Below are 509,434 nucleotides of genomic sequence, written 5' to 3'. Positions count from 1 at the left end.
ATTAAACATCCGATTCAACTGCTGGAAAATAGACGCCACCATGAAATGGATGAATCGGGCGGTAGTAGGGTGTGCAATCTGGAAGAAGCACACGATGAGTGGTTATAATAACCAGTTGCATGAAAAGTCAAAGAGCAGACGAGGAAGGTGATTCGCTTGATAAGAAAAGCAAAAGTGCAGTATGAGCAGCAGTTAGTTAATGAAGCTATAAAATTTTTTTTTTTAAATCATAGGGAATTTTTTCTATATGTGGCCTGTGGAAGAAAGCATGATGATGGAAGGATGTCATTGATTGGTGAAAACGGGGAATGATAACCGCTGCAGAGGATATAGTTGGGGTATTTAATGAGCAATTTATAAAGGTATTTCATTATTGTGAATATGACATCATACAGAACTTGAATGGAGTGGAAAGGGAGGCAGAAGAGGAGGAGCTGCCAGTAAGTGAGCAGAAAGTATGTGAGGAATTGAATAAGCTTGATGTAAATAAGGCTGTAGGAGTTGATATTATATCACCATGTTTTGAGGGAGATGCTCCCGGGAATTAACAACAGTTTTTACATATCTTTTTAACATGAGTATTACACTGGGTCAAGTTCTAAAGGAATGGAAAAAGGGTAAAATTGTTTCCATTCATAAGGGAGGTTAAGACTAGAGCTCTGAATTATATAGGCTAGTCTCGGTGTCTGGAGTTGTGGTTAAACTGTTAAAGATGTTAGCTAGGACAAAGAATCAGAATTGGATTGACAACAGAAAAATACTCTTTGGTGGCCAGCATGGGTTTGTTAAAGGAATATCATGTTTTAGCAATCTGCTTACCTATTATAATAAAGTGACAAATGCATTGGATAAGGCTGATACATGCGTGTTGTATATTTAGATTTTGCAAAAGTGGCTTTTGATAAATGCCAGATGACAAGCTGGAATTTAAATTGAAATGGATGGGGCTAAACAGTAGATTATATTGCTGGATTGGAAATTGGCTGTCTGATATGTATCTGCAAATTTTCTATGGAGAAACGATGTCCCAGAAGAGGAAAGTTACTAGTGGTGTTCCCGGAGGGCCTGTGTTTGTCAATTGCTGTTTAATTTGTATGTAAATGATACTGGGAGAGGTCTGACCGATGATATGCAGTGGTTTGCAGATGATGCAAAGTTGGGGAGAGCCATCAGGAGTACAGTAGATGCCATGGCATTGCAAGAGGACTTGAATACACTGGCTGAAAGGATAAATAAGTGTGGGTATCAATTCAACTTTGTGGAGAGTAAGGTTTTGAAATTTGGGAAGCAGAGATAGGATGCAGGGCATATAATCATGGAAATATCTTGGAAGAGGTAGAGCAAATGAGAGATCTGGGAGTCATTGTGGATAAGGACCTAAATTTTAGGACAAACTGCTAAAATTCTGAGGACAGTACACCAGATAATGGGAATGATGCAGAGAGTATTGACTCATAGAAGTAAGAATGTTATGCGTCCCTCTTTGTTGTTGTTGTGAATGTTATGATTTTTATGTTTTTCCAATACATCTTCAAAGATGAAGATGTATTGGAAAAAGTCCAGAGACGATTGAGGTAAGGTGGTTTCTGGAATGTTGAGTAGGAAGACATATTGTGAAACTGCAATTTGCAGAAATTGATGGATAGGAGAAGAAGGAGAGGCTGAGATGATCGAGATATATAAGGTGTGATATGCTTTCTATTTTGAAGGTAGTTTGTAAACCACCTGTGAAGAGGCCCGTCTATTCCAACATGCCTGAGATTTTCTAACAAGGTTTGATGTGTGAATGTATCGAATGCTTTAGTTAGATCAATAAAGACTACCATAGCAATTTTGTTTTTGTCTAAGGCGGTATTAATTACGTCTGTAAAGTCTTCAAGAGAGATGTTATTCCCTTATTTTTCTGAAAACCATATTGTGTTTTGGGGATAATATTATTATTATTATTATTATTATTATTATTATTATTATTCCTGATACCTCCAAGGAGTCCGAAGACTCATCGCGGGAGGACACCTACAACTGTCTCTACACCTAACCTCTACTACGAATCATCTCCATCAACGCCATCTACCGCCCACCTCCAACACAACTAGTAATTTTTGTCTGTAAATTGCGTGTGTTCTGAAGGGCCGATTTGTATGTATGCGGGATGAAAAACCTGAATTTCCGGGAGAAAAAACCCTGCTACCGTATGAGATCGGCTAACTCACCTTCGATTGAAATCGACCAGATAAAGATTCCTCCCGTCGCGACGAGAATCGAACTTAGGCCTATGAAATGAAATATGAAAGGTCTCTGTGTATGCTGTGAGTTTGTTCAGTATGATCTGCTCCATAATTTGATTGCTAATTGGTAAAGTTGCTATGGGTCTGTAATTGCTGATTAAATTTCTTTTTCCATGTTTGTATATGGGTGTGATTATGGCGGTCTTTAGCATACTTGGTATCTGTCCTGTTTTAAATATTTTATTTATTAATTTTAGTAGGATAGGACTTAAACTAGTTGCATGTTGCTTTATATCTTCGGGTCTTATACCATTAAGGCCTTTGTTCGGTTTGATTTGATGTATTACAGAGAGAAGTTCTGCTTCTTTTATGGTTGGGAACCATGATGTCTGTTTTGATTGTGGTCCAAGTGGAGGGTCACGTTTTGTGATTGGGGATATTTCTGTGCAGTTCTTGGATGGAGTCTGCAAAGTATTGGTTAAAGTCATTTGCTAGTTGTTGGATAGGTTTTGCGTCTTTCATGAAGCTGTGTTTTATGGTTTCGAAGGCTGTGGTGTTGGGAACACAATCTAACATCTCATAGATCAGATGCCAGGTTTGTTTCATGTTGTTTTGTGCAGAGGTTAGGTTAGTCTCTGTAGTAGCTTCTTTTTTCATTTCTGTTTTAAGGCGATTCCTTGTTATCTTATATTCAGTTTTTAAAGCTGTGTTATTTGGATATCGCTTTAATTCTTTCCGTAAAGCGTCCTTTCTGTGTATTTCTAGGATTGAGTTTTGTGTTATCCAAGGAATTTGTGTTGTTTTGGAACGAATTCTGACTTTCTTTGTAGCTTTCTTATATATTTCCTCCAGTGTGAGTTTAATGTTGTTGTATATGATATCTGCTGAATCTAATGCCACGTGTTCCCAGTTTTTTTTTTTATTTCGTGGTTGACTATTTCATTGTCTATTATTGTTTTCTGTCGCTTTTCTTCTGTGGGACATTGCATGGATATTGTCTTGGTGTGCAGGTTTAGAGCGGTTAAGTAATGGTCTGCTACTTTGCACTTTATGACTGATGCAATGTAACTGTTTGGTGGTGCTCGGACGTTTATATGATCTAGACAAGAGGCAGTGATAGTATTTCCGAATATTTCTTCTCTAGTACATGATGTTATTGTTGGTATTAGATTATACATGGATAGCGTGTCTAGGTATTGTACAGTGCTGTTCTGGTTTTCGTTTGCAATATTTATGTTTATGTAGCCAATTATCATTAGGTATTCGGTTGAGCATATTCCTTGGGGTGAAAGCAAGCAATTGAATTCGTGCAAGAATTTTATCATGTATAGGTTTGGTGGCCTGTAAATACCATTTAGTATTATGGGGTGTTGTCTATTGGTGGTATTAGTGATTTCGAGGCAAAGGGTTTCACCGTGCTTAAACTGATAGGCCGTTTCTTTTCTGTTAAGTTTTGTTTGATAAATATTAATATTCCATCCCCTCTTTTTGTTTGTAGGCATGACCTATGTTGTTGGAAGCCTGGAATTTGGAAAGCAGTCGCTTCGTCATTAGTTATGGATACTTCTGTTAGAATCAATATATCAATACTATCAGTAACAATAACCAATGATTTCGGATGCTTCTGATGTTAATATGCAAGATTGGGAGACCTCTCGCTTGTACTGTGTGTTGTTTCCATGCATCAAGCGATTCGAAAGTACAGTTACTGATGTATTCTGGTGTAATTACATCTATCTGATGATTCATATTCATTTTTGTTGTGTTGAGATCTTCTTATTGAACTAAGTTAGAGTCTTTTGTTTCACTCTGGCAACCTATCTATATCTTCCGAGCTTTTTATTTGTATAGACTTTGACGTCTGTGACTTTCTCAAGAATATTTTGCCGTTTTTGATCCATAAAAATTGATACTTTTTTTCTGTTTTTTTTCTTTTCTCGCTTGGTTCAAAAGATTCTGATTGAAAGGTGCCAAATACTCAGATAGAAAGATTGGCATATTGTCTTGCGATGCATTTAAATCCTTGACTACTGTTTTTCTCAGTCTGCTGGCTTTTATGAGATTGTCTCTTGTAGCCTTGTCTCTTGTCAGATGGATTATTACTGGTGCTGGTCGTGGCAAGCCTTGTTTTTTGTTCTTCCTGGGAATTCGATTTATGGTCTGCATATCATTATGCTGTAGGGGGATGTCAATTGCATGGCCTAACTTTAAAACTACGTCTCTGAGATTTTCTGTGGATTCAGCTTCTGGAAGACCGTTTATGACAAGGTCTTCTTTATGTTGATGTTGGTTTAAAATTTCGTATTGTATTTTCAGGGAATTAAATTCTTAACGGAGTTCCTGTGTCTTTTATCAATTTGTGCTGCCTGTCAGTTAGTGCGTCAATGCTAGTTTTGATGTCATTTACTGTTTGTAAGACTTCTTCGACTTTTGAATTATTAAATTTGACAAACTCTTCATATTCGATAATTTGTTTTTGTTATCTGTTTATTCTGTTTATCAAATAATTCTTGGACAAGATCTACGAAGTTGGCTTTTATATTTTCTAAACCTTTTTCTAGTAATAAATTTACGGAACTCAAATTATGACTCACAGGTCTTTTTTTGTTTGTTCAGTTCATCGTCCGATTCTGCCACCGGCGTAATCAGTTGCGTCGTTTCTTTGTTCTCTCTGCAGTATAGGCATTTCCATTCCTCTCGCTTGGCATTGGATTTGCGTTTCTATGTTGTTTCTGAATGTCCGGAACATGTAAAGTGAAGATTCCTATGGCATTTCCTGCAGGTTATATGACTTCCGTCGGACGATAATTCCTTCAGGCACTTGCTGCACTTCATGGATCACCTCTTTTCCCTTGGATAACTCTAAAGATGGCGGCTTCCTTTGTTCTATGTTCGTTAGTGACCACGGTGAACTCTGCTGAATTTTCAGCACACTCAAAATTTGGGTTTCACTTGGCCGATTTCGATGAATTATATATTACTGTCTTCAGCGTGACAAGAAGAGTTACATTGTGACACTTTTAAATTAACAACAGGAGTTTGAACTGCATTAAAGTATAAAAACTGGACCACTGATACAACCATGCAACCGTTCGTATGCCTACATAGCGCCCTCTTCCCTCTTTCCTAATAATAATAATAATAATATTAATAATAATAATAATAATAATAATAATAATATATACGAGACCTTTTACTAGAACTGTCAAAATTAACTTTTTTTTTCCAAATTTTCATTCAATAAAATTGTCATAAAGTGAATGCTTCGTAGATATTATCATACTATCAGTTAAGCATTACCCACCTTGAAATTCCAATCTAGATGCTTTCAAATTTCTTTTTAACTCTTAGTCATAATTTTTCTTACGAAGTCAAACGACTCACATCACACAGTTGCTCTGGGAAATTACTTCGGTCCCTCACTAAATCCTTCAGTTGTAAAAACAAATAAGATATTACAGTAGTATCTTGCTAATCTGAACTAATATAAACTGTGCTCGTTCGGATTAGCGAATTTTCCCCCAAGAGACGACAATAACTAGTGTTCGAGATAAAAATGATCAGATTATAATGATACATCAATTTAATTCTGTAAATAAATGAAACTGATAGAAAAAAGCTAATGTACTGTAATGTAAAACTTAAAAATTCATACAGTATGCAAATTTATTTTAGTAAAAAATTAGTTTGGATGTACCTTCATTGTTGAGGATTCCAATTTAATAATATTGCATAGTTCAGTACATAACTTAATTTGCCTAAAAAAATATCACTTTCTTGTACACAACACACAAAAAAGTTTCACAAAATAACACAAAAAAGTTTTTTATTTCTTTGTAAAAAAAGTCACTGATTTTGATTTGCTTCTTGGAAGCTAAACTTTTTTTTGCATGCTTCTTCTCAGAGGTGCATTAGTAATAAAATTTTGCGGAATGCTGTATCATTCTGCTTTGCCCATTCTATACACAAATTAAAACTGTTAACCACCTCTTCATGTTTTACTTTTTTTTCTCCGAGTTCTTTATCGTCATCATCGTCTTCTAATTCATTCTGTAGCATCATATTTATAATTTCAGCATCTGATTTGATTTCGAATTCACTTTTGTTTCTACCTGTATTTCCATTACTGTATTGTAATAATAATAAAATAAATAATAATAGTTAAAATGATAATCATTAAATAAAAATAATAGTACACAAAATAATAATACGTAATAAATAAAACTTTTTTCTTTCAAACCGCAGTTCGGACTAAAGAGGTTCGGATTAACGAGATACCACTACACTTCAAGAAATCATCACAAAAATCAATCAGTCCAGACGCTATCTTGCTGAACATTTTTCATGTTGTTCCACTAAAATACAAATCAATACAATATAGCAAATTTATCTATATTCTAAAGGCACACAATAAAAAGAAATTAAACGGCCTCTGTAGCTCAGTCGAAATGGTGCTTGCATCCTCTGCGCTTGGTCGCTCGAAGTCAGACTCACGTTCAAGTCTACTCGCCAAGTGGAGGAACTTTTTCTAAACCTTTCTTCGACCGATTCCCGAGTTAGTCGGGCACGGGCAGGCGGGTTTTCCTCCGGGAAACTCTGGTTTTTTATCCTGTAAACTCAAGAAAATCGACCGTGGTACCCACCTTATTTCAGACACTAACATATCTTGTTAGGATTAGGTACCAAGAGATGGCAGCACTTGTTTGCCAGCCTCTTCATCGGTGGCTGCTTTAATTAGTGATAGACATGGGCCAGCTATCTCTGATTGGCTACCGGTGGAGATTGAATTTCCCACTCAGTCTCCAAAAGTTAGATAGGATATAAAGGCCTCACCTACTCCCTATAAGGGAATAAAAGGCATTAGTTGATGTTTTTTTTTTTTGATAAAAAAAATTAAATACCGGTAAACAAATCGCGATCCACGCATTCGAACAGTACCACATTTCCCAAAAGTTACTTGATCTTCAAAATAACAAAACCATGTTAAGTATTTCAGAAACAATAGCTATTAGATGCGACAGCAATTTCATAAACATACATCGCCTCTGTGTGATTTCAAAGAACTGGAAGCTCTACCGCATTCAGATAAATCCAAGATTTTCGTCAATGAGCAACCACTAAAAAACATAAATAATGCAACCATGAGTCTACTTAGCACATACTTTCCCTTTCATTATTTCTTCACTTATTTAAAACGCGGTCGAAACGGCCCATACACTCTAAGACAGGGGTGTCATTTAATAATAATAATAATTATTATTATTATTATAATTATTATTATTATATATTATTATTATTTTATAATATTATATATTATATATTATTATATATTATATATTATTATATATTATATTATATTATATATTATATATATATAATATAATATAATATAATAATATAATATATATAATTATTATATATTATATATTATATAAAAAAATCAATACATAATAACCAACTGGTTATTATGTATTGATTTTTTATGGAAGCTTATCTGGTGTCATCCTCAGATAAGCTTACATTTAAGCTTCGAGGATGAAAGGAAAAAAAAATTAGTTCTCATCCAAGATGTATCATATGTAACCAAATGCATGTAATGTACGTATCACAAGAAAACCAATGTATGTATTATATGTAAACCAATGTACGTAATGTAAATATCACATGTAAACAAATGTAAGTAATGTATCATATGTAAACAAATGAATGTAATGTATATGATAATTGTAACAAATGTATGTAATGTATATAATAACTGTAACAAATGTATGCAATGTAAAAAAAAAATTATTTTAAAAGTAAATCATGAGTTTACACTGTATGTTTGTGAAAATAAGGACACATAATATTCAGATTGCATATGTATAAATACTGTTGTATAATCACACCTTTTCAAACTTGAAAAAAAAAAAAGTAAACCACAACATGTAATATTATACAACTTATGTAACTCTGAACAATATAATTGTAAATTATTATTATGATTGTTATACAAAAAAAACTGTTATCAACATTACTATTTAAATCTCATTATATGTAGCACAAAGTGCTGAACCTTGTAAAATAATATACTGAATAGATGATCATTGTACATATGTAAATATTTGAAAGAACAATAAAAAAAAAAAATTATTATTATTATTATTCACACCTCCAAGGAGTCCAAAGACTCATCGCGGGAGGACAGCTACTGTACTCTAACAACTCTCCCTCTCCGCCTCTACAACCAATCATCTACATCAACGCCATCTACTGCCCACCACCACCCATAGTATTTTTTGTCTGAAGGGCCGATTTGTTTGTATGCGGGATGAAAAACGCGAATTTCCGGGAGCAAAAACCCTGCTACTTCCTTATGAGATCGGCTAACTCACTTTCAAATTAAAAAGCCCATATAAAGATTCCTCCCGTCATGACGAGAATCGAAGTTAGGTCTTCTCTAATCGAGGGGCACAACGTACCGTCTTTCTTCCAATTGCTCTACGGAGGTAATATAAAATGTGGGTAATATAATACGGAGGTAATGTAAGCAATTGTATTGCTTAATTGTATTGATTAGTTATTCGATTTACTGAAGTTTATTATCTGCTCTCGCATTCTCTTATTCAAAGTCATTCATAACTAAATTAACTCTCATTAATAACACAATGTTTTTTTTTGTTTTGTTGTTTTATCTCTTTAAATAAACAGTCCGATAAGGGTTATTAATTCTTCCGTCTTCAAAGCAACAAGATTGCATTCTCAAGTCGACCGAGCGTTGTTCCGCAATGCCGTGATATGAAATCAATGCGATCGATGTCTAAAACTTTCTCAGAAATAATAGAAAGCTCCTATTTGATCTCTTCAATATCATGTTCCGTAAATATCACCCCCAACTCCCCCCCCCCACACACATACACTTATTCACATATTCAGTTATCCGCAGTCAACCCAGTTCCGAAAACATTAAATGGAAAATTCCAAAATAAACAATTTATAATAACATCAGAAAAGTGGGTATTAGATCCAACATTATTTCAAAGCCGAATGTTTGTAGAAACTATGAAAGTTTCGTAAGTTGATCTGAGAGCTTTCGAGAATACAATCCTCGGCAGTGGCGGACTGGCCAGGGTGTCAGCTAGTCCGATGGCAAGTGGGCCCTGAGAAGTGTTCTCCCTTAAACATTAGACAATATGTTAAAAATGTTAATGACCTTTTAGTAGCTTGAAAATATAATAAAAGTTCCAATATTATTACTGTATGCAACTAAAATTTACGTTGTATTACTATTTTAATAAAATAAATAAAATCATTTTTCGAGGATACTCTATATTTAATATAATAAATAACCCTGAAAAAATAATTCTGATTCGGGTTATGTAAGGCTCACGCATACGTTATATATGCTCGGATCTTTAATATTGCAACTGCGCAATGAAACTTAGGTGGGAATCCTAGCCTGGGATCGTGACGTGCAGAAAGAATCAACTTTGTATCGAGCTATTGTATACATTGCAAAGACAGCAAATATTTTTCATTACGTTGGCTTCAGTTTGAGTGTGCTTCGTCAGCTCTTCACCTCGTGCAGATGTGTTTTTATAAAAGGTATGTATTTAATTAATATTTTTATAAACTGTGGCCCTATGCCCTTTAATTTAAATATTATCTTTCATTGTATAAAATTAGTATAAAAATACTAGATAGTAAATATATTTAAGCTGCAGTCTCAAATAATAATAATAATAATAATAATAATAATAATAATAATGATTCAAGTTGATTAAATAATGATATCTTTTGTTTACTCTACAGTTAAAATTACTGTGATTGATAAAATTGTTAATAATAGATGCATCTATAAAGCATATTTCCACTGACGAGTTCTTGTGGCGTAATTGTAGATGTTCATTTTTCCCAAAATGGAAAAGCATGGAAAGAAAAAGCATAAATCTGGATCACTGAAACGCAAAGCGCGACAAGAAGTAGAAAGGCAGGAATCATCCAAGCGATGCAGGTCTATTACAGATTTTATAATACCACAACCACCATCCACATCAATGTACAGGTCCACAACAGATAACAAGAAGCAAGAAACAATACTCATGGTGATGATGCAATGACTTGTGAATTACAAGAACAGGAAAGAGTTACTTTGAATTTAGAGACAAATACAACAGCATCCTTTACTCACCAACCCAGGCCCAGTACTTTTTCTGGCTTCAATGTTCCGGTATCTTTACTATATGTAGTTGCAACATCTGAACACAAAGCTTCAACTAGTTAAAGAGAATCAGATATACTTCAGAGTTCAGGCATAAATGACTTGGTTTCTGAAGCACATCCTATAAATGAACCTACATAAGAAAATGAAAGATCAACTGCTGGAATCTTCCAATATCCATCAAAAGCACATCTGAAAAAGTTTTTTGCTGAACATCCATTTCAGCCGCTTGATGATCTACCATTTGATGCTCGTTTGTATGAGAGGAAAATTATGAATGACTCAGAAAAACTGGAGTGCACCTGGCAAAGACGAATTACATGGATTTTGGTTAAAACATCTAACCAGTCTACATGATCAAATGGCAGAACAATTTAATATTTGTTGCAGTCAGGATCAGTGGAAGACTGGATGATATCTGGGCGCACTTTTCTCTTCATGAAAGATAAGGATAAGGATGCAGACCCAAGTAACTATCGTCCAATAACATGCCTACCAACTATGCTTCAGCTGTTGACTGCAATCATAGCAAATTCCATATACCAGTACTTATCAGACAATCAGATTTATCCGATTGAACAAAAAGACAATTTTCAAAAATCTAGAGAAACAAAAGACCAGATCCTTATTAATAAATTGATTCTCAGAAACTCAAAAAGACGAAAAACTAATTTAAACATGGCATGGATAGACTATAAGAAACCATTTGATTCCCTTCCACACTCCTGAATCCTAAAATCACTAAAAACATTATGGATTAGCAAAAACATATGTTCGTTTCTGGCTGCTGCTATGAAATCATGGAAAACAACATTAATAGTGAATAATGAACGATTTGGAGATATCAGCATTAAACGTTTAATTTTCCAAGGTGATTCCTTGTCACCATTGCTCTTCAACATTTTTTTGATACCTATATCTATGATTCTGAAGAAAAGAAAACTTGGATAGGAAATTCCTAAATGTAATATTAAAATTTTCCATCGTGTTGTATATGGATGACTTGAAGTTATATGAAAAATCGGCCCAGCAAATACAGTAGATTCTTTATTGAACACAGTTCGAATTTTCGGTGAGGACATCATAATGGAATTTAGTTTAGATAAATGTGCAATTTTATCTATTAAACGAGGAAAAATGAATGACACCTAGCAGTTTTATTGATCAAGAGAAATACATAAAAGCAATTTCAACTGACGAACACTACAAATACCTAGAGATATTAGAATTCAATGATATTTTCCACTCGAAATTTAAATAACAGGCAGCATCAGAATGCATCAAAAGAGTTAGAAATATTCTGAAAACAAAACTAAATGGATTAAACACAATTAGAGCAATGAATTCTTAGGCTATACCAGTAATCCGATACACAGCTGGCTTAATAAATTGGACAAAAGAAGACCTGGACAAACTAGACCGCAGAACTAGAAAACTAATGACTATGCATCATGCATTACATCCATGAAGTGATGTTGACCGGTTGTACCTACCGAGGAGAATAGGTGGATGGAATCTGCTGCAAGTGAGACAGACTGTGGAAGAAGAAGAAATTGGTTAAGAAATTACATCGACAATAGCTCTGAGCCAATGCTACAAGCAATTACACAAGAGGGCCTTCTAAAAGCAACAGGAAACAAATCCGATTACAAAAAGAAACAACAAAATATCCGATATGTGCTCTGGTAAAATGAACTCTTGCATAGCCAATTTCTTTGAGATACTGAGGACAAAATTGACTTGAACAAGATATGGCAATGGCTACAACACGGATACATTAAAAAAGAAACAGAAGGATATTTATTCCAGCAGCTCAAGAACAGGCATTACAAACTAATGCAATCAAAGCAAAAATTTTGAACATCAATAATAAGAGCAAATGCAGATTATGCAATCAGAAAGATGAGACTGTAGAACATCTAATCAGTGCCTGCAGCAAAATAGCTCAAACTGACTATAAATACCGCCATGATCAAATGGCCCAAATAGTTCATTGGTATGTATGCAAAAAATATGTCTTTCCTACTTCTGATAACTGGTGGCAGCATAAAATAGAGACTCTATTGGAAACAGCAAAAATTCTCTGGGACTTTAGAATACAAACTGATCGGCATTTGGAACACAATAGACCTGACATCACAATTATCGAACATCGACAAGTTTGGATAATTGATATCGCAGTACCCAGTGATAACAACATTAACAACAAAGAACGAAAAAATTACTAAATATCGAGATCTGGCAATCGAAGTTGACCGACTGTGGCTTAAACACACCAAAGTCATTCCAATAGTTATCGGTGCACTTGGTGCAACTTCAAAGAAGCTATCCAACTATTTACAGCAATTAAAAATCAATGAAGTGACCCCATATGACCTACAAAAAACAGCATTACTTGGAACAGTCCATATTTTATGACGCTACCTGACGGACTATTCTTAGATTCTTGGACAGAATCTGAATTGTTCTGTATCACTAGTCAAATTTTTATTTATATGATATCTTGTTTTGACTGTGTATCAATTATGTGAATAAAATAATAATAATAATAATAATAATAATAATAATAATAATAATAATAATAATAATAATAATAATAATAATAAAATAGTGGTTTCCATAAACTTCATTTTGGGGTCAAACAAGGTGTGGACCGACTACCTACTGATTCCCACTGGTTTTAGAGCTAAAAGAGTTCTGTCTAATTCCTTAGACGAATTAAAGATGTCAGTAATTTATTTGAAATTTATGAGCACTTTTTTTTTTTTTCAAAGTTCGGATTCTTTTATTCTAATGAATAAAGCTACTGATTAGAATGTAAGAACTGGATATCACTCAAATTACACTTTAATGGCAAATTTGCTTTTCTATGCATATAAATTCTGAACTCAATGAATCAACCAATATTTATATGGAATCTTTGTCACAAAACTGTTTTCGACAATTTACGAACTGATCCCATGAACAAATCCAGTCTTACACAATGCAACACAACATACACAACTTATCAATAATGTTTGATCAACATTTAATGATTGGGAAGGGTGAGGAAAACAACTCAAATAGCATGATTTAATTCGCTCATTCCAGTTACGTAGCTAGAGATTTTGTCGCCCGGGGCGGTTCCTGAGTTTGTCGCACCTCTCAATACACACCGAAAATACCACAAAAAGTCAAAACGACGTATAGGGAAATAAATGAAAACACTATATTTATGTTTATTTTAGTTGTAAGTATAGTTGTTACAAACTAATTATTAATTAAGTAAAAAAAATTACTAAGTTAACATAAATAAAAGAATCGTCAAAAAATAAAATTGTGTCTCACGTGTAAAGTAGCGCCCCCCCCCCCCCCCAACTACTCCACTGGCTCAATCCCAGCAACAAAAGGACCTCGGTTTTCTGTCATTTTAGTAACAAATACCTTTCTTTAAATCACTTACTCTAGCCCCAGGGGAGAATACTTTAATAGCATTCTTATGAACAAAGTGTTATAAAAGATCTCCTCACTTTATTAGCATTACACAGTTGAACTCATTTTAATGGTAACGTTTAAAGTAGAATTACAGGTCTCGTCACTATCATTAATCCGACGAAAGCAACCGGCTGTTTCTTCTGAATAATTTACCCTTAGTTTCTTGTTCATTCGGGAACTTCACGTCCCAATTAAACTCTTTCTACTAAAGCTTTTCATCTCGTATATGATTTTTCTTTCTTTCTTTCTTTTTTTTTTTTTTATCACACACACGACGGTACAAGCACCTATAGTGCATCAGTGCTGTGTGTAAAGTACAGATGAGGGTTGAGAAAGAAGAAACATATTGACATTCTTCGTAAAGAGCTGCAGGTTGAAATTCTTGGGAACAACATCATGGGGGACACTGTTCCAGAGGAGAGAGGTAAGTGTAATAAATGTGGAGGAGAAAAAGCAAGTTTGATGAGTTTATAGTTGCACTGTAAAGGGATGTTGGACAGAAGCTGCTATTGTTTTAACAAGCCTAACAGCAAGTGAAAGATCGATGCTTGCCAATTCACTGGAGCAGTAACCATAAAAGTACCTGTAGAAGAGTAGAAGAGACATAGAGCCGGCACATTGCCTCTGTGAAATAGAGGTTGAAGTGAGCCTGTGAGGGAAGGGTCATTTAAGAGACGAATTGCTCTCCTCTGTAGACTATCAAGAATTTTAAGATTTTGGGTGCACCACCTTAAATGTGTGTGTACAGTATTCTAAGGATGGTGCATTTGAGATTTATATAGAGCTAGTAACTAGGTTGGTGTAAAATAGCTTCTTGAGCAGAAAGAATGCCTAGATTTTTAGAAGCTGAGGAAGCTATTTGTTTGTGTTTGTGCAAAGAGAGGGTGGAGGTAAATGTCAGTACAAGGAGAGAGAGAGAGAGAGAGAGAGAGAGAGAGAGAATTCATCCTATCTTGTGATGTGTGTGTGTATTACTGAGGATAAGGAAAGGTGAGAAGAAAGGCTGGACTGCGTTTGGAGGGATTGAAGATGAATAGGTTAGTTATTCCTTCCTCAGGATGGTGTGGAGATCAGTCTTGAAGTCACTAATTGCAGCTCATCGTGATGTAAGGATGTCTCTGAACTACTTGGTTTATCAAAGGAATAGGATGAAGGGAGCGTGCCATCGTCGATAATGCTAAGGATAGGATTTGTAGTGATTGAAATAGGCCATTTATGTATAAGAGGGTAGGGAAAAGAATGGAATCCTGAGGCACTCTGCCTTTGGTGGTGCAGCTCGAAGAGATGGTGCCATGACTATGACACACAGTGAACGACCAGAGAGAAAGTTGACTATCCAGTTACAGAGGGTGGCAGATAGGCCAAAGGAAGGCGGTTTGCAAAGCAGACCTTGATCCCAAACAATCCAAAGCCTTGAAAATGGCAAGGATAACAGCACACGTTTCTCCAAACCTTTCTATAGCACATGTCAAGTGGAGTTATGCAGGTCAGAGCCGTCGCCAGGTTAGATCGCGCCCTGAGGCAAACAATTAAATATCACCTCTGATGGATTATAGGACAAAAATATAAGAAAATCTACAATTGCTATTTTGTTTTTATTACAAGACAAACATTAATGCAAAACGATTACAGAATAATATTAATTAAATGATTGCTCTATGGGTATATCGCACAATAAAACTGTTTTTAAGCCTTTCTAAATTTAAATTATAAGCAATGTCCGCCTCTATCGATATAGTTGCTAGACCAACCAATCTTTCTTGGGTCACTGCTGTCCGCAAATAATATGTAATCAGTTTAAGCTTTAAAAAACTTTTTTCTGCACTTGCTAAGCTAACAGGAATTGTTAGCGTAGCGACCGCTCCTACCGCAACATGGATGAACGAGCGCCCTTATTAAGCCGCGCCGTGAGGAAGGCTGCATCTATGCTACACCCTGTCGACGGTACTGATGCAGGTTAAGATATCAATCATGGACATAGATCGGCGAAATCCATACTAGTGGTCGCTGATTAGCTAGTGACTTCTTGGTAGTGAAGAAGTTGACCATTGATAAATTTCTCCATTATTTTGGAGAGGATTGCAGGGTTAGCAGTTGGTCGGTTTTTCCCCCTCCTTCGAATTGGGTTGGATATGTGTTAGTTTCCATTAGAAGAGATAGGTGCCAGCTGAGTATAGAAGACTGAAAAGACGATAGAGGATAGGTGTTAATTCTGGAGCACACGTTTGAATACAACAGTAGATATGCCATCTGAACCAGACGACTTTGTATTATTCAGGTTATTTAATATTCTTCTTCTTATGACTTTCTGCCGAAAGGCCTCAGGAGGCATATGGTGATCAGTTGTATGTATGGAAGAAGGTGAATTGCCTTCGTCGTCTATGCAGGAGTTAGAGGAAAAGAGTGATGCTTGGAGGTCAGTTTTTCTTTAGGGTCCTGTAACAGTGGTGCCAAGTGGATGGGTGAGAGGTGGAAGCACAGCACAGGAGACAGAGGTTGCGTCCAATGGCTTTTGCCTAGGACCTGAAGGCATTGCTACCATTTGGACAAGAGACAAGTGTTCAGCTAATAGCTTTTATGAAGTTGTATTTGGAATAGTTGATTTGTGTCCTCGACACAAATCAACTGTTCCAAATTATTTTTACTTTTATTTTTACTTCGACCGCCTTTTTACACCATCTCTTGACCATGGTTTGGAAAGTTGATGGAATAACGGATGGATGCCTTCATGCCACTCAGGATGATTTCTGTATCCCACTCAGTGCAGGTGTCTGGGTCAGGAGTCTGCAAGCAAGTGATGCCATAGGAAAGAGTAGTAGTTCCGAAGATTCACTTTGTACCTTTGTAATGCCAGAGGAAACAAGGTTGTGTGTGATCAGAGAAGGGGAAGAGGGTTCTGTGAAACTGAAAATAGCACAAGATTGTAGGCTGAGTTGCTGAGAGGAAAAGTAACTTCTACTGTGTTTTTAGAACTAATTAAAATATCAATAGCACTGGGAGAGTGGAAGGGATTATCTGTAATTCAGGGGAGGTAGCTGCAGGATTTGCATTAAATCATTACTTATAGCAAAAACTTCATCATGTCCAGTTTGATCTATAGTGTTGGAGAAAGGGAAGTTCCAGTCTCACAGAACAGCTCCCTTTGGAGTTGTGAACACAAGTAACTTAGGATCATGACTTCACTGTTTGGGTAGCTGGAGTGTAGATGGGTGAGATTCATGAGGAAAAGGTGAAACAGTCTTTGTGGTTTTCATAGTTTAGAGACTGGGAAATGCAGTAGATGAATGGAACTAAGTGGGGCAAGGTCCGCGCAGTTAGCCTAGTGGCTATGTGCTTCGCAACCATATGCCTAGGAAGGAGTGTCCTAGGTTCGATTCCCGTTGACGACGTGAGGAGCTTAAGGATCTTTTTCAGCCATAGCCAAGTTAGCCAGTCTTGAGCGAGGACAAAAGGGTTCCCCCAGTTTATCTGGGGTTTTTCATCCTACGAGCAGGCAAACCGGACACGTGAACACACACAGGCTACAGTCATAGAATATAGTACTTAATCCCTCATTAGGAGGGCTCAATCACTCCTAAGGGGGGGCGGTCGAGGAAAGGGAGGAACCCCACATGAATAAATAAATAAGTGGGGCAAGGAAACCTTCAGCAAGAGGAGGACAAAATTAGGGGATTTAAAATTTGGCATTCTCTTGAAGACATTATTAGAACGTTGGAGGGCCACAGGGATGCCACCTTTGTGGCATTCCGTATAGTGTTGCCCTAGTTTTCTTTCTTTCCCATTTCTTGGACTGTTCCTTGCTGGTCTTCTGTTGAACAAGACAAGGGCATTGGCAGCTCTTACATATATCTCACGTATTAGAAGTAGTGATATCATATCCAGTCTCACAGCTATATTATTAACAGCAACGTTTCTTAATGACTATTAAATTATTTCAGTAAATTACAACGTATACTAAATATTAATGAAAAGAAAACTTTAATCAATACTTCCTATATTTTGCAATTTTACATTGCCATCTTCATGAGAACATAAAACTATATATGCACGCAGGCACTAACAACGAGCAAATGAGGCTGGAGAGAGTAAGTAACGTTGTTCCTAGAGTCCTAAAGGTTCCCTAGTGGGCTAAATTGGTTGTCTTGGCTGTTGGGTTGATGTTCTCATGATGCAAGCTTCTCAAATTTGGTCAGTCTAATGCATCCAAATTTGTTGACGTTTGGGAAGTTTTTTAGAGCTAAGGCTGATTCCATGAACAATCTTTCGTATTTATATTTGCTGTGGTGTAGTAAAGTGGCTTTCTTCCATCGCATTCTGTGGTGGGTATCCAGAGCATGGTCCGCAAACCCAGAATGGTTGTATTGTTGAAACTGGAAGTAGCCCTTGTGTTTGGATATCCTGATATTAGCTGTCCTGCCTCTTTGGCCATAGTAGGACAGTTTACTATGCCCAAACGGTTCTTTCTTTTTCCTTCCACAATTCCTTACCATATCATTCAAGTCCTCAGATTCAGTTGCTCCAATTTTGGATATCTCTACAGTTTTGTCGTCGTTTATTTTATATCAATTTTGGAAGCATACTCACAGTCCCTAATTACAAAAGAAGCAACTAGCAAACATATTTCTTTCGTAATTTTTCTTTATCATTCAAATAATGGAAATGATAAAGTTGTAACAATGAGAAAAGCAGATATTACAGTAAACCCTGCTTAAAGAACACATCAGACTACGAAATTTCAATCAAGTAGTTCATCTAAAATTAGCATAAATGATACTGTTGCGAAGTGAAAAGAATCATAATTTTAGATGAAATTCCAACCGGATGAAGCGATGTGGTATTTGTAGAGAACGTGCATTAGGTGAGATCACTACAGCATGGGTAGTATTCCTTTGGACGAATCTTGGAATTTTTCTTAGTGCCATAATTATGTGCTTAATAAATTAAATCGGTCCTATTTAATATTTTTAGTTATTTTGCATAGCCCTTTGAAATGGTGTTTGCTTCCATAGCTAGACCATCAGCAGGAAGGGGAAAAAAATAAGTTCAATTTTTTGTTACTCTGAGTGTCAAAAAGGAACTTTTTCCGGACATTTTTTCAGCCAGTCCCCTTGACAATCTTTGGCAAAAGCAAACAGGATTTTTTTTTTCTTCATGAAACACAGGTTGTCAGATGAAATCAATTTTAATACAAATCGTGATTAGGCTCTTCACATGTTTAGTGAATCTTCTCTGAAAAGTTTACATTCTGTTGACAATCATTGGGGTGAGTAAACTTATCTATAAACCAATACCGGATTTTAACTACCACAAGAGATTGCACAACCTTGCAGTAACGTTGCTTGTTCCACAATGTAGATCACCAGAAGAAAGATAATTATGTTTCCTTCTAGTCACCGATAGAGGAACTTTCTGTCTTTCTTCACTCTCTGGTCAGAACTCAGGCAATATGAAAATAAAGATATTCGTTCACGAGATGGCAGCATTTATCCGCTATACTACGTTGATACCTCAGGGAGAAGACTAGTTTTCAGTTTCCAAAGAGTAAGCTAAGGCTAAAGGAGCTATGCCTACTCCCTTTTGGGAAAAAAAGAAGGTATTAGTGAATGGACTGCTAGGACTCCTGACCTGAGACATGTAAGGGTATCATAAATTCTTTTCTCCCAAAACTTTTAATTATCCCAACAATCTTCTGAGCTTTGCTGTCATGCTACTATAATATAATATATTATTCCTGAAGTTACATCTCCTTTCACTCACACACACAAAATAATAATCTGCTAATGCCTTTTTCTTCACATAGTGTAGTTAGCTGGCCCTATTTCGAGTTAGGGTTAAAGCTGCACCGTCAACAAACCAGACAGCTGGCCCAGGACTATCACTAATTTTAAACAGCAGCCAATGGAAGGTATGCTATATACATAATACAATATGTTTAATTGTTTGAAACAGTGGGGCTCTAGAGTTAATTTTAGGGAATGAAAACCCGAGTTTCTGGGACAAAAAAAATCCGCCTGTCTATACTAAATCGACTAACTCGAGGAAGCCTAACACAATGGATGCAAATATCACTTACTCCGAGCAGCAGTTCTTTCCTTAAAAAAATATTATCTCTTCCTAAAGTCTGTCCATCCAACATATCCACAAAATACATTTCACTTCAATTTAATGGGAACAAATCCACATACGTGGATTTGTTCCCATTAAATTTCATATTACCTCCTTATTCATTCATCGTATGTGATCAGCCTGATAAAAACTTAGGTCAAACTGTCACTACCCAGGAAATTTCATATCAGCAAAAAAAAAAAAAATAAATAAAATAAAATAAAATAAAAAATTAAAAAAAAATCTAATATCTACTTACACGTGTCTATGGCAGTACATCATAATTTAGTGCATTATCATTAGCTTATCAGCATTGTACCACACACTACCCAGGTCTCCAACATGCCCACCTCTGTAACGTATAAGTTGCCATCAAACCACTTAAATGTTGATTATTCTCCTGAAATTTCAACAAATTTCTCAAAATTGATGCCCTCTGCTTTCTGGTGTTAGGGTTCACTGTTTTATTTCTAACCAACTCTCAGATTAACAAGTTGGTCTGAACAGTCATGCATACTGCTGATTTGATTAGATTGTATAGTATTCAACAATACAATCTAATCAAATTTCTATACAATTGTATAGAATTCAAGCATGGCAGAAAGCCATGCTTGAATTCTTTTATAACTTAAATTTTAATTTGCAATTTTCGTTATGTTATGCTTCAATATCAGAAGTATTTTAATTGTTCTACAGGTTCACCATTGGGAATGCAGTTAACGTCTTCAGGGCTACTGCTATTTTTTTAAATAGTTATTGCTAATTTTTGTAATAAGTTATTAGAATTGTACTGGTTTATTTAGGAGTAGAAATAGCATCATTTGTATAAAGGTGGGGAGTTAAATATTTCTAATTTTGATATCATTTTAGTGCCACATTTCTTCAGTGTGGGGGACAGATTATTAACAGAAGAGATAGCATGTATTCTTGTTTTGCACGATTTTCGAGTAAACTCCATAAAATTCCGCTTGTTTGATTGTCTTTAATTCAGACCTAAAAGTTCCATATTTGGTCTGTTCTGTACCAGGTTAAAAAAAAGTATGTTAGCTTCAGAGATTACTTGTAACAAATTCCATTAATATAATGATCTTCTCATCATGCCTCAGTCCAAAGTGCATAACCCAAAGCAACAAAAAATAACATTGATTCATTTATTTATTCTTATGGCAAAAGGAATACAAAACAGCAACAGGTCAATGTCTAGCCTGGAAAGTAAATCCAATCACTCAACTCGCGGATGTCCTGTAGGCCACCACCATGAAATTGGCGCCTTTAGTAGTCGTTCACAATATGAGTAATCGTCTGAGCCACGGGAGAACAATCACAATAAGGGTGGTCTTAAAGCCTCCATTTATGTAGTAGGTAGCCACATCTGCCCCATCTGACAAGTTAGTTCTGATCCTGTTGATAGATGACCAAATCTTCCTAGGAAGAATAAATCCCGGCTGCAGAGCACAGGGATCTTATACCAGGAAGCTGTTCGTTGGACCAGTATTCTCTCCACGTCAGGTGTTGATTGCTGGGCAATCAACACCTGACATGTGGATTTTAGGCAAAGCCTAGGTGGATTTATTACGAGTCTGGTGCAGGGGCAGGAGTGGGTTGCTCATTGCTTTATCAAATTCTTTAATCGAGGCCTGTCTTCTCCACATGTTTGGTGGGGCAATGTTAGATAGGACAAGCAGCCAGGAGAGAGGGGTGTTCCTTACTGTCCCACTAATTGCGTGCATGGTAGTTTAGCTGGGTGTCTATTAATGTGTGCACTTCTTTCCTAGACAGGACCAAAATATTCTGCTGCAGAGAATGCGAGGGCTAGTGCAGACGACCTTAGGACTTCTGCACCACAACCCCAGGTTGTTCCAGCAAGCCATGAAATGATATTGTTTCTCGTTTTAATTTTGTTGGACTATTTGTGATGTGCCTTTTATAGGTTAGGCTTCTGTCCAGGCTCACTCCAAGGTATTTCAGATGAGTTCATGTTCTATCACTTTTCCACAGAAAGAAAGGTTGAGGTGTCGGCTTGCCTCTACATTGTTCAAGTGGAGTTTTTGTTGGTTTGGCTTCGAGTATCACTGCTTGAAGTACTCTTCCAGAATGTTCAAGTCTGTGTTCAAGGTTAATTCCAGGTTGGCAAAGGAGGTAGATTGATGTAGGATCGCTAGGCCATCAGCATACATATACTTGCTTGAGCTGGTATGTGGCAAGTCACACACATAGATGTTAAAGAGTAAAGGGGCTAACACAGAGCCCTGTGGGAGACCGTTGTGAAGTAATCTAGGCCTGCTCTTTTTTCCACCAACATGAACCCAGATCTTTCTGTTGGAGAGAATGGATTCAAAAAGTTGGAAAGTTTTTTACACCTTATATATTTCCTAGCTTTAGGAGGAGGCCCCTGATCCAGAATGTGCCATAAGCTGATGTTAGGTCAATGAAAGTGGAATCAGATTTGAGTTTCTTTTGGAAGTCTGCTTCAATCTGGGTTGTAATGGCCAGGACCTGGTCACAGTCACCGCAAATTCTTCCCAGCCTGTTCAATCGGGAGTGCTCGTTCGGTGAGTGGTAAAATTCTTTCAAAGAGCTTAAAGGTGGAGCAAAGCAAGAAGATAGGTCGTAGATTTATGACATCATTTAGATCTTTCAATTTGGACAAAGCCATTTGGCTTCTCGCTACAGATTTGATAGTTTGCCAGTCATAATTTTTGAGAAAAGGGTAGCCACCCATGTTTGGCCTCGCTGACAGATTTGTTTTGTCTAACTCATCTAGCAATGATCATCAGAAATGTTCAATAATTAAACACTGCTAATCCAAAACAATCTACACATCCTTAAAACTAATAATCTGCTATACTTACAAACCAATGACCTACCCAGATAACTTTCATTACCATAATTTTAGAATGGTCAGTCTTTTGCCTAAATACAGGGTCATTACAAAGCTCCTCATGTAAATTTAAATTTTCGTAACTCCCATTCTACACGATAAAATCAATCTGAAAAAAAATGGTAAGTGAAAGAATTTGTTAGTTTTACATGTTATTTTAATCTTCAGTAATACTCCAAACCACATTAGTTATCCTAGTCCACAGATCGTTGAGTAGTAGTTCCCAAAGTGTGCGCCGTGGCGCCCTGGGAAGCCGCGATTACAGAATTTTCATTTTATTTCCATTTTCAATTCAATGTGGACGCGACATCTAGCAGACCTGGTGCAAACCAGCAACTCACTTAGTAATAACTGTTTGCACAAGCCTCTACAAATGGTTACTAGATGGCGCTCTACAATAATTAAGTTTCTCGGTACTTCGTGTTCGTATATAAATGTCTGTTTCGCGCAATCTTAGTGTTGGTAGAATGGATTAAGATGGCGGCTCGCGTGTTAGTGTTTTGTGTCGTGTATTATTGATGTTGAATTGTGAATTTGACTGATAAGTTTTTAGAGATTTATGCTTATTCATTAGTAATATCAGTTGTTTGCTTGCTGCCATAAACAGGCATTTTATTTTTCATACTGGTTTATCCAGGTAAGTCAACTGACTTCACAAAGGCGATACGCTAGGCCTACTACCATTAGTATCGCCATTGTTGTTGTATTTTAACATCTTATTACTGGTTGACAAGCCTATGCTTGATATTGCTGGCAGTCCTTTGCGGCTGCGGGATATTTTACAAAAATTTCTGCTGGCAGGTCTTCAGACCTGCGGGATATTTTATTAACGCACATACGCAGTTAAACCGATATGAGCGTACCTGACCTAGACGTATTCATTGATTTGCTCGATAAAGAGCCAGCTCTTGAACTCATTGATAAACTCCAAAAGAAGTTCAAGCTGACATGGCCTACCAGCATGATTGACCCCGACACTATTATCGAGTCACTCGATAAAAAGCTAGCACTTAGTTTTATTAAAAAGCTCCTCAAAAAGTTTGAACGGGATTGGCCCGGCTACTTAAATTTGTATTCCTCACCTGAAGTCGATGTTGAGGAAAATGAAGACTCCCCTCAAATGGAGGAAAAACTCAATCTAGTTGTCTCTACCTCTAATCCTTCTGATCAAGAAGAAACCCACGCACGTAAGAAGAGAAAAATTCTTGCTGCTGAGTCAACAAATGTTGGTATGGACGAGGATGTTCCCACTTCAGATCCCTCTGTTTCCCCCAATGAAAAGGTGCCACCGATTATCCTAAGGGAAAAGCAGAGATGGACATCACTCAGAACCATCATGGCTAATTCACAGATTCGTTACACGTCTGCTAAAAATGCAGACGAGGGAATACGAATCCAGCCCACCACGGTGGCTGACTATAGAAATCTTACAAAGGAACTGGACACTAGAGGAACCCAATATCACACATTTTCACTTGCCTCCGAAAAAAATCTGAAAGTAGTCTTACAAGGAGTCTCCGAGGATATTGACACAGATGAAATAGTTACTGACCTTAACCTACAGGAACTACCCCCCATAAAGGTCACTAGAATGTTTAGATCAAATAAGACACTTATGCCTTTAGTTTTAGTAGAAATTCATAACATTTACAAAGACATTTATAATTTAAAATCAATCTGTGGACTCACCCCAGAACCGTTGAGAAAGAAATCATCTTCTGGGCAGTGCCACCGATGCCAAAAATTTGGCCATGCCCAGAAGCTATGCAAAGCTCAGTTCAAATGCCTAAAATGTGGCGAGAATCACCCCACAAACACCTGTGCCAAGCCAAAATCCATCCCGGCTAAGTGCACTAATTCTGGGGTCCTCACCCTGCTAATTATAGAGGGTGTATACATCACCCCAAAAACAGATGGAATGATCCAAGTCATCAATCTACCTCGTCATCTAGTGCGAGAGTTCCTGAAGCTCAGACTACTCAGTTCTCCAAGAGTGAATACATGGCAACAGGTGCTCGCCCATCATTAACTGAGCCCCTTAAGAAAACGAATCTTCAACATCAAGTAAGAACATATGCTGATGTGGCCCACTCCAAACAGATAGTACAAACCCAGAACCGGAATAATCCACACTCAAATCTATCAGCTGTTATCACCTCTTCTCTTGCAAACATGCTGCAGGATTTCAGCAACTCAAATCCATCCTTAAGTATCACAAAGATTCCTACAGCAAACCCAATCCATATTCTCTGCACTCTCTGATGCATAGAAAAAATATCGTCCCAAACTCTCTTAGGACTATCGGTTGGAATGCCAACGGTATAAAAAACAAACTGTTAGAAATCCAGAAATTCAATAATAGATACAACCCAGATATACTGCTAATCAATGAAACTCACCTGAGGCCTGCTGACACCCTGAAAATCAGAGGGTATCAGATTTACAGAAACGACAGGCTTGGGTATAGAGGTGGAGGTACAGCCACCCTTATCAAAAACTATATCAATCATCACTCAATAACCAACCCTACTACCACTAACCTCGAAATCACAGGAATCATTGTTCTCACAAACTCAATTGGAAACCTCAAAAATTTTTTCTGCATACAACCCTCCATTAAAGACATTATTGACCTCAGATCTGGATGCCATCCTTGGAGTAAAAGGACCGGCCATCGGAGACCTCAATGCAAAGCATCCTGCTTGGAACAGTAAATCTAGTAACAAAAATGGTCGCATCCTTTCTAGCTACACAGGATTAAACCATGCTGTTGTGGCTGGACCTACCGAACCAACTCATCTCAGTACATCTGGCACTGCTGATATCCTGGATATAGCCATCCTGCAAGACATTAAACTACAGTACAGCCTTACATCACTAAACGAGCTGTCATCGGATCACAACCCAATTCTACTGCAATTGGGAGAACAAGAACGCCTGTCCCCTCCTCATTCAGGCATATCGTGGGAGAGATTGTCTAAAGCACTTCGGTATCAAATAGGACCCGTCCCTCACATATGCAGACCAGATGTGGTGATGCAGTGACTAAGCCTCACCCAACAGATTAAGTCCGCTATAATGGTTGCAACCTTCCAGAAACCTGTTCCTAAGCCTGATCGTTTGCCTGAGGATATTATAGACCTAATCAGAGAGAAGAGCAGAGCTAGGAAGAGATTTCATAACACTCACGCACCTCAGGATAAGACAGTGCTTAACAGATTGAATGGAGCAGTAAGAGATGCACTTAAAACACATAGAAACGAAGTTTGAGATAAAAAGTTAGCCTCTATCTCACCTATTGATCGCTCTATCTGGGGCCTACTGAGAAACATCAAAAATAAAAACAGATCCCTCCCCCCTATAATCTCAAACCAGGGCCTAGTCCACACAGATGCAGATAAGGCAGAAGCCATACTTAAAAATCTTGAGGATCAGTGCAAACCTTCTTATAACAACATTGATTTCAATCATCTGTACAAAATCCAGACAGGTTAGGCATGCACTAAACCTCCCGGATACCAGTGCTGATCATATTGCACCTGCATCACCTGTTGAATTATATGATATTATTAAAAAACTTAACAATAAAGCTCCTGGACCAGACAGCATCTCAAACAGGGTGATCAAGCTGCTGCCTCGAAAAGCTATAGTGCATCTGACCAGTATAATAAATGCAATCTTAAGACTTCACTATTTTTCTTCCGCCTGGAAAATGGCTGATGTGATTCCTATACATAAGCCAGGCAAAGACCCACACTTACCGCAGAATTATCGTCCAATCAGTCTCATCTCCAATCTGGGTAAGGTTGCAGAGAAGGTCATCCTCTTACGACTCCAAACCTCAGTAAATGACCTAAACATATTTCCTAAAGAACAGTTTGGTTTTCAACAACACCATAGTACTACCCAGCAAATCCACAGAATTGTGGAATATATCACCACCAGCTACAACTGGCGCCAGTGCACAGGAGCTGTATTCCTAGACCTATCTAAAGCATTTGACAAAATCTGGCATTTTGGACTCCTGCACAACCTTATCTCAGCCAGTATCTCACTAAAAATGGTTCATCTAATCCGTTCATATCTTCAGAATAGATCAATGCAAGTTAAAATTAACGGTTCTACATCGTCCCAGCGCCATATCTTTGCTGGAGTGCCACAGGGATCTCTACTGGCTCCATTGCTGTTTTCTGTATACATGTCAGACATCCCACACAATCCGATGACTTCCATTTTAGCACTGTATGCGGACGATACGGCAATACTAACCAGATCTCTCAGACCCCACTTTGTTACCAGAAAGCTTCAAGAAAATCTTCTACGGCTGGAGGGTTGGTTCTCCAAGTGGAGATTGGAAGTCAACCCCCTGAAAAGCTCAGCGGTTCATTTCTCAAAAAGGCCAATGTCTCCTGCAGGAGATGTGTTACTATTCAATACTAAAATTCCCTGGCAGAAAGAAACAAATTACCTGGGTGTGATTCTCGACAAAAAGCTATCTTTCAACCAACATATCAAGTCTGCATGTGCAAAAGCATCTAAAGCCATAGCTCAGATCTACCTGCTAATTAATAGAAATAGCAAACTCAGCAACAGAATCAAATTGCAGCTATACCAGATGACGATTCGTCCTATAATCACCTATGCCTCTCCAGCCTGGAGCCACACCTCTAATACTAACATTATTAAGATACAGCGAGTGCAGAACAAGTGCTTGAGAATGATTTTGAATGCCCCATGGTATGTTAGAAACAGCCAACTCCACAGAGACACAAATATTCCCTATATATTCTCTTATCTACAATCCTTAGCTTCCAAATTTTTTCTAAAGACGTCCACACATCCCAACGATTTGGTTCAACAAGCTGTAGCATATGAGCCAACGGACATATTCAAATATAGAAGACCAAAAACTATATTAGCCTCCTATAGCGATACATAATCTCCATGCCCATTCAGGGCGAGCAAACTGCTCGTAAATTTTACCCTCACTGTAATCCACGACAGATAGCGGGGAATATGAAAAGCATTTTGCTTCACCCTTAAAGAATAAATGTCAATTGTCATCTTAGCGTTGAATTAGTTTTTGGCGATTGTATCAACTGAATATTGTGATTTAGTCAAGAGAAGTTTTTGAAGTATTTCTTCTTGTATGTATTTTTAAAAATGGATCGGTTTTTACTAAACAGTAATAAACGTTGCGAGAGAGAAAATAGAGGGCACACCGTGAAATAGTGTGAAGCGTAAATATCGAAAATATGAGTTATTTGGACTTTCAGTTTATGTCGACAGAAGTCAATGGTGAAGGGAGACTGCAGTGTGTACTGTGTATGACAGTTTTGGCACCAGAGTGCATGCTACCAAGCAAGTTGAAACTCCATTTAGAAACCAATCATCCCTGCATTGTTAGTACATATCGTGACTACTTTACCAGAAAGTTAAGTTACATCAACAAAAAGGTAGTTTTTATAAGCGGGCGTCAATACTAAGCAATGCTTTGCTAGCATCTTACAAAGTGGCACATAGAATTGCAAAATATAAGAAGCCTCATACCATCGCGGAACTCATTCTACCGGCTGCTGTAGATAGTATGATTAGTCTGCTGGTAAGCTGCTTTCAAAAGTGCCTTTGTCCAATAACACCATGAGTCACAGAATACAGCACATAGCAGAAGACTTCAATGATCAATTAATTGAAAAAATAAAAGTGAAGGAATTTGGGTTGCAGCTGGATGAGGCCACAGATAATAATAATGATGCTCACTTGATTTGCTATGTACGGTTTATAGATAGTAATAACATTGTAGATCTCTTTTGTAAAAGTATCACTGCTAGTACTAAGGCTCAAGACTTGTTCGAGATCCTTGATACTTTTATATCCGACAATAATTTGAAGTGGACTAAGTTTGTTGGTGTCTGTACTGATGTAGCTCGTTCTATGTCCAGCTGTTATGGAGGATTGCAGGCACTTATTCAAAGCAAAACCCCCTGATGCACTGTGGACACATTGCGTCACATGGAAGCACTCGCGTCAAAATATCTGTCATACATTGAACCAGGTCTTAGAATATGTAGTGAATGTAGTAAACTTTATAAAAAAAAATCGGCCATTGAAGTCAAGGTTTTACAAAAAAAACTATGCGAGGATATGGGATTCAAGCACACGTCTTTGTTGTACTACAGCACTTCGCGATGGCTCCAGTGGTAATGTTTTGTCCGGTATGTTTGAACTGCGACAGGAAATTTATATTTTTCTTAAAGAGGAAGACAAGTATACCGAAAATTTTGTGAATGAAGATTTTTTGGTAAAACTAGCATACTCGTGATATTTTTGAAAAGATGAATGCTCTGAATCTCTCCCTCCAGGGATGCACATGCACCTTTTAAAGTTAAGAAAATTTCAGCTTTTATAAAAAAAACTAAAAATATAAAAAAGAAAAAAATGAATGAAGACAGGAGGCAAAGAATGTTTCCCCTTGTTGCAACAGTTTTTGACCTCCAATGGAGTTGATTTCTCTCAAGGTATGAAATCCATTTTTGAAGAACACTTATCACCTAGTTTGAGAAAATTTTCAAAATGATATCGATAAATTTGCATGGATTCAAGATCCATTTAATGCCAGTGCTCCTGAATTTACTGCTCCAGAAGAGAATCTTATTGAGTTGTCTTGCAACAATACGTTGAAAACAAAATTCAGAAGCATGGAATTAACTGAATTTTGGATATCAGTAAAAGATGAATATCCCCTTCTTAGTGAAAAACCTCTGAGAATTTTAATTCCATTTGCGACTTATTTGTGCGAAGCTGGATTTTCGGTGGCTGCTGTGATAAAAACAAAGTATCGCACAAAAATCAATGTTAAGGAAATGAGGGTGGCCATGTCCAGTTTGATTCCAAGATTTGAGAAAATGTGCAGTGATCAACAAGCTCATCCATTCCACTAATGATAATTGGTTGAATTTGTTCAATTAATTTTTTTTGTGATCTTAAATACGTGTTTTATTTATTTTTACCTAACCCTTTAATTAAAAAAATTATTCGCTATTTCAAGTGTACTCGTTAGAATTTGACATAGGGCACCTTGGGAAAACCGGGATTCAGCAGGGTCGCCGAGAATCGAAAAAAGTTTGGAAACAATTGGTCTAGAGTGAGGTTATTGAATAAATGAGCATGTCTTCATTAAAAAAAGCCCATGCACAATTTGAATCGCAGCTTGGAGTGCAAGTACAATAACTTGCAAACCAACTAAACAGTGCACTCCACTTAAATATTTTCTTCCACAGTTGTTTCATTTAACAATCTTTCAAAGTAATTACTCTAGGCATTCAGAATACCATCATCCCTGATTCCCTTTAATCTCACCCCCCCCCCCACTAGAATTTACCATGAATTTTTTTTTTTTTTTTTTTAATCCTTGCAGGAGGGCAGACAGAGTTTCACATTACTGCACTTAAATGCTTTCTTCAGTTTTTACTCATTTTTACTTCAATAACATATATCTGAATCTACACTTAATCCCTGAAAGCTGATTTAGACTAAAAATACAATCTTTTAAAATTTTAAACTGAAACCTTCACATTTTTCTTTTCAATATGATTCATTTTTAACCTATTTAAAATATCTTGTATATGCTAGTATCCTGAACTAGTATGAAAATAACACTGTTTAATACTAGAAATCAGTGAAAAGTGGAACCTAGTCTTTATTAAGTTTGCAATTTATCTTTATTTGGCCACCAAAAAAAAAGGTAAATAATGCACTATATATCACATGTGAACGTGTGTGAAAGCTAAATAACACACTAGGATGTACAAAAGTAGAGGAAATCGAACAAAAGCTTATCTTTAAATATTTTGATTCTTGTGAGTAGATTAAGAGAAGGTTATATTTGAAAGGAATGAAAGAGCAGAATGGTGAAAAACAGGGGACTACTGTATTAACAATAATGGTGAATTTCTTGTGTGCTCTCTCAATGAATTTATCACAGCATGTTGCAATGGTGTTAGTAATAACTAGCCCATATCATAAAAAGAAATCCAGTAGTTTTTACCATAATTATTAGTTTTGTCCCTTTTCCAAACTTGAAAAATTTGTCTGATTTCCTACTTTGGTGTTCAGATCTCGAAGAAGTAATATTTTCATGACTTGCAATGTTCTTAGTAACCTTCTGTGAGACAATAGAAGAAAAAAAAGTTTCACTGTCCAATTTTCCATTTTGAAATTTGTCCACAGCACTTCTACTTGAGATTGCCTAGCATCTAAGCAGGTAATATTAACATTTTGGTAATATTAATTTTCAGTGATTTCTCATGCTGCTAGTACCTATTTCCTATTCAGCTGGGGAGAGGAGATTGCAAGTGCAAGTAATGTGAATTTTAAAAAAAAAAAAAAAGTAGGCTTCAATTATGATTTCAAGTTTGCGAATGAAAACACACAGCTTACATTTTAATGCTATGATAACTAATAAATGAAAGAAAAAAACAATATTAATTTAAAGACTGAGATTTCTTGTGTGCTCTCTCAATGAATGGTTAATATTTAAATGTAATCTCATTATGTATGTGTCTCATATTTTCATTGAATACAGAAAGAAAAATCTAACTTTTTTTTTTTTTTTTTTTTTTTTTTAATTTTAAGCTTTAGGAATGGACATATGTCCAATAATTACTGTTAAAGCCAAACAGTAACACAATGTACAAACTGTTTACTACAATTTATCAAGGTTTATATGCCAATGCATAGCGAGTGGTCTGCACATTCCTCATAAAGTGATCAATCAACCATCTAGAAGAAAACTTTGGAAGTTTTATCCCTTTTTTTTTTAAAATTTTTTTTTTGCACATCACAAGCTCATGGCTACACTCCTTCTGACTTCGACGGTTCATCAAAGTTCTCAACCAAATCTGGAAAGCAAAAGAGAAGGGATATAGAGATTCTGTTAGAACTCTATTGGATTATATTACTACACTAATACTAAAACTATTTTAAAACTAGTGGAAAGGCTTGTGTTCACGCTACATGTTATTATATTTATTTTCACGGTATTGAAGACAACACAAAATGATAGGAAAATAATATTTATTAGCCTATCTTCGAAAGGCTAATATCTATTAGCCTTGCGGATATTTCACTGGTATTATATCTAGCATTTTCAGAGCACAAAAACAGTTTGTCACAGTATATAAAACAACAGCTTGGTATAACAGTGGGACCAGTTTAAAAAAAAAAAAATTGCAATGGGCAACACAAGGAACTCAAGTCCTAATTACGTGCTATCTATGTCGGAAAAAATTAGGAATTTATTTCCTTGTGTTGTCCGTTACAATTTTTTTTAAAAATTAGTCCCACTGTTATACCAAATGGTTGTTGTTTCACATACGGTAACAAACTTTTTTTATGCTCTGAAGATGCTGAATATAATAAATAAGTTAAATATTATTTTGTCATCAATACTGTAAAAATAAATAACATTTTAAATTAGGTCTTTAAGCACAATGGTATAAATTAAAGATGCCAAGAACTTATATTCTTGGTTTAATCCTTTATTCAAGTGTAAGCAAACAAGGTTTGTACATGAAGTAACTTCACGACTGGGCAACTCGTATATAGAGGCTAATGACTTCATATCACTTGCCTTAGTATCCCATACAGTATCCCTTACAGACATGTATGATGCTATGCATTATGGGTAGGGTCACTACTCAGACTGGTTTTGACCTTTATTGAGGTCTTATCAGTGGGAGCCAGATCAGAAGTAATGCAGAAGTCATATTTCCATATATAAGTAGCCAAAACATTTCACAACTTATAACTAAAATACTTTGGATTAGAGATAGATGTTAAAAGTTTTTCCACTTGGTTTAATCCTTTATCCAAGTGTAAGCTAACAAAGTTTGTGCATTAAGTAACTTCATGACCAGGCAACTTGTATAATGAGAATATCATCCAGTGCCTCATGCAAGTGGCCTTTGATAATTAAGCCGCCCTTTTAAGTTCAGGAACATCACATATTAGCTTTTAATATAAGGCATAAAAAAAATTTTCTGAATCTATAAAAATTTTATAGCACCACAACCTATAAAAAAAAATAAAGCTCTAATCTCAATATTCTAACAAATGAACTCAGTAGCAACTAATCCTTAAACACATGCTAATATAACTACAACAGACAATTTCATTATATCTTTACTACTACTGGTATTCTCTGTATTATACTATCAAGTTTACTCTTTTTACAGAAAAAGGAAAACATTGCCTTCTGTAATATCAACCACGACTACTACTATATAATATTACATGGATTTGGGTGATAATACGATCATAGGACACAACTAGTTCAATCTAGAGATGCTGTTGATTTGGTGCATTTTAAGCTGTAAATGTATATTGACTAGTATGAATGTGTTCTTACATGAATAAAAAATGCTAGAATGTTGGTGGCTAGTTCAACAGAATGCTGCTCATGAAAAGATCTACTAAAGAGACAAAGCAAAAGCAGAACATCTCTTATGGGAAAGTGAATGAAATCTGTAACAGAGGACAGGTCATCGGCTGAAATCCTAATGTGGATATGGATGTTTGTGAATGCCTTTAGATGATGGTAAATGAATTTCATTGCCTTGTGAGAGACCAACACCAACCTGCTTATTGGAGACTTACTGGGTCTCTAAAACAAACTGGAATATTTAACCCTTAGCCCAAAGTATTAATGTAAACTGGGTTTACAACATTTTTTAGGTGGGATTCATATAAAAATAAATGAAATCTATGCGGCTGTCTCTGTCTTGCTGAAAGATTCTAGAGTCTGAGATAACTGCCCATTACAAGATTGTCAAATGCAAAAGAAGAATGGAAATGACTGTCACTGGCAAGCTATGGATAACATTTGTAGTCAGTGAGGGATCACTGATTTAAAAGACAGTTGGGATGAAAGCAGAGCATGAGATACTCCAATTTGAGAAGGAAAATCTGAAGAGAGAGAGAAAACTGATGATCTTATTAAAAGGGAGAAAGCAAACTATAAGAGGTAGTTGACAGTGCAAGCTCTGTGATAGACCAAATGCCCTGGCAATGTCAAAGAGACCATGCCACTTTCTCAAAAGCCCTTCCATAGCTTAAATCCAAAGGCTGTGAGTGAACCCAGCTGATAATCATGATATTCAGAACTGAATCAAGGATGATGGCTGCCGTTTATCACTTTTTTTTGTGAACAGGATGAATATTAATTCTGAAACATAACTGGTGTGTGTCACCATCAGAATAAGATCTATTGGCTACAAGGAAATGCTTGGTTGATAACAACAGTGCCTCTAGTGGTAAGAAACACCTATATTTGTATCCTGTCTAGGATGAAAACACTTTCAAGGACTTTTCAAATGAAGGGAAGTTAGCTGCCTCATATGTATATTTTTTCCTATCTCATGATACAGGCCAGAGCATGCAACTGATAGACACAGTAAGATTATGAGTTGATATAGGAGTTTAGTCTTAGATTCTGTGCTTAGCAGAGATGGCATGTTCAGTAAGGCTGGATTGTGTGGATTCAAGACACTCAATGTAAAACTTTCTTCATGATGGACAAAATAAAATTTTCCAGACTGTCCATATTATTATGGGCACAGAAGCAAGGAATATGGTAGACACCTGGAAAACTGAGTAAACGAAGCATGCCCATTGGTGAAGAAAGAGAAATGTGGAGATTTTTTGAGAAGGATGACAAGCCACATACATGTCAATAGACTTGAAATTTTTACTATATATTATATTTCCTTCACATAAGGCAGTGGAGTAGGAGCAAGAGGCAGGAGCTGCTAAAATCTTTAATGAAGGGTTCACTGAAAACCAGGAGAACCATTCCAAACAGCAAAAACATCATCTGTCAAAAAAGTCTGACAATATCAGATTAATATTCTTAATCTGATGTCTCTCACAAAGGAATGCTAGTAAAAAACAAAACATCTAAGATGATCACATCAGAGGAGTTCAAATGAAGATAATAAAAATAGTTTTTAAAGGCCAAAGTGTTATTAATATGAGTGGTAGATCTTCTTCACAAAAGACCCCACCCCCCTTTTAATCACCATTCCAACCAGATACATTGTTAATATTATTAAGCTTATTATCTTTACCGAAATATTCTTGAAATATCCTCTTTTATCTTGAACACTCACAGCCTTGCCACTGTCTGCTCAGTGATAGCAAACTCATTTTTCAAAGATTAAGCATGCTGTTTCTGAAAACAGAAGATAAGACTAGTATTTGTAATATAATGTTACCAGCAATGACAATAAATTGGTCATTAATAGATCTTAGATCTGGCAGACCTTTAACTCAAGATGAAATTTTTTGATTATCGAAAGGTCACAAATTTGCAGTTTTACCTTTCATTAATGGAGTTTTTTCATTCTATAATCTTATGAGAGAGGAGGTTGGCAGGAAAAAGACCCAAAGGAAGATCAAGATATAGGTGGATTGATACAGTAAAAAGTGCCAATTTTTCAAATTGCAAAATCGAAGTAATTGCTCCATACATCAAAGATATCTTTCTCTCCAGTTTTCATGTCACCTTTATCATCTCTAATTCCTTTTACACCACTCTTTCCTCCATTTTTGAGCATTTTCAGCCTCCAGAATATTTTGCCACCTTCCTGATATTTATTTTCTTACATTTGTCTCTGTATTCCCTAAGAGCACAAGCTGACTTATTTGTCAGGAACTTTCGATATGCTTTCTTCTTTTCCTTCACTGCCTCTTCAACCTCCTGTGTCCACCACAGAGTTTTGATTTTTCTATACTTGCAGACAACCTCACCACATGCCTCTCTGACTGAATCAATGTTTTCTTCAGGGCTTGCCACTGAATCTTCAAGGTTTGTTTCCTGTTCTCAAACTCTCATTTTTTCTTGAATAATGTTTGTGTATTTTAGTCTACAATTCACATTTGAGAGCTGCTCAAATGTGATTTTAAAGCGAATGAACTTTCATTCACTTTAAAACTCTCACATGTTCTTCTTTTTAACATGAAATTCAATTTAGAGCTGCTCAAATGTGATTTTAAAGCGAATGAACTTTTATTCACTTTAAAACTCTCACATGTTCTTCTTTTTAACATGAAATTCAATTTTATCCTGCTCAAGACTAAATGGTGATCGCTTCCAATTTCAAATCTTACTGTCCTGCACCAAAAGTTTTTTTTGAAAAAAATAAAGTTAATTTTTTTTTATTAGTTTCTACTTATATTTATTTCTTTAGTGTTCAAAAATCAACAGATTCAGTCAAAATCTTTGCTTAGATGTTACATAAATAATGAAAATTTTAAATAAAATTTGTGTGTGTTATTATTATGATGAAAATATCATTTTACATAGAGGTGTACATCACTATGATCATCCACTATTGGCCACAGAAGTCGAGAGGTAAATTATTGAATTAGGCTATCCGTTTTTGAAATGCCACAACCTTGCGCATGATCACGAACATGACTCGCTGGATGGCCTCGAATTTGGTCACCCCTCATTCGAAGTTCTGCATCATTGTTGCTTGACTAAGAGCTCACATTTGTGGGGGATCTGCTTCCTCTTGTTCTGGATCACTGTCTGCCAATCATCTAATTCAGATCCTTCTTTATCGAGTATTTGTTTTAATTCACGTTCAGTCAAGCCACTTACACTATTGAGTGACAGAAATTCAAACTGATCTCTCAGGTCACAAGAAGAGAGTCGTGAATCCCTTATATTGTTTAGATTGGAGAAGCCAGTGTGATGTAATATAAACATGAACACATGCAATCGTACGTGATGCAGCTGATGGGCAGGCATTAAGATATACTAATATAAATTCCCTTTTTTATTGATAAAAGTCAACCATCCTCATGAATAATGAAGCTGAAGTTGAAATTTAACTACAGTATAGTCTGATAATGAATTTCAAGCAAATATTATTTTTGGAATTTTTAATTTAGCGATGTAAATATACATCGCTGGGATTCTGGGTTCATGCACGATCGATGTACATTTACAGCAATAGGACTCAAAGTGAGTGTTAAAATCTCTTCGAGTGAAACCAGCCCATATTTATGGCTAATTAATCCATAAATTCAATGCTCTTCTACATCCTATAAGACAGTTCCACTAATAAATTTCTCCAACAATTAGCTAAGTCAACTGCTTCCTTTTCAGTGGCAACTCCTACTTATGAAAAATTCCTGTTCATTTCAAATCACATCCTTATTTACTAATGTATCACTAACAGATACTCTTGATTTAATAAAGAATACCCCCCCCCCCCCCAATATCTTTGAATTATTCGAATTTAATATGTATCAGCTGAAAAGAAAAAATCTACTAACAAATTAATGGTACACTGCAGTGGTCCTCCACCCCTTGGCCAATTTTTTTTATGGAATAGTTTGAGAACAAAGCACTTACTACAACTACTTTCAAACCTTTAGTCAGGTTACACTATATAGATGAGGTATTTGTCATTTGGCCCCATGGGCAAAGCACACTAGATTTCTCTAACTTACTTAGCAGTCAACACCCTAAAAATTCACTTTGTATTAGAAAAAGAATCAAAAAGCTGCCTGCCTTTTTTTTTTTGATGTATTAGTCAATCACCTTTCAGATGGTTCACTGTCATCACATCATCATGCAGCCAACAGCATGGAATAATCAAAACACTAACTCATAGAGCCATGGCTATTTGTTCTAGTGATGTATGTAGCCCTTGCTGCAGAACCTAATCATCTTCACCACACTTTAATGCCAATGGCTACAGCACCTACCAAACAGAAAAAAAAATACTACAGGGCGGCCATAAAATAACTTTCCTTCTTTGGAGGCATCTGTAGCTAAAACCAATAAATGGAATGAGATCAAATTTTATATTGAGACTTTTGAATGCACGGGGAAATGATTTCTGCGAAAAAAAGATTTAGTACCAAAATTCATTGATAGGGTAAATTTTGGCGCTGGTGGAGCCGAAAACAAGCAGATAATTACATTAAAGGCAGATAAAATGGAATAACAACATTCAGACGGTGTAAGCGACAGCTGTGTCACTCACTCCAGCTGGATATGTGGCACGTTACAACGATAATAATAATAATTAAACTAAAACAACTTGCGAAAGACACAGAAATTAATGTAGGGATTGAACTCACAGGAAATAGTGTTTTTTTTCATCAGAATCAGGGTCCCCTGGACCACATACACAATTTTCAATGTGCTGACCTTCCTTGTACTGCTTTCTGTCCTCTGCCAGGTCTAACTCCTAGTGATCCAGTTTCTTCAAACTTCTTAATCACAGCTCTCAGTGCTACACTTGAAAGAGGACCTGTACACAGGTTATGAAGCCTTCTAAATTCCCGAAGGGCCGCTACAGCATTTCACTGTTTAAGGTAAAACAACTTAACAAGTAAAGGCTGAGGTAAGGTAGGACGCATATTGAGCACAATGTCAGTCATGCGAATAACTGCCTGAACGTTCCCAATCCCTTTTTAAGTGAAACTGGTGGTGCTGCTGTCACATATGCAGAGTGAAATTTGCGTAATCCTTTTTACCTGCTTTCAGCTCCGCCTGCGTTAAAATTTCTCCTATCGGCGACTTTTGGCACTAAATATTTTTTTTGCGGAAATCATCTCCCCATGCCTTCAAAAGTCTCAATATAAAATTTGGTCTCATTCCGTTTATTGGTTTTAGCTACAGATGCCTTCAAAGAGGGAAAGTTATTTTATGACCACCCTGTATATGCCCCATCCCTTCCCACAGTGAAGACTTTTCTTCACTACATGGCAGTAAGGGAGAGCAAATGGGTTGTCATAGGTGGCTGTGAGTGCTTAATCACTGAATGAGTTTAAGGAGAAGTATGACATTTACTGGTGAATAATAGGTTTATGGATTTTAGGGGTAATCTGTATGAGAGATAGGAACTAAAGGTTTTTTTTTTTTGGGGGGGGGGGACTCATTTCAGGAGGCCAAAAACACAGTGAAATCTATAGAGCCTCTATATTTGCTTCTGTGACTGAGACAAAATACTAGAAGCATTAAACTGCTGTTTAATGCATTCTCTATGATGTTTTCATTTGATTAAGTCTAACATAAGTTGTAATATGCAACTAAGCCAAAATACAAAATTATATCATCTCAACACACTTTTCTACTCAACTAGCAGCTATTCCAATATATGGAAGCAAGGAATATTCCAATATATGATATGGGCTGAATATCTCATATTTAGCCCATATCAAAAAATATGGATATAAAAGGTTGCAGTCAAAGTAGGGACCCAACACCCAGGTCTCGTCATCTTTTTCATTAACCTAACATGGTCCAGTTAATTAATGACCACCAATATGAATTCTATCATGGAAGTTCCTCTGACAGAATTCTGCTCATTTTCTACTACTGGACACATCATGGAAAGATTTGGAGAAATCTATTGTGACTCCTGACATTTCCAGAGCATTTGAGTTAAGCACTGAAGCCTACTCTTCAGCAAAGTAATCCTTTAGGCCACCTTCTCTAGCCAATCAGTGTATCATAGTGGATGCCATCACCCTTTATGCTTTTCCACCAATGCAGGAGTGCAGATGCCTATCCTCAATTGGTCAATGAAATAAATACAGGGTGACCCATAAGTCATGGAACATGCCATAGAAAGGGCCTGTCTTTGTGAAGCAACTGCATAAGTTTTTGAACCTCACCAGATTTTTTTTAAATTGGTTATGAACAACCAAATTATGTAAATGCCTCACATTTTCGGCTTCACCAAGATGGGCCCTTTCTATAGAATGTTCTACGATTTATTGGCCGCCATAAGTCGTAGTACAAAAACAACAACTACAAGATTCAAGACCAGTGGTTTAAACACTAATCTCCATACCATTCTACAGTGGGGCGAGGATAACCTACTCACCTTCAATGCTAATAAAATGCAATTTTGCCTTCTTTCTGGAAAAAGAGGCTCCTTTTCCTTACCTTTGAATAATACATAAATCATCAGGCAGGATCAGACCTCTCTTCTTAAGCTGAAATTTACCTCTTCTCTTTCCTGACACAAATATATGACAACTTTCTTCAACTTCTAAATCTGTCCAACATTACGCTCCATCCCCACATCTGTGACAGCAGACTATAAATCTTAAGCATTTCTTTACAACTACAAACTCACCACCATACCTGCATCTACTCTTTTTCATTTCATCTATTTCTGTTATCTGAAACAGCAGTCCTTTAAATTAATGTTTATATACTGGGCTTTTATTTTGCAAAAGCTTAAGACAGTGATGCAAGAAACAAAATGGGATACTGTTAACAAGGGTCGAAAGGAAACTGTGCATTAAGTAAAAAAAAATTATGCAAAAATGTAACTGTATTTGCTAATTCACCTGGAACTTCCTCCTCCTCCTCTTCAATTGCAGTGTTTGTTTGTTCCGTGCTGGCACCTGAAAAAACACACATATATTAATATATAGGTTACTGCATAACTTAAGGATCTTAAATGCTGCTACTTCATTTTTTTTTTAAAACTCACTCTTTTAGAAATATACATCCAGTACAGTATATCCTGAGAGGGAAGAAAACAATATGCAAAATTATCAAATTACTTGTTAGCAGTAATATGAATCAGATCCAATATTTTTGAACACATTTATATACAATTATACTTCCTTCTAATCAGTTAATTGGATTATTATACTTGCCTACTGACTTGTAAGTGTATCCTTCACAGGATATGGTTATCACATGGGCAACCATGCCCATGTGATACAACTATTCAAGGATCTAAGCCATGGGGAAAAACTATTGACAGCAGGTGCTATGAGTATGATGATTAATAGAGATGAACACTATTCGCTTTATTAAGTCATGTAGAGCAGTTGAGTCCAAGTTTAGGTTGCATTATCAGTGTAAAGGCATAATAAGGTAGCCTCCATGCTTTTCAGTTATGAAGAGACTGATGTTGTTTTGGATTGATAGCTGAAGGAATTAAGGCTATGAGGCCAGAAAGTTATATTTGTAAATTGTCTATTTGTTTCTCTGGCTGGTTTGCAAGATGAAAAACTCTGCTACCTCCATGTGAGTCAATTTCCTTAGAAACAGGTAAGAATTCTGTTTAAAAAAAAGATATAAATATAAATGAAAGTGACATAAAAAGACACACAGAATGGGAATTAATGAGATATTTGTGATTTACAAAAATCCCTCCACTACCATATACGAATTATAGAACAAATTCCCAGGGACTAGAGAAAAAATGCACAAGGTTCACAATAGCGAATTTAGGGGAAACAGACTGATCTTTACTCTATTTCCATACAAAAGGCACAGTACTCTGACAACAGAACAAAAGAAAATGAGGGAAATTGTACAATGACAGAACACAAAGGACTGATCAATAATGCAATTCATAAAGATAAATAACAGGGAAATGATGATGACAATACCTGGTTACATTATACAACATTTCAAAGTAATTATTCAATAAATTCTGTATATCCCCCAGTTTTTATGACACTATTATCATTAGTGATTTTATTTATTGAAATTTTATTACTATGCAAAAGAAGCCTCCAAAAACACATTACCACCTTCATGGTATTTATTTATTTCATTACTTTTTTTCCTTCTTTACAACATGCATGCATTACAGCCATGTTTTATGTTGGTGCATGTTAGTTTCTATTTAGTACTTATGTTCTAATATACAACACATTCACAAAAGTTTTAAACCTATAGCATATTGTACTGCTAGATAATCTGCTTACAGCAAAATATGGAACTTTTTCAAGCTAATTTGGATCTCCAATAAGCAGGCTGGTGGTCTCACAGCCTGACAAAATTGATCTACAACCTAAAGACATTCACAAAATCCATGCTCCAAATGGGATTTAAATTCAGTTTGAATCCTGGTTAGTTGATTATCCAGTCATAATCAGTCAGCTCTGTATCCAGCAGAAATTCAGCAAGTAATTAACATTATCAAAAGTCCTACCTTCTAGAATATTTTCTTTAGGTTCATTTTCAAACAGAAGAATTTATTATTATTATTATTTATTTGAATAATGGGTTCAAAAATACACAAATATATGTTGCACTGTCCTATTTCAACATCTTAAAATTGGCCCATATCATGCCTTTATAATACTAATTTTGTCTAGTTTTTCCACTTCTGATAACTAGAATTTTTTAAGCTGCAAAAAATTTGCAAAATGCTTAAGCATATATAAGGTTCATGTTACCTGTCAATATAAAAGTCATTCCTGAATGATATAATCATGTAATCACAAGAAAGATATTTATTTAACCAAATATTTCGGTCTGGAAATAGCAGACCATCGTCAGTGGTAATACAAGAACAGTTTAAAAAATACAAGCTAGAATACTAACAATAGATCGTTAAAATTATAACACGGCGCGTGATGTTAAATCACTAAGTATGAAACGGAATATTTTGAAGTACAAACATGATTGAATTTACTATTAAAAAAAAAAAAAATAAATTAATGAGTAATCTTGATTAGACTTTCCCAGATTTTTGATATAGATATACAGTCATTACAATTCAGGTTGGGGCGATGGAGCAAGGCCTCCATGCTTTCCTTGAACAAACGTTCAAACCTATAACAGGATCTATGTAAGAGGCGAGTCTTGGACCAAAGGATGCTGTGGTTAGTTTCAATCCCGTGTTGAGCCAATCCAGACTTTTCAGGTTTGTTGTGAAGAATGGATGATTGATGTTCTTGGATTCTTTTTTCAAGAGAACGTCCAGTTTGTCCAAAATAAAAGAGATCACAGTTGCATGGAATTTGATAAACTCCAGGAAGAGATAAAGTTGAGTGTTTGTCTTTAGGAGAAGGAAAATGAGAAGACAATTTGTTAATAGGTGAATACGTAGTTGTTAAATCATATTTCTTTAAAATTCTTGCGATAGGTTCTGAAATACCGGATATATAAGGAATAGGCACTCGACGTGTTGAAACTTTGTTGTTTTGTAGAGGATTATAAGAATTGAGAAGACGTTGAGTACTTTTTTCAGAAAAGCCATTGAGTTTCATGTGTTGTTGGATAGTAGATAATCAAAAGTAGAACAATTAGTTTTGGCTCTTCTGATGAGGCATTTTAAAATTCCTGTTTTTTGACATGGATGATGGGCTGATTCTTTAAGAATATAATGACCTGTGAATGTTGGTTTCCTGTATACTGTAGTTGTAAGAATATTTGAAGGTGATCGGATGAGGAGAATGTCTAAAAAAGATAACTGGTTGTTTTCTTCTAATTCCATAGTAAACTTTATGCGATGATTCAAGGAATTAATACTGTTTAAAAAGGAAGGTAAAGCGTTTTTGCTGTGAGGCCAAATAATAAATATGTCATCTATATATCTTACCCAAAAAGATGGTTGAGGGAAAATAGATGCGAAGAAGACTTTTTCTAAATATTCTAAATAAAAGTTGCCTAAGGCCGGAGAAAGAGGACTTCCCATGGCCGTTCCTTCTACTTGGCTATAAAATTTGTTTTGATATATGAAATATCCAGAATGTATTACGAAATCAAATAGTTTTATAATATCTCGAGGAAAGATGTCAGCAAGTAATTTTAAAGTTTCCTTTATATCATTCAGCCTTATGTCGCAAGTATCCTTGAAACAACAAAAGTCATTCCTGGTAGCAATGTATTAAATTCGGAATTCTTCCAAAAATTTGTCAAGTATCTCAATTTGCATTTCAACTGAAACATTTGCAGAAGCAGATATTTAATTCAAGCTGTATCTAGATTGTCTAGGCAAAATGACTGTAAAATCTCTCATGATAAGTGACTTTGTAACTTATTGTGTTCGGTTTTACATTGTTTTTTTTTTTTTATAAAGGGAATGTACTCAGAAGATCAATAAGTGACCATAATTGCCATGGATAAAGAGCTCCAAAGATGTGCGAAGAAGGACATCCTCATGTCGAAGGTAAATATGTGACCAAATTTGAGAGACGTGCAAATGCACACAAAGAGAAGTCTGGGCCCTATATAAGGCAGTTCGCCGGAAAGGAATTTTATTTTAGGGTTTTCGATCTCTTCCCTTACCTGACACTGTCAATGAAGATATTGAGTCCTAATTTAATTTTGTGGAAAACTTAAAAGGGAGAGAAAATGGTTGGATTTTCATTTACTAATAATTCTTAGAAATAAATTAGTAGGTAAGGCTAAGATGATCTTAAATACTTTGCCTATTTTGCAAGATACGTTAGATTATAAAAAAATTAAAAGTACATTAATAGCAGAATATTCTAAGGTAAGAGATGTAAGTCCGAATTTGTAGAAATTGCATAAATGCATTCAAGGAAATAAAGAAACTGTTTCGGATTACTACAATAGATTATTAAGCATAGCTAATAGGTTAAATGTCTCAAAAAGATGAAAGGTCGCACCAAGAATGGTCTGTATTCCGTAGGCTTAAGGGACGATTTGAAAGAGATGGCCTACAAGAAAAAGATTAAGTGTCTAGATGAATGTTACCAACCTGTTAGAGAAAGGGAAGAAAGACTTGGAGACATCCATCAGTCCTCCATTCTCAAACAGGTGCATGCTTTAGAACAAAGTAGCATCATTACAAGTGTCCGTGTGGTTAGCCAAGTGGTTATGTGCTCCGCAACCATATGTGGGAAAGGAGTGTACTGCGTTTGATTCTCACTGCTGATGTGAGGAGCTAAGGATCTTTCTCTCAGACATAGCTAAGTTAGCTGGTCTTGGGCGTAGACTGCAGGGTTTTTCTCCCCAGTTTACCTGGGGTTTTTCCTCCCGGAAGCAGGCAAACTGGTCTTAAGAACACAATGCTTCACAGACAATTACACATGGTTGAGTGTGGGGATAATGACCACACCTCGTAGTGAGTTATGAAACCCAAAAATGGGAGGCCAAGGCCCTACATGAGGCTGTAATGCCAAAGAAGAAGAAGAAGTGTCATTAAAGTAACATTAACTGTAAGGTTAAAAATGAGATTCAGAAAGACAAAGATACCAAAATTGAGGGAAATAATAAGAAATGTGAAGATTCGTATCGCAACAGAGATATTAGTTTGGATGCTAATTCTAAACCTAAATCAGCAATTTCTTAAAACTAGATTTGCTAAAGGAATACATTGGCAAGAAGTACAGAAACAACAAAGACCGATATTAGAAGGGCAAGAGAGAATATTCGAAATGTTAGAAGAGCTAAAGGAAAATAGGACTTAAAAAACAGATAAATCATCTAGTGAAACTATGAGTATAGAAGTAATAAGGAAAGAATTCAGCCTAAGTGCTAACAAAATAGGGCATATAACTGAGTATTGTTATAGACGAAAAAGGTATGACTATAAGGAAAGAAAGAGAATAAGTTACGACTCAAACAGTGTGTTAGTAAATAGTGACTTACTGAGTAATCATGCTAGTAGATTTAATTGTGATTTGCGTAGTCAATGTAATTTCACTGGTACCACAGGTTCCAGTATGGTGTCTTAATACACCATGGCAGTTTTGACCCTTTTTCTCAGAAATGCAACTTGGATACTTCTCTGAACTATGGCATGTGCTGTGCATGTAAAGATTGTTTTGGCAGTTAAATGACTCTTCAAAGGTGAAAATCTTCTCATCTGTTGTTTGTATCCCCAGAGAACTGCCTTTGATTTTATCATAAGTTGTGGTGTTAGGAAGTGTTCAGTAGAACAATGACAGGCTACCACTCCCAGGTCATCAGTCAGTATATGTGACATCACTCTCTGTGAAACATTCATCTCTCACAACACCACTTTCTTCTTCCTCAAAGGATCACAGTGGAGGCATGCCTTCAGAGTCCTCACAAGCTGTTGTGTCCTAACACAGCATGGTCAATCTGTTCTTTGGCAGTCAGATGTTTTCTGTGTTGTTATGATAGTTAATGTCTGATACACAAACTTTCTAGTTTGTGTATTCTAAAAACACTTGATCCCAAGTGTTTTTAGCATGTTGAAAATAACAGGTGGCTGCATTCCAACCTTGAAGTGCTATTACACAGTTCTCATAATCTTCTCTCCCCACTGCATGTTAACCCATACAGCTAGACAACTCTCTCTACTGATAAACACGCAAATGGCGGCTGTGCACAGTATCACTAACAGAACCAGGCTCGCACAATTCTGTAAGCAGTGTGTATGTGCAGAAGTTGTAACAGCATTTATGGCAAGACTGTATATATTCTGAAAAACAGCGAAGCTTTATTCTCTATATGTATTAGCTAAATATGAATACAAAATTTTTCTTTTAATGCATCTCCCTCCCACAAAAGGTTTTTGATGTAGATCTATAGTACTTTCATGACATGGGTGAGCAAAGGATCCCCCTTTTATTAATTTTTATTTCTTAAAAATATTTTTCTTTATTATTTAGTCTAGAAATCCTGGTTTAGAGACCAAAAATGGAACTTTTTCAAGCCACTTCAAGTGTTCAAATAAATGAGGGAGTAATCTTGCACCAGGTGACGAAATTCATAGTTGTATTCAAACCTACAGCCTGCTGAGTGAACAGCAGTTAGGCTAAATGCTCAGCCTACCAAACAAGAAAATGATATGATGATTACAGTTTCATTTTTTTTATATTTTTCTTTCTCTTGTATTTAATAACAAATTTAAAATTCATGATCTATATAACATTTATTTGTTTGTCAAGATATCAAGCCAAAACAAACACTGACAATAGTTACACTAATAGTTTGGTACCTGACAACTCTCAACCAACCTTAGTTAAGGAGAGTGTCAGATCTCTCACTGTACTCATCTTATTAGAGAACAAGCACAAAGTTTAGGAGCAACAAACATAGTCACAGCTAATCACACAGTTCAGCAATTAATGACAAAAAAAAAAGTATTGAATTAGACTTGATAAAGCAGAAGTGAAACCCAAATGAGTGGCTGAATTTAAATAAACTGACTGAATATACCTGCATATGATCTGTGTTGAATCAGTAAACGTTAAAAAAAAGGGCTACTGATTTGAGATTGTGTAGGCAGGAATCATTTCACTCAACATTCTAAAACTGAATTTGTTATTACACAATACTGCAACAAAGTCCTTGGACTCACCATGGGAAGTAATTCTACACAAAAATCTCTGAAAACCTGTTTGAAAAAAAAAAAAAGCATTAAAAAGTGTAAGAAATAAAACTACTTTTCATGCTTTTGATTCCTATTTGCCAAAATACAACATGATCCTTTCACAACATGTGAGATTATTTCAAAAATAAATTATTTAAAAAGATCACTTCAAATCGAATATCAAATGAAAGTACAGAATTCTGGATTCGTCCTTCCATATTTGTAGCTTAAAATGTTACATGCAGATAATTATTCTGGAAAGGAATATTTTATCCTCCCAATCCGTTACAGCAAACTCTTCACTACAAGAAATGTTTCTCTGGTCCCCATATTATCATGTATCCATGTGTTGAGGTTTCAGTGCTGAGAGGACATCATGTTGGAAGTTTAATGGAATATTTTCAGCACTGGGAAAGGATTAAAACTATGCGTCCATATTTCGTCTCAGTCACTGAGACATCTTTAGGGATTACAAATAACTTTTGTAACAACATGCTCAAATACAATACAATACAATACTAAGTGAAACACGTGGGTAACTCTAAAGTCCTATCTAGGTGCGCCCTCTATGGGCATTTGTAGGTGGCCTAGGATATAACGTGTGATCTCTGATAATTAATTTTCCCAAATGTTATTCCATTAAACCTCCAGCATGATATCATCATGTAAGGTGACAAATTTTAGAATTGCATGGCATAAACTCTCTCTTGCAAGACTAAAAATCATTAGCTGTTACTTCATGCAATACTAAGAAAAGGAACAAATTCTTGTTGCATGAAATGAAACCAAAAAATTGTAATATTGCTTCAAATTAACTTGGAAACAACTTGCTGACTGAATTTCAAAAGTGAATTTTGTATATCTTTATACTAGACCATATTGAGTATTAAAACTTTACAAACCTGTCGAGCTCTGAATTGTTGCCAGTCTCTTGAGGTGTGTCAGACTCTCAGCACCTAACTGATTTAGTATACCCGGTAACATCTCAGTGATTTCTATGAAATAAAATAAATAGGTAACACTTAATGAGAACCTAAAGAAAATTATACATACATATATATTACTAAAGAAAATTATACATACATATATATAGATATAAAATAGCATGCAGTTTTTTGCATAAGCAAAATATTGGCTTTTAGTACAAGCATGTCAGACACCTTACTTTTATGGCTACTTTTTATTAAAAAGTGGCCATAGTATTATGATGCAATAGACTGGTAGCATTTCTTGAACCAATTTTTAATTCAACAAAGCAAAGAAAAATAGTCAATTTTCACCATAGCAAACACTATTAACACAAATCACCTGAAACCAATAGGTACAATGTGCTAAAGAAAATTCACAATCACAAACTATCCACATGGTTACTAGGTGTCTGTCTGCTATAGTGAACTAACTGTATGGGAAATTAAAGGATTGTGCTTAATGATATTTTCATTTGTATACATTTTTCTCTATATGCATACCAATCTTTCAGCTGTTTATTTAAAGCATGTTACATGATCATCATATCTGTTTTTGTCCAAATGTCAAGTCTTCAAGAATTCTTGATTTCCCCCCCCTTCTTTTCTCATTTCTGTTGGTGATATTAGAAGAAAAAGTAAAGTTACTTATAAGTCTTTATTCCTTAAGCAGCTGAAATTAACGAAACATTCAGTATTATGTTCCAAGCACATTTTTATTTTCCTTATCTATACTTTTCTAAAATAGCCATGGGAAAATGCTCATAATCAGCAAGCAAGAAATAGAGACCAATTGCTTACCGATTTATAAAAAAGCGTTTCTGCAAACTTCAGGAAATGAAAAGGTGTTAAAGATGTACTGTATTTATTTTGTTATTTTTAAATGACTAAACTGGAACACGTACATAAAATTTTATTTTTCAAAAATTTGGCAAAATTCTGGTTTCTTAATTTTAGTATTTACTTTATGTATCTGTTTATAAACAGGTTATTGAATCAGGTTGATATCACCCATTTCCATGAAAAATCCTTTTGAGTGAATGTAACCTCACATTATGCTAAGGATAACACAATTTTTTAATCAATTTTATGTATTGAAAAGTTAATATTTTATCACACATTTTTTGGAATATGTAAACAAGACTAACGTACTCAAAGAGTATCATAAAAGTACACCAAATGAAAAAGCAATACAAATCTTAATTGTGAATATTAGATGTGTGAATGTGTGCACACTAGGATGACTTGATTAAAAAAAAAAAAAAAAAAAAAAAAAAAAAAAAAAAAAAAAAAAACCAGTGAACTTTTCCATGAAGAATCACAACATAGTATTATTTACACTGTAATGTAAAGAAGAGGTAGTATATATGACAAGTTTTAGCAGATTTTTTTTAAGTGCTTCTGCTTTAGACTGGTTGAAAGTTAGTCTCTCCCATCAAGTAAAGTTGATGATCAAACTGGGCATGTTCTGCAGTCTACATTTTCCTTGAAAACTTTTATATATCATTGCTTTTATACTCTAATGGCCATAATCATGAATACATGTTTGATTAAAATGAGAAATAATACTTCTGAAAGGTACTCATATATAGACTAGACTAAGATGAGCCCTGAATATTTGTAGTATTTCTGATTAAGACAGTACATTTACAGGGAAAGGGGATAAACATAATTTCCCCAAAATTCCCAAATTGTTACAATTTGTAACAATTTGGGAAATTTGTTAGTAACAAATTGTTACTAACAAACTTAGTAACAATTTGTTCCCAAATTGTTACAAAGTTTTTCGGATATGATTAATAATGTGACGGACACCATTTTTATTCTTTAGCATTTATGGTTTCTTGTTACAATTACATAAAAAGTCCTGATTAAACAGGTTTAAAGAATTTTAATTTATGTAATAGTTTATTGCACTGTATAAAAATAATTAAGGCTCTATTCATTTGGATATTTAAATGCTAAGTAATCAAAATACAGGTGACAAATAACACAACAAATAATAAAACTATGAGATGTCTACAGGTAAGTTTACCTCCTTAAGATTTCTTAAGTATTCATCAGACCTTGCTATAAAAATCATTATTACACAACATCACCAACTGATACACAATTTCAAGCAGGGGCCTAATGAATGCCTATCCCTTTTCATTTGCCTGTTCAGGATCTGATAAGTACAAAGAACTTATCAGGATCTGATAAGTACAAAGAACTTATCAGATCCTGAACAAGCAAAAAAATACACCCAAACATTCAGCCAATTTTTCTGATAATCATAAATGATATGCCAACACAAATTCAACTATATTAAGTTATAAAAATAAAAAACAAACCTTTTAACAGTTCAACATCAGATTTAGATGAAAAAATTTCTTATATATATTAAAATTAATGTACTTTTTAATCTTGAGTAACCTCACCAAAGCCGATAACTGTCATTTCTTCTACTTAGCACAACAGAGGATTATTGCAGAAAATTTGCAGCATGCCTATATAGCTAAAGTTACTGCATAAATCAAAACTGATTAAACTTTCACAACTAACAACTGTTAAATGGCAATCAGTGATTCATATGCCAAAATGGTTAAATTTTCTTTATGAATAATTTAGATATAATGGAAAGAACATTTAGCAGAAGCCTACTGGAAATTTTTTTAAGGAAAAGAACTACATGATGGAACACTGAGTTAATGCCTTCCTTTTCTTATTATATATGAAGGTTGTTTGAAAAGTTTGGTAAAAATATAAGTTCAACATATCTTTTTTGGAAAAAATCACCTTTATTTCTCAATATAGTCTTCATCAAGGTCTACATATTTGGTCCAGCTAGGTTCCAAATTTTTCATCCCATCTAAAAAGTAGGATTTGTCAAATTGTGCAAAATAGTCATTGACAACCTTGATGACATCCTTGTACGAAGAAAATTTATTCCCACAAAGCCATTTTTTTTTTTTTTTGGAACAAGAAGTCACATGGTACCAAGTCTGGAAAATACGGTGGATGTGGAACCAATTCAAACCTCAATTCGTGCAATTTTGTCATTGCGACGGGCGATGTGTGGGATGGTGCATTGCCTTGATGAAAGAGTATCAAGACTATTTTGTGCACCAATTTTGGCTGTTTTTTTCTTCAGTTCTCCTTTTAAATGGTCCAACAACGATGCATAAGACTCCTGTTATTGTCTTACCCTTTTCCAAATAGTCTATCATGATAACTCCTTGGGAATCCCAAAAAAACAGTGGCCACTACCTTCCCAGCTGACGAAACGGTCTTCACTTTTTTTTTTTCAGTGCTCTTTCACCGGGCACTGTCCACTACGTTGAACTGTCTTTGCGCATGCAGCTTTTTCATGTGCAATTTTTTGTGCAAGATATTATACACCCGTTCAGTTGAGATGCTTACAATCTCAGCAACTCATGCACTTTCACTTGGCGGTCTTCCATAATGATACCATGGATTTTGTCAATCATTTTCTTCATAGTGACCTCAATAGGGCACCTGGAGCACGCTTCATCTTCAATGGACTTATAATCATGGTGTAGAGTCTCTATGAACTGCATCCAACTCGGCTTTGTTCTGTGCAACCGTCCACTTTTTCAAATAAAAGTGTTTTATCACTAAACTTGTTTTTATCAATTTTTATGAAAAATATGAAAATTTGTAATTTTTATGAAAATTACAAATTTTCATAAAAATTTTGGCAAACAGTCATTTTAAATAACTGTGTTTGCCAAACGAAAACTATGCGTTGCACGTGGCTAAAATTTCACCCTGGTTTCCAAATTCAGAACGTTAATGTCCCTCAAACCTAATCTTCATTCATGTCCCATTTTCTTCTTTCCAAGATTCCATCAGGAGTCTGTAAATGCTTTCCATTGGTCTTAGTTCAGCAAAACTCTTCTTCTCACATTCTATTAAAGTCGATTTCCTCCATGTATTTTTAGGACAGCCACACTTTCTTTTTCCTTGTGGATTCCATTCCAGGCTGCATGACAGATTTCTTCATGATTTTTCCTAAGTGTATGTCTAATCCACCTAAATTTGTTTTCTGATATTTCAAGGTTGACTTTTTTGCTGATTTGTTCTTTTCCAGAGGCCTTAATTAGTAATAATTCGTGGTCACCAAATTTAAAGTATGCTCTGCAGAAATAAGTTTATGAATGTGTGTAGTTTTCTTCGCAACCAGCCACGTTTCACATCCATATAAAAGAACTGGCTTAATACATGCATTAAATATTTTTAATTTGTATCTGTGTGAATATTTTTTATTTTGCATAAACTAAATTTAGCATATGCACTTCTTGCTTTTGAATCCTTATGTCAACATCTCTAGTTGCTTCTCCATCTGAAGATAAAACACTGCAGAGATATGTAAAATGTGAAACGGTTTCAATTTTTCTATTTTCAATTGAACTTGGCTTGTTGTTCACATTGATTCTCATTTCTTTTGTTTGTATTTATTCTTAAACCAACTTTCAGTGATTCTTCTTGTAATGTGGTTAGTTTGTTTTGGATATCTGCATGTCTGTGAGCAATTAGACATACATCAGGCCAGCACCAGTATAAATAATAAGGGAGATAGCAGACATCCCTTTTGCATTCCAGATACAGTTTGAAAGGGTTGTGACAGATATCATGCGGACCATACATGATCTATTTGGCCTAAAACCAGACTGCTCTTTTCTCATGCCCTCATCTAAAATATTAAAGATTTTTGAAAGAATAATTTTGTAGAAAATCTTGCTAATGACACATACAGGTTTATGCCCCTCCAATTATTACAGCTTTCGCTATCTCCTTTCTTTGATAATTGATGCCACATTTAAGCCTTTTTAAATGAATTAACTCAAAGAATCAATAATTATGCTATCATGACTATCTTAATGTTGAAACTCCACAAATTCATTTGTCATCTTTGTCAGTATCCTTTAAATGTTGCAGTAACAGCTGGATCACAGGTAGTTGAGTGGCCAGCATTGGGTGAACAGTGAACATGCTGGGTTTAGGCCTGGCAGAAGCTACTATGATCAGATCCTAGCTCTTACAACCCACATAGAATCTGGGTACCAAAAGGGTTTAAAAACAGGTACTCCCTTTATAGACTCACTATCAGCTTATGACAGTATGGAAGAAAAGTTTACTGTATAAAGCAGCTAAAATAATCAACTGAGAAAACACTCTCTGATTTCCACCTAAATAACCATGAGGCTTATAGAAAAATAAAAATAAATTTCTGCAATAGGACTAATCAATGAAATTAACTCTTGACCATAGTCTTAACTTACCAAAAACATTTGGAGAGAAAAGTTAAAGATATCTGCTGGGAACAACAGTATAAACAAGCTGACAGGCACAACTTGGAGTTGTAATGCCTAGACTCTTAGAACAGCAGCCCTAGCTCTAGTCTTTCCTGTGTTGCAGAGCATTGTTTGCCAGTTTGCAGCCAAAGTCATCACGTCTCTCATAGACACACAACTTTTGTCACTGCTTTCCAACCTCTGGGTAGGATCTATTAAAAAATCACATCTCTTAAACAAGAATGAAAGTATGACATAATTCCAAACTAAGCCTGTTTCTCATCAAGCTCGCACATTTTACATGGCAGTTCAGCAACAGCAATATTCAACTTTCTTTTGGACTTCATATTCGTTCAACTGTAAGAAAATTCTCTCAAAACTGAAAGAACCTATTATTTTGATATTAATTTCGAACAGTTTACTGTGGAAACTATATATTAAGCAATAAGAACACAGACCTTCCACAGCTCAGCTGGTTGTGACAATACCCTTTGGCTGGAAAGACCTCGAGTTTGAATTCCACCCAGGATGTGAACCTTTATCAGAGCTTTCTGAATGAAAGGTTAGCTGGTCTCATACAAAAATGGCAGGATTTTTACCTCCCAGAAATTTGGATTTTTTACCCTGCAAAACAAGCAAACTGTCCATAAGAGCACATGCCATGTAGACATCAGAACATTAACGAGGTCTCAAACTTGCAAAGTTACTTGGCTATGAAAGGTTACTCAACCTAATACACAAGGAAAATGGAAATGGGAGATATATACATAAGTGCAACATGATACTTATACAAGATTTGTTCCCACATCAATGAACAAGATATTATAAAAAGGTATTGCACATTATAAAAAATAAATATGTTTTAGTACATTATGATTACTTTTTAATATAAAGTAATTAAAATGCAACGAATGTAAAATAAAGAGCCATTAATATAAATCAGAATAATGTCTATTTTGTAATCAAAATTCTTTACATAAGAAAATTTTAAACATAGCAGGGTTTACTTTCATTCACATGAATTAATCCAAGTTTCTTATGTAAATATTTGCTTGTATCACCAGGGTTATAGGAAAATGTTACAAAAAATAAATAAAAAGCAACACAAACATAAAGATGACAGAGTGAACGAGGGACTAAAAATACCAAATCTTGAATAGGAAAGCTACTGAGCAAATGAAGCTGAGAAACCTCAGAAATACCAAAACATGAAGAGATGTGACAGGTCTCTTGATTACAACCGACTGTGAAACTAAAGTGGAAACTTCCAATTACTCTATTCATTATTAGCCGGAAACTATTAAAAACGTTATCTTAGTACTTACATGGTCAGAGGTACTTAAAAACACAAATCTTTTTCAATACTTTAACACTACATCTGCATGAGTCACTAAAGTCGGACACTCCACTGCACACTGTTGTGAACAGAATGAACTTACCCATTATTGTAGCTCTTAGCCTCACTCTTCAAGAATAATATTCGACATAATGATTCATTAATCAAAATACTCCATTTAATTCAAAAACTCAGAATTAATTATCTCTCCATCAGATAATCTAGCTAGTCTAGATGTTGTAACCTTACTCACCAATATCTCAGTAGGTGATTCTCTCATTCACATTGAAAATTACTTTATCCAGATGGAGTGTAAATATACAGACATTGCCTTCAATCAATTTTCTTGAAATGGGAAAGTCCATATTTATAATTACCAATATGGTTCAGTGATGAGTAGCTGCTTGTCTTCACCTGCTGCCAATCTATACATGAAAAAAAAAAAAAAAAAAAAAAAAAAAAAAAAAAAAAAAAAAAAAAAAAAAACGAAGCAGCAGCTCTATCTTAAAGTCAATTAACTGTTCTATTTGGTAGAGACACTGACAACATATTCATTGCCCGGAAACATAGTCAACCAGAACTAAATAATTTTTGCCACTTTCTCAACACATATCAAAGGATAAAATTTATTACTGAATTGGAAAGCAATAATAAATTATTATTATTATTTAAATCAACAACAAATGGGATATATTTCTGGAAGTCCAATGTAAACCCACTCACAGGGTCACTATCTTCATGATATAAAAAATTTAACATTAATGCCCAAAGAAGAAAGAACTGTGCTTCAGAGAATGAGCTGGGATCTATATAATCAATTAATTCTTAGTGGTTATCCTAACAGTAGTGACAAGTTTTTATATACAGGGAAGCCTCAATACTCAAAAAACAGAAATCAGATACAAAATACTAATCTCCCTGTTATAACATTGGGATGCTTATTTGCACTGTTTCTTTTTTTTATAAAGATTTAAATGATGAAGCTGCTCAAAGTAGTTCAAATAAAAGGGTGGTCAGAAATATTCTTGGCCTCAACCATAGATGGCAACACTACTGGCAAGATTTTTTTTTCTACAATGGTAAATCTGTCATAAGCATCCACGTGAAATTGCAAGTCATTCTATCAAGTAGTTTGTTTTATACGGCTATCTAAAGCAAAAGTTTTGTTTGTATCCCTTGAAATGCATACAATTGAGTATTGTACAGTTATAAAATTCTTTGTAAACAAAGGCTTAACGCCAAAAAAATTCAGTCGCAGTTCATAAAAGTTTATGTGCACTCTTCTCCTTTGTTTTCGACAATTAAGAAATGGGCTGCCGAGTTTAAACATGAAGGACGTCCAAAAAGTATAACACCACCAGAAATCACTGATCAAGTGCACGACATGATATTAGATGACCAGCGAGTCAAAGTGCGTGAAATTGCTGCAACTATAGGCATTTCAAAAGAACGTGAAGGATATATTTTGCATGAAGAATTGCAAAGGAAAAAGCTTTGCGCAAGGTTGGTGCTGAGCTTGCTCACAGCAGATCAAAAATGCACATGCATGAAAATCTCTGAACAGTGCTTGGAGAGTTTAACAAGAATAAAACTGATTTTGTGCATCAATTTATTACTATGGATGAGACTTGGATTCACCATTACACACCAGAATCCAAACAGCAGTAAAACTCTTCCTCACTGGTCAGCATTTTTCTTCGAATCAAGAGGTGATTTGCAGTGTAGAGGGGTATTCTGCAGAACTTACTAAGAACCACAACAGGTACAGGAGCATCGTTGGAATAGATGTATTAGCCTTAAGGGAGATGATGTTGAAAAATAATTTTGAAATTATAAATTCGTTTTTTTTTTTTCATTGTTAGGCCGAGAACTTTTCAGACCACCTAGGTGTCTATAAATTTACTGTTCATGCAGAAATGCTTTACAGCCTCTGTATCTAGTTCCCCTTGGTTAGAAAAATCTGGGTTCAAATCTCATCTAGGATGAGAAGAATCTTTACTGAATTTTTTTTTTCTCTCGTGTAAAATGGTTTTTTCAATTTGCAAAACAAGAATAACGAGCAAAAGAACACACACAATGGTAGATAAGATTAATTGCCCTATTGGAACATTAAGTTACCAAGAAACTAAATTATTTGACTGACAGGTCTAACACAAATAGGAAGATAGGATGGGTTGGGAGAATTTTGGAATACTGACAAATAATACTAATTTGGAGGAAAATAATCAATCAAGGAAATTAGTAATAATGTCCTGTAAACCTCTTGAAGGAACACATCGGGAATTTAATGATAAGATAAAAATTATATACAACAGTTGTTTGGAAAGTTTGGTAAAAAAACGAGTTAAACACTTTTTTTTTTTTTGGAAAAAATCACCTTTATTTCTCAACATAATCTCAATTGAGGGCTACAAATTTGGTACAGTGAGATTCTAATTTTTTCATCCCATCTAAAAAATAGGATTTGTCAAATTGTGCAAAATAGTCACTGACAGCCTTGATGACATCCATGTTCGAAGAAAATTTTTTCCCACTGAGCCAAATTTTTAAATTTGGGAACAAGAAGTCACACAGGCCATGTTTGAAGAATATGGTGGATGTGGAACCAATTTGAATCTCAACTCGTGCAATTTTGACACTGCGATGCCCAATGTGTAGGACGATGCACTGTCTTGATGAAAGAGCACTTTTTTGTGCACCAATCTTGGCTGTTTTTTTTCTTCAGTTCTTTTAAACGTTCCAACGACCCATAATACACTCTTTATTTTCTTACCCTTTTCCAAATAGTCTTATCATGATAATTCCTTGGGAATCCCTAAAAACAGTAACCACCACCTTCCAAGCTGACAAAATGGTCTTTGCTTTTTTCGATACCCTTTCACTTGGTATTGTCCACTGTTTTGACTGCTGCTTGGACTCAGGTGTGTAGTGGTGAATCTAGGTTTTGTCTAAAGTCACAAATCGATGGAAAATATCCTTCGAATTTTGATTAAGCATAGTCAAACACTGTTGTTGAAATGTCTTTTTGCATGCGTTTTTGATCAACAGTCACAATTGCAGCACCATTGCATACACACAGCTTTTTCATGTGCAATTTTTTGTGTAGGATTTCATACACCCATTCAGTTGAGGTGCCTACAATCTCGGCAATCTCACGCACTTTCATTTGGAGGTCTTCCCTAATGATACCATGGATTTTATCAGTCATTTCCTTCGTAGTGACCTCAGTCGGGTGTCCAGGGTGTGCTTCATCTTCGATGGACTCACGACTGTGTATAAACTCGTTTATCCAAAAATAAATAGTCTTTAATGCTGGTACAGAACCAGTATGAACTGCATCTAACTCGACTTGGATCTGTGTGGCCTTATACCCGCAAATAAAAGTGTTTTATCACTGCACGAAACTCATTTTTCTCCACTGTTATGAAAAATGCGAAGTCGTTTTAAATGTTTGCCAAACAAGAATTACACATTGCATGTGGTTAAAATTTTGACAGGGGTCATGAAAAAGATGATATGCACCGACAGTGGTATGAACGAACGAATTGTGTTGCTGTCTATTGGAAATTTCCCAAAGTTTTTACACAACCCTCACACACAGCAAAAAAGTATGCCCAACCGCATTACGTGCTGCTAAATACACTTAGGGGGTACTTAAGGGTCAAAGCAGTATAACTAAGAGGGGAACTCCACATAGCCTTTAAAGGAATGCGGAGAACCGACCAGAGAACACCACGTTCCAACATAAAAATGTGCACAAATTCACATGGAGAGAAGAGACAAGGAATAAAAAAAGTCTCATTGACTATGTTATTGTTGATAATGATGTTTTCTCCCTGGTGCAGGACACCAGAGTGTACACAGGATTGGAAATTCGAAGTGATCACTATTTAGTCTTGAGCAGGATAAAATTGAATTTCATATTGAAAAGAATGACATGTAAGAAAGCTTTAAAGCGAATAAAAGTTAAGCAGCTCTCAGATGTGAACTGTAGACTAAAATACACAAAGGTTATTGAAGAAATGAGAGTTTGAAAACAAGAACCAAACCTTGGAGATTCAGTGGCAAACCTTGAAGAAAAACCTGATTGATTCAGCCAGAGAGGCATGTGATGAGGTTGTCTGCAAGGATAGAAAAATCAGAACTCCATGGTGGATGCAGGAAGTTGAAGAGGCAGTGAAGGAAAAGAAGAAAAAGAATATCAAAAGTTCCTGGCAAATAAGTCAGCTTGTGCGCTTAGAGAATACAGAGACAAATGTAAGAAAGCTAAACAGTGTGTAAAACTAGCTAACCAAAAGTCGTGGGAGGACTTCGGCAAGAACATAAAAAATAAATATCAAGAAGGTGGTAAGATATTCTGGAGGTTGTTGAAGAAGCTTACAAATGGAGGAAAGAGTGCTTAAAAGGAGTTAGAGATGATAAAGGTGACATAAAAATAGGAGAAAAAGATATCCTTGAAGTATGGAGTAAATACTTCGAAAAATTGCTAAATGAAACAAGCAGTGATGACAGCAGTGGTAAAAAACACTGACCAGACATGCAGTCAGGAATACATATCCATACTTGAAGTAGAAAAAGCCATCAAAAGCTTGAAATGTGGAAAGGCAACAAGAGTAGATGATATTCGACCAGAAATGTATGGTGGTATAAAAGTATTACAGTGGCTGCACTGCATAGTTCAGAATGCTTGGACAGAGGGACGAATTCCCAATAATTGGAGTAGAGCTGTAATAGTACCCATATATAAAAAGGGAAATAAAACTGAATGTGAGAATTACAGAGGTATATCCCTATTGAGTGTTCCTGGTAAGATATATGCAAGTATACTTGAGAAACGATTGAGAAGAATTGTGGAAGAAAAGCTTGGTGAAGAACAAACTGGATTCAGGTCAAATAGAGGTTGTCAGGATCAGATCTTCACTTTACGACAAATAGTGGAGAAATCATGGGAGTATAACAAAGATCTGTATTTAAGTTTTGTCGATATGGAAAAGGCATACGACATGGTGCAAAGAGAGAAGCTATTCAATACACTACAAGTATATGGTGTCAATGGGGGCATTATACCAAGCAATACTTAGTCTTTATTTGAGTTGTAAGACAGCAGTTAGAATTGAAGTACAGGAAGATGGTTTAATGTTAAATCTGGTGTGAGACAAGGATGTACATTATCCCCTCTGTTATTCATTATCTATATGGATCATATTATGAAGGAAAGTGGTATTCAACATGATATCAAAATTGGAGATGTTAATGTCAGCTCTTTGCTTTATGCGGACGATGTTATACTTCTAAATAAATCCGCTACAAGTCTAAAAGATTCCTTGACTAAATTGAATAACTGTTGTAATAGATATGGTATGAAAGTCAGCATTAAAAAGACAAATACAATGAAAATAGGCAGAATCGTTGAAAATCTCAACTGTGTTGTGAACGCTGACCTGTGGAACAAGTAAAACATTTCAGCTACTTAGGCACGATTTTTAGTGAAGATGGTAAATTAAATATGGAAATAGACAACAGAATCAGCAAAGCTGGTATGGTAGGAAATCAACTGAATAAATTCATATGGAATAAGAGAGAAATTAGTCGGAACACTAAATTAGCTGTATACAAGACAGTGTTCAAACCAGTTTTAACTTATGGATCTGAGAGCTGGTTCAGAAGTAAAACACTTGATCAAAGACTAGAGACCGCAGATATGAAAGTCCTGAGAAAGATTACAGGCATGAACAGATGGCATCAATGGCAATATCATATTAAAAACGAGAATATTAGGAAAGAACTTGACATTGTGAACATCCAGGAATGCGTTAGTAGAGTTAATCTCAGGTGGTATGGTCACTTAAACAGAATGGGCGAGGAAATATTAGCAAAACAAGTGTTCTCTGGCAGGTTGGCAGCAAAACGACCCAAAGGAAGACCAAGATATAGGTGGATTGATATGGTACAAAGTGCCTTAGACGATAGAAATATAAGATCTGATAATGTTGGAGTCTTGACAAGTAACAGACTGATTTGGAGGAAAATTGTAGATAGGAAGTTAGTAATGATCTAAAAGTTTCATGTAGGTCTATCATATCCTGTACACCCCTTGAGGGTACATGGCAGGAATTTGATGATGATTACCACAACTTTTCAGCACACCCTTGTAAAATGAAGATATCAGAAAGGAACTTGACAGCGCTAAGTTTGAAGAATACGTGACGAAAGCTGGCCACTTACATCATAAGAAACTTCTTTAATTCAGGGAAAAAAAAAAAAAAAAATCGCAACTAAGTTTCAGTGCAAGTTACAATAAACAAATATCACTTACATGCACTGAACAAAACAGACTGAAATGACTGCAGTATTCAATATATTCAGGAAAATATAACCGATTATTCACTGATAAAGGCAATATTAAAATCTGAAAGGATAAAAAGGAAAAAGCAGGAAACATACAACGTGCACAAATGACAACATGGTGTCTAGCTTCTTGCCCAAGTTATTATTGGCAATAACTTTAGTCCAAATTTGCTTCCATCATTTTTTTTGCATTATTGACCACGGTAAACAATCTTCTGGATTCTTCTTCCAGTTCTTTCAATGCAGATCCCGGTAAATATATTTAATTCTCACCCTCTTGATTTTTTTTTTTTTTTTTTTTTGCAAGAAAGAGATAATAATAATAATAAAAAACTCTTTTAAAAACTGAATACTAACACCTGCAAATCCCATCTATGGCATTTCTCTGATTGTTCAGTTTTGTACTTCAGAAATGATTCAATACTCATAATCAAATTCCTGACATGTACGCTCAAGGGGTGTACAGGATATGATAGTACTACATGAAAAATTTACATCAATACTAACTTCCTATCTACAATTTTCCTCCAGATCAGTCTGTTACTTGTCAAGACTAACATTATCAGATCTTATATTTCTATCGTCTAAGACAGCACTTCCCAAACTGTGGGCCGCGGCGCCCTTGAGGGCCATAGGTTTTGTTGAGGGGGGCATGAAATAATGAAAACAAATTTAAAATGTTTTAATACTAAGTAGATTTCTTTTATTTTAAAAGAAACCTATTTAACTTTTATTATTTATTTTTTTTTGTTATTTTTTTATATTTTAATGGAAAAATTCACACATTAGTGTTGGTTTACAAACTTTGCTCCCTGCGTATTTCAGTGCTTAATGAATATTAGTAAATATTGCTTATTCATATGTTTCATTTCAAAGCAGCGATTAATTGTATTTACTTCGAATGCTCTCCAGGGAAGCTCCAACTCTTCCTGTCCCTTTCATCACACGTTCGTAATCAGGGATTGTTGATATTGACTTTATATACATATCAAAACTCGTTTCATATTATCACTGTCACCTGAGCTAGTTTTCTGTTACCAATAAAAGTTTTGCATATACTTTACACATGAAAAAAACTTAAACAAGTTAATGTGGGGAGATAGTAACTCGCTTGCAGTGGCAAACAACATGCCCTCCCTAACAGCCACTATACTGCAGAGGCAATAAAAACAAGTACTTTTATTATGCCAGTGAATAAGGTATGAGGAGTCTATGTAATATATTTCTCAACAAATAGTGCAATTAGAGACAACTGGGATAAAAACACTAATTAATGAATCACATGTCCCCTCATACAGAAACTATGCTGTATAGACTGAAACAAAACCATATGTTGCATGGGCAAACACAGTATCTAACTAAAAACTATTGTTATTAATTAGATGTGTGCGAGTTCGATTTCCCAAGGCAGCAATAAAATTCAACTGAATGTGTTAAAGTTCGTAAAAGTGTTAAAACTAAGTAATATATATATATATATATATATATAATGAATGCTATGGCAGTTTCACATATGGAATTCGGTTGAAGAGAGTTAGCATTTCAACTCAATTGTCAGCTATGCTTTTATCTTTCGGTTGCGTGATCTTTTGTTAATACCGCACCAATCACATGCACGTTTTAATAATCTACCTTTGCTGTCTGTTTCACGTTAGGCTTAAGTACGGTAAAGGTAGAAAAGTCACAAAAGAGAAAAATGTTACTGGTCCGGGGAATCCCTTATTCAGGTAATATTCACTAGTTGCATGTCATCAGTCTGTGGTGTGCCAGTATCGGTAAGTGGTGATATTACTTGATCTATTCTACGTTAAAAAATTTAACCCTGAGATGGATCAGTGGCTGATAAAAAAAAAAAAAAAAAAAAAAAAAATCCCACGCTCAATCAGAAGAAGCAGAAACAGACCCAAAAAAAAAAAAAAAAAAAAAAAAAAAAGGGGGACATTATTTCATATTTTACCAGAACGGCCCGAATCATCTTCAGAACCAAACGGTAAGAGGCAAAAAATGTAATATATGCATTTGATTTTTGCAATATTTGCTGTGTATGGTTTGTATTGAATATAAATACAATAAATATTATAATAATATATCTCTCTATCATGATTTTTTTTGGGGGGGGGCAGAAATGTTTTATTTTTTTTGCAAAGCCCCCCCCCCCAGACATCCAGAAGTTTGGGAAGCACTGGTCTAAGGCACTTTTGTACTTTATCAATCCACCTATATCTTGGTCTTCCTCTAGGTCGTTTTCCTGCCAACCTGGCAGAGAACACTTGTTTTGCTAATCTTACCTCGCCAATTCTGTTCAAGTGACCATACCACCTGAGATTAGCTCTGCTAATGCATTCCTGGATGCTGACACTGTCAAGTTCTTTCCTAATATCCTCGTTTTTAATATGATATTGCCATTGATGCCATCTGTTCACACCTCTAATCTTTCTCAGGACTTTCATATCTGTGGTCTCTGGTCATGTGTTTTACTTCTAACCCAGCTCTCAGATCCATAACTTAAAACTGGTTTGAACACCGTCATGTATACAGCCAATTTAGTGTTCCGACTAATTTCAGTCTTATTCCATATGAATTTATTCAATTGACTTCCTACCATACCAGCTGTGTTGATTCTGTTGACTATTTCCATATTTATTTTTTACCATCCTCAGTAAAAATCGTGCATAAGTAGCTGAAATGTTTTACTTGTTCCACATGTTCCGTGTCCACAACACAGTTGACATTTTCAACGATTCTACCTATTTTCATTGTCTTTGTCTTTCTAATGCTGACCTTCATACCATATCTATTACAACAGTTATTCAATTTAGTCAGCGAATCTTCCAAACTTGTAGCGGATTTATTGAGAAGTATAACATCGTCCGCATAAAGCAAAGAGCTGACATTAACATCTCCAATTCTCATACCATGTTTAATACCACTTTCCTTCATAATGCGATCCATATAGATAATGAATAACAGAGAGGATAATGTACATCCTTGTCTCACACCACATTTAACATTAAATCATCTTCCTGTATTTCCTTCAATTCTAACTGCTGACTTACAACTCAAACAAAGACTAAGTATCGCTTGATATAATGCCCCATTGACACCAATATAACTGTAGCGTATAGAATACCTTCTCTCTTGGCACATTGTCATATGTCTTTTCCAGATCGACAAAACTTAAATCGTCCCTCTATCCAGGCATTCTGAACTAGTATAAAAGTGCAGCCACTGTAAGACTTTTATACCACCATTCTTCAGCATTTCTGGTCAAATATCATCTACTAATGCTGCCTTTCCACCTTTCAAGCCTTTGATGGCTTTTTCTACTTGTATGGATATGTATTCCTGACTGTATGCCTGTTGAGCGTTTTTTTTATCACTGTACAATCACTGCTTGTTTCATTTAACAATTTTTCAAAGTAATTACTCCATACTTCAAGGATATCTTTTTCTCCCGTTTTCATGTCAACTTCATCATATCTAACTCCTTTTACAGCACTCTTTCCTCCATTTCTAAACTTCTTCAACAACTTCCAGAATATCTTACCACCTTCTTGATATTTATTTTCTGTGTTCTTGCCAAAGTCCTCCCATGACTTTTGTTTAGCTGGTTTTACACACTGTTTTGCTTTCTAACATTCATCTCTGTATTCTCTAAGAGCACAAGCTGACTTATTTGCCAGGAACTTTTGATATGCTTTCTTCTTTTCCTTCACTGCCTCTTTAACTTCCTGCATCCACCGTGGAGTTCTAATTTTTCTATCCTTGCAGACAACCTCACCACATACCTCTCTGGCTGAATTAATCAAGGTTTTCTTGAAGGCTTGCCACTGAATCTCTAAAGTTTGGTTCCTGTTCTCAAACTCTTTCATTTTTTCTTCAATTAGCTTTGTGTATTTTAGTCTACAGTTCACATCTGAGAGCTGCTCAACTTTTATTCACTTTAAAACTTTCTCACATGTTATTCTTTTCAATATGAAATTCAATTTTATCCTGCTCAAGACTAAATAGTGATCACTTCCAATTTCAAATCCTCTGTACACTCTGGTGTCCTGCACCAGGGAGAAAATATCACTATCAACAATAACATAGTCAATGAGACTTTTCTTATTCCTTGCCTCTTCTCTCCATGTGAATTTGTGCACATTTTTATGTTGGAACATGGTGTCAGTAACCAATAACCAATCTATGTCCTGAGCAGAAATCCAACAGATATTAGCCATTATTATTAGCTTTGCTCTTTTCTCCAAATTTTCCCAAAATATTTTTTTATGTCTCACAATCATTTTCTACTCTGCTATTCAGATCCCCAACAAGGACCAACTTTTCCTTTTTCGTTGTGTCAGATGCTTTATCTAAAGCATTAAAAAATTCCTCCACCTCTACCTTAGTAAAACCTTCTGTGGGACCATAGACACAAATAAGTCTCATTGTCCAATTCACCATTCTGATATTTGTCCACATCACTCTACTTGAGACTGCCTGCCATTCAAGAAGATTAGCCTCGTATTTTGTTTTGAATACTATCTAATACTGTCTTTTTATTTTCTCCTATTCCACTTGCCTCTGCCCCTAGTGTACAAATTAGTTCATATTCAACATATTCCTAAGAAGGATATTTTCACCATTAAAATTTCCATTTATCCACTTCCATTCTTTTTCAAGTAAAACAGAGAAAACCATCAACACAACACCCAGAAACCTCTCAACTAATAAGCAGTCCTTGATATTGATTCCACTGCTGGGTGACCAACTGGGGATCTTGCTTATGCTATCCAATTTTGGACAAATGTTATGGAAAAGGTGGGGACCTTTGATCATGACCATGTAAAGAACAAAAGACTATTAAGTAAGTAAGCTCCAAATATTTAACTTCTGCAGCTGTCTCTTGTTCTAGATACACATGATGTGTAATGGTGGATGCATATTTACCCAACTTTGCAACCAATGAAATTCTACAAGGCTCCCTTTTTTTTCACCTGCTCTCTTCCATCTCTAGTTGAAATTTCAATCCACAGTTTCACAGATGACAGTCATACTGCACTATTTTTTTTTTTTTTTTTTTTTTTAAATTTGCACACAGTATAATTCAAATTTAAGATCTCTAAAGACACCTTTCAATGATGGAGTATGATAACCTTGTTAGTTTCACTAGTAGCAAAACTCACTTCAGTTATTTCCAGCAAAAAATAACTCTTTTCATACTTTAGACAATAAACTACTATAGAAGACTATGTTTTTCTGTTCTTGGATAACTAACCCTTAATCCTTCTTGGCATGTAACACATTACAATGCCTCCTTTGCATCCAAGAAAGTAGAAAATGTTAACACTATCTCTAAACTATTAGCATTATACAAATTGGAATTCTAACCATTAATACTTGAAAAAGTATTAATGGTCAAACAGAATGGTCCTTCTCTTAAAAAAAAAAACTTGACAGAGCAATTAGGTTGAATGATATCTTCAGCTCCCAACCAATTATATATATATATATATATATATGTAGAAAGTAGAAAGTATTTTACCTTGGGTATAATAAATGTTAAGAATACCAAGCAATATTTAAACCTGGTTTTACTCCATTTCCCAAGTAAGCAAACAGACAAATAAGTCAAGTTTGTGCCTGCAAGTGATGCAAAAACCCCTTTTTTACACTTTCTAGGGAAAATGTGTAATGCGATGGTAAAAAAGTGTAAATAGCAGGAAATGTAAAAAACATAAAAAAAAAAAAAAGGCTAAAAGATGACTTACTGCTAGTATGTGACTCTACATACTAGATTACAAAATTTAATAACTGAAAATAAATGAATTTACAATTACTTACATTTATCTGTTTAAAAAAATCTTTAATTGTTGATTGTTTTTGCTTTTTCTGCACTCTTATAAGTTCCACCTGCCTCTCCACAGTGTATAAGGCATTAAATGCCCAATCGTCTCCTGATGTACTTGCAATATACCACCTCAAAACAGGGATAGTTTTCATTGCTTCTTTACTAGTAGGGACAGCAGGTTCTCGATCACAGTCTTCTTCAACCACTTCTTCTTCTTCACCAAGGTGGTTGGAAAGGATGTCTTCTACACTTGGTACCATTGATGTGATCAACATCAACATAGTCTTGAAATGAGGAAGACTCATCCATCACATACAGTTGCTGGGCTCTGACACTTCTTCCTCCTGTAGTTGTTCCTCCTCTTTCACAAACGTAACTCCTGCCTTCCGGAAACAGTTGGATATGATTTCAGGAGTAACATGCAACCATGCTTTGCCCACATAATGCATGGCATCAAGGATTGATATGGTCATTTGTTCTGGATCCATACCATTATCATGTATAAACACAGCTTTTTCAACAAGCATTTTTCTATATTTCCATTTAAATGCATGGATGATGCCCAGATCTAATGGCTGAAGCTCACTTGTACAATTAGGGGGAAAGAACTAATCTAATGTTTCTGAGCTGCAGATCTTTAGGGTGTGCAGGACATTTGTCTAGCAGTAGTAGTATTTTGCAGTGATTTGCCCCCATTTTAGCATCCAGAGCATGCATGGTGGATGTGAAGATGCTGCTGGTCATCCATGCTGTGCTGTTGGCATCATACTTAGTAGGCAGATTTTTCATGTTCTTAAAACACCTTGGCTTTTAAATTTACCAATTACTAGTGGAGGTAATTTTTCTGATCCATCAGCATTGACCATGAGCAAAATAGTTACCCTCTGCTTGCTGAGTTTTCCACCGTGACACTTCTCTCCTTTAAAACACGTTTTACTTGGCAGAATGTTATAAGAGCCAAGTTTCATCAACATTGAAAATATTTTTCAGTTCGTGGTCCTGAATAATAGTCTCTAGTTCATATTCCCACTGGTTTACAGTTTCCCCCTGCAACACTATTACTTTCTCCACACGCTTGATTATACACAATATTGTGATGAGTCTTGAAATGATCAATCCATCCATTTGATGCAGTAAAACCATTAATCCCCCAACCTCACAGCAAATTCAAGGGATTTCACATTTGGAGTATAGTACCATCGACTGGAATACCCGACGCTCTCGTAGGAACAAACCACAAGTTTATCCAATTCATCGTATGTCGATGTCCGGATATATTTTCGTTTTTTTGACATAGTGCCAGATTGCTTTGCATTGAGTTGAATGCTTGCCTTTTGTTTTACTATTGTGTTCAACGTGGACACAGAGAGTCCAAGATCTTTTGCTAATTGTATACGTGTTCCGGCATGCCAATCTATATGTTGCAGGATTGCCATCTTTTCTTCTACCTAAATACATTTGCTGTCTTTTTTCTCCACGTTACTAACATGAATCATCCACCACTGCAACTCGAAAGCAAACCATCACATGCTAAATTAAGTAGCAGAAATTCTGCAATATCAATTCGTACTGTGATTGAAAAATCACGACATCACTCATCACTACTGCACGCGTGCAACTCACCGTGATCGCGGAAACGAAACAAGCCGAAAGCAAAGCCACCTGGGAACAGAAATTGATTCAAAAATTAGTGTTGCTACAAAAAACGTCCACATCAAGTTGTTAATGGTGGGAAAACAATATATCATAACAATAGGCCTTAAGACGGGACCAACGGAAATGACGTAAATTGCGGGAACGTAAAAACGGGGTTTTACTGTATATATTCTTATGTTCATTATCCATCTTATATAAGTAAAATAATAAAATGGAAATAGCTCTGCATGATTCCCAAAAGTTGAACATAAATGTAATTTTAAATTACAAACCCATAGCCATGACAGGGATATGAAGTCCTTAGGACCAAATGATTTTCTTGAAATTACAAAGTGCACAACTAATGTTTATGGATAGTCAACATAAGAAAATAACAGGTGGTTATACAAGAACCATATTTGATAGTCCAAGCAGACAGAATTAATGATTATGTGAGAGATGACTTACAAAAATCAAAGCCACAATATTAAGGTCTGCATTGCACAGAACCTCCTCAAAAATAATTTCATTCAAAATTCAACAAAATTTGGAACTGTTTTTTCTACAAGTGGTGTCCTTGTAATATGCAATGATGTTAATGGATCAATGGCACTACTTGGAGGTGAACATCATTTTGGTGAATGGCATACTGAAATATAGACTTCAACCAAATGCATTTTTAATGTGCATGCTGCTAAACTGAAGATTATCATTATGAAGTTAAAACAGCCAGTTCTGCAAAGTTCAGTGTTAGAGGAGAGAAAAACATTTCATATCTCCTCCTTGTGAAGCCTAAAACGTTCTTTTCCCCACTGCATTCCTACTTTGTGGTGTTTCTATGGAACTGACCATTGTCTCTTTCAGCAAGACAATGCACCATGTCATAAGGCTTTAACTACGTGGTTTATAAACATGAATGTCACACTTAACTGACCTCCACAAGTCCCGATCTCATCCCTATTCAACATCTGTGGGATGAACAGGAGCATCAGGTGAGGTCAAGGGATGCCTGCCTCACAACAGTTCAAGACTTCATCACATGTCTAGAGTTAGAATGGTCCAAAATTCTCATTGATTGCTGCCATATGCTTCTGAAAACTACACACTGTAGGACTACTGCAGTTATCACAGCAAAAGGTCCTACATCTTATTAAGGTGGGAACTATGGCTGTTTGTTGATCACACCATGGTGTCCACTAACTTTTTTTCTAAGCAATGTATATCCTAAAATAAAGTATAACAAGCAAATTCTCAATTTTGATTTTGAAAATCCACAGGATAAACAACTTCTTATGTTTTGGATAATCATGAAAACTTAACAGTTTTTTTTTGTACTGGCTGCAAATCTGTAGAAAAATTGTTTTATAAAAATTAACTAATTTCTTATGAATAATAACAAAAAAAAAAAAAAAAAAAAAAAGAAACTGTATAATAAAATTATCACAGCACATCTACTTCAATGGAATTCTACTAGATAAATTACATTTACTCACGTTTTGACTCTGCATGTCCTGTAATAGCAAACGTATTTGCTGCCAATGATGCTTGCACTTTAGGATTATTAAAGTGAATTACTGTACCATCATCTTTGATCATATTGACCTGAAAATGAAATATCAAAATATAAATAAATATATTCAAGGAATATTTCTGAGAGAACATAGACTTAACATAGCTGAGAGCTATATGAAATATAAACATTTGTTATTGCAATACTGGTAGATTATTACTAGAAAATGGAGTGTTTTGGCTACTGGAAGTACACCTTTTATTTTGATTGTGGCAGTAAAAGTGAAACTTTTACAATTAGTTAAATATTATTACATAACAAACAACTTAAAACTTTTCCATACCTTCACACACTAGCTTTATTATTATACAATATCTCCATGGCATCCAGAGACATTACAAGAGATCCTAACAAACTTTTATACGCATGAAATCTATCATACCTCTCCTTAAACTCATTCACTGTCAGAGCACTCACAACTAATTCTGGCAATCCATTCCACTCCTTCACCACTTTCAATGAAAAAAAATAGCCTGCACACACCCTAACTAACCACAATTGACACTACTTCCACAGATGATCCCCTAGTTCTGACTATTTGTCATATATCGAAAAAATTTCCTTTTCATCAACTTTAATATCTTAAAAGTTTCTATCATGTCACTTTTTTTTTTTTTTTGCCAATATGAATTAAACTTTGAAATCCATATACATTTAAGCTATCTTCATAAGGAGCATTCTACAAACCTGTCACCAGCTTGGTCATTCATCTCTACCAACTCCTGATGGACACGAAACCCAGATGACCATCAAGTCTATGCACAGTAGTCAAGACATGGCCGAAAAATAATCTTATAAAGAGGGATAATAACTTTCTTATCTTTACTTGTTAGCATCTTTTTCAATATCCAAGTAATCCATTGAGCTATTTTACCAACCTTTGCAACATGCCCTCAAAAGATCAATCTGTCCACCATTATCCCCGAGTCCCTAGCCTCATCAATTTCCTGCAATCCAGTGTTATCAATGTGATACACAGTAAGCATCATTAAACTGACAACAATTATACCATGCCAATTTATTTAAACCATACTAGCTGGATATCTACATCACCTTTATCAACTATAGCTCTCCCCAGTTTTGTAACATAAGCAAACAACTGAATGTCCTCTCTTAAATCTTTCCCTATACCAGTGATATACAAATTAATAGTAGTAGTGGCCCTAGCACAGAACCCTGAGGTACTCCATTAGTCATCCTCACTCTCCTAGATTCCACTCCACCATATACTACACTCTGGAGTGTCTCCCACCCCCCCAATCCATACTATTAAATTTATATCTATTTCCATTTGTTCCAACTTTTGGAGCACTTTTCAATCACACTGTTGGATTTCATATTTAACAAGCTTTTCACCTTTGATATATTAATCGGTCTGTAGTTCGCAACTTCTGTTTTTGAGCGACCTTTATATAATGGAACTATTTTACTCTTTTTACTTCTTGGAACCTTTCCAGAGCTAAGATTTAGATTGAACAACTTCATCAGAGACATTAAACAGCATATTGAAAATATGCTAAACACTAGCGGTTCATCTACCTCAATTTTGACATGCAATTCTGTCACATCAGCAACTGAAAAATCTTCGCCTGGATGATACACCTTTGCAAAATGACCACTTAGTAAATCAACCATTTCTTTTGCCTCTTTCACCTTCCTATTATAAGCACTGATTAAAGTGAAGTACTGTACCATTATCTTTGATCATATTGAACTAAAAATTAATGAAATATTAAAATATTAAAAAAAAAAAAAAAAATCAGCTAACGCCTTTTTATTCCCGTATACGGGGAGTAGGCGAGGTCATTTAGCCCTATCTAACTTTTGGAGACTGAGTGGGCAGTTCAATCTCCACTGGCACCAATCGGAGATAGATGGCCCAAGGCTATCACTAATTAAGCAGTACACAGTGAAGAGAGACGGCTCAAATGTGCCGCCATCTCGTGGTCCCTAACCCTAACACAATATATTTAATGTCTGAAAATAATGTGGGTTCTACGGTCGATTTTCTTGAGTTTCCGGGACGAAAAACCCGCTTGCCCGTGCCAGAGATCGACTAACTCAGGAAACCGGTCGAAAAAAGGCTTAGAAAAATTTCCTCTAGTCGCCGACTAGACTCGAAACCAAGTCTTCATTCGTGCGGCCAAGCGCCGTGGTGTGTAAACGCCACATCCACTGAGCTACACAGGCTCATATTAAAATATAAATAAATATATTTAAGGAATATTTCTAGTAATTTTTTTCCTACCCACTGCATAACGAGGAACAAGGATGCATGGTCGCTCTCCCCAACTGGAGGCAGAGCATCTACCCTGGTTATGGATATCTTCTGATGCTAGTTTACACAAAAAGTTTTTATGGTTTTAAGCTAAAGATGTTCCAATACACAAAATATTTCAATACATTGTGATTACACACACACAAATCATATGCATGAAAAATTCCACAAGATTACTAACTCAGGGCAGCGGAGATCAGTACATCAGAAATTTCACTTCTTTGCTAACCATTCAGGCCACACATGCTAATACTGTTGAAATTGAAATCACAAGTTCGTGTCAAAACCACCAATTTTCAGTAACTAAAATTTTATAGTTACTTTCAGCCAGTTACAGAAAACTGGATGAAAGTGGCATCTTGTTTTTGTTTGCTTATGAAAAAACTATTACTAAAAAGATTGACTGCTATGAATTTTTTTTTTTAAAAGAAAACAAAAGTTTAATTTTCTTGTAGCATTAAAAACATTCATTAATTGACAAGTAATAAAACAAGACATGAAAATAGGCAGTAACATTGAAAACATCAACTGCATTCTGAATGGATTTGATGTTTTTTATGGTGCAAAGACATCAAAGGTCATACTGCAACAGGACAATCAAACATCCATGCCCTTGGAAAGATTTGAACCCACAGCTTCTTACTGGAGAGTGGATACACTAACCACTCAGCCAACCAGGCTGGCTCTGAATGGAGAGAACCTATAGAAATCAAGTAAATCATTTCAGCTATTTAAGGCACAGTTTTTAGTGAAATGCCAAATTACATATGGAAACAAACAACAGAAATGGCAAAACTGCTATGGTAAGAAGTCAACTATATGGAATAAAAGAGGAATCAGTGAAAACACTAAACTAGCTGGAGGGGCTGGGGTTAGAAATAGAATACTTGATCAAAGACTGCCGACCACATATATGAGTGCCGAGAAAGATGAGGGGAGTGAACAGATTGCTCCAATAGTGATATGTTAAAAATAAGGATATTAGGAAATATCTTGACATCGTTAGTATTCAGGAATGTATTAAGGAGAAAAAAGGGAAGGGAAAAAAACCAAAATCTAGATGGATTGATATAGTAAAGTGTCTTGGAAGACAGAAATATAGATCTGATAATATTGGAGTCTTGACAGATAACATTAATTTGGAGGAAGATTGTCAAGAAAGTTTGTAATGATGTAACTTTTTCATGCAGTACTATCATAATATCCTGTACACACCCTGAGGGTACATGTGAGGAATTTAACTGATCAGAACTGCTGCTCTCCTGTGTGCACACTACTTCAACTTAATGCTCCTTCAAGCATGAGAAGAAAAAAAATCAATTTCTAATGTATAAGATATGATAGATTAATGCATGTGATGTAAAAAAAAATTAATATCAGTTTTAAGTGAAGGAATTTAAGTGCAAGAAGTATTTAGTAAATATAATTCCCAGTTTGGGGGTTAGGTTGATGAATCAGAACATCATAACTTTCTTTATAAATACACACAAGGAAGGCTACAAAACCTGCAGCAGATCAGTGCAAATTAAGGAGAAAGCAAGAATCTGTTGATGAACAGCTGGAGGTTGTAGTTAATGGGGAAGATAGTGTGAGAGAAGTTGCTCCAAAGGTAGATGAATGAAAGATAGGAAAGAGAAGAGGATTCCATGAAGTTATCAGTAAATGGATGATATCTGGCAGTTGCTAATGTCCTTAGTTTTAGAAGACAGAGGAAGAATTAAGGTCAACAGAAATTGACCTTAATATAAGAAGAGACAGAAACAGAACATTCATGAGAAAGCAGCTAATGAATCTGTGAGAGGGATGTCAATCTGATTTCCTCCTGGATGGCATCAAGCACTCAGAGGCTTTTGATGCATCATCTCAAATGAGCAAACACTATTTCTAAGGCTGAGAAGATTTGCGATTTATATAGTTTTCTTGTTTTGAGATAAAAAACGCAATGGATAACTACGGTTGTCACAGGAAAGAAGAATAAGTCAGCTCAAGAAGAAAAATGAGATTTGGGTGTTATCAAAGGTAAAGGGAAGAAAAGTGAATTTCTCTCGAAAGAAATAATAATGGATTTTGCTAGCAGCGCAAGTTATATTCTTGCCCTAGAATTCTTTACGAATGACAAGTTCTGAATAATATGCCGGGCATAGAAGATCTTGAAACTTGGAATACTAGTACACTGTATGGTCTGGTGTATCAGCAAAACTATGCACAAGATTTGGAGTCAGTGAGAGGTAATATATATATATGCACAATGAAGAGAGTGGGCAAAAGAACAGTCCTGGTGATACTCAAGCAATGGTGGGAAAATCTGAAGGAAGGAAGTCATACACCATAATACACAGTAAATAACTAGAAAATAGAAAAATGTAGGAAAAACAGGACTGTGCCTCAAATTGCTAAAAGCTTGGCACTCAGTGTGCTAGTCCACAACCACTTGAAAGTGTCATGCCAGTCAGTCAGCACAGCATGTGTGGCATCAATTTGCTCCCATAGGAGAGCAAAACTAGTATGACACTAGATGCAGAGAGCTTTTAGAGACTTAAATTTGGGTTTGATTTTTTTTACAAAAGTAAGAATAATGCCTGAGTTGCAACAGCATTTTAAGAATGTGAGCCTTTTCAGCAATCTTGCTAATCTGAGATTACACTTCTTGAATCATTTTGTTTTGTGTGCATATTTTTTTTAAACTTCAAGAAACACAGAATATTCGTAATATAAAGGACAATTTTAGTAACAGAAGCCAATGTGATAAATTTATTTATATATAAGACACTTTCATATATGAGGTAGGTTCCAAATGTTTCCAGCCTGACAAATGAAATTTGTGCCAATTTTAAAAAGTCGTGCATGACAGATAGTGCCATCTATGGGTGTACCAGTTTCACCTCCCTACTTGCATCATTTAGTTGGAAGCACTCGTTTGATTAACACTTGGCATGCTAAGTGGCTGCAATGTTAAATTGAGTACTGTGATGCGATACAAAGTTTTTCACCAAAGAAGGACTTTCTCCAAGTGCTATCAAACAGCAATTGGATGGTGTTTATGGGGAAGTTTCTCCTTCATGTTCTACCATGAAGTAATGGACTAAACAGTTCTGCCTAGGAGGAGAGAGAGTATCGAAGATGATCTTCGTGATGGTCAGCCTGTGGAAGTGATGATTGAGGAAAATGTCTCTTGTTGATGAGGAGGAACTGCTCAATGACAGACAGCAGAAGCTCAAAGAAATCTCAGCAAAGTTGGGGTTTTCTATAATAATCATCTTTTGCATCATTCACAAAAAAGAAGCTTCACACGATGAAGGTCAGTGAAGGTGGGTGTCTCGACTTCTCTCTTCTATTCAGGGGCATCGTGTGACCTGTTCCTGCAAGTTTTTAGAGGTTTGGCAAGAGAATCAGAGAAATGCTGGAATCCATTGTCACCAGAGCTGAAACCATGGTCATTTATTATGATCCTCTTTCCAAAAGGGAATCCAGGGAGTGCCGCAAACCAGGTGAAGCATTGTGGAGAAAAGCCAAGGTTACTCAGTCCACAAAGAAGATCATAGCAACTATCTTTGGGATTGCTGGGGATTCTCTTGACTCATTTGAAGGAAAGAAATACCACCATGACCGCAGAATATTATGCTTCACTCCTGCACAAACTGTGTGACACCATAAAGGAGAAGAAACGACAAATGCTCAGTCATGGCGTTTGCCAGCTTCACAACAATGCTTCACCATAGGGTGAAGAACTATGGCTTCCAGCAGACTGAACACCATTCTACAGCCCAGAGGTAGTAGTCACTGAGTGACTACTACCTCTTCTTGAAACTGAAGAAAGACCTTTGAGGAAGAAAATCTGCATATAACAATGAGGTAAAAGATGCAGTTTTTAGATCATTTTGCATACAAAAGTACAGACTATTTTTTTTTCTTTCAAGGACATAGAAATGTTAATTCAAAGATGTGAAAAGTGTGTTGAAGTAAAGAGAGATTATGTTGAAAAGTGACCCAGTTGTTTTCTTTCTATCACCTCTAAAAGTTAGTCAGGTTGGAAACTTATGGAACCATCCTAGTGACATCACTAATCTGGTATGGATACTTGAACACTGTTTATTACCCATGTTGATGTTTAGTGGAATAAACACACATCTATACAGACAATTGTAAAAAACATTCCAAGAAGTCAATAAAGAATAGTAAGAATATTGATTTTTGTACTAAATAGTCCTTTATATGGCCAAATATTTAGCCCAAAGAGCTCTCCATTATAGGTCACACTTCCTTCCATGTTAAAAATTCAGTGCACTTCAAATCTTGCTTATCAGATGTGGTCCTAAAAGATACTGCCATTATGGTTAGTTTTCACATAGCATCCCTTTTCGCTAATATACTCCCAAAAGAAACTTTACAACTCTTTCAGACTCACTTCCCCCTAACATAGTAGCCCCATTCAGTTTCATAATGAACTCTGGCTATTTAAGTCAGCAGAGTAAAACCTCCAGACTGAAGGCACAGCTATGAGCTCCTCCCTCAATCTTTTCATGGAGCATTTTGTAAATGCTACCCAAAAGTCTGCCTGTCTCAAACCTACAACATGAATATACTGACTCCCATGGTCACCTGACTGCCCAATGGATCCATATCCTTATTTACCTACAGGAAGCCCAGCCACACTGGAAAGTACATTCATCATCTTTCACATCACCACCCCTCTCAGCAATATGGTGGCGTCAAAATCCTAGCAAAATCATGTCAAAACCATTTGCTCTGACCACAACAGTCTTCTCTAAAGAAATCAGTTTCAACTGGAACATTTTTTTTTAGTCAATGGTTTTCTCCTTCACAAAATAAAACTCACTGCATATCCCCCACGCCTCCCCAAACTGTGATAGAAAAATCGATTGCCATTCTCTCTATCTCAAACATCCCCAAAATTTTTTCATGTGCTAAAAATGTATAACATACAGACTTCCTTCAAGACAGCCTGGTTGGCCAAGTGGTTAGCATATCTGCTCTCTAATCAACATAGGCAGATATGAAATTCATCTCCTGGTGTGAGACCCCACCAGCTTATTGGAGGCCTAAAGTGGCATGAAAACCTCATCTTTGGTCTCTAGAGCAGAGGTTCTAGACTATGTATAAAATAAATTACAAAAAATACAATATATATAAATAATATAAACTTGACAAAAATGAAAAAAAAAAGTAGTAATAAAAATCCACAGTCCACCCATGGTATAAACGTACTATAGGTTTGCAAATAACCTTTCATGGGTGTGAGCCACATAAAAAAAAAAAAAAAAAAAAAAAAAAAAAAAAAAAAACATACCAAATGCTAGCTATCCTTATCTCACTAAACAATCCAATCCATCACCTGGAATATTCTAATGCAAGCTATCCTATTTTGGAATAACAGCAAACATTCACCTCAAAGAATACAGGAACTATGTGCATTACTTGTAATGCCACTGCTACTGATCACTGGATTCAGTAGAAGAGCACACACACACATCCTCCTCTTATACAGGAAATCCAAGAATTTCTTAGAATCTCCCTCAGCATTATGACACATGTAAAATCTCAACAAATTCAACTGCCTCACTTTACCTAAAATCTGGGAGACTGCCATCATGAGATCTTCAGCTAGTTTCCATCATCACACTCCCAAGAGCACCAATTAGAACTGTAGGATCCCACCACTCATACCCAGTCTGTATTTGCTTTCTTAAAAATGTGCCTGCATGTATGTGTTCAATGTCTGATGCCTGAAATATTGGCATAACAATTTATTAACTAAACAAATATTTATAATTTGTAGACATGCATTTATTCCAATAAACATCAACATAAGTAATAATCATCTAAGTATCTATACCTGGTTGGTAAGTAATGGTGACCAATTTCTAAACAAAATTATCTAAATGTTGATATTATACAGTATACAGATGGTATTATAATATGGAATCTATATATATATATATATATATATATATATATAAAATGCATTTGTGACCTTTCTTCAACACCTTAAACTCTACTACTACTATAACTTTATTGTTGAGGAAGACTAAACAAAAAGAGAAAGAGAGTTCATTATGTTCTGGGTTGATATGCACCTCTCTTTTCCTGACACAAAAATATGTCATTCATATCCTGATCAGCTTCTAAAAAACTTTTCCCTTTCCTAATCATGAAACTATTTTTCACTGTATAATTGCTAGCACAATACAAATTAGTCCAGCCATAGGTACTGTTCTTATTATTGGGATGGCACACCAAAAATCTCCTTAATCCTTGATACTGTCCAGAAGAATGCAACCTGATTATCAATTCATGACTCATTTACAAGCAAACAATCAAAACAACCACAACAGGTTTCCTTCTTGCATTTTTCTTCATCACTCCCCCCCCCCCCTTCCACACACACACACACAACACACGCACACAAAATTAATATGCAATAAGTTTAATAGCCTGTTATGCATAAAAAAAAAAAAAAAAACATGTTAATGAATATTCTGGAACAAAAAGTAAAATGTTTTTGAAGTAATCAATCAAATACTTACTTCTTCAATACCTGGTATGTTATTCACAGCTAATTTCTTCAGTGAACTTTGCAATTTCTTATCATCTGTTGTTGCTGTCCTATGTACAACCTTCTTCTTTCTTCTTGCAGTACCCTGAAATGAATATTTCATTTTTATCAATACTAAATTAATGCAATTCTGATCCCCCCCCTCTGCTTAAAGATTATCCTTATAAACTGCAGAAGCCATTAGCATACCAGAGAAATTCAGCTACCTTATTCTGGCAAACAGTCACTAATGGGGTGTATGAGAGAATACGTTGTTTTTAAATCAGCAAAAGACTTAAATATGACTGTAAAGAGCCTCCATGAACTCCAGACAACAGGAATTTACTTTGTTAACATGCATTATCTTATCTTATCTGTTGAATTAGATGATTCCTGTAGCCCATCATGATCTTCTTACAGCAACAAGCTATCCTTGACCACAAGACTGCTACTGGCAACTTTTTTGCCATTCTCAAGGTCCAAGTATACACAATACACACAACTGCTTGATATTCACCTCCCTGCTTACCATTAGTTTTTGGTTTGAGATAGCTTGAAAGACCTTCCATAATATTAATCAGAAGAATACAGAACTTAAGAGATCTCTAAATAAATGAGAAAATCATCACTAAAGCCAAGAATGGAAATATTACCATTATAATGAACACTTCATAATATAAGAGATGATGTTAACTTTTCTACAAGATAATATAGCATATCCCTTGGACCCAGAGCCAAAAAGAAAGATAGACCTATATCCAGTTAAATATTTAGCACAAGCATTAATGCAACACACAGGATGTCATTTATGTTAAAAATTCATTTCAAATTGTTTACTGAAAAATTGATTCTGATCGCTTACTAAGTTTTTATGATACTTCTCTATTTACAAATATCCTACTTAATGAAACATAACTTTAATCAGAAAAACAGTCCCATCCCTATGATTTTCATTTGGCATAAAAAATTTAGCTCCAAATCAAGGGAATGCCAATGGGTTTTCCTCTCTCCAACTTCCATTTGCAAATTTTCTCATGGAAACTTTTGATAAAACACTAAACCCCCCTTACCCCCCCACACACAAACTGACTATGCTACGTTTATTCCTGAGCTCACTAGTTGGAAGCTATGACACATTACAGATTTTTAGGGCACTTAAATAAAATAATTAAACTACAGAATTTAGAAAGCGAAACAACTATTTACCATTTGAAGCACCAGTCACCTTGCTTCTGGGCAGTTACTCTCTCTTTTATCATCTACAGAACCCACACATACTAACTAAAATCTGAATGCTCATTCACACCACTATCCTGTGCAAATGTATCGCATAATGAAAAAATTTTGCACACGGAGCCAAGAGTTACTTGCTCAAATGACAATGCACTCTTAAAAAGAATCAGAATACATTTCAATACTTGAAAATTTCACCACAAATGGTAAAAAAAAAAAAAAAAAACCTCAAATATCTACAACTAGTAGCAGACAATTAATTAAGACTATTAGAACATTCCAATGATTTCTTCTTATTAAAGGAACATCTGAAAACAACACACTTGATAAATACCAATTGTGAAGTGCCTACAAAGCAATATTGAAGCTTGTTTCCTTTATTTGTTCTCCAAATAGGGTGGACAGACGTACCCCATTTACTGAATTAAATTTATAAAATACCCCTTTTGTAAAATCTTAAATGGGGTACGAAAAACAACCCTTTTCGGTGTTTCGGACATAATATCCACTTTTCAGTTTTCTGTACTAAATAAATAAATATTGACTATTGCCTTTACTGTGAATGCCACCAAGTAAGCAAAATGTAAATGCTACAAATCATACAATACCAAGTTTAGGTGATTATATAAGAAGAAAATTAACCGCAGGTAAACATTTTGTTGAAATGCATTCTCAAAGACTCAAAAAACAACTTTGTATCCTACTTATATAGATCGTTATAGGATATTTATATTATGCTTACTTTGTAATGCTTGGCACTTGTCACAGGCCCGACATGAGGGGAAGTATGGGCTCCCGCGGTCACTACTTGAGATCTTTTTTTATTTCATTGTATTAACATAAGACATTAAATTCTATAAATACCACTTTAACCCTTTTCACAGAATGTCTTCTTAATCGTCATCAAATATGGAAGAAGAAAAAATACAGAGGTTAAATCAGAATTACTTCAACAAGGAGTGGCAGAAAACTTACACCCGGGTGATTAAAGGAAGGACTGTTGGTAAAGCAAAATGTTTATGGTGCAATTGTGAATTTTCCATAATAAATGGAGGTGTTTATGACCTTAAAAAGCATATATGCTAAGTAATAAGCATAAAAAAGGGAAAGTATTAGCTAGTAATCCAACTTTAAATTTATTTTTTATTTCCTCGACGTTGTCATTAGTTTCAGCTGAAGAACAAAAGACTGTTTCTGCCGAAGCTATGTTTGCCTATCACACAGTGAAACATGTGCATAGCTATCGTTCATCGGATTGCATGAGTTCATTATTCAAAACATTATTTACTGATTCAAAAATCGCTTCTCAAATTATATGCGTGTGAACAAAAATATCTAAAATAATAACAAATGTTTTAGCAAAAGACTGTGTATCTACAGTTGTCGAGAATTTAGGAGAAATCAGCCATTTTCAATTGCAACAGATTCATCAAATAAAGGAAACATTAAAATGTTTTCTTTAATGTGTAGATATTTTTCTAAATCTACTGGAGGAGTTCAAACAAAACTTTTGAGTTTCTTTAACAGCCAGTCAGAAACTTCAAAGGATATTTCACTTCACTTACTTCAAAAGTTGAAGGAGCTGAATTTAAATCCCGAGAACATTGTTAGTTTTTACGGTGATAATGCTAATATAAATTTTGGTATTAATCAGAGTGTATTTACAGAATTAAAGAAATTTAACAAGGATCTAATAGATATGGGGTGTCTTTGCCATGTCTTGCACAATGCAACAGGAAAAACTACAAGCTGTTTTGAAGTTGATATAGAATGTGTAATTTTAAAAACATATAATGAATTCAGTTCACATAGTAAAAGGTTAGAAAATTTAAAAGAACATTATGAATTTTGCGACCCAGAATATTCAGATCTAATGCGTCATGTTCCTACAAGATGGTTGTCACTCCTTCCAGCAGTAGATAGACTAAACAAAAATTTTGAGCCAGTGAAAAACTATTTTCTATCTTTGGAAAGATGTCCACCTTTCTTTTCAAATGCAGCAACCTGTGTCCAAGATGTACTTTGTAATCTAAAGCAGAATGGTCCAATTATAATAGAACTATTTAACCTAATGGAAATCTAAGAAACTCTCTACTTTCTAAATTAAACAATAATTTTTATGGATTCGTTGCTATATAAAAATTTAAATCTTGTCGCAAACCAGTAGAGATAAATTTATTTAAGAAAAGGGCAGATGATTTTCTGAAAACTTTAATTCAGTATATTGAAAAAAGATTTAGTTTTGAAAATAATAAGTATGAGTATCTTAATATATTCAAATTACATGAAGTGGCACATTTTAGTCTTTTCTTAAAAGTTATAGATTTATTTAAAATTTCCAATATTAATATTGATTTCCTATATGAAGAGTACGTCTTGTTAAAATCGTTCCATAAAAATATTGACACAAAAGAACTCAAAAATATCACAGATATTTGGATAAAATTTTTAAATGCATACTTTAATGTACCTAATATTGAAAAAATTTATTAATTTTGTTTTGCCTCACTCAAATGCAATGAGTGAGCAAGTATTTAGCTTAATGTTCACCTCTTGGAAAAAGGATAGGAACAGACCTAAAAACTGTTGAGGGAGAATTACTGGCGAAAACCAATTACAATATGTCATGCAAAGAATTTTATGCAGTTGTATTAAAAAATGAAAAATTGCTAAAAGAAATTTGCTCGAATAAAAAATATTGTTAGGTAAATACTTCTCTTTTGATAAAATAAATCACGTTTACTGAATTTATGTTGTAAATGATTATGCAAAGCATACCATAAGAATATTTCTAAAAGTTTACATTAGTGTTCATAACTCCCAAAATAAAATATTTAAATTTTGTTTAAAGACTTGCTATGAATTTGACTAATTGTACCAAAATTTGACCAACTCTCTGTTTCATGCATTTGTATATTGTGAAAATCTACAAATATAGAAATAAAATAATCATATTATAATTGTTCTTTCTTTATGTTTGACAGTGCGATTATCCCAAAGGCCAATAATGAATACCCCAAAACCAAATTTTTAATCTGGTCACCCTATCTCCAAAAGATGAAGTTTACGATGGAGTACAGAGAATACACTACAGTGTAAACTCCCTTATTATGGACAGTGTGGCAAACATGCAGTGCAATGATAAAGAAGTACATCAGAATTATATAGTTAAGATCTGATATAGAAGACAGATTAGCATAATACTCTACATTCAGTTAGATGGAGAAAATGTTGCCCTAAAAAGACTATAATTCAAAAGTGACAGGGCTTAACTTTACAGAACACTCCTAACCGAAAAAACTTCCAACTGTAAAAGACAGTTAAAAATATTTGAACGTGTTTTTGACAGCCTGTATTCTTATTCAAATGATTTGTCAATCTTGTTACCTTTACCTCAAAAATGCCTCGGTTTGCTGTTTTTATTTTATTTTTTAATTTTTTTTTTTTAAACTTCTGTTGTCAATAAACTATTAAAGTTTCTTTATTAACATGATCAGCACACATTCAGTTCCTTGAACCTCTCCATCCAGAGCAATTGTCAAAGTAGGCAGGGAAGACTTCTTTAGTAGTAGTCAGTCAAAACCTGCAGAATTCCATATATGTTGCTTACTGTGTTCCCACGCAGCTTGATTTCCTTGATGATTTTCTTCTCTGTAATGGTCCAGAGTTGCTTCTGAATCACACCCAAGTTTTTTTCTCCTCTAGATCTATGTAGCTAAGTATGCTTTGTATCAGTCCAGGGTATGGCATGCCTTATTTCTTGTTGTTGTTGACATACTATCTCAGCTCTTTGTATAGCGAAGCTTCTGACATCGCAGGGGTTTTTCTCTTTACGAAGACTTGAATTTACTTTGTACGATGGTCTTGAATTGGGACCATGCTGTCCAGTCCCATTCAGCATGTGCCCATTCCTGACATAACCTCAAATTTTGTCTTGAAAGAGCATAAGATGGTTGGGAGTTGAGCTGCCAAGGTCCAGAACATGTGTCTATGTTGTTGACTGGGTTAAGCTTTAAGAGCACAAATTTTGTGATCTGATATTTGCTGTCGGTTGGGGATGCCCAGATGTCTTATGCTGATTACCTAATGTTCTTGGTGGGAATATATATAAACAATCAGTCTGGGTATCACTCTGGTTGTGGAACCATGTGCAGCCCAAGGTATCCTTGGTTTTGGACCTTCCAAATGTTTATTAAATCAAAGCTTTTACAAAAAGTCCATAACACAGCCACTCTGCTACTACTTGAGCTGTGGGCACAGTTTATTTTGTCTGTGTTCTTGTTCTCCATGCAGTTCCAGTCCAGCTGCTATGATTTGGTTTGCTTTGCAGTAGTAGTTCCCTAGTGTTGAACAGGATCATCTGATCACTTTTCCTGTTGGGAGCATATATGTTAAGAAATCTAATTTTGTGTCCCTCTAAACTCCATCAACAGTGTATTCTTCAATTAATATCTTGCTGTATGTTAAAGAATGAACCAATAATTGGGGATCATCACTGTGATTTGAAAAGTTTCTTGTAAAAAGAGCAACTGAATATTATATAACAACACAAGTTTCCACATTTCTTTTGGCTTGCTTTTCAAATAAAAGCCTCTTGGGTTAAGCAAAGAAATGGAAACGGTTGCACTCATAATTGTTCTGTACAGGTGGTTCCAATGTTTGCAAGGATTTGTATTACTTCTAGCATAATAAGATGCTCCACTGCACAAAGCTGTGTATCAATGCTCTCTAATTGCATGAAGAAAGAGGGGCAGTTAGCATCTGGATGTTATTGCACACCAACTCACCTAATTCGAACCTGGTTAGGACCATCTGATCACTCTGAATACTAAATTTTAGTATTGGCTGCCCAAGTCTGTTAACATCTGCTTGCCATCTTTTTTGGGTCTCTTACTAAACCAACAGTCCCTCCTTCCTAGACACTTTGATTACATGCCCGCCTGATGATCCTTGGCATTCTCTATTTACAGAAAACCCTCATACTCTGGTAGATACATCCACAAACAGTCACCCTCCCATCCCAACAATATGCAATTATTATTAAAACTTTATATAATTAAGATGGATGGAACACGTTCAAAGAATGAAAACAGAAAGATTACCAAAACAAGCCTTAAAGTACAAGCCATTAGGAAAAAGAAAACCAGGACGTCCTCTTAAACGATGACTTCTAAGATATGCAAGACCAAAAGTAGTGATACGAATAGTAGATTCTTGGTAAGTCAAACCCATTTTCAGTTTTTTAAAATTATTGGAATCTTTTGATTCTGAAATGATAAAAGGACAAGCACTGCCGCTAAAGATTCAAATATGGCACATGATGAAGGTGAGCGGCCGATCGCGTAAATAATGTTCATAATTAAAATTTAAATGCATTCATTTTATCAATAATGTGAGCAATTATAATGAATACTGAGGATTTAATTATAAATGACAATTTAGTTTTTTCCTGAAAAACTTTAGTTTCCAAAAATCCCCGCATATATCTTGCACCATGATTTTTCAACTTTAATTTCGGGGGAAAAAAAGTGCTAGTTATATTTGAGTAAATGTGGTATCCAAGGCACATCTGAAAAATTAATAAAAATCTTAAAAACAGCTTTTTAACCAATCACAGACCATACTAAAAATTAGCATATATTATCTGCTCCACAACAACCAGCCACAGTCCCTAGACCTGCCAGGTGTTTACCAGGTCCCTTGTAGTAGTAAACTATCCTATTATTGCCAAACAGGCATGACAGCAAACATCAAAATTGCTGAACATGAGAACTATATCCATTTCCATGTCTACAGCCACTCAGGACTTGCTGACCATGCTTTGGATGTCCACCATAGAATATGCTGGAAGAAAGACAGTCTACTTCATCACAGCAAATATAATTACAAAAGACTTTTCCTTGAATCTTCTTCTGCCTTAAGAAACTATCCTAACGTGAAGAAATATGGTTGCATGAAACTGCACCAAATTTGAGCAGCTTTCATCGTCTATACTTGAGCCCACCAGACAAGGACACCCAATTAAGCCCACCAGGGGCAGTATTTAGGACTTTAGGCTTATTCTCAGTCGACATGCTTCATCTTCAATTACTTAGAGTAGTGCCTGCATGTACATCTCATTATATTTTGTTTCCCAATGCAGACAATTTGACTGCCGAAGCATTGGAAGTATTAATTCAATTTAATTTAGTTAATATATTAGTCTATAGTGCAATTTCCTTAAAAAATACAGTTATGAGTTAAGGAGGGCTATGACAGCAAATGATTCAAATGTGCAGGCTGTGAGTTTGATGGTAGAAAAACTTCTATAAGATGGATGGCCTGAATGGATTTGGTGTTGTGAGCCTGAGGTGAGATCTAACAGAGAGAGAATCTGTGTGTAGAGGCTTAATGGATTGTATACAGCATTCAGAAAGGATTAAATACTTTCTATATCTCGTCACAGTCACATCTTCAGGGATCACAAAAAAAACTAATGTAACATATATACAAATACCATACAATACTAATCCCAACCACGTGGGTAACTCTAAAATCCCATCTAGGTGGAGCGCCCTCTAAGGGCGGTTATAGGTGGCCTAGAATGTAAGGTGGGATCTCTGATGATAAGTGTTTCCCAAATCTTAGGAAGCTTAATGCACCCGTATTTATTAAGATTTGGTTGATTTCTGAGAGCTGCTGCTGATTCTAAAAATAGTCTCTTTTTTTGAATTTGCTGTTGTGGAGCATGGTGGTTTTTTTTTTTTTCCATGAGATCCTGTGGGTTGTATCCAAGACATGGTCAGCCAGGCCTGCCTGACCAAAATATGCCACCTTACAGGAACAGGGTACTTTATAAACTCCAGGTCTGAGAGAGGAGGGAGCTGATCTTTTGTAGAACGGATAAAGGTAGCAAGTTTGTGGTGAGACATAAATGTGGTGAGACATATGTGTAGGTTGTACTTTTTTAAAATCTTGGCTATTTTTTCTAATGTGCCACGGATGTAGGATATTGTGATGGCATGGCATTTCTAAACTCTTTCTGAAGAGAAGACCAGGGAATGGGGAGGAACTGATTATTTTTAATACTGTGATCGCTGTAGCCATTGGAGAGGAAAGTGTTGTGCATGTGGTAAAGCTCAGTTGTAAGGGAGGTTCCACTGGAACAAAGACTGTGGGCTCTCTTGGTTAGAGTTTTAATAATGCCATATTGTTGAGCAGGGTGGTGATGGTGGGAGAGTTTGCGAATGTATCTGCCTGTATGCATAGGTGTGCTATATACAGTGAAGGAAAGTGTACTGTTAGGAAGGTATGTAACTAAGGTGTCTAGGAAGGGTAAACAATTGTTCTTTTCCTTTTCTGGATTATTGGATGTAGGCTGTTGAGGTGACTGAGGAAGGAGTCCAATGTGCCTGGGCCATGAGGCCAAATAGAGAACACATCATCTACATATCTTAGCCAGACAGAAGGTTTGAGAGGGGGGCTGAGTCTATGGCCCATTTTTCGAAATCTTCAATATGATGCCACGGAATACAATCGAAAAACGGAGATTATCCTCCGAGATCGCTCTACCTACATCCCAGTAGAACAAGATCACACAAAAAAACAAGTTAAAAAATTAAACAAACTTACTTAAAAAAAGTATCTTTCCGACTTCTGGACATTACGAAAAAAACTCAAACCTTTCTGTTCCCATCCCCACCCTGAATATACACTTTACCAAAAATCCACAAACAATTCCCCACTGAGACCTATAGTAGATGCCACTAATGCACCTTGCTATAAACTGTCAAAACAGCTGACCAACTCTCTGACCACCCCACTGGACTTTCCACATCCTATAAAAAAAAACTCTACCCATTTTAAAACCCTAATAGAAAATCTAACCTTAAATAACGCAGACATATTGGTAAGCTTTGACATCTCCTCATTGTTTACCAATATTTCCTTAATCGATACCTTAAAACTTAGAAAATGATTTTCCTTCTGACATCTTAGATCACTTTTATTTTGCCATCAATTCTGGTTATTTTTCTTGGAAGAACAAAATTTACAAGCAGATAGAGGGTTCCCTCTCTATCTGCTTGTAAATTTTGATGTAAAAAATTGGTGAGAGGGGGGGGGGGAACCCATATGCCATGGGTCCCCCCCTCACCAATTTTTATATGGAAGATTTTGAAAAACGAGCCATAGACTCAGCCCCTCTCAAACCTTCTATCTGGCTAAGATATGTAGATGAAGTGTTCTCTATTTGGCCTCATGGCCCAGACACATTAGACTCTTTCTTCTAACCTCAACGGCCTACATCCAAGAATCCAGAAAAGGAAAAGAACAATTAAGTTAAGGAGATAATAAATCCCTCGTTATTTTAAAGCCGGATCTCCGAGTTCCATATCCGGCTTTAAAATAATGAGGGATTTATTATTCCTTTAACTTCATTTATGCCGCCGGAAAAATAGCCCCTTGGCTCTTTATTGTAGGAAAAGAACAATTGTTTACCCTTCCTAGACACCTTAGTTTCACGCCTTTCTAATGGCACACTTTCCTTCACTGTATATAGAAAACCTACGCACACAAGCAGATACATTCACAAACTCTCCCACCACCACCCCGCTCAACAATATGGCATTATTAAAACTCTAAACAAGGGAGCCAAAAATCTTTGTTCCAGTGAAACCGCCCTTACAACTGAGCTTGACGACATACACAACACTTTCCTCTCCAATTGCTACAGCGATCACAGTATTAAAAAAATAATCAGTTCCTCCCCCCATTCCCCGGTCTTCTCTTCAGAAAGAGTTTAGAAATGCCATCACCATACCCTACATCCGTGGCACATCCGAAAAAATAGCCAAGATTTTAAAAAAGTACAACCTGCACACAGCATTTAAGCCCCACCACAAACTTGCTAACATTATCCGTTCTACAAAAGATCAGCTCCCTCCTTGTGTGACGTGGAGGAACACAAGTCATACATCCGCAACCACGACTATGATCAGGCAGGCCTGGCTGACCATGTCTTGGATACAACCCACAGGATCTCATGGGAAAAAAAAAAAACCACAACAGCAAATTCAAAAAAGGGGAGACTATCTTTAGAATCAGCAGTAGCTCTCAGAGATCAACCAAATCTTAATAAATACAGTTGCATTAAGCTTCGGGAAACACTTATCAGAGATCCCCACCTTACATTCCAGGCCACCTATAACCCCTCTTAGAGGACGCTCCACCTAGATAGGACTTTAGAGTCACCCATGTCGTTGGGCTTAGTAATGTGTGGTATTTGTGTATATCTTACATTTTTTTTTGTAATCCCTGAAGATGTCTCAGTGACTGAGACAAAAATATAAGAAGTATTAAATTCTGTTTTAATCCTTTCTACCATTATATATAATCCATTAAGTCTCCAACATGATAACAGAGAGAGAGTAAAGGAAACTAGATCACGAAGGGAGGAATTGTGACAATATATCTAAATTGAGCTATAATATATACAAATATGGTAATGTAATGAATTTCAATGAGCATGGTTATACATCCAGTGAAGGAGTGTAAACGTATGCTTTGGGTTTGGACTTTTTTGAGCGTATCTGGGGAGGGAAAAGAGAAAGCTGCACAACTGGTCCAAGTAGACTATAGATGTAAGTATAAGAAAAATCTAGGTGGTAATTTGTTATGTCTATACACAAATGCCAAGACCATCAAGGAAAAGGAGGGGCGAGTTTCTTGCTCTGCATAAGAGTGTGGCCTAAGATTATTGGCATTAGTAAAACCTGCCTATCAGTCAGGTGTTGTGGCTAAGATCAACTATAACAGGAATAGTATTTTTACAAAGGATAGAAGAGATATGGGTCCGCATGGTTAGCCAAGTGGCTGTGCCTCGCAACCATATGCCTGGGAAAGGAGTATCCTGGGTTCGATTCCTGTCACTGACGTGAGGAGCTTAGGATCTTTCTCAGACATAGTCAAGTTAGCCGGTCTTGGGCGCAGACTGCAGGGTTCTTCTCCCCTGTTTACCTGGGGTTTTTCATCTCACAAGCAGGCAAACCATCCTTAAGAACACAACGCTTCTACAGACATAGAGCCAACCACCTTATCCTTGTGTACAGTTGTGGTTAAATGAATACAAATGAATATAGGTTGGAAAGTCCTCGACCACAGATGTCAACACTATTGGCACGATTTTTTTTTCTAAGTTCATACATCGGTCATAAATATCCATGTGAAATTGCAAGTCATTCTATCAAGTAGTTTGTTTTATACAGCTGTCTTCTGTATTCCTTGAAATGGATAAAAGTGAGTATCGCGTGGTTATAAAATTCTTTATAAAAGAATGTTTAACAGCAAAAGAAATTCATTCAAAGTGCATAAAAATTTATGGGCATTCTTCTCCTTCATTTTTGACAATTAAGAAATTGGCTGCCGAGTTTAAACGTGGCCGTGTCAGCCTTGAAGAACGTCCAAAAAGTGTAACAACCAGAAATCATTGGTAAAGTGATGATATGGTATTAGATGACGGTGAGTCAAAGTGGGCGAAACTGCTGAGACTATAGGCATTTCAAAAGAACGTGTTGGATATTTTGCATGAAGAATTGCAAATAAAAAAGCTTTGAACAAGATGGCTGCCATGCTTGCTCACAGCAGATCCAGAACACACTCGCAATAAAATCTCTGAACAGTGCTTAGAGCATTTTATCAAGAATAAAACTGATTTTCTGCATCGATTTATTACTATGGATGAGACTTGGATTCACCATTACACACCTTCTGTCCACTGTTTTGATTGCTGTCAAAACAGTGGACAGAAGCTGGTTGTTCAGTTCCATTAGCAGGAAAAGTCATGGCATTGGTGATAATAAATAAAATGTTAGCATTTTATTTATTAATTATCTTGAAAAGGGTAAAACAATAACCGAGGAATATTATTCCAATCTCTTAACCAGACTAGATGAAAAAATTCGTGAGAAAAGACCTAGTTTGCAGAAGAAAAAAACCCATCTTTCATCAAGATAATGCACCTGCCCACAGAGGTGTTTTGGCAATGGAAAAATTAAGGGATCTGCACTATGAATTGTTGGAAGATCCACCATATTCCCCAGATTTGGCTCCCTCTGACTTCTATCTCTTCCCAAAACTAAAACTTTTCCTCGCTGATCAGAGTTTTTCTTTGAATCAAGATGATTGCAGCTGTAGAGGGGTATTTTGCATATCTTACTGAGAATCACTACAGGAATGGGATAATGGTGCTAGAATAAATGTATCAGTCTTAAGGGAGATTATGTTGAAAAATAAAAATAATTTTGAAATTATAAATTTGTTTTTTTTTTTTCATTATTAGGTCGAGGACTTTTCAGACCACCCTCATAGAAAACCCTGAACGCCCAAAGTAGAGGAGGAGAAGAAAAAATAGAAGAGACAGGAGAAGCAGTGAGGTTTTACTAATGATACCTGATGATTTGAATCCAGTTAGGTTAGAAACACATGAACTCAACAGTAATAATTCCCCAGGTAGCAGTGAGTTTGAGATCTAATGTGAAGTGGAGACTAAGAAGATGAAACATATAGTGAGCTGGTGATACAGACCTATTGGTTCAGCTGCTGGGGACAATGAAATACAGCAACAAAGTACCCTGATGGTATCTAAGCGATTAATTACTATGTGTGATCATATTATCCAAACATTGACTGGGAAGTAGAGAAAACTCATGATAAAAAGGAACCTCAGCTAAGAATGTGAATGTTTTGCCATTAGTTGGTAACAGTGATCATGCCATACTGTTTCGAGAAGAAATTTACTGTATGGATGTTCCAATTAAGACAGGTTACATACTGAACTACAAAGTTTGAAATTACAACAAACTCAGGAGGATACTAGCTTTATTTCAATGGTAGTAGATACTGAAACGAGACAGTATCTGAATGTGCAACCTTATTATTATTATTACAAAAACCTCCATGGAGTCAAAGACTCATCGTGGGAGGTCCACTGTTATACACACAGTTTATCATACTGTGCCTTAAATATATTCACTGTCTCTGCACACACCACACTCTCGGGCAAAGCATTCCAATCACTCGCCACTCTCCATGCAAAAAACCTGCTCCTCACTCCCTTGCTCACACCCTCCTTATACAGCTTCCAGGAATGACCTCTTGTTCTCCTGCTATCCTCACCCATTCTGTGCAAAACCTCCCCGACGTTAATCTGGTAATAACCACTCAACAGCTTATATGTCTCAATCATATCCCCCCTCCTCCTTCTCCACCAATTTCTGCAAATTGCATTTTGTCAATCTGTCTTCATACTCTACATTCCAGAGACCAGAAACCACCTTAGTCAATCGCCTCTGAACTTTTTCCAACGCAATTTCATCTTTTTGAAAACCAGGTGACCAGATCTGTGCACAGTAATCCATATGTGGCCTAATCAAAGCCTTATACAAAGGAACCATAACATCCTTACTTCTACAAGTCAATGTCCTCCGCATCATTCCCATTATCCGCTGTGTTGTCTTCACTATTTTAGCAACATGTCCCCGAAATTTTAGGTCCTTGTCTACAATCACTCCCAGATCTCTCATTTCCTCTACCTCTTCCAAGATATTCGCACCGATGTGTACTTTACATCCCATCTCTGCTTCCCAAATTTCAAAACCTTACACTTTGAGACATTGAATTGACATCCCCACTTATTTACCCATTCAGACAGTGTATTCAAGTCCTCTTGCAAAGCCACAGCATCCACACTACTCCTGATAGCTCTGCCCAACTTTGCATCATCTGCAAACAACTGCACATCACCATTCAGACCTCTCCAGATATCATTTACATACAAATTAAACAGCAATGGACCCAAAACAGACCCTTGAGGTACACCACTAGTAACTTTCCTCTTCTGCGATATCGCTCCTCCATAGACAACTCGCTGATACCTATCAGACAACCAATCTCCAATCCAGTGAACCAATCTACTGTTCAGCCCCATCCGTTCCAATTTAATTACCAGCTTGTCATGTGGCAATTTATCAAATGCCTTTGCAAAATCTAAATATACCACTGTATATGCAATACCCTTATCCAACGCATTTGTCACTTTATTATAAAAAGTAAGCAGGTTGCTAAAGCATGATTTTCCTTTAGTAAATCCATGCTGGCCACCAAAGAGTATTTTTCTGTTGTCAACCCAATTCTGAACTTTATTCCTAACTAACTTCTCTAATACCTTGACCACAACTCCAGACACACAGACTGGTCTATAATTCAAAGCCTTACTCTTATCACCTCCCTTATGAATTGGAACAATTTTACCTTCTTTCCACTCTTTTGGAACTTGACCCAGTGAGAGACTCATGTTGAAAAGATATACAAAAGCTGTTGTTAACTCTCTGGCACATTCCCTCAAGACACGTGGTGAAATAGCATCAAGTCCCACATTACATCAAGTCTATTCAATTCCTCATATACCTCCTGTTCACTTACTAACAGTTCCTCCTCCTCCTCTTCTCCCACAACTTTCAAGTTCTGCATGATGTCACATTCGCAAGAGTGAAATACCTTTAGAAATTGCTCATTAAATATCTCAACTATATCCTCCGCAGCGGTTATCATTCCCCCGTTTTCACCAATCAATCCCATTCTACCATTATCATTCTTTCTTCTACTGGCGACATATCGAAAAAACTCCTTAGGATTTTTTTTGGCTGCTTTAGCTAACTGCTGCTCATACTGCATTTTTGCTACCCTTATCAAGCTAGTCACCTTCCTCGCCTGCTCTTTGTACTTCTCATGCAATTGGTTGTTATATATACTCATTTTGTGTTTCTTCCATAATACCTTCTTCTTCCATATTGCATACCTTATCTCTTGATTCATCCATTTTACACCCACTCTGTTTACCCTCTTGACCCTCGGAATACACTCTGATATTGCCTCCACCAAATAGTTCTTGAGTATGGTCCAAGCAGCATTGATATCCTTTCATTCCAGTTCTTCTTTCCAATTTATTATCGCAAGCTGTTTCCTGAGCTTTTCGTAATTACCAGTCTTATAATTCCACATATATCCCTTTCTAACAGACGTCCTCGAATGACTGGTCACCCTGCACGTGATCACCTCGTGGTCACTCTCACCAACTGGTGGAAGATTTGACACCTCATTTATAATAACATCATCTGATGAGATGATCAAATCCAATACTCTTGATCATCGTGTACCCTCCGTTACGTACTGCCTAAGGTAATTATCTTTCAAAAACTCCAAAAATTCATTTTCTTTACCCCCAGATGCAGTCTCTTGCTTCCAATCTATATCACCATAATTAAAGTCGCCCATAATGATAACTCGTTTCTTGCTAGCTAGGCCAATTTGCCTATACATTTCCTTCTCATTACCTTCCATATTACCAGGTCTCTAGCAACACCCAACTAAATATTTCCTCCTGTTAACTTCTACCTCACACCATACGACCTCAAAATCTAAGGTGGAATTGCAAGGTGCAATTCCACCTTAGATGGGCACAACTCATCTGCTACCATTAACAGTACTCCTCCTCCTTTTCTTCCCTGTCTATCTTCACGAAAAATATCATATCCGTTCATCTCTATTCCTGTCAGGATGTCATCGTCATCTAACCATGTCTCACTTATACCAACAATTTTGGGGCGAACAGACTCGAGCAAAGCAACAATTTCGTTCCCCTTATTTCGAATACTTCTAGCATTAGTGAATAAACATAATAAATCATTACTGCTTCTACAAGTCCTAAGAACATCACTCCTGCGATGTAACTCTTCAATACCTTCTCCTGTCACTTCCTCTATATTACCAACAGTTAATGCAGAAAGAATATCTTGATAATAAGAGTAAGAGGAGTTACAAAATATAAGACTTATTGTTTAATTGACCATATATTTAAAACGTACTTCTGTTCGTACAAATTGCCTACTGTTTTCGCTAGTAACTGACTAGCTTTCTCAAGGATTGCACAGTACAAAAAATGATAAATGCAAAAAGGTTTAAGAATACAAAGAACCGTTAGTACCTGTTAGGTATCTAAGGTAACACGTTTTCGTGACATATCTACTTAGTATCATGAACACGCGTTATATGCAAGCGCGTAATATGATTATTCGCGTACTGTAGCTCTGTTGAACTGAGGGAATTAATTCAAATTTTCCAAGTATCGTTCAATATGGCCCAGTGATTTCTGTTTAGGTTACTGCCCATACGTAGTACAACTGCTGCTTCTTTAAATACTCAATGTCTGTAATTCTCGTCTACGTAGGGCATGGAAGAACCACACTATAGACTGTTATTGCAGTCTATAGTGTGGTTCGAAGTTGAAAAGTGATGTGCCAATCCGGAGGTGATCGTTCTGTTGTGATTAACATCGCCGACATGTTCTTTCCGTCTTATTTCCAGGCTTCTCGAAGTCTGTCCAATGTAGGAAGGACCGCACATGGAACGAATATTATACATACCTGGATATTTATAAAATGGAACACTGTCTTTAGGAGATCTTAGAAACTGTCTTAAGCTATTTGTTGGTTTAAATACAACCCTGATGTTATGGGTCTTTAACAATCTCGCAATTTTTGTGGAAGTTGAACCTATAAAGGGGATGACTGCTGTTGAAATTTGCTGGGAGACTGTTCTTTGTTGTTGGTTATCTTTGTATAGAAATTTGTTGATGATGTTTTGAGGATAACCATTTTGTGATAGTGTTGTAGCTATTTGAGAGAGTTCTGCTTGAACCTCTTCCTCATCAGAGATAAATTTTCTAGCTTGATTTCTCAACATGTGGATGATGCTATGTTTCTGTGACCTATGATGGTTTGAAGAGTAATGTAGATATCATCCAGTGTCCATTGGTTTTTTGTAAATTGACAGTTTGATACTGTTACCTTGTCTTTTTACTAGTAAGTCCAAGAAGTGTAGTTGTTCGTTATTTTCTACTTCTAGAGTAAATTTTATTTTATCGTGGAGTGCATTGATTCTATTAACAAACATATGTAGGTTTTCTAAGTTGTTCTTCCATATGATGAAGATATCATCCACATATCTCCACCATATAAAGGGTGTCCCAAAATTCATGCAAGATTTAAATTTAGCACCACTCGTGCGGTAAAGTGTTGCCAACGAGAAAAAAAAGACAGCGTGACAGCTGACAGTTCAGGGTTATTAAAAATGGCGTGCTACACGAAAGAACAATGCATTTTCATTGTTGAGCAATATTTTAAAAATAATGAAGGTTTGGCAGCTACAGTTCACAATTTTCGTACAAAATATGGTCAGAATAGTGATTTAACTTCATCGACTGTGAAAAGATTAATTAAAAAATTCAAGGAAACTGGATCAATTAGTGATCTTATACACTCTGGCCGTCCTTCAACAGAAAACATCGAAGCAGTTCGTGAGAATGTTGCTGAGATTCCAGGAACACCAATTTGGCACTGTGGTCTTGAATTGGGCATTTCGAGAAGCTCTCTACAGCGTATTCTCACGAAAGATTTGCATCTTTATGCTTACAAAGTTCAATTGACTCAAGAACTGAAGCCTACTGACCACACACAGCGAAGAGAGTTCACTGAATGGATTATGGAACAATAACAAGTGGATGCTTATTTTTCGAACAAAATCATCTTCAGCGATGAGGCTCGTTTTCATCTTGATGGCTTCGTTAATCAATAAAATTGTCGCATTTGGGGTTCAGAAAATCCACGAGTGATTGTTGAGAAACAAATGCATCCACAACGTGTCACTGCTTGGTGCGGATTTTGGGCTGGAGGCATCATCGGTCCATTCTTCTTCAAAAAATGCGGCTGGTAAGGCAATAACAGTTAATAGTGCTCGCTATCGCGACATGATAATCCAGTTTTTGTGCCTAAATTGCAAGATATGGATGTGGACGACATGTGGTTTCAACAAGACGGTGCCACATGCCATACAGCCCGAGAAACAATTCAATTACTGCACGAGTCATTTCCTGTTTTGGTGTTCAGAATTGGCCGCCCAGATCATGTGACTTAACGCCGTTGGACTTTTTTTGAAGTCTAAGGTTTATGCCAACAAGCCCATGACCATCCACACCTTGAAGGAGGGAATTGAGCGCTGTATCAACGAAATTCAGCCACATTTATGCAAAACGGTCATGGAATATTTCGACAAAAGAGTGCGTATGTGCCAGCAAAGCCGTGGAGGCCGTTTACCCGATATGCTATTCCATGCATAACCCTATACTGTATACTTTATGAATCAATAAGAAATTACAATTTTTAATTAAAACCCTGTGTTTTCTATCAAAATTACTTCTTGCATGAATTTTGGGACACCCTGTAGAAGGTTTAGAAGTAATGCTGGTGAAGATTTCATCTTCAAATTTCTCCATGAAAAGGTCTGCACATGGTGGCAACAGAGAGCTTCCCATGGCTAGGCCTTCTAATTGTTTGTAAACCTTGTTAACTTTGAAAAAATTTGATTGTAGGCAATGCTTGAACATCTTTGTAATATCTGCAGGAAAGAGATCTTTGATAGTGTTCATTACTTCTACTGGTACATTCACGAACAAAGACACTACGTCTAGACTGGCCATTATGTCTGTTTGTGTTATTTTAACTTTTTTGAGTTTGTCCACAAAGTGTTGAGAATTTTTTAAGTAGGACTCTGTTTGTCTAATTTTTCCCTTAAGTTCGCTAGGTGCTTAGCCAATAGGTACGTTGGGGAGGACCTGCCATCCACAATCGGACGAAGTGGCACTTCTTCTTTATGCACCCCATACAGTCTAGGAGTAATGGGATGTGAGGATTTAAGTTTTCGTTTTAGTTCTTCAGGCCAAGTATTCATGTTACAGATCAGGAAGTTTGTCTCATTGTGGTTCTTCATGGTAGGATCTCTGTTGAGGATTTTGTACGTGGAACTGTCAGATAGTAAGTCGTGTCTTTATCTTCTTAAAATAGTCTTTTGAGTTGAGTATAATGGTGGCATTCCCCTTGTCTGCTTTCGTTATTATTATTTTTTTGTTCTTCCTCAAGTTCCGAATAGCTGTCTTATCATATGGAGTGGTATTCAATTGTGTTTGTTTTGCTGTTGCTAGGATGATAGTGCTTTCGAATCTAATATCGTTGGCTACACCTTGTGGTAGTGGGTAGAGACTTTTTTTTAATTCCACACATAAAGTCCATTTTTGGGATGTAATTAGGAGTGATTGAAAAAGTTAAAACCTTTCTTTATAATCTCTGATTCATGTTTTGAAACTTCATGATTCAAGAAGTTGAAAATCACTTTGTTAACTTGGAGGCCTTTGTGTGTCTGGTATTTTTTCTTGTATAGTTCATTAAATTTTCTAATTTGTTTGGCTTTATTGAACTGGAAAGTTTTCTAGTAGCTCTGTTCTATCATGTGATCTATATAATTCCAGGTCGTATAATCTAGACTATTGGAAATGTCACCAAAATTGTTGGAAAAATTTAATTAATTCCCTCAGTTCAACAGAGCTACAGTACGCGAATAATCATATTACGCGTGTTCATGATACTGAGTAGATATGTCACGCGAACGTGTTACCTTAGCTACCTAACAGGTACTAATGGTTCTTTGTATTCTTAAACCTTTTTGCATTTACCATTTTTTTGTACTGTGCAAGCCTTGAGAAAGCTAGTCAGTTACTAGACTGATAGGCAATTTGTACGAACAGAAGTATGTTTTAAATATATGGTCAATTATGTCTTATATTTTGTAACATTTTTGACCAAAAACATGCATAATTTAAGTAAGAGGAGTTATTAAATATGTTAGGCACAGCCAAGAAAAGTTACGAGTATTGTAAGGAATACTAAATTTGCATATGAAAAGAAATTGGCTTTGCAGGATAAAGGTAATCCAAATAAATTTTATTGCTAAGCTGCAAGTAAAAGTGAATGTGGAACAATAACTTTTAGTGAATTCAGACACACCAAGCAGAACATAATTTGACAACTTGAGTGAAAAGAAGTTACAATAATAAATGCTCACTTCGCTAAGGTATATCAACAAGGTGTATTTAACATGGTGCAATGCTACTGACAGGTACATAAGAACGAGATTCAAGAATTAGTGCAATAGGATAAGATGGATATCAACACGTAAGCTACAGGAATGGTCAGCCAAACTGGCTAAGCCTTTGACATGTTTGTATAACTTGAGTCTCAGCTAAGGAAAGTACCCAGATGAATGGAAAGAATGCACGATAATCCCTTTGCACAAGCGTGATGCAAAGACTGATGTCTGTCAACCTATCAGTATCTCTGGAGTGGTTGTAAAGAATTCAAGGAAGCAGGTAAAAAATCATACAGAAATGGGCTGACAAAGCTATATTTTGCAAGGAACAGCATGGGTTTACTAAAGGGAGGTCAGTCACGGCTAAGTGAGATAAATGGAATGATAAACTATTACAATACTGCTGGATTTTCTAAGGAATTCTATAGGATACCATATGAAAGGTTGTTGCATAAACTGGAGCATATGGAATAATATAAACTACTGACTTGGATAAGTGAGTAGCTGATGAGTAGGCATCGGATGGCAGTACATGAAGGATGGTATGCATCTGCCAGATTTAAGGTGACCAGTGGTGTGCCCTAGAAATGAGTCATTGGACTATTGTTGTTTAATTTATATATTAATGATAGTGGGAAGGCCTGACAGGAAATGTTCATTTGTCTGCTGATGATGTAAAGATAGGGACAGGGTGATTTCAGTAGGCTGGAAGTTTGTGGCAAACAATAATGTCTGTCAATTCAATGTCCATAAGTGTAAAGTTATGCAATTTGGCATTATGAGATATCCAATGACATTTCATACTGGTAGAATTATGCTTGGAGTAAATGATGGGGCTAGAGATTTCGCAGTATGGTGGATAGGAAGTTGAAGTTCAAAGTCACATTGCAAATGCAAATATAACTCAGAGAATAATTTTGCGATGTGAAACGAACATTGATATGTAAGACATGGAAGTCATTTTGCCTCTTTAAGGCCTTGATACAGCTGCACCTGAACTACTGTGCATAGATGTGGTCTCCTGGAAACAGAGGAAATAAAGATGTGGAAAGGCTTAAAAAAAAGTTAAAAAGATTATATCAGAATTATGGAATGTAGATTATGAGGATGGATATATGGAGTGCAGGCACAGGGTGATGTCTAGCTTCTCTTGATGAATCCATGACTACCTGGAGATCTTAGATAATATCTATCTAAGGCAACAGTTGGCAAAACTTTGAAGTGCCCAGTTTCCTTGTTTCCCTCTTTAGCAACAATGAAATAACTTAATGACCTAAAATTTTCTCCACTCCTGCTATTTTTCTTTAGTATGTGTATTAATACTCTAACATGATTATCTTCATATTTTGAATAACCTCCAACTGCTCCTCAAATAATGTGTTCCACATGGTGAGTATACCTGATAAGCGAGTCCCCCCCCCCTCCACCATTATATTCAAATAGCAATCTCACTATCCTATTACTAATTCCATAATATTTTACATCTATCATTTACTTTTTTTTACTAATATCAACATTTTTTGATTAGTCATCTGCTCCTTTTAAAACAAAAACACTGCAAAGCTATTCATAGACAATTCTGTGTAACAAATACTGGCAATGCAAATTCTATAAAATAATTGCAAAAAATGCATTGTTAATATTCACTTCTCTATACTTCTTTTATTCCTATACAGCAGTGCTTCTCAACCTATGGTCCGCGACGATGGGACAGGTGGTCCACAGGCAGATTTAAATTAAACAAATAAATCTATATATTTTAATTATCCAAACAAAACAAATTAAAATTGAATAAGTAAAAAATTATTGAAATAAAATGGATAATTTTATTTCAAATTATTAAAATAAAATGGATAAAAAAAAAAGCAGCAGAATGTTCATCCCATGGACATTCTGCACTATTTTAATTTGTAACAGCACAATGACGAGTAATAAAAGAGGGGTGAAGTGAACAACAATATAGTTTTATTGCTTCTGCCTTTCTTTGCTGTTTTGTCAGATTTGAAGTGAACATGTGTTATCCACATTTCAACAAATTGCTTGTTGTTTATTGATTTTTATAGTTGAAGGTTTTCTCTTCCAACAACCAAGGCTCAATATATCTTCAGAAGTGCTAAGCAATACTCGGACAAAGCGTGTTGTGAGTTAACCCCAGTATTTATATATTTTTCAGAAATCGCGCGACGGAAAGATAAAAGCAAGCTGATAACTGAGTTGAAATGCTAACTCTCTTCAACCGAATTCCATATGTGCAACTGCCATAACAACATTCACTATATATATATATATTTCTTAGTTTTAACATGTTCAGTTGAATGTTATTGCTGCTTTGCGGAGAGTGAACTCACACACACATCTAATGAATAACCATAGTTTTTAGTTAGATACTGTGTTTGCCGGCGCAACATATGGTTTTACGTGAGTCTATACAGCATACTTTCTGTATGAGGAGACATATGATTTATTCATTAGTGTCGTTTTTATCCCAGTTGTCTCTAATTGCACTATTTGTTGCGAAATATATTACACGGAGTGAATGTACTTTATTCACTGACATAATAAAAGTACTTGTTTTCTTGACTCTGCAATATAGTGGCTATTGGGGAGGGCGTGTTGTTCTGCAGGAGCAAGTTATTATCTCCCCGCTCTGAACATGTTTCAGCTTTTTTTCATTTGCAAGGTAGCGAAACTTTTTAATTTCTTTTTTCAAAAAGTAAAAAGTAGTGCGAGTTATATTCGAGTAAGTACGGTATTTCAATTAAGTACACTGGTACCATCTTTAAACATAAAAATAGCTCGGATAACAGTGATAATATAAAACGAGTTTATGTGTAGTTTCTGAAGAGAAAGAGGTCTGTAACGAATCCACAGAATTCCCATCAGTTGCAATGCGATAATGTTAATACGCTGAATGAAAGGAAAGATTTGCTGGACACTCGACCAGTGGATCACATTCAAAGGTAAATACAATTGGTTATTTTGTAGGAACATTTTTCTGTTTTATGACTTTTCTTCCTTTACAGTAATTATGCCTACATTATCGTGCTATTATTCAACAATTGTTTACAGTTTTGAATGTGTATATAAATCAATATCAACAGTAGCCTGATTACGATCGTGCAATGAAAGGGATGGGAAGGTTTGGAGCTTCCCCGGATAGCATTCAAAAGGTAAATACAATTGGTAATTTTGTATAGGGCTCTGAAACTTATTAGTTTAGAATTTAACCACTGGGAAAGGGTTTGTGTCCACCTCAAAACTCTGAAACAGAATTTGGAAATATCTTTTCCTAATTACTTTTATAAGAAATTTCTGTGGGTTCAAGATCCATTTCAGGCTTGCAATCACGAAAACAGCCTTCGTTACTGAAAAAAGCTAATTGAGCTTTCAAGTGACAGTAGGCTTAAAATGCAATTCTGTGTTCGTCGTTTGGCTCGATTCTGGATCTCACCTTCAGTGAGAAGTGAATTTCCCGAATTATCTGAAGATTGAAGAAACATAATGCAGTTTTCTACAACCTATCTTTGAGAGAAAAGATTTTCCTCGCTCCTTTAAATAAATACAAAATACAGAATCCGTCTTAGTGTGTGTGCCGATCTTTGACTGAAGTTGACCAATATTGAGCCAGATATCCAACAACTCTGCAAGGCCGAGAAGCTCATCCATCATATTATTTATTTGTTTAATAAAAATTAAAACTTTGTTCAGTGATGATACACTTTTAATCGTTTACTTCTATTTTAATGTTAATTATGTTTCCATATATATTCAAAACATGCTTTTAGATTTATTATGTTATAAATGGCACAGTTTTTCCGAAATGTTGGTAATCCCCACATACGTGTTTAAAAAAATTAGATAAATTTATGGTCTATAGAATTGTTTTAGGAATTTTGCTGGTCCTTGGGCTTAGAAAGGGTAGGAAATGCAGCAATACAGTATGTCCATGATATCACATAATATTTTACTTACTAATATTACACTATATTTTTAGTGAATAATTACAGGGTTTCATAGGATAGAGGCAGGGGAAATGTTTCAGCACTTGGCTAGAGGAGCCAAAACAAGGGGTCATTCGTGGAAGTTGAATAAACATGTGGTTAGTAGAGGTGTGAGGACTAATAACTAGAAGGTTTTATAGGATAGATGCAGGAGAAATGTTTCAGCACTTGGCTAGAGGAGACAAAATAAGGGGGTCACCTGTGGAAGTTGAATAAAGGTGTGGTTAGTAGGGGTGTGAGGACATTGTGTGGATAGATTAGGTCTCCCATGATGAGTCCAAAGACTCATCATGGGAGACCTAATATAATAATAATAACAACAACTAAGATTTATGGCATATTAAAATTTTCATTTTTGTCATGGTCTTCTCTAAATTATCAGTCATAAATTATAATTTTTACTCCATTACACAAGCTTAGAATTGAAGTGTAAACCTTGAAGATGTTTCTCTCCTTTGCTTGATCTAGAAACCAAAAATTTTCAATGAAGTGGCTTTTGTTGTGCAGTTTATGGGAAAATATGAATAAAGTTTAAGAGGATCCCAAAGATTTAAGAATTATCTGATGATTCAGTGCCCTTTACTATTAATCATTTTGAGAGATATTACTTTATAGCATATGTATAAGTGGATTACACCTCTGCTCTCCAACTAATACTGTTGGTTGGAATCCCACGATTGCACTAGTGGTTTCACACCCACTGGTGTGAGACCACTAGCCTTGAGAGTTTGATGTTTGGGCTCTAGAGTAAGGTTTCCAGATCAATTATCTAATCTATGGCACTAATGCATGATAGAGATGCAAGCATTTTTTTTTAAAAAATTAAAAACTAAACAAAAATTGTATTTTGCTTATACTGGTTGGATGAGTCGAGCACATCTCAGCTCTCCAACCAATAGATCACTCGTTGCAGTTTCATCTACAGGGATGGATGTTGGTAAACATTTTTAGGTGTGACAGGAGGAATCTTTATGTAGGCTTTTTCAATCGAAGGTGAGTTAGCTGATCTCATACGGAGGTAGCAGGGTTTTTTCTCCCGGAAACTCTGGTTTTTCATTCCACATACAGACAAATCAGCCCTTCAAAACACATGCAATTTACAGACAAAAAATATTAGTTGTGGTGGGCGGTAGATGGTGTTGATTAGTAGTAGTGGAGACAGTTATATTGTAGGTGTCCTCCGGCGATGAGTCTTCAGACTCCTTGGAGGTGTCACGAATAATAATAATAAAAAATGAATTTCATCACCTGGTGTGGAATCACTATTCTGTTTATTGGAACCTTGAAGAAGTTCAATGTTTTTTTCAAGGGCAAGGTTTCTGAAGTATAGGCAGGATACATTTAGAACCTTTTATTCACATAAAACAAAGTATTTTATGCATCAAAACAAGAAATTTTAAAATTTACTATATTGGTTAATATAAAATTTTAATAGAAAACCTTAAGAAAAGAGTGCATTTTAAAGATTAGGATTTACAACTCAAGACTGAAAATAAAATGACTCAAAGAACAAGAATAGGCATGTGCATGAGGGAAAATTTTGGTGCACCATGCTATTCCACTTCTGCAGTAATCACACCATCAATTCTACTGGTAAAGAAGTTCTCTAGAAATTTAGCTGCTTCCTGGAATAGTCTGTGATTTGAAGAAACCCAGAAATCTTCAAAATGCCATAATAAAACCAAAATAAAGATCTTCAATAACAACGTTAAGGGAGTATTATTATATGAATCAGACATGGAGGCTGACCAAAAAACAGGAAGTTCAATTAAATAGTTTCAAACCAAATGTCTGAGTAAAATATTAAAAATATTTTGGCCTCAGTATATAACAAATGGTGACTAATGCATCAGTGATGCATAAAAACGGATTGGATACATAATGAGAATGAACAGCAGAGATTCCTAAAGTGGCTTTGACATGGATCCCAGAAATAAAATGATAAAGCCTAAATTAACTCGGCATAGGATGACAGAAAAGGAAAGAAGACTAGCTGGTTGGAAGAACTGGAGAGAAGCCAAACTGGTGGCTTCTCTCTAGTGGCTCAGGAAAGAGGTATTTGGAAGAAACAGATGTCAGCATTATGTGCCATGAGGCACAAAGAGAATAAGAAAGTAGTAAACAAAGATAAGACCTTTTAACATTCCTTTTCATGAATCACAACCAAATACAATCCAGCTCTCAATGTAGTGAGATCATCTTCCTGGGTGACTTCAACTGACTCCCCTATGCCAACACAACAGATCTAGCAAAAGTCTCTACTATAAGTAAATGAGCCAACAACAAATCATACACCTACCTACTTGAATTTCTGATAACACTCTTCGCTCTCCATATACTCTGGATCTCTTTTTTTGACCAGCTGTCCTTTCAGATACATCAACCATTCTGAGTTGTCTGATAGAAGAGGTCACCTCTTCTCTCAGCAACTCGGACCACAATCTTACACAAGTCTCCGCTCTCACAGAACCATCCTCCTCCAACCCTCACATCCTCTGGTAATACAAGAGGGACAACTGGGATGACCTCTGGAATTTCCACTCCTCCTCACCTGACCTCTAACACCTGCTGCAAACGAGCCATGGAAATTATTCAACCCCCCCCCCCCCCCAATCTTTCAACCCATAATTCTCACCCATTTTCCAAGCCCTGGTTCAACTGAAAGAGTACCAAAGCAGTCAGGGAAAAAAAATTAAAAAAAAAAAAAAGGCTTACCACATAACTTGCATTAAGAACTCCAGCTTCATACTCTGCCTATACCAAAGCATATAACATATGCAAATCAGTAATCAGCAGATCCATCCAAATCCAATTACATAAAAGCCAAGAGCAGAAAAATTGCCTCCTGTCCAAATGGTAGTTGTACCTTCTGGTCCCTTGCTAAGGCTGTTGGACACAACTTCTGCTCTCCTACACTTTCACCTCCTGATGGCACAACTGTTACTTCACCCAAAGAAAGCTACCCCCCCCCTCCATGACATCACTCTTGAATTTCTGCACAAATTACAAAGAGAAATGACTTCCTACTATACCGAAATCAAAGCACTGAATGGCTCCTGTAATTTTTCAAGGATATCAGAACACTACTGAATAACTTGGATACTAAACTCCTCTGGTTCTGATGGCATCTCTCCAATTATTCTCAAACATTGTGCTGCAGAATTGAAGCAATCTCATATCCATCTTATGCAAGAAAAAAGTCTACTGTCAAACTACTTAGAGCACTACCAATTAATTACCGACATCCAGTACAGATTCTGCCATTCAGGATCCACAGTTAACCTCATAGCTCCACTGGACACGTGCCATGGAAAGGTTCGGAGAAACTTGTGCTGTTGCCCTTGGCATTTCCAAAGTTTTCAACCATATACGCCCAAGGTCTAATAAACAAATTGCCATCCTTTAGTCTTATTGTCATAATTCCTTTCTGAAAATTTTCATATGAATCTTGCAAAAAAAAAAAAAAAAAAAAAAAAAAAAAAAAAAAAAAAAAAAAAATTCACATAGGGTTATGCAATCTCAAAAATTTTGAAACGTTAGCCTGCATCATGGCTAACATAAGATAAGAAAAGTATTAACATAATATAATAGAAGTTTATCAACAGTAACATCTGAATGGAGAGAAAGATTGTAGTTTTGAGTAATCTCAAGAAAATAAATCCCATGTTGCTCAGAGTTGAGTGATATCAAAAGGAACAATCCCCAACCTTTTCACAAGAAATATGATACAAGTGCTTTTAACCAGACTGAAATTAAAGAGGTAATCAGAACCCCAAAGAATAATAGCTCATGTCAACCCTGGATAAAAACAGAAAGGAAAGATGGATATCAACCATCAATGAACTCGATTTCGTCACATCTAGTCAGAGAAGCTGGTCACTTCTGAGAAAATTAAGTGGAGCAAAGCCAATAACACACAAAACAACAGAGATGACTCCTGATCAAAAGGCTAACCATTTATTGAAAACTTCCAAGATTTATCCCAGCTCTACCAGGAAAATTGCTGTACAAGCCTCCACCAGACAAATCCTGAACTCGTACACCCAGTATCTCAGGAAGAGGTACAAATAGCCTTAAAACTTACCAAGAATGGCAAAGCTGCAGGAGTGGATGGTATACTCCCTGAGTTCCTAAAACTTCTTGGTCAACATGGCTGGCTCCCCTTTTCTCAGAAATCATCATGACTAGTAAACTACCAAATCTGTGGCGGGAAGTCAAAATAATTGGCATTCCCAAACCAGGGAAAGATCCAAATGATGTGAAAAACCTGCAACCTATCTCCTTGCTTTGCACCACCTTTAAGCTCTTTGAAAGAATTCTCCTTAAAAGAATTTCACCACTCATCGAAAGAGCACTCCCAACTGAACAAGCTGGCTTCAGGCCAGGAAGAAGTTGCTGTGACCAGGTCCTGACAACTCAAATTGAAGCAGGCTTCCAGAAGAAATTTAAATCTGGAGCCACTTTCATTGACCTAACATCTGCTTATGACACTGTTTGGATAAGGGGCCTCCTCCTAAAACTAGGAAATATTATAAAGTGTAAAAAAACTTTCCAACTTTTTGATTCTATTCTCTCCAAGATCCTGGTCCATATTGGCAGAAAAAAGAGCAGTCCCAGATTTCTTCATAACAGTCTTCCTCAGGGCTCTGTGTTATCCCCTATTATTTTTAAGATCTACGTGTATGATCTACCTCATACCAGATCAAGCAAGTATATGTATGCTGATGACCTAGCGATCTTGCATCAATCTACCTCCTTTACCAACCTAGAATCAACCTTGAATACAGACCTGAACACCCTGGAAGAGTACTTTAAGCAGTGGTACTTGAAGCCAAATCCAACGAAAACAGTGTCCTCAGTATTCCACCTGTACAATGCAGAGGCAAATCGACAACTCAACCTTCTTTCTGTAGAACACAAGCCTCACCGAAAATACCTTGGGGTGAGCCTGGACAGAAGCCTAACCTATAAAAGGCATATCATAAACCTCTCCAATAAAATTAAAACCAGAAATAATACAATTTCAAGGCTTGCTGGAACAACCTGGGGTTGTGGTGCAGAAATCCTAAGGTCGTCTGCACTAGGCCTCACATTCTCTGCAGCAGAATATTATGCCCCTGTTTGGGAAAGAAGTACACACACACTAACATCATAGACACCCAGCTAAACTCTACCATGCGCACAATTAGTGGGACAGTGAGAAGCACCCCTCTCTCCTGGCTGCCTGTTCTATCTAACATAGCTCCACCACACATACGGAGAAGACAAGCCTCGATTAAGGAATTTAATAAAGCAGTGAGCAACCCACTCCTGCCACTACATCAGACTCTCATAAACCCACCTAGTCTATGCTTCAAATCTAGAAAGCCTCTCTGGTCCATGGATGAACTCTCTTCAGCTCCGCTGCCATCAATATCTGACATATGGAGAGAACACTGGTCCAACAAACGACTTCTGGTAGAAGACCATGTGCTCCGCAGCCTGATTTTGATCTTCCTAGGAAGATTTGGTCATCAATAAACAGGATCAGAACTAGTCAGGGCAGATGTGGCTACCTTCTACATAAATGGGGCTGTCAGATTGCCCTTATTGTGATTGTTCTCCCGTTGCTCAGATGATTACTCATATTGTGTACGACTGCCCAAGGAGGCAATTTCACGGTGGTGGGCTACAGGACATCCACAAAGTGACGGATGAGGCATTGAATTGGCTTTCCAGTCTGGACCTTGACCTGTAGTTGGTGTGGCGGCAGTTATGGAGGAAACAGAAGATCATGGTCCTGTCTCATCACGAAGACTCTATTCTCGTAGTCACTCTCACAGTCTTCGTCATGGTATCAACAGAACTCCTCATGTTAGAAGATGATGCAATGTGAAATGGGCTCCCCTCTAATGGATCAAGTTTTCTCACACAAGACACAACTGCTCTCTAATTAAACCTAAGATACATCTACATTTATGTTGTGAGAACATGCAGCCTTGTCATACTTGTTACAGTAGGACAATAATTGCCCCTGACAAAAGTAACTTGTCATAACTGATTATGACAAGTTACTTTTGCTTTATTTAAAAAAAAAAAAGAAAAGACTTAGAAAGCTGGTTGTGCCTTTTATGTAATGAACTTTTATATATGTTAAGATTTTCATCATTTGTCATTGGAAATTGTAATTGTACTCTTCACTTACCAGTTTCATGTAGCCATAAGCATAAATAAACAGAATAATGCTTTGGCAATCATAATTTAAGACTACTAGTACTGGTTCTGTTATCAGTAAAACAGTTTAGGTTAAAGAACTGAAGTGAATAAAACATGGGCACTAGATGCAACCTTTCCATGACATTTGTTCAAAGGTGAATGACATATGCAAGCACTTCTCTTGTTGATTAACAGTGCTGGAATCCACACTTGTGACTGTTTATTAGACATCAAGTTAATGGTTTTGTTCATTACTTTAAATGAACTGAAGTGAGAAAAATTGGACAGTTGTCGTCCTTCTTAGAAATGAGTTAAATATGAGCTAATTTACAGGCTGCAGATAGATATCAGTGAAATAGGAGAGAATAAAAGAAGTGATATAGAATAGAACTCTGAAGTCATTAAGACCAGAAGATCTATGGTATGCAGTATGGACAAGATTCTTTTGACAAAATGTTAAAGGGAAACGCTGAGTATTGTTATCTGAAATGAAGAGGATATTTACCAAGATCATCTTTCTGGTGGATAACAAAACAATAGGACCCCTGTGAGTGTAAAAGGTAAGGAAGGGCAACAGAAGTTTGGCAAGAGACAACATAGCATGACTGCAATTTTAATATGCATTTATCGTGTACCTCTCGCTCACGAGAGGTACAAGAATCATTTTGTCGATAGTCTAAAGTTCACCTGTAAAAGCTGTTCAACTTTAATAGGTGAACTTTCTCATATGTTGTTCTTTTCAATGTGATATTCATCTTTATCTTACTCAAAACTAAGTGACGACACTTCCAATTTCAAATCCTCTGTATATTCTTGTGTTCTGAACTAACATAAAGATATCACTGTTAATAATAACAGTCGATGAATCTTTCATATTTTCTTCTCTCCATGTTAACTTGGGCAAGTCTTTGGATTGGAACATGGTGTTATTAGAACAATCTTTTCCATTTTCTTTACATTAACTGCCTGATATAATGACTCAAAAAATTCCTACACTTGAAAAATTTATAAAGCAAGCTCAATAACATTAAAAAATTCAAATGATATTAGGTTTACCTCCCAATTCTCACCAGAAAGTTTTTTTTCTCTCTTAACACTCATCCAAATAATTGAAAGTTTCAGTGGTGATTAATAAAGAATATCCTGGATGCTCTTTTTCTTCTTTTTTTTTTTTGTAAAAAGTAGTCATTAATCAGAACCGTGAATCGGTTTTCTACTGTATTACATATATCAGGGGCTGGAAACCTTTTTGAACCAAAGAGCCATTCCACCAAAAAAATTAATTGAAACAAAATTTTGGGATCTGCAATTTCAATTCGATTTTTCCTGGTGACTGAAAGTTGTGGTTAGTTCAAACTTAAGTAAATTTGTTTTTAATTCAGTACTTCCAGATATCAAATACCACTTTTATGTTTGCATATAAATTTTTTATATGTTCAATAAATAAAACAACATTAAGTTTGATTAAGTTTTTAATCACAAAACATGTTTAAGTATAATATTGCAAAAAAGTTGGAATTTGTATTGCAAAAAGAATTAGTCTGAACAAAAATACAATATTATGTATTTTAATAGATATTTGTTTTAATTTAAAATTCACCAATGAGACTTTTGATTTTGCATCTTCTCAGCCAATTTACTTAAATCTAAGATTGCACTATTAAAGTGTCATGCACTTTAATAGTGATTCAGCTCTCAAACTTTCATTAGTCAATTTGTTCCTATACTTATTTTTAATGTAATTCATTGAAGAGAAAATTTGTTCGCCATTGTACGTTGAACAGAAAAGAGTCAAAATCCCAAAAGCAAGTCACCTGGTATTTGAATAATTAGCTGGGAAAGAATTCCATCATTTAAATATATTTTCCTGTGGTGTTTCTTCCATAGTTTCCTCATTTTCTTCAATTTGTGCTACCATTTCCTGAAGTTTTTGTACCCAGATGCTTTTATTCTGAATTTCCAGAAGCTCCATTTGTAGTTCTGCAATTCATATTCTGGGAAAAGCTCCAATATCTATTAATTTTAAATTGCAATTTAACAGATGTAATATAAATTTCATCATCTCCCAATGTTTTTTAAAATCCTGAAATCTGCTTGTAAATTAATCTAAAATTACAGTAATCATTTCAGTGAATATTTTGCAATCAACTTTTTCTTGATTTAAATTCAATCTTTAATTTTTTATATTTTTAAAATATATAAATTTTTCTTCATTAACATCTTTAAAAAACACTCTTAGTTTCTGTTCAAAGGTAAGGACTTCCTCTAGTAATTGTAAGGCTGTGTTTTCCTTCCCTTGCAACTTCAAATTTAGCTTATTAAAATGTTCTGTCATATCAAGCAAAAAAACAAAACTTTTATATCCATTTGGGATTACTGAGAAGTTCCACATGATTTACGTTTAGTGGTTAAGAAAACTGTTACTTCTTTTAAGCACTGAAAAGAACGTTTTAATGCTTTTCCTCTTGATAACCATCATCAGCAAATTCCTGCCATATACCCTCAAGGGATGTACAGGATATGATTCTACTATATGAAAAATTTACATCATTACTATCTACAATTTTCCCCCAAATCAGCCTGTTACTTGTCAAGACTCCAACATCACCAGATCATATATTTCTATTGTCTAAGGCACTTTGTACCGTATCAATCCACCTATATCTTGGTCTTCCTCTGGGTCGTTTTCCTGCCAACCTGGCAGAGAACACTTGTTTTGCTAATCTTTCCTCGCCCATTCTGTTTAAGTGACCACACCACCTGAGATTAGCTCTGCTAACGCATTCCTGAATGTTGACAATGTCAAGCTCTTTCCCAATATCCTCGTTTTTAATATGATATTGCCATTGATGCCATCTGTTCATGCATCTAATCTTTCTCAGGACTCATATCAGGTCTCTAGTCTTTGGTCAAGTGTTTTACTTCTGACCCAGCTCTCAGATCCATTAGTTAAAACTGGTTTGAACACTGTCTTGTATACAGCTAATTTCTAGATAACCATCATACAGATGTAAATGTCACTAAATCTTTATGTTGACTACCTAGTTCCTCTAAAAATGTGTCAAAAAGTCTGTGGTTCAATGCCTGAAATCGGATTAAATTGATCATTGGCACAACAACATCCATCACTCTTTTAAGTTATGGTAATAATCCCAAAGAATTTGCAACTACAGCTTCTTGATGCAAAATGCAATGAAATGAAATAACTCCATGTGGAATATGAGTGGAGAATAATTTAACAAATACCTTATTTTTTGTAATCATAGAAGGCACGCCATCGGTTGCAATGCATACTATATTATTAATATTTATATTTTTATTCTGTAAACTTGTTAGAAGGTTTTCTGAAATATCTTGACTTGTAATGTGTCATTTAAGTGTTAACAGATCAAGAAGTTTTTCTCAAATACCAGAAGATGTGATATATTTAACCATCACACAGCATTGTGCAATATCGGAAATATCATTTCATTCATCAATCGCAATAGATATAAAATCGGCAGGATTAATATCCATAATTTGCATGTTTGAAACTTCTGCAGAAATTGTTACACTCCATTCCTTGACAGTTCTAGCCGAAAGAGGTAAATCTTTAATTTTTTTTTTTTTTTTTTACGTATCTCGTCCTTATTTTTCATATACTGAAATATGAATTTCAGAGACATTATACATGATTACAGATTTCCATTTACTTCTATAAATGCAAATTTCTCTATCCATATTTTATTGAATCCTCTGTTTTCTTTGATTATTTTTCTTTTTCTTGAACTCATATTAGGATTGTTATCACAAATTTACCTGCAAGTAAAAACACAAATTCAACATAACATAATAAAAATTAATTTGTGCATAATATTACCTGACACTAAATTAAACACCAGTGTAGTACCACAATAAACAAGTTAACAGAATATTTATTTTGACAGTTAAAATCCATATGTATCTAAAAACCACGATGTTTGACAGGACAGCTGATCAATTAGTTCAAAATTTCCCCGTGGCACTAGTTACCTAGTGCCACAAGACAATATTTAGTTGTTTGTATTAATTATGTATCTTTTAATTCAATATAAAAGAGCCGCATGTGACTCCGGAGCAGCCAGTTCCCGACTCCTGACATAAGTCATTTATGCATGCATTAATTTTTATTTTTTCATAAAAAACATATCGAATACTTTGTCACTAACTGCATTTTGATTCCCCCCCTCTCTCTCTCGATTGTAAATGCCCATAATAAACTAAACACAAAATGAATAAAATCTACTTTAATATTAGCCACAGAAGGCATGAGCACAAAACAAGACATTAATTAGTAATATTGAATTAAATGATAGTGCAAGAGGAATTAAATCCAAATTCTTAAACAGATGTATGAAAATTACTTCCCTTTATTGTACAAGTTAAGGAATTTCTCAAGCAAAATTGTTATTCCAGAAGAAAAAGATTCTTTACCTTTCCTCCAATCCGGACATGAGCCTGAAGTTTACTAAGCTTTTCAGCATTCATGGCTTAACTAAAAAAAAATAAAATAAAATATTATATATATATAACAAAATAAACATTGCTTGTATATGTTAAGACAATGACCCCAATTTTTTTTTTTTTTTTTTTTTTTTAAATATTTCTGTCTTAAAAGCATAGTGTAGATTAAGTAGAAAACCAGGAGCAATCTCTTGAAAATAGTAACATGGAATGTCAGAACACTCTATGAGGCAGGCAAATTAGATAACTTGCAGGTATCAGTGAAGTGAGGTGGACAGATACAGGCATAATAAGAAATAATCACACTATAATCTACTCTGGCAGTGACTTACACCTTAATGGAGTAGCGCTTGTCCTAAGTAATAGAATTGCAAAATCTCTACAGGGATATTGGCCCATAAATGACAGAATCATAACAGCCAAAATAACTGCACAACCATTCAACCTGTATATTATCCAAGCATATGTGCCAACCCAAGATCACCCAGATGAAGAGTTGGAACAGTTTTATGAAGACATCCAAACTGCAATCTCTAGTGCTAAGTCAGATGATGTTATTATAATGATGGGCGACCTAAATGCAAAAGTGGAATCAGAAAAAATCTCATTTTGCATGGGAAACCAAGGGCTTGGAATCAGAAATGAAAGAGGTGAAAGATTAATTCAATTCTGTGAAACCAATGACATAATTGCCAACACACTGTTTAAACATCCTCCCAGAAGACTATATACTTGGAAAAGCCCTGGGGACATCTATAGAAACCAAATTGACTATATAATAATAAGCAAAAGATTCCGAAATGCAATAACATAAACAAAAACATATCCTGGAGCAGACATAGGATCGGACCACAACCCAGTGATTGCAAAAATCAAAATAAAACTTAAGATACCAAGTCAACCATTCATAAGAGAAACTTATAATTCAGACTCACTTAACACCCAAGAAGTTAAAGACTGCTTTATAAAAGAATTTACAAAATCCCTTAACAAGTCTGACACCACAACTCACACAGAAAACCAATTGATGAAATTAACATGAACTGGCAAACATTCAAGAATAGGATCAATGAAGCAGCCCAAAAATACACTCCCGCAATTAAAAAGGAATAAACCTTGGACGAATGAAAAAATACTGATGTTGATGGAACAAAGAAAAAAATTAAAGAACAAGCCTGAATATAAAACCATGAATAAAGAAATAAAAAAAGAATGCAGGCAAGCCAAAGAGGAATGGATTAAATATAAATGTATAGATATAGAAAACCTTGATAGAAAACGCAGAAGCAGAGAAATGCATGAAAGGATCAGAGAAATGACAAGCAGGACATATAAAGCAAACCATGCAAGTGTCATTAGAGACAATATTCCAATGAATAAAAAAGAAATCATGGAAAGATGGACTGAATACACAAGGAAATTATATGAACAACAAAGAAATTATATTCCTGAACAGACTGATTTAGAAGGACCATCCATTTTACTCTGTGAAGTGAAAATGCCCCCAGAAAACTTAAACCACATAAAGCTGCAGGAATAGATAACATCTTGGCAGAATGGTTGAGGGCTCTCGATGAAGGAGGACTGAAATTTCTAACAAAATTATGCAATAAATACGAGACTGGATTTCTACCCAAAGATATTAATCACTCAATTTTCGTTCCAATTCCCAGAAAAACAAAAGCTACAAGATGTGAAGATTTCAGGACAATCAGCCTCATCAGTCAAGTATTAAAAGTCCTCCTATACGTTATTCTTGAAAGAAATAAAAGAAAAATAAACATAGAAATAAATGATACACAGTGGCTCCAAGGAAAATGTAGGTACAAGAGAAGGCATTTTCAACGTCAGAACCATCATAGAAAGAGATCTAGAAAAACAAAATGATGTATACCTCTGCTTCATAGATTACAAAAAGGCATTTGACAATGTCCAACATGAATAATTAATTGAAATCCTTTCAAAAATAGGCATGGATAGAAAAGACATTAGGCTATTAACTAATCTTTACTGGGAACAGACTGCACCTTTGAGAATAAATAGAGAGACCGCAGAAGAATTCCCCATTCAGAAAGGTGTGAGACAAGGCTGTGTCTTTTCTCCGATTCTCTTTAACCTGTACACAGAAGAAATATTTAATAAAATTAGTAACCTCAAAGGAATCACTGGGGGGGCAGAAATATTAATAACCTAAGATATGCAGATGACACGGTTCTTCTAGCTGAAAACAAATATGACCTCAAAACTCTTATAGATGAAACCCTCAAGTATAGCGAACAGTATGGCCTCAGTTTCAACTTTAAAAAGACAAAAATCACAATAATTTCAAGAGAAAAGAAAATACCAAAAATATGCATCAATATAGAAGGAAATAAATTAGAACAGGTGCAAAAATACACACTTGATCACAGAGAATGGCAGGACAGAAGATGAAATTAGAAAAGGGATTGAAATTGCAAGGTCAGCTTTCAACAGGATGAAAAATCTACTAACATCTAGAGAATTAAATCTGAAAACAAGACTAAGAATCTCCAAATGCTACATATGGTCTACATTATTATATGGAGTAGAGACATGGACACTCTCCAATCTGAGTGTGAAAAAACTGGAGGCCTTTGAAATGTGGATGCTGCGAAGAATTATGAGAATATCATGGAAAGACAAACGAAGAGGTACTAGAGATGGCAGGTGGAAACAGGAGCCTGATGAAAGAAATTAAAAAGAGAAAAGTCAGATATTTTGGACATATTCTGAGACATAACTGCCTACAAAGGACACTTCTCGAAGGAACTGTTGAGGGAAAGAGAAAGAGAGGAAAACAAAGACTGGAGTGGATGAAAAATATAGAAGACTGGATCTATCTCTCATATGAAGAATGCAGCAGAGAGGCGCAGAATAGGACATGGTGGAGACACATGGTAGTCAATCTCCTGGAGGGAGATGACACCTGACAGGACTGGACAGATTAAGTAGATAGTATTGAGTTCAGTACATGTATTTTTTTTTTTAAATAACGAAACCTGTGGTGCGATCATAATTAAAAGAAACACAAGTATTAACCACAGTGAAAATTATTTAATTGTAAATATTTCATCCTAAGTATCTTAGGACATCATCAGTACAATAGTTTTAAACAATAATAGGAATAACATACAGTTAGGGCGCATAATTACAATAGAATCTCATTAAACGTGCTACAGAAGTATAAAAAAAAAAAAAATTATTTAACACAATTTTGTATGACAATTTCCCATACTTTAGGAATACTTTAGAAGTAATCAAAAATACAGCCATCCTAAATGGATATAATCCTAAAACAACTCAAAAAATCACCAGTCACTTCTCCACACATCAAACCAGACAGGAAGAAGTCCATAGGATTCTCATACCTTACGTTAAAGGCATTTCAGAACGTCTTTCTAAAATTACGAAAAAATACAATTTTGCCACTACTTACAAACCTATCAACCAAATTTACAACTTGTTACCTTCTCCTAAGGACAACTCTCACCATTGATGTTGCCTGGTGTTTATGAAATTCCATTCTCATGCAAATGAGAATGGAATTTCTTACTTTCTTCAAAATTATCTTACTTTGGACAGACAGGTAGGTCTGTTCAGAAACACATCTTGGAACATCAAGACCACATTCATCTTTTTAAACCACAGAAATCTGGCCTCTCTCAACACGGAATTGAAAATCCAAACCATAGGATCCACTGGGAAAAGTCTAATCTTTATATAAACATGAATGTTTATACAAAGAAAGTTCTGAAGCCCTACTACACAGACCAAACTTAAACCGCAACGACATTCTTACTATTCCTAAAGTATGGGAAATTGTCATACAAAATTGTGTTAAATAATTTTTTTTTTTTTTTTAAACTTCTGTAGCACATTATGCACGTTTAATGAGATTCTATTGTAATCATGCGCCCTAACTGTATGTTATTCCCATTATTGTTTAAAACTACTGTACTGATGATGTCCTAAGACACTTAGGGATGAAATATTTACAATTAAATAATTTTCACTGTGGTTAATATGTGTGTTTCTTTTAATTAATTAATTCAGTACATGTAGTAACATAAAAGGTAAGCTTTATAGACAAGGGACTGATCCCATAACCATTCTGTAATGCTCAAAATTAAATAGTTAACATCACTGATTAAAATCTGCTTTAAAGAGAATATTAACCAAATTTTCTTCAAGGGAAAGACAATCACCATATTTGTTGAAATTTCAAATTCAATTACTCAAAAGATTTTATTTTATTTAGTACTGAACTACTTGATAATAGGACCATAACTTATATTCAAGAAGACAAAAGCAAATTACATTCTTCAGAATCTCTACCATTAGAACCAGCCAATATGCAATAAGCCTGCACTGATACTAAACAATCTCTTCAGATGGCAAGTAACAATCCACTTTATTTTCTAAGCCCAGTGATAACTTTGTTTCCACCTTCCATAATCTGACAACAATCAAATCAAAACAGCCAGTTTTGAATCAATTCCTTTTTATAATGGAAAATGTTGATGATATCTGTTCTGTACAGGCCAGTAGACATATCCATGTTAAAACTATTTGTTTCTTAATACCATTTTTAACCATGGATTATAACTCAATTCTATTACAATACAAGAAACAAAATTTGATCATTACATAAATACAAAAGTGTACCATACCATATACCCACAAATTATTTGCATTTATTATCATCCTTACAATAATAATAATAATAAAAAAACACTCAAATAAACATAATTTATTAATGCTTACATATACTCATCAACCATTGCATTACACCAAGAGATGCATAATATACAAAACAACTATGTTCTCCACTGAACCCCAAATCATGTCTCCTCATCCCAAAAATATACTAATGACTTGCCCCGTCTTAAAGATCCAATATACTCATAACATCTATAAAGCCATTCATATGGCTTCATCATACTGTGTATCTTTCGATAACAAAATTGTCTTCACTACCAATAATAAGGCAACTTCATTGGCTGAGTGGTTAGAGTATCCACTCTCCAGCCAAGAGGCTGCAGGTTCGAATCCCAGCTAGGGCATGTATGTGTGGGACTGTCCTACAAACCATTTATCATGTACTGCTGAAATTCATGTCCTAGAGAAGTATGACGTTTGATGTCTTTGCATCATAAAAATCAAATAAAATCCAAAATAATAAAACCAATAATGAATTACAATAATGCCATCTAATATAATTAGATCTACAATATTGTTTACAAATTTACCCATCAACCAGGATGCCATTCTAGCTATATATGGATCACTATTTGTGATCCATATATAGCTGGTATCAGATCCACTATTCATTCTTTGAAAATAGGTTTTCATTGAACATTATTGTGATTGAAATATCTATATACTTGACTGATTACATAAACGTTTCAAAGCAAAATTCCTAACAGCGAAATATTGTTAGATACTATGGAATTAAAACATCCCAGATATCGAAAATGCCACCATTACTGATTTGGAAGAAAATGAAAACAAATTACATTCCTCAAAATCTCTAGCCATGACCAATACACGATAAATGCAGACCAATGCATTAAACGTACATAATCTTGCTTACATGACATTAGATAACATACTTCCTTTTACTCTCCAGAAGCATAGTAACAAGCTCATAACTTGTTTTCAAGTTCCACACTTTGAACAATACGATCTGAAACAGCAAGTGCACTGTGATTATTACTGATGACTGATCATGTATACTACAGGTGTTCTATAAGGTTTTTTTCTTTCATATATCTATGCATATTTTGGCTGTGCATTTTCTATCTGATATTATTTCAGTTCCAGTATGAATTCCGTACTAAATAAAATAAAATAAAAAAATTTTTCTAGCAACCAAATCTGAAAGTTCAACAAATATAATTATCATATTTCCCTTCAAGAATAGTTTTTGTATTCTCTTGAAAACAAATTTTAACCTTCAACTACTGCATTAAAAAAAAAAACCTTCTGGCAAAAATAACAATACTCGCACTCTAAATCGTGTCTCCTAAACCAAAAAATATACTGATAATTTTTAATTTTAACAAATTTTTATTCTGTAATGTTACACATTTTAATTTCAAGCTTTAGGAGTTGTCAGCACTATGTCAATGATGGACACCACAGTGTGAAGAACAAACAGCCATTGCACCCACCTTAAGATATAAGACCTCCATTTCACTGCAACAATCCTATATAGCATACTTACCATAATTAGGTGGTAATCTCGCTAAAATTACTATTGTAATTCTGGACCATCCTTCATGTAGGCATATAATGAGGTCCTGGACTGCTGTAAGGAAGTCATCCAATGATCTAGCCCAATGCTCCAGTTCATCCTACAGATGTTCAATAGGGTTGAGATCAGGGCTCTATCAAGGACAGTCAAGTGTGGTGAAATTCGTGTCCACAAGCCATGCACTTATAGCAGCTAATGATACAGCACATTGTCTTGCTGAAAGAGACAACAGTAAGTTCCGTAGACATGCCACAAAGCATTGCATTGTCCAGAATGTTCATATTTCTCCAAGAATCTGAAGTTTGTGACAGCACAAACAGAGGTCCAAGGCCAAATCAAGAAAAACAAGACCATACCATCCCACTGCCACTTCCAAATTTCATAGGTGGGATTATGCACTCTGGTAAGAGAACCTGCTTGGAAGATATAGCGTTATTCTATAATACAGCTTTCCAAGCTTCATGTTCCATTATACACTATCTTTGCACCACCAAAGACAATGCTGAATGTTGGTTTGGGTAATGTGGGGGCTTGCATATTGTGGTCCTACAATGGAAATCCATGTTGTGAGCCTCGGTTCTGAATGTTTTTATGCAGATTCGTGTCCCGGATGATGCCCAGAACTCCGCATTCAATGCAGCGGCCAACGAATGGCAGTTTTTCATGTTATCCTCCATAGTACGCTCTGGTCACATTTAGTGAGTGTAGTGAGTAATCACTGTGGGTGGCACTTGCAGTTGACCCCCTGTGCTTCTATCGAAGTATGGTATCATTGATTGTTAACCTGGGATGGTCCAATAAGCTTGCAATATGGCATAATATCACAACACCCTTTTCAAACTCTGTCACTTCCCTTCTCACAGCGATTTCATCTGTACACAGTTGTGCTGATGCGTTACATGGCATGATGCACCTTGTCCATAGAGAGAGTCCACTGATTTCTTTCCATGCAGTGTAACCTTAGCTCTTTTATAGTACCGTTTTATGGTTGGAGTTACATGAAGTAATTTCACGAAATCCAAACCATATTCATGCTTTTTGGCATGGATCTCTTATAGCTTCATTAAAACACCAATAACTATAAAGACATTCTCTTTATTAGGAAAAATTATTATACAGTTTGAATGTGAAAATGTCCAACTTTTAAGTTTTAAAGCTTGCTATAATTTTTTTTTTTTTTTTTTTTGGGCATATTTTGCTTCTATACAAAATAATTAAAAATAAACATACAACACACAAAATAATGAATATGCTCTCTGATTAAAATACTTTTTTTCTTTAAGAGGGAAGTTTTCCCTCTATTAGATCTTTTGGGCATGATCTGCCACAGTGGAATGGCTATAGTGTAGATGATGGACACAGTTCTTCTAGATGGATATTAGCAGAATATCTGGGTGTACTCAAATATATAGCCAGGGTCACCTAATATATCAGTCAAATGCTTAATCCTGGATCTGGTCGATTTATAAGCTTTTGTTAATGCTGTGGCTAATTTTTACCCTATACAACTCATCTTACACAATATAAAGGGCCTCTCCTATGTAAAAGAAGATATTATTACAAAAATGTGATATTTTATGTCAACAGGAGACACACAAAGGACTTCAACAAGCCAGACCTAAAATTGCTGAAATGAAGCTCATTACAGAAATACCACATGAAAAATATAGAACTGCCATTTTCACTCAGCAGGAGATTCAGGTTACAGGATGCCTAGCCACAAGCTAAAATAACATAGAAATCCTTGGAATAAATCTGGATAACATCAGTGATTTCTCAGTATATAAACCACCCAGTATAACTTTACTTTTGAAATCTTCCAGTATTTGACACAAAAGAAACCTGCTATTATTATAGGGGTGACTTTAATAGTCATATCACATAGTGGGGTTATAGTGAAACAAATCAGGATGGAGAGTTAGTTGAACAGTGAGCTGAAAGTAATCAAATGAGTCTAATACAAGATCCTAAACAGCAATCATCATTAACAGTGGAAGATGGAAAAGAGGATATAACCCAGACCTTGGATTTGTTAGTAATTGAATAGCTAATCTGTGCACTAAACAGGTACCTGCACCAATCAGAAGTTTACAACATAGACCAATAATGCTTCAAGTTTTCCCACCAGACTGACTTAAGAGATCCCACGCACTTAGAAGACACTTCAGTTTTAAAAAAGCTAACTGGGAACAGTTCTTCAGAGAATTAGACATAAACTTGTTCAACATTTCACCCACACCAGAAAATTATGGAAACTTCAAAGCTATTAGACAATCTGCTACCAGGCACATCCCCTAAGGTTGTAGAATATGTTATATTCCAGGTTTTACAGAACACAATGTGGAAATATATGAAAGATATTGTGACCTATATGATAATGATCCATTTTCATCAGAAACAATTGATGCAGGAGAGGAACTTATAGCAGCAATGTCTGAAAAAAAGAAGTCAACAATGGGCAGAGAAAATTAAAAGCTTAGATATGAAACATGGTAGCAGGAAAGTCTGGCTCTTACTCAAAAAATTATCTGGTGACCAAACAACAGCAGCAACCGAAGTTAACATAAATGCAAACTAAATTGCAACTCAGCTATCTCGGAATGGTAAACCTAGTACCCAAGTTAAAATACCCAAAGATTACATGAAAAAGTTAGGGATTCTTCAAAGAGATTATTCAGAAAATAATTTCTTTGAAGAACCATTTACTAGAAAATGCCCTAAAAGTCTTAAAACCAGGAAAAGCTGCCAGTATAGATGATATCAGAAACAAAATACTAAGAAATCTGGGAGAAAAGGCAAAGGAATGGTTGTTAAAATTTGCTAAAATACCCAGCATATGGAGGCAAACGAAAGTAACACCTATCCTGAAACTGGGTAAACCAGCTGAGAATCCAAAGAGCTACAGGCCTATAGCTCTCCTATACACAATGCTGAAGCTGTATGAGAGGTTAATCTTGATCAGATGAAGCCCAGAAATAGAGGAAGTGCTGATAAAAGAACAGGCAGGATTTAGACCAGGAAGATCATGCACTGGACAAGTATTAAACTTAACACAGTTTATTGAAGATGGCTTTGAAAGGGAGTTAGCAGCATGAGCTGTATTTTATAGATTTGACAGCAGCATATGACACACAATCTTAGAAAGCTTAGTCAAAATTTACAGCATGACAAACAGCTATCGGTTAATGAAGGTATTCAGATCGCCACTATTCAATAGGAAATTCTTTGTTGAGTTTCAAGGAAAAAAAAAGAGCAGATGGCATATCCAGAAAACTGGTCTACCTCAAGGAAGTGTGCTCCCCCCCTCCTCTTCAATATATATATACTAACAACCAACCTATAAACCCACACTCAAGAACCTTCTTATATGCTGATGACCGAGCATTAGCTTATCAAGCAAAATCCTTTGATAACATTGAGAAGCAGATCACACAAGAGCTAGAAATCCTTACAGTTTACTATAAGGAAAACCAACTGAAAGCAAATCCCAGTAAAAATCAAATGTGTCTTTTCCATCTCAATAATAGGGAGGCAAGGAGAGAGTTGAATATAGAATGGAATAGCATGAAATTGGTCAATTATTGAAATCCAACTTTGAAAGGTGTCACACTAGATAGGAACTTAAATTATAAGTGACACACAGAGAAGACAGCAGCTAAAATTCAAACATGTAATAACATTCTGTGCTGATTAACATCATCTCGGTGGGGTGCAAGTCCAAAAGTACTGCACATCTCTGCACTGGTGCTTTGCTTTTTGACAGCTGAGTATGCTAGCCCTGTTTGGAAAATAGCATCACATGTCAAAATATTGACAAGGTTCTTAATGAAACATGCCGGCACATTACCGGCTGCCTTAAGCCTATAAAAATTGACCATCAATACTCATCTGATATTGCACCTTCTCATATCAGAAGAACAACACTAGATATGAGCAGAAACAACAACTAAATGACGAATGGCATCCTTTGTATGGACATGTTGCAGCAAATAGGAGGCTAAACTCAAGGAAAAGTTTTACTCACTCAGTGGAACCGTTGGTTGATTCCATAAAAGTCACAAGGTCAACAATGTGGCAAGAACAATCTCCAGAGCCTCTGAACTTACATGAATCTCTTCCATCCGGCTCACATCTAGACTGGCAAAGATGGAAGACATTCAATAGACTTCATTCCAGAATGGGCAGATCAAAGCAGAATATGGCAAGATGGAGATACAGACAATGACAGCTGCTCATGTGGTGAAACACAAACCATGGATCATCTTCTGCAATGCTGCCTAATAGACATTAATAATATATGTACCCAAGAAGATTTAATGCAGTGTAATGAAACAGCTTTAAAGTATATTAATCACTGGATGAGTGAAATTTGACATTTTATGTTTTTGTGTAAAATTGTATGCAAGTAACATTTTTGTCTCTTAATGTATGCTTTTAATCTGCATTCTTTTAATGTCTATTTCTTTAAATGTATGATTTTACATTTTCTTAATCACACACGAAATAAATAAATAAACCCCATATAATCAAGAGTGTTGAAGCAAGCATGTTATCTATTTATCTATTAGTGGGTTTATCAGTTTGTGAAGAAAAAAAAACACATACATTTTATCCTATCCTATCCTTCTGGTCCGTCTAGGACTGGTTGAGTCCCCTCCTAATGAGGGGTTACTGGCGTATTAATGCAGCCAGTTCGCTACTCCTCTGCTGCATCCCCTAAGGGCGATATTCATGACTGTAATCCGTGTGTGTGTTCACGGGGTCGCTTTGCCTGCTTGCAGGAGGAAACACCCCAGATAAACTGGCAGAAAAAGTCCATGCCCAAGACTGGCTAACTTGGCTATGGCTGAAGAAGAAACTTGAGCTCCTCACGTCGTCGACGGGAATCGAACCTAGGACACTCCTCCCCAGGCATATGGTTGCGAAGCAGAAAAGCCACCAGGCAACTACGTAGACTACATTTTATAAGTGATATAAATTTATTATTATTATTTTATTAATGAAAAAATTTTTGTTCTAATACTTAGGTCTTGAATCACCTGTATGGAAAACAAACAAAGAAACAATTTCTTCCCAGCCATTATGAGTAAACATGAAAGCAATCAGCATCATACAAACTCTCAATAAAATAAACCCCCCAGATACACAACTAAATTAATGTGTTTTTCAATTCTGATTGTTTTGAAACATTGTTAGATGATAGGGGCAGTAATGTCATATGACACAGCAGAAACTCAGAAAACAATCTAAAAACATTACTGCTGCCCACTACAGTATCAATTTTTGGTCGTGAGTCACAATTAATTGGTTACCTTGCAGTATGAGTGAGCACTCTAAAGATAAATGATGCATGCATATCGTATCCTGTCATTGGTCATATACCATTATGACAAAATAAGCATTTGTAATGACCAACAATCTCCAGATGCAACAAGGTAAGGTAAGCATTAAAAAAGCGATTTATAATATAAAACAGAATTTGACATTACGTAAAGAAAGCTGACAACTGAAAATCCTTTCCTGATTTTTACCTCACTTTGTCATGGATGCGCAGATGATTGCATTTTAAAAGGCCTATCACATTGAGAGGGAGAAAAAAGTAATGCTGAGAACAAAATAAAATTATACTTTGTTGAAAGTTTATTTTTCACTTGGTTAGACTATAATGAATTTAGTTTAATCCTTTATCCAAGTGTGAGCAAACAAAGTTTGCGCCTGAAAGTATCTTCAGGCAACTCCTATAGGTATAGATGACCTCGCTATTGCTTCTGCCTGGTATCTCCAACTCTGGGCCTGGCTCCCACTGAAGAGACCTCAATAAAGGTCGAAACTTGTCTGGGTAGTGGCCCTTCCCTTAATGCATAACATTATATATATCCATAAGGCAATGTGTTTTGCATTATGGGAGATACTGAGATAGGAGTGATGTTAGCTTGGTCCACCTTTACAACGAGTTGCCCGGTGTTGTACTACCTTATCCCAGTCCTGAAGATACTTTCAGGCATAAACTTTGTTTGCTCACACTTGGATAAAGGATTAAAATAAATTTATTTAAAATTGTACTTTATTTAATCATTAAACTGGTATGCACAAAGACTGCCAAAATAGAAAAAAAATGAGAGAGGAAAAATAGTAGTTATGCTGAGATGACACTAAGCAAAATATATACTGCAGTTCCTATAATACACATCCTATACAGGTAAGATCTGGTTTGATAATCTGTTACTTACAAATTGGGGTGTGTGGAAAGTTCTGACAAACACTTAGAACAAAACGATATTAAAGAAACTGATATAACTGCAAGAAAGAACAGCTAGTAGAAGAGTTATAAAAGTGACCAATGTTCTTTCTTGTGGTTATATCAGAACTTTTCAGACCACTCCCCCACACCACTTAAGTTAACTAGATTATGCTGTCTGTTCTTAAGAATATATTAAACGGTAGTAAACATCAAAGTTATTAACATTAATAACAGAAAGCTAATGAAATAATTTCTTTATTTCAAAAATAATATTCTGATTACAATATACAAAAAATATATAATAAAATAAAATGTTTTCTTTAATATTTCTCTAGAAATGTACTAAGTTTGTTATAAATCATGTAGTATAATCAGTCTGTCATGACAGTAGGATATAATTAAATGTTATAAGCTTTTTTTTTTGATGAACTGTTAACAAATGCATTTCTTTTATATACTTCATGTGGATTTTTAAAAAGATATTTACAATCATTTGAATATTAAAATATCAGTTTGTTACCATATCATAACATTACTGAAATAATACCCATCTATTAAAAAATACATTCCATTATTCTATTTTGTGACATCTTTTAGATCTTACTGGCACAACAGTCATTTTATTTTCTTAATGACATGTTATATTTCACAATGTCAATATACACAGAAAACAGAAGTTTAATAAAATTCAGAATTTCTTAAAAAAAAATTTTTTTTTCTATATGAATGTAAGTGCTTTCTATGTCTATGTGAACACTGTTAATATTGTATATATGATGTAATTGATTTTCTTATCATGGCTAAGAAAATGTCAAGAAAAGATGTTATCTAGAATCAAGAATGCATGGAACATTTAAAATAAAGGGCCAGGAAACTGGCAAGTTACTACTGAGTGTGACTTCCTGTTTTTAAAGTTTCAGAATTCTCTACCATGATTCTGAGAAAGCATCTGATGCTACCCCGAATACATGTTTTTAATGTAAGCCAATTAAAGATAAGCTGAGATATATTCATAACAAACAGATGTTTTAAAACATCACTGTAGAAAAAGTTACACATACAAATATTTTTGAGACCCCCCCCATATTCCACATATCTTTGCTTCATATTTGAAACACACACACAGAATGGATACACTTAATACATAGTGTTATCATCTATCTCTTTTGCAAAGGGCATATGGCAACTTTGATTTCCTGGCAGTTTTAAAATTCCTCCAAATGTAGATCAAAACCTAGAATAGTGGTCTTGCAGAATAAAAATGGAAACTGCTTATCAAAATTACTACACAATACTAGATATATAACATTTTTTTCTAAAAATTCTTCATATATGATTTTTAATTTGAAGTACATACTCATAAATCGAATTTGTCAATACTGATGCCCCCCCAAGAATGACATAAATTTGTCTTATGTTCAAGCTCACATGGGACAGTGATGAGCATATTGTTTCTGATCAGTCATGTGGAAAGAACAGCAATGTATTTATTTTATAAATATCAATCTCACATACAAAATATTGCAAAATCTATAGTAAATATGTACAATGCATAAAATGTGGACTTGACTGGAGATCTTCAGTTGTTTGCCGATGATACAAAATTGGAGAAACTTATACGTAGCACTGCTGATGTTAATTCCCTTCAGGAAGACTGAATAGCTTTTTTTGGCTTGGAAAAATGAGTGGGTTTACAGTTTTAATCAGTGCAAGGTGTTGCATTTTGGAGTGCAGAAATATAAGGTTGTGTACTATATTAATGGTACTGCACTATAGGAAGTGGATGAGATTTGGGAAATAGAAGTGATAGTTGAGTAGACTGAATTTTAGAGGGCATATTGTAAGTTTGCAAAGACTGCACATTATATTCCTGCTATGATAAGAAGTACAGTAACATATAGGGATAAGGTGGTGGTTGTGCCACCGTTTAAAGCACTGGTCAGCCACATCTAGATTACTGTGCTCAGATTTGATCACCTGGTTTTCACTATAATGTGGAAACACTGGAGAAGGTCCAGAGACAAGTGAATAAGACAGTATCAGGACTAAGAGAGAAAGACTGAAGGAATGTGGATAGGAGGAAAAGAAGTTATATGAGATAGACACGTTTAAGTTAGTGAGGGGATTTCATCGGATTAATCCAGAGTGGATTATAAAAGAGTAGAAGAAAAGAGGGGGAAAGAATGAGAGGCTATCCCTGGAAGTTATGCAAAAGTGTGGTGAAGAGATGACCTTGCTAATGCTTCTGCCTGGTATCTCCACTTGGGCCTAGGTTCCCACCGAAGAGACCTCAATAAAGGTCGAAACTAGTCTGGGTAGTGCCCTTTCCTTAATGTTAACATTACTCCTATCTCAGTATCTCCCATAATGCAAAACACATCTGCAAGGAAATGTGTTTTGCATTATGGGAGATACTGAGATAGGAGTAATGTTAACTTGCTCCACCTTTGCAATGAGTTGCCTGGTGTTGTACCACCTTACCCCAGTCCTGAAGATACTTTCAGGGCCACAAACTTTGCTCACACTTGGATAAAGGATTAAACTAAATTTATTATAGTCTAACCAAGTGAAAAATAAACTTTCAACAGGATACCATACTGTTGAGATGGGTGATGGTTTGTGTAAATATCTTCCTGTATGTGCTGGATTTCTATAAACTGAAAATGATAAGGAACCATCAGGAAGACATGTGATTAGTGTATCCAAGGGCAGACAGTCATCACCTTCCAGTTCCATTCTAAAGTGAATTTTTGGACGTTGGCTATTTAAATGTACTAAGAACGTATCCAACGTGGCCAAATAGCAAGCACATCATTGATAGCTGGCTTTTCCAAGTGTTCTGTGTAGAAGTTGGATAAGGGGGGGAGGGGCATTGCTGTCCTATGTGATTGTATATTTTCCCTTTCCATGTAAAATAACCAGCACGAACTGTAAATTTAAATACTTCAAATATATCGGGGGAGGGGGGGGAGTGTGTGTGACTTTAGTAAATAAAGGGTTTCAATTAACAGTACATTTGTGAATAGTGAGGAGATATCAAAACTCACCATCCTGGTCAGAATCTCGGATGCAACATTTAAAAAAGAATTCGTCAAAGTTAAAAACTGGCACCAGAGAAAATTTGAAATTCTCCAACAACATAGTGTTATGCAATAACTGAAATCGCAACAAGATTGCATCATTGTGAATTTATCCCACAATTTTTTTCCAATGTAGATACCGCCTAATTAAGATTTACTCCATGTTACAATTGCTCAAACTAGTCCCATTGTTATACTGGATTGTTGTTGTTTTGCATACTGTAACAAACTGTTTTTTGTGCTCTGAAGATGGTGGATAGAATACCGGCAAAACATCAGTAATAATTTAATAAATAGTAATTTTCTTATCAGTCTGTGTTCTCATCTATAAAATTAATCAACACGTACGACGAATGCATAAGTCATTCCACATATCTGAGGAAGAGGAGAAGCAGGTTCGATGAATATGCAGCTGTACTGTCCTAACAGCAAGTGGAAGAATGATATTTACCAATTCACTGGTGCGTGACCATGGAAGTAATTGTAAAAGAGACACAGAGCCGACACATTGTGTCTGTGAGATAGAGGTTAAAGTGAACCTGTGAGGGAAGGGTTATTTATAAGCCAAATTGCTATCCTCTGTACAGCAACAAGAATCTTTAAGAAGGTTTTAGGTGCACTACCTCAAATGTGTATACAGTATTGTAAAGATGGGCAAATTTGGGATTTATATAGGGTTAGTAATTGGGTTGGTATAAAATACCTTCACGAGCAGAAATAATGTCTTGAGTTTTAGAAGCTGAGGAAGCTACTGATGTGATGCGTTTCTGCCAAGAAAGGTTGGAGATTCAATAAAGGGGGAGAGAATTCATCCTGTTCAAACAGGATGAAAAAACAGGCAGGACTGCATTTTGGCAGCACTAAAGGTGACTAGGTTGTCTTTGTCCCACTGAAAGATGATATGTTAGCCAACCAGTGTTTAAGGTACTGGTTGCAGATGATCTTGATGTAAGGGATGTCTGGGAACTACGTGATTTGTTGAAGGAGTTGGATGAGTGGAGATTGCCACCATCAGCAAAGCTATGGATAGGACTTGCTAGTTAGCTTCAGGTGCCATGCAACACCATCAGAATAAAGGATGGTGAAAATACCTATTTTCAGTCATATTATTTTTACTGCATTTTCAGTTCCCTCCCTCGGCTTCCTCTTCTTCTGGGAACCCTGTTTCTCCTTGGCTGGCTGCAGGTGATGAAAGGCCATTTTGAGTAGTTTCCTCTATCGGATGTGAAGTTCGCAATATACTCTAATATATTCTCTTGAAGGCTTTTGACAGCCAGAACTTGAGTATTCATATAGAACTTGTAAAGTATTGTGCAATAAAATAATTCTGTTTTATAAATTTAGCTGTAAAAGATATAAACTGAAAAAGCAAAGTTTGTGTTATACGACAATGAAATTAGCCTCTGATTTTATACTGGGCCAGTTTAAGGTTGTTTAAGTATATTTAAGGCTAATATCTTTCAGAAAATGCAGGTGCATGGCAGATGTATAGCCACCATTCCACATCTCATTTTGCACTGATGAGTCAGCACCTGCTTTTTCTTTACTGGTATTATACATTTCAAGTGACTTTGTGGAGTGTATTTTGGTTACCTGAATTTGTTATTTCTTATTGCTGAAGTTGCAGTTATGCAATGTCTTATAAGTGTATGAACAGTGTATACTTCTTATTAATCAGAGGTGTGAATGTTTGTGCTGAATGTAATATCAGATATAACGACCAGACCTGTTTCCCCTTTTCCATACATCACAATGGTTAAGAGAATAGTTTAAAGGTTTGCATGTCAGCCAAACGGATAACATCTCCACTATCCAACAGGCCATGAGTATGAATCTCACTGTGGCATTGATAAGGAGGGTGAATTTTTAGATGAAAAATGATTTTTATAGCCCTGTGTCAGAACATCCTGTTTACTGAAGTACCTTAAAAAACATGCTAAGCCCAAGGGCAACAAATTATATAATCCTTAGCCAACCAATGGTACTAAATGCATGAACGATTTAGTTTACAATATTTCACACAGCATAGAAAAAAAGTAAGTGATCTGCTACAAGACCAGTACCTCGTGACAGTGCACTGCCAGTTGCTAAATCAGCTGAGAATGGTCTGTGGATAAAGAAGACTATTGATGGACCTTGGGGTATAGAGGTGCATTCTTGAAAACCTGATCCAGATTTTGAACCATCAATTACCAAATAAGAGCAAGCACCTTATTTGATAACCCAAAAGCAATGGTAAGTACTCTTGTGAAAAAACTCTAAAAAACAAAAAGCCAAAAATTTTGTCTACACTGCACAAAGCTCAACTCATTTTGGAAGTATCAGAAAAATTTTGACCCTCATCTCATCTTCTTTATACCATCTTTTACCTTGCAGTGTCGAGGGTACATTGATCATCGGACCTCAATCCGTTTACAGGATAAGGTGGTCAGCCCTATGCCCCGGTATATCCTATGGCCTGTAGTGTTAAGTTCTCAAGGCCAGTTTGTCTGCTTTGCGGGATGAAAAACCCCAGAATAAACTGAGGAAAAACCCTGCTGTCCACGCCCAAGACTGGCTAACTTGGCTATGGCTGAGGAAGATCCTTCAGCTCCTCACGTCACCGATGGGAATTGAACCTAGGACACTCCTTCCCCAGGCATATGGTTGCGAAGCGCATAGCCACACGCATAGGTAACTGTTTTGCAATGATGTTGTTAACAGAACCATACAAGAGAAATGATGCTTGTTTATAGACACATCAAAACTTAGTTTGCAAACCATACTTCTAAATACAGGAAATAAACCTTTCCATTCCAATGGCACAATGCTCTTCATGTGAAAGAGCCCTACAAGAATATGGCTTTATTAATTTGAGGTGATGCATTTATCACCTCAAAATGAGAGCACTTTTAATGCATGTGGCAAATCAACATATATTACTAATGACAATGCGATAGTTGGGGTAAAGAGGTAGCATCTCTTCTGAAGCATGAAAAAGTGCTTTTGCCATTGCTATATGTTAAACTTCACTTGATGAAAAATTAAAGCTTTAAATAAAATAAGAACAGTGATGGTTTCCAGTGATTAAATGAAAAGTACTTCACAATAATGCAAAAATTAAAGATACAGAAATCATTAGACTTATACAATAAGCCTCTTTACATTTCATTGAATATGTTAAAATATTCAATGAATATTTTATTGAATAAAATGTTAAAAATATATATTAAAATATTTAGAATATGTTAAAAGACGAATTAACACACACACACACACACACACACACACACACTAATAAATACAGGCCAGAAATAACCAAAGGAATTAGACAAAGTAAACTCATTAAGTTCCACCCTCATATAACTTAGTGATGGATGAAATAACAAACAAAACAGAAAATTAAGAATAACTGAATATAATGATGATACAATCATACTTGCAGAAAATAATCCATAAAGAGAAACACTAAAACCATGACATGTGAGAGAATCCATATATGTAAATTAGAAATCAATGGAGAAAAAATAATTAAGTTAATAAGATAAAAATATTTAAGAACAGAACTGAATAACTATGGCAACACACACACAAAAAAAAAGGTATAAGAACAAGCAATGAAAAATAGTAAAATATCTGGTTGAATCACTTGTAACTTATAACTACAGAAAAACAAGTATCTACTAGAATTGTCAGATCAGTACTAACATATGTAACAAAAACATATGCAGGAACTACAAATAAACCTGCAAAATAGAGCCAATAAGTGATTGCATCAAAAAATAAAATAATCATACAGCAAGGAGAGTTTAGAAAACAGTGGAACTACAATTGACTAGGCTTAACAATGAAAGAAGAAAATAAAAAGGTGATACCAGAAATTTTAAGCACCAAAATTAACCCAGCACTTCCCTTTGCATCAAAACAAAATAGATATTTTTGCTTTATTGCTTAGTACTGTCAGCATAAAGCCTCCGTAGCTCAGTCAGTATAGAAGAAGCCCTTTGGCCGGAAAGAACTGGGTTCGATTCCCACCAGCGATGTGAGGAACCTTTACCTGGTCTCTTTCGACTATGGAGGTAGGTTCCCCCCCCCCCCCCATCTCATATGGAGATAGTTTTTTTTCTTCTTCTTAACCCGGAAACTCATATTTTTCGTCCCCTAGAACAGGCACACCAGCCCAGTGAACACACACACACACACACACACACACACACACACACACACACACACACACACACACACACACACACACGGATTACACTCATGAATATGTCACAGCCATATGCCGATCCTGAGCCCCCAGATAAAATGGGGAGTTGGAAAACAATGGTGAACTACCCTGTAAAAATATCATCCGGAATACTTTGTGGGCGATGCCTAGAAAGTAGCCTACAGTCAGAAATGACTGAAAGGGAAAACCAGCAGCAACTGTCAGTATAATTTGGAATTCAAGGAGGAAGTGCAAAAGATATCAACTGTGCATGTAGACAGTATAAACATGGTAAAAAGGAACAGTATGCAAGAAGATAAAAAGAACTGCTGTGATATTAAAAATATACTTGATGAGGTGATAAATATGATTTTAGAAGTAACCAGAAGGTGGTATATACAAGACAGTTAAACAAAGGCATGTACAAAAAATAAGACAAAAAAAATGTGTGAAAAATTATGTGAAAGAGAAGTTGTGAAATTCAGAACAGTGCTGGGCTGAAAGGTAGCCAGAAAAAAAAAAGTGGAATATGAACTGCACGGAGCCCGATTACAGGTTAACACAGATGAAAAGAAAATGAAATCATGTTTTTCAGATGCAAAGATAGGAATGTGTCTAGGCTGTAAAGAAAACAGTAAGTCAATATAATGAAAGCCTATTGTAAGATTAAGGGGGAAAAATGTAGTCGCATCACTCAGTTTAATGGGAAAACTAAGATTAAGCAACTATTTAATCTCAATGTTTGTAGTGGTCAAGAATTCACCAGATACTCCTACCTGAGCAGGCTAGTAGAAATATCATGTTTTATAACAACAATAGCAGATGATTTTCATTACCTGGTGTGAAGACCAAAACTCTGTTTAGTCCTCAAGTGGTTTGGAAAAAAAAAAAAAAAATGTTGGAGGGGGGGGGGGGGGCTGTCTAGAAGGTGACTGGTTTATTTTTACTTTAGATATAACACAGAAGAGGTTGTAGAATCTACAGCATATCAATGCCTCAGGTGGACAAGTGATAAGAAGAAAAGAAACTGTTGATATGGTGCTTCTAAAACATCTGGAGATTGTATTCAATGAGGAGAGGGATGCATGATGAAAAGTTGGTTTGGTAGATTTGAAAAGGAAGATAGTAAAGAAATGCTGATCAGCAGAATGATGGCTAAATTAAAGTGCCCACAAAAATAGTAGTAGATGACACATAATTAGTAGAACATTTATAAAAAGGTAACTTTTTATTTGTGAGTGATTCAATAATTAACATTTTCTATTTTTAAGGATTTTTTATGCTGCAACATGAGTGATGAAGGTAGGTTAGAAGGAAATTTGCATCAAGCACAAAATCAAAAAGATGATCACAAAAAACAACCCATGTTCATAAGAAATTTTCCTTGATTCCTAGGTAGTATTTGAACTCAACTCTTTCCAAACAAAGGGCATGCAATTCTTGAGGACAGACTGAGGGTATCCAGTGAAGTAGATGCACAAAATTTTGCCTGCAAGAGGATAGAAGCAACAGTGGTACTGCTAAAACGACAGCAGAGGAGTTATGCTCATCATACCAGAGAAGAAGGGCAGGGCTATGATAATAGAGACCAATTAGACAATATATTGATTAAAAGAATAAAGAACACATGTAGAGAAGGAAATGGTGGAGAGGTAAGTGATGAAAATGGTGACCGGTTTATGGAACACTATATGAAAACAAACTCAAGGCTTTGTGGGTTACAAAGTTTAGCTGAAAGGGGTATGACAGAATCACGAAATTTTCTAATATATGACTGAGCAGGAGAGAGAGAGATAAGCATGTGGTTAACGAGTGCAAAGACTAAATTTTTTGCTTGGAGAATGGTAAATGAGTGAAATAAACAGATGCAGTCATCAGTGCTTTGTGTTAATAATGGTTAGTATGGGCCTCCCACAAAGTGTTTTCAGAATATGGATAAGTCCGTGTAATAATAATAACAATATAGAGCTTCCGTAGCTCAGTCAGTATAAATGAAGACTGGTCAGAAAGAGATGGGTTCAATTCCCGTCCACGACGTGAAAAACCTTTATCTGGTCTCTTTCCACTAGAGGTGAGTAAGCCAGTCTCATACAGAGATAGAGGGTTTTTATCACCTGGAAACTCAGGTTTTTTGTTCCTCAGAACAGGCAAACAGACCCCAATGAACACACATGAATTTACAGCCATGAATACTTAAAATATGTGGAAGAGATAGGATCCCCTCCACATGTCGTTATGCCCTAGATAACCATGAATTACATCATGGTAGTCAACCTCCTACATAGGAGATGGCACATGAATGAGAATACATAATAAATTTATACAGCTACCGAGGGACACTTAAGTATGTAAAAGTTTCAATTAAGACAGGATTATAACAAATCTATGAGGCAGCTTGCAGGAGCAGTGCCATGAAATAGGCAACTGCAAGGAAGGTTTGAAGGAAGAGTACCAAACCCTATACTTAGAACAAGGAGGATAAATTAGGTAGGAGTTAATGGATAAGAAGCTTAATTACATAGGAAGTGCGGGAAAAAAAAAAAAAAAAACACGAAGAAAATATAAAAAGAAATGTCACCAGCAAGGTCAACTGAATATAGGTAAGGATGACTCCACATGTAAGGGAGACAAAATCTGATTAAAAAGAAAGTAATTAAAGAAGGGATCAAGGGTTAGGGGCCAACCTCGATTAAAATGGACTGATAACATCAAAAAAAGGACAAATTCCTGCCTTTCTCAACTAACATCAAGAATGAGAGACCGAGATGATTGGAGATTGGAGGAGGCTAACAAAGAATATCACCTACCAGTCATGAGTGACCCAATGGTCCATTTAGGACTATAAGAGAGAAGAATTAAAGAAGCCAAAGTTTTGCTAAATGACAAGCAACAGGAAAAATGATTATGAAATTTTAACTTTAATTCAGATGAAAGTAACAGAAAAATATCCAAACTAATAAGCGATCACTTTATAAGGGTGAATTATCCAGGTGGAGCTAATGCGATGACAGATGTAAGAGAGACCGATGTGAAAATAGAGGTAGATCTGAATATGCTTAGGGTGATATGAAATTTCACCGCAAATACAGCCACAGAACTAGACAGATCAACCCATTTTTATGAGAAAGTGTTAGATTCCAAGAGGTGGTAAGACAGGAAGACCAAAGACTAGAAAAGTACCACGTTTGGTCCCTAGAGAAGGATTCCATATTACCTAACACCTGTAGCCCAACCATTCATGGGTAGGATCTACACAAATTACATAAATTTAGGAGGCTCCCAAAATAGAAGTAGAAAATGGTTTAGAATGAATAACATGAAAGCTAAATATGAGAATTCTTTATTCATATTAAAGATACAATCCTATAAATGAGTACAGGAAAGTATAAACTATATTATAGGATAAAATCAAAGTTAATAAAAACCAATTGCTTAAGTTTTTATTTAATGTCTGAACATTTGATTGAGCTACTTTAAAAAAAAAAAAAATTAAGCAAAGATAGTTGAATCGTGCTCAACTGTTTCATCTTGTCATGCAATTTGCGATAGCTGGTTTAAAGCAGTCTAGCTTTGATCTTGATTAAAGCTAGACTGCTTTAATCAAGATTTCGGTGGACTTCAAAGCTTCGTTCCATATCAGGATCAGCAACAAACAAAATTTCCTTAGCATACTCAATGTGATTGAAAACTAGCTCAAGTTCTTTTGCAGTTAGCTTCTTAGTCGTAACATTCTCTTCTTGTTCGTACTTCTATCTTCTTCTAATGCATGCTGTTCTTCTTGATGAAGGAGATCATTCTTGCTTAACTGTTCTGAAAGGGAATCGAGCAAGTTTCTCTCATCTTCATTATCCAGTTCATTAAATCCAATTTATTTTCCATTTGTGCTGATTTCTTCAAATTGTTAGATCTTGGATTTTGCACACGATAAACTAACATAGGCTTGAGTTTAAAGTTCCCCTTATGAAATTTCTCCTAATAAAAGCATAAGACAATCTTTAGACACTTTATATCCTAGATGAGATAGTTCAGTTTTAGCTAGGAAAGTTTTGCTAAATGACAAGCAAAAGATTTGCTTGTCATACTCTTCGAAAAGACCAATTTCGTCGGCACTGAATATTTGCCGATCATCACCCTCCTGAATTATCCTTCGCAATTGTTCATGAAACTTTGCTGCAGAATCTTTATCAGCACTAACAGATTCCCCAGTTATTGTCACATTATGCAGTCGAGTTCGATTTTTTAAAACGGTCAAACCATCCTAAACTCGCAGTAAAGCTTTCACATTTCTTTTGAAATTTGGTCTCTTTCAATGAGGTAAAAATATAGAGAGCTTTTTCCTGAATATTCCCTGTACCAATTTCCAAATATAAGTAAGCCAAAAGGTGTCAGACACCTTATTACTAAAATACTATGGATTAGAGATGGATACTGAAAGTTTTCCACTTGATTATACTATAAATTAAAGATGCAAGAAATTATTTTCTTGATTTAATCCTTTATCTAAGTATAAGCAAACAAAGTTTGGTGTGAAGTAACATCAGATATATGGAAATATGACTTCTGCCTTACTTTAATCTACTTATATCCCATAATGTAAAGCACATATCCTTAAGGACACGTATAATGCTTTGCATTATGGGAAGGGTCACTACCCAGATGCGTTTCAACCTTTACTGAGGTCTCTTCAGTGGGAGCCAGACACAGAAGTCATACCAAGGTTGAAGTAATGCGAAGTCATATTTAATAGTATAACCAAGTGCAAAAACATTCAACATTAAACATATACATGGTTCTAAGAAACTTCCCTTAAATTAGGAAACATTTTAATCGGTGAATAGTCCGTTTTTCTACGTTTTTGTAGTGCTAAGTTGTTTTCTGGAATACAGGTGTCCGTCAGTGGTTGTTTTTTGAAGTTAGTTGTCGTGATACTGTATATTTTGGTTACCAAGAAGACAGGGTTGGAATCGAATGCATAACAGTGGAAAACAAGACGAAGGATAAGTTTTCATTAGTTATTTCATTTAATTTATTTATATCTAGTGTACTTAAATGTTCTGTTTGAAATTGTTTGTACTTTTTTTTATAGTTATACTCTCTGATACTTATTTAGTGTTTAGTTTTTGACACTATTTTAAATAATGGTGGCAGCTAAAATTGCAAATGGCGTATCACCACCAAGTCCCCCACCCAATTTAAGGACTCCATTTTGCGTGACATCATACATGATTTTGTAGCATGCGGGACTTGCGGAATGTATGCATCCCGGCGATTGTATATGTGGCAGGAGAAAGAAGGGGGAAAACATATATGCGCAAAATGCAGGCAATGGGAGGAACTTTGTGATTTAGAAATGACCATAACTGACCTTGTTGAGTCAGAGACGGAACATTCTCCATGTAGAGAGAGAGAGATGACAGGTATGATAGAGGGCGAGAGAAGAATAAATAAAATAATAAGAGTGGGGAGTATGGAAAGGTTGAATGATTCTGAAGTTTTAGGAGATAGTCTCAATTGGGAGGATGAATGGCAAACAAGAGTGGCTGACTTACAGAGAGAGATAGATGAGCTGAAAGAGCAGGTGGAATGTCTGGGAAATGTGAAAGATGAGATTAGGCAAATCAGAGGAGTGAAAGAGAGAGTTATGTGAATGGCAGAAGAGAGAACAGGAACAGTATAAGAGAGGGAATGAGAGAGAGAGTTATGGGAGTGATAGAAGAGGAGAGAATGGGAATAGTAGAAGAGAGGGAATGAGAAAGTTGTATGAATGATAGAAGAGGTGAGAATAGGATAAGTGGAAGAGAGGGAATGAGTGTCAAATATAGTAATGATAGAAGAGGAAAGAATGGAAAAAGCAGGAGAGAGAGGGAATGAGAGGAATGCAAGGGAGCACAGGAACTAGGGATAGAGTGATGTCAGGAAGGCAAGTAGGGGAGCACAGAGAGAAACTGTTACAGGAGAGTGAGGGATGCATGTGAGCAATCGAGGAATAGGGTGGTAAGAGGTGTAATGTATGGGGTCTCAATGACCCGTGGTGTTCAAGACAGAATGTGTGAGGAGTGTTTGCCATGAGGAACGAGAGAAATTGTGAGGTTATGGCAATTAAAAGAGGTGAAAGGGTGGATGAGATGATTGTGATGGTGGGAACAAATGACTTGAGTGGTGGTGGTGTAAATAGGGCAGCGAGATGAGATTCTTGCTTGAGGCTGTACGAAAGAAGACAGAGAGAGGAAAGATATTGTGTGTGTTGCCCAGGTATGATAATGTCGAGCTGAGCAGAAGAGCGGTGATATTGAATAGCATAATAGTGAGAATGTGTCAGAAGAGAGAGGATTAGAATATGTGGATGCTTGGAGTGCATATGAGAGCAGAGAGGAACTGTATGCGAGAGACCGCTTGCATTTGAATGAGGAAGGATGTAGGCATCTGGAGTGCTGTTCTGAACAAGTCAGTGTAGATGGTGGCAGGGGTAGCCTCTTGGGGGAATGGGTACTTGGGAGAAGGGGGGATGACATCAGGTAACGCTGAGCCTAGTGGAGTCTAGAGGGGTTAATGCTAGGTATAGAAACAATAGCATTTTTATGCTTTATACTAATGCCAGGAGTATTCGGAATAAGGAAGAGGAATTGGTGGCATTGATAGCATCAGCCTGGGCAAAGATTATTGGGATTACCGAGACGTGGTTGACAGAAGAGGATATAATAACAGGAATAGAAGTTGCTGGGTACAGCATTTTTTGGCAGGATAGGAAGGGAAAGCGTGGTGGTGGAGTACTACTTATGATAAGTAACCACCTACATCCTCTAAGAGTGGAGGCTTTGGAAGGATATGACACTAATGATTTTGAAAGCATGTGGTGTGAGGTGAAGGTGGGCAAGATAGGATATTTAGTGGGTGTGTTGCTACAGATCAAGGAGCACAGAGGGTGGGGACCATGAGATGTTGAGCATGGCAAGTGCAAGAAGAACAATTGTTATTGGAGATTTTCACTACAGCAGTATAAATTGGGGAAAAGAAGATGCATCTAGCAATAAGGGAATGGAATTTCTAGAATTCTTGAGGGACAAATGACTTAGGCAACATATAACAGAGGGAAGAAGAAGTTCAAGAGTTTTGGATTTGGTTATAGCATCTGAAGAGTTGATAATAACTGAGATGGCATCTCTCCCACCAGTTGGAGAGAAAGAGTGACCATATGGTTTTGACTTGGAAAATGAATAGGCATGCAGGAGTATCAAAGAGACGGGAACGTATGTGGAATTATAAAGCAGGTGATTATAATAGTCTTAGACGTCAACTTGGGGAAGTTTTGTGGAGGGAGGAATTGGAAGGCTAGGATATCATTAGTGCCTGGGAAATTGTGAAGGAATATTTGTTAGCAGCAATGGTAAGCTGTATTTCACGAGTGAAGAAGAGGACATAATTTGTAATAAAGTGGATGACAAACAATATTAAACAGAAACTGCATGCAAAAAAGAGGCTATAAGGAGAGAGGTGAAGAGAAGATGCATGAGGAATATAAGACACAAGCCAGGAGAATGACTAGTATGGTAAGGAAGGCAAAACTGGAAAATGAGAAAAGATTGGCTCTTAGATCCAAGGAAAATCCTAGGGAATTTTTTAGCTATGTGGCCAGTAGGAATAGGATTGTGGAAGAATGACATTATGGGATAAAAATGGGAATAGAGTGACTGATGCAGAGGACATAGTGGAATTGTTCAATGAACACTTTATTGGAGTATTTCGTCCTGGAGGAGTTAATTTGAGTACTAGAAGGATAGGGCAGGTTCGAGGTTTAGAGGTGCAGGAGGAGAGTATGTTCCACATACTGAGTACTCTGGGTGTTAGTAAAGCCGTGGGACTGGATGGTATTTCACCACGAGTTTTGAGAGAATGTGCTAAGGAACTGACAGTGCCTTTGACCTGGCTTTTCAATGAAAATCTGGCTGCGGAAAACGTGCCCATGGAATGAAAGGAAGGTAAGATAGTGCCATTGCATAAGGGTGGTAGCAGCCTGGAAGTGTCTAATTATGGGCCAGTTGGTGTGTCACCAGTAGTTAGTAAGATCTTGGAGAAAGTAGTGGGGGACCGTATACAGCATTGGGCAGATGAGGGTAATATTATCTGTGAGAGTCAACATGGATTTGTGAAGGGGCACTCTTGTTTTAGCAATATGCTAGCCTTTTATAATAAAGTTACAAGAGCATTAGATGAGGGAAAGGCATATACTGCCATTTTCCTAGACTTAGCAAAGGCATTTGACAGGGTGCCACATGATAAGCTGATATTCAAATTGTAGTGCATGGGTCTGGATGTCAGATTGGTCAACTGGATTCAGGATTGGCTGTCCAATGGGTGTCAGAGTTGTGTATGGTGGAACAATATCAAAGAGGCAGAAGGTTACAAGTGGGGTTCCACAGGGCTCAGTACTGGGACCTATATTGCTTAACCTTTATATCAATGACATTGTCCGTGGATTGCAAGGGGATATTCAGTTGTGTGCGGATGATGCGAAGCTGGGAAGGGTTATTAGTAATAGTGCAGATGTGGTAGCCCTGCAAGAGGATTTGAATAAGCTAGATAGATGGGCAAATGAATGGGATGTATCAGTTTAATGCAGCAAAATGTAAGGTCTTGAGGTTTGGGACACTGCATACTCCATGGGAGGAGTTAAACTGGAGGAAGTAGGGGAGACAAGAGATCTGGGGTCGATGATTGATAGAAACCTGAAATTTAGGGGACATACTGCAAAAGTAGTGAAGGAAACACAGAGGATTGCTGCAATAATGAGGACACTGACCCACAGAGATAAAATGGTTATCATTCCGTTGTATAAGACTCTGATCAAACTACACTTAGACTATTGTTCTCAGATCTGGTCTCCAGGATTTGAAGGAGATAAATTAACTATGGAAAGGGTACAAAGGCGGATAACAAAGATGGTGTCAGGACTGTACAATGTTAGTTATGAGGATCGGCTGAGGGAGTGTGGAATGCAGAGTTTGGTGGATAGAAGAAGGAGAGGTGATATGATTGAGACTTTTAAACTGTTGACAGGTGGTTACAGGGTTGACACTGGGGAGTTCTTTCGCTTGATTGAACAGTGGGAAGGAGGATGACAAGGGGGCCATCCCTGGAAGTTACGGAAGGAAACTGTGAGCAAGAGGGTAAGGAGTGGTTTCTTTGTATGGAGGGTGGTTGAACCATGGAATGCATTGCCTGATAGAGTGGTGAGAGCGAGAACGGTCAATGCTTTAAGGAGTGTATGATGGACTTTGTGTTTCCTAGGAGGGAATCCTCCCTCGATGAGTCTTGATAGACATGTTTCTTAGAAAGGACATGGAGGCCTGAATAATAATAATAATAATTAATCATTAGAAGTCACAATTTACAATCTAGCTTCCTACAAATTCCCACTGAGGATGCACCACCTAGACAGAACTTTAAATTCATACCCACGTGTTGCCTTTGTGATACCAGTGTTAGTCGTATTCCCTGAAGATGCCTCAGTGACTGATATTTGATACTGGAAGCATCAAGATAGTTTTTCCATCATCATCATCCCCAAGGGACGTACAAGATATGATAGTACTACACGAAGAACTTACATCATTACTAACTTACTATCAACAATTTTCCACCAAATCAATCTGTTAAAAGTCCAACATTATCAGATCTTATATTTCTTTCTTCTAAGGCATTTTTTACTGTATCAATCCATCTACATTTTAGTCTCCCTCTGGGTCTTTTTCCTGCCATCCTGGCAAAGAACACTTGTTTAACTAATCATTCCTCTCCCATTCTGTTTAAGTGGCCATACCACCTGAGATTAGCTCTGCTGACATGTTGAATACTTATAATAATAATTATTATTCATGCCTCCATGTCCAAAGACTCATCATAATGTTAAGTTCTTTCCTATTATTCTCGCTTTTAATATGATACTGCCATTGATACCATCTGTTCATGAGCCTAATCTTTCTCGGGAATCCCATATCTGTGCTCTCTCCTCTTTAGTCAAGTGTTTTCTTTCTAACCCAGCTCTCAGATCCATAAATTAAAATTGGCTTGAACACTGTCTTCTATACAGCTAATTTAGTGTTTTGACTAATTTTTTACTTATTCCATATAAATTTATTCAATTGACCTACTACCATGCAGTGTTGGTTGAATCTGTTGTCTATTCCCATATTAAATTTACCATCTTCATTAAAAATCGTGAGCCTAATCTTTCTCGGGAATCCCATATCTGTGCTCTCTCCTCTTTAGTCAAGTGTTTTCTTTCTAACCCAGCTCTCAGATCCATAAATTAAAATTGGCTTGAACACTGTCTTCTATATAGCTAATTTAGTGTTTTGACTAATTTTTTACTTATTCCATATAAATTTATTCAATTGACCTACTACCATGCAGTGTTGGTTGAATGCGAAGTCATATTTAATAGTATAACCAAGTGCAAAAACATTCAACATTAAACATATTCAGGTGAAAAAGGTATGGAAGTGTTATGGCAAAGTATTCAAAACATCAACTGCATTTTGAATGCAAAACCTATAGAAGAAGTAAAACATTTCAGCTACTTAGGCACGATTTTTTATGAATCTGTTGTCTATTCCCATATTAAATTTACCATCTTCATTAAAAATCGTGCCTAAGTAGCTGAAATGTTTTACTTCTTCTATAGGTTTAGCATTCAAAATGCAGTTGATGTTTTGAATACTTCTGCCTATTCTTTGTCTTGTTATTGCTGACCTTCATACCATATCTATTACAATGGTTATTCAATTTAGTCTAGGAATCTTGCAGACTTGTACCAGATTTATTTAGAAGTATAACATCATCTGCACAAAGCGAAGAGCTGACATTAACATCTCCAATTTTGATATCAGGTTTAATACCACTTTCCTTCATAATGTGATCCATATAGATAATGAATAACAGAGGAGATAATGTCCATTCTTGTCTGACACCAGGTTTAACATTAAACCATCTATCTGTACTTCCTTCAATTCTAACTGCTGACTTACAACTTAAATAGACTATGTAGTGCTTGATATAATGAGCCACTGACACCATATAACTGTAATGCTTTGAATAGGTTTTCTCTTGGCACTTTGTCATATTCCTTTTCCAGATCCTACAAAACTTAAACACAGATCTTTATATTCCCATGTTTTCTCAACTAATTTGTCGCGTAGTGAAAATCTGATCCTGACAGCCTCTATTTGGCCTGAATCCAGCTTGTTCTTCACGCAGTTTCTCAAGTATATTTGCACAAATCTTACCAGAAACCTCAGTAAGACTTTTTATACCTCCATACTTGAGAATTTCTGGTCAAATATCATCTACTCCTGTGGCCTTTCCACATTTCAGACTTTTTCTACTTCAAGTATAGATATATATTCCTGATTGCATGTCTGCTGAGTGTTTTTTAATGCTGTGTTAGCATCACTGCTTGTTTTATTTAGAAATTTTTCAATAGATAATGCGCAACCCAACATTTTCATCACTCCTTTTGCTGTATAGATAATGCGCATGCGCCAACTAGCAGTAGAGTTAGGAAGTACAGACAGAGACCAGAGGAATTCTTTAAAAACACACGCACGTTGCTAGTAGCTGTGGTCAACATGGAAGACAGAAGTACTTCTCGGAGAAAATCATACACAGCGTAGTTCAAGCTTGAAGTGGTAGAAGTAGCAAAGGAAAAAGGGAATCGTGAAGCTGGTAGATTGTTCAGTGTTGAAGAAAGTAGTGTTCATGAATGGCGAAAGGCTGAAACAGTCCTGAAATGTTTACATACGAGGAAACGTGCTATGAGGTTTAGAAGGTACTTGTGGCCAACCATAGGAAAAAAAACTATGATTGGGTTGTTAGTGAAAGAGCTAAAGGAATGAGAATATCTACTGTCTGTGTGTTGCAGGAATTGAAAAGAATTGTGCAAAACGATAATATAAAGGATTTCAAGGCCTACCCATCTTGGGTTTTTGGATTTATGAAGAGAAACAATTTAAGTGCGCTCCTCCACTAGAGTTGGACAAAATTTGCTGTGCAACTGGGAAGTGAAAGTAGCTAAATTTCGTTTCTTTCGGAGAGAAAACGTGTGGGGTTGATGCTTGTCACTTTGGGAATATGGACGAGGTTCCCATAAGTTTTGACATGCCTAGTTCTAGGACTGTGAATCTGAAAGGAGCAAAAGATGTTTCAGTTGCTACAACAGGTCACAAAAAGTCTAACTTTACTGTGCTTCGTTGTGCAACTGCAAATGGTTCCAAACTGCCACCAATGGTGATTTTCAAAAGAAAGACTGTTCCAGAAGGTTATGATTCCAAAGATATTATTGTTACTGATAAATTCTGAGGTTATGAAATTTTGTTTGGAGAATGTGTGGCAAAAGAGAAAAATGGCATTTTTCAACCCAAAATCTTTGTTACTGTTGAATTCGTGTAGGGCACACATGACAGCAGAAGTTAAAACAATTGTAAGTATTCCAAATTGGCCATCATTCCAGCTGATTTAACAAAAAAAAAACATCGACCCCTTCATCTTACAGTAAATAAACCATTGAAAGACAATTTGCAGGCTAAGTGGGAAGACTGGATGATGAATGGCATCCATGAATATAACAAAACAGGGCAGATGAAAAGAAAGTGATATAAAGATATAGTTACGTGGATTGTAGAAAGTTGGGCAGCTGTAAGTGAAAACTGTGTTAGAAATGGTTTCATTAAAGTACAAGGGAATCCAGTGATGTCCGGTGACAATGGAAGACAAAAATTAAAATGAAATTTTTAATGCAATTGATTCTTTCAAAACTGAGTCTGATGAAGAATTTTTTGGATTTAAATAGTGTAATGTTCAATATATATTAAGTAATATTTCTACCTTAGTTTTGTTATTATATTTCATTTACCTCTAATACCTTTCAAATTATACCTTACATGTTCATTTTTAAAGAATTTAGGCTTGATATTTATTTTCAAGAATTCTCAAAGAAAGTAGAGGAAGATATGAACGAGAGAAATATACAAGAAAATGATGATTCAAGTGAAATATGGAAGATTCTGAAGGAAAGCATAATTACTGCTACAGAATTAAATTTAGCTAAAAGAGGAGGAAAGAGAGAAAAGAAAGAAACCATGAACGACGGAAAATATTTTGAGGAAAATAACACAAAGAAGAACGTTAGTTAATAGTAAAACAGAGGAGAAAATAAAGCAGTATAAAGACTTGAGTAGGGAGATACAAAGAGAGATAAGAAGGAAAAAGGAAGAGTGGTTAGATGAAATAAAGATACAACAGCAAAGGCAGAAAGAAATGACATAAAAGGTGTTTATAAAAACATTAATATGATGACAGGAAGGAGAAAGATGCTAAGGACTGGAGCAATCAAGAATGAAAGAGGTGAAATTCTGATAGAAAAAGAGAAGATATTACAGAGATGGGAAGAATATGTAAGTAAACTTTACGAAGACAGGGAAAGAGGAGAAAATCAAAGGAAAGAACATAGTGGGCAGAGACTGTGCATTATGAGAGAGGAATTGAATCTAGCAATTCAAAAGATGAAAGAAGGAAAATCCCCTGGAATAGATGGTATACAGATAGAACTTATAAGGAATACAGGTGAAAAAGGTATGGAAGTGTTATGGCAAATTATTAACGGAATTTATGAAGGACAAGAATTACCAGAGGAGTTTAGAAGATCAATTTTCATCCCCATTCCAAAAAAGACGGGAGTTTTAGACTGTAACAATTTTAGAACGATAATTCTTATAACTCGCACAGCAAAAATTCTGGTGCAAATAATTTTAGAGAGAATTAGGAATAAAATAGAAAAAGAAATGAATGAGGAACAGTTTGGATTTAGAACAAACAGAGGAACTAGTGAGGCTATAACTTGTCTAAGAATTATTGGGGAGAAAACACTAAACCATGGTGGAAAGTTGTTTTTGGGATTTCTAGATTTTGAAAAGTATTTGATACAGTGAAACATGAAAGGCTTTTTCACATTCTAGAAAATACTGATATTGACTCTTATGACTTGGAAATTTTAAAGAGATTATATTGGTCACAAATAGCGTCAGTATGTGTAAATGGAGAGGAAACAGGAGAATTCCCGGTGGAGAGAGGAGTCAGACAAGGATGCAAGTCATCACCATTATTGTTTAACTTTTATAGTGAACAAATGTTTAGAGAGGCACTTGAGGATGTAGAAGAAGGAATAAAAATAAACGGAAGAATCATTAATAACTTTGCGGATGATGTAGTGGTGATGGCAGAAAGTGAAAATGGGTTACAACAAATTATTCAAAGAATTGAAAATTCTTGTAAAGAGTATGGACTAAGAATTAACACAAAAAAGACCAAGATAATGATAATGGGTAGAAAAATAGGAGATAATGTAAAAAGATGTGGAGGAAAGATTTTAGAAGAAGTGGAAAGATTTCAATATTTAGGTAGCTGGATCTCAGAGAAAGGAACTTCAGAGTTGGACATTAGAAATAGAATAGGCAAAGCTAAATCGGCATTTATGGAAATGAAGAGAATTTTAATAAACAAGAACACTAAAATAGGTGTTAGAATTGGAATAGTTAAAGCATCAGTTTGGAGTATTGCAAGTTATGGAAGTGAGTCATGGACACTAAGAAAGAGAGATATGGAAAGAATTAATGCATTGGAAATGTGGTATTATAGAAAGATGGAAAAGATTAGCTATACAGAAAGAATATCAAATCAAGAAGTTTTAAGACGAGTTGGGATGGAAAGAACACTTAAAGAATATTATGCAAAGAAAGACTAGATTTGCAGGACTATATTACAAGGGAAAGTTGAGGGGAAGAGAAGACGTGGAAGACCAACTAGAGAGTGGTTTAATGGTATTGTGGAATGGACTGGTTTAAGAATGATGGAAGCGACAGACAGAGAGAAATGGAGAGGAGCTGCTCATCTGCTGCAACCCTCTTGCTAGAGGATGCTACCGGACGACAACGATTTATTTTCTATGTTCTTACCAAAGACTTTTGTTTAGCTAGTTTTACACAATGTTTAGCTTTCTTACATTTGTCTCTGTATTCTCTAAGAGCACAGGCTGACTTATTTGCCCGAAACGTTTGATATGCTTTCTTCTTTTCCTTCACTGACTCTAACTTCCTGTGTCCACCATGGAGTTCTGATTTTTTTATACTTAAAGACAACCTCAACCAGATAACTCTCTGGCTGAATCCATGTTTTCTTCAGGGCTTGACATTGAATCTCTAAGGTTTGGTTCATGTTCTCAAACTCTCTCACATTTTTTCTTGAATAATGTTTGTGTATTTTAGTCTACAGTTCATACTCGAGAGCTGCTCAACCTTTATTCACTTGAAAACTTTCTTACATGTTCTTTTCAGTATGAAATTCAATTTTATCCTGCTCAAGACTAAATGGTGATCACTTTCAATTTCAAATCCTCTGTACACTCTAGTGTCCTGCAACAGTGAAAAAACATCCATATCAACAATAACATTGTCAATGAGACTTTTCTTATTCCTTGCCTCTTCTCTCCATGTGAATTGAGGCACATTTTGATGTTGGAACTTTGTGTTAGTAATAACCTGTCCATGTACTGAGCAGAAATTCAACAGGTATTTGCCATAATTATTAGCTTTGATCTTTTCTCCAAATTTTCCAAAAATACTTCTGTATATCTGACAATCATTTCCTGCTCTGCTATTTAGATCCCCCAGCAAGGACTAACTTTTCTTTTTTTATTTTCATTGTGTCAGTTGCTTTCTCTAAAGCCTCAAAAAATCCCTACATTTCTACCTTAGTAGAAGCTTCTATGGGACCATAGGCACAAATAAGTCTCACTGTCCAGTTTCCCATTCTGATATTTGCCCACATCACTCTACTTGATATTGCCTTCCATTCAAGAAGACTAACCTTGTGTTTAGTGTTTAATACTATAGCTCTCTCTCTCTCTCTCTCTCCCCCCTTCTTTTCCTTGATTGTCATTGTCTGAATATAACATTTTGTATTTATTGCTTAGAAAGATCTCGCCAGTTTTTCTCTTTTTTGTTTCGGTCATCCCAATTATATCGTTCTGGTATGTATCCAATTCCTCAGCCAGCTCCATTCCTTTGTCATTCAGGCTCTTCTTATGTTGATAGTACCAATCTTGAACTCTGGTGATGTTGAGTTGGGATGTGTTTCAGTAGCTGACTTTTTGCTGTTCGTCCTAGTTCAACTGTGCGATGCCCTCAGCCAGCACAGAATTCTGTCATGTTGTACCATTGTTTTATATTTTGGTTTAAGCCAAGAAGAATACACTTTAGTCGGCTAAAGCCTAAATTGCCTGCCCATCATTGTTTCAGTATCCAGTTAGATACCTAACAGGATGCACCATGAAAAGGTAAGGATTGGACATTAGGTTAGAAGTTTGGTCCAGTTCTCTGCATTCCTTTGAAATTTACGTGGAAGTCACCTCTCAGTTATACAGGTTTGACCCTTAAGCACCCCTAATCTAAACCATTACATTCATGTGCATCTGCCTTACTCCTCTTTGAATCTCTGTGGTCTTCTCATCCCCTTGCAAGCCAGCTTTCTGTCTCCAGTACAGTTGTGAGATTATTTTCAGGTCTTTCCTGTCAATATCATACTCTTTAAGGATTTCAAATAATTTATTATGTTTGACTCTGTCAAATGCCTTCTGGAAGTCTATAAAGCACAGATGCGCTAATCTGCCTAATTCAGATGTTCTTTCAGTTATACAAGATTGGCTCCAGATGGCATTTATTATGCCTTTTCCTTCCACTAAACCATTCCTTGTTTCAATAATTTGGTTCTTTATTTTTGCATGTATTTGATTTTTTATTATCTTCAGTGTAATCTTAGATGTGTGCAAGATTAGACTGAAGTTCTATGCTCTTCACGTATGTGTAGCTGCGTTTTGGGATTGGAATGCAGACTGATTTCTTGAAATCCTCCCCGTGCTGTATATATTCTTTATGTCTCTCAAACAATTCCTTCCTTCTTTTCCCAAGTTTTTATAATTATCAAACCTTGTAGGATTCCATTGGTAACTCTCCTCCTGAGAGGCATGGCACTTCTATACACCACCATTTGGTACTGATTAAGCCTGCCAAATGCCTTTGTAAAATCCAGAAGTATCACTGTATATGAATCACTCTTATCCAGAACTGTAGTCACCTTATTATAAAATGTAAGTATATTTGTAAAATAATACCTCCCTTTAACAAACCCATGTTGACCTCTCTATATAATCCTTTCCTTTTCCACCAAATCTGGTATTCTATTCCTAACCAATCTCCCCAAGACTTTAACAACCATTCCAGAAATGCAAACTGGTCCGTAATTTGAAACATCCCTTTTGCTTCCACCTTTATACAATGGAACAATCTTGCCCTCTTTCTACTCTTATGGATTGTGGGGGACACTACTCTCATTTAACAACTGAGTTAATGGAAATGTCAGTTCCTTAGCACATTCTTTCATAACACCTGGTTATCCAGTCCAATAGCCTTATTCACATCAATATGACTTGCCAATCATAGACCTCTACCTCATTCATCTTTAAGAAACTAGGTTGAAGTACTGATTTCAACTTCATGTTTCCTTACCATCAGTATGAAAAACAGCAAAATGACCACTGAACAACTCCACAATAACTTCTTCCTTGGTCACTCTTGAACTATCTCTATCCAGCAGTTATCTTCCCATAATCATTCTTTCTCTTGCTAGCTGTATAACAGAAAAACTCACTGGGATTTTTCTTAGCCTGTTTCGCTGGTCACCTCTCATAATTTAATTTCACCTTTCATGTTACACATCACTCTTCTTGTGTATACTTCATAGATTTCATGTAATTGTTCACACCTTCCAAGTTTATATTTTCTCAATAATCTTTTCTTCTGCAATTCCTGCTCAATTTCCCTATTCATCTATTTATTTTGTTAGGTGTTATGCTTTTTGCATTAAGAACATAGTCTGTTATTGCCATCAAATACTTCTTAACTATGATTCATGCCATATTAATCCCCCCCCTCCCCATAGAACTCACTCAAGCTGTTTTCTGAGTTTTCCATAATCTCCTGCCCTATATGTTCTACATGTATCCTTTTACTCTGGATGCCTCTGCATGCTTTTGCACCTCCCAGATCAAGACTACATGATCAGTGTCACCAACTGGTGGTGATGTTGATATGTTGTTGTTGACAATTATATTAACTGATTTTGTCACTAAATCCAGTATATTTTGCACACAAGTTCTTGGCATCAGCAACTGCGTGAGATAGTGATCCCTTAAGAACTCAAGAAATTCTTTCCTTTTTCCCAAAGAGAAGATATAGTATTTTTAGAGAAGAAATGTAAATTGAAATCCCCATTATAACACTTTTTCCACTAGCTAAACTAATTTTCATATACATTTCTTTCTAATATCATTCATTATTCCAGGTCTGTAACAGAATCCCAACTAAATACCTCTCTCTAGTAACACTTATTCATACCAGACACTTTCAAAATCACTCATTTTTATCTCCTACTTTCACAACCTACATGGACACAACTCATTTGCTATCATCAGTAATACACCCCCTCCTTTTTTATAATTTGTCTACTCTAAAAATACTATATCTATTAACTTCAGTTCTAGTCATTCATGTTGATGTAATTAAACTACTATGCATATCCAAAATGAGAGATAGCAAGGTATACAATACAATCTGATTCTATATCAAATACAAATAAATTTAATACGTTTGAGTATATACCAGATATATTTCTATTCCCTCAGCCATATGGCTGGTGGGGTAGCTATATGCTACCATACTAGGGAAATGATTATGAGCAAGGTGGTTTCCCGTTGCCTTCTTTGCTGTACTATATCCTATGACTATAGCCTGTGTGTTCATGGGGCCGATTTGCCTGCTTGCGGGATGAAAAATCCCAGATAAACAGGTGGAAAAAACCCCGCTGTCCATGCCCAAAACTGGCTAACTTGGCTACTGCTGATGCTTAAGCTCCTCACGTTGACATCAACAGAAATCGAACCTAGGACACTCCTTCCCCAGGCGTATGGTTGCGAAGCGCATAGCCACTAGGCTAACCGCGTGGACACCAGAGATATAGTTATAGAGAAAATAGAAAAGATGCTGTTAACATGGATTGAAGATCACACCCAAAACACATATCAGCATTTATTTTTATTTCTAAAAGATTGAGTTTTTTTGTTAAAACAATGAAATAAAAATTTGTTTTTTTAAAATAAAATATGGACGGATATGCTCAAATAAACAAAATTTGTGTTTCTTTACCAAGATTATTAATTTTTGAAGTTTCTTTGAAGTTGTGGAAGCTATTTAATATTCTTCTATATACCGTACATACTGAATCTTATGCAGAGGCCTTGCAGAAGTCCAACCCCACATCCGAGGCATTTGCCCACATGCAAGGCGAAAGTGGCAAGAAGTAGTGGGATTGCCCTGTAGGGTGAAGCACAGTGGAGACTTCGAGGGCCCTGAGCCGATACAGTAGCTGTGAAGGCCTGCAGAAAACACTGAAAATTGCTGGCTAATGGGGCTCTGACATACCCAATTCCACGAAGAGCATCTGTTCTGATCAGAATCATACTACTACATCCGGGGAAGCCGACGCGTCGAGAACTGCAGTCTGGGATCTCGATGAGAAATATGCTACAAGGACTCTTCAGATTAACATCAAAGGCACTCAAAAAAAAGATGGAAGAGCTAAAAGCATTTTATACAAACATAACATCCACATTGCATGTCTACAAGAAATGAAACTAAATCAAAACCTGAAACTTCAAATCAAGGAAAGACAGACCGGATCGTTCTGGTGGCGGTCTAGCTATACTCTTACAGACCAAACACAAATAGCAATTTAAATCGTAACACAGAGGCTCAGGTAGACAAGATATTTCTATCAAAACGCACTATTACAAGAGTCAATGCATATCACCCAGATAACAGACATCAATACAGAACTAATTAAGCAACTAAGTCAAACAATGTCAGATAAAAAATCCTTTTAGGAGATCTAAATGCCAAAAGCCCAACTTCGGGCTCCCCACTACTAGATCGGGAAAGGAGCACAAACAAAAGACATAAACCTTGAAATCATAAACAACAAGCAAAATATATATCTGTCAAAAACAATGGGCACAGAATCAGCATTAGACATCACAGCAGTAGATTATGAAACTGCAAATCTTGCCCAGTGGAAAATACTAAACACTGCCATCAGTGATCATAGGCCTATCATCACAACCATTAAATTGCAGTTAGACCAAAAACCACAGAAAAGCAAATTGGCCCAAATACACACAACTATTGCACAGGCACATCCACTAATAAAGAACTTGATCAGAAACTACTAGAATTAACCAACAACATACAAAGAGCAGCAAAAAAATTGAATTCTCAGAGGACTCAGGAAAAACAACTAGGTTCCATTTTGGAAAGATCATAACATCAACGCTATGATCACTGAAAGAGATATTATCAATGAACAGTTAAAACAAAACAATACAGAAGAAAACAGAAAGAAGTTAATAGAATTAACCCAAAAAATTGAAGATGAAATTTCAAACTGCAAACCAGTGGGAAGAATTCTGCAAAAAACTAGATCCAAGTAAAGACTCACAACACTGGAATATCATCAAACTATTAAAGAATGCAACACTCCCAGATATTGTTCATTCTTCAAACACAGTCTCCTCGGGAAATAATACAGCAGCAACAAACAGATGGCAAATATTCTAGCCAAACATTACTCAAAAGTAAGCAAACTGCAATACAACAACGAAGACAAAAGGTGCAGGAAAATTGCAGAACACCTGCTAACACAATCCAGAACCTATCCTTCTGAAGACATCTTTACTCAGGACCTCACAATGACAGAATTAGTCAAATTGACCCTGAAAATTCACCTGGTATAGATCTTATCTTTGAACATATGATTAAAAACATGGGAGTAAAAGCCAAAACCAGACTTCTGAGGATATTTAACACTTCCTGGAATACTGGCAAACTGCCAAAAATCTGGAAAACATCAGTCATTATACCCTTACTAAAAACCTAACAAAAAAACCCTAGTGACTGTAAAATCTACAGACCAATAGCATTAACTAGTACTCTCTGCAAACTAAACGAAAGAATAATACATACTAAACTTATGAATTGGCTCTTAGAAAATAACAAGATCAACTTCTACCAAACAACATACAGGTCCCAACACAGTACTGAAGATCAATTATTTTATCTTTGCCAATCAATCATAGATGGCTTTCAAGAAAAACCATCAAAGAAGACAACAGCAATTTTCTTAGATCTTACAGCTTCCTTCGATCATGTATGAAGACAAAAGTTAATAAAACTTGCATACGATACTGGAATAAGAGGGAACGCATTAATTTGGATTTCAGATTTCATGAAAGAAAGAAAAATTAAAGTAAAAGTTAATGGAACTTCTTCCAACATACATCGAACTTGGGGTGGAATCTCACAAGGTTCTGTTCTAAGTCCACTCCTTCTCATTTATATGAACAATATTCATCCTCACATAATAAATGACACAAAAATAGCATGCTATGCAGATGATATAGCAATATGACACACAAGCAGTAATCCTCAACAATCTGAAAAAGTCCTAAATACATCAATAAAAGGTTAGAAAGATGGGCAAAGGAACTTAAACTACAGATAAACCCAGGGAAGAAGAAAAAAAAAAAAAAAAAAACTGAGCATCTTCTCCACTGATAGAAAAAAAATCGACACAATTACAACCCCTAAATCAAAATATATAATACCAAAATAGGAAAAACAGTGTCCCAAATACTTAGGCCTAACCCTAGATACTGAACTAAGATTTACAACCCATATCACAAATATATCTAATAAAGCTCTTAAAAAGCTTAATATCATCAAAAGGCTGGAACAAAGTGGGGGTGCAAAACCGAAGACACAAAACTACATATATAGCACTCATACGACTCACTATTGAATATGCCTCAACAATCTAGGCTCCAGCTTCTACTAGCTCAAAAGTAAAGCTTGACAGAGTACAATCAAGAGCAGAAAAAAATTATCACAGGTACAGTCTTATCCACAAATAATTTAAAACTCAACAAGAGTGTGAGCTTCCCATACTAGAAGACAGAAGAAAACTCTCCACAGTTAAGTTCACTAACAGAATCAGGAGCCAACAGGATCACATCTCACTCAGGACTTTCGATGCCTGGACCGGTAAAAATCTAGACTAAAGAGATCATCTACTTTACAATATGATCATGAAATTAGAAAACAGATAGACTTTGAGCACCTGTCCACTGAAATAAGCAAAGAGCCATTCCTTACCAAAAAACAATGATTAACTTAAATCTCCTAGAACCATGTTCAAAAAAGGATTCACAGCATGTAAATAAAAGAAAAGGTCTTGACACTATACACCACTTAAATAATCTAAACTATGTCATTGCCTACACATGATGGATCATGTGATGAAGCACTCAATCAAGGAAGAGCATGGGTTTTTTATAATTCTACCTGGAGGTGAGGAAATGCAAATCAAAACACAGCTAGCAAAATAGCTTCAAACTTCTCAAGTTCTATCTCTCTAATCCAGTAATAAATAGTACAGAAGGAATAACCATCTACAGCGAGATGGAAAAATCTGCACCTGAAGCATTAAAAAATGGAAAAACAAAACTCACAAAGGAAATTTATGAACAACTAACAACTTTAAATTTGAAAAATAAGAACTGCACACTGCAATGGATACAGCTCATGTAAATATTGAAGACAATGAGAGAGTAGACAGACTAGCCAAAGCAAGATACTAACCTCAAAAATCACATCCACTGTCACTAACTGATGCAAACTCTGTTGCAAAAATAAGACTGGTAAAACAAACTACCAAGAAGAATGAAATCTGTGAAATAAATGAAAATAGAGAAATAACCACAATCATCACCTGGCTAAGGACGGAACTTGAAAGGCCTGAAAATTCACCCGGACAGCACTAGAAGTTATGAAACCATGCATGCATGCATGCACGCACACGCGCTCTGTCCTCTGATTACCTGTTATGAAAATCAATAGTATATAGTCACCTACAGATCAATCATTGCTGGGGTACACTCATCTTCCTAGTCTGAAGAAGATAAGTGCACCTGTGGCTTCAAATTCCATGGTACCATAGTTCTTAGTTGAGCCTTTAGTTAAATTATTTTTGACAACCACAGTGAAATCACCAACCTGCTTAATATGTCTAAAGTAGATTGTGAAAAAGTATCAATTTTAACAATGGATCTGGATAATCTCTCATTACAAAGTGCTAAAAAAAATATTAGGTTTACAATCCTTAGTGAAAAAAAAAAAAATCACGATAATCACGGACTCTTTCTTTTTGTACGAGGCGTGAAGTCTGCCAATAATCTTTTTTCGAACAAAGCACACCTGATGCGTTTGTAAATTACACTGTAGTTGAATTAGTACAAGGCTTTCAAAACTTACTCCCTTTATCAGCTGAAATGATTCAGAAAAATAGTTTCACATTATACAAAGGTACAAGCTATGAAAAAATGTGTAGTTCAATGAAATGATAGTAAGGAACGAATGGCAGTTACCACTAACCACATTAAAAAAATACGAATGGTTTAAAACAAGCTACTGCTGCTTCAGAAATTTCAGAACTCCGTAAGTACTATTGAAAAAACTTCAAGAATGGTAATATAAAATTCATCTATAACACGTAATATATCGCAATCATATACGGAAAAAACAAACAAACAAACATCTAATCTGAAATAAATCGGTACATAAATGATCCGTACAAGATCGAGAAAACAATAAAGTTATGTCTGAGTTTACATTCCGGATTCATTAAGACCACGAGACTTCATTAGGCCTAACTTTTATTTAAGTAAGTGGAAAACCATACATATGAAAAATACAGATCTTAAGACTTTCACGTATAGATTTTAATCGAGATTTTTACAGAGAGAATTAAGTAATTCATTGCTAAAACTTAATATGTTTAAAACCAAGCTCACCGTATTTGTTCCAAGATTCACAACACACGAGGGAAATATGGCACCACACTCCACCACCAGGGAACCATACTCATTCTCGTTCCCAATATAACAGTTAATTTTTTTAATTTTTATAAATCAAAAAATGGCATACTTTATCTTTGTTTCATTTATTGCTATTAGAGTTAGTTTATTTATTTTTTGCTTCATAAAAACTCTAAATGTAATTATTTGTGAATGACGTCACAAGTACTTTTGTATTTTACAAAGGGCGCGAAATGGCAGTTTTCTGTCGGGTTTTTAAAATCTTATGTGGTTTGAGTTACTTTGAAATCTTTTAATTCGTGTTCTACATTTGAGGAGTTGGTTATAATATACTTTATAGTGTCAGTTCTCATAAATTAAGAGAAATACTCAGAAAAAGTTCTCAATGGCCGAGCCAGTCAGTCCTAGTAATCCCAATAATTCAACTGTGTCCAGAGAAAGGTAAACCTAAACATATTTTCAGCTACTGTAGATATCTCGGGTTACTTAAACGTGGCGTTAGTCAAGGCATGACGTACATTTACTTTGCTTTGACTTTACTGTATGAGAAAAATGACAAGGGGAAAAAAAAAAACGTTGCTTGTAAAAGAATACCGATAAAATAATACCTTCTTGTATAGCTTTTTTTTAATAGAACATTTTGCAATAAACGTAACTGAAAGGTGGGTGAAACATGTTGCAGAATCTCATTAGTAGTGTAGTTTTAAATGTGTTAACATACACGTTATACGGATTTCGCTTACTCTCATCTCGAAAAGTGTATACTAAAAGCATGCACAAAAATAATGTGGGTGTATATTACGTGGAGAAAATGAGTGTATTGTGTATGTTAACACGTTTAAAACTACACTACTAATGAGAGAGATTCTGGAAATAGTTTCACCCACCTTTCAGCTATGTTTATTGCAACAGATATAATAATACTTTTATCTCAACGTTGTGGGATTAAAAATTTTAATGCTCTAAATTTTTCTGAAAAAATCGTGATACTCCTAAAACGTTTAGAGTAGGAAATAATAATAAAAAAAAAACTATTTATGGGCAATGGATAAAGAATTTTAATTATAGCCCCTCTTATTTGTAATGAAGTGAAATGGACCATCTAAATGAACAGGTATCACATATACATGCATGAATCCCAACACCACTTTTAAACTTAATTTTGGTGGTGTAAAATAAAACGGGCTACTTTAAGGGTTCATAGAAATGGTTAGTAGGAATAATAAGCCCAGTAAATATATTAGTTTGCCAGTGTGGCTTATACCCTTTGAAAAAAATTTTTTTCTACTTTATAGTAAGAGATATCACAAAATAAGATTGTTCGTAAAGTGAATTGGTAATGAAGAATGAAAACTTAACATATTGTTGGATGAATAACACTATTAAGCTTGAGCTGCAAAAAAAAGAAACGGTTGTGGAGGCAATTTAAGGAGAAAGGTGACCAGCAGGTGCAGGAACAGTATAAAGCTCAGGCCAGGAAGGTAGCAAGGGTGGTAAGAAAAGCAAAAGCGGATTATGAAAGAAAATTGGCCATGCAGGCTAAAGAGAATCCCAAACAGTTTTTTCAATATGTTGCGAGTAAAAGGAAAAATGTTCATGGCAGAATGATTTTAAAAAATGCTGAGAGTAGGGAGGTAACCGAATCAGTCAATATAGTGGAATTACTGAGCGAGCACTTTGCAAGAGTATATCATCCAGGTGGTGACATTGCAGGAATAGAAGAACTAACAGCTTATACTGGAATTGTGATGAATGAAGTACAGGTAAATAGTCTTTTACAGAACCTCAATGTCAATACATCTGTGGGATTGGATGGTATACCAGCTCGTGTTGTACGTGAAACGGCTAAAGAATTGTCAGTGCCCTTGACCATTTTGTTTAATTTGAGCCTCAGGTCTGGGTCAGTCCCAAGGGGGTGGAAAGAGGGGAAAATAGTTCTGCTGCATAAAGGTGGTTCTAAGGCTGCTGTTGAAAATTACCGGCCAATCAGCATAACAGGAATCGTTATCAAGGTCTTGGAGAAAATAGTCAAGAGGAAAATACAAGATTGGATAGATGAAAATGGGATGCTGTATCGAGGACAGGATGGTTTTGTGAAGGGTAGGTCATGCCTCAGTAACTTGCTCATGTATTATAACATAGTGACGGCCGAACTGGATAAGGGTAATGGGTTTACAGTGATTCTACTGGACCTTGCTAAGGCCTTTGACAGGATACCACATGGAATTCTAATCAGTAAAATGCAGCATATGGGGATGGATATCAGAGAGTGGTTTATTCAGGAGTAGAGTCCACAAGACGGCCTGTGACTAGTGGTGTGCCGCAAGGTTCTGTTCTTGGACCACTACTGTTCAATTTGTTCATTAACGATATAGGAAACGGATCTGAGAGGAACAGTTCATTTGTTTGCGGATGATGCAAAGTTGGGTAGGGCAATAGTAATGCAGATGTTGTCAAAATTTTACAGGATGATTTGGATAGATTGGAGGACTGGGCTAAGGAGAATGGATGTCAATTTAATGTGGCAAAATGTAAGGTTATACATTTTAGGGTGAAAAGATTAGCAGCAGTTTACTACATTGTGGAACTGTACTCCAGGAAATTGATGAGGCACGAGATTTAGGAGTGTTGGTGGATAAGGAGTTGAAGTTTAGGGGGCACATTGCAAAAGTGGCCAAATCAGCTCATCAAATCACTTGGTTGCTGAAGAATACATTGACAAGCATGTTATTGTTCCTCTGTATCGAGCCTTGATAAGACCCCATCTTGACTACTGTGCCCAGATTTGGTCACCCAGGTTTCTTCTTGATGGAGAGTAAGTTGAGAGGATCCAGAGGCGAGTGACCAAGATCATAGCAGGTCTGTGGAATGAACCTCATGAGACCATGTTGAGGATTTGTGGGTTGCAAAAGTTGGTTGATAGGTGGAGGAGGGGAGATATGATTGAGACATTCAAATTACTGAAGGGTTTCTATAAAATTAATTCAGAAGATATTTTTGAGAACAGAGCTGGTTGTGGGAGGACTAGGGGACATCCATGGAAGCTGAGCAAAAGTGTGGTTAGTAAGGGTGTTAGAGCTGGGTTCTTTACTTTTAGAGTGGTGAATGAGTGGAATGGGCTGCCAGAGTCTGTGGTGGATGCTGTGACAGTGAATGAGTTTAAGGCGAGGTATGATAGATACTGCATGAATGTCGAATAGTTGTGATGAACATGATTTGGGGTCTCCCTCGATGAGTCTAAGGACTCCCTGGAGTTGCCCATAATAATAATATCAAAGTACAGTGACCTCTTAATTTACACAAATTTTAAATTTTGCAAATTTAAAATAATGTGGCAACCATATTTAGGGTCATTGAAGTGGAGGCACCTGATGACTGACAATGAAGGAAATGTCGAAAATACCGATTTAGGCCTTAATCTTGCAGATTAAGGTCTGGCTCCCACTGATGAGACCCCAATAAAGGTCGAAACTGGTCTGGGTAGTGACCCTTCCCTTAATGCATAACAGTATACATGTCTGCAAGGAGATGTGCTTTGCATTATGGGATACTAAGGCAAGTGATCAGAACTTATCTCACCTTTACCATGAGTTGCCCCAGTTCTGATTATACTTCAGGCACAAACTTTGTTTGCTTACACTTGGATAAAGGATTAAACTAAATATATAATTGGTAGGAGATAAAACAGTTTCTGGGGTGGGGGGGGTTAAACAAACTACTGCTTTTATAAGACACTGGCTAACTTATTTTCAGTTGAAATAGACCTTTAAAGATTATTCACAAGTAGGTATTTTATATATATGTAACACCTAAATGTGAATAATGATATATAAACTCGCACGAAAGACCAGAAGACCTATAGCAGATCAGTGCTGTATAGTATCTGTACAAGAAAAAAGGCAGGAACTGAATGTCTGTGAGGGAGGGATTGTTAATTAATCGAATTGCTCTCTTTCCGATAGGAGAAAGTGTTAGAGAGGATTCTGGTGCACTGCCCCAAATATGGGAGCAAATATTCCATGGTTGGGAAGATTTGGGATTCGTATAGTGAAGTATGCAGAGAATTCGAATGTGTTTAAGGCAAGGTAGGATGAGCCGTGTGTATGAGGGCCTCCTAGATGAGTCTTATTCTATGGGGTCTTAGGATAATAAAAATGAAGATACCAAGAAATTATGGTCAACTTCCACATAGCTGTAATGTTTTTTTTTTACAACATTATGGTTAGCTGAGTGCAAGCATATCCGCTCTCCAGCCAAAAGTCTGCGGGTTTAAATCCCGCCGTGGGCATGGATGTTTGTGATTGTCTGTGAAAATACCAGTGGTGGTGGGCAGTAGATGGCGTTGGTGTAGTTAGTGGGGAGAGAGAGAGAGGTAGAGTAGGTGCCCTCCCTCGATGAGTGTTTGGGCTCCCTGGAGGTGTTATGTAGTAATAATAATTAGAGGGTATCAAAATAGGACTTCAGATCTTTTGTCTTTTACATTTGTATTGTTTCATTTACTGATTGACTGATACTAGCTGTGATGATGCTGATTTGAATTTCAGCAAAATATAAGCAGTTCATAAAACATCTTTTGATAAAATTGTTTGGTGGTGTTAATATCTTAAAAAATAAGTAATGAACATCATTCCAGAGTCTGTCACGTGGGTCTTTCATCTCTCCTCTAGTATTTCTGCATCACAGTGAAAACCAGGTGACCTTGAACACAATAGTTCATGTGTTGTCTGATCAGGGCCTTTATACACAGGCGGTATCCCTTCCTTATCACTACATGTCGGTGTACTTATTATCATAGCAGCAATATGAAGTGCAGTCATCTTAAAACTTGAAATCTGCCTTTATAACTTTATTCTACTTTCAATCCTCACCCCAATATCCCAGATTTCATTCACTTTCTGGTGCACAACTCCACCAATACAATATGCATCCGAAATTGCAGCATCTTGACTTTACTGATATTAAAACTACTGCTGCTCATTTGTCCATGCTAAAAATCTGCTGAAGGCTTCTAGTAGTGAATTAACATCAGCCATACTCCTGATAATTCTACTTTGCATCAATCATCTTCACACACGAAATACCATTAAGAAATATGTTAAACAGCAAGGATCTAAAACAGAACCCGAGGCATGCCACTGGTCACCTCCCTTTTCTGAGCACTGCTCCATCATGCATAACTTGCTGGTATTGTTCATGAAGCTAATATTTAACCCATCTAACTAATTCAATCCTGTTTTCTTCAGCCATATACACCAACTTGTCATACGGTAATCTGTCGAATGCTTTTGCAAAGCCAAGCAACACATTCGTCATCCTATCATAAAATGTAAGCATAATTACTAAAACAAGACATGTCCTTCACATACTCATGCTGACCATCATAGAAAATCTCTGTCAGCTCTTGCTGGTGTCATTAAAAAGTTATTCAGTTGAGGAAATCAGACTCTGGTAGAGCAAGTCTTCTGGATGCTTCTACAGATATTTCAGATGATGAGAAGGAATTTGTCCTTTATATGATATACATAGATAAGAAAAAAAACTGAAAGAAGCATTTACTTCTGTATTCAGACATCAACTTCAGTTTGACAAAACTCAAATGCAAGTTACTTTGATACATCAGAGAGTGATGTGAACAAGTTTTTCTTGCCATGGGAGACTAGTAATTGATTAGCAGACTTCGGAACAGATAACATGGCGTAAAAAAAACAATAGGTTTGCAGCAAAATTAAAGATAGGTCAGACCTTGTATTAACACATAATATTGCACATTTTTTATATGGATATCTCCATAGAGTCAGAAGACTCATTGCAGGAGACCCACATTAGCCTTTTTATATATATATATATATATGTGTGTGGGTGTGTATACATATTGAGCCCATACACGAGAGGTTGGTTGATCAACCCATAGTACGTTAGTATCATGTATGGATGAAATATATACACAATGTCTATGATTTCTCCCTTTAAACTCATTCACTGTCAGACCACTCAACTTTTTCTGGCAATCCATTCTACTCTTAAAGCAATAAAAAAAAAAGCTAATCTGCACACTCTTACTAACAACACTCTTTCCCTAGTTCTTTCTCTCTGTTTGTTATATATATAATAAATTTAGTTTAATCCTTTATCCAAGTGTGAGCAAACAAAGTTTATGCCTGAAAATATCTTCAGTACTGGGGTAAGGTATTACAACACTGGGCAATTCATAGCAAAGGTGGACCAAGCTAACATCACTCCTATCTCAGTATCTCCCATAATGCAAAACACATCTCCTTGTGGATATGTATAATATTATGCATTAAGGGAAGGGCCACTACCCAGACTAGTTTCGACCTTTATTGAGGTCTCTTCAGTGGGAGCCAGGCCCAGAGGTGGAGATACCAGGCAGAAGCAATGGCAGGTCATCTTTACCTATAGGAGTTGCCAAACGGTGTGCCACCTTTTTTATTAAATTACTCTGGATTTCGAGAAAGATGTTAAAAGTTTATTTTTCACTTGGTTAGACTATAATAAATTTAGTTTAATCCTTTATTCAAGTGTGAGCAAACAAAGTTTACGCCTGAAAATATCTTCAGGACTGGGGTAAGATAGTACAACACTGGCAACTCGTAGCAAAGGTGGACCAAGCTAACGATATACATATAATGATTAAAAAAAAAAAATGAGCAGCCTATATTTCTATCCACTGTAGGGTGAAGGCTTCTTCTGTTGCAGGAGGATTTGGTTCTACTACTCTACTATTCCCATTGTGACCTGGTCCATATTGGGAGAGTGTCACAAACATCCATGCCTATGTTGGATTCGAATCTGCAACCTCTTGGCTGGAGAGCATATATGCTAACCACTCAGCCATCCATATATATATATATATATATTGTGATTGTTCATATATATACACACACAGACACACAGTAAACCCTTGACTTAACGGACAAAATTTGAGGTCCATATGTCACGTGAAAATTAAACCATGTTAATTTTAAAATGCTTTTAACCACGATTTTCTTATAATTAAATTAACAGATTATTTTTTGTTATTAATTTCCTGTTTTAAACAAATTTTAGCGAATAGGCCATATGTTGGAAAAACACTATAGTAATTTACCTCTGACATAAATGAGTCACTGTTCATTAAACATGTTCGGGAAATGATTAGGACATGATCACACCAATCGCACTGCAATTGGTTCTTTTGTTGCATGCCGTGACTTTCTGCGGGAGTTTTATTACACACATTTTCGTAATTTTAGGGTGTTAATTATACAAAAAAACAGCAGAATTCAAAAGTTAAAAAAAAAACTTGATAGTTTTTTCAAAGCAGGATTACCTAAACCAAGCGCCTCAACATCAAACATTAACTTATCTAAAAGTGTGAAAATTGTGTTAAAAATTGTGTGTAAAACAATTTTTTTGTTATTACAGTGCTAATAACAAACCACTAGTTAACACCTACTCTGCAGTGGTAATGCATTTATAAGAAATAGACAATGGAAAAGGAGATGATATAATGTCAAAGGGCTGTTTAAAGAGAAAAATACTTTGCAATAAGAATCCATTTTCTCTTAGATTTTTTAACTTGTAGGGATTATCTTCAATGCTCTAAAGGAAAAGCCATAACATTTTCAGAGGAAATTTTTAGCTAATAGTCTAGCTCTATACAGCTAATGCATGCAGAGAGTTTTCAAATGTTGAATGGAAAAAAAAAGTATATGAAGGAATAAAAATATTGAATGAAAATGAATCAGAAATTGCCAAATTGATGCCATATCTCTTAGTAATTAATGTTTACCTGATCTTAAGATGTGGAAGATTTTGGGTCATTTTCAGTAAATTTGTGCAAGAGTGGTATAAGTTTAACATTGTTGGGAAAGTATTTAAATATGCAAGATATTTAAGTATAAAGAGCTAATAAGCTTCATTTTGGCAATGAAAACATTGCTTAAATTAAGGGGATATTAAATCCCACATGGTTTTAAAACCGAAAAAGAAACTCAAAGATTGGAATCAGAGTTTCTTGCCGAATATAGTAAACTATAAAAGTATCGGCGACACTAGCGTTAGCCAATGCAAGTGATCCTAGTACGTAGTACAATACCGGGCAACTCGTTGCAAAGGTGGGGGAAGTTCAGATCGCTATTCTTAGGTATTTACACGCTATACACTTTGGTATTAGGTCTAGCTACTCACTGATGAAGCCTCAAAAAAGGCTGAAACCGGTCTGGGTAGTGACTTCCCTCCATAATGTAATAACAGCATACATTTCCTAGGAAATGTGTTTTTACATTATGGAAAATACCTAAGAATAGCGATCTGAACTTCCCCCCACCTTTGCAACGAGTTGCCCGGTATTGTACTATGTACTAGGATCACTTGCATTGGCTAATGCTAGTGTCGCCGATACTTTTATAGTTTACTATATTCGGCAAGAAACTCTCTGATTCCAATCTTTGAGTTTCTTTTTCGGTTTTAAAACTATGTGGGATTTAATATCCCCTTAATTTAAGTAATGCAAGATATTGTTTACAGAACCAAGTATAATAATGACAGGTTTCCATTTTTCTCAGAATACCTTGGAATTGTAACTGGTATACCAGCAAGTACTTTATGTGAATGAAGTTTTAGTCAAATACAGTAAAAGGAAAGTTGAGGTCATCTACAATTTCCTTGCTTGAGATGGCTTGAGGGTTATAGGCACAGAAGAGGTTGTTCATCTAATGAGTGCCCATTTTGTTAAAAGCTATCAACCTGGTGTACGCAACATTGAGCTTACTGCTACCGCTTTACTGAATGAAGAAACTCAGGTGTATGAGAATGAGGTATTAGAGCTGCTGCAGAAAGTGAATAAGAATTCAGCAATAGGGACTGATGGGATATGGGCTAAAAGAGTGTTCTGCTGAAAACTGGCTATTCCTTTGGCCAGGCTGTTTAATATGAGTCTCAGAACAGGTAAGATTCTGCAGCAATGGAAGGAATGTATGGTAATTCCATTGCACAAGGGTGGTACGAAGACTGAAATATCCAACTATCAACCAGTTGTTGAAAGTTTATTTTTCACTTGGTTAGACTATAATAAATTTAGTCTAATCCTTTATCCAAGTGTGAGCAAACAAAGTTTGCGCCTGAAAGTATCTTCAGGACTGGGGTAAGGTGGTACAACACTGGGCAACTCGTTGCAAAGGTGGAGCAAGCTAACATCACTCCTATCTCAGTATCTCCTATAATGCAAAACACATCTCCTTGCGGATATGTATAATGTTATGCATTAAGGGAAGGGCCACTACCCAGATTAGTTTTGACCTTTATTGAGGTCTCTTCAGTGGGAGCCAGGCTCGAGTGGAGATATCAGGCTGAAGCATTAGCAAAGTCATCTCCACCTATAGGAGTTGCCAAACGGTGTGCCACCTTTTTATTAAATTACTCTGGATTTAGAGAAAGATGTTGAAAGTTTATTTTTCACTTGGTTAGACTATAATAAATTTAGTTTAATCGTTTATCCAAGTGTGAGCAAACAAACTTTACTCCTGAAAGTATCTACAGGACTGGGGTAAGGTTGGAGATGACCTTGCTAATGCCTAACCCAAATCGGAATGATTGTCTCTCCTCCCCCCCCCCCTCCCCCCCAAAAAATGGGAGATTTTCATTTTATGTAAATATCAAAAATAGTTTATATTATTTCTCTACCATGAGCTAACCTATTTTAATTGGTAAACCAATTGTATTTACCTCATATTCTTGCTCTTTAAATTGCTTGTTGTTTACACTGTTAATTTCAATATGAAATATATCAATACAAATTCATTAAAGTTTATTAATGTGTTTATTAATTTTCTTTTCATTGAAGGAATGGGAATTTATGATTGGTGGGGAAATAGATATTAAGGATTGCAATAGGTAGAGCATATTGCACAGTTGAAAAATAATCTGACCAACAGCATCACCCAATGACTCCCATTCTAAGGAAGATAAAATTTTGAACAACCAGAAAGGTGCAAAGATGATCTGGTGGAAATGATCAAAGAATGTTGGCATCATCAGGAAGCTTTCAACAGAGAAATATTGAGACAGATGGTGAGGGGTTAATCAAAAATGATTGTAAAAAAACTTAGAACAAACTGATAACAGAAAAGCCATGGTTATGTGCAGTTCATAACTTACTTAGAATCCAATTAGTTGCCATTGCTCTGTTCATGGATTCCTCTCGTATCAAATCTGGATGTCATAGTTTAAAATTAACTTTTTAACTCCTGACTTAATATAAGTGTATTAAATTTTCTAGGGGTGCTTAAGGGTCAAAGATGTATAATTGAGAGGAGACCTCCACATATCCTTTAAAGCCATACAGAGAACTGACCAGGGCTTCTTACTTAATGTCCAATCCTCGCCTTCTCTTGGTGTACTGTTAGGTATCTAACTGCATACTGAACAACCAAGGATGGGCTGGCAATTTGGGATTTAGCCGACCGAATTGTATTCTTATTGGCTTAAACCACAATATAAAATGATGATACAACATGACAGAATTCCACGCCAGCTGGGGCGTTGCCTGGTGAAAACAGTCCCCCCCCCCCATTGTTTTCACCAGGGAACCAGGGTGAACACCGAAAAGTTAGTTACTGGGAAAAAAATCCTGAAACTCACCCCAACTCAACATCATCAGAGTTCAAGATCAGTACAGGTATCCCTCGATGTTACCGCATTAATCAAATCTAATAATCAATGGTAAAAATTAAAATTCGTCCATGATCGATTACCGTATTAATAATTCGTTTTATATGGTACTCTTTTAGGAAAGATAAAAAATGAATGCAAAGTAAATGTTTAATAAATACTTGTACCTATGTTATTTACTGCAATTTTTTTTATCAAAAGAAGTTATCAAGAGTCGCTTGAACAGTTTTAGTTTTTTTCTTATCGGCATAAATTTACGATAACAAGCAAAATGACTCTCCAGACCTCTGCAAACAAGCAATAAAACATAAAGAAAAAACGGCAAATATAATACATGATGTTACAAATTAAGTGGATATTGAATCCAACATTATTTCATAGCCGAATATAGAAACTACAAGAGTTTCATGCCGAATATATAGAAACTAAACGTTTCGGCAGATGCAAGCATAAACAACCTTATGGGCAACTCGTAGTAAAGGGGGAGTAAGCTCCAGATCACTTTCCTTAGCATTTTTCCATAATGTAAAACACATCTCCTAAAGGACGTGTATGATAAATAAGCCTTTGGCTCTCTATTTCAGTTATACATGATGGTTTATTTATTTTCAATTACAATCTAGAAATTATTGAACAAAGGAAAAAAAACAACTAAACCATACTATACTGACATTGGAGGTCGCGGTATCTCTCAGATACAACTTACTGTCAAATATCACAAACCTTTACATAACGTGTTAAACCAAACTGACAGCAAAAAACAGTGCGGAAATATCACTCGTAACATATGAATGTACAGCTACTCATGACCTCCGAGCTATACACTGAATTGTGTAAGAATATTTATATTAAACATTTTGCATGTATCTGTCAGATCAACTGCGAGCTCTGCAGGGTTAAAGACGCATTAATCAAAACTCTTGCCGCGTATATCGAGGGATTGTTGCAGTTAATTTCGGCGCGTTAATCACATTCCACGTTAAGCAAGGGATACCTGTTCTATCAGCATAAGAAACCTGAAGGGCAAAAAAATGGAGCTGGCTGAGGAATTGGATAAGTTCTAGAATGATATAATAGGGGGCGACTGAAACAAAAAGGACAAAAACTGGCGAGATCTTCCTAAGCAATAAATACAAAATGTTATATTCAGGCAATAACAATCAGAGAAAAGGATTAGCTATGGTATTCAACACTAAATACAAGTCTAATCTTCTTGAATGGCAAGCAATATCGAGTAGAGTGATGTGGATAAATATCAGAATGGGGAACTGGACAGTGTGACTTATTTATTTTTGAAAAATTTGGAGAAAAGATCAAAGCTAATAATAATGACAAATACCTGTTGGATTTCTGCTCAGTACATGGACTGGTTATTACTAATACAATGTTCCAACGTTAAAATGTGCCTGAATTCACATGGAGAGAAGAGGCAAGGAATAAAAAAAGTCTCATTGATATGCTATTGTTGATAGTGATGTTTTCTCACTTGTGCAGTACACTAGAGTGTACAGAGGATTTAAAATTGGAAGGGATCAGAATTTAGTCTTGAGCAGGATAAAATTGAATTTCATATTGTAAAGAAGAACACGTAAGAAAGCTTTAAAGCAAATAAAGTTGAGCAGCTCTCAGATGTGAAATGTAGACTAATATACACAAACATTATTCAAGAAAAAATGAAAGAATTTGAGAAAGGAACCAAACCTTGGAGATTCAGTGGCAAGCTCTGACGAAAACATTGATTGATTCAGTCAGAGAGGCATGTGGTGATTTGTCTGCAAGCATAGAAAAATCAGAACTCCATAGTGGACCAAAGAAGTTAAAGAGGCAATGATGAAAAAAAAAAGCCTATCAAAAGTTCTTGGCAAATAAGTCAGCTTGTGCTCTTATAGAAAACAGAGACAAATCTAAGAAAGCTAAACAGTGTGTAAAACTAGCCAAACAAAAGTTATGGAAGACTTTGGTAAGAACATAGAAAATAAATATCAAGAAGGTGGCAAAATATTCTAGAGGTTGTTGAAAAAGTTCAGAAATAGAGGAAAGAGTGCAGTAAAAGGAATTAGAGATGATAAAGGTGACATGAAAACTAGAGAAAAAGATATCCTTGATGTATAGAGCAATTATTTCGAAAAATTGCTAAATGAAACCAGTAGTGACAGCACAGTGGTAAAAAAAAAAAACAAAAAAAAAACACTAAAATGGTATGCAATCAGGAATACATATCCATACTTGAAGTAGAAAAAGCCATCAAAAGCTTGAAATGAAGAAAGGCAGCAGGAGTAGATGATATTTGACCAGAAATGTGTGGATGTATAAAAGTCTTACAGTGGCTGTACTTAATAGTTCGGAAGGCCTGGACAGAGGGATGAATTCCAGGTGATTGGAGCAGAGCTCTGATAGTACCCATATATAAAAAGGGAAATAAAACTGAATGTGAGAATTACAGAGGTTTTCTCTACCGATTGTTCCTGTTAAGATTTATGCCAGTATACTTGAGAAATGGTTGAGAAGAATTATGGAAGAGAAGCTTTTTGAAGACCAAGCTGGATTCAGGGGCCAAATAGAGGTTGCAAGGATCAGATTTTCACTTTATGACAAATAGTTGAGAAATCATGGGAATATAACAAAGATCTGTATTTAAGTTTTGCAGACCTGAATAAGGCATATGACAAGGTGCTAAGAAAAGCTATTCAAAACACTATAGTTGTATGTCAGTGGAGCATTATATTCAAGCAATACTTCATTTTTATTTGAGTCATAAGTCAGCCATTATAATTGAAGGAAGTACAGGAAGATGGTTTGATATTAAATCTTGAGTCAGACATGGATGTACATTATCTCCTCTGTTATTATCTATATGGATCACATTATGAAGGAAAGTGGTATTAAACCTGATATCAAAATTGGAGGTGTTAATCTCAACTTTTTATTTTATGCAGGGGATGTTATACTTCTAAATAAATCTGGTACAAGTCTGCAAGATTCCCTGACTAAATTTAATAACTGTTGTAATAGATATGGTATGAAGGTCAGCAATAAGAAGACAAAGTCAATGAAAATAGGTAGAATTGTTGAAAATGTCAACTGTGTTGTGAACAGGGAACCTGTGGAACAAGTAAAACATTTCAGCTACTTAGTCATGATTTTTATTGAAGATGGTAAATTAAATATGGAAATAGACAACAGAATCAACAAAGCTGGTAATAATAGGAAGTCAATTGAATAAATTTATATGGAATAAGTGAGAAATTAGTCAAAACACTAAATTAGCTGCATAGAAGACGGTGTTCAAACCAATTTTAACTTATGGATCTGAGAGCTGGGTCAGAAGTAAAATACTTGACCAAAGACTAGACTACAGATATGAGAGTCCATAAAAGATTAGAGGAGTAAACAGATGGCATCAGTGGCAATATCATATTAAAATGAGGAAATATTAGGAAAGAACTTAACATTGTTAGCATCCAGGAATGTGTTAACTGAGCTAATCTGAGGTGGTATGGTCACTTAAACAATGGGATTGGAAAGATTAGCAAAACAAGTGTTCTTTTGCAGGAAAAAGACCCAGAGGAAGACCAAGATATAGGTGGATTGATACATTAAAAAGTGCCTTAGAAGATAGAAATATAAGATCTGATAATCTTTTAGTCTTGACAGGCAGTAGATTGGAGGAAAATTATTGATAGGAAGTTAAGAATGATGAGAGTTCTTCATGTCGTACTATCATGTACACCCCTTGAGGGTATATGTCAGGAATTTGATGATAGTGATGAAAGATTTTCCATAACCTTTTAAAAAGTTGGCCTGGTTGGCTGAACGGTTAGCGTATCTGCTCTCCAGCCAAAAGGCTGCGGGTTCGAATCTCTCTGTGGGCATGGATGTTCGTGATCGTCTCTGAAAGCACTAGTGGTGGTAGTCGGCAGTAGATGGGGTTGGTGTTTGATGATGAAGGTTGGTGGAGTAATGAGCTGAAGAGGTGTATAGTTGATGCCCTCTCTCGATGAATTGTTGGACTCCCTGGAGGTGTGATGTAATAATAAAAAATAACCATAATATTACATCTTTTGTTCCTAGTAACATAAACACTTCAGAATTATTGTCAGTTTGTTTAATACTTAACTTTATTAAAATCATTTTTCTCTAGTCCCAGGCATACATACTTGTGTAACATTCTTATAATGTAACTTGTATAAATTATTCATTGCTCCTCTACCATACAATCACCATAGATTTTAATGTTATTACTTAAATCATACAGTCAGGCAAAGAATCCGGATTATTAAAAATTCACTTTCACATTATTTTCATTCACTAAAAGCCAACTATTTTCACCCAATTGTCACTGGCATTATCTAACTATATATCTATCACCGATTTAGTTATGTAATTTTTTTGTTATATGCAGAGGCGACTCGTGCATAGGCCCTGTGGAACTGCCGCACCCCCAGTTTTTCTCGATATATAAATATATTTATTAATTTATTTATATTTGCTTGTAATATTTAATTTTATCATCAACAATCCTATACAATTCTCTTATTTTGTATAAAAAAATAATAAAAATCTCTCTTGTAGCACCTAGGAAGGTGAAGGACACTAGCAGCACTGTTTACCACAGTGTCATATTGCTACGCATGCAAGCATATGCACGTCTTGGTGAGATGCAAGGTATTAGCGTAATGCGGCACTGACTATCGCGCAGTTCCACTGTTGTTTATGTGCAGTTTGTGCCGGTAGTAGAGTGTTCATAGTGCTTATTGTGTTTACTCTGTCTCTTTAAATATTTGGACATTACAATTAAAGACATAACATTTGTTATAGTTTTTATTTTAGAACATTATTGAGGTTATGATAATGGATTTTATTTTTAAGTAATTTTGAATTATACTAAACTGTAATTTTATCGATAATAAACAATATTATTTCATGAAACAAAACAAGAAGAATATATTTTATTTTTAAGTAATTTTGAATTATACCAAACTGTATAATTTTATCGATAATAAACAATATTTTTTCATGTTTACTTTTTTAAAATTTTTTACCATAATTTTGCTATTTTATCCAAACATGTATGCACTGTAGTTACAGTTGTATATGTATATTTCGAAAGTTGCAGCACCCCCACGACTTCAAGCCACGAGCCTCCACTGGTTATATGTAATACTTCAGAAAGTGCACCTAAGAAAATGTCTTAAAGAAGTTAAAGTTACAGATTACTTGATTATATAATAGTGCAGATATGTGTAATTGAGAGTATACTGTATTAATATCAGATGGCATCAGTAAGAACGATCTGATTTAAACCAGAATTGGACCACTTCGAAAAACCTATCCTAAATCTCAATTTTATATTGGAGTTATTACGATATATAATTTTTCCACTTTCTGCCCTTATAAATGCCACAAATCTGGGTACCAAATTTCAACAGAAGCCTCTCAACCTAGTGTCAAAATAGCATGCATGTGGACACATGAATCTAACAGTGCTTACATGTGTTTCAGTGCACATCTAATGAGTGATTGAAATTTAGTAGTGATGTTTCAGGGTATTGCCATTTCTCATGTAAATTGTGTGATCTGTTGCTTCAAGAAACATTAATGGAACACCAATTTTAAGATAGACACATGATTCTTCATTATATCCATTACAAAAAAAAAAGGAAAAAATATTGCTGGACTACTTGGTTTACAGCTAAGTAAATATTTTTTTTTCTGTGTGTTGAATCTTGTTTACAAATTTTCATTGTTTTTAATGAAAGATGAACAGATAATGAATATTCCTTAACTTGCTGCATTAATAAAGGTTTCAGTGGTTAAGTTAATTTCTTATGCTTACTTTGGTTTTTTTTGCATTGTAATTGGCACAAGTTTGTGTACACTATTCTCTGACTTTCTGCAGAAAGTCAGGATGCCTATCATGAATAATCTCTCAATATCATAGAGATCATTTGTGAATTGAGTGAATTTAGGGATATTACTGGGTAGCATGGCAGAAAACTTCAAACCTGAAGGGAAGCAAGATGATGAAACATAATAGTTTGTGAGCAAGAGGGGGATCATCCTCTAAGTTTGCCATATTTTTATACTGTTTCAGTCTGCATTAATTAAACCACATTTTGAACAACTTGTACTTGACTATTCCTTAGTGTGTATTCATTGCTTTTGTACTTTATCATACTGTACATGTAACTGTGGTGGAGAAGGCAACGAGAAACCACTCCATTAATATCCCTAGAAAATTTTAGTAGCTATGAATAGAACTTATAAGGGGGGACAGCTACCAGCCCGGCAAACCAAGGTGGTGTTTCTTGGCACAGAGAGGAAAAGAAGGTGCACATTGGAATAAATACAATATCGGGAAATAAGGACACTTCGAGGGCTGATGTTCTTCCTGATAAAACCTCTAAAAGTGACTTAAAGCAAGCTATAAACAAACTGAAAATGAAAGGTCGTCAGAAAATCAAAATTGCAACATGGAATGTGAGAACAATGAACAGATGTCGAAAATTAGAAAATCTCAAACAAGAAATGGGACAAAGGAAAAATTGATATAGGGCTCTGTGAAGTCAGATGGGAAGGAATAGGTGATTTTTATAGTGACGAAGTAAGAATAATTTACTCAGGGGGAGATAAAAAGGAAAAAGTAATTGCACTATTTTTTTTATAAAAGAACAGTAAAGAGCATCATTAGCACAAACTGTCTGAATGACAGGATTATGGTGGTAAAATTGAAGGCTGAACCAGTGGACGTAACAATAATGCAGGTATATATACCAACAAGTGACCATTCAGATGAGGAAATAGAGGAAATGTACGAATAATTACAAGAACTAATTAAAGAAGAAAAAAGAAAAGACTATATGATTATAATGGGAGACTGGAATGGAGTTGTAGGAGAAGAAGAGGATGGGAGTGTAATACGAAGATACGGACTAGGTAATAGAAACGAGAGAGGGGAAAGGTTAATGGAATTCTGTAAAGAAAATAAGCTAATAATTACAAATACTTGGTTTAAAAAAATCTAAGAGAAGACTATACACATGGAAAAAACCAGAAGATACGGAAAGGTATCAAATTGATTACATTATAGTAAAGCAAAGATACAAGAATAGTGTAAAAAATGCATGCACATATCCTGGAGCTGATATTTACTCTGACCACAACCTACTATTCATAGAAATAAATGTGAAACTAAAGAAAATAAAAGAAGTTATGAAAAGGGAAAAAATGGAACTTAGAGAAATTAAAAAATACCAAGGAATTTCAAAATAGATTGGAGAAAGAATTGGAAGAATTGAAGTTTTGTCAAAACTGAAGATCCAGAAAAGAAATGGGAACAAGTTAAAGAGAAAATAAAGAAGATTGCAGAAGAAGAAATTGGATATGTAAGAGTTAAAAGAATAAAAAAAAACCTTGGATAACTAACGAGATGATTTCTCTAATGGAAGAAAGAAGGAAATGGAAAAATAAAGACATCCCAGAAGGGAAAATACAATATAGAACCCTGAATGACAGATTGAGAAGGGAAATAGAGAAGATTGGCTTAAAAAACAATGTGAAGAAATGGAAAATTATGAGAGAGTGGGAAGGTATGATCTTTTATATGAAAAAGCAAGAAGCATGAATCTAAAGAAGATAAAATCCTAATGAGATGGAAGGAATACATTGAATATTTCTATAACAAGGAAAATAGACCAAATGAGTTACCATTAGAAGATATAAAGAAGGTAAATGAAGATGATCTAAGCCCAGAGATTTTGAAGACAGAAGTAGAAATGTCTATTAAGGAAAATTTGGAAAGGCAGAAGGAATAGATGAAATACCTGCAAAATTCCTGAAACAACTTCAAAAGAAAGGAACTGAAGAAATAACCAAAATAATAAATTTAATTTATAACAAAGGAGAATTACCAAAATATTTTATGACATTAATATTTATCATTATCATCATCATCAAATTCCTGCCATGTACCCTCAAGGGGTGTACAGGATATGACAGTACTACATGAGAAAATTACATCATTACTAACTTCCTATCTACAATTTTCCTCCAAATCAGTCTGTTACTTGTCAAGACTCCAACATTATCAGATCTTATATTTCTATCGTCTAAGGCACTTTGTACCGTATCAATCCATCTATATCTTGGTCTTCCTCTGGGTCGTTTTCCTGCCAACCTGGCAGAGAACACTTGTTTTGCTAATCTTTCCTTGCTCATTCTGTTTAAGTGACCATACCACCTGAGATTAGCTCTCCTAACGCATTCCTGGATGTTGACAATGTCAAGTTCTTTCCTAATATCCTCATTTTTAATATGATATTGCCATTGATGCCATCTGTTCACGCCTCTAATCTTTCTCAGGACTCTCATATCTGCGGTCTCTAGTCTTTGGTCAAGTGTTTTACTTCTGACCCAGCTCTCAGATCCATAAGTTAAAATTGGTTTGAACACAGTCTTGTATACAGCTAATTTAGTGTTCCGACTAATTTCTTTCTTATTCCATATGAATTTATTCAATTGACTTCCCACGATACCAGCTTTGCTGATTCTGTTGTCTATTTCTATATTTAGTTTACCATCTTCAGTAAAAATTGTGCCTAAGTAGCTGAAATGTTTTACTTGTTCCACAGGTTCTCCATTCACAACACAGTTGACATTTTCAATGATTCTGCCTATTTTCATTGTCTTTGTCTTTTTATTGCTGACCTTCATACCATATCTATTACAACAGCTATTCAATTTAGTCAGAGAATCTTGCAGACTTGTAGCGGATTTATTTAGAAGTATAACATCATCCGCATAAAGCAAAGAGCTGACATTAACATCTCCAATTTTGATATCAGGTTTAATACCACATTCCTTCATAATGTGATCCATATAGATAATGAATAACAGAGGGGATAATGTACATCCTTGTCTCACACCAGATTTAACATTAAACCATCTTCCTGTACTTCTTTCAATTCTAACTGCTGACTCACAACTCAAATAAAGACCAAGTATTGCTTGATATAATGCCCCATTGACACCATATAACTGCAGCGTATTGAATAGCTTCTCTCTTGGCACCTTGTCATATGCCTTTTCCAAATCGACAAAACTTAAATACAGATCTTTGTTATATTCCCATGCTTTCTCGACTATTTGTCATAAAGTGAAGATCTGATCCTGACAGCCTCTATTTGGCCTGAATCCAGCTTGTTCTTCACCAAGCTTTTCTTCCACAATTCTTCTCAACCGTTTCTCAAGTATACTTGCATAGATCTTGCCAGGAACACTCAGTAGGGAAATACCTCTGTAATTCTCACATTCAGTTTTATTTCCCTTTTTATATATGGGTACTACGAGAGCTCTACTCCAATCATTGGGAATTCGTCCCTCTGTCCAGGCTTTCTGAACTATGCAGTGCAGCCACTGTAAGACTCTTATACCACCATACTTCAGCATTTCTGGTCGAATATCATCTACTCCTGCTGCCTTTCCACATTTCAAGCCTTTGATGGCTTTTTCTACTTCAAGTATGGATATGTATTCCTGACTGCATGCTTGGTCAGTGTTTTTTATCACTGTGCTGTCATCACTGCTTGTTTCATTTAGCAGTTTTTCAAAGTAATTACTCCATACTTCAAGGATATCTTTTTTCTCCTATTTTCATTTCACCTTTATCATCTCTAATTCCTTTTACAGCACTCTTTCCTCCATTCCTAAGCTTCTTCAACAACCTCCAGAATATTTTGCCACCTTCTTGATATTTATTTTCTATATTCTTGCCAAAGTCCTCCCATGACTTTTGTTTAGCTAGTTTTACACACTGTTTAGCTTTCTTACATTTGTCTCTGTATTCTGTAAGAGTAAAAGCTGACTTATTTGCCAGGAACTTTTGATATGCTTTCTTCTTTTCCTTCACTGCCTCTTTAACTTCCTGTGTCCACCAGGGAGTTCTGATTTTTTTTATCTTTGCACACAACCTCACCACATGCCTCTCTGGCAGAATCAATCAATGTTTCCTTCAGAGTTTGCCACTGAATCTCCAAGGTTTGATTCCTGTTCTCAAACTCTTTCATTTTCTTTTCAATAATCTTTCTGTATTTTAGTCTACAGTTCACATCTGAGAGCTGCTCAACTTTTATTCGCTTTAAAACTTTCTTACATGTTATTCTTTTCAATATGAAATTCAATTTTATCCTGCTCAAGACTAAATAGTGATCACTTCCAATTTCAAATCCTCTGTACACTCTGGTGTCCTGCACCAGGGAGAAAACATCTCTATCAACAATAACATAGTCAATGAGACTTTTCTTATTCCTAGCCTCTTCTCTCCATGTGAATTTGTGCACATTTTTATGTTGGAACATGGTGTTAGTAATAACCAGTCCATGTCCTGAGCAGAAATCCAACAGATATTTGCCATTATTATTAGCTTTGCTCTTTTCTCCAAATTTTCCCAAAATATTTTTGTATGTCTCACAATCATTTCCTACTCTACTATTTAGATCCCCAACAAGGACCAACTTTTCCTTTTTCATTGTGTCAGTTGCTTTTTCTAAAGCCTCAAAAAATTCCTCCACTTCTACCTTAGTAGAACCTTCTGTGGGACCATAGGCACAAATAAGTCTCATTGTCCAGTTCCCCATTCTCATATTTGCCCACATTACTCTACTTGAGACTGACTGCCATTCAAGAAGATTAGCCTCGTATTTTGTGTTGAATACTATGGCTACTCCTTCTTTTCCTTGATTGTTATTGCCTGAATATAACATTTTGTATTTATTGCTCAGAAAGATCTCACCAGTTTTGGTCTTTTTTGTTTCAGTCACCCCTATTATGTCGATCTGGTACTTATCTAATTCCTCAGCTAGCTCCATTTCTTTGCCATTCAGGCTTCTTACGTTGATAGTACCGATCTTTAACTCTGGTGATGTTGAGTTGGGGTTTGTTTTCAGATTTGTTCCAGTAGCTGACTTTTCGCTGTTCGCCCTGGTTCCCTGGCGAAAACAACGGGGGCCTTGTTTAACCGGGCGACGCCCTAGCCGGCATGAAATTTTGTCATGTTGTACCATCATTTTTTATTTTGGTTTAACCAATAAGAATACAATTTGGTCGGCTAAATCCCAAATTGCCAGCCCATCCTCGTTCGTTCAGTATCAAAGTAGATACCCAACAGGGTGCACCACGAGAAGATGAGGATTGGACATTAGGTCAGAAGCCCTGGTTGGTTCTCCGCATTCCTTTAAAGGCTATGTGGAGGTCTCCTCTCAGTTATACAGCTTTGACCCTTAAGCACCCCATTAATATCTATACCAAAGAAAAGTAATGCAGTGAATTGCAAGAATTTTAGAACAATAAACTTCATTTCCCATACATCAAAAATACTTATGAGAATCTTAACACGAAGAATTGCATCTAAGGTGGAAGAATTTCTTTGAGAAGATCAGTTTGGTTTCAGGAAGAGTAGGGGACAAGAGATGCGATTGGACTCTTAAGAATAGTAAGCAAAAGAAGTCTGGAAGTGAATAAAGAAGTTAATATCTGTTATATAGATTTTGAAAAAGTTTTTGACTTTGTAAAATGAGATAAGATGGTGGAAGTAATGGAAAAGATTGGAAAGACAGAAGGCTAATTATTTCACTATATATGGGACAAAACATGGTGAGAGACATATATGGTACAACAGAACCAAGTATCATTGGACAAAGAGTAAGACAAGGCTGTTCTTTGTCACCAATTTTGTTCAACATGTATTCCGAAGCAATGTTAAAAGGAGCATTGGAGAATTCAGAAGAAGGAATAAAGATTGGAGGTAGACAGACATTTGCAATAAGATACGCAGATGCCTTGTCATCTGCGTATCTTGCATATCAAACACTGAAACAGGACTACAACATTTGTTGAACAGATTACTGGAATCCTGTATCAATTATGGAATGAAAATTAACATCAGAAAAACAAAGGTGATGAAAATAGTAAGGAAAGAGGCAAATATGGATATCAGAATAAATGGGGGAAAATTGAATCAAGTAAAGACATTTAAATATCTAGGAAGTGTTATTAACAGTGATGGAAGATGTAAAAGTGACATAAAAGCAAGAATAGCAATGGGAAGAAATGCCTTTAATAAAAAATGTAATCTATTCAGAAGTAAAATGAATAGAAACCTAAAGAAAAGACTAATAAAATGTTATGTGTGGAGTGTTGCCCTCTATGCATCTGAAACTTGGACATTGAAGGAAGAAGAAATTAATATTTTGGAAAGCTTTGAGTTGTGGATTTGGAGAAGGATGGAAAAAATCAAATGGACAGATAAAACAACTGAAGTGGTCTTAAAAAGAGTAGAAGAAGAAAGAAGTCTGTTAAGGAGGATAAAAAGAAGCAAGGGAAACTGGATCGGACATATTTTGAGAGGGAATAGAATCATCAGAGATGCCATCGAAGGAAAAATAGACGGAAAAAGACCCAGAGTAAGAGTAAGGAAAACAATACTAGATGACATGCTCAATGGAGACAGGTACACAACCTTGAAAGAGAAGGCTCAGAACAGAAGAGAGTGGAAGGAAAGTTTCTGCTACTAAAAGAAGAACCTGCTCATGCAGAATACTAAAGAAGACATGTAATTGAACTTTTTAATATTCATTTTTTTTTTTAAATGAAAATATTTTGTATAGAGGTCTGATATTTTAACACATTGCTTTTAACTCTTAGGGATCTTATAATAGATGCTATGAATCATTTCATACAAGGAAAGAGACATCTTCTTGTTCAAGATTACTCCTCTGCTGTTGGTAGTTTACAGGAGGCTTGTAAGTTCTTCTCTGAAAAATATGGTGATACTGCTAATGAATGTGGTGATGCTTATTTCCATTATGGTAAAGCACTATTAGAATTGGCTAGAGAAGAGACAGGAGTATTAGGTGAAGCAATTCAAGGTAAATGTGACTTTTTTTTACCCTTCCCTTCCTTTCAGGCTGTTAGTTATAATATAATTGAAATCTGTTGTAATTTGACACAGTTTAAATGTAAATTGATACCAAAATCCAAATCTTAAAATCAGAAGACATATCATAAGAAGACCTTACTGTCTACAGATCACAGTAGATATCATACTTCACCTTAAAAACATTCAGCATTGGTGCGTTCAACATCCACTTAAGCAACACATTCTACTCATTCATCGCCATTCAAAAAAAAAAAAAGAAAACTTTTCAACCCAATTTTTTATGCAGCAGTCATTGCTTTTCTTTCCTGACAAAATTAGTTCCACCATTCTCAGGGTTCATCCTTTTCTTCTACACTATCCTCTGTCATACTAATCCTGACCTCTCATCTTTAATGAATTTTTCATTAAAGAAGTGGCTGTGATGCAATCACTCTGTCATACTTGGTTTTCTTGACTACCTGTATTTACTCTTTCACTGAATAAGTTTTCAACACCTAATACTAAATCTATTCAAGTATACTTCCTGCAACTGGAAATCCCATCTACCATCAAAAACTACATACACACACACACGTGTGTGTGTGTGTGTGTGTGTGTGTGTGCGCGCGCGCGCGTGTAGCTACAGCAAGAAGACTTAAATCACTGGATGTAGCCAGTGTTCTTACCCAAGCTAAACCACCAAAAAGCAACTCATCTAAAGAAGAATTCAAAGCCCTTCAGGAAATAAAAAGACAACAGTAAAATAATCATTACTAAAGCAGATAAGGGAAATGCTAATGTAGTTCTGAACAAAACTGACTACACGGGTAAGTTTACCTCTTTACTGTTAGATCGGTCTACCTACCTCTCTATAGAATATGATCCCATCAGCTCCCAAATCAGAACACTCCATATGCTCCTTAAGAAGGTTACTTCTTGGCCTGTGGATGTGACTAACAAATTAATACCTTTTTAACTGTGGAAGCCCCCCCCCCCCCCCCCCGAATATATGGACTACCAAAAATACATAAACATAATGTGCCATTACATCCCATTGTGGATGGCATTGATTCCCCCACATATAAATTAGCCAAACATTTAGCCAAAGTGCTCACACAGTATACCAGCAACACATCTTCACACACAAAAAATCCAGCCCACTTTAAAGCCAGTATAGAAAACCTCTCACTCCAACACACTGACATAATGGTCAGTTTTGATGTCTCCTCCTTATTCATCAATGTCTCACTGAAAGATATCTTGGACCTCATCCAAGCCAAATTTCTTCCCAATATTTCAGCCCTATTTCAGTTCACCACAAACTCGGGCTATTTCGTTTGGCAAGGAAAATTCTACAAACAGATAGAGGGGACAGCCATGGGTTCTCCACCCCTGGCTGGCCAACTTCTTTATGGAGACCTTTTTGAAGAGAAAGCCTTAAACTCGGCTCCACATAAACCTGTTGTTTGGCTATGCTATGTAGATGATGGCCACATGGCTTGGATACACTCCACAACTTCTTAACACACTTAAACAATTAACACCCTAGGATCCAGTTTACCTTGGAAAAGGAAAACATTAACAATCTCCCTTTTCTAGATACGCTGATTATACGCCAATCTGATGGATCCCTGGCTTTCTCTGTTAACAGAAAACCCACACATACAGGTAGATACATTCACCAGCAATCACCCCCTCCTCCCAACAATATGGGATTATAAAAACTCTTTCTATAACAGGACAAAATTAAACTGTTCAGATAACAGTGCCCTAACTGCTGAACTTAAAACACCTTCATAGCCAATGGCTACAACCCCCAAGAAATATTAAAACCGATTGACCACAACCCCCCCCCCCCCTTCATAACAGAGATTACTCTAAATCTGTCACCATTCCTTATATCTGGGGTACTTCTGAAAAATAACAAAAATCCTAAAAAAAAAATGACCTGACAACTTGTTATAAACCATATAAAAAATTGGCATCTCTTATCTGCTTCCACACTAGCCACTTCCCCTAGACCTACCTGGAGTATACCAGGTCCCTTGTAGTTTCAAACTGTCCTACTATGGCTAAACAGGCAGGACAGCTAATATCGGGATATCTGAAAATAAGGACTATATCTGGTTCCACCAATACAGCAACTCAGGACTTGCTGACCATGCTTTGGATACCTGCTACAAAATACACTGGAAAAAAGCCATTTTACTATAACGCAGCAAGTATGAATATGAGAGATTATTCCTGGAATCAACCTCAGCTCTAAAAAAAATTCCCCAAACCTCAACAAATTTGGATGCATGAAACTGCCACAAATATGGGAAGCTTGCATTCTAAGAACGTCAGTCCAACAGCCAAGACAACCCAATTTAGCCCACTAGGGGACACTAGAACCGACTTTAGTTGTTTTCTTCAGCCATATTTGTTTAGTGTTGGTGCCTGCATGCACATATCATTATTTTGTTATTCCCTGAAGATGGTAATGTAACATTACCAAATTATAGGAAGTGTTAATTAAAGTTTTTAATTAATATTCCAGTATATGTTGTCTTTCCTTAAAATCTGTCAGTTAAATATTGTTATAAATGTTCAAAAAAAAAAAAAACTCAGTGTTATGTTGATAAAGAAAATTAATACATTGTGTAATTCTTTACATGTAATTATAAAGAAATATGCTTTCCTTTAATGTGTATTAAATATATACGCCACAGTACAGCTCATCACAACTCAGGTTGTGTTTTCTTTTGTTTGTTGTTGTTATTATTAAGGGAGACCTGTAGGGGAGTCTTGGACTCATTGAGGAAGGCCACATACTGTCCACCCAAGCTGTCATACCTGTTCTTGAATTCATTGACACTACTGTATAGGTGAAAAATCTAGCCCTCACCCCCTTCTTGACACATTCATTCTACTTCAAAGGATGTCTTCGAGTCCTTTCCCCACCTTCCATAAAATGAAAAATTCCATCTGTTGATATAACCCTTTCTTAGAAGTTTGTAAGTCTCAACTTATCACCCTCTCTTTCTCTTGTTTTGCAAGTGTCCACAGTCTACAAATTCTCAGTGTCTTCATAATCAGTATTCCACAATCCTAATACTCTCCTCTGCACTCCCTCTCTGCTATCAGAATCACACAGAAACCAGGAGATCAGACCTGTGCACTGTAGTCCAATTGAGGCCTTTAAAAGAGGCAAAATAACATCCTTATTTTTACAGGTCAAAGTTTGTTTCAGCATTGCAATTACCATCTGAGTTGTATTTGCAAATTTTGTTATATGGCCCTTGAACTTCAACTTCTTATCAACTAAAACTCCAAGATCCCTATCCTGATCCTACCAATATAGCAAGACATTGGATATCTTATCACACCAAAGGGCATGACTTCACATTTAATAACATTGAGCTGAAAAACCATTTTCACATGCTTACAATTCCAGCCTATTCAAACCATTCTGTTGTAAGTACTGCATATCAGCTGCACTCCTGATTACTTTACCTATATTTGCATTATCAGCAAATAGCTATATGTTGCATGTGAAATTCTTCCCAATGTTATTAATGTATAGATTGAATAACAGAGTTAGGATGGTGAGTCTGTTGCCACGGTATGACAGAGAGGAGTTTAGGGGGGGGGGGGGCATAATCGCAAATGACTTTATGCAGAGGTTATGCAGACGGTGTAGTGTGGAATGAGTTTTGATGGGCGAAAGGATTTATACAAGATGGATGGCCAGCATTTGAATGGATTTTGTGTGTGGAGACTGGAAAGAGTGTTGCTGAATGAAGTGAAAATGGATGTGCAGAACCAGGGAAACTAGAACTACCAAGGAGGGGGGGGGAGTGGATATGTGGACATCAGTATAAGAATGTATATAATGTACCTGAGCCAGTACTAAGATCAAGTAATCGGAATGGGATAGTAAGAATAATGCATCAAGATAGGGGTGGGACAAAGGGACTTCTGCATTTCATGTATACTAATGCCAGGAGTATTAGGAACAAAAAGGAAGAATTTTTGGCCTTGGTTGGCTCTTCCTGGCCACAGGTTATTGGCGTTAGTGAAACATGGCCGATGGAAAATGATATAGTTAGTGGGATAGAATGTGTAAGTTATAGTGTGTTTAGGAGGGACAGAGAGAATAAAATGGGGGGAGGAGTGTTATTGATGATAGCTGATGAACTGCAGCCAAGGAGAATTGAAGTAGTATTGCAGGGTAGTGAAAAGAGCTCATTTGAGGCTATTTGGGGTGAGATTGAGACTGGCAGAACAAAATATAGAGTTGGGTGCTGCTATAGACCAGGTGATGGAATAGATGATGGGGATAGTATGCATAAACAAATCGATGAAATGAGTGGAAGGAGGGTAATTATTATGGGGGATTTCAACTATGGTAACATTGATTGGAAGGAGGAGAGGATACATGTGAGGAAGGAATTGGATTTTATTCAATTATTTCGTGGATAACTATCTGAGACAGCATGTAATTGAAAATACTAGAGGTTTGAGATTGCTTGACCTGCTAATCGCATCTAAGAATTTGACTAATGAATATGACCTTGTTGCCACCTATTGGTGAGAGTGATCATAAGGTCTTGACCTTGGAGATGGCTAAAGATGTGGAATTTCCGATTAAGACAGGGTATATGTGGAATTACTGTGCTGGCAAGTATGACAAGCTTAGGAGATTGCTTGGTTCAGTAAAACTGCAAGGACTGGATGTCGATAGAGCATGGGAAGTGGTCAAGGAGCATTTACAGGAGGTTATGGCTGATTGTATACCTAGGGTCCGAATAGTAAAACAAGTAGGGGTTAAATGGATGAATAACACCATTAAGCTTGAGCTGCAAAAAAAGAAACAACTGTGGAGGGAATTTAAAGAGAAAGGTGACCTGCAGGCACACGAACGGTATAAAGTGCAGGCCAGAAGGGTAACAAGTGTGTGGTAAGAAAAGCAAAAGCGGATTATGAAAGGAAACTAGCTATGCAAACTAAAGAGAATCCTAAACAGTTCTTTCAATATGCTGCAAGCAAAAAAAAAAAAACCGTACACAGCAGAATGATTTTAAGGAATGCCGATGTAAGGAGGTCTCTGAATCAGTCGATATAGCGGAATTACTGAGTGAGCACTTTGCAAGAGTATATCATCCAGGTGGTGACATTGAAAGAATGAAGGAACCATTAGTTTATACGGGAATTGTGATGAATGAAGTGGAGGTGAATAGTCTATTACAGAACTTTAATGTGAATATATCTGTGGGATTGGATGGTATACTGGCACGGGTCTTACGTGAAGTGGCTAAAGAATTATCAGTGCCCTTGACCATGTTGTTTAATCTGAGTCTCGGGTCTGGTTTAGTCCCAAAGGTGTAGAAAGAGGGGAAAATAGTTCCACTGCATGAAGGAGGAACCAAGACTACTGTTGCAGATTACTGACCAATCAGCATATCAGGAGTCGTTGTCAAGGTCCTGGAGAAAGTAGTCAAGGGAAAAATACAGGAATGGATTGATGAAAATGAGATACTGTACAGGGGGGAAAGCATGGCTTTGTGAAGGGTAGATCATGCCTCAGTAACTTGCTCAAGTTTTATAACACAGTGATGGCTGAACTGGATAAGGGCAATGGGTTTACAGTGATATTGCTGGACCTGGCTATGACCTTTGACAGGATACCACATGGAATTCTAATCCGTTAACATGGGAATGGATATAGGGTTGGTGAGATGGATAGGTGTGTGGTTGATGGAGAGATATCAGAGAGTAGTTTATTCAGGAGTAGAGTCCGAAAGACGGCCTGTGACCAGTCGCTTGCCGCAGGGTTTTCTGTTCTTGGACCACTACTGTTCAATTTGTTCATTAACGATATAGGGAAGGATCTAAGAGGAACAGTTCATTTGTTCACTGATGATGATGCAAAGGTTGGGTTGGGCAATAGTGAATGCAGAAGATGTGAAAATCTTGCAGGATGATTTGGATAGATTGGAGTTCTGGGCTAAGGAGAATGGATCAATTTAATGTGACAAAATGTAAGGTTATGCATTTTGGGGTGAAAAGATTAGCAGCAGTATACCACATTGGTGGAACTGTACTCCCGGAGATTGATGAGGCCAGGGACTTGGGAGTATTGGTGGATAGGGAGATGAAGTTTAGGGGGCACATTGCAAAAGTGGCTAAATCAGCTCATCAAATCACTTGGTTGTTGAAAAATACTTTGATGAGCAGAGACAAGCAAGTTATTGTACCTCTGTACCGAGCCTTGATAAGACCTCATCTCGACTACTGTGCCCAGATTTGGTCACCCAGGTTTCTTCTTGATGGGGAGTAAGTTGAGAGGATCCAGAGGCGAGTGACCAAGATGATAGCAGATCTGTGGAATGAACCTTATGAGACCATGTTGAGGATTTGTGGGTTGCAAAAGTTGGTTGATAGGCGGAGGAGGGGAGATATGATTGAGACATTCAAATTGCTGAAGGGTTTCTATAGGATTAATTCGGAGGATATTTTAGAGATCAGGACTGGTGGTGGGAGAACTAGGTGACATCTGTGGAAACTGGACAAGAGTCTGGTTAGCAAGGGTGTTAGAGCTGGGTTCTTTACTTTTAGAGTGTTAAATGAGCGGAATAAGCTGCCGGAGTCTGTTGTGGGTGCTATGACAGTGAATGAGTTCAAGGCAAGGTTTGGTAGATACTGTGAGAATGTTGAATAGTTGTGTGGACGTGATATTTAGGGCCTCCCTGGAGTCGCCCGTAAAATAATAATAACAGTAGACCAAGGACTGATCTTTGTGGCACATCACTGGTTACCTTAAATCTTGCAAACTCGCTCTCCCCTCCCATATACCACTTTTTGATATATCAGTCAGCCATCTTCTTAACCATGTCAGTATTTTATAATCGAATTCCATGTTTTCCAATTTTTGCAACAGCCTTAACAAAATCCAACAGTATCATGGTGTATCCATTCCCTTTCTGTTTAAACGGTAACCTGTGAGGAAGTTACTCAGGTGTGACCTTCCCTTAAGAATCCCATGCTGTTCATTGCAAAGTATAATTTCTTTGTCAATCCATTTCTATATGCATGCCTTGATTAACTTTTCAAAAGTATTCGCCACTTTTGTGCAGTGGGATTACCATTCTTTCCACTCCTGTGGAATTGTCCTGTTCTGAGATTCAAATTATACAGCCTTGTCATTGGAATAGCAAGTTCAGCTGAACAGCTGAGTTTTTTCATCCAATTCAAGCACAATACCCCATAAATAGGTGCACAATTATAATATAGTAAAGGTGTCGGAAGAACAAGATATGAAGAGGCAGTGGTGAGCTTTATGTTGCATACACCAGGTTAATAGCTTTTAGCAAAATGGTCGCTCATTAGTTGCACATTCCCTTTTGCATCTGTCCTAAGAGCTTCAACCCAACAACCAAGAATACTCCTAGCTCATTATAGCCCACAAATACGACTTATGACATTGTGTAAGTCGTATTTGTGCACATACCAATATGTTCTTTGTTCCCTGATTGCAATTTGACTTTGCTGAAATATTGGAAATGTATTAATAAAAATACATTTTAATTAATAAAGGGTGTCCCAAAATTCACGCAAGATTTAAGTTTAGCGCCATTTGTGCGGTAAAGTGTTGCCAACGAGAAAAAAAAAGACAGCGTGACAGCTGACAGTTCAGGGTTATTAAAAATGGAGCACTACACGAAAGAACAATGCATTTTCATTGTTGAGCAATATTTTAAAAATAATGAAGGTTTGGCAGCTACAGTTTGCAATTTTCATACAAAATATGGTCGGAATAGTGATTTAACTTCAACTGTGAAAAGATTAATTAAAAAATTCAAGGAAACTGGATCAATTAGTGATCTTAGACACTGGTCGTCCTTCAACAAGTCGTTCAACAGAAAACATCGAAGTGGTTCGTGAGAGTCCAGGAACATCGATTCGGCACCGTGGTCTTGAATTGGACATTTCGAGAAGCTCTCTACAGCGTATTCTCACGAAAGATTTGCATCTTTATGCTTACAAAGTTCAATTGACTCAAGAACTGAAGCCTACTGACCACACACACACACACACACACACACACACAGCGAAGAGAGTTCATTGAATGGATTATGGAACAACAACAAGTGGATGCTTATTTTTTGAACAAAATCATCTTCAGCGATGAGGCTCATTTTCTTCTTGATGGCTTCATTAATCGACAAAATTGTTGCATTTGGGGTTCAGAAAATCCATGAGTGATTGTTGAGAAACAAATGCATCTACAACGTGTCACTGTTTGGTGCAGATTTTGGGCTGGAGGTATCATCGGTCCATTCTTTTTGAAAATGCGGCTGGTAAGGCAATAACAGTTAATGGTGCTCGCTATCGTGACATGATAATCCATTTTTTTGTGCCTAAATTGCAAGATATGGATGTGGACGACATGTGGTTTCAACAAGACGGTGCCACATGCCACACAGCCCGAGAAACAATTCAATTACTGCATAAGTCATTTCCTGGTCGTATAATTTCCCTTTTTCGTGATCAGAATTGGCTGCCCAGATCATGTGACTTAACGCCGTTGGACTTTTTTCTTTGGGGTTTTTTGAAGTCTAAAGTTTATGCCAACAAGCCCACAATCATCCACGCCTTGAAGGAGGAAATTGAGCGCTGTATCAATGAAATTCAGCCATATTTATGCAAAACGGTCTTGGAAAATTTCGACAAAAGAGTGCGTATGTGCCAGCAAAGCCGTGGAGGCCATTTACCCGATATGCTATTCCATGCATAACCCTATACTGTATACTTTATGAATCAATAAGAAATTACAATTTTTAATTAAAAATCTGTGTTTTCTATCAAAATTACTTCTTGCGTGAATTTTGGGACACCCTGTATAATGTACCTTGTAATTTCTTTAAATAGTATCTGAATGGCTTCTATAATTGTGTATTGCATTAATACTAGGTTTATATTTCTTTAATCTGGTATATATATTAAATAAGTAAGATAAATCCCAACACAGTCTACTGGACTGATTCATTAGCTGTAAACATTAATTCTTTGTATATGTGGCTATCACTAAATACAAATATTATTAAAACTGCCCTGAAGACATGCCATTAAGAATTTTCCCACTACTGTAAGAAAGACCACACTTCAAACCAAGGTAACTTTCAACTGCATTTTGCTGATTTATGCCAACCACTTTATAACAATGACATGACAAAGTAATTGTAATGCTGTAGGAGTTGTAATATAGAGTGCTGTAACTGCACAATCATGATATACATCTACACAAGAGAACTTCTTTCATCTGTATTTCATAATTTTCATCTGTGTTAGTAGTAAGCATACTCGTTAATTACAAAAGGTAAAAAAAAACAGGTATCAGTTTTTTTTTCCTCTCTCTCTCTCTCTCTCTCTCTCTCTACAAAAGGTTTAACTCTGGTTCCAGAGACCAAATCTTGAACTTTACCAAGCCACTTTAGGTCTCCGTTAAGCAGGAAACAAATTTATCTACCATCTAATACGTACCGTATTTTTTGATAGATAACGCACATGCTATCTATACAAAAAAGTCTAAATTCGTTAAAAATGAATATGCGTGATATACATTAGAAAGGTATGAGAGGTAAATCAAATGTAATAACAAAACTAAGGTAGAAGTATTACTTAATATTTATTGAACATTACACTATGCAAATCCGAAAAATTCTTCATCAGATTCAATATTGAAAGAATCAGTTGGGTTAAAAATTTTGTTTGGTATTTCTTCAATTTCATAATCATTGTCACTGGACACTTATCCATATTCCCAAAGTGATGAGCATCAACCCCACGCAAGTTTTTTTTTCAGAAACAAACGAAATTTAGCTAAGTTCCCTTCCCAGTCGTATGGCAAATTTTGTCTAATACTAGTGGAGGAGCGCACACTTAAATTCATAAATCCAAAAACCCAAGATGGGTAGTTCTTGAAATCCTTTATATTATCTATTATGATTACAGCTATTTTGCCTGCTTCAGTTTTATATTATCGTTATTTTATATTATTTTATTTTATACTTTATATTATCGTTTTGTGCAATTCTTTTAGATTCCTGCAACACACAGACAGTAGATCTTCTCATACCTTTTAGATCTTTCACTAACAACCCAATCAAACAGTTTTTTTCTATGGTTGGCCACATGCACCTTCTAAACCTCATAGCATGTTTCCTCGTATATAAACATTTCAGGACTGTTTCAGCCTTTCTCCAACACTGAACAATCTACCAGCATCATGATTTCCTTTTCCCTTTGCTACTTCTACCACTTCTAGCTTGAACTGTCCTGTGTGTAGTATTTTCTCCGAGAAGTGCTTCGTTCTTCCATAGGTAATTCAGATCTAATAACAAAATATAAACAAATAATGATTTACTTTATGAAATATTTTAAAACAGGATATACGGAATAATCGACCACTGCTACTAGTAATGCATGTGCTTTTAAAGAATTCCTCCTTCCTCGGGCTGTACTTCCTAACTCTACTGCTAGTTGGCGCATGCGCATTATCTATACATCAAAAGGAGTGATGAAAATGTTGGGGGTGCGCATTATCTATCAAAAAATACGATATTAAATAATCAATATTACATATGAAGTAGGAGGAAAAGATAAGTAAACTTCTGTTACAGCCAACCTTATGAAATGTGCACGTACACACACAGAACAGAAATAGACAGAGCAAAAGATATAAGTTGGGGAAAGAGGAATATTTTACAATAGTATTTTCTCCGAGAAGTGCTTCGTTCTTCCATAGGTAATTCAGATCTAATAACAAAATATAAACAAATAATGATTTACTTTATGAAATATTTTAAAACAGGATATACGGAATAATCGACCACTGCTACTAGTAATGCATGTGCTTTTAAAGAATTCCTCCTTCCTCGGGCTGTACTTCCTAACTCTACTGCTAGTTGGCGCATGCGCATTATCTATACATCAAAAGGAGTGATGAAAATGTTGGGGGTGCGCATTATCTATCAAAAAATACGATATTAAATAATCAATATTACATATGAAGTAGGAGGAAAAGATAAGTAAACTTCTGTTACAGCCAACCTTATGAAATGTGCACGTACACACACAGAACAGAAATAGACAGAGCAAAAGATATAAGTTGGGGAAAGAGGAATATTTTACAATAGATCACAAAGTTCAGATTATATTATTATTATTATCATCCTCAGATAAGCTTATTAAAAAGCTTCGAGGATGCAAGCAGAGACATTACATCTCAACCGAGAGCAACAGAAAAAAAAAAAAAAATTATTTATTACATTATAGTGCTGTAGTTACAGCGCTTAAATACATGAAAAGCAAAAATTGTAAAATATATATAACTTATTGTTATCCTACAAATGCTGTTAAAAAATGTAATCTTATCCAATTGCAAACTATAAATTACCATCTCTAATAACTATTATTAACACATTATACAAAAAACGGAAAAATTTGTATAAAACTCACTGTAAAAAAAAAATGGAATTTTTAAATTTTGTAACTTCTAGAATTTTATAATGTAATTATTAATTGTATGCAAGATATAATAAAGTGTTTATAAAAAAAAAAAAAAAAGAATCCAGACTCATGAAATGTAATCCTATTCTACATTAGTACTGAGGGTGTATTAAGGATATTAGATGATCCTTTAGAGATAAACATGGAGTTTTTTTTTCTGAGTTTCTAGTGAACACTGTACCAGTGAGCAACATGGTGGTTTCGTATCACTGAATTTCATCTCCCACCTAAAGATATTCACAAACATCCATGTCCTACTGGAATTCAAATACTTGTCCTGTTGGCTGGAATACTTATAATTATCAAAAAATTTCTGACTAAAGCTTTGTAGAATGCCATATTAAAAAAAAAAAAAATCACTGTATCAAACTTTCTGCTGTAACAAACTATTGGTTATTTACTTCACTGAATATTACAACTTTTATTCAAAAGAACTAGTTAAGAGAAGGTAAAGAGAGTGAGAATCTTTCCTCAAACTGACTATAATTAATAGTGTCTCACTATAACCTGATTGGTATAGTAAAAGTTGGCGTTAGAAAAAAGACTACTATTAATACCTTACTTGATAGTTTAAGTTTATAAATGCACTTTAAAGCTGTTTTGCTGTATATAATAAAATAAAAAAATTTGCTTTTGCAGGTACAGAAGACGAAGATGAAGATGATGATTCAGAAGAAGAAAATGAAGAAAATCCAGAAAGTGGAACAGGTTAACTTGAGTATAATTTTGAAAGTGCTTTAAATTTGCATATTTCAGGTGTAATTTTGTTTTCTGTTATATATTATACAGACATTCATGTTTGATTTGTTGCAGTTTAATTCACAACACAAAGAACATAAGATGTATTTAATTATTTAGTTGCTAATATTTCATTGACTTATACCCATCTTCAGAACACAATTTAGTTAATTAGTTAATGGGAACAGTTTAAAATTGTGGACAGCAGAGCAATGTTAAGTCTTAGACATCCTTAATTGGTTGAAGGTTTATTTTTCACTTGGCTAAACTATAATAAATTTAGTTTACTCCTTTATCCAAGTGTGAGCAAACAAAGTTTGCACCTGAAAATATCTTCAGGACTGGGGTAAGGTAGTACAACACGATGCGACTCGTAGCAAAGGTGGACCAAGCTAACATCACTCCTATCTCGGTATCTCCCATAATGCAAAACACATCTCCTTACAGATATGTATAATGTTATGCATTAAGGGAAGGGCCACTACCCAGACTAGTTTCGACCTTTATTGAGGTCTCTTCAGTGGGAGTCAGGACTAGAGGTGGAGATACCAGGCAGAAGCAATGGCGAGGTCATCTTTACCGAGAAAGATGTTAAGTTTATTTTTCACTTGGTTAGACTATAATAAATTTAGTTTAATCCTTTATCCAAGTGTGAGCAAACAAGGTTTGCGCCTGAAAGTATCTTCAGGCAACTCCTATAGGTATAGACGACCTCGCTATTGCTTCTGCCTGGTATCTCCAACTCTGGGCCTGGCTCCCACTGAAGAGACCTCAATAAAGGTCGAAACTAGTCTGGGTAGTGGCCTTCCCTTAATGCATAACATTATACATATCTGCAAGGAGATGTGTTTTGCATTATGGGAGATACTGAGATAGGAGTGATGTTAGCTTGGTCCACCTTTGCTACAAGTCGCTCAGTGTTGTACTACCTTACCCCAGTCCTGAAGATATTTTCAGGCGCAAACTTTGTTTGCTCACACTTGGATAAAGGATTAAACTAAATTTATTATATCCTTAATTGGTGCCATCTGTTGTTGGATAAAGAGAAGCTTTACAAATATTAGATCTTAAATTGACTGTCTCCCAGATTTTCTCTCTTCCCCAATCCTGTGTGAAGCAATGTCAAAAGCATGGTCTGCCATACCTGACTTGCCATAATGATACTGAATGGATTTCGTTTGTCCAAGGTGGATGGCAACACATTTTTTGTCTGTCTATAATAAGCTATGGGACACTTCATATACTGCTAGATGTGATAAAGGGTAGTTCATTCTTAGGTGAACAGATAAGGGATGCTTGTTTGATATATGTTGTGAATGTGAAGCTTACATTTATTAAGCACTCTAGATACCTTTCAGATGTGCCTTGGATGTAGTGAACATTGTGACCAAATACAAACCTCCCAAAAACAGTATTCCACATAAATTACATCTTTAAAAAAGCTGTACACCATGAATCACAAAGAATATAATAAAGCTTCTGCAAGATCATTCTATATAAAAAATTATAGTTTAAAATATCAGTAATAAAAGGAATAAAGTTCTTAAATTACTGAAGAAAGTCACATCTGAGATCAAAGAAATTGTTAACAAGCTCAAGCCTTTTCATGTAAGGAAACCTAGAATGTGGAGCACCAAAAATTTACACCATGATTTTCTCTTCCCCCTTCACACACCCAGTTGTTGATAGAATAGGCATTCGTGCATAGATACTTCCTAAACAGTTTGCAAAATCCTTTCTTTGGGAGGGGGGGTATTGTTCACTTTATAAATATATTAAAAACCTGTTCTAAAAACGTTCAGACATAATGATTGATAATATATCCAACTATCAACCTATTGTTGTTATTGATTGGTGGTGAAGATTTTGTAAAAGTTGGTTAGAGCTTGCATACAGGAAGTTTCCTGGAGGGTCAAAGGATTTTGCAAACTGTTTAGGAAGTATGTATGCAGGAATACCTATTCTATCAACAGCTGGGTGTGTGAAAGGGGAAGAGAAAAATCATGGTTGTAAATGGGGTGTTAGAGAACCTATACTTTGCAATGAATAGTGTGGGCTTACTAAGGGAAGGTCATGTCTGAGCAACTTGCTCACATTCTATAAAAATTTACTGCAGAGTTAGATAAGAGGAATGGATACGCCATGATACTGTTGGATAGGCCAGCGTGGTTGGCCGAGTGGTTAGCGTATCCGCTCTCCAGCCAAAAGGCTGCAGGTTCGAATCCCGCCTTGGGCATGGGTGTCTGTGAAAGTACTAGTGGTGGTAGTCGGCGATAAATGGCGTTGGTGGTAGATGATGAAGGTTGGTGGAGTAGTGAGACGAAGAGTTGTAGAGTAGATACCCTCCCTCGATGAGTCTTTGGACTCCCTGGAGGTGTGATGTAATAATAATAATAATAACATTTTGCTGAGGCTTTTTACAGAACAAAGCTTGGAAGGCTGTTGCCTAAATTGGAGAATATGGGGATTGGATTATAAAATATTGACATGGATAAGAGGATGGCTGACTGACAGATATCAAAAAGTGGCATATGGGGGATGTGAGTTTCCAAGATTTAAAGTAACCAGTGGTGTGGCACAAGGATCAGTCCTTGGTCCATTGTATATTCAATTTATACATTAATAACATTGGGATAGATTTGAAATATGACATTCAGCTATTTGCTGATGATGAAAATATGGGCAAGGTAATCAGGAGTGTGGCTGATTTGCAGTACTTGCAGAATGATTTGAATAGACAAGAATTGTGAAAATGGCTGTCAGTTTAATGTTCATGCACTTTGGTGTGACGAAATATTTGATGTCATATATTGGTGGGATTTTACTAGAATAAACTGATCAGGCTATAAATCTTGGAGTTTAAGTAGATACAAAGTTGAAGTACAAAGGTCATATAGCAAAGATTGCAAATACAATGCAGAGGATAATTGCAATGCTGAAATGAACTTTGACATGTAAAATCAAGGGAGTCATTTTGTCTCTTTACAAGGCCTTGATATGACCTCACTTGGACTATTGTGTGCAGGTCTAGTCTCCTGGTTTCTATTGCAATTCTGATTCAGCGAAGGGTGCAAAGAGAGTGTTAAAATGATATCAGGATTGCGGAATACTTATTATTATGAAGGCAGACACTAATGTACCACTGAGAGACGTTTCATTTGATAAAATCTTTTCCCTAGACATATTAGAATTATTCAAATTTAAGGTTATTACATGCAAGGTTTTTTCACATGGAAAGGAAAATATATGCAAACAACACAAAGGTCATATAGCAAAGATTGCAAATACAACTCAGAGGATAATTGCAATGCTGAAATGAACTTTGACATTTAAATCAAGGGAGTCATTTTGCAAATAGGACAGCAATGACCCCCTCTCCATCCAAGTCAGTTTCTGTATAAAACACTTAGAGAACTGAGCACTCAACACAGCTGCCCTCAAGCCAGTAGTTTAGCCATATATCCAGCTGCATTAGATGCATTTTTAGTGCATTTAACAGCCAACATCCAGAAGTTCACTTCCCAATAGAAAAAGAGATACGCTGCTTGGTAAGAAGTCAACAGACACCATATTGTGAGGAAGAAACAGCCATGGTGCTCAATTTAATAAGATGTAGAACCTTTTTTCACTGCAATAACTACATTAATCCTATAGTGCATACTATTCACAAGTATATGATAGTGATAAATGGGAATTTTTGAGCATTCTCCCTCTAGGCATGTAATGAGGTCCTGGACTGTTGTGTGGCAGATGTCCCTTGACCTCACTCGATGCTCCAGTTCATATCATATATATTGAATTGAGATCAGAGTTCTGTGGAGGCAGTCAGGTATGGTGATGTTCATGTCCACAAACCACACAATTACAGCAGTAGCCTTATGATACATTGCATTGTCTTGCTAAAAGAGACAGTCAGTTATGTAGAAAATGTCACAAAATAGGAAACATTACATTGTCCAGAATGTTCAGATACCACTTCACCATAAACAGAAGTCCAAGACCAAACCAGGAAAAACAGGACCATACCATCACACCACTGCCTCTGAATTTCATAGTTGGGGTTATGCACTCTGGTAAGAGACGTTCACCTAGCATTTGCCACATCCACACTCGTCCATCTGCTTGGTCAAGGGGTGTACTGTGATTTGTCACTCCATAACACAACTTTCCAAGCTTCCACATTCCACTGTATGCTCTTTGCACCACTGAAGACAACGCTGCATGTTGGTTCGGATAATATGGGCTTGCATATTGCAGTTCACAACGGTTCTGAATGTTTTTGTGCAGGTTCATGTTCTAGTCAATACCTGAAGTCCGCATTCAACATGTTGGCTGACAAATGGTGGTTTTACATGTCATCTTTTGTAACACCCTATGATCATGTTCTGTGAGTGTGGTGGGTTGACCACTGAAGTAGAACTTTGCAATTAACTCTCAGTTCTTCTATCTCAGTATGGTATCACTGATTGTTGACCTGTGATGGTCCGATTTGTTGATAGATAGACCTGCAACCTAGCATCCTATCACAACACCTCTTTCAAACACCATCAGTTCCCTTCTTGCAGCCATTTCACCTGAACGTGGCTGCACTGACTTGGGAGCATCATATTCTTCCAATTTATTCTGTCTACAAACACATGACCCATTACATGGCACAATGTACCTTGCCCATGGGGGGTGTCCGTTGACTTCTCTCCAAGCAGAGACTGGTAAGAGACGTTCACCTAGCATCTGCCACATCCACACTCGTCCATCTGCTTGGTCAAGGGGTGTACTGTGATTTGTCACTCCATAACACAACTTTCCAAGCTTCCACATTCCACTGTATGCTCTTTGCACCACTGAAGACAACGCTGCATGTTGGTTCGGATAATATGGGCTTGCATATTGCAGTTCACAACGGTTCTGAATGTTTTTGTGCAGGTTCATGTTCTAGTCAATACCTGAAGTCCGCATTCAACATGTTGGCTGACAAATGGTGGTTTTACATGTCATCTTTTGTAACACCCTATGATCATGTTCTGTGAGTGTGGTGGGTTGACCACTGAAGTAGAACTTTGCAATTAACTCTCAGTTCTTCTATCTCAGTATGGTATCACTGATTGTTGACCTGTGATGGTCCGATTTGTTGATAGATAGACCTGCAACCTAGCATCCTATCACAACACCTCTTTCAAACACCATCAGTTCCCTTCTTGCAGCCATTTCACCTGAACGTGGCTGCACTGACTTGGGAGCATCATATTCTTCCAATTTATTCTGTCTACAAACACATGACCCATTACATGGCACAATGTACCTTGCCCGTGGGGGGTGTCCGTTGACTTCTCTCCAAGCAGTGTATATTTATCTGCCTTTCTTAGACATGTTAGTCACCCTCCTTTCAAATGGTTCAGTATCTTTTTCAATTTATAGAAAGCCAACACATAATATCTTTACACAAACAATCTCATTATCATTCAACACAATATTATGGTATCCTAAAGTCACTAACATAGACAGCCAGGACTATCTGTTCTGATGCTGTTGTCATCACTTATCTCAGTTATCTTCACCACACATTTTTAGCCATTGGCTATAATCTCTAAAAAAACTAGATGATAAAATATTAAATGCCCTCCCTTGAATCATCCTCTTTGCTGATGCATAAGACCAAAATCAAAACTGTTACAGTTCCATATATTCAAGGCATATCTGAAAACATACATATAGTGTTTTAACATATATACACTCCATAATCACATTAAAATCTTATATCAAACTAGCAACTTTCATCCATTCCCTCAAGGAGCATATGATGTGCCCTGTATTTGTGACTTGGTTTACTCTGGATAGACAAGAATTTCCAGGAACATCGACCTTTCACATTGTATGAAATACATTCACCACCATCTTTACAGCATTATATGTGTGAGGAACTGGTAGACCACTTGGATGTCCCTTCACACAGAATTAGCTGGAGAGAGGGAAGGGGATGGAAACAGATGTTTAAAAGTCATAAGGTGGAAAGACTATCTTTGGTGTCAGCAGCATGATATCGGTTTGCCAAAAATCTGAGAGACAGTCATTTTAAGATCATATTAATGCAGGTAACCCTCGTATAACTTGGTTTCGGTATAACATGGTCTACAAATTATAGTAACCCTTATCTTTTCATATATTTTTCACCGCACGACTTAAAAATCAAATTTTATCTTCGTTAAATCTGCATCTGTCCGTATTGCGCATACAGTTATAAGTAATGTGCTAAAGGGTATTCCCCTAGTATAAATTCGCTACTTATAACGTCAATTGTTTACCATATAAAATGTTTATTGTTGAAAATTGTCTCAGTTTTCTTCCAGGAAAGCGCATTAAAAATCATAAGAATCATAAAAATTAGAAGACTGGTTGCAAAAATATAGTTTATTATTACAATTGTACATCTTAATTGTTATCCCCTTCAACATACTCTCCTCCTCTATCTATACATCGTTGCATGTGAATTTTCCATTGTTGGAAGCAGTATTGCAAGTCATCAGATGTTATCTGCTTCAGTAGCGCTGCCATTTTCTCCTTTACCTCATCCACTGACTGAAATTGGGTGCCCTTCAATGGGGATTTCAGCTTTGGAAAAAGGTAAAAGTCGCTTGGAAATAAGTCCAGTGAGTAAGGTGGATGGTCCGACACTGGGATCTTATTATCAGCCAGATACTGCTTTAAAGACAGTGAGCTGGAGCATTGTCCTGGTGGAGAATCCATGCGTTGTTCTTCCACAGATCGGGTCTTTTCTTCCTCACTAACATCTGCTATCATCCAAATGCTTAATCAGCGATTGTTGCGGACAATTTCATTAATTTTTGCAACGTTTTGTTCAGTTGCTGCCACGAAGGGCGACCCGGTCGTTCGTCATCTTCAACGTTTTCTTGACCTTCAGGAAAGCGTTTGTGCCATTCAAACATTTGCGCACGTGACATTTCATTATCATCGTACACTTCCTGCAACAGTTTCGAACATTTACTTGGCAATTTCTTCAATTTCACAAGGAATTTGAGATTAATGTGTTGCTCCAGTTTAACATTAGACATTATTCCAAAGCGACTTCGCACGTGTTTCTTTTATAACTGCCTGCAGACTAACTACGAGCAATAGCGAACAATGCTTATTTCAACTGCTTCTAGAACCTTCAAGGTCATTCATGGTGCAATTTCATCTCGCTGCTACAAGTACACGATTTGTAGCGCACATTGTCTCGTTATTTAATAGCCACACCTCGTATGTTAATCTCAAGCTGAGCACTTTATTTTCTGATGAGTTACATACAATATGTAATGCTTTTTTGTATGTAAAAAATTTATTTTTATAGTAATGGCCACTTAGAGTGCTTTTGCGATATGATTGAAAACGAAATTAGTGAATTAATTGATGGGGGAATAAATTTAAATTAGAAGAACTGTTACGATTAATAGATGACGTCGAATCAAATGGCGGGAAAGTTCTGCTGAAGATTTTGCTTGTGATGAATCCGTTAAAGAATTCAGTTTAAAGAAATTAGAAGAAGGATTGTACTTGGCAAGAAGGAAGTTATTTTATGGATAATGATCCCTCAATGGAGTGCTCTGGAAAATTCGCGAGACAACTGGATATTTGTTTAGCTCCATATTATGAACTTAATAAAAAAATTGCAGCATAGTGGTAAGCAAGGTCTTATTACTGACTTCTTGATAACTAAGCCAGCTGAAGTATGCAATGAGAATTATACAAATGATGTCCAAGAGATTTCAAGTGATGACGACGTCCGGCCACTTGTAAATAAGAACATCTACGAAATGTTATTTTTGAAGACAGTGCATATTTTAATTGTCATCACAATTTTATTTTGCCTAAAACGTTTATGGGCTATATGCAATAAAGTTTACATACAATTTGTAATTTTTATAATTTTATACTATGTATTTGTTTCATAGTTTGTGTTTTCTTAACTTACATGAATTACCTGAATTGAATAAAAATATATTTTTTTGTTGGATATGCCATTGTTTATATAATTTAAAAAAAAAAAAACAATTTCGGAACATAACTTTATCTATGTAATGTGAGTCTTGCATAACGCGGCATTTCTTTGGAGCCTAACATCCGCATTATATGAGGGTTACCTGTACTTGTAAAAACTTCTCTTTATCCAGCCATCCATTTAGGACTCTAGTTGTAGTATTCCATTACAGTTTTGAACTTCTATCGTTATTAATTGTGTGCTGTTTGCATACAATGACAAGTTTCATAAGTCGGAAAATTATGAAACATCTTCATGAGTATTAGCAAAAGTTGTACAGACTAGAAACAATTATTTACACATATTAGATGCTATCAGAACTTCACAATTTGTACATGTAAATAACCAGAATAAAGACATTAATTACTGTATGTGTGTTAGAACGATGCTAGTTGCTGCTATCATGTTCTGTAGTATCTCATGTATTGTATCGTAGTCCTGTGGCAATTAGATTTTTAATGAAAGCAGCCAAAATTGTTATTGGATTAAGCCTTGATTTTTGTTACATTGTGTGGAGATCTGCAGCATTTTTGTTTGTTGCCAAACTGTTTGATGGCCTGTGGTAGTTGTATGTGATGAAAAACCTGACTTATGCTGGCTTATTTTTTCGATGTAGGAGGTTTTGATAGATGCAAGAATCTGGAGATTCTTAGATTCTTTGGGAACAAAATGAAGAACTTGTCATAGTTTCCCGCTATTTCCAGCCTTGGCAAACTTCTTTGTGGAAAATTTCGAGACATGTTATTAAAACTGTTGGGAAGGATGGTGGTGTGATTATTTATGTAAATACCTACCAGTATCAGTGGGTTTTCTGTAGATAAAAAAGGATAATGAGCCATTAGGAAGTCTTATCACTGGTGTATCTAAAAAGGGGAGACTGTTACTTTCTTTTTTCTATGATAAAATTTATTTTAGGATGTTGACTCTTAAGATGTGCCAAAAATGTATATAATGTGTCTGAATCATGACGTTCAACAACAAATACATCATCAACATAGTGCATCAAAACTGATGGTTTTTGTATGGCTGTGTTGAGGACTTGGGTTTTCAAAATGCTTCATATACAAGTTTGCTGGAGGGAGGGAAAGAGGGTAACCCATAGCTAGTCCCATCCAGCTACATGTATGGTGAATCTTAATTCATTATGTCAGTTGGGGGGATGGTGGCTTGGTTAAGATCAATGGTCTCTGTCAAAGTACATTAGTGAAAAGTGAGGTGATATCAAAACTGACCATGATGTTAGAATCTGTTTAAAGTGTAAAGAATTTTTAAGATGGAGAGTTGCCTGTAAAGTAGGAAAGTATTTAGATAAATGTTTAGCCAGTTTTTAGGTTGGGGCTGTCTATGGTGTCTACTATTGGATGAAAGGGGTATTGGGTTTGTGAATTTTATAGACCCCATGTATCTCGACTGGTTAGATGTGATAAGGTTTAAATTTTTTGGTAATTTTTTAGACCAGGATATAACTTTTTTTAAAAAATAATTTGTACACTTTTTTCCTTTTGGGATTTTGTAGGATCTCAGTCTATGATCTTATAAATGGAGGAGTCTTTAAGACATTGATTCATAATGACAATGCCATTGCCCTTATTGACATTAGTTACAATAATTTGTTTCTGCTTATATAGTTTTCTATGTTCTGATATTTCTTTTGGTCCAACCCTTTGAAGAATTGGGAGGTTTGGACTAACTGCATCCAACCAAATTAGCCATGGTTGGTGCAAGTTCATAGATACCACATTCTACTCTGGTCATAATTTTTTAAAATCGGTACTTTTTTTTTTTTGAGTGTGATTCCAAAATTATACTCATGATTAAATTCATTGACTGTCCTCTGAGAGTGTTTGCAATAATAAATTTATGACTTTGACAAGCTAAGCACTCTCCTAATCTCAGTAAGTATGGTTACATTATTACCCAAGATCTGGGAGACTATCGTTTTAAGATCTAATAGCCGGTCTTCTGAATTAGCTTTGTAGTTATCTGATCCATAGAGAATGTCATGTAAGGACGTTAGGTGGTATTTACAATTTGAATTGTTTCTACAAGTACTTGGTTTAGTGCTGTATCCTGTCAAAGTTATCATTGTGCTCTGATGGTGCTAGGGTAGAATACCAGCAAAATATTAGTTTAATAAATGTATTTTGTCCTGTTGGTATTAGTTATACCATTAAGCTTTAGGGTATGAACTACATCAAGAATGTTACGGACAGTTTCAAATCTGTGAATACAACATTAAAGTGGCTTTTTTACCATTGCATAAAATCTCCAGATTCTTACATCCACCAAAACCTTAATCCCATGAAAAAACTAGGTGTTTATGAGACTCATTGCTCTTGTGGTATCTGCTATATGTGGGCCAAATGAGGAGGTTGGGAGAGATCTGCATGTCTGAACACATAGAGATGTCAAAAGAAGACAATATAAGTCAGGTTTGGCATCCCATACAGCTACCACAAGCCATCGTGTAGTTTGGCAATAGACAAAAATGCTTTATATTGATCATAATTGTTTTACAAGAAAATTCAAGGTAGCTTTTGAAATGCTCCTGGTCCCCCACACAATCTAACTGCTACAGAACATGACAGAAGCAACTAGCATTGTTCCAACACATGTAAAGTAATTAATATAACATTTTTATTCTGGTTATTTATATATATGTACGAATTGTAAAGTTCTGATAACATCTAACGTGTAATTGTTTCTAGTCTCTTTTCTGTACAACTTTACTAATACCCCTGATGATGTAAGTCTGATGACTTACGAAATTTGTAATAGGATATGTTTTATTAACCTCATTATATTCCTGCCTGGGTAGCCAAGTGGTTAGCGTATCTGCTCTCCAGCCAAAAGGCTGTGGGTTCGATCCTGCTGTGAGCATGGATGTTTGTGATTGTCTGTGAAAATACTAGTGGTTGTGATGGGCAGTAGATGGTGTTGATGTAGATCAGCGCTTCCCGAACTGTGGACCGTGGCCCCCTGGTTTTGTTGAGTGGGGCCGTGAAATAATGAAAACAAATGTAAAATGTTTTAGACTAAGTAGATTTTTTTATCTTAAAAGAAAGATATATTTAATTTTTATTATTTACTATTTCTTTTTTGTCATTTTTTATATTTTAATGGAAAAAAATCGCACATCAGTGCAGGTTCACAAATTTTGCTTCCTGCATATTTCAGTGCTTAATGAATATTAGTAAATATATGCATATGCATATAAGTTTAATTCAAAGCAGAAATCTAAAAATTGCTGTTTCAAATATTTCACCTGATATTGACTTTTTGCATAGCAGTATTGAAACACATCTATCACATTAAATTGTTATTAAACTTCTTTTATGTTTTTAATTCTTTCTTTATTACTAATCGTTTTACGTTTCATGTGCTTGTAGTCCACAAAGTACAATAACAATATGCCATGTCAAATGTGTATGTAAGATGCTAAAAATGTAATATTTACATTTGATTTTTGCAATATTCACTGTGTATGTTTTGTATTGAATATAAATGCAATAAATATTATAATAATATATGTCTATATTATGATTTTTTTTTCGAGGGGGGGCCTCGAAATGTAGATGATGTGGTTCAGTGTAGTTGTGGATTTGAGTGGTGGAGACAGTTGTAGAGAAGGTACCCTCCCTCGATGAATCTTTGGACTCCTTGGAGGTGTCACGTTTATTATTTATCTTAAAACATATGGTCTAAATACCAGAAGCTATCTACAGAACTTCTAAACCAAAAAAAAACTTATGCATTCAAATATCTTATTTATTCTCTTTGTGTGTGAATTAACCTGCAAAAAAGTCGCCCACTAAACTATTTTTACATATCTCATAAAAGTCGACCTTTCTTGCTGAGTTAAGTTCCTATGTAATTCTTATGTTCAATTTTCCATGCGTATGTGTAAATATGACTTTTATTTTTTTAAGCATAAATTGTGTTATTTGTATGTGCATGCCTTGGTGCGAGTGCAGGTATCTTTAATGCTTTTAGACAATTGCATGATTAGCTTCAAATTTAATATTTGTAATTTGTATTGTAATTGTGTGGTTTGGTGTGTGCTTTTAAATTATTTTCATTGCCATAGATGGATTTCTTTTACATATTCATTTATTGTACTTTTTTAGCATTTATCCAGCTTGCTTGGTTGCTTGGTTTTTTAAATAGGCTTTTTTTTTTTCTTTTGCATGCATTTGTGTTTATGCAGGCAAAAAGCAGGATGAAATAGTGGATATAGATAATGAGAGAAAATCCCCTCAACAAAAAAAGGACAAAAACCAGACAAGTAGGGGTAAGGTTTTGCTAATGTGATAATGAAAGTTCTTTTGAAGATAGAAGGTTTTATTATTGTTATTATTACAAGAGACCTACAGGGAGTCAGGGACTCATCGAGGGAGGTTACATATCACTTACACCATATCATAACTTTTCTTGAATTCATTCACAATCTTCAGAGGCATTAGATTCCAGTCAGTCACTGCTCTATGAGAGAAAAATCTAGTCTCATGCTTTTTTGACTGCATTCATTCTCAACATCCATGGAATCACTCCTGTCCTCTCCTCATGCTCCATAAAATGAAAAATTCCATCTACTGATATCCTGTATCCTTTCAGAAATTTATAGGTCTCTATCACTTCTCTTTCTCCTGCCTACTAGCATCTGTAGTCCACAAATTCTTAGCATCTCCTAGTAATCTACATTCCATAGTCCTGATAATAACACTCTCCTTTGCACTGTCTCCACTATATTCCCATCACCTCAGTAACCCAGGACCAGATCTGTGTAAAGTAGTAGAGATGACATTGTCAAAATCTTAAACAGGCAAAATGACTTCCTTATTCTTACATATGTACTAAAACTGCAAGATCCCTAGCCTAGTCAGCTTTGTCTAACATAATCCTGCTAATATAATAAGCATTTGGATATCCCATTCATATTCATAACCTTACATTTACTGACATTGAACCAACAGCTACTTTCATGTCACACAAATTGTAACTTTTTCAAATCATTCTTCAGCTGCATGTCAGTTAGCTTCCTGATTATCCTGCCTATCTTTCCATCATCAGCAAATAGCTGTTATATGTTAAACCATTCCCAATATCATTAATTTAAAGATTGAATAACAGTGAACCGTGGACCGATTCCTTCCTTGGTCACTTTAAATCTTGTAGATTTGCATCCCCAAAAGATGCTACTTTTTGATATGTCACTAAGCCATCCTCTTATCCAAATCTTCACCACTGTCCAGAGATACTGAATGATTGATAGTTAGTCTTTCCACTTCTGTGGAATCTGCCCTGTGAGGAGACTCATATTATACAGTCAAGACAAGGATCAGCCAGTTCAGCTGAATACACTTTTAGCAATCATGCTGGTATCCCATCAGTGCTGAATTCATATTAAGCGTGTGCAACAGATCTGGTACCTCCTCCCCATACACTTGAGTTACTTTTGGCAGTGCAGAGATAGCATTGAGTTCATTGTTGCATGCACTATGTTGATATCTTTAAAAAAATAGGCACTTATCAGTTGAATCATTTCTTCTACATCTGCCAACCACGTACCATCCCTATTGACGATAGTTATTCTTTCACATTCATTCTTTCTTTTCCTTTCAGCATAATGATTGAATTCTCGTGAATTGTCTTTAGCTTGTAGAGCCAGTTTTGCTTCATAGTCACATTTAACTTTCTTTACAATAATTGTAATCCTTCTAGCCTGTGCCTTATAATTTCCATAGCTGACATCCTCCTTAAAAATATGGTGGTACTCCTTCCACATCATCTTTTTCTTAAAAATATCTTATTAAGAATTTTACTCCTTTACTGTTTATTCTTCGAACTCTAGGAACATGTTTTGATATTGCATCAAAATACTTCCCTTGCCAATATTCTTCCCATCTAGTAACCAAGACCATAGGATTGAACCTAGTATTCTCTTCAGTTGATCATAATTTACTGCTTTTGAAGTTCATGATACAACCATTTCTAAATGGGATATCCACACTGTCATCAGTTAGAGGCAGAACAATCGTGTATTTTACTGAATTGCCCTCTGACACTAATCAAGTCTGACATTCTTTCACCTGGAGTTTCTTCTGTCACATACTGCTTAACCCTCTGACTGTTAGGTTCAGTTTCAGGTACTTTACCCAAAGTTTTTTATAATTTCAAGACTATGGTATAAAAAGTTTATTTATAATTTTTATACAAAAACTGTCGATGTCTATGTATTCTTTTTTACTAAAAAAAAAGAATACTTAGCTAATAAATGATTTTTATATGTGCAACAATAACTATGATAACCGAAATACAATGACATTTCTTCAGAAGTATGGTAGATTTTGAAGCATGGTGAAGCATGCAACCTTAGCTGGCACTCAGGACACCACGTGCATTTCTTTGCAGGCCTTCTTTCCTAAAGAAGGCTTTCGTATCTTGTGCATCAAATGACATATTCTTCTTGGCTCGGTTTTCTTTGCAGCATGGGTGTATATATTCTGGAAAGTGCCTTCCTGTCGGTCTGATTGGGTTCTTCCTTTAGCTGGTCTTCCCCTTTCAGATATTATATAAAATAAGTCTTTCATCATTACACATATCTTGTTCTGGTGTATAAACTTCTTTTTGAGAGTCAAACAAAAAAAAATAAATAAAAAGCCTATTTTTTTTTAACTTTGGATTGAGATAATCAGAATCCTTGTGAAAAGTGTAAAATTTTCATTATGAAGGAATATCTACATTCTAACATCACTTCTGAAAAAAAATGGTGTCTCGATCATCCTTTTTTTTAAGACCAGTGCCATTTTATTTCTGAACTACTCCTTGAAGCACTAATAACGCTAAAAACATCTTCATTTCACTGCTATCTGTCTTTCCAATGAAAACCTTTTGAGGGTTTGTTGTGCTGTTTGTTCTTTGTTTCCTCAACTAAAATGCTCATTATATTTTCATCAAAATATAATTCAAGCAATTCCAATGAGCAGTTGCTTATGGGGATATCTTGAGAAATACCAGATGTTTCTGTAAAAGAAAAGTGAAGACGACATACTAAACATATCAATTCAGCCAGCATATGGCACCATCTCCTAGTTTGAGACAAACCACAACTGTCTTCATCACTATCAGAACTCTCAATGAGACATCAACATTGCTGCCATCACTTACATCCATAAAGAATTCTTCATCTGATTCACTATCAGCATCTCTTGAAAATAACGAGGCACACATCTTGCACTTCTGCAAATCTGATGTCGAAGCGTTTTTTTTTTTTTAACACCTTGTCCATCTTTCAACATACTTTCGTTTCTAGCAAAGTAAACAATTTTCTTTTTTCAGAGGGAACACTCACCTTCTATTTATAAGCAAGAAAACTAAATCAGAACCACTTCGCAGTTATAATGATTATAAAATGAAAAGAAATGATGCCAAGGAGTGCATTCAGCATTTGTAATGGTCAAAGGTGAAGTTGTCATACAACAGATCAATAAATTCAGCTTAGTTCTTTTCATAATATTTCACCTCTACCCATTCATTGTTCAGATAAAGTCACCCATGATAATCAATTATTTAGTACTCATTAGATTAAGAGTCAAAGCTGTATAACTGAGAGGAGACCTCCACATATACCCTTTAAAGGAATGCAGAGAACCGACCAGGACTTCTGACCTAATGTCCAATCCTCGCCTTCACCCTGTTGGGTATCTACTTGGATACTGAACGAATGAGGATGGGCTGGCAATTTGGGGTTTAACCAATAAATTGTATTCTTATTGGCTTAAACCAATATACAAAATGATGGGAAAACATGACAAAATTTCATGCTGGCAGGGGCGTCGCCCAGTTACACAAGGCAGCTGTTGTTTTCGCCAGGGGAACCAGGGCGAACAGCGAAAAGTCAGCTACTGGAACAAATCTGAAAGCACACCCCAACACAACATCACCAGAGTTAAAGATCGGTACTATCAACCTAAAGAAGTCTGAATGGCAAAGAAATGGAGCTAGCTGAGGAATTAGATAAGTACTAGATCGACATAATAGGGGTGACTGAAACAAAAAAGACAAAAACTGGTGAGATCTTTCTGAGCAATGAATACAAAATTTTATTTTCAGGAAATGACAATCAAGAAAAAGGAGTAACCATAGTATTCAACACAAAATACGAAGCTAATCTTGAATGCAGGCAGTCTCAAGTAGAGTGATGTGGGCAAATATCAGAATGGGGAACTGGACAATAAGACTTATTTGTGCCTATGATCCCACAGAAGGTTCTACTAAGGTAGAAGTGGAGGAATGTTTTGAGGCTCTAGAGAAAGCTACTGACACAATGAAAAGGAAAAGTTGATCCTTGTTGGGGATCTGAATAGCAGAGTAGGAAATGATTGTCAGACATACAAAAATATTTTGGGAAAATTTGGAGAAAAGAGCAAAGCTAATAATAATGGCAAATACCTGTTGGATTTCTGCTCAGGACATGGACTGGTTATTACTAACACCATGTTCCAACATAAAAATGTACACAAATTCACATGGAGAGAAGAAGCAAGGAATAAGAAAAGTCTCATTGACTATGTTATTGTTGATAGTGATGTTTTCTCCCTGGTGCAGGACACCAGAGTGTACAGAGGATTTGAAATTGGAAGTGATCACTACTTAGTTTTGAGCAGGATAAAATTGAATTTCATATTGAAAAGAATTACATGTAAGAAAGTTTTAAAGCAAATAAAAGTTGAGCAGCTCTCAGATGTGAACTGTAGACTAAAATACACAAAGATTATTGAAGAAAAAATGAAAGAGTTTGAGAACAGGAACCAAACCTTGGAGATTCAGTGGCAAGCCTTGAAGAAAACCCTGATTGATTCAGCGAGAGAGCCATGTGGTGAGATAATCTGCAAGGATAGAAAAATTAGAACTCCATGGTGGACACGGGAAGTTAAAGAGGCAGTGAAGGAAAAGAAGAAAGCATATCAAAAGTTCCTGGCAAATAAATCAGCTTGTGCTCTTAGAGAATACAGAGACAAATGGAAGAAAGCAAAACACTGTAAAACTAGCTAAACAAAAGTCATGGGAGGACTTTGGCAAGAACGTAGAAAATAAATATCAAGATGGTGGTAAGATATTCTGGAGGTTGTTGAAGAAGCTTAGGAATGGAGGAAAGAGTGCTGTAAAAGGAGTTAGAGATGATAAAGGTGACATGAAAATGGGAGGAAGAGATATCCTTGAAGTATGGAGTAATTACTTTGAAAAATTGCTAAATTAAACAAGCAGTGATAGCACAGTGGTAAAAAATACTCAACAGGCATACAGTCAGGAATACATATCCATACTTGAAGTAGAAAAAGCCATCAAAGGCTTGAAATGTGGAAAGGCAGCTGGAGTAGATGATATTCAACTAGAAATGCTGAAGTATGGTGGCTGCACTGCATAGTTCAGAAAGCCTGGACAGGGGGACGAATTCCCGATGATTGGAGTTGAGCTATAATAGTACCCATATGTAAAAAGGGAAATAAAACAATGTAAGAATTACAGAGGTATTTCCCTACTGAGTGTTCCTGGCAAGATCTATGCGAGTATACTTGAGAAACGGTTGAGAAGAACTGTGGAAGAAAAGCTTGACGAAGAACAAGCTGGATTCAGGTCAAATAGAGGCTGTCAGGATCAGATCTTCACTTCACGACAGATAGTTGAGAAAGCATGGGAGTATAACAAAGATCTGTATTTAAATTTTGTCGATCTGGAAAAGGCATGTGACAAGGTGCCAAGAGAGAAGCTATTCAATACGCTACAGTTATATGGTGTCAGTGGGGCATTATACCAAGCAATATTTGAGTTGTAAGTCAGCAGTTAGAATTGAAGGAAGTACAGGAAGATGGTTTAATGTTAAATCTGGTGTAAGACAAGGATGTGCATTATCCCTTCTGTTATTCATTATCTGTATGGATCATATTATGAAGGAAAGTGATATTAAACATGATAAATTTGAGATGTTAATGTAAACTGTTTGCTTTATGTGAACGATGTTATACTTCTGAATAATCCAGTACAAGTTTGCAAGATTCCCTGACTAAATTGAATAACTGTTGTAATAGATATGGTATGAAGGTCAGCAATAAGAAGACAAAGTCAATGAAAATAGGTAGAATTGTTGAAAATGTCAACTGTGTTGTGAACAGGGAACCTGTGGAACAAGTAAAACATTTCAGCTACTTAGTCATGATTTTTATTGAAGATGGTAAATTAAATATGGAAATAGACAACAGAATCAACAAAGCTGGTATGGTAGGAAGTCAATTGAATAAATTCATATGGAATAAGGGAGAAATTAGTCGGCACACTAAATTACTGTATACAAGACAGTGCGCAAATCAGTTTTAACTTATGGATCTGAGAGCTGGGTCAGAAGTAAAACACTTGACCAAAGACTAGAGACTGCAGATATGAGAGTCCTGAGAAAGATTAGAGGCATGAACAGATGGCATCAATGGCAATATCATATTAAAAATGAGGATATTAGGAAAGAGGTTGACATTGTCAGCATCCAGGATGCATTAGCCGAGCTAATCTCAGGTGATATGGTCACTTAAACAAAATGGGCGAGGAAAGATTAGCAAATCAAGTGTTCTCTGCCAGGCTGGCAGGAAAATGACCCAGAGGAAGACCAAGATATAGGTGGATTGATACAGTATACAAAGTGCCTTAGACGATAGGATCTTGACAAGTAATAGACTGATTTGGAGGAAAATCGTACATAGGAAGTTAGTAATGGTGTAAATTTTTCATGTAGTACTATCATATCCTGTACAACCCTTGAGGCTATTTATTAGGAATTTGATGATGATGATAGATTTATTACTCGAATTTTGTTATTAGCAGGTGGTTTGCTATGTCTGTAGCGACACTCCACCATGTATTTGATCTGCTAGACTCCACCTCATATTAAAAGCTTCAAACTCACTGCAACATGGAAAACTGTTACTAATATTGCAGTCATGGCTATCTCCTCCCTAACTGAACTCAGTTATTCTGATATTACCATCATCCACATCCTTGCCTATCCTTCTTCAAAATAGAAGAAGGATAGGCAAGGACCTTTTGCACTCAGTACCATTTAGAATATATGCCTCTTGAGAGACAGGTCTTATTAATGCCAATAATCTGAGGCCACAACATATTCACTAATTCTTTATAGTCCTGGCATTTGTATACAGGCATAATAAGTTTCCTCTGCTTTGTTTTATACTCCCCTCTATAGTCTGCATGACTCAGTTGGACAAATTTCAGATTCCTTTCTATTTCTGCAGAATATGTACTCATACTTAATAAGTTCGAACCAGATGAACGCAATCATATTTTATCAAAATCAACTGTCATTGTCAATTGTGTTTGTGTCATTGCTATAATTTCATGACTTAGCTCTTACATGCAGATTCTCACCATTCCTCCCATCATAATATAGTTTCCCCTGGCAATTCTCTGTATTAGGTCTCATACCAGTAAGTAATTTCTCGGGACTCCATATACATTCAAGCATCAGTGAACCATCTTACATATATCCTTTCTACCTCAAACTCAAGCCACAGTGTTGGTGCTCATTCTTGGCTAGCAGGAAAATTGAAAATTAAAAGGATATGAAAAGAGAAACATTATTAGCTGATTTTTACTTTATAGTGTTTTTGGAAAAACAACCAATTCAGTATATAACAGACAGTTATTAAGCATATTTTTTTTCTTTCAGTATATAAAAAATAAGTAAAATAAATATAATAACTTTTTAATAAAAATTTTATATGGTAAACATAAGTTTTGTATAACAAATATCTTTCATTACATCAATTATTCAGTAGATGTAGTGAAAAATGCAATTTCTTTACAGAACTAAGCTTATTTGAATAATACGTAAAGATGTAAAAAATTATTGAATATTATTAAAAATTTCTAAATGTACATATTCATAAGTCACACATCACTGTTAATAAAGATGCTGGTATGCTGTACTGCTGCATACTGTCCAAAAAAAAAAAAAAATCTGCTTCCAAGAACTCCCAACTCTTCTTTCTACATAGCCTAACATTTTATTTTAAAACATTCTAATATTTTAAGCAGCTAATGTTATTTTTTATATGTTAGCATTTCTGCTTTATGTGTGAAATTTAGTTTCATAATAGTAAAGGAATAAAAATAATTTTTTTTTGCATAATTGAGACTTAACCACTGCTGAAATTTGAACTTGTGAAATTCTGTTTAATTTGTCATATCATTCATGGATATCAACTATTTTAACGCACACGCGTGTGTGTAATCTGACGTTGTCACAAAAGGTTATGCAAGACCTAATATGTTATGCTAGTCTTGCATAACCTTTTGCACTGATATCAGTATATTTTTTAACAGTTGAGGGGAGATGACAATGAGTGAAGCAGTTCCATTCTGATCATGTGTTATACATTTAATGACTTCAAATTATAGCTACTTCTGATTTAGTAGAGATTTATTTGAAGGTGATAAAACTTGGTTTGTTTTTCTTTTTCCTTTCATGGTGAAGAGAGAGCTGAATGCATTTTTGTGGAAAGAGAAATTAGCCAAAGCACTAAACTAGCATTATACAAAACAGTGTTCAAACCAGTTTTAACTTATAAATCTGAAATTTGGGTTAGAAAAAAAAATACAGTAGTCCCCCCCACTTATCTGCAGGGGACACGTTCCAACACTCTCCGTGGATACCACAGATATTACCAAACCCTATATATATATATATATATATATATATATATATATATAGGGTTTGTATGTATATATATATACACACACTGTTTTTTTCCTATACATACATATCTATGATAAAGTTTAATTTATAAATTAGGCTGAGTAAGATAAGAATGGAATGACTAGAACCGAGATTTAAGTAAAAAAGGTTTTAATAACACTGAAGGTTAAAAGACTATGAACAACATAGAGAGTCTCTATACATAATTAGCATGAAAACGTTGTAGTTGTATTTAAAGCTGTTCTTTCGTTTGTTGCATTGTTGGGAGAGTGCGTGCTTGCAGCATCATGTGAACGCCAGTACATGATTACAGCTGAATGACTATCTGGGAGGTTGTAGCTCAAGTTATTATTTAGATGAACAGGATTGAAGATGATTTCTCTAGATTCCACGATTTTTTTCTCTAGTTTATCATTGCAACGGAAGATGTTAGTAGATTTTTCCCAGCAGACTTTGTGACTTTGGTTTTCATCATTAGGATTAGCTGAGAGGATATGACTTGATAATGCACTGGCTTGCTGTCTCTTGTAAGTAATCTCCCTCATGTGTTCTTCCATATGCAATTCGACAGATTTGTCTGTCTGCCCAAAATAAGGAATATCACAATTACACAATATTTTATATACACCAGGGTATTTGAGTTGATGATGACATGGTTTTGAGTGGCTTATTAAGAAACGGATCTTTGGAAGTCGAGTGAACAAGGTTCTGATATTGTATTTTCATAGAACTTTTGCTAATTTATGTGAAACTATTTATGTAAGGAATAGATATATTGCCTTTGAATCTATTTGTTTCTTCTGAGTGATGTCTAGGAGGATTAAGAAGGAATTTTTCAATGATTCTCTTGGAATATCCATTAACTTCGAAAGAAGTTTTCAGATGGTTTATTTCTGTAAGAAGTTCATTTGGGTCATCCAGAAGAGAACGGGCTTTATGTCCCAAGGTGGAAATTATTCCAAGCTTATGAGGAGAGAAATGATGAGACTGACTATGCAGATATCTGTTGGTATGTGTGAGCTTTCTATATATCGATATTTTGAGTTTACAGCGAGTCAGTTTGACATCAAGAAAAGGCAAGGAATTATCTGTTTCAAGCTCGGCAGTAAACTTAATACTTTGATGTCAGCTATTGAGATGTTCGAGGAAAACCATAAGGGATTCATGTCCATGGCTCCAAATAATGAAGACATCATCTACGTAGCGTTTCCAAACTTTAGGTGTTAAAATAATGGAAGAGATAGCCTTGGTTTCAAAATCCTCTAAGTAAATATTTGTGAGTACAGGGGATAAACGATTACCAATAGCCAGTCCATTTTTGTTTGTATATATTATCTTGAAATTTGAAGTAACTGGACCTGATGCAATGTATAAGCAAGGCTAACATTTTTTTTTGTATAACTTGTCCTTGAGTAATGTTAGGACTTCATCTGTTGGGACATTAGTGAACAAAGAAGTTGTGTCTAAGCTAGCCATGATGTCATCTTCATTAACTGTAATATCCTTGATGTATGTAACAAATTCTGTAGTGTTCTTGATAAACGATGGTGACTTGCCTGAAAAACATTTTAGGTATTTGGCAAGATATTTTGAAGATTGTACATTGGAGAATTGATACCTTCTACGATTAGGCATAATGGGGTGTTCTCTTTATGGATTTTAGGAACACCATATATGCGAGGAATTAATGGATGGAGAGAGCGTAGAGATAAGTGAATTTTGGGATAATTCAGTTGTTGTTTTTAATAAGTTGTTTGTACGATTTCGAAGTTCATGAGTTGGATCTCTCTTTCTCGAGTATTGAGTAGGTATCATTATGTAGTAATTCAAGCATTTTATTCTGGTAATCTTCAGAGATGAAGTCCTAACATTACTCAAGGACAAGTTATCCAAAAAATGTTAGCCTTGCTTACACATTGTATCAGGTCCGGTTACTTCAAATTTCAAGATAATGTATACAAACAAAATCATGGACTGGCTATGGGTAATCCTTTATCCCCTGTACTCGCAAATATTTACTTAGAGGATTTTGAAACCAAGGCTATCTCTTCCTTTATTTTAACACCTAAAGTTTGGAAACGCTATGTAGATGATGTCTTCATTATTTGGAGCCATGGACATGAATGCAGTTAGAAGTGTGTAAAACACAAATATGATCTGAAATATTTGACTTGGCCTGTACTGCAGTTGTGAAGGAGGTGATTTGTATTGGAAGGCAGTAATAACATAAACTGCATCTAGTACTATCATAGTGTCCTGCCTTCTCCTGGAATATGTTGGTGATATTCTGAATATCTGGAAAATTACAGCCTAACATTTACTCAAGTTATTCATGTGATGCTTACTTTCTTAAAATGCAAAAGATTTGTTTATGAAAAGGGTTGTTATGTGCAAAACTTGAGCATCTGTTATATGAAAAAGTGGAATGGATTGCACTGTCATTAGCAAAATGATGGCTAAAATTTGAAGTCATTAATGTATAAATGGAAGATTGTGGGGTAACCCTAGCATTGTTGGGGAAGTCTGAAGGAAACCATCTACCATGTCACACATTAACAAATGACCAGAGAAGAAACTAGTGGTCCATCTGCAGAGTGGAAGGCACACAAGATGGTAGTATGAGAAGTAGGCCTTGTATGGTTACCCTCAACTGCAGAAAGTTGAGAACAACTACATGAGTTTATGTAAACCTTTCCATTACTCACACTTATGTCTGGAAGTGTGTAATGTTGACTATCTGTTGTGGATTGAAAGTTGAATCTATATTGGTGACACAGCCAGATAGTTTGACTGTTAATGCCCTTTGTCATACTTTTCAAATGAGCTGTTGAAGGTATTGAGATAATGGCATGATCGATAACTTTTTTTTTTGTAATGGACAAAATATAGGTTTCCTTCAAAGTTAGGATAGATGCAGGATGAATATGTTTACTTGTCCAGGTCACATGATGGATGTTAATTTTGGAGAACACGTTTTGAGGAGATACTTGGATCCAAAAGAGATTGTTGGTATCGATGCTGTTAGGATTTTTGATGTCTTTGTGTAAAAGACCAGTGTAAACATGGAATGAATTAATCTTGATGTAGTAAGAGTTGATCAGCTTTGGTCATATATGCTGGAATTGGAGAAGAATGTTGCTACAAGGATCAGTTTTATCTTTGAATGATTTGACAGTGGTACTATCTGAATGTGTGTCATGGAAGGACATATATCATACCTAGTGGTCTTGGCTGAGTACTGAAAGGCATGATTGCTGTTTGAGTAGGAGGAAAGATTCCTACATATTTTCCTTACAAAGTCGTACTTAGATTTGTTGATTCTTTTCTAGACTTAGCCTTGTACTGCAATTGTGAACTACAGCATAAAGCTGAAGTTTTGGACTACCTTGGCACATGTGTTCAAAACCTAAAGTTTCAATATGTGGTTGGTAATTTTGAGAGGAATTGGAGATAAAGGCATTCTAGTAAGAATTATTTCAGTTATTTGATCAGAGGAGTATTAGGAACTGTGAGAGCTAAAAATGAATACCCAGACCATTTTAAGGAAAAGAAGAAACTAAAATTCATCCATTATAGTGACGAAGGATAATAGAATTGTAACTGACATTGAAGGGTGGAGTTCTGCAGAAAAGAAAACTTGGAAATTATGGTCTAAGCTTACCATATGGAAAGCTGACATATACAGTATATTTATACTGCTCAAACAATTATGGGATATTTTAGTTTCTGTCGGATAATTATAAATTTCTGCACATAATTGGGTACTTATACATTTCTTACTTATGGATAGGGTATAATTGATGAGATATTGTTTAAATAATCGGTATTTATTACAAATTTAACAAATTATACATTTTAGCATGAAATAATTTTGACAAGAATAGCCAAAAATGCTTTTGTTAATTTTTAATAGAGCGTATGGTCTCCATTAACAGCCAAAACAGCAGTACATCTTGATTGCATGGACTGGATAAGATGATCATAGAGTTCTTGTGGAATATTTTCCGCTCTTCTGTGAGAGCAATTTTTAACTGTTGAAGTGATTGTGATGGCACCAATCGAGGAGAAACACGCCTACCTAAAGCATTTCAGGCATGTTCGATTGGATTACAATCTGGTGAACAGGCAGGCCAGTCCATTCGTTCAATACCTTCTTCCTCAAACCACTCTTGTACCAAATTTGCATGGTGTAGACGAGCACTGTCATCCATAAAAATGAACTCTTGGCCAATTGCAGCAGCATATGGACCAAAATCTCATCGCAATACCTTTTGGACTGTTAAGCAACTGTTTCTGATAAAATAGAGTTCAGTATGGCCACCTATACTCATTCCAACCCATACCATCAAACTACCACTTTAATGTTGCGGTCTTTCATGAGCAAACTGTGGATTATTTCTTGTTCCATTTTCATGCCATGTCGAGTACGTCTGTTATCTGGTTGCAGACTGAACCTGCACTTGTCACTAAAAAGTACTGTCTGTGTCGATACCAGCCTCCCTATTGCTGTGACAAGTTCGCTTTGAAGTTGTGTTAAATGTTTGATTTCTTCTAGCAAGTAATGACAAATACTGATCGTCTCTTGGAGTTGTAGATGATGGGCGACCTTCACCTTTTCTTCGGTGAACATTTCCTGTCTCGAGAAAGCGATTCCAAAGTAGCAAAATTACGCTTTGGGATACACGACATGCCTCAGCGACAACCTACTGCGTTTGTCTAGCTTCTAATCGACCAATATCTCTCCAAGCCATGGATTCTGGGATATCATGTTGCTCTGTCATTTTTAAAAAATTAATTGGTGGTAGTTGACACAAGTTTACAACTGAAGTGAGTGCAACAAGCCACATTTTTTTTATACCCCTCAAATGCTAATACAGCTAAGACACGCTTCGACGCCTTAACATGATTTTGACAGTGTAGAACATGATCTTAACATGATCATGTTCTACACTGTTGTATATTAAGCATATTTTAAAATAAATGTGTTACATTTGTAAATTATTTTTATAACTTTATAATTTACAAGAAAACCAAAATATCCCTAATTGTTTTGAGCAGTATATAAGAACTGGTTGAGAAAAAAAAAATCAAAGTTATTTGTAAATGGTAAAGATTATCAGGTAATCTGGTGAGTTATGGAAAATTTGCATTAATCGTTGCTAATAGCAAAGAACTCTTTATTCTAACTTGATCTGGGAAGCCAGTTCGAGTTTTAGACATCAAAGTTCCTAAGAAGACAAGATTGATAGAAACTGGAAACCCAGCAAGGAAGACAAAAATGACAGCAGAGGTTGCACTGAGCGAGTTGATGTTTGACCAAATAGGGAAAGTTATCTGCTACCTAAAGGCTTATATGATATTTCATGCAGTTATATAAGATGTTTTTGCTTCCACAAAAGCATCTCTCCTAACTGGATCAAAGTTAGCTACCTTCCTAACTGGGTGAAAGTTAAAACATTCTTTTTTATGTGGAGACAGATCATGCTGTGGGAAGGCAGTTGCTTACTTCAGAGAGGCTATATATTCTGCATGAGGGGAAGATTAATGACTCCATTTCCTAAGAAAACTGATGGTAAAAATCTAGAAATGTGGTATAATAAATTAAAGATGCCAAGAAATGTAAGCAAACAAAGTTTGCACATGAGGTATCTTCACGACTGGGCTATTTGTATATAGAGGTTAATGATTTCACATCATTTGCCTTGGTATCTCATAATGCAAAACACTTTTGGATGTGTATAACACTATGCATTATGGGAAGGACCCAGGTGGGTTAACCTTTATTGAGGTCTCATCAGTGGAGCTAGACCCAGAAAAGATACCAACTTTGATGTAATGAAAAAATATATATATATATTACCTTATTATTAAATTACTCCAGATCTATGGATATATATGACTTCTGCATTACTTCAAAGTTGGTATCTCTTCTGGGTCTAGCTCCCACTGATGAGACCTGAAGGGGCCCCTTCCCATAATACATAGCATTATACACGTTCAAAAGGGTGTATTTTGCATTATGGGATGCTAAATCTATTGATGTGAAGTCATGAAGATACTTCGTGTGCAAACTTTGTTTGCTTACACTTGGATAAAGGATTAACCAAGAATATAATTTCTTGGTTATATAATTTATAGCCTAACCAACACCTAGAAATGTAGTGTTTGTAAAGAGGAATAACATAAGTTGGAGTGTTAGTGTGTGCATTTGGGTTGAGGTAAGATTAGTGATGCTTGGAAATATTTCACTTTGCTTCACTGCAAGAACTGTACAGAGGGATACATTGATTCAAAGGGTAAAAAAGAAATACTGTGGGGGAGCGATGATAACATATTTAAACAGAAGAATTCTAGATGAAGTAATTTAAGCTGTAAGAGAGCATGGACCTGAGGATATTAGCAATATGTACTGCCACTTTTAAAACCAGTACTAAAATTATGACTAAAGGAATTTTCTAATATGCAATAGGGAAGAATAATTCTAAAAATCTGTATTCAATGAATAAGAGTTAAATCTGTTAGTCAGATATCAAGTTGTATTTTTTTTTTTTTTTTTTTTTTTTTTTACAAAAAAAAAACAAGATCAGGATGAAATATTGCTGTTACTAGAATATGCAAAGTGATAGCACTTATCCTTTTTATCAGTTGTTAAATTATAATAGAGAAGAAAATATTCTCGTTTAAATCCTTTACCCAAGTGTAAGTAAACTGTTTGCACATTAAGTATCTTCACAACTAGGCTACTTGCATATAGAGACTGTTGATGTGATATCAATTTCATTAGTATTCAATAATGCAAGGCACACTTACTTTCAGACTCTCTATTGCTGTCCATCATGGGAAGGGTTGCTAACCAGACCAGGTTTGACTTTTATTGAGATCTCATCAGTGGAAGCTAATTCAGGAAGATATTGGTGTTAAATCAATGCAAAAGTCATAATTTCCATATACAAGTAATAAAATGATATATCATAATATTATTAAAACTCTCCAAATCAGAAATATTTGTAGGTAGAGAGCTTTTTTCACTTTTCGAAGCGAATTATAACAGACAAGAAATTATATTGCTTTAATCTTTTATCCAGCTGTAAGCAAAGTTTGCTAATAAAGCATTTTCATAGCTATACAGTTTGTATCCAGATGATCTTGACATCAATCTCTATATCTGTGGGATACTAAAGGAATCGCATCAATTCCTTTAGTATCCCATAATGCACAGTATAGTTCCTTTCAGACATGCATATTGCTATGCATTTAGAGGCCTGCAACATTCCAATCCAGAGTATTTTAATAATATGGGGATACAGCATTTTTTCTATTTGTATATGGAAAATGTGACTTTACATTGATTTAACCTATCTTTCTTGGTCTATCTCCTGCTGATAAGGCTGCAATAAATGCCAAAACTGGTCTGATAGAGACTTTTTCCAGAAGTTTACAATATGCACATCTAAAAAGAGGTGTGCTGTTTATTAAGGAATACCAAAGCAATTGATGGGAAGTCAATAGTCTATATATATAAGTCGCCTGGTCGAGAAGATACTCCATGCACAAACTTTACTTGTGCTTGGGTAAAGGCTTAAAACAAGAATATAATTGTTTATTATAATTTGCTTTTTATGAGTTCTATTTTTAAATTTCTTATAAAGTATAGGTTACCATAAAGATAGTTCACATATGTTAATTTTACATGGGAGTTCTATCAAAAAAACTTAAGTTGGCATGTCATACATGACAACTTTGCAACACTTGAGAAAGATAACCTGAATCTTTCTCAATGTGAATGTGTTTAATATCTATAAAACTAATTGGATCCAGGGTCTTCTAAATAAAACTACACTTTTAAGATCTCATTCTATTATATTTTTGTTTTGCATATAATTATTAGTCCACTATACTGAGTATCTTATTTTTTGCAACGAACTTTTACAAAAACAAGGTTCATTATAAAACTTCTTCTTTTTTTTTCTCCTTAACTGTCACGGGACTATGTAGTATTTCCTCATTTAGTGTGTGTGTGTGTGTGTATGTATGTGTATATATATATATATATATATATATATTTTTTTTTTTTATTTTTTTATTTTTTTTTTTTCCTTCTATTCATTTACATAACACTCAATGTAAATATTATCTTACCTCTGGTAATCTTAATCAGGGAAGTACAAACGCAAATTCTTTATTAATGAAAACAGTTTCCTGTAAAGTTCATAAATAGTGTATTGGGAAAGCAGAGTTCTTGTGCATTTGCACCACCTTATAGTTTAAATCTTTCATTGTGTTTTCAAGAAAATAATTCACTTTGTCACCCTTGAGCCTGAACAAAAGGAACCTTCCATTTTTGCTTTTTTTTTTCAAACTTTTTGTAGAATATCTATTAATTGTCTCCTTCTGTTAGTGTTCATTTCATTATATAAATCTATCAGTCATAGGGTTCACTTCTGTCTTACAGGAACTTCCACAACAAATCAAATAATCTGTTCTTAAAAAAAAAAAAAAAATTTTTTTTTAACCTTGGTACCACTGTTCTTTCCGTTCAGCTGACAGGAATCCCATGAATCACCGTGATGTACATGTGAACATCTTCAACCAAGTGGCAACCAAGAAATTTACAGTTACTGCCACATTATCGTTAGCAAAAGGACAATGTCACCCAACAACAGATATTACTATTAAAGCAAATTGTGAATTAGAATAAATTCCAAGTCAATGTCTAGAAGAAGAACAAATCCAAAGTCAGAAGAATTGGAAAATGGGAACCATCAAGTTATGTTTTGAGTATCACTGGAAAGGAAATTGCAGAAGAACTGGAAAAGTACTGCAGGTACATAATTGGCATTACTGAGATAAAGAAGACTAAAAAAAAGAGAGACCCTACAGAATAATTAGTATAGAATGCTATATTTAGAAATTAGTGATCAAGAAAAGAAAGGAGCAGTGATAACATTCAACACCAAACATGAAGATAAATATTTTTTTAACTGGAAGGCACTCAAATAGACCTATGTGGGCAAACTTTAAAATGAGAAAAATGGATAATGAAACTTATTTCTGCCTGTGTTCCCAGAGAAGTTTTTCATAAGGAAGAAATGGAAAAATTTTCAAGTCATTACCAGCTCACATAAATGGAAAGGCTGGTCCTTATTGGAGATCTAAGCAGCAGAGTAGGAAACAAATCCCACCAGCGATAAAGAAAAGTTTTGGGAAAATTTAGAGAACATGCCAAGGTAACAACAGTAATAAGTACCAGTTGGATTTCTGCTCCGGATATGGGCTAGTCATTATTAACACCACGTTCGAACATAAATATGACACAAAAAAATGAGTAAAATCTCATTGACAGTGTTACTGTTGATAATGATATCTTCATGCTGGTTCAGGAGAAAAGTGTGCAGATGATTAGAAATTGGAACTAATCACTTAGTTTTAAGTAAAAAAAAAAAATGAATATGACATTTTAAAAAGAATTAAAGTTGAGCAGCTTTTACAGGTGAACTGTAGACTCAACTATACAAATGATATTGAAGAAAAAATGAAACAGATCAAAAATAAGAGGCAAACATTGGAGCCTGAATGGCAAACTCTGAAGAAAACATTGATTCAGCTAAAGAGGCATGTGATGAAGTTGTCTGTAAGGATGGAAAAATAAGAACACCATGGTGGAGACAAAGTAAAAGAGGCAGTCCTGAAAAAGAAGAAAGCATACCAAATGTTCCTTGCAAATCAGTTGGCAGATGCCCAAAGAATAGAGAGAAAAATATAAAAGAGCTAAGCTATGTGTGAAAGTAGCTAAATAAAAGTCATGAAAGACTTCGGTAAGAATATAGAAAGTAAATATAAGGAAAGTGGCAAAATGTCCTGGAGGCTATCAAAAAGGCTTAGTAATGGAGGAAAAAGCACTGTAAAAGGAACAAAAGATAATATCAAGATTCCATGAAAACTGAAGACAGGATTTTTAGATGTCTGGAGTAATTACTTTTAAACACTTAAGCAGTGTCAGAAAAATGTGTAAGAAGAGTAATAGAAAATATGCAAATTGTGAACAGGAGTTCATATTGAGGTAAAAGAAATAGAAAGGCTGATGGACCAGATGATATTGAAGCATAATTTTTTTTTTTTTTTTTTTTTTTGCAGTGGCTACCCTGCATATTTCAGATGATTGGAGTAGAGCCGCCATGTTTCTTATCTATAAGAAGTAGAATGAAGCTGAATGTGAGAATTATAGAGCAGTTCTACAAAAGAAACTTTAAGAACAAGCTTGGTTCAGACCTAGTAGAAATCGTCAAGATCAGATTTTCACTTTATGACAAATAGTTGAGAAATTATGGAAATACAACAAGAATCTTTCTGTACTTATGTTTTGTAGATTGGGAAAATGCATACAACAAGGAGACCACAAATATGAGAGTTCTGAGAAAAAATATGGTCCTGATGAGATTGCATCGATGACAGAATCATAGAAAAACAATGATATTTGAAAGGAACTTAACATTAGCATTGAAGAATATGTGATCCCAGCTAATTTAAGTTGGATGGTCACTTGAATAGAATACAAAGGGAAAGATTTTATTTTTATTATTATTATTATTACGTGACACCTCCAGGGAGTCCAAAAACTCATCGAGGAAGGCCACCTATCCTACAACTCTGTCTCCACCACGCAACCCATCAACTACTACTACTACTATACCAATGTAGTGCTAGTAGTGTAGTAGTAGTAGTAATGTAGCAGTACTACTACACCTACCACCCACCACTAGTATATCATAGACAATTGCAAACATCGATGCCTGCAACAGGATTCATACCCGCAGCCTTTTGGCTGGAGAGCAGATGCACTAACCACTCGGCCAACCAGGCCAGATTTACTTGATAAGATGGCAGGAAAGGGACTCAGAGGAAGACCATGACCTTGCTGGATCTTGGTCTTCAGGAGATCAAAAGTTAGACAAATATTGGAGTACTAACAAGTAATAGACTAATTTGGAGGAAAATTGTTGATTGGAGATCAATAATAAGTCAAACTTAATCATGTAGTCTTGTCATAACCTTTTGAGGGTATCTAACTGGAAATTTGTGATGAAATTATTAGTTATCAGATATCCAGTAAGTACATTTAATCTAAAACACTATTTACATATTTTTTATGCAAATAAATGTTAATATCAATTGCTAATTGCATACTTTATTGGTTGTGTGAATTTATGAAACCTGAATTCTAACATGGGGAGAGGGAAGAAGCAGTTTGTAAAAGGGCTTATAATTTTAAATTATCATAACTTTTACATTGCCTGGAATGGGACCACCATTCTACTTACATAACTTGGCTTGAAAAACTATCATGTTGATTTTTGTCTCTGTTGCTTGCGAGTTATTGCTTTGCAATTTTTAGTTAGTTGATCCATTGCTTTATAGACATTTCATCTGCTATTTTTAATCTAGTATTATTTTCCAAAGTATCATATTGATCCTTTGATCCTGTATTAGCATTCCACATATCTTCTCTGATCTCCCTCTCTCTCTCTCTCTCTCTTTCTTTAAGTGTTTGAAGTTCACCATATTTATTTTTTCTTGAGCAGTAATTCTCATTTTCATAATTTTTCTTCAGTATTTCTGGTGAGAATAGCTTAAGTCTTTGATTGTTTCCATTTGGTTACAGAACAGGCAGGTATCTATTTACATAGATGTTTGTAGTTTCTTGTTGAGAAAACAATTTCACTTTTCTCTTATCTAGATTACTTCTTCCAAGCAGAGATATTGCAGTGGGGTGGCAGAGGGTATAATTTTTGCTAACAATATATATATATATATATATATATTTAAGATATAGCCTTGTAATTACATTTATAATTCAATTTGTACTTAAGAGTTATCATCTTTTCTGCATTTAAAATGTTATATGATTTTACAATATATCAAAAATATATGCTCATCTTCTTTTTAGATGAAGAAGATGAATGTGAAGAAGAAGATTTAAGTGATGAAAAAGATGAAGAATTAGAGAAGCCAGCTGACCAATCTCAAACTGATGCAGAAAATCAACCTGGACCATCTGGTGTTCAAGCTGAGAAAAGTGACCAGTCTGATCACAGTGTAAATCACAATTACTTTTTATAATTGCTTAGGCTACTTATAATGGTAACTCATCATGCTTTTTTTTAATATATCATTAAATGAAGCTTTTCATAATTCTTTCTAGGAAGAGGTATCAAATCTTCAGCTAGCATGGGAAGTTTTGGAGTTGGCCAAAATAGTTTTTACAAGGTAAAATCCCTACTTTTTAATAATTTAGTCTTATTTTCAAGAATAAAGAAATGTTGGTAGAAATTATTTTACCAGTACATTTTTTTCTTAAATAAACAATGATTAACTCTAATGGATAATTCCTAATTGTAAGAAATTTTAGGATAGCTACAATTCTTATTACAGCTTATTTCACAAAAATAAGTTTATCCTGAAGCAACATCATACAAAAGTAGTGCATATATTTTAAAAATTAATTAATGAATTAATTCCTTTTTTGTGACATATCAGGAATCAATTTAATGAATTAGCCATAAAAAAAATACCTATGTAATCAGGAGAGTTAACATAACCTGCAGTAAAATGGATTTTTACTATATCTAATAATGCAGGCCAGTCCAAAGTAAATATATATCAACTATTTTATGAATGTTTTCATTATCAATTTCCTGATATATATACCCTCAAGGGGTATAAGATTAAAAAATGTACAAGATACTTTGACAGTACTGCATTCACATTTATTATATTCACGTTATTTCTTGTGTCACATCCAGATTAGTCTATCGCTAATCATTACATCTGGTTGCATCATTCCACTAGATCTTGATCTTCCTCTGGGTATTTTTCTTTCCGTCTTGGCAATAAACACCTGTTTTGGTAATGCAATTCTTAGATTAGTCTGTTTACACATTCTTGAATGATAACAGTATCAAATTCCAACCTGATATCTTGGATCTGAGACCCAACTCTCAGATCCATACTTTAAGCTGATTTGAACACTATCTTGGATATTTCTAGTTTAGTGTTTTGGCTAATTTCTCTTATTCCATACAAATTATTTATCTGGCTCCTCACCATATCAGCTTTGCTTATTCTATTGTCTATTTCGATAATTAATTTACCTTCCTCACTACAAATTGAACTTTAAATAGATGAAATGTGAATCAAAACATTTCTGTGTGTCCACTAGACAGATAAATATAGAAATTTTTTCAACCAGTAATTTCTATACAATAAAATATAATATGCACGTTTAAAAAAGTGGAATTCAGTGCTATTAAATGTGATTTCTTCATCCATAGTACCAGCACTTTAATAAACATGTTAGATTTATTTTAAACACCAAGAGAGACTTTGCCAATATTTTTCAACTTTTCTTTTTCTAAGCCACAGAGGATGCTGACATGCAGCCTTAAGCTGATAGGTATGTAGCTTTAAAATTAACTACATGAAAGTTGGTGTAGATATGAATGTTCTGAAGCCAATAGTTAAATCAGTAAAACCAAATATTAAAAAATGAAAGATTTTGCATTGGTTATAAGTTGCAGTGGAAATATGAATGAATTGTATTTTACAGGAAATAATGGTAATTATGTAAATTGTTTGTACACTGGAACAAGGTCATTTTCTGAATCAAAAACTAAAAGAATCTGAAAATCATTGAAAACTGACTTAGCTCAGTTAGCTCTGAACCATCCATTTTTAGTTTGAATAGAAATTGTTGATTTAATAATTTCACCCCTTAAATTTATTAAGATAGTACTTTTCAGCATTTTAGAAGAACTTGAGAAAGATGTCAGTGATGCTTCTAAGAAAAGTTATTTTTAGTGAAGTTTGTTCTTTGTTGCATGCAGCACTCATCTTATATATAAATATAATAAGTTATATTACCTCTGTTTTCTTTCATTCTCTCATGTATTATTTTCATTGTATATATATTTTTATGAAAACTGAATTCTTTCAAGTTGCACAGGTAGGAAATTGTGAAAATTTTTGTAGTATGTTTTCTTGTTTGTGATGATGTTGCTCCATTAATATAAACTGCACTTATTTGATTTATATATTTCTATTCCTTCTTAATAATTTCAGCATGGATATAAGAACATTGTGCTTTTCTTATCAAAAAAAAAAAAACATGAAATTTTGGAAACTACAGTGGGCACAAGTACTGAAAATGATACAAGTATTTAAATTTAAGTCTTATACTATGCATTGTTATTGCAAGACTAATGAAGTGGAAGCTGAAAAAAAAAAAAAAGCCACCTCTATATTTACACTGCAAACGTATTGAAAATTTTGAAAAGGATATGGTTTCTCAAAGGAAAGAAATGGAGACCTTCCTCTGTTGTGTCCCAATTTGCAATTAATGTGCTTTCAATTATCCTTACATGTGAAACTCTACTTATCTTTATCCAAATCTTATCTATATATGAGATATCACCCAAATACAAATATTCAAGCTTCTTCTTCCCTTAGTGTCCCTAAATATTTATTTTTATACTGTGCCTTTTGGGACATTTAGTTTAAGATATAAAATTCAGAAACAAGGAGCAATTACCAAAATATGTTCAAGTGTGAAACTAATATGCAGTTGTGACCTTTATCTCGTGACTTAACAACCCCCCCCCCCCCCCCCGCATGATTAGGTTTGTACGTTTTTACAAGTGGTGCATTGAGCGGCAATCTCAGACAACTGTATTTTCAATGAACAAAAGTTTATTAAACTCTTAAACATGGTACAATTCAATTATTATCAAATAAAACTCAATTCAATACTAAGAATATAAAATACAAATTAACACTAGCTAAACATAAGTATTAGGCTAAGATCCTATATGGGAATTGCGAACATGCCACCATAACATATTCTATACATACAAACATATATATAATCCCAGGACTAGTTAACACTTTACTTAACCCTTTACTAGTCTGAATGTGCTATATTGCTGCATTACCATGGACATATATAATCAGTTTACTCTATCTAACTTACTAAAACAGTATGATTTAAACTATCCTTTCGCTGTGCTAATACACACTTTTAAACCTTTAAAACTCTCTTAAATAAAATACAATGTACAGGCTTAAATCTTTAGGCACATGAATACTTATTAATTAATAGTAACAAGCTTATTCTCATTCTAGTCTGACATGTACTAAAGTCATAGTATAATTCACATTAATCCCTTCTACTGTTCGGTAATTGAACAGTGATTACAGATACATATGATCTGAATTGACACAAGATTTTCACAGTACCTTTTGACTTGGGACTTCTACACTGGACTCTACCCTTTTCCGATTATACTTTCCTTTGGCATAAAAATGGGCTTTTACGATCTTTACTTTACATGCTTCAATCAAGGACAAACATAGGATCTATGGCTGTGAAATTCACGTGGGCACTGATTTCTTTATAGACTTCTTTCTCCCGTTACAATCACTGGATGATGAAACACATTATCTTCTCTCTTTTAACTAAATGGCATTCCTCGTTTCTTACAATAGGAACACGGAATTGAAATCCTGCACACTTTGTTTCCTTATTGTGTTGGACGGAGAAAACTCCTAACCTGTCACTCAGGAAAACCACGTGAGACCTATACGAAGACTCGTGAAGAAACTCTCAGGAAAAAGCCCAGTGTGTGTGTGTGTGGGGGGGGGGGTTCCTAACCCTTTTATACGATGACCCCCTACCGGCACCTTCTTCAATTTCTTTTCTTCCCCCCCTTACCGGAGTTGATTTCACTGACCAATTGGAGTGGCATTTTTACACCAAAACATCCTGCGGTCCTTGTGCATGTGACGTCTCAATTCAGGAATTATGACCTTGAGCTATAGTCTTTTGTTTAAGCTAACCTCTAAGTTACCTATACTAAATTAATCCCCTTTCCAAAATTTCTAAGAATTAACATGAATCCTAGATCTCTTATTTCAAGTGTAAAAACTAGCCTCTCATTTACAAAATCCTATGACTAATCTTCTTTGCTTTACTTAACCTTATTTTATCATATCACAACTAATAAAATTCCTTCCTTTTTTTTTTTTTTTTATTTAGTTCAACAAACAATTTCAGCTATAATTTTCACTTGGATGCAAGCATATTTTCTTTCTTTTAATTTTATGTATTTGTTACTTTCAAAGGCTCTTAACGATATCTGCTTAGGAACAAGCTTGCTTACTTATATTTATACAGGGTTTTTATTTTTTCTCCTGTTACATCATGATAACTGAAATTTTCACATTCTTAAGTTATCAGGGTGTAACACCTCTCAAAAAATGCTAAATTATATTTAGGATCTTTGAAAGTGAGTTTTTTAATAGGAAAATATCACAAGCCTTTTACAGAAGGTGAATTTTTGAAATTTGTTGTTTTGGCAATTGTTTGTAAACAAAATATTTCAAAATAATGCTTCCAGTAATGATTTAATTCAATAACGAATATGAAGTAAGGAATTAAGTGTGTAAGCAAATCAATAAGTAAGAGTCCTTTTTATAGTTTATGCTTTAGATGAAAAATGATGTAACAAAAACCAGAGAAATCCTGGTATGCATGAGATACTTTGACATTAATAAAACTAAATTTGTTGAAAAGTTATTAAAGAAGAATTTTTTAAGAAAGATTAATATTTCCACAATTTATGTGCTATACTGCTAATGGTGTAACAGAACATTAATTTTTTTATGGCAATATTAACTTTTTTTGCTTACATTGTATTGTTCATCAAGGGGTGTTCATCAGCAAAACTGTAATTAAGCATATGGATGAGGCAGAATTGACAGTTTGAGAGTTCTAAATGCACGAACACAAATATTGTGCTACTAAATAAATTTATTGTGTTACATGAGTATAATTGATGAAATACATAATGGTATTCTTCCATTCATGTGCCATCTCCTATCCTAGGAGGTTGACTGCCATGGTGTGGCGAAGACCCTATCTCTTCCACATATTGTCATAAGTATTCATGGCTGTAAATCCATATGTGTTCATGGAGCCAGTTTGCCTGTTCTGAGAGATGAAAAACCCAAGTTTCTGAGTGGAAAAAATCCTCTACCTCTGTATAAGATTGGCTAACTCACCTTTAGTCTAAAAAGACCAGATGATGGTTCCTCACATCATAGACAAGAATCAAACCCAGGTCTTTCCGACCAGTGGGCTTCTTTTGTCTATACCAGGGGTTGCCAAACTTCTTTGACTGTCGACCTCTTCGAGAGTTTCTTGACTTTTTATCGAACCCCCTCTATTTTACTATTACGTAATTATAATAGGACAAGCAAAAAAGACACTTATGTGAGTTTTTAGATTATTTATTTTATAGTTACAGTGTTTCTTGTATATATAATATAGTATATATTATTATATTAGCTTAACGTCAAAGGGATAGTTTTTGTTTTTGACATCCTTCTTAACATTGCATAGTTGATAGGAGGGATAAATAATTTATAAAATTTAATTTAGATAACAAAATAACAATAATACAATCTTCCTATAGATATATATAGGATGTACAAAACTACCAGCCCTGCTCAACTCTTCAACATATTGAAATTTAGTTCATGAATGAATAACGAATTATAATATGTATGTTGATGAATTTTAGAACATTAACGCTCACTTGTATGTCGATGCGCAAAAATGAGACTGGAATTGAATACGTGTAAGTATAAGTAAATAAGCAAACACGCACGTGTTGCAATTTCGCTCCCACCACGCCGCCGGGCAGGAACCACCGACATCCGTTTATTGGTAAATATGTCATTTTGGCCTACATGATTGGCCTCCGTAACTATTTTCATGACCTTGCTCCATCTTACAGGTCCTATTCATGTCACTGCTTCCACAATTCACTCTTAATTGCATTGTCAATCAGGATGGATGTAATCCAAGTTATCCAAATTAAATATTACCTGTACAATGATGTTTTATATTTTTCTATCAACCCCTGAGCCCGAATCGACTCCTAACAATGTTATATCGACCACTGGTCTATACTGACTGAGCTACAGAGGCGCTAGTGGTATTACTGAATTTATTATAATCACATGTTTTAAGCATTTGAAGCTAAAGATTTAGTGGAAAAATTGCAAAACAGTGTCTGGCTTAATGTTATTTTTAAAAGACTTTTTAACAAGGTTGTTCCATAAATAAGCAACTACAAGCAAGTAACATTGACAATGTTTATAATTGACGAACTTAAAAAATTGATAAATATCGAGTTATCATAATATCTCTCAGTGAGCTGAGAGTAATGATTTTGCTTCTTTAAATATTTCTATAAATATATCTAATAGAACAGTTCAAACAGTGATTGTTTGAAATCATTTCAAGAGCTTGATTTTCAGTGAGCTGAGAGTGATGATTTTTCTTCTTTAAATATTCCTATAAATAGCTACATGAATATTTGAAGAATTCTGACTTAAATGAACAGTCAGCCAGTGAATACAGATGGTCTTGCCTAGTAAGATTAAGGAGTCAGCATAAAGATATTAGGTATAAAATAAAAAGGAAGTAGATATTTGGTATGGTGAAGAATGTAAAGTAGTTACAGAAGAAAAGAATAAATGTTATATCAGGATGCATCAGAAGAATTTTGCAAAAGCTGCCCTTGACGAATATAGTGAAGCAAAAAAAAAAAAGGGAAAAAAAAGTACATGAAAGAAAAAAGAGGGATTACGGAAACTGTAAGATAGAAGAGCTGGAGCATTTAAGAACTAAGAATGAAGTCAAGATGTTTTATGGAGAGATAAATAAAACTAGAAAAGAATTTAAGCCTAGACACAATATGAAGGAATGAAAATGGTAATATAATAAACAATAAAGAACATATATTTCTCAGATGGCAGAGACATTTTAAAAATCTTTTATCTAAAGAAACAATCTTAGGTAATAGTAGCAATGATTATCACTATTATAACCACAATAGAGGAACAGCCGCCCACCTTGGAGGAAGTACAAGTAGCAGTGTCTAAATTAAAGTATGGTAAAGCTTCTAGATCCGATAGTCTGCAAGTAGAACTATTGAAAGGAGGAGGAAGAGAATGCCTCAAACAAATTCATGAGTTAATGGCTCACATATTGTTGAATGAAATTCTCCTGAAAGACTGGTCTACGAGTGTCCTATTTTCAATATTAAAAAAGAAAAGGAGACCCCTTAGAATGTGCTAATTATAGACGGATTAGCCTTTTAAATACAATATATAAAGTCTTCTCTAATAGACTATCCAAATATACTGAAAAAGGAACAGACAGCTATCAATGTGAATTTTGACCAAACAGGTCAACAACAGAGCAAATATTCACACTACGACAAATATTTCAAAAAAAAAAAACACATGAATACAATATAACTACTCATCATTTATTTATAGACTTTAAATCTGCATGTGACACTGTCAACAGGCAACAGTTATTTTTGGCAATGATGGGAATGAACATCCCAACCAAACTAATTCAGTTAGTCCAGATGACAATGAAATCCACTATATGTCATATTAAAATTCAATCTGACTTGTCAGAAGAATTTGAAACAGCAAATGGTCTAAGGGAAGGAGATGCATTAGCTTATCTGTTGTTTAACATAGCGTTAGAGAGGACTTTAATGGACTCTGGAATACAGAGAACAAATACAATTTATTATAAATCAGTCCAGGTCTTGGCATACGCTAATGACATCGATATTATTGCCAGAACACAGAAGGCCTTGTTAGAGGCATTCATCTCTCTGGAAAACTCCGCAAAAAGAATGGGCCTAAAGATTATTGAAAAGAAAACTAAATACATGGTTTCAAGCCCCAATAAAAATATGAATTTATTATTTAAATTATGGGGATATTAAATCTCACATTGTTTCAAAACCGAATAAGAAACTCAAAGATCGGTGGATACTAGCGTAAGCTAAAGCACATAGTACAAATTAGGGCAACTCGTAGCAAAGGTGGGTAAAGCTCTGATCACTATTCCTAGTATTTCCCATAATGTAAAACACATCTCCTAGGAGATGTATGTTATACATTATGGAGGAAGGTCACTACCCAGATCAGTTTCAACCTTTATTGAGGTCTCATCAGTGAGTAGGTAGACCAAATTAATACTGAGGGTATAGCGAAAAGAACTTGCATACTTTGCTATACGAGTTGTCAGAAAGGCACACCCATTAAATTGTTACTTAAATAAAGAGCAATGTATGTAACATTATTTTAAATAATGTTACATTGCTGAAGTGAAGCCTGTTGGCTCTTTATTTAAGTAATGAATTTATTAGGTTATATATAACAATTGGAAATTATAAATTTGAACATGTAGAAAACTTTATATATTTAAATATATTTTTTAGGTTCCATGATCAGTCATGCTAATGATACAAGCTTTGAGATTAGGAAAAGAATATCTGTAGCAAATAGATGTTATTGTGGACTTTAAGACATATATAAAATCAAGGCTATTAACTCTCCAAATTAAAGTTAGTATTTTATAAAACCTTAATTTGACACTGTATTAGTGTACTCATTGGAAACATGGAGCATGAACAAACAGGATAACAAGTATTTTCGAAAGAAAAATACTATGAACTATATGTGGACCAGTGAATAATGAATGGAGAATAAGGTATAATAATGAACTGTATAATTTTTTAGGAAACCAGATATTATTACATTCATAAAATTTGGTCGCCTGCAATCAGCTGGACATTTAATAAAAATAGAAGACCTAAGACCAGTAAAGAAAGCCTTTCTCTCTAACCCAGGGGGGTAATAGATCTAGAGGAAGACCAAGAACTAGATGGGGGGGGGGGATAATGTGACAGAAGAAGCCAGAACTCTTGGGGGGACGTAATTGGATGGCTAAGGCAAAAAATGAAGAGTGTCAGAAGCTTCTAAGAAATGCTAGGACTCAAAGGTTGTTAAGCCAATGATGATGAAATATTCCTATAAATATATCTAATAGAGCAGTTCAAACAAATATTAAAAATAAAATTACTGATTGTTTGGAATCTTTAAACACTTAACTGAACAGAAGATTTCAAGAGCTTGATTTTTTAAATCCCTTTCTTTCGTAACATCTCCTTTTCAAGAAATGGATATGGAAAATTTTGAATCATTACACAACTGACTATTCTCATTTTCTGTTATTTTGATACTCAGATGGACAAATGCAGAATTTTCCTTAATGGAAATTCATAATGGTGATAGATTGATAATGTTTTTTAAAGATAAACGTGACAATCGTATAATTTTGGACTGATTTGTATAACAATTCAAGCTGATATAAAGAATTAGCCACAGTGGCTCTGCTTCTTTTAGCAATATTCCCAACAACAGTTTACTCTGAACAAGTTTTTAATACATTCCATGTGTTGAAGCTTAAGTGCTGTGAAGACATCATGTTGGAGGTTTAATAGAATATATATAGCACCCAGAAAGGATTAAAACTGATTTTAATGCTTTATAAAGTACCCTGTTCCTGCAAGCTTACTTTGGACAGACAGGTAGATCAGCAACCATCTGCTTAGAAGAACACAATTGATACATCTGCTATCATGACTATTCTCAATCTGGCCTTGCAGACCATGTTTTGGATATCGCCCATAGGATCTCATGGGAAAAATACCACCATACTCCACCACGGTAAATTCAAAAAAGAAAGACTACTTTTAGAATCTGTGGCAGCACTCAAAAATTAACCTAATTTAAATAAATACGGTTACATAAAACTTCCCAAAATTTGGGAAACATTGATTACACAGTCCAACACAATTTTTGCTGACTTTTATATGAGACTTATTTTTTACTAATTTGGGTGCACTGATTTCAAATATCAAACCCATTTTTCTCTATCACGTCAGGTTTTTCCTCTATGGCATTTTCTTTTTGCTAATTTGCAAGTTTTTGATAGTTTTAAGGAGGCAGTACTATTTAGAGGATCAAAAAAATCGATTTTTTTAATATTATTTTCTGAAAGTATGTACTTTTAAAAATCTGTTCCTAACTTTTTATCAGGGGTGCTTAAGGGTCAAAGCTGTATAACTGAGAGGAGACCTCCACATAGCCTTTAAAGGAATGCGGAGAACCGACCAGGGCTTCTGACCTAATGTCCAATCCTCACCTTCTCGTGGTGCACCCTGTTGGGTATCTACTTAGATACTGAACGAACGAGGATGGGCTGGCAATTTGGGATTTAGCCGACCAAATTGTATTCTTATTGGTTAAACCAAAATAAAAAATGATGGTACAACATGACAAAATTTCATGCCGGCTGGGGCGTCGCCCGGTTAAACAAGGCCCCCGTTGTTTTTGCCAGGGAACCAGGGCGAACAGCGAAAAGTCAGCTACTGGAACAAATCTGAAAACAAACCCCAACTCAACATCACCAGAGTTAAAGATCGGTACTATCAACGTAAGAAGCCTGAATGGCAAAGAAATGGAGCTAGCTGAGGAATTAGATAAGTACCAGATCGACATAATAGGGGTGACTGAAACAAAAAAGACCAAAACTGGTGAGATCTTTCTGAGCAATAAATACAAAATGTTATATTCAGGCAATAAAAATCAAGGAAAAGAAGGAGTAGCCATAGTATTCAACACAAAATACGAGGCTAATCTTCTTGAATGGCAGTCAGTCTCAAGTAGAGTAATGTGGGCAAATATGAGAATGGGGAACTGGACAATGAGACTTATTTGTGCCTATGGTCCCACAGAAGGTTCTACTAAGGTGGAAGTGGAGGAATTTTTTGAGGCTTTAGAAAAAGCAACTGACACAATGAAAAAGGAAAAGTTGGTCCTTGTTGGGGATCTAAATAGTAGAGTAGGAAATGATTGCGAGACATACAAAAATATTTTGGGAAAATTTGGAGAAAAGAGCAAAGCTAATAATAATGGCAAATATCTGTTGGATTTCTGCTCAGGACATGGACTGGTTATTACTAACACCATGTTCCAACATAAAAATGTGCACAAATTCACATGGAGAGAAGAGGCTAGGAATAAGAAAAGTCTCATTGACTATGTTATTGTTGATAGTGATGTTTTCTCCCTGGTGCAGGACACCAGAGTGTACAGAGGATTTGAAATTGGAAGTGATCACTATTTAGTCTTGAGCAGGATAAAATTGAATTTCATATTGAAAAGAATAACATGTAAGAAAGTTTTAAAGCGAATAAAAGTTGAGCAGCTCTCAGATGTAAACTGTAGACTAAAATACAGAAATATTATTGAAAAGAAAATGAAAGAGTTTGAGAACAGGAATCAAACCTTGGAGATTCAGTGGCAAACTCTGAAGGAAACATTGATTGATTCTGCCAGAGAGGCATGTGGTGAGGTTGTGTGCAAAGATAAAAAAATCAGAACTCCCTGGTGGACACAGGAAGTTAAAGAGGCAGTGAAGGAAAAGAAGAAAGCATATCAAAAGTTCCTGGCAAATAAGTCAGCTTTTACTCTTACAGAATACAGAGACAAATGTAAGAAAGCTAAACAGTGTGTAAAACTAGCTAAACAAAAGTCATGGGAGGACTTTGGCAAGAATATAGAAAATAAATATCAAGAAGGTGGCAAAATATTCTGGAGGTTGTTGAAGAAGCTTAGGAATGGAGGAAAGAGTGCTGTAAAAGGAATTAGAGATGATAAAGGTGAAATGAAAACAGGAGAAAAAGATATCCTTGAAGTATGGAGTAATTACTTTGAAAAACTGCTAAATGAAACAAGCAGTGATGACAGCACAGTGATAAAAAACACTGACCAGGCATGCAGTCAGGAATACATATCCATACTTGAAGTAGAAAAAGCCATCAAAGGCTTGAAATGTGGAAAGGCAGCAGGAGTAGATGATATTCGACCAGAAATGCTGAAGTATGGTGGTATAAGAGTCTTACAGTGGCTGCACTGCATAGTTCAGAAAGCCTGGACAGAGGGACGAATTCCCAATGATTGGAGTAGAGCTCTCATAGTACCCATATATAAAAAGGGAAATAAAACTGAATGTGAGAATTACAGAGGTATTTCCCTACTGAGTGTTCCTGGCAAGATCTATGCAAGTATACTTGAGAAACGGTTGAGAAGAATTGTGGAAGAAAAGCTTGGTGAAGAACAAGCTGGATTCAGGCCAAATAGAGGCTGTCAGGATCAGATCTTCACTTTATGACAAATAGTCGAGAAAGCATGGGAATATAACAAAGATCTGTATTTAAGTTTTGTCGATTTGGAAAAGGCATATGACAAGGTGCCAAGAGAGAAGCTATTCAATACGCTGCAGTTATATGGTGTCAATGGGGCATTATATCAAGCAATACTTAGTCTTTATTTGAGTTGTGAGTCAGCAGTTAGAATTGAAAGAAGTACAGGAAGATGGTTTAATGTTAAATCTGGTGTGAGACAAGGATGTACATTATCCCCTCTGTTATTCATTATCTATATGGATCACATTATGAAGGAATGTGGTATTAAACCTGATATCAAAATTGGAGATGTTAATGTCAGCTCTTTGCTTTATGCGGATGATGTTATACTTCTAAATAAATCCGCTACAAGTCTGCAAGATTCTCTGACTAAATTGAATAGCTGTTGTAATAGATATGGTATGAAGGTCAGCAATAAAAAGACAAAGACAATGAAAATAGGCAGAATCATTGAAAATGTCAACTGTGTTGTGAATGGAGAACCTGTGGAACAAGTAAAACATTTCAGCTACTTAGGCACAATTTTTACTGAAGATGGTAAACTAAATATAGAAATAGACAACAGAATCAGCAAAGCTGGTATGGTGGGAAGTCAATTGAATAAATTCATATGGAATAAGAAAGAAATTAGTCGGAACACTAAATTAGCTGTATACAAGACTGTGTTCAAACCAATTTTAACTTATGGATCTGAGAGCTGGGTCAGAAGTAAAACACTTGACCAAAGACTAGAGACCGCAGATATGAGTGTCCTGAGAAAGATTAGAGGCGTGAACAGATGGCATCAATGGCAATATCATATTAAAAATGAGGATATTAGGAAAGAACTTGACATTGTCAGCATCCAGGAATGTGTTAGCAGAGCTAATCTCAGATGGTATGGTCACTTAAATAGAATGGGAGAGGAAAGATTAGCAAAACAAGTGTTCTCTGCCAGGTTGGCAGGGAAACGACCCAGAGGAAGACCAAGATATAGGTGGATTGATACGGTACAAAGTGCCTTAGACGATAGAAATATAAGATCTGATAATGTTGGAGTCTTGACAAGTAACAGACTTATTTGGAGGAAAATTGTAGATAGGAAGTTAGTAATGATGTAATTTTTTCATGTAGTTCTGTCATATCCTGTACACCCCTTGAGGGTACATGGCAGGAATTTGATGATGATGATGAACTTTTTATCAAGAAATTCGAAAAATTCCCAAAGATATAGCCTATTATTCAAAGCGATGCGCAGATCAGGAGCGCTCACCGCTCTCGCTTGTTAGTAAACGAATAAATGCATAAGAACCTGCATACTGGCGCTTTGAATGCGAGAGAGGCCGATAATTAGATACATAACTACTTAACAATATTCATTAAAAATTACAAGAATATTTATAAAAAAATAACAATTTTACTTACACATGAGTTTCAGGGAATAAATTTTTGTTTGTAGCAATTTCTGCTGTGTGTTCTGTTTTGGCAATTCCTTTGAATACTCCAACAGTAGTCGGCCATCATGTGAGAATCCCATCTTCCTTGGTACCAATCTTCCATAGTTTTTAAGTCTTGATGAAATCTTTCGCCTTGTTCATCACTTACAGCACCTAAATTCTATAGGAAATGAAGCTTTATGCTCATGTTGCAACCTAGGCGCTGGAAATTTTCAAGCATTGTTTCCATTAGATCTTTGTAATTGCACGCTTTTTTGTTTCCAAGAAAATTATTCGCAACCATCGTAAACGAAGTCCAGGCCTCTTTCTCAATTTCGTTCATAGAGTTCATGAAAGTTGGGTCTCTCATTAAAGTTCTAATTTGCAGTCCATCAAATACACTGGCTTTAATTTTTTCATAACTAAGTCGTGGAAATTTTTCACATATGTATTGGAAACAGTCACCTTGTAAATCTAAAGCTTTAACATACTGCTTCATAAGACCTAGTTTGATGTGTAGAGGTGGAAAAGTGATTTTTTCTCTGTCGATTAAAAACATTCAAGGATATTCTAAGAGGCCAATGTTTCTGACTCCAGTGTTGGTTTCTAGCTCGACTATCCCAGAAGCATAGAAAACATGGAAACTTTGTATATCCTCTTTGAAAGCCAAGTAAAAAGTTCACCATTTTAAGATCCACACAGATGATCCAGTTATAGTCTGTATATTTTAATAACTTCAGAACCTTTTTAATGTCCTCATATGTTTCCTTTAAGTGGACTGAATAGCCAATAGGAATTGAGCCATATACATTCCCATTGTGTAGTAAGACACACTTGAGACTTCTGCTTGAACTGTCGATATAGCATTCATTTGTTTTAGGCAGTTGTCATTGCCTACTTTTCATCACCTAAATGTATTAGGTCGGTTATCGGCCTCTCTCGCATTCAAAGCGCCAGTACGTGCCGTTGCAGGTTCTTACGCTTTATTTGTTTACTAACAAGCGAGAGCAGTGAGCACTCAGATTCTGATCTGCGCACTGCTTTGAATAATAGGCTATATCTTCAGGAATTTTTTGAATTTCTTGATAAAGTTGGGAATAGATTTTTAAAAGTACATACTTTCAGAAAATAATATTAAAAAATCGATTTTTTTGATCCTCTAAATAGTACTGCCTCCTTAAAACTATCAAAAACTTATAAATTATCAAAAAGAAAATGCAATAGAGGAAAAACCTGACGTGATAGAGAAAAATGGGTTTGATATTTGAAATAATCAGTGCACCCAAATTAGTAAAAAACAAGTGTCAGATCATAATCAGCAGAAAAAAAATTTTTTTTTTGTTAGCCAGTGTTATCAGAGATCCCACCTTACATCCTAGGCCACCCACCTACAAACATCCATAGAGGGTGCACCACCTAGATGAGACTTTAAAATCACCCACATGTTTCACTGAATATTGTGTTGTATTTGAGTGTGTGTGTCCGTGCGGTTAGCCTAGTGGCTTTGCGCTTTGCAACCATATGCCAGGGGGAAAGAGTGTCCCAGGTTCGATTCCCGTCGAAGACATGAACTCGAGGATCTTCCTCAGGCATAACCAAGTTAGCCGGTCTTGGGTGCGGGCAGTAGGGTTTTTTCCGCCAGTTTATCTGGCGTTTTTCATCCTGCAAGCAGGCAAACTGGCCCTGTGAACATACGCCTCTACAGATAAAAATATATCCCCCCCCCCAGCGGCAGACTAGGCGACAGGTCGGTTGAGAGTGTTACTAATAAAAAAAAAAAAGTCACATTTAAGTAACATGCGGACCCTGCATAGGAAGCGGCAATAACACATAGTGAAAGAAGAAAGATTTGAGAGTGTGTGTGTGTGTGTTACAGTAGTTTTTTTTAAATCCCTGAAGATGTTTCAGTGACTGAGACAAAATATTAAAATCAGTTTTAATCCTTTCGGAGTGCTGTATATATGTGTATATATAAGCCTCCAGCATGAGGTTTTGTATTAAAAATTAACAAAATTACATTTTATTTAAAAAAAGAAATAAATATTGCAACCAATAAACTGGTGAGAATTTGATGGCAGAAGTAAGACTAGCATTTGAAGATAGAACTGAAAAAAGAATGTATGTTTGAAAAATTATTAAAGTAAATAAATATTATTTAATTTATTAAACTAAAAACAGGTTTGCTTTTCATAGAAAAATGTTTTGGAGTATTGTATTCAGTTGTGTTTACTATTTCATTTTAATAAAAATAAGTTTTGGAGTATTATATTTTGTTATGGTTTTGTTGCACTTACCATTTTATTTTGATAAATTCTCATTTTTTACGTATTCATTGAGAATGCAGCCAGCTGAAGTCTTCCATGTGCCTGCCTATTTTTGTTGTTTCGGTCTTTATTTTAATAATTTTCATGCTAAATTTATTGTCCAATTTAGTTAAAGAATCCTGCAGAATCATCTACATAAATCAAAGAGCAAAGTTTGATATCTTTGATTTTCATATTTTCTTTCATAATGTGATTGATATAGATAATAAATAAGAGTGGAGATAGTACAACTTTCTCATATCTGATTTTACATCAAACTACCTTCTTGTACTTCCTTTAGTTCTAATTACTGAATTATGATGTGTTGCCCTCCATAATTCTGTTTATTCCATATAACTACAGTGTTCTGAACAGCTTTTCTCTTGACACTTTATCTAGTGCTCTTTTCAGATCTTGAGAACCTAATGATCCTTGTTATATTCTCATGATTATTCAACTATTTGACTCAAAAAAGAAAGACTACTTTTAGAATCTGCAGCAGCACTCAGAAATCAATCTAATTTAAATAAATTAGATTGAAAACCGACAAAAACAAGTTGCTTTGCATAAATCTTACCTGGAATACTTGGAGAGAAATTCCTCTCTGATTCTCAAATTCAGTTTTATTTCCCTCTTTTTTATAGATTGTAACTATGAGAGCTGTATTATTCTACTCCACTTTTTGGGATTTAGCCGACCAAATTGTATTCTTATTGGTGAAACCAAAATAAAAAATGATGGTACAACATGACAAAATTTCATGCCAGCTGGGGCGTCACGTGGTTAAACAAGCCCCCCCCCCCCGTTGTTTTCGCCAGGGAACCAGGGCGAACAGCGAAAAGTCAGCTACTGGAACAAATATGAAAACATACCCCAACTCAACATCACCAGAGTTAAAGATCGGTACTATCAACGTAAGAAGCCTGAATGGCAAAGAAATGGAGCTAGCTGAGGAATTAGATAAGTACCAAATCGACATAATAGGGGTGACTGAAACAAAAAAGACAAAAACTGGTGAGATCTTGCTGAGCAATAAATACAAAATGTTATATTCAGGCAATGACAATCAAGGAAAAGAAGGAGTAGCCATAGTATTCAACACAAAATACAAGGCTAATCTTGAATGGCAGGCAGTCTCAAGTAGAGTAATGTGGACAAATATGAGAATGGGGAACTGGATAATGAGACTTATTTGTGCCTATGGTCCCACAGAAGATGCTACTAAGGTAGAAGTGGAGGAATGTTTTGAGGCTTTAGAGAAAGCAACTGACACAATGAAAAAGGAAAAGTTGGTCCTTGTTGGGGATCTAAATAGCAGATTAGGAAATGATTGTGAGACATACAAAAATATTTTGGGAAAATTTGGAGAAAAGAGCTTTGCTCTTTTCTCCAAATTTTCCCAAAATGGCAAATATCTGTTGGATTTCTGCTCAGAACATGGACTGGTTATTACTAACACCATGTTCCAACATAAAAATGTACACAAATTCACATGGAGAGAAGAAGCAAGGAATAAGAAAAGTTTCATTGACTATGTTATCATTGATAGTGATGTTTTTTCCCTGGTGCAGGACACCAGAGTGTACAGAGGATTTGAAATTGGAAGTGATTCACTATTTAGTCTTGAGCAGGATAAAATTGAATTTCATATTGAAAAGAATAACATGTAAGAAAGTTTTAAAGCGAATAAAAGTTGAGCAGCTCTCAGATGTGAACTGTAGACTAAAATACACAAAGATTATTGAAAAAAAAATGAAAGAGTTTGAGAACAGGAAACCTTGGAGATTCAGTGGCAAGCCTTGAGAAAAGCCCTGATTGACTCAGCTAGAGAGGCATGTGGTGAAGTTGTCTGAAGGATAGAAAAATTAGAACTCCATGGTGGACACAGGAAGTTAAAGAGGCAGTGAAGCAAAAGAAGAAAAAGCATATCAAAAGTTACTGGCAAATAAGTCAGCTTGTGCTCTTAGAGAATACAGAGACAAATGCAAGAATGCTAAACACTGTGTAAAACTAGCTAAACAAAAGTCATGGGAGGACTTTGGCAAGAATATAGAAAATGAATATCAAGAAGGTGGCAAAATATTCTGGAGGTTGTTGAAGAAGCTTAGGAATGGAGGAAAGAGTTCTGTAAAAGGAGTTAGAGATGATAAAGGTGACAGAAAACGGAAGAAAAAGATATCCTTGAAGTATGGAGTAATTACTTGGAAAAACTGCTAAATGAAACAAGCAGTGATGACAGCACAGTGGTAAAAAACACTCTTTTTCTACTTGAAGTAGAAAAAGCCATCAAAAGCTTAAAATGTGGAAAGGCAGCAGGAGTAGATGATATTCGACCAGAAATGCTGAAGTATGGTGGTATGAAAGTCTTACAGTGTCTGCACTGCAGAGTTCAGAAAGCCTGGACAGAGGGACGAATTCCCGATGATTTAAGTAGAGCTCTCATAGTACCCATATATAAAAAGGGAAATAAAATTGAATGTGAGAATTACAGAGGTATTTTCCTACTAAATATTCTTGGCAAGATCTATACAAGTATACTTGAGAAACGATTGAGAAGAATTGTGGAAGAAAAGCTGGGTGAAGAACAAGCTGGATTCAGGCCAAATAGAGGCTGTCAGGATCAGATCTTCACTTTACGACAGATAGTCGAGAAAGCATTGGAATATAACAAAGATCTGTATTTAAATTTTGTCGATCTGGAAAAGGAATGTGACAAGGTGCCAAGAGAGAAGCTATTCAATACGCTACAGTTATATGGTGTCGGTGGGGCATTATACCAAGCAATATTTAGTCTTTATTTGAGTTGTAAGTCAGCAGTTAGAATTGAAGGAGGTACAGGAAGATGGTTTAATGTTAAATCTGGTGTGAGACAAGGATCTACATTATCCCCCCTGTTATTCATTATTTATATGGATCACATTATGAAGGAAAGTGGTATTAAACATGATATCAGAATTGGAGATGTTAATGTCAGCTCTTTGCTTTATGCAGATGATGTTATACTTCTAAATAAATCTGCTACAAGTCTGCAAGATTCTCTGACTAAATTGAATAACTGCTGTAATAGATATGGTATGAAGGTTAGCAATAAAAACACAAAGACAATGAAAATAGACAGAATCATTGAAAATGACATGGTTTTTTAGTGAAGATGGTAAATTAAATATAGAAATAGACAGCAGAATCAGCGAAGCTGGTATGGTGGGAAGTCAATTGAATAAATTCATATGGAGTAAGAGAGAAATTAGTCAGAACACTAAATTAGCTGTATACAAGACAGTGTTCAAACCAATTTTAACGTATGGATCTGAGAGCTGAGTCAGAAGTAAAACACTTGAACAAACACTAGAGATCACAGATATGAGAGTCCTGAGAAAGATTAGAGGCGTGAACAGATGGCATCAGTGGCAATATCATATTAGGAAAGAACTTGACATTGTCAGCATCCAGGAATGCATTAGCAGAGCTAATCTGAGGTGGTGTGGTCACTTAAATAGAATAGGAGAGAAAAGATTAGCAAAAGAAGTGTGTTCTCTGCCAGGTTGGCAGGAAAACGACCCAGAGCAAGACCAAGATATAGGTGAATTGATACGGTACAAAATGCCTTAGACGATAGAAATATATGATCTGGTCTTGACAAGTAACAGACTGATTTGGAGGGAAATTGTAGATAGGAAGTTAGTAATGATGTAATTTTTTCATGTAGTACTATCATATCCTGTACACCCCTTGAGGGTACATGGTAAGAATTTGATGATGACTTTTTTTTTTTTTTTTTTTTTTTTTAATATAATTCTTCTTTGTTTACTCCAGTCATCTTGAATTTGACCTTCTCACTAAACCGTCTAAATTATCTTGCATTGCTACTGTAAAACTTTTATCTCTTTATTTGAGCATTTATGATCAAATATCATCTACTCCAGCTGAGAAATTTCTACCTCAAATATTGATATGTACTTCTGCAATCTCTTGCATATTTTATACTACTTTACATTCACTGCTTGATTCATTTAAGTTTTTCTAATTATGCAGACATTCAAAATATCTTTAGCTTCCTTTACATGTCACTCTTATCATCTCTGATTCGTATACTGTACTCTTTCTTCCATTTGGCATTTTTTTGCAATGCCATACAATGCATGGATATGAGTATTTGTGTATGTGTTATTCCGTGAAGGAAGGGATCTGCACTAGATTGTGGTCTGAGCTGTGTAGAGGGAAAATAACATTACAATGTACTTAGATGGGCCATTAGCAAGGGAGAGATCCATAGTGTTTAGGCAAGGATTATACTCAATATAACCCTTTTTTTCTTGTGTCTTCTCTCCATGTAAATTTGTGCACCTTTTTACATTGAAATATTGTTAGTAATAACTGGTCCACGTCCTGAACAAAAATCCAGCAGATACCTGCAGTTATTACCTTGCTCTGCCCTTTTTTCCTCTACTTTTTCCCCAAACATTTCTATATCCTTGGGATTTATTTTTCCTGGCCTGCTATTTAGATCTCCAACAAGCACCAGCTTTCAGTTTTCTTTGTGTTGGATTCTTCCTATAATGATTTGTCCTTGTTTGGTACTACCACAGGCAAATAAGTTTCATTGTCTAGTTTTTCCATTTGATATGTGTCAACATAACTCTGCTTGAATATATCATCCTGTATTTTTATTTATTTATTGAAATTTTATCTTTTTTTATTCCTTGGTCCTTCTGTGATTCTTTTAGTCCGTCTTCTGTGATTACTCATTTCCTTTTATCTCCACTGACTTTCCAAATGAATATATAATTAAATATGATGAACACAAATTCTTCTACTATTAATATAGGAATAAATAAAAATAATCTGAACATTATTTTTATACAGAGTTCTTTCCATTATTAATACATATCCTAGATTAAATAATTAAAAACACTCAAAGGTAATTATATGAATAATAGTTTATAACAAGAGATTTACATTAAATAATATCTACAAATGTAGCCTTTGATATGGTGGATTATGTTGGATTCTGAATGGAGTATTAATAATTTTAATTTCTCTTTATTCAGAATCAACAAAGGCTCACTCTTCCTCTAAAAAATTTTTCACACTAGACTCATGAGTGGAGAAAATTGACTTCTTATCTCCCTTCCAAGATCTTAAGTAGTACTTAGTTTGAATATAATTAAATTTCTCCTTACAGTCTATGTATTTACCTCTCTCCACTTCTCCACTTGAGTTTTTCTAATTCTAATTTTTTCTAATTCTAAGTTTTTCTAATTCTACTACGTAAGGCAGTTACTTTGACAAAATTTAGCTTAACTATTAGTTGATTATTAGTGCCAACATCAGATTTAGGCATGGATATTTGTTGTTGTGATGGCTCATTAGTATCTAGTAGTGCTTCGGTCTGATAAAGCACATCAAAATTTACATCACCATCCTTTTTAGTTGATTGACTTACAGATGACCTTTCCTTAGTAGATGGTTCCAATTCATATGACAATTTAAATTGCTTTGTCTGTTGTTTAGTTCCATCATATTTATGATTTCTATTTCTTCTGATACATCTTTTCTTGTTCATCAGGGATATTTTCTTCTTAGAAAAATCACAGGAGAATTGATACTTTGCTAAGAAATTTGTTCCCAAAATAATGTGGGAGCTTAAGTTGGATGTAGTGGGGACAACAAGCAAATCTTGCCAGGCACATAATCCAAATTCTGGTAGGTAAATCCTTGCGCGAAGTTTCTCATAAGCTATGAAGCTTGAGTCTGAGAGAGTATTAATCCTTACAGGTTCTCTCAGCTTGGCAGTGCTTTTCCACAATTTGTTTTTTAAGGTTAAGAAATAGTCCATTCTGATGGTAGAGGCATTGCATCCAGTATCTAATAAGATGTCACATTTAGAGCCCAGGATATCCCCTCTAATTCTCATCAATTGTTCACTTAAATTGTGGGGTTTCTGAACTCTATTATATTTTCTGTGAAGTATGTGTCCAAATTTTGAGTCCCATCTGCTATTATAGTAGTTTCCTTTGTTATAGAAACAATTCCTGGCATAATGTCCAACTTTGTTGCAATTATAACATTTGGGAGGATCTCTATGTTCTGTCTCTGTCTTAGATTGAGGGATAATAGACATTTGTTGTTTAACATTTTCTAGTCCTTGAATCAACTTATCCAGACTAGCTAAAATGGGTTGATTTTGTTTTTCCACTTCATGTTTAATCATCTTATTAATTTTATCAGTTGTGGGGTTTTGGTCTTCTTGAGACTTTAAAGTAATAGCTGATAATTGTCTCACAACCTAAGGTTAATTAATTGTATGTTGATTACTAATCCAAATATAGTGAAATTTCTATTATACTGCACCACCCTATATTCAGATTAGTCTATGCAAAATAGTGTAATCAAATATTAATTAACTTTAGTAGTCTAATGTTTATATATAGGCCGAATTTTACATTAACATTTAAGGTTCCCGCTAGGTCCGATAATTTTATGAATAATGCAGCGAAAAAGAATCAGGCTAACAACAAATTGAAATCAGTAAAACAAAACATTTAATGCAGGGTTATATAATATATATATATAAGCATACTTTTGATACAAGATAATGCAAAAATTAACTCTGTTCAACAACTCATAACATTCACTCAACTCTAGGTATCAAAGATAGTTTTAAAGTTATATCACTGAAATTCACAGCAAATATTTTAACAGTTGTATTCTCTATCTATCCCTTAGTCAGAAATCACATAGTTCAGTCAAGAGGTAGTTATCACTTTAAGGGGGGAAGACTATTAATCTTCTAGCTTCGGCTAAATTCAGCATTAACACCACACTTAATGTTAGGATTTAACAGGAGGAGTTAATTCTTATAACTTCACTCTAAAATGCTATAAAGTACAACTGTTCTTACCGGAATAAATCCTTGCACATATTATTCACTGAGGCGCACTTAAAACTTTAGTTAACTATCACACTGAAGTTACATATTTCAAAAGTAATCTTCTTTAAATTAACTTAATCTTTAATCTCAGCACATCACAAATGCAGACACACTTGCACTAGAAAATTCACTTATTCCTCATATACTACTTTGCAATAGAATCAGCTTTCCACTAATCTTCCTTGAAAGCTCTGAAATTCAACATTAACTTCAGAATTCCATATCAATATTCTGAGTTGTCAATTTACATCTTGATACTTCGTAATCTGATTACAGCACTTAATTCTTTGTACTACAGCCTCTTACTTAACTCTGTGCTGCTAATAAATTATTTCCTCATCTCTATTGTACTGTTCTGAGTGCTATTACTGTCTTGAGTGCTCCAACTGTACTCAGTCCCTAGTTCCCCAGTTCTAGTGCTGACTGACTGTTTTTTGTTTACTCTCGCTTTCCATTTATATACCTTCACTCCTTTCTCCTGCCAAAACTTCTTCTCAATTCCATTTCACGTCCATAACTCGTGCTGCCACACTCATGCTTTCTACTTTTAACTCCGTCTCTTGACAACAATTAGAGCAGTACATAAGTATAAGCATTACATAACATTTTACCTTTACATACTGACACTAACTAAAAGGATATTTTTCAATTCAAATAATATACAATTAAATATGATGAACACAAATTCTTCTACTATTAATATAGGAATAAATAAAATAATCTGAACGTTATTTTTATACAGAGTACTTTCCATTATTAATACATATCCTAGATTAAATAATTAAATAAAAAAACTCAAAGGTAATTATATGAATAATAGTTTATAACAAGAGATTTACATTAAATAATATCTACATATGTAGTCTTTGATATGTTGGATTCTGAAGGGAGTATTAATAATTTTAATTTCTCTTCATTCAGAATCCAACAACGTAGCACATCCCTAGTTATTTTCTGTCACCTGGTGCATGTTAATGGTGCCTATTTTCATTTCTGCTGAGACTGAGTTTGTTCTAGTAGTTAACTTTTCACTATTTGTCTTGGTTCCCTGATGAAAACACCAGTGACCTTGTTTAACTGAATGCAACACTCCAGAAATGTTTATTTCTGGTTTTAGTTTTGTTGACTAAGTTCCAAATTGCCAGCCTCCATCCTCATTCAGTAACTAGTTACTTGAATATCTAGTTACCTGTTAATGGAGTACTTCGTGAAGGTGAGGATTGAATTAGTTTAGAAGCTCTGGAGGTTCTCTTTATTCCTTAAAAGTAATGCAGAACTCTTCTCTCACTTATCTAGCTTTTACTTCTAAGTGACCCTGAACTGTGTGTGTGAGTGTTATTTTTAATGACATTGTATTTATTGAAATTATCATTGAAAAATTTTGATATGTTAATGTAAATGATCCCTTAGATTTCTGGTATCTTGGAACAAATTGGTAGAATTTTGAAGAAGTATCATCTCGTTCCGACATATTTTCTGATTAATTAACAAAATTTCTCATCTGTTGCCATCTACAAAAGACAAACTGTGTCACTTCTATCACTAGCTGGCGTTTACCAGATACCGTGTGAATGTAATCTAACATACTTTGAGGCAAACAGACCATTCTGTGGTAAAAAGAATTAATGGAAATATCAGTATTATGTTGAATACATGAAACCTCAAAAGTCTGGTCTGGCAGAACATAGTATTGACACTAAACACAGTATCCAGTGGGATGAAACTTGTCTTCTTCATAGAAGCAGGTTTAAATATTAATGCCTTTTCAAAGAAAGTTGCGAAGCCCTTTCACATCAGCCAAATCTGAATCGGAACAATCATCTCTCTCTCCCAAAAGTTTGGGAGATTCTTATCTTATTATGTAACAATTAGAAATAGTTTTTAATAATATTTTTAATAATAGTATTTATTAATATTAATTTCTAGTACGTGGCAACAGTTTTTAATTGGTAAACCACCGACTGCTGTATGTACTTTGTATTTCCATTCCTTTGATTTGTTTGTTTCTACACACTGATGATGGTACTGTTATTTTCAGTGCAAAATATTTATACTTTCATTTCATTAAAGTTAATTATTGTAGTTATCGTTTAATTTGTTTAAATATTATGAGGATGTGCTGGCAATTTATGACTTAACATAGAATGCAATTTTGTATTCTGTTGGCTGCCTTAAAGCAAGAACAAAATGATGGTACATCATGATAAAATGTCATGCTGACTTGGAGATATTGCCCAATTAAACATTAATGGTCCATGTTCAGCTACAGGACCAGTCTGTGTCAACAGAATTAGGCACTCGTATTATAAGGTATAGCAATAAAAAAAGATTTTATAGAAGAATTAGATGAGAATTGTGTTGATGTAGTTTTTATTACTGACAGGAAGAGGACTGGAATGTGTAAAATTTTCTTAAATAATAGCTGTAGAATGTTATCTAAGCAATAGGAAGGAACAGATATAGCATTCAACACTAAATGTGAAGTTTAAAGTAGAGCATCTGGATAAACTTCAGAATGGGAAATTGAACAATTATATTTATTTTTTGCAGTTCCACAGAACATTCTTCTGAGGAATAAGTGGAGGACTTTATTGAGAAAGAGAACTGACATAAAGAAAAAGGGAAAGTTGGAGATTTAAACAACAGTTATGAAACGAATACCAGAAATGTTTTGAGAAAATTTTGAAGAAAAGAGCAAAGCTAATAGTAGTGATAAGTAGTACCTCTTTGGATATTCTTTTCAGAATATGGACTATAGACACTGCAGCATAGTATTACTATTACTGTGTTCCAACATAAAGATGTACAAAAATTCACATTGAGAGGAGACAAGAAATAAAAGTCTCAAGAACTTATCGAGCAAAAAAAAAGCCGTATTTCATACAAAAATATTTATTAATACAGCTTGTGTACAAATGCCAATCAAAAAGTATGAGGAGACAATCAACATATAAAGGCTATCATTTTTAAACAAATATTTCATGATCTAAACATGAAATATTTGCACACAATCATCTGTGTTAATTTATCTTACATAAGAAAAACATTTTTTAACTATCAGAATATAATAAGAATAAAATCTTTTATAATTGCACATATGCAATAGTCAGCATTTTTTATAAACAAAATAAATTTCTTTTGTTTGCGATAGAAGTTTTTATGACAAAAACAATCTATAAATAAATATTATCTAAACATAATAATATTGAAGTACGTTATTTTCTCATTTGTTTTTATACTTCAAGTGATAATCAAGGTACCAATCAAGGGTCATTATTTTATAGTCCTATTTATTTATATGTGATTACCAAAAGTGAATTCTTATTTGTAAAATGATAGTAACAGTAACTATAATATTTTATTTAATAAAATCACTTTGTTATGTTACCATATGAGTTTTTCGCTTAATATATTTCAAAAAATTATTATTTTTTTTAAAGTAAACAAGAAGAACAAGGGGCTCGCAAATTTGAGAAAAAATTAACAAAACGCTTATCTAATACAATTAACCTGTGCTTCTCAGTTTTCTTAATATCTTCAATCTTTTATTATTGTTTCTTCTACCTAAAAGATACCTGATGAAGGCCATAATAAGCCGAAACTAGTTGTATCATTAAAGTTTTCTAACTTATTCTTGGTTTGTTAGTCATTAAATATTTTTTTAAATGTATTACAGTAACCGAGTCAATGCTCATGAATACATATATAATATTATATACATATAGTAGATTTGAAATACGAACTATATTACCATTTCGTTTTGAGTAGGTTAAAAATGAATGTCATATTGAAGAGAAAAATATAAAAGCTTTAAAAAAAAGTATCAGCTTTCAGTGCTACGTGAACTGTAGACTCAAATTCAAGAAAAAAGTGTTTGGAAACTCAATGGCATGCTCTGAAGAAAACATGAATTGGTTCAGCCAGGGAGACTTGTAATGAAGTTTTTTTACAAGGATAAAGCAGTCAGGGGAAAAGAAGAAATGTACCAAAAGTTTCTAGAAAGTATGTCAGCATTTTCATAAGAGAATAGTGCTGTCTGTTTTAGAAATAGCTAAACAAAATATAGAAGATAGATATTAGGAAGGGGGCAAGATGTTCTGGATATTTGAAAAAGCTTAGAAATGGAGAAAAGAGTAATGTAAAAAGGAATTAGAAATGATAAAGTTGACATAAAACTGGAAAAATATTCTGAATTTTTCTAGGTTATTTATAAACCAAATATTATTAAATGAGATAAGCAGTGACAAGCAAGCAGTAATAACATTTTTACAGTGGTAAAAATTATTCAAGTCAAATGTAGTCAGGAGTACATTAGCAAATAATAATGATAAAAGGTAGGCAGAAACTTGAAATGGCAGCTAGGTTTTTTTTATACACACACACAAAGGCAGAAGAGCCCATAGCAAACAAATGCCATGTGTTGGTAGATGATATTTGACCTGGAATACTAAAATATGTAGGTATAAAGGCTCTAAATTAGCTGCAGTGCATAATGCAGAAGGTTAATTCTGGATGGTTGGAGTAGAGCTATCATGTTCCCCACCTATAAAAAGGTAAATAAATTTGAATGGGATTTTATTAGTGTTCCAAGTAAGATTTAAACGAGAAAAGAATTTATGAAGAAGAGGTTATTAAAAATTGTGTAAGAGAGAACAAGCTAGACACAGTCAATTAGAGGTGAAGAGTAGAATTTTACTTTAAGGCAGATTGTCAAGAAATTATGAAAATATAAAAAATATAGAATATATTTGTTTTGTAGATCTTGTAGATTGGGGGGGGGTATACAATACTCTGCCAAGAGAAAAGCTATTCAAGTCGTTGCAGTCATGTGCTAAAAGGTGGGCATCATCTGAGCAGTGCATCTTCTATATTTAATTTTTAAGTCAGCAATTAGAATTGAAAGGATACAGGAAGACAGTTTGATGTTGAGTAAAGTGTAAGACAAAGATGCACACTGATTCATCATCTGTATGGATATCTGATAATATTATATCCCTAAATAAATTTGATTTGAATAGGATGAATGCTTTAATTAACTTGAATAACTGCTGCACTTCTCAGCTGCCTCTCTTCTGGACTGCATGTATAATTAGTGATAGTCTTGGATAGTTAGATAGGATACTCCCTATACGGAAATAAAAGGTGGTAATTTAGCTGAACTGCTGTAATAAATTTGGCATGAAACTTGGCAATTAAAAAGACAAACTATGAAAATAACCAAGCTGTAGAATAGGTATATTTGCCTATTTAGGCACAATTTTTAGTGATCATGTCCAGTTAAATATGGAAATAAACAACATAATGAAGAAGATTGGTATGATGCAAAGCCAGTTAAAAAAATTTTATGGAATATGATAAAGATAATATACCAAAACGCTAATCTATTGGTTTACAAGATAGCATTACCATTTTAAACTGATGGATCTTGAAAGTTTAGGTGTTTTTATGTGACACTCACTCACAAAAGATTATAAATCTGTACTATATTAGTATCATAGGTGGGCTAAGGATTTTTTTTTTTTCTCTGTGTTTTATTCATTTGTTTGTAGCTGATTCAGAAACCCAGGTTTAGAGACCAAACATGGAACTGTTTCAGGCCAGTTTGGGCTTCTATTAAGCAGGATGGTGGTATCACACCAGAAAATTATTCATCTGCCACCCCAATACAATCCAAGCCCATGGCAGGATTCAAACCTGCATCCTACTGAGAGTGGATATGTTAACCACTTGGCCAAGAATGGCAAAAGTTCAAAATAAAACATCTGATCCTAGACTGCAGAAATGGGAAATGTGATCAAAATTAAGGTAAGTGAATGGCATCACTGACATATAATGTGGAAAATATTAGTAAAAAGAACTTGCCATTGTTATGGCAAGTTTTTTTTACTAATATTGTGTGTGAGTAGATTAGCAATAATATAAGTTTAGATACAAATCTTTGTTATATTTCCATGATTTTTTTTTTAAAGTAAAAAATCTAATTTTAATAGTTCCTGTTGGGTTGAACCTAGCTTGTTCTTTCCTAAATTTCACAATTTTCTTAGTCTCTTCTCAAATATGCATGCCTGTATAAGTCTTACCTGGGATATTCAATAAGGATGTTTCTCTGTAATTTTTTGTACAGTTGCTGTAAAACAATCATATTTTGCACATCATTAATTGTGCTTCACAGGATCGTTTCTATAGTTGATTAGTGAAGTTGGACCCAGTATTTAACTATTAACTAGTGTAATAGTGTGACTTGAGACATTTTCTGCTGAGCTCAAGTATTTGCTAAATTTTTCCAAAATGATTGTTGGTGTAAGCTATAATTGTTGAATTATAAATTACTTAAGTAATCCACAGTTGTTGATGATAAGAATAAATCGCTTCAGAGAAATAAAAGATATTATAAATCAATCTTTGTTTCATAACCAAATATTTGAAACTTAAACAGTTTTGCTACTGACTGGAGAGCTTGGCTCTACTAGCAAAGGTTATATCCTTATAATCTCTTGGGTCAGTTTTGTAATTAAGTTTTTCAGATATTTGACTAAGAAATAGTGATGGACTTATATTTTTATTTCTATAAATTTACAAGACTTGTAAGACAGAAGGTTTGTAAATTTATTGTACTAGTTTAGTGCTATTTATGACAATTCTCTTTTTCTTTTTTATCTGATCTACACACAAAATGGCACAGGACATATAGCACACTAATGCCATGTGTGGGCAAGAGGAAAGAAAAGAGGAATTTGATCACAATTTGCTTGAACAGCTGAAGGTTGTAATCTTTGGGGAAGGCAGAGCAGGGGAAACTGTTCCGAAGGAAAGAGGAAGCAGCGAAGTTGGTTTGGTGAGTTTCTAGGTGGACTGTTAAAGGATGTTGGTTAGCAGTGGACTCTTGTTTAATGATTTTGGAAGAATGGAGAAATAATAGTGGCCAGTTTAGAGCATTGTCCATGAAAGTATCTGTAGAAAAGGCAGAAACTGAATGTGTGTCTGAGAGAGAGGGGGGAGGATTGAAGTGGGTATGTGTGTGAGAGAGAGGAATCATTAATTAGTTGGATTGCCTTCTTTGAGCAATCTTATAGAGGATTTTGATGCATCACCCCAAATATGGGAGCAGTATTTCATGGCTGGACTGATTTGGGATTTGTATAGAGTTAGTAGTTGCAGATGTGTTAAATAGTGTCTTGTGCAAAAAAAGTAAAGTTTTTTGGTGGCTGCAGAAGCTTAAGTTGAAATGTGGTTGTGACAGGAAAGATCAGAGCTGCCAGTAAGTCCAGAAGAGAGTTTGGATATCTCAGTATTACTGAAGGTAAGGGGGAGGGATTCAAGTTCTTTCTTGTGAGAGATCAGACACGACTGAGTTTCGGTGGCATTGAAGTTTATAAGATTGTCCTTGCTCCTTGAGATATAGTTAGTTGATCTGAGTTCAGGTCACTGGTCATGCTAGATATTGAGGATTCTAATACTCAAGTACCACAAGGTTTGTAAAATGAAAAAGAGGAATGGAGTTTATGTACAAGAGGAAGAGTGTGGGTGAAAGAAAAAACTCTGGGGTACTCCTGCATCGGCAGAGGGAGGGGGGAATCTCAGTAGAGGAAACTGTCTACCATGACACATAGGAGCGACCAGTTGCAGAGTGTGGATGGCAGTTTGCTAAGTAGGTCCCCCCCCCCCCCCCTGTGCCAAACCCGATCAAATGTTGAAGACAACCATGTGAGTTTCTCCAAATTTTACCATGGCTTAAGTCCAAAGATGGGTGGTGAAAGCAATCTCAGCTGTAGATCATGAGTGGCAGATTCCATACTACAGATCACCGATTAGTTGGTATGTCTCTAGGTGGTTCAAGAGTTTGTTGTTGATGACTTTCTCCATAATTTTAGAGAGAACAGATGAACAGCTGGATGATAGTTCAGACTTTTAACACCTTGCTTTGGGATGAGCTGAATGTGGACCTGTTTCCATGTTGTAGGATAGATGCTAGTTGAATAGGACAGATTGAAGAGGCAATACAGGATAGGTGTTAGTTCTGGGACACAAATTTTTAACACAATAGGTGGGATACCATCAGTAGCAGATGCCTTGTTTTGTGTTAAGGTTATTAAGGATTCTTCGGATTTCTTTTTGGTGGAAGACTATGGGTGACATGGGGTAGCTGTTCTTGGTGGAATGGAGGGAACTTTGCCCAGGTTGTCATTGCAGGAATTTGAAGAGAAGAGTGATGCTAGTAAGTTTGCCTTGTCCTTAGGTTAGGTAACTACAGTAGCATCCGGATGTGAGAGTGGTGAAAATCTGGGCGGGCAGACATTGTGCCCACTGGCCTTGGACAGACCAGAAAGAGTGGGACTGCCATTAGGGCAGAGGTGAGTTTTCAGCATTTGGCTTTCAAAGGTCTCTTTTTCTATATAACTTTATTCTGTTGACTTCCTAACGTACTGGTTTTGCTTATTCTTTTGTCTATTTCCATATTTAATTTATCATCTTCACTAAATATTGTGAATAGCTGAAATGTTTTATTTCTATATGTTCTCAACAGGATTCAGTTGATGTTTTCAGTGTTTCTGCCCATTTTCATTGTCTTGTGTCTGTTTTTATTATTGATTTTCATACTGATTTTATTACAGCAGTTATTCAATTTAGTCAAGGACTTCTGCAGACTTCTACTAGATTTATTAAAGTAAAGAGCTGAGATTAGCATCTTCAATTTTGAGATCAATTTTAATACCACTTTCCTTCATAATGTGATTCACATTGTTGATGAATAACAGTGAAGATAATGTGCACCCTTGTCTCATGCCTGATTTAACACCAAACCATCTTTGTGTTCATCCTTCAATTCTGATTGCTGATTTATAACTCAAATATAGACCAAGTATTGTTCAGTGTAAATCGGACATTATACATTGTAATTGTAGTATTTTGATCACGTTTCTTGGCATCTTATCCATATGCCTTTTCCAGATTTCTTCTTCTCCTCTCTTCCATCATCTATGTGGATGATGATGAGGCCGAATGAACTCTTTCAACTTCTGTCTGTCCTGGGAGAGTCTGAACAATTCTGTGCAGTTTGGTGTTGTTGCTTGTTGTGATTTGGTTTTCAGGTCCTCTTTTATTTTATCTATTCATCTAATTCTAATTACAAGGTTACTGAATTCTGATTACTGAATCTTTTCCAGATTTACAAAACTTAAATATATATCTAAGTGAAAAATCTGATCCTGATCTCTCTTTAGTGTTCTGTTCCACAGTTTTTCTTAGCCTGTTATCAGGTATATTTGCATACGAGTGGTGGTGGGGGGATCTGGAAAGTTCTGATATAACCACAAGAAAGAGCATAAGAGAATATAAGAACATAAGTTACCTTCATAACTCTGCTACTAGTATGGGTGTCTAGGTGTTTATCAGAACTTTTCAGATCCCCCATAAATCTTATCTGAAACAATCCATAAGGAAATTCCTCTTTCTCTCATTGTTTTTCCTTTTCGTATATTGTAACTATGAAATTGTCTGATGGAAGAAGCAGTGAAAAAAAGATGGAAAGAGTATATAGAGGAATTGTAGAAGAAAGATAATAATATTGAAAGAGAATTTGAAAGGAGAAAATTTGTTGAGGAATCAATGATAATGAAAAGTGAAGGGATATCAGCAATGGAACAGCTGCAAAAGGAAAAGCTCCTGGAGCTGATTGAGTGTCAGTGGAATTATTGAGAGCAGCTGGGGAAGTAGTGAATATATTGACTGAAATTTGTCAACAAGTTTGGAAGAAAATATACTGACCTAGATATTCATCCCAATTCCAAAAAAAATTAAATCCCAGAGATTGTGAAAATTATAGAACCATTGCTTTAATTTCACATACAAATAAAGTTATGCTGAAAGTGATCCAACATAGGCTGGACCCATATGTGAGTAGAGAAATGCCACAAGAACAGGCAGGCTTTAGGAGAGGTAGTGGAACTAGACCAAATAGCAAACATGAGATGGATTATGGAAAGAACAAGAGAATTTCAGAAGAAGTATTCATCTGTTTTATTGATTATAAGAAAGCTTTCGATTGTGTGGATTATAACAAACTATGGATTGTAATGAGATCAATGAGAATACATGAGCATTTAATCCTCTTAATAAGAGAGCTGTATGACAAAACAACCAAGAAGTGTCAACAAAAAACAATCTTTGGAGAAACAGTGTTCAAGTGGGAAAAGAGGGGGGGGAGCGGCAGGGTTATATACTATCTTTTTAATATTTATAATTGAATATATTATGAGGATGGCTAACTTAAACAAAGATCCAGCAGGAATTAAGATTAGTGATGGAAAAATAAATAATTTAAGATATGCAGATGATACAACCCTCATAGCAGAAACTAAGAAAGACCTGGAGCGGTTAATTCTATTGGTTAAGAGGGAAAGTAACAATGCTGGAATTAATTTAAACATCAGCAAAACAAAAGTGATGGCTTCTGGCAATTTAAATGAATTTGTAATAGAAGGAGATAAAATAGAAATCATTGAAAGTTATAATTTACTGGGGTCTAGAATCCAAAATGATGCCCAATGTGAAGATGAAATTAAAAGAAGGATAGTCATGGGGAAAAAACAAAGTTATGTTAAACCTGACAAAAATTATGAAAGATAGAGGTGTGAGTAAGGCCACGAAGTTAGAACTGTCAAAGCAACAGTATTTCCAACAGTGATGTATTGATGCAAAAGCTAGATTTTTAAGAAAGGCAGAAAGTGAATTGATTCATTTGAATTATGGGTGTGGTGGAGATTATTAAGAATCCCATGGACTGCAAGAATCACCAATAAGATTTTAGAGAGTATTAAAACAGAATGCTCCTTGGAGGCAATGATCGTTAAACAGAAGTTGATATACTTTGGACATATTATGCAAGCTGATGAATCATTGGAGAAGATTGAGGGAATGAGAAAAGGAAGACCACAAAAAAGTTGGATGGACAACATAAAATAACTTAGCAACTTATAATTGCTGAAAGAAAGGACAAGAGGCTGAGTGGGATGGATCAGAAATGACTGGATGGTACATAACTATGAGATCTCTACTAAAATCATCCTGAATTCGACCTTCTGAATAATGCTTATACAGCCACTGTACTTTTACATCTCTATATTGGAGCATTTCTGGTTGAATATCATGTACTTCAGCTGCCTTTCCACCTATCAGGATTTTTTTTTTTTGTGTTTTACCTTGAGTGTTAATATGTATCCTGATTGCATACCTCTTGAATATTTTCTACTGTTGTTCTGTCTTTTTATTTTATTTAGCAATCTTTTCTAGTAATTACTCCTGACATAGATAATATCTTCAGTTTTTTGTCATCTCTGATTCCTTTTACAGTACTGTTTCCTCTGTTTTTAAGCTTTCCCCCTCCCCTATGGCCTCCAGAACATTTTGCCACCTTTGTGATAATTAGCTTCTATTTTCTTACCAAACAGAGGAATATGCTGACTTACTTTGCTAGGAAAACTTTCAGTGTGCTTTCTTCTTTACTTTGACTGCTTTAACTTCCTGAGTCCAATTCTGGTGTTTTTTTTTTTTAAATTATTGCAGACAATCTCCAATATCCTTTGCTCACCACATGCCTCTCTGGCTGAATTAATGTTCTCTTCAGCGTCTGCCACTAAATCTCCAAAGTTTGGTTCTTGTTTCGAAACACATTTTTCTTGACTATTAAATTATTTAAGGAATTTACAGCGTAGACTGGAATATTAATTAAAAGAAACTAATAAATACTTCCTATATTACAGCAATGTCACATTGCCATCTTCATGGGAACATACAAATATGGCACATGCACCACGCAGGCACCACAAAAAGCAAATGAGGCAGAAGATAAGAAACTACTGTTGTTCCTAAAGTCCTAATGGTGCCCCCCCCCCCCCCCCCCCCCCCCCCCAAGCGGGCTATATTGGTTTGTCTGGGCCACTGGGCTGATGTTCTCATGATGTAAATCTCACAAATTTGGAGGGGGGGGGGTTTCATGCATCCAAATTTGTTGAGGTTTGGAATGTTTTTTAGAGCTGAGGCTGATTCTATGAATAATCTTTCGTACTTATTTTTCTTGAATACTTTTGTGTATTTGAGTGTACAGCTCACCTTTGAAAGCTTTCCAACCTTGATTCTTTGTAAAACTTTCTGCATACACACCTTTTAAGCATGCTATTTAATTTCATTCTGCTCAAAACCAAATGATCATCACTTCCTATTTGAAATTCCCTGTATACATTCTTGTGTCCTGAATCACTATTGAAGATCCTGCTTATTAAATAACTTAAGGAAATTACAACGTACAAAGGATATAAATTAAATTAAACTTTAATCTATATTTCCAATATTTCGGCAACGTCACGTTGCCATCTTCACAGGAACTTAAAATAAATAAGGACAAAGCAGGAAGCTATTGTTTCTCCTGATGGTGCCTCCCCTAGTGGACTATGTAGGTATTTTTGGCTGTTGGGCTGAAGGTCTTCTGATGTAAGTCTCCCAAATTTGGGCAGTCTCATGCAACCAAATTTGGTTAAGTATGATCCAAATTGAATGCGGGATCTGTCACCTTTCAAACCATGTCGCCAACAATATTAGACTGGATGTAGCTTGTGTTCTCACCAAAGCACGACCACCAAAAACCAACTTATCCAATAAGGAATATAAATCTCTGCAGGAATTGAAGAAAAACAAAGAAATAGTTATCATCAATGCGGATAAAGGTAACGCCACAGTGGTACTTAACCAAATGGATTACACAGGTAAGCTTAATGCTCTATTATTAGATCAGGCTACTTACCTCCCTATTGAGTACAATCTCACCAACTCACAAATTAGAAAACTCCACAGGCTCCTTAAGAAGGTCACTTCTTGGCCTGTAACAAAGAAGTCACTAACAAATTAATAACATTTAACTCCATATCCCCCTTTATATATAGACTCCCAAAAATACATAAAGAAAATGTGCCATTACGTCCCATAGTGGATGGCATTGATTCCCCCACATACAAATTAGCTAAACATTTGGCCAAAGCATTCGCATACTATACTGGCAACACACCATCACATATAAAAAAAAACTCAACCCACTTCAAAGCCAGCATAGAAAACCTTACACTCCAACATACTGACATAATGGTCAGTTTTGATGTCTCCTCCTTATTCACAAATGTCCCACTAAAAGAAACCTTAGAGCTAATCCAAGCTAAATTTCCTCCTGATATTACAGCCCTATTTCAGTTCACAATGAACTCAGGCTATTTTGTTTGGCAAGGAAAATTCTACAAACAAATAGAGGGGACAGCCATGGGTTCACCAGTCTCCCCACCCTTGGCCAACTTTTTTATGGAGACTTCTGAAGAAAAAGCCTTAAACTCTGCCCCACAAAAACCAACCATATGGCTTTGCTATGTTGATGATATGTTTGCTATTTGGCCACATGGCTCTGATACACTCCTCTCCTTCCTAACACACTTAAACAACCAACACCCCAGAATCAAGTTCACCCTGGAAAAAGAGAAAAACTTAGACACACTAGTTACCTGCCAACCTGATGGAACCTTGGTTTTCTCATTTTATAGAAACCCACCCATACAGGCAGATCCATTCACCCCCCCCCCCCTCACAACAATATGGAGTTATTAAGACACTACACAACAGGGCTAAACTTATCTGTTCAAATGACAATGCCCTAACCACAGAACTAAACCACATCCTCAACACTTTCTCAGCCAATGGCAATCTCCCCAAAAAAATATTGAAACCAGTAAACCACAACCTCCCACCCCCTTTCACAACAAGGATTACACTAAATCCATCACCGTTCCCTACATCCGAAAAATTACCAAAATCCTAAAAAAAAAACATGACTTGACCTCATGTTACAGACCATATAGAAAATTGGCAGCCCTTATCCTCCCGCTAAAGACCAACCACTTCCCCTAGACTTACCTGGTGTATATCAGGTCCCTTGCAGCTGTAAACTGTCCTACTTTGGCCAAACAGACAGGACAGCAAATATCAGAATTTCAGAAGTACAATTCTTTACAGTGTCAAGCTATGACACTGTTACACAAGGACTACATCTGGTTTCACCAGTACAGCCACTCGTCTTGCAGACCATGCTCTGGATATACGCCACTGAATACGGTGGAAGAAAGTCACAGTAATACACAATAGTAAATTCAAATTTGAAAGGCTATTCATGGAATCAGCCTCAGCCCTAAGAAACATGCCAAACCTAAACAAATTTGGTTGCATGAAACTGCCCCAAATTTGGGAGACTTACATCAGAAGACCTTTGTTATTTCTTGTTCTTTTAATGATATTTCATATCTTTTATTACATTAATTTATTGTTCTTATTATGTATGGTGTTGCTTTTACCTATATGTCTTGCTCGCTTTAAAATGCGAGACTAACTTAAGATCGTTCTTTGCTACTTGTGGTAGAAGAACTATCTACACATTTGACCGACCCTGTGATTGATCACGTGTATTAATTAATTAAACAAAGGGTTTGTCTCAGGTTAGAGCCAAATCCTTTGTAACGACTATCTGGAGTTACTCCTCAATTAGGTACTGGCAAATTTATTTGTTTAAGCTGCACCAGCCAATACCTTTAGGTTAGAAGGAATCTTAACTAAGCAACAATGCCCAGAAAATATACAAGACCGATCAATCTATCAAATACACTTAATATCAAATTACCTAAATCACTTATGCTAATTTTTGTTTGCAGTCGTAGTTTCAATTAAGCAAATCTATTCTGCTCAGGTTCTGATTAAAATGAGTGGTGCATTGGATTCATTCTCAGGCCACAAGTCAGGTTAAAATACAAAAATACTTATTAATTATATGAAGAGCCAAAGGCTTCAATTCGGCGACATAAACTTATTTAAGTTAAGGGACATTACATCCCATATTGTTTCATAGGCGAATAAGAAACTCAAGGAGTTTCATGCCGAATATAGTAAATATATAAAGTTCAGTGAATCCAAGCGTAAGCAAATACCTGGATAGTGTTACAACTGACCCTTTAGGGAGTGCAACACTGAGGCAACTCATGGTAAGGGTGGAGCAAGTTCCAATCACTATTCTTGATATTTCCCCATAATGTGAAACCCAGCTCCTAGGAGCTGTATTACTGTTCTACATTATGAGTAAGAGAAGGTCACTACCCAGACCGGTTTCGACCTTTATTGAGGTCTCATCGGTGAGTAGGTAGACCTAAAAATACCAAGTTTGTAGCAAACAGAACTTACATATACACTACTATGAGAATTGCCAAGAAGGTGTCCTAATAAATTATTAATTATATGAAGAGCCAAAGGCTTCAATTCGGCGACATAAACTTATTTAAGTTAAGGGACATTCCATTCCATATTGTTTCATAGGCAAATAAGAAACTCAAGGAGTTTCATGCCGAATATAGTAAATATATAAAGTTCAGTGAATCCAAGCGTAAGCAAATACCTGGATAGTGTTACAACTGACCCTTTAGGGAGTGCAACACTGAGGCAACTCATGGTAAGGGTGGAGCAAGCTCCGATCACTATTCTTGATATTTCCCCATAATGTGGAACTCAGCTCCTAGGAGCTGTATTACTGTTCTACATTATGAGTAAGAGAAGGTCACTACCCAGACCGGTTTCGACCTTTATTGAGGTCTCATCGGTGAGTAGGTAGACCTAGAAATACCAAGTTTGTAGCAAACAGAACTTACATATACACTACTATGAGAATTGCCAAGTAGGTGTCCTAATAAATTATTAATTATATGAAGAGCCAAAGGCTTCAATTCGGCGACATAAACTTATTTAAGTTAAGGGATATTACATCCCATATTATGGGGTGTAATATCTCTTAACTTAAAAAAATACATTTATTAAATTCTTAAAATACATATCCAAAATTATACACTCAGCTAAATTAATGGCATTCTAGGTTATAAAGCGAATTATGGCAACTAAAATCGACACAACTGAATCTTATCATGAATTATTACTACTAGAATAATTCTTAGCTCTCATCAATACACCGATCTATAATTTCCTCCAAAACGTTATTCTATTAACTTCGTTAACTATTTCACATAACTCATCTATACAATCGCTCATTAATATGTTCATGGAGCTATGACACTGTTACTAAATAATCACTAAGAGTTCTATATGAGAATGTTCCTGCTTACGAATTCACAACATTTCTTCCCTTTTCTCAACAAAAGAAACACTAAAGGTTGTACATTACCAACTCTCAGGAAATTCGTCAGGTCCATCACTTAATCTTCAACGATTCTTACGAAATACTTGCTCTTTGTCTGGACAATTGTCTCACATGGCTTGACTTGGAACTCATTATTAGGTCTCTTCCTCCAAAGTGGATTAGAAACAGCTCAGTTTAGTTTTGATACACGTGATCATTCATGGCGGTCATCTGGTACAGATCTCTACGGAAGGCTGACCATGTGTCCATGCTTGGCTCGCTCCTTCTCCGCTTGTCTCCGCCTGACATGCTGTTCCAATGGTTGTATCAGCTACTTGTCTCCGATGATGTTACGAGCCAGGACCCTGGAACCACGGGTGTCAATGCCGAGCAGCAGAGGACTATCCGGAACCCAAGAAGAGGCAAGAAGAAAAAAGCCCCGAGAAAGGGGAGCAGACTTCTTTTATGTTACTTCTCTGGCGCCCTTTTCACTGCGTCACGTTTTCTCCCCGATACCGATCTTTTTTGCACGCGAGATGATCTCCTTTGCAGTGTCTTCCAGGAATTACGAGCGCATGCCACCTCATGCATACTTGATTGCCAAACATTTATCCGAAAGTTTCGCCAGTGAACTTTGTTCTCTTATTCTTACATCGTAATAAACAATTTTCATAGAATATTTCTTTCATTGTTAAACTTTACAAAACAGTTTACATTTATTATTTTTCTATAGAGTAATTCTTCATTAAAAGTATTCATTTATAAATCCTTGAACAATCTGTATCTTTACCTATGTACAAGTATATCTTTGTTGAGTTGTTAAATTTGTTAAATCCTGAATGAAGTATAAAAAAAAATTCTTCATTCAAGATCTAACACCTTCAACCCAACGGCCAAGAATACCTACATAGTGCACTAGGGGGCACCATCAGGACTTTTAGGAGAAACAGTAGCTTCCTGCTTCGTCCTCATTTACTGTGTGTAGTGCCTGCGTGCACGTGTCTTTATTTTAAGTTCCTGTGAAGATGGCAACGTGACGTTGCTGAAATATTGGAAATATAAATTAAAGTTTAATTTAATTTATATCCTTTGTATGTTATAATTTCCTTAAGTTATTTAATAAGCATGTACAACCAATGTCTAGGCCTTTCTACGAGAATCACTATTGAAGATATTGCTATCAGTTGTAACATAGTCAAAGGGTTTTCTTCTTGTCTTCTCTCCTTGTGAATTTTTGCATATCTTTATGCTGGAACATGGTGTTAATAATGATTAATCCATATCCTGAACAGAAATCCAGCAGGTACTTGCCAAAATATTTCTATTATGTGTGTAAGTGGTATTCATTTCTTACTCTGGTGTTTAGATCTTCAGCAAGGACCAACTTTTCTTCACTAGTGACTTTAAAAATTTGTACACTTCTTTAGTAGAACCTTTGGTGGGACCATATGCACAAATAAGTCTTATTGACCATTTTGACATTTGCCTACATCACTCCACTCCACTGGAAAGTGCATGCCATTCAAGTTGATTGTCTTTGTGTTTAAGATTGAATACTATTGCTTCTTCCTTTTCCTGATCATCAACTGGACATTTTATAGAAATGTGTTGTAGATATAATGATACTTTGGGGGGGGGGGGGAACAGTTTAACACACATAAAGGAAATTAGAATTTATTAAAAAAACTCCTATGTATTTTGCTCACTGTAACATGAGCATTCAGGGGAATAGCAAAAGAATTAGATACATCATTCAAGATATAAACACAAAAATGATTCTCATTCACAGCTGAGTGAACAAGAGAAAACGCTATTAAAATTCCATAGAACTTTAGTTATGTGATTCAAAATTAATTAAAATAAATACATTAAAAAAAAACATGAACAATTTATTGCGATTACTTCCCAAAACTTAGAAATAAGCATGCAGGCTGTTTGATTAAGATTATGATGAAGATGTAGGGTTTCACATGTTTTGAGGAATAGATGATTGAATTTGTATCTATTATAGTGCAAGATCTTTGTCTGATCCCAATGGATTCATTTCCAGTGTCAATGGCATGAGAAGCAAGGCCCGAACACCTCTGATTCTAGAAATCTTGGTGTTCTTGGATTCTGATCCTTGTAGAACAGCCAATCTATCCAAAATAGCAAAGAGCAAAATTTATCAACACGAAAAATAGTACTTGATAAACACCAGGTTAGAATCTTTCTTTTAAGGTTACGCGGTGATCAGCATTCATATTTCCGAATTTAGGGACACAAAACGTGTTGAAATGATTATTTTACTTATTATTAATAAAATAACAATTTGATGTTTCGACTCCTGTATTGAGGTCATCATCAGAAGGATACATGTGTGTAGGGAACCAAGCTACATGCTCTTGCACTCTGTACTGGTAAATTAAATCTACGCTGTTAATTAATCTTTTTCTTAGCCTGGCCTCTAGCAATAATTAAATAAATTAAAATAAAAGTTGGGGGGGGGATTAAAAAAATATATATAAAATAAATAAAATAAAAAACTACAATAAACTTTGCTAAAGTCCTCATGTACTAAGATTCTTCTGGATTTGTACAGTTCTGAATGTTATACTATGATTTTCTTCAGGCCTTGTACAGTTCAAGTTGCTATGGAATGTTTAAAAAAAAAAAAAAAAAATTCAAGTCTTCTTGTATTGAGATTTTTCTTTGGCTTGTTCTGTTTGCTATAAAGGTTGCAATGGGTCCTCCACATTCTTGGAATGGTTAGGCCATCATTTTTGTTCAGATTTAGGTTATGTTTGAGCATTTCACATACTTTCCTCTTGAGCCAGGTTTTGGTTCGGTGTAGGGACTTGGTATTTTTCCAATCAATTCTGTGGTATGTTTGGAGTGCATGGTCAGAAAGGCTGATTTTTCCAAAATGGAAGTATTTAATGTGTCGTTTGTGTTCGTCCTTCCTAATTGGGATGGTTCTGCCTGTTTCCCCTATGTATGGTAGGTTACACGTGCATTGTATTTTGTATACCCCTGGGTGGGCTAGGTGGGGAGGAGGATCTTTGGAAGAACTGAGTAGGTGTCTTAATTTTGTTGGGGGTTTAAAGGTGGTTTTGAGGTTGTATTTGTGTAGTGTTCTGTCTATTTTTTCAGAGATGCCTCTAACATAAAGTATGCCAATAGCATTCTTGAAATTTTTATTTGTTTTTACTAGTATCTCTGTGGAGGATCTTGTGAATAGTTTTTTTACTGTATCCATTTTTTACAAATCTATGGTTGATGATCTTGTATTCCAGGTTTAGAGCTTGTTCATTTGAACAGATAGTTTGAACTCTGTGTTTAAAGGTGCTTATGTTTGGGTGATGATAAGAATTTTTGTGTATGTACTAGCCTGTGTGTGTGTGTGTGTGTGTGTGTGTGTGTGTGTGTGTGTGTGTGTGTGTGTGTGTGTGTGTGTGTGTAGGTCTGCGGTAGACTAAGAAGGAGAGACAGCCTGAGAGAAGACGTGTGACGAGTGTGTCTATAAAATCCATACCTTTCGACAATACATTTATGTGTTGAATTAATGAATTAATTTTCCTTTGCAATTCAGGTGTCCCTATCTGGGTGAGACACAGATAAACACAAGCCAAAATGTTCACAAGTAAGCTCATTCTTCAGAAAGTCTTCAACCTCATAGATTTCAGCATTATTTGAAAAGCTCTTTAGCATAATGGATCAAATAGCAAGGACCTGTCAGCTCTTTGATAAATCCTATACAGTACATAATTTAACAGCCTCCTTGATTTAATAAAATTATGAACTAGCTTGTATAGTTTATCAACTATACAAGCTTGTTTTAGAAACATAAGTTTATGCACACACTTTTTTTTTTAGCTGCAGCATACCAAATCTTACAAACTTCCAGTACTTTTCACCATAAATATGTAAGTAAAGATTTTATAGAAACATTTGTGATAGACAATAATACTTTGAAGAAATGGTTCAACACATGTAAAGGAAATCAGAATTGGTTAAAACTCCTACATATTTCACCTGTTGTAACATGAGCATCATTCGGGGGGGGGAGTGCAAAACAGGTTGCATTATTGAAAATATGAACATAAGAATGGCCAGAGCATGAGTATACTTCTACATGTCTTAGTTACAGTTTCGTGAAAAAGAGACAACACCATTAAAGTACCAAGGAAGTATGTATCACCATGTAATTCAAAACTAATTTTAAAAAAATAAATTATGAACAATTTATGGTGATTACCTCCCAAATTCCCAAAACTTAGATATAGGCACACGGTTCATTGGATTAAAATTAGAACAATTCAACTGTAGTGCAAAATCTTTGTCTGATCTTTATTGATAGCATAAAAAGCAAGGCCTGAACCTTCTGATTCTAGAAATCTTATATAATCGGGTGTTTTATTATCAAATATCTCGTACAGGAAGCACACACAATTTGTCTTTGAATTCCCTTCTATTAGAAGAATTAAATAAAATATGAATCACATTGAAGCCTAATGGATATAAAGAATTCACCATCCATTAAATAATCGATAATTATCATCCTTCATCCAGACTACAATCTAATGTTAAGAGGATTTTCATACTCAACATTAAAGGGGGCTTGAACAAACAGACAAATAGCAAAGATTCTACAAATATAAGCTATATACTAATTTCAAATCAGCACTCAAGTTATCTTCTTTCCTACCATCTACTAAAGATAAATTTCTCTCACAATTCTAACCTGGTGTGGCAAAACAATTTTTACCTTCAAAAAGAGGGTACAGCCATGGGCTCACCACTCTTCCCCCCACCCCACCAATTGCTAACTTTTATATGGAAGACTTTGAGCAACAAGCTCTAGAATCAGTGTGCCTAAAACCCAAAATTTGGCTTGGATATTTTCGCCATTTGGCCCCACAGCCGCGAAGCACTAAATACATTCCTTAGACACCTGAACAAACAACACAAACTTATCCAATTCACCATTGAAGAAAAAAACAACTCTCTTCAGTTCCTATTATTATTGACAAATATCTTATTTACATTTCACAGCAGCTATTGTAAATGCAATGTAAATGCAAGGACCTGGTCACAGCAGCTTCTGCTGGCAGAAGCTGCTGTGACCAGGTCCTTGCCCTCACAACCCACATAGAAGCTGGATACCAAAAGGATTTAAAACCATAGACCTAACATCAACTTATGATACCATATGGAAGAAATGCTTACTGTATAAAACAGCCAAAATAATGAACTGCCAAAAATTCTAAAACAACTAAAATAAATGTTCTACATTTGTTTTAGTTGTTTTAGAACAACTAAAGAAAAAAATAAAGGTCCATTTAGATTTACAAGAAAGCAGAACGTTTATCCTGCAGAATGTATTGCAATCCTAGCTCACTACAAAACTACTTGGAAAACTGGAGAGTATCTCCTAACCCCAGCAAAGGTGTTGAATTGCTCTAATCTTAATGTTTCAGCTTTCCACCTAAATAACCATGCTCAGAAAACTAAAAATAAACTTCTGCAACAGGACTAACCCATGAAAATAACTCATGTTACCTTGGTGTCACACTTTACCACAACCTAACATACTGAAAACAGAAAAACCAAGTTAAAGATATCTACCAGGAACATCATAAACAAGCTCACAGGCACATAGAAAAATTGGAACTCCATGATGGATAGAAGAAGTGAAAGAGGTAGTCCTGGAAAAGAAGAAAGCATATTAAAAGTTCTTATCAAGTAAGTCAATATGTACTCTGAAAGAATACCAAGAAAAATATGAGTAAGCAATGCACAACCGTAGCTAAATAAAAGTCTGGGGGAGGTTATGGTAAAAGATATAGAAGATGATAAGTATCAGGAGTGGCAACATGTTTTCTAGGTTATTGAAATAGTGGAAGGAGTACTGTAAATGGAATCAGATGATGAAAGTGAGCAAAAAAACAGAAGATATCCTAGATATTATTAATTATTTTGAAAGACTGTTAAATGAAACAAGAAATGACAGAGCAGTGTAAGAAAATATTCAATACCTATTGATATTTCAGGTAGAAAAAAAAAAGCTATTAAAAATGTGAAATGTGGGAGGGTAGCCATATTAGATCATCATATTTGAACAGAAATCCTCAAGTATGAAGAAAAGCAATGTATGAAAGATTTATAGTGGCTGCACTGAATAATTCAGAAAGCATGGTCAGAAGGTCGAATTCCAGGTAATTGGAGCAGAGCTGTCATTGTTCTTATCTATAAAAATGGGAAATAAAACAATGTAAGAATTAGAGGAATTTTCGATGAGTGTTATAGGCAAGCATAGGTTGGAAAGCAGGTATAGCATATCTGCTCTTCAACCATTAAGTTGTGGGTTTGAATTCACCATGGGCATGGATAGTTCCATAGGCCTGCTCTGAAAGAGCTAGTAGTACAGCTCCTTGAGTAGACTTTTTTTTTAAGGAGAGAGAGAAATGTGGAGTAGAATAACTTGGATTTAGCCAAAACCAGGATTGTCAAGATTGAGGTTCATACTTTAAGACAAATACTTGAGAAATCATGGGAATATAACAAGGATCTCTATTTAAGTTTTTGTAAATGAATGGGACATTGTATTTAACAAGGCACAATCTATATTTAAGTTGTAAATTAGCAGTTAGGAGTGTATGAGATAAAGGAAGATTGGAGGTGCCATTTAGGATTCTATGAACGACTTTGATTGCTTTTCTTCAGCCTCATTGCTCAGTATTAGTGCCTATATGCACATATCATTGTTTTTTTTTTTATTCCTGATTATGGCAATGTAACATTGCTGAAATATCCAAGTATTACTTAGTTATTATCATTAATATTTTAGTATACATTATTTCTTATAAAATAATAGTTTTCATCTCTATGAATCACATTAAGAAGGACAGTGACATTAAATCTGATGTAAATTGGAGATGTTAATCTCCTCGCTTTACTTTATGGAAATGGTGTATGTATTCTTAGATAAATTCAACTAGTTTGCAGATTCCTTAACTAAATTGAATAACTCCTGGAACAAATTTCACATGAAAATCAGTAATAAAAAGACCAAAATTTTGAAAATGGGCAAGAAGACAGAAAACTTCAGTTGCATTCTGAATTGCAAATGTATAGAACAAATAAAGTATTTCAGCTATTTAGGCACAAATTTCTAGTGAAGTTGGCAGATTAAATGTGGAAATCGATAATAGAATTAGCAAATCTGGAATGGTGACATGTCAACTGAATAAATTTGTCTGGAATAAGAGAGAGAAATTAGAACATTAACTCTCTTACTCATGGATTTCAGAGCTGGATTAGAAGTAAAACATTTGATTTAAGACTTGAAACCACAGCTGTGACAGTCCTGAGAAAATTTTTAGTGAACAGATATCATCAGTGGCAGTTATTAAAAGCGACTTGAAATTGAGCAGAGCTAATCCCAGGAAGTATGGTCATGCAAGAAGAAAGATTAGCAAAGCAAGTGTTTGAAGCCATGATGACAAGAAAAACACCCAGAGGAAGATAGACGTTGGTGGATTGATGTAGTTGGAAGTGCCTTAGAAGTTGGTGTCTTGACAGATGACCAATAAATTTGGAGGAAAATTGTTGATAGGAAGTTAGTAATGATGTAAACTTCATGTAGCATTTTCACAATATCCTATCCCCCCCCCATCAGGAATTTGATGATGCCACTGTATTCAGTATGCCCAAAGTTTCCTTGGTCCCAAAGATACTAATTACATTATTGCCCTGAGGAATCCTCCAAGCTCATGATTTTCTTTGTTGCTTAAGTCATTTCAGTTTGTGCCTTCTTTGTGTATGTCATAGATGATACTGTTGAGCTAAGAAAATATTGGTTCATAAATCTTTAGTTTTATTAATTGTATGATAGTTTATAACTGTTTTATGTAGCTTTTTTTTTTTTTTTCAGAAAAGTTCAACATGAATTGTAATTTGTGTTGAACTTTTCTGTTATGTTCAATTAATTTTCTGACTTTAATATTCTAACTTTAATTCTTGTTTAATATTCTTACCAATATTGCTTGCTTATTGCTTATACTGTATTTCTTCTTAATTTCATATGGCATTTAAAGCAAGCCAAAATAAGCTATTAATTTACAGCCATGTTGAGATAAATTTATTGGGCTTAATTATGTTGTGGATGTTGTCCTTCACTGCAGAAAAATGAAATAGACCTTGCATGCAGTGCTGCTTTTTCACTTTCTTGTTGGGATGTATTCTTTTGCTTGCATTATGTTGAAATATTTACCATTTCAAAATAAAATTACTTCCATAACTTTCAAATATTGCAAAAATTAGTAACTCTCATTACCTAGTGTTGAAAGATTTTCCACTTGGTTATATTATAAATTAAAGATACCAAGAAATTATATTCTTGGTTTCATCCTTTTTCCAAGTATAAGTAAACAAAGTTTGCACGTGAAGTAATACTTCATGACAGGGCAAATTTCAACATATATCTCTAACTACTTTCTAATTAAATACTTTAACAACATTCAACATCTTTCTTAATAATATGCGACACCTTTTGGCTACTTGTATGTGGAAATATGACCTGCATTATTTCAACCGTGGTATCACTTCTGGGTCTGGCTCCCACTGATGAGATCTCCTCAAAGGTCGAAACTAGTCTGGATAGTTGCCTTCCCATAATGCTATGCATTATACATGTCCGTAAGGATATGTGCATTGCATTATGAGATACTAAGGCAATTGATGTGAAGTTATTTCGTGCACAAACTTTGCTTACACTTGGAAAAAGGATGAAATCGAGAATATAATTTCTTGGCATCTTTAATTTATCTTATTACCTAGCTGATGAAGTTAGTGTAAGGAAGTTCATTTTTAGTTTATGAAATTGCAATGTATTTGTTGATAAGGTTGATGCAAACAGTTTTTTTATTTTTTTAAGACAAGCATCAGGAAACAAAGATATGCAGCTTAAAATATCTGATGTTCTTCTGAAATTAGGAGAGGTTAGTATTGAATCAGAAAATTACAGACAAGCAGTGGAAGACTTGCAGAGTTGTCTGAACATCCAAAAAGAACTATTAAGGCCTGATGACAGACAAGTAGCAGAAACGTATCCTTTATAGTAAAGTTGTCAGCTTTGTGTGATCTTCTTATCTAAACTGATAAATATTCTCATCTTTGAAAAACACACATTAATTCCCTTCCCTATTTTAACTGGTAACTGGTAATTAGTTTACGGAATTAACAACGCATATAAAGTATATTAATTAAAGATAACTTTAATGAATAACTTCTATATTTCGGCAACGTCACATTGCCATCTTCAGGAACATAAAGATATGGTATGTGCACGCAGGCACTAACACAAAGCAAATGAGGAAGAAAGCAAGAAACTAATATTGTTCCTAAAGTCCTAATGGTGCCCTCTTGCGGGCTTATTTGGTAGCCTTGGCAGTTGGGCTGAAGTTCTCATAATGTAAGTCTCCCAAATTTGGGGTAGTTTCATGCACCCAAATTTGTTGAGGTTAGGAACGTTTTTTTAGAGCTGCTGAAGATTCTTTGAATAATCTTTCATATTTAAACTTGCTGCGATGAATTATTTTTGTTTTCTTCCAACGAATTTTGTGGTGGGTATCTAAGGCATGGTCTGCCAGCCCAGAGCGGCTGTACTGGTGAAACCGGATGTAGTCTTGGTGTTCTGAAATCCTGATATTTGTTGTTCTGCCTGTTTGGCCAAAGTAGGACAATTTGTAGCTGCAAGGGACCTGGTATACACCAGGTAGGTCTAGGGGAAGTGGTTGGTCTTTGGTAGAGCGGATAAGGGATGCCAACTTTTTATATGGTCTGTAACAGGAAGTAAGGTCATATTTTTTGAGGATATTGGTTATTTTCTCAGAGGTGCCCTGGATGTAGGGGATGGTGATAGACTTGGTGTAATCTTTATTGTGGAGGGAGGTTGTGGTTTACTGGTTTTAGTATTCTTTGGATTTTTTTTGGGTTATAGCCATTGGCTAAGAAAGTGTTGAGGATGTGGTTTAGTTCAGTAGTTAGGGCCTTGTCATCTGAGCAGATTAATTTTGCCCTGTTATATAGTGTTTTTATAACCCCATATTGTTGTGAGGGGGGGGGGGGGACTGCTGGTGAATGTATCTGCCAGTGTGGGTGGGTTTTCTGTGAACAGAGAAAACCAAAGATCCATCAAGCTGGCGGGTGATTAAAGTGTCTTGGAAGGGGAGGGTGTTGTTTTCTTCTTTTTCTAAGGTGAACTGGACTCTGGGGTGTTGGTTGTTTAAGTGTGTTAGGAAGGAATGGAGTGTGTCTGAGCCATGTGGCCAAATAGCAAACACATCATCCACATAACGAAGCCAAATAGTGGGTTTTTGTGGGGCGGAGTTTAAGGCTTTCTCTTCAAATGTCTCCATAAAGAAATTGGCCAAGGGTGGGGAAAGCGGTGAACCCATGGCTGTCCCCTCTATCTGTTTGTAGAACTTTCCTTGCCAAACGAAATAGCCTGAGTTTTTTGTGAACTGAAAAAGGGCTGAGATATCGGGAGGAAACTTGGCTTGGATGAGCTCTAGGGTTTCTTTGAGTGGGACATTAGTGAGTAGGCAGGAGACGTCAAAACTGACCATTATGTCAGTGTGTTGGAGTGTGAGGTTTTCTATACTGGCTTTAAAGTTGGCTGAGTTTTTTATGTGTGACGGTGTGTTGCCAGTGTAGTGTGTGAGCGTTTTGGCTAAATGTTTGGCTAATTTATATGTGGGGGAATCAATGCCATCCACTATGGGACGCAATGGCACATTTTGTTTATGTATTTTTGGGAGTCCATATAATCGGGGGGGGGGGGTCTAGAGTTATAAGGTTTTAGTTTGTTGGTGACTTCCACAGGCCAAGAAGTGACCTTCTTAAGGAGTCTGTGGAGAGTTCTAATCTGAGAGCTGGTCGGATTATATTCAATGGGGAGGTAAGTCGTATGGTCTAGTACTAAGCAGTTAGCTTACCTTTGTAGTCTTTTTGATTGAGCACCACAGTGGCGTTTCCCTTATCCGCCTTGGTGATTACTATTTTTTTGTTGTTTTTCAATTCCTGTAGGGCTGCATATTCGTTTTTGGATAAGTTGGTTTTTGGAGGTTTGGCTTTTGTGAGAACACCGACTACATCCAGTCTAACGTTGTTGGCGATATGGTTAGGCAGGTTGCGAAATCACGTTCTATCTGGATCATGATTTCTTCGGCAGGTGACGTTGCCGAAATGTAGAAGTTATTCATTAAAGTTATCTTTAATTAATATACTTTATATGCGTTGTTAATTCCGTAAACTTCCCTATTTTAGTCTCAATAGTTGTACAACTCTCAAAATATTTAATTTCATTGCCGATGACTTCACATATACTGATTTATATATAAACATCATTATCAGTTTCCTGAAATTTGAAGGTTATTTTCTGCATACAATATTCTCCTCCATACTTTTCTGTTCACTTTCTCTGTCAAGTCAATGATTCCCAAATCATTCTGATCCCTCTGGGTATTATTTTTCTGTTTTCAGAGTCATACACTTGGTGTTTTTTTCCAGCTGATTTTGTGTATATTTGTTTGACTTTTCATCTTTTCTCTCCATTCAACATGTTCCAGCCATCTAAATATGCACCCTGTAATTTCTTATATGATTTTTTGACATCATTCCCATACATGAGAGGTTCAAGGCCTATAACAAATAAATGCCATGTGTGAGCTAAAGTGTGGATAATTTATAATTCTGATATAATCTTCTCTGTTGTTGTGATACTAACTGTGAGGGATCCAAGACAGATATTGCTGTTTCTTTTTTGGTCTGTTATATTCAGTATTTCTGCACAATATATGACCATAATTTGGTTTTATGAAGCAAGCACTCCTAAATTAAATTGTTGTTTAGTAGGTTTTGTTCTCTACTTGTATTTATCTTTGGACTTTGTTGTCACTTATTATTGGACCATTATATTTAACTATAATTTATATGTGTGAAACTCGTTCATTATGAAATAACCTGCATTTACTTCTTGTTTTGCATCCTTCAAAAACAGACAAACTGACAAGAGAACAAATGCACTTTAAACATAATATACCAGTTCCGTTCATTGTTATTATTTACAGTATCTCCATGGGATCTGGAGATTCATCACAGGAGAACCAAATCAACCATCATACACACAAATTCTATAATACCTCTCCTCGAATCCATTCACTGTCAGGGAACTTGCAACCAATTCTGGCAATCCATTCCACTCACTCACCACTCTCCATCCATGCAAAAGATCTGGTCCACACGGATGCCCCTAGTTCTGTGATGATTTGTCATATATTGAAAAATTTTACTTGAATCAATTTTATAAAACCCTTTTAATATCTTAGAAGTTTCTATCACGTCTTTTCTTTTCCACCTATCAGCTATACTTTGTAGCCCTTCAAACTATCCTTGTATGGAGTATTCCACAGTCTTGTCGCCATCTTGATCACTTGTCTCTGAATCTTTTCGACCACTTCCTGTCCCATCCCCCAAGGAACCCAGGTGACCAAATCTAATGTGCAGATAGCCTTATAAAGAGGGACAATAACTTCCTTATCTTATTTTTTTCAACATCCAAGTAATTCATTGAGCTATTTTACCAACTTTTGCAATATTCCCTCTTAACTTTAACTGTATGTCCACCATTATCCCCAAGTCCCTAGCCTCATCAATTTCCTTGCAAACCAGTACCATCAATATTATGATACACCATATACAACCTTTTCCACCCGAAGTGCATAATCTTACATTTTGCAACATTAAATTCATAACCATTATCCTTTTCCCACAATGCCTATTTATTTAAATCATACTGCAGGATATCTACATCACCTTTATCCTTCTTGGTTTTGTATCAGCAAACAACTGAATATTCCCCCATCATTCATTGCTTATATCATTGATATATACAAATTAAAGAGTAGTGGCTCTACTTCAGAACCTTGAGGTACCCCACTAGTCACCATCATTCTCCTGGACTCCACTCCACTATATACTATTCTCTGGTGTGTGGCTGTCAGCCATTTCCCTATCCATGCTACTAGCTTCATATCCATTTCCATCCTTTCCAGTTTTTCTTTTTAACAGTTTTCCATGTGGTATTCTGTCAAATGCCTTGGCAAAGTCAAGCAGTATCGTGGTGTAGCCATTACATTTATCCAATTCTGCTGTCACATTTATTATAAAATGTGAATAAGTTACTAAGACATGCCTTACCTCAGGATACCTACCCTTTACACATACCCATGCTGCCCACTATAGAGTAGTGCATCCCTATCCACCCACTGTTGTATTTTACCTTTCACCAACTTTTCCAATACTTTAACAACCATTCTTTGGATGGCTGCAAGGATTTTAAGGGAAGTTATAGGTGCATCACCCCAAATATGTGAGCAGTATTCTAAACATGGATAGATTTGTATATAGTGAAGAGTTTGGTGTAAAATAAGCTCTTGAGCGAAACAGAATGCCACATTTCTTGGATGCTAAGGAGGCGGCTATTGATATGATGTGTTTATTGCTGGGAACTGGAGGTAAGCATTAGTCCAAGATTTGATCTGATCTTGACTGGTGAATTGTGTATTACTGAGAGTAAGGGTAGGTGAGCCAGGATCTCTTTTGCACGAGAAAAGCAAGACTGTTTTGGTGGCATTGAACATAACAAGGTTGTTCTTGCCCCATTGGAGGATAGTATGGAGATTTAAGATACTCGTTTTAGGTGATTTTGTAGCTTGGGATGTCAAAGTACTACATGATTTGTCAAATGAGGAGGATGGGTGGAGAGTGCTTTCATCTGCAAAACTTTGGATGAAATTAGCTCCATCCTATCACTTATTGAGTAGTGATAGGATGGAGCCTTGAATCACTCCAGCATTGAAATTGAAGCTCAAAGAGAGGAAGCTATCTACCATGACTTGCAGAAATGACCAGAGAGAACTTTGAAATAAGTATTCGAATAAATTTGAATGCTTGTTTAAGCTGAAGCCATGCTTCACCGCCCTAACTTGAATCAGAATGACTTCCTATCCTTATCAAAAATATGAGAAAGTTTGATTAGAATAATGCATCATTAAAGTTTTTTCAGTACTATTAACACCAAGAATGGTATTTTATAAAGACATAAGGTCTTAAGAAACCAACTAGATACTACATCTATCTGATGATCTGTTGAGTATGATACAAGTTTTATATATGCAATTTATTTTTGCACTATTATGATTAACCTTCAGTTAAAACATAGCTCTATTGGCGATTTAACATCATACTGCTCATTCTATTTTGAATCAATTGTTTGCATGCTACCTTATATTAATACTTAATCCAACCTGGTCCCATCTATTTCCTATTCCCAAATTTAAAGAATACTTGAAAGGAACAAAATTTACCACAGATGAAATCATATCTGCAGCTGAGGATTGGTTTGTGCAACAAGGGAAAGACTTTTTTCTTAGAGGATTGCAAATGATAGAGCAGCATTCTAGCAAGTGTATATATATAACACTTCATAGGGAATAATGTGTAAGTTGCATGGTTTTACCTCAATTCCTTCATGATTATCACAACTTTTCAGACACACCTCGTATGTCACAGTCAGACAATCTAGCTGATGACATAATATTGATATCATCAAAATACAGCTGAAATGGTTGGTCTTGAAATAACTATGACTAAAACAAAAGTTCTTAAATTAAATGGCAAATGCCACAAAGAAATTAATATCAATGCACATGCTGTAGAAGAAGGTAAGAATTTTGCCTACTTGGGAGCAAATGTAGATACTGAACGTGGAACTAACAAGGATATGATGCAAAGATTTGACAAAAGCTAATACTGCTTTCAGAAAATTAAATATTTTCTGCAAATCATCAAAATACCATAATAAAACTAAAATAAAGATTTTCAGTAGCAGTGTTAAGACTGTATTATTATATGGATGAGAGACATGGAAGCTGACCGAAAACAGGAAGCCAAATTTAAAGAGGCTTCAAACAAAATGTTTGCATAAAATAATAAAAATATTTTGGCCCTAGTGTATAACAACGACTTATATAAGCTGATTGAGCAAAAAAAGAGCATCACCATATGAAATAAATAAATAAAATGCAGATGGAAATAGATTGGGCAGATACTTGAGAATGAACCGCAGAGAGATTCCTATTTTCTGTTCCACTTTAAGATTGCAGCCTGCTCAAGAGTATTGATGTCGCCAAGCAGTTACATCCTCGTTCTGTGAAAGCTGATGCACGTTGCCATTTAATCTGCTTAAAGCCAAGATCCTCAAACATCTGATTGTGTGTGCTGCTCATACCTGAAGAAAAATGCATGAATTTTTTGATGAATGGCACACCAAACTAAGTTGTCAAATCTTTGTGCAGAGTACTTCGCACTGGATTGGCCGAATTCAAGTCCCCCGTTGTGCCCACTTTTTGGATGCTGTCTTCAGCACATGTGACCTCTTTTTATCAGCTTTCACACCGAAGTTGATTCTCTGAAACAATGGTCAGCTCGCTCACTATCGTTACATTCTCTTGAACAAATAATATGTCAAACGGGATAGATTTAGATTGCAACTCCAGATTTTTCTGTTTGAAATTCTCATGGGAAAACCTGGATGAGATCAGTCAAAGCAAATTTTGATGAACATTTCGAATAGAAAAATCTGGAGTCGCAATTGAATATCTATCCCGTTTGACATGTTATTTGTGCTGATTTTGAAATCATGACATGACTAAGGAATAGTGTGATTGGTCAAAACAATCAGCCAGTTTATTTAGTTATTTATTTCTGTGGTTTTTTAAAGTAGTACTAATTTTTTAAATGTTCTGTTTAGTTCAAAAAAGACTAAACATGCTTACAGTTTTATGCTCAAATGATATTTTAATTGCATCTTAAGAAGAAACTATTTTCTGTTGGTGGAATTGGCCTTTTTCCATGAGGAAATGATTTCCTGCAATCTTAAAGTGGAACAGGATATAAAGTGGCTTTGACATGGATCCCAGAAGGAAAACAGGAAAAGGGGAAGGCCTAAATTAACTTGAAAGAGAATGACCTAAAAGGAAAGAGGAATGGCTGGTTGGCAAAGCTGGAGAGAAGTTGAACTGATAGTCCAGGACAGGCATTTGGAAGAAATGAATCTCAACCTTATGTGCCATGAGGCACAGAGAGAGAGAGAATAAGTATGTGCACAAAAGCCACATGCTGTTCAGGATCCTTCCATTTTGTTCTAGAAATAGGACATGAAAATAATTTCTGCACTAAATTGATGAACATATTTTGTAACCATCATAGAGGATAAATGAATAGTTGATGGAATAACTCCGTAGACTGTCATTTAAAAATCAGAACTGCAACTTCATGTAGAAAACCCACACTTTACTAAAACAAGTTTGCTGCTTTAATGAAGAGATGGTATCCCATTTGCAACTGTTCACCCCAAGTAATTATCCTAAATGAATTATGAAGGACTCTTGTAACCTGTCCCTTTTAATATTATTGGTTGCTCTTTCTTCTTAGATTGCAGTAGACATTTGTAAAAATAGTTTAGAAATTCATAAGAATCCTGTTCTTGATTTATCTTTTCAGTATCTCTAGTGTTTCCATATTTAAATGATATTAATTACTTTTTAGCCATTGCTTGCTACTATACAAAATGAGTTGTAACATGGTTAATATGTTACAGCAATTAATGGAAGAAAATTGCTACAGTAAAACAAATTATATACAATTTCTACATGATTCTTACAGGATTATTTATTTCATTGGAGTAAGCAATTTACTTATTTCATTGCAATGATTATAGTAAGGCTTTGTGCTCATGGCAAGATCAATAACAATACAAGTGTCAGTTCATTGAATTATACAAGGCAAACAAAATATATGTTTACCTTATAGAATGAAATTTAAATTTAGAATAAGATATGTAATTTAATATAAAATATTTGTGATACTCTAAAAACTGATTAAATTGTGTTTATGGGAAATTTTCACAATCTATTAATTTTTGCAATGTTATTTGCTTTTCAACTGAAAGGGAGTTATCTTTCATATAGAAGTTTCAGGACTTTTCCTCTCAGAAATTGGTTTTTCATCTTGCAAATCAGGCAAACTGGCCATTTGAATACATGCAATTAACAGACATACAGTAATATGCTGGCCTTGTAGCTGAGTTGCTTCAACTGTAAATCCAAATCAATGAAACCCTCCATGCCTAGGAGCTTGCCTGCAGTTTAAAACCATTTATGTTCTTTGAGTAAATTTATTCTTATGAAGTTTCTTTGTTCTGTTTTTAAATAGGCAGTTCTGTAATTGTACATCTAGTTTAATCCTTTATTCAAGTGTAAGCAAACAAAGTTTGCACCTGAAGTATCTTCAGGATTGAGGCAACTCATAGTAAAGGTGGACCAAGCTCTCATCACTCCCTGTCTCAGTATCTCCCATAATGCAAAGCACATCTCCTTGCAGATATGTATAATGCAATGCATTAAGGCAGTGTTTCTCAATGTGGGGCAATTTGAATATTTTTTTTTTGGGGGGGGGGGGGGGGACAATTAGAAAATGTACATATTCGACCAGAAATGCTGAAGTATGGTGGTATAAAAGTCTTACAGTGGCTGCACTGCATAGTTCAGAAAGCCTTGACAGAGGGACGAATTCCCGATGATTGGAGTAGAGCTCTCATAGTACCCATATATAAAAAGGGAAATAAAACTGAATGTGAGAATTACAGAGGTATTTCCCTACTGAGTGTTCCTGGCAAGATATATGCAAGTATACTTGAGAAACGATTGAGAAGAATTGTGGAAGAAAAGCTTGGTGAAGAACAAGCTGGATTCAGGCCAAATAGAGGCTGTCAGGATCAGATCTTCACTTTATGACAAATAGTCGAGAAAGCATGGGAATATAACAAAGATCTGTATTTAAGTTTTGTCGATTTGGAAAAGGCATATGACAAGGTGCCAAGAGAGAAGCTATTCAATACGCTGCAGTTATATGGTGTCAATGGGGCATTATATCAAGCAATACTTAGTCTTTATTTGAGTTGTAAGTCAGCAGTTAGAATTGAAGGAAGTACAGGAAGATGGTTTAATGTTAAATCTGGTGTGAGACAAGGATGTACATTATCCCCTCTGTTATTCATTATCTATATGGATCACATTATGAAGGAAAGTGGTATTAAACCTGATATCAAAATTGGAGATGTTAATGTCAGCTCTTTGCTTTATGCAGATGATGTTATACTTCTTAATAAATCCGCTGCAAGTCTGCAAGATTCTCCGACTAAATTGAATAGCTGTTGTAATAGATATGGTATGAAGGTCAGCAATAAAAAGACAAAGACAATGAAAATAGGCAGAATCACTGAAAATGTCAACTGTGTTGTGAATGGAGAACCTCTGGAACAAGTAAAACATTTCAACTATTTAGACACGATTTTTACTGAAGATGGTAAATTAAATATAGAAATAGACAACAGAATCAGCAAAGCTGGTATGGTGGGAAGTCAATTGAGTAAATTCATATGGAATAAGAGAGAAATTAGTCGGAACACTAAATTAGCTGTATACAAGACAGTGTTCAAACCAGTTTTAACTTATGGATCTGAGAGCTGGGTCAGAAGTAAAACACTTGACCAAAGACTAGAGACCGCAGATATGAGAGTCCTGAGAAAGATTAGAGGCGTGAACAGATGGCATCAATGGCAATATCATATTAAAAATGAGGATATTAGGAAAGAACTTGACATTGTTAGCATCCAGGAATGCGTTAGCAGAGCTAATCTCAGGTGGTATGGTCACGTAAACAGAATGGGTGAGGAAAGATTAGCAAAACAAGTGTTCTCTGCCAGGTTGGCAGGAAAACGACCCAGAGGAAGACCAAGATATAGGTGGATTGATACGGTACAAAGTGCCTTAGACGATAGAAATATAAGATCTGATAATGTTGGAGTCTTGACAAGTAACAGACTGATTTGGAGGAAAATTGTAGATAGGAAGTTAGTAATGATGTAATTTTTTCATGTAGTACTGTCATATCCTATACACCCCTTCAGGGTACATGGCAGGAATTTGATGATGATGATGACATATTTATATTATACTTTTTCAGAACTTGGTTGACTGTTATGCTGGGGGGGCATCAAAATCTTTGGGACATTGAGGTGGGGCATGATCCAAAAAATGTTGAGAAACACTGCATTAAGGGAAGGGCCACTACCCAGACCAGTTTTGACCTTTATTGAGGTCTCGTCAGTGGGAGCCAGACCCAGAAGTGGTGATACTAAGGCAGAAGCAATGGAGAGGTCATATTTACTTATACGAGTTGCTAAAAGGTGTACCACCTTATTATTAAATTACTCTGGATTTAGAGAAAGATGTTGGAAGTTTATTTTCCACTTGGTTAGACTATAATAAATTTAGTTTAATTCTTTATCCAAGTATAAGCAAACAAGTTTGCACCCGAAGTATCTTCAGGACTGAGGCAACTCGTAGTAAAGGTGGACCAAGCTCTCATCACTCCTTGTCTCAGTATGTCCCATAATGCAAAGCACATATGGGAGATACTGAGACAAGGAGTGATGAGAGCTTGGTCCACCTTTACTACGAGTTGCCTCAGTCCTGAAGATACTTCGGGTGCAAACTTTGTTTGCTTATACTTGGATAAAGGATTAAACTAAATTTATTATAGTCTAATCAAGTGGAAAATAAACTTTCAAAATTGTACATCTATTATCAATTAAGTCTAGTTTTTGTTTCTTGAAAGTAGGAATATAAACTCATTTAATGTATTTGTTTGAATTCAAAATGTCAGATTTATTCTGTTCACAGACAGTGAATGCAGAAAAGAATAAGTATTTGATAGTGCTTTTTATTTTTTCACATAACACTACTCCTTCCCTCCTCTTAGCATATAATGATTTTGGATGATTGTTTAATAATTCTGTTATTGAGAAATTTTTATACCAAGAAGGAAATTTAGGGGAAGAGGGAAAAAAAAAGTTATAAAATTCTTTATAAAACTCTCCCACCTTCCATTTCTCTCCTGAAATGACTGATTTTGTTTTCATAAACATTCATATTTTCCCATGAACCTTGACACTTACAGATATTACCAGTTAGGCTTGGCTTATTCTTTCGATAATCAATTTACTGAGGCAATAAACTCTTTTAATGGTGCAATTGATGTTATTGAAAACCGCATAGTCAACTTGAAAAAGGACAAGCCTGAAGGAGTAAGACCATCTAGTGGCCTTGAAGATGAAGATCCAAAAGTTTTAGCGGCGAAAGAAGTTGAAGAGCTTGAATCCATTCTCCCTGATATTAAAGCAAAAATAGAAGATACAATAGATATGATGCACAGTACTGAGCAGGCATTAAAAGAAGCTGCTATTCAGCGACTAGAAGAGGCAAGTTTTTTCTTCATCCTTTTATTTTGCTATAAGTCTATTAATTTCTTAGTGCTTTCATACATGATGATGATTGCTGAGAAAGGAGTAATAAATATTTTGTGAAAAATTAATAATAAATCAATATAACCACTTATTAACTATTACAGTGTTGCTTCACATCCACTGTGAATTTTTTTTTTTTTAAACCAGTCTTTAAAAAATGCTGGAGGTGTTCCTTTGTATTGAAGTTCTTAATAAGAGTTCAGTTTCACTGAAGAGATATCACTAGGATGAGGTGCTGGTGCAGTTCCTACTTCAAGTCATCTTTTGCTTCCATTGCAGTTCAAGTAGTATATTTTTTTATTGTCTTGGTTCAGTGATTGTCAGTATGCAGGTTTCTGGGCCATTTATGTTGTTTAGAGCTTCATCCACCTAAAAGTTCATTAAAAAAAGGATTAAATAATATATAAAACTGTTTGTTCTTTGTAGATTGTAAGTTTTATATAGATGTTAATCCCACATGTGACAAGATGAAACCTATGGTGCATCAGTACAGTTTAAACAGGATTTGCTTCTGGGAGAAAGAAAATCTTCTGGTTGCTGCCACCATCACCCCTCCTCCTTTCTGTAGTGAAGTAAAATATCAGTGTTTTCTCATTAGGAATGTTTTGATACAATTGCAATTCCATTGATATTGTTTTGCACACAATGGTTGTGCATTGATAGCCTGCATAACATATGGATATTTCTAAAAACTTGCTCTGGGCAGACTTCTGAACTTATAAAATGCTTTGCTTTTTCACATTTTTATTTTATTATTTTTTATTTATTTTACTTATTTTATTTTATTTTTTTTTCATTAATGTGCATTTCTTGTTTCCCACAAATTCGTCATTGTTTACCTCACTGCAGCCAAATTTTCATATAACTGTGGTTTTATTATGCAGATCAAATCTCATTCTTCTCCAGATTTGTTTAGCCACCTGCAAATGATACTTTTTCCTTTGGTGCACTCTCAATAGATAACTTGCATGTAATGAATAAGATTGCATTATTTACAAAATAAAATAAATAAATAACATGCCGTAAATTTGCCTTTACTCAACTACATGTAGGAGTAGAATGATTGGCTGAGCTGTGCATGCTTCATCCATTTAGAATTTTCAGAAGTTTGTAATTTTATTTAAATTCATTTTACCTTTTTGAAATTGAGCATACAGTATTATTTTAAAAGGTTGATTAAAACCTTTTATTTTAAAGAAAATTTTGAAGATTAGAATATGAGATTCTTGTAAATGAAAGTGGCAGTAAAGAACATATTGCTATAATTCAGTAATTGGACTGCTGAATGTGAAAGAAGAGAAGAGGTGTCGAGTTATTTTTAGTTATGTACTTTTTATTGTTTTTCATTTTAATTCATACAATAATTTTCAGTCTTAATTTGACCACCTTAATATATTTGTCCCTTCCATTTTTAGGAATTTCATCTCAAACAAGTTAATAATTTCTCTCCCCCCCTTCCCCCATTTTGCTTTAGTAATATTCCTCTTTCAAAAAAGTGAACAACTGTTATCAATACCATATCTCTACAAATGAGTGGATCATAGCACGTCTGCAACTGTTTTGCATTAGGACATATACACAAATCACGGCCGTAACCCAAATTATATGCCATAGCTGATAGTAATTTGATCAGTTATTGAAAATTACCAGTTATTTAATGAAAGATAGCACTTATTTATTCAGATCCTCTGCATTTTTACTAGCAACAATATTTAAGTAATATTGATAAAGATGGTATCCAAGGTCTATATCATCTAGCAATAGCAAAAATTCTATTACTGAATGCCAGAATTTCAAGATTAGGAGATTGCCAACATATGTGCCTCTCAGAAGCACAAAGTGATCAATTCCATAAAATAAAAAATAGTAAAAAATTGATGTTATAATTTTTTTTTTAAATTTAGCTTAACCCTTAATTAGTTGTACCTTTTTTGTTACATAATTAGGCACATGGGGGTCAGAAGTCACTTCTTACTCCACAACTGCACACCAGCTTACATGCAACTGATTCAGTACTGGGGTAACAAGAAACTCAGCTACTCGAAATCGTAACAAAAAATCTGTCATCAGTTTTGTCAGAAATTGAACTTGAATGATGGCATGGGATCAAATAGACCCCATGCAACTAATTAAAGGTTAAAATATACAAACAGACAAAAGTTATATAGTGAATTATTTAAGATGTAGGTTAGTCATTGGGTTTTTGAAAAGTTAAGTGCTAATAATGTGCTCAGGTACTAAAATTGAGAAATTTACAGAAAGTGGAGTTGATCGGTTTGGCTTTTTTTGACTGTCAGTGAACAATTCCTGTCTAACAAAACTATATTGAGAAGTGCATTGTTGTTATGTTCCATTGAGTTGTTTTCGACTCCTGGTGATTCTATGAACATAGATTCTCCATTCAGATTCTTCCCTGGCCATATCTTTCAGAATTTCCAAGCGCATTCCAATTGCTTCTTTAACTTCATCCACCCAATTCTTGGTCTTCCTCTTCTCCTGCTTCCATCAACTTTAGCAAGCATCATCATCTTCTCCAGACACTCATTTGCTCACATAATATGTCCGAAGTATGACAATTTTTGTTTGATGATCATAGCTTCAAGGAAGCAATCTGGCTTTATTCTGTCTATCATTGATTTATTGGTTTGCTTTGCAGTCCATGGTATTCTTAGTAAGCGTCTCCAAACCCATAATTCAAATACATCTATCTTCCTTCTTTCACTCTTTCTCAGGGTCCAACTTTCACATCCATACAGTACCACAGGGAATACTATTGCTTTCACGATTCTGATTTTTGTTGCGAGGCTAAGATCTTCATCTTTAAAGATCTTGCTTAAATTTGTCATTGCTTTCTTTCTGAGTAATTATCTTCTTTTAACTTCTTCAGTACAATAACCATCTTGATCAATTCGGGATTCTAGGAGCACAAAATTGTTAACTCCTTCCATTTTCTCCCAGTCTACTTCAAAATCATTAAGTTCGCATGTTGCCATAACTTTTGTCTTTTTGAGATTAAGTTTAAGACCATATTTAGTACTTTCTTCTTTCATAATAAGTCTTCCTCCAAATCTTCTTTACGTTCTGCTAGCACAGTGGTATCATCTGCATACCTCAAATTATTAATATTTCTTCCACCAATTTTAATTCCAACTGAAGACTCCTCCAGCCCTGCCATTCTTAAAATGTATTCGCTGTACAAGTTAAACAGGTACGGAGATAAAATACATCCTTGTTGCACCCCTTTACTTATTGTGAAATACAGTCATACCCTGACTTACTGCGAATCTGGAGTTACGCAGTTTCTTATATGTACCTATTCCCGTCCCGCTTCACACCTCGCCACTAGTCTTATCTTTCAGGTGGCGGCCGCATTCGCCATTGTCACACATGCTGTGAACAAGCACTGACTTGTTTTGCGCAGTCTCTATTCATACACGATTTTTATAGTCTACAAACCTTGCGATTGTTTAATGTTATGTTCTTGATAAAAATTTTATCACATAAAAAATAATAATGTCATCCAAAAGAAGCAAGTCCGATTCTTCTACAGCTAGCAAGAAAAGAAAAACATTGAATTTGGAAACAAAACTCAACATTATTAAGGATTTTGAAGGTGGAATAAAAATTTGTGAGCTAGCAAAGAAGTTCAATCTACAGGAATCCACAGTAAGAACAATCATAAAAGGAAGGGTTACAGATTTTGGAGGACATAGATTCTAACGAGGAACGAATTGTAGCCACAAGGCAAGGAATAAAAAAAACATCAGCTTGCTATGAAGAAATTTTGCATGACAAGAAAAAGACAATATGCCGTCTGACGAATCTATTAGATTTTATGAAACCATCGACATCGAAATAACTTTCTTTTTTTTATGTACGAAAAACTACAATTATGATTATATTTCTTAAAAAATATAGGTGTTTTTGTAAACCTTTGGTCCCAATTGTATGTTTGTATATATAAATTACATGCAAAATTATACCCCGGGTTATGCGAATTCGACTTGCACGCTTTTTGTTGGTCCCACCTACCGCATAACTTCCAGGTTTTACTGTACTCAGTTTCTCTAAGATCTGTTCGGATAGTAGCTTCTTGTTCATAATAAAGATTCCTCAGAAGGATAATGAAATGCTCTGGTACTTCCATTGTTCTTAACACATTCCACAGTTTCACATGATCTACAAAGTCAAAAGCCTTGCTATAGTCAAGGAAACAAAGGTAGACATTCTTTTGATCTCACATTGGCGATTTTATCTCTTGTTCCTCTGCCTTTTCGAAATCCTGCCTGTTCATCTGGCATTTCTCTCTTCATGAATGATTCCAGTCTTTTTTGAATGATCTTAAGTAAGACTTTACTTGCATGAGAAATCAGTGCTATAGTTTTGTAATTTTTGCACTCTCTTGCATCGCCTTTCTTCAATAAAGATATATAAACTGATTTTTTTTCATTCCCTAGGCCATTTAGTTGCGATCCAAATAATTCGCTGACATAGAGCAGTTTAAATTTTAACTGCCTCTTCTCCCAGGGATTTGAGCAGCTCAATAGGTATTCCATCTCCTCCTGGTGCCTTCTTACTGGATAGCTGTTTCAGTACCCACCTCACTTCACTCTCCAGTGGTACTGGCTCCTGTGTATAATCCTGCTGTTCAAATTTCTCAGTAATTTTGGAGTCCTTTCTGTAAAGGGCTTCTGTATACTCTTTCCATCTTTCTTTGATGTCTGCAGCTTCTGTAAGATATCCTTTGTGTTTACTTTTCAATATTGTCACCTTGGCACTAAACTTCCCTGTTAGTTCTCTGATCTTTTTGAAAAGATCTCTTGTTTTTCCTTTCTTGTTTTGGTCTTCTATTTGTTGACTTTCCTGGTTAAAATATTTTTCCTTGTCTCTTCTGGCTTGTCATTGAAACTCTGCATTCAAATGCCGTACTTCCTGCAAATTTCCTGTGGCCTTCATTTTCCTCCTTTCCTGAGCAGTTTTGATGGCATCTTCTGACAGCCATTTAGACTTCTTCTTCTTACAAACCGTTGGAATATTCTTCTTTGCTTCTGTTTTAATTATATCATTGATCTCTTCCCATCATCTGGTTCTCTTTCACAGGTTAATGGTCCTGTACTGTTTGTGCATTTTTCTCCTTTCCAATTTATTCATTTGTAATCAGTGCAAGGACTTCAAATATAATTCTTCCAGAATCCAAAAAGGAGTGACTCAAAACAAAATTAAAAATATTTATTTAATAAAACTAAACAAAAAATGTAATTACAGGGCAAATTTTGTCAAATTAATAAATATAAAACTGTTTGGATCAAGAGCATTCTGATTACTGAAAAATGTCCTAGATATCATTATCATCCATTTCCTGATATGTATCCTCAAGGGATGTTCAGGCTGCTGAGAAAGCACTACATGAATAAGTGTACGTGATTGATAATCTCCTATTAACAATTTTTTTCTGAATTAGTTTATTACATGTCAGTATCTGTTTGACTAACCTTTTCTCTCCCATTTTACCATCGTAGATTAGCCCTCATCACACATTCATGAATGCAAACTAATATCTTCATTTTTAAGATTCTGCCATTGATGCCTTTTGTTCAGACCCCTAATTTTTCTCAGAATCGCTATATCTCTGGTCTCTAGTCTTTGATCAAGTGCTTTATTTCTAATCGAACTCTCAGATCAGAACTTAAACTGTTTTGAGCACTGTCTTGTATACTGATAGTTTAGTGTTTTGGCTAATTTCTCTCTTATTCCATGTAAATTTATTCAGCTGGCTACCCACCATACCAGCTTTGCCTATTCTGTTGTCTATTTCCAGATTTAATGTGCCATCTTCACTAAAAACTCTGCCTAAATAGCTGAAATATTTTACATGTTCTATATGCGCTCCATTTAGAATGCAGTTGATGTATTCAAAGTTTTTGCCTATTTTCGTAGTTTTGGTCTTTTTATTGCTGATTTTTCATGCCAAATTTGTTGCAACTGTTATTCAATTTAGTTAAAGAAGCCTGGAGAATTGCTGGATGTGTTTAGGAGTGCAACATCATCTGCATATAGCAAAGAACTATGTTTGACATCTCCAATTGTAATATCAGGCCTAATGTCACTTTCTTTCATAATCTGATGATTATTATAGATGATGAATAAGAGTGGAGATAATATGCATCCTTGTCTTACCCCTGATTTTATATCAAACCATCTTACTGTATTTCCTTCAATTCTGTCTCTGCTAACTTACACTTAAATATAGACTATATATTGCTCTGTATAATGTTCTCCATTTCAGCCCATATAAAATTGTAGTCTTTTGAAAAGCTTTTCTCTGGGCACCTTGTCATATGCCATTTCCAGATCTACAAAACTTAAGTACAAATCCTTGTCATATTACTGTGATCTTGATAACCTCTTTGTCCTGAATCCAGCTTGTTCTTCCATTTTATTTTATTTTTTTTTTACCACAATTTTTCTCAAACTCTTATCAAGTATGCTTGCATAAATCTTAGTAAGAAATTTCTCTAATTCTTACATTCAACTGTATTCTCTTTTTTATAGATGGAAACTATGAAAGCTTTATTCCATTCATCTGGAATTGAAACTTTTGACCAGGCCTTCTGAATTATGCAGTGTTGCCACTGCAAACTTTTGTACCTCCATATTTGAACATTTCTGGTTAAATATCATCTACTCTAGCTGCCTTTCCACATTTCAAGTTTTGAATGGCTTTTTCTACCTGAAGTATTGATATAACTCCTCTTTGTATTCCTCTTGAAAATTTTCTACTTTGGTTCTGTCACTTGCTGTTTCATTTGAACAGTCTTTCAAAGTAATTACCCAGACATGTAGGATATCCTTATCTTCAGTTTTCGTGTCACCTTTATCATCTTGGATTCCTTCTACAGTACTCTTTCATTCATTTCTAAGCTTTTTCAATAGCTTCCAGAAGACTTTGTCACATTTCTGATATTTATATTCTATGTTCTTACTGAAGTCTTCCCATGACTTTGTTTAGCTACTCTTATACATAGCTTAGCTCGCTTACATTTTTCTCTGTATTCTTTTAGGGAATCTGCTGGCTTATTTCTAGAACTTTTGGCATGCTTTCTTATTTTCTTGGACTGCTTCTTTAACTTCTTGTGTCCACCAGATATTCTTATATTTCTATTCTTGCAGACAGTTTCATGAAATGCCTCCATAGCTGAATCAGTCTGTTTTCTTCATAGTTTACCACTGGTACTCCATGGTTGGGTTCTTGTTTTTGAACTGTTTCATTCTTTCTTCAATAAGGTTTATATAGTTTAGTCTACAGTTCACCTGTAAAAGCTACTTAACTTTAATTCTTTTTAAAAATTTTTTTACGTACTGGTTTCTCTTCAATATGTATTCATTTTTATCCTACTTAAAAGAAAATGGTCACTTCTGATTTCAAAATCCTCTGTATGAACTCTCGTTTCCTGTACCAGAATTAAGATATCACTGTTAAAAATAACATAATCAGTGAAGCTTTTCTTATTTCCTGTGTCTTCTCTCTACATGAACTTGTGTACAACTTTATGTTGGAGCATTGTTAGTAATGATTAGTTCATATCCTCAACAGAAATCCATCAGATACTTACTATTATTATTATCCTTGTTCTTTCATCTAAATTTTCCCAGAACATTTCTGTTTGCCAGTGGGAATTCACTTCCTACTCTGCTGTTTAAATCTCCAACTAATGGCACTTTTTCTTTTTCAGCTGCCTGCTGTAATGACTTGAAAAATTCCTCCACTTCTTCCTTAGGAGAACCATCTGAGTGTGTGACCAAAGGCACAAATAAGTTTCAATCCATTTCCTTATTCTGAAGTTTGCTTACAAAAACTATTTGAAACTGCTTTCCAATCTCTCTGATGGCAATAATTTTTAGCCAGGGTTTTCATATGTGTTACCATATGAAATTTTCCAATGAATTTCATATGATAACACATATATTTCTTTGTATTATTATTATACAGGCATTTCCATGGAGTCCAAAGACTGATCACTGGAGACCCAAACTAGCCACACAATCTATCATACCTTTCCTTGAACCCATTAACAGACAATGCACTCTCAGCTGACTCTGGCAACTCATTCCACTCATTCACAACTCTCCAAACATAAAATTTAGTCCACACGCTCCTACTAACTACACCTTTATTCAACTTCAGGGATTACCCCCTTGTTCTGATCGTTCTAGCCAAGTGGAGAAACATTTCCTCTGTATCGATCCTATAAAACCCTTTAAGCACTTAAACGTTTCTGTTATATCTTTCCTTTTTCTCCTATCAACCAATTTCTGCAGTCCACACATGCACAATCTCCATCCTCATAAGAAACATTCCACAGACCACTCGCCATTGTAAAATCTTGTATATAAGGAATTTAGGATAAAATCTCTTCTATACCGATTTTACTTGGGAAATAAAAATAATATAATATACTTCTAATTTGATTAATACTTAACTCATTTTTCTGTAATAAACCTGAAAAAAATGTTTGAATAAATTGTAATAAGAAAATTGTACAGACAGAGAAATAACTCAGATGGGATTAAAAATGTAAGACCTGAGGCTATCGCAACTCGCAAAGGTCAACGAAGTACGGGGTTTCCCACCTTAACTCGGCGACCGCAATGGCTGAGAAGACTCTTCAAAGAAAATCCGGGCGATTTTATCTGTAGGAATTCCAAGGTCGGGAGAGCAGAATAAAAGGGGGAAGAATTGATGGAAAAGAAGCTTTTCGGTTCCGGCTTTTACGGGGAGTTTCCTGTATGTCCTGCCATTCCAAGGACAGAGATCCACATCCTGCCAGGCGATGATAGGAGGTTCGTATTAGTAGAGTTCTCACCGCTAAGTTCCTTGACAATCTCCGCTTGTGAAGTATCATCAGTGTCATAAAAAGTGCCTGTGTGTGAATTTTACTGGAAAGTAAAGGTATCAACAATCTCTAGGATCTTGTGTAATGAACTGGATGACAAAGTAGCAAGTAAGACTTTTGTTTAGGACCTTCCTAGATGTGAAATTTATGGCAAGGATTGCTGATTTTTTTTTTTTTTTTTAGTTTGTTAGCATAAAGAATAACAGTAAAGATGGAAAGCCATTTGTTAAATTAATTGTGAAGTAGTTTGCAGAGTTTTGAGGAATTAGCTAATGTTATATATTGAAGAGGGAATTGTATGTGAAAGTAGTTAAGCTTAATAATATTTATAGTCTGAGTTAAATTAATGTAAAGAATATACAAGTCTGCTTCTGTGTCTGATTTATATGTGAGCATATTTATTGCATTAGTCATTAAGCTTAAGTGAGAAATGTTTAATTAATCGAGTGGAGAACCAGACATGTGAATTTATATTGTTTCCATGTCAATTTTGCTGAGTGAATTAGAGCCAGATAAATTTTTTATATGTACCTTGATTTAGCATGAATAAATTTTTGTTTGTCAATAACTTGCCTGATTCTGTCTTGCCAATGCACTTCTCATAGAAAGATAGAACCTGCGTGACCTTAACAGTAAAAGTAGCCATGACTGACGAATAGTAAGTTTGAGCATTGCTTGACTTAGAGATAGTTTTTACAGATAATTGTGCTGGGCGTTTTTTCTTGCATGTACAGGAAAGATATCCAATTCCTTTACACGATCTCTGATGGCGCAGTCGTAAATACAAATAAATTTTCAGGGATTGGTGTGAGAAAAAGCCAGCTATTTAGACGAAGGAATTGGCTCCAGCCAGAGGCAATTCTAAAATACGTACACGTGAAGTAGCATAGTCACGACCTTGAGAAGGGGGGGGGAATTAAATGAGATATTAATCTTCTCCACCACTTCCTTGTTCTCAATAAACTCAGGAGATCAGGCCTGAGCACAGTAATCCAGATGTGAATATAACAATGCTTTATAAAGAGGAATGACTTCCTTATCTCTACTTGATAATGTTTCCTTCAATAGCCTTACATTAGTTTAGTCCTCTAAACTAATGTAATTAACTCTGTTTACCACTACCCCTAAATCTCTAGTTTCATTTATCTCCTGGTCTGCAGTTCCATTAATGTGGTACACAGATTGTAATCTATTTATCCCCAAATGCATGACTTGACATTTCTCCACATTAAACTGACACCCATTATCTTTTGCCCATACTGACAGCCTATTTAAATTGTCCTGTAAACTCTCCACATCACCTTGATTAACTATTACTCTAATTTTGCATCATTAGCAAACAACCGAATATTTCATTTCAGGTTATTTCCTATATCATTTATGTACAATAGTAGTCCAAGCACTGAACTTTGCAGCACACCACTAGTCACCTGTTTTCACCTTGATTCTGCCCCTCCATTTTGATATCTGTCTAGTAGCCAACTTGTTATTCACATAACTAGTGTCATATCCATCCCCATTTGTTCTAATTTGCATAACAGAGTTCCATCTGGTATTCTGTCAAATCATCATCATGCTTTTCAAGGATTTAGGGCTAAAGTGGCCTGTTCACAGCCTTAGAATTATCGTTGAATCTCTTTAGAAGACATTGTTTTTTTTTTTCTTTTCTTCTTCCTAATGGTTTGTAATTTAAGGCTTTTTGCAATCTTTTCATTATCATTCTTATGTGTTCCATCCATTTATGTTTATATTTTAAATTTTTTTCTATTACTGATTCCTGGTTTAATTCTTTAATAATTTCTTCATTTCTTTTGTGATCAAATAGAGTATATTTTGCAGTTTTTCTCATAAATTTCATTTCAGCTGTTATTAATTTTCATTTGTCTTTATGTTTTATTGTATGGAAGTATTTCACTTCCATACAATAGGACTGGTAGGGTTTATGTATTGTATATTTTAGTCTGGTTTGTTTTTGAACTAGGTTAGGTTTACTTACTTCTTATTGGATCTTGTCCTTTAAAGGCCATCGATTTTGATTTTCCTGTTGATATTATCATTTCATTTAAGTTTAAAATATCTTTCTGTAAGTTACCTTCAGAATTTAATATAAGTTACCAAATAATTTAATTTAGTTATTTGGTCATCAGCAAAAAGGAAAGAGTTTAAGTTCACAGAGTTTAATACCTTGATGGAAATTTTTATTCCATTTTATTATTATTTCATTTAGATAAATATTAAAAAGTTGCTGAAAGGGGACATCCCTGTTGGATGTCTTGGTTTATCTCTCTCGAATATGATAGTTCATAATTTAATCTTATTTGCATTTAATTATTTTCATACATACTTATGATAACTTTTAGAATATTATTTGGTATTTGTCTTTCTTTTAACATGTTAGATAAAATACTTCTTTTAACTTTATTAAATGCTTTTTCAAAGTCAATAAATGTAATATGTGTTTTTAAACTGTATTCTCTTTTTTTCTCTATTATTAATTTTAGGCAAAAGCTCAAGTGTATACATGATTGCCCTTTTCTACACGGTGTCCCAAAATTCACGCAAGATTTAAATTTAGTGCCATTTGTGCGGTAAAGTGTTGCCAACGAGAAAAAAAAGACAGCATGACAGGGTTATTAAAAATGGAGCGCTACACGAAAGAAAAATGCATTTTCATTGTTGAGCAATTGGCAGCTACAGTTCGCAATTTTCATACAAAATATGGTCGGAATAGTGATTTAACTTCAACTGTGAAAAGATTAATTAAAAAATTCAAGAAAACTGGATCAATTAGTGATCTTATACACTCTGGCCGTCCTTCAACAAGTCGTTCAACAGAAAACATCGAAGTGGTTCGTGAGAGTGTTGCTGAGAGTCGAGGAACATCAATTTGCCACCGTGGTCTTGAATTGGGCATTTCGAAAAGCTCTCTACAGCGTATTCTCACGAAAGATTTGCATCTTTATGCTTACAAAGTTCAATTGACTCAAGAACTAAAGCCTACTGACCACACACAGTGAAGAGAGTTCGTTTAATGGATTATGGAACAACAACAAGTGGATGCTTATTTTTTGAACAAAATCATCTTCAGCAATGAGGCTCATTTTCATCTTGATGGCTTCATTAATCGACAAAATTGTCGCATTTAGGGTTCAGAAAATCCACGAGTGATTGTCGAGAAACAAATGCATCCACAACGTATCACTGTTTGGTGCAGATTTTGGGCTGGAGGTATCATCGGTCCATTCTTCTTCGAAAATGTGGCTGGTAAGGCAATAACAGTTAATGGTGCTCGCTATCGTGACATGATAATCCAGTTTTTTGTGCCTAAATTGCAAGACATGGATGTGGACGACATGTGGCTTCAACAAGACGGTGCCACATGCCATACAGCCCGAGAAACAATTCAGTTACTGCATGAGTCATTTCCTGGTCGTGTAATTTCCCGTTTTGGTGATCAGAATTGGCCGCCCAGATCATGTGACTTAACGCCGTTGGACTTTTTTCTTTGGAGTTTTTTGAGGTCTAAGGTTTATGCCAACAAGCCCACGACCACCCACGCCTTGAAGGAGAAAATTGAGCACTGTATCAACGAAATTCAGCCACATTTATGCAAAACGGTCATGGAAAATTTCAACAAAAGAGTGCGTATGTGTCAGCAAAGCCATGGAGGCCATTTACCCGATATGCTATTCCATGCATAACCCTATACTGTATACTTTATGAATCAATAAGAAATTACAATTTTTAATTGAAAACCTGTGTTTTCTGTCAAAATTACTTCTTGCGTGAATTTTGGGACACCCTGTAAATTCATTTTGTACTTCTAAAATAAAGCTTTCAGAATCTATTATTAATTATTTAAAATTCTGCTATATATTTTATAAAAGGAATTTAGAATACTTATACCTCTATTTACTAAAATAAAGAGCCAAAATAATGCTCGATCTAATATCCACTTGATTTTTATAACTTATACCTCTATAATTTTTAGGGTCATCTCTACTACCTTTTTTAAAGATAGGGATCACTATTGCTTTTTCCATTCTATTGGTGGGTTACTTGTTGGATAGATTTTATTTAAGAATAATAAGAGTCTTTCTTTGAACCTATTCCTGTATATTTATATAATTCTGAACCTAAATTATCTTCTCTAGGTGATTTTCCATTTATTGTTTCTTTCAGGCTGATTTCCAATTCTTCTTTCGTTATTTCCTTTTCATTTTCATTAAATGTTTGCCAGTTATCTTTTACATAATATTTATCTGCCCATAATTCTGTATAGAAATTTAGAAAATTCTTCTAATTTCAGTTTGGTGTTTAATTTTATGCGTTCTTCAGTATCTGTACTTAAATGTTTCAAACTCTGAAATTATATACATTGGGTCTTATTTTATATAAATAATGTTCCATGATTTTCTGTCTTTTTTTTATTTCTCTTCTAGCTATGGCTCTTATTCTTTTATATTCTATTTCATCTTCTAATCTTATACTGCTTAACCATTTATTGTATGCTTCTTTTTTTATTTTGATTATTATTTTTTTATTGTATCATGCCATTTCTTCAGTTTTTTTCTTTTTATTGAATTTTTTTGGTCTTTCCTAAGCTTCCATTTGCTAATGTATTTAGTATTGTTTTTGTATTAAGCCTTTCTATTTCTTCATTTAATTTTATTTTATCTAAATATTGGTTAATTCTTTGTTCATATAGCCATTGTATATTTGCGTCATTTAATAATCTAGTTTTATAAATAAATGTTTTAAATTTTCTTTCTGTTCTTATTATTTGTAGCCCTTTAGGTGATAATATTAATTTTAGCTTAATGAGGAAGTGGTCACTGCATATTTCACGTCCTCTGTGAACTCTAACATCTAAAGAGAACTTTGTCTTTTCATTTAAGATAAGGTAATTAACACTGATTTCCTTCCTCATGCTGTCCAATTATATTTATGTATGTCTTTATGTTTATAGAAAGAATTCATTATTTTAAGGTTATAAACCACAAAGTGGATCAATTTTTTACCATTCCTATTTAGAGTATATGTTCTCCATATATTTCTTTATTATTATTAATTTTCATGTTTCTAATTCTTGCATAATCATTTTTATTTATTTTATTATGTATATATTTTATAATTGATTATAAAATTTGGTATTATCCTCTTCTCTTCCTTCTTCTGGGGCACATAAACCAATGACTGTTAATTAACCTCTATTTTTATTCTTTCTCTCTCTCTCTCTATGTTCACTGGGCATCTACAGATGCTGTATGATCACTCTGATGCTCAGTGATATGCCACACCAGGCCTTGCCATGTAGTCCTGTTGTTTGCTTTTCTGACGACCTCAACTCTGAAGATCAGTCACTCCACACACACACACACACACACACACCATCCATCCATCTCATTGATGGTCTACCCCTTCCTCTTTTTCCAGGAACTATACCTGTTCTGAGAAGTCTCCCTTCCATCCTTTCTGTGTGTCCAAAATATTTTAACTTTCTTCTGTCAATATCCTTAAGGAGCCTTAAAGTTCTACTGATCTTTTCTAACACCCATTCATTTGTATGCCTTTCAGAATATGATATTCTCAACAGCCTTCTGTAACACCACATCTCAAAAGCAGATATCCGTTTCTTATCTGACTTCTTTAGGTTCTAAGTCGGCATTGGAAAAACAACTGCATCCAAAATCCTCAACTTTGTTCCCATGGAGATAGATCCATCCTTCCAGATTTTAGACAGATCTCTAGCTGTTGTTTTAGCCATTTGTAACCTTTTTCTGATGTCTTCTGAACAGCAATTCTTCACATTAATAATGGATCTCATGTACTCAAGCTTGCTGACTTCCTCAATTCTTTCTTCATTAAGAAACTTGTTTCTCAAGAGCTTCTCTGTTTGTATTACCTTTTGAAAACCATAAACTTTGTCTTGCTAGGATTGAGTTGAAGTCCTCTGTTATTACTGATCTTGTTAGCTTTGTCAAGAATTAGTCCTAGTTCTTCCATGTCATTACAAAGGAGTACTATATCATCAGCATACCTCAGATTACTGATCAATCTACCTCCTATCCTAATTCCTGTCCTGAGCTCATCCAATGCTTTATGCATGATGTCCTCCACATATATACTAAAAAAGTGAGGAGAAAGTAAACATCGTTATCTAACTCCTTTTCCAACTTGAAGCCAGTCAGTCAATCCAACAACTGTTCTTACCTTGGCTTCTTGCTTCCTATACAAGTTGGCTATCAACCTGATAATGTATTGAGGAAAACCCATTCTTTTCATTACTTTCCACAGTTTCACATGCTCAGCATAGTCAAAAGCTTTAGAGTAGTCTAAGAAATACATTACAAGAGGGAGTCAGAATTCTTTATATTTTTCTATGATCTGTCTAAGGCAAAGGATCTGATCTCTGGTGCCCTTACCTTTCCTAAAACCAGCTTATTCCTCGGGCATCTCTGCCTCAACTTGACCTCAATCCTATTTAGCATGATCTTCAATAAAAGTTTGCTTGCATGAGATGTTAAACTAATAGTTCTATAATTCTTGCATGCCTTCATATCACCATTATTATGTAATGGTGTGAAAACTGACTTCTTCCAATTTCTAGGCCATGATCCTGTCTCCCATATTCTTGTAAGCAATCTATGAAACGCTCTGTCCCCTGTGGCTTTAACTCTGCTGGGATTTCATCTGCACCTGGGGCCTTATTGCTATTAAGCTGCTTAACTGCTCTTTCAACTTCATGCCTAAGTAGAGGAGGTTCCAAATCAAAATTTTCCTGGTGAGAGGACTTCACATTTTCTTTATCCACTCTGCTGTACAGTTCCTCACAGTATTCTTTCTGTCTGCTTTTGATTTTCAACTCTTCTGTTAGTAATGCTCCATTCCTGTCTTTGATGACATTCAATTTAGGCTTAAACTTGTGTTTTAAGTCACGAACTAAATAAAACATCCTTTTACAATTGTGCCTCCTCGTCTGAAACCCTATTTCTTCACGTTTATTAGTATAGAACTTTTCCTTGTCCTGCTTGAATGCTCTTCTGACTTCTCTATGTAATCTCTTGTATTCTTCAGTCTCTATTTATCTTTGTTTTTCCAACTAATCTTGTTTTCTTTTGATTAGTTCCCATGTTGAATCTGATATCCATGAGTTTCTTGGTCTTCTTATTGGGCTAAGATACTTCTTCGCTGTATCCTGTATTATCACCTTGACTCCTTCCCAAAGCATTTCTGGTGAGTTCTCCTCATTGGTCTCCAAAAAATCATCCAACCGAGTTGATGTTTCTTCTTTGAATCCACTAGGAATTACTCTAACATCAAATCAAGTGGGATGTGCCTGACCTGGAAGTTTTTGGAGTCTTAGTCTTACTAGCTGATGGTCTGTACCACAATCTGCTCCAGGACAAGTATTCACATCAGAGATGCTTGTTTTCCACTGCTGGAGAGCCAGGATGTAATCAATCTGGTGCCTTGACCTATCAATGTTAGATGATCAAGTTATTTTAACTGTTTTGAAAGGGAATTATGAATCCAGATCATAACACCTGCTTCTGTTCTTTGGTCTCTGTCAACTCCACTATATATTACATTAAAATTTTCATTTCTCATGGTTTCTTTAATTTCTTTTTTGTTTCAGTGATTACTCTATTTGAAAATTTCTTTCATTTAATATTTTATCTAATTCTATTTATACGCTATTCCTCTTACATTCCAGTTTGCTATATGTATTATATTTTGCTATTTTCATTTTTATTTTACTTTTTTCATTCTCATTTTCCATATATTCATTTTGATTTTCTTTGTCTGTTAGCTTAAAAATAGATTAATGTTCTCATGTCAGGTGACTAGCCTCTCGATGTATAGTCTAGTGGTAGGGCTGCTACCTTAATGCTTCTGAACTAGCATTCCTCCAAATTTAAACCCATAGGAGGAATAGGATATTTGAAGGGGAAAGAGTAGCTTTTAGAGGGAGCATAGATATGAGCTAGAAATGGAAAGACCCTATAATGCTCAAGTACTCGAATAGCATAAGGGTCTTAAATAAGAAGGCTTGGCTGATAAGGCCTTATAGGAAAGATATAAAATAATCAATGTATTCGGAGCACCCCACCATATTTGGTGGGCTTCCCTATCTGCCACCCAGGGGACGAGCTCTCTAGAAGTTGCAGGGTCCCCTGAAAGATTCATTCTCATTCTTTGAAATGCCTTTGCACAATCCAGCAAAGGCAACTCAAACTCAGCTGCCATTCTATTATAAAAAAGCATAAAGCCGTGTTGTCCCTCATATAGTATCATATTCTTATCCATCCATTCTTAAATTCTTCTTTTGACCAATTTTTCCAGTAAAACACCATGCCTAAGATACTGATTGGTCTATTACTACTGCTGTCTTAAAATCCCTCTTATGCAAGGGAATTATTTTTCCCTCTTTCCACTCCCTTGGGACTCTACCAAAGCTGAGACCCTTGCAAAGAGGACACTCAGTAACTCAACTATTTTATCTGCTTTGTCACCTCATTGACCATCATCACTCATTAGGGGTAATCTTCCATAGTCATTCTTCCTCTTACTTGCCACATAGCGAAAGACAGCTTTGGGATTTCCTTTGGCCTGCTATGCACTAGATTATTTTCGTAGTCTGATTTTGCCTTCCTTACTATGCTGATCACCTTACTTATATACCCTCCATAGCATTTTCTTCTTCTGCATCTCATGCTTAATGATATTACTCATCCATCTAACTCCTACCTGATTAACCCTCCTTACTATAGATATATATTTTAATATTGCTTCCTCTAGATGAGCCTTAACTATCTCCCACGCACTACTGACATCCTTGCCCTGTAGTGTTTTATGCCACGAAACACATTTAAATTCCTCCTAAGCTTGTCATAATCATGTCTTGAAGTTCCGCATATACCACTTCTTGACAGAATATTCCTCAGGTTTTACAATCTCCCAAGTCAAGACCACATGGTCATTTTTGCAAATGAAAGGCAATGTGGCCACCTTGGTTACGACCAGGTCCAGTACCCCCCCCCCCCCCCCCCCCCCCCCCCGCTCTCCTTCCATCACATGCAGCCTCAAATTATTATCTCTCAGTTGGTTTATAAATTTCATTTCCTTCCTGCCAGTGTATATTACCATAGTTGAAGTCTCCCATAATAATCACTTGACCTCTACTCATTGTCCTAATTTGCCGATGCATGTCTTCCAGATCGTCTGTGGAATTCCCTGTCCTATAGCAAAAACCAACTGTGTATTTTGTCTTAATTTCACACCAGATTGCTTCAGATGAACAGCCATCCTCCTGCCTGTCTGCTATTCTTTTTGGTTGCAATTCATCTGCTATCATCAATAGTACTCCACCCCATCCTATCTTCTCTGAAAATACTAAACCCTTCACATTCAATCCTTGTAACTACATCATATGCTGTTAGCCAAGTCTCACTAATGCCAATAACTTTTGGCAAAGTTGCACTAATCAATGCCAAAAACTCCTTTGTTCCTGATACTTCTGGCATTAGTATACAGAAACTGCAGCATCCCTTTTGGCCCCCATCCTGAATTGACTACGCTATTCATTATTTTTGCTTGAGAGACTAGATTCTGTACTTGGTTATTCTCATACTCACTCGCCTGATGGGTGCCTTCACACAAACTCGCCTCCTTCCACCCTAATTGCTTAAGTTTCCCTGAATTTGCTCTTCAGCATGCTCAGTGAACAAGGCTCTCTCTCGACACCTAACACCAAAACCATGTAGATGCAGTCCATCATCATCATTATACAAAATCCTTCTTTCCATCAAACACAGAACACAAATCCTGCATTATTCCTTTTGCACAACCTTTTGTATCCATTAAGTGATATAAAAATCCATTTTATATTTCTCTTATGAGTTACATGTTCAGGGTTTTTCCATATGAAAGCAGTTTTCACTTGATATAGGAAAGCTAAGAAAGCATAAATATGGAAATTAAAGTTAACAGTGATGAACTAAGGAATTCTTCTACTCCTTTCTTGCATTTGCTTTCAGTAATACTATAAGTTGCATTGTCCAGTTTTACATTTTTTTTTTTTTTAAGGTCAAATAGCATAATCCTGTCTTATACCAGTACTGATTTCATAAATAAGTTACCTTATTGTTTAGAAGACTCTCTTCTGTTTAACACATTCACAACACTCTGTTTCACAAATGTCACTTATTTGACAGTAGGTCACTCAATCTTGTAATGTGTTCTTTCTACTTTGGGCTGCCATGTAAAGTATTCGTCAAAATCTATGACATCATCAGTTTAAACTTTTTTTGGTAGAGTTTTCTCTACAAGACACTTAATTCATCACACATCTTGTTAGATAAATTCTTTTTATTTTTTTATTTGAAATCCAAAGTCAAATTCTCATCAACCCAAAGATTTTTTCTTCTTTTGCAGTGTGAATTTTGACATGGAAATTTGAAACCATATTTGGTTTCTCTCAATTTATTCTGGATTGAGGAAGTGGTTCTTTTGTTTTTGACTGTTTGATAGCATTATTGGCATTTTTCATGTTGGCTTATTAAATATAAGCTTATTTGATAATGATGGAATACTTGGTTGGCTGTATTAATTTATTAATGGGTTTTTTATTTATTTATTTATTTTTATTTTATTTTAGGCAGGTAATACTTTCCAAAGCAGTGAAGCTGGTTCTAGTGGCAGTAGTAAAGTATTGAAGCCAGTTAGCAATATTGGTCATCTTGTGAAAAGAAAGGTATCAAAATTTTGATGGTATTGCTAGATCCATAAATTACATATTTATGGATTTTAATATTATGTATATCTTGTAGTACTGAGGGCACAACATAATGATATTCACTCAGCATCTCTCCCCCCCCCCCCCCCCCCCACACACACACCATGTGGGATATCTGTTTATGGTGATGGCCCATTCCATTCTTCCTCTTTTTTCTTATATTTTCTTATTATATTCTTCATTCATTCTACTTCTCAGTCTCTTACTCCATTCTACCATCACTGGAATCCAACATACTACAACTGTGTTTGCTGTGGAGTGTGACCTGTAAACAGAGAATATCTGAAAAGATGGAGATCCTGGTTTGTGCGCATGCATCCTCTGATTCTGCAAAATGGGATGGCTTGAATGGGTTATCCACGATCATTTCAGTTAGTACACTTGTGTGGCTCCATGATGGGTGGGGAATCTCTAGCATTGAATATAAAATCCCCTTCAGCATGAATTTTCATTGTCAAATTTTTCAGGACAGACCTCAATCAAGTACAAAAGCCTTAAATTCATTTGTGAACTGGACATTTTCTGTTAGAAGTAAGAATCAGAAAATGCCTGACTTACATGCATTTTCTATTTCTTACTCGAATTACTTACCAATAAATGACCAATATAGAAAATGTCACTTTTTTATTTTATTTTATTTTTTAAACAGAAGGGTTTAGAAGAATTGGCCAATCTCCTGAAACAAAAACAATAGGGAATACCACTAACCTCCCATAGAATCCAGTTGCTGGAGTAAACTCTGGCACTTCGCTCAGCTCTGTAAAATATGATTAATGTTCTTTGTTCTAGCTTCATGTTGTGATTGTGCTGATGCCCTGATGGCCCATTAATATATGGCTGAAATATTTGCAATGATAGAAAGGATTATTCTTTATTCTTGTGAATGTGTCTAATGTTATAAGTGCTGTTATAATTTGCAATAATAAAAATCATTATTCTTTATTCTTGTGAACATGTGTCTAATAATGATTACAATGTCATAAGTGCCATTTTATAAGCTCTTGGAATCTATAAGCATATTTTCAGAGGAGAAGATTCTCACTTTGCATCCATATTTCCCAAAATCACATTGTTTATTTTTTATTATTTTTCATCTCTGTAAAGAGATTGTTTTACTCCAAGCATTAAGTAATTACAGAAGAGTTCAATCCGATTGGTGCAATGACTTATTTCTTTTAGAATCCAGAAAATTATTAACTCAAGGTCAAATGCAAAAATATATACATTTAATGAAACTGAAACACTATGTACATTATAAATAAAATTACAAAACTAACTGGATCTAAGGCCATCAAAATAAGTACACTATAAAGATTTTCTTATCCAAAAATAAATAAATAAATAAAATCATTTGCTCTTTGAATCATTCTATAACTAGTTTATTTAATATATACTTATGTTTACCAAACTAAATACTTTGTTTTCATGACCAAAAAAAAATCTACAAACAATTGTTCATTAGAGTCAGTTTCCTTATTGGGCCTTTTCTGAAAAATATGGAATGACGGGAATACCTCGATTATCGTGGTTTACAATTTGATACCAAAATTCCAATTGTTGCACTCCAAATTCGAATTATTGCAGCTGCAAGATGTAGTCCACTACATATGCAACCAGTTCGAGTTGCCACTCTCCAGGTATCGCTCTCTTGTAGTGCTTCGTTTTTATCTGATGGCACCTTCTCACTTACCAGTAACTATCTGCCCTTGCCTGAAGTACACGTGGATATTTATTTCTCTTGTTATTTACCCCTACAATGAATACTAAAAGAAACAAGGATGATTTCAAGTCTACAGCTATCAAGAAGAAACGTAGAGTGATCAGCTTAGAAGATAAGTTGCATATGATAAATAAGTATGAAGCAGGCATCACCAAAGCCAAAATTGCAAGAGAGTGCGGTCTGAATGAATCAACTGTTTGCCATATTTTAGACCACGCTGCAAACTATAAGCAACTAGGACAAAGTGTATCGACCTCGCCTGTGTCCCAAACTACGAGAAAAAGAAGCCATCTTATGATTGAAATGGAAACGCTATTGTCAGTGTGGATAGAAGTTGTAACCAAAAGAGAATTCCTCTTAGTCAAATGACTATAAAAACAAAAGCATTGAATTTGTTTGAAACTTTAAAAAGAAAACAATTAGAAAGCGAAAATGATTCGGCGTTAGTAGTGGAAGAAACTTTCTCTGCAAGTTCAGGGTGGTTTGATCTGTTCAAAAAGCAATTGAGCATTCATAGTGTTCGTGTGCAAGGTGAAATTGCAAGTGCCGATGAAAAAGCAGCAGCTAGTTTTCCTGGTGAATTGCAACAGATCATTGAAGAAGGAAATTATACTGATGATCAGATATTTAATGCTGACGAAACAGGCTTATTATGGAAAAAAATGCCCACTAAAACATTTTTAGCAAAAAATTAAAAATCACAGCCTGGCTACAAGGTTTCGAAGTAGCGTGTAACACTTTTACTATGTGGCAATGCTTCTGGAGATTACAAGATGAAGCCTCTCTTTATTTATCGTTCACAAAATCCTCACCACTTAGAAGTTTAGATAAAAATTTTGTCCCTGTTCATTGGAGATTCAATAGAAAAGCTTGGATGACGAAAACTATTTTTGAGGATTGGTTTAAAAACTGTTTTTTTTTTTTGTCCTGAAGCTGAAAGGTACTGCAAGTTATTAAATCTTGATTTTAAAATCTTGTTGAAATTAGATAATGCACCCAGTCGTCCAACAGCACTGAATGATTTGTGCGGAAATGTAAAAGTTATTTATTTACCACCTGATACCACTTCCATCATCCAGCCAAGGATCAAGGTGTAATCGCATCCTTTAAGACATATTACCTACGAAGAACTTTTTCACAAGCAATAGAAAAGACTTTGACAGAATTCTGGAAGGCATTCAATATCAAAAATTGCATTGAGAATGTCAAGGAAGCATGGAGTGAAGTAACGTCTAGCAACCTGAGAGCGGCGTGGCAAAAAGATTATTCCTCATTGTGCAAATGATTTTAAAGGATTTGAAAATGAAGTAACCCATGTTATCAATGATATAACTGAGCTTGGCTTCGATCTAGGACTAAAAGAAATTGAAAAAGGTGATGTTCAGGACCTGTTTCAATCACATGATAAGAAACCTGATGATGAAGACCTAATTAACCTCGAGAGAGAAAACGTGCTTACGATGTTCAAATCAGTGATATAATGATGAACAAATTGACTTGGCACTGAAGGAATTTACCCTCAAAGAAATGGACGAAATGTTTAGAATTGCTAAAAATTTTAAAGAAAAAAATCTTGAACGGCAATCACTGAAAGTTTGTCAGGAAATTGAAAATTCCATCTGTTGCTACTGAGTTTTATGCGAAGAAAAAAGAAAGAAAAAATTCCACCAGACAACTGTACACCAATTTTTATCTGAGAAAGAATAATTGTATGGTCTGTATGTACTTCTTATATATAAATAAAGATTAAAGAATAATCTTGTTTTTCTTAATGAACCTTCATTAAGAACACGTTTAACACATTTGTTTTTTACTTGATATATAAAATTTAATTAATGGATTTGAAAAATCCTTGGCATTGATCACCCATTTTACACGCATTGTTTATCCTGATTATCGCTGATTCGATTATTGCGGTATTTTTCGTGGCAACAATAACTGTGATAATCGAGGTATTCCTGTACTTCTTCATTCCCGTGGGGGGTCTTTTTAATTCCTTATTTAGCATGCAGTTTTTTCAATCATTTCTCTCTGCCTCACTGGAGTACAAATATTCGTGCCTCTCACAGTTCAGTATGACACAAAATCAGCAATTTTTTACCAGAAGAAAACAGTTTCTTCTATTTCATAAACAACATATCTAAATTACAGTTCTTTATTTTAAGCCACTTTACACTTTCAGATTTCAGCAATTCTGTTCTTTCCCATAAAATAATAAATAGATCTGGCATCCTTAAGATAGAAGACAAAACTTTTCGTTCAGCATTTCCTCAAACATTGAATTAGAATGTCAGTTCTAATATCTTCTTTTATTTACTAAACACTTGTTGACAGTTTCAACTCCTCCAGTTTAAAGATACACAGTACTACAGTTCTTTTTCAGAATCTTCTATTAATATTCTCCCAATTGTCACATTCGCTTAACTTTCTAAGAACAAAATTCTCTGGTTGCTGTTTTCAAATTTTCATTCTCTCTCTCTCTCTCTCTCTACTTGTTTTCCTAGTTACTCAGATACCGAATGCCCTGTCAGCTGTCAATCATCCATCAATCTTCTCAGTGAGCATGTGCACCGAGGAGATTGTTGATGGACAGCTTACAATAATAATAATAATAACAACAATAGATTAATTTGGAAGAATGCTAATAGGAAGCTAGTTATAATGCAAACCTTAATCATGTGCTATTGTATCCTGTACACACTTTCAGAATGCATGTTTGATGAAGAAGGTGTTTAAATTATGTTAAACTTTTACTCTCTATTAAAATATCATAGGCTCATATTATTTTTGTAAATGTAAAAAAAAAAAGCATATACTATCAGAAGTAGGAGAAGGGACATGCTTAAAATTCAAAGCAAGGCTATCTGATTCGTAGATCAACAGTTACATAACTTTCAGATTTTGTGTCACTGATTTTGAAAATTTTCCCTTTGGCTCTACTTTATGGACTATAGCGAATCCTGAGTATCAACTCGATTCATTATTCTCTCTCTCTCTTTGTTAAATGTGAATCTGTCAACAGAAGGCTGTATGTCTATTATATATTAGTATTTTGAGTTGTCTAAAGTTTAGATAATTTAAAAACCATGCTCTAGAGACCAATCATGTGACTTTTTTCAAGCCACTTCATACCTTGATTAAGCAGGGTGATCTCACACTGGGTGATGAAATTTATCTCACCTAAAGACATTCACAAATATCATGTATGTATGTGGTGAAATTCAAACCAAAGCATGCTTATTGATGAGGAGATACTGATATTCAATCCACTCTGCCATTGAGACTGATTCGTCTCATCGAACTTTCCACATATCATGAAAGTGACCTGCGACATACCATCAGACATATCCAAATTAATAACGGCAATAAATAACAAGCTAAAGGACCTTGCCCCCAAATGCACGTACATGCTGGACCTGATTTAACTTTTGCCCAGAAGGAATAAAGAAGACAACTCTGAAGATAACTAGAAGATAGAATGGAGACAACAGTTGGATCATAGACTACAAACAAACCAAACTAGTGCAAAAATCAAGTGATGCCATTAGTAGCTACCAAGGAGACTTTCCTGTGCAGGCATTGCATAGGAAATGTGCAAGACCCTTGTGGTCAAATCCATGCCTCACAGAACCTTGCATATCCACTTCACCACCATCCATGGCTTCAACTCCAACCTTAATAGTGTCCACTACCACCTGCAATCCATCAAACCCCACCTATTCTTTTTAACCAATAACCCCCCCCCCCAGCACTGTCCATCTTAACCTTCCAAATTAAACGCTATTTAACTCCTTTCAACCCAGGTGTTAGCGTCTCCGCATATATCCACTCTTGCATACCCTGCCAAAGAGCACCTAACCTAGAATCACCCAACTTTGACCTTCTTTGGTGGAAAATATCCCATCCCTGTTCGGTCAAATTCATTTGCTGTCTCTATCACCCTCCTAATATCACCAACCGCTCTGGCTCTGTGTAATTTCCTCTCCTTAAAAGTTGATTTTCTCTGGTTGCACTCTCCTGACAGTGAAATCATCCTTCTAGGTGATTTTAATGTCCATAACACCAACTGGCTTTCCTCTTCAAGTTGTACAGATCCTGCAGGTAGAGATGCTGAAACATTTGCCATTATTAATGTGATGGCAAATGTTTCAAATTTGTGTACGGCAAATGATATTACACAAATTCTTTACAAGCCAACCAGAATACCAGATAACCTGAACCACTCCCCAAATATCCTAGATCTCTTCTTTACCAATGACCCTTCTAAATATGCAGTGAATATAGTGAGCCTCTCTGGATAATTCTGACCACAACCTAGTGCTCATCTCCTTCCCCATGCAACAATGCTTACACAATCACTCCCACACAAGAGTAGTTTGGCATTATAGCAGTGCCAAATGGAACAGCCTCAGAGACTACAATGCTTCATTCCCATGGTTGGACTATTGTTTCCAATCTTCCAATCCAAACATATGCACTGAATGTATCACCAAAGTAATCCTCACTGGCATGGCATGAAAGCATACATTCCCCCACACTGCTCTGAATTGCTCTCCCCTATTTAAACTCTGGTTCTCCAAAAGATGTGCCAAGGCTGTACAAATGAAAAATCAGGCATACCACAACTGGCTCAAATCAAGAACTCCATCCTCCTTCAGTGCCTATACTGATGCAAGAAAATTATCAATTCTTCCAAAACAGAATTTGAACAGGCAAAAGGCAGGAATGGCAGCCATACCTTTTGGTCTGTTGCCAAAACAATTGGTCATAACTTTTGCCCTACACTATTCCCAACCTTCTCATACCCAGATGGCTCAATTGCAACATCACCACAGAAAAAGCTAATCTCTTGGCTTCACACTTTTGCTTCCAATGCACGCATAACTGACAATGGCAAACACCAAAACACCATCCAGTCATTTCAACTGCCCAACATACAGTGCTCCCTATATCCTTTTTGCCAGAATGAGATCATAAACCTGTTGTCTAAATTAGACACAAAAAAGTCTCCTGGCCCTGATGGCATTCCTTCAATTGTCCTGAAGGTCTGTGCACTAGAACTGACTCATATTCTATGCTGTCTGTACATACACTCTTACTGCACTGGTATATATCCCAAAGCCTGGAAATTGGTCTATATTAAACCCATTCCTAAAAAGAGTGACAAATTTCTGCCATCTAACTACCACCCTATCTCAGTCCTATCTAAAGTGATGGAGAAAACCATCAATTCTCAACTCATACTCTACCTTGAAGGTACCCAGCTATTAAGTGACCCCCAGTATGGATTCCATTGATGCCGATCAACAGGAGATCTACTCTCATGTATCATCCATATCAGGACAAATGCCATGGAGAAATTTGGCAAATCCCAAGTGGTTGCACTTGATATCTCTTAAAGCCTTTGACTGGGTCTGGCACAAAGGCTTACTAAGCAAACTCCTATCATTTTGACTGTCTCAGGACTTCTACAGATGGATTGACAGCTTTCTGTCTGGATGCACACTATGTGTGATGGTAGACATCTCCCTATCCTCTCACCATCCAACTAATGCTGTGGCCCCACAAGGTTGTTCTCTCACTGACCCTCTTCCTTCTGTATATCAGTGACCTACTTCAGTTGACCTCCAACCCAGTACAATGAGAACATTGCACTCCTCCCTTTCATTTGACAAACTCTACTCTACACAACTTACTTCAACCCACAGAACATCAACTACCACTGCCCTTAATTCTGACCTTTAAGCCATCCTCCAGTTGGGCTCAGATAACCTCGTCAACTTCAACACTAGTAAAACCCACTTATTTCTCACAAAAGAGAATACATTTTCCTCCATTCCCAGACAAGATGAGATTTCTCTTCTCGGAATTACCCTGACATCAGGCCTCTCCTAGCATAAACACATCACAACCATTGCATCCTCAGCTTCCAAAAAACTAGGATTTCTCTTTCGCTCAAGACATTACTTCACCTCTAAACAGCTGTTAACCTTATACAAATCACAAATCTGCTCAGCTATCGAATGCTGTTCTCACATTTGGAGTGGGGGCTCCTAAAAGCACCCTCAAAATGCTTGACTCAATACAGAGGAGAGCAATTAGACTGATAAATGACCCATCTCTTACCAACTCGCTTCCATCACTTTCACATAGACATTTGGTCTCTGCAATTTGTATATTCTATAAATATTTCCATGGGAAATGTTCATCTGAAACAGCATCAATAATTCTCCCTCTCTGTACTAAGCCCATTGGAATGCATACAGCTGTTGCCCAACGCCCTTTCACAGTACATCTTGAAACCCACAGAACAAGTTTCTTTTCCTCCTCCTTCATCCTTTCTACTGCTGTACTGTGGAATAGTCTTCCCCTTCATGTATTTTCCAAGGAATACAATATACAGGCTTTTAAATCAAACGTAAATAAGTTTCTCCTTTCCCAACCCACTACCCATATATGGTGCTAACGTACTAAGGTTAAACAACCACTATTGCAAATAGTAAAAACGCAAAACCTTCACAAATGATGTCACAAAATATGTCTGTTGAGAATAACACTGCAGGAAGAAGTGCATAAAACTATTCATGTTTTATACTAAAACTAGAAAATAAAAAAGGAAAAAATAGATTTTTTTCACCAAATATAAATACCAAATACTAAATTATTAATTTTATATTTGGTGTTATTTATTTCAATAAAAGACTCATTTATTTGTATTCATTGTTTGCATAGACAGTGGCTAAATCAAATTCACATTACAAATCAAACATAAAGACATGGAGGAAAACAACACAGTTTTGTCAGCCATGGTAAAATGAGGAAAATTCAATAGGAAGGATAAGTCAAAGTCAACATATATAGAATTTTGAAAATCACACTTTTGGTGCACATTGCTACTTGAAACTGGAATACAAGCTAATAAGTACCTAACATTTTGTAGCCAACACAACATAACATTCTGCTGAAGAGGGATAAATTTGGAGAGAAAATTCTAGCAGAGATCAGTGAACAAATAAATGGCAGGAAATCAACAGAATACAAAGGATCACAAGCACTATGCATAGAGCACATAAATTGACATGAAAAGCACAATTCAAACAAGAATAGGAGAGATGAGAAAGAAGAGCAGTGGAAAAGTATGAGGTTATAAAAATTAAATCCAGAATTAATGTTCTCAAATTTTGTACTGCTAAACTAGTTTTAATTAATGTCAATAATCAGCTTGTACTAGTCACTTTGAATGTTGAAAGTCTTTCCACTTGGTTATACTATAAATTAAAGATGCCAAGAAGTTATATTCTTGGTTTAATCCTTTATCCAAGTGTAAGCAGACAAAGTTTGCACACAAAATAACTTCATGGCTGGGCAACTCTTATATAGAGGCTAATGACTTCACATCACTTGCCTTAGTATCCCATAATGCAAAGCACATAATCTTATGGACATGTGTAATGCTTTATATAATGGGAAGGGTCACTACCTAGACTGATTTTGACCTTTATCAGTGGGAGCCAGACCCAGAAGTGATACCAAAGCATTATATCTTTTAATTATATAATTATATTTTTATATGAATTTCATCTATTAGAAGTTTCTGTAGAATGTTAGTATTGTGTTGGGCTAAGAGTTAGATTATCTGGAATCTGTGATTCCAGAATACAAAATGAAAAGGCTCATAGAGAATATTCATTATAACCCATAAATGAATGAATGTAATAGACAAGCTTAGGTGTTAAACATTATGATTGATTTATTTTAATGGTATTACAACACCAAACCAACTAAATTACATTAAAAAAAAATGAGTGAGTTATAACAAATGGATCATGATAATATAGACAGTTAAACTGGCTAGTTTTGCCACATATAGTAGATGGGTTATAATAACCCATTCATTTATGGGATAAAAAAAATAATAAATCAGAATGGAATAAACTTTAGCAAAATGTATTAAAAAAGAATAGGTAAATTATCAAGTAAATGAAACCAGATACAAAAAAAAAAAAAAAAAAAAGACCAGTTGGCAGGAGATAAAAATGGATGGATTATCTACATATAGTTTAATGTAGATATTACAAACACAAGAAGCTTACGTTTAAAGTGAGAAAATGAAGCTTTTTTTCAGGAAAGGTATAAAGAAAGGCTGTGAAGAAACTAATTCAGCAGTGAAGTTTAAATGAGAATGACTGCCCTAAACTTTTTCTGTTTTGACAAATAATCTTGCTAATTATCCATCATACTTATAATTATTTTTAATACATTTAATTAATTGCTTTATTTCAATGTTCAGTTTTCCTTTTTTGTCATATGCTTGGATCCTTGCAGCTTGCACTGGAAATAACTGTGAAATATGTCTAAAAATTTTGTTTCTGTTAAGCAGCTTTATGTAAGTGTGATTATAATATTGTGGACTCGGCACCATTCCATGATTATGTCACTACTGGACTCTCTCGAGACACACTTATCAGAATAATACTGGGAATTATTCAGTAGCTGCTCTTGTGTATTGCAATACTAGGAGCAGAAGAGGCCATTTGAAAAAGTTGAACAGATATTTAGCTTAGATGATATATCTGAAATGCTTAAATATGGAGGCAGGAAATGTTTTACAAAAAAGCTACATGCATACTTCAGAAGAAATACTGGGATACAGCTCTCATCGTACCAATTTATAACAAGGGAATTAAGACTGAATTTGACAGTTATTGCTGTATTTCTATACTGTATAATAGTTGATATAATATTAATAAATAATAGTTAAAGAAAAGATTTGTACATATTTGAGGATTATCATATCAAATCATCATCATTTTCTGTGGTGTAACTTTATAGGGTATACTAGATATTGTGGTACTCTAACACGATAACTATTCCTTCACTGGTTTCAGATCGGAAACTTTTTTTTTTTAATTGGTCTGTTATTTATCAGATCTCTAACTCAATCATCTCTTACTTTCTGATCTTCTAAAGTACTTCTAACTTCATCAGCCCTATATCTTCATTATCCTCTGTATCTTTTTTCTTTCCATGTTTATCTCAAACATCTTTTGATAATCTTTCATCTTCCATTCTTTGTATGATCATACTACTTTATATTAGCTTTGCTCAAGATTATTAAATGCTAATAACATCACATTCTTTACCTAATATCTTCATTTGTACTGTGATTGTGCTATTGATGCTGTCTGTTCACTTCTGCAATTTTGTTCAAAATGCTGATATCTGTTGTCTTATCTTTGATCCAGCTGTTTTATTTCTAACCCAACTCTCCAATCCATATGTTTATTATATTATAATTATATTTTGTGTTGTAAACTTGGTATTTTGGCTGACTTTTTTTATTCCATATAAATTTATTCAACTGAATTTCCATCATACCAATTTCACATATTCTGTTATCAACTTCTTATCTTTGCCATCTTCGTTAAAATTTTGTTTAAATAGCCAGAATGTGTAATTTGTTCTGTAGGTTTATTACTGATGATGTTATTATTATTCTTATCTCTTTTTTTTGTCTGTTTTCATAGTTGTAGTCTTTTCATTATTGATTTTCATACTAGATTTGTCACAGCAATTTTTTTAATTTGGCTAGAGACACTTGAATTACCCCTAAAGGATTGAATTAAGCATGAAATTGAATAAGGCAAAGTATATAAAGTTAAGTAGTCACCAAAAATTATACTAGGAAGAATTTTTCTGGAAAAAGTTGCATCCTCAAAAATGAAGTCTTGGGACTTACTATGTCCAATATTGATGTCCAGCATAACAAAATGACTCATGTTGATAGTAGAAGGAATGGGGGATAAAGAATACTAGGACTTGGTCTACTCTGAATTTTCATAACATATCTTAGATATCCATTATTGCTTTACGAATTTTTCTGTGGAAAAGATTTCTATATATGCGCATTTGCTTTTGTCTATTTTAAAGAATAGCCTCAGTTTCCCCACAAGGCATGTCATTGTTTGACACACACCATCTGTTAAAAATGCCATTCAAAGTGTTTTACTGATTTATTGTTTCTCTGCATTCTGTAAATGCATAACTTTTCCATGCTTTTATCACCATTTTTTTTCTTTTCTCTTTCTGGTATGAATGCTTAGACATTGATTATCACTTATGTTGATGTCTAGAGATGGTTAACTAAATTTATTCAGCTAATTAATTATGCCTCTATTTCACCTTGGTTACCAAGGCAATTTCATGGGCACAAAGAAATACACCAAATGTGTGTGTGTGCGTGCGCCTGCACACACCCATGATGATATATATATATATATATATATATATATATATATATATATATATATATGTCATGGTCTTCCAGATTTTTTGTAAAATGAGGCAGCTGAATTTTTAAGAAAGTCTGAGATTTATATCTGCTGCTATATAAAAGGAAGGTTTCCCTCCCAATCAGATCTGGTGATCTGTATCCATGGCTTAGTCTGCTGCTTCAAAACATCTGTAGTGCAAATAATGGACCAGATGAATATTTGCTGTTCCTTCAGTTTCTCTAAAGTAAGCTACTTTGCAAGAGTAAGGGATACTTGCAAACACCAGGATAAATTACTTCTAAGTTGAATCCAAACTAAGGCTTTGAATAGCCTTATTAGCTAATAATAGTTAGCAGTGGAAAAACACTTTCACAAGCTTCAGTGAAAATATAAGTATAAAAGACTAGTGCACACATTGTATTTGATCCTGCCTTTCACAGTCAGTTTGTTTGTTTTCCTGTGTTTCTGCATGCATGTGCTTAGTTTATTTTTTTGTCCATGAAGATAACTTGATGATGCAGGTGAAATATTGGAGACAATGTTACAATGTCCATGTAATTGGATGAAATATATTGAAGTTTTTGAGTAAAATTCTACATAATTTTTGTTACATGTGTAAGCCATGAAAGTTATTTTAAAAATGTGAAATCATGGTGCAATTCCATCTATTCATCGGACATCAACAGATTCTGTATGGTTATGCAGATACCCAGTAATGTGCCACGTCAGTCCTTATTGTGTGGTCCTGTTGTATGCTTTTCATGAGGCTTCAACTCTCTGAAAATCAGTCGCTCCACACACACACACACACACACACACACACACACACACACACACACACACACACACACACACAATTCATCTTGTTGATGGTGGTCTACCTCTTTTCCTTCCTCTTTCTTCAAGATCTTTACCTTCTATTACTATTTTGAGAAGTCCTCTTTCCATCCTTTCAATATGTCCAAAGTATTTGGACACTTTCTTTTGTCTATATTCTTAAGAAGCCTTAAAGTTGTACTGATCCTTTCTAGCACCAATCCGTTTGGTCTGCCTTTCAGTATATGCTATCTTCAACAGCCTTCTGTAGCATCACATCTCAAAAGCCATTCCACATCACATCGGACTTTTTTAGGTTCCAAGTCTCACATCTATAAGTTACTGTTGGAAAAACAGCTGCATCCAAAATATTCAAATTTGTCCGTCCCTGTGGAAATAGATTTGTCCTTCCAGATTTTAGACACGTCTCTGACTGTTGTTTTTAGCCATTCCTCATCTTCGGAACAGTAATTCTTCATATTAATAATGGATCCCAGGCATTCAAACTTGCTGAATTCTTTCTCCATGAACATACGTTTGTTTCTCAGGAACTTCCCCTGTCTGCATTTCCTTTGAGAACCATTATCTTTGTCTTGCTAGGATTAAGCTGAAATTCTTTGTTCTTACAGCTCCTATTAACTTTGTCAATAATTTGTCATAGTTCTTCCTTGTCATTACAAAGGAGTACTGTATCATCAGCATACCTCAGGTTCCTGATCAATCTGCCACCTATCCTAATTCCTGTTTTAAACTCAACCAATGCTACACACAATGTCCTCAGCATAGATACTAAACAGGTGAGGAGAAAGTAAGGATCCTTGCCCTAATTCCCTTTCCAACCTGAAGCCAATCAAATTAATCCAACACCTGTTCTTACTAGGGCTTCTTGCTCACTGTACAAGTTAGTTATCAACCTGATAGTGTGTTGAGGAAAACATATTTCTTTTCATTACTTCCCACAGTTTCACATGCTGAACACAGTCAATAATATTATTGAAAATATTATTATTTTCAACAATAATAATAATATTTGTCGTTCCCCTCCCCCTCCCCCTGCTTTCTCTTTGGATTCTCCCCATTTTTTTGAGGGGGGGTGAGCACTCCTAATGAGGGACTAAGGGATATATAATTTTTATGACTGTAAATCAGTGTGCGTTCACAGGGCCAGTTTGCCTGTTCTGAGAGATGGAAAACCCTCTACTTCTGTATGAGACTGGCTAACTCACCTTTAGTTGAAAGAGACCAGATAAAGGTTCCTCGTGTCATGGATGGGAATCGAACCCGGGGTCTTTTCAACCAAAGGGCTTAGTCTATACTGACTAATTGAGGCCCCCCCTTCTTTCAATTAGATCACATATTAAATCTGATATCCATGGGTCTCTTGGTCTTCTAATTGGACCAAGATACTTGGCTGCATCCTATATTATAACCTTGACTCATCAAAGCATTTGAGTTCTCTTTGCTAGTCTCCAAAAGTTAATTGATGTAATTAGCTAAATAAAGTTTGTCAATTATCCCATGAAGTGCTTTTTCTCTCCAAATATTTTTCTTTTATACTCCTCACCCCCTTCTGCCCCCTCCCACAAAAAAAGGAAAAAACCTTGCAAAATAACAGTTTTTGTATTCACATAGTTTATAGAATTCCCAGAATTAGAATGATCGTTTTAAATTTGCATTTGTAAATTTCATCACCAAATATGGATGATATGTACTAGAACTTTAGTTGTAATGTCTATATAAGCACATTTGAAAACTAAGAATACAAAATGCAGATATTGTTAACATGTTTATACCTTGAACACTTGAAATGCAGTCTTCTCTTACTATAGAAAACTCATGGGGATCTTAAAAATAGTTTTCTAGAGTGAATATCCTTTAGAATAGCATCGTGCCTGTGTGGAGTAGCAGTTCATAATGATGTTTGCTATAGTGAGAGTTGACTGCAATAAAGATCTTCCATGGCATAAAAAAATTGGGAAAATTTTTCATCAAATTGACTTCATTCCATTTTTGTTGGTAAGTAAATAGCTTCTGCTCTCCACATACACACTGAGGGTTGGAATCTCATTGTGGTAAAGATGTTTCTAAAAGTCTTAATGCAGGTAAACACTTTTTGTCAGACAAGGATGATCAGCTGAGGACCAGAACATTGCATGTTGGGCTTTTAAAACTACATGTGCAGCATAGATTGCCACATGGTAGAATCCTTTGATCTTACACTGAACTGCTACTCTGCAAAATTGCCTGCGAACATTTATTTTATTGAAAGTTCCAGAGCCTTATTGGTATGTTGTGAGTTACAATGAACCAGGAAATTGTAATATTACTTCCCAATCCTAAATACTCAAATATTTTTAATTTCAGAATTTGCTTAATGGTGTTTGCTTTAATTCTAGCATACGAGGGTGGTCTGAAAAGTTCTTGGCCTCAACCATAGATGGCAAAACTATCGGCATGATTTTTTTTTTCTAAGTTGGTACATATGTCATAAGCATCCATGTGAAATTGCAAGTCATTCTATCAAGTAGTTTGTTTTATACAGCTGTCTGTATTCCTTGAAATAGATAAAATTGAGTATCTTGTGGTTATAAAATTCTTTATAAAAGAAGGTTTAACGCCAAAAGAAATTCATTAGAAGTTCATAAAAGTTTATGGGCACTCTTCTCCTTCATTTTCGACAATTAAGAAATGGGCTGCCGAGTTTAAACGTGGCCGTACGAGCCTTGAAGATGATCCACGTGAAGGACATCCAAAAAATGTAACAACACCAGAAATTATTGATCAAGTGCACGATATTGTATTGGATGACTGGTGAGTCAAAGTACTTGAAATTCCTGAGACTGTAGGCATTTCAGAAGAACGTGTAGGATATATTTTGCATGAAGAATTGTAAATGAAAAAGCTTTGCGCAAGAAGGGTGCCATGCTTACTCACAGAAGATCAAAAATGCACTCGCATGAAAATCTCTGAACAGTGCTTGGATTCATTGGAAGGTTTTAACAAGAATAAAACTGATTTTGTGCATCGATTTATTACTATGGATGAGACTTGGATTCACCATTACACTCAGAATCCAAACAGCAGTCAAAACAGTGGACAGAAGCCAGTTGTTCAGCACCAAAGAAGACAGTCGGTTCCATCAGCAGGAAAGATCATGGCATCGGTGTTTTGGGATGCAAAAGGCATTTTGTTTATTAATTATCTTGAAAAGGGTAAAACAATAACTGGGGAATATTATTCTGATCTTTTAACCAGACTAGACAAAAAAAAAAAAAAAAAAAAAAAAAAAAAAAATTGTGAGAAAAGACCTTGTTTTCAGAAAAAAAAAAATTATCTTTCATCAGGACAATGCACCTGCCCACAAAGGTGTGGGTACAGATCCCTTAATTTTCCCATTGCCCACAAAGGCAATGGAAAAATTAAGGGATCTGTACTATGAATTGTTGGAACATCCAGCCTATTTCCCAGATTTGGCTCCCTTGACTTCTATCTCTTCCCAAAACTAAAACTCTTCCTTGCTGATCAGCATTTTTCTTCAAATCAAGAGGTGATTGCAGCTGTAGAGGGGTATTTTGGAGATCTTACTGAGAACCACTACAGGGACAGGATAATGATGCTGGAGCATCGCTGGAATAAATGTGTATTAGTCTTAAGGGAGATTATGTTGAAAAATGAAAATTTTGAAATTATAAATTTGTTTTTCATTGTTAGGCCGGGGCCTTTCAGACCACCCTCATACATATGCTAGAATTCTTTTTTTCCCCATGAACTATGAATTCCCATGGTTTTTTTTTAGTCATATGCTGATGATGCTGTAAGAAAAAAAAATTGTGAAATATCTGCATTTAACTTTTGAATGCATTAATGTAGTTCTCATTACTGTGGCATTCATTAATTTATATTTATTAAAATATATCTCTATGAATGCAAAGTTCAAAATTGCAGCAATCAGTTGTGCATATCTAATTCAAAAATTACAGTTCTGAACTAAGGGCTTAAAAAATGTATAACTTATGTAAGTATTTTTATCAGTGGATGTATTGAATTATTATAAAAATAATAATTAATTATAGTTATGTTTAATTTCCTCTAGAAAAGATTGTGCATATGGAAATTTGATTGGCTTCATAGTTGTTACAAGTGAGCATGTTATAATGGTATTGGTTGTAGTGAGTCAACTGCAAATAAGATGAGCAGTGGCATATTCATAGAAAATATTAAAGAGGGATACAGTCAAGATTATAATAACAGCACTGAGTTAGATAAATCGATCAGAAACCTGAAGTGTGGAAAGGCAGCTGGAAGAGGTGGTAATCAGTAAGAAATGCTCAGATGTTGAGGCATAAAAGTTTTACTATCGTAAAACTTTTATGCCTCAACTAATCTATCAGCTTAGCTAAAAGTTTTACTATCGTAAAACTTAGCTAAGCTGATAGATTATGCTATCATATTTGAGAAGAGAGAGAGAGACATACACACAGCTTGTTTAAGGAGAGCTTATAAGAATACAATTCTTCAGCAGAGTTGCCTTAGCTTTTGCTAAATAAATAGCTTTCCATTTTTGTATTCTTTATTTGAAGCTTTTTTAACTTTAGCTACATACATGCGTGTGCGTGCAATGAAATATGGATTGATCTGTTTATTTTATAATGCCAAAATGAAGACTTTTAGGCTCTTCTGATAAAAAAAAAAAAAAAAAAAAAAAAAAAAAAACCCAAAATATTGTTATTTTCTTTCTGTAAATATGTGTCCTTAAAAGTACAGCTGAGAGGATTACACTTGGCATTAATAAGATACTGAAATGAACTACAGTTATAACAATCAAACGCATTATGGATCCATCCATATTTTATATAACTACTGTTAACTATAGCTGTCAGGCCAACAGAAATATAATAAAAGCTAAATATTTATTTGTCTTTCGGCCATTAGGGCAGTCAGCTATTAAACCAGAGTAGGCAGGACTCTCCAAGGCCAGCAAAGGATAAGGAGGGGAATTACACAGCAAGATGGTGTTTCTGAGTTACAACTCCCTGAGAGCTTGAAAATCATCAAATACTTGAAGAGCTGTGCTGAGTCCTTCTGCTACATGGCTATGAGCTTCTCCTTCATCTCCTATAAACATCACCCTTTCAAACCAAGATAGTAATTTGAATGTACTTGTAGTAGGGGCATAGCAAGTAGCAGCAGGCACAATCTGCAGCCATGAAGACTACAAGAGCATACATAGTACTGTTGTGATCACAACCACAATCATTTTCATCAGCAGGAGCACCATTAAAATATTCTAAAGTCGGAATGATATAATTCACTTTCAAATTGTCGACATATGGACTCAGGTTTGCTGTTCCTTCCACAACAAAAACATCAGCTAACCAATTTCCTTGATCGGCTACTACCATGATAACATAACACTCTTCATCAAATGTTTCTCATGAAATTAAAGAATGCATATGGTACTGATTGATTAAAAACAAAAAAACATCGAAGAGATATGGATATCCGAACCTTCCAAATATTCACAATAAATAAACCACTAAACATAAGTAATGGTGCAATCCACCTAACATTTGGAATCACTCTATGAACAGCTCACTGCTCTAATGGCTGAAAGACAAATAAATTTTAATATCCTCTCTCCAAGAAAAACTCCAGCTTTAAAAGCTAAATATATGAGTGCATGAGCAGTGCTCATGTCTTTTAAGTAGCACAAGCTAAGGCAGCTCCAATGCCACCAGTCATATTATATATATATATATATAAAAGAATGTTTTTTTGCATTTTCATGTGGTTAGGTGAAGTATTATTACATGTATTTTTCAATCTTTCTTCATTCTGCTTTGGCCAAGTATTTGATTATTTAGCCAAATCATGGTTTGGCACAATGCAAGATTAAAAAATAGCTAAAGACAAGTCTTGAGAATACTTGTCTTTATTTTCTCTTTAATGTCTTGCAACTAAGTTATTTACCTATTCTGAACTTTTTGATTCATTAGGCCGAGTGTTGATGTTGAGGTCTCTGTCTTTTATTTGGTATGTTACAGTATGTATCTTTTAAAAATATCACAATTTTTCTGTTATTCTTTTCAGTTTGGATAGAGGCAACACTACAGTTATAACAATCTTAGTTTTATTATTTTTTTCTGTTTGACACTTTTAGAGCTTTGAGTGCTAATAGCATTCATATTACCTCAAATGTTATCTTTAAAACCATCCCTACATTAAATTGATATTCAAAGCCAGTATACCTTAGGAACATTTTTAACACTCTTAACAAACAAAAATCAAAATAAAATTCACCTTAAAGATTAAAACTTGCCAAAACCTACCATTAGAAGATACATTAATCTCTAGACTGGCAGTTGATACTTGGATTTTTATGATTTGCAGAAGCATTAATCGAATGTAATGAGTGTCTTCATAAAGCACAACAATCTAGCCAGATAAAACCCTAATACAGTGAGCCAGAAATGATTGATTATTAAAAACAGCACTTAACATGCCTTACAGGATTGCCTCATAATTAATAGCAATAATTCTCTTAAAAAAAAAAAAAAAAGTCTCTAGCATAATAAACAAATCAGTTACCATTCCTGCTTTGAAATCTGACTTCTTCAAATCTTTTTACATTAGTTTATTTATCTTGAATAAATACGAAATACTGTTCTCAGACCAGTATCAAAATAGTCTGCTTTATTTTTATCCTCTAATGATAAACTTAATTCTTCTGTTTCCATAAATGACAAGTAGAAATAGTTGAGATGTTTTTTGAGTGGTTGCTGCTCATCTAGATTCACCAAATGCCAAATGTGAACAAATACAGCTGCGAAGTGGCATGATGCTGTGGTCTACATATTATAAATAGCCAGTTGAAAAACAAAGGTTGGGAGACTGCGGTTGAACTGCACTATAAGATTATAGCTGGTATTAGAAAGTCTGGTTTAATTGCAGAGAAGGATGAAAGATTTTGGATTATTGATGCACAGATAGTGGGTACTGGATTGTCAGTCATAGGAACAAGGTCTCATATTATGGGCAGAATATAGATCTTGCTTGAGAGATTGAAGAGGAATTTGGGGTATCTCTTCATTTCATTGTGCTACTATTTCCCTTCTTGGTGTATGGTGCAATGAGAATTACAAAGATGTGACTTCTATTGGTATTACTTCGGCAGACATTAAGATCTTATAGCTTTGCAGGGCACACTGGTGACTTGGTGTCATCACCAACAAATAACTTCTAGAATACCTGTTATTCAATTTGTACATTAATGATATTGGGAAGGATTTGACAAGCCATGTACAGTTATTTGCTGATGATGCAAAGATAGGTAGGGTAATCAGGAATGCTACTGATATGCAGTCTTTGCAGAATGATTTGAATAGGCTGGAATTGTGGGCATGGGAAAATGGGTGTCAGTTCAATGTCAGTAAATGTAAAGTCATTCACTTCGGCATGATTAGATATCCAGTGTCGTATTATATTGGTGGTATTAGGCTAGAAGAAACTGATGAGGCTAGGGATCTTGGAGTGTTAATAGATAGGAAGTTGAAGTTTAAGGGCCATGTGGCAAAGATTGCAAATACAACTCAAAAGATAATTGCAATGCTGAAACAAATGTTCATATGTAAAGATAAGGATGTTATTTTGCCTCTTTACAAGGCCTTGATAAGACCTCACTTGGACTATTCTGCGCAGGTCTGGTCTCTGGTTTCTGTTGTGATTCTGATATATTGGAGAGAGTACAAAGGAGAGTGTTAAAAATGATATCAGGATTGTGGAATACTGATTATGAAGATAGATAGAGAATTTTTAGATTGCAGACACTAGCAAACAAGAGAAAGAGTGGTGATATGATTGAGATTTACAAACTTCTGAAAGGGGTCATACAGGATTTCAATTGATTGAATTTTTCAATTTATGGAGGATGGGGAAAGGACAAGAGGGCATCTTTGGAAGCTGAGAATGAAGGTCGCTAAGAAGGGTGTGAGGGCTAGATTTTTCTCTCAGAAGGTGGTGCTTGATTGGAATGGATTGCCATTGGATGTTGTGAGTGAAATTCAAGAATAAGTATGATAGCTGGTGTGTGTGTAGTATGTGGCCTCCCTCGATGAGTCTCCGACTCCCTGGAGGTCTCTCTTAATAATACCTGGTACAAGTGTGGAATAGATCTTGATGTATTTTGGCTTTGGCCTATTGGGGCAAAGGCATCAACCTTTATATCATAGTATGTAGCACTGCATTTCAGTGCAAAGATTTATAAAATAAAATATATAAGTTGATTATTCTAGGGAATGCACAGCTCTGATCATCTGCATATTGCACTTTCAGGGTCTCTTTTTATGTGGTAGATACGTTCCACAGAAAACCGCATATAAAAAATCGCACATAAAAGACCTAACTTACATTGAAAAATTAGGGATACGTTCCATAATTTTCTAAAACTGCATAAAACCATAGCAATGAATTAAAATAAACCTAATATCGCATAAAAAGTTTATAAAAATTCAGGAAAATAAGAATGCCTAAGTGTGTCTTAACGCTTTATTCATTTAATTTTAGCAAAAAAGTAACAAATTTTTTTACATTTTTTCATCAGAATTATCATCGCTATTAGACAATATTCGGCAACGTTTGCAAACTGCCGCGAAATCACTTTCATCACTAGAAGAGATAATTAGCACATCAGATCTGTATGGTAAAGGCAATGGTTCTTCACAAACAGAATTAGCTTCACACTCGTTCTGTGCTGATTTTTTTCTTCTGACAATGTAATCAGTGATTAAACTTGGAGATGATGATTTTACTAATTTTTTATATAGCTTGCGATAGAAATACAGTTCTTCAGCTCATGTTTAGGAATTTAAAGGCTCATTCAGAATTTGTGTCATTAAGAAAATGATTTTTCCAATTTACTGCACAGTTCAAGACCTTCTCGAATTATATTTGCAGTGAGGGGACAGGTTTTTCTTCTGCTTCACTATCGTTTTCTGGGTCTTCAACGATATCTAAAGTTAATCGATATCCAATAATATCATCGTCATTTAAGGCATTATCCGCAAGCAATTCGTCTACATCGTTCTGGCTAAATGTATCAAAATCTTCTCCACCAATTTCATGTGCCAAAGTAATGATTTCAGCTGATAATGTAGATGTTTGAATGGTTGTACTGTTTGCAACACATCCAGGCCAAGCTGCTTTCCAGGAGGCATTTAAAGTTTGTGGTCTTATTTCAGTGATAGCAGATGCAACATGATTTAAGCAGTCCAAAATAGAAAATTTTTTCCAAACATCAGTTACTGTTAATGATTCATTTTCTAGTTTATCCAATATAAATTTAAAAGTGTGCTTAATGTAATATTTTTTAAAAGTAGCAATTATGCCTTGATCTAATGGCTGAATAATGCTTGTTGTATTAGGTGGAAAAAACACTACCTGCACATTTGGATGTTCTAAATATGGATGACTTGGTGCATTGTCAACAATTAATACAACTTTAAAATCAACAGCTTTCTGCTTCATATATGTTTCCACTTCTGGTATAAAGCAATTATTGAACCATTCAGTAAATACAGTAGTTGTTACCCAGGCCTTTGTATTAGCCACCCACTGTACCAGCAGCTGTGTTAGATCTTTACCTTTTAGAGCACGTGGTCTTAGAGATCGATTTACTAGGAGGGGTTTCAACATTCGATCCCCTGATGCATTGCTACAAAGCAACAATGTTTGTCAGCGTTAAACACTCGATCGGGACAATATCCATCATCTTCAATAATTTTGGCTTCTTCTTCATCTGCTGCTGTAATCTTCATGTTATGAAGTGCATTCCTTTTTAAAAACTTGGTTAGCCATCCTTTGTTAGCTGAAAATTTTCATCAGCCCGGGAAGCAGAAGTAGACAGCTCCAATTGCTTCATCTGTTCATAAAACTGAAGAGCTTTTTGTTTAATTAAATAACCACTTATAGGAATTCTTCTTTGAGTTAATTCTTCAATCCAAATTACTAGCACTCGTCCCGTTTTTTCTAATAAAGCATATCTTGAGTATGAAGATAATTTGGCACTAGTTTTGTGCCCAGAAATGACAGATTTTCTTATTGCGACTTCATTCTTTTTAATTGCTCTTATAGTAGATTCACCTAAATTAAAATGTTTACCAATCGCCGTAGATCCCTCTCCTTTAGCTAAGCGATCTAAAATTGCAATTTTCATTTCTAAAGAAAAGCAATTTCTTTGGTGCTTTTTTTTTCTCCATTGGGCCAAATTAAATCTTTAAAATAAAAATTAGCAAAATTTAGACTTATGATAATGAAAAGACAAACACTTACTCACATGCAAAATTAAACTTCGTGGACACTCACTGCTTACACATTACTCACGTTATGCCAGAATGTGCTGCAACATGCTGTTCATTATGTACAACGGGGAATCTCAGAATTTGCATGAAATATGCACCGCATAAAAAAGACCCAAGTGTATATTAGAACTCCAGAATGAAAATACATTCTTGTCTTTAGTTTTGGTTTCAAATTTTTGTTTTACAGTGATACTCATCTTTGTCTCTGGACAGTACAGACACTGTGCCACATATCAAAAATAAATGTTCTTTATTTCTAGTGTCTATAAATGCTTATAGAATTATAGAATCTATAAATGCTTATATAAGAAGTTAAGATGATGAGGAATTATTACTTATATTTACATCTGCTTATATGAATACAGAAACGGTAGGTTGCTCCTTACAGGCAGTATGCCGTCCATGTGGAAAGAATTAGGTATTTTATTTACTTTTTTTTTTTTTTTTATGGTGCTAATGAAAGTTTCCACTTTACAAAATAAATGAGTAAATTTATGAAATATGTGGATATTTGGCTGGATTTGAACCTTCATTTTCAGAGCATAAAAACACTTGTTAGAAACATTTGGGACTACAGTCAATTATTATTAAGAGACAGCTCGAGGGAGTCAGAGACTCATCGAGGGAGACCACATACCAGCTATTATATTTATTCTTGAATTCATTCACACTGCTTGCACTCACAACATCCAATGGCAATCCATTCCAGTCATGCACCACCCTCTGAGAGAAAAATCTAGCCCTCATCCCCTTTTTGGGGGCATTCATTCTCAGCTTCCAAGGATGCCCTCTTGTCCTTTCCCCACCCTCCATAAATTGAAAAATTCCATCAACCGAAATCCTGTATGACCCTTTCAGAAGTTTGTAAGTCTCAATCACATCACCCCTCTTTCTCCTGTTTGCTAGTGTCTGCAGTCTACAAATTCTCAATCTGTCTTCATATCAGTATTCCACAATCCTGATATCATTTTTAACACTCTCCTTTGTATTCTCTCCAATATATCACAATCACAACGGAAACCAGGAGACCAGATCTGTGCACAATAGTCCAAGTGAGGTCTTATCAAAGCCTTGTAAAGAGGCAAAATAACATCCTTATCTTTACACGTGAACATTTGTTTCAGCATTGCAATTATCTTTTGAGTTGTCTTTGCAATCTTTGCCACATGATCCCTGAACTTCAACTTCCTATCTACTAACACTCCAAGATTCCTAGCCTCATCAGTTTCTTCTAGCCTAATTCCTCCAATATAATATGACATTGGATATCTCATCATGCCAATGTGAATGACTTTACGTTTACTCACATTGAACTGACACCCATTTTCCCATGCCCACAATTCCAGCCTATTCAAATCATTCTGCAAAGACTGCATATCAGCAGCATTCCTGATTACCCTACCTATCTTTGCATCATCAGCAAATAGCTGTATTTTGCTTGTCAAATCCCTCCCAATATCACTAATGTACAGATTGAATAACAGTGAACCAAGCACTGATCCTTGTGGTATACCACTTGTTACCTTAAACCTTGCAGACTCAGATCCTCCGTATATACCACTTTTTTTGATATCTACTGGTCAGCTATCCTCTTATCCATGCTAATATTGTATAACCCAAACCCATTTTCTCAAATTTATGCAAAAGTCTACCATGCTATATTCTGTCAAAAGCCTTAGCAAAATCCAAAGGTATCATGGCGTATCCATTCCCCTTGTCTAGTTCAATGGTTACGTTATAGAATGTGAGCAAGTTTCTAAAACATGACCTTCCCTTTATAAACCCATGTTGCTCATTACAAAGGAGAGATTCACTACCAACCCATTTCTGAATGAGAGCCCTAACCAATTTTCCCAGAATCTTCACCACCATTCCTGAGATACTAATTGGTCGATAGTTGGATACATCGGTCTTTGCACCACCAGTGTGCAATGAAATTACCATGCATTCCTTTCATTCATGTGGAATCTTCCCTGTTCTGAGGCTCATATTGAACAACTTGGTCAAAGGAATGGCCAATTCAGCTGAACACTCATTTAGCACATGTGCTGATATTCCATCAGTCCCTATTGCTGAATCCTTATTCAATTTTTGCAACGGATCTAATACCTCAGCCTTACACATCCAATTTCTTCATCTAGTGAAGAGGTAACAGTGAGCTCAATGTTGCATTCACCAGGTTGAGCTTTTAACAAAATGGGCACTCTTTAACTGAACAACCTCGTCTGCATCTGTATCCTTCATGCCACTTGGATTTAGAAGAGTTATCCTTTCATGTTCATTCTTTCTTTTACTTGCAGCGTATCGATAAAATTCTTGTGGGTTGTCTTTAGCACGCAGAGCCAGTTTCTTTTCATACTCAGACTTTGCTTTCCATGCTATGCTAGTACGGAAAGAGTATTCCGTAAAGACTCTTCTTTGCTACTGCTTATAATGGACATCATCCTTATGCAAACGGTATTCCTTCCACATCGTCCTATTCTTATGAATCTCTTGCGTAATAAGATTACACATCCATTTGACTTCTACTCTGTTTATTCTTTGACCTCTCAGGACACATTCTGTATCGCATTATTTAAGTATTGTTTCAATGCTTCCCATGCGCTGTCGATATTCTTTCCATCCAGCAACTGAACTCAGTATACTCCTCAGTTGGTCATAATTATATGGTCAACTGGTTCAAATTGTAATGGGATAAGCCATAATTAAAGTCATAGTGTCTTCTATTGCTAGAGGTAGACTAGCCTTAGCTATTAAGTTTTTACCATACTTAGTCAATAAATTTTATTTTGTTCATCATTCGTGGTCTTAATCAGTATGGTCAAAAATATAAAAACGTCATCCATAAGTCACTTATTGAACCATAATACATCCCCCCCTCCCGTATTGTGTAAGTAAATAAGTAATAAAAATCAATGATTAGACAATCCTTATAAAAAAAAATATTATCACCCCACAAATGTTGTGGTGAATTGGTTGATTATTTGTATTCTTATGAAATGTCTCAATCAAAATATTGATAATGAACTATAAAAATCAAGTGGATATTAAATCCAGCATTATTTTATTAAAAAAATTGATAATTAACATTTATTTAATCTTTGCATTGTTAAGTAATCGTTAAACCATTGACGAGAAGAGTTTATTTGTATTTCTTTGAAGAGGAAATCAGAAGCTGAAGAGGGTGAGATTGACAACAGCCAAGAAATGAAGAAGCTAAAAGAAGATCAGGGAGGGACCAAAAATACACTAAATGGTGATGTACAAATTTCTCATTCAGTAAGTATGTTAGTATGAGTAATCATTTTTTGCAATATAAACTTTTCAGAGAATAAATTCTTTTGCAGATTATGTAATATTTCATTAATTCATCATTACTGTTTTTTTTTTTTGTAAATTGTACAACTTTTATATCTCCATATTTGAGCATTTCTGATTGTTATCATTTATTCTAGTTGCTTTTTTTTTTTCTACTCAAATAGTGAAATACAATTATGACTGCATTTCTCTTGGATAATCTGGCACTTTTTTGAAAGTAATTACTCTCCACATCTGTATCCTCAGTTTTTGTCACCATTGCCATTTCAGAATTCTATTAAAGTGCTTTTTTTTTTTATCCTGCTCAAAATTAAATAGTGAATAAATAAAATCGTTATCCTCTAATAGGCAGAGTTCATTTAGTCCTATCTTATTTTCGAAGATTAGAGTAGGAGGAGTCTTCACTCTCACCCATCACCAAAATCTGAGCCCATGACTGTTGATGATTGTAAAGGCATTGACTCAGAAGAATAGGAAGCAATACCATGATCTTGAGTTGTCTCTTTAATGTTGTCTCTAATACTTCAAATAATTCTACTGTTGTTTTACTGAGGTCTGATGGGGGGGTGATAACTCAAGTGCCCAGTGGTGACTCTACTTTCATGTGCCAGAGATGTTCATTTACTAGCTGAAAAATGCCTATAAAAAGTTTTTTTCAGGAACTAGAATTAGACCTATAACAGCTTGCATTCTATAGTTCTTTATAAGAACTATTGCCCAGGCAGCTAATTAGCATAACTGGCCTATTTTAAATTCGCTGTATGAACATGTATCTTATACGAGTCCAAAAGATATCACTATCAACTTTGTCAGTAATACATTTCTTGTTCTCTCTATTGCATTCTTGTATATCTTTATGTTGCAGTGATTCATATTGTATAGTGTCTTATGTCCTGAACAGAAATCCAACTGGTGCTAGTACTGGCTCGGCTCTTTTCTACAGTTTTTCTCAAAACTTTATGCTGCTGTGTTGGTCATCATCATCACCAACAAGAGCTAGCTTTTTTCTTTTCTTTTTTTTTTTTTTTTTTTTTTTCCCTCATATGCCCTCTCTAATGACTCAGATTTCTGTACTTCTTCCTACTAAACTTTGGTACTCAGTCAGAAACCTCTTGTGAGACCAGGAATTTGAAATTGAAACTGCTTACTTGTGAAAAAGTCTTATCTTCCTGTTTAGTGTTGATTCCTGTGCTAGCTCCACCTCTTTTCCATTTATACTTTGTTGATGGTGCAATATTTCAGTCTATTAAATTGGAAGTTGTTGTGGTGACTTCACTTTTTCCTTGGGGAAAAAAAAAATTATTAATTAAGAGGGAGATGTTAAATCCCGTTTTATTTTATAGCCGGGTACGAAACTCAGGTCGAAATCCATCGACATCCATAGAGTTTCAATGCCGAAAAAACTATCGGCAGAACCAAGTGTAAATAAATTATAAATTATCACTCGGATAGTACAACACCAGGGCAACTCCATGCAAAGGTGGAGCAAGCTCCGTCACTAACTTTAATATTCTCTCATAATGTATCTTTGTATTAAATATTAATACAAAGTTAGTGAGAAATGTTAAAGTTAGTGAGGGAGCTTGCTCCACCTTTGCATGGAGTTGCCCTGGTGTTGTACTATCCAAGTGATCATTTATTCTTGGGCCTACCGATAGTTTTTTTTAGATTGAAACTCTATGGATTTTGATGGATTTCGATCCGAGTTTCGTACCCGGCTATTAAAACATAAAGGGATTTACCATCCCCTTTTCTATTAAAATTTAATTTGTTCATCTTATTCTTTAATAGCATAAACACACCAGAAATGAAAATTAAATGAAATTATTTATTAAGATGATTTTATTTCACTGGATTTTCAATCAGCATGTTATTATCACAAAAAACTTTAGGCAAAGTATATTACATAGATAATTATAGATAGTATAATTCTTAGAAGTCTTGGGTTCCCTGGCTTATTTTATTTGCAGTCGTGCCCTACTACTTTCAATTGGGGTATTCCCGCACGCACGCACGATCACAGGTTCAAAGTTTTATGAAGGGTCAGTCATCATGATCAGAAACACATGTAAGGAACCAAAATATTTATTAAACTCATTATATAATGCCATACAAGTTAAAATAGTTATCAATTCTAATTTAATCTTCTACCTTTCTCTCACCCTCTCACCCTTAAAACAGTTATGCATTGACTTCAAAATGTTAGCAAATTCAATAACTCAACATATAATACATTCTTAATTACAGCTCAATTGGACATTAAGGCATTTTAGCACATTTATAATCTCTCTCGGATTAATTACGACAGAATCTCTATCTAACTGAAAGTTCTTAGAGTTCATTTCAAAAGCATAGTTATTTATATAAATCTTAGTTCTTCACTCTTTCTTCCATTACAAATTTCAAGATGCGTTCTGTTAACACTGTTAGTCAATTCTCAAAAGGGGGCTAGAACAAGTGAGAGTACTTATCTATTCTTTATCGGTTTTCTTCCATCCTTGTTTGTTTTGATTCTAGTTGTCTCAATCTTATCGCCACGTGGGTTACACGTGCTCACCTGAGTTGGGCGCTATCTCTCTGCTAAAGTTTTACGTCGATTGCTCTCTCATTGACGGCCTACGGTTGATCTTGCCGAAATCTGCTGTGGTGTCATGCCGGATTCTTTCGTAAGTCAGCCCTCAAAAATGAGAACTGAACTCCGGTGAACTCTTGGAACACACGAAGAGAAATGCAGGAACAAGAAAAAACGGGGAATTTACTTCCGTGTCGTGGGTTTTATACGCTCCCCTAGAGCACCACCTTTCTGAGTTTGAATTTCTCTTATCGTCTCACCCATTGGTCTCAGGCTGGGTGACTTCACCGATCAACATATGGGACTTCTTGTTTCCGGGAATGTATGCGTCATGATGTCTTCTTAGATGTGATGCCCACGGGTGCTTACGCTGCTCTTATAGTATTAGGGCGATCTTTGCCCTATGTTGCTGAATAATACGCATTCTTTCATTTATAATATTTCACTAATGATTTCTCTCATATCTGCCCCTTTTGCTGACTTACATTCATGCTAGACATATAGATACATTAATTTAAATTCACATAATTCACAGTTTATCATACAAGATGCTGTTACAAAAAAAACATAGTTACACTGCACTAAAAGATAAGTATGAATATACAGGGTGTTCGGGATAAATTTGACAGTTTCGTAAGGAAAAAGAAAATCTTCTTTGTATCTATTAAATTTAATGAATTGACAAAAAAACATTACAGGCAGAGTTAATTACAATACTATCAACAAGATTTACTCAAAATAACCACCATTAGCATCGATCACAGCTTCAATTCTGCTTCGGAACCTCGAACAAGCTGATGCTACAGTCTCCCTGGGAAGGGCCGCAAAAACTGTTTTAATTTTATCCATTAACTGGGCTTTTGTATTACTGGAAGTGCGATTGGTGTCTTTTTCAACTGCGCCCCATACAAAATAATCCATGGGGTTAAGGTCTGGGGAGTTTGGAGGCCAAACATTTGGACTGGTGAAGTCGTAGAAATTTTCAGACAACCATTTTTGACTTTTCCCAGAGGTGTGGCAAGGGGCCGAATCCTGCTGCCATACATACGGCCTACCATTGGCTACCCTTGTTATCCAGGGCTTGACTACAGTTAGCAACTCCACGAACAAAGCCCGAATTCCAATGCCAGGGTTCTTCAACACCTGTTCCTGCAGATTTGCGAGGAATTCTGCTGTACGAACGCAATCAGATCGTCTGCTAGGGATCTTTCTTCTTGCTACATCCTCGTAGTCACCATTGCAAGTCTCTAGTTCATGCCTGATTGTTTTTACTGTATTCAGGGAGCATTGGGCAGCAGTCGTAATATCCTTATTTTGATGGCGGGCACGAATCATCATGATACAAGTTATTCTCTTCCATGATTCAGGTGGGTTCCAGCTATCCATCCTTTCTGACATCTTGTATGTGAATGAAGAAGGGTCCAAACTTTTAAATGAAGAGAAGTGTGTGTTAATACATGTAACTTACGGAAAAATATAATTAATTATAAATATGTCAAATTTATCCCGAACACCCTGTATATATATATATATATATATATATATTTTTTTTTTTTTTTTTGTTGATTGTTAGATTCTGGAATGGTGACGTCATGTAAAATTGAAGTCGCCTATTTCAGATCTAACACTGCTTTGTGAGAACATAAAATTTTGTGATAGCTATTAATCTGCCTGACTAGTTTTGCCACAACTAGTTAGATTAATAGCTGGTAGAGGCAGGGTAATTACATGTATATAAAGAGCACAGAGCATAATTAATCTGAAATTTAAAGTAAAGTACAAACTATTATGGAAGGGGACAATGTGCAAGTTCTGAACAGTTGAATAATGGTTTGTACCATTCATTAAGTTTCATAATTACACTATGCCCATTATATATATATGTATATATAAATATACTTGTCTTGAAGCAGTTATTAGCTATCAGTCAGTGAAACTAGTCGGTTATTAATACTTGTAAAATTTAAGAATGTAATAAAATATCTCCGGGGTGCTAAAGGGTCAAAGCTGTATAACTGAGAGGAGACCTCCACATACCCTTTAAAGGAATGCAGAAAACCAACCAGGGCTTCTGACCTAATGTCCAATCCTCGCCTTCACCCTGTTGGGTATCTACCTGGATACTGAATGAATGAGGATGGGCTGGCAATTTGGGATTTAGCCGACCAAATTGTATTCTTATTGGCTTAAACCAATATACAAAATGATGGTACAACATGACAAAATTTCATGCCGGCTGGGGCGTTGTCCGGTTAAACAAGGCCCCTGTTGTTTTCACCAGGGCGAACAGCGAAAAGTCAGTTACTGGAACAAATCTGAAAGCACACCCCAACTCAACATCACCAGAGATAAAGATCGGTACTATCAACATAAGAAGCCTGAATGGCAAAGAAATGAAGCTAGCTGAGGAATTAGATAAGTACCAGATCGACATAATAGGGGTGACTGAAACAAAAAAGACAAAAATTAGTGAGATCTTTCTGAGCAATAAATACAAAATGTTATATTCAGGAAATGACAATCAAGGAAAAGAAGGAGTAGCCATAGTATTCAACACAAAATACGAGGCTCATCTTCTTGAATGGCAGGCAATGTCGGGTAGAGTGATGTGGGCAAATATCAGAATGGGAGAACTGGACAATGAGACTTATTTGTGCCTATGGTCCCACAGAGGGTTTTACTAAGGTAGAAGTGGAGGAATGTTTTGAGGCTCTAGAGAAATCTCCTGACGCAATGAAAAAGGAAAAGTTGAACCTTGTTGGGGATCTAAATAGCAGATTATGAAGTGATTGTCAGACATACAAAAATGTTTTGCAAAAATTTGGAGAAAAGAGCAAAGCTAATAATAATGGCAAATATCTGTTGGATTTCTGCTCAGGACATAGATTGGTTATTACTAGCACCATGTTCCAACATATAAATGTGCACAAATTCAATGTAGAGAAGAGGCAAGGAATAAGAAAATTCTCACTGACTATGTTATTGTTGATAATGAAGTTTTCTCTCTGGTGCAGGACACCAGAGTGTACAGAGGATTTGAAATTGGAAGTGATCACTATTTAGATTTTGAGCAGGATAAAATTGAATTTCATATTGAAAAGAATAAGTAAGAAAATGTAAGAAAATTTTAAAGAGAATAATAAAAGTTGAGCAGCTCTCAGATGTGAACTGCAGACTAAAATACACAAATATTATTGAAGAAAAAAATGAAAGAGTTTGAGAACAGGAACCAAACCTTGGAGATTGAGTGGCAAGCCTTGAAAAAAACACTGATTGATTCAGCCAGAGAGGCATGTGGTGAGGTTGTCTGCAAGGATAGAAAAATCAGAACTCCATGGTGGACACAGGAGGTTAAAGAGGCAGTGAAGGAAAAGAAGAAAGCATATCAAAACTTCCTGCAAATAAGTCAGCTTGTGCTCTGAGAGAATACAGAGACAAATGTAAAAAAGCTAAACACTGTGTAAAACTAGCTAAACAAAAGTCATGGAAGGACTTTGGCAAGAACATAGAAAATAAATACCAAGAAGGTGGTAAGATATTCTAGAGGTTGTTGAAGAAACTTAGAAATGTAGGAAATGCTGTAAAAGGAGTTAGAGATGATAAAGGTGACATGCAAACAGGAGGAAGAGATATCCTTGAAGTATGGAGTAATTACTTTGAAAAATTGCTAAATGAAACAAGCATACAGTCAGATGTATGCCTGCAGTATTACCTGCAGGCATACATCTGACTGTATGCCTGCAGGTAAAAAAACACTCTGCAGGCATACAGTCAGGAATACATATCCATACTTGAAGTCAAGGCTTGAAATGTGGAAAGGTAGCAGGAGTAGATGATATTCGACCAGAAATGCTGAAGTATGGTGGTATAAAAGTCTTACAGTGGCTGCACTGCATAGTTCAGAAAGCCTGGACAGAGGGACGAATTCCTGATGATTGGAGTAAAGCTCTCATAGTACCCATATATAAAAAGGGAAATAAATCTGAATGTGAGAATTCCAGAGGTATTTCCTTACTAAGTGTTCCATGCAAGATTTATGCAAGTATACTTGAGAAACGGTTGAGAAGAATTGTGGGAGAGAAGCTTTTTGAAGAACAAGCTGGATTCAGGGGCCAAATAAAGGTTGCGAGGATCAGATTTTCACTTTATGACAAATAGTTGGGAAATCATGGGAATATAACAAAGATCTGTATTTAAGTTTTGTCGATCTGGATATGGCATACGACAATGTGCCAGGAGAGAAGCTATTCAATACACTACAGTTATATGGTGTCAATGGGGCATTATATCATTAGTCTTTATTTGAGTTGCAAGTCAGCAGTTAGAATTGAAGGAACTACAGGAAGATGGTTTAATGTTAAATCTGATGTGAGACAAGGATGTACATTATCCCTTCTGTTATTCATTATCTATATGGATCACATTATGAAGGAAAGTGGTATTAAACATGATATCAGAATTTGAGATGTTAATGTAAACTGTTTGCTTTATGTGGACGATGTTATACTTCTGAATAAATCCGCTACAAGTTTGCAAGATTCCCTGACCAAATTGAATAGCTGTTGTAATAGATATGGTATGAAGGTCAGCAATAAGAAGACAAAGACAATGAAAATAGGTAGAATCGTTGAAAATGTCAACTGTGTTGTGAATGGGGAACCTGTGGAACAAGTAAAACATTTCAACTACTTAGGCACGATTTTTGGTGAAGATGGTAAATTAAATATGGAAATAGACAGCAGAATCAACAAAGCTGGTATTGTAGGAAGTCAATTGAATAAATTCATATGGAATAAGAGAGAAATTAGTCAAAACACTAAATTAGCTGTATACAAGACTGTGTTCAAACCAGTTTTAACTTATGGATCTGAGAGCTGGGTCAGAAGTAAAACACTCTACCAAAGACTAGAGACCACAGATATGAGAGTCCTGAGAAAGATTAGAGGCGTGAACAGATGCCATCAATGGCAATATCATATTAAAAATGAGGATATTAGGAAAGAACTTGACATTGTCAGCATCCAAGAATGTGTTAACAGAGCTAATTTCTGGTGGTATGGTCACTTGAACAGAATGGGCGAGGAAAGATTAGCAAAACAAGTGCCAGGTTGGCAGGAAAACGATCTGGAGGAAGACCAAGATATAGGTGGATTGATACGGTAAAAAGTGCCTTAGACGATAGAAATATAAGATCTGATAATGTTGGAATCTTGAAAGTAACAGACTTTGGAGGAAAATTGTAGATAGGAAGTTAATAATGGTGTAAATTTTTCATGTAGTACTATCGTATCCTGTACACCCCCCCTTGAGGGTACATGTTGGGAATTTAATGATGATAAAAATCTCCATTTTTTAAAAAAATAAATTAATCAGTAAATTTAAAGTTCACTAAAACTTAGAACTTGGAATGTCAGAACCCCATACGAAGCAGGTTAGCTAAGAAATGCTATTCAGGAAATGAAAAGACTTGAAATTGAGATTTTAGGAACGATTGAAGTTAGGTAGCCAGGATCGTGCAAAACTCAAGTTAATGACATGACAATGTACCGCTCTGCAAGTAGTGAAAACAACCATCAAAATCGAGTTGGAATAATATAGAGTACTTATTATTATGTGACACCTCCATGGAGTCCAAAGACTCATCGAGGGAGAGTATTAAACAAAGATGCCAATGTCACTGTTGAGCTTCATTCTCTACCCAGATAGGATGATGTTATTAAAACTAAAAGGTCAACCACTAGATATTAATCTTATACAGGTCTATGCCCCTATTGCTGACAAGAGTGATACCGAGATCGAAGAATTTTATGACCAATTAATAGAACTAATGAAAAACACAAAAAAACATATTAACATCATCATGAGCGATTTCAATGCTAAAGTTGGGAAAGGTAGAGGTGGAGATATAGTTGGTGAACATGGACTGGGAACAAGAAATGAGAGAGGAGACTGTGTTTGTGACTGCTAACAGTCACAAACACATGGTTTACGCTACCATCCCGAAGGCTATATTATTATTATTATTATTATTATTATTATTATTATTATCATCTGAGACCTCCAGGGAGTCAAGGACTCATCGAGGGACGCTGTAAATTATCAAACCCAGCTATCATACCTACCCTTGAATTCATTCACATTGGATGCACTCACTACCCGTAAGGGCAAATTATTCCACTCACTCACTGCTTTCTGGGAGAAAAACCTAGCTCTTAACCCTTTCTTGACTGAGAACAACCTTAACTTCCATGAATGCCCTGTGTTCTCTCCCCGCCTTCCATATAATGAAAAGTTTCATCAATTGAAATGCTATAACACCCATTCAAAAGTTTATAGACCCCTATAAACTCATATATATCATCCCTCTTTCTCCAGTTAACCGGAGTCTGTAATCCACATACTCGCAATCTGTCCTCATAATCTAAATCCCATAATCCGGATATAATCTTTGTAACTCTTCTTTGCACGCTTTCCACATCTTCTTTATCCCCTTGGAACCCAGGAGACCAAATCTGTGCACAGTAATCCAGGTGTGGTCTTATCAAAGCCTTATAAAGAGGCAAAATTACTTCTTTATCCTTACATGTCAAGGTTCGCTTCAGCATACCAATTATCCTCTGAGTTGTATTTGCAACTTTTGCTATGTGACCGTTGAACTTTAAATTCTTATCCATCAATACACCAAGCTCCCTTGCTCTTCAGTTTCTTGTAGCATAACCCTGCTAATACAATATGCTGCTGGAACTCTAATCATGCCAAAATGCATAACTTTACACTTACTAACATTAAACTGACAGTCATTTTCGTTAGCCCAGATTTCCAGGCTATTTAAATCATTTTGTAATTTCTGAATATCAGTAGCATCAGCAAACAATTGCAAATCTGATGATAGACCCTGCTTGATGTCATTAATGTATAGATTGAATAATAATGGCCCAAGGACTGAACCCTGAGGTACACCACTGGTTACCTTAAATCTGGCAGATTTACACCCACAGTATACCACTTTTTGATATCTGTCTTTCAACCATCCCCTGATCCAAGTCAATAGATTATGTTTTAGTCCCATATTCTCCAGTTTACACAACAGCCTATCGTGTGGTATCCTATCAAATGCCTTAGAAAAATCCAACATTATCATAGTGTATCCATTCCCTTTATCCAACTCAGCCGTAACATTGTTATAAAATATGAGCAAATTGCTAAAACATGACCTTCCTTTAGTAAACCCATGCTGTTCCCTGCATAGTATAGAATGCTTGTCTACCCATTTCTGTATGCGATTTCTTTCCAACTTCTCTAAAATCTTCACTACTGCCCCAGAGAAACTAATAAGTCGGTAGCTAGACACAGTTTTTGCACCACCTTATGCAATATATCATACATTTCTTCCATTCCTGTGGTATCATTCCTGAGCTGAGACTCAAGTTATACAGATGTGTGAAAGGCCTAGCCAATTCAGCTGAACATTCCTTTAACAAACGAGCAGATATTCCATCTGTCCCTAATTGACATATTCTTATCCAGGTTATGCAAGAGCTCTTCAACCTCATTTTCATGAACTCTTAACTCTCGACCTAACATAGCAGTAGCACCATGCACCTTGCTACATACACCTGGTTGATATATCTTAGCAAAGTGAGCACTCGTTAACTGAACAATCTTAGCTTCCGACACTCGTGTACCATCTGCATTCAGTAAAGTTATTCTTCCACATTCGTTCTTTCTTTTGCTTGAGACATAATGATAAACTTCTTTTGGATTGCCTTTAACTTGCATGGCCAATTTCTTTTCATACTCCGTTTTAGCTTTTCTCACAATACTCGTTACTTTTCTGGCCTGAGCTTTATATATTTCATAACTCCTCTCACTGTTATTCTCACGATATTCTTTCCACATCAACTTCTTCTTGTGGATCTCTAGCTTAATAAAGCTGCACATCCATCTCACTCCCAACCTATTTATTCTTTGAACACTAGGGATACATTCAGATACTGTCTCATTCAAGCACTTTTTCAAAGATTCCCATGCATTGCTGACATTTTTTCCATTCAGTAACTGATACCATGGGACCAAAGATAGTATTCTTCTAAGTTGATCATAATTTCCAGCTTTGTAATTCAGCATGTAGCCTGATTTAATCGGAGCTTCAATACAAGTAGATACTTCCCAAGAAAGAACAGCATGATCACTCTCAACAATTGGTGGTAAAATAGCCATATTCTTAACAGAGATCCCTTCTGATGCTATGAGCAAATCCAACACTCTTTGACCTCAAGTTCCTTCTTTCACATGCTGCTTGAGAAAGTTATCTCGCAACAATTCAATAAATTCCTGTTCTTTCTGATCATGAGATTTCTCTTCTACCCAACAATGTTTGGAAAATTAAAGTCACCCATAATGATCATTCGCTTGGTACCCATAAGGCTAAATTGGCGATGCATTTCTTCGTCCCCTACAACTGAGCTGCCAGGTCTGTAGCAACACCCCACCATATATTTCATTCTGTTAACCTCCACTTCACACCAAATACTCAAACTCATCGCTACATGGAACATTGTTAGCCTCATTATTATTTTCTTGTATTTCTACCTTAACTGGACTTAAGTCATCTGATATCATTAGTAGCACTCCTCCTCTCCTATCTCTTCTGTCATTCCTAAAAATAGTATATCCGTTACACGCGATCCCACTTACCATATCTAATTCTGATAGCCAGGTTTCACTAATGCCAACAATCTTAGGCCACATCGTATTCAATAAAGCAACAAACTCAACCCCTTTGTTTCCAATGCTCCTAGCATTTGTGTATAGACATAATAAATTACGACCTGGCCTATTCTTATAATTAGCTACGCAATGTATTTGGTCTCGTTCTAGAATTTTCTCTTTTCCCTCCCCAGACATACTTAAAAGGTCCAAACCCAAAGCATATTTTTTCACTCCTTCGCCACATACATAACCATCTTCAAAGGCATTCATATCTTTATCTCGTTTGTATACCATAGTTAAACTTTCACACATATTTTTCTCATTCCTCCCTTGATGTTCTAGTTTCCCTGACTCTCTGCATTAAGTCTCATACCAAGAAGTAATTTTTCCAGGCCTCTGATGCCAAATAAATTCAAGTGCAGGCCATCATTCTTATACAAATCTTTTCTGCCATCAAACACACCCCACACATCTAAAAACTCACATCCATATCTTCTACATAGCCTGCACGTGAAATCATTTGCTATCATCGCCCTCCTTCTTAACTCAGTACTATCATATCTAGGTAGTAATCCTACAATTTTTACTCTTTAACATTTCTTTCTCGCTTCTTGAAACAGACCTTTCATATCCTCTCTCATGCTGTTTGTCACCAATAATAAAATTAGTTTAATCCTATATCCAAGTGTGAGTAAACAAAGTTTGCGCCTGAAAGTATCTTCAGGACTGGGGTAAGGTGGTACAACACTAGGGCAACTCGTTGCAAAGGTGGAGCAAGATACCAACACTCCTATCTCAGTATCTCCTATAATGTAAAACACATCTCCTTGCGGATATGTCTAATGTTATGCATTAAGGGAATAGCCACTACCCAGACTAGTTTCGACTTTTATTGAGGTCTCTTCAGTGGGAGCCAGGCCCAAGTGGAAATACCAGGCAGAAGCATTAGCAGGTCATCTCTACCTATAGGAGTTGCCAAATGGTGTGCCACCCTTTTTTGATAAATTACTCTGGATTTAGAGAAAGATGTTGAAAGTTTATTTTTCACTTGGTTAGAGTATAATAAAATTAGTTTAATCCTTTATCCAAGTGTGAGTAAACAAAGTTTGCGCCTGAAAGTATCTTCAGGACTGGGATATGGTGGTACAACACCTTTTTCATCATCAAAAAGCTGTTTGTCACCACTTAAATTATTAGTACCTACCAGCACTACCATTTCTTTTACATTGCGTTTTTGGTTTTCAATTACGTTTGTCATATTTTTAATTTTCGCTCCCGGGAACTAGAACTGGTGATATACTTAGCGAACACCACAAGATAATAAATACAAATATAGTCAGAAACCAAATTGATTACTTGGTAATTAATCAACGATTTCGACGTTCCATAAAGAGCACAAAAACCTATTCTAGTGCAGATATTGCTTCTGATCATAATCTACTGGTGACAGTATTAAAAATTAGACTGAAAGCTATATTTCAGAAACATCAACAAGAAAGGTTTAATTCAGGAAAGTTAAAAAACCCAGAGATAAGAAACAAATTGGGTCAAGATCTGAATCAAGAGATAGCACTTATCAAGAATGATGACGTCATGAGGGTTGATGAATCATGGGACAAATTAAAATCTGTCTTCATAGAGGAAATGTACCAATACCTTGTGTCCTGATAGAGCAGTGAAAAGAAAGATTGGATAACTAACGAAATTCTTTCTCTCATGGATCAACGCAGATTATATAAAAATCACAGTCCAACAAAATATTATTATTATTATTATTCCAGGCAAATCCAAGGAGTCGACAGACTCATCAAGGGAGGCCCTAACATCATGTCAAGAACAACTATTCGACATTCACACAGTATCTATCATACCTCGCATTGAACTCATTCACGGTCATAGCACCCACAACAGACTCTGGCAGCTTATTCCACTCATTCACCACTCTCCAAGTAAAAAAAACTAGCTTTAACACCCCTGCTAACCACATTCTTGCCCAGCTTCTATATATGGCCCCTAGTCCTCCCACCATTAGTCCTATACTCAAAAAATATCTTCTGGATTAATCTTATAGAAACCCTTCAGTAATTTGAATATCTCAATCATATCATCCCTTTTCCGCCTATCGACCAATTTTTGCAACCCACAAATCTTCGTGTTCTTATAAGGTTCATTCCACAGACTTGCTGTCATCTTGGTCACTCGTCTCTGGATCCTCTCCACCTCCTACCCATCAAGAAGAAACCCTGGTGCCCATATCTGGGCACAGTAGTCTAGATGGGGTCTCATCAAGGCTTGATACAGAGGAATACTCCAGGAGATTCATCAGTCTCCTGGAGTACGGTTCCACCAATGTGATATACTGCTGCTAATCTTTTCACCCCAAAATGGATAACTTTACACTTTGCCACATTAAATTGACATCCATTTTCCCTAGCCCAGTCCTCCAAACTATCCAAATCATCCTGCAAAATTTGAAAAGTAGTGATCCAAGAACAGAACTCTGTGGCACACCACTAGTCACAAGCCGTCTTTTGGACTCAACTCCTGAATAAACCACTCTCTCGTATCTCTCCATCAACCACCATCTTATCCATCTCACCAACCCTATATCCACCCCCATCTGCTCCAGTTTACTGATTAGAGTTCCATGTGGTATCCTGTCAAAGGCCTTGGCAAGGTCCAGTAGAATCACTGTAAACCCATTATCCTTATCTAGTTCAGCTGTCACTGTGTTAGAAAACGTGAGCAAGTTACTGAGGCATGATCTACCTTTCACAAAACCATGTTGTCCCCCATACAATATCCCATTTTCATCTATCCAATCCTGTATTCTTTTCTTGACTAATTTCTCCAAGACCTTGACAACGATTCCTGATATGCTAATTGGTCAGTAATTTACAACAGCAGTCTTGGAACCTCCTTTATGCAGTGGAACTATTTTCCCCTCTTTCCATCCCCCTTCAAATTAAACAAAATGGTACATGGTACTGACAATTCTTTAGCTGCTTCACGTACGACACGAGCTGGTATACCATCCAATCCCACAGATGTATTGACATTGAGGTTTTGCAATAGACTACTCACCTCCACTTCATTCACCACAATTCCCATATAATCTATTGGTTCATTCATTTCTGCAATGTCACCACCTGGATGATATATTCTTGCAAAGTGCTCGTTCAGTAACTCAACTATATCAACTGATTCAGTTACCTCCCTACCATCGGCATTCTTTAAAATCATTCTGCCATATACATTTTTCTTTTACTTGCAACATATTGAAAAAACTGTTTAGGATTCTCTTTAGCCTGCATGGCCAATGTTCTTTCGTAATCCTTTTTTGCTTTTCTTACCACACTCGTTACCCTTCTGGCCTGCACTTTATACCATTCATGTGCCTGCTGGCCACCTTTCTCCTTAAATTCCCTCCATGGTTGTTTCTTTTTTTGCAGCTCAAGCTTAATGGTGTTATTCATCCATTTAACCCCCACTTGATTTATTATTCGCACTCTAGGTATACAGTCAGCCATTACTTCATTCAAACACTTCTTAATTCCTCCCATGCACTATCAACTTCTAGTCCTTGCAGTTGTACATGCCATGGCACTGAACCAATCAAACTCCTAAGCTTGTCATACTTACCAGACTGATAATTTCACATGTACTCTGTCTTAATTGTAAATTCCACACTTTTAGCCACCTCCCAAGTCAAGACCCTATGATCACTCTTATTAATAGGTGGCAATGTGGTCATATTCGTTACAGCCAAATTCTCAGATGCAATTACTAGGTCAAGCACTCTCTGACCCTTAGTATTCTCCATTACATGCTGTCACAGATAGTTATTCCTTAATAACTGCATAAAATCCAATTCCTTCCTCCTGTGTGTCCTCTCCTCACTCCAATCAATGCTACCATAGTTGAAATCTCCCATAATAATTACCCTCCTTCCACTCATTTCTTATATTTGCTTGTGCATACTATCTCCACCATCTTTTCCATCACCTGGTCTATAGCAGCACCCAATTGTATATTTTGTTCTGCTAGCCACAATCTCACCATATAAAGAGGTTCAAAAAATTAAGGCAAGATCAAAGAAACAAAAGAAATCTGGATGAATGAAAAATATAGAGAAATTGAAATTCTACAAGAAATGCTTTTCTTGTAGAATTTCAATTCTACATTCATCCAGAAAGTTTTAATCTACACAAAAGTTGAAAGAGACCTCGGGTATATTTAAGAAAAAACAACTGTGTTCTTTGAAACAAAAAGGGAGAAATAATATCCGAAAAAGATGACAAAATACAAGAATCGGTGAAATATGTAGAATAACTCTTTTCTGATAACAGACAGAACCCAGAAAATACTTATGAACAGATGGACGGTCCATGCATTCTAAGATCAGAGGTAGAATGTGTGCTGAACTCAGCTAAAAATGGTAAAGCCTTAGGCCCTGATAGAATACCAGCAGAAATAGTAAAGTTATTAGAAGGTGACAACATTGCTATATTAGTAAAGTCATTTAATAAGGTCTACGATGCAGGCATATTCCCACAGGACTGGTTACTGTTGACCTTCATCATGTTACCTAAAAAAGCAAATGTGAAAACTTGAAATGACTACAGAATGATCAGCCTAATAAGTCATGTTCTCAAAATGTTCCTGAAAATAATTCAAAAAAGATTATACAGAAAACGTGAAGACACCATCAGTGATACCCAGTTCGGCTTTAGAAACAGTTTGGGAACAAGAGAGGCTCTTTTCTGCTCTCAAATCTTATTCCAAAAATGTATTGATCAAAACAAGGAAATATTCATTTGCTTCATTGACTTTGAGAAAGCATTTGACAAATCCAACACTAAAATCATTGAATTATTAAAAAGAAGAATTGGATTTGATGATAAAGACATCAGGTTAATCAAAAACTTATATTGGAACCAAAAGGCATCTGTTCAAGTTGATGACATTATTACAGGCCCCATTAACATCAAATGAGGAGTAAGGCAAGGATGTGTACTGTCACCTCTTCTTTTTAACATATACTCAGAAGCCATATTTCAAAAAATCTTAAAAAGAAGAGAGGAAGGGATTAATGTAAATGGTGAAATCATCAGTAATATCCAATATGTTGATGACACAGCTGACACCTGGCTGACAATATTCAAGATCTTCAAAATCTTCTGGAACTAGTGAATGAAGAGAGTGAAAAAATGGGATTAAAAATAAATATCACCAAAACTAAATTCATGGTCATAAGCAAGAAACCAATTCTTAATTCATCACTTTCTTTAAATGGGAAACGAATAGAAAGAGTGACAAAGTTTAAATATCTCCGATGCTGGTTAAATGAAGAATGCAATCCAGAAATGGAAATAAAAGTCAGAATTGAAATGGCAAGAAAAAATTTTCTCCTGATGAAATCAACACTTTGTAACCACAGCTTAAACTTAGAGCTTGGAGTACGCATGGTTAAATGCTATGTATTATTATTATTGTTCCGGGCAACTCCAAGGAGTCGACAGACTCATCGAGGGAGGTCCTAACATCATGTCAAGAACAACTATTCGACCTTCACACAGTATCTATCATACCTTACCTTGAACTCATTCACGGTCGTAGCACCCACAACAGATTCTGGAAGCTTATTCCACTCATTCACTACTCTCCAAGTAAAAAACCTAGCTCTAACACCCTTGTCAACCACGCTCTTGCCCAGCTTCCATTCATGGCCCCTGGTCCTCCCACCAACAGTCATATTTTCAAAAATATCTTCTGGATCAATCTTATAGAAACCCTTCAGTAATTTGAATGTCTCAATCATATCACCCCTCCTTCACCTATCGACCAATTTCTGCAACCCACAAATCTTCAACCTATTCTCATAAGGTTCATTCCACAGACCTGCTATCATCTTGGTCACTCGTCTCTGGATCCTCTCCACTTCCTCCCCCATCATGAAGAACATCTGGTGCCCATAACTGGGCACAGTAGTCCAGATGGGGTCTTATCAAGGCTCGATACAGGGGAACAACAACTTGTTTGTCTCTGCATGTTAAAGTATTTTTCAGAAGCCAAGTGATTTGGTGAGCTGTTTTAGTCACTTTTGCAATATGCCCCCTAAACTTCAATTCCCTATCCACCAACACTCCCAAATCCCTGGCCTCATCAATCTCCTGGAGTACGGTTCCACCAATGCGATATACTGCTGCTATTCTTTTCACCCCAAAGTGCATAACCTTACACTTTGGCACATTAAATTGACATCCATTTTTCCTAGCCCAGTCCTCCAAACTATCCAAATCATCCTGTAAAATTTTGACATCCTGTGCACTTATAATTGCTCTACCCAACTTTGCATCATCAGCAAACAAGTGAACACTTCCTCTCAAATCCTTTCCTATATCATTGATGAACAAATTGAAAAGCAGTGGTCCAAGAACAGAGCCCTGTGGCACTCCACTAGTCACAAGCCGTCTTTTAGACTCCACTCCTGAATAAACCACTCTCTGGTATCTCCTTCAACCACCCTCCTATCCATCACACCAACCCTATATCTATCCCCATCTGCTCCAGTTTACTGATTAGGGGTTCTATGTGGTATCCTATCAAAAGCCTTGGCAAGGTCCAGTAGTATTACTGTAAACCCATTACCCCTATCCAGTTCAGCCGTCACTGTGTTATAAAACGTGAGCAAGTTACTGAGGTATGATCTACCCTTCACAAAACCATGTTGTCCCCCATACAATATCCCATTTTCATCTATCCAATTCTGTATTCTTTTCTTGACTAATTTCTCTAAGACCTTGACAATGATTCCTGATATGCTAATCGGTCGGTAATGTACAACAGCAGTCTTGGAACCACCTTTATGCAGTGGAACTATTTTCCCCTCTTTCCACCCCTTCGGGACTAACCCAGACCCGAGACTCAAACAAAATGGTCAAGGGTACTGACAATTCTTTAGCTGCTTCTCGTACAACACGAGCTGGTATACCATCCAATCCCACAGATGTATTGACATTGAGGTTATGCAATAGACTACTCACCTCCACTTCATTCACCACAATTCCCGTATAATCTACTGGTACATTCGTTTCTGCAATGTCACCACCTGGATGATATATTCTTGCAAAGTGCTCACTCAGTAACTCAACTATATCAACTGATTCAGTTACCTCCCTACCATCGGCATTCTTTAAAATCATTCTGCCATGTACATTTTTCCTTTTACTTGCTACATATCTAAAAAACTGCATGGCCAATGTTCTTTCGTAATCCTTTTTTGCTTTTCTTACCACACTTGTTACCCTTCTGGGCTGCGCTTTATACCGTTCGTGTGCCTGCCGGTCACCTTTCTCCTTAAATTCCCTCCATAGTTGTTTCTCTTTATGCAGCTCAAGCTTAATAGTGTTATTCATCCATTTAACCCCTAGTTGATTTATTATTCGGACTCTAGGTATACAATCAGCCATTGCTTCATGCAAACACTTCTTAACTACCTCCCATGCACTATCGACTTCTAGTCCTTGCAGTTGTACATGCCATGGCACTGAACCAATCAAACTCCTATGTATGGTCTATACTTCTGTATGGTGCAGAAAATTGGACCTTGAAGACAACATCAATAATAAAACTTGAAGCCTTTGAGATGTGGTCATACAGACGAATGTTAAAAATCTCATGGAGAGCAAAAACGTCCAATCAGGAAGTACTGGAACAAATGGAGAAATCACATGAACTTTTACCATAAAAAGAAAGAAAACTGCATATCTTGGTCACCTGCTTTGTAATGAAAAATATAAAATACTTCAATTGCTTATAAAGGGGAAGATAAATGGAAGAGGAGGACAAGGAAGACGTAGAAAATCTTGTGTGGCAGACATCAGACAGTGGACTGGCATGAGCTCTGAGGGACTGTGTTTAGAGTGACTGAGGATCGCTCAAAATTTGCCAAGGTGGTCACTGACCTCCGATAGCAGACGGCATTCAAAGAAGAAGAAGTAAATTTAAATAACAACATTAATTAGTGATAATAGCATATGAATAGCAGAAATGAATAAAATTTAGTATGAGATATATAAAATGAGAAAGGATATTTCTCTGAAAGTTAATCTTATTAAAAGAAGAACCTGAATTTGAATCTAGTCTATGATGTAAACCTTTATCAGGTGTTTTCAATCAAATGGCGAAGTAGCCAGTCTCATACAGAGGTGTAGGATTTTTTATTTTTTTTATATCCTGGAAACTTGTTTTATGTACTACCCTGTAAAGGGTCTCACAGCTGTTGTATCATCATACACTAACTGATTAAAAGAAAGAGAATATTCTCATTTATGTACAGTTTTAAAGGAAATATGCATCTTTATTTTTATGTGTATTTGTTCTTTTCTGAATGTTGACAAATATATGTTTGTATTATAGCTTTTGTTAATGACCTTTTTGAAATGTAATTGGGAGCGGGGGGGCACTAGTGCATATATTTTCACTGCTATTATGAATAAACTTATTTTATAACATATAAATATGCATTAGCCTGGTGGTTGGTTTAAAAATGATAGCTGAAATTCTGCAAAGGATATTAATAAGTGATGACACAATACTTTTGAGCTTCATTTGCTATTTGAAGAAACCTAAATAACAGACAATGGAATTTAATTGTTAGGTTTTTCAGCTGCATTAGAAAAACTATCATGTACAGGGAAAAAATACTTGAAAGAATTAAATGGGATAAACTAGTTGAAAGAGAGTGAGTTTGTAAACAGTTGGCATACTTTGAAAACTAATGTTTTATTTATAGTTTGCGATTAGCAGTTAGAAAATTAACTAGGTTGTTTGCATTTAGATAGTGGAAGATAGGAAGATTTCATCAGAAGTAAATGACTGTGGGCAAAGAGAGTCAGAAAAGAGTTTGGATGTTTCTTGAAGCAAAGTGGGTTTATTTTTATTTTTTAAAGAAAAATTATTGTTAATGTTTAAATAATTCAGAGAATCTGAATTCATAATGTTCCTAGTTATTTAATATTAAGTTAAAAAACAGAACTATTTTGGCTGTGAGCAGGCACTAAAAGCAATATAATTAAATAAGATTTATTAAATTAGGAAGGATTATTAATTTAGCATATCCATATACATTTTTTGTAGATGTAGAAATGCTGAACATAAAGGAACTGACATCTGAGCAAAGAAATACATATTAGATAACTGAAAACTTGAATAAAACAAATATAGATATTTCTTGTTATATGTGATTTCAGTATATAAGAACTATCGTTGTTTCCATTCTCTGTGCTCAGTGTCCATTTTGTGTTCCTACTGCCTTATTTGTCTGTGTGGTATTGTCTTTATTTTAAAATAACTTCTGTGCCTACTATCAGGCACAGAAATTATTGTTGGAAGTTCTGAATTTGATTTGATAAAGGTGAATGTAGCATTGACATTCAAAGGACCACAGGACTGAGTGCTTCTACAGTGAGAAAACAAATTTATGAAAATGCTGATATGATTTGGAATAGCATTCAGTCGTCCATGAATCTCAGCATGACCAGTGTAAGGAAATCTCGATTTCATGCATTTGACAAAATGGAAAAGATGCTGGCTATATATGGATCGAGCATTAAAACCAGCAGAATCTGCCTTTGTCTTGGGGTGGGCAACAGACACCTTTTTGCTGCCAGTTGTGGGTGGTTTAACTGATATGTAAGATTCACTTTGTGTTCCACGTTGATATGACTAGCAAGTTTGCAGCTGCAGATCACTTTGCCACTGAAGTTTTTCATGATCTCTTTAAAGTAAAGATAGCAGAAGGAGGTTACAATCAGAAGTTTAAACTGCAAGTCAGGTTTCTACAGAGATATTCTTGAAAAAAAAGCAAGCAGCCTTCAACATCCTATGAGCTTTCAACTTCAGCATGCCAGCTAAAGATGTGATTAAGATATGGTTACACTGTATTAGTTATGAAAATAAAGAAATACTTTAATATTTAATATGTATAAAACAAAAGAACTATTTTATTTACTACTTGTATGCCTTAATATTCGGGGAAAATATATGCATTTTCTATTAAATTAATCTTGAAAAATTGGAATCTATCTCATTTGGGAATGCAATTTCTATTATCCTATATTATAAGTTTCCCATCTTTTACATAGCAGTTCTCGAGAATGCAACCCCTACATATGAGAGTTCCCTGTAATGGAAAAAAATGAATTAAGCAAACTATGAATTTAAAAGAAAGAATAAAGGAACGAAAAAACCTGTTATACACAGCAAACCAACAACATGACAGGTATTGGCCATTCCATTTAAAATGTCATCAGATGAAATTGCAGAAAACCGTGAGCTTGCTGCATGGTTTTATTGAAATGTTATATTAAGATTTAGTTTGTTTGAGAATAACAGGAAGTAATTTATTTTGTTGAATTGCCATGGGGATGGGGTACACTAAATAGGGAATTTTTGTGTTTGTGGAATTGTTGGTAATTCTTTTGCTGTGTATGTGTTTGTTTGTTCCTTCTATTCTTTATTTTCAGTTTTAAATAGTTTGCGTTATTCATTCTTTCATTATTCATTTTTATTCACGTTTTTTGGCTATCTGATACATATGTCTACTCTCAGCTGTGATCAAGTCTTGTATCAAATTTTATACCATCTTTACTTTCAAAAGTGCACTCAAGTATGTCAAATTAACACTTCTAATTTAATATATCTCATTCGATTATATCACTTTTAGCCTAGTTGTGATAAAGGAGCTGCTCTATTTCTAAAATATCTTTGTTTTTTAACTTAATATTCAGTATGTATGTTTTGGTGCTTGTTATCATGCTTTTACTGGTTTTATCCTGTTACTTTAAGCTTACGGTATTTTACTGCATGATTTTCAATAATAATGCACTGGAAATGTTTTAATACAGTCTGCTCTCAATATATCAAACTTATTAGGACCTAAAAAAAAAGTTTGTCATACTGAAAGTTAACGGTAATACTCACTTATTTTAACAATATTAACAACAATAAATGAACTATTTTACAAAAAGATGTTTTATTAACTTGCTTATATTTCTAATTTTCAAATAATTGTCAACACCTAAGCTTTTCTTGTTGGGTTACAATATTCACTATATATTTAAAAAAAAAGGGGGGGGGAAGGAATTTTTCAGAAGAAAATATATTTTGTTCTTCCTCAGAATATGTGCTCTTAAAAGTATCAGAGCAGTGTAGCTGTGTATTTTTGTGCCTCTCCCATCCTTGCAGACAAAGTTTCATTTAGTTCTGAATGCACTGAGTCTTGGTCTTGTTTGCTTCCTGTCTATTGCATTATGGAGGTTTTGCAACATGATGCTTATGTCATTATTGGCATTAGATTTTTTTTTTTTTTTTTTCCTTAGATTTCATTATTATTACATTTCTTGGCCAAGTGGTTAGTGTATATGCTTTCCAACTAACAGGCTGTAATTTCAAATCCTATCGTAGGCTTAGGTGTTTTGTGATTATCTTTAGGTGGGAGATGAATTTCATTGCCCACTGAGACCATCTCTCTTCTTATTGGAGGGGTCAAGTGTCTTGAAAAAGTTACATGTTTGGTTTCTAGAGCAAGTTTTCTGGTCTATATAAAAATGAATTAAAAAAATCTTAACAATTAATAAAAATAGGGAAAGAAATCCTGTTCTTAGCTTGCCCCTGGTATTTATTTACTATACATTTACCAACTGTAGAGAAAGCAGCTGTTAACATATTTTCTGTAACTGAAAGAGGATGTTAGGACAAATGTGTTTAGTTAGCCACTGCATTTGGCACTACAATAAAACTGCTTCTGGTGTTATGCGTGTGGGAGGGGACATTTCTTTCCATTACTTTGGGTCCTTTCATTTGTCTCTAATTATACTAATTGTTGCTAGATATAGTACATACATGGCAAATTTCTCTGTACTGTGTATTTAGTGATACAATAAAATTACTTCACAGACCAAATCTAAACCGTAATGATATTCTTGCTATTCCTAAAGTATGGGAAATTATTACAAAATTGTGTTAAATAATTTCTTTATATATGTTATTATTTTTTATTTTTTCAGTTATATTTTAATTTAATTCTATAACACGCTACAGCACACATATTGGGATTCCATTGTAATCATGCTCACTAACTGTATATTATTCGTAGTATTGTTTGAATTAACTGTACTGACGATGTCCTAAGATACTTAGGATGAAATATTTACTTATTAGAACTTATTACTATAGTTATTACATGTGTTTGTTTAGTCATGAATTCTCCACAGATTTCATCATCATCAAATTCCTGCCATATACCCACAAGGAGTGTACAGGATATGATAGTACTACATGAGAAAATTATCATTTCTAACTTCCTATCTACAATTTTCCTCCAAATCAGTCTGTTACTTGTCAAGACTCCAACATTATCATATCTTATATTTCTATCGTCTAAGGCACTTTGTACCATATCAATCCACCTATATCTTGGTCTTCCTCTGGGTCGTTTTCCTGCCAACCTGGCAGAGAACACTTGTTTTGCTAATCTTTCCTCACCCATTCTATTTAAGTGACCATACCACCTGAGATTAGCTCTGCTAACGCATTCCTGGATGCTGACAATGTCAAGTTCTTTCCTAATATCCTCATTTTTAATATGATATTGCCATTGATGGCATCTGTTCACGCCTATAATCTTTCTCAGGACTCTCATATCTGTGGTCTCTAGTCTTTGGTCAAGTGTTTTACTTCTGACCCAGCTCTCAGATCCATAAGTTAAAACTGGTTTGAACACTGTCTTGTATTCCGCTAATTTAGTGTTCCGACTAATTTCTCTCTTATTCCATATGAATTTATTCAATTGACTTCTCACCATACCAGCCGTGCTGATTCTGTTGTCTATTTCTATATATATTTAATTTACCATCTTCACTAAAAATCGTACCTAAGTAGCTGAAATGTTTTACTTGTTCCACAGGTTCCCCGTTCACAACACAATTGATATTTTCAACAATTCTACCTATTTTCATTGTCTTTGTCTTTTTAATGATGACCTTCATACCATATCTATTACAACAGCTATTCAATTTAGTCAAAGAATCTTGCAGATTTATTTAGAAGTATAACATCATCTGCATAAAGCAAAGAGCTGACATTAACATCTCCAATTTTGATATCATGTTTAATACCACTTTCCTTCATAATGTGATCCATATAGATAATGAATAACAGAGGGGATAATGTACATCCTTGTCTCACACCAGATTTAACATTAAACCATCTTCCTGTACTTACTTCAATTCTAACAGCTGACTTACAACTCAAATAAACACTAAGTATTGCTCGATATAATGCCCCATTGACACCATATAACTGCAGCATATTGAATAACTTCTCTCTTGGCACCTTGTCATATGCCTTTTCCAAATCGACAAAACTTAAATACAGATCTTTGTTATATTCCCATGCTTTCTCAACTATTTGTCGTAAAGCGAAGATCTGATCCTGACAGACTCTATTTGGTCTGGATCCAGCTTGTTCTTCACCAAGCTTTTCTTCCACAATTCTTCTCAATCGTTTCTCAAGTATACTTGCATAGATCTTGCCAGGAACACTCAGTAGGGAAATACCTATGCACTTTTATTTCCCTTTTTATATATGGGTACTATGAGAGCTCTACTCCAATCATCAGGAATTCGTCCCTCTGTCCAGGCCTTCTGAACTATGCAGTGCAGCCACTGTAAGATTCTCACACCACCATACTTCAGCATTTCTGGTCGAATATCATCTACTCCTGCTGCCTTTCCACATTTCAAGCCTTTGATGGCTTTTTCTACTTCAAGTATGGATATGTATTCCTGACTGCATGCCTGGTCAGTGTTTTTTACCACTGTGCTGTCATCACTGCTTGTTTCATTTAGCAGTTTTTCAAAGTAATTACTCCATATCAAGATATCTTTTTCTTCCGTTTTCATGTCACCTTTATCATCTCTAACTCCTTTTACGGCACTCTTTCCTCTATTTTTAAGCTTCTTCAACAACCTCCAGAATATCTTACCACCTTCTTGATATTTATTTTCTATATTCTTGCCAAAGTCCTCCCATGATTTTTGTTTAGCTAGTTTTAGTGTTTAGCATTCTTGCATTTGTCTCTATATTCTCTAAGAGCACAAGGTGACTTATTTGACAGGAACTTTTGATATGCTTTCTTCTTGTCCTTCACTGCCTCTTTAACTTCCTGTGTCCACCAGGGAGTTCTGATTTTTTTATCCTTGCAGACAACTTCACCACATGTCTCTCTTCCAGAATCAATCAATATTTTCTTCAGAGTTTGCCACTGAATCACCAAGGCTTGGTTGCTGTTCTCACTCTTTCATTTTTTCTTCAATAATCTTTGTGTATTTTTATTATATTATTTTAGTCTACAGTTCACATCTGAAAGCTGCTCAACTTTTATTCACTTTAAAACTTTCTTACATGTTATTCTTTTCAATATGAAATTCAATTTTATCCTGCTCAAGACTAAATAGTGATCACTTCCAATTTCAAATCCTCTATGCACTCTGGTGTCCTGCACCAGGGAGAAAACATCACTATCAACAATAACATAGTCAGTGAGAATTTTCTTATTCTTTGCCTCTTCTCTCCATGTGAATTTGTGCACATTTATATGTTGGAACATGGTGCTAGTAATAACCAATCTATGTCCTGAGCAGAAATCCAACAGATATTTGCCATTATTATTAGCTTTGCTCTTTTCTCCAAATTTTCCCAAAATATTTTTGTATATCGCAATCATTTCCTACTCTGCTATTTAGATCCCCAACAAGGACCAACTTTTCCTTTTTCATTGTGTCAGTTGCTTTTTCTAAAGCCTCAAAAAATTCTTCCACTTCTACCTTAGTAGAACCTTCTGTGGGACCATAGGCACAAATAAGTCTCATTATCCAGTTCCCCATTCTCATATTTGCCCACATCACTCTACTTGAGACTGACTGCCATTCAAGAAGATTTGCCTCGTGTTTTGTGTTGAATACTATGGCTACTCCTTCTTTTCCTTGATTGTCATTGCCTGAATATAACATTTTGTATTTATCGCTCAGAAAGATCTCACCCGTTTTGGTCTTTTTTTTTTCACCACAGATTTCATTGTATAATAAAAGTACTTGTGTTTCTTGCTTCTGCAATATAGTGTCTGTTGGGGATGGAATGTTTCTATTTTAGTAAAATTTTTACTTTAGTAAGTAAAAATTCACCTATTCCTGAATAAAAATTAATCATATGTATTATAAAAGTGAACTGCATTTGTTGGTCTCCAACAAAATACTAGCATATTACAAACTTAGTAAGTTAATTGTTTTCTAATATATTAACCACATTAGTTCCCCCCCCCCCCCCCACACACACACATACGGCATTTGGTTATAATCAAAGAATGTCATATGTGATGTGTCCGCCAATATGCAAGCAAGAAATTGCCTAGGGGCACAGTGTTTTCTCTTGCCCTGCCAGATAGTTAGGATGGTGGCAAGAGAGTCCCAATTCGAATGTGTTAAGTGTTGCCTTCCCCCTTCCCAGTCTAGCATCTTTAGTAACAAACTGGATACTAAAATCATTCCCAGTATCATTAGTGCACAACTTACTCTGACACACCACTGGTCATTTGACTTCATTATATCTACTCTTTAATGTCTGTCATCAGTATCCACTTATCCATACTATGAAATTCTTGTTCGGCCCCACTGCTCCAGTTTACTTAATAGTGTCTTATGTGTTATCTTGTCAGATAGCTTTGCAAGATCTAACAGTATCATTGTATAGCTTTTGTTTTTCCCTTATTCAGCTCATGTTATGGGGTTACTTGAGAGTCAAAACTAGGTAAATGCAAAAAAAATCAGTACGGCTTATGGTCTAATGTCCAATCCTCACCTTTATATGGTGTACCTCTTTAATAAGTCCACTAAATACTAAATGAATGAGAATGAGTTGGTAATTTGGGATTTAGCCAACCAGATTGCATTCTTTATTGGTGTAAACCACAAACCAGCATGTTGGTACAATATTATGGGTTTTTATGCTGGCTGTGGGGACATTTAGCCATTTAAAGCCATCCCCCATTGTTTTCGTTAGGGAAACAAACAGTTTCCCTAACGAAAATCAAACAGTTTAAAAGTCAGCTACTGGAACACGCTCAGTTACAGAATTAAGAAAATAGCATCATCAACATAAGCAGAACTAGAGAGGTATAACATGGACATAACTAGTGTTACTGAGACAAAGAAGACTGAAAGAGATGACTTCTTGCTAAATAATAAATATGGGATCTTATTTTTTGAATTCAGTGCCAAAGATGAAGATCAGCTGAAAATTGACTGGAAGGCAATTTCAAGTAGTTATATGGGCAAACTTCAAAATTGGGAATTGAATAATGAAATTGTGCCTGTGGTCCCACAAAGGAAGAAGTAGAAGAATCTTTCAAGTCATTAGAGAAGGCAGTTGACAAAATGGAAAAGCTGATCCTTGTTGGTGATCTAAGCAGGAAAATAGGAAATGAATCCTGGGCATAATGTTTTGGGGAAATTTGGAGAAGAGAGCAAAACTAATAATAATGTTAAGAATCTACTTGAATTTGTTTAGAACATGGACTAATTATTGCTAACCACTTGTTCAGACATAAAGACATGCACAAATTCACATGGTGAGAAGATACAAGCAATGTCTCCTTTCATTCAGTTAAATTAAATGACAAATAGCACTCATTATATGTGATTTATGCAGTCAACAACCATTTGAAATAAAAAATTATATTAATACATCTATAGACAACTGCTAGGGGTGCTTAAGGGTCAAAGCTGTATAACTGAGAGGAGACCTCCACATAGCCTTTAAAGGAATGCAGAGAACCGACCAGGGCTTCTGACCTAATGTCAAATCCTCACCTTCTCATGGTGCACCCTGTTGGGTATCTACTTTGATACTGAACGAACGAAGATGGGCTGGCAATTTGGGATTTAGCCGACCAAATTGTATTCTTATTAGTTAAACCAAAATAAAAAAATGATGGTACAACATGACAAAATTTCATGCTGGCTGGGGCGTCGCCCAGTTAAACAAGGCCCCCGTTGTTTTCGCCAGAGAACCAGGGCGAACAACGAAAAGTCAGCTACTGGAACAAATCTGAAAACACACTCCAACTCAAAATCAACAGAGTTAAAGATCAGTACTATCAATATAAGAAGCCTGAATGGCAAAGAAATGGAGCTAGCTGAGGAATTAGATAAGTACCAGATCGACATAATAGGGGTGACTGAAACAAAAAAGACAAAAACTGGTGAGATCTTTCTGAGCAATAAATACGAAATGTTATATTCAGGCAATGACAATCAAGGAAAAGAAGGAGTAGCCATAGTATTCAACACAAATTATGAGGTTAATCTTCTTGAATGGCAGTCAGTCTCAAGTAGAGTAATGCGGGCAAATATGAGAATGGGGAACTGGACAATGAGACTTATTTGTGCCTATGGTCCCACAGAAGGTTCTACTAAGGTAGAAGTGGAGGAATTTTTTTAGGCTTTAGAAAAAGCAACTGACACAATGAAAAAGGAAAAGTTGGTCCTTGTTGGGGATCTAAATAGCAGAGTAGGAAATGATTGTGAAATATATAAAAATATTTGGAAAAATTTGGAGAAAACAGCAAAGCTAATAATAATGGCAAATATCTGTTGGATTTCTGCTCAGGACATGGACTGGTTATTACTAACACCATGTTCCAACATAAAAATGTGCACAAATTCACATGGAGGGAAGAGGCAAGGAATAAGAAAAGTCTCATTGATTGTGTTATTGTTGATAGTGATGTTTTCTCCCTGGTGCAGGACACCAGAGTGTACAGAGGATTTGAAATTAGAAGTGATCACTATCTAGTCTTGAGCATTAAAATTAAATTTCATTTAGATAAAATTAAATTTCATATTGAAAAGAATAACATGTAAGAAAGTTTTAAAGCGAATAAAAGTTGAGCAGCTCTCAGGTGTGAACTGTAGACTAAAATACACAAAGATTATTGAAGAAAAAATGAAAGAGTTTGAGAACAGGAATCAAACTTTGGAGATTCGGTGGCAAACTCTGAAGAAAACATTGATTGATTCTGCCAGAGAGACATGTGGTGAGGTTGTCTGTAAGGATAAAAAAAATCAGAACTGCCTGGTGGACACAAGAAGTTAAAGAGGCAGTGAAGGAAAAGAAAAAAGCATATCAATAGTTGCTGTCAGATAAGTCAGCTTGTGCTCTTAGAGAATATAGAGACAAATGCAAGAATGCTAAACACTGTGTAAAACTAACTAAACAAAAGTCATGGGAGGACTTTGGCAAGAATATAGAAAATAAATATCAAGAAGGTGGCAAAATATTCTGGAGGTTGTTGAAGAAGCTTAAAAATAGAGGAAAGAGTGCCGTAAAAGGAGTTAGAGATGATAAAGGTGACATGAAAACGGAAGAAAAAGATATCTTGATATGGAGTAATTACTTTGAAAAACTTCTAAATGAAACAAGCACTGATGACAGCATAGTGGTAATAAACACTGACCAGGCATGCAGTCAGGAATACATATCCATACTTGAAGTAGAAAAAGCCATCAAAGGCTTGAAATGTGGAAAGGCAGCAGGAGTAGATGATATTCGACAAGAAATGCTGAAGTATGGTGGTGTGAGAGTCTTACAGTGGCTGCACTGCATAGTTCAGAAGGCCTGGACAGAGGGACGAATTCCTGATGATTGGAGTAGAGCTCTCATAGTACCCATATATAAAAAGGGAAATAAAAGTGCATAGGTATTTCGCTACTGAGTGTTCCCGGCAAGATCTATGCAAGTATACTTGAGAAACGATTGAGAAGAATTGTGGAAGAAAAGCTTGGTGAAGAACAAGCTGGATCCAGACCAAATAGAGTCTGTCAGGATCAGATCTTCGCTTTACGACAAATAGTTGAGAAAGCATGGGAATATAACAAAGATCTGTATTTAAGTTTTGTCGATTTGGAAAAGGCATATGACAAGGTGCCAAGAGAGAAGTTATTCAATTTGGTGCAGTTATATGGTGTCAATGGGGCATTATATCGAGCAATACTTAGTGTTTATTTGAGTTGTAAGTCAGCTGTTAGAATTGAAGGAAGTACAGGAAGATGGTTTAATGTTAAATCTGGTGTGAGACAAGGATGTACATTATCCGCTCTGTTATTCATTATCTATATGGATCACATTATGAAGGAAAGTGGTATTAAACATGATATCAAAATTGGAGATGTTAATGTCAGCTCTTTGCTTTATGCGGATGATGTTATACTTCTAAATAAATCCGCTACAAGTCTGCAAGATTGTCTGACTAAATTGAATAGCTGTTGTAATAGATATGGTATGAAGGTCAGCAATAAAAAGACAAAAACAATGAAAATAGGCAGAATCATTGAAAATGTCAACTGTGTTGTGAATGGAGAACCTGTGGAACAAGTAAAACATTTCAGTTACTTAGGCATGATTTTTACTGAAGATGGTAAATTAAATATAGAAATAGACAACAGAATCAGCAAAGCTGGTATGGTGGGAAGTCAATTGAATAAATTCATATGGAATAAGAGAGAAATTAGTCGGAACACTAAATTAGCTGTATACAAGACAGTGTTGTTCAAACCAGTTTTAACTTATGGATCGGAGAGCTGGGTCAGAAGTAAAACACTTGACCAAAGACTAGAGACCACAGATATGAGAGTCCTGAGAAAGATTATAGGCGTAAACAGATGGCATCAATGGCAATATCATATTAAAAACGAGGATATTAGGAAAGAACTTGACATTGTCAGCATCCAGGAATGCGTTAGCAGAGCTAATCTCAGGTGGTATGGTCACTTAAACAGAATGGGTGAGGAAAGATTAGCAAAACAAGTGTTCTCTGCCAGGTTGGCAGCAAAACGACCCAAAGGAAGACCAAGATATAGGTGGATTGATATGGTACAAAGTGCCTTAGACGATAGAAATATAAGATCTGATAATGTTGGAGTCTTGACAAGTAACAGACTGATTTGGAGGAAAATTGTAGATAGGAAATTAATAATGATGTAATTTTTTTCATGTAGTACTGTCATAACCTGTATACCCCTTGAGGGTACATAGCAGGAATTTGATGATGATGTTTATATTATATGTTCACTTTCTAGTGTTTTTATTTTTTTTCATTAACAATTTCAATCTCTTCCTCTTGATGTTTATTTTTATCCTTGCTCTCGCTAGCCTATGCTCACTATCATAAAAAGAGAAAAAAGTTGCAGAAATTAGCAGGGCTGAAAAGAGAAAGAAGCAGGTGATCCAAAGTAATAATAAAGACTGAGGAAACAAACAAGAAGAACAAATTAAGAAGAATATTATGTACTGAGATTTCATTATGTACTTATTAATGAAAGTGTAACAAAATCATGTTTCCCTGGCACAGAAATTCCTGATATTAGCATATCATTTAGATGCAAAAAGGGTAAAGTGAAAGAACTAATTATCTTGGTTGGCACAAATGATCTGAGAGGTAAGAAGTATTCTATGAGGGAGGATGTAAAGGAGTTAGAAAAATGCACAAATGAAGAGTGAGGAGTTGAAGATTGCAAGTCTCCTGCTGCACTATGATAGAGGTGAACTGAGGAGGAGGATGTTGGTAGCAAATGAATCAGTGTCCAGACAGCTCACTGCCAACAAGTCATTGCGAGGAAAAATCATCGCAGAGACTATTCATCACTGGAAAATTCATTGTGAATATATGTGAAAAAAAAAAAATTTTTCCCACATAAGAAAATTTTTTTAAAATTTTATTCTGATAGTGCTTTTGTATGATGACACTGCTTTTTAAACATTAATTTCCCCAATATCACAATTTAATGATTGATATTTATCAGGAAATAATATAAATGAGAAAATATACAAAATTTGCTCATTTGTAATAATCACAATTTAACTTCAGTATCAGAATATTAAAAGTTATCTGATACAATAACGAATTCAAATAAAAAGAAGGTGCACACAGGTTACCTAGCAGTACTTGTGTGTGTGTGTGATAGTTTGGAAAGGGGGGGGCGGTGAGCCATCATAGATGAAATACAATTTTAATTCTGTTATGAAAATTTTAGAAATAAAATTTCATTTTGATGCATGCACCTATACATGTTTCGAATGATGAACTATAGGGGAAAGTATCGCTACTTCAAAATTGCCACATAATATTAAATTAGCAGAAAATGTGTATATAAGTTTACTTCATATGAGCCATTCATTTCAATATATAATGAGTGATTCTAGGAAAGCAAGAAAGTTGAATGCAAAGAACTACAGATTACGGTATAAATATTATACATTATGTGATATGATCCAAGATTTATGTATGATTATCTATAAGGTAATATCATAAAAGAGCGAACTTTCATGCAATCTGTGAACTAATTTTCTAAGATCATGAATAAAAAATAAAGAAAACAATTTATAACAGATGGTGGCTGTATTTATTTTAAGATTCGGATTTTTATGAATTTATAAAATAATTGTTTGACAAAAATAATTATCTTGAATCAAGTTCTGGGAGAATAAAATGTATTGGTGACTAAGATAATTAGGGGAAAAAAAAAAAAAAAAAAAAAAAAAAAAAAAAAAAGATAGTGGCATTGTTCTCCAGAGTGGTGCAAATCTTAAGTGAAGAAATATGAAAGGATCTCTTATTTGCACTGGCATTAAAAACTATAATTATATGATAAAACAAGTAGCAAAAATAAATATAACTTGTAGGTAATGTAATTTAGATTCCAGTTACTGAGCAAACGGCAAGCAACTGCATTTCTGGCAATAGGTAACTGAATGTAGCTACGTACACAAGGTAATCTGGTTAAGTGTTCTCGTCAGCATGAAGGATTATCACACCTTCTAAAAAGATATGACAGTCAAATGCACTTGATATCCATGTTTTTTCAACAGGTGGTCTGACTTGTATCCAGGATTTGTTGGAAGTATATATATATATATATATATATATACACACACACACACACACACACACACACACACACACACACATTCTGGCCGGTTGGGAGGTTAACCCTGCAGAGGTCACGGTCGAAAAACTTGCAGCTTAGGTTGCATGTATCCGAGAGATGCATTCATTATTAGTACATGCTGAAATGCGATAAAACTTTAAAAAAAAACACTACAAATATACATGATGGTTTATTTATTTTCAGTTTACAATCTAGAAGTTATTGAAAAAAAGAAACAAATAAATAAATAAAAAAACTAAACCAATACTATACTGACATCGGAGCTTGCAGTATCTCTCAGATACAATTTACTATCAAATATCACTTTGACTTTTGCATTCAATTCTGTCATTCTCATCATTGGATTCAAGTAATGTTCGCTGAATTTCTTCAACATCTGATGGATTACCCTGTTGATATATTTTTTCAGCCATTTTCAATGGTAAATAAATAAAATTAAAAAAAAAAAAAAAGTCAATACTATATTGACATTAGAGTTTGCAGTATCTCTCAGATACAATTCACTATCAAATATCACACACCTCTACATAACACATTAAACCAAACTGACTTCAATTTTCTAACGAATTACGTTTTCAGCGAATTTTTTCTGCAATGAGTTTTTCCTGCAATGAATTGTCCGTGAACCAAATGAATCAGTAGGCAGGTTGTGCAGAAGGAATGATGTAGGATCGGTGGTCTGTGTTTGATGGAAAGAAGGATTTTTTATAATGATGATGGACTGCATCTATATGGTTTTGGTGTTAGGTGTCTAGAGAGAGAGAGAGCCATGTTCACTGAGCATGGTGAAATTCATATCCAGGAAAACTTGAGCGATTAGGGTGGAAGTAGGAGAGTTTGTGTGAACACATCCATGAGGCAAGTGAGTGTGAGAATGACCAAGTGCAGAATCTAGTCTCTCAAGCAAAAATATTGAATAAGTTAGTCAATTCAGAAGGTAAAGGTGATTGGGCCAGCCTAAAGGGATACTTCAGTTACTATATCCTAATACCAGAAGTATCAGGAACAAGAGGGAGGAGTTTTTGGCTTTGGTTAGTGCAACCTCACCAAAAGTTATAGTCATTGGCGAGACTTGGATACAGGGATAGAATGTTGAAGGGATTAGTATTTTCAGGAAAGATAAGGATGATGATAGGCAAATTAGTACAATGAGCGCAGGAACTTCAACTATGGAGATATAAACTGGAAGAAAGAAAGATTACATGACAGGAAGGAAATGGCATTTATAAACCTACTGAGAGATAATTACTTGAGGCAGCATGTGATGGGGGAACTAGGGGTGTGAGAGTACTGGACCTGGTCATAGGACCAGAAGAGCTATCCATAACCAATGTGGCTACATTGCCTCTGATTTGCAAAAGTGACTATGTGGTCTTGACTTGGGAGATTATAAAACATGAGGGATATTCTATCAAGAAGGGGTATATGTGGAACTTCAAGACACATGATTATGCTTAGGAGGAAGTTTAATTAAGTCTCAGCTCTGGTAGAGTTCCAAGGGAGTGGAAAAAGAGAAAAATAATTCTCTTATATAAGAGAGGTTTAAGACTGCAGTAGTAAATTATAGACCAATCAGTATTTTAGGCATAGTGTTTTACTGGAAAAATTTGTCAAAAGAAGAATTTAAGAATGGGTGGATAAGAATATGATACTTTATGAGACTACATCATGTAGCCTCATTATAGTAGTGATAGCTGATTTGGATAAAGGAAATGGCTACATGGTGATTTTGCAAGGGCATTTGAGAGAATACCAGATGGAACTCTGTTATGCAAATTAGAACAAATGGGGATAGATATGACACTGGTTATGTGTTGAGCAGCCACCCTCTTGAGGAGGGTAGCTGCTCAACAGATATCAAAGAGCGGTATGTGGCAGGGTGGAATCAAAGCAAAAACAGGTGACTGGGGGTGTGCCATGAGGTTCATTGGGATCACTCATTTAATTTGTACATAAATGATATAGGAAATAACCTGAAAGGAAATATTCAGTTGTTTGCTAATGAAAATTAGGTAGAGTAATAGTTTATCAAAGTGATGTGGAGAGTTTGGGGGACAATTTAAATACGCTGTCAGTATGGGAAAAAGATAATGGGTGTCAGTTTAATGTTGAGAAATGGAAGGTTATGCATTTTATAAAAAAAAATTACAAGCTGTGTACCACAATGATGGAACTGTACTCCAGGAAATAGATGAAACTAAAGATTTAGGGGTGGTGGTAGACAGAGTTAAAGTTTAGAGGACTTGTTGCTAAAGTAGCTCATAAGATTATTTGGCTATTGAAGAACACAAACAAGTAGAGATAAGGAAGTTATTCCACTTTATAAGACCTTGATATGTCCACATTTGGATTACCATGCTTAAGTCTGGTGCCCTGGGTTTCTTGGGGATAAGGAAGCAAGGGAAATGCTTCAGCAATGGGTGGAGAGCCAGAACAAGAGGTCATCCCTGGAAGTTGAATAAAGGTGTGGTTGGTGGGGGGGGGGGTGAGGACTAGATGGTTTGCTTGGAGAGTTGTGAATGAGTGAAATGGGTTGCCAGAGTCACTTGTGAGTGCTTTGTCTGTTAGTGGGTTCAAGGAGAAGTATGATAGATTGTGTGGATAATTGAGGTCTCCTGCAATGATTCTTCAGACTCCTTGGAGGTGCCTGTAAAACAACACTAATAATAATAACTAGGATTAAAACAAGGAGTAGTCTGGCTCCAACACTTTTTTTTTTTTACTTGACCTTGAAATATGTTATCTGGTCATTGCCAGTAGGTTCTAAAGACACTCTTAAGAAACAAGTTAGTAACATACACATTAACGTCATATCTAGAACCAAACAGAAGGCAGAATAAAAATATTTTGAATTAGAAAAATCAGCAGATCTAAAAATTAATGAACAAAAAACTAAAATAATGATCAATGCCAAGAAGAATCATTTACCTGATACAAATGTGAAAATTGATAACCTTGAAATAGAAAAAGTGAAATAATTCAGATATTTAGAAGTTATAATCATAGGCGAACCAAATAAGATGGTAGAAGTGTGGAATCAGATGGAAGGGTAATCAGGCTTTTCATTCTCTCGTGTATTTCCCCCAAAAGATATCCATTGGAAAACTAGTTTTCCTTAATAGATCATTGATAATTCATTTATTGTTACCTGCAGATGCGAAACCAGGATATTTACAGTGAGAATAGAGAATTTGATTTCAGCTTTTGAAAGGAAAATCTTTAAAAAAAATATGCCAAGTGAATGATAATGGGCTTTGTAGTATCAGATACAACCATGAGTTACATCAACTTTACAAAGAGCCTATAATATTTAGTATAATAAAGTTCAAAAGATGCAGTGGGCAGGATGTGTTTTTTAATATCTCTTATTAAAATGATCTAATTATGAAATTATCAAATATTGTCCTCTCACAATATGAGATAAATTTCCATTTGTTTGCATTTGTGATCTGGTTTCATTTTTACTTAACTACCATCTGTGTTGAATGCAGAGCAAGTTCAGTTTGGTCTTTAATGACCTGATATTTCATGCAGCCATAATGTTAATTTTTTTTTTTTATAGAAGTAATAATTGTGATGCCCTCTCTTCCAATTTAACAGCAGACTTTCATTATGGCTTCAGTCTTCATAATTGAGAGCTAGATTGTGCTGTCAGATATAGTTAAGTTGCCAGTTGTATAATTCACTCAGTTTCTATCCAAGATCATTTTATTCAATAAGGATATAATGCCTATATATTTTAACTAAGAAATCAAAATTTCTGATAGTGATACCATTATTGGTAACTGAATTGTTGCATTAATTGATGTGGAGTGCATTTCTAGCATAGTGACGTTATCACAATTGTATCTATACTTGTGTTTAACATGTTATACTACATACATAATTTTATACATAAAATGTCTGATGAAAAATAAATTATATCTGGTAATCCTGAATACTAGATTTTATTAAAAATGACTACAGCTAGAGAAGAATAATCACTTCAAATAGTTGAATCAGTAAAAAGAATTATAATGGGGGATGCCATTAAATAAGACTACTATAACATTTATTATTATTATTACCATAGATCCCTATTGGGGACTTATCGAGGGAGACCACATATCATCTACCAGCTATTATAACATTTCTTGAATTCATTCACATTATTTGTGCCCACCACCTCCAAAGGCCAGCTATTTCAATCACGCACTACATTTTAAGAGAAAAATATCTCATAGAGCAAGTAGTGTGTGATTGGGTGTTTCTTCATTGAATTCATTTTCAGTTTCCATGAATGCCCTTTTATCCTCTCTCCCCAACCTACATAAAATAAATAAGTAGTACTAATGCTATGACCCTTTCAAAAAATTTGGCAGTCTCTGTCATATCATCCCTCTTTTTGCTGTATACTAGTGTCTACAGTTAACAGCAAAAAGAGGGATGATATACTTTGCAGAACAAAATTCTCAATGGCATTCCATAATCCTGCTATTAACTTTAACACTCATTTTCACTCTCTCCACTGTATCATCACCACTATGGAAACTAAGAGACCAGACTTGTGCACAGTAGTTGAAGTCATATCAAGACCTTGTAAAGAAGCAAAATGACTTCCCTATCTTTGCATGCCAAGGTTTGTTTCAGTATTGCTGTAGTCCTCTGAGTTGTATTTACAGTCTTTGCTATATGGCTCATGAACTTCAACTTCCTACTCAAACTCCATGATTCTGAGCCTAGTCAGTTTTTTCTAGCATAGCCTCGCTAATATAATATGCCATTCGATATCTCATCAGAACAAAGTGCATAACTAGCACTGAACTGACAGTTATTTTCACATGCCCACAGTTCCTGCTTATTCAAATCATTCTGCAAGCACTGTATGTCAGTTGCATTCCTAATTACCTTATCTATTTTGCATCATCAGCAAATAACTATTGTTTTCTGTCAAATCCTTCCCAATAGCAGAATGTATAATTCTGCTAGTGTAAAGATTGAATAATGGACCAATGACTAATTACTTTAAATCTTGCAGACTCATCCCCTGCATACAATTTTTTGATATCTTAGTTGCTCATCCTCTTATCCATGCTAATAGCTTACCAACCTCATAACCTCCAATTTTTGCAACAGTCTTCCATGCTGTATTCTGTCAAAAGCTTTACCAAAGTCTAAAAGTACAATGGTATATTCCCAAGCCATACAAACTCACTACTACATAGAAAACTTATTAACACTTGGACTGAAATCATCTGATATCATTAGCATCATCATCCTCCTCCTTTTCTGTCCTTCCTAAAAATACTGTACCATTTACACCCAATACCAGTTAGTAATTCTCCCTCAGAAAGCCAAGTTTCATTAATTTTGTTTAACAACAAAAACTGCTTCTTTCCTTTAGGCATTATACCAGGTGAGAACCACTGTTTAGTAAATAGGTTCTAATAACTGTTTATGCTCAATACAGTTCAAAATCATTGAGTTAAATTTTTGATTTGTTTATATTTCCATTTCATAATCACATGATTAATTTGTATAAAGGAACTCTTGAGAGGTGATACTTTGTAAAAATTCAATGAGTATGTCAATAGTTTAGGGCAGTGGTTCCCAACCTTTTTCCACTTGTGTAGCCCTTTTAAACATGTTTTCTATGAATTGTACCCCTTGTTTATAAAATAGCTAATGATTGGTAGAAGAGTGGTTTCGGGGAGGGGTTCATAGCCACGTCCTCGCTAATCATCGTTCACTAATGTGAGCTAGTTTTGAAGTGTCACTATTAGCAGTGATTCAAACTTAACATTTATTGTTCCCTAACTAACATTTTGTATTTTGTTTACTTTACTTGTTTTTCTGCCATTACTGATTATTTTTTGTGTACCGCCCAGCACGTACCTCCAGTTGGAAACTGATGGTTTGAAGTGAACATGTGTTATCCACATTTCAACCAATTGCTTGTTGTTTATTGATTTTTATTACTGAAGGTTTTCCTCCTTCAACTAAGGCTCAGCATACCTTCAGAAGGCAGTGTTTCTCAACCTGTGTCTGCATGCAGACTTAAATTAATTAAATAAATATATATTTTTTAGTTATTCAAACAAATTAAAATTGAATAAGTAAGTAAAAATTATTGAAATCAAATGGAGACTTAAAAAAAAACAAATAGCATCAGCATGTTCAAAGGCGGAAGCAATAAAACTATATTGTTTACTTCACCCCTCTTTTATTACTCATCATTCTGGCACTACAATAATTTGTAGCAGCAGAATGACGAATAATAAGAGGGATGAAGTGAACAACAATATAGTTTATTGCTTCCACCCTCCCTTGTTTTGTCAGATTTGAAGTGAATATGTGTTTATCTACATTTCAACCAATTGCTTGTTGTTTATTGATTTTTATTACTGAAGGTTTTCCTCCTTCAACCAAGGCTCAGTATACCTTCAGAAGTACTAATGATACTTGGACAAAGTGTGTCGTGAGTTAACAACAGTATTCATATATTTTTCGGAAACCTTTTTAATAATGGAAAAGTGGCTTAGAACTAGGACTTTGAAAATAAGAGCAAATGAAAGAGGTGATGCTAACCCTAATTTTGATACACGTGTTGTAATGACAAGTAAATCTGATGCTATTAAAGTAGAAGAAACAAGCAGTTCAAAGAAAAAATACAGTAAGAAATATAATAGTTCATATTTGGAATTCGGGTTTACTTGGTGTGAAGATGAAAGTGAACAGAAACCTCAGTGTGTTTTGTGTTATGAAGTGTTGTCGAACGGGTGCGTGAAACCTGCGAAACTCCAACATTTAGAAACTAAACATTGTGATGTGAAAAATAAGCAAATTGGGGGGGGGGATGCCAATTTCAGCGACATTAAATCATGGGAAAGATGTGGTTTCGGCCATGGGTTCGATTAATAGGAAGGCACTGAAGCATCTATCTCTTAAGTTTGCGCATAGCGAAAACAGGGAAACCTCATTCTTTTGGGGAAAATTTATTACTTCCAACTATAAAAGATGTGGTAAAAACTATGTTTGGCAACAAGTTACTAAAAGATGTTGATTTGACTCATCTTTCAATGACACTGTAGGTTGCAGAATCCATTAATCGAAAGAGTTAAGAAGAGCCCTTATTATGCGTTACAAATAGACGAGACTACTGATGTTACAGATGATGCGCAGTTAATATGCTATGTAAGATATGCGCATAATAACAACATTCATACCAATATTCTGTTTTGTAGAACTTTGTCATCCCGAACAACTGGAGAAGAAATATTTCACACTCTCAATAATTACATAATACACAAAGGGATCCAGTGGGAAAAATGCATGGGTTTCTGTTCGGATGGAGCTCGTGCCCTTACAGGCAGGCATAGTTGGGGGTTGTTTCTATGGTCCAGGAAGTGGCTCCAGATATGAATCGGGTATATTGTTTCATATATAGGGAAAGGTTGGCCTCCAAAGGAATGCCACCAGAATTAAAACTGTGCTATGCAACGCTGTAAAGCTAATTAATTTTATTAAGGCTCGACAGTTAAATAACAGGTTATTTTCAGTACTCTGTGATGAAATGGGCAGTGAATAGATGCAACTTTTGCTTCATTCTGAAATTCGCTGGCTTTCTAGGGGCAAAGTACTAACAAGATTATTTCAATTAAGGCACAAAGTTTTATTGTTTGTAAATGAACGTAATTCTAATTTTGCATCACTCCTTGTTTACGAAGCATGGTTATCAACACTATCCTATCTTTCAGACATTTTTTTAGAAATTAAATGAACTAAATCTCTCCCTTCAGGGAAATTCTTTAACTGTTCTTGATGCCTATGACAAAATAAAGGCATTTGAGGGAGAAAAAAAACTGGTGTTGTGCATTAGTTATATAAAAGACAGATAATTTGCACCTTTTCCAACATTGGAAACCTTTTTAGTGGAAAATTATTTTTTTGTTGATTCTGAGTTTCTGGAAAGGGTTTGTGATGACCACCTCAAAACTCTGAAACATATTTTCCAAATAACTTTTATAAGAAATTTCTCTGGATTCGAGATCTATTTCAGGCTTGTAGTCATGAAAATGACCTTTCATTATCGAAAAAAGAAAGTTAATTAAGCTTTCAAGTGACAGTGGGCTTAAAATGCAATTCCGTGATGTTGGTTTGGCTTGATTCTGGATCCTGCCTTCAGTGAGAGGTGAATTATCTGAAGAAGCACTGAAAATCGTCATGCAGTTATCTACAACTTATCTTTGTGAGAAAGGATTTTCATCGCTTCTTCAAATAAAAACAATACAGAAATCGTCTTGGTGTGTGTGTGTGCTGAAGTTGACCAATATTGAGCCAGATATCCAGCAACTCTGCAAAGACTGAGAAGCTTAACCATCTCATTAAAATTAAGTAGTAACATAATTATATCATTATTTATTTGGACTACAATTTCTAAATATTCTCGTTACTGGTTTTGGAATTAATCCATTTCCAAAATCGGTGATGAAACGAAAGTGACGTCATGGTGAGGCTCAGCTCTGCTAGCGAGGAGGATAGCTGCCCGCATCCCTTTTAGCAAAGTTCCGTATCTCATACGGTTGCTTGCGGGAATATGCAGGTGAGCACACCAAATCCGTACGGTCATGGATTGTACAGAAACACATCACAACGTAACGAATACAAGCACCACATGGGACGGATATAAATAAAACCACCACATGATTATTGAATCTGCCAGATTTACGATGACCACTGTTGCGTGTCTGGATAAACAGGATGGATATAATTAAAACCATCATCAAACACAGCACAAATCACATGCCTACCATATATACAGCATATGGTCGCTGGCAGGAAAATGCTCCCGACCATGTGGATTGGACCCCACATAACAGGATGTCTTAATTTTTTTTTTTTTTTTTTTTTTTTTTTTTTTTTTTTTGGTGGTCATGGAAAACTTGTCAGGGAAATAAGGCGATTCTTATCAGCTGGAAGAGTGTGTGTGGATGGATGGCTTTGGGATGTTCTGAGTGAAATTTTTGGGTATATGCAGGGGATGGTTTGGACAGGACAAGGGATGGAATCCGTGGATGTCAAATTCGTATTCAGTATTATGATGAATGGAGTAAGATAAGAACATTTTTCCCTCGTCTCACAATGCACTTAGCGAATAGAACAGTTTACATGTCGCAGGTCAAATCAGAGAGTGCATGAAGATTCTTTGGGCTAACATCATGAGTATGGGCAGATGAATGGGGATAACATATAAAAGTTGCTGTGGGTAGATGAATGGAGATTAAAGATAAATGTTGTTGTTGTGGGCAGGTGAATGAAGGTATCAGCGGGATGACACTGACATTCCCCATGGTATCAACGGCACTAAAAAAGTTGTTGTGGGGTGAGCTTGATGAATGGGGATAACATAAAATATAAAAGTTGCTGTGGGCAGATGAATGGGGGTATCAGCAGGACCTGGCTGACATACACATTCATTTGCCCACAGCAAATCAAACCGATACCTTTATTTGTTTAATAAAAATTAAAACTTTGTTTAGTGATGATACACTTTTAATCATTTACTTCCAACTTAATTAGGTTTCCAAAACTTGCTTTTAGATTTATTATGTCATAAAAGGCAGTTTTTTCCCAAAATGTTGGTAAATCCCCACATACATTTTTTTAAAAAAATTTCATGATTTAGTGGTCCGTAGAATTGTTTTAGGCATTTTACTGCTCCTTAGGCTTAGAAAGGTTGAGAAATGCTGGTTTAGGGCATTAATTACATTACATTTATGTATCTAAGCATTATAAGTGGCAGGCTGGATCAAGTCCCAGTGTAATCCTGTTTGGTCTGGAAAAGATCAATATGCTTTGCATAATTAGTTGTTCTTCATTATTTCTATCTTTTTCTTAACCAAAAGATGATTACTTGTGGGGAGGACATGAAAAATAGATTCTGTGCAATGTTTAATTTTCCTTTTGAAAATAAAAATGTTATTATAAACCCTTCGTTGAAACTTTTAACTTCTCCTTTTTAAGTGATATGCTTACTTTTTTATTTATTTATTGTGAAATCATATAATGAAGGAAAATGGTTCTTGAGTACTTAGGTTGACCAATGCTGATATCGATCAGAGAATATGTTTAGTTTTGTGTATTAATGCTAGCTGATTTTAAATTTTTAAATGTTGCCATTATTTTTTGCAGATATATATATACAAAATAGACAACATAAATGCTTTGAGGATATCTTCATTAGAATAAAATTACCAGATAGCTGCCCAAAGAAACCGAAATCTAAGTGGCATCTGTGGTTTAATACAATGAATTGTAAAGAATATTGCTCGGCTATTCATAGCTGAATACCCATACGTTGAAGTGCAAAAATGGAGGCTGAACAGTTGTATATATTTCGATTATAAATATTCTTGATGTAAATTCTGCACTGTTTGACTTTGCTTTATTGATATTTATTCTTTAAATCATTTTTTATACTGAATCACAATAATCGCATTACATAATCAGTGACTTTCTCATATTTGATATGATATGCAATTAAACTTTGTAAAATATCGAAGTTATTGTGTTTTTACATTTGCACACATGCATTCATGTTTGAAGATTTATGGACCACAAAGAAATTCTGGATTGTTAATGAATGCCAACATTCCTGAGTTAGTTTTACATTAATGATTCAAAACAAAATTTTCATAGTAAGAAACTTATAAATTGGATTTATATGCTTATTAATTTGAACACATTTCATAGGAAAATAAGACAAAAAAGGTAAATATGAAGTTATAAATAAATGAGCAATATAATTCTAAGCACAACACTCTACATACAATGAAAAGCACTTAACTGATTTGAAAAATATTTTTGACCTCTGAAGCAGAATTCCTGGATTACCTACTTCATTGTAGAAAGTTTTTTACATTGGGTATATACTATGTAAAAGATACCAAGCAATTTTATAAGCTAGGTTTTAATCCTTTTTTTTTTCCCAAGTAAGCAAACAGACAAGTCAAGTTTGTACCTGAACATAGTCCAAGTCTGAGGCAATTCGTGGTGAAGGTGGAGTAAGCTCTGATGATCACTTTCCTTAGAATTTCCCCTAATGCAAAGCACATCCCCTTGCGGAGATGTATGATGCTATGCATTAAAGGCAAGGGCCACTACCCAGACTGGTTTCGACCTTTATTGAGGTCGTGTCAGTGGGAGCCAGACCCAAAAATGCCATAGTGGAAGTAATACAGAGCTTATAAATTTTACCTAAACAAGTTGCCACAAGGTGTTCTGACCTTATTAAATAAAAATCTCAGGATGAGAGTAGATGTAGAAAGCATTTTACTTTGGGTATATACTATGTAAAACATACCAAGCAATTTTATAAGAGATTTTTACTTCTTATGATCATTTTAGTCGCTTCAAATCATTGGCATCTTCAGTCATAGTCTTTTCCTTGAATCCATTGAGTCAACTTGCAATACATAGGCTACTTGTATGTAGAAACTACTGACCTCACACTAATTGCCTTATATCCCATAATGGAAAGCACACATTCTTTTGGGTGTGCATAATGCTATGCATTATAGGAAGGGCCACTATCCAGACTGGTTTCAGCCTTTCAACCCAGAAGACATATCAAGATTGAAGTAATGCAAGTTATATATATCTCATATACAAGTATCTGCATTGCTTCAACCTTTGTATTCTTCTGAGTTTTGTTCCTACTAATGAGACCTCAAAAGTCAAAACTGGTCTGGGTAGTGGCCCTTTCCATAATGCATAACATTCTACACACCCGAAAGAATGTGTGCTTTCCATTATGGGATACTAAGGCAATTCGTGTGAAGTCATTAGCTTCTATATACAAGTAGCCTCGTCATGAAAACACTTAACATACAAATTTTGTTTGCTTTGCTTGGATGAAAGTATTAAACAAGAATATAATTTCCTGGCAGTTTTAATTTATAACCAAGCATTACAACAATGAGGACTTCACAGTTTAGCTCAGTCCACTGGTATAGACTGCTTTACAAGTGGTTCATCAAACATGCTCAAACCTTCCTGCTTTCATTTTCAGGCTGTAAAAGGGCAATCAGTGATAATGATTACAGCTATAATTTATTGACCATTAATTGCAAAGAAGAGGAATCACTTCTTTGCAATTAATGCAGAGTCCAGCAGTGATTTGAAAAATACTTCAGCCAGAATCAGTTTATTGTTAATTTAGAAAAACAGCCTCCACAATGCAAGAGGCCTTTAAAAAAAAAAAACTTCACATACAAAATAGCATATATTTTAATAACACTTCTGATAATACATTACTGCTTGATGTCATAGAGGAAAACAAAATACCAAAACAACAACAATAAATACAAGGGTTGTTGTTGCACATTTAAATAACAGTTAAATTCTTAAGTTCTAGTTTACAGCTTGCATATTATTGGGAGTATTAGCACACTTTGCATTTTGTGATATTGTCATTTATTCATTTTATTCTAGCTACATATATATATATATATATTGGTTTGAGAAACCATATTCTTCATTTTGTAGTGGTGACAGACATTATTCACAAGTCATTGTGAATAATGATTCCATCAAAGCTAGCTTTATAACACTTGTCGATAGCATGGAGTGAGAGACCTGATTTTTACCATATGCAGTTGATATTGCTGCTGGACACTTTTTTTTCACATATTTCATGTGGTTCTCTAGATCTTTGCAGCATAGTGTATTGCAACCATGTCTGATTAGTATTTCACAAATCAGTGTAGATAAGATTAAAAATCTACTGTTTTAGAGTTCTTATAATTCACACACAACAGGATCAAAACAAATGTTGCTTGCTGTCAAGGGAGGAGCAATTTTTTTTCCCATTTGTTATGTCATTATTTGGAAACATTTCTCTTCTTGCTGTCTAATTTTAGTCTATATCTTGAAAGAACTTTGTTCTTTCAAGATATAGACTAAAAGCCTGTTTTGGCATATAAAGGACTATGCTTTCATTCTCTTCCTATATCTCCTTTTTAAGTTTAATTTTTTATTACTTCCTTTGGTAGCCTTTCTTCTTCCATTTATTGTACATGTTCTCTCTAATTCTTTTGGTGTTCTTTTATCATTAAATACAGGTAATAACCTGTATTTGTAGTCCTTCCATATTTCATGTTCTGTCCATTCTTGTACAACCTCTGACTAAACAAAGAAATTTCATTTCAGCTGCTTGCATTCTATATTTTCATCTTTTTTTTCTCTCTCTCTATCCACCTTTCTGAACCAAATGATATTGAATATTACCATGACTATAAAATTTTGATTGCTTCCTTGTTTTGCTGTTTGTCTTATAATACCACAGATTGCTTGAAAACAGTAAGTAAACTGGAGAAAGCATACGATAGAGTGCCAAGGCAAGAAGTCTGGAGGTGTCTGAGGGAGAAGAAGGTGCCGGAGAAATATGTCAGGTTGGTGCAGGAAATGTACAGAAATGTGAAGACAAGTGTTCGGACCTGTTTGGGACAGACAGAAAGTTTTCAAGTAACAGTTGGCTTGCATCAAGGGTCAGCATTAAGTCCGTTTCTGTTTAATATTGTGATGGAAGTGGTAACAGAGGAGGTGAGAGAAGATGCACCTTGGACAATGTTGTATGCAGATGACATCTTGCTGTGTGTAGATTCAAGAGAAGAAGCGGAAACTAAACTGGAAAGATGGAGAAAAGTACTGGAAGAGAGAGGTATGAGACTGAGCAGAAGTAAGACAGAGTATATGTGTTGTGCAGTGGGCGGTGGCCAGGAGACAGACCTGGAGCTGGAAGGAAATGTCATCAGGAAGGTGAGAGACTTTAGATACTTAGGTTCGACAGTGGAAGAAGATGGAGGAGGTGAGAAGGAAGTGGGATGCAGGATACAAGCAGGTTGGAGGAACTGGAGGGAGATGGCTGGAGTGTTATGTGATAAGAGGGTGCCGATCAATCTGAAAGGCAAAATTTATAGGACAGTAGTGAGGCCAGCTATGACATATGCTATAGAAACTGTGGCCCTGAGGAAAAATAACATTAGCAGGATGGAAGTAGCAGAGATGAGAATGCTTAGGTGGATGTGCGGTGTGACCAGAAAGGATCATCTGAGAAATAACTATGTCAGGGGAACAGTGAAAGTTACGAACTTAGGAGCGAAAATACAGGAGGCAAGGTTGAGATGGTTTGGTCATATGTGGGAAGAAGGGTCATGCAGATGGATGTGCAAGGAAGGCGGAAGCGTGGGCGGCCAAAGAAGAGATGGAGGGAGCTGGTAGAAGAGGACTTGAAGATGAAGAACTTGGATGTGGTGACAGCCCAAGACAGGAAGGTGTGGAGGAGACTCATAACAAACAGTGACCCCACTTAAGTGGGAGAAGCTGCAGAAGAAGAAGAAGAATTGCTTGAAAACAGTGTAATTTATATTTATGTCATTATTTGGTTTTTAATAATGGGATATTTACCTCAAAATGCCACAGTTTTAGTTTTAATATAATTTGTAAATTTTATTAGTTGCTGTAAATAGCAAACACATCTGAAGATCTGATTTTTGTATGATTACTTGATCATCTGCTAAAGCATTGTTTGCCGTTGTATGTTGCTTCATGTCTATTCCTGGATTTACTACAGGGTTCCACTTTCTTATTAGATCATGTATATTAAATAAAGTAGGGGAAAGACTACAACACTCTGGAAACCACATCATTTCAGTGAAAACTGCATGAACTTTTTTTTTTTGGTTAGTTGACATATGGGTGGAGTGAGGATGAATAATCCAGTAATCTTGCTCTTGAGACTAAACATGGAACTTTTCTAAAGCTTTGAATAAGCAAGAGGGGGGGCAGGATATAGTGGATGCTAAAATACATCTCCATGCCTGATTAGTTTCTATTTATTCTGCAATGTATTCATTAATATTTATGATTGCATTTGTAATCTTTTTTTCTATGATTAGTTTCAGTGCAACTTCAACCCTTCCTAAATCCAGCACTTGCAATAGTAGCAAATCTTTTATTTAAAATCTTATAGTACGCCCACACTTGCAAGAGCTTTGCTTGGCGACTTGCCAAGAATAGTCGATTCATGCTGAAGGAGAAAAAAAAAGGATGTACAAATTGGTCACCAACATGCGAAATCAAGTGCTTTCTTGTCTGTCGCTGTACTAGTAACTTGATTTTTGTTGTTGCAGAAGATGGATTGATTACCCTATTATCGGAATGGATTCTCCTTCTTGTGACATGTGCAGAAGTGTCTCACAGCTGTGGGCATACTATACTATATAATTTATATACTGTATTTAATAAGCTGAAACCTCTGTAATTTTCACATAAACTTCTATCCCTTCTTAAAAGCTGATATTTTAGTGGCCTTTTACATTCTTGGCATATATTGCAGGTAATCCAGCAACTATTTAACATGCTCAGGAATCTTACTTTAAAAGTGGGTACCCTTTTTAAAGTAAGATTCCATTTGTTTCTCTGCTCTTATAGTTCTTGATAGCTTCTTCCAGTTCCTTTATTATTTACATTTTATCTTCTATTTCTTCTTTATTTAGAGATGGATTTTATTATAGTTGTTTGTAATATTCTTCATTTGAGAAAATTCCTGAAATTTCTTCTACATTCTCTTTCTGATTTATTCAAAAGTTTCTTAATTTATAAGCGATGTTTTGATGGTCATGTAAATTATTTTCAACATTTCTAATAAATGTTTCCCAAAAATATTGGCAAGCTTTTCTTACAATATTTCTTTTAGTTCTGTAAGCTTCTAGTGATTTTGGTTCTACAAGTGTAGCTTGTAAGCTTTTGGTTGTTCTTCTATAACTGTTGCTATTCCATCATTTCAAATTTTGGGTCTTTATTTTTGTCCCAAGAACCTGTTTGTTTATTTTTTTTAATCTGCTCATGTTCATCCATTCTTCATTTATGTCAGAAGAAACAAGAATTTGAGATCAGTACTGAGTCAAATGGTTTTGATACAGATTTCTAGTAAGATCAGAAAATAGTCTAAATATATTCACAGATCTAGTCACCTGGGTTTCTTGGGGATGAGGAAGTGGAGAAGATAAGATCCAGAGGTGAGTGGGTGATGGTAACAGGGTCTATAGAATGAGCCTTATGGGGATAGGTTGAAGATTTGTGGCTTACAGAAATTGGTTGACAGGCAGAAAAGGGGTGATATAATTGAGACATACAAATTACTGAAGAAATTTCACAAGATTGAGGAAATTTTTTAGAACAGGACTGGTGGTGGGAGAACTAGGGGGGGGGGGGGGGCATCCTTGAAAACCAGGTAAGGATGTAGTTAGCAGGAGTGTCACAGGGCTAGCTTTTTTGCTTGGAAAGTGATGATTGAGTGGTGTGTTGGGTGCCATGACTGTGAATGTTGGATAGTGCTTGGCATGATATATTTAGGGCTGACCTCAGTGAGTTGAATGACTCCATGCAGCAGCCCATAATAATACCATTACCTCTACGAACTGTTTTCTCTCTCAAGTAGTCCTCTGGTGCTCCATGTATATTTATAGCTTTTGAAAAATGCTTGTGATTTTTAATTCATAAAATAAGTTTCTCAATTTATTTTGATTTAAATGTTTTCTGTATTTGCCTAAACTTGTGGTATACTTTGGTTTCCTTACTCTAGCATTCAAATCTGCAATTATTTTTATTACAATGTCTCATCTTTTCTAATTCATAAAATATTTCACTTCTTCTGGATATATATTCCTATTTTCAGTTCCCATAATAAAAGGTTCTTAATTCTGGTCTTCATTATAGTTACACCAAGTTCGCTCTTTTATTCTGCTTTAAAGCACTATATGAGGTGTGGCTATTAAATAATGAGACAAGGTATGCTGCGAATCGTGTACTTGTAGCAGTGGGGATGTGCTTGCACCGTGAGTGAACTTGAAGGTTCTAGAATCAGTCGAGATAAGCATCGTTCGCTGTCATTCATAGTTAGTCTGGAGACACTTATAAAAGAAACACATGTGAAGTCACTTTGCAGGAATAACGTCTGATGTTAAACTTGAGCAGCGCATTAATCTCAGATTCGTTGTGAAATTGAAGAAATTGCCGACTGAGTGTTTGAAACTTGCCAGAGGTGTACATTGATAATGTAATGTCACATGCGCAAATGTTTGAATGGTACAAATGCTTTGCTGAAGGTCAAGAAAACGTTAAAAATGACGAACGACTGGGTTGCCCTGTCACGGCAGCAACTGAACAAAATGGTGCGAAAATTAAATTGCCCGCAGTGATTTCTGATTAAGCATTCAGATGATAGCAGACATGGTGTACATTGATAAGGAGACTGTATGAGAGATTTTGCACAAGCAATTGAACATGAACAAAAAAAGTCTGCGCCGAAATAGTTCCCAAAAACTTATATCAGGAGCAGAAAGAAGTCCGGAAACAAATTTGCACTGACATCATGGAACAGTGGAGCTGGACTTGCAGGAGAAGATCATCACATGTGATGAGACGTGGATTTTCCAGTACGATCCAGAGACAATCAGTGTACTGGAAAACTCCCACATCACCAATGGAAAAAAAAAAAAAAAAAAAATGAGCAAGTAAAAACTGAAGGCAATGCTGATCATGTTTTTTTTTTTAATTTAATTTTTTATTTATTTATTTTTTTTTTTTTTATTTATTATTTTTTTTTAATTTAATTTTTTATTTATATCAATACCATGGTAATGGTTGAATGGGTACCAGAGGATCAGACAGTTAACCAACATTATTACCTTGAGGAGGTTCTGGCCAAGCTGAGAGAACGAGTGAGGAAGAAGAGACCTGATCTGTGGAAGAATAACGCTTGGATTCTTCATTAGAGCCACAGTGCACTGTCTGTAAAGCAGTATCTGGCTGGTAAGATCCCAGTGTTGGACCAGCCACTTTACTCACCAGACTTAGGTCCATGCAACTTTTACCAAAGTTGAAATCCGCATTGAAGGGCAACCATTTTCAGTCAGTGGATGAAGTAAAGGAGAAAACGGCAGTGCTACTCAAGCAGATAACACCTGATGACTTGCTACTTACAACAGTGGAATTTGTATGCAGCGGTGTATAAATGCAGGAGGGGAGTATGTTGAAGGGGATAACAATTAAGTTGTACAATTGTAATAATGTAATAATAATAAACCATTTTTGCAACCAGTCTTGTTATTTAATAGCCACACCTCGTATATATAATTGAGATATATCTTTCATTAACAAGACTCTTAATTCTGGTCTTCATTATAGTTACACCACAGTTTGCTCTTTTGTTCTGCTCTAAACTACTATATAATTGAGATATATATATATCGTTACATAATCTGGCATTTGTACAGTTCTCTAATTTTTTATTAGTTTCAGTTAATACTGCTATATTTCTTTTTTCTCTTTAAACTGCTTGTTGAGTTTTCTGTTTCTAGCTGAGCCCTTAACATTCCAAGTGGCAACTTTTGATATATCCATTATTCCAAATTGCTCTTTTTCTTGCTGTTCCCAGTAAATCTGTCCTGTTTTTATCTTCTGAGTTTTTTTTCTTCCCCCTTCACAAGAGGTTACCAGCCTCTTGCTCAACCCATACCTTGGAGGATCAGTGTGTATATATATATCTTAGTATGGCACCTCTCCCTTGGCCTGTCTAAGTTGGCCCTACTGGTAGTTATCCTTCCAGCATAGCTCTCAGGACCATTAGTACATGCAAGCTCCTCACCACAATAATGTGAAGATATAAGTAGTTAATTTTAAAAGCCAATTAAGTAATGATGGTGGTACTGTTGAGACAATATTACCATCCTTATGTATGAATTATTCTTCTTATGGTTATCACACTCTAAACTTTTCCAGAGGAGTAATATCAATGTTTTGCAGGATGGCAGTGTAACTAGTATTGTCCCAAGAGATGTTGCATGTTGGTCTGCAACATCTTGAATGGTTATTTGAATGATGTTTCTGCAAGGATATTATCTCCTGAACATTTTTTTTTTAAACAGACAATGGGAAATCTGCAACTCTTCTATGAAAAATTTGCAAAATAGTTCACTGTACGTGGCAATTTAAAGATTTCTACACTTACATTAATCAACTAAAGCTAATTATTAAAATCAATACTGATAAACATTAAAATTCCTATTTTATCATATCATTTGTTGCACATTACAGTTCATTCAAGGAGGTTCTGTTACCTAGGCTTGATCACTCAAGTGAAAATATATTACCAATGCCTACGCTTTACACAAATTTTTGCAGCATGGAACTTTTCTAGTATTAATGACTGCATCATGAAAACTTTCCATACAAACAAGATAAACTTTAGAGTCCTGGCATTATATATGCAATGTGATCTAAAATATGACTCAGTGTATCTTGAGAGCACCCATTTAGTTCATCAACTGCAGAAGTTAAGCATAAAAGAGGACCTAAGGCACATAATGTCGAATCCAACAACACAGATAAACTTCCTGATACAGCTATCTGACCCTGAAATAAAATAATGAACCATTCATTTAAAAAAACATAATACATCATAATTTATATATGAACTATAAAAGTATCAGATAATCAAATACAGGTATCCCTCAATGTTATTACCGCGTATATCAAATCTAATAATCAATGGTAAAAATTAGAATTCGTCCATAATCGATTACTGTATTAATAAGTCATTTTATATGGTACTCTTTTAGGAAAGATAAAAAATGAATGCAAAGTAAATGTTTAATAAATACTTGAACCTACATTATTTACTGCAATTTTTTTTTTATCAAAAGAAGTTATCAAGAGCCGTTTGAACAGTTTTAGTTTTTTTCTTATCAGCATAAATTCTACGATAACAAGCAAAATGACTCTCCTGACCTTGACAAACAAGCAATAAAACAAAGGAAAAACACTGCAAAAATACGTGATGGTACAAATTAAGTGGATATTGAATCCAACATTATTTCATTGCCGAATATATAGAAACTAAATGTTTCAGCGGATGCAAGCATAAGCAACCTTATGGGCAACTCTTAGTAAAGGTGGATAAGCTCTAGATCACTTTCCTTAGTATTTTCCATAATGTAAAAGACATGTATGATAAATAAGCCTTTGGCTCTCTATTTCAGTAATACATGATGGTTTATTTATTTATTTTCAGTTACAATCTAGAAATTATTGAACAAAGACTAAAAAAAAAAATTAACTATACTATACTGACATCGGAGTTCGCGGTATCTCTCTCTCAGATACAATTTACTGTCAAACCAAACTGACAGCAAAAAATAGTGCAGAATAGCACATATGAATGCACAGCTACTCATGACCCCCAAGCTGTAATGTAATTAAATTATGTAAGAATATTTGTATTAAACATTTTGAATGTATTTGCCAGATCAGCTGCGAGCTCCGCAGGGTTAAAAGCATGTTAATCAAAACTCTTGCCGCGTATATCAAGGGATTGTTGCAATTAATTTTGCCACATTAAGCAAAGGATATCTGTATAGTTGGGGATTTTTTCTAGAAACCATTACAAAAATCTGTGAATGATCTGAATTTGAATAGTATGAAAAAGCAATAGCTCACAAGGGGAAGGAGGACATAAACTATATATATCTGCATCTGCTATATATCCTTCATTAAAATTTTAAATCTAGTTTGTTTTTTTACATTATATAATACAAATTTTCAATAAAAAAGTTACATTAATGCACAAAAAACATTAACAAATAAAAAAAAAATTACATTTCTTTGCTTAATCCAACAAGAAGAGGTGATAGCAGAGGTTAATTTGTTGATATCCTGATTGAGGGAGAGCTATGATGGCAAACACTTTGGTCAAGGCCTCTTCAAGTTAAAAATTCTAGAATGGATTTTTTTACAGAAGTTTTATAACTTCTTCTGTATGGAACTATGTCGGTCTGGATAACTCTCTTTTATCTTTACACTGTCATCCATTGGATGTTTATAGCACCACTTAAAAAGTGTTGAATGCTTTTAAATAGTCCCCAGAGTCCCTGCCCGAGATGTGAATCATCCCTTTGTCAGCATATCCGCACTGTACTGTATATGCTACCTGCCCATTTGTCACTTAGTAGTTATCAGATTGACTGTCACAGTATTGCAGTGCATGTGTTCAAGTAACCCTTATTTTACATAATAATAAATTTAGTTTAATCCTTTATCCAAGTGTAAGCAAACAAAGTTTGTGCCTGAAATATCTTCAAGACTGAGGTAACTTGTGGTAGAGGTGAACCAAGCTCTCATCACTCCTAGTATCTCCCATAATGCTCATATTTACCTATATGAGTTGCCAAAAAACTTATGGGAGATACTAAGACTAGGAGTGATGAGAGCTTGGTCCACCTTTACCACAAGTTACCTCAGTCCTGAAGATACTTCAGCAGCAAATTTTGTTTGCTTACACTTGGATAAAGGATTAAACTAAATTTATTATAGTCTAACCAAGTGGGAAGAAACTTCCAGCATCTTTCACTAAATCCAGAGTAATTTAATAAGGTTGAGACACATTTTGGCAACTCATATAGGTAAATATAATTTCTCCATTGCTTCTGCCTTAGTATCATCACTGCTGGGTCTGGCTCCCACTGAAGGTCGAAACCAGCCTGAGTAGTGGCCCTTCCCTTAATGCATAGCATTCTACATGTCTGCAAGGAGATGCACTTTGCATTATGGGAGATACTAAGATTGATGAGAGCTTGGTCCACCTTTACCACGAATTGCCTCAGTCCTGAAGATACTTCAGGCACAAACTTTGTTTACTTACACTTGGATAAAGGATTAAACTAAATTTATTATAGTCTAACCAAGTGAGAAAAAACTTCAAAAACATATTTTACTTAATAATGGCCAAAAGCACAAGAGTAGTGATGCTGGCAATTTGAATATGCCATAAAGTACTTCCTTTAAGTGAAAAGATGAAAGTTCTCAACTTCAGAAGGAAAGAAAAAAAAATCTTATGCCGAAGTTGCTAAGATTCCATTCATATAACTTTTATTACAGTATATTGTTATAATTGTTCTATTTTATTATTAATTATTGTTGTTAATCTCTTACTGTGCTTAATTTATAAATTAAACTCTACCAAAAATACTGAATCCTATACATAGGTATGTATGTATAGGGTTTGGTACTTAGGGTTTGGTACTATCTGCGGTTTCAGGTATCCACTGGGGATCTTGGAACATACCCCCACAGATGGGGGAGGGGAGGGGACACCACTGTACTTATTTATGGTATGGTTCCCTACCATACATAAAAATTGTTCTGTTTGTCAATAGATGATTTCCAACCATTTTTCCTCTATCTATTGATTGTAATGCCATTAGATAGGAAATTCAATTTTGATTTTACTATTTGTAAGTTTAAAATAGCATTGGTTCTATGAGACTTAAGCTAAGATTTTTCGATATTTCATTATAGCATATCATTCTGTTATAGTGTGTTCTCTGTAGAATACATCTACTGTACTTTTTGTTCAAGACTATAGTATTAATTTTATAAGTAAAAATGGTTTTCAGTTGAGAAAATCATCACCAGAACTTTTGTCTTATGGTACAGTATAGTGAAAAAAAACTACTGAATAACAACAATATATGTTATTCTTGTTGAGAGGCTTATACGCTGGTTAAACATGATAACTAATATTTAAGGAATTGACAGCGTATACTAGAAATATAGATTAAATAAACTTTAATATATACTTTCCGATATTTCGGCGAACGTCACGTTGCCATCTTCTTGGGAACTTACAATAAAGACACGTGCACACAAGTACTAATAACAGCAAATGAGACTGAGGCTAGGAAGCTAGCGTTTTCCTAAAGTCCTGATGGTTCCCCCTGGCGGGCTGTATTGGTAGTTCTTGGCCGTTGGGCTGAAGTTCTTCTGATAAAAGTTTCCCAAATTTGGGGCAGTTTTATGCATCCAAATTTGTTGAGGTTTGGCATGTTCCTAAGGGCCGAGGCTGATTCCATGAATAGTCTTTCATACTTGAACTTGCTGCGGTGTATTACTGTGGCTTTCTTCCATCTTATTCTGTGGCGAGTATCCAGAGCGTGGTCTGCAAGCCCAGAGTGGCTGTACTGGTGAAATCGGATGTAATCCTTGTGTTCTGAGATTCTGATATTTGCTGTCCTGCCTGTTTGGCCAAAGTAGGACAGTTTACAGCTGTAAGGGATCTGGTATACACCAGGTAGGTCTAGGGGAAGTGGTTGGTCTTTGGTGGAGCGGATAAGGGATGCCAGTTTTCTATGTGGTCTGTAACATGTGGTCAGGTCATGTTTTTTTAAGATTTTATTGATTTTTTCCGAGGTGCCTCTGATGTAGGGAATAGTGATGGATTTAGAGTAATCTTTTTTGTGAAGGGGAGGGAGTGGTAGGTTGTGGATAACTGGGTTAAGTATTTTTTGGATTTTTTGGAGGGGGGTAGCCGTTGGCTGAGAAAGTGTCACGGATGTGATTTAGTTCAGTGGTTAGGGCTTGATCATTAGAACAGATTATTTTTGCCCTGTTGAATAATGTTTTAATAACTCCATATTGTTGTGAGGGGGGGGGGGGGATTGTTGGTGAATGTATCTGCCTGTATGGGTGGGTTTTCTATAAACTGAGAAAACCAAGGTTCCATCAGGTTGGCAGGTGACTAGTGTGTCTAGGAAGGGGAGGTTATTGTTTTCCTCTTTTTCCAGGGTGAATTTGATTGGCCAAACATGCCAAACCTCAACAAATTTGGATGCATAAAACTTCCCCAAATTTGGGAAACTTTTATCAGAAGAACTTCAGCCCAACGGCCAAGAACTACCAATACAGCCTGCCAGGGGGCACCATCAGGACTTTAGGAAAACGCTAGCTTCCTAGCCTCAGTCTCATTTGCTGTTATTAGTACTTGTGTGCACGTGTCTTTATTGTAAGTTCCCAAGAAGATGGCAACGTGACGTTCGCCAAAATATCGGAAAGTATATATTAAAGTTTATTTAATCTATATTTCTAGTATACGCTGTCAATTCCTTAAATATTAGTTATCAACAATATATGTTATGGAGTAATGGATTTATTAACAAAGAAATGCATGTTTACACATGATCATAATGTACATCCACAACTATTGGTAGAATCTTGGTTAAATAAAGCATTAATGATGGTAGATTACGTGCTTGAGATAGGCATCTTGTCTTTCAAGACAGGTTTCTCAGCACATGCAAAGGTTCTCTGTCATCTTGTAGAATGAGAGTTAGGACATCTGCTGGACATATTGTGTAATTTTATCCCTTAATTCATCAAGGTTTGAAGGCAGGTCATTATGGAATACCCATTCCTTCAACATAACTCAAATGACAGTATCAAGTGATGTGAAATCAGGAGAAAGTGAAGGGTATGGGAATTCTTGTGAACCTCCAATTGAGCCTCCTGAGCGAAGTGGGTCTGATAAATAGGCTTTAGAACCATGTGATGTGTGATAGGTTGCTCTGCCCTGTTGGAATATGAATATGGTTCAAGCCTACAAACATCTCATAGGCTTGGACCATTTGTTCTATCAACTCCATATGAATGAAAATAATGCACAACAATAAACTTCTTTTCTTCTAAAGGCAACAACACTATTGCTACAGCTGGCAGAGACTCTAAACATGCTCTTTCATTAATGTACATGCAGTCAAACGGCATATCTCATAGCATGTGTACTGAAGAGATGTCAAAGTTAAGTACTTTTTTTTTTTGAGCCATACCATATATTCTGTCGCTAGATTCCATAACTACATATAGTTATAAATCTCACACACAAAAAAAACTTGTAACATATGAATTACCTCATGTTCTGTTAGTCTTTGTCCTATAATGCTAAGAGATTCTCCTAATAGTTTCAAATGTGCAGCAACATCAATAGGTGTGGTGCCTACCACTGTTTTTAAACTTTCTGGAGAACCTTTACTATCATCACCTATTTTTAAGGTGGATGAAGATGATCTTGGCAAAAGTTTACTGGCATGATCATATAACTGTCCTGTACTGATAATGGAAGAGCCTTTATTTGCAGCTTTCTTTGCTTTCTTTCTCCATGCCTAAAATAAATCAATACCATAATATAAGTGCATACATAAATTACACTGATATGTAACAAAAATGCAAGAAGTATATCAAATTTGATATAGCTGAATATGACTAATGAGGACTGCATCCAGAAAAGGAATATCCAATCAGCTAGATTATTCACTCATCATGTTAAATTTCTTATTAGCTAAGGGGAGGGAAAAAAAGTCCATATTACTAATTATATGAAGAGCCAAAGACTTCAATTCGGCGACATGAACTTATTTAAGTTAAGGGATATTGCATCCCATATTGTTTCTTAGCCGAATAAGAAACTCAAAGAGTTTCATGCCGAATATAGAAACTATATAAAGTTCAGCAATTCCAAGCATAAGCAAATATCTGGATAGCAGCACCTGACCCATTTGGTAGAAGTTTTAGCACAATTCTCATAGAAGGGATGTAAGTTCTGTTTGCTACAAACTTGGTATTAACTAGGTCTACCTACTCACTGATGAGACCTCAATAAAGGTTGAAACCGGTCTGGGTAGTGACCTTCTCTCATAATGTAGAACAGTAATACAGCTCCTAGGAGCTAAGTTCACATTATGGGTAAATACCAAGAATAGTGATCAGAGCTTGCTCCACCCTTTCTATGAGTTGCCTCAGTTTGCACTACCAAATGGGTCAGGTGCTACTATCCAGGTATTTGCTTACGCTTGGAATCGACAAACTTTATATATAGTTTCTATATTCGGCATGAAACTCTTTAGGTTTCTTATTCAGCTAAGAAACAATATGGGATGCAATATCCCTTAACTTAAATAAGTTCATGTCGCCGAATTGAAGCCTTTGGCTCTTCATATAATTAGTAATTTATTAGGACACCTTCTTGGCAATTCTCATAGAAGAGATGCAAGTTCTGTTTGCTACAAACTTGGTATTAACTAGGTCTATCTACTCACTGATGAGACCTCAATAAAGGTTGAAACCAGTCTGGATAGTGTAGTGACCTCTCATAATGTAGAACAGTAATACAGCTCCTAGGAGCTAAGTTCACATTATGGGTAAATACCAAGAATAGTGATTGGAGCTTGCTCCATCCTTTCTATGAGTTGCCTCAGTTTGCACTACCAAATGGGTCAGGTGCTGCTATCCAGGTATTTGCTTACGCTTGGAATCGCCGAACTTTATATAGTTTCTATATTCGGCATGAAACTCTTTGAGTTTCTTATTCGGCTAAGAAACAATATGGGATGCAATATCCCTTAACTTAAATAATTAAACTTTCATAATCACCAGCATCAAATTCTTGAATATATCCTCATGGGGAGCATAAAAGGATATTATGATAGTACTCCACAAAGTCTACATTATTACTGATTTTATTTTGACAACTTTTCTCTAAATGAATCTCAAAATATCTGACACCTGTTGTCAGATATTTTGGTCTTTTGAAAAACCTTTTACTACATCAAGCCATCTAACTCTTGGTTTTCCTGCCATCTTGGCATTAAACACTTGTTTTGCTACCCTTCCCTCTCTCATCTTAAGTGACCATACAACTAAGTTTTGCACATTCCCAAATGCTAAGTTCCTTCCTAATATCCTCACTTTTAATATGATGCCATCTGTTCACTCCCCTAATTTTCACTCAGAAATGTCATATCTGTGGTCTCTAGTCTTTTCCTGTTTCATTTCTAATTCAGTTCTCAGATATAAAAGAAGAAACTAGTTTGAGCAGACTTGTGTATAGTCATTTTAGTGTTTGCCTAATTTCTTTCTTATTACATATAAATATTCAGTTAACTCCCTACCATACCAGCTTTGTGAATTCTGTTGTTCTATTTCAAAATTTAATTTGCTATCTTCATTAAAAACTGTCTAAAATGGTTGAAATGTTTTACTTGTTCTATAGGTTCTCCATCTAGAATACAGTTGATGTTTTCAGTGTTCCCATCTATTTTCATAATCTTTGTCTTTTTATTGCTGCTTTCAAGACAAATTTGTTACAGTAGTCATTCAATTTAGCGAAGGATTCCTGTAGACGTGTACTGGATTTAGTTATCTGCATAAAACAAAAAGCTAAGTTTGATATCTTTGATTTTAATATTAGGTTTAATGCCACTTTCCTTCATAATGTGATCCGAATAGATGACGAATAATGATGGAGTGTATCCCATTGTCTTATACTCGATTTTACATCAAACTGTTTTCCTATACTTCCTTCAGTTCTAACTGCATACAACTGAAATAGAGACTATAATATTGCTCTGTATAGCATTCCATGTGAAAGAAGAAAAAAAAAAATGACCCACTGCAGGGTTGAAGGCCTCTCCCATTGCAGGAGGTTTTAGGTCTACTACTCCCATGGTGACTCAGTCCATATTGGGAGAGTGTCACAAACATTCATGCCTACGTGGGATTCGAACCCGTAGCCTCTTGGCTGGAAAGCGAATACGTTAACCACTCGGCCGCGTATTGCCAAAGGCGTCACCTGATTCAGACCAGTAAAGAAATCAGTTGCTCTGAGTAGCTATAGTTACGCATAACGTAACAAAACCGTCATCAGTTCAGACACTAGATTTATTTTTGTTTCTTTTTAACACTACGATTCAAAGATACAAAATTTATAAAAAATTATTAAGATACTTTGTACATATAAATAATAAAATAAACTATTTAATGAATTTTTGCATTAGGTCTATTATTTTCAATAATCTCTGCTAAACAATGTTTTCTTTTCTCTTTCTTTGTTGGCCTACCAGACTGAATTCGTCGTCACGTTTTTGAAATTCCATAGGTTAGGTTGGTTAAAAAGAAACAAAAATAAATCTATGGAATTTCAAAAACGCAACAACGAATTCTGTCTGGTAGACCAACAAAGAAAGAGAAAAGAAAACATTGTTTAGCAGAGAATATTGAAAATAATACACCTAATGCAAAAATTAATTAAATAGTTTATCTTTGAATCGTAGTGTTAAAAAGAAACAAAAATAAATCGATTGTGTCTGAACTGATGACGGTTTTGTTACGTTATGTGTAACTATAGCACATACAAATGCGTGGGCTACTCAGAGCAACTGATTTCTTTACTGCTCTGAATCAGTGACGCCTTTGGCAATACGCAACCAGGCGGCTGCATTATATGTACATGTAGCATTTTCAAGTTTTTCTCTTGGCACCTTGTTATATGCCTTTCCATGATTTCTCAACTATTTGTCTTACATAATCTTACCTAGCACATTCAGTAGGGAAATTCCTCTGTAATTCTCACATTCAAGTTTTACTGTCCTTTTTTACAAATAGCTACTATCAGAGCTTTACTTCAGTCATTCAATATTCAACCTTTTAACCAGGATTCTGAACTATGCATTAGTGAAGCCAATGTAAAACTATTATACTTACACATTTCAGCATTTCCATTCAAGTGTCATCTATTCCAAATGCCTTTCATATTTCTCGTTTATAACGGCTTTTTATATCTCAAATACTGATATGCACTCCTGATTTCATTTTTCTTGAATATTTTCTCCTATTGTTGTCACTTCTTGTTGCAATTATTCCAAACATCTAGAATGTTTTATCTTCCATTTTCATGTCGTCCTTATCACATCTGATTCTTTTTACAGTACTCTTTCCTCTGCTTCTAAGCGTTTATTTATTTATTTATTTTTTTTATTGGCAGCCTCCATTACATTTTACCCTTTTTGAACTCTGAAAAACCGGAATGATTTCTGATTAAACCAAATGCAAAAAACTTGGTTAATAACTATTAGTTTTCAAGTTCCAGTATTACAGTTGATTGACTCTTTTATCGTAGTATTCCTACTAAATATGATCATTCAAACAAGACATGCCACAGAACCTTAAACTGCTTGCATCTATTGTTCACCTGTCAATTAAAGTACCATTTTCAACATGATCTCCCTTAAAACTAATACATTTATTCCATCGACGCTTCAGTGCCATTATCCCGTCCCTGTAGTGGTTCTCAGTAAGATCTCCAAAATACCCCTCTACAACTGCAATCACCTCTTGATTCAAAGACAAACGCTGACCAGTGAGGAAGAGTTTTAGTTTTGGGAAGAGATAGAAGTCAGAGGGAGCCAAATCTGGGGAATAGGGTGGATGTTCCAACAATTCATAATACAGATCCCTTAATTTTCCCATTGCCAAAACACCTTTGTGGGCAGGTGCATTGTCCTGAGGAAAGATGATTTTTTTTTCTTCTGCAAAACCAGGTCTTTTCTCACGAATTTCTTCGTCTAGTCTGGTTAAAAGAATAATATTCCCAGGTTATTATTTTATCCTTTTCAAGATAATTAATAAATAAAATGCCTTTAGCATCCCAAAACACAGATGCCATGACCCTTTCCTGCTGATGAAACTGACTTTGTCTTCTTTGGGGCTGAACAACTGGCTTCTGCCCACTGTTGGCTGCTGTTTGGATTCTGGTGTGTAATGGTGAATCCAAGTCTCATTCATATTAATAAATTGATGCACAAAATCAGTTTTTCTTGTTAAAACGCCCCAAGCACTGTTCAGAGATTTTCATGCGAGTGCATTTTTGATCTTCTGTGAGCAAGCATGGCACCCATCTTGTGCAAAACTTTTTCATTTACAATTCTTCATGCAAAATATATTGTACACATTCTTTGAAATGCCTATAATCTCAACAATTTCACACACTTTGATTCGCCAGTCATCCAATACCATATCATGCACTTGATCAATGATTTCTGGTGTTGTTACACTTTTTGGACGTCCTTCATGTGGATCATCTTCAGGGCTGGTAATGCCACGTTTAAAATCAGCAGCCCATTTCTTAATTGTTGAAAATGAAGGAGAAGAATGCCCATAAACTTTTATGAACTTCGAATGAATTTCTTTTGACGTTAAACCTTCTTTTACAAAGAATTTTCTAACCACACGATACTCAATTTTATCCATATCAAGGGATATAGACAACATTTTTGCTTCACACAGCTGTATAAAATAAACTACTTGATAGAATGACTTGCAATTTCACATGGATGCTTATGACAGATGTATAGAAAAAAAAATCTTGCCAATAGTGTTCCCATCTATGGTTGAGAACTTTTCAGACCACCCTCGTAAGTGTTCATATTTTTATTCTGTATGGAATAAACAAATTAGATATCTGTGTATCCTTATGTTAATACTTCAGCATCCATTATGATAAATGACTGCCAAAAGAAAGACCATTATATATTTGATTCTGGTCAATGACTACAGGAAATTTCCTAAGCCATTTACTTCAGCTGATTCTAGTTGGCCAATATCTTTAGCACTGGCATGCAATTTTTTTTTCCCCTTACAGAAACTTGGGTTTTCAACTCTACAACTGATAAAAATCAACCACAGTCCTTAAAGTATTTCAGAAATTAATATACCAATCAGGATTTGGGAATATGATATGGTGATAGTTGTCTCTCATATACTCTCAATTCCAGATGCACAAAATCATCAAGAACCATGAACTCAAAAGACACTGATCATGGGAGGGTTGAGACAAAACTGCCTACTTATTTCCTAACATTAGTTAAGATGAAAGAGTGCCATCTACTCCCTTTGTAGAATAAAAAACATTGGTACAGGTAGGTATTCAAAAACCTGGCAACCTCTGGACCTGAAGGGTGCCGATTTCGGATGGTTATATATGCTGTATATTTTTAACAGAAAATGATTACCTGTATAGTCCTTTAAAGAAAGAAAATTAAACACGAAATGAAAAGCTTATGAAATTTTAATGTTACCAACTTAATATAATGGTTCTACAGAATTTTAATTAATAAAATGTTGATGGTGGTGATGACAGCACATCTGGTTGACTTGAAGTTAATGGCAGTGGATTATCAAGTGTGACACCACTGCTTCTTCTTCCTGCTTCCCAGCTATTTTCTTGAATATATCGTGCAGTGTCTGCTGCTTCATATATTTGAGTCTTTCTCTAATAAGTTTATCTTGGAGCAAGTAAACATTCATGATTTCTTGTTCACTTACAAAACTTCGTTGCTCTAGTCCAGCCAGCAGTTCAGTTGTCAATGTAATTAACCTGTCAATGAAGATTCTTTCTCTCACATCATCCTCATTTTCGTCACTGCTTTCATCTTCATCACTACCTGTAGAGGCATTTCTCTCCAGACTTTTAACCATATCTATAATTTTCAGAATCAGTGTAATGATGAATTGTAGGCACATTATCATCGACATTCATCCATTCCATTAAAACATCTTCATTTATCCTTGATGAAAGCTCCTTGGAGCTTATGTTAAAGATGTAACTCATCAGGATTAGTTATATCTTTAACATAAGCAAGAAGTTCCTGTATAAGCTGCTTTTCTTTGGGAACCCTAAACCCTGCAATATTATTTTTAGTGTCTTCATTAGAATGAGAAGTAAACATTAAACTTGGCCACAATTTATGCTATCCATTTTTCAGTGTTGATGTTTTCACAGACTTCCACGCATTGGCAACACAGTACACTGCATCCTTAATGTTGAATTCTTTTATGAACTTCTGTACTGGGGTGCCAGAATTAACTGAACTCACTAGGCCCCTCATTAACAGGGATCGATACTTACACTTCATAGGACGCATAATACCATTGTCCTGTGGTTGAATTAGTAATGTGCAGTTGGGTGGGAGGTAGACAACAAAAACATTATCTTTCACTAGAAGATCGGCTTTTGGACGTGCTGAACAATTGTCTAAAATAAGAAGTATCTTGCAATTAGGGTCTAATCCAACCGAGTTACAGTGAGCCCTAGCCTCAGGAACAAAGCAGTTTTGAAACCAATCCAACGTAATATCAGTGGTAACCGAACCCTTCTTGTTGGCACAGTAATGGACAAGAAACTGTGTCATACTCTTGAAGGCCCTCGGATGTAAACTTTTTCCAATAACGAGCAACTTACATCTATGGGTACCCGCAGCATTAGAGCAGCACATTACTGTGACGTGATCCTTTGAAGCTTTAAACCCCGATGGCGATTCTGCATCCTCAGTTGTTAGAGTTCTTTTTGGCGTACATCTCCAAAACAAGGCAGTCTCATCAGCATTGTACACTTGTTCAGGACTTAATGTTCATCACTAACTAACTTTGCAAATTCATCCACATATACATTAGCCGCATCTTTGTCTGTTGAACGTTTTCCCCACACACCGCACAAAACTGTAAGCCATGTCGCGGCTTGAAATAATGCAGCCAACCTTCTGAATATTCACACTTGTGTTGCAATCCCAGCTCTTCATTAAACATTTTGGCTTGTTCTTTTAATAAATCAATAGAAATTTCCACACCTTCGCTTACACAAAAATTAAACCAGGTTATGAGAACTCGGTCCAGTTCCGAACTTTTTCACTCCGTCATTGACTTCCTTACAAACATTTGCTTTTTTGATACACTGCCAGAAAAGAACTTTAACAGTTTTTTTTTCTGTTTTTTAATATCATACACTGTTGAAGAGCCAATGTCATATGTTTCACAAATGGTTCGCACAGACACGCCGCTATCAAGTTTTTTTAGCACTTCCACTCTCTCTGTGATCGACAACGCATGATGTTTACATTTTACGCCACCTCTTTTCTTTGCTAAATCCATAATGGGGCTATACAGCAGCAAATAAATGATAAAATGAGAAGGAATAAGCAAGTTATCGCAATGCTTATTGACTACAGCACCATCAAAATATAAACAGAAAACAGTGTCATGGCAACGTGGTAAATTTGAAAATACGAGCTCCAAAAAAAATCCATGCCGGAGATCTGAAGGAACCAGATTATCGATGGCCGGATTTTTGAATGGCTACCTGTATCTTTTATTCCTCAATGATTTATTTTTATAAACAAACAGAGGATTTATTTATCAGCAAATTATTCATAAATCCTAATCTTAATTTTAAAATGTATTTTTGTGTTTTATAAGAAGCCATAGGACTTAAAGGGAAGCTGTAGATATTCTTCTCAAAATGGCTACAAAAGGATGCATTACTGAGTGTCCAATTGAAGTGAAACCACTTATCAAAATGCTAATTAGGCTATGACACTTTGGGTGTATGTTGAACTTTACTGAAGTCTGTTAAGGAAGCAGCAAAATCTCTTAAATACATTTCCCATCATGGAGGGAACTAAGAGTGGATCAATGTAGCATCTACACAGCTTGAAGGAAAGATGAAGTCTCTGTGGTATGCTAATTTAGTCTGGAAGTATACACTAAGTCCTTTGGCTAGAAAGACCTGATTTCAAATACCATGGAGGACATGAAGAACCTTTATCACAGATTTTCAACTGCAGGTGATTTAGCCAGTCTCATACAAATGTGGCAGGGGGTTTTCTTTCCTGAATCTTGGATATTTCATCCCCAAAACAGCCAGAAGAATACAAGCAATTTACAGCCACAATGCAGGTAACATTAACCATCCTACCATTAACACTATCAGCTTTCTAATAAGCTAAGTTACTTGGCCATGACAGGCCACTGAGTCTAACACAAAAAGATGATATTCAGGAAAAAATCTTATCATTTCCTCCAATTCTGTTCATTTTTAAAAATATTTATATAGTTTTTAATCTAAAATAAAACACTGGCAAACCACCAGTGAAAACATATTAACATAAATCAACATCATCTAAGACATCATCATCGTCAATCTACTGCTGGATGAAGTTCTTTCCAAGATGGATCCAAAAGTGTCCATCAAAGACTTTTCTTCTGCATGTACTCCTGCACATCTGATGATATCATAAATCCAGAGTAATTTTGGTTGGCATCATGGTTATTTTTTCTCCAGCAGAATCCAATCCAGTATTTCTTTTGTCCATTATTAATCTTGTCTTTTAGCAATGTGCCTGCCCCATTGCCACCTCAAATGTTTCACACTTTCTATGATGTCAGAGACTTGGGTTTGATTTCTTATCCATGCCTTCTTTTGAGATCCAGTCTTGTGATACCAAGCATACCTCTTCATCATCATCAATTTCCTGATATGTACCCTCAATGGGTGTTCAGGCCACTATGACAGCACTACATGATTATGTTTACATTATTATTAATCTAAGAGCCACAATTTTCCTCCAAATTATTCTATTACTTGTTAGCACTCCAATAATTGTTGTATCTAACATTTTGTGCTTCTAAGGCACTTCTGACTGAATCAATCTACATAGACCTTGGCCATCCTCTGGGTCTCTTTCCTGCTATCTTGGCATCAAACACCCATTTTTTTAATCTAATCTTTCTTCACCTATTCTATTTTAAATGACAATACCACCTTAGATCAGCTCTGCTTTCACATTCTTGGATGATCAAGTTCCTTTCTAATATCTTCATTTTTAATATGATTCTGCTAGTGATGCCATCAGTTCACCCTCATATATGCGGTCTCTCTAGTCTTTGAAAGTGCTTTATTTCTAATCCAACTTTCAGATCCAGAACTTAAAACTGGTTTGAACACAGTCTTGTATACTGATTAGTATACAAGTTTAGTGTTTTGGGCTAATTTCTCTTTTATTCCATATAAATTTATTCAGCTGGCTACCCACCATGCTTTGCTTATTCTTTGTCTATTTCCAGATTTAACTTGCCATCTTCACTAAAAACTGTGCCTAAATAGTGAAAATTTCACTTGTTCTACAGGCTCTCCATTCAGAACAGTTGATGTGTTCAAAGTTTCTACCTATTTTCATGGTTTTTCTTTTTATTACTAATTTTCATATTTGTTACAGCTGCTATTCAATTTAGTTAGAGAATCTTGGAGACTTGCACTAGATGTGTATAGGGATACACCATTATCTGCATGAAGAAAAGATACGTTTGTCAATTCCAATATCAAGTCTAATGCCACTTTCTTTCATAATGTGATGATCCATATACATAAATAAGAATGGAGAAAATGTGCATCCTTGTCTTACCCATGATTTTACATCAAACCATTTTACACTTAATAGAGAAATTCCTCTGCATTTCTCACATTCAACTTCTCCAATCACCTGGCATTTGTCCTTCTGGACAGGCTCTTTGAATTATGCACTAAGATGTCAGATGGAAAAACGTCCAAGAATCCAGTTTACGATGGAAAAGGAAAAGAACAATAGTTTACCCTTCTGTACACCTTAGTTACATGCCTTCCTAATGGTACACATATCATCTACTGCAGCTTTCTTTCTATTTCATGATAAATTTATGTACTCCTGTTTGCATTCCTCATGAAAATTTTCTGCTACTGTGTTTTGTCACTGTGCTTGTTTCATTTAATAGTTTTTTAAAGTAATTATTCCAGACATGTAGGATATCCATATCTTCAGTTTTCATATTACCAGTATCATCTTTAATTCCTTTTACAGTACTCTATCTTCTGTTTCTAATCTTTTTCAATAGCCTCCAGAACATTTTGCCACCTTCCTGCTTTTCTTACCAAAGTCTTCTCATGACTTCTGTTTAGCTAATTTCTCTTTTAGGACATTTTCTAAGAACTTGCAGTATGCTTTCTTCTTTAACACGTTCGCTGCCAACTACGAGTATACTCGTAGTGGGTAAACCTGCTTCACAAGCCAGCTACGAGTATACTCGTATGACGCTTACCGCCGGGAACGAGATTATTGTAGTGACCTTGAAGAAGTGAAAATGCTTGGCTTGTGGGGCTAGCATCAAAACAGTGTATTCTCATAGAACGTATGTGCTCTGTACAAGCCAACTACGAGTATACTCGTAGGACGTTTACCTCCGGTAACGAGATTATCGTACTGACCTTGAAGAAGTAAAACTGCTCGGCGTAGGGGAACAGACCATGCCAAAGTAGCGTGGCAGCGAATGTGTTAACTTCTTGTTTCCACCATGGCATTCTTATTTTTCTCTCCCTGCAGACAACTTCTCCAAGTTTAATTAACACTCTTCACCTGTCCTTATGGAATAGCTTCTGATTTTCAATAAAGTTGGTAATCAGATTCCAAAATGGAGGGAAAGATATCAAGACTAAGCAACATCTTTTAGAAAAGAGGTGATTTTCATTAGCTGACAGGAGACTATTATCCTGCTTATTTGAGGCTGTGGCAGGAAAAGTACAATGTTTGATTTTTATTATTTTTTTAATATTTTTTTTAATTTTCTAATAAAAATATTTATATTTTTATTAGAGCAACCTGGAGTTAGTTCACTCACAGTACTACAGTAATTCACCATTTGTCTTACCTTCAACACTTCAATTATCTGACCCCTGGATGACGACTGACAATACTAGCATTACAAGCAATATACAAGAATGCCATAACCATACCATGCATTAGGGGGATATCAGAAAAAATAAATACAACATTAAGGAAACCTTCAAACATCCTGCAAAATTAAAAAGTATATTCAGCTCATACAAAGATCCCCTTTCTCCACCCAGGAGTTTACAAAATTCAGTACACCTGCAACATACCCCACATAGGGTAAAACATGCCTGTCAGACTATGCACTTCAAACATGTCACAGAATCAACTGGAAAGTACCAAGTCCCTACAGTGCACCAAAGCTTGTTTTGAAAGAAAATTCCAGGAAGCCTGTGAAATGCTGAAACATCATCCAAATCTAAACAAGAATGATGGATCGGTAATTCCAAGAATCTGGAGGACCCATCAGCAACATATAGCATCCAGAACATGATGGCAGAACCCCCCCAACACAAGAAAACTTTAATATAAGAGGACTGTAAAGATTTCTTTCATTTAGTTCCACTATAAAACTTTATTTTTATTTAGTTTTTTAATAATTTTTTATATATGTATAAAAATAACAGGTATAATTTAAACCTAACCTAGTTCAAAAACAAACCAGACTAAAAGTACACAATACATTAGCCCTACCAGTCCTATTGCATGGAAGCGAAATCTGGGCAATAAAACAAAAACAAAAAAAAAAAAGACATACAAAGATTAATAACAGCTGAAATGAAGTTTATGAGAAAAATTGCAAATTATGAAAGAATTAAACCAGGAATCAGTAATAAAAAAAATTAAAAAATATAAACGTAAATGGATGGAACACGCTGAAAGAATGAAAACAGAAAGATTATTAAAACAAGCCTTAAATTACAAACCATTAGGGTAAAGAAAACCAGGACATCTTCTAAAAAGATTCAATGATGACTTCTAAGTCTGGAAGAGACCACTCTAGGTCTAAATCCTTGAAAAGCATGATGATGATGATGATGATGTATATCATTATACTTATATGTATAAAAAATTATTTTAGTTTGTTAATGAATTTATATTTATGTATAATTTTTTATTTTTTTATTTTTCACCAGAGGTCAGACTAGGGTAAATAATTAACAAAGTATTTAAATTTATCTTACTTTTGTGTAATGTCATGTAGCTTGTGTCTTATGCATATGTATGTTTTTGTCTTCATAAATTCTTTACAATGAATGCTGACCACTGTGTAACCTTAAAAAAAAAGAACATACAGGTCAATGGCACAATCCATTAAAACACTTTGGGCATACAAAAGACACAGCTCACCACTACATGCACATTTCAGCACAAGAGCAGTAACATAAAGGTGAGTGCCACTCCCTCCTAACTTATGATGATATGATATCAAAATTCTGATATCATCTGACATGTGAGTCAATATGGAGGCTGAAATTAGTATACAATGTAAATTTTACCAAAGTCAACAAGGGGCTGAAAGGACTTTATATCTGAATTGCAATCTGACAGATAATCATATATTAAGTCAGGCGTCATAAGAACTGACAAAGGAGCCATTTTAAGTCTATCCTACTTGCATTAACAATTAGAAGTAAACTCTCAGATAAAAGCAATTTAAACATCTTCATTTGTTCTCAGTAGATAGTGATTGAGAACTCATACTATCATTCCAATGGAGAATATTAGGATTTGCTACTGTGCCTATCCTTAACTATAAATATGACCATACAAGTCAAATTTATAGTTAAGGATAGTCCCTCAGATGAGTGATCATCATATGGTAGTCTCTGTGACAGAACATCATTGAGAAGGAGATGAAGTGAGCTCATGGGAGGGTGTCATCAATTAACTGGAATGTCCTCTTTTAGATAGAATCAAGAACATTTACAAAGGCTTTGGCGCACAAACCTAAATGTGAGAACAGTATTTTAAGAGCAGGATTTGCATAATGTAGCAAGTGGAATATAGGTGAGAAGTGTCTCAAGCAGAAAAGAACACCATGCTTCCTGGAGACTATAGAAATGATGTTTGTGAAGAAATTATGTCAACCAAGAGAATCACACTTGGTTAGAGATGTAGACATTATCAAAAGTTGAAGAGACTGTCCTCACCCAAAATTAGCAATGAGATCAGTGTATCAATCACATACTATTTCATCAGATCAGACTTGTCTGAATAAACTGCTACCACTACATGAATCTCAAATTATGTAGCCTTGGTATCCTGTTCACACATTAGGAGTTATGCATCAGAAGCCTCCCTAAAAAGTCTTGATGCTATTTGGAAGAGAACAATCTCATAACTATGAATCTCTTTCACAGATTCATTCCAATAACTCTATCACACACATCCTGATTCTGCCTCTTCTACAGTAGTTTTGTGGATGACATCCTGAAAGAGACTAAGTGATAATACAATACAACTTCCATCATCAAAGGGAGAGGATATATTGTATCACTTATTCAACAACAGCAATTAGATGATTTCCTAGTGTGGGACCCAAACCTGCTTATTAAAGGTGTGAAGTGGTGTTTGAAAAAGGTAATGTTATCTAAGACCACCTTTGTATTAAAATGTGTCACAGTTTTTGAAACTGTTGTGGATGAGATTAACATAAAAAAAATTACATGCAACATTCAATAACCACAAGTGGTAAGTTCATGGAGAGAACCTCTACTTAAGAGACAGACTAACAGCTTCCATGATGATATTCAGGTGAACCAAACTGAAGGCTGACTTCCTCATCCCCCTCCCCTCTGCATGTGTGTACACACACACACACACACAAGTTGATACATCTCTTATCTTAAGAAAAGAAAGTAATATTTTCCAGACTAGATACTCATCAGTTGAATGAACAGTGAGGAAGGATGAGATGAAATATGATTCAAGTATGTGTCTTGTCTTTTGTTTATATTTAAACGAAGCAAGATTTGATTGAGATCTTGTGTGGATCTCTAATGAACCTGAAAGCAAGGAATTCATATCGATTTGTTTTGTATTCATTGTCAATTTTTCCCCACTCATCGCCAAGCATACTATAATGCCTGGTATCTGGAAAGAAAAGCAAATGAGTTCAAAAGCAGGAGAGTAAGAATGTATCTACATTACCTTTGTTTCCAGAATTTTGCCTTATCAATGCAGGAGCAAAAGTGGCACAGAATAATATACTGAAGACTCCTTCCACCACTGGCAGAAGGAGTCTTCAGTATCCATGAATCACAGCATATCATGAAATGAAATGACAAGACATTTCTATTTTTACTATATGAAACAAAACATTCTATTTCTACTATGTAAAATAAAACTTCCTCATGTAAAGAAAGTAATTCTTTCCCCACCTCTGATTTAAAAATACTCAACACTCATGTCCAAATTAATTTTTTTGTACAGAAATGGGGGAATTGAAGAATTTCAATTCCTTGGAAATTGGCAAAAATGACAAAAATAAATAAAATGATAATAATAAGAAGAAAAGAACTTTTATTTTTAAAAGCCCTTGTTTTCATATTTCATATTTTTGTAAGATAACTTCTCATCCATCACAAAAGTAATGGATGTAATGAACACTAATAGCTTTCCAACTTGCCAGTGTGTGTGTGTGTGTGTGTGTGTATGTTTATATATATATATATACTTTTTTTTTTTTAATGAACCTCATTTTTCTGCTTCATACACATTATTTTTTTTCTCACCTTGAAGGGAATAAAAATGTTCACAACTATGTAAGGAAAATTCTAAAGTCCACCTAAACCATATTGACTAAAATGAAAATATAAATCAATGGCAAAAAGATAAAGTTCTAAGATGCTACATATCCCATTCTATTTTTTTAAATCTACAGATTTGAATATTTAAAAATTATGCTTAAAAAATTATTATGAAATAATACTCACCATTTTTTCTTTATCTGGTAATGATTGCCAAACCTCTCCCATTTTCTTACTAATAGCAGAAAAATCTGTTAAAAAAGACAGGAGGCTATATATTAGGTCATCCTAAAAGTAGTCATTTTTTGCATTTAAGTTTTGAAAGGATATAAAAGATAAATCACTCGCTAATTTAATCACGTATATTATTATCTTAGATCTGAAGGGAGTCAAGTACTTATTGAGGGAGGCTATAAATCACCCAAACCAGCTGTCACATCTTCCCTTAAATCCATTCACACTAGATGCACTGCTCTATGAGAGAAAAACCTAGCTCTTACCCCTTTTTTTTGACTGTGAACAAACTTAACTTCCATGGATGTCCCCCTGTGTTCTCTCCCCACCTTTCATATAATGAAAATTTTCATCAGACAATATCCTATAACACCCATTCAAAAGTTTACAGACCTCTATCATATCACCCATCTTTCTCCTGTTAGTCTGTGATCCTCACAATCTGTCCTCATAATCTAAATCCCATTATCCAGATATAATCTTTGTAACTCTTCTTTGCACTCCTTCCACAGTTTCTTTATCTCCTTGGAATCTGGGAGACCAAATTGGAGCACAATAATTCAGGTGTGTGTGTGTGTGTGGTCTTATCAAAGCCTTAAAAAGAGACAAAATGACTTCCTTATCCTTAAATGTAAAGGTTCACTTCAACATTGCAATTATCCTCTGCGTTGCATTTGCAACTTTTGCTATGTGACCTTTGAACTTCAAATTCCTATCCACCAATATGCCACGATCCCTTATCTCCTTAGTTTCTTGTAGCATAACCCAGCTAATGTAATATGCCACTGGAAATCTCATCATGCCAAAGTGCATAACTTCACACTTACTAACATTAAACTGACAGCCATTTTCGTTTTCCCAAATTGTCCACAGCCTATTCAAATCATTTTGTAAGTGCGGAATATCAGTAGCATCCCTGATTGCCCCACCTATCTTTGCATCATCGGCAAACAATTGCACATCTGATGTTAGATCCTGCCTGATGTCATTAATGTATAGATTGAACAATAATGGCCCAAGGACCGAACCATGAGGTACACCACTGGTCATCTTAAACCTGGCAGATTCACTCTGACTGTATACCACTTTTTGTTATCTGTCTGTCAATTGTCCCCCCTGATCCAAGTCAAGAGTTTATATTCCTATCCCATATTCTCCAGTTTATGCAGTGTGGTATCCTATTAAATGCCTTAGAAAAATCCAACATAGTGTATCCATTCCCTTTATCCAACTCAGCTGTAATCTTGCTATAAAATATGAGCAAATTGCTAAAACATGACCTTCCTTTAGTAAACCCATGCTGCTCCTTGCAGAGTATAGCTTGTTTGTCTACCCATTTCTGCATGCGAGTTTTTATCAACTTCTCTAAAATCTTCACTACCACCCCAGAGATACTGATAGGTCAATAGTTAGGCACATCACTTTTTACACCAACCTTGTATAATGGAACTATCATACATTCCTTCCATTCTTATGGTATCATTCTTCAGCTGAGACTCAAGTTATACAAACATGAGAAAGGCCTAGCCAATTCAACTGAACATTCCTTTAACAAATGGGATGATATTCCAACTGTCCCTATTGACAAATTCTTATCCAGGTTATGCAACAGCTATTCAACCTCATTTTCATGAACCTCTAACTCTTCATTCAATGTAGCAGTAGCACTGTGCACCATGTTGCACACACTTAGTTGATATATCTTAGCAAAGTGAGCACTCATTAACTGAACAATCTCATTAGCTTCCGACACTAAAAGTACCATCTGCATTCAATAAAGTTATTTTTTCACATTTGTTCTTTCTTTTGCTTATGGCATAATGATAAAATTCTTTTGGATTGCCTTTAGCTTGCATGGCCAATTTCTTTTCATACTTTTCCAGCCTGAGCATTATATATTTCATAACTCCTTTCTCTCTTATTCTCATGATATTCTTTCCACATCATCTACTTGTGATCTCTTGCTTAATAAGGTCGCACATCCATTTCACTCCCAACCTATTTATTCTTCGAACACGAGGCGATATCTGAATACATTCAGATAATTTAAGTACTTTTTCAAGGATTCCCATGCATTGCTGACATTTTTTCCATTCAGTAACTGATACCATGGGACCAAAGATAGTATTCATCTAAGTTTATCATAATTTCTAGCTTTGTAGTTCAACATGTAACCTGTTCTAATTGGAGCATCAATAAAATTAGATACTGCCCAATAACACACAACACTTGGGAAGCACTGAACCCACTAACTTCAGTGTTTAGCATTCTTGTAAAGTATGCACTTTTCATCACCGGTACTCAAAAATGGAGATCGAACCTCTCGAGAATGAGGAGCAGTGCAGATGTTGATGTGCTCTCTTCGATTGTTGTTTGTCAGTTCGTGAGGAACCCACTTGCCAAGCTTAGAAACTATTTCAAATTCTTGCAAATGGCGATGGGTGGTCAAGGACAATGAATTAAGATTTTTTGCTAATCAATTGCATTGGCATTTCTTGCAATAGTGGCTTCAAGCATATCATTATCGAGAGACAGAGCACCCAGAAAAAAAGGGGAGAGAGTCTTTCAAGTTCAAGTCCCTCCTTGTCGAAATTTTTGGAACCATTGCTAGCACTTTCACACATTCAAAACATTATTGCCATACACTTCTTGCACATTTTTTACAGTGTTAACAGCATTGTTGAACTCATAAAGCATGATGTGTTCTTCAGTGACCTCCATAGTAATAAAGGGTTATTTAAACAAAAACTTATGATGTTCTTGCAAGGTGGAATTCCTTAGAATGAGGCTGTGGTACTTATAAAGCTTTAAAAATTCATGTTTAGACAAGCTAAGACACATTTGAACAAGTTCAGTATAAAAAATGACATTACTTTTGGGATGACCAGATATATTTATATGTGCTTCTACCTCTTTATACCCCAGATGGTAGTACTGCAACATCACCTAAAGATAAAGGTGACTTTCTGTCATCATTCTTATCATCCAACTCATTCCAGAATAGATGACCAAGACAAACAACCTTCCTCTTTTACCTAGATCATTGCATTGCATGCCTCTTGTGATCTGAGGAATCATGAAAAAACACAGATACCAAATCAGATTCTGGTTCTGATGGAATCCCACAGTTGGTGGGATTCCATCAGAACCAGACTCCCGGACTCGCAACTAATCTTTATCATCTATAACTAGATTATACTCAGCTGGCATCCACCCTACAATATGGAAGCAAGCACATATACAACAAATTCCAAACCTTCAAACTATTGACCTACTGTTCTTACTTCAGTACTGTTTAAAGTAATGAAGAATGCCATCAACAATTAACTTCTTCAATGCCTGAGGAACTGTTAACTAATCAGTAACCAACAATATGGATTTTGCCAATCAAGATCATCCATAGGAGATCTCCTCACTTAGAACACACACCTCTGGACACATGCATGGAAAGGTTTGCAGAAACTTGTGCTATGCTACTGTGCTTGACATTTCCAAGGTGTCTGATAGGGTTTGGCACTAAGGATTCTAAGCAAACCTGAGTGGATGACCTAAGAGAAAATTCTTGGTTTTCTCTCAGATCACTATGTCTAATGGCGAAAAGTGTTCTCTCTTCAAATTTTATTCTTGTGGCACCTGTGCAACAAGGGTGGCACTTGTTCTTCTGTGAGATTCGGTACTGCTTGTCAGAGAATGACGGATTAATTTAGAATCCTTTGTTTTCAACCTCTTCTAGCTCAAAGTTTCCTTACCCCCATTCAGTAACATTCACCTGCTATCACCAGCCTTTAAACTCCTGATACCACTCTGATCACTTCATCTTCCTATTCACCACACTTGAATTTCTGCAATCTCAAATAGTGAAGTCACATTTCTAGGTGACCTTAACATTTACAACTTCAATGGCTCTCCTCTTCCATCATTATCCAAGCTAGACTAGATATGAAAGTTTTTGTTATAAACAATAACCTAAACAATAACACAAATCATACATCTACCTATCCAAATTCCTGATAACCCTCTTCATATACCCAAATATTCTTGATCTTTTTTTTAAATTTTAATTTTGATTTTGTTCTCCTTCCAGATGCTCTGTAGAGGTGACTCTTGGTAACTCATTCTATGTAAGTTTCCTTTCTTAGAGAATGTTCTCCATCAAGTTAACTGCAAACTTTGTGTCCTTTGGCAGAGGTATCGCAGGTTGTTTCACTTTGCACCTCTGTAGTGACAAAGGTGCTAAGTGGGTAGACCTCTGATATTTCTACTCTTCCTTTGCATGGTCACACTACTGCTTCTGCTCTACTGATACAAACATTTGGTCTGGGAAAGTGACAGAAATTATCTTCATTGGGATGAAGGCCTCCATTCTGCCCAAAATTCTTGTCCACTTTGTGAGCAGTGTTTAAAAGAAGTGTATGTAAGCAGTTGAGGAAAAAATTCAGGGTGGTAATAACACAGGTGGCTTGCAACAAGAATCTCAGCTTCATACTCAATCTATTCTGAAGCACACAATAAATGCAAAACAACCATCAGCAAATCCAAATCTAACTTCATGAAGATCAACAGCAGAAAACTTGTCTTCTGTCCAAATGGAAGCCATTTGGACAGAAGTTCAAATCTGTAAGTGACCAAATCAAGGCAAGCAGCAACATGATGATGTGCTGGCTGTTTCATTAATGGTGTTAAGTTTTTTTTTTAATTTAATTATATTGTATGCTTTTTTTTGTGTAAGAGCTAGACTGGATATAGGCAGTGTACTGTGGCATTGTGATTTTAATTTTGTTGGCTCAGTTGTTGATGTTATTTGGCTTAATGTGCTAGTTAATGTTAGAAAATTGGTGGTAGTAAGGAAGTGCATAGCAGCCCAGAAGGCTTCAAATCAGACATTGAGTTTTTTTGATTTTTTGCAGTGGATATGTATGTGTCAAAAAATGTGAAAGATTTATGGATTGTTATGTTAAACGAGAAGAAGGAATGCATTTCAGTGTGTGAAATGCACAATGACAGAACTAGAGCATTCCAAAAACAAGACAAACAGCATCACCAGAAGTAATCAGAAAATAAAAGTGCTGGCAATGATGATAATGGAATTGAAGCAATAGACCTCAGGCAAGAATTGATGAAAATAAAGAGGAAATTGAATATCTAAAGAAGCAACGGACTGATGTGAATGAGAGGAAGATCAAGAGGAGGAGGAAGCAAGTATCAAAGGCTGATAGAATGGTTTTGTATGAAGATTTGATCATTAAAAGTGTGGTGAATAATAAGGTATATAAGACATGTCTTCCAGATGCCACATTGAAATGAATATCTGATGCTTTGCACGGAAGGGAGGAACTAGCATCAGAATTAGTGGTAGATACAAATGATTTGGGTGGTAAGAACAAGGAATATGGAAATGGATTTAAGTTATTGCAGACCCCCTTTAGGGTATATATCAGGAATTTAATGATGATAGTTGCAGTACGTGAAAGATAATAGTGTTGTTGGGAAAGTGGTTAGTGTGTTGTCCAGATATAACACTGAACTGAGAAGGGAAGAAATGATACTGAATGACAAGAGATGGCTGAACTGTGTCAGGCAAAGGGCGTGCAATTTGTGAATGTATGGAGTGAATATGATGGGAAGTTGGAATAGTTTAAAGCTGATGGAATGTATTTGAATGGGTTTGGTGTTGGATATTTAGAGTGACTGTTATTTGCTAAGAGTACACAGCACCCAGATAAAATTAGCATGGGTAAAAGTTAGAGAAAGATTCTGAAGCAAGTTATGGAAGGACAGGTAGAAGATGGGTATAAAGGTGAGGAAGTGATTATAGCTAGGCAGAGTGATTGCAGTGCAAAAACATTGGGAATGAAAGGAATATGAATGAAAATCATTTGGGATCAGGGAAACAGGGATGGTTAGATTGAAAAAGAGAGAGGTGTACTATAGTAGCCAGAGCATATAGGGATGGTATTTGATAGGACTGTCTCCAAGAGTGGAGAATTGTTATGTTTGTACTAATATACAGAGGATTGTATGGAGTGAGAAATAAAGATGCTAGGTTTGTAACAATGATCAAACCAGTATGATTGGTGTAAGTGAAACTTGATTATCTGAGGAGGCTATACTGTCAGGACTAGAAATGAAGGGATACAGAATTTTCTGAAAGGACAGGAAGGTGGAGAGAGGAGAGGACATGCTGTTAATGATAGCAGAAGAATTATGTCCTTTAAAAGTGGAAATGAAAAACTAATACGTGTGAAGTTGGGATCAACAGAATAGTGTAAAAATCTAACATAATTGATTTATGTTCATTTTTACTGTATTATATACTGAGAAAATTTCATAAATAAGATTTAAGTTTAGTTATATATGATAAAATAATTTAAAAATATATATGTATTTGTTTGCATTTATTAATGCAATTGTATGTTTAGCATATTACCTGAACTACCAATGGCTAAGCAGTAGCCATACAAACCATATGTAAATAGTCTACTTGCTTACAGTATGTAGTAATCATTAAGGATTTTATAGAAATAACATTACATATATATTATTGTATGCTTGTTCACAGTAGTGTTCTTATGACATACACTATTACAATGTGCAAGCACTGTGGTAATGGCAGCAATTTTTTTTAACTTGAGTTTTGCTTTGAATCTTGGTAATGGACATATGCATTAGTTAAGAGTTTTTAGAACAACTTTCTCTGAGTAACCAGAATGCTAACCAGCAAACTGAGTAAGCAAGAGAGGAGGAGGAGAGCTGGAAAGGAGGAAAAAAAAAAAAGTATTGAGTTAAATTCTGTCAAGACAACAATCTTGGAAAAGTTTGTATATGAATCTTTATCTACTCTCCAATAAGGAAATATGAAATTAACACTGAAGGACAGCATAATGTATCAAGATTTCATATATTAGTGAAAATAAAATTAAAGATGGCCAAGAAATTACAATTATTTTGTTATTCATTTAATAATAATTAATATTAATAATAATTTTTGATAATTTATAATATTAATATTTAATAATTAATATTACTAATTATTATTAAAAATCTGATATTAATTTATTGAAGAGGATGAAAGACAAACAGTGTATTAGGAAGGGTAGTTTATGTGTTACCCAAGTATGACAATGATGAGTTGTGGCAGAGAGCGAAGATCTTGAATGGAACATTAGTGGAAATATGTAAAGAGAAAGTAGTGGTTTGTGAATGTGTGGAATCAGTTTGAGGGATGAATGGAAAGAGCGATGCACTGCATCTGAATGGTTTTGAAGTGAGTCATTTGGAAAGGTTGCTGCTGGATGCAAACAAGGAATCAGGAAGTCAGGGATAATGTGAATAATCAGGAAAGTGGACCAAGTGAGACTGGTGTGGTTGTGAATGGAGATGAGAATGTGAGAACAGGAATGCAGGATGGAGAGGGAAACAGGGCGGGTCAGTGAAGTTAGGCTGATGCAGTGTAAGGAGAGTGGATTCTGAAAGTAGTAATGAATACAGGTATATGGATAGTCAGTACAGGAATGGAATGACCTGGAATACTTTTCGGGGGAGGGGGGGAAGAGACAGAAGGTGAGCAGACAGGAGCAAGTGAGTCACAAATTGGGGGGGGGGGGGGCAGAATGAATAGGACTGGCTATAAACCAAGAATTGAATTGTTATTTAAAAATGCCAGGAGTACCAGAAATAAAGAAGATGAAACTGTTGTACTGATTGAGTTTATGTGTCTGAAAATAGCTGGAATCAGTGAAACATAGTTGGATGAGAATGACATCTTGACAAGAAATAAAATAAAGAGATATGATGGTTTTCATGTTTTAATGATGGTGCTGATGATGATAGCAGGGGAATTATGTCTGCACACGATTGAGATAGAGAAAGAAGGTGAAAAATGTGGCAGTGGTTTTGAAGCAGTATGATGTGAGTGGAGGTTCAAAGAATGAAATATTTGGTGAGCGTTGCTATGGGCCAGGGAATGTAGAAGTTGGAGACAAAGACATGTATAGTGGCTTAGTGAGCAAGTGAAAGGTTTTGTCATTGTGGGTGATTTCAATTATGGCAATATTGATTGGAATGAAGAGATAGCATTAGGGAATAAGGAGAAGAATGAATTTCTTGAGTTCTTAAGAGACAACAAACAATATTAGGCAGTATGTAATGGAGGGCACATGAGGGTTAAGAGTCTTAGATCTGGTTATATCATCAGAGGATGTGATTCTGAATGGAGTGTCTAATTTTTACCCAGTTGGTTAGCATGACCATGAAGTGATCACCTGGGTTGCAACCAATCATATGAGAACTTTTATAATCATCATCATCATCATCAAATTCCTGCCATGTACCCTCGAGGGGTGTACAGGATATGATAGTCCTACATGAAAAAAAAACGTTAATGTTAATGAGGCAACAGATCATGATAGTGTATCACCACATGTAGTGAGACAATGCTCTATGGAATTAATGGTGACTTGTTTAAAAAGGGGAAAAATTGTTCCACTTCACAAAGGATGGAATAAGACTGAGGCTACAAATTATAGATCAATCTTGTGTTTTGGGTTGCTGTTAAGATGTTAGGAAAGTTGGTGAAGAATAGGATTCAGAAGTGGGTTGATAATATTAGTATTCTTTACGATGGTTAGCCTAATGGCCGTGTGCTTTGCAACCATATGTTTGGGGAAGGAGTGTCCTAGGTTTGATTCCTGTCGGAGACATGAGGAGCTGAAGGATCTCCCTCAGCCACAGTGAAGTTAGCAAGTCTTTGGCGTGGACAGTAGGGTTTTTCCCCCCAGTTTATCCTGGGGTTTTTCATCCCGCAAAGCAGGCAAACTGGCCTTGAGAATTCAATACTACGGACATAGGATACACCGGGGCATAGGGCTGACCACCTTATCTTGTGAACGGTTTGAGGTCTGATGATTAATAAACCCTCGACACCGCAAGGTAAAAGGAAGATAAGATGATGGTCAGCACGAATTTGTTAGGAGAAGGAGGTCATGTTTCATCAGCAATCTGATTAAGTATTACAACAAGATGACAAATTCACTCAATAAAGGAGATGCATATATGGTGGTGTACTTGGATTTTTCAAAGGCCTTTGATAGACTGCCACATGACAAGCTAGTAACTAAACTGAAACAGTTGGGATTAGATAACAGACTAGTGAGTTGGATAGCTGATTGACAGATATCAGCAGGGGTGTATGAAGTAGTGGTATCCCAAAAGAGGAAGGTCACTAGCGAAGTGCCATAGGGATCTGTTTTGGGACCATTATTGTTTAATTTGCACGTTAATGACATTGGGAGAGTGATTGGAATGCATTGCCTGAAAGTGTGGTGAGGTGTTAATTGGTTTAAGGTATAGTTCAATAATTTTTTTTTTTTTTTTTGCATGAGAGAGTATAGACCTCCAACAATAAGTCCTTTGATTCCACGGAGGTCAGATGTTAATAATAAGTGTAAGCAAAGAAAGTTTGTGCCTCAATTATCTTCACGATTAAACTTCTTGTATATAGAGGTTAATGACTTTGGATTAATTGCCTTGATGAGTGGAATGCATTGCCTGTGGTAAGGTGTGGAAAGTGCAAAGCACACATCCTTCTGAGTATGTATAATGCTATGCATTATGAGAAGGGCCACTACCCAAACCAATTTTTAAATTTACTGAAGTCTCATCAATGCTAGCAAGGTCCTTCCCATAATGCAAAGCAAACATCCTTTCAGCTGTGTATATGAAGCCAATTAATGTGAAGTCATTAGTCTCTATAAATAAGTAGCCTAGTTGTGATGATACTTCACATGCAAATGTCATTTGCTTATGCTTGTTAAAGGATTAAACAGAGTATAATTTCTTGCCATCTTTAATTTAATTTATAACCAAGTTGAAAAAAACTTTCAACTATTTGTGAGAATGTTGTATGCTTAATGAGAAGCAAGTGGTATATGTTTCATGAAGCAAGATGGAATCTGAAACATTCTAACCAACCCCTAAACAAATATAAATTTATATATAAAGATTGTTATCTTACTTTCCATGACTAATTATTTAACTAAAAGGTAGGATACAGACAAGGTAGATTATAAATATATCTAATAGGATGTGCTGTTATAGACCAGGGAATGTGGAGAACACTAATTGTGAAATGTTTAGACAAATTAGTTGGGCCAGTAAAAGGAAGGTGATCCCAATGGGAGATTTTAATTATAGAAAATTATAGAAGGAAGAGATAGTGTATGAAAAGAAGGAGAGCAAATTTATTGAATTTCTGAGGGATAACTATCTTAAGCCAATTGTGATGGAAACAACACAAGGTTTTAGGGTGTTGGATTTGGTGATATTCTCACAAGATGTGGTTGTGAATAAGGTATAAACACTGCCACTTGCTGGAGATAGTAAACATGAATTACTGGTATATGTTCAGAAAGGTCATCAAGAAGGTATATACCTAAAACTATACGGTAGGTAATTATGAGAAGCTCCCTAGTCACCAAGTATCAATATATTATGTTGATAAGCTGTGTAGAAAAGATGTTGACAGTGCATGAGAAATGATAAAGCAGTATATGATACAATCATTGCATTACTGCATACCTGATTTATTAAGCAAATAAATAGATTAGGAGTAAGATGGGTGAACAGTGAAATCAAGCAGGCAATGTGACAAAAGAGGATATAATGGAAGTAAGACGGTTTGTGGTGAACAGATACATGATGAATATAAACTGCAGGCCAGAAAGGTGACAAGCATAGTAAAAAAAAAAAAAGTAGAATATGAGAAGAGATTGGCAGATCAGGTCAAAGATAATCCAAAGGAATTCTTCTGCTATGTGGCAAGCAAGAGGAAGAATAATTATGAAAGGGTAACAATGATGGATAGTTATGGTAGCAAAGTGGCCACAGTGGAGTTTTTTAAAGAGCATTTCATCAGTGTATATCATGTTGGTGTAAATGATGTCATGCAACATGCAAAAGGGAGGCAAATATTAGAGGAAGGAGGTGAAAGAATCAGCTTTATTACTTGTTCCTTAAGTTCATCATCATCATCAAATTCCTACCATGTACTCTCAACGGGGTGTACAGGATATTATAGTACTACATGAAAAATTTACATCATTACTAACTTCCTATTGACAATTTTCCTCCAAATCAGTCTGTTACTTGTCAAGACTCCAATATTATCAGATCTTATATTTCTGTCGTCTAGGGCACTTTGTACCCTATCAAACCACCTATATCTTGGTCTTCCTCTGGGTCGTTTTCCTGCCAACCTAGCAGAAAACACTTGTTTTGCCAATCTTTCCTCGCCCATTCTGTTTAAATGCTCATACCACTTGAGATTAGCTCTTCTAATGCATTCCTGGATGCTGACAATGTCAAGTTCTTTCCTAATATCCTCATTTTTAATATGATATTGCCATTAATGCCATCTGTTCACGCCTCTAATCTTTCTCAGGACTCTCATATCTGCGGTCTCTAGTTTTTGGTCATGTGTTTTACTTCTGACCCAGCTCTCAGATCCATAAGTTAAAACTGGTTTGAACAACACTGTCTTGTATACAGCTAATTTAGTGTTCCAACTAATTTCTCTCTTATTCCATATGAATTTATTCAATTGACTTCCCACCATACCAGCTTTATTGATTCTATTGTCTATTCCCATATTTAATTTACCATCTTCACTAAAAATTGTGCCTAAGTAGGTGAAATGTTTTACTTGTTCCAAAGGTTCTCTGTTCACAATGCAGTTGACATTTTCAACGATTCTACCTATTTTCATTGTCTTTTTATTGCTGACCTTCATACCATATCTATTACAACAGTTATTCAATTTAGTCAAGGAATCTTGCAGACTCGTAGTGGATTTATTGATATGTATAACATCCACCGCATAAAGCAAAGAGCTGACATTAACATCTCTAATTTTGATATCATGTTTAATACACTTTCCTTCATAATGTGATCCATACAGATAATGAATAACAGAGGGGATAATGTACATCCTTGTCTCACACCAGATTAAACATCAAACCATCTTCCTGTACTTTCTTCGATTCTAACTGCTGACTTACAACTCAAACAAAGACTAAGTATTGCTTGATATAATGCTCCATTCACACCATATAACTGTAGCATATTGAATAGCTTCTCTCTTGGCACCTTATCATATGCATTTTCCAGATCTACAAAATTCAAACAGAGATCTTTGTTATATTCCCATGATTTCTCCACTATTTGTCGTAAAGTGAAGATCTGATCCTGACAGTCTCTATTTGACCGGAATCCAGCTTGTTCTTCACCAAGCTTTTCTTCTACAATTCTTCTCAACAGTTTCTCAGGTATTCTTGCATATATCTTACCAGGAACACTCAGTAGGGAAATACCTCCGTAATTCTCATTTCAGTTTTATTTCCCTTTTTACATATGGGTACTATGAGAGCTCTACTCCAATCATCGGGAATTCGTCCCTCTGTCCAGGCTTTCTAAACTATGCAGTGCAGCCACTGCAAGACTTTTATACCACCATACTTCAGCATTTCTGGTCAAATATCATCCACTCCTGCTGCCTTTCCACATTTCAAGCCTTTGATGGCTTTTTCTACTTCAAGTATGGATATGTATTCCTGACTGTATGCCTGCTGAGTGTTTTTTACCACTGTGCTATCACTGCTTGTTTCATTTAGCAATTTCTCGAAGTAATTACTCCATACTTCAAGGATATCTTTTTTTCCCATTTTCATGTCACCTTTATCATCTCTAACTCCTTTTACAGTACTCTTTTCTCCATTTGTAAGCTTCTTCAATAACCTTTAAAATATTTTGCCACCTTCTTGATATTTATTTTCTATGTTCTTGCCAAAGTCCTCCCATGACTTTTGTTTAGCTAGTTTTATACAGTGTTTAGCTTTCTTACATTTGTCTCTGTATTCTCTAAGAGCACAAGCTATCTTATTTGACAGGAACTTTTGATATGCTTTCTTCTTTTCCATCACTGCCTCTTTAACTTCCTGTGTCCACCATGGAGTTCTAATTTTTCTATCCTTGCAGACAACTTCACCACATGCCTTTCTAGCTGAATCAATCAGGGCTTTCTTCAAGGTTTGCCACTGAATCTCCAAGGTTTGATTCCTGTTCTCAAACTCTTTCATTTTTTCTTCAATAATCTTTGTGTATTTTAGTCTACAGTTCACATCTGAGAGTTGCTCAACTTTTATTCGCTTTAAAACTTTCTTACGTGTCATTCTTTTCAATATGAAATTCAATTTTATCCTGCTCAAGACTAAATAGTGATCACTTCCAATTTCAAATCCTCTGTACCAGGGAGAAAACATCACTATCAACAATAACATAGTCAATGAGACTTTTCTTATTCCTTACCTCTTCTCTCCATGTGAATTTGTGCACATTTTTATGTTGGAACATGGTGTCAGTAATAACCAATCTATGTCCTGAGCAGAAATCCTACAGATATTTGCCATTATTATTAGCTTTGCTCTTTTCTCCAAATTTTCCCAAAACATTTTTGTATGTCTGACAATCATTTCCTACTCTGCTATTTAGATCCCCAACAAGGACCAACTTTTCCTTTTTCATTGTGTCAGTTGCTTTCTCTAAAGCCTCAAAACATTCCTCCACTTCTACCTTAGTAGCATCTTCTGTGGGACCATAGGCACAAATAAGTCTCATTGTCCAGTTCCCCATTCTCATATTTGCCCACATCACTCTACTTGAAATTGCTTGCCATTCATGAAGATTAGCCTCCTATTTAGTGTTGAATACTATAGCTACTCCTTCTTTTCCTTGATTGTCATTGCCTGAATATAACATTTTGTATTTATTGCTCAGAAAGATCTCACCAGTTTTTGTCTCAGTCACCCCTATAATGTCGATCTGGTACTTATCTAATTCCTCAGCTAGCTCCATTTCTTTGCCATTCAGGCTTCTTATGTTGATAGTACCGATCTTTAACTCTGGTGATGTTTTTTCAGATTTGTTCCAGTAGCTGACTTTTTGCTGTTCACCCTGGTTCCCCGGTGAAAACAATGGGGGCCTTGTTTAACCGGTCGACGCCCCAACCAGCATGAAATTTTGTCATGTTGTACCATCCTTAAGTTAGATGTTAATAAGGCAATGGGAATAGATAACATATCATACATATGGTTAAGGAATGTGCAAAAGAACAAGCTATGCCCTTGACTCGGTTATTGAATGAAAGTCTTGCAGTAGGGAAGGTTCTTCAGGAGTGGAAAGAAGGCAGAATAGTAGCACTTGACAAGTTCAGTTCTAGGATAGAAGTTTTTTCCATTTATAGGCTAGACTGTATCTGCAGTTGTGGTCAAGGAACTACAGAAACTGGTTAGGAGTATAAAACATATTGGGTTGATAGATATAGGATTCTCTATGATGTTCAGCATGGGTATGCGAAGGGCAGGTTTGTTTTCACAATCTGCTTGCATTTTATGATAAGATGACAAGCATGTTAAATAAGGAAGATTCATATACAGAGACATTTTTGGATTTTACAAAGGCATTTGACAGATTAACACACGACAAGTTGGTGCATAAGCTACAGAAGTTAGGATTGGATCATTAGTTACATGAATTAAAAATTGGCTTTCTGAATGATACCAGCAAGCTAAATATGATGGAGCAGTATCTCAGAAAGGGAAGGTGACCAGTGGTGTACATCAGGGTTCTGTTCATGGGTCCCTACTGTTTAACTTATTTGTTAATGATATTTCATGTGCATTGACAGGGGATCTTCAAATGTTTGCTGATAATGCAAAGTTAGACAGAATTATCAGGAGTATTGCTAATGTTAATTCTCTACAGTAAGATTTGAATAGACTTTTAGCTTGGACAAATGAGTGTGGTTATAGTTTTAATATTAATAAATACTAGGTGCTACTTTTTGGGTACAAAAATATAAGGCTGCATACTGTATTTTATCCACCTTCTGTGCTTTGTGATATGGAAACACTACAGAGGATCCAGAGATGAATGACTACAGTGATATAGGAACACTGGATTGTTGGCTATGCAGAGCAGTTGAGGGAATGTAAATTGCAGAGTTTGGTGAACAGGAGGAAAGATAATATATGGCAGAGACCTCTGCCTATGTTATCTTTATAAAGAACAAGAGGCCATCCCTGGAAGTTGCATAAAGATATGAAGACAAGAGCGAGGAGTAGATTTTTTACATAGGAGCAGTGGAACACATTGCCAAAGTGCATTGTGAATGTGGGATTGTAAATAATTTTCAAGTTCAATATGTTGCTGGTTGCTGTAATAATAACAGTAATAATAATAATGTAGAACAAAGAAAACTGTGAGTTTGCCATGTGGTTTTTATGAAACAATGTATTAAGAGGAATTATGTTGATTCAAGAGTTGGGAGGAGGAGGAGGAGGAGGAGGAAGTAATTTATTTTGTTTAGTTGGTACAAAGGTCTGACAGTAGTAGGGTCTTTTTGTATTTATGGCATATTGGATAGTTCTCACTAGGGATTCAGAGCAACATGATTTGGTTGATATTTTCTTGGAAGTCAATAATGGTGACCTTCTGGATTTCAGGATTGTGTCTGGATTGTACTGCATGTAAAGATATTTCACTAGTAGGATTTTTGTAGTTGCTGGTGTGTGTGTGTATTGCATGTAAGGATGTTTCAGGAGTGGAAATTTTTGCAGTGTGTTTTTGTATTTTTACTTAGTGGTGCAAAGTGAGTAATCTGGAATAGGAATATTGCAATCTTGATAATATTCAATTAGGCATGATATTACAGAATAAATGGTGGATTCAATATAACAGGTACTGCATACTGAGGGAGGCTTTACATCATAACAACATTATGCGATAGTAATATGTTAGTCTAAGCCAGTATTTCTGTGTTCTAGTAAGTTATGTAATTTGTTGTTGGAAATAATTTTATATTTGCAATATTTGAAGATATGTTTTGTGGCTGTATAAATGTTATGGATATATGGGAATTAGATATGTTGCTTTTTAGAAGTTACATGACAATGTTTTAGAAGAAACGACCAGCATACATGAGGTTTGGCATGTATAGAGATTTTTTTTGTTGTTGTTCTTTAAGTACTTTTAAATTCATACTTTGCTTAATTTTTTTTTCTATGTGCTAAATATTTTCTACGCTTAGTTATCAGTATTTCATATTCAACCCCTTCTAATTATATACTATCTCATCTCAGTTGGTCCCATTCCAAGTGCTATGTCATCCTTACTTTCAAAAAATACACACAGGTATGTCAAAATTAATAATCAAAATTAATTTAATTTATAGATTTTAGATTTATAGATAGAGAGAGGGGCAGCTCCATTACCAAAATAGCTTTGCTTTTCCAGGCTGTTATTAATGAACACTGAAAGGTACATTTCAATGTTCACTAATGTATCTTTGACTACATTTTCTCTCTGACATTTATTCTGGTTATTTTTTATGGAAAGGAAAAATATACAAACAGCTAGATGGAACTGCAATGGGTTCTCCCCACCTCCTTTTCCACTAGCGAACTTCTATACAGAACATTTTGGAAACCAAGCACTCAACACAGCCATACTTAAACCAATAGCTTGGCATTGCTATACTGATGATGTGTTAATTCAGCCTCATGCCCCCCCCACAAATCCAGTGTGTGTGTGTGTGTGTGTGTGGGCAACGACAACCTAAAATAAACTGCACGACAGAAAAAGAAAGTAACAATTATCGCCCCTTTCTAGATACACTAGTGACATGACTACCTAATAGCTCATTATCCTTTTCCATTTATAGAAAACCTACACATACAGGAAGGTATTCACATAAGTGATCACATCACCACCCATCCCAACAGTATGGCATCCTCAAAACAATTACACACTGACCCAGGGCTATTTGTTCAAATGACACAGCTCTTGAAACTGAGCTAAAAGTAACTTTGCAATAATTTTTAGCGAATTGTTATAACCCCTATAAAATAGATAAAATACTGCATGCACTTTCCTCTTCCAACCCACCCACACACTTCCTCCTGCAACCAAAATACATGACCACAGCAAATCCTTCATCCATTATCCTGAAGATCAGTTTCATCCTTTTGCACATACTGCAGTGTTTAAAGTTGCCTTGTGCTAGTAGTTTAGCCTACTTTGGATAGACTGGTAGATCAGTTAACACCTGCCTTGAAGAACACAAAAATTATGCCCGTGATCACCTGTATATGACAAGTCTGGACTGGTAGACCATGCTGTGGATACTCCTTCAGATAGAATAAAATGGAAAAAGACCCAGGTATTACATAGAAATTGCCATAGGTCTGAGAGACTATTTTTAGAACCTGCAGTTATGAAACATCTTCCAACTTCAACAAATATGGCTGCATTAATATGCCAAAAATCTGGGAGATGGTCATTCTGAGACCAGACAGTCCCAACTTCTCCAGATTAACTTTATGTTATCCAGACTATATAGGATTTATTTCAGATATGATTTGAAGTGTTTCTATTATGGCAAACATAATGGTTGCAACATGAGACTTGTTTCTATACTTTATATTATTAACAACTCTTTTAGTGTACCTGTGTACATTAATCTTCTTTTCATCTGTATTAATTTTGGGATCATTACTGTAACCTTCATAAAACTACCAGATATTTAGGCAGTGAAACTTGTGGTTAATATAAGGTTCAGACTTATCTTTAATTTTTTATGTATTATAATGCAAATCTGCTTATGTTTATAACTGTAACTTACCCATGACTGGATTCTGTGCAACAATCTTCTTCCTGTTTTCCTGACACCACAACATATATGCAGTCATTGGCCGTGATTTGCTTTTCTAAATAGAAAAAATTAATTATTACAAGCTGTAATGTCAGAACAATATACTGTTTTCCCCAGGAGGAATATACCAAACTTTGTGAATTAATTCATGAAGTGGTTTTAAGAAAAAAGAAGAAAAAAAAATATCCTGTTAAACATTTACTTTAGAATAAGAAGTTACATTGCACTTAAATGGTTTGGTCAGATGGTTGGAGAAATTGTCATTCAATGAAAAAATAAATATGAATATAGTCAAGGTTGGACAAATTAACACCATAATGCAAGGGGGATAAGGATGAATAAAGTAATAAACTTTAACAGCCAAATATTTCAACTTGAAAATTACAGATCATCATCATCATCAGTGGCATAAGGCTTGTCATATACAAGGTAGAATGTGAACAACCCATTATTTAAAATAGTAAGAGCTGCATGATGTTATAAATAGAAGAAGCATTAGATTATTAAAAAAAAAACTATTAACAATCTTTCCTTTCTCTTCCTGGCATTTACCAAGTTCCTTGTGACTGTCACCTTTCTTACTTTGAACAAACTAGACGTTCTGTGGAGAAAAGACTACAAGAACACCAGTTTACACTGTTAATAAGAAATCTAATAAATATGGCCCAGCATAAATAGAAATTACACTTATTTCATTGGTGACACCATAAGTTCAAACATTTGTTTAAAGAAAGTGCTGAAGCCTTGCTCTACTGTCTCTAAACCTGAATCTGAATGACTGACTCTCCCTATTGAAGATATGGGAAAGTCTCATTCAAATCAGACATCAATTAACAATTGAATTGAAATAAACAAACTGCTGATTTTGAAGTCAGTGCATTATCATGAATATACAAAACATTCTAACCAAATATATATATATAAAATAAAAGTAAGAGGTTCTTACCAGTGGTCGTGTAGTAGGACCAAAAATTATTGGTCCTACTTTAATTGGCATTAGTGAAACCTGACTGAGAGGAGGATATTGTCACAGGAACAGAATGTGATGGGTTCAGTGTATTCACAGAGAATAGACAACAATAGTGGAACCAAAAATTATTGGCATTAGTGAGACCTGGTTGAGAGAAGAATAGTGTCACAAGAATGGAAGGTTCAGTCAGAAAAGGCAGACAACAATAGGAAGCGTGAGAGAATTTTGCTCATGACTAAGAAGAATTAAATCCAACCAGAAAAGAAACTGCCAATGGTAGTATGAGTAATACAAGCAATAGGTTCAAGGCTGTTTGGTGTAAGCTCAAGATTAACAGGACTAAATGCACAATCATGTGCTGTTAAAGACTATGATCATCTGAAGATGACTGTGAACTGCATAAACAGATATACACTGCTCAAAACAATTAAGGGAATATTTGATTTTCTGTCAGATAATTATAAATTTCTGCAAATAATTATAACTATTGGGTACTTTATACATGAATAAATATTTCTTACTTATGGATAGGATGTAATTCATGAGATATTTTTTAAACAATTGATATTTATTACAAATTGTGTTACATTTGTAAATTATTTTTATAACTTTATAATTTACAAGAAAACCAAAATATCACCTAACTGTTTTGAGATATATCATATGGATACAAAGAGAATATCATTATGACTGATTTCAACTATAGAGATACAAACTGGTGGGAAGAGAAAGTGTCCAAGTCTGGGTAAAAGAATTTACAGAATTACTCAGAGATAACTACTTTAAGCAGCAAGTGAAAGAAGAGGCTCACAGTATAATTACATTAAATCTGGTAACATCATCTGAGAATCTGTCTATGAATAAGTTTGACTACTATGTCTCCAATTGGTGAGAGTGCTGAAGAAGGAACATATGTGGAATTATAAGGAGATGATTATAATAAACTGAAAAGACAGACTGAAGTAATGCCATTGCAAAAGAAACTGTATAGTAGAATAAGCAGTAGGGCATCAGAAAAAGTCAAAGAATGTTTGAAGAAAGCAATATATAATTGCTTTCCCAGAGTTGGGAGAAGTTAAACAATTGTTAAATGGATGAATAACACTTTTAAGTAAAAATTACATAAAAAAAAAGAATATTGTGGATCCAAAGAAATGAAAAGAAGGATGACAAACTCTGGAGAAGTAAAAAGAACAATCCAGAAAAATTATAGGCCATGGTGAAGAAAGTTTAATCCGATTACAAAGAGAAGTTAGCCAAATAGGCTAAAGAAAACGTAAGAGAACTTTATCACTATGTAGAAAGTAAAAGAAAGAATGATCATGGAAGAATATCCTTAGTGAATGAAGACAGCAGGAAAGCAACAGATCAACTAGAAATAAATGAGTTGTTAAGTGACCATATTAATAAAGTATACATTCCAGGAGGTCCTAGCTCTTTGGTAGAGGGAAAAGTAGATGAAATAAGGGAATAGATATACCATGATAATTTCTGGATCTTGCCAAGGATTACACAGGATTCAATGGGTGAGGTTGGTATCCAAACTCAAAGGGATGGATATGCAAAATGAACTTATGGCATGGATAGAAGAGTAGGTAGCTAGCTGACTGACTGACAGATATAAAAGTGATGTATGGAGGTGACGAGTCTAAAAGGATGAAAGTGACCAGTGGTGTACTGCGGGATACTGTACTTGGGCCATTCTATCTCCAGTACCATTAATAGACTAGAGGATGATACTCAATTGTTTGCTGATACTAAGTTGAGGCAAGTGATAAGGACACACCTGATACAGAATAACTGCAAGTTCACTTGAACACACTAATTCTATCAGTAAATGAATGTCAGTTTAATGTTTCTGAATGCAAGCGTATGACGAAATGTAAAAACTATTGTACTAATGGAAATTTGCTACAAGTGGTAAATAGACTTGGGAATTATAGTGGACAGTCACTTATCATTTTTGGACCTAGCTAGACTTGTATGCATATACACTAATGCCAGAAGTATCAAAAATAAAGGTGAAGAATTTTATCGTTGGTGAATAGCGGGAACAAAAATTACTGGCATTAGTGAAACTCAAATAATGCTGCACAAGCAAACAAACTTATAAGACAAAAGATTTTATTTTACCACTTTACAAGGCTTTAACAAGACTGCACTTGAACTACAGTGTATGGATACGGTTACAGTTCCAAAGAAGATAAGGAAACAATTGCAAAGATTCACTATTGGTAACCAAGATAACTGGCCTATGGAAATGTGCATAAAATGACAGATTGAGGTTTTCAAAGTTTAAGGAACGGACAAATCAGAGAAGATACGATAGAAATATAAGTTAGTAAGGACAACTTACAATACAGATTTTTTATTTATATTTTATGGCAAGTTAAATTTTAAGCTTAATAGTAATCTTATTTAATTGTAACCATCCACTAGGTGGCATCTGGCACATGGCTCAGCTCTGTAAATAGGATTAACATTCTTTGTTGTAGCTTCACCTTGTAATTATGCTGATGCATTGATGATGATGACCAGTTAGTTTCTGGTTGAAATATTTGCAGCAATAAAATTACTATATTCTTGTGAATACATGTGTATAATAAATGTTATAATGGCACAAGTTCCATTAAATATTTGCTTTACAATATAGATACAAGTGAGATTTTGTAGCTTTTGAATGCTGCAGGCAGAACACAAGATCATCCCTGGAAAATGACTAAAAGTTGCTAGGAAGCATGTGAGATTTCAATTCTTCTCATGGTAAGTGTGTGGAATGGACTGCTATAAGATATTGTGAGTATGTGTCAAGGAGAGAGAGATGTGATAAGTATTGAAGTATAAGTGACTAAAATGGCTCTCCTTCAATAAGCCTTGTATTTCCTGGAGGAGATACAAGGGCTTATTGAATACACTCTTTGAATATGCATATGATAACTTTGCATATTCGTCCCACAGTAAACAAATGTCACTCCCATACAGAAATCCTTTCATCATACCATTTTTTTTTTCTAAAAAGCATTTTTTCAATCAACAACAAATTCCTGACATGTATCCTCAAGGGGTATACAGGATATGATAGTAATACATGAAAAATTTACACCATTACTAACTTCCTATCTACAATTTTCCTCCAAATCAATCTGTTAACATGTCAAGACTCGAATATTGTAAGATCTTATATTTCTATCTTCTAAGGCATTTTTATGTTTACTTGTTCTATAGGTTCTCCATTCATAATGCAGTTAATATTTTCAATGCTTCGCCGATTTTCTTTGTCTTGTTATTGCTGACCTTCATACCATATCTAATACAACAGTTATTCAATTTAGTTAGGGAATCTTACAGACTTGTAGCAGATTTATTTAGAAGTATAACATCATCTGCATAAAGTAAAGAGCTGACATTAGCATCTCAATAGATAATGAATAAAGGAGATGTACTTCCAGCAAGTTTATTTAAGTTGGTAATAATAAGAAAGTTAAACATGAGAGGATTTATTAATAATAAATTAATACAAATATGTGCATATGCAGACGATATAGCAATAATAAGTTGCAAGAGAAAAGATTTAGAAGAGAAATTTGAAGAACTTAATAGAAAGAAACGCTAAAGAAGTTGGATTACGAATTAACAAACAGAAGACTAAATATATGCAATGTGGAAAGACAGCAAAGAAAAATATTACAAGATATAATGTAGGTGAATATAGTTTTGAAGTTGTAGTTTGGTTTTAGTTTTAAATATTTAGATTCATTAATAAAAGCAAACAATAATATATTCGAAGAAATTAATAGTAGAATCATGGCTGGAAATAAGTGTTATTATATTTATAAAAATTTAATGAGTAATAAGAATCTTAATTGTAATTCTAAATTAAAACTTTATAAAGACCTGTGAAACGTGGGTATTAACACAAAAAGATATAGATAGACTGAGAATCTTTGAAAGGAAAATATATGGACCGATAAAAGAAGAAAATGGAATATGGAGAATTAGAACAAATATTGAACTTGAACAAGTAATTAATGGTGAAGATATATAAAGACAAAGAATAGTGTGGTTGAGGCATATAGAAAGAATGGAAAAAGAGTAGTTCAAAATATTTGAATGGAAACCGTTAGGACAAAGGAAGACCAAGAAAAGGATGGATTGATGGTGTATAAAAAGATCTTACAACTTTAAAAGTTAAGAAATGTAAGAATATTGCACAGAAAAGAAAAGTGGCTAAAAACTAAACTCATAAAGAGTTGTAAAGCTAGAAGAAGAAGAAGAAGATAAAATGGTGGCCATGATACCACCAAAAGTAATCCCATAATCCAGATATTAACTGCACAACCAGCAATCTTAACATTTACTTAAAAAAAAAGTCAGTGCTAGTGGAAGCAAATCCACTGCTGGCATCAGTATCAAAACAAAATCAAAAGGAAAAACAAAGAAAAGAAAACCAAAGTAGTTATCTTACCAAAATCCATGATGTCATCAGTGGGAGCCACACCCAGAAGGGATATTAAAACTCTGAGCATGGCAGGAGGGTAACAGCAAGGTTAATGCAGAGTTATATTTCCATATGCAAGTATTCAAAAGGTGTCACACCTTATTACTAAAATACTTTGGATTAGAGATAGATGTTGAAAGTTTTTTCAATTGGTTATACTATAAATTAAAGATACCAAGAGATTATATTCTTGGTTTAATCTTTTATCCAATGTAAGAAAACAAAGTTTGCATGTGAACTTTGTTTTCTTACACTTGGATAAAGGATTAAACCAAGAATATAATTTCTTGGCATCTTTAATTTATAGCAATAATCAAGCGAAAAAACTTTCCAAAAAAGAAAAAAATAATATGTATATGTATTTATTCTTGATGCCGAACTTGATAGAAAGGTCACGATATCGAATGTTATTTTATTCGATTTTAAGTAAGTGCTGATCACCGTGTAACCATGAAAGAAAGAACTGGTTTTTGAAGTTGATTTAAAGTTTAATTGGAAATAGGAAATCAGATCTTGATGTGTATAGGTGGTGGTAAACACCAACTATTGATGTGGAAATGATTTTTTTATTGGACACTGGAAAGACTGCAGAGATAGATAACAAAGATGATATCAGGACTGTACAATGTTGGTTATGAGAATAGGCTGAGGAAATGTGGAGTGCAACATCAAAGTTTGGTGGATAGAAGGAGAGGTACATTATTAATGTTCAAGAGTGTGTGTATGTGTGAACATTTAATATAAGGTGGTATTGTCACTGGAAGAGTAAAGGCCAGAAAACAGGCAGAGACCCAGATAATAAACAAGATCTCCATGAACAGATGCAGTTAAAAGTGCTTCAGAAGACCGAAATATTATAAGTGACAATACTGGAGACTTCATTAATAACATTAATTTGGAAGAAAATTTCTAAAAAAAAGCTGGTAATAATGCACTTAATCGAGTCATACCATCATATTATCCTGTACACTCTTTGAATATGCATATGATAACTTTGCATATCCGTCCCACAGTAAGCAAATGTCACTCCCATACAGAAATCCTTTCATCGTACCATTTTTTTTTCTAAAAAGCATTTTTTCAATCAACATCAAATTCCTGACATGTATTACTATTATTACTATTATTATGGGCAACTCCAGGGAGTCATTAGACTCATCGAGGGAGGCCCCAAATCATATTCATCACAACTATTTGACATTCATACAGTATCTATCATACCTCGCCTTAAACTCATTCACTGTCACAGCATCCACTACAGACTCAGGGAGTGCATTCCACTCATTCACTACTCTAAAAGTAAAGAACCCAGCTCTAACACCTTTACTAACCACACTTTTCCCCAGTTTCCATGGATGTCCCCTAGTCCTCCCACAACCAGCCCTGTTCTCAAAAATATCTTCTGAATTAATTTTATAGAAACCCTTCAGTAATTTGAATGTCTCAATCATATCTCCCCTCCTCTGCCTATCAACCAATTTTTGCAACCCACAAATCCTCAACCTGTTCTCATACGGTTCATTCCACAGACCTGCTATCATCTTGGTCACTCGCCTCTGGATCCTCTCCACCTCCTCCCCATCAAGAAGAAACCTAGGTGACCAAATCTGAGCACAGTAGTCTAGATGGGGTCTTATCAAGGCTCGATACAGAGGAACAATAACCTGCTTGTCTCTGCTTGTCAACGTATTCTTCAGCAACCAAGTGATTTGATGAGCTGATTTGGCCACTTTTGCAATGTGTCCCCTAAATTTCAATTCCTTATCTACCAACACTCCTAAATCTCGTGCCTCATCAATTTCCTGGAGCACGGTTCCACCAATGCAGTAAACTGCCGCCAATCTTTTCACCCCAAAATGCATAACCTTACATTTTGCCACATTAAACTGACATCCATTCTCCTTAGCCCAGACCTCCAATCTATCCAAATCATCCTGCAAAATTTTGACGTCATCTGCATTCACTATTGCCCTACCTAACTTCGCATCATCCGCAAACAAATGAACTGTTCCTCTCAGATCCTTTCCTATATCATTTATGAACAAATTAAACAGCAGTGGTCCAAGAACAGATCCTTGTGGCACACCACTAGTCACAGGCCGTCTTGTGGACTCTACTCCTGAGTAAACCACTCTCTGATATCTCTCCGTCAACCACCCTCCTATCCATCTCACCAACCCTATGTCCATCCCTATATGCCCCAATTTACTGATTAGAATTCCATGTGGTATCCTGTCAAAGGCCTTGGCAAGGTCCAGTAGAATCACCGTAAACCCATTACCCTTATCCAGTTCAGCCGTCACTGTGTTATAATACGTGAGCAAGTTACTGAGGCATGACCTACCCTTCACAAAACCATGCTGTCCCCGATACAGTATCCCATTTTCTTCTATCCAATCTTGTATTTTCCTCTTGACTATTTTCTCTAAGACCTTGATAATGATTCCTGTTATGCTGATTGGCCGGTAATTTTCAACAGCAGCCTTGGAACCACCTTTGTGCAGTGGAACTATTTTACCCTCTTTCCACCCCCTTGGGACTGACCCAGTCCTGAGACTCAAATTAAACAAAATGGTCAAGGGCACTGACAATTCTTTGGCCGCTTCACGTACGACACGAGCTGGTATATTACTATACTACTATACCATCCAATCCCACAGATGTATTGACATTGAGGTTCTGTAATAGACGAGTTACCTCGTCTATTACATCATGTATCCTCAAGGAGTATACAGGATATGATAGTACTACATGAAAAATTTACACCATTACTAACTTCCTATCTACAATTTTCCTCCAAATCAATCTGTTAACATGTCAAGACTCCAATATTGTCAGATCTTATATTTTTCTCTTCTAAGGCATTTTTATGTTTACTTGTTCTATAGGTTCTCCATTCATAATGCAGTTGGTATTTTCTTTGTCTTGTTATTGCTGACCTTCATACCATATCTAATACAACAGTTATTCAATTTAGTAAGGGAATCTTACAGACTTGTAGCAGATTTATTTAGAAGTATAACATCATCTGTATAAAGCAAAGAGCTGACATTAACATCTCAATAGATAATGAATAACAGAGGAGATAAAGTACATCATTGTCTAACACCAAATTTAACATCAAACCATCTTTCTGTACTTCCTTCAGTTCTAATTGCTGACTTACAACTCAAATCAAGACTAAGTATTGCTCCATTGACACCATATAACTGTAGCATATTGAATAGCTTCTCTCCTGGCACCTTATCATATGCCTTTTCCAGACCTACAAAACTCAAATAGAGATCTTTGTTATATTCCCATGCTTTCTCAACTATTTGTCGTAAAGTGAAGATCTGATCCTGACAGCTTTATTTGGCCATAATCCAGCTTGTTCTTCACCAAGCTTTTCTTCTACAATTCTTCTCAACCGTTTCTCAAGTATACTTGCATATATCTTACCAGGAACACTCAGTAGGGAAATACCTCTGTAATTCTCACATTCAGTTTTATTTCCTGTTTAATATATGGGTGCTATGAGAGCTCTATTCCAATCATCTGGAATTCATTCCTCAGGCTTTCTGAACTAGGCAGTGCAGCCACTGTAAGACTTTTATACATCCATACTTGAGCATTTCTGGTCAAATATCATCTACTCCTGCTACCTTTCCACATTTCAAGCCTTTGATGGCTTTTTCTACTTCAAGTATGGATATGTATTCCTGACTGCATTCCTGTTGAGTTTTACCACTGTGCTGTCACTGATTATTTCAGTTAGCAATTTTTTGAAGTAATTACTCCATACTTCAAGGATATCTTTTTTTCCAATTTTCATGTCACCTTTATCATCTCTAATTCCTTTTACAGCACTCTTTTCCTCCATTTTTGAGCTTCTTCAACAACCTCCAGAATATCTTGCCACCTTCTTGATATTTATTTTTTATGTTCTTACCCGTCTTCCCATGACTTTTGTTTAGCTAGTTTTATCATAGTGTTTAGCTTTCTTACATTTGTGTCTGTATTCTCTAAGAGCACAAGCTGATTTATTTGCCCGGAACATTTGATATGCTTTCTTCTTTTCCTTCACTGCCTCTTTAACTTCTTGTATCCACCATGGAGTTCTGATTTTTCTATCCTTGCAGACAACCTCACCACATGCCTCTCTGGCTGAATCAATGTTTTCTTCAGGGCTTGCCACTGAAGGTTTGGTTCCTATTCACAAACTATTTCATTTTTTCTTGAATAACGTTTGTGTATTTTAGTCTACAGTTCACATCTGAGAGCTGCTCAACTTTTATTCACTTTAAAACTTTCTTGCATGTTCTTCTTTTCAATATGATCAATTTTATCCTGCTCAAGACTAAATGGTGATCACTTCCAATTTCAAATCCTCTGTACACTTTAGTGTCCTGCACCAGAGAGAAAACATCACTATCAACAATAACAGTCAATAAAACTTTTCTTATTCCTTGCCTCTTCTCTCCATGTGAATTTGTGCACATTTTTATGTTGGAACATGGTGTTAGTAATAACCAGTCCATGTCCTGAGCAGAAATCCAACAAGTATTTGCCATTATTATTAGCTTTGCTCTTTTCTCCAAATTTTCCCAAAACATTTTTGTTTGTCTGACAATCATTTCCTACTCTGCTATTTAGATCCCCAACAAGGACCAACTTTTCCTTTTTCATTGTGTCAGTTGCTTTCTCTAAAGCCTCAAAACATTCCTCCACTTCTACCTTAGTAGCATCTTCTGTGGGACCATAGGCACAAATAAGTCTCATTGTCCAGTTCCCCATTCTCATATTTGCCCACATCACTCTACTTGAAATTGCCTGCCATTCATGAAGATTAGCCTCCTATTTAGTGTTGAATACTATGGCTACTCCTTCTTTTCCTTGATTATCATTGCCTCAACTCCACTTTAAATATCCCATTCATGTCTATATACTATAGGTTCACACATAATTCCCTCCTTTATTAATTTAGTTAACACCCACATATAATAATTTACATAATCATTAGTTATATATTTTGAAACCAACAGATTCTTTCTCCTTTTATATATCTTTGGTTTCAATGGAAAAACACAGTCAAAATTCCTAGCATACTAGCCCAACATGCAAATAGAAAATGGAATTTCTTGTGCCTTTGCCATGACAAGTACAAAATAAGATTTGTAATTGCCCAATGTGAATGTGTTATGTCGTGCATTTTAAGTAAAACGAATACAGCCTTCTACTTAAATAAAACAAAAAATAATACATATATATGCAATGATTTAGTATTAAAAGATTTCAATAAAATAATAATTTTGCTAAGAACTTTAAAAGCAGATTATTTATTGCAACATTTGCTATTAAGCAGATATCAATGACATAAATAAGCATCCGACAATAGAAAATTTAATTTTTGTTTTGTCATTTTTCTGTATGTATTTTGAATATCCCATCATTAAATCATTAAAAATTTTTTTTAAAAATCTTGCTAAAAAAGTGAAGGCTGCAATTATTAATATGTTTATATTTAGTTAGTCACCAAAGTATTTTTTTATAAATGAGATAACATTCAGAATACTTTTTAGATATCCGGTTTGCAAATGTTTTTAAATCAACTGTAACTACAAAACTCTCAAATTTGGTACATATTTGCAATAAAAAATAGTGACATCCTTTATCCCTTTATCCAAAAGTTAACAATTAAATTTTTAGTCAGTTACACAATGCTATGGTAAATAAGTACGTTGCATTTATAATGTTAGCAGTAAAGTATACTATATGAATAGAAAATGACTAAGTCATTTCAAATTATGAGACAATCTTACATGGTAAAACTGTAGAAAACTTTACCCAAAAAATAAAAATAAAATAAAATAAATAAATATAAATTCTAATTCATGTGTTACTGAAAAACTATATAAAAATAAATAAATGACTTACATCTTTAACTTTCTTTCCTTTTACCTTTCCTTCTTTTACAACAATCTTTTTATTTTTGGATTTTTTATTTGATGTCACTTCAGATATTGTTTCAGTTGACTTAATTTTTTTTGGTTTCTTAGGTTTTGGTTTCTCCTCTCTTTTTGGTTTTTTTGTTAATGCTTGTCGCCTGACATCTTCTGCAATAACTAGTGCAGATTCATTGGTGTCACCATCAGTGTCATCATCACCATCATTTTCATCATCTTCATCATAGCTCCCAACCAATTCACTAGCGCTTGTCATATGACGTGAATGGATCTGAAATAAGAGAATTATAACATATTTTGAGGAATGCCTGTTCTTACATGTTACAGAAAAACAGTTTTGTTTATTATACACACAAAACATTAGTCTCTGTGGGAAGAATATGTAGTCCAACATCTTATATGATACACTCAAGTCAGTTTCAAAATTTGAGATACCATGAGATACCATCTAGATATATGAGATACCATCTAGGTCTCACAGTTTGTTTATAGCAAAGCCCATGACTTAATTAGTACAATACCAACAGAGAATGCAAATTACGTTGAAGCATCCAAAATTAACACAAATATACGAGAGAATGACAAGGATTTGAATAGTTAAGTGAGTTATAGATTACATTACTTAGAGTTTAATGTATTATGAAACAAATTTATTGTTCAAATAAAAATCTGTACAGCACAGTCGCCCTTATAGTTAAGTGCATTATATCAGTTTGATCAAAGTAGTAGGTAGTTGACATATGGATCTCACTCGGTCTGAGATTTTTTCCCCCTTTCTTTTCCTAGGTTTCCTCTGGGAAACTAATCGTACACTCACACCTATACCTATACTGCTTCCTCTCCCCACAAACACATACCAGCTCCACCAAAAATGTAAAGCCAACATTGATAATCATATGTGTAAGTTAACTGGGAATAAAGGAGGGACTGGCTAATCCACAAAACTTTTTCCATCCTAGATGAACTTATGGTAGTAAATACTTCTACAGCACAGCTAAAAGGAATGATGTATCTTTTGATCATCCCTGGATCTGAATCCCACCTAGGATATAAGGAATTTTTAGACTTACTTATCAGATAAGATAGCATTAGTCAGTCTTATATGGAGGTAGTAAGGTGGTTCTTACTTTAATAAACTCAGTCCTCTCCAACAGAACCGAAGAATGTAAGAGAACATATGTAACTGACAGATCTAACCCATAGCCTCAGTTGCGCTCTTCATATTAAATCATAACCCATTTTTTTTCTTTTTTAAATCACTTGCATGTGCACACACACAAGGTTTCAAAATTTGTAGCAAATTGATGCCATATGTGGGCAGAGGTTAAGAGAGAAGAAATCAATCTGTTAATGCTCTTTTTGAATAGCTAGAGGCTAGAATTTGGGAATACTTTATAGGGAAGGCTACTCCAGAGATCAGAGGTATATTATTATTATTATTTTGGTAACCTCCATGGAGTCAACAGATTCATTGTGGGAGGCCCACTCAACCAGCAACATGTCTATCATAATGAGCTTTGAAGTTATTTACACTACCTGCATTCACAATACACTCTGCAATGCATTCCACTCACTAACAACTCTCCGTGTAAAAAATCTACTCCTCACACCCTTCTCCATCACATCTTTAAACAACTTCCAAGGATGGCCTCTTGTTTATCCCATCTTAACATCCACCCGTTTTAATTCTTTCTGCATTAATCTGATAGAATCCCTTAACTAACTTGAAAGTCTCTATATCTCTTCTTTTCTTCCTATTCATCACTTCTGTGATCCACATTCCTTCAAATGCTCTTCGTAACCAACACTCCAGAGTTCTGATATCACTTTGGTCCATGAAATAAAATGAAAGATGGGCAGAAATAGTATACTCAATGTGTTATAAAAATGGAAGATAATGCTAAGATCTCCAAGCAAGGTCACATCCATTTCTTCTTGGACTGACATTTTCAGCCCATTCTGACATAAGCACATCATATCCATAACCTCATCCACTTCCACAAAACTAGGTGTTCTTTTTTTTTTTTTTTTTGCTCAAAGCATTACTTCTCATTGCACACAACCCTTAAATGTATCAACCCCAAATCTGCCCTTTCTTAGAATATTATTCTCACATAGGCTAGTGCACCAAAAAATGCTCTAAAAACACTTGTTTTTAGAGCATTTTTTCATGTCTTATGGATAGCAACACTTGTTGCTATCCATAAGACATGAATCTGGTTAAGTGGTGATCCTACATCTCAAATATTCACTCCTGTCATTTATCACAGATGTTCTGTTTCTGGTTATGCTTCTTTTACATGTGATTTTACATGCGATTCTTTTAGAAGTCTGTCTGAAGAACACAAAGAATGGGCACAATGTAATAAAGTCTTGATAGTCCCAGTCTGTTGACTAGAAGGATGGTGCATGGATATAATGGTCCTACATGTCTCTTTTTGAAAAACTAAAACCATCAACCAGATGGCAGCCTAGAATTTTCAGATGAAGAAGATTCATGCTTCTCAAAATCATTCCAGTCAAAAAACTGGAGGGGGGGGGGCACAAGACCTTTTGACATCATGTCCATTCTTTGTGTTCTTCAGAACAATGTCTATAGAAAGAATTACAACACATTAAACCAACTTTCTTACCAAATGGTTTCAGTGATGTCTTTATCAAAAAAAAAAGTGTTTAGCAGTTATAGGATCTCAACCTCTTCTACAGGAATTCCACAGGAATAACTCATATTCCTTTCCCTTATGTGCAGGAATTTCCAAATGCATGGCATAAATTTTAAAACCACTGAACATTTTTGTTGCCTTTTGTCCTGTCAGAAAAAATCTTCATTTTTTTCTCACATCTCATAAAGCCAAACTTACTCCTCTTGGCTTACTCCTTACTTACTCCAAACTTACTCCTTTTAAGCCAAACTTACTCCTCTTGGGTTTTCAGGTTTTACCAGATTCTTTGTTCTTATAGCTTATCATATTATTGATGAACTGGAAGATCTGCTTGACTACTTATGAAGAACTTAATTCATATATCATGAGCCTGAACTTGCTGAACATTCCATCTCCACCAAGCATAGAATTTGCTGTAATGAGATAAGAATCCTCATAAAAGTCAACTGCTTATAGAACACCTTTATAAAGAAACTTGTGAAATGTTGCAAGTCAATGCTTGCAACAGTCTATACTTATCTTCTTATGGGAGATAGTACTTTTTAAATAATTAATCTTTCCTAACTTTTAATTATATATAATTTATCGTACACCAGCTACTAAAGTGACACTTTTTAGAATTTTCTATTATTGTTTGACTTCTGTTCTATTATTGAAGATACCTGTGGAAAAAAAAAAAAAAAAATTCCATGAGTTTTCTCTTTCTTGTATTTTATTCATGAAGATGTCTCTGACAGATAGTAGAAGCATTAAACTTGTTTAATTCATTGCTTATGATGATTTCATTCCAAAAATGTTCATCATCAAATTCCTGACATGTACCCTCGGGGGGGGGGGGGGTGTATAGGATATTATGATAGTACTAGATGAAGAACTTACATCATTACTAACTTCCTATCAACAATTTTCCTCCAAATCAATCTGTTATCTGCCAAGACTCCAACATTATCAGATCTTATATTTCTATCGTCTAAGGCACTTTGTACTGCATCAATCCACCTACATCTTGGTCTTTCTCTGGGTCATTTTCCTGCCAACCTAACAAAGAACACTTGTTTTGCTAATCTATCCTCTCCCATTCCATTTAAGTGACCATACCACCTGAGATTAGCTCTGCTAACACATTCCTGGATGCTAACAATGTCAAGTTCTTTCCTAATATCCTTGTTTTTAATATGATATTGTCATTAATGCCATCTGTTCACGCTCCTAATCTTTCTCAGGACTCTCATATCTGCGGTCTCTAGTCTTTGGTCAAGTTTTATTTCTAACCCAGATCCATAAGTTAAAATTGGTTTGAACAATGTCTTGTATACAGCTAATTTAGTGTTTTGACTAATTTCTCTCTTATTCCATATAAATTTATTCAGTTGACTTCCTACTATACCAGCTTTGTTGATTCTGTTGTCTATTTCCATATTTAATTTACCGTCTTCACTAATAATTGTGCCTAAGTAGCTGAAATGTTTTATTTGTTCTATAGGTTCTCCATTCAAGATGCAGTTGATATTTTCAATGTTTCAGCCTATTTTTCATTGTCTGTGTCTTTTATTGTCCAAAATGTTCACCATGTTAAACTCTTGGTTATAATTACCAAGAGTTTTAACATGAATTTTAACCTTAAATACAAACACTTGTTTCATCCTTCTTCCTTGTAGTGGAGAACTGTGGATAAACGGGTAAGTGAAAGATAACTCCCATATTAGCAAGAAACGATAATGATAGGATGATGTCCATCACAGGATGCAATGAACCATCAGAGAGAGAGAAAATGAACTGGCTACCAATTATCTAAGATGAAAAGCAAAACCATATGATTCTACTTTGAGCAGAACTGCCCAAGTTCTACAAACATTTCCATGACATTTGTACAGAAATGGGAGATGAAGATAAGCAGTTGTGCTGATTAAATGATGGCTTCCAAAGTCAACTCTTGTAGTTTTTTTTTTTTTTTTTTTTAACTGGATACATACCACATCAATAAAACTTTAGCACCTAAGCTACTGAAAATGCTTCTAATATCTTTATGGCAAAAGACTAGATAAGACATATAGTGTGCCGTTTCTGTATAGCAGAATTCTTACTAGTCCTCCCAGTGAATCAAATTTGGCACTTTGCTTTATGCAATTGCCGTTATACTCCTAAACGAATCCAGTGCAAGTCTCCAGGATTCTCAAACTAAATTGAATAAGAACTGCCATAAGCACACGCTTAACATGAGAATCAACAATAAAAAGACAAAAACTATGAAAACAAGCAGAAACATATAAAACTTCAACTGCAATCTCAATGGAGAACTGAATGGAGAGCTGACTTGCTTGCTGGGAGCTTTTGTTATGCTTTCTTTGTTTCCAATATTATTGCCTCTTCAACTCCTTGCGTCCATCATGGTGTTCTTATTTTTCTATTCCTGAACATGACTTTACCATATCCCTCTTGTTATAGAACAAGTAAAATATTTCAGCTATATGGGTGCCATTTTTAATGAAGATATCAAATTAAATATGGAAATAAACAAAAGAATAAGTAAAGTGGTATGGTGAGGAGCAAAATGAATATATTTTTATGGAATAAGAGAGAAATTAGACATAACACTAAACTAGCATACAAGCCAGTCTTAAAACTAGTGTTAATGTATGGATCTTAGACCTGAGTTAGAAATAAAGCTCTTAAGCAAAGACTAGGGACCACAGATATGAGCATTCAAAGAAAAATTAGGAACATGAATAGTTGGCGTGAATGGTAAAATTATATTAAAAATGAAATTATTAATTAGAATGTGAAGCAGGGCTAATCTCTGATGGTTACTTAAACAGAATGCAAGAGGAAAGATTTAAGCACAAGTGTTTGAGCCCAAAGATGGAAGGAAAACAAGGTTTTCAGTGGTTTTGTAACAAAATTCATGTTATAATCCTATAACAAGAATTTACTGTGCATTTATTTTAAATATACAAAAGAATAAGACAAAAATTGAATGAATAGGTTCTTTTCCTCAAAAACAAAAGGAAAAGAAAAAGTGCAATTATTTTTATTTTTATAAAAATAATTTATTTTTATAAAAATAAAAAGGTCTATAAAATAAAAAGGTTTATAAAAATAAAAAGATAAAAAAAAATTATAAAACTAAAACAAAAAAATAAAAAGTCATAAAACATAAAATTCAGCTGCTGGATAGATTTTTGATTTGTACAGATTTAACAGATGTTTAGAGAAAAAGAAATCCCTTGAGCAAAAGAGGAAACCTAATGTTTTGGATGCTGAGAAGGCAATATTTATAATATGTTTATGCTATGAGAGACTGAAGGTTAGAGTAATCCTAAGAAGAGAGATCACAAGTTGACTAGTGTTTTGGATGCTGCCAAAAGCAAAACTGAAATAAATGTTTTCATTTGAAAACTTTAGAAAAGTGTTTTTCTTTTTTTACAGTTTTCTTTTGAAAATTTTATAGTAAAGTGTTTTATTTTCTAGCATTTAAATTAAAGATGCAGATGACAGTTTTCAATCTTCAATGTTCCCTATATACCACAATGCTCACTTCACCACTCACGAAATCACTCTGATAATCAGAAAAATTCATGGGAAGCAGTAAAGTGAAATGAGCACGGACAAAATACTACTAAATATAACTTTAAACTGACAAAACAACATAAAGTGATAGTTGGTAGCACTTGGGAATTACTCCAGTATTGCTAATTGCCAGACAAAAATTTCCTTGATATTTCAAGGTATATTCAGAGTTCTTGACAGTATTTTAAAATTATATTTTCCCATTATTTTTTATTTACTTATTCATTTCAGGAATACAAACTTAGTAAGTGATGTGGTGTTAGTGCCAAATGTTATTGCTGCTACTTCCTTTTCTTGATTATTATTGTCTGAAACAATTTATTATTTACTTATCCCACAATTTCTTGCAGGTTGAGAAACACTGATATAGAGAGATGGACAAATAAAACTTCATACATTAATTTAATCGGTGCATTTTTCTAAAATTTGAGATATGCTGACAGCTTTTGTCAAATACAGCAAAATTAAAGTAAGGCATATTTAAAATAAAAAAAAAAAAAAAAGAATAGGCAATTTTTTTTAAATAGCTACAAACAGTAAACAAGCGAAAGGCTATACACAAAAGCAGTCATTTCATTGTCCATTTGTTGAACAACCATAAAAATATACATATTTGTTCATATCTATATTTCAGCATAAATGTACATTATCAACAATAAAATTCAAATATCTCACCAAATGTTCCTGTGGTTCAACTACTACCTTCTTAGGTGTTTCCACCACATATGCATTAGGGCTAATCACATCTAAATTTTCTACATCAGATTCATCTGAAGATGAGGAAGAGGAAGAAGATGATTCACTTGATTCAAGACTTGATGACATGCAATGCACTATAAAAGAAAAGCAAAATCAGGAAAACTCCATGAAAAATTTTCAATGAAGGGGACTATTTGATTTTTTAACGATACTTGTGACATAATGATTAGAAATAAAATTTGAGAAAGTTTAATCAGGATAACACGTTAATTTTTTTTTTTTTTGTAAATTTCCTATATTAGTCTAATGTTATTTAAGATTGTTATATGAATTTCTGAATTAATATCTTTAATTATGACTTTAAAAATGTTTACTCTTCTAATACTCAGTGATATAGCATCACACGGCTCATTCTATGTGTGAATGATCAATTGTTCGTATTCCACCTTGTTTTTTAAAACTATTCCTATGTAGCCACTGAAGATGGTCTGTAATATTCAGACCGAAATATTTGGCAAATTAAACATTATTCTTGTGTAAACGTGTATATATTTCTAATGAAGGGTCTATTTCAAAAATTCCTAACTGTTATGAACCATATATTTTGGTTCGTAACAGTTACAAACAAAATCCAAAATTTAATTACATCGTTCAATTTATGGCATCTCTAAATGGAATATTAAAAACATGCAGAAGATATGACCATCAAAATACAGTGGGCCCTTCACCTTCCTAGAAAATATGGAGTTTAGTTCAGTTTATAAAAGGTTTACCAATCAGAAATATTTTATTAGGTGTGTGCATGTGTGTCTGTTGTTATTATTTCCAGAAAGGTATCTCATCAATGGATGTATAGGATACTTGATATTCTTAAATATAATTACAAATGTAATTTAGCAGTTTAAGTATCTTATATATATTGCTAGAATATGTTAATATGACAATAACACAGTGACAAAAAAGCTATCTCATTTATTTTTTTCCTCTCATCAATCAACTTTTTTTTTTTTTTTATGTTGCTTCCACCCACAAAAGATAATTTGCAAACCTATAGTACATTTAGTATACTGTGGGTGGGCTAAGAATTTCTGTTTCTAGTTTTCTATTATTTATTTTTTTTTTTTAAATTTACTATATCTGGAAACAACTTTTCTGAGCCACTTTAGGCCTCCAATAAGTGTGGTGGTGGTCTCACAGAGGGAAATGGAATCCACCTCCCACCTAAAGACAATTACAAATGTCCATGCCCATAGTGGGATTCAAACCCACAGCCTGTTGGTTGGAAAGCAGGTGTGATAACTACTTGGCCAACCAGGCTGACTTAGTACATAAACAAGGTGCAATGATCACCAAGAGATGATGTTGCTGAGTAATTGCTTTATAATGTTATACTTCAACATTATAAACAAATTATGGAAAATATATCATCTGGTTCATTTCAGGAATACAAAATTAGTATGTGATGTGGTGTTGGTGCCAAGTATTATTGCTGCTCCTTTCTTTTCTTGATTATCATTGTCTGAATATAACATCCCATACATATTTTTGTCTTCTTTGTTTCAGTGATGCCAATTATGCCCATGTAGTACTTTTCCAGTTCTTCTGCAAATTCGATTTCCTTTCCATTAATACTTCTTAATATGATGGTTCCTATCTTCAGTTCTTTTGACATTGAGTTTGTTCTTCTTCAACAGAATAGGGTACTGATCAATGTTCCTGGCTCCAACTTTATCATGCACTTGTACATCCAAAGCTTGATTATGGGTCCCAGGTTTACTATTCTGCAAGGGAAAGCACACTTTGATGGGTGGGCCTATCTATCATCAGGATATATAAATAGCTACACTTTTCACACGTTGCCCATTCAAAGTCTTTATGTTGAAGCAAATAAACCTGCTCTATCACTTAGACGAAAACTGTTATCTCTTAACTATGCCTTAAAAATAAAGTCTCTTCAGAGCATCTTGTGTGGACTAGTATCTTTGGGAAGCTCGATATCACATATATCACACAACCATTCATTCCTTTGGTGGTGCATATTAAAGATATACAAATTATTAGCATGCATATTAAATTCAAGATGCCCCGAATTCTTTACAGGACATCTTGTCTCCTGTGTATAATCCACATCCAGTATTTTGTGAAGTTTTACAACTGTTGTACAAAATGATATTTGATGTTCAGTTGGGCTGTATTCCCAGCCACACTGAAATTAAAGAAAATGAGATTGTAGCTGGTAGATCAGCTCATACTTTTTTCATGTACTGTTAGACAGTCCCATATACAGATTAAGCCTGAAATTAAGAATTGGCAGATTAGTTAACATAGAAACAGAAGAGAGGAAGATGTTCTTGGTATGTTTCACACAGGTCATAGTTATCTTATGCATCACACCATTTGTCATCTTCTGGTGGAGTGCCAGCAAATAAGTTGGCAGATGCCTGTTTATACCACCAATTTGAACCAGAAATGCACAAATATGGAGGTATAAAAGTTTTGCAGCAGTTACACTGCGTAATTCAGAGGCTTAGTCATAATTCTAAATTCCAGATGAGTAGAATAGAGTGCTCATAGTTCTCACTTATAAAAGAGGTAATAAAGCTGAATGTGAGAATCAGAGAGGATTTCTTTACCAACTGTTTCAGGTAAGATTTATGCAAGCATTCTTAAAAACAGGCTGCTTATTAAAAAACTGTGGAAGAGAAACTGGGAGAACAAGCTAGATTCAGGCCAATAGAGGTTGTCAAGATCAGATTTTTACTTTGAGCTGGAAATCATAGGAATATAACAAGGATCTGTACTAAGTTTTGTAGATCTAGAAAAGGCATATGACAAGGTGCCAAGAGAGAGAGAGAGAGAGAGAGAGAGAGAGAGAGAGAGAGAGAGAGAGAAGCTATTCAAAATGCTAGTTGTATGGTGTCAGTGGGACATTATATCAAGCAATACTTAGTCTTTATTTGAGTTGTAAATCAGCAGTTAGAATTAAAGGAAATACAGGAAGATGGTTTGACATAAAATTAAGTGTAAGACAAGGATGTAGATTATTTCCACTCTTATTCATCATCTATATGGATCATATTATGAAAGATAGAGGCATTAAACCTGATATTAGAATCAGAAATATCAAACTTAGCTCTTTGTTTGATGCAAATGATGTTATACTCTGAAACACATCCAGCAAGTATCCAGGATTTACCAACTAAACTGAATAACAGTTGTAACCAATTTAGATGAAAATCAGCATAAAAACTACCAAAATTATGAAAACAGGAAGGAAAACAGAAAAACTTCAGCTGCATTCTCAATGGAGAACCTATAGAACAAGAAAAATTTTAGTGAAGATGGCAAATTAAATCTGTTAAAAGACCACAGAATAAGCAAAGCTGGTGAGGAGCTAGATGAATAAACTGATATGGAATGAGAGGGAAATTAGCAGTATACAAGACAGTGTTCCAACCAGTTCCAAGTTATCAACCTGAGGAGTGGATTAGAAATAAAGCATTTCATCAAAGATCACAGATGTGAGACTTTTGAGAAAAATTAGGAGACTGAACATATGGTATCAATGACAGAATCATATTAAAAATGAAGACATTAGGAAGGAACTTGGCATTGCATTTAAGAATATGTGAGTAGGGCTAATCTAATGTGGTGTGGTGTGATCATTTAACCAGAATGAAAGAAGAAAAGTTAGCAAACCAGGAGACCAATTTCTATGTGGATTGATTCAGTCAGAAGTGCCTTAGAATAATTAAATGTTGGATATGATATTAAAGATGAAGATATTGGAGTGCTGACAAGTAATAGAATAATTTGGAGGAAAACTGTTGATAGGAGATTAACAATAATGTAAACTTAATCATGTAGTGTTGTCACAGTAGCCTGAACACTCCTTGAGGGTATATCTATCAGGAAATTGATGATGTATGTATGTATGTGAAGTGTCAAAAGATATTTAAAAGTGGCTGTATACACAATGCTTCATGAAAACAGAACATTTCCCCCTTTATTTCATAAAGAAAAATAGCTTTGTAGACATTTTATGAATTAGCAGAATGCAATGTGATTGTTAAAAGATATTTGGTGCATTCCTAAGGGATGCACCTTATGAAAAAAAGAACTGATCTCATAAGAGAAACAGAAACCTATGAAGGAAGACATATATTTTCTAAGTAACTAGAATGCAATGTATTTATGGAGATTTTAAAGAGATGTTTGGTACACTCTATAATGTAATGAAATGGAATGCTAGATTTGTTTTACACAAACTGAACAACATTGTTAAGGTTTATATATATATATATCAAACACAATACCAGTATTTGAATGGATAAGAATATCTTTATCAGAGGATTTGCAACAGATAGGATGTATACTTAATAATATATTTAAAACTGATTAGTGTGTCAAACTCAAGCAGAAGTATTTTCATGAATTTTTGCTAATTTCTTTTTAATAGATGCACTATCAGTTAAAGATGCAAAGAAATTTTATTCTTGGTTTAATTCTTTATCCAAGTGTAGGCAAACAAACTTTGCACATGAAGTAACTTCACGACTGGGCAACTCTTATATATAGAGGCTAATGACTTCCTTCACATCACTTGCCTTAGTATCCCATAATGCAAAGTAACCCCTCCTCCATTCAGATGTGTATAATGCTATATTATTCGAGAAGGAAGACATATATCTTCCCCCATCGAGAAGAAACCCTGCCGCCCAGATATGGGAGCCAGGGTTTCTTCTCGATGGGGAGGAGGTGGAGAGGATCCAGAGACGAGTGACCAAGATAATAGCAGGACTATGGAACGAACCTGATGAGAACAGGTTGAAGATTTGTGGGCTGCAGAAATTGGTTGATAGGCGGAAAAGGGGAGATATGATTGAGACATTCAAATTACTGAAGGGTTTCTATAAGATTAATTCAGAAGATATTTTTGAAAATAGGACTGGAAGTGAGAGGACTAGGGGCCATCCATGGAAGCTTGGTAAGAGTGTGGTTAACAAGGGTGTTAGAGCTAGTTTTTTACTTGGAGAGTGGTAAATGAGTGGAATAAGCTGCCAGAATCTGTTGTTGGTGCCATGACTGTAAATGAGTTCAAGGAGAAGTATGATAGATACTGTGTGAATGTTGAATAATTGTTCTTGACAAGATGCGGGCCTCCCTCGATGAGTCTAAGGACTCCTTGGAGCTGCCCGTAATAATAATAATAATAATAATATCATGGATAGAGCCACTCACTACCAAGACCAGTTTTTACCTTTACTGAGGTCTCATCAGTGGGAGCCAGACCCAGATGTGATACCAAGGTTGAAGAAATGCAGAAGTCATATTTCCATATACAAGTAGCCAAAAGGTGTCACACCTTATTAAAAATACTCTGGAATAGAGAGTGATCCTGAAAGTTTTTCCACTTGGTTATATTATAAATTAAAGATGCCAAGAAATTATATTCTTGGTTTAACAATTTCTATATACGCGTTGCTGTGAAGTTACTTCACGGCAACTCATATACGGTTGCGAAGTTACTTCACGGGCAAACTTCGTTTGCCTACACTTGGATAAAGGATTAACCAAGAATATAATTTCTTGGCATCTTTAATTTATAGTATAACCAAATGGGAAAACTTTTAACATAACAGATGCACTGTCAATTTTTGAAACTAATTACAATGATTCTATATCGGCAACACTCTTCATAAGAAATACTTAATGTCAAGTCTAATAAATCAAATACCATCAATAAAATTTTATATTCTTGACAATACAGTTCTTTTTTAGTCCATCACACTGTAAAACAAGAGGCATCAAAATATCTATCAAAAAACTAAGTACAGCATATGCCTGATGTTTGTGATATAACTCAGAGGAACTTAATGTTTGTTTCTGTAGTTTTGTTGGTGTGAAAAGTATTTACACCATGTTCATGTTCAAAACTAATACAAGAATAATTTTCTAAAGAAAAATACTGCAAACTGGTGGCATATGAAATGGAAATCCCATGCTTCATAACAGGTGTCAGTATTTCTAAATTAATTTTGCTATCATGTAAAAAAACTTGTGCCAAAAGCGACATCTTTCAGACGTTCTCATAATTAAATCAAAGTATTGTATTAAATTTAATATCTAATCAGGTAATCACACAAGTTTCCTCAAGCACATATTTGATCACACAAAAAACTGTTTATAAAACAAACAAAAGAAATTCACTGAAGCTTAATCCAAATATAAGCATATGCTTCAAGTATTATAGGTAAAGTTACTGACAAACAGCAATTTCTGTGTTGGCCTTCAATTTAGAAAATGCTGCATCAATTGTCTGCTTTATGAATTACCAAAAAGCAAAAGAATGACTGGAAAGTTTATAAATCAGATTCAGAAACAACTAATAACACATATTATTATGAAATATATTTCTTCCATTTTCATCCTTTATCTACGAAAGCAAATGTTTTCATTTAAGGTATCGCTTTCTTTTGAGGCTAATTTTTTTTAAAATGATTCTTTATACAGAATATTACCAACATTTTTGGTTCAAACTTATATTCAAAATTTCCATCTAAAATTTAAGAGTATAGTTTGGACTGAACTATTTCTACAGATTATATGTTCACGTACCTATTCCTAAATTCTTTTCTTTCATTTATATCTTCATTGCAGTATTTCTTTCGTAGGTATTCTAGAAAATGCAGAATTTCTTTAGCAGTAAGACACTGAGATTTTCAAAAGCAGTCTGAAATATTTACAAAACATGTATGTATGTATGTGATGAGTAACATAATGTAGAAAAAGTACTTTAAATCAGATTCAGATACAGTAGAATCTGGTTAACTGGGACAATCTTAAAGAACAAAACCAAATTGAGAAAATTGCCAGAGCTTTCTGCATTTATTTGGTTTTGACACATTCCTCTCACTGACTCATGTTATGCAGTGAATTATCTTTTAAGGGGAATGGTTTCTAACATAGTGCCACTTGTCATATTTCTGAGTCAATGCCTAATCAGAAATGTGTAGAGCTTTTTCAGTGCTGTTTTTTGATAATTTTCTTTTTAATTTTAATTTTGTAAAATTTTGGACCCTTATCAAGATGGCATGTCACTAGCTGAAAATATTGCCTTACTAGAGCAAATCAAAAGCCCAATACCAGTAATCGTCATTGGGCAGAGATAACTTGAGTACTGAAATCTACAATTACATGCCTGATACAATAACCAGATAAAATCTGAGAAGAATGGAAAGTAGGTTATGGAAAGTAGGGAACAGCCCAAAACAGAAGTGTAAAGGTAAGGATTCTGATATTGAGGACACCCTAAATCAGTGGGTTTTCCATAATAACTGATAAGGGGCTTTGCATCAGTGGGTCAGAGGAGCTAGCTAAGAAACTGAGTCATGATGATTTTAAAAAAGGATTACACCGAGGACTTTAAAGACAACATTATCACTGTTGATAATGACGATGAGGGAAATTTAAATATGTATATATTTTGCTATTATAATTCATTTGAATTAATGATTTTTTTTTGTTCAGTGAAATGTTAGTCTTTTTATATCTTTTTAGCTATCAACATAAAACTTCACATAACTGGGGCAGCTGCTTAATTGGGCCAAAATATTCTAGTTCTGATGTGTCCCAATTAACTGGAATCTACTGTATTTGGCACTCTAATTTTTGTTATTTTATTATTCACCATTTGAAATATATAAGCATACACCCCCAATCATATGAAATGTTAGGATCCAGACCACTGCCATATAACAAATTTTGCTATATTGTGAATCACTGACTTTACAGATGCATGTAATGATTTAATAATGTTTTAAAGCAGACATATATGCATAAATGACCTAAATAAAGCGCGCGCACACACACACACGCACACACATCAGATATGCAAATGAAAAAAATTATTCTGAATACATGGTTAAGGGAACACACCAACCAGCTTGGTCATCAATCTACACTATTGAAGGATTTTCTATTTCAGCAATAAGAGTTTCACATTTATGAATAACTGTGGTATTTACTGGTGTAGCACTTTTCCCTTCACTAAGACCTTTATATTTGTTTTAAACAACTGTAACAACAGTATTGCAAGGTGAGTTTAGCATGTGGCCTCTCTATCTCAGTGTTTGAAACACCATCATCACTAAATTTAATAATATTAATCTTAGCATGTAATATAATAGGCTTATATGTCTTTTTCTTTTCACTAGAAGCAACAGCATCCTTACTTTGAATTTTATCTTCCATTATAATAAAACAATAAAAATATATAAAGTTTATAATTCACAGAGAAACACCAAAACACAAAAATGTAGTGAGCAGTGACTTCATAAAGCAGAGTATTACTGTATACATATGCAGAGACTGATATATTATTACCATGAAGAGGTTTCAAACCTTTGATTTTTATTAATTTTTCATGGTACTGTTAGTAATACATGCTTCCTAACAGATAGTATTCTTCTGATGACAAAGTGATATTCTATACACAAGAACAAGGCCTCTTTAAGATTTCAGAGGCACAAAGCCTCACATGAATTGGAAAACTTCTTACAATAAAAACGTGAAAGCAATCATTATAATAAGAAATCATTACAAATATTTTTATATATGATGATACCAAGCCTCACTGCACTCTGAATATACAGCATTCAACAAACTACAAAGTCAGTGAAATCATATGTTTAGTAAACAATAAAAGTGCAAAAAGTTTATTTTGGTTAAAAAAAAAAGGTCAAGTTAGTTAAAAATATGGTTTGCAATAATCAACTGTTCAATTCAGTGTCATTTGCTACTCCTACTTTTTTTCTTTTTTTTTTTTAAATATAAGCATTGCTAAAAATATGTGATATTTCTGACTTAACAGAAAAACACAATTTCATAGTCCTGCATTTACTTAAAGACAATGCAGAAAAAACAATGACAAGTCATTTTCTATCTAATGGCTGGGGAGGGGGGGGGTAATCAATGACATCAAAAATTATGAAAATAAAAATGTTAAAATATTCAAAATGTAAATAAGAATGAAATTATATACAGTGAAACTTTATAGTTATCAACGTCCATTAAATAAGTATATAGCTTCCAAATACTAAACACAGATAGAGCTACTCATTTATTCCAGTCTCATAATCTTTTCAGGGTCACTTAGTCTTATCTATCCTTTTGGTTTATAATCTGATATTTGTTTATAACACTGAATATCCATTCCTTCATTTACTTGTTCTATCCAGTTCTGTTTTTCCATTTATTCTATTATTAACACCAGACCTCCATAGTCAGCAGGCTGATCACAGGGGGGGGGGATATACACTGTTACATATAAAGACTTTCCAAGTGTGCTTTAAAATCATTCAATGTATCCACATTCACCACACTGTCAGGCAATGCATTCCACTCAACAACCACTCTCCATGCAAAGAACCTGCTCCTTATGCCACTACTCAGACCCTCCTTTTATACAGCTTACAGGAATGTTCTCTTTTCCTATCTCTTTCTCTCATTCTATGAAAATTTCAACATTAACCTGGTATCAACATTTTACCAACTTAAATGTCTCAATCGTATCTCCTTTCTTCCCTTAACCTGTCTTCGTATCCCACATCTCAAAGCCTAGTTACCACTTTTGTCAGTCTTCTCTGGACTCTTTCTAACATATCCTCAACATAAAAGCCAGAGAACCAATTCTGTGCACAATAATCCATATGACACCTGATCAAGGCCTTATACAATTGAATCATAACCTCTTTATTTCTGTACAACTTGTGGACTGTGACCTCTGAACTTCAGATCCTTGTCCATGTCTCTTGCCTTCTCAACCTCTGCCAAAATTTCCCCACCAAATGTATACTTTGCATGACATTAATGCCTACCAAATTTCAGAACCTTACACTTGGCAACAGAACTGATGGTTCCAAACAACTCTCCACTCATGCAATCTATTCAAGTCCCTCTGTAAGGCCTTGAATAGAAATGAAGTAATGCAGAAGTCATATTTCCATACACAAGTAGCCAAAAGGTGTCACACCTTATTAATAAAATACTCTGGATTAGAGAGAGATGTTGAAAGTTTTCCTGCTTGGTATCATTCAACACTGTTTCACTCATTCCACAAACTTCTTTGGAAATAAACTCAATCTATGAAATAATTTAATCTCCCTTATTTCTGATGCTTCTGGCATTTGTAAATAAACACAGCAGTCCTCTTTTAGGTCTATAATCAGTCATATCCAAGCCACACGTTGGTTGTCATTTTGGTAAATTATGGAGGCTACAACCGTGTTTAGAATTACTTTAATTTCCTGACGTTTCGACCTTCACATTAAGGTCTTCATTTGGAGTATACACATATTGTATATATACAAAGACAAGCTATATTATTATTATTATTGACAAAGTGACAATGATTTGATTAACTGTTATTCTACTAGCCTTAGCTCTAGTGAAGAAAAAAAAACAAAACAAAACAAAACTACATCAAAGCTATATCTAACTTATAACATCATTGGAGAACAAACTCATATTAATACTTTTAATGCAGCAAAATTCGTGGCCTAATCAGTAATTTAACATAAGGGTTCGTTAGATTAAAGCTAAGATCCTAGATTAGGACTATAGTAATCTAGAATTTTAGGTTTAATATAACAAACACTTATGTTAAATTATTGATTAGGCCACCAATAAAAGTATTATTATGAATTTGTTCTGTTCTTGTTGTTATAAGAAGTATGACCTAGATTTAATGCAGTTTTTTCCCCCCCGCTAGAGGTCAGTAGAATAATAGTTGATCAAATCATCGTCACTCTGGCGTATTGTTTAAGATGTAACATAGCTTGTCTTTATATATATATACAGTATACTCCAGATAATGACCTTAATATTGTTATGTCGTTACTTTTCCTATTTTGGTTTAAATGTTTTACTACGCACTTATATAGTTATTTCTCCTCTGGTTTCTGTTATACTTTGTCAATCAAAACCAGTAATTCAGCTATCACTTTCTTTTCCTTAATCAAGCTATGATTCGGGCCATCCCTAAGTTTAGTCACGTGTATTTCTTTCATTCATTAGAGGCTTTGTCTAAATTTGGGACAAGGCCCTTAATTTTACCTTCTGAGACAGTCTCCCTGTTAAATATTGACGAATTTATATTATGCTGCACCAGCCAATACAGAGATAGATGCGACTCTTATCCAAGGTGGCTTTCTCAGAATAATACACAGTAATGGATGTTCTAACACTAATTCAATTCACCTACTTCACTTTGCCTTTGCATGCAGTCGTGGCCCGTAAATTCTAATTATAATCCTGTGTCTCTCCTGCTAAGTTCTGTAATCTTTTTATGAGTGACAATTCAAATTCATATGACAGGCTGATTTCAGGCAAATGAAATAAGACATATTTATTGAGGTCTAAGAATTATATATGAGAAATATATCAAATACATGGTTAACTTAATCACCTTCCTAGTAAAATTCAGATATCATTACTAACACAATAGGACATGAATAATAACTTGCTCCATGGAGTTATCCATTAAATCTACAAATTACTAGCTTAAAATCATTAGATTTTCAATCAGTCACAAGTCACTGATCATATCTCACAATATATTACAGTTAATTCACATACAGATCCCTTCCTGGGATCTTTCTTCAAATTGGGACAGGTCACTGCCAAATGTGGTAATCTCTAAAGTTCTCTAACAAAAACCAAAAGACCTTGGTTTTTTGGTTTTTGTTAGGGGGGGGGGGGCAAAACCCTTTTATACCTCCTACTTTGGTGCCCTCACTTTGCTACTTTTTTTACCGCACGGCACTCATCCATCGCATGTAGCGTTCTTCCGAGAATGCGTTCGAGCTTGGCTTTCCATATAAATTCTCCTTCCCTTAGGCCATAAGTTATATTGGACGGCTAAAGCGTGACCTTTGGACCTCAGCCTACATTCAACTTGCTCTCATATACTACATAGAATGGGATATTCTAATTTAACTATTATTTTATATAAATTCCCCTTTTTGACTCTGTACCAAATAGGTTAAGTTTCACATTTCTAAATTAAACATTTCTTCAGTTCTGCTTTAAAGTTATAATATACATTTTTATTTCCTTGCCAAAGTACAAATTTCTCTGCCTACAATTAAGAATTGTTAGATCCTGAATGAATTAATCTTTCATCCAAATTTTGATCATTCAGGACACAACAATATGAAGGTTGAAATGTCAGGAAATTAAGTATTTATTCCGAACACAGTTGTAGTCTCCATAATTTACTAAAATGAATGCTGATCACCATGTAACATTACAGGAAATGATTCACATGTTGAATGTGATTTCCTTGCCTGATCACCTTTATCACCCCTTATCCCCATACATCTCAGACTCAACTACCCCTTTTCAACCTAATCCCTTTCATTCATATGCTGATCATTCCCATACACACATTCACTACTACTTCTAACATCCATTCTCCGTGTAATACCCTGACTCCCCTTCCCCATTTCCCTGTTCCTCTTCATCTTACAAGCTACTATTATTTCCATTAACAAGCACTTCCATCTCATATGTTCTGCTCTCCTGATCTTTCACTTCACCTATTACTTTCTCTGATCTCTTGCTTACATCACTCACTCACACTTCTACTAGCAATAATTGCTCCAGTTGACTCACATCAAAGCCATTCAAATGCAATCTGTCACTTCTGAACAAATCCATTCTTCCCTCAAATACATGCCACAAATTTGCACTCCCTAATCCTCACACACACACAGTTCTGTCAACCATTCAAGATTCTGTCTCAACTCATTGTCATAGCAATGACAACACACTGGCAAGCTTTCCTACTCCACTGTTATCTTTCATTTTCCTTCATTTTCCTCATTCAACACAGAGTTGAAAACCCAAACCATAAGATCCACTGGGAAAAGACAAAACTCCTACACAGATCTTCATATAAATATGAACGTTTATATAAAGAAAGTGCTGAAGCCCTACTTCACAGACCAAATCTAAACCGCAATGATATTCTTGCCATCCCTAAAGTGTGGGAAATCATCATACAAAATTGTGTAAAAATAAGTTAACTGTAATTTAATTTTATTTAATTTAATTCAATTTAATCTAATTTAAGTTCAGGCCGCAACGTGCCACTGCACGCAATTTGGATTCCATTGTACACATGCACCCTATCCTTTGTGTCATTCCTAGTATTGTTCTACTGTACTGATGATGTCCTAAGATACCTAGGACGAAATATTTATGTAATAAAAAACCTACTACTGTGGTTCACGTGTGTTAAATTTAGTCAATCATGATTATTTTGCAGTTTTGCGATTCCTGAAGTCTAGAATATTATCAAAAAAAAAAAAAAAAAAATCCAAACAAAAACTCTGTTTAAGCTATCTATGACCAATATTAACTCATGGTTGTGAAACATAGTCAACAACAATGAGGGATAATAGAAAACTTATCACATTTGAAAGGTACTTGTGGAACTTACAATCAAAATACTGGACTGTACAAAGACATAATGAGTAACTATGAAACCTGTTTCAAGCACCCATCCTATCATTTATAATAAGCAAGATAACTGAATGGTTTGGTCATGTTTGGAGAGAAGATGACCAGTTAATCAAAGACCAGTTAAGTATTTGCAAATATAGCTGATAAGAAAAGATGCATAGGAAGACTGAATGCGATGGATTAAGGCAGCTGGATGAACATTTTACATGAGATGGAGCTTATGACAGAGACTGATGGTGAAGCCTAATGATGACAGCATTAGACCTAAATGGTCCATTAAGCTGAAGAAGAAGAAAGAAAATTTCAAGAAATTTACAAGATGTGAAAATTTCTGATATTAAGTATATAAAATATTTCATTAACATGTTTTTTTTTCTTTTGTGTGTTTGTGTAATAAACAGTAGTCAATGTTTAAAAGAATGCACACCGTACAAAATAATAAAGAATAATATAAAAATGATTTAATCCCAAAGCATCATGTGGTTTCAAAACAGCATACTAAGCATAAACAATTTGTACTATCATTTGTACAATAGGAAAATAACTTTATAATTAATAATACAGAATGGTTTAACTTACTTGATCTTTTATCTTCCGTTACTACATGTGGATCTACGGAGTGTGCAATTCTTCCCTGTATTGGTGTAGGTACTGGAACTCTGATTACTGGGGCAGTATCAACTGGACTCTTTTTAGGTGGTGATGATAAACCTAAAGAAATCTTTGGTATTTTTATGGGTGCAACCTTTTTGTCGTTATCTCCATCTGAATCCTCCTGTGATTTTAAAAGTTTTTTACGTGCTTTTACATGCATTTCTAAATCATTTGTATCCCAATCTTCCATTTCAATCAATTTGGCAGACTTTTTACGAACACGACCAGAACGAGAAATGCCAGCATTTGCTGTCATTCTGATTTATGTACACTGTAAAGGTAAAAATAAATTGAAATACAAACATAAATTACAACTTATTATTTGCAAACTGATATATATATATATATATATATAACTAGTACTGTATAGCTATTAGTAAATGATAGATATTTTTCTCTGAGAGCTGAGATGTGAACAAAAGCACATGGCATGTATCATGTATCCAATGATTTGCATACTTCAAATGAAGTTATTGGCTGGTTGCGTTACATTTACAAAGGTGTTAGTTTTTTCTCATTAGAAATGGTCCTTTGTGAATTTTCAGCATGAAGCAATTTTCTCATTTTTTAAAGGAGTTCTTTATGCTAGCATTTCTGGTATTCCCAAGATGTTTTCATGTTAGTTGCAATATGTCAATTTCACTGATTCATAAGTGTGTACTTTCAACATTCAAAAGGGAAATGAGATAATTAGAATAATTTGTTGATGTTAGGAATGGGACTTCGTTAATTTTAATAATTAAAAAATTAAATAAGAATATAATTTCTTGTCAAGCATAAATTATTGATTCTGCTTTTTTCCTTGTTTTTTTTTTTTTTTTTTTTGGCATTTCTTGGTAATAGTGCTTTTTTGGGGGGGGGGGATATTATTTCTGGAAAATTTTCCATGTTATGATGTCACTGGCTTTTTACTTAATTTTTAGGGCATTATTGATATTTTAAAGATATAGATACATTAAGAATATAAAGAAGGAATCATTTTGGACATTCCTTTGTAGGATGCTCTTGGTTGTCTTCTTTAGGAGCAGTATTAGGAGTATAGCATTTATATGCCACTGTTGTATGACAGAAAGGGGGGGGGAAGAAATGTGGAGATAGAAAGATGTGGGAGAATTGCAGATAAAACAAAGATATGTGAATTTTAAAACCCAAGTTCCAAGGATGAACTGTGAATTCTGGGAAGAAGGTGAAAGATAGAATATTTTTAGGGTAAAGGAGAAGGATAGCATATGATCAATCAAGATTGAGTGTTTCTTTTCTTTAAAGATAAGATTTTTTTCCTTTAAAAAAATAAAAAATAATAAAATAATAAGCCTTTACAAACTTAGCGCTACTATACAAGCTCATCCAGACCAGACTTTTACGAACATCCATGCCACTGCTGTGCTGAGTTCACAGAGTTGAAAAGATCAGACAGAGGTGTATGGTAGTGTGCTATTGATTCTCAATTACAGTTATTTCTGGTATTGGCTTTTTCGTACAAATCCCCTGCCCCCCTCTCTTCCCTGAGTTGATAGGTTTATTTTATTGACTTTAAAACATGAGATTAACTTTAAAAGGCTGTAGTCCATAGCAGTGGTGCACTCAGGATTTAATCTTGGAGGGGGCCCGAGCACTCAAGATTTCATCTTGGGGGGGGGCAATTGAGTAGACAATTTGAGAATACACACTACGCATTGCATACGAGCTATGACTGAGCATCTGCAGTGATCACCAATACATGATACCCGTGATCTCCTCTGGCACGGCTCAGGCAAATGAAGCAGCGCCCGAGCACTACTTCGTTAGCCTTGCATTCGCAGCACCCATGATTCCTGAGCACTATAAGGTATTCACACCTTATGTGACCACTAATTCATAAGTAGCATAGAAATAGAAGACATGACACAACATAAATAAAAAAATTAAAAAAAATTAATTTTAATTAGGAAAAGATTTTTGGAAATTTTTCTAGTGTTTTTTCCTTTTTCTTTTTTTGGGGAGCCAGGGCCCCTTGGCCGCCTCCCTGAGTGTGCCAATGGTCCAGAGTGGGATTTGTGATACTCTGGGTATTTTCATTGCCGCCTCGCTTTTTTTTTTTTTTTTTTTTTAAATTTTTAACTACTTGTATTGTTGAATATAAATTCCATGATTAGTCTGTCAACTGTATGGTGGATGTAATAATAATAAATAAAAACTAACAGTTTTGGTTTGTTTCTGCATTTGTTTTTTTGTCATTATATATTTTTGTTACTAATATAATTTCTCGTGTGGTTTTATTGATATCTTGGTTATCACAGGACCAATAGCAGCTGATATGTTATTTTAAAAAAAAGTAATCTAATTCTGTTTCTGGTTTTCCCAAACAAATGTTAACAGTGCTGACATTAAGCACTTGGTGCTGAGCCAATAAGTAGGCTTAAATATAATAATTGATACCTATGTGCTAAATAGGCTCTGAAGCCTCTTATATATTGGGATGATATTCAAAAATTGCCCAGTTATATCCTGCCGAAACTATTACAAAGCTTTGGATTAATGTGGTTATAGTTCACATGGTAACAATATAGTAGCACTCTTGCAGAATGTTTCATCATCGTGGAATACAAAAATTTAGAGTGTGAATTTCACAAAGTGAAATTTTGAATATGATGGATCTGATTGGTTATCACATTACCAAAATTGTAAAAAATAAATAAATAAATGTAAATAAACAACTGTTCATAACACCAATAATGGATCATTGAGATTTTATAAAAAAATAAGATACAATTGGTATCAGATTTACTGTGGTGGCTAAAATTCCAGTGGAGCTGAATCAAGTTTAAAAAAAAATATTAATATGAAAAATGATAAAAAAATTCAAATGAAATAATGACATTATTATTTCAGTATCTCAACGCATATACTGAGGAAATATCTATTATATTTCTTTATATTCTGTGAAATTATTAATCTGCAAATATTTACTGCAAAATAAATATAACTGTCAAATATAATTGTTGGACACCTCTGTATATCAATTTTGAACTAATTTAATTCAGCAGGAACATGAATAGGCTGACATATCAGTGGATGAAATGACAAGCCAAATAATTATATCTCCTACAACACAAATATATCTACTCTATATATATAAAAAGATATGCCGAAATTTGAAACGTTATTATGTCACGTTTTTTTGTCTTACCAGCTTATCAGCCCGGAACTCGGGGGGGGGCGCTGTAGGGGGAATAGCCCCCCCTATTATATATATATAGATAATAAAATACTTCCTAGTCTACAAAAAATCTCAGCTTTCATTTGTCCTTAATGGCAAGATAGGAAAATTGCACATTCACATCAAATGGCAACTAGTATACAACTATTCCCTTCTTGGGAGGACTTAAAAAAAAAATCACCGACAAGAGTAAGTTTTTTTTTTCTTTTAGTATTATGGGAATCCTGCTCATGTAAAACTGGGGACATAACAGTACTGTGGAGTAGCTAAGGATTAAATAATCCAGACATCCTACTCTTAATAGCAAACAAGCAATAAACTTTTACAATGTTCTGCTCTAAAAAAAAAAAGTGCAGCATCCAAAGACATTCACACAACCAGATGCAAACCCACACACTGTTGGCAGGGGCATGCCGGCCATATGTGCAATGTGTGTAATTCACACAGGCACCAGGATAGTAAAGGTGCCAAAGAGGAGGAAATACTTAAAAAAAAAAACGTTTTTTCAAAGTGATTTTTTTATTGGAGGGGGTGGGGATAGGGGTAGCAACTAAAGTTTTGCACACAGGCACCAGACACAACTGGCATGCTACTGGGTATAGGGGTGCCAACTAAAGTTTTGCACATAGGCGCCGGACACTACTGGCATGACCCTGACTGTTGGTTGAAGAGAAGGTACTCTAGCTACCAAGCCAAATAGACTAACCATTACACTAACTTTTGTTGTTGTTAATCTCTCATATATTTCGTTTCAGGAAAAGTCAGTCATCAGAAATGATATTAGAAACAACAAGAATATTGAAATGGATGGCAGTACTAGGCTCTCAGACCAAGTAAAAGACAACTTTGTTATCTGTATGCTAGTAAAGAGATTGTATTTATTTTATTTTTGGAAGGCCTGATTTTATTATTATTATGTGACATCTCCAAGAAGGCGAGGAATTCATCGTGGGAGGGCATGCAACTTAAGAGTCTCCCTTATTTAATCCTCCAACTACACGACACTACTACCATCAACACAACTCCATCTACTGCCGACCAACACCAACAGAGTATTTTGCCTGTAGTGTGTGTTCTTTGGGTCAACTTGCCTGTATGCGGGGATTAAAAACTCTTTACCACCGTATGAGATCAGTTAACTCACCTTCACTGAAAAGCCCATATAAAGATTCCTCTCGACAAGACGAAAATCGAACTCGGATCTTTTCCAATCAAGGGCGCAATGTACCGTCTTGCATTCCTCTAGCTGTAATAAATCCCTTGTCATCAAAATAAAACATTTGAACAGCTGCATTTTACTCTTTTCGAACATTCACAATGGTAAGTGTTGCTAGCAATAGAGAGAAATAATGAATAAGAAATAACAATATTCACCTCTAATATCTTTCAAACAACCAGCAGGACGAGAAACACATATTTACAAAATAGTACCATGCACGTTTCATCCATGTTGTTGCACAAAACATTACTCTGCTAACAAAAAGCTGCAACAAGTCATATCGCAAAATATTATCTAAATTCGCTATAAGTAGCCCAACGTAAAAGCAGCTCTGCGCTTAAACCAAATCATATTTGATTTAAGCCCAGAGCGTTAGAACAAAATCCAAGCGTTATAAAGTGCTAAACTCATACCCTTTAAAAACTAATAATAGAAATATTCTTAAATTAGGGTACTTGTACCTTTGTATTACATATACGCAATGCAAAGGTCCTTAAATTTTGGAGAATATAAAATATATGTATTGTATAAATTGTATTGTATGTATTGTATAAATATATATGTATAAAAAATATATGTATCCAAGGCTAGTGATTTGGATTAGAGGGTGGCTTGTGGATAGATATCAAAGAGTGGTTTATGGTGGACAGCGTTCAGTAGAAGGCAGCTGACTAGTAGTGCGCCTCAGGGCTCAGTGCTTGGTCCTCTATTATTTAATTTGTACATCAATGATATTGGGAATACTTTGAAAGGAGATATCCACTTGCTTGCTGATGATGCAAAACTGGGAAGAGCGATAGTTAATTCAGATGATTTGAATATCTTGCAGGATGACTTAAATAGGCTGACGGTTTGGACTGAACTAAATGGATGCCAGTTTAATGTGGCCAAGTGCTTCGAAAGGATGAGATCACATGCTGTTTACTACATTAATGGAACTGAACTGCAAGAAGTTGATGTGGCTAGGGGTTCTCTGTCTGCAATAACTTAGGAGTTATTGTAGACAGAGAACTTGAAGTTTCGAGGCATATTGCAAAGGTTGCCAAAACTTCACATCAGATTACATGGTTATTGAAGAACACATTGACAAGCAGGGATTAGGAAGTGATTGTCCCACTTTATAAAGCATTAATAAGACCTCATTTTAACTATTGTGCACAGATCTGATCACCTGGATTTCTTGGTGATGTGGAAATGGTAAAGAGAATTCAGAGGCAGATTGCAAAAATTGTTGCAGGCCTGTGGGATATCTCCTACAAGGATAGATTGAAGGTCTGTGGGCTTCAGAAACTAGTTGATAGACATAGGAGAGGAGATATGATTGAGGCATAAAAATTATTAAAAGGGTTTTATTGGATTGATACTGACAACTTTTTTAAGACCAGTGCAGGAAGTGAGAATGAGGGGGTCATCCCTGGAGATCGTGTAAGAGTATGGTTAACAAGGGTGTTAGAACTAGATTTTATGCTTCGAGGGTTGTAAATGGGTGGAATGCATTGCCAGAGGTGGTTGTGAATGCTTCATTTGTGAATGAGTTTAAGGGGAAGTATGACGGGTATTATGTGAACAACAGTTAGTATGTCCATGTTAGGTCTCCCACAGTGAGTCATTTGGCTCCATATAGGCACCTTATATAATAATAATAATAATAATAATAATAATAATAATAATAATAATGATGATGATGATGTATTGTATACACACATGCTCATGGAATAAATGTGCTCACCTTCATTACTACAGTCCCAGGATTTAATTGTAATGTATTTTAATTAGTCTGTTTTATTTTATTTTATTTTCCTACAGTGATGAACTAGTGAAATGGGTTGCTAGAGGAAAGTGGCTGTGCATTTATTATTATTATTATTTATTCGCATAATTGATACACAGTCAAAACAAGATTTAAACAACATTATTTAAACAAAAAAATATTATTTAAACAACAATTTGACTGGTGAAACGGAACAATTCAGATTCTACCCAAGAATCTAAGAATGGTCCGTCAGGTAGTGTCATAAAATATGGACTATTCCAAGTAATGCTGTTTCTTGTAGGTGATATGGAATCACTTCGTTGATGTTTAATTGCTGTAAATACTTGGATAGCTTCTTTGAAATTACACCAAGTGCACCGATAACTAGTGGGTTAATTTTAGTGTGTTTAAGCTACATCCTACCAACTTCGATTTTCAGATGTCGATATTTAGTAATTTTTTCCAATTCTTTGTTGTTAACACTCGTACTGCGATATTGATAATCAAACCTGTCGATGTTCGATAATTGTGATATCAACTCTATTGTGTTCCAAATACCAATCAGTATATATTCGAAAGTCTCAGAGAATTTTTGCTGTTTTTTCGTTTTCCAATACTGTCTCTATTTTATGCTGCCACCCAATGTAGGAGAGCCGTATTTTTTGCCTACATGCCAATGAATTATTGTGGCCATTTAATCATGGCGGTATTTATAGTCAGTTTGAGCTATTTTGCTGCAGGCACTGATTAGATGTTCTACAGTCTCATCTTTCTGATCGCATAATCTGCATTTTCTGATGTTATTGGTGTTCAAAATTTTTGCTTTCATTGCATTAGTTTGTTTAGCTGCTAAAATAAATCCTTCAGTTTCTTTTTTAATGTATCCATATTGTAGCCATTGACATGTCTTGTTTACATCACTTTTGTCCTCAGCATCTTTAAAAAATTGGCCATGCAAAGGCTCATTTTTCTAACGCACATATCAGTTAATTTGCTGTTCCTTTTTGTAAACACATTTGTTTACTATTGCTTTCAGAAGACCCTCTTGTGTAACTGCTTGAAGCATTTGCTCTGCGCTATTGTCGATGTAATTTCTTAAACCAATTTCTACTTCTTTTACAGTCTGTCTCACTTGGAGCAGACCTCGTCCATCTATTCTCCTTGGTAGATACAACCGGTGAACATCACTTCGTGGATGTAATGCATGATGCATAGTCATTAGTTTTCTGGTTTTGCGGTCCAATTTGTCCAGTCTTCTTTTGTCCAATTTATTATGCCAGATGTGTATCAGATCACTGGTATAGCCCAAGAATTCATTGCTCTAATTGTGATTAATCCATTCAGTTTTGTTTTCCGAATATTTCTAAGACTTTTGATGTATTCTGATGCTGTTGTTTAACTTTCGAGTGGAGAATATCATTGTCCTCTAATATTCCTAGGTATTTACAGTGTTCGTCAGCTGAAATGCTTTTATATATTTCTCTAGATCAAAATTAAAATCGCTAGTGTCATTAATTTTTTCTCGTTTAATAGATAAAATTGCACATTTATCTAAACCAAATTCCATTTTGATGTCCTGACTGAAAATACGAACTATGTTCAATAAAGAATGTATTTGCTGGGCCAATTTTCTATATAGCTTCAAGTCATCCATATACAACAGATGGGAAATTTTAATATTACATTTAGGAATTTCATATTCAAGTTTTGTTTTGTTCAGTATCATAGAAAAGGGTATCAATGAAATGTTGAAGAGCAATGGTGACAAGGAATCACTTTGGAAAATTCCACGTTTAATGCTGATATATCCGAATCGTACATTATTCACTATTAAATTGTTTTCCATGATCTCATGGCAGCAGCAGCAGCAGCAGCCATAAAGGAACATATGTTTTTGCTAATTCTAAATATATTTATCGATTTTAGGATCCAGGAGTGTGGGAGGTAATCGAATGCTTTCTTATAGTCTATGCATGCCATGTTTAAGTTAGATTTTCGTTTTTTTGAATTTCTGAGAATCATATTATAAATAAGGATATGGTCTTTTGTTCCTGTGGATTTTTGAAAATTGCCTTTTTGTTCAATCGGATAAATATGATTATCTGATTAGTAGTGGTATATGGAATTTGCTATCATTGCAGTGAGCAGCTTAAGCATAGTTTGCAGACATGTTATTGGGTGATAGTTACTTGGTTCTGCATCCTTATCTTTCATGAAAAGAAAAGTGCGCCCAGATATCATCAATAGTCTTCCACTGAGCCTTACTGCAACAAATAATTAAATTGTTCTGCCATTCGATCATTTAGACAGGTTCGATGCTTTAACCAAAATCCATGTAGTTCGTCGTTGTCAGGTGCACTCCAGTGTTTTTTAAAAATTTTCTAGCTTGTGCGCTGACCATTTCTTTATTGATAATGGCATTTTGCATTTGATTTTGTTTCATTTCTAATTCTGTTTCCTTAATCCATGAGGCATCTTCATTATGTTCAATAGGATTATCCCATATTGTCTTCCAAAATTTGAGTGTTTCTTCTTTTTCTAGTTGGTTGTTTGCATTTGTATTTCTCTAAAGAGACTGAAAGAACTGACGTTGGGTCTGTCGACATTGCATATTTTGTACACATTGGTTTATTCCTGCTTCATATCTTTTAATTTTCTATACAGTCGCTATATTTCTTTCTTTTAGCTCTTCAGTAACTTCAGCAATTGTTTCTGTTGGCCAAATTATATGCGTTAATCAGTTTGTTTTTGATGTTATTATTTTTCAGCCATCCATCTTTAAAACTCTTTAAGTTGCTCAAATCAACTCGAAGTTTGTTGACTTTTCTTTCCAACCGGATGTTCCATGGTGTAGATTGTTTCATTCTCGGCTTTTGCGCTTGCTGTTTGCAACGAAGATTCACTGTAAAGATATAGGCTGTGCTATATAGGAGCTGATTTGTTTCCTTTATGCTGTTGTTGTGATGGCTTTAATCACATAATTTGCGTCTAAGAGGAACTGTTTTAGCTTAGATTTGTGTAAAGCTTTTAATGGTGGTAATCTTATTCGATCATTTATGGAGTTCATATGTTCCAGTATCCTTGACTTCATTTTACACTGCACTTCTGTCAAAAATTATTATTATTATTATTATTATTATTATTATTATTATTATTATTATTATTAATTTTATTATTATTTCACGATGAGTCTCATGACTGATCGTGGAAGATCCCACTCTCACATGCACAACTCATCTTCCATTCACTGTCCCTGCACTCACCACACTCTCAGGCAATGCATTCCAATCACCCACCACTCTCCGTGCAAAAAAACATCTACTCCTCATACCCATCTTATACAGCTTCAGGGATAATCTCTCGTTCATTATCTGTCCCCAGATATTCTATGAATAATTTCATCCCCGATAATCTGGTAATTACCCCTTACTAATTGATACGTCTCGAATGTTTCCCTACTTCCTTCTGTGCACCAGGTTCTGCAATTTGCATTATCTCAATTCGTCCTCATATTTCATATTCCAGAGACCAGAATCCGACTTAATGAATCGTCTCTTTACTCTTTCCAACAACTTTTCATCCTTTTGAAAATCTTACGACCAAATATGTTTGCAGTAATCCATATGCGGTCTGATCAAAGTCTTGAACAATGAAATCAAAACATCCTTACTTCTACATGTTAGTGTTCTCCGCATCATTCCCATAATTCATTGTATTATCCTCACAATTTTAGAAAAATGTCCAAAATTTCAAGTCCCTATCCACCACAACTCCAAATCCCTCATTTAATTCACCTCCTCATTCCCACCAATCCGATATCCTGCATCCCATCGTTGATTTCTAAATTTTAAAACCTTACACTTTGCAACATTATACTGACATCCTTCACACACCTGCTCATTCAGACAGACTATTTATGCCCTCTTACAAAGTTACAATATCTACTCTACTTGTCATAATTCTCCCCAACGAAGCATCATTTGCAAACAACTCTATATTATCATTTAAGTCCGTTCCAATCATTTACATACAAATTAAACAACAATGGCCTCAAAACATATCTCTGAGGCACACTACAAGTGACTTTCCTCTTCTGGGATATAACTCCCACAAATACTCGTAAAATCTGTTGATACCTATCAGACAGCAAATCCCCCAAATCAACACACTAATCTCCTATCCAATCTCATCCATTCCAGTTTGACTACTAGTTTGTCATGTTGTAATCTATCGAAATCGTTTGCAAAATCTTAATATACTACAGTATATATGCATTCCCCTTGTCGTATGTATTCGTCACTTTGTTATAATAAGTAATAAGATTGCTAAAACACGATCTTCATTTAGCAAACCCATGATATCGATTAAAGAGAATTATATTACTATCGACCTAGTTCTGAATCCTTGCTCTCACTAGATTCTTCAACACCTTAACCACAACTCCAGACAAGCAGATTTGGCCTATAATTCGAAGACTAAGTCTTATCACATCCTTTATGAAGTCAAACAAGTTTGTCATCTTTCCATTCCTTTGGGACCTGGGCTAATCTAAGACTCATGATCAAAATGTACGTTAAAGTCATTGTTAACTCCATGGAACAGTCCCTCGAGATATGTTGTGGTATACCATTAAGTCCCATGGCCTTGTTGACATCAAAATTACTCATTTCCTCATATATCTCCTTAGCACTCACCATCAGTGGTTCCCGCCCCCACATTCCCACTGCTCTCAAGTTTTGCATTATGTTACAATCACAAGTATGGATTACTTTAATGAACTGAACATTTATGATCTCTACTATATCCTCCTCGGTGTTTATCATTCTTCCATTATCACTGACCAACATCATCCCTCGATAATCATTCTTCCTTCTACTACCCACAAATCGAGAAAAAAAACCTCCATAGGATTTCTTTTAGCATCATTTGCTAACTACTACTCGTATTACACTTTTGCTACCCTTACTAAATGAGTCAACTTCCTTGCTTCTTCTTTGTACTCAGGGCCGGCTCTAGGCTTAGGACAAGGGTCATGGTCTAGGGGCACAATTGTTGAGGAGCCAACATTATAAAAAAAGAACAGTATTAAAGAGAACCAGAGAGTAGAAGCGTTGGTGGTACAAGAATCGACCCCAAAATGCTCTTTATCCACTTTTTTTGGCAATAACTATAAACTGGTTTTAACAATAAAGAATTTTATGATGCCTATCTTGTCTCACAATGCGTTGATAAAACTAGCCTAGGGGAACCACATACCTTCGAGCCGGCTGTTTGAACTCATCATGTAACTGATTATTTCCACTCATCTTGTTCTGCTACAACAATATCTTTTCCTTCCAGATTGCATGCTCCACCTCTTTAGTCACCCGTTTCACAACTGCCTTATTTAATCTCCTGACCTTTAGAATACACTCATTCATTGTCTCTGTCAGATAATTCGTGAGTAGAGACCAAGCAGCATTGATTTCCTTCCCATGCAATTTCTCATTCCATGATATAGCTGCAAGCTGCCTCGTAAGGTTGCCATGATCACCTGTCTTATAGTTCCACATATAACTCTTTCTCACAAAAATCCTAATATGGCTGGCCACCACCCAAGTGATCACTTTATGGTCACTTTCACCGATTGGAGTACGATTTGACATTTCATTTGCAACAAATTGTCTGCCTGGTTAGCCGAGTGGTTAGCATATCCACTCTCCAACCCACAGGCTGCGGGTTTGAATCCTGCCGTGGGCATGGATGTTTGTGATTGTCTCTGAAAATACTAGTGCTGGTGGTGGGCAGTAGATGGCGTTGATGTAGATGATGCGGTTCACTGTAGTTAGCATACTGAGTGGTGGAGACGGAAAGTTGTAGAGTGAGTGCCCTCCCTCAATGAGTCTTTGGACTCCTTGGAGGCGTCACGTAATAATAAAAATCAAAATCAGCTAACGCCTTTTTATTCCCGTATACGGGGAGTAGGCGAGGCCATTTAGCCCTATCTAACTTTTGGAGACTGAGTGGGCAGTTCAATCTCCACTGGTACCAATCAGAGATAGATGGCCCAAGACTATCACTAATTAAGTGGCACAGTGAAGAGAGACGGCTCAAATGTGCCGCCATCTCGTGGTCACTAACCCTAACACAATATATTTAATAAAAAAAAAATAAAAAAAATCAGCTAACGCCTTTTTATTCCTGTATATACGGGAGTAGGCGAGGCCATTTAGCCCTATCTAACTTTTGGAGACTGAGTGGGCAGTTCAATCTCCACTGGTACCCAATCAGAGACAGATGGCCCAAGGCTATCACTAATTAAGCGGTATGCAGTGAAGAGAGACGGCTCAAATGTGCCGCCATCTCGTGGTCTCTAACCCTAACACAATATATTTAATGTCTGAAATAATGTGGGTTCTACGGTCGATTTTCTTGAGTTTACAGGACGAAAAACCCGAGTTTCCGGGAGGAAAAACCTGCTTGCCCGTGCCAGAGATCGACTAACTCGGGAACCGGTCGAAAAAAGGCTTAGAAAAATTTCCTCTAGTCGCCGACTAGACTCGAAACCAAGACTTCCTTCGTGCGGCCTAGCGCGGTGGTGTGCAAACGCCACATCCACTGAGCTACACAGGCTCTACAATATAATAATATATTTAATGTCTGAAATAATGTGGGTTCTACGGTCGATTTTCTTGAGTTTACAGGACGAAAAACCCGAGTTTCCGGGAGGAAAAACCCGCTTGCCGTGCCAGAGATCGATTTTACGTAATAATAATAATAATAAATAAATAAATAAAAAAAATCAGCTAACGCCTATTTGTTCCCATATAGGGAGTAGGCGGGGCCGTTTACCCTATCTAACTTTTGGAGACTGAGTGGGCAGTTTAATCTCCACTGGTAGTCAATCAGACAGATAGCTGGCCCAAGGCTATCACTGATTCATCGGTATGCAGTGAAAAAGTGTGGGTTCGACGGTCGATTTTCTTGAGTTTACGGGACAAAAAACCCGCTAGCCCGTGCCAAAGATCGACTAACTCGGGAACCGGTCGAAAAAAGGCTTAGAAAAATTTCCTCTAGTCGGCGACTAGATTTGAACCACCAAATCCTTTCTTAGTGCGGTCAAGTGTCGTAGTGTGCAAATGCCACTTCTACTGAGCTAAACAGGCTCTTTAATAATAATAATAATAATAATAATAATAATAATAATAATATTATTATTATTATTATTATTATTATTATTATTATTATTATTATTTATTTATTTATTTATTTATTTATTTATTTTTTTTTTTTTAAACATTTTATTGTCTCAAATAAATTACATACATAGATACAACAATAGTTTTATATACCCGTATATATATATATATATATATATATATACATAATATTTATAATACATTACAATTGTGAATAACAAATACTGGCGAGGTATTAATATTTTTAAATTATAATAATTTTTTTTTTAAATAAATAATATTTTTGTTCACTGCTAAAATATTTACACATACATATGTACAATAGTTATCTTGAGTATAATAGTAATAATTTGTTTTTTCTTTTTTTCCTTTTTTTTTTTTTAAAGGAAAAAAAAATTATTATGTCTTAGTATAAGTTATATACAATAATTATATTTACAGTAATTACTATACGGATTGTACAGAATTTTTGATTTTAGAATATACATAATAATAATAATAATAATAATAATAATAATAATAATAATAATAATAATAATAATAATAATAATAATAATAATAATTATTATTATTATTATTATTATTATTATTATTATTATTATTATTATTATTATTATTATTATTATTATTATTATTATTATTTATTTATTTATTTTATTCATTTATTTATTATTATCATTTTTTTTTTTAATGTCTCGGATGAATTGCATACATAGTTGCTGTAGTAATTATATATATATAATATTTATAACGCATTACAAGTGTGTATAACAGATTCTTGTAAGTTAGTAATTTTCTTCCTCGAAGCTTAGCAGAGCTTATCTGAGGAAGATAATAGATGATAGAGGGTGGTGGTTTCATGGTTGTGTTCCTATACTGGTCACAAGCCAGGTGTTGTTTTTACTGTTTGTTGGTACGTGCTTGAAAGACTTCGTCTGCTATTACAGTTTAACTTTTTTTTTTTTTTTGTGCAAATAGGGTTGGATTTAGACATGGTGTGTTTGTTTCTTTGTGTTCTTGTAGTGATAGTTTTTGAGAGGGGGGGTTGTCATAGGTTTGTGTGTGTGTGTGCATGTGTGGTGGGGGAGAGAGAGACAGGAATTGCTCTAATTTTCATTCTCGCTATAATATTTATATAGCGCCTGTTTCAGCTCTCTGTATGTTCCTAGGTTTCTGTTGTCGAACGGCAGTTTGTTTATCATGTCAGGTACGTAGAAGTTTCGGGTGGCTTTGCCGTAGTGATTGTTGTACTTATATGTTATGTAGTTTGTTGACTGTGGTCTTGTTATTTGATATGTTGTTCTGGTTACTCTATTGGTTGGGCTATAGTAGTGTTTTAACATGACTGTGTAGTGGCGTAAGTGTTTCACCTTAAATATTTTGTGTTTTGTCCGTGCTTCCTGCATAAGAGTGGGTTGTTCCCAGAATATCAGTTTTATCATTTTATCTTGCAACCATTGTAGCCTGTTAAGTCTGTAGTCTGCGCAGAATGCGTATGATGTGATTGCATATCTTAAAATGTTTTCACATAATGCTTTATAGATTAGTATTTTTATGTGGGTTGGGGCAATGTCTTTTAATCTGTATAGTTTGCTTGCTATTATCCTAAGCTTGGTATGTAGGTAGTTTGTATGGCTATTCCAACTTTGATCAGCATCGAAGTGAAGTCCAAGATAGCGTGTTGTTTTCACCTGTGTGATGGTTGTGATTTTAGGTTCTGCACTTTGTGTATAGGAGGATGAATGTTTGATAGTGAGATATTTAGTTTCTATGGGCAGGGTTTGGGGGTTTTTGAATATCATTAGCTTTGTTTTTCCAGGATTTATATATATGCCGTTTTCGGTTAACCAGTTAGTGATTTGATTGATGTCGTGTTGCATATTTTTGTAAGCGATATTTGCATTGTTGTGAATGGATACTATGGCAGTGTCGTCTGCATTCTGGAAGATTTTACTTTTTAGGGGGAGTTGGCTTATGTCGTGTGTGTATATGTTAAATAATAATAATAATAATAATAATAATAATAATAATAATAATAATAATAATAATAATAATAATTCCCCCGAAGGAACACGGCCTTGTCGTGGCAAAGGGGCTTGCGTGCTTCAGCGATGTTGAGAGATATTCTGGCGGTTGCATAGCTGCCAGCAGGGCCACCCTTGTCAGGCAGGTCTCAACTGAGGAGCCAGACTGACTGTGTTCCATCCCCCATCTTAATGGTGAAAAGGAAGAAGAGATCCATATCGAATCAGTCAACGCCCGGGTCATCAAGGACTGCGTCAGATGTTGGGGATCCTGGGCATCAGGCGACAAGTGGGCTACAGGACCCAGCTCTCCTTGCTGAGCAATCAGGGCAGGAAGCTGAAAAGTGACTGGAAGAAACCAAACGTAAAAAATGGACTGTAGAAGAAAAATTATGAAATTATGAAATAATGTAGAAGAAAAAAACAGAGAAATTATGAAATGTTTTTACAGATAGACACCAGATAAACGAGGTTTCAGAAAGCGTATGCATTTAATTTGGAAACAAAAATTCCCAAAATCTGCATAACAGAACAAAGACTTATGGACCAAAAGAATTTCATTTTCTGTAACAAAATATTTACTGAACTTGAGGTGCAAGAGTTACGTAATAAACCAACAACTCCAGTAACAGAAAATCATCAGGAGGCAGCTATATCAAACTTTGGAATTCAACTCTGTAAACATCAATTTGACAACATATCTCAGAATGTTTTGACAGAAGGGCAGTGTAAAATGAAGTCAGAGATATTGGAACATATGAACTTCATAAACAACCGTATAAGACTACCACCATTAAAAGCTTTACAACAATCTAAGCGAAAACAGCTCCTCTTAGACGCAAATGCTGTAATTGAAACCATCACAACCAACAGTATAAAGGAAACAAATCAGCTCCTATACAGCACAGACTATATCATTTCAGTGAAGCTTGGTTGCAAACCGAAAGAGCAAAAGCCGAGGATGAAACAATCTGCACCATGGTAAATCCTCGAAGCCTGTTGACCTTTCGTTAGTACGAAAGGTCAACAGGCTTTGAGCTGATCTAAGCAACTTAAAAAGTTTTAAAGAAGGATGGTTGAAATATAATAACATCAAAAACAAACTGGTTAACACATAAAATTTGGCAAAACAAAACAATTGCTGAAGTTACAGAAGAGCTAAAACAAAGAATTACAGCGACTACACAGAAAATTAAAAGATATGAAGCAAGAATAAACCAATATGTACAAAATATGCAATTTCGACAGAACCAACGTCAGTTCTTTCAGTCTTTCCAGAGAAATACAAATGCAAACCATCATTCACCCGGAAAAGAAGAAACACTCAAATTTTGGAAATCAATCTGGAATAATCCTATTGAACACAATGAAGATGCTTCATGGATTAATGAAATAGAATCAGAAATGAAACAAAAACAAATGGAAAATGTCATTATCACTAAAGAAATGATCAGTTCTCAAGCTAGAAAATTAAAAGACTGGAATGCACCTGGCATAGACGAACTACATGGATTTTGGTTAAAACATCTAATCAGTCTACATGATCGAATGGCAGAACAATTTAATTATTTGTTGCAGTCTGGCTCAGTGGAAGACTGGATGATATCTGGGCGCACGTTTCTCTTCATGAAAGATAAGGATAAGGTGCAGAACCAAGTAACTATCGCCCAATAACATGGCTGCTAACTATGCTTAAGCTGTTCACTGCAATCATAGAAAATTCCATATACCACTACTTATCAGATGATCATATTTATCGGATTGAACAAACAGGCAATTTTCAAAAATCTAGAGGAACAAAAGACCAGATCCTTAATAATAAAATGATTCTCAGAAACTCAAAAAGACGAAAAACTAATTTAAACATGGCATGGATAGACTATAAGAAAGCATTCGATTCCCTCTCACACTCTTGGATCCTAAAATCACTAAAAATATTTGGAATTAGCAAAAATATATGTTCGTTTCTGGCTACTGCTATGAAATCATGGAAAACTACTTAACAGTGAATAATGATGGATTTGGAGATATCAGCATTAGACGTGGAATTTTCCAAAGTGATTCCTGTCACCATTGCTCTTCAACATTTCTTTGATACCTTTGTCTATGATTCTGAAGAAAACATAACTTGAATATAATTCCTAAATGTAATATTAAAATTTTCCATCTGTTATATATGGATGCCTTGAAGCTATATGGAAAATTGGCCCAGCAAATACATTCTTTATTGAACATAGTTCGTATTTTCAGTCAGGACATCAAAATGGAATTTGGTTTAGATAAATGCGCAATTTTATCTATTAAACGAGGAAAAATTAATGACACTAGCGATTTTAATTTTGATCAAGAGAAATATATAAAAGCAATTTCAGCTGACGACCACTGGAAATACCTAGGAATATTAGAAGACAATGATATTCTCCACTCGAAAGTTAAACAACAGCATCAGAATACATCAAAAGTCTTAGAAATATTCGGAAAACAAAACTAAATGGATTAAACACAATTAGAGCAATGAATTCTTGGGCTATACCAGTGATCCGATACACAGCTGGCATAATAAATTGGACAAAAGAAGACCTGGACAAACTAGACCGCACAACTAGAAAACTAATGACTATGCATCATTCATTACATCCACGAAGTGATGTTGAGCGGTTGTACCTACCGAGGAGAATAGGTGGATGGGGTCTGCTGCAAGTGAGACAGACTGTGGAAGAAGAAGAAATTGGTTTAAGAAATTACATCGACAATAGATCTGAGCCGATGCTTCAAGCTATCACAGAAGAGGGCCTTCTAAAAGCAACAGGAAACAAATCCGATTACAAAAAGTAACAACAAAATATCCGATATGTGTGCTGGAAAAATAAATCCTTGCATGGCCAATTTCTTCGAGATACTGAGGACAAAACTGATGTGAACAAGACATGGCAATGGCTACATCACGGATAAATTAAAAAGGAAACAGATGGATTTATTCCAGCATCTCAAGAACAGGCATTACGAACTAATGCAATCAAAGCAAATTTGAACATCAATAATAAGAGCAAATACAGATTATGCGATCAGAAAGATGAGACTGTAGAACATCTAATCAGTGCCTGCAGAAAAATACCTCAAACTGACTCTAAATACCGCCATTATCAAGTGGCCAAAATAGTTCATTGGCATGTATGCAAAAAATATGGCTTTCCTACTTCTGATAACTGGTGGCAGTATAAAATAGAGACTGTATTGGAAAACGAAGCAGCAAAAATTCTTTGGGACTTTAGAATACAACCTGATCGGCATTTGGAACACAATAGACCTGACATCACAATTATCGAACATCGACAGGTTTGGATTATCGATATTGCAGTACCCAGTGATAACAACATGAACAACAAAGAACTGGAAAAATTACTAAATATCGAGATCTGGCAATTGAAGTTGGCTGACCGAGGCTTAATCAGACCAAAATCATTCCAATAGTTATCGGTGCACTTGGTACAACTTCAAAGAAGCTGTCCAACTATTTACAGCAATTAAAAATCAATGAAGTGACCCCATGTGACCTACAAAAAGCAGCATTACTTGGAACAGCCCATATTTTACGACGTTACCTGACGGACTATTCTTAGATTCTTGGGTAGAATCTGACTTGTTCTGAATCACCAGTCATATTTTTATTTATATGATATCTTTATTTGACAGTGTATCAATTATGTGAATAAAATAATAATAATAATAATAATAATAATAATAATAATAATAATAATAATAATAATAATAATAATAATAATAATAATAATAATAATAATAATAACTTCTGATGAGAGAATCAAATCCAAGAGCTAACAGTCAGTGAATTAGTTTAAAGAGAGGCATGACAGTCATTTTGAGAATGACAGTCAATGTTACTCTCCCAAGATAATTCTTGGGACTGTATGGATTACCCAGACAATAAATAAATAAATCCGCTAAAGCCTCTTATTCATAATAATAATCAGTGCTTTTTTTCTGGGAAAAAAAGAGGTGCTGGTACTCACCATGAGGAGGTTATTACAGCAACTTCCACACTCCTACCATATCCTCCGATATACCCGCGCCGTCTCTAGATCGCTTCTTGCTTTTGGTATCTGCAGAATGACGACTTAATGAGAATGGTAACTGCAGAATGACGACCTCGAAGCAGCCATGATTCCACATATTGCTTGGGTTGAACTCAGTGAGAGGAGGCCCTACTATCCTGATGAACATTAGTGCAGAAGTTGTAAGTACAAGCAGAGATGACCTAGATGAAGTTACTATAAGATTCATCTGAGAGAAATTCATTTCACATTCACTGGAAGATATTGCAATTGTGCCCAAAGTGTGCTTTAGAGAAAGTAGTATGTCGGGGACTTTATTCTTGAAGATATTCACGGAAACCAAAAACTACTTTCCTTTCATTCAGGCGAAATTTGCGTGCTAACTTTTTAATTTCAGCTTCACCAAATATCAGATGCTTCTCAGGATTTTTTGGCGAATACTTGGAATCTAAAATCTTAGCACATTCAGGGAAATCATCATCATCTCCTTAAAGAAGCTGTTAGAAAGCAGACGCTTTCTAACAGCTTCTTTCAGACTTTTATAGAAAGCAGATGAACTTATTGCAGGACTGTGTCTTTCATTTTCGTGGATTGTGGAGCTCAATCCCTTTGAACTTCATGTTCTTCTGACTTTGAAGAGAAATACTTACTACGGACCAGGATTTTCAATTCTTTCTTCAAAAAGTTGAACTGTATTATTTATCTTCCTGTCTGCTTTGTAGAATTCAATATTTATCTCTTGTAAATCTGGACTTAGTTCACTAAGTTCTTGGAGAGCATCACACATAAGGCCCAAATCAAGAACAAACTCGCATGATGTTATTTTTCTTAAAACGCCTTCATAAAGAAAGCGATCTGTTTTGCTTCTTCTGCTGTCTTCTTTTGCCTCCAGAAAGTGATGGACGAGGGCTTCAAAGTCTTGCCACACTATAGAAACAGTGTGAAAGCTAGATGCAACCCAACGAGTGCTTAAAATTCTGCCAGTTTTAAGAAATTGAAGTTCTAGAGTCGCTGCACATTCCTGTAGTTCCCTAGCATTCTTAGGTGAAGCATGATAAGTCACATGAAGTTTGTCCGATTCACTCCTGCCCCATTGTTTATCGGGTCACTAACAGACAATTCAAGGCGATGGCTAGCACAATGCCAGAAAATAACACTAGGAATCGTCTCTTGCATTAGCCTCCTTACACCATTATGCACACCAAACAAGACGGCTGCACCATCACAAGTTACAGACAATAAATATTTCTTTAAGTTATCATCAGATAATCGTAAACACTCAAGATGACTAATTAAAGAGTTTAGAATTCCTCTACCAGTTACATCTGATAATTCGATCAAATCTAGGAAAATACTCACAGGAACCGAAAGTTCAGGAAGTACTACACGAACAATAACAATCAATATTGTTGTGTTACTCACAGTTGTCGAATCATCAATAAACAATAATATTTTGTTCTTGGAATTCACTATATTGTCTATTAATGTTTTTCTCGTTTCATTTGCGATATGGCTCACGATGTTAATCCCAGCATTTGCAGAATGAAGAATATATCACATTTCTAGGCCATTAAGTTCCTGTAAATTTATTTTGTCTTCAAAGTTGTTAAATGATTGTTTTCTCCTCGCAACTTTGTAAACGGTTCGAAACACTTTTTCTGTTACATCTTTATTATGAGATAAAGTATTTAGGAAAACTTTCTCTAATGTTTCTTTTTTGCTTCAGATTTTATTTTTGGCACCCTTTGTGCGCTGCACTTTCCTTATGATAGTAAATCTTTTTTCTTAATGACATTAACTGTTGTTTGCGAGATTCTCCAAAATGACTGTTTTTACCATTTTCCCACTCCACTGAAATTTTCGTTCCTATATGTTTATCGACGGCAAGACTTCCGACATCACGACACACTTTACAGCCCAACATTTTATTCTTGACATACAGCGAGTCGTTTCTTTCGCAGAAGTCATTTTTCTGCCAAATGACTTCAGAAGTCACTGAAAAAGTGCCCAATCATTAGCAGAATCTGCTTACTTTTGTTCACGTGGATCTTCGGTCTTGGTTTCGTGATACTCTTCACCAAGTGTATTTTCGGTGGTAGTTTTCTGTTTTACAGGATCACAAGTAGATTCAACAGTTTCTGCTTCTTCAGCCTTCATTTTTTACTCATTGGCATAAAGGAACTACTTATTTTACTCATGTTGAACATTGATTGCACTGATTTAACTTAGATTAATTCAAAACTCACGTGAACACCTGCCTGTTGCAGAGTGAATATAGAACTCAAACTGATATTGGAAGCAATCAGAAGTGAATACAACTTCCTGTTTGTTCTACTACCGTTGTGGAGCAGGCCACGAATAACAACGATTATTCCTGCAGTGCACGTGCTGTATCAACACACATGGGTGTGCCTTACACACCGTCTGGAAAATTCTACGGATGATTCTGCATTTCTATCCATTCAAGATAACCATGTCACAGGAGTTGTGCCCGCAGTACTAATCTATTTTGTGGAGAGATAGGCTCACTTTCACCTCAAATAGAGCTGTGAAATCCTACAATTGCTGGGGATGAGTTATGCATAATAACTCATCCCCAGCAATTGTAGGATTTCACAGAATCCAATAAATCCAACAACACCTGCATAGAATCCAACAAATTTTTTCTTTGCAAAATGACTGCCTGGTGTGGATTTACAGCTTCGTTTATCTTTGCATCATTCTTCATTGAGGAAATATTCCAGTCGGGTCCTGAGACATACTCAATTACTGCCGAGAGTATCGCGATATTACAAACAATTTTGTTGTGCAACAGCTACAGCAGCGCCTCTTCACGGATTCAGTAATTTCATGCATGATGGGACCCCTGCACACATTGGTCGATCAGTACAGGAGGTTCCTCGAAAATATTTCAAGGAAGCCAGAGTGATCAGCAGTGCGTTTCCCACTACATGTCCGCCTTGTTTACCTGATTTGATCCTTATGAGTTCTGACTCTGGGGATTTCTCAAACACAGGGTTTTTTCGGGATCATCTTGATAACTTACCAGCACTGAAAGACAGCATAATGCAGCATGTGCACAACATCAGTCCGACCACGCTACTTTTTGCCATTGAACACACTGTTTATGGCATACCAGGATTTCCTAGTATGTCAGGAACGCTGCCCTTCCCGGCATATCGGGAAGGAAAGTGTATCGAACAGTATATCCCGTGAATGCATAATGGAAGTGAATAAAAATATGTTATTTATGCCTGTGTCGCTTTCCTTCTTACACATGCAGAACAATTACTACATCGACATTCTATACATCATGCAGTACTCCTGGTGGTGCATTTTGAAACGTGTTTTCTCAGATATCGCTTTCGCATGACGTACAATATATTCCTGCAAAATGTTGTATCATTTAGATCACTGTGTGGCACTCCACAAGGCCTTAAACAGGGATATTTTAATTTCGACTGTCCTGTAAAAATATTTCACAAGCCTGTGTAGCTCAGTGGAAGTGGCATGTAACATCCATCGTGCTAGACCTCCCGAACAACGAGCGTCGTTCAATTCTTACTTTACTTATGTTCTTACTATATCTTTTTCGACTGGTTTCCTAATTATTCAATCTCTGGTAAGGGCAAGCGGGTTTTTTCTACCGGAAACTCGGGTTTTTAGTTTTGTAAACTGAAGAAAATTGGCCGTAGAACCCACACTATTTTTAGACAGCACACATATGTTAGGATCAGGGACAATGCGATGTGGACATTTGTAAACCACCTCTCTTTACCGGATGCCGGTATAATTAGTGATAGTCTTGAGCTAAATATCTCTGATTGGCTTCAGGTGGAGATCGAACTACCCCTCAGTCTCCAAAAGTTAGATAGGCATAAACGACCTCGCCTACTCCCTATAGGGAATAAAAGGCATTAGTCGATTTTTTATGATATATTTGATATACGAGTATATAGATATGTTTCATTTACCTCAATAAAAAGTACTGAGAACGTTTGTTTTTTGATGAAATATCCATGATTATTGCTATTACTGCTGCACTGAAACTGACACTGGTTGCTAAGCACGGAACTCAGACTACTCCTCTACAAGATGCTGAGCAGATAATTCTGTGATTCACTAGCCTGCAGTCACAAGGAGGATTCAAGCGTTATCACGCTACATATAATCCCGAACATGCTTACGAAACGAGTTCAACGCATCATGGTTCAAAAGAAACATTCAGCATCATCATAAATTCAGTTTCCCTAGTATTTTTTGTCTGTAAATTGTTTGTGTTCTAAAGGGCTGATTTGTCTGTATGCAGGATGATAACCCGAGCTTCACGGAGAAAAATCCCTGCTATCTCCATATGAGATCGGCAAACTCATCTTCAGTCGAAAAAATCCGAATAAGGATTTCTCCCATCACGACTAGAATCGAACTTAGCCCTTTTCCAATAGAAAGGCTCAAAGTATCATCCTTCATCCAATTGCGCTGTATACTAACAAACTCTGATACTTATATCAAATTATTACTATCATTTTTACCAAATTATATATATATAAAAAAAATCAGCTATATGTTGTAAAATATTTGTATTAAATACACAAAAACACTATTGATATATAAATACAAATGATAATATGCAGAAAAAATTATGAATATTTATAAAAAATTATTCCATTATTATTATTCTTATTAGCCAACATAACTCAGCCAGTATAGACGAAGCCGTTTGGTCAGAAAGACCTGGGTTTGATTCCCGTCAGTGACGTGAGGAAACTTTATCTGGTTCACTTTCGACTAAAGGTGAGTTAACCAGTCTCATAAGGAGTTTTGATAGTTTTCTCCCCGTAACTAGGGTTTTTGATTCCTCAAAATAGACAAACTGGTCTTGTGAACACACCTGGCTACAGTCATAAAATGTACTATGGCAGGGAAGGCAATGGGAAACCACCTTCATCATAATCTTCTCCTTAGTATGGTAGCATATAGCTACCCCACTAGCCGTATGGCTGAGAGAATAGCATAGATAGATATAGTATTATTATTAACATTCAGTTGTAAACCTGCATAGCTCAGTGGAAATGGTGTTTGGACTTCTCAGCACTAAACCACCTGCAGAAGGAGCGTTGCGAGTTCGATTGTAGTCGCCAAGGAACTCTTTCTAAGCTTTCGACTAAAGGTGAGTTAACCAGTCTCATAAGGAGTTTGAGAGTTTTCTCTCCGTAACTAGGGTTCCATTTATTCTTCTGTATTGCATGAAGAAATTGTATCAGCTTTGCCTCCTAGTAAATCAGCTTCTGGCCCTGATGGCTTTCCAGTGTCACGCTTAAGGAAAGTGCCTATTCAGATCCTAAGCTTTTTTTTTTCTCTCATGAAAACTTGGGTTTTTCACCCCGTAAAACTGAAGAAAATCGACCGTAGAATCCACACTATTTTCAAACATTAAAAATATTGTGTTAGAGTTAGGTATCACGAGATGACTGCATTTGTTAGAGGCTTTTCGCGTGCCACTTAGTTAGTGATAGCCTTGCACTAAGCTCCCTTATTGGCTACCAGTGGAGATTGAACTGCTCACTCAGTCTCCGAAAGTTAGATAAGGTTAAAACAGCCTCGCCTACTCCCTATAAGGAAATAAAAGGCGTTAGTTCATTATTTATTTATTTATTATTTTTTATTGATATTATTGAATTGTGTAGTGAATTGTGTGCTGTACTACTGTATTACTACATATTATAATAGTGTTAACGTTGCATACGCTATTATAATAGTGTATACAACGTATAAGTATTTAGCTAGTTAAAAATGCATATCATATTTATAAAAAATATGATAATAAACCTTGTCATTATAAAATTATTATTATTATTATTATTATTATTATTATTATTATTATTATTATCAAACAAGAATCTTGACGAGTGAAAGTGTTCCCATTGCAGAGAAAACAAAGGAATGTCGCCTTCGACCGCAGGCGGAAAACAGCACATGCAGAAAACACCCGCAGGCAGTAAACAGCTATCAACAACAGAGGGAATTAAAAACAAAGAAAACAACAACGGAAACCCAGGTGAGCCAACTTTAAATGTATTACTTGAAAAGAGATTACAAAACCTAAAAGACTGTTTACTCGATTTTGTTGGAGAACTATTTAAAAAACATACCGCACAAATTACAGAAAAATTCAACCAATATGAGGAATTTATTAAATTTAATAATAACTCGGTAGAAGGTGTATTACAGACCGTTAGAGAAACTAAAAACTGCATTAAACAGCTAACGGAAAGACAGCATAATTTAATTAAAGAGACAACGGAACTACGGCAAGAAGTAAACTCTTTAAAGCAACAGTACGAACTCTCAAACCAACAGCAGCACAAAAATGATCTCCTCATAAATAGTCTCCCAGAAATAGCTACGGAACATCTAAGAGACGATACAACTAAGCCAAAAAATAGGCTCTCCCATTGAATCAAGAGACATCCAGTCAGTGCATCGGTTACCACAAAAAAGGAAAAGAGAAAATAATACCCGTCCTTCTCCCTTCGTAGTGCGACTCACCAACAGCCCAGCAAAAACTACACTTATAAAAGCTAGCAGGATTAAAAAACCAGTAGTCAAGGATCTGAAAGGAGACCACGGCAATACCCCAATGTCCGAATACCTAACGCCATATTATCAGAAAATATTCTACCAAGCAAGGAAAGTAAAAACAGAAAACAATTACCAGTTTATATGGATAAGAGACAGCAAAATATTCCTTAGAAAGACACAAGACGCAAAACCAATCGAAATAAAATCCGTAGACGACCTCAACAGGCTGCCACATTGAAATGAATATTGACAACTCGTAAACAAGGAACAGCACACCAACCAACATGAACGCAGACCATCAAGCAGACGTAATCACCCAGGAACATGATAATTGCCACATTCTGAAATCAATAACAGAATGGAAACAAGTGACAATCCACAAAAAAGGACTATCTATTCTCCACATCAACATCAACAGCATTCAAAAATACTGGCTGTCCCTGCAAGCTTATCTGAAGGAAGATATAGACGAAATAGACATTTTAATACTGACTGAAGTATCTACGACAAACGAAGAGGCATCCACCTACCAAATGCCACACTTCCAACAACACAAACACTGCAGACAAACAAAACGAGGCGGTGGTATAATAATATTTACCAAACATAAACCAGAAGTAACAGAAATAAACTATAAATTAGAATACGCAGAAAACATATGCATCGAAATTAAAAACATCAAACAAGAAAACTCCCTGATATTAAACGCAATATACAGACCACCCAACTTAAGCACCACAAAATTCCTAGAAGAACTAAACAGATGGCTTTCAGCCACAGAAGTAGGCACCTCAGAATACTTGATAATAATAGGAGACATTAGGAACATAAATAACAACACAGAATAATACCTAGACCTATTATCGGCATATAACATAACCCCATCCATACAGTCGTATACACGAGAAGAGATAGTCGGAAACACAACAACCTCATCCTGCATTGATCATATATATATAAGGGCCCCTCCAAACAGCCACACAGCAGCCGTCATAACATACAAACTGGCAGACCATTATTTCACAGCATTACAGTTACACACTGAACAAGAACCCATAAAAATCACTGAGACTACAAAACAGTATTATAGCATTCTAAACGATGATGCAGATAGCATCTTTAGATCCTGCTGTATGTAATAATCTTAAACTTGCATTTAACAAAATATATAACAAAGCATTAACAAAAATAAAAATATAAAAATACGCCACCGAACGAAACAAAATCCATGTATAACAGACAACATACTAACAGACATACAAAGAAAAGATGCCCTATGGAAACAACTTAAGAAGTCGCCGAACAATATCGCTTTAAAAGCTGAATACAAAAGAAAACGGAATCTCCTAACAACACAGATTAGAACGGCAAAAAGAAACTATTACAGCAACAAATTAACAACAGCTCAGAATGACATAAAGGAAACCTGGCACCTGATTAATGAAATGCTGGACAATATACACAGAACCACTGCCTCAGAAACAATAAAACACAGCTTTGCCTGCGACCCCAAATCCCCCAAACAGTTGGCAAACAACTTTAATCAGCACTTCGTGAACTCTGTCCAAAAGCTACAAGAAACAACCTTTCCTCACACAAACGAACATTCTCCACTAGGTCCACAAGCAACCCAGTCGATGTGGTTCCCCACAATAACAAAAGAAGAACTATCACTGGCAATTCAACAAATTAACCCTAACAAAGGACTGGGAATAGACGGAATCAGACCAAAAGACATCAAGAAACACTCAACTAACCTACTTCCAGTTATACAAAAACTGTTAAATAAAATCTTCGAAACGGGACACATACCTGAAACACTGAAGACTGCATTAATCACACCCATACACAAACAGGGGAAAATAAACATTATAAGTAATTACAGACCCATCGCCACCTTGTCTGTAATCAACCAAATCATGGAGCGCATCGTGCATCAGAAACTCTCCACATACGTTGAAAATTTTCAAATCATACCCAAAACACAATATGGCTTTCAAAAAAAATAAAGGAATAGCAACACTCCTGGAAGATTTCACAGATCTAATAAACGCTGCATTGGATAAAAACAGAATAACATTAGTGGTATTCATTGACCTAACAAAAGCATTTGACACGCTAACACACAAAACCTTCTTAACGAAACTAACCCATATCGGAATTGAAGGTCGTCTACTCCAGTGGTTTAAAGCATACAAGAAAAACAGAAAGCTCATCACAGTATAGGATCAGCATAAAGCAAAGAGGTACATGTAACCTGTGGAGTACCGCAAGGAGCTGTCCTATCTCCCATTCTATTTAACATATACACACAAGACATAAGCCAACTCCCCCTAAAAAGTAAAATCTTCCAGTACGCAGACGACACGGCCATAGTATCCATTCACAACAATGCAAATATCGCTTACACAAATATGCAGCACGAGATCAATCAAATCACTAACTGGTTAACCGAAAACGGCATATATATAAACACTGGAAAAACAAAGCTAATGGTATTCAAAAACCCCCAAACCCTGCCCATAAAACTAAATATCTCACTATCAAACATTCATCCTCCTATACACAAAGCGCAGAACCTAAAATCACAACCATCACACAGGTGAAAACAACAGGCTATCTCGGACTTCACTTCGATGCTGATCAAAGTTGGAATAGCCATACAAACTACCTACATACCAAGCTTAGGATAATAGCAAGCAAACTATACAGATTAAAAGACATTGCCCTGACCCACATAAAAATACTAATCTATAAAGCATTATGTGAAAACATTTTAAGATATGCAATGACATCATACAATGTTTTCACGTAATGCGCAGACTACAGACTTAACAGGCTACAATGGTTGCAAGATAAAATGGTAAAACTGATATTCTGGGAACAACCCACTCTTATGCAGGAAGCACGGATAAAACACAAAATATTTAAGGTGAAACACTTATGCCACTATACAGTCAGTCATGTTAAAACATTACTACAGCCCAACATATAGAGTAACCAGAACAACATATCAAATAACAAGACCACAGTCAACAAACTACATAACATATGTACAACAATCACTACGGCAAAGCCATCCGAAACTTCTATGTACCTACATGATAAACAAACTGCCGTTCAACAACAGAAACCTAGGAATATAGAGAGAGCTGAAACAGGCGCTATATAAATATTATAGCAAGAATGAAAATTAGAGCAATTCCCGTTTCTTTCCCCCCCGACGCACACACACAAACCTATGACAAAGCCCCTTCTCAAAAACCATCACTACAAGAACACAAAGAAACAAACACACCATGTCTAAATCCAACCCTATTTGCACAAAAAAAAAGTTAAACTGTAATAGCAGTATATATATATTCATTTTTAATATTAACTGACTTAAAACCCGAGAATTATTACAAAATGAGATTTATTTGAAAACGCAACATGTTTCGTCGAGATTGACTTCATCAGAACCAGAGCAACCACTCTGTCGGGCCATGTCCTGTTTTCAATAAACACGAACAACGAAAGCCGCCAACATGAGATAAATTGGACATCAACTTCAAACCTACACATTTGCCATGATGAGGTGGAACGCCGCATTGTCGAGTCAAAAGAAATCACCTTAGACGCCCTTCATATGAACAATAATCTCAGCTATAATTTGCCTGACTTTTTCAGCTCTACTATAAGATACTGGAGATCGAGTGGTTCCACACACGCACAAGTGTACAACAATAGAACTTTAACTTGGACTATAGCTCAAGTTCCTAATAACTGTAATTCACAGTCGAATATTATGACTCTATAATTGTATAGCTTTAGAGTGTTTTGACCGGGAACCGGTCGAAAAAAGGCTTAGAAAAATTAAGTTAGTTTTTCTAAGCCTTTTTTAGTCGATCTCTGGTACGGGCAAGTAGGTTTTTCCTCCCGGAAACTTGGGTTTTTCGTCCTGTAAACTCAAGAAAATCGACCGTAGAACCCACATTATTTCAGACATTAAATATATTGTGTTAGGGTTAGGGACCACAGATGGCGGCGCATTTGAGCCGACTCTCTTCACTGCGTACCGCTTAATTAGTGATAGCCTTGGGCCATCTATCTCTGATTGGTACCAGTGGAGATTGAACTGCCCACTCAGTCTCCAAAAGTTAGATAGTGCTAAATGGCCTCGCTAATTCCCGTATACGGGAATAAAAAGGCGTTAGCTGATTTTTTTTTTTAAATAATAATAATAATTATTATTATTATTATTATTATATATACTATGTATGCAATTTATCTGAGACATAAAAAATAATAATAAATTATTATTATTATTATTATTATTATTATTATTATTATTATTATGTATATGTATATTCTATATTCAAAAATTCTGTATAATCTTTATTGTAAATATTAGAAGAACATGTGTTGTAATACATAATACAGAGGCAAAAAAGTATTTTTAAAACTTTTAAGTGAAATCCAATGTAGAAAATATAGCACTTTGTACTGAATTCTGTAAAACTATAAGTTGCAATGTCACTCAAGATGTTTATTGTATGTGTAAATATTTTAGCAGATCAATCAAAATATTATCATATCAAAAAAAAATTATTATTATTATTATTGTACCTCCATGGAATCTAGAGACTCATTGTGGGAGACCCAAACTACCCACACAATCTATCATACCTCTCCTTGAACCCATTAACAGATAAAGTACTCACAACTAACTCTGGCAACCCATTCCACTCATTCACAACTCTCCAAGCAAAGAATCTAGTCCTCACATCCCTACTTTATTCAACTTCCAAGGTTGACCCCTTGTTCTGGCCCCTCCATCCCTGCTGAAAAAATTCCCCTGAATCTATCCTATAAAACTCTTTCAGCAACTTAAATGTTTCTATCATATTCCCTCTTTTTAGTCTTTTAAGTCTAGCTGATCCTGCACCTCCAGGAGATGTGCTTTGCATTAAGGGTAAATATTATTATTGTTGTTGTTGTTGTTGTTCCGGGCAACTCCAAGGAAATCGACAGACTCATCGAGGGAGGCCCTAACATCATGTCAAGAACAACTATTCGACATTGACACAGTATCTATCATACCTTGCCTTCAACTCATTCACGGTCGTAGCACCCACAACAGACTCTGGAAGCTTATTCCACTCATTCACCACTCTCCAAGTAAAAAACCTAGCTCTAACACCCTTGTCAACCACGCTCTTGCCCAGCTTCCATGCATGGCCCCTAGTCCTCCCACCACCAGTCATATTTTCAAAAATATCTTCTGTATCAATCTTATAGAAACCCTTCATTAATTTGAATGTCTCAATCATATCATCCCTCCTTCGCCTATCGTCCAATCTCTGCAACCCACAAATCATCAACCTATTCTCATAAGGTTCATTCCACAGACCTGCTATCATCTTGGTCACTCGTCTCTGGATCCTCTCCACTTCCTGCCCATCACGAAGAAACCCTGGTACCATAACTGGGCACAGTAGTCCAGATGGGGCCTTATCAAAGCTCGATACAGAGGAACAACAACTTGTTTGTCTCTGCATGTTAAAGTATTTTTCAGAAGCCAAGTGATTTGATGAGCTGATTTAGTCACTTTTACAATGTGCCCCTAAACTTCAATTCCCTATCCACCAACACTCCCAAATTCCTCGCCTCATCAATCTCCTGGAATACGGTTCTACCAATGCGATATACTGCAGCTATTCTTTTCACCCCAAAGTGCATAACCTTACCTTTGCCACATTAAATTGACATCCATTTTTCCTAGCCCAGTCCTCCAAACTATCCAAATCATCCTGTAAAATTTTGACATCCTGTGCACTCACAATTGCTCTACCCAACTTTGCATCATCAGCAAACAAGTGAACACTTCCTCTCAAATTCTTTCCTATATCATTGATGAACAAATTGAAAAGCAGTGGTCCAAGAACAGAGCCCTATGGCACACCACTAGTCACAAGCTGTTTTTAGACTCCACTCCTGAATAAACCACTCTCTGGTATCTCTCCTTCAACCACCCTCCTATTCATCTCACCAACCCTATATCTATCCCCATCTGCTCCAGTTTACTGATTAAGGTTCCATGTGGTATCCTGTCAAAGGCCTTGGCAAGGTCCACTATTATCACTGTAAACCCATTACCCCTATCCAGTTCAGCCGTCACTGTGTTATAAAACGTGAGCAAGTTACTGAGGCATGATCTACCCTTCACAAAACCATGTTGTCCCCCATACAATATCCCATTTTCATCTATCCAATCCTGTATTCTCTTCTTGATTAATTTCTCTAAGACCTTGACAGTGATTCCTGATATGCTAATCAGTCGGTAATTTACAACAGCAATCTTGGAACCACCTTTATGCAGTGGAACTATTTTCCCCTCTTTCCACCCCCTCGGGACTAACCCAGACCCGAGACTCAAGCTAAACAAAATGGTCAAGGGCACTGACAATTCTTTAGCAGCTTCTCGTACGACACGAGCTGGTATACCATTCAATCCCACGGATGTGTTGACATTGAGGTTATGCAATAGACTATTCACCTCCACTTCATTCACCACAATTCCGGTATAATCTACTGGTTTATTCGTTTCTGCAATGTCACCACCTGGTTGTTATATACTTGAAAAGTGCTCACTCAGTAACTCAACTATATCAACTGATTCCGTTACCTCCCTACCATCGGCATTCTTTAAAATCATTCTGCCATATACATTTTTCCTTTTACTTGCTACATATCTAAAAAACTGTTTAGGATTCTCTTTAGCCTGCATGGCCAATGTTCTTTCGTAATCGTTTTTTGCTTTTCTTACCACACTCGTTACCCTTCTGGCCTGCGCTTTATACCGTTCATGTGCCTGCCGGTCACCTTTCTCCTTAAATTCCCTCCATAGTTGTTTCTTTTTTTGCAGCTCAAGCTTAATGGTGTTATTCATTCATTTAACCCATACTTGATTTATTATTCGGACTCTAGGTATAAAGTCAGCCATTGCTTCATGCAAACACTTCTTAACTGCCTCCCATGCACTATCAACTTCTAGTCCTTGCAGTTGTACATGCCATGGCACTGAACAATCAAACTCCTAAACTTGTCATACTTTCCAGCCCGATAATTTCACATGTACCCTGTCTTAATTGAAAATTCCACACCTTTAGCCACCTCCCAAGTCAAGACCCTATGATCACTCTCACCAATTGGTGGCAATGTGGTCATATTTGTTACAGCCAAATCCTCAGATGTAATTACTAGGTCAAGCACTCTCTGACCCCTAGTATTTTCCATTACATGCTGTCGCAGATAGTTATCCCTTTATAACTGCATAAAATCCAATTCCTTCCTCCAGTGTCCTCCCCTCACTCCAATCAATGCGACCATAGTTGAAATCTCCCATAATAAATACCCTTCTTCCACGCATTTCTTCTATTTGCTTGTACATACTATCACCACCATCTTTTCCATCACCTGGTCTATAGCAGTACCCAATTGTATATTTAAATCTGCTAGCCACAATCTCATCTCACACCAAATGGCCTCAAATGTGCTCTTTTCTCTATCCTGCAATTCAACTTCTATTCTCCTTGGCTGTAGCTCATCAGCTATCATCAACAATACTCCTCCCCCATTTTATTCTCCCTGTTATTTCTGAACACACTATATCCATCACATTCAATCCCACTAGCTATATCATCTACAGTCAGCCATGATTCACTAATACCAATAACCTGCGGTCTGGAAGTGCCAACCATGGTCAAAAACTCTTCCTTCTTGTTCCTAATACTCCTAGCATTAGTGTACATGAATTTAAGACCCCCATTAGCCCCATCCCTACCTTGATGCCTTATATTAACTATCCCATTCTGATTTGTTGTCCTTATTCGCTCGGGCATATTATACTCATTCATACATTCAACTGCCTCTCTAAGGACTGTATCTACCCCCCCCCCCTTAATAAATCTAGTTTCCCTGAATTTGCACATCCACTACATTCAGCAACACTTTCTCAAGTCTCCTTACACCGTAACCATTCAAATGCAACCCATCCATCTTATATAGATCCTTTCGCACATCGAACTCACTCCACACATCCACAAATTCCACACCACCAAATATTAAGATTAGTGATCAGAGCTTATTCTACTTTTACCAGAGTTGCCTTGGTCTTGCACTTTGTGGAGGGTCAGCTAGACTTGCATCACTTGCAGGCACAAACTTGACTTGTTTGTCTGTTTGCTTACTTGGGAAATGCAGTAAAACCAGGCTTAAAATAGCTTGGTATCTTTAACATTTATTATACCCAAGGTAAAATATTTTCTACATTTATATCTCCTCCTGAGATTTTTATTTAATAAGGTTAAAACACCTTATGGTAACTTGTTCTGGTAAAATACTTATAAGCTCTGTATTACTAAAATCTTGGTATTTCTAGCCTGGCTCCCACTGATGAGACCTCAATAAAGGTCGAAACGCCTGGGTAGTGGCCCGTTGCCTTTAATACAAAGGCAAGGGGCCAGCATCATACATCTCCTCCAGGAGATGTGCTTTGCATTAAGGGTAAATATTAAGATTTGTGATCAGAGCTTATTCTTCTTTTACCAGAGTTGCCTTGGTCTTGCACTCCGTGCAGGGTCAGCTAGACTTGCATCACATGCAGGCACAAACTTGACTTGTTTGTCTGTTTGCTTACTTGGGAAATGGAGTAAAACCAGGCTTAAAATAGCTTGGTATCCTTAACATAGCTAAAACATGTATCACTAAAACATTTTATATATCTAAAACATATCACTAAAACATTTTATATATCTAAAACATGTATCACTAAAACATGAGATAATATGTAATGTCTTAACTATCTTGCCGTGCGGTCCCTAAACTTTTACTCGTTGTCAACAATTATCTCTTGATTTCTAACCTCATCAACCACCTGCGACAATTCCCATTAATATAATATGTGATTTATTTAATTTAAGGGATATTATATATCCCATATTGTTTCTTAGCCGAATAAGAAACTCAAAGAGTTTCATGCCGAATATAGAAACTATATAAAGTTCGGCGATTCCAAGCGTAAACAAATACCTGGATAGTGCAGCACCTGACCCTTGAAAGTAGTGCAAGCAGAGGCAACGCATAGAAAGGGTGGAGCAAACCCCGATCACTATTCTTGATATTTATCAAGAATATCGAGAAATACAGCTCCTAGGAGTTAAATTCACATTATGGGTAAATAGCAAGAATAGTGATCGGAGCTTGCTCCACCCTTTCTATGCGTTGCCTCTGCTTGCACTACTTTCAAGGGTCAGGTGCTGCACTACCCAGGTATTTGTTTACGCTTGGAATCGCCGAACTTTATACAGTTTCTATATTCGGCATGAAACTCTTTGAGTTTCTTATTCGGCTAAGAAACAATATGGGATGTAATATCCCTTAACTTAAATAATTTCATGTCGCCGAATTGAAGCCTTTGGCTCTTCATTATAATTAATAATATGTGATAGCATTTAGCATTACGGCTGTTTGGGGATAGCTATATATGCTACCATCTAGGGAAATGATTTTGATTTTGATTTTGCAAGGTGGTTTCCCGTTGCCTTCCTTGCCGTACTATATCCTCTATGACTGTAGCATGTGTGTTCATGAGGCCGGTTTGTCTGTTTGCGGGATGAAAAACCCCAGATAAACTGGTGGAAAAAAAACGCTGTCCAGGCCCAAGAACGGCTTACTTAGCTATGGCTGAGGAAGATCCTTAAGCTCCTCACGCCAGCGAGGAGGAATCGAACCCAGGACACTCCTCCCCCAGGCATAGTGTCGCGAAGTGCATAGCCACTTGGCTGACTGCGGGGACTAATATCATATACAGTCTGCAAAATGTTTAAACCAAAATATATAACCTTGCAGTCAGCTAATATGAAATACTGACATTCCCTAACATTCGTCAATGCGTCAGTATTTTTAAGCAAGATTGCGAGAATTCACCATCAGAAATGTCTTTTATCACCCGATTTGTTATTAATACAAAACTTAAACAGGATGGTCCATGGACAGGTCTTGCGTTACCCCATTAGTCACTACTATTCTCTTGGATTTTGCTCTCCATACATCACTCCTTAATATCTGTTAGATAACCATGCCCCAATTCGTGCGCAGGCATGTTATTTACACCCATCCCGTTATGTTTATTTAATAATCTCCTATGTTACTTCAAGGTCTTGGCAAAAATCTAAAATAATCATTTTGTATACTTTCCTCTTATCTAGCTCTGCGGGTACTCTATTGTAAAATATTACTACATTCGAGACCTATATTTAATAGAGCCACAGTATCCTCTATAAAAGATCAAAACGTGTTACCAACCACTTCTGGATACGATTTCTTACCAGCTTCTCTAACATCTTAATATATAACTATAGTAACACCGACTGGTCTATAATTGGCCGCATCAGTTCTAGCTCCATCATTGTATAATATACTTATCTTGTCCTCCTCCCACTCATTATGAATAATGTTGGTGTTAAGAACTTGATTTAAACAACGAGATTATGAGTATAATTAACTTCTTTACCTCTTCCATCTCTGTCTTTTCATCTGGGTCTATCTCAATTTCCGGAGAACTAATGAGTAGGTCAGTAAGTAATCACTTACCAAACTAATTACTCAATAAATCAGCTATTTCCAGTGCATTCTGCACTTTTCTACCGTCTGTATTTATTAAAGTTATTCTACTTTAATTTCTTACCTTAATAGTAATTATTTCTTTTACTTGCCACAAAGAGAAAGAATTCTCTTGGATTTCCTTCACTCTTTCCAGCTAACTTCTTTTCATTGTCTGATTTAACCTTTCTCATATGGTTGTCATTCATCCGGTCGGTTTTTTGGTACGGCACATATGACTGCTGATCTTTTTGGATGCTAGCTCATGCTTTAAAGCTTCATTCATTCATTCATCGATTTCACATCTCTGCGATAAATGCTTCTGATTCTGAGAATGGTTTCCCTCAAACATTCCTTGACCGCTTCACATAAATTACTAATTCCTCTACAAGGAAACATCCTATATCATAGCACAACTTCAACGTGCCTTGGTAGTTTATCAAAATCACCTGCTTTATAGATGTAGTTCACATTATCTCCCTTCTCAATGAGAGCTCTTAGATACATTGTTGTGCCCCCCCCCCCTCAATCATAGGCACTTGCACCAGTTGGAGGCAAAATACTCGTTTATAGTCAGGATGTTATTACTAGATCTCATATTCTTGTACCACGACTCTTTAATCTTCGTGCTGCTTAAGGAAGTTTCCCCTCGGTAACTCTATAAATTCTCTTTGCATCGTCTTGCATACGTACTCCACCTTATGATTTATATAGATATAGTTGAAATCGTCTATATGGTATTTTAACTATGCAGTTCCAAGTCTTCTTCTTCTGTTAATCCTAGATTAATCAGCATTCAACTATGCATTTTGACGCAAAAACCTTTGCCACCAAACTTCTACTTCCCATCAAAAAAGACTGAAAGCCTGCTGTTGAACTGCTTACGATATTATTATCATTCCTAATCTATACTCTAATTGGCTGTAGTTCATCTATAATCATTGGAAATAGATGGACTGCTTGCTTTCGCTCAGTACGTTGTATCTATTACGTTCTATCTTTGCATGGATATCCTCTTCTGTAAACCAGATCTCACTAATGCCAATAATTTTTGGTTAATTTGCATTTACTTTTCCCTTAATGCTAAGAATTCTTCTCGTTTATTCCTGATGCTTCTGGCATAAACGGTACGCCGATGATCTGGCATGCCGATGATCAACCACTAGCCTGTCGAGAATTCTGAATAGACACACGCAAACATTCATGAATGGATTATAACGGTGGTTCTCAAACTTTTTCAGAGTGCAGCACACTTGATAATGCAAATTTCTGTTGTGATACACCCGTATGCGCCTTTAGAGCATTGCTGCCACAGTAGGTGGCAGCAGTGACAATAATGCCAATTAGAGGCGTTACCACTAAGGTCCTTAGGCGAATCGCAGTTCGAGATATGTTTTATAATATATGTTATATATTATATATATATATATATATATATATATTTGGTTTTATATATATATATATTATGCCACTCTAGGCAACTCGTGGTAAAGGTGGATTAAGCTATGATCACTTTCCTTAGTATTTTTCCCTTAATGTAAAAAACATCCTCTTGCCATACCATGAGTTGCCTAGACTTGACTACATGCAGGCGCAAACTTGACTTACTTGTCTGTTAGCTCACTTGGGAAATAGGATTAAAAACCAGGTTTATATAAAATTACTTGGTACCTTTAATACATAATATATCCAAATTAAAAATATTTCTACACCTATCTCTCATTCTGAGATTTTATTTAATAAGGTCAAAGCACCTTGTGGCAACTTGTTTAGGTAAGATTCACAATCTCCGCATTACTTCAACCTTAGCATTGTCAGGTTTGGCTCCCACCGACGAGACCTCAAAAATGTCGAAACAGGTGCGGCTCTGGCTCTGATTTGAGAGGTTCTGCTTGGGGGTAGGTTTTTGCCTGTCTTTGAGTGGGGCCACCGCTGAGATTTTGGCTCTGCTTGGTGGTGGAATGAGCCTTCCACTGGGTAAAGCCAATGCTGAGAAGTTCTTCTCGGTGATGGGGTGAGCCTGTCACCGAGTTGAACAACGCTGAGTTGGACGATCTTTCGGGATCGTCTTATTTTTAGAGCCCGCTTCACCTATGCAAAGGTCGAAACCGGTGCGGCTCTGGCTCTGATTTGAGAGGCTGTGCTTGGGGGTAGGTTTTTGCCTGTCTCTGAGTGGAGACGCCGCTGAGATTATGGCTCTGCTTGGTGGTGGGGTGAGCCTGCCAGTGGAGCGAGCCAATGCAGAGAAGTTCTTCTCGGTGACGGGGTGCGCCTGTCACTGAGTGGAACAGCGCTGAGATGGGCGATCTTTCGGGATCGCCTAATTTTTAGAGTCCGATTCACCTATACATAGGTCGAAACCGGTATGGGTAGTGACCATTGCCTTTAATGCATAGCATCATACATCTCCGTAAGGGGATGTGAATTTACATTAAGGGAAAATTACATTAAGGGAAAATTAAGGAAAGTGATTAGAGCTAAATCCACCTTTACCACGAGTTGCCTAGAGTGGCACTACCATGAGTTGTCTAGACTTGCTCTATGTGCAGGCGCAAACTTGACTTACTTGTCTGTTTGCTCACTTGGGAAATAGGATTAAAAACCAAGTTTTTATAAAATTACTTAGTATCTTGAATATACTGTATATATATATAAAGTCAACACTCCTAGCGAATTCAATAATACTGAACTCGAAACGGTGAGTCATTGACTATTGGTGATGTGTTTACTCTACTCTGCAATTCTTGTTTATTAAATCGCAACAGTTTGTGGTCCCGATTTATATTTTTGTTTAACATGAGGAAGTTTTTAGTTCAACATCAAAGGTTAAGAAGCCAAAGTGAAAATGTTCATTGTGAAAATACTACTAGCGATTCCTTCAGACTAAGTAATAGAGTCAAAGTACATTCCGCGACTAATTCAACGTCTGGTGCTGTGCTCAAGAATCATGATTATTATTTAAGTTATGGATTTACGTACACTGGATCTGAAAATCATCCACTTCCTGAGTATGTTGTATGCGGCGAAAAATTGAGCAATGAAAGTATGGTTCCAAGAAAACTGAAGAGACACTTTAATACTAAACACAATAATTTAATAGGTAAAGATACAGCCTATTTCAGTTGTTTTCTCTTTTGTTAGGTAAAGCAAGTCAAGTCAAGTCAATGGAAAAAAATAGCAGCAATCGCAGAAAAGGAGCCAGTAGCCAGTTATAAAATGCTGCAATAACTGAAATAACTGCCAGGAACATGCAGCCACATACAATAACAGAAACTTTGATTTGACGTGCTTGTAAAGAAATAGCTAAATCTGTGTTAGGAGAGGCTGTACCTCTGTCGAATGATACTATTTCTCGTAGCATTGAAGACATGTCCTCTAATATCGAGAAACAAGTAGCCGAAAAAAGTATATGATGGTAAAAAATTTTCACTTCAACTGGACGAGTTGACAGACATAAGCCAAACATGCCAACTACTAAGTTACATTTGATTTTTAGACGGAGACTCTGTTGTTAAACAGTTCTTTAGCATGCACGCAATTACCTGTTACGTCAACTGGATCAGACATATACAATTCTATGACGGCCACTTTGGAAGAAAATAAGCTATATTGGGGAAATTATATTTCAGTCTGCACTGATAGTGACTCAACAATGACCGGTAGAATTAATGGTTTTCATTTCAAGATTAAAGCAAGATTTTCTTAAGGCAGGACCACTCTTTTTTTACATCGAGAAGCTCTGATAGCTGAAACGATTCCTAAAGCCCTAAGGAGCTTAAAGGCTCAATAGTTTGCGATGGTTAACTATATTAAAACTAAATCAGTTAAGACTAGACTTCTCAAAGTCATGTGCAGGAAGCAGGAACTCATTCGCACCGTTATTCATTAGTTGTCCAAAGGTAAGATACTCCAGATTTTATAAACTGAGGAATGAGTTATTAGAAATTTTTGTTACAGATAAACAGAGTTATCCTTACTGATTAAAGACGAGGCATGGTGTTCAAAAGTTGCATACTTCGTTAATATTTTGGACATTTAAACAGCTTTAATGCAAGTATGCAGGGGAAGGAAGGAAACCTCTTTACATGAAGTGACAAGCTGAGATTCTTTAAAAAAAATCAAAATATGGAAGTCAAAAGTTGAAAATAATGACCTTAAAATGTTTCCTCTTACAGCTTATACTGATCCAGAGATTACTTCCTGCTTGATTTTAGAATATCTCTTGGTTTTGGAGGATAAACTACAGCAATACTTTCCTTCCCTCAATGTAAATGAATACGATTGGGTCTGCAATACCTTTGCCGTTACTACTTCAGACACAAATCATCTATCGTTAAAAGAGGCAGACGTATATGCAGAACATCCGGCTGATCGAACTTTTCAGCTCAAGTTTAGGGAAACGAAACTACTTCAATTCTGGAATTTGGTAAAAAAATGTAGTTCTCAGTATTATCAGAAGATTCTAGGTTTACACAACTTCCTTTTTCGACAACCTACAGGGATTTTTCGCATTGGTTAACGTTAAAAGTAAGAAACGGGAGCGACTTTTTCCTCTTGATCGTGTGTTTTTCTGCAATTCGACCCCGTATTAACACGTTCATTGCCAATCACGCGATATCGCGCGATGCGAGTTCTCACCAAACGGCCGATTACGCGTTATCGCGTGGGCGTCGTTAACATAAAAAAATATAAAAAAGTTGGCCACCACACGAAATTCTAATTTTCAGTTGGCAATGAACGATATCGCGCGATCACGCGATGCGAGTTCTCACCAAACGGCCGATCACGCGTTATCGCATGGACGTCGTTAACTAAATAAAAAATAATAAAAATAATTTGGCCACCACACGAAATTCCAATTTTCAGCTTGGCAATGAAAGTGTTAAATAATTGTGCACAAATAAACAAGCTCATATTTCTCATTAAATTATGAAAATGATGTAATTGTTAATTGTTAAGCGCCTGTGTAGCTCAGTGGATGTGGCGTTTGCACACCATCGCGCTAGGCCGCACGAAGGAAGTCTTGGTTTCGAGTCTAGTCGGCGACTAGAGGAAATTTTTCTAAGCCTTTTTTCGACCGGTTCCCGAGTTAGTCGATCTCTGGCACGGGCAAGCAGGTTTTTCCTCCCGGAAACTCGGGTTTTTCGTCCTGTAAACTCAAGAAAATCGACCGTAGAACCCACATTATTTCAGACATTAAAATATATTGTGTTAGGGTTAGAGACCACGAGATGGCTGCACATTTGAGCCGTCTCTCTTCACTGCGTACCGCTTAATTAGTGAGAGCCTTGGGCCATCTGTCTCTGATTGGGTACCAGTGGAGATTGAACTGCCCACTCAGTCTCCAAAAGTTAGATAGGGCTAAATGGCCTCGCCTACTCCCGTATATACGGGAATAAAAAGGCGTTAGCTGATTTTTTTTTTTTTTTATGTAATTGTTAACTAATGCAGTTGAAAATATTTAATACCTATTTTATATTTCCTCTTATTTTCCCGTTTTAATAAAAAATACTTTTCGTGTTTTTTTTTTCCCTTCGCGGAACAGTACCGCAATTTCGCAGCACACCCTTTGAGAAACACTGGATTATAAGTACGAAAAACTCGTATGGCAATGATAAATAGATTATGCCACTGGTACAAGATATTTAGAAAGAATGTAAGCAGAACTTGATCTACTCAACTGGAAAAAAAAAAGGAAAAAGTTATCGAGAACATTAAAAGACAATCACACATCATTGCAAAAGAATTCTACACAATGTCCAGGTGAAGTAAAGAAAAAGGTATGGATTCTTTGAATTAGTCAAGAGAGGAATCAACTAATTAAACAATTTTAGAATCGCTCATTGTATTTGCTAAACAATATACCGGTTTTGATTCATTCTGACTTATTCCAGTTACAAGAAGTTAGGGTTAGGGACAATGAGATGGTGACACTTTCTTGCCTTCTTTTCACTGGATGTCGCTTAAAATTAGTCCTGCTATTCAAAAAGTATTGAAAGAAATGGAAAAAATATTTGTTCTTATTGATGAATCTATCAATCTTCGTAGAAAACTGTTGTATGTGTTTTTCCTTGAAACTAAGGATTAGTGGGGGATTGCATCTTGTTACCTTCTTTGTCCAATATTGTTCGATGTATGTGTTCACGCAACCAGATTTCAGGGACGAAAACCCGAGTTCCCGGAAGAAAAATCCTTCACCTTCGTATGAGATCTGCTAATTCATCTTGTGATTGAAAATCCATGAATAAAAGGTTCGCGTTATAGACGGAATTCGAACCTAGGTCTTACTAATTAAAAGACTCTATCGAAACCGACTGAATCAAGGAGACTCCAGAAAACAGTAGTATACTTAACATATGAAGAGAAACGTGTTTTAAATAATCCACTTTTTTGATTGCATTACCTTATCTGGTACAATAATGGCAAAGGCATATTTGCTGACTCGTCTCTTTATAAATGAATATGATAAAAAATATAATAAAATAAAACTTTGCTTTTACCAGTGATGGAGCAAGCGTTGCGCTTGTCATAAATAAAATAAAATAAAATAAAAAAACGAGTATTGCACAACGACTACTGCAGATGTATATGGGTCTGATTAATGAGATCTTTAATGTGTTGGGTATATGTCCAGTTTAAAACTTTTTATTTATTAATTTTGGTTATTAATTTTATTTATTAATTTTTATTTATTAATATCTTTTGACCTTATGCCATTGATCCCGCTCCTTTGGTTGAATTGGTTTGTTTGTTTGTTTGTTTGCAGGGAGCAGTTCTGCTTCTCATATGGTTGGAAACCACAATGTCTGATTTGCTTGTGATCCTAGAGGATGGTCACGTTTTTTGAAAGGAGATCTTTTTCTGCAGTTCTAGGATGAAGCCTACAAAGCTTGAAGTCATTTGCTGATTGGTGAAAAGTTTTTTTTTTTTTTTTTTCAGGAAGTTGCTTTTTATGGTTTTAGAGCCAACAGCCTTAGGGAGTTCAATCCAACATCTCGTTAATTACATGCCAGGTTTCTTTCATATCATTTTGTGCAGAGGCTAATTTGCCTCTATAGTAGTTTCTTTAACGTTGCTTATCTGTGTTGTAAGGTTCTTTATTATTTTTTTTTATTTATTTATTTATTTTGTATTCTGCTTCCAAAGCTGAGTTACTTAGGTATCGCTTTAATTGTTTCTTTCCACAAAGCATACTTTCTTTGTTCATCTAAAATTATGTGTTGTGTTATCCAAGGGTTTTAACTTGTTTATATGGGTATTTTGATTTTCTTTGTGGCTTTCTTATTTGCTCACATTATTTCTGACAATAATATACCATTAGGGTTTATGTCTAGGGAAGCTAGATGGTGATATTTTTTCTGCTGTACTCTCGCCCATGGTCTTCCAAATTATAAGTAGTGATAGTTAACTATCGTTGACAACTGAGAATGGTGACTGCTTGCCTATCTGTTTCCAAAAAGTAGTTAGAGTTACAAGAGTTTTGTCTACTCCATTTTGGGAATAAAAGGCGCTGTGAATTTGTTTCATGTATTCATTTATTTAGAATACACGTGCTAACTTCGGTGATTTTATCAGCTGATGTGTACGCAATGGTCTGTTTCAATGTTGTAGGCCTATGTTTGTATTTTTATTCTAGTGAGGAAAATATTTTTGTGACTCAACTAAAGTATATTTAGGAACTTTTGTCAAGTGAAAAGTTTTCTTAACTCTGATATTTTTCAGAGTTACGAGTTAAGAGTCTTTAGTAAAATAATAAATAATCGAAGTTTTTTTATTATATCATCTTAAAGATTTTATTGTATTTTCATTATAACAGTAGATGGCGCCATGATCACATCGACTGCTTATTCAACTTCATTACTCATTTGAATTAAGCACGAAGCGTACTTAAACTCGCTGTATTCACTATTGAACTTTATGAAGCGGCGTCTTCCTTTTCCCAACATATTGCTAACATTTTCTTTAGTTCCTCTATTTCCTTCATTAATTTTTGAAAATAATTGCCATAAGAAAAATTTTAATTAATAAGTTATTTGTGTAAGTGCATTAATAAATTAATAAACAAAATTCCGACTGAGCATTAATCTACTCTATACTATAAAATGATAAGCTGAAATTGGAAACGGATGTGACGTCGGCTTGAAACGGATGTAGGCTGTAACATTTTTGTGTAACGTTTTTATGTAACGTTTTTGTGTAACGTTTTTGTCAAGTTATTTGAAACGTTTTGAAACTCAGGGGCTACCCTGAGTGTCGAGTCTTCAAAATTCGAGTCATTGGAATTCAAGGAGAACCTGCCTACCAGTCCGGAACACGGAGGGGGGGCGCCATATATATATATAAGATAAAGACAAAAAAATCAATGTTTCCCATATTTCGAATAATTGTAATAATAATTAGAATTATTATTAGATATTATACAATTCCAGTAACACTTCTCTATTTAGAAGAAAGAAAATCGACTTCTCAAGCCGTCGATTTTTTTCTCACAAATATTAATGAATTATTTCGCACACAAGCGATGATGATGAGCAAGAATAGAGTAGAAATAACATTGCACACAACTGTGTAAATTAACAGTTACTTTATGCTGGTCATAAAGAGATGGCCACTGCTTTCAAATAGTATATGCCATATACGAGCACTTATGCAATACATACTCATTCTGTAAGGAAGTGTGTGCTTTTTCGTCTCGGTTTTCCTTATCATAGGTTCGGTTTGTGCTCCCTAATTATTCAGTATGCCAGAGAAGGTTGGAGAGAATGAATTAATTTTCGCTCTGTGCATTCATTAAATCCCTTTATTTATTATTTTTTAATTAAGTTGGGTTTTTGTTTATAAAGTTTTAAGTTTAAGTTTTTAATTAAGTTGATTTGATTTAATTAAGTTTTAATTAAGTTAATTTAGTTTAATTAAGTTTATTTATTTAGTTTAATTAAGTTTATTTATTTAGTTTAATTAAGTTTTTTTATTTAATTAATTAAGTTTATAAAATTAAGTTTGTGAATTTAATATCATTCATGTAAGGGGAGTGATATTAAATTCATTACGTAACGATTTCTAGATATTTTTTGTTTCTTTTTTTTTTTTAATTGGTTGTTTGGAGTAATCTATTAATATCCTTAAGGTTAAATAACATTTATATAAAATGAATGAATACCACCTACTGAAATATTAATAACGGAAGAATGAAACGTAAGAATTACAAAATCAGTCATTCTAATCAATAATCGTAGTTGAATTTAATATAAGATAGTATACAAACAAAAGATAAGACTGAACAAAATAGAAAGATCAATATTTATAATGTAAAATAATCTGTGTTTATTGTAATCACTGTAATATAGGAAACTGAATTCAATTTTTTTTCTTTCTTTTCCTTTCCTTTTTTAAAAATCATTATTCTAGGCCTGGCAAGAAAGATCAGATTAGTTAGATATACTTGCTAGAGGATACACAAATTTCTATGGCGTTTTTTTTAAATATTTTTTTTTACCAGCACTTTACTGATCGGATTTGCATTAAACATGCTTTTGCTCAAATTTAATCGAATTCTTTTAAATGGTTTAGACAAGGAGGAGTTAATAATCTTTTTAAATGGATGTCCAAATTGTCATGGTGAGTATCTCGTTTCTGTGAAACATTGAAGACTGTCGAAGAAGTGGACCATCAACGGCTACTGATGACACATCATCTGAAAAGATCGGGCACATCGATATGCCTATTGGAAAAAGGTCGCTGCAAAATGTGATGAAATTGAAACAACAGCTCAACTGCATCTCTTTTCAGAATTCTGACTATACATTTGAAGAAGAGAAGTGAAGAGTTGCTGTCAAGTAGGTCTCACACCAACTGGCAAAAGACCGGCAGCTCGCAAGAGAATTGCAACAGAACTGCTGCATGATTGTGAGACTGAAGGCGAAGAGTGGTTGAAACATAACTGCTGCTGCTATAGACTAAACATGAAAATAATATTTTGAACCAGTAATGATGCCAATCCTCATAGAGGAAACATAGCCTCCTTAGCTCCGTCGGTTAAAACCGTGTTCTTTGGTTGAAAAGGCACCTGGATTAGAATTCCGACTTCGGTTCTTGAAAGCGAAGAACATTTATCAAGGCTTTTCATTTAAAGAAGAACTGATCAGGCAAACCAGCTAGGAGAACACTTTTGTGACCATTGACCAAATCCAGCCATGGCATATCGTGAACCTTAAGGGAATTGTAAGTACTGCATATTGTTATTATTGTTATTACACAGAGGAACATCCTCGTCCAAAATATCTCGGCGCCAACAATCGAACGTTATGTTGTTCTTGTTTGAAGTTACGGCAGAAGCCAATAAATCTATTGGACTAGTTTGTTGCATTGTGCATGTCTCTTAAATGGGTGCGCTCTCTACTGTTGAGTTTGTCTGTTTTAGGAATGAAAGCCAAAGCTTCCAGGAGGAACCCATGTTATCGAAGTTTTAGTTAATGATGATAGTGAAAGAAAATTGCCTGTGGGGATCGACAGCACCATAGTACAGCAAGTTTCTGAAAGCTGTATATTTTGTGCCTGAAAATTCACGCAATAGACTAGTCATCTTCTCGAGGAGCTTTTATTCTGCATCAAAGTACAAGGCCATATGTTTCTCGTGAACTACCTTATCTTATTGGAAAAGTATACGAACAAGTGCGTTTCTTCCCCCACCGATTTTACCGTGTTGATGGGATATCCTTCAGACTTCGATCTAAGTTGAAAACACCGCTCGGTTGGAAACGCTTCACTACCATCGACGAGGTTTCTGCTGAAGTGAGCCGACTTATCATAAACACCAAGAAATAAAGATTCACCCTAATGTTTGCAACAGCAGCAATACAATAGAATGATAACTTATAAGATTACAGCATTTCCCTGATTTATTTTTTTAGAATATTAAAATTCTACATGTTTCACTATATTATAAATAAGCACATCTGTAGGAAATTAAAAGAATATGATGGAAATGCGCAGTAAAGGCTCTTGAAAATCCTAAGAACAACTTCGAGCTGACCACAAGAATCACGTGGCGTATTAAGCATATGTCGTTCATTACTGCGATTAGTTTCTGAGGAATACTAATGTAAAAGAGAATTCTTAAGCGGTGGATTAAGTGGTGGAAACGGAAAGTTGTAGAGTAGGTGCCCTCCATCGATTAGTCTTTGGACTCCTTGGAGGTGTCAAGAAATAATAATAATAATAAATGTCACTTAGGTTGAGACCTCTGGATTATGCTCAAATGTATAACTTCATTTGATTCCTTTAAGGATCTTAATACATAATCTTCTAGGTATGGTCTGCACGCAGGTGACGAATTCATTTCATGGTGTTCTGTAAAGATGTGGGAAGTGACTCCAGTTGTATCTCTTCTTTTCTGTTTCACTTTCTTTAAGTGGTCATTTTTCAACGAGTTCCATATATTCTAGTTTGACAAATGTAGGCTTATGGTTTTAATGCAGGATTCTTTCCAAACATGCTCTTTTATATACAAGATATTTTGTTTATCTGATGAAGATGCATAGGTTCAACTGGAAGAAGTTTTGAAATCAGAAAAAATGAACACTAAACAAATTGGTCATTCGCCTCTACGCCTCACTCTGTGCTTCACCTAGAAGATAACAGATAACCTGCTATTAGTACCTGCGCGTATTAGCTGAAACCATACTCTGAAGGTACTTGAATAGGAACCAGGGCCTGATCGAACAAAACATTTGGAAGTTTCTCATATGTTATGTTTGATACATTACGCCTATGCAACATATCAAATTTCCATTGCGCTAGTAACCATCTAAAAACTCTCGGCTACAATTAACAGCTTATATTTATTGGATATGGGATAGATGACCTATATTGTTAATTCTATGCTAAATTCTTGACTTTAGAAAGTAATTGAAATCAGTAAGAGTTCCAAGAGCTCTTGTTGCACATTTCTCTAGTCTTTTTTAAATTTCCTGAAATTCTGTTAATTATAATATAGTAAAACATGAGAACAGAATGGGGTCTAAGTTGTTGGGGTTTTTTTTTTTTTTTTTTTTTGCTACCTCAAGCAATTTTTTACTCAAACTCTCCCCACCTCTTTTGTCGACTTTTGCATTTTGTCACTTCGAAATTTAAAAGCAGAAAAATAAAAAATATGTATTTCATGAAAAATTTTATTTTAATATAATAACCATTCCAACGTTGCAATATTGAAGATCTCTCTCTCTCTCTCTCTCTCCCTCTCTCTCTCTCTTTAGTAATGCTGCCCTTATAAATGTGCCTGCCCAAGTAAGCTCTTTCTTTATTGGTGCCATTATCTGACTTGCATATAGAAACTTATTATTGTCGAATGAAATCTTCTTAGCTTAGAAGTTATTATTAGTAATTGGAATTACACGATTTAGAGGCTTATTTGAAGTAATTTAATAATTTAATAATTTAATGTAAAATATGTTTTTTAAATGATTGATTTAACAATTAGCGTGCGATGTGCAGAACTTTTGATATGAACTTAATACTTCGCAACGTTACAAAGCACGAAGCACCTATTTCAAAAAGTCGTTTTAGGTAATCTAATTTGCAACTGAAAAAACATAAAACCGTTCTTTAATCATACCAGTTACTGGTGTGGGGGTGAGCTCATATTTGTGTGTGTGTGTCTTTATACCAAGTAAAAGTTTTAAGAGATAAACTAGTCTAAAGAAATATAGCGCGGTTCTTACTTCTTTCTTATTAAATCATGGTTCTTTTTAAATCATAAGGTATGTTTAAAAATTAATTCCTGATTTTGAATTAAGCCAAAATGGTTAATATGGTAATATTATATATACATATAACAGACGATATTAGTTACCTGTAGTCATGGTCTTTTATACAATTATCTTGATTTACGTACCTTATTAAATCTAGACTTTAGACAAATTAATTAAAAATAATAATAATTAAATAAAAAAATCCTCATCAATGTAAAAGCTATGTCTACAGAAGATTTACAATCTCTAGTGGGGGACGGGAAGGGAGGAGTGATAGACATGCTTAAAATGTGCTTCGAATTAGCACATTTTAAGCACATCCAGGTTATAGGCTGGATAGCATTTGTTTAACCAAACTTGAAAAATTTCGTGAAGTCTAATGAGGTGAAAAATTTGTGATCTTATATTATTTGACATAACATTATGTGTGATGACTTGAAAATTCTTCCCCCCCCCACACACTCACGCACAAATACGCCTTCAGACAATACTCATTCAGTACCTTTCCCTCTCCTAATTTGACTTGGAACACAACTCCATTACTGCACTTGAACATCAAAACTGCAACAAAAAGAAATCCAAATTTAATATTTATTTTAAGAAAAAAAAGGCTAAAATGTTTAACTGTAAAAAACTTGAAGCCACTAAGTGCATACAGTATTGATAACTGAATTTTTGTTTCATTCTAACCCTTGTACTGTATATGGATCAAAGAAATGCATGAAAATATCACTCATTGAACATGATGAAATATGCTTCGTTGAGAAAATTATCCGAACCCTTTTATTTACACACATCTAATTACACTGTTTGGCCTACTGTTACCACTCAGTTATATTACTCTCGCTACTACGATATGCTAATGTGGATTTTTTTTGTACGTGTCATTAATATAATAAATTAAAAATATATAATAATAAAATCAAGAGAAAATTAATTCTTTTACGTATTTAGAATGCATGATTTCATATGAAGCAGACTACTGAATAAATATGAAAAGTGCAAAATTCCTAAAATTAACAGGTGTAATAAATTCTGTGCTTGAACCTGATCTAGTACAAAGACAAACCCAATTAAAATTTTTAATACGTTAGCTTTACCAATACTACTACATGGAAGTGAAATCTTGACAATAAAACAAAACGATAAGCAAAGATTGATAGCAGCTTAAATTAAATTTATGAGTAAAACAGCAAAATATACACTGTTTAACCATAGGGAAAAACATGACGAAATAATTTAATAATTAAATTAGGAACCAATAATAGAGAAAATAACGAAGAATGTTAAAATAATGCAATGGAAAGAAAAAGTTCTTCGTTGTAAACCATCTTTCCTTGATGGTTTTGAATTAGGCCTTGAAGCTTAATTTGAACTTTGAAGAGCTTATGAATTTGCTGATGGCCTCTGAGGCCGGAACAGGCCATTATAGGTCCAAATCTTTCAAGTGCATGATAAAGACGATGAATAGAAATAAATAAATATACACATGAACGGATTTGCACTAGACAGACTGCTGTTTATTCAGAAACAGGCGGATAAGTGATGTAGATAACAGATTCGATACTCATCGTGGATATCCAACTGGAATCCAACAATACTGTTCTTGAGCATCTACTTTTCTTTTTTTTTTTTAATGCGAATCTCGCTGACAAAAGATTGTAAGCCTGTCGTACGTTATTACCATCGATGCTAAGGGTCAGTACTCGTTTACCTAGTAGGTTTAATGATATTTTAGACTGGAGGGAAGAATATTCAGTTTTCTTAATGTCAATCGCACTTCCGAAAGGCTGTAAAGACTTATAGTACTATATACTTTAGCAGTGGGTTGGCTAAGAACTCAGGAGACCGAAAAATGAACTTTTCAAGCTACTTTACACCTTCAATAGGTGGTAACGTCATACTGGTGATAAATAAATACAGTAGATTATGAGAATGCGAATTGTAAATCTTGGTGGTGAGAAGTTGAACACATTCTGTAGCCGAGATGTATAAGATATTAAAGATATGTACTGATGCTGGTGAGTTCGAGACTAGGATAGAAAATAAGCTGATAATACGAGATCTTTAGTAGAACTTTAAACAAGGTGTGCAGAACAATGAAGAGAAAAGTGTTTACCTTAACGGAATTGATAGAATGAAATGTGTTGTTAGAAAGTCATGCTTTAAGTCCTTTCATAGTTTTCGTGCTATTAAAGTATGAGGGTGGTCTGAAAAGTTCTCGGCCTGACAATAAAAAAACGAATTTATAATTTTAAAATTATTTTTATTTTTCAACATAATCTCCCTTAAGACTAATACATTTATTCCAGTTATGCTCCGGTGCCATTATCCCGTTCCTGTAGTGGTTATCAGTAAGATCTGCAAAATACCTCTCTACAGCTGCAATCATGATTCTTGATTCGAAGAAAAACGCCGACCAGCGAGGAAGATTTTTAGTTTTGGGAAGAGATAGAAGTCAGAGGGAGCCAAATCTGAAGAATAGAGTGGATGTTCCAACAATTCATAATGCAGATCCCTTAATTTTCCCATTGCAAAAACACCTTTGTGAGCAGGTGCATCGTCCTAACGAAAGATGATTTTTTCTTCTGCAAACCGGGTCTTTTCTCACAGTTGTTGTTTTATCCTTTTCAAGATAATTAATAAACTTTAGCATCCCAAAACACCGATGCTATGACCTTTCCTGCTGATGGAACCGAATTTATCTTTTTTTGTGCTGAACAACCGGCCTCTCTCCACTGATCTGACTGCTGTTTGCATTCTGGTATGTAATAGTGAATCCAGGTCTCATCCATAGTAATAAATCGACGCACAAAATCAATTTGATTCTGGTTAAAACGCTCCAAGCACTGTTCAGAGATTTTCGTGCGAGTGCATTTTTGATCTGTTGTGAGCAAGCGCGGCACCCATCTTGCGCAATCCTTTTTCATTTGCAAAATATATCCTACACGTTCTTTTGAAATGCCTATAGTCTCAGCAATTTGAAGCACATTGACTCGCCGGTCATCCGATACCATATCGTGCACTTGATCAATGATTTCTGGTGTTGTTACACTTTTTGGACGTCCTTCACATGGATCATCTTGAAGGCTGGTACGGCCACGTTTAAAGCAGCAAATTTCTTAATTGTCGAAAACGAAGGAGAAGAGTGCCCGTAAACTTTAAAGAACTTCGAATGAATTTCTTTTGGCGTTAAACTTTATTTTACAAAGGATTTCTTAACTGCATAATACTCAATTTTATCCATTTCAAGGGATACAGACAACACGTTTGCTTCAGACAGTTGTAAAAAACATGGTATAATAGGTGTACTGTTATAAAGAACTGTTTCTGATGAATCTTATTGACATTATCGAGTTGTAAATGATAATTAAAAACTAATAACAGTTAAAGAACTGAGATTTGATAAATTCTTTTATTAGCCTTTTATTAGATAATTTGCAAAACGCAGAAAATGATCTTACTAGTCGTTTGAAATTATTCATGCACACTTCTCAAAAAATCTTTTGCTTCGTTGCTACAGCAAAACAACAAAGAGAACCGAAGTTTTTTATAAATTAATTACATAATTTTTATGCAATAATTATATAAAAAAATAATTTACATAATTATAAAAATTCACATTATTTTTTATAATTATGTTAAAAAATTGACGCTGTGTCTAGTTATCGTATAGAAATGAGTAGCTCTGTCAGCGGTATATGCAAATAAGACACAGCATCAAAGCTGGCGTTTTGGAGTAGTTTTTTATTTCGTGTCTTGATTGAGAACATGACACTTCGTGATAGAAAATTCAACTGCAAGACATTTAACCGATGAATTCAGATGGCTAGCAGTTGAAATTGGTTTCACATTCTGTGAACCACGAACGACTCGCATGCAACAATCTGGCTATCTCCGCCTAAATTTGGCAGGTCTCTAGTCTCACGATGGCTAGCCACCTGAAATAAAGATACAGTGAAGGAAGGCCACAGGCTACAACCGCAGTGGATGATCGATATCTTTAATTATCTGCTCTCCGAAACAGGCGTGCTACCACGTATCAGCTATGATCTGACTTCATGCCAGCTACAGGAATATTTGGTATCAATAAAGTGGTCTGTATGTTAGGCGAACAGTAGTCTGCGTCTACTGATTTGCGATACCAGACGTGCACTGATTTGAAGAGAACCAGGGACACTTATGGTGGAGGTTCTGTGATGGTTTGGGAAAGCACTTACCTGTATATGCTTCCGAGCGGAATCATGAATGCT

General features: G+C 35.4%; 3 protein-coding genes across 7 annotated transcripts; 1 reads left to right on the top strand and 2 right to left on the bottom strand.

Moving 5' to 3' along the window:
- Positions 1-31,488: 31,488 nt before the first annotated feature.
- LOC150108584 (transcription factor BTF3 homolog 4-like) lies at positions 31,489-157,668 on the bottom strand. The gene is made up of 7 exons (XM_090390872.1): positions 157,575-157,668; positions 113,691-113,751; positions 78,791-78,904; positions 69,891-69,999; positions 47,886-47,978; positions 40,271-40,327; positions 31,489-31,788 (listed from the first exon to the last, which is right to left on the bottom strand). Exons 2-7 carry the CDS (start codon positions 113,742-113,744, stop codon positions 31,742-31,744), a joined length of 474 nt encoding a protein of 157 aa, XP_090246998.1. The 5' UTR covers positions 113,745-113,751; positions 157,575-157,668; the 3' UTR covers positions 31,489-31,741.
- Nasp (Nuclear autoantigenic sperm protein) lies at positions 157,665-375,853 on the top strand. Of its 3 annotated transcripts, none has more exons than XM_090390866.1 (12): positions 157,665-158,039; positions 180,969-181,192; positions 193,375-193,443; positions 205,713-205,796; positions 226,213-226,361; positions 226,468-226,532; positions 274,236-274,406; positions 285,446-285,750; positions 305,350-305,441; positions 331,811-331,927; positions 352,093-352,179; positions 375,488-375,853. In XM_090390866.1, exons 1-11 carry the CDS (start codon positions 157,984-157,986, stop codon positions 352,171-352,173), a joined length of 1,413 nt encoding a protein of 470 aa, XP_090246992.1. In that variant the 5' UTR covers positions 157,665-157,983; the 3' UTR covers positions 352,174-352,179; positions 375,488-375,853. The 3 variants fall into 3 exon arrangements, 2 of the variants coding, with proteins under 2 accessions (XP_090246992.1, XP_090246993.1); XR_016548137.1 differs by having other exon boundaries at positions 157,666-158,039; positions 331,811-331,904; XM_090390867.1 differs by lacking the exon at positions 205,713-205,796 and having other exon boundaries at positions 157,667-158,039.
- A 1,715-nt stretch (positions 375,854-377,568) lies between these two features.
- On the bottom strand, positions 377,569-475,343 carry LOC150108582 (uncharacterized). Of its 3 annotated transcripts, none has more exons than XM_090390870.1 (8): positions 475,165-475,343; positions 455,689-456,034; positions 441,559-441,716; positions 434,625-434,924; positions 423,211-423,295; positions 405,432-405,496; positions 390,097-390,348; positions 377,569-384,772 (listed from the first exon to the last, which is right to left on the bottom strand). In XM_090390870.1, the coding sequence occupies exons 2-8, from the start codon at positions 456,017-456,019 to the stop codon at positions 384,605-384,607; spliced, it is 1,359 nt and encodes a 452-aa protein (XP_090246996.1). In that variant the 5' UTR covers positions 456,020-456,034; positions 475,165-475,343; the 3' UTR covers positions 377,569-384,604. The 3 variants fall into 3 exon arrangements, with proteins under 3 accessions (XP_090246996.1, XP_090246995.1, XP_090246997.1); XM_090390869.1 differs by lacking the exon at positions 475,165-475,343 and adding an exon at positions 460,337-460,408; XM_090390871.1 differs by lacking the exons at positions 390,097-390,348; positions 475,165-475,343 and adding an exon at positions 460,337-460,408.
- Positions 475,344-509,434: the final 34,091 nt, after the last annotated feature.

Source organism: Typopeltis vanoorti, chromosome 3, assembly GCF_054136105.1.
Source record: "Typopeltis vanoorti isolate ZY-2024b chromosome 3, IOZ_Tvanoo_1.0, whole genome shotgun sequence".
Lineage (NCBI taxonomy): Eukaryota > Metazoa > Arthropoda > Arachnida > Uropygi > Thelyphonidae > Typopeltis > Typopeltis vanoorti.
Note: the sequence above shows the minus strand (reverse complement) of the source record. Positions and strands in the feature narration are given on the sequence as shown.

What these genes read in the sequence shown, in the direction of transcription:
- Nasp (XM_090390866.1), top strand. Translation starts at nt 157,984, where the DNA reads ATGGCCGAGCCAGTCAGTCCTAGTAATCCCAATAATTCAACTGTGTCC. An exon ending in ATTAGGTGAAGCAATTCAAG is followed by an intron (nt 181,193 to 193,374) that starts GTAAATGTGACT and finishes TTGCTTTTGCAG; the next exon opens with GTACAGAAGACGAAGATGAA. An exon ending in CAAAAACCAGACAAGTAGGG is followed by an intron (nt 205,797 to 226,212) that starts GTAAGGTTTTGC and finishes TCTTCTTTTTAG; the next exon opens with ATGAAGAAGATGAATGTGAA.
- LOC150108584 (XM_090390872.1), bottom strand. Translation starts at nt 113,744, where the DNA reads ATGAATGCTGAAAAGCTTAGTAAACTTCAGGCTCATGTCCGGATTGGA. An exon ending in ACATACCAGGTATTGAAGAA is followed by an intron (nt 70,000 to 78,790) that starts GTAAGTATTTGA and finishes TTTCATTTTCAG; the next exon opens with GTCAATATGATCAAAGATGA. An exon ending in GGAGGAGGAGGAAGTTCCAG is followed by an intron (nt 31,789 to 40,270) that starts GTGAATTAGCAA and finishes TTTGCTTTCCAG; the next exon opens with ATTTGGTTGAGAACTTTGAT.
- LOC150108582 (XM_090390870.1), bottom strand. Translation starts at nt 456,019, where the DNA reads ATGACAGCAAATGCTGGCATTTCTCGTTCTGGTCGTGTTCGTAAAAAG. An exon ending in TGCACAGAATCCAGTCATGG is followed by an intron (nt 405,497 to 423,210) that starts GTAAGTTACAGT and finishes CTTTTTTAACAG; the next exon opens with ATTTTTCTGCTATTAGTAAG. An exon ending in AAAGACTAACAGAACATGAG is followed by an intron (nt 384,773 to 390,096) that starts GTAATTCATATG and finishes ATTTTATTTCAG; the next exon opens with GGTCAGATAGCTGTATCAGG.